Raw genomic sequence first — 576,716 nt, 5'->3', positions numbered from 1 at the left:
ATACCATCAGGGTAGATTGTATTTACCAACAAAAATGCTACAAGACAGGGCATTATTCTAGTGTCATAAATCACCCTTGGCGGGACATGCAGGTCAGAAAAAAATGAAGATGATGTTGGAAAAATATTTTTGGTGGCCCACATTAACACAAGATATAATGACTTACTTGGTGAAATGTGAAAATTGTTTACGAAATAAGGCAGATCATGTTAAAAAGAGGGGATTGTTACAGCCATTACCCACTCCTGAGAAGTCATGGACTCACATTTCCATGGATTTCATAACAGATTTGCCTCCTGACAATCAATTTGACACCATTTTGGTGGTAGTGGATTACTTGTCTAAAAAGGCTCATTTTGTGCCTTGTGCTGGTATACCAGGAGCAGGTCAGTTGGCAGAGTTATTTCTGCAACATATAGTGAGATTAGATGGTCTCCCAAAGAGTATTGTTTCAGACAGGGGTTCTCAGTTCACTTCCAGGTTTTGGCATGCTTTTTGTCGACTTTTAGGAATCAACTGTGCTCTATCCACCAGCTATCACCCTGAAACAGATGGTCAGACAGAAAGGGTGAATCAAACCCTTGAGCAGTATTTGCGAGTGTATTTGGGAGATGGAAGAGAATCCTGGGTTCAAGCCTTATGGTTGGCAGAATTCACATATAACAACACCTTTCATAGTTCACTGGGAATGGCTCCTAATAAGTGTTTGTATGGTCATGAGCAGAATATGATACCTGAACATTTGCCAGAGGTAAACAGCAGGCCCGCGTTACAGGAGCGAAAACAGTTGCTTCTGGAAGTCAGACAAAGAGCACGGGCCAATTTGGAGTATGCTAAAAGACAATACAAAATACAAGCTGATAAACATAGGCAGGACAGTCCTAAATATCAAATGGGAACAGAGTGTGGTTATCGACTCAAAATGTATCTATGATAGGATCACGTAAATTCATGCCTAGATTCATTGGGCCCTATACCATTATTCAATGTGTTTCTGAAACTGCTATGAAATTACGTTTGCCTAAAAATTTGGCCATACATCCAGTGTTCCATGTATCTTTACTTAAACCTGCAGATTCCAGGATGACGACTAAACGGCCTCCAGCAATACTGAAAGAAGGACATGAAGAATATGAAGTAGAACAAATCTTGGATGTCAAGAAACGGGGCCAGAAGGTTTGGTATTTGGTTAAATGGAAAGGCTATGGACCGGAGGATTGTTCTTGGGAGCCGGCAGGAGCCGGCATGCTCCTCGGCTGGTCACACATTTTCATAAGCAACGTTTGGCAAAAACCGGCCTGAGGAAGGGCCGTGGGAGAGGAGGTAATGTTAGGATTAAGGGCGGGAGCAAGAAAGGTGTGTGTAAAAACACGTAGAAAATGGAAAACTGGAGTAAAATTACAACTCCCAGCAGCACCTCGGAAGGGTGTAGGGTGGAACAGCTGTGAACAATTAGCACATAGCAATAAAGGAGCAGGCAGCATACGGCAGGTCTGGCTTATTTTGTATCGACAACAGGAGACAGACGTGTGAGGCGGCGGCTGCAATACGCTCTATGAGAGAGCTCGGACGATTTGCAGCGGCGGCGAGTGAATGGTGAAAGCATCATCTGTTGCGTCCGGGACAGCTCACAGGCCTCCCGAACATGAAATAAGTATGGGGCGGCGGCGGGCGGTTTTGTTTTCCTTGCCTGCCAGGTCCAGGTGAAGTACTGTGGTGTCCGGGACGACCTGCGAGTCTCCCGGACTGAAGATAAGTGCACACGAGTTCCTTTGGAATTCGTTTCTCTTTTGAACAGCATGCTAAATATTCTGCACGGCATTTCTTGTATTCAAGTCTAGCGCCCAATTTTGCATGTGTTCCGTCTCAAGTGCGGATTGGGGTTTAATCCGTTCATAACACGACAGGCTCTGCTGGATGTGTAGGGAAGTCACGGCATTCTGAAAAGGGATATGGTGCCGTCATTATGTTTTGAAAGTCCACTTTGCATGTCATGTTTTATGTTCATTGCTTATACGTGCCTGATGGCCATGTGTTTGTGTTTATCATTGTGATCCATGTGAGTCCAACCAGTTTGGTGAATGGCAATCTATTTACATGTTGTTAGGAGACGAGTGCTATTAGCTGGCACCCCATGAACCCGATATACAGAATCAGGTGTATGCAGTCTTGGCAAGCTATTTACATGTTGTTAGAAGACGAGTGCTATCAAGCTAGCACCCCATGAACCAGATATACAGAATCAGGTGTATGTAGTATTATGTTGTTAGCACCCTGGGGTTGACATGTATTAAGAGTTGTCAAGCCTTAGGGAGAGATATGTATGACTTGGTATGAATGCTACAGGTACAGTGTGTTACAAGTAGAGAAGCAGGTAGGGTTTTTTCCCTGTGGTTTCCCCTCATCCTATCCACCTTAGGTTTTCCCTCAACCTCTTTCCGGTGTTCCTATACTTCCCTACCCATCCACAACCTCTCCCTAACTCCTCTTCCCCCCATTGGCTGCCACGTGGTGTCCTGTTTTCTATAATCAGGCACCTGTGCCAACCACGGGTGGACGGTAGACTTTCATTCGGCTTCTGTGGTTCGGGAGAGAGTGTCTAATACTCTCCCTTCGCATTGACATGATCTCCTCTGGCCTCCTTCTCTCTACTCCCCTTAACATACCTCTATCCTGGGGTGATCATTGTCTCCTCTCCACCCATCTGTCTATCTCCTCCCCCCAAGCCAAGGCTCCCCCAAGATTGCCATTCTCCTTTCTCGGACATCTGGCCCATGAAGCGCGTGTCAATTGAGGCTTTCGCTGCCACCTTCACCCCTCCTCCCCCTCCCCAGGCTGACTCACACCCTGACACAGCCCTGTCCCTGCTCTACTCCTCTATCTCTTCTACTCTTGATGCTCTTGCCCCTGTCATGAGGATCCATTTGAAGTCCAAAGCCAAGTGTAATTCCTAGTATGACTGTGACCTATCTACACTCAAATGCAAGTGTAGGGCGGCTGAGAGGAAATGGATGTCTTCCTGCTCATCCTCTAACAAACTGGCCTGCCGCCTGCTCCAAAGGCAATATCGTCTCTCGGTCCGCTCCAAGAAGAGAGCTCACATTCAAGCCCGCATCTCTGCGACATTTAACAACTCGGCCGAACTCTTTAAAATCTGCAAGGAGCTGGCCAACTCTGCTGCAGTGTCCACCCCCTCTTGCCTCCCAGGCTCTTTGCAATGCCCTTGTCTCTCACTTTCATTCCAAAACCGAAGACATCTTGTCCACCCTCTCCTCCACCTCGCCTCCTCTCTCCCTCCCGGCTTGCAGACCATCCTTCAGCCACCCCCCTCCCTCTTTCTCCTCCTTTCCTCTTTTCTCCCCAGATGAGGTTGCTAGACAAGTCTGATCTATGAAAGCCTCATCAAAACAGGTCCACCCCTGTTCCGCTAAAACTATTAAGGACCTCATTGATGCCCTCTCTCTGACCCTTGCTGATTTCTGAAACCATTCTTTTGCCTCTGGATATTTCCCTTCCCCCCTCAAGCACTCCCTTGTGCAACATCCCCTCCCCATGAAACCCACAGCTGATCCCTCTTGTCAGGCTAACTGTCGCCCAATTTCTATTACTCCCTTTTTGGGAAAGCTCCTGGAAAAACTGGCCATCTCCCAGCTTAACCTTCTTTCTGACTCTGTTGGCACTCTCCATGATCACCAATCTGGATTCAGAGATGCCAGAAGCACGGAAATTGCTCTCCTGAACATCTGTGAAAACCTGCTCTCTAACCTTGGCTCTAACATTCCCTCCGTCCTTATCCTTCTTGATCTCTCCTCTGCTTTCGACACGGTCAACCATACCATCCTGCTCAATCAACTCCATTACAACCTGCTCTGGCCTGGCTGACCTCTTTCCTTTCTGATCGACCCTCCCAGATAACACTTGGGTCCTTCCTGTCCACTATCGCCCTCTCTACCTGTGGTGTTCCCCAGGGGTCTAACCTCTCGCCCTGGCTTTTCAACCAATACCTGGTAGCTCTCGCCTACTGCATTTCCATTTTCTGCTCAACTTCCAGTGCTATGCTGATGACACCCAACTCATTTTCAGGCTTCCTTTAGCCACCTCCTCACCTTCCCTCATCTCTGATTGCCTTTCCGCCATTCAAAATTGGTGTGCTGCCAACGATCTTTGTCTAAACGCCAACAAAACTGAGATCCTCCTCATTGGGACAACTTCACCATCCTTTGCCCTCACTCTCTGGCCTGCCTCCCTTGGCCCTCCTCCTACCCCTACTTGCGAGGCTAAGAACCTCAGGGTCATCTTTGACTCCACACTTTCCTTTTCCGCACACATCTCTGACGTCTCTAAAAAGTCAAACTTCTAACTGTACCTCCTCAAAGGTACTCTGCCTTTCCTCTCCTTCCCCCAGAAACTCACAGTCTCCCACAGTCTTCGGCTGGGGCCTCCCTTTGGAACAGCCTCCCGGCCACCCTGAAACTTGAGGAGGACCATCTCCGGTTCCGTAAGAACCTCAAGACCTTCCTCTTCGCTTCGGCCTTTGCCTATCACTGATGACTCCACTGGATTCATCACAGACCTCTTAACGTGCGGTGTAATAAGTGAAGGATTTAAGAAATAATCTAATAGTCCTGAATGTGGGAAGAGGCTCCTACCAGTACTTGGCCACTTTATTGCTTTACAATTCTCTGGTGACAGCACGTCCAGGAGGATATCCTGTTTTAGTGCAGCTTTGTGGTTTAACCAAATCAAACACCTTAGATAGGTTGGCATTAATGAGAAGTCCTGCGTTATAGGAGATAGCTGAGCTTCTAAATACAGTATCTCATTAGCTTTTGATGATCGAACCCCCAGCAGTGTTTGCAGGAACTGTTGCTCCACTGTACGATATGATGTGACAGGTTATTTATATCGCGCTTAATACCAAGAGGTTTCTAAGCGCGGACCCAGGGATCGAACTTGTGGTACTCCATGATGTTTTGCTTCAAAGGCGATCATGTTGCCCCCGAGCTATCCTCCCGAGACAAGTGAGGAAAGTGAAGATAACGCCCACACACCACTTGCGTATCTGACAAGGCCTTAGCATTTTCCACCATACACCTTTAGAGCCTATGGCTCCTCCACCATGATGTCTTGTAAACTGCAATACTCTTCCCACCGCCTGCTCCATTTTGGTGCCCATTTTCTCAATATGATTACTCAAACTATTCTTACATGAGAATCTCACGCCCAAGTACACAAAGTGTTCACTATTTCCAGTACTTGGTTACCATTAAAAAAGGGGATCATCTTGGCCTTTCTATTGAAATAAACCGTGGACAAGAGCATGGAGGTGAATTGTAGAGCAGGAGAGGTATTGGTTAGTGAGTGCTGGTGGTACTATGTTGCAAGTGTGCATGAAAGACTAGTGAATTTGTGGAGTGCTTTCGTAGAGTGCTGTTCTGCTGGATGCTGCCAGAGCGTTCCCCTTTACTTGCAATCTAAACACACAAACAAGTTTATACCATCTCATCAGAACGTGGCATACGAAACTATCTAATATAAGGAATCTGAACTCTCGAATATAACACTGTGGATTTTGAACGACTAATATAACAGTGTTTATTTCCTTTTTCTCATAGTGTTAATAGACACTCCCCCTGAGTAAAGGATGTGATTATTTAAACAGCGGCACGCGCGAATCGCGCGCGCATTTGTGGAGTGCTTTTGTAGAGTGCGGTTCAGCTGGAGTTCTGCCAGAGTGTACCCCTTTACTTGGACTCTAAACACAACAAGTTTGAACTATCTCATCAGAACGTGGCGGTATGAAACTATCCAAGGAATCTGAACTCTCGAATAGAACACTGTGGACCTTGAACGAGTAATATAACAGTGTTTATTTCCTTTTTCTCATAGTGTTAATGACCACCCCCCCTGAGTAAAGGACATGATAATTTAAACAGTGGGGCACGCGCAATCGCGCGCATTCGTGGAGTGCTTTCGTAGAGTGCTGTTCAGCTATTCCGCAGTATCGCGGTTCAGCAGAAAGCTCCACATTCGTCTTTCTCCTATTAGCTGTGTGTGAATATGGCGGCGTATACGCTCACCACACACATGCCAGACATGACGGGCTTGTCGATAATGCGTCCTCAGCCTGCTCGTACTACCCAAGGCCGGTCCGCTGCGCAATTACAAGGAAAGAAAACGAAGTCACTTAATGAGGCTATCAGGTACGTCTATCATGCACGCAAAGACCAGTTATTATCTCCCACAAGGGTCTTAGTGTCAAAGCTGACCGGCAGGACCGGTGAGAAGCAAGCAGATCTAGCCTCCCATGATTTGTTACAATTTAACAAGCAACCTTCATTGACAAGGGAGAAACAGTTAATAGAAATAACAGATAAGACCCATCTCAACTGCTCCACACAAATAGTAGTTGTTGAAGGAGAAGGGAAGCAGAACAGATCGCCGATGAAAGGGTGGATTCAGTGGTGACTCCCAGGGAACTCTTGGTGCATGCACCAGAACATCTAACATGTACGCTATTATATTCCCAAGTCATTAGTCAACCAAGCCAGCCTCGTATATTACAAACTAAGTCCACTGTAGGATCACCAGTCACTCGAATGAGAGAAACACCAGAGAACCTTACTGGCAACGAAAGTGAATCTGGATGATACATAAGTAGTCCCCCTCATACTTCCTGTACATCAGTCAAACTCATGCCAAATGAGGGCCACCGCATAGAAATTCAAACCCGGCCCCTTCAATTGACGGAATTGAAGAACCAACTAGAACCGAGGGAGAACAAGCAAAACACCTCCCTAGACCTATCAAAGTCCCCAATTCTTTATCCTGATTCAGACGACTCCTCGGAATCCCTGGGAGCCTCCTCTGTCTCATTTGCAAGGCCCACACCGATACCATTCTTTGGGTTCCTGCACCCTCAAAACTCCATAACAGAACGTGGTCTTACCACAATTAAAACAAGAATTTATAGCTTGCTTAAATTGTATTATACTAGTGAATGTGATTAGGAGAGGGAGTATAGGGAGTGAATGTGAAGGAATGTGAGGGGGAAAAGATGGGCCTATGAGAAGAAGGTGGGCTGGATGGTAGTAGTAGTGTGAAGGAGGAAATGGTATTGTGAAGGTGGGAGTGGTAGAGTGTAAGCAGTAATTGTCACATTGAAGGGTGGTGGCAGTGGTAGAATGAGTGAGAGGCATTGGAGGGACAGAGGAGGAAAGACACTCAGAGTAACAGAAGTGAAGGTGGGAGAAGTTGTAAGTAGGAGACTAGAGGGAGAGGGGAGAAGAGTATAGTGAGAGGGGCAGGAACAACAGGATGCGAGAGGAAGACAACCGAGTTGAACGAGTGAAGGCAAATCCCTGGACCTCTGGTAGTCACTAAACAACTGATGGTTTAGAGTGAGTCTAGGAAGTCTGGGATTGAGTATGGGCCTGCCACATGGTGGGTTGGCAGTCATGTGTTCTCCAGCAGCCACAGTGACGTCCACGACTACAATATTCTGTACACGAATGACAATTTTTTGGAACATTAGGGTGCAGAGCTAAAAGTCATTACTCTGCATCAGTGTGTAGACAGAACACTAATGTTGCTCTTGTGTGTGATCCTTACAAGGAGATAAATAAAACAACAGAACCTTTGCCCACGAGGAACCATTTCCATGTGCTACATCCCATCAAGGAATGTCCCGCCGATGAGCTCTAACACCCAGTCGAGGTTGAAATGGAAGACCAGCACTTGATTTATAGGTCCCTGTAAAGAATATCATCAATGTGTATAAAATGGTGCAGGTAATTCTGTTTGGGAAACAGGAGTCTGCTAGTCAGACACCCCTTTCATAAAGCGCCATGAAACTACAAGAGAATTCCTGGCAGGAGAGTACACAAGGCAGTTGGAATATTCTTGTATTTACAAAATTGAAACATAAACGAAACATCTCACCCATGATTAAAATCAGAAAAAAATGAATTAATCACACATTGTTCCATACATTATTTTAAAGTTAGATCAAGTTCCCTCAGTACTTTCAAAATTTCACTTGACAAACAAGCTTTGTGTCCTGATATCCACCTCTCCCAAAAAGAAACTGAAGACAAGCAAGTGTCCTGGATTACGAAACACGACAGATATTTAACTCTCTGATCCCATGTCACTGTGCTTACAAGCATTATATGTCTAAGAGTTTGAGTCCTTTGATCTGTACATAGGGGACACTGGCTATTTTCATCGAGATCCTTAAACCTAATACATTGAATCTGTCTCGTTGGAAGGAGATTGAGACGGAATCTTAAAAATTCCAAACGCCATCTAGAGCTTGGAAAATGTCTTAAATAAATAAGCTGGTAGGAACCCCTGAGTTTATCGTATTCCGACAGTGGTTTTGCTAGCACTAAGTCACGCACAACAGAGAATGTATGTATTCAATAATTCTTTGATACTTAGTGGATTAAGGATTAGAACCTCCTCAGAGCGGTCACACATTTGAAGAATTTTCTGCACCACTCTCCTAAATTCCAATAAAACAGATTACTTTCTGCACACACCTTTGGCCCATTATCTTCATACAAAGATTTCCCCTGGGGTACCAACAAAAGCCTATATAGGGAAATTACCCTTGAGTTCATGTGAGATCTGATAAATTGAAACCCCATCCTGTATCTTAGACTCGCAACGGGCAAGCGCTGTTTCAGATTTAATACACCCTTCCACGTTTTTCCTTCAAAACGAGACCAATCTATTAGGTTTACTAGGGATTAGCATCTAAGCCATATACTAAAATCTGGATAACTTTGCCCTTATAAAATGTAACCATAGGCAGAATGGAAAACTTACAATATGTATGCACTAACTTCTTACTTTTACTTCCAGGTCAAGAATGACATTGGATAATGCCGAAAAAGATCGCAATTTGAAGCCTACGTGTAGGACTTCCTTTGCAACTGGAATATCACATTCATTCATATCCCATCTGTAAGGAATTTATTTCTTCAATGGCCTCTTAAACGTAACATCTTTTAAGTTTACTAGGTTTATCTGTAAAACCAATTTGGACCGCAGAATCCCCCAAGAAACCCAGTAGTCGCTGCAGGCCCTTAGGAGTATAATCAAGAAGCACTATGTCATTGGATTAGGCTATCCAGTTCAATCTTTCCAATGCCAATCCTAGGGCTAGCCAGTGCTGCCTGATCTAATGACTCTGCCAGATCTGCAAGATAGAGATTAAAGAGACAGGGAGCCAAAATACATCCCTGCCTCACGCCTCTATCAACCACAACGGGAGATGACAGGTTGCCCTGCATGTCCAATCTGACCAACATTTGCGAGCAATCATGTACGTTTACAATTATTGACAGCATGAAATCCCCCATTTCAGCAATTTAGACCAAAGGCGGACCCTATCCACGGTATCAAACGCCTTAGTAAGATCCACCCATGCACAAAACAAAGATGAATGATCTGGTTGTCACTATAATCATAACTATGCCATTTAAAGAAGTAGACAGACCTCTTCAGAATCCAACCTGATGCCCAGACAGAATACTCCTTTTTTCAGCCCAGGACTCCAGCGCCCTCAAAACAGCAGTAGCAGAAATCTTGCTTTCGGTGTTCAGGAGGGTGTCCGGCCGCTAATTGGAAGGATCTGGCCGGTTGGCCTTCTTATAAACTGGAATTACAATTGCCAAACGCCAGGAATTGGGTAAATGTTTTTACTTTAAGATCTCTCTGAACAATATCAAAAGCAGTCTTGCCCATAGTTTAACATCCTAATCTGATTCGTCAAACTATTCGGGCTGGGCGCCCTTGAAGAAGAGGACTTTATGATCAGATCAACTAATAAATCCTCGGATAAATTTACTTGCCAAGGAGTATCCACCGGCTGATCAAACTCTGAACCAGAGGGCTTCCCATATAATGTCCAAAAAACATGTGTCCAAGAGGATTCTATCAGCCCTATAATCTGCATAGAGCTCCGAGGGGCCTGCAGATGACTAACAATTGACCAAAAGGATCGGGAGTTTGAACTGCTCACTGCCCTCAACATGAACTCCCCATCCTTTTGAAGGCAGAAGTATCTATTGGATTTAGACCAATTTTTATAATTGCTGCACAGAATTTTTGTTTGTATCAACTTATCAGAGTGACTCAACAAAGAACTCCGCAGAGCTGTTATAACACTTTTTTTCTGCAACCATGTTGCATCATCAAAGGTATGAGAATGATTAGTCTTCGATTTTACTGCCACTACGCTCAGAGGACTTGAATTCCAAAGAAAATCCACAAAATTCAAGGGGTTGCAGAGAGATCTCAGATCAGACACAGAAGAGAAGAAAACCGAGGTGTGGAGAGAATAATTTAATATTTGACTGCCCCCTCCACCCGTCCGCAACCTCACAGCTCTGTTCCTACCATTATTGGCAAAGATAGGCTCAATTTGACATTTTGTTAGATTTAAATCAGATAGTGCAAAAGATCTAATCACCATGTTGTGATCACTCACATCTGAAACGCTAATATGAAAATTCAAACAAAAATCAAACCACTCTCTGGGCAAAAACAGATAATCGATTGTCGAACCCTGAAAAACTCTCTTCCTTGTAAAAACTGGGGGAACGTTTCCCTCTATATATTCGATTTACCATCATTAACTCCCACTGTGATAAAAACGAGTACCATTGGCTCCCAGTTACTGAAGGCTCTTTGATATAGGAGCACGCCCCGCTACAAGAACGGATATATTGGTAGTTCAGATCACCCATTAGGATTATACCCACAGGGCTAGAATAATCATCCTCATTAACTGATTGGACAGAGCAGATAGGATTATTGACAAAATGGTGCTTGAGGGATTCCAATAGATATTTATAGCCACTGTAGGCTTCAAGGCAGCTCCAGCCGATAGATATAATTTTACGGCTAAGATGACCTGAGATTCACAGTCAACTCGTTCAATGTCAACTGGGAAGGCATTTCTCACTATCAAAAGCCCTCCAATCGGGCGACCTTCCCCACGTTTGGTTACAATTTGTTCAACGCCTGAAAACCTGTCCATCTTAAATGGGATGGTTAACCAGGTCTCCTGGAACATCACCATATCAACATTTCCAAAGATTATATCCCTGATCATCACATTTTTTAAAAAGCTGGAGCCCCTTGTATTCCAGACAATAATTTTAAAGTCAGTTCTGACTAAAGGAAGTCCTCAGCTTCCCTCAATTTTTCAAAGATCTGTCTTAGAATGTCAGGCAGAAGACTCCACAGTTTAGACTTAGTAACAGCCTGAAGCTCTCCTGACTGACCCCTATAACACCCCCACCCTGCTTTTTTATGTACGGTTACCGTTAACATCTCGATAGAGCTACCTCTCCCACTATGCAAGTTTATACCGTTAAGTTCTTGCTCAAAAGCACTTAGGAGTTTGCTTGAAACCTCGTAACCCAGAGCCAATAGATCACAACCCGCAGCCATAACAGCATTAGCTACAAGAAATACTAAAAGGACAGTGTTTGCGAAACAAAAGAGACACTTAGGTTAACGAAAGACTGTTGCAGAACTTGTTTCCTAACAGGAACATTGTGAATCCCAGAGAGACACAAAAGGAACTGTTGGTAAAAGAGACATTGCCATCCTATTTCAACTCCAGGGGAAGGGAACCACCCTCTGGGTCCAAGATCTCTCACCTTGGGGAATGTTTTTGTTAAAGCTATTCTAATTTTCAGTTATGAACACTTTTTGCCAATATCAGGTTGAAGACATTTCCTTGCACCGCTTTTTTGTTTTGTTTTTAGTGTGTCAGTGTAGAACGTTTTGAACACAAGTACGGCTTTTCAGTTACTGACATCCTGACACAGACAGATCCTTAGCTTTTAATTTTTAGGTAGGGAAACTCCTCTTTACAATAGAGTCAGAGAGGCAATTTCCCAACCCATTTTCATTTAAATAACAGTCTTTAATCAAAGACATGACAACTCTGTGTCCGGCTTTCATTTCTGACCCCTCACAGTAACTCCCTTCCCCTAGGTTCTCTTTTTATTCCTAGAGTTTTATTAACAATAGTTCTAATAGTTTCTTGGGCCTTATTTAGGCCTACTAGCACACTTGCCCACAAAAAACCAGCTCTTCTGTTCCCATGGTGGTTCTTCGATTGCAGCTTCTTTCTCCATCTGCAAGCCGCTCAGCTTTTCCACGCCGGTTCCGGCTCTTTGGTTCCCTGCTCCTCGCAGCGAGGTTCAGCTGTCGCTCGCCAGTCGCCACTGCAGCTGTCAATGTCTCTAGGTTTGCGCTGCTTAAATTTCCCGGGCATAGGTATGTGCTGGAAAACACCAGAACGCTTGTTGAGCTTGTGAAGTCTTTTGCTCTATTCTCTCTTCTTTGTCCCAGTACTTAGAGGATTCTCAGAACCGTAATCCATTAGTGGCAATTGATTTATGGACTTTGAATAAACATAAGCATAAAAAGGTTTTGATGGAAAAGTGGAGTTGCGAAAGGTGATTCCATCAGGTTGGCAAAGTTGGTTTATAGATTTTATATGAGAGGTTTCCTTGTTCTTTGTAGGAAAAGGAGCAGATGCATGACAATAGGCCATGAGGGTTTCAGACATGGGGAGGTTATGTTCAAGGGAAAATAGCGGATACCATGTCGCACCCGATGGAGCCATGCTAATCACCCGGAGGCTGTCTCCTTCCATGTGGTCCTCCTTCAAATAGCCACCCATATGGTCAGGATCAGGTAGGGGCTGCTGTCTGCAGGCTCTCTCTCCTGGACACTCTGTCACCATTGGAACTCTTTACCGGCCCCCTGGGCAAATTACTTTTCTCTCCAAATGGGCAGACCTCGACCTCTTCCCTCCTGGCCTCAAACACTCAACTCCTCCTTCTTGATGATCTTAACATCCATCTGGATTCTCCCTGTTCTTCATCTGCACTCTTTAACGACCTCTGAAACTCACTTTCCCTCTCTATCCTCCCCTCTGACCCGACTCACTCTGCTGGTCACACACTTGATGTCTTGATCTGCTAGGATTAAGGGCTGGAGCAAGAAAGGTGTGTGTAAAAACTTGTAGAAAATGGAAAACTGGAGTAAAACTACAACTCCCAGCAGCACCTGGGAAGGGTGTAGGGTGGAACAGCTGTGAACAATTAGCACATAGCAATAAAGGAGCACGCAGCATACGGCAGTTGTGGCTTATTTTGTATCGGCAACAGGAGACGGACGTGTGAGGCGGCGGCTGCAACACGCTCTATGAGAGAGCTCGGACGATTTGCAGCAGCGGCGAGTGAATGGTGAAAGCATTATCTGTTGCGTCCGGGACGGCTCACAGGTCTCCCGGACATGAGATAAGTGGGGGGGGCGGCGGGCGGTTTTGTTTTCCTTGCCTGCCAGGTCCAGCCGAAGTACTGTGGTGTCCGGGACGACCTGCGGGTCTCCCGGACTGAAGATAAGTGCACACAAGTTCTTTTGGAATTCGTTTCTCTTTTGAACAGCATGCTGAATATTCTGCACTGCATTTATTGTATTCAAGTCTAGGGCCCGATTTTGCATGTGTTCCATGTCAAGTGCGGATTGGGGTTTAACCCGTTCATAACACGACAGGACTCTGCTGGATGTGTAGGGAAGTCTCGGCATTCTGAAAAGGGATATGGTGCCGTCATTATGTTTTGAAAGTCCACTTTGCATGTCATGTTTTATGTTCATTGCTTATACGTGTCTGATGGCCATGTGTTTGTGTTTATCATTGTGATCCATGTGAGTCCAACCAGTTTGGTGAATGGCAATCTATTTACATGTTTTTAGGAGACGAGTGCTATCAAGCTGGCACCCCATGAACCCGATATACAGAATCAGGTGTATGCAGTCTTGGCAAGCTATTTACATGTTGTTAGAAGACGAGTGCTATCAAGCTAGCACCCCATGAACCAGATATACAGAATCAGGTGTATGTAGTATTATGTTGTTAGCACCCTGGGGTTGACACGTATTAAGAGTTGTCAAGCCTTATGCAGAGATATGTATGACTTGGTATGAATGCTACAGGTACAGTGTGTTACAAGTAGAGAAGCAGGTAGGGTTTTTTCCCTGTGGTTTCCCCTCGTCCTATCCACCTTAGGTTTTCCCTCAACCTCTTTCTGGTGTTCCTATACTCCCCTACCCATCCACAACCTCTCCCTAACTCCTCTTCCCCCCATTGACTGCCACGTGGTGTCCTGTTTTCTATTATCAGGCACCTGTGCCAACCACGGGTGGAGGGTCGACTTTCATTCGGCTTCTATGGTTCAGGAGAGAGTGTCGAATACTCTCCCTTGGCATTGACATAATAAGCCACCCCCATATTGGGATACTTATAACCACCCAAGCCAAATGGAAGCGACACCTCCGCCTTTAGCCGATGTGCTAAAGGCACTACAGGATATTCAGATAGAGTTGGCACACGCTCGACAAGAGTCGGATAATCTAAAGACACAAGTTCAGAGTTTGGTAGCCCAGAGAACTCCATTAGAGAGTAATCGGGCAACAGGAGCTTCTACCAGTCAAAACCCCACGGTAATTGTTCAACCTACAAGTAGTGTTCCACTGGCAGCACCAGAGCGTTTTGCGGGAGATCCGCGAAAATATATGATGTTCCTCACTCAATGTAGATTGCATTTTTTGTGTAAACCTACATCCTTTGAGTCAATACAGGCAAGAACCGCTTTTATAATCTCCTATTTAACTGGGGACGCTGCTGCGTGGGCTCTGCCATTGGTACAAAAGGAGGATCCATTGTTATATAACTGGGATGGTTTTTTAGCAGAATTTGGCAGACTATTTGACAGACGGGAGGTGTTGTTAGCTCAAGATAAGGAACTGTTGGGATTAAAACAAGGAACTAGGGACTTGGTCACCTATGTAACTCAGTTTAACAGGCTAGTAATTGAAACGGAGTGGCCGATGGCCAAGCAAACTGTTTTGTTTTATCCGGGGTTAGGCGAGGAGCTTAAGGATGCAATTGCCCAAGTTGAGCCGCAACCCAGTACGTGTACGGCAATGATCGATTTGGCCTTACGTTTGGATCATAGGATTAATGAGAGAAAAGGGGACAAGAAAAGGCCAGAGGTAGTTCCCTTTGCACGATTGGATCGTGGGCGGGGAAGCAGGATGAATGAAGTAGAGCCCATGCAGATTGGAAGTATAAGAGGGCCATTATCAGCGAGTGAAAAGGAGCAACGTAAAATGAACAAATTATGTCTTTATTGTGGGCAGGCGGAACATTTTATACAAACCTGTCCCAATACTCCGCAGAAGAAGGTGGGAGGCAAAAAAAGCACCAAGGAAGTGGGAAAAGAGATGGGCCGACCTTAGGGGGAACACAGGTGTCAGGCCCAAAAGATATTTGGTTCCCCAGATGGGTGGCAAATACAGTGGGGGGTAAAACTTCTCATTATTACATTTTGGTAACATTATGTTTTGCATGCACTACACAAGAGGTTATGGCCATGGTTGACTCTGGGGCTACAGGTAATTTTGTACATATTTCTTTTGCTAAACAGTTAGGATTGCCAGTAGTGGAGAAACTAAAGATAGAAGGAGTACAATCTGTGGATGGTTCACTATTAGTGTCAGGTCCCATACGGAAACAGACTCAAAGTTTGGAGATGATCTGTGCATCAGGTCATAGGGAGGAAATCACATTTGACTTGATTGCAGCCCCACAGTTCAGATTGATTTTGGGCATGCCATGGTTGGTGTTGCATAATCCTAGAATAGATTGGAGAAGACAACTATTGTGGTTTGAGGAGGAACATTGTCAGGGACACACATTATCAGACGCAGGACCAGTCAGATTGTTGACGGAAAGGGGAGTGGACAATCAGATTGTGGGGGCTATGAATGGAGAGATTCCTCCACAGTATCAAGAATTTGTTAAGGTGTTTGACAAGAGGGTAGCAGACCAATTACCTCGCCATAGATCTTATGATTGCGTTATCGAATTGGAAGAAGGAGCAAAATTGCCTTGCAGTAGGGTTTATGCTCTTACAGAAAAAGAAAACCAGTATTTACGTGAGTATTTGGATGAGATGTTGGCTAAGGGGTTTATACAGCATTCCACGTCCCCAGTCTCCTCACCATTGTTTTTTGTTCCTAAGAAGAAAGGAACTTTACGAACATGCATAGATTATCGTGCTTTAAATAAAGTAACAATTAAGAACAGATTTCCCTTGCCATTGCTTGCAGTTCTCCTGGACCAAGTGAGGACAGCCAAGATATATACTAAGTTGGATTTAAGAGGAGCATATCACCTGATACGGGTTAAAGAGGGCGATGAGTGGAAAACCGCTTTCAGGACAAAGCTTGGGTTGTTTGAGTACTTGGTTATGCCCTTTGGTTTATGTAATGCTCCGGCGGCTTTTCAGTTTTTCATGCAAGAGGTATTGCATGATTCCATTGATGTTTTTGTTATTGTTTATATTGGTGATATTTTAATTTATTCAGACTCGTCAGAACAACATGGACAACATGTACAAAAGGTATTGCAACGGTTGCAAGAGCATCAATTGTGTGTTAAATTGGAGAAATGTGCCTTCCATGTGACTCAAGTAGAGTTTTTGGGTTTTATTTTAACTTCAACAGGAATTGTGATGGATCCAAAGAAAGTGCAGGCAGTTAGAGAGTGGCCATCACCACAATCCATAAAAGACATTTAGGGGCTGATTCATGGAATCTGTTTTCCTAAAAACGGGGATATGTGCGCCATTCTTCCCAGCACTCCCCATTTATTAAACAGAATTTGCGGGCAGAATGACGCACAAATCCCCGTTTTTCGACACACAAACTCCATGAATCAGCCCCTTACTCATTTCTGGGGTTTGCCAACTTTTATAGAAGATTCATTGGCAATTTCTCGGAAATTGTGACTCCCATTACACAATTGCTTAAGAAAGCAGTGCGTTTTACGTGGAGTGCTGAGGCAGAAAAAACCTTTCAGGAGTTAAAGGTAGAGTTTACTACTGCACCATTATTAAGACATCCAAACCCTGAAAGGGTTTTTCAGGTGGAGACAGATGCCAGTATCATGGCCCTAGGAGCTATTCTGTCTCAAAAGGATGAAACAGGAGTATGGCATCCGGTGGCATTCTATTCTAGGAATCTGTCGGGGTGTGAACAAAATGATTCCATCACTGATAAAGAACTATTGGCTATCCGATCAGCATTTCTCGAGTAGAGACATTACTTACTGGGAGCACGGCATCAGGTGGTGGTGGAAACTGATCACAAAAATGTGCAGTACTTTAAGAGAGCTCAAACCTTAAGTCCGAGGCAATTAAGGTGGTCTCAGTATTTCAATGAATTTGATTTTGTGGTGACATTCAGACCAGGAAATAAGAATGGGAAGGCGGATGCCTTAACTCGGCAACAGAACTTAGACAATATTGTCAGTGAAAAGAAACCAATAATTACGCCTGACAAGATCATTGGGTCTATAACTAAGAAATTAATTGAGCAGGTGAAGAAGGCGTTACCAGCTAGACAATTGAAGGAGTGGCAGAATAGTCATCCGACAAGAACAGTACAGGAAGGATTACCATACCATCAGGGTAGATTGTATTTACCAACAAAAATGCTACAAGACAGGGCATTATTCTGGTGTCATAAATCACCCTTGGCGGGACATGCAGGTCAGAAAAAAATTAAGATGATGTTGGAAAAATATTTTTGGTGGCCCACATTAACACAAGATATAATGACTTACTTGGTGAAATGTGAAAATTGTTTACGAAATAAGGCAGATCATGTTAAAAAGAGGGGATTGTTACAGCCATTACCCACTCCTGAGAAGTCATGGACTCACATTTCCATGGATTTCATAACAGATTTGCCTCCTGACAATCAATTTGACACCATTTTGGTGGTAGAGGATTACTTGTCTAAACAGGCTCATTTTGTGCCTTGTGCTGGTATACCAGGAGCAGGTCAGTTGGCAGAGTTATTTCTGCAACATATAGTGATATTAGATGGTCTCCCAAAGAGTATTGTTTCAGACAGGGGTTCTCAGTTCACTTCCAGGTTTTGGCATGCTTTTTGTCGACTTTTAGGAATCAACTGTGCTCTATCCACCAGCTATCACCCTGAAACAGATGGTCAGACAGAAAGGGTGAATCAAACCCTTGAGCAGTATTTGCGAGTGTATTTGGGAGATGGAAGAGAATCCTGGGTTCAAGCCTTATGGATGGCAGAATTCACATATAACAACACCTTTCATAGTTCACTGGGAATGGCTCCTAATAAGTGTTTGTATGGTCATGAGCAGAATAGGATACCTGAACATTTGCCAGAGGTAAACAGCATGCCCGCGTTACAGGAGCGAAAACAGTTGCTTCTGGAAGTCAGACAAAGAGCACGGGCCAATTTGGAGTATGCTAAAAGACAATACAAAGTACAAGCTGATAAACATAGGCAGGACAGTCCTAAATATCAAATGGGAACAGAGTGTGGTTATCGACTCAAAATGTATCTATGATAGGATCACGTAAATTCATGCCTAGATTCATTGGGCCCTATACCATTATTCAATGTGTTTCTGAAACTGCTATGAAATTACGTTTGCCTAAAAATTTGGCCATACATCCAGTGTTCCATGTATCTTTACTTAAACCTGCAGATTCCAGGATGACAACTAAACGGCCTCCAGCAATACTGAAAGAAGGACATGAAGAATATGAAGTAGAACAAATCTTGGATGTCAAGAAACGGGGCCAGAAGGTTTGGTATTTGGATAAATGGAAAGGCTATGGACCGGAGGATTGTTCTTGGAAGCCGGCAGGAGCCGGCATGCTCCTCGGCTGGTCACACATTTTCATAAGCAACGTTTGGCAAAAACCGGCCTGACGAAGGGCCGTGGGAAAGGTGTGTGTAAAAACACGTAGAAAATGGAAAACTGGAGTAAAATTACAACTCCCAGCAGCACCTGGGAAGGGTGTAGGGTGGAACAGCTGTGAACAATTAGCACATAGCAATAAAGGAGCAGGCAGCATATGGCAGGTGTGGCTTATTTTGTATCGACAACAGGAGACAGACGTGTGAGGCGGCGGCTGCAACACGCTCTATGAGAGAGCTCGGACGATTTGCAGCGGCGGCGAGTGAATGGTGAAAGCATCATCTGTTGCGTCCGGGACAGCTCACAGGCCTCCCGGACATAAGATAAGTATGGGGCGGCGGCGGGCGTTTTTTTTTTCCTTGCCTGCCAGGTCCAGGTGAAGTACTGTGGTGTCCGGGACGACCTGCGGGTCTCCCGGACTGAAGATAAGTGCACACGAGTTCCTTTGGAATTCGTTTCTCTTTTGAACAGCATGCTAAATATTCTGCACGGCATTTCTTGTATTCAAGTCTAGCGCCCAATTTTGCATGTGTTCCGTCTCAAGTGCGGATTGGGGTTTAACCCGTTCATAACACGACAGGCTCTGCTGGATGTGTAGGGAAGTCACGGCATTCTGAAAAGGGATATGGTACCGTCATTATGTTTTGAAAGTCCACTTTGCATGTCATGTTTTATGTTCATTGCTTATACGTGCCTGATGGCCATGTGTTTGTGTTTATCATTGTGATCCATGTGAGTCCAACCAGTTTGGTGAATGGCAATCTATTTACATGTTGTTGGGAGACGAGTGCTATCAAGCTGGCACCCCATGAACCCGAAATACAGAATCAGGTGTATGCAGTCTTGGCAAGCTATTTACATGTTGTTAGAAGATGAGTGCTATCAGGCTAGCACCCCATGAACCAGATATACAGAATCAGGTGTATGTAGTATTATGTTGTTAGCACCCTGGGGTTGACACGTATTAAGAGTTGTCAAGCCTTAGGGAGAGATATGTATGATTTGGTATGAATGCTACAGGTACAGTGTGTTACAAGTAGAGAAGCAGGTAGGGTTTTTTCCCTGTGATTTCCCCTCATCCTATCCACCTTAGTTTTTCCCTCAACCTCTTTCCGGTGTTCCTATACTCCCCTACCCATCCACAACCTCTCCCTAACTCCTCTTCCCCCCATTGGCTGCCACGTGGTGTCCTGTTTTCTATTATCAGGCACCTGTGCCAACCACGGGTGGACGGTCAACTTTCATTCGGCTTCTGTGGTTCGGGAGAGAGTGTCTAATACTCTCCCTTCGCATTGACATGATCTCCTCTGTCTCCCTCTGTCTACTCCCCTTACCACACCTCTATCCTGGGGTGAACATTGTCTCCTCTCCACCCATCTGTCTATCTCCTCCCCCAAGCCAAGGCTCCCCCAAGATTGCCATCTACCTTTCTCGGACATCTGGCCCATGAAGCGCGTGTCAATTGAGGCTTTCGCTGCCACCTTCTCCCCTCCACCCCCTCCCCAGGCTGACTCACACCCTGACACAGCCCTGTCCCTGCTCTACTCCTCTATCTCTTCTACTCTTGATGCTCTTGCCCTGTCATGAGGATCCATTTGAAGTCCAAAGCCAAGTGTAATTCCTAGTATGACTGTGACCTATCTACACTCAAATGCAAGTGTAGGGCGGCTGAGAAGAAATGGAGGGCTTCCTGCTCATCCTCTAACAAAATGGCCTGCCGCCTGCTCCAAAGGCAATATCGTCTCTCGGTCCGCTCCAAGAAGAGAGCTCACATTCAAGCCTGCATCTCTGCGACATTTAACAACTCGGCCGAACTCTTTAAAATCTGCAAGGAGCTGGCCAACTCTGCTGCAGTGTCCACCCTCTTGCCTCCCAGGCTCTTTGCAATGCCCTTGTCTCTCACTTTCATTCCAAAACCGAAGACATCTTGTCCACACTCTCCTCCACCTCGCCTCCTCTCTCCCTCCCGGCTTGCTGACCATCCTTCAGCCACGCCGCTCCCTCTTTCTCCTCCTTTCCTCTTTTCTCCCCAGATGAGGTTGCTAGACAAGTCTGATCTATGAAAGCCTAATCAAAACAAGTCCACCCCTGTTCCGCTAAAACTATTAAGGACCTCATTGATGCCCTCTCTCTGACCCTTGCTGATTTCTGCAACCATTCTTTTGCCTCTGGATATTTCCCTTCCCCCCTCAAGCACTCCCTTGTGCAACATCCCCTCCCCATGAAACCCACAGCTGATCCCTCTTGTCAGGCTAACTGTCGCCCAATTTCTATTACTCCCTTTTTGGGAAAGCTCCTGGAAAAACTGGCCATCTCCCAGCTTAATCTTCTTTCTGACTCTGTTGGCTCTCTCCATGATCACCAATCTGGATTCAGAGATGCCAGAAGCACGGAAATTGCTCTCCTGAACATCTGTGAAAACCTGCTCTCTAACCTTGGCTCTAACATTCCCTCCGTCCTTATCCTTCTTGATCTCTCCTCTGCTTTCGACACGGTCAACCATACCATCCTGCTCAATCAACTCCATTACAACCTGCTCTGGCCTGGCTGACCTCTTTCCTTTCTGATCGACCCTCCCAGATAACACTTGGGTCCTTCCTGTCCACTATCGCCCTCTCTACCTGTGGTGTTCCCCAGGGGTCTAACCTCTCGCCCTGGCTTTTCAACCAATACCTGGTAACTCTCGCCTACTGCATTTCCATTTTCTGCTCAACTTCCAGTGCTATGCTGATGACACCCAACTCATTTTCAGGCTTCCTTTAGCCACCTCCTCACCTTCCCTCATCTCTGATTGCCTTTCCGCCATTCAAAATTGGTGTGCTGCCAACGATCTTTGTCTAAACGCCAACAAAACTGAGATCCTCCTCATTGGGACAACTTCACCATCCTTTGCCCTCACTCTTTGGCCGGCCTCCCTTGGCCCTCCTCCTACCCCTACTTGCGAGGCTAAGAACCTCAGGGTCATCTTTGACTCCACACTTTCCTTTTCCGCACACATCTCTGACGTCTCTAAAAAGTCAAACTTCTAACTGTACCTCCTCAAAGGTACTCTGCCTTTCCTCTCCTTCCCCCAGAAGCTCACAGTCTCCCACAGTCTTCGGCTGGGGCCTCCCTTTGGAACAGCCTCCCGGCCACCCTGAAACTTGAGGAGGACCATCTCCGGTTCCGGAAGAACCTCAAGACCTTCCTCTTCACTTCGGCCTTTGCCTATCACTGATGACTCCACTGGATTCATCACAGACCTCTTAACGTGCAGTGTAATAAGTGAAGGATTTAAGAAATAATCTAATAGTCCTGAATGTGGGAAGAGGCTCCTACCAGTACTTGGCCACTTTATTGCTTTACAATTCTCTGGTGACAGCACGTCCAGGAGGATATCCTGTTTTAGGGCAGCTTTATGGTTTAACCAAATCAAACACCTTAGATAGGTTGGCATTAATGAGAAGTCCTGCGTTATAGGAGATAGCTGAGCTTCTAAATACAGTATCTCATTAGCTTTTGATGATCGAACCCCCAGCAGTGTTTGCAGGAACTGTTGCTCCACTGTACGATATGATGTGACAGGTTATTTATATCGCGCTTAATATCAAGAGGTTTCTAAGCGCACACCCAGGGATCGAACTTGTGGTACTCCATGATGTTTTGCTTCAAAGGCGATCATGTTGCCCCCGAGCTATCCTCCCGAGACAAGTGAGGAAAGTGAAGATAACGCCCACACACCACTTGCGTATCTGACAAGGCCTTAGCATTTTCCACCATACACCTTTAGAGCCTATGGCTCCTCCACCATGATGTCTTGTAAACTGCAATACTCTTCCCACCGCCTGTTCCATTTTGGTGCCCATTTTCTCAATATGATTACTCAAACTATTCTTACATGAGAATCTCACGCCCAAGTACACAAAGTGTTCACTATTTCCAGTATTTGGTTACCATTAAAAAAGGGGATCATCTTGGCCTTTCTATTGAAATAAACCGTGGACAAGAGCATGGAGGTGAATTGTAGAGCAGGAGAGGTATTGGTTAGTGAGTGCTGGTGGTACTATGTTGCAAGTGTGCATTAAAGACTAGTGAATTTGTCGAGTGCTTTCGTAGAGTGCTGTTCTGCTGGATTCTGCCAGAGCGTTCCCCTTTACTTGCAATCTAAACACACAAACAAGTTTATACCATCTCATCAGAATGTGGCATACGAAAGTATCTAATATAAGGAATCTGAACTCTCGAATATAACACTGTGGATTTTGAACGACTGATATAACAGTGTTTCTTTCCTTTTTCTCATAGTGTTAATAGACACTCCCCCTGAGTAAAGGATGTGATTATTTAAACAGCGGCACGCGCGAATCGCGCGCGCATTTGTGGAGTGCTTTTGTAGAGTGCGGTTCAGCTGGAGTTCTGCCAGAGTGTTCCCCTTTACTTGGACTCTAAACACAACAACAAGTTTAAACTATCTCATCAGAACGTGGCGGTATGAAACTATCCAAGGAATCTGAACTCTCGAATAGAACACTGTGGACCTTGAACGACTAATATAACAGTGTTTATTTCCTTTTTCTCATAGTGTTAATGACCACCCCCCCTGAGTAAAGGACATGATAATTTAAACAGTGGGGCACGCGCAATCGCGCGCATTCGTGGAGTGCTTTCGTAGAGTGCTGTTCAGCTATTCCGCAGTATCGCGGTTCAGCAGAAAGCTCCACATGCGTCTTTCTCCTATTAGCTGTGTGTGAATATGGCGGCTTATACGCTCACTACACACATGCCAGACATGACTGGCTTGTCGATAATGCGTCCTCAGCCTGCTCGTACTACCCAAGCCCGGTCCGCTGCGCAATTACAAGGAAAGAAAACGAAGTCACTTAATGAGGCTATCAGGTACTTCTATCATGCACGCAAAGACCAGTTATTATCTCCCACAAGGGTCTTAGTGTCAAAGCTGACCGGCAGGACCGGTGAGAAGCAAGCAGATCTAGCCTCCCATGATTTGTTACAATTTAACAAGCAACCTTCATTGACAAGGGAGAAACAGTTAATAGAAATAATAGATAAGACCCATCTCAACTGCTCCACACAAATAGTAGTTGTTGAAGAAGAAGGGAAGCAGAACAGATCGCCGATGAAAGGGTGGATTCAGTGGTGACTCCCAGGGAACTCTTGGTGCATGCACCAGAACATCTAACATGTACGCTATTATATTCCCAAGTCATTAGTCAACCAAGCCAGCCTCGAATATTACAAACTAAGTCCACTGTAGGATCACCAGTCACTCGAATGAGAGAAACACCAGAGAACCTTACTGGCAACGAAAGTGAATCTGGGTGATACATAAGTAGTCCCCCTCATACTTCCTGTACATCAGTCAAACTCATGCCAAATGAGGGCCACCGCATAGAAATTCAAACCCGGCCCCTTCAATTGACGGAATTGAAGAACCAACTAGAACCAAGGGAGAACAAGCAAAACACCTCCCTGGACCTATCAAAGTCCCCAATTCTTTATCCTGATTCAGACGACTCCTCAGAATCCCTGGGAGCCTCCTCTGTCTCATTTGCAAGGCCCACACCGATACCATTCTTCGGGTTCCTGCACCCTCAAAACTCCATAACAGAACGTGGTCTTACCACAATTAATACAAGAATTTATAGCTTGCTTAAATTGTATTATACTAGTGAATGTGATTAGGAGAGGGAGTATAGGGAGTGAATGTGAAGTGAATGTGAGGGGGAAAAGATGGGCCTATGAGAAGAAGGTGGCCTGGATGGTAGTAGTAGTGTGAAGGAGGAAATGGTATTGTGAAGGTGGGAGTGGTAGAGTGTAAGCAGTAATTGTCACATTGAAGGGTGGTGGCAGTGGTAGAATGAGTGAGAAGCATTGGAGGGACAGAGGAGGAAAGACACTCAGAGTAACAGAAGTGAAGGTGGGAGAAGTTGTAAGTAGGAGACTAGAGGGAGAGGGGAGAAGAGTATAGTGAGAGGGGCAGGAACAACAGGATGCGAGAGGAAGACAACCGAGTTGAACGAGTGAAGGCAAATCCCTGGACCTCTGGTAGTCACTAAACAACTGATGGTTTAGAGTGAGTCTAGGAAGTCTGGGATTGAGTATGGGCCTGCCACATGGTGGGTTGGCAGTCATGTGTTCTCCAGCAGCCACAGTGACATCCACGACTACAATATTCTGTACACGAATGACCATGTTTTGGAACATTAGGGTGCAGAGCGAAAAGTCACTACTCTGCATCAGTGTGTAGACAGAACACTAATGTTGCTCTTGTGTGTGATCCTTACAAGGAGATAAATAAAACAACAGAACCTTTGCCCACGAGGAACCATTTCCATGTGCTACATCCCATCAAGGAATGTCCCGCCGATGAGCTCTAACACCCAGTCGAGGTTGAAATGAAAGACCAGCACTTGATTTATAGGTCCCTGTAAAGAATATCATCAATGTGTATAAAATGGTGCAGGTAATTCTGTTTGGGAAACAGGAGTCTGCTAGTCAGACACCCCTTTCATAAAGCGCCATGAAACTACAAGAGAATTCCTGGCAGGAGAGTACACAAGGCAGTTGGAATATTCTTGTATGTACAAAATTGAAACATAAACGAAACATCTCACCCATGATTAAAATCAGAAAAAAATGAATTAATGACACATTGTTCCATACATTATTCTAAAGTTAGATCAAGTTCCCTCAGTACTTTCAAAATTTCACTTGACAAACGAGCTTTGTGTCCTGATATCCACCTCTCCCAAAAAGAAACTGAAGACAAGCAAGTGTCCTGGATTACGAAGCACGACAGATATTTAACTCTCAGATCCCATGTCACTGTGCTTACAAGCATTATATGTCTAAGAGTTTGAGTCCTTTGATCTGTACATAGGGGACACTGGCTGTTTTCATACAGATCCTTAAACCTAATACATTGAATCTGTCTCGTTGGAAGGAGATTGAGACAGAATCTTAAAAATTCCAAACGCCATCTAGAGCTTGGAAAATGTCTTAAATAAATAAGCTGGTAGGAACCCCTGAGTTTATCATATTCCGACAGTGGTTTTGCTAGCACTAAGTCACGCACAACAGAGAATGTATGTATTCAATGATTCTTTGATACTTAGTGGATTAGGGATTAGAACCTCCTCAGAGCGGTCACACATTTGAAGAATTTTCTGCGCCACTCTCCTAAATTCCAATAAAACAGATTACTTTCTGCACACACCTTTGGCCCATTATCTTCATAGAAAGATTTCCCCTGGGGTACCAACAAAAGCCTATATAGGGAAATTACCCTTGAGTTCATATGAGATCTGATAAATTGAAACCCCATCTTGTATCTTAGACTCGCAACGGGCAAGCTCTGTTTCAGATTTAATACACCCTTCCATGTTTTTCCTTCCAAACGAGACCAATCTATTAGGTTTACTAGGGATTAGCATCTAAGCCATATACTAAAATCTGGATAACTTTGCCCTTATAAAATGTAACCATAGGCAGAATGGAAAACTTACAATATGTATGCACTAACTTCTTACTTTTACTTCCAGGTCAAGAATGACATTGGATAATGCCGGAAAAGATCGCAATTTGAAGCCTACGTATAGGACTTCCTTTGCAACTGGAATATCACATTCATTCATATCCCATCTGTAAGGAATTTATTTCTTCAATGGCCTCTTAAACGTAACATTTTTTAAGTTTACTAGGTTTATCTGTAAAACCAATTTGGACCGCAGAATCCCCCAAGAAACCCAGTAGTCACTGCAGGCCCTTAGGAGTATAATCAAGAAGCACTATGTCATTGGATTAGGCTATCCAGTTCAATCTTTCCAACGCCAATCCTAGGGCCAGCCAGCGCTGCCTGATCTAATGACTCTGCCAGATCTGCAAGATAGATATTAAAGAGACAGGGAGCCAGAATACATCCCTGCCTCATGCGTCTATCAACCACAACGGGAGATGACAGGTTGCCCTGCATGTCCAATCTGACCAACATTTGCGAGCAATCATGTACGTTTACAATTATTGACAGCATGAAATCCCCCATTTCAGCAATTTAGACCAAAGGCGGACCCTATCCACGGTATCAAACGCCTTAGTAAGATCCACCCATGCACAAAACAAAGATGAATGATCTGGTTGTCACTATACTCATAACTATGCCATTTAAAGAAGTAGACAGACCTCTTCAGAATCCAACCTGATGCCCAGACAGAATACTCCTTTTTTCAGCCCAGGACTCCAGCGCCCTCAAAACAGCAGTAGCAGAAATCTTGCTTCCGGTGTTCAGGAGGGTGTCCGGCCGCTAATTGGAAGGATCTGGCCGGTTGCCCTTCTTATAAACTGGAAATACAATTGCCAAACGCCAGGAATTGGGTAACGTTTTTACTTTAAGATCTCTCTGAACAATATCAAAAGCAGTCTTGCCCATAGTTTAACATCCTAATCTGATTCGTCAAACCATTTGGGCTGGGCGCCCTTGAAGAAGAGGAATTTATGATCAGATCAACTAATAAATCCTCGGATAAAATTACTTGCCAAGGAGTATCCACCGGCTGATCAAACTCTGGACCAGAGGCCTTCCCATATAATGTCCCCAAAACATGTGTCCAAGAGGATTCTATCACCCCTATAATCTGCATAGAGCTCCGAGGGGCCTGCAGATGACTAACAATTGACCAAAAGGATCGGGAGTTTGAACTGCTCACTGCCCTCAACATGAACTCCCCATCCTTTTGAAGGCAGAAGTATCTATTGGATTTAGACCAATTTTTATAATTACTGCGCAGAATTTTTGTTTGTATCAACTTATCAGAGTGACTCAACAAAGAACTCTGCAGAGCTGTTATAACACTTTTTTTCTGCAACCATGTTGCATCATCAAAAGTATGAGAATGATTAGTCTTCGATTTTACTGCCACTACGCTCAGAGGACTTGAATTCCAAAGAAAATCCACAAAATTCAAGGGGTTGTAGAGAGATCTCAGATCAGACACAGAAGAAGAGAAAACCGAGGTGTGGAGAGAATGATTTAATATTTGACTGCCCCCTCCACCCGTCCGCAACCTCACAGCTCTGTTCCTACCATTATTGGCAAAGATAGGCTCAATTTGACATTTTGTTAGATTTAAATCAGGTAGTACAAAAGATCTAATCACCATGTTGTGATCACTCACATCTGAAACGCTAATATGAAAATTCAAACAAAAATCAAACCACTCTCTGGGCAAAAACAGATAATCGATTGTCGAACCCTGAAAACCTCTCTTCCTTGTAAAAACTGGGGGACCGATTCCCTCTATATATTCCATTTGCCATCATTAACTCCCACTGTGATAAAAACGAGTACCATTGGCTCCCAGTTACTGAAGGCTCTTTGATATAGGAGCACACCGCGCTACAAGAACGGATACATTGGTAGTTCAGATCACCCATTAGGATAATACCCACAGGGCTAGAATAATAATCCTCGTTAACTGATTGGACAGAGCAGATAGGATCATTGACAAAATGGTGCTTGAGGGATTCCAATAAATATTTATAGCCACTGTAGGCTTCAAGGCAGCTCCAGCCGATAGATATAATTTTACAGCTAAAATGACCTGAGATTCACAGTCAACTCGTTCAATGTCAACTGGGAAGGCATTTCTCACTATCAAAAGCCCTCCAATCAGGCAACCTTCCCCACGTTTGGTTACGATTTGTTCAACGCCTGAAAATCTGTCCATCTTAAATGGGATGGTTAACCAGGTCTCCTGGAACATCACCATATCAACATTTCCAAAGATTTTCTCCCTGATCATCACATTTTTTACAAAGCTGGAGCCCCTTGTATTCCAGCCAATAATTTTAAAGTCAATTCTGACTAAAGGAAGTCCTCAGCTTTCAAAGAACTGTCTTAGAATGTCAGGCAGAAGACTCCACACTTTAGACTTAGTAACAGCCTGAAGCTCTCCTGACTGACCCCTATAACACCCCCACACTGCTTTTTTATGTACGGTTACCGTTAACATCTCGATAGAGCTACCTCTCCCACTATGCAAGTTTATACTGTTAAGTTCTTGCTCAAAAGCACTTAGGCGTTTGCTTAAAACCTCGTAACCCAGAGCCAATAGATCACAACCCGCAGCCATAACAGCATTAGCTACAAGAAATACTAAAAGGACAGTGTTTGCGAAACAAAAGAGACTCTTGGGTTAACGAAAGACTGTTGCAGAACTTGTTTCCTAACAGGAACATTGTGAATCCCGGAGAGACACAAAAGGAACTGTTGGTAAAAGAGACATTGCCATCCTATTTCAACTCCAGGGGAAGGGAACCACCCTCTGGGTCCAAGATCTCTCACCTTGGAGAATGGTTTTGTTAAAGCTATTCTAATTTTCAGTTATGAACACTTTTTGCCAATATCAGGTTGAAGACATTTCCTTGCACCGCTTTTTTGTTTTGTTTATAGTGTGTCAGTGTAGAACGTTTTGGACACAAGTACGGCTTTTCAGTTACTGACATCCTGACACAGACAGATCCTTAGCTTTTAATTTTTAGGTAGGGAAACTCCTCTTTACAATACAGTCAGAGAGGCAATTTCCCAACCCATTTTCATTTAAATAACAGTCTTTAATCAAAGACATGACAACTCTGTGTCCGGCTTTCATTTCTGACCCCTCACAGTAACTCCCTTCCCCTAGGTTCTCTTTTTATTCCTAGAGTTTTATTAACACTAGTTCTAATAGTTTCTTGGGCCTTATTTAGGCCTACTAGCACACTTGCCCACAAAAAAACAGCTCTGCAGTTCCCATGGTGGTTCTTCGATTGCAGCTTCTTTCTCCATCTGCAAGCCGCTCAGCTTTTCCACGCCGGTTCAAGCTCTTTGGTTCCCTGCTCCTCGCAGCGAGGTTCAGCTGTCGCTCGCCAGTCGCCACTGCAGCTGTCAATGTCTCTAGGTTTGCGCTGCTTAAATTTCCCGGGCATAGGTATGTGCTGGAAAACACCAGAACACTTGTTGAGCTTGTGAAGTCTTTTGCTCCATTCTCTCTTCTTTGTCCCAGTACTTAGAGGATTCTCAGAACCGTAATCCATTAGTGACAATTGATTTATGGACTTTGAATAAACATAAGAATAAAAAGGTTTTGATGGAAAAGTGGAGTTGCGAAAGGTGATTCCATCATGTTGGCAAAGTTGGTTTATAGATTTTATATGAGAGGTTTCCTTGTTCTTTGTAGGAAAAGGAGCAGATGCATGACAATAGGCCATGAAGGTTTCAGACATGGGGAGGTTATGTTCAAGGGAAAATAGCGGATACCATGTCGCTCCCGATGGAGCCATGCTATTCCCCCGGAGGCTGTCTCCTTCCATGTGGACCTCCTTCAAATAGCCACCCGTATGGTCAGGATCAGGTAGGGGCTGCTGTCGGCAGGCTCTCTCTCCTGGACACTCTGTCACCATTGGAACTCTCTACCGGCCCCCTGGGCAAATTACTTTTCTCTCCAAATGGGCAGACCTCGACCTCTTCCCAACTGGCCTCAAACACTCAACTCCTCCTTCTTGGTGATGTTAATATCCATCTGGATTCTCCCTGTTCTTCATCTGCACTCTTTCACGACCTCTGAAACTCACTTTCCCTCTCTATCCTCCCCTCTGACCCGACTCACTCTGCTGGTCACACACTGTATGTCTTGATCTGTTAGGATTAAGGGCTGGAGCAAGAAAGGTGTGTGTAAAAACTTGTAGAAAATCGAAAACTGGAGTAAAACTACAACTCCCAGCAGCACCTGGGAAGGGTGTAGGGTGGAACAGCTGTGAACAATTAGCACATAGCAATAAAGGAGCATGCAGCATACGGCAGTTGTGGCTTATTTTGTATCGGCAACAGGAGACGGACGTGTGAGGCGGCGGCTGCAACACGCTCTATGAGAGAGCTCGGACGATTTGCAGCGGCGGCGAGTGAATGGTGAAAGCATCATCTGTTGCGTCCGGGACGGCTCACAGGCCTACCGGACATGAGATAAGTACGGGGCGGCGGCGGGCGGTTTTGTTTTCCTTGCCTGCCAGGTCCAGGCGAAGTACTGTGGTGTCCGGGACGACCTGCGGGTCTCCCGGACTGAAGATAAGTGCACACGAGTTCTTTTGGAATTCGTTTCTCTTTTGAACAGCATGCTGAATATTCTGCACGGCATTTATTGTATTCAAGTCTAGGGCCCGATTTTGCATGTGTTCCATGTCAAGTGCGGATTGGGGTTTAACCCGTTCATAACACGACAGGACTCTGCTGGATGTGTAGGGAAGTCTCGGCATTCTGAAAAGGGATATGGTGCCGTCATTATGTTTTGAAAGTCCACTTTGCATGTCATGTTTTATGTTCATTGCATATACGTGCCTGATGGCCATGTGTTTGTGTTTATCATTGTGATCCATGTGAGTCCAACCAGTTTGGTGAATGGCAATCTATTTACATGTTGTTAGGAGATGAGTGCTATCAAGCTGGCACCCCATGAACCCGATATACAGAATCAGGTGTATGCAGTCTTGGCAAGCTATTTATATGTTGTTAGAAGACAAGTGCTATCAAGCTAGCACCGCATGAACCACATATACAGTGGTGTCCTGTTTTCTATTATCAGGCGCCTGTGCCAACCACGGGTGGAGGGTCGACTTTCATTCGGCTTCTGTGGTTCGGGAGAGAGTGTCGAATACTCTCCCTTGGCATTGACATAATAAGCCACCCCCATATTGGGATACCTATAACCACCCAAGCCAAATGGAAGCAACACCTCCGCCTTTAGCCGATGTGCTAAAGGCACTACAGGATATTCAGATAGAGTTGGCACATGCTCGACAAGAGTCGGATAATCTAAAGACACAAGTTCAGAGTTTGGTAGCCCAGAGAACTCCATTAGAGAGTAATCGGGCAACAGGAGCTTCTACCAGTCAAAATCCCACGGTAATTGTTCAACCTCCAAGTAGTGTTCCACTGGCAGCACCAGAGCGTTTTGCGGGAGATCCGCGAAAATATATGATGTTCCTCACTCAATGTAAATTGCATTTTTTGTGTAAACCTACATCCTTTGAGTCAATACAGGCAAGAACCGCTTTTGTAATATCCTATTTAACTGGGGACGCTGCTGCGTGGGCTCTGCCATTGGTACAAAAGGAGGATCCATTGTTATATAACTGGGATGGTTTTTTAGCAGAATTTGGCAGACTATTTGACAGACGGGAGGTGTCGTTAGCTCAAGATAAGGAACTGTTGGGATTAAAACAAGGAACTAGGGACTTGGTCACCTATGTAACTCAGTTTAACAGGCTAGTAATTGAAAGGAGTGGCCGATGGCCAAGCAAACTGTTTTGTTTTATCAGGGGTTACGCGAGGAGCTTAAGGATGCAATTGCCCAAGTTGAGCTGCAACCCAGTACGTGTACGGCAATGATCGATTTGGCCTTACGTTTGGATCATAGGATTAATGAGAGAAAAGGGGACAAGAAAAGGCCAGAGGTAGTTCCCTTTGCACGATTGGATTGTGGGCGGGGAAGCAGGCTGAATGAAGTAGAGCCCATGCAGATTGGAAGTATAAGAGGGCCATTATCAGCAAGAGAAAAGGAACAACGGAAAATGAACAAATTATGTCTTTATTGTGGGCAGGCGGAACATTTTATACAAACCTGTCCCAATACTCCGCAGAAGAAGGTGGGAGGCAAAGAAAGCACCAAGGAAGCGGGAAAAGAGATGGGCCGACCTTAGGGGAACACAGGTGTCAGGCCGAAAGATATTTGGTTCCCCAGATGGGTGGCAAAAACAGTGGGGGGTAAAACCTCTCATTATTACATTTTGGTAACATTATGTTTTGCATGCACTACGCAAGAGGTTATGGCCATGGTTGACTCTGGGGCTACAGGTAATTTTGTAGATATTTTTTTGCTAAACAGTTAGGATTGCCAGTAGTGGAGAAACTAAAGATAGGAGTACAATCTGTGGATGGTTCACTATTAGTGTCAGGTCCCATACGGAAACAGACTCAAAGTTTGGAGATGACCTGTGCATCAGGTCATAGGGAGAAAATCACATTTGACTTGATTGCAGCCCCACAGTTCAGATTGATTTTGGGCATGCCATGGTTGGTGTTGCATAATCCTAGAATACATTGGAGAAGACAAATATTGTGGTTTGAGGAGGAACATTGTCAGGGACACACATTATCACAAGCAGGACCAGTCAGATTGTTGACGGAAAGGGGAGTGGACAATCAGATTGTGGGGGCTATGAATGGAGAGATTCCTCCACAATATCAAGAATTTGTTAAGGTGTTTGACAAGAGGGTGGCAGACCAATTACCTCCCCATAGATCTTATGATTGCGTTATCGAATTGGAAGAAGGGCAAAAATTGCCTTGCAGTAGGATTTATGCTCTTACAGAAAAAGAAAACCAGTATTTACTTGAATATTTGGATGAGATGTTGGCTAAGGGGTTTATACAGCATTCCACGTCCCCAGTCTCCTCAACATTGTTTTTTGTTCCTAAGAAGGAAGGAACTTTACGAACATGCATAGATTATCGTGCTTTAAATAAAGTAACAATTAAGAACAGATTTCCCTTGCCATTGATTGCAGTTCTCTTGGACCAAGTGAGGACAGCCAAGATGTATACTAAGTTGGATTTAAGAGGAGCATATCACCTGATACGGGTTAAAGAGGGCGATGAGTGGAAAACAGCTTTCATGGACAAAGCTTGGGTTGTTTAAGTACTTGGTTATGCCCTTTGGTTTATGAAATACTCCGGCGGCTTTTCAGTTTTTCATGCAAGAGGTATTGGATGATTCCATTGATGTTTTTGTTATTGTTTATATTGGTGATATTTATATTTATTCAGACTCGTCAGAACAACATGTCCAACATGTACAAAAGGTATTGCAACGGTTGCATGAGCATCAATTGTGTGTTAAATTGGAGAAATGTGCCTTCCATGTGACTAAAGTAGAGTTTTTGGGTTTTATTTTAACTGCAACAGGAATTGTGATGGATCCAAAGAAAGTGCAGGCAGTAAGAGAGTGGCCATCACCACAATCCATAAAAGACATTTAGGGGCTGATTCATGGAATCTGTTTTCCTAAAAACGGGGATATGTGCGCCATTCTTCCTAGCACTCCCCATTTATTGAACAGGATTTGCGGGCAGAATGACGCACAAATCCCCGTTTTTCGGCACACAAACTCCATGAATCAGCCCCTTAGTCATTTCTGGGGTTTGCCAACTTTTATAGAAGATTCATTGGCAATTTCTCGGAAATTGTGACTCCCATTACACAATTGCTTAAGAAAGCAGTGCGTTTTACGTGGAGTGCTGAGGCAGAAAAAACCTTTCAGGAGATAAAGGTAGCGTTTACTACTGCACCATTATTAAGACATCCAAACCCTGAAAGGGTTTTTCAGGTGGAGACAGATGCCAGTAATGTGGCCATAGGAGCTATTCTGTCTCAAAAAGATGAAACAGGAGTATGGCATCCGGTGGCATTCTATTCTAGGAATCTGTCGGGGTGTGAACAAAATTATTCCATCACTGATAAAGAACTATTGGCTATCCGATCAGCATTTCTCGAGTAGAGACATTACTTTCTGGGAGCACGGCATCAGGTGGTGGTGGAAACTGATCACAAAAATGTGCAGTACTTTAAGAGAGCTCAAACCTTAAGTCCGAGGCAATTAAGGTGGTCTCAGTATTTCAATGAATTTGATTTTGTGGTGACATTCAGACCAGGAAATAAGAATGGGAAGGTGGATGCCTTAACTCGGCAACAGAACTTAGTCAATATTGTCAGTGAAAAGAAACCAATAATTACGCCTGACAAGATCATTGGGTCTATAACTAAGAAATTAATTGAGCAGGTGAAGAAGGCGTTACCAGCTAGACAATTGAAGGAGTGGTAGAATAGTCATCCGACAAGAACAGTACAGGAAGGATTACCATACCATCAGGGTAGATTGTATTTACCAACAAAAATGCTACAAGACAGGGCATTATTCTGGTGTCATAAATCACCCTTGGCGGGACATGCAGGTCAGAAAAAAATGAAGATGATGTTGGAAAAATATTTTTGGTGCCCACATTTCACAAGATATAATGACTTACTTGATGAAATGTGAAAATTGTTTACAAAATAAGGCAGATCATGTTAAAAAGAGGGGATTGCTACAGCCATTACCCACTCCTGAGAAGTCATGGACTCACATTTCCATGGATTTCATAACAGATTTGCCTCCTGACAATCAATTTGACACCATTTTGGTGGTAGTGGATTACTTGTCTAAACAGGCTCATTTTGTGCCTTGTGCTGTTATACCAGGAGCAGGTCAGTTGGCAGAGTTATTTCTGCAACATATAGTGAGATTAGATGGTCTCCCAAAGAGTATTGTTTCAGACAGGGGTTCTCAGTTCACTTCCAGGTTTTGGCATGCTTTTTGTCGACTTTTAGGAATCAACTGTGCTCTATCCACCAGCATTCACCCTGAAACAGATGGTCAGACAGAAAGGGTGAATCAAACCCTTGAGCAGTATTTGCGAGTGTATTTGGGAGATGGAAGAGAATCCTGGGTTCAAGCCTTATGGTTGGCAGAATTCACATATAACAACACCTTTCATAGTTCACTGGGAATGGCTCCTAAAAAGTGTTTGTATGGTCATGAGCAGAATATGATACCTGAACATTTGCCAGAGGTAAACAGCATGCCCGCTTTACAGGAGCGAAAACAGTTGCTTCTGGAAGTCAGACAAAGAGCACGGGCCAATTTGGAGTATGCTAAAAGACAATACAAAATACAAGCTGATAAACATAGGCAGGACAGTCCTAAATCTCAAATGGGAACAGAGTGTGGTTATCGACTCGAAATGTATCTATGATAGGATCACGTAAATTCATGCCTATATTCATTGGGCCATATACCATTATTCAATGTGTTTCTGAAACTGCTATGAAATTACGTTTGCCTAAAAATATGGCCATACATCTAGTGTTCCATGTATCTTTACTTAAACCTGCAGATTCCAGGATGACGACTAAACGGCCTCCAGCAATACTGAAAGAAGGACATGAAGAATATGAAGTAGAACAAATCTTGAATGTCAAGAAACAGGACCAGAAGGTTTGGTATTTGGTTAAATGGAAAGGCTATGGACTGGAGGATTGTTCTTGGGAGCCGGCAGGAGCCGGCATGCTCCTCGGCTGGTCACACATTTTCATAAGCAACGTTTGGCAAAAACTGGCCTGAGGAAGGGCCATGGGAGAGGAGGTAATGTTAGGGTTAAGGGCGGGAGCAAGAAAGGTGTGTGTAAAAACTTGTAGAAAATGGAAAACTGGAGTAAAACTACAACTCCCAGCAGCACCTGGGAAGGGTGTAGGGTGGAACAGCTGTGAACAATTAGCACATAGCAATAAAGGAGCATGCAGCATACGGCAGTTGTGGCTTATTTTGTATCGGCAACAGGAGACGGACGTGTGAGGCGGCGGCTGCAACACGCTCTATGAGAGAGCTCGGACGATTTGCAGCGGCGGCGAGTGAATGGTGAAAGCATCATCTGTTGCGTCCGGGACGGCTCACAGGCCTACCGGACATGAGATAAGTACGGGGCGGCGGCGGGCGGTTTTGTTTTCCTTGCCTGCCAGGTCCAGGCGAAGTACTGTGGTGTCGGGACGACCTGCGGGTCTCCCGGATTGAAGATAAGTGCACACAAGTTCTTTTGGAATTCGTTTCTCTTTTGAACAGCATGCTGAATATTCTGCAGAGCATTTATTGTATTAAAGTCTAGGGCCCAATTTTGCATGTGTTCCATGTCAAGTGCGGATTGGGGTTTAACCCGTTCATAACACGACAGGACTCTGCTGGATGTGTAGGGAAGTCTCGGCATTCTGAAAAGGGATATGGTGCCGTCATTATGTTTTGAAAGTCCACTTTGCATGTCATGTTTTATGTTCATTGCTTATACATGTCTGATGGCCATGTGTTTGTGTTTCTCATTGTGATCCATGTGAGTCCAACCAGTTTGGTGAATGGCAATCTATTTACATGTTGTTAGGAGACGAGTGCTATCAAGCTGGCACCCCATGAACCCGATATACAGAATCAGGTGTATGCAGTCTTGGCAAGCTATTTACATGTTGTTAGAAGACGAGTGCTATCAAGCTAGCACCCCATGAACCAGATATACAGAATCAGGTGTATGTAGTATTATGTTGTTAGCACCCTGGGGTTGACACGTATTAAGAGTTGTCAAGCCTTAGGGAGAGATATGTATGACTTGGTATAAATGCTACAGGTACAGTGTGTTACAAGTAGAGAAGCAGGTAGGGTTTTTTCCCTGTGGTTTCCCCTCGTCCTATCCACCTTAGGTTTTCCCTCAACCTCTTTCCGGTGTTCCTGTACTCCCCTACCCATCCACAACCTCTCCCTAACTCCTCTTCCCCCCATTGACTGCCACGTGGTGTCCTGTTTTCTATTATCAGGCACCTGTGCCAACCACGGGTGGAGGGTCGACTTTCATTCGGCTTCTATGGTTCAGGAGAGAGTGTTGAATACTCTCCCTTGGCATTGACATAATAAGCCACCCCCATATTGGGATACTTATAACCACCCAAGCCAAATGGAAGCGACACCTCCGCCTTTAGCCGATGTGCTAAAGGCACTACAGGATATTCAGATAGAGTTGGCACATGCTCGACAAGAGTCGGATAATCTAAAGACACAAGTTCAGAGTTTGGTAGCCCAGAGAACTCCATTAGAGAGTAATCGGGCAACAGGAGCTTCTACCAGTCAAAACCCCACAGTAATTGTTCAACCTACAAGTAGAGTTCCACTGGCAGCACCAGAGCGTTTTGCGGGAGATCCGCGAAAATATATGATGTTCCTCACTCAATGTAGATTGCATTTTTTGTGTAAACCTACATCCTTTGAGTCAATACAGGCAAGAACCGCTTTTATAATCTCCTATTTAACTGGGGACGCTGCTGCGTGGGCTCTGCCATTGGTACAAAAGGAGGATCCATTGTTATATAACTGGGATGGTTTTTTAGCAGAATTTGGCAGACTATTTGACAGACGGGAGGTGTCGTTAGCTCAAGGTAAGGAACTGTTGGGATTAAAACAAGGAACTAGGGACTTGGTCACCTATGTAACTCAGTTTAACAGGCTAGTAATTGAAACGGAGTGGCCGATGGCCAAGCAAACTGTTTTGTTTTATCAGGGGTTACGCGAGGAGCTTAAGGATGCAATTGCCCAAGTTGAGCCGCAACCCAGTATGTGTACGGCAATGATTGATTTGGCCTTACGTTTGGATCATAGTATTAATGAGAGGAAAGGGGACAAGAAAAGGCCAGAGGTAGTTCCCTTTGCACGATTGGATCGTGGGCGGGGAAGCAGGATGAATGAAGTAGAGCCCATGCAGATTGGAAGTATAAGAGGGCCATTATCAGCAAGTGAAAAGGAGCAACGTAAAATGAACAAATTATGTCTTTATTGTGGGCAGGCGGAACATTTTATACGAACCTGTCCCAATACTCTGCAGAAGAAGGTGGGAGGCAAAAAAAGCACCAAGGAAGTGGGAAAAGAGATGGGCCAACCTTAGGGGGAACACAGGTGTCAGGCCCGAAAGATATTTGGTTCCCCAGATGGGTGGCAAATACAGTGGGGGGTAAAACTTCTCATTATTACATTTTGGTAACATTATGTTTTGCATGCACTACACAAGAGGTTATGGCCATGGTTGACTCTGAGGCTACAGGTAATTTTGTACATATTTCTTTTGCTAAACAGTTAGGATTGCCAGTAGTGGAGAAACTAAAGATAGAAGGAGTACAATCTGTGGATGGTTCACTATTAGTGTCAGGTCCCATACGGAAACAGACTCAAATTTTGGAGATGATCTGTGCATCAGGTCATAGGGAGGAAATCACATTTGACTTGATTGCAGCCCCACAGTTCAGATTGATTTTGGACATGCCATGGTTGGTGTTACATAATCCTAGAATAGATTGGAGAAGACAACTATTGTGGTTTGAGGAGGAACATTGTCAGGGACACACATTATCAGAAGCAGGACCAGTCAGATTGTTGACGGAAAGGGGAGTGGACAATCAGATTGTGGGGGCTATGAATGGAGAGATTCCTCCACAGTATCAAGAATTTGTTAAGGTTTTTGACAAGAGGGTAGCAGACCAATTACCTCGCCATAGATCTTATGATTGCGTTATCGAATTGGAAGAAGGAGCAAAATTGCCTTGCAGTAGGATTTATGCTCTTACAGAAAAAGAAAACCAGTATTTACGTGAGTATTTGGATGACATGTTGGCTAAGGGGTTTATACAGCATTCCACGTCCCCAGTCTCCTCACCATTATTTTTTGTTCCTAAGAAGAAAGGAACTTTACGAACATGCATAGATTATCATGCTTTAAATAAAGTAACAATTAAGAACAGATTTCCCTGGCCATTGATTGCAGTTCTCCTGGACCAAGTGAGGACAGCCAAGATGTATACTAAGTTGGATTTAAGAGGAGCATATCACCTGATACGGGTTAAAGAGGGCGATGAGTGGAAAACCGCTTTCAGGACAAAGCTTGGGTTGTTTGAGTACTTGGTTATGCCCTTTGGTTTATGTAATGCTCCGGCGGCTTTTCAGTTTTTCATGCAAGAGGTATTGCATGATTCCATTGATGTTTTTGTTATTGTTTATATTGGTGATATTTTAATTTATTCAGATTCGTCAGAACAATATGTCCAACATGTACAAAAGGTATTGCAACGGTTGCAAGAGCATCAATTGTGTGTTAAATTGGAGAAATGTGCCTTCCATGTGACTCAAGTAGAGTTTTTGGGTTTTATTTTAACTGCAACAGGAATTGTGATGGATCCAAAGAAAGTGCAGGCAGTAAGAGAGTGGCCATCACTACAATCCATAAAAGACATTTAGTCATTTCTGGGGTTTGCCAACTTTTATAGAAGATTCATTGGCAATTTCTCAGAAATTGTGACTCCCATACACAATTGCTTAAGAAAGCAGTGCGTTTTACGTGGAGTGCTGAGGCAGAAAAAGCCTTTCAGGAGTTAAAGGTAGCGTTTACTACTGCACTAGTATTAAGACATCCAAACCCTGAAAGGGTTTTTCAGGTGGAGACAGATGCCAGTAACGTGGCCATAGGAGCTATTCTGTCTCAAAAGGATGAAACAGGAGTATGGCAACCGGTGGCATTCTATTCTAGGAATCTGTCCGGGTGTGAACAAAATTATTCCATCACTGATAAAGAACTGTTGGCTATCCGATCAGCATTTCTCGAGTGGAGACATTTCTTACTGGGAGCACGGCATCAGGTGGTGGTGGTAACTGATCACAAAAATGTGCAGTACTTTAAGAGAGCTCAAACCTTAAGTCTGAGGCAATTAAGGTGGTCTCAGTATTTCAATGAATTTGATTTTGTGGTGACATTCAGACCAGGAAATAAGAATGGGAAGGCGGATGCCTTAACTCGGCAACAGAACTGTTAAGACGGATTTCTGAACTCTGTCCTGGCGGCGCAGAAGTTCAGAAGGCCATCCTAATTACTTGGAACAGGGTAACCTCTGGACAAGCCAGACCAATCAGGGAAGCGATCGCGGCGGTCAAGACTAGGTCTCAAGAGGGGTGAGGGTGACTGAAAGCCCGCAATGAGCACACAAAGCAAGGACACTTACAAACTACTCCAAACAGGAGTTATATTAAAAATATATACACATTTATTCCAAGGCCTTTAAAACAATGACCGTAGCGAGAAATCACAATACAACTCTAGTAAACCAACACATACCATACCAATACAATATATATACAAATACAAACAAGTCTATAGCGTTAGATGCACGAAATGTGTAGACCACCTAAAAGGGAAGGAAAACAGGCAGTGCGAAATAATGCTTAGACCCAGTCCGCCTTCAGAGGCACCTAACTAAAAGGAAGTCCGAGCCCTACGAAGAATGGAGCCTTGTGCTCAAAAGTACCTGCACACGCTGGTGCCAACGGGCAAAAAGGGGAGTCTCTTCGAGGGAATCAGGCTGTTCAGTTTAGTGCACAAATGAAGAAGAGCAGAGTTCCGCGACTCAAGCGCAGCCTCCACTGTGGGCAGAAGCAGAGCGCGAGTACGGAAAGGCGTGCTGTTTTGACACAGCGGGGAAAAGCTATGGGCTCCTGCAGGAGGACGACCAGTTCCTAGCTATGCTACTCACCGGTCCCCGATGCAAGCAGACCCAGGCTTCTCCACGTCAGTTTCAGTCGCTGGCAGGTTCAGGAGAGCAGGGGACGTCTCGTCGTCGTGTAGATTCTGCAGCAGCAGAGTTGAGTTAAAGATGTCCCAAACAAAGTGAACCCGCACAGTTTGTTACCACAGCAGGGCAATGGAGATGCCATGTGTATCTCAGCCAAATGTACACTACTTACTTCAGACCTGGGAACGCCAAGTGTACGAATCGTGTGAGAGTGACAAGGACTAGAAATACAACACAACCTGGCGGCGGTTACAGAGCAAGACTCCTGTGTGGGCTGGTCAGTCTGCTGGATGGCCCAGAGACACTTCCGAAGGCTTACGAGCAGGAGATGGTGAAGATGCCGAGAATAGCTGTCCCCGCTATTCCAAGGGTCGAAGTACCAGTACAGGCCTTCTGGTTCGATCAGAGGTAAAAAGGGTTTCACAAGGCGACAGCAGTACAGAGGAGCAGTCCTTCAGCGGGTCACCAGTGATTCCTCGGTTCAGCCTCTTGGTTGCAGGATACTTGGCTCCTGTATTCCTTCGTTCGTGAGAACTCAGGAGATTGACATGGTAGTGGCGTTTCCAGCCCCCTCTTATCCACGGTTCCCTTTGCGCCAAAACGGAGGGGACCCAATGGGAGATCCGCTCATCAACACTCACACCATACGTGGACCTATCACGGACCACGGTGGTCCCAGGCATTCACACCACCCTAGACTCTCTGGCGCCCAGGATGTGTATTGGGACCAGACATCCCAGCCCACATCCTGGAGGCACACACAAGGCCTGTAGAAGCCCGCGAAAGCATCCGTGTTTCGCGGGAAAGTACATGCCCAAATAAGGAAGGCCCCAGGTCGGCTCGACCTGGGGAAGGTGAAGGGAGCAAGACGGTCAGCGGACAGGACAAAGGAGCCTCGTGGTCTGGCCATTTTGGGGAGCCAGGCCACCATTTTGGGCTAAGCGCGGGAAACGCGCTTAAAACGCCAAAAGGAGCTCAAAACACAAGAAACGATCGCTGCCACCATTCCCGTCCGTGATTCACTTGCACCGATCAGTTACAATCCAAAAAGAGTATCTAGGGCCTGTAGAAGGCTATAGACCCAAGAGAGCAGTAACTTAGCTTACAGTGCCCTCTTGTGTCATGTTGCACGAAAGCCACAACATGATAAAAGAAACTACGTAAAACAGCGTTTCCCGGTACTGACTGTCTTAAGGGCATGTCAGTTTCCCCGTAAGAATGGAGCGAAAGCCCAGAGGAGTGCGGCAGAAGGCTGCACTTCTCTGGCAAAGTCGATATCAAGGTGAAAACAACAGCAACAAGTTTAGGGGTTGCCACATGGAAGGAAAATGACCCACAATTACGAAATCTTTCCTAACACTCGCCCCTCCCAGACTATGGACAGGGAGAACTAATCCACCCCTGGATGAGTCTCTTGTTCAGGTCGGTTAAACATTCTGGACAACCCATCAGCATTGCTATGTTGGACACCTGGCCTATGCTCAATAGTGAAGTCAAAGCCTTGTAGACTTATGGACCACCTAAGCAACTTTGGATTCTCCCCCTTCATGTTCATTAGCCACTTTAAGGGCTTATGGTCAGTTTGCACAGTGAAGTGGGTCCCATAGAGGTAGGGCCTCAGCTTCCGTAGGGCCCACACAACAGAGAAACATTCTTTCTCCACTGTGGACCATCTGAGCTCTCTGTCCTTAAGCTGGCGACTAATAAAACCAATAGGGTGTTCCTTACCCTTCTCATCTACTTGCGATAGTACAGCTCCTATCCCAGTGTCAGAGGTGTCTGTCTGCACGCTAAAAGGTCTTTGATAATCAGGGGCCCTGAGGACAGGGGCCTGGCACAAGAAGTCTTTTAAGCCATTGAAGGCCTTCTCACACTCGTCGGTCCAAGTTAACTTCTTGGGTTTTTTCGGAGTGGTGAGGGCAGTCAGAGGGGCAGCTATGGTGCCATAGTCTGCCACAAAGTTGCGGTAATACCCCGTGAGTCCTAAGAAGGCTCTCACTTGGGTCTGTGTAGTGGGGGTAGGCCAGTCTTGTACTGCTTGTACTTTACTGGGAAGAGGCTGTATCCTCCCTCCACCTACTTCATGTCCAAGGTAAACCACTGAGCCTTGTCCAATCTGGCATTTACTAGCCTTTATGGTCAAGTGTGCTTTCTGAAGAGCCTGGAGCACAATCCAGAGGTGTTTCACATGGTCTTCTCAGGTGGCACTGAAAACTGCTATATCGTCCAGATATGCAAGACAGAATTCGTCCAACCCATTCAAAACATAATTCACAAGCCTCTGGAAAGTGGCAGGTGCATTCTTCAACCCGAACGGCATTACCCGGAATTGGTAAAGGCCGTCTGGAGTAGAAAATGCTGTCTTCTCCTTGGCATGTTCTGCTAAAGCTATTTGCCAATAGCCAGCAGTGAGGTCAAACGTGCTGAGGTACTTGGAGGCACCCAAAGTATCCACCAGCTCATCTGTTCGAGGCAAGGGGTGTGCATCTGTCTTGGTGACAGCATTCAGAGCCCTGTAATCCACGCAGAACCTCAATTCAGAAGTGCCTGCCTTTGGAACCAAAACCACAGGGCTGGACCAAGGACTACTAGAGGGTTCAATCACCCCAAGGTCTAACATCTTGTTGACCTCGGTCTTAATATAAGATCGTACTTTGTTTGACATCCTGTATCCCCTACTTTTGGTAGGTACACTGTCTCCTGTGTCTATGTTATGTTTGCACCAAGGTGTCAAACCAGGCGACTGTGAAAACAGGGGGGAAAACTGCCTAAGCAAACTTTTCACCTCAGCCTGCTGATCAGAAGTCAGGTGAGGGGCCACTCGGACACCCTCAAAGGAGCTATCTGAAGGACTGCTTTGGAACAGGTCGGGGAGAGGTTCAGACTCCTCTTCCTCAACATCTGAAGCCAGTAGCAGTGCTGCGATTTCGACTCTTGGGACGAAAACCTTCAGCCTATTTACGTGAAACACTTTTGGAGCCTGTCCAGGCCTTCCAAGGTCCACTAAATAGTTAACCTCACCCAGGGGCTCCACCACTGTGTAAGGGCTTGGCCACTTGTCCTGTAAAGCTCGAGGCCTTATAGGATTCATGATCAGGACTTGCTGACCAGGTGTAAAGTTGATGAGGGAAGCTTTCTGGTCGTACCAATGTTTCACCAGCGCTTGACCTGCCTTCAATTTATCACTAGCCAAGCCCATCAGATGTACCATCCGTTTTCTGAGCCCCAGCACATAATCTTCTACGTTGGTAGTAACAGGGGGAGTGGGCATCTCCCATCCCTCTTTGACTATGGCTAAGCGTCCCCGTACAGGATGACCGAACAGAAGTTCGAAGGGGCTGAAGCCAACACCCTCCTGTGGTACCTCTCGGTAGGCAAACAGTAAGCATGGTAAAAGAAGATCCCATTTTCTTCTCTGAGGTTCTTCCAGAGCCCCAATCATGCTCTTTAACGTTCTGTTGAAACGTTCCACCCGACCATTGGTCTGGGGGTGGTATGCAGAAGAGAACTTGTAGGTGACCCCACATTCTTTCCACATAGCCTGCATATACTTCGACATAAAGTTGCTGCCACGATCCGACACAACTTCTTTAGGTAAGCCAACCCTAGTAAATATGCCAAGTAACGCTTTTGCAACTAACTTGGCAGTTACAGTTCTCAATGGGATGGCCTCAGGATATCTGGTTGCATGGTCGAGCAGCACCAGGATAAACCTATTGCCTGAGGATGTTTGCGGGTCAAGGGGACCAACAATGTCAATCCATACCCTTTCGAATGGTATTCCCACAACTGGGAGTGGTACCAATGGAGCTTGGATTGTCGTGCCAACCTTACCAGATAACTGGCAGGAGACACAACTCCTGCAGTGACTTTCTACTTGCACCCCCATCTTGGGCCAGTAGAAGTGCATGGATAACCTTTGCTTGGTCCTCTTAATACCAAGGTGACCAGCAAGGGGCACTTCATGCGCCAACTGCAGGAGGAAGGGCCTAACAGCAAGGGGAACCACCAACCTCCTATGGTCTCCTTCTGTAGACTCTGTGGGCTCACTATACAGGAGTCCACCTTCCCAATAAATCTGATGCGTCCCAGGAGGTTCACCCTCAAGCTGGGAGCAGGCCTATCTCCTTAGGCCTTCCAGAGATGGGCACTCACGTTGGCCTTTACAGAATTTGTGCCTATCAGGACCACCTTCTACTAACAAGTCTTTTAGTTCAGGATGGTCGTTGGGGTCAAATTCTTCAGGCATCGCCACCTCCTCGTCAGGCCCGGGCAATTGATCAACTTCCTCCACCGCAGTGGTAGGCGAGCTCGGGGGAATATTCTCTTTCCCTCGACTTGACTTGTTTACTCCTTTCGCCTTGGGTTTCCCCTTCGGCTGGGGCGGCGTATTGGTCTTGGCCAATGCTGCCCGTGCTTGAGACCGTGTGTAGGGTCTTTCGGCAGTGTCTCCTACGAGCCCTAAAGCTCTGAGATCATTACCTAACAAGACCTTTCCTGGGACGTTTCTCTGAATGCTCACTGGAATCCTGACTGCTGTACCATTTAAAGTAAGATTTACAGGTATTACTGGGAACATATGGAGTGGGCCGTCAGCCAACTTAGTGGGCATCAGAGTAGCTCTGGCAACTTCCTCTGAGTCTACCAATGTAGAATCCACTACAGTTCGACTGCACCCACTATCCCTAAGAGCTGGAGTATCTACTCCATTGATCAGCACACTGTCTTTAAAGTAGTGCTTGGTATTATCTGGAATCCTAGCATAAGCCTCTGCGACTTTAGGCTCCCAGGAACCCAGGGAAACTAAAACTACCTCAGCTTCTATCCCGCTGGGAAATGAGTCTGAGGAGAAGGATGCTCCTGTAATCTCTTCTTCCTCGTAGGAGGAGAAGGCCAGATTAGCGGAGTGGACCCCCAAAGGTCTAACCTTACACCGGGGATCCCCTTTCACGTGGTCAGTTGCTCCACAAGCAAAACAAGATCCATTGGGTCTGTTTACATAGGGAGGCTTATTGTAACTAGAGTTCTGTTTCGGAGGTTGACCTCCACTACCCTGTGAGTTCTCTTGTGTCTTACCCTTATTTTTCTTTTTGTGGCCCTTATGAGAAGAAGATTTATCAGATTCTCCACCCTCCATATCTTTGGACTTTTTCCCTTCCTCCTGCTTACCAGGATGAGTTTTGTCCTTATGGGACACTCGATGTGACACCCATAAGTCTGCTGCAATGGCCAGCTTCTTAGGATCTATCTCTTTCGAATCGGCCAAATGCTGCTTAAGCTCCGGTGAAGAAGAAGCAAAAATGTGTTCCAGCATGACAAGATTTATCATGCCTTCAAAGGTAGAAACCTTATAACCCTCGACCCAGCCAGTTAAGTTTTTTAAGGATTCAGTTACATAAGATACCCAAGTACCACCTTCTTTTTTCTTATACCCTCTGAATCGTTTCAAATATTGGGCCGGAGTCTTTCCAAACTTTAAAATGAGAGTTTGCTTTAACATTGCAAAATCAGCTCGCTCAGCCTTCGACATTTCCATAATGGCACTACAGCCAGAATGGGGCAGTCTGCTGAGTAACCAGGCAATCTTATCAGCATTGTCAACTTGTTGAACTTCGCATGCATACTCAAACGCATTCAGCCAGTCCATAATGTCATTCCTTTCCTCATACACACTGAGCAGATCTTTCGGAAACCATGGATGAGAGGAGGTCCCAGACCCATGTCCAGGACCCTTGGACCCATTTGCAACCTGAAGCTTGGCCAGTTCCTACTGGTGATCCCTGTCTTTCTGTTTTTCTGCCTGTTCGATTTTTAGTTTGGCTATGCTGAATTCAAGCTCCTTCTGCCTAAAATGCAGCTCTTGCTTCTTGAATTCAAGCATAGCCTCCCCATCAGCACTGGCAGAGGAAACATTAGACATCTCATCCTCCCTGTCCTTGTGGTCGCGGTGGATCAGTGCAGCGGCAGAACCGTCGGTTCTACCAGTGAGAGCAGCCCCACCTCCTTCCACACTGTCCTCAGAAGTTATAGCATCAAGCTGCGCTTCTTGCCACGCCACGATTCTTTGGATCATATCCAATTTCGTGCCTTGAGAGGAAACACCTCTCTCCACACACATCTTTTTCAATGTTTCTGATTTGGAAGCATGTAAAGTTAACAAGGTATTTGTTTCCATACTGTTAGATAGGACTATGGCCTTTTTAAAGTTAAACTATAACAATTCACTACGTGTCCTGGTAGGAATAACTTGAAATGCCTTAGTTCGTGTGCAACACTGGATACCTTCAGTCGTATCCCACCTCTGTACACCAATTTGTTAAGACAGATTTCTGAACTCTGTCCTGGCGGCGCAGAAGTTCAGAAGGCCAACCTAATTACTTGGAACAGGGTAACCTCTGGACAAGCCAGACCAAGCAGGGTAGCGATCGCGGCGGTCAAGACTAGGTCTCAAGAGGGGTGAGGGTGACTGAAAGCCTGCAATGAGCACACAAAGCAAGGACACTTACAAACTACTCCAAACAGGTGTTATATTAAAAATATATACACATTTATTCCAAGGCCTTTAAAACAATGACCGTAGCGAGAAATCACAATACAACTCTAGTAAACCAACACATACCATACCAATACAATATATATACAAATACAAACAAGTCTATAGCGTTAGATGCACGAAATGTGTAGACCACCTAAAAGCGAAGGAAAACAGGCAGTGCGAAATAATGCTTAGACCCAGTCCGCCTTCAGAGGCACCTAACTAAAAGGAAGTCCGAGCCCTACGAAGAGTGGAGCCTTGTGCTCAAAAGTACCTGCACACGCTGGTGCCAACGGGCAAAAAGGGGAGTCTCTTCGAGGGAATCAGGCAGTTCAGTTTAGTGCACAAATGAAGAAGAACAGAGTTCCGCGACTCAAGCGCAGCCTCCACTGTGGGCAGAAGCAGAGCGCGAGTACGGAAAGGCGTGCTGTTTTGACACAGCGGGGAAAAGCTATGGGCTCCTGCAGGAGGGCGACCAGTTCCTAGCTATGCTACTTACCGGTCCCCGATGCAAGCAGACCCAGGCTTCTCCGCGTCAGTTTCAGTCGCTGGCAGGTCCAGGAGAGCAGGGGACGTCTCGTCGGCGTGTAGATTCTGCAGCAGCAGAGTTGAGTTAAAGATGTCCCAAACAAAGTGAACCCGCACAGTTTGTTACCATAGCAGGGCAACGGAGCGGCCGTGTGTATCTCAGCCAAATGTACACTACTCACTTCAGACCTGGGAACGCGACCGTGTGAGAGTGACAAGGACTAGAAATACAACACAACCTGGCGGCGGTTACAGAGCAAGACTCCTGTGTAGGCTGGTCAGTCTGCTGGATGGCCCAGAGATACTTCCGAAGGCTTACGAGCAGGAGATGGTGAAGATGCCGAGAATAGCTGTCCCCGCTATTCCAAGGGTCGAAGTACCAGTACAGGCCTTCTGGTTCGATCAGAGGTAAAAAGGGTTTCACAAGGCGACAGCAGTACAGAGGAGCGGGTCACCAGCGATTCCTCGGTTCAGCCTCTTGGTTGCAGGATACTTGGCTCCTGTATTCCTTCGTTCGTGAGAACTCAGGAGATCGACATGGTAGTGGCGTTTCCAGCCCCCTCTTATCCACGGTTCCCTTTGCGCCAAAACAAGGGGACCCAATGGGAGATCCGCTCAGCAACACTCACACCATACGTGGACCTATCACGGACCACGGTGGTCCCATGCATTCACACCACCCTAGACTCTCTGGCACCCAGGATGTGTATTAGGACCAGACATCCCAGCTCACATCCTGGAGGCACACACAAGGCCTGTAGAAGCCCGCGAAAGCATCCGTGTTTTGAGGGAAAGTACATGCCCAAATAAGGAAGGCACCGGGTCGGCTCGACCTGGGGAAGGTGAAGGGAGCAAGACGGTCAGCGGACAGGACAAAGGAGCCTTGTGGTCTGGCCATTTTGGGGAGCCAGGCCACCGTTTTGGGCTAAGCGCGAGAAACGCGCTTAAAACGCCAAAAGGAGCTCAAAACACAAGAAACGATCGCTGCCACCATTCCCGTCCGTGATTCACTTGCACCGATCAGTTACAATCCAAAAAGAGTATCTAGGGCCTGTAGAAGGCTAGAGACCCAAGAGAGCAGTAACTTAGCTTACAGTGCCCTCTTGTATCATGTTGCACGAAAGCCACAACATGATAAAAGAAACTACGGAAAACAGCGTTTCCCGGTACTGACTGTCTTAAGGGCATGTCAGTTTCCCTGTAAGAATGGAGCGAAAGCCCAGAGGAGTGTGGCAGAAGGCTGCACTTCTCTGGCAAAGTCGAGATCAAGGTGAAAACAACAGCAAAAAGTTTAGGGGTTGCCACATGGAAGGAAAATTACCCACAATTAAGAAATCTTTCCTAACAAGAACTTAGACAATATTGTCTGTGAAAAGAAAGCAATAATTGCGCCTGACAAGATCATTGGGTCTATAACTAAGCAATTAATTGAGCAGGTGAAGAAGGCGTTACCAGCTAGACAATTGAAGGAGTGGCTGAATAGTCATCCGACAAGAACAGTACAGGAAGGATTACCATACCATCAGGGTAGATTGTATTTACCAACAAAAATGCTACAAGACAGGGCATTATTCTGGTGTCATAAATCACCCTTGGCGGGACATGCAGGTCAGAAAAAAATGAAGATGATGTTGGAAAAATATTTTTGGTGGCCCACATTAACACAAGATATAATGACTTACTTGGTGAAATGTGAAAATTGTTTACGAAATAAGGCAGATCATGTTAAAAAGAGGGGATTGTTACAGCCATTACCCACTCCTGAGAAGTCATGGACTCACATTTCCATGGATTTCATAACAGATTTGCCTCCTGACAATCAATTTGACACCATTTTGGTGGTAGTGGATTACTTGTCTAAACAGGCTCATTTTGTGCCTTGTGCTGGTATACCAGGAGCAGGTCAGTTGGCGGAGTTATTTCTGCAACATATAGTGATATTAGATGGTCGGTCTCCCAAAGAGTATTGTTTCAGACAGGGGTTCTCAGTTCACTTCCAGGTTTTGGCATGCTTTTTGTCGACTTTTAGGAATCAACTGTGCTTTATCCACCAGCTATCACCCTGAAACAGATGGTCAGACAGAAAGGGCGAATCAAACCCTTGAGCAGTATTTGTGAGTGTATTTGGGAGATGGAAGAGAATCCTGGGTTCAAGCCTTATGGTTGGCAGAATTCACATATAACAACACCTTTCATAGTTCACTGGGAATGGCTCCTAATAAGTGTTTGTATGGTCATGAGCAGAATATGATACCTGAACATTTGCCAGAGGTAAACAGCATGCCCGCGTTACAGGAGCGAAAACAGTTGCTTCTGGAAGTCAGACAAAGAGCACGGGCCAATGTGAAGTATGCTAAAAGACAATACAAAATACAAGCTGATAAACATAGGCAGGACAGTCCTAAATATCAAATGGGGAACAGAGTGTGGTTATCGACTCAAAATTTATCTATGATAGGATCACGTAAATTCATGCCTAGATTCATTGGGCCCTATACCATTATTCAATGTGTTTCTGAAACTGCTATGAAATGACGTTTGCCTAAAAATGTGGCCATACACCCAGTGTTCCATGTATCTTTACTTAAGCCCGCAGTTTCCAGGATGATGACTAAACGGCCTCCAGCAATACTGAAAGAAGGACATGAAGAATATGAAGTAGAACGAATCTTGGATGTCAAGAAACGGGGCCAGAAGGTTTGGTATTTGGTTAAATGGAAATCGGTACAAAAATGGATGCACCGTGTCCTGCTCAGTGTTCCCACCTACGCGAATGTCAACCAAAGTTAACATCACATAAGGGCAAGGGGCGAACCCACTACTGGAGGCACTTGGTCTGAGTTTCTACTGAGAAGTAAAGGATGAGAGGGGCCTGATGGCCCCTCGCTCCCACACACTTGCCTGCATGCCCACCGGCCCATTCATCCCACCCCCCTCTATCAAAGGTGGTTCGCACCCAGGGATGGGCGCTGGCATGGGGGACTGTCACCGGCACAAATGGCCAAAGTGCCAAACAGCATGTACACTTCAAAAGGTATCCCACGCCCAGGGGCCATCGCTCACATTGCCTCCTCAGACCCTGTGTCTCCAGGCAGGCCTCCCCTGAGGCAGCCCACCCCCCTGCAATCCACATAAGTGTGTCTCCATTCAGCAGTCTTCCTGTGCCTTATCTGCATGCCCACCGGCCCATCCATCCCTTCCCCCTCTATCAAAGGTGGTTCGCACCCGGAATGAGTGCTGGCATGTGGGGGCTGTCACAGGCACAAACGGCCAAGGTGCCAAACAGCATGTACACTTCAAAAGGTATCCCACGCCCAGGGGCCATCGCTCACATGGCCTCCTCAGACCCTGTGTCTCCAGGCAGGCCTCCCCTGAAGCAGGCCGCCCCCCTGTAATCCACATAAGTGTGTCTCCATTCAGCAGTCTTCCTGTGCCTTATCTGCATGCCCACCGGCCCATCCATCCCACCCTCCTCTATCAAAGGCGGTTTGCACCCGGGGTTGAACGTTGGCATGGGGATCTGTCACGGGCGCAAACGGCCAAGGTGCCAAACAGCATGTACACTTCAAAAGGTATCCCACGCCCAGGGTCAGAATGGCAGTAAGTTTACACTGGTGAGGGTGCGTGGGCAAGGACACGTTTGTGGAGATGAACGCACTGTGTGCTTAGTTGAGGCTGCTTCACATGCAGGACAGTGATCTCAGAGGAAGAGTGATGTGTTACATTTATTAGCTGTTGAAAATACCTCTGGAGTTTTCCAGTCAGATTGGGAACGAGGGTGGGGGCCATGTGCTCTGCGCAGTGAGGCCTGGTCACCAAGATGGAGTGGAAAGGGGGTACAAAAATGGATGCCCCGTGTCCTGCTCAGGGGTCTCATCTACGCGAATGTCAACCAAAGTTAACATCACATAAGGGCAAGGGGCGAACCCACTACTGGAGGCACTTGGTCCGAGTTTCTACTGAGAAGTAAAGGATGAGAGGGGCCTGATGGCCCCTCGCTCCCACACACTTGCCTGCATGCCCACCGGCCCATTCATCCCTCCCCCCTCTATCAAAGGTGGTTCGCACCCGGGGATGAGCGCTGGCATGGGGGGCTGTCACGGGCACAAACGGCCAAGGTGCCAAACAGCATGTACACTTCAAAAGGTATCCCACACCCAGGGGCCATCGCTCACATTGCCTCCTCAGACCCTGTGTCTCCGGGCAGGCCTCCCCTGAGGCAGGCCGCCCCCCTGCAATCCACAGAAGTGTGTCTCCATTCAGCAGTCTTCCTGTGCCTTATCTGCATGCCCACCGGCCCATCCATCCCACCCCCCTCTATCAAAGGCGGTTCGCACCCGGGAATGAGTGCTGGCATGGGGGGGCTGTCACGGGACAAAGGCCAAGGTGCCAAACAGCATGTACACTTCAAAAGGTATCCCACGCCCAGGGGCCATCGCTCACATGGCCTCCTTAGACCCCGTGTCTCCAGGCAGGCCTCCCCTGAGGCAGGCGGCCCCCCTGCAATCCACATAAGTGTGTCTTCATTCAGCAGTCTTCCTGTGCCTTATCTGCATGCCCACCGGCCCATCCATCCCACCCCCCTCTATCAAAGGCGGTTCGCACCTGGGGATGAGCGCTGGCATGGGGGGCTGTCACAGGCGCAAACGGCCAAGGTGCCAAACAGCATGTACACTTCAAAAGGTATCCCATGCCCAGGGGCCATCGCTCACATGGCCTCCTCAGACCCCGTGTCTCCAGGCATGCCTCCCCTGAGGCAGGCCGCCCCCCTGCAAACCACATAATACCACGACATACACATGTCATTCATCCACAAACACACCCCTGTTTCTAATACTTTATAAACCACTTGATATGTCTCATGAGAACATCTGTGTGCTTTGTAAGTCAACTCCTGAGAAGCACTGAGATCTATGCTAATCTGCTCGTCGTCGTACTATCTGTGACCGCTTCGAGCAAACTCGTCATTGTGCTACCTGTGGCCATCTACCTGTTCCCCTGCAACATACTGCTCGGCCTGCTGAATCCAACTGTTTGTTGGTCAAGGTAAGGCCATGTATCCGAGTCATATTTCGGTCATTTTTACATTTCTATCTATTTGCGATTACACTACCCAATAGTGCTATGGTCATTGGTCTCATGGCTATTGACTTGAGTTTCAATTGTTATGCTATCAATAGATCTATTTATTTTCATCTGTGTCAATTGTCATCGAATTGCATCCTTTGGGGGTCCAGTCTATAATGTAAGCATGTTTCCTTTTCGTGCAAGACAGAACATCCAAGGGACGAGTCACATGTTCAGAGTTTAGTCACATCATTTAAAAAATGTCTGTAACTTATGCAAATACTAAGCCGCACATGATAAACTGGTATAGTTCCGGCGACCAAAACAAACCTTGCCTTGAACATGGTATGGTTCATTTACTTTTTAATGACATTTTTATTCATCAAGGTTTTATAATAATCTTGATATTTACTTTTCAGAATTTTCAACAATGCCTGCCTGTTCGATTAGCGGTTGCCCTTCGAAGACCCATGCTAAATCTGAAGGCACTACAATGCATGTATTCCCGAAAACTGTTGATCGAATAAGAGAATGGGTCAGTCATTGCGGATATCCACTGGATGAGCTGGAAAGTAGAGTCCAACAAGTCTTAGAGGACAAGAGGGGTGATCAATACCGCATCTGCAGCCGGCACTTTTCCTCGAACATGTACGCCACATCTTGGGTAACAAAGAAGAATAAACGGCGAACAACACGAAAATTGCTCGCAAACGCTATTCCAACTCTTTTCGTCCACATTCCGCCACTGGTGAGTCAAGTGTCCGGATTTAGCTTTAGGCCTTGCGGTAATGTGTAGGTAGCCGAATGGATTAATTGATATTTTAGGTGCTGTGTCCCTTGTAATACTCCCTTGTAATACTTTCGATATTGATATGAGTGTATAGCTTTTTGAATAATGACATTTATCAATACATTATTTTTTGATTTTATAACCCCCAAAGGAAATCTGTTTATGGGCACAGGGAACTATACTATATTGCGCATTTTCAATAGCATTATTCTCAAGTATTCTGTCGGTTTACATGGCAATTTTCTAATATTTGCATTTCATTATCAAACAATAATTTATCTTTACAACTGCTTGCCTATCCACTGAATCTGAAGCAAGAACATTCTACTTCCGTCACGTGCTCGCAGTTATCAACCACTTCTAGCACGTATCAGGTAATCATACTTGGCTATTCCGCTACAGACTTGTTTTATGCATGTCAAGTAATAGTTTTATTCTATCGTGTAATTATTTTGCCGAATGTTTGGTTAGTGCTTTCCAATTGATCTACACCTTAGTTATCGTCCACTGGTGTTTGTTTTCAGTTATAATTAGTGTTATCCATACTAATGCAAGTACTGTCTTTCAGGGAGATGCTGAAGCGTCCACCACATTGACAACAGCCCTAGATGTTCTTCAGCAGCACGAGGTATGGATACTGACATCTCCATCAACCGTGATCATCAGGTCTGGAACACTTGTCGTTTGATTGTTCTACACCATGTTTCATTTGTGGTTAGCCATTGATATGTACCTGTGCGGTCGACCCTAAGTGTGTGTTGTGTTTTCAATATTGTAATCCTTACTAATGCAAATACTATGTTTCAGGCAGTTGTTGAAGAGTCAACCCACGCACTTGATGCGGAGCCTGACATTCAAGTAATTCCGGTGGAAGCGGCACCATGCGGATACGAATCAGTGCAACAACTTTCGGAAGTGTGCACTACATTTACAATATCCATAGATATTCTTCAGCAGCACGAGGTATGGATACTGACAGCTCCATCGAGCGTGATCATATAACGTGATTCCATTTGCTATACTTTCTTCCCTATTAACGCAAGTACTGTGTTTCAGAGAGACGATGGAGCTTCCACTACAATCACAAGATCCCATTTAGATGATGCAGATGTAAAGAAATCGGAGAAATAAGTCGATTAAATCTGATCATATTTAAATATTCCTTGATTCTTTTAGACAATGCCACATTTGTGGTTATCTCTTTATATGTACCTGTGCCGTCGACCCCAAGTGTGTGTTATGTTTGCAATATTGAAAACCATACTAACGCAAGTACTGTGTTTCAGGGAGTTGCTGATGCATCCTCACCAAAACAGTCATTCGTGGCAGTCCATGCAGAGCCAGAGGTATGGATACTGACAGTTCCATGGAAGTAGGTCATCAGAGCTCAGATACTTGTCGTTTGATTGTTCTACACAATGTTTAATTTGTGTTGAGCTATTGAGATTTACCTGTGTGTTCGTCCTCACGTGTGTTTTATGTTATCAATTTTGTGATACATAGTAATGAAAGTACTATGTTTCAGGGAGTCGATGGAGCCTCATTCCGTGCTGTCTATGCGGATACAGAAAATATAGTCGTTGCAGCGCAAGAGGAAGGGAAGAGATGCGGAAACGAATCGGAGCTACAGCGTGCAGATGTTGAAGGTCTAGTCAAGAAAGTTGCAAAGAAAAGAAACACAAATAAGGTTAGTTACAAACAGTTCATAACTTTAGAATTTCTTTGTGCGGGGACTATTTTATGTTGTTTCCAGTCAATTGTACTATACTTTATCTTGTGTTTAAACTGAACATCCCTTTTCCAATCTGTCATCTAGTTACCCGTGGGTGTACGAACTACAAATGCACAGACAGTGAAGCGAATGAGAGATGTTGCTTGCCAGACCATTTACAGTATGGAGGAACTATTCATTCAGATGCCGCGTTTCGAGACTAGAGATGCTCATGTCCAATGGCCAGAACATGAAATGAATGTGTCCGGAGAATCCAGTAAAGTTGTAATGGACCATTGCTACAGTGCGACTGCACCACCACAAGAAGATGATACTGAATGTATTGAGGATAGCTCGGAAGTAGTCGCAGATCAATTCACATAATCTACACCCGCCAAAAAATTGCCACCAAAAAAGCTGTCGACAATGTTGTGTTCTCCCATCACTGTTGAAGTAACAGATGTTGAAATGACAGAGGAAGAACCAGCAGCAGCATTCACCGACGCATCAGAACCTGATATCGGCGATATTTCTTTTAGTTGTGGTGAAATGTCCTCAACGATGCAGTCCGAAACAAGTGTGACACCGGATGACAGTCTAATGAAAGAGGGCAAATACATAGTATTCAACAGTTGTTTGATGGATATTATAAGTATGCTGAAATGTGGGCATTCCGTCAGAGGGAAAGTATGTGGGAAGCCATTGATTCATGTGACTCGTCAAAAACAAGGCAGTAACGTCACAATACATGCCACCTGTAGATTACATCATACGTTCTCATGGTCTGCACAACTGATGCTGGGAAACTGCCAGCAGGCAATCTACTGTGTGCAGCTGCATCACTTTTTAGTGGGTCCAGTTTTAGAAAGTTAGAGTCTTTCTTTCAGTTTGTGGGACTTAATTTCATTTCTAAAACGCAGTACTATAAATACCAACATGATTATCTGTTTCCGGCCATTAGTGATGCTTGGAAAATTGAACAATTGTCTCTTGCAAGTACATTAGAAGGCAAACGATTCAGGCTAGCCGGCGATGGACAGTGTGACAGCCCTGGATTTTCTGCCAAGTACTGCACCTACCACTTTCAGGACATGGATAGTAAGAAAATTGTGAGTTCGGTGGTCGTGCAGGTAACACAATGTACATCCTCATTGGCCATGGAGAAACTGGGATTTATAAAATCAGTGGAATATCTACAATCGTGGGGAAAGCTCATCGACCTCATAGCCACGGACAGACATGTTTCAATTGCCAAGACAATGAGAGAGCAGTTCCCACATATTAAACATCAATTTGATGTATGGCATCTTGCTAAATCAATCAATAAGAAAATCTTGGTTGCAGGGAAAAAAGTATTTCACAGTGGTCCCAGTCTATCACCAACCATCTTTGGTGGAGCTCCAAAACTTGTGAAGGGTCAGTGGAAATACTACTTGAAAAATGGCAGTCACTGATGCACCACTGTACCAAGGTTCACCACTGGTCAGAAAACCTACATTTCCACCAATGTGAACATGGCCCTTTGTCCCCAGAGGAGGCAAGGAAGAAGAAGTCGTTGAATCCATCTTCACAGACACACAAAGCCATTGAGAAGATTGTTTTTGATAAAACTCTATCAAGAGATTTGAGGGGACTGACAGAATTCTGTCACACAGGAGGTTTGGAGGTGTTCCACAATATGTGCCTAAAGTACAGGCCAAAGCGCTTGCATTTCAGCATGCAGGGCATGAAATATAGGTCTTGGCCCATAACGAGAATCTCAGCCATGAACAATCTAGGACTACGGGTAATGTAAGGATGCCTCGCTACACTAAGGTGTTTTCTAAAAGAAGTAAGCAATGGGTCATCAAACCAGTCTATGAGGACATGGAGTTCGACTTTCTAAAAAGCCTTATTGTTGCTGTACTCGAGAAGCACAATGTGGGAATTTTGAACATTTCTGTGCAGGGCACTGATGCATTGCCACCGAACATTGCCACTGTGCCATTTCCACCCAAAGAAGAGATGGTTGTGAAGTACAAATCCCGGTTTAAATAATTGTAATATGATTGTCTTTTTGTAAATAAATGTTACTGTACAGTGTACATACAAAGTATGCTAACCCTAACCCCTACCTTCACCATCCTGGGTGGCGAACAACCTGGGTGTCATGTTTGACTTCTCTCTCTGTTCACCTCATATCGCTGACCTTGTCAATATGTGTATGTATATATTTTTGTTGCTGTAACTAAGTTTCGCAAGGCTTGCGTATTGCAAATAATAAAACAAACAATAAATCTCACTTTCAACTCAACTCCTCTGGTACGTTATACTTTCCCTGACCTTCCCTCAAAAAGTCAATGTCTCCATAGTTATGGTTCTCTAGGGCTGCAAAGATCACGGACAACGAGGACAAAATTGGGGGCCTCAGAACGCGCCAAGCGAGCCGTTGCAGATGGGAGAGAAGCCAGTTCACATTTGCACATTGAGGCCTAGTACATAGATGGATTCGAAAATTCAAGTTCTCACAGATGGCTTTACTACGGGATGTTGCAAAGTAAGAATGTATGCTCCTTTAGAGTGAAGGTCAGCGGCTTTGATTTTCAGATGGCGGCCTGAAGAGGCCGACAACTCGCACTGGCGGTATAAGGTTCTATTGTTTTTTTACCTTGAGAGACAGGGACCATGCCGAAAGGACTTCATTTGAAGGAGGGGTGCAATAACGTAAAAGACGATAAGACAGAAAATTCTGAAACTAGACCGAGTTTCATGTTAGTTCAGTATATGAAAAATCGTTGTCAAGAGCACAGTGGGATTTACGGACTGCATTACGCAGAGACACAATGGAAATTGCAAATATAATGTAAGTAACTCTTTAGACGCTTTTATACCGGAATGAAGAATTAATGAATGGATGAATGAATGAATGAATGAAGAGCAAGTAAAACGTTTGTGGGATCGTCTTTGTACCGGGCACATGGGCATGCAGGTCCACATTCCACACGCATGTAGACAAACAGTCGTTTCTCATTGTGTGTTAACCTCGATTTATTTCGTTAGTTTTCGCATTGATTTTAGAGCCGAACATACTCCATTGCACTATCCTTGAAAGCAAATAGTTTCAGATCGGCCGTAATAAATAAAATGAATAATATTAATAAAGATCGGCTGGCGAGACTGATTATAATTTTTATGTTTTCAAAACAGATATATCCTACCCTACTGCTACTGCCACCAGTTTCAGACCCCGGCAGATGGTTTCCTCAACTGCCAGCTGCAGTTTATCGTAAACAACTGCACCACTTTGACAATCTTATGGGTCGATCGCCAAGGGTCCATATTCCCTTGCGCGGTACTAGCGGCTAGAAGCAACATATCAACCTTTACGCTGGCCTAGCGCCTAGTTGATGGAACAGCCTTGCGGTTCACCATGCGACCAAAGTGCTTCTTTTAACGAAAACCAACACCCTGTGTACCATAAAGTAACAGCGCGTGACTCACGATAAAAGGGAACAGGATTTGCGGTTAGAGAGAAAAGAAAAAAAAATGACATTCCGATTTAGTATGCCAATTGCTGAATATTCTATAAACATTTAATGTTAAATAAATGTACTTTACCAAATGTACTGTGTTGCTGTTTGATTTGAAAGTACAGTTTCATATTCCGAATTGTGGCGCGCTGTGTTATGAGTTGATCTGTGTTGGTTTCTGGGTTCTGTGTGAAGTCGTGTAGAAGACGACTGGGCGCGTTTGCCTACGCAGCACAGTAACGTTACGAAGAGAGGCACGGAATATGAATGTTTTGACAATGTCAGGCTCAGGGGCGGGGGATATGATTTAGTGCCGCAAAAGCAGGTCAGCCAGGGCGATGCGGCAAGTGATAGTATTATCACAAAATGGCGGCGCCCTACTGCCTGTTTTCGCGTGCGTTTAATGGACGAAAACTCGGCTAAGGTCCATAGGAAATTTTTCTAAAATTGAGGCTTAAAAACACATGGCCGACCCGTAGGGACAATAAAACATTTCAGCCGAACCATTCCTTTAAATAAAGGCCCCCATGAAGGCCATAGTGACCCCACTAAACTGCCAGGGATTTGTATATGTTAATATAGGCCCCAGGAAGGCTTTAAAGAGAAATCCTTCCTGGAGACTAGTACATGGTCCATCTTGAAAAATGAGTGGGGCTTACAAGCCCTTTCAACCCTCACCAAGCACTCTCCTGACACACCATCTCAAGGAAGGTAAGTGATTTGCTAAGGTAAGTTGACCAATCCTGGCATGGGGTGGGGCATGTAAGGAGGTGTGTGCAAGTGTGGGTTAGTAGGGTGAGGACAGGAGGTGGTGAAGGCGGTTTCCGAGAGACCAGAGGAGGCGGGAGCAATTGGAGTTCAAAGGCTATTGTTAAGATGGGGTCTGTGGAGTGTTTGAGTGTGAGAGCAGATAGTGTGAGGAGTAGAGGTAGAGTAGGAGTAGCAGAGTGTTAGTGGTAGTATTGGCCGAGGTAGTAGTAGTGGGGAGTGGAAATATTAATAGTGGGAGTAGCAGAATAGCGAGAGAGGGAGTGAGTCGTAGTGGGGGTAAAGGACAAGATTGGAAGTCGAGTGGGTAGTAGAGAGTATTGGTGAGTACAAGAAGCAGTAGAGCGGTGGTTTGTAGTAAAGGGTGATAGTGACGGTTAAGTACGGAGTAGAAATAGTAGGGAGAGACAGTGAGCGGGACAATATGAGTAACTATCAGCGCAGAGTGAGGCAGAGATTACAACAAGATAATAGCGGGAGACGAGGAGGTGGCAGTAGGTAGTGATAACAGTAAGTGAAAAAGTTAAGAGGTAAGGTTTAAGGGTGGAGTTCGAAAGGCGCATTGAGAGACTAGAGGGACAACAGTACGGTGGAAAGAGAACTTCTCTGCAAATCAGTGTAGTGAAGGGTTAGGTAAGAACGCATGGGGAATAAGAAAGAGTGATAAAGGGTAAAAGAAGGCCCCTTCCCTAACCCCCTATAGTACTAAGCAGGATAGGTTAGGGAAAATATAGAAAATCACAATTGAGTTTGTCAGCCGTTGTCTTAGGGAAGTCAGCCTTAGCTTCAGAAAGAGAGAAGATTATAGGTGGCACTGATCTATAGCAACAATTATCTCTGCTAAGGGGGCCCGAGCAAGGGAGGGGATAACCTGGCAGGCGACAGATAGAGAGGGTTGACCCCTAACCTCGCAAGCGACAGATAGAGAGGGACGTCCCTAGCACCAACGTCCCTAAAGAACCTGGTAGGCCTGAAAGATCTAATTCTGAAACCGACAGTCCCTTGGTCTCTTATAAAGTCAATAAACACCCTTGTACTGTCTGACAGCGTACGCGTGGTTATTTGTGGTGGGCGCCCCGTTGCAGTTGTTTCTGAAGCACTGTTCCCAGGAGAGCTCCTGGGTTTAGTTTCTATGCATCTGTGCATTAGTGTAGACACTAATAAACATCAGTCCCGTCCTGAATAAGCCCTTTTCACAGAGTTGACACTGATGTGATATCAAATTGATGTGGCCTCATAACTGCTATTTATTAGTCACCATACCGTATATATATAGACTTATCTGCCACTAGACCGATTAAGGTAGCATTGATAATCAAGGCTGGGAAAGCCGATGAGGTTATGGGAGCCTGATAAACCCGGGAGCCTGATAAACCCAAGCAGAGAATAAACAAGTGTGATGAACCCTATGGATCCCTCACTGAATCCCTACCTAAAGTCTCATCCCAGGTGGCCAGGGAAAGGCAGATGCTTCCCGATCCTGGCCTTGGGGGCGGTGCTCTGGGGGAGGGTCACCTGGGAGGAGAAAAGGCTCAGGCGGGTGAAGAGATCCCGTGGAATGAGACACAGTATTTACCTTCCTCTCAGGAAGATATATTACAACTAGCAAAATACACAATCGCTTGTTGCCACAATAATCTAACTATTCCACCTCCTGAATTGTGGCTGAAATCAGCCACAACTCTTGCGGCATAAAACTGAATAAAACCCAGTCTCAAGCCCATGGAGCTAAATGCTTCCCTAACTCAAAAGGGGGAAATGGAAAGAAGTCTGTGAATACTAATCGCTGAAATCCTAGAAACCCTATTCTTCTTTTCAAACCAAACTGAGAACTGATTTCTATGATATTCCTTCAATGAATGCTGTAGAAAATAGAAGGCAAATCAGTAAAACAGAAAGAGTTAGACAAACTAACTTTGTAGCCAGGGACTTCAAGTCCCATAATTCCCTCTGTAATGGGACGAAGAAGAGGGATGCAGAGGAGCACTGCTGTGGGAGTGGTCTCCTCACTGGCGTAATGGAGGCCCAGGCAGCCCCTGCAGAGCAGGGGCACAGCACATGTCAAGGGAGGGGGCCCTTCTGACTAAAAAAAAAATGTACAAAATTTAAAAACAGAAAAAAAGAAATTGTTTCTTTTTAAAGTCACTCTGCCTTCATAAAGAAATAATTTCTGTTACAGCATAACAGAAATCATTTTTTTATGAAGGCAGAGTGTCTAGAATAAGATACCATATATGAGGTTTGAGGGCTCTCCCACCCCATGACATGGTAGCCTGCAGGCAGGAAGGCCTCCATGTCATGGGGCGGGGGGATCCTTAGGACTTCAAAAAGAAATAGTTTCTGTTGGAAGTCACTCTGTCTTCATAAAGATATTATTATATTTAATGATATTGAAAGTGAACATTTTTTGGTTGCGCTGTCTCTCTGGGAGGAGCAATTATCTGATTATTGCCATTACTCAGATATGGAAAGTGGCTAAAGAACGCTTATGTAAATTTGAAGAAGAGGTCAAACTACTTATGAGTCTTGAGAATATTGATGCCCAGGCTCCTGTGTCTGGAATCTCTGTATTTACAATATGCTTACATTTTTATTGTATATAGTATTTTATGATTGAATTTTACGTTTATATCTAACTTGTAACTGTTGCTGAATTTACTATTTATGTTCATTATGCTGTTCTGTAATTATGTTTCTATTATGTTTTATTTTGTGAAAAGTTCTTTGTCTTTGAACTATAACACAATAAAAACATTTTTTAAAAAATATTATATTATTTCTGTTGCAGTTCGGTCCTTTAACGGAAATAATTTCTTTATGAAGTCAGAGTGACTTAAAAAAAGAAACCATTTCTTTTTGAAGTAATGGGGCTCCCCTCCACCCCAGGACACGGCGGCCTCCAGATCCTCTGCAGGTTACAGGAACAACCATTTGTTCCCTAGACCAACGGATTAAAGGTAAGAAAATGTATTTTCTTTAAATGTGTGTGCATGTGCGTGCATGCAAATATTGGGAGAGGTGCTAACTTCACGGCGGTGGGGGAGCGGCTAACATTTGTGTGGGGGCATCTAACTTCTTTACGCATTCTGAGACTAGTCTAGTACAGCTTCAATGTTACAAGCAGTTAACTCTCCCCTTTAAGTCTCAAAGCACTGACTTATGGACTGCTGTGAGGGTGGTTTCATGTCATTCCATCGCCTGTTTTTATTTCGCGGCATATTTTTTGCTGCAAAAACTCATCGAATTTTTTTATTTTTTTGGGGGGGGTTAACCCACCAAACCCCCTTTCCACCTATTTAGAATCTAGCCCCGAAACACCCAGAAACCTTCTATCCCTCTACCCACCCCCCAATATTTTTTGATGTTTTTTTCGATAAAACATCTGCTGCAAAAAATGGTGCGAAAAGAAAAACAGCGATGAAAGGATGTCGTACCGTGAGAATGAGTGGTCTCCTGTCCCCTCTCTACCCTTCCAATCACTCCCCTGCCATGCAAGTACTAAACCCACATCACGATTTCAACTGCCTAAAAACGAACAGGGAAATGCTGTACGTTAGTAATTGCCGGACATTTGTTAATGGCGAAACACAGGCAGTGTTTAACATCTGTTTCTTGTTCTGTTCGGCAACGGCTTTGTAGGTCAGCCAGGTTCAGTCAACATAGCGCAAAATTTCAGGGTGCGCGGGAGAGGACTGAAGCCCAGTCAGATCAATGGTGTTGTTCCAGTGCTTGTGTTTAATGCCATGATTATTTATTGGTGATCTTCATTACTCGTAGCCCCATTCTTCCTTGTCCCAGTACATGTGTATGAGGCACTTTGCCTCATACACAAGTACTGGGATGAGGTAGAGGGACATGGAGGTAATGCCTGGCTTCGATACCTGTAATCTTCATTACTCCTAACCCCACTCTTCCTCATCCTAGTACTTACCCATGAGGCAAGGTGCCTCATACGTCAGTGCTGGGACAAGGAAGAAGGAGGCGGCAGTAATGCTGGGCCAATGTGCTGTTTTTGGGGGTTGGATGAGGGGCTTGGAGGGAGAGGGGATGTGTGAGGGTGTGGGGATTGTGCAATACATCGTAATGTAATCAATCTCCAGACTAAGCAGGCATTATATGTGGTATTGGTGGCTATAGAGGCATTTTGGTGCAGCCAGTCTAGTCATTTCTTAGTTTGGCTTGACTTTTTTTAACTGGGCATCTGTGATAAAGCAGTCCTGATAAGTGTAATTATCTGGCTAGACTGGCATTTGGGTACTGCCAGTCTAGCCGTTTCCTACTGTGGCATTGTATATTTTTCTGGCCATCTGTGATAAAACAACCATGATAAGGGTTATTGCTTCGACTGGCATTTTGGTGCAACCAGTCTAGGTATGTCTAAATGTGGCCTGTATGTGTCTAGACTGGGTCCATAGTGTGCAGCCAGTTAGACATGTTTTCATTGCGGCATTGCATTTTTAATAGCAAAGCATTACATTAATTAAAGCATTAATGTTCCTGTGCACTGTTGGTGACTTGCGTCTATTGGATTTTTGACTGGTATTACCTTACAAAACTATTGCAAACGCTCTGGCTTTTTAGCCAATTTTTTTCTCAGAAAGTGTGCTGTATAATGCATTAAAACATAAACACACACATATATTACATGGCCAAGGTAGTGGCCATGTAGTTATGGTTAAGTTGGTGTTTCCATAGGAAGAGCACTTTTTGGGTGGCTTATAAATTCGCTCTCCCTGGACGAATCCTCACCAAACTTTGCAAAAAAAAAAAGTATTTGGGTCACTCTGAATTTTTTTGCAAAGTTTGGTGAGGATTCGTCCAGGGGGGACAAAGTTATAGGGGGGGTCCCAAAACTTTTTTTTTCCCCATAGACTGAATGGGAAATAAATGTTGCTCGCGTCTACAGCCCAAACCGCTGTTCGGATTTTCACCAAATTTGGACCAGGAGAAGCGGCTTGGTCCCGAAAGCGTGCTTTTGCAAATTTGGTGAAAATCCGTCCAGTAGTTTTTTTTAAAATGACCAAGAAGTAGGTAAAAAAAAATTAGTGATATCTGTGTTCGGTCCGCGGACACACTTCCCTGTTCGCTCCGCGGACAGTGTCCTGATTGGCCAATCGGCTTGCGTGATGTTCGCAGACATGCAACGTGTTCACTGATTGGATGGCGTGGAGCGTGAAGCGCGTCAGATTTTCGGTAGCGCCCACCATCTTGGATTTGCGGTCGTCCGCGGACAGCGCGGTGGAACTTTGTTCAAAATGTGTATTTAGTAGAGTGTGTTGGTAAGTAGGAGTGTTTGGGGAGGGTGGGAGTGTATGAGATAGGATGAAAGTTGTGTTTTTCTATGTGTTAGACGTTCTTTTTGTGTTCGATTTGTCTGCGGACATCACGGGTGTTCTGAAATGTTCTAAATAAACTGAATGAGGGGTGTTCTGAGGACTCAATATGTGTCTGTTTTGTTCGCAAGCAAACTGAAACTGTTCTAAGAACACTCGTAGTGTGCTGAAATGTTCGCAAATAAACAAAATGGGGGTGTCCTGAGGACGCTGTCCGTATTGTTAGTTGTCAAGTTGAATATGTTCTAAGAACACTTGCGGTGTCCTGAAATGTTCGCAAATACACAAAATGGGGGTGTTCTGAAGACGTTGTCGAACACTCGCTGTGTCCTGAAATGTTCGCAAATATGAATGGGGGTTGTGGCTGACAAGTTGAATGTGTTCTAAGAACAATCGCGGTGTCCTGAAATGTTCGCAAATAAACAAGATGGTGGTGTTCTGAAGACGCTTCTAAGAACACTCGTGGTGTCCGGGGAATGTTCGTAGTGGGTGTCCTGAGGACGCTGTCCGTATTGTTCTCTGTCAAGTTGAATGTGTTCTAAGAACACTTGCGGTGTCCTGAAATGTTCGCAAATAAACAAAATGGGGGTGTTCTGAGGACACTGTTCGTATTGTTCGTTGTCAAGTTGAATGTGTTCTAAGAACACTCGCGGTGTCCTGAAATGTTCGCAAATAAACAAGATGGTGGTGTTCTGAAGACGCTTCTAAGAACACTCGTGGTGTCCGGGGAATGTTCGTAGTGGGTGTCCTGAGGACGCTGTCCGTATTGTTCTCTGTCAAGTTGAATGTGTTCTAAGAACACTTGCAGTGTCCTGAAATGTTCGCAAATAAACAAAATGGGGGTGTCCTGAGGACACTGTCCGTATTGTTCGTTGTCAAGTTGAAAGTGTTCTAAGAACTATCGCGTTGTTCTGAAATGTTCGTAGGGGGTGTCCTGAAAACTCTGTCCGTATTGTTCGCTGGCAAGTTGAAAGTGTTCTAAGAACACTCATAATGTCCGCGGACATTAAAAGTTTCCATAGACCATAGTTGAAATGTTTGACTCTATGGATGTGATATGCTGCGGTGGTTGTTGCCAGGGCATAGAGTCTTGGGTGCATGGCCATTTGGCCATATTTGCTTATAACTTTGGGTGAAAAACAAATGTATAAGGAACAAAGTTATTAGATACTATGGATGTGATATGCTGCTATGGTTCTCCTTATTATTGTATACTTACTGTTTGGTCTAGTAACCGGAGTACATGTATTTCTTGTTAATTTCTGTGATAAAAGAAAATAGCATGTTAGTATTAGTATTTTGTAATGACTTATTACATTGTATAATCAATATACTTTTTTTTTTTGGACCCTCATATTTAGTAGATTACAAATCAGAGTACTGTGCAATTTGCTCAGTTTCTGTATTTGTTGCTAAAATCATTGGGTCTGTGGGAGAAAAAAAAATCCATGTTGGATTAAAAAAAAAAACTTTTTCTGTTATGCTACAGTTTATTTGTTTGTTTGTTTTCAGTGTTCACTTGTTGTTTCTGGGTAATGCTTTATACTTTGGCTTGTTGTATTTTTTTGGAGCAGTAACATATTATTTATTTGTTTTGATATTATAAAATTTTGGAGCAGTTAGATACCAATTGGTGTATTCTAACTGTGTATTTTTTGGTCTAATTTAGTGGTATTCATTTATCTGATTAGTTGTTGTAGAATCTTTGAGCAGTTAGATAGCTGTTGGAGTATTCTAACAGTTTATATTTTTTTAACACAAGATTACTTAGGGTTTAAATACAGTTTAGTTATCAAATTTTGGTTTTAAGAACATCAAATAAGCGTTTGTAAGATTTCCTAGTAATCTCTGCTTTAGAGTAATGGTACTATCATTACATTCAAACCATCCACATTTCTTTTTTATGTATGCAGTGTAGTGCCCTGAATTGGTTGTGGCTCCTGCGTGGTAGATTATACCTATTGTTGTGAAGGTTTTCTTACCAAGTGATATTTGACCATGTGTGAATCCAGTCAGTTTGCAGTTGTTTTTGGTACCATCTGCATTGTAACGTAGAAGCATTAGTATTATGTATTTACTATGTGTTTGTATTACTAACGTGGAGCGATTATCTGAATTGCAGGTAGAGCATAATCTACCATGGTTTGCATTTTGTACAAGTCGCTGAAATGGAATGGATTCACAATTTGGTGTTGATATATATATGAAGCGTTCATTGGGGATTTCTTCTTGTCTCACATTGTTGCAGAGAGTGCATGTATGTTTCCACATGTATGAAATCTGAAAGATTTCATTTATAGGTATGTTTTTGTTTTCCAGTACTTGTAGTAAGTACATTAGACATTCTTGTGGATCTTCCTGTGAGTTTATAGTGAATTTCACCATTCCATCACAGTAGTCCAATTCTTGTCTTATTCCGTGAACACTATACATGTTGTCAGGATTGTTTGTTGCATTTCTATGGAGGACTAACATTTGCAAACACAATTGGTCTGTACTGTGTAAGTAAATGTTGTCAACAATTGGTGGTAATAGAAATAGAATATTCATTGCTACATTTGCGTTGCAACTTACACCAACTATATTTGAGAATTTAAATGGTCCAGGTAGTTCTGTATCTAACTGCTTTTTTTGGAGTTTGTCTTCCTTCTTTGAAGAAGTACCTGGTTTACTTTCCCTAATTGATTCTTTTTTGCTTGTGGTACTTGATGAAGAATTAGTTTCTTTTACTCTCTTTGGAGGATTTGCAGGGACATCCTGTTGTATTTCTGTTTGATTTATTTTTCTTTTATAACGTTTTACTTTTTGTGGAACAGAATAGGTGTTTAGGTGGGGGTGTATAGTGAGCGAAGTCTATTGTATTCTAAAATGCAAGGAATATCAGTGTTTATTTTACTTGCATCAAAGTTGAAATAGACCGTCAAGTGTACGTAAGCGTGATAGTGCTACATAGCTCATGCCTTCTTTAAAGACTGTGTTACCATTATCTATCATTGCTTTGTCTAGGGTAAGACCTTGTGATTTATGAATCGTGACTGCGTATGCAAGAGTTAGAGAAAATTGTTCTCTGCGTACATACATATCTTTGAAGAGAAGGAACATAGCTGTTGAGCGTCCCATCCTTTTTACTTCTGAAAGTTTGTCAAAGAGTATATTGACAAACTGAATTTTGTTGTCACGTGGGTATGTTTGAAAGCCAACAACTGTACCCAGTGCTCCATTAACTAGTCCTTGGTCCACGTCAAGGTTACGTTTAAGCATTACTCTGCAATTTAAGGATAATTTTAATATCTTTTCTAAGCCTGCTGTGTTTGAGATTGATTGTTCTAAACTATTTAGTCTTGTTGTGGCTTGGTCACACATGGGTAGTGTCATACCATGTACATCTAGTTTGTCTGTGGCGCTAATTTCCATGATTGGTTGCATTTCTTTACTTAGCATGATTTCCTTGAATTTGAAACAGCTTGCAAGATATGGCATTAAGGCCATACAATTGACATTTTTGTGGGCTAATTGTTCCATAACATCTGTAGCACATGCTTATCGCCATAAAGTGCATTAATGTGCCGGGTTTTCAATATTGCTTCTGCTTATTTAGAAAGTATACCAACTCTGATACTTTTAAAAATGTTGGCATAAGTGAGATCTGCAGATTGCCGCATGTTTTCTGTTAATTCTCTGTATTGGAAATGTTGCCAAAGGTTGACATTTCCAATGCTGCCAACAGTTTTACGGCAGAGTTTGTGTCCTAATGTTTTAAAAATAGGCTCACCTTTTACTGGTGTTAATTGAAGCAGATCTCCAAAAACAATAATGTGTTTTCCTGCAAAGAGCTCTTCATAGTCTGTTTTGAGTACTTATTGTAATCTGAGGTGAATCAAAGCTAACATCAGGTTGGAGACCATGCTCACTTCATCTATTAGTAGCATTTTCATTTGTTTCAATACTCTGCGTAATTCCATTGCAGCTTCTGCAGAAAGTTTGTAATAGTCTAATTTGGTCTGGTGTTCTACTGGTAATAGTAGTAATCGGTGTAATGTAACACCACCTATGTTGTAGGCAGCTAAACCTGTGGGGCAGTGACAACAGCTGACAGTTTGTTGTTTGTCAATTGTTGAAGGAACTTACTAATGATTTTGATTAGGAATGTTTTGCCAGAACCAGCTTCACCACTGACTTACAGTAGGATAGGTTTATAATTATGGCAGGAACATTCTTTATTTTCATGTTTTACACCATGTGCAATTTGTTTTGTTACTTCTTGAAAAATGCTACTTTGCTCATTGTTTAGTTTTGATTGTAGTATAGTTAAGTCTTCTTTATCTTCATACTGACACATGGGGCCTCATTACACGGACGGCGGTAAGGGTTAACGGTCACCGTTAATGGCAACGGTGACCGTTAACCCTTACCGCCGTACTACGAGGTCCCTTTGCGGGTTGGAGGATTTAACGCCTGCTTCTTGCAGGCGTTAAAATCCAACCCGCTAAGGGACCTCGGAGCTAATTACGGCACCGCAAAATTGCGGTGCCGTAATTAGCGCCTTCCCCATTTCCATTGAGCCCTATGGGGCAGAAATGGGAATGGGGAAGGGCAATGGCGGAAAGGGGATTTACCGCCCCTCCAACCTTGGAATGGGGCGGTAAATCCCCTTTCCGCCAAGGCGGTGCCGGTATTTTACCGGCATGAGCCATGGCGCTAATAGCGCCATGGCTCACCGCCTACCGTGTAATGAGGCCCCATGGTGTTTTCTACTTCTATCATAGCTAATTCTGCCTCATTTATTATTAGTGGTTCTCCCAGTGGTTCTTGGCTTCCTGTTACAGAAGGTTGACTACTGTCAGGAGTGTCCTTATCTAGTTGGGCTTGGAGTTCTTCTTCGTATTGCTGTTCATTGTGCAACATTGTTTTGTACTGTGTAAAGTTTACATCAGTTATAGTGCTTTCATTTGCTTTGAAAGCATCCTCATATGAGTCATAGTTATCTAGTAATTGTTCTTCTTTTCTCCATGGTTTGAAGAGTTGTAGCAGGGACATGTAATATACTTCTTTATGTTGAGGAGTCTTTAATGACAATTTGATATGATTAATTAAATTTGGTTTAGTGAGTTTAACTAAGCTGCCTTCACAGTTTGTCACTCTATATTTACCTTTTTTTTCATCAGGTTTCATATTATTTTTGTATGTGTAGTTTTGGGCTTTGTGGTATAGACACATGTTTTCCAAAGTATTACTTCTGTTTGGGTAGTATGTGTCCAATAAATTGTTTTTTAAAATGTCTTGGCTGTTGGGATCATGTTTGGCTATTGTTTCTATATCTTCATATGATTTTAGAACTCTTTTTCTAGATTTAGCTGGACCAAGACTTAGCCATACTATATTTTCAGATTTACCATACAATGCAGTACCAGTTAAACGATCAGCTGCTTCATATGATCCACATTCTCTATGGGTGAGCATTTTTATGCCCAAGCTGTATAATTTCTGAGATACTGTTTTATCTGATGAATAGGTCTTCCAGAGGTCATTCCAGAGGTCTTGGAGCTCCTTCTTTTCTGCTTTAGTTAAGTATGCTGTGACATATCGTGCAACTGCAGTAGAATTGTCTGCAATGTACTGCACATCTATGTTTGCATTCCATAAGTGGGCAACGATTGCATTGTAATCATTGATATATTTTTCTTCTTCTTTTCTTTTTATGTAATATGTATTTTTAGGTGACTTACCTTTAACACTATGTCTAACTGAAGACATGAGGTTGTTCACTTGACCTGTATTTGTAACTGGTCTAGGGAAACCAAATCGGCATTTGGTGTAGTATTTCCCTTTGTTTTTGTATTTGCAACGACAATATTTTCCACATTTGTGTCTTTGAAATTGTAAAATTTGTGCATGAAGATCACTATTTGTGGCTTCTGATGGAATTTCAAAAGTGACATATTTTTCAATAAACTGTAAAACAGTGGCATCACTGTCTTGACCAAATTTAGGAGCATCGTTAATCCATAAAAGCATGTGGATATGTGGTGCTCCTCTGGCTTGGTATTCTTTTCTCCAAAAGAAGTGTTGCACTTCTCCAAGGGGAGGACCAGTTTTATTACAAATAAAATGAAGCATAGCAATGAAGCGATGGTGAAAATATCTTGAAACATTAACAGGATCCAAAGAACAAAGTTCTCCAGGTGTTAGTATATCTATGTTTGTTTTGTTTTTATTTGATATGCGTAGGAAATCATGTAAATCTTCCCATGCATATTCTGCACAACTTAATGTAACAAACCAAGTGGGTGGGCCAAGGTTTCTGATCATACAACGTACATCTCCATGACGTCGAAACCAGTACTCTTTAGTACCACGCATATTTGCTAATAGATTTGTAATATTTGATTGTAAAACCTCATCCTTTTGTTGCACTTTTTCTAATAATTGTGTAGCTGTCATATTTTGAAAGTGTGATCCTGATTTTAATATGTGTGCAACTCCGTAACATAAAGTTGCTAGTTCACTTTCAAAGAGTAGGTGGAATATGTATTCCACATTTTGTCTAAATCTGGGATCTTCAGAATACATCCGTAATGAGCGGTATTCTGAAGCTGATATTTAAATAGGTCTATCATCATACCTTCCTCCTTTGCCAGTAGGAAAGAGTAGAGGAAAAGCATGTGCTTCTATACTTTTTTCCCATATGCTGATTGGCGATCCTTTTGTTTGACGCATTTGGTAAGTTTCCAGTACATCGTCTACGGTGTCATTACAGTGCAAAGGATGAATTGTATAATGGTCTAAAGTATTTGATATTGTAGCAGGATCTAGTAGCTCAAATTGACCAGCTTCTTGTGTTTCTTGAATTATTTCAGTTGTATCTTTCAAGTTTTCCTCAATATTAATTTCTTTGTAATATTCATTATTCTCTTTAAGATATTGGAAGGCTTGTCTAACTTTATATAAATCTACCAGCTGTTGTCATATTTTATTGTCTTTTGTAGGTACTCCATTTACTAAGATAATTAAAGATTGCTACATTGGACGTTGCACTCCTAGAGTATGCACATTTTCTTTTAGATTTAATGGTAAATAAACTACTTTTCCACAAATGCCTTTTACCAATTCAGAGGGAGGTAATTTTGCTGTATTTGGTTGAAGGCGTATTATTGCTTGAAATGGGTGTACTGTTTGAATTATGATGCTCTCATATAAATTAAGGTGTTGTAGGGGTTTTGGTACTGGGTATAATTCCAAATTATTTGTGATAGCACGTGAAGGAGTTTGGTTGTTGTTAAGTTTTGTAGTGCAGTAACTGCAAAGTATTAAGGGCTCAGTTATTTCGTATTTGTTATCTGCTACAAGGTAGAGAGCTAATTCAAACCATTTAGAATCTTCATTGTCTTCTATTTTGTATGATAGGTCTACAGTTTTTGTGTTACTTTTATAAAAAAGTTCTACGGCAACATACACATACATGGTTTGGTACTTCAGCTGATGTACTTTAAAATGTTAGTATTTCTTTTTTGTATGTGTTTAGCAAAAGGTTGCAACGTGTAGAATTGTTGCTTAATTGGTTTAAAGCTATTTCATTCTGTAAATGGCTTTCACTTCCAAAATATTTTTTCTGGATATAGTGAATTTCTTCAAGTAGGTCTTTTGCTGTACCATGTAGAACAATGTTATTTAACTTTGCTAGTGCTAAAGCAGGACTTTTAACATAGTACAGTTTATAGACTAGATGTTTTATAGTTGAATGATGTGTTGATATCCTTTTGATATCATGGAAAGTGGTTTTACAAGTAGGTCCTGTAATGCAGGCCAATGAATGTCCTTGTAGTCCTGTGTACTTGCGCACTGGACAGGTATCCATATTTTGCAGTAATTTAATTTTGATTTTGTCTTTGCTTTTTACATGTTTATTGAGGAATTGGCGTAAAGATTTGAAACATTGTTTGGGAATGTTACACATTGACGAGCATGGCCATTTGTACACTAGACGTTCTGATTCAGTTGAATGGAGGGGTAATTCTAAGTTTTCAGGGCATATTTTTGTAAGGAGTACTTCTTGTTCCATTATGGTACTATTCACTTTTTCATAACCTCGACCACTGCTATGTATGGCAATTGTATTTGTTTGCTTTTGTTTGTACGCTTCTTCATTAAAATATGGTTCTGTGCTCGTAGTGTGATTCCATTCACCTCCACAGATACTTAAGAAGTTCTTTCTGTTGACATTTTGCTTCTTGAGAAGTCGTTTTTGTAATTTAGTTATTAGTTTTGTTAGTGGTTTCATTTTGTTTAACAGTAAAATAAATAACTTTCTTTTGAGAAGAATTGCACTGTCCATCAACGCTTCTAAGATTAATTTCCTACGATAGGTTTTAAGCATTGAACCTGATTTCTCTCCTGTTTTAATAAGATGTTTAAGGACTTTGTGACGGTACATTTTGGCTAAAATACTAAAAACCTATGAAATTCAGTGAAAAAACTTTGTTAAAGGGACGTTATGGTTAAGTTGTGCTACTAAAAAGCTATGAAATTCAGTGAAAAACTTTGTTAAAGGGACATTATGGTTCCAAGTAAAACCGAAAAACCCTTGAAATTCGCCAGTTATGGTAAGCTAAGCAACCATAACTTGCGCCACCACCGTGCCCTGCTAAGACTAACACCCAGGATATCAAAGATGACATCACAAATGTCATTGATGACATCACTGATGACATCACATGTGTATGTACTTTTCATGAAATATGTGTACAAGGGATTCTTATTATAATGTTGTGAAACATGTGTCAAGGATCATTGCAATAAATATCATACCCTAATTAGTGCATTGAACGATGCATTGATATAAATAGCATTCTATTATGGGGTTCTATCTAGTATACTAAGCTACTCATACAGAAACATAACACTGAATTTCAAAGCTTTTTAGTAGCGCAACTTAACTATAACGTCCCTTTAACAAAGTTTTTTCACTGATATATATATATATATATATATGCTTATCCTAGTGCAGTGTGCAGCGTACCCCTGAAGCAGCACGTTTATGCGTTTTACGCATGTGTGGTGATCTAGGCTGGCCCAGAGTGTGGCATGACTCGTGATTTGTTGCTGAGCTGGGGGGGCCTCAACATGGCTCAAAGGGGGGCCCCACATTTTGTGTTACCCCACTGGGTCTCCTAATTAATATAGATGACCTACACCTGAAGCGGAGAGAGAGGCTTGAAAAGTCCCCTCTGGTGCAGGCATCGAGAGAAGGAGAAGAAGGAAACAAAGGAGTAGAGCAGCGAAAGAGGAAAAAGCAGCACGGGCCGTGGTTGCAGCTGAGAGGGAGGCCTGAGGCAAGAGAAGACGGTGGGACCACTGAAATGCCTGAAGCAGTGGCGGGTCCAGAGAAATTCTTTGCCTTGAACTCTCCCTGATGCATAGGTCGCACAGCGGGAAGCATAAGGAAGATGCGCTTGCCCAATATAAGTACATTTAGCAGAGTTTGAGCAGTGGGAAGCTGCAGTAGTGAGGTAAGTGTGCCCTTTTTGGAGGTTGCAGGTGGCTGAGTTGCACCTGGCCCAATCCGGAGCAGAAGAAGCTCCATTCCTCAGTGGTGAGAGCGGAGGAGGACAAGAGGAGGTTGTCCACCTGACCGCGAGGAGCCACAAGTAACGAACACCTGCGGACACCGCACGGAGCGTAATCGAGCAACTTACATTGTGAGTTCACAGCTTGCAAGTGACTCCGGAGCGCTCCAACGCTGTCCGCATGTTCATGGCAGGCAGCTTCACTCGCATGTGAGTGAAAGCACCAATAACTGTGTTTTTGAATACTGAACTATAGGAAAACAACAAAAGTTAAACCTGTTGAAACAAAGTGAATATGTAAATAAGCACATGAAATCGGGGCAAGCCCGAAAACTCTGTGGGGAAGCTGTAGAAGGTCCAAAAGCTTACAAGCAATACCCAAGACAAAAGTGTATTAACAACCAGCCATCTCAATATAACTAACAGTGCTCAAGACAATAGGGGAATACTGAGAGGCGTAATGGTTGTAAGACTTGCTGCTTATCTGCTATGAAACACAGATCATCAGGTGATTGAAACCTACATTGCAAAAGCCAAGAGAGAAGAAAAGTGAGACTATTTTTTGGTCATTGTTTTGTTGTTGGTGCCGAGGGGAAAGAAAGGTGGCAAACAGGCTGCCCTTCTGAAGAAGACTATCCAGAGGGAGAGGGGCATAGTTGCCAGGGAGTCTTAAAGAGCACTAATGTTATGTTATTTTGCATTTATATAGCGCCTTATACACCATTGCTATGGTCTGAAGGCGCTGGTAGGATGAACGCCCTTGGGAACCGAAGTTCGGGTCAGTAGAGAGAGTAGAGAGTCCAAAGGTGCGTGTGCTCAGGTCAGGTGTTTTGTGTGGGCCCTGACCAGGTGAGTGTGTGCCAGTGTGTGCATGGTGCCCCCATTTTTTAAAATAAACTAAGGCAATCCACATTGCCAGAGCCCCCTGATTCACTCCCCTCCCCTTCCTGCTCCCTCTTCCTGCTTCCTCGAGCCCTCCCGCCTCCCAGCCCGCCCCGTGCTTTCATTGGCTGCACAGCCACGACGCTCCGGGTCTAGCAACCCGTCCTAGTTTAGGCCATGTGTTTTGTGTGGGCCCTGACCAGGTGAGTGTGTGCCAGTGTGTGCGTGGTGCCCCCATTTTTTTGTAAAACTAAGGCAATCCACCTTGCCAGAGCCCCCTGATTCATTCTCCTTCCCTCCCCGCTCCCTCTTCCTGCTTCCTCGAGCCCTGCCGCCTCGCAGCCTGCCCCCGTGCTTTCCTTGGCTGCACAGCCACAACTCTCCGGGTCTAGCAACCCGTCCTAGTTTGGGCCGTGTGTTTTGTGTGGGCCCTGATCAGGTGAGTGTGTGCCAGTGTGTGAGTGGTTCCCCCATTCTTTTGTAAAACTAAGGCAATCCACCTTGCCAGAGCCCCCTGATTCACTCCCCTTCCCTCCCCGCTCCCTCTTCCTGCTTCCTCGAGCCCTCCTGCCTCGCAGCCTGCCCCCGTGCTTTCATTGGCTGCACAGCCACGACGCTCCGGGTCTAGCAACCCGTCCTAGTTTGAGCCGTGTGTTTTGTGTGGGCCCTGATCAGGTGAGTGTGTGCCAGTGTGTGCGTGGTGCCCCCATTTGTTTTGTAAAACTAAGGCAATCCACGTTGCCAGAGCCCCCTGATTTACTCCCCTTCCCTCTTCCTGCTTCCTTGAGCCTTCCCGCCTCCCAGCCCGCCCCCGTGCTTTCATTGGCTGCACAGCCACAATGCTCCGGGTCTAGCACTAATGTGGTTTCTTGTTTCCCTGCAGCTTGTTTAAAGTTTGATGCTAACAAAGTTTAATGAAGTTGTTGTTATTCTACGTTGGAAGTTACCACTGAAGGACTTTTCTGTTGCATTTGGTGAAGAAGTAGGCGGGCAGGAGAGGATACTCGCATGGCAAGACATTGTTGCCTAGAAGGGCCTCGTAAAGGAATAAACCAGGTAGTGGTAGATGCAAGTGTTGGACTGTGGTTCTAGCAGAAAGGACTCATGTTAATTTGCAAAATTCGAAGAAGAAATGTGAAGGCTTGTCAAGGAAAATTTAAAATACTTTTTTAAACCAAAGTTGTGGTAAACAGTCCTGACAAAGGCATTTGTTGTTATTCATCTAAACGAATGAAAAGGTGAAACCTGGTCTTACTCCACTGGGAGTTGGAATAGACTATTTCTTTCTGCGACCAAAAGTTGTGACAAATTATCCTGACCAAGACTATTGCTGTTGTTTACATGGAGAAGACAAAATGTGAGACAGTTCTTACTCCATGAGGGGTTGGAACTTACTGTTACTTTCGATACCTTACTGAAGCAATGGAACTTTATGTGATCAAGTACAAATCCTTAGGAACTCTATCAGAACTTTGTGTCAAATCGGAGTTCCTTTTTTTCTTTTGAACTGTTGAGATAACCCTTGCTCAGATCTGTGGAAGGGAAACTCACCCAGGTTATGAGGGAAGACATTAATCCTATTGTGAATCCAATCGTATGTTATATATTATTTTTGAGTTGAATTGCCATATATTTACTTATTGCTTTATTGGTTGTACAAGCGTGAGGGACAGATATCCTTTTGCTAGAGTGTTTCCTTTTGTTTATTTCAGACAAGAAAATCCTCATCAGAGTAGGGCTAGTGAGGCGTTTAGCTAACCTTTTTATTTAATAAAATGGCTAAAGTTGAAAACTCTTTACAACGTTGCCACCTCACATTTCTGTCCCCTCACAAAAGGTCCAGAAGACTTTGGAGAGTCCTGGGAAAATGAGAGACTTTCAAGGCAGGGGAAGTCGACAAGGTTACGGGAGCCTGAGAAAACTGAGTGGGCAGACACGCTATTTAAATCAAGTTGCACCAAGGCTATTAGAATGCCAGAGCACTTTGGGGAGTCCCGAAGAACAAACAGACTGTAACATTCGAGGCCGGGAGAGCCACCACGGTTGCGGGAACTGAGAAAACCCGAACGGTCTGAGTCCCCACAGAGACCGAAAGAAGGTAAGCCTATCAGAAGACCAGAGGACTTTGGAGAGTACGAGAAGCATGACATTTAATAAAGAGAACTGCAGAGAAAGAGAAACGGGCAGGTTTCAAGCCTCTAGTCGAATTTGGAAAAATTGTATGAAAAAACCCTATTATTCCTGAAGAAGTGGAAACCGTATGGAAGCTTTTAACGTTTGACCAGTAGAACCTGCAGAGAAGTTGCAAGCTGTGTTTTGAGACATTGACAAACTTTGTAAACCTATGGAAAGGAGATGCTTGTGAACTATGTCCCAGTTCTTCCTCCCCTTATCTAGCAGCTATGACAACAACTCCCAGAACTTAAACAAAATATACTCCACCATCAAAGCCTGGATGGCCATGAACCACCTATGCCTTGACGACGAGAAGATAGAGATCCTGCTGGTGGGCTCACCTATGACACTGAGGAAGCTAACCCCCAAATTCACTGCCTTCACAATTTGACGGGATCACGATCCCTGTCTCTGCCTCAGTGGAAACGCTGGGCTTCCATTTGGATGAATCACTATCTATGACTAAACAAGGAAACTCTATCACCTCCGCAGCCACTTACACAACCAAACTCATCAATGCAGCCAGACGGTTCCTCACCCCCACCAGCTGCCTTACCATCGCCCGAGTGGTCACCGGTGCTAGCCTCGACTACTACAATGCCCACTTTGTGGGGACCTCCAAACAGAAAATCAACAAGTTGCAGATAATCCAAAAGAATGCACTTCATTCAACAATTATCATCTCGAAGCGGGACCACATCACAGCAGCAACGAAATTCAAAAGAGCCAGAGGAGGGGGCGCCTGCTTCTCCACAGTGACGGCGATCCTCTGGAACTCCCTCCCGCCTGAACTTAGAGCTATTGAATCGTACTGGTCCTTCCGCGAGGCCCTAAAAACGTGGCTTTTCGCATAAACTATCGTTTGCTCCTTGCTCCCTTGTCCCACTGGCCAGCAGTGGTTAGAAAATGCCTGTATTCCCTTTAATACTGTAATGCATTACTGTAAGCTCCTAGCCTACGTGTAACTTGTCTTCGCAACAGCACCCTGATGCCCTCGGGTTTAGGCATTTTATTAATACAAAAATGAATAAATAAACAGTGTTTTGAGACATTGACAAACTTTGTAAAGAGAACCAAGTGATTGGGCAGGCAGAAGACAGGCTATTTCTACGGCCTCCTTCTTATTGTTGTTTTTCTTCTAGGTGGTAGGGCCAGTTAGCTTCTAGGATTTGGACTCAGGATTATAAATTTTCAGACTTTGACGAGCACCCTTAGTTTTAATTTGTTAGATAAGAAACTTCCCTCATAGCAGGAAAGCCTTTTCTTTTTAATTTAAATAAAAACCATGAACATGGCAGAAAATAGTCTGAGTCCTTCTTATCATTCGCTACAGTAGAGAATTATTAGAATTTAGGGCAGTCGTGTAGACAGTTAAAATACTCCTTCTGCCTGCATTGACTCTTTCACAACCGCTATCAGGGATGTGCAGGTGACCTTTAAACCTGCTCTGTGCCACAGCAGAGCTGGTACTGTCATGTCAGTAGACTGGTTACAGCAAGGCACGTGTGTGCACTATCATTTTGTCATGGAGTATTTTAAAAGGAGGATCTGATTAGCAGACCACCCTTTATGAAACCAAGTTACCCAGATCATTGTATGAATAAAAATCAAAAGAAGCTAGGGCCTTCCCACACTTATAGAGGGCATTCTGTCACACTCCTCCTCTTCCCCATCTCCTTTCACTACTAAACTCCTTCACATGTTTCTCTCCCCACAACACCTCGAAACAATCTAAGGTGATATCAACCACTAAGCAAGAAACCAATCAACATACCTGATAGATGTATGTCTGGTGTAAGGCTCTGGGATAAAGGAAGCCACTCTAGATCTACACTCTCTACCCCACGTGACTTGACAACCTAGCACTAGTGTACATTGTTGTGTACAGGGCATATTCCTGGTAACAGTTTTCGACTGCTATTGCCCATCCCACATGACACAAAAGCAACCAAGTACCAAAGGCCAGTGTCAAATTATGCAGCACCACTCTTTTCCAAACCCTGCTCCTCCTCACCTGATTCTTCGGAGGAGGACTTCTTCCTGCATCCTTTCTTCTTCTGTGCCTTTTTTTTGTGAAGAGGAATGGTCTGTCCCGTATGAAAGCTACTCTGTCTCCCTAGTGGGACAGGGATTCAGGCGACCTCCTTCCGGAAGGACCATAGAGAGGAAAAAAGTGTGAGCTTAAAACAACCTCTCTTGACACAGTTTCAGGCTGGTGTGGATGTATGGTTGGAAAATAAGTTATCACTGGACTGGTGAAGTTGTTCCAGAAGGTCCGGTATCCAAAAGAAGAGATTCTGGCTTAATTCCGGGCTATAGCAGAATATGGACTCTTGGAAAAGGAGGAGAACTAAGAACAGGGGCAGAATGGGAGGAAAGAGGGATATAATTAAAGAGCAGAAACAGGGAGCCGGATGTGGAGCCACCAAGAATAGGAAAATAACCACAAGCGGCGGGGAGCCGAAAAACAGAAGACGGGAGGAGGAATAATCAGGAGGAGAAGGAAGAAGAGGCAGAGAATGCCCCAGGAAACAAAGGGGAGAAGGAACGGAAAAGGAGCGGGTTGAGACCCGCAAGCTGGCAAAGCGGGTTTGTGTCCCATGAAGCAGAAGCCGGAAGGGACCCGTGAGCTGGCAAGCAGGGATGCGATCCACGAAAGAGGAGCGGGAAGAGACCTGCGAGAAGGAAGCGGGCGCGAGACCCGTGAGGAAACACAGGAGCGGAAAAGCCCGCAAGCAAAAACCAGAGAGCGTAAAGGAAGCAAAACCGGCAGAGCGACAGCACCCGGAGCGAAAGCGAAGGGTTTCAACGCGCCGGGAGAAAGTAGGGGCGGGGTTTAAAGGCAGGAAGCAGACGAGAACACAAAAGACTAGACCGTTAAGCCAGGAACAGGGAGGAACAAATCAATGTCGGATCAGCCGCCACCGCTGCCAGAAGCGCCAGTAAGGAAAACGAGCAAGGCGCGTGACAGTATGCCCCCTCCTGAGGGAGCACCCTCCCGGTTTTCCGGGATGAGCCCGGTGGAACCTTTGCACTAATTTGGGAGCATGAATATGAGAAACAGGTTCCCAGGAGTCATCTGTAGAAGGGTAACCTTTCCAGTGTATCATGTACTCCAACCTTCCTTTTCTCTATCTGGAGTCTCTTATCTTAGCCACCTCAAACTCTTCAGGTGTCTCATCCGTTAATGTGGGTGATCTAGGCAGGCCACGTCGGTAGGGATCCTCGAGGTATTCCTTTAACTGGGAGGAATGGAATACAGGATGAATCCGCTGCATGTTTTTTGGCAATTGAAGACGGTAAGAAACTGGATTGAGACGATCAAGAATTACATAAGGGCCAAGATACCTTGGGGCGAGCTTTGAAGGATGCAACCAACGAGGCAAATATCTAGTGGACAACCATACTTTGGTACCTCTGCTCCACTTAGATGATGGCAGGCAATGAGGATTATTCTGATGGCTATGACGTACCTGAGTTGCTTGTAGACATGCCTCCGAAATGGAGGAAAGCAAGCATCAACTGAGGGTATGTTGGAGACTGGTAGATGTATATCAGGAATGAAACTGGGATGAAAGCCATAGGTGCAATAAAAAGGACTACATTTCGTAGCACTATGTTTTGCATTGTTATAGGCAAACTCTGCCGTGGGTAGGAAGGATACCCAATTGTTTTGTTGAGTGTTCACGAAACACCGTAGGTACTGTTCTAAGGAGGCGCTAGTCCTTTCAGTCTGCCCGTTAGTTTGTGGGTGGAAGCCGGAAGACATCGCCCTTTCTACCCCCAGTCGTTCGCATAAGGATTTCCAAAATCGAGAGGCATATTATGATCCCCGGTCAGAGATAATCTTCTTGAGCAGACCATGCAAATGAAAGATATCCCTGGTAAAGACAGAAGCCATCTCTGCAGCAGAAGAAAGACCAGGTAGGGGTGAAAAATGGGCCATCTTGGAAAAACAATCGACTGTCACCATTATGCAGGAGCACACGTTGGAAGGGGGTAGCTATACAATGAAGTCTATAGAAATGACACTCCACGGTCTGTCTGATGGGGATTCTTGTTGAAGAGATCCCAAAGGCTTTCGTGTGTCGTATTTGGCCCTGTTACAAACAGGACAGGCCGAGACGTAGGCCAGTGCTTTTTGCTTCAGTTCAGGCCACCAAAAATGTCTCCTAAGAAGCTTGATGGTATTGTAAACACCCCTATGTCCTGCGGCTGCGTCATCGTGACACCATCGTAGGGCTTTTAAACGGTTCTCTTGATCAGGCAGAAACAGACGGTGGTCCCTAAAGTAGAGTCCGTCGGACTTGTGAAGACCACAAGAGGGATTTGCAGATGACGATGGTGGTAATAACCGGGAACTCCTACGTACTCCCTCTAGAAAGGATGAAACTGTGCCAACAAGCTTCTTTTGAGCCAAGATGAAATTCGGCCACTCCTTGTGGATGACACCAGGAAGGGGTCTTCTGGACAGAGTGTCAGCCAATATGTTCTTGGTACCAGGTAAGTAGGTTAGAGTGAAGTCAAATTGAGAGACAAAATGGGCCAATCGGGTTTGTCTAGAATTTATACATTCCATACATCGGATAACCTTTAAATTCTTATGATCGGTTCTCATTTCGAATGGAAAAGATGCCCCTTGTAATAGGTGACGCCATTCCTCACAGGCAGCCTTCATGGCTAATAATTCTTTTTCAATAACAGAATAATGTAGTTGGCTTGTGTTAAGAGTTTTTGATAGGTAGGCTACTGGGCATTCTGTGCCTTTGTGATCCTGAAGTAAAGCCGCCCCTTTTGCCTCAGCAGAGGCATCTGTCTCGACAATAAATGATCAACCCTGGTCAGGCTGACGTAAAACAGGAGCTGAGCAAAAGGCTGTCTTCAGATGTTGTAAGGCCCGATTGGCCTCGTCCGACCAACAAAAAAGGTGTGGAAGACTTCTTCAAAAGTCTGGTGATGGGCAGGACCACTTCAGAGAAGCCTGAAATGAATCTACGGTAAAAACTAGCCAGACCCAAAAATCTCTGGACATCCTTGATCGATGCAGGAATGGGCCAGTGTAGAATACCTTCCACCTTACGGGGATCCATTCTTATGCCCTCCTCGGACAAAATAAATCCCAGGTAAGGTACACTGGAGACTTGAAAAACACACTTTTCAGGGTTCACTAGCAGGTGATTTTCTTCAAGTCTTTGCAGGACTCTATGGAGATCCTCAATGTGTTGCTGTCTAGAGGTCGAGTAAACCAATATATCGTCCAGGTAAACGATGGTACAGTGAAATTAGAGGTCAGAAAAAATGCGATCCACAAATCGTTGGAATATGGAAGGGGCGTTGACCAGCCCAAAGGGCATTACCCGGTATTCAAAATGTCCGTAAGGAGTCCTAAACACGGTCTTCCATTCATCTCCCGAGCATATGCGCAAGAGATGATAAGCTCGTCGTAGATCGAGCTTAGAGAAAATCACGGCTCCTTGGACAGCCTCCAGGACATCCCTAATAAGGAGCATGGGGTACCGGTCCCTTATGGTTATTTGATTGAGGCCTCTATAATCAATACACAGTCGTAATCCGCTAGTGTCTTTCTTAGGGACAAAAAATAGAGAGGCCCCAGCAGGAGAGCGAGAGGGTTGGATAAGACCATTCTGGAGATTGGCATCAAGATAATCCTTCAGCACTTCTTTCTCTTTAAGATACAAGGAAAAAATACACCCAAATGGAACAATGGCATCAGGGATGATGTCAATGGCGCAATCCTCTGGACGATGTGGTGGGAGTTCTTGAGGTATCTTGTCCACAAAAACGTCCTTGTATTGGTGAAGCTCAGTGGGTAAAAAATGTATTCCCGCAGGATGTGAAGATAGGTCCTTAACGGCCTGTACGTTTGTGAAATGGGAATCAGACATACAAGCTCTAAGGCAGAACGAAGAGGAGAAAGCTATCTGATTCTTTTCCCAGTCTATGGAAGGGTTGTGTCTGCGAAGCCAAGAGATTCCCAGGATGAGGGGAAAATAAGCTGCTCTAATGATATCAAATTGGATGGTCTCAGTGTGTTGGAGAATCTTCATCTCTAGAGGAGGGGAGGCATGCGTTATGATGCCGGAACTGAGCGGCTTACCATCAACTCCTTTCACCTTCTGGTCGACTTCTTTCTCTTGGCGCTCGATTCCAGATCTATTAGCCCAAATAGTGTCCATGAAGCACCCAGCGGCCCCACAGTCAATTAAGGCAAGAACGTCTATAGGCTCTTGACGGAGAGTAAGCTGTACAGCGACCACCATGAGCCCGGTGTTTTCCTAAGGGGTTACTGATGCTATCGACATTGAAAAATAGGGACCAGGTCTTTCTCCTCGGCAACTAGTCCCTAATAGTTCTGAGGGCGAGCGTTTCCCGACCGCCTTGGTGGGACTTCAGGGCAGTCTCTTAGCAAGTGTTGATTGGACCCGCAGTACAAACAGAGATTGTTGTCCTTCCTCCTCTTTCTCTCTTCGCTTGTGAGAGGACTCCTCGTAGTACCAATCTGCCTGGGTTCTTCCTTGGAATGTGAAGGTGAGGAAGAGGACGGGGTAGGGAAGTCCTGAAAAATGGGAGGGTTACGACCCTTCCGCCGTTCTGAACGTCTTTCCGCAATGCGGAAATCCAACTGTAGCACGCTGGACCAAAGATCAGGTGGAGTAGCTGGTCGAGGTAGGGGGGCAAGTTCATCCTTAAATTCCTCTCTCAAACCACACCGAAAGATAGTGTACTGTGCGGTTTCTGGCCAACCAGTCTCTGCTGCTATTCTTTTGAATGTTGAGATGTAGGACAGCAAGTCAATACTTCCTTGACGGATGTCAAGTAACTGTTCACTCGCCACTTGGACGGTCTCTTCTCGTTCAAAGGCTTCTTTAAATTGGGCAGTGAAACCGTTGTAGTCCTGCAATAATGGACTCGCACTGGTGACCAAGGGAGTAGCCCAGGCCAAAGCATTGCCTGTGAGGTTTGATATCAGAAGCCCTGTGCAAGCCTTATCAGTAGAGGTCGTCCGTGGTCTGAAAGTGAAATGAATTATGCAGGCTTCCATAAATGTATGTGGTGAGCCATCATATTTTGCTGAGGTAAGCAGCAGGGGGGGGGGGTAATTCAGTCTGGATTCTCTCTTGATTATCCACCCTTTGCCTGAGGGCGGCATTCTCTGCTTTGAGATTCTGGAGTTCCTGCGAAAGGCCTTGCAGAGCCGTAAAGAGTTCTTGGACTTGTTCACCTGATGCCATGTTAAAGGTGTCTGGGCGTTGCAATCTGTCAAATTCAGCAGCACCACTCTTTTACAAACCCCGCTCCTCCTCACCTGATTCTTCGGAGGAGGACTTCTTCCTGTGTCCTTTCTTCTTCTGTGCCTTTTTTTTGTGAAGAGGAATGGTCTGTCCCGTATGGAAGCCACTCTGTCTCCCTAGTGGGACAGGGATTCAGGCGACCTCCTTCCGGAAGGACAGGAGAGAGGAAAAAAGCGTGAGCTTAAAACAACCTCTCTTGACACAGTTTCAGGCTGGTGTGGATGTATGGTTGGAAAATAAGTTATCACTGGACTGGTGAAGTTGTTCCAGAAGGTCCAGGATCCAAAAGAAGAGATTCTGGCTTAATTCCGGGCTATAGCAGAATATGGACTTGTGGAAAAGTAGGAGAACTAAGAACAGGGGCAGAATGGAAGGAAAGAGGGATATAATTAAAGAGCAGAAACAGGGAGCCGGATGTGGAGCCACCAAGAATATGAAAATAACCACAAACGGCGGGGAGCCGAAAAACAGAAGACGGGAGGAGGAATAATCAGGAGGAGAGGAAGAAGAGGCAGAGAATGCCCCAGGAAACAAAGGGGAGAAGGAACGGAAAAGGAGCTGGTTGAGACCCGCGAGCTGGCGAAGCGGGTTTGTGTCCCGTGAAGCAGAAGCGGGAAGGGACCCGTTCATACGGGGTGAGACCCATGAGCTGGCAAGCAGGGATGCAATCCATGAAAGAGGAGCGGGAAGAGATCCGCGAGAAGGAAGCGGGCCCAAGACCCGTGAGGAAACACAGGAGCGGGAAAGCCTGCAAGCAAAAACCAGAGAGCGTAAAGGAAGCAAAACCGGCAGAGCGACAGCACCCGGAGTGAAGCAAAGGGTTGCAACGCGCAGGGAGAAAGTAGGGGCAGGGTTTAAAGGCAGGAAGTAGACGAGAACACGAAAGATTAGACGGTTAAGCCAGGAACTCGGAGGAACAAATCAATGTCAGACCAGCTGCCACCGCTGCCACAAGCGCCAGTAAGGAAAACGAGCAAGGCGCGTGACAGCCAGATCCGCACTGCACAGATCACTGCACACAATATTCAACTTCCAGTCTTCCTCAGAACAATCTAGCTGTAGGGAAAAGCTTGCTGCACAGGTTTAGAGCACCCCATTGATCCCACATTACAGGGCTAGTCACAAAACACAGCCAATATACATCCATGCCACTGTTACCCAGACAACATACTCCAATATGTTGGTTAGTGGACATGTGCAGTGCCTGCACTTTTGAGCAAGGATACAGTGTGTCACAGTCATATCAATAACAACTGCGTGATATACAACACAACTATTACATCAACATTGGTGTATGGGTCTACAAGTTTGTCATTTAAGACATTATGGTGATAAAGGGTGTCCCTTTGGTGTAAGGCTTCGACACTATACATATCTCATCTGCCTAGGCTCTGGGATAAAACGAGTCTTTCAGGTGTAAGGGTCTGGGATTATAAGGCTCTGGGTTAAAGCAAGTCTCTCAGGTGTAAGGCTCTGGGATAAAACGAGTCTCTCAGGTGTAAGGCTCTGGGATAAAGAAAGTCTCTCAGGTGTAAGGCTCTGGGATAAGGCAAGTCTCTAAAGTGGAAGGCTCTGGGATAAAACGAGTCTCTCAGGTGTAAGGCTCTGGGATAAAGCAAGTCTCTCAGGTGTAAGGCTCTAGGATAAAGAGAGTCCCTCAGGTGTAAGGCTCTGGGATAAAGAGAGTCTCTCAGGTGTAAGGCTCTGGGATAAAGCGAGTCTCTCAGGTGTAAGGCTCTGGGATAAAGCGAGTCTCTCAGGTGTAAGGCTCTGGGATAAAGCGACTCTCTCAGGTGTAAGGCTCTGGGATAAAGAGAGTCTCTCAGGTGTAAGGCTCTGGGATAAAGCAAGTCTCTCTGGTGTAAGGCTCTGGGATAAAGAGAGTCTCTCAGGTGTAAGGCTCTGTGATAAAGCAAGACTCTCAGGTGTAAGGCTCTGGGATGAAGAGAGTCCCTCAGGTGTAAGGCTCTGGGATAAAGCGAGTCTCTCAGGTGTAAGGCTCTGGGATAAAGCAAGTCTCTCAAGTGCAAGGCTCTGGGATAAAACGAGTCTCTCAGGTGTAAGGCTCTGGGATAAAGCGAGTCTCTCAGGTGTAAGGCTCTGGGATAAAGAGAGTTTCTCAGGTGTAAGGCTCTGGGATAAAGCGAGTCTCTCAGGTGTAAGGCTCTGGGATAAAGTAAGTCTCTTAGGTGTAAGGCTCTGGGATAAAGCGAGTCTCTCAGGTGTAAGACTCTGGGATAAAGCGAGTCTCTCAAGTGTGAGGCTCTGGGATAAAGCCAGTCTCTCAGGTGTAAGGCTCTGGGATAAAGAGAGTCTCTCAGGTGTAAGGCTCTGGGATAAAGAGAGTATCTCAGGTGTGAGACTTTGGGATAAAGAGAGTCTCTTAGGTGTAAGGCTCTGGGATAAAGCAAGTCTCTCTGGTGTAAGGCTCTGGGATAAAGAGAGTCTCTCAGGTGTAAGGCTCTGTGATAAAGCAAGACTCTCAAGTGTAAGGCTCTGGGATAAAACGAGTCTCTCAGGTGTAAGGCTCTGGGCTAAAGCAAGTCTCTCAGGTGTAAGGCTCTGGGATGAAGAGAGTCCCTCAGGTGTAAGGCTCTGGGATAAAGCGAGTCTCTCAGGTGTAAGGCTCTGGGATAAAGCAAGTCTCTCAAGTGCAAGGCTCTGGGATAAAGCAAGTCTCTCAAGTGCAAGGCTCTGGGATAAAACGAGTCTCTCAGGTGTAAGGCTCTGGGATAAAGCGAGTCTCTCAGGTGTAAGGCTCTGGGATAAAGAGAGTCTCTCAGGTGTAAGGCTCTGGGATAAAGCAAGTCTCTCAGGTGTAAGGCTCTGGGATAAAGTAAGTCTCTCAGGTGTAAGGCTCTGGGATAAAGCGAGTCTCTCAGGTGTAAGACTCTGGTATAAAGCGAGTCTCTCAAGTGTGAGGCTCTGGGATAAAGCCAGTCTCTCAGGTGTAAGGCTCTGGGATAAAGAGAGTCTCTCAGGTGTAAGGCTCTGGGATAAAGAGAGTATCTCAGGTGTGAGACTTTGGGATAAAGAGAGTCTCTTAGGTGTAAGGCTCTGGGATAAAGCAAGTCTCTCAGGTGTAAGGCTCTGGGATAAAGCGAGTCTCTCAGGTGTAAGGCTCTGGGATAATGTCACGACCCACACTCTGAAGACCCCCTGGCCAACCTATGGGCCAGGGAGAGTCTTGATTCCAGTCGCCACTAAACCCAAGAAATTGCAGCCTAGGCCTTCTTGGGGCCAGTCCTGGCGCCTTTGGCGCCAGGCTCCTGTTTGGATATGGACTTGTGCTTGGGAACTACTTTTCATTAATACCAGTCATGTGGAGGCATCCTCATAACCTGGCTCCTTGAAACCAGGCTTGCAGTGTAGTGTTTTTGGGTGTGGTACCATGGGGACTATTTTACCTGGACTTCTTTCTTGAAGCTATTTAAACCACACCCGAATAGACTGACACGCTTCGCGTTAGTTTGCATTACTGCAACGTAACGCTCACAGTGTCCAGCTTCAGCCACGAACCTCATAAGAACAGCACCTGCAAAGGAAAGGAGAAGACATTGTGAGAAAAAGGCAGCAGCTTACCTGAACTCCATTGCCAGCGGTCCGCAACTCTTCCGACCATCATCCTGGAACCAGCGCTCCTTCGGATCGACGGACCTGTAAAAGAGAAGAAAAAAGGCATTAGACATTGTACAATTAACAAACTGTGCCGAAAGGCTTACCTCGCCAGCCGCTCCTCAATCAGCATCACTATGGAAATTCCATACTCCGGCCGAGTATCGCGACCTGTGGAGAGGAAAAGATAACAGGTTAGCAAAGGCAAGGCATCTTAAGCGCAGCGCATACTCGCCGCATCAAGGTGCTCCAAAAACGCCCATACTTACCGGCGAAACACAGGTTCCGCCTTGCCACATATTGGACTTCCGCGTATCTAGGAAGAAAAAGACATTGTTTAAAAGGCATGCAAGAACAGCAATATTCACAGCAATAAGACCTACCTAAAAGACTCAAGACGGGCCGGCATCAGTGAAGCAACTCGATCGCCATTGCCCACCAAGCTCAACGCGCCCCTGCCAAGACAGCAGGACGGAGAACCCGCCAACATCTAAAACAAGGTGAGGAGAAGTCCAGAAGGGTCGCAGACCTACAGGGAGGTGGGAGGCTGTTTACCCCGGATGCCCAGTCTCGAACATAGCTTGCCTGTATTCCAGGCAGAACTCTCCCGCTGGTTGCATCTGGGCATCGCAAGGAGGGACATCTGAACCCCAACTGCTGGGTGGCGCCCCCGTGGAACCAGGTGAGCGTACCAGATAAAGCGAGTCTCTTAGGTGTAAGGCTCTGGGATAAAGCTAGTCTCTCAGGTGTAAGGCTCTGGGATAAAGCGAGTCTCCCAGGTGTAAGGCTCTGGGATAAAGCGAGTCTCTCAGGTGTAAGGCTCTGGGATAAAGCGAATCTCTCAGGTGTAAGGCTTTGGGATAAAGCGAGTCTCTCAGGTGTAAGGCTCTGGGATAAAGCAAGTCTCTCAGGTGTAAGGCTCTAGGATAAAGCAAGTCTCTCAGGTGTAAGGCTCTGGGATAACGCAAGTCTCTCAGGTGTAAGGCTCTGGGATAAAGCGAGTCTCTCAGTGTAAGGCTCTGGGATAAAGCGAATCTCTCAGGTGTAAGGCTCTGGGATAAAGCGAGTCTCTCAGGTGTAAGGCTCTGGGATAAAGCAAGTCTCTCAGGTGTAAGGCTCTGGGATAAAGAGGGTCTCTCAGGTGTAAGGCTCTGGGTTAAAGCAAGCCTCTCAGGTGTAAAGCTCTGGGATAAAGAGAGTCTCTCAGGTGTAAGGCTCTGGGATAAAGCAAGTCTCTCAGGTGTAAGGCTCTGGGATAAAGCAGGTCTCTCAGGTTTAAGGCTCTGGGATAAAGAGAGTCTCTCAGGTGTAAGGCTCTGGGATAAAGCGAGTCTCTCAGGTGTAAGGCTCTGGGATAAAGTAAGTCTCTCAGGAGTAAGGCTCTGGGATAAAGCGAGTCTCTCAGGTGTAAGGCTCTGGGTTAAAGCATAAAGAGAGTCTAGTTCCCATGTGGGAAATCATGTCAATAAGAAACAGTGAGGAATTCCCGACCGATATGTGTAATAAATGTGAGGATAAAGAAAGTCAGTCTCTTTACCATCTACTTTCAAATTGCCCAGGTACGTGGGCACTGAATCCCTCGCTGAACCCCTTCCTAAGTCTCCCCCCAGGTGGGCAGGAGAAGGCAGACGCTTTCTGATACCAACCCTGGGGGTGTGGTACTGCGGCAGGATCACCTTGGAGGAGATAGGGCCCAGGGTAGTGAGGAGAGTCCGTGGGATGAGACACAGTATTTTTCCTCCTGCAGGAAGATTCTTCCCAATGTACCTAAAGAGGTTATGGCCTATTGCCATTTTAATATCTCTCAACCTCATATTAAATCTCAGGTTGTGAACTCTAAGGCCATAAAATCAAAGCGCACTAAACCAACCAAAAGAAATATCCTTTTTGGTATCTTAAACAAAATACCCTCCTCAATCCCAATGGTGCAATTCAAATGATTATGGAAATGTCTTCTCTAAACCATTTTCCTCTGTAAAAGCTAAATTGCACAGCTTGGCTGCTAAAAACCTCAAGGGAATTAAATCTACCCTTAAAAGTAATTCAGAAGAAGACAAACCTAACTTTGCTAATAAAAGAAGTACATGTCCCAGAATCCTAGAGGTATTGAGACAAGGAAGAGGGGTGAAGAGGCATGTAGATGTCGTAGTCAGGCAATTAAGCCCAGTAACCATTGCAGCAATCAAGCATTTAAGGCTAACAGCCTACACCTGAAGCCTGTTGCTAAACCCGTGAGGCATAAAAGGCCCCAGTATGAGTAGAAGGAGCTGGAACGGGAGTTGGAAGACTGGCAGTAGTCGTAGCAGAGGAGAAGCACAAGGCTGGCAAATCACAAGAAAGTGTCAGGATAGAAGGGATAGCGGAGCGAAGAGACAGCAGATTTCACCTGTAAGCTCTGACCGAGTCCTTTGCTGTGAAACTCTCAATTTCATAGGCTGCGCAGCGGAAGGCATGCTGGAAGTTGCCTTTTAACCATGTTGCCGAGTTGCTGTGATTGCACAACCGTGACCGTGCTGGAGACTAAGTCCAGAAGCAGAAGGTAAGCTAGGGGTCTCGGGAGGAAAAAGAATGCCTAATTGAAGTGGCTGAACCAGAGACATCTATGTTGGAAAAGGGTGAGACAGAAGTAGTAGCAGTGGTCGGGGAAGTCGATGAAGCACAGCAACCTGCAAATGTAGTGTCATTGAAGCCGGTGAGTGAAGCACGGCGTTCAGATACACTTCCCGAGTCTTGCTGGTAACTGTAACCACCTCCTAAGTAACGTGTGTACTGTTTAAAGCAAGTAAAAGTTGATCAACACACTTGAAGTTTGGTTTACAATGGAATTGTAGCACTAGCGATTATTCTAAAAGTTGTAACAATCACGTGAGAAGTGAAAGGCAATGAAATCCATCTTTTCTGGCTAACGGAGTGTTCATGTGTCCTTAACTGAAAAGAAGGAACGCTTGCTAGACCATTTCCAAATACCTAACAGTGACGTTATACAGGTTACAAGTAACCTTGAGTGAAAACTACATCAAAGGAAGGCCACGTGTGCCCAATTGTGTTTCCAGAAAGAAGCCAGAGTTGCATCCTTTAACATTAGACGTGAATACCATTCTATTGAAAACTTTAAACTTGAAAATCTACCTTAATAAGTGGTTGTGTGTGCCCAATTGTGTTTTCACTTAAAAGACTTAATCCTATACTATATCCAGAAATGGCATTCTTTCTCATTCCAAGAAGAATCTAAAATACTGAAGAGAACACGCATTACCCAAGCCAAGAGTCAATCCCTTTTCATAGTGAAACCAGTCTTGTTAAGACCTAAAGAGCTATTCACCTACACTGTGAAGCTGTCAACAGTCAAGTGGCCTAAGATATAAGTGTGGCATTGTTACCAGAAGATGAAAGATTGGCACTATGGCTTCTGGGTAATTACTTGGGCTGAAAAGGTGTGAGTAATTCTGGGGAACGGGAGTTAAAAGCTTGTGAAGAATATTCAGAAGTAAATTACAACCGGTGGAGGTAAACACTACTGAAGATAGAGAGAGCTAAGTCTTGTGGACAGAAGCAGGTAGTCCTGGTGGCAGTCAGACAAACAGAAGAGGCAAAGAGGCTTCCCCTTTTTAGAAAGTCATTAAAAGGAAGAGTGCCTTGCCTACCTGAAGAGGTCAAAGTGCCTTGTCAGATTTTGCCTAATAACTAAACATTACATATCAGTGGTAGTAGTACTTGAACTGTGGTGGTATACTAAGTTGTCAGTGGATATCACATTTTAGTGGTTTGAAGTAGCAAAGTACTGTGGGACAAAGGTGGCTGTTCTCATAGAAATATGCACTCAGCAGCACCGTGGTAGGCGATTGGCTGCCCAAATGAACAAATCAACAAGCCCAGCCAAGCCGAGAGGCAAAGCCAGGCAGAGGCCAAAGGCCCGGGTCTAAGGCCCCTGTCATCCTTGTCTGCCTCTGGCTGCCTTCCCTACTGCGCCACACAGGATCTAGGTTATGCCGCCAAACACTGCAAAGATCATCTGCCCCTCTCCAATCCAGAAAATGACCCGGTTCCTGCCTCGGCTCTCAAGTAAGAGGCACCCATCACATACTGTTGCCAGGTTGCCTACTGAATCTCCCGCCCACAATAAGGTCTGTGTGGAATTCAAACATCTCCCCTCATCACCCGTTTCTCCAGGAATGCGAACGGCCAAACATCCTTGTTATCCTATGCTCCAGCCCAGCACTACGGTTGCCCCCCCTACCACCACCTACTAGCTTCCAGCCACCCCCTGCTGATGAATGTTACACACCATTGCACCTTGAAACACTTGTGTATAGGCGCGTTATAAATGTCATATCATATCATCATGCTACCCATACACTCTCCCACCTCATGGAGCCCCTGCAGCAGGCCCCATCTGGTCCGCAGAGCACCCGCCACCCGGGTGATGCTATTCACAGCTTTTTCTTGCACCACACCTGGGCTCACGGTGCTGCAGCATGATCGCCTGCCTCTCTTACCCTTGGACTGAATTAAACAACATGCCATGAACCCCTATCCCACAGCACCCACTTCCCAACCAAAATTGATGATGCCTGCAATATCCTACACCTAGCCCCCCTGGCCCACAATGAACTGCACTGTACTACAACTAGTAGAAGTAATGGGATTCTAATGCCTACATCAGGCTGCCAGCTGCCCCTCGCACTAGCTCTGCCTATTGTGCTAAAGTTACTTACTCTATATATAATGTTTCTAGTACCTGTAACAAGCTGCCTGTGGCCCCCCTGACCCGCGCTGACCCCCTAGACACTGCAGACATTGGGCCTCATTACGACCCAGGCGGTAAGTTACCGCCTGGGTCGTACCTTTACCACCATGTCTACCCTGGAGTGGATTGGCACACCGGTACATCAGGTTAGCCCAGCAGCTGCACCCATTCATCATCTAGCTCCCACCAAACCCTCTATCAACTACCCAAACCAGTCACCCAACCACAAGAAAACAGCCATGCACCTCGTTTTGCTACTCCACCACCCCTACCTCATAATCAGTTATACTCTTGATACCCTGCCTGGGCATCACTTGTCTACTCAGACTCTGCTCTAGATTGGCTGACTTCTCCAACCCCCTGAAACACACTGACACTGGTGTCACCAGTCTTTGCCCACCCCCCCCCCTGAAAACACACCTTCTTGCCTGCGCAGGCATCACTAGACTGCAGCGCCTCCGTTTCCAAACAATGGTACCCAAACCTTCACCTCATGCTGAAGTCAAAAGACCACCATTAACAACCATGCACACCTCCGGCTGCGCCATACACCCTGCAAAGACCACCCCAAACCACCTGCCTCATATCTGACCACATCTCCCAGGCCTGAACACCTCCCCTGTGCCCCCATTAATAGTCGCCCCATCTGCGCCCATGCTCCTGACATTCATGACCTCTTTCTTGACAACAATCTTGACCTGCTTGCCATAACAGAAACTTGGCTGCACGAGGCAGCTGGCCTCTCATTATCTCTTCCCCTACCGACCGGCTACTCTATTCTCAGAACTGACAGAATCGGTAACCAAGGCGGAGGAGTTGCCATTATCTCCAAAACATCCCTTTCCATTAGAGCCTCCCCCCTCTCTCCCATGCCAGGCTACATACTCCTGTTAGCTAAAATTGAACCTCACCCTCAAACCACTGTCAATATCCTTCTCCTCTACAGACAACCAAATAACCTTGGCTCCCCAGACGCCGACATACCCCTTCTGATAAATCCGATCTTGAAACCCAACACCAAATTTGTGCTCTTGGGTGTCTTCAACCTAGCGTTCAAAGACCCCACAGAGCAGAAGTCGAACGCCCTCACCACAGCTCTCTATGAGATGAATTTTGCCCAAGCGGTTTCTGCACCTACCCATTCCATAGGCCGGATCCTTGACTGAATCCTATTTGCCAACATTCCTACCCAAGTCACCACCATTGACCCTGTACCCTGGACAGACCATACCGTGATCCGCATTTACTATCTCCCTCTCGCCCGCTGCCACCAAAAAGACTGGTGACTGCACACCCATCACTGCGAGACACACTCGCAAACTAAGCAAGGAACTACTGCAGCCCTCCATTCTTGCCGCCCTTGAGTCATGGCTCAACAGTAGTGACCCCGTAGACATTCTAAATGCCTACAACTTCTCAGCACTCTTGACCAGCATGCCCCCATCAAAACCACATTCCACGAAAACCCAACCACCATAACTGGTTTACAGACGAATTAACCACCCTCTGCAAACTCAAATGGGCCAAAGAACCTCTTTGGAGAAAAAAACCTGACTCCCACCAATAAAGAGGTCTTCACCACCTCGGTAACCTCCTACGAAAAAGCGATCATCACCACCAAAGTGACCCTCAAGGAGCTTGAAGCCCCAGCTCCCACTTTCACTTGTTTCCTTAAAGACAAAGGACCTCATCACGAGTCTGGCGGTAACCCTTAAATGCGGCGGTGGCGCTATTACCGCCGCATTTAAGGGTCCGCCAGATCATGGCTTTGGCGGATTTCCCCCCAGCTCTGAGCTGGGAGGAAATCTGCGGCAAAATTGCCACTTTGCGGTGCAATTACCGGCGGTAATAGTGCAAATTCTCCCCATTGGGCCCAATGGGGAATGAGGAATTCCTGAATGGGCCCAATGGGGAATGTGCAATAACCCTTCTGCCAAACCCATGATCTGGCACTAATAGCGCCGGGGGGGTTTGGCGGTAGGGCTATTAGCGCCGGCGTTACCGCCCAACTCGTGATGAGGCCGAAAGCCTGGTGCTCCCTTGTACAATTAGCCCTAGCGAACAAAATCCTCAACCTCAGAGAAAAAAACATCCGCAAGAAATCCCTGCTCCCCACCTCCACAGCAGAGACCCCCATAGCCATTGCCTCCCTAGTCCCCATGACCCCCTTGCATTTCTCCCGTCTCCTCAACTGACGTGAGTAGAATACGTTCTGGATGGAGACCCATGGTAGCAGAAGGGGGGTATATGAGCCTGCACTTAACTTAAGCGAGTTGCAGCTGCACGGCTCGACCTGTGCTAATGGTGGAGTACTGAGTGGTGGGTGGAAATCACCTCACCCAACCAGAGTTAGAGTAATAATAAAGGTAGACGTCAATGCAGTGCAATGCGTGCTTGAAATTGAACTGGAAAAGTATTGTGTGAAGGCGCACATAATAGTAGGAAAGTTTAGGTCAGTTAACAGAGCCTACATGAATGAGGTGTGCACTCCACACCAGTGAAGCAGGTGCTGTGCCGTGTGGGCGTGTCCAGAGTGGACCTGCAAAGGCCGGTGCGAGACACACATGGTATCAAGAGAGACACTGTCTCAAGTGTAATAGTTTGAAAACCTTGATTTACTACAATCCTGGGGTTGGTGTAATACCTAACTGACCCTTACTCTAAAGGTTTGTTCCCTCGACTGATGTTTCTAAGGGCTGTTGATGTCTGAAAGTCCAAAACCAAAATCTGTCTTTGTCTAAACCTGTACTTGCCCTAACTCTCTGATAAAATGTGGTAGGAAGTCTCTTTAAAGGAAAAATTGGGATTAAAAAGGAATGTATACCAAGGCTGGTTTCAGATGGGCTGGTTAGTATCATCAAAGTTCAGCACAATCAAAAATAAGTTGTTCATTGGCTCATCTCCGCAAAGTTCTTACACTCAGTTCAACAATTCCCAATGTCTTTAGTCCCTGGGGATCCCCTTCCCCAAGCTTCAATCCTTCCAATGTTCAGATCAAACAAAAATATAACATTATTTTTTCCAGGCTTCTTGGGGTTCCCTTCCCCAAGCTCATGCCTCCTTGTTTCACCAAATAAAGGTTCACCTTTGTTAGGCCTACTAGGTTTCCCTTCCCCAATCTTAGACCCCTTCTGTTTCAAATACAAAAGGCAACTTGTCAAGAAGTGCCTTTCTCTTATTTACAGATCCTTTCACGCACAACCTTAACATGAGGTAATATCAGAGACTTTAGAAAACGCTAGGTTCTTGGCTCCTAAGCGCGACCACTCTGATCTTTGGCTCCTCTCTGTATTTCCTGCACCTTCTATCCATTCCTCTTCCAGGTGCCACATTTGTTATCTTCCACTTTGCTGTGCACACTTGCACCTTCTTTGTCTTTCTTTTCTCTCGGCTTACTGTGACCCTGGCACCTTTTATTTATTTATTTTATTGGGCATTTGTAAGGCGCTTATACATCAAGAAAATTGTGTTTCAAAGTGCCCAGAGGGCAAGGGAAGGGAATAGGGAAACATCAAGACAATGGAATATGCAAAAATACAAAAAAGCGGTCCTACTAGGCCTTGTGAACATTTGGAACGTGCAAGTGCACAGAGAGAGAGAGAGACAGGGGAAAGGGGAAGGGGTAAGTGCTAGAGGATCCACAGAGGGGAGAAGTGCCAGGGAAACAGCTGCAAGGCAACAGGTAAGTGCAAGAGCCGGTTGCAAGACAACAGGTAGTGCCAGGCTGTGACCACTTGTCACGGTCATGAAGTCAGGGGTACAGGCATGCAGGGGTTGCATGCACAGGAGACCTGGGTGGACACTGTCCTGGCGCCTTTGTCGCCAGGCTCATGAACAAAAGTAAGCAAGAACATCCATTTAACACCAAAAAGCTTTTATTATGGACATCGCACTTCAGATGCATTAATCTTTAACATTCCATCCATTAAGCAGGATGCATTAACCTTGAACATTCCATCCATTAAGCAGCCCCAAGTGTATTCTTGGGTGTGGCTGCTAATGGATTGCCTTTGCACATGCTCATTCTCCAGGAGTGGCAGGGTGTGGCTGGTAAGCCGGCCCTAATGGGCGTGCCCACGATCTCAGCTATATAAGCTGCCCCGATCCTCAAGACAGACGCTTCGCGTTATTCTGCACTTGCAAGCAGCGTAATGCTCACTGTCGCCTGAGATCAGACTTACCTTTGAAGATCCTACTAACTGGACATCCTGCTTCCTGCCAGCATACTTACCAATTGGGGGAAGCTGTTCTTACCTGTACATCTCTTCGGCGAACCAAGTATTCATCTTTACACTTTCCGGAACGCCCGAGATCTTCATCTTGGCACCGTAGCATGACACGCTCCATCGTCGACAGCAGCGCCTCCAAGGAAAAACAGAAGACAATGTTAGACATAGAAAAACCAGTCCGTTTAAGGTTGCGCTTCGCCATACTTCGCACTTTCCTTAAACCATCACTTACCTGCTGTCGAACATTGCAATAGCATCCATCTTCCATCGGGCCGCGTCTCGCGTCTCACAGCTGCATTGAGGCCGCATTTCCATCTAAGGGTAGAAAACAGAAGACAGACATTATTGCGGGCATAAATAGGAAAAACATATAAAGACATTAAACAGAACGAACAGCATCACAAGAGCTCAAGAAAGACTTACCAATCATAAGGAGAAGCATAGCCGCAGGTGGACTGGACTAATCCTTATCAGGGATAAGTGAAGGAACTAAATCCCATTCAACACGCCCCTGCCAGAAGTAGCAGGATGGATAGCTTATCTTCCATAATTCACAGGTGAGCTTTATGGGCCGGCGTATGCTCACAGAAACCGTACTTTGGGGTGAAGGGTTCGAGAGGTACAACAATCGCAGATTGATGCACTCACACACTCTTATCTCCACGGAGGAGCAGTAATACCAAGTACCACCGCTCACAGCTTTTCTACTCTGGGAAAGGCCTGAAGGGGGTGCTTCAAGTTCAGGGAGGGCTGCAACCGTGCCCCAATGCCTCCGCAGAGACCGGGTAAGCATAACAGAACGCGAAGCCTCTAATACTCTCTGCCTGGGCATTATGGAAACTTCAGAAACAGATCAGTTAGCCCTCTTACTAGGGGAATTACGGGCTGAAGTAAATGCTTCAAGACAGGAAACCAATGCATAACGAAGGGATCCTATTGTAACTCGAGAAAGAACGGACACATTGGCTAGACAAATGCTACAAGCACAAGCAGGACAGGTTCCACTGCCTGGAGTGACCCATTCTTCTCATTCTTCCACACCACAACAATCAACACCGGTTCAGGTGGTTCTTTCAGGAGCAGTGCCTCTAGCCCCTCCCGAACGCTTCATCAGCGACCCAAACAAGTTCGCTGTATTTATGAACCAATGTCACCTTCCTTTCTTGTGCAGACCAGGAGCCTTTCCTAATGACCAAGCCAAAGTGGCGTTGGTACTCTCACATTTAGAAGGTAGTGCAGCGGACTGGTCTATACCTTTGGTAAATCAAGATGACCCTTTACTGCGGAACTTTGGGAATTTCCAACATGAGATGTTGAAATTGTTTGCCCGTCATACTCAAGGACAAACTCTGGACAATCACTCAGACAAGGGAGTCAAGATCTATTAACCTATATTGCAACCTTCAATCATCTCATATCACAGACCAAATGCCCAGAAGAGGACTACACTCTTTTACCGAGGGTTACGTGGAAAACTTAAGCATGTGTTGGCGCAAGTGGTGAATCCCCCTGAGAGGTGTGCGGACTACATAGACCTGACGGTGCAACTCGATCATAAGTTGCAGAATCGGAAAATGGATCGAGCTAGATCAGAGGGATGGTCAGTTTACGTACGACCTCGTGAGAATCAGACTAAACCACATGAACAGTCTGAGCCAATGCAAATTGGTGGATTACGAAGTCCCCTTACCAAAGCAGAAAGGGAAAAAAGAAGACAACAACAGCTTTGTTTATATTGTGGACAAGCAGGTCACTTCCTCTGTGACTGCCCGGTAAAACCACCCAAGAAAACGGTTGGGGCAACAGACAAAACTGATGAAGAAGAATAGAACCCAGGAAACACCAATGCCTGGCAAGTGTAGGGGTCTGCTTGTCGAACATGAAAAAGGAATCCGTACAGACCTCACATCTAGTCCTTGCAGTGCTTTTGGTGAATCACAAGCAACCCTCAAAAATACATGCCTTGGAAGCATATATTGATTGTGGAGCTGGGGGTAACTACATTGACCAAGATTTGGCTCTCCGAATAGGCCTTCCTCTCTGACAGAAGCACAAATCGGAAAACGTCACTGCTGTGGATGGTTCTCAGCTATCATCCAGCCCGGTGACACAATACACTGAGAAAGTCAAGCTTCTGTGTCAGGACGGGCATCAAGAGGACATTACTTTCAATCTCATTGGTGCTCCTCAGTTCCAGATGATATTGGTAATGCCCTGGCTGGAGACCCACAATCCTAGGATCGACTGGCAAAAACGAGTTCTGACATTTCCTCATGATTGTGCCGACACATGTTACAAAAAATATGACACTAATCTGAAACTGAAGAAAGGAATCGTGTTGGGCCTCATCAGCTCCTTACCGCTTGAATACCAAGATTAGCAGGATGTCTTCAAAAAAGAGCAAGCCAACATTCTGCCCCCGCACAGACCCTACAATTGTCAAATAGATCTTGTACCCGGAGCCCAAATCCCTTGCAGCCGAATTTACGCTCTGACAGAACAGGAAAATCAGCATCTTAGAACTTACCTGGATCAGTACCTGCCGAACGGTTTCATTCACCCATCCAAGTCACCTGCCTCCTCGCCATTATTCTTCGTGCCTAAAAAGGAGGGGGACTTAAGAACTTGCATCGACTATAGAGTCATCAGTCAGATCACAGTGAGAAATCGATATCCTTTACCACATATACCAGAGCTCCTGGACCAAGTGAAACATGCTCAAATCAACACAAAACTGGATTTAGGAAGAGCATACCATCTTATAAGATTTAAAGAGGGAGATGAGTGGAAAACAGCCTTCTGCACGAAGTACAGCCTATTTGAATACCAGGTCATGCCCTTCGGGCTATGCGATGCCCCAGCGGCGATCCAATTCTTTATGAATGATGTACTCCGTGAACTACTGGACGTTTGTGCTCTTGTTTACATTGACGACATTCTTATCTACTCAAATTCCATGGAAGAACATTTAGGCCATGTCCCGGCAGTCTTAGAGAAGCTTCGACAACACCAATTCTATGCCAAGTTGGAAAGATGTTTTTTCCCTGTAACCGAGGTCGAGTTTCTCGGTTTCATGCTCACACCACAAGGCGTACATATGGATACACGAAAGGTGGATTCAATCCTCCAATGGCCCTCATCAACATGCACGAAAGGAGTGCAAAGCGTGCTTGGATTTGCCAACTTTTACCATCGGTTTATACCTGGGTATTTACAAACTGTACATCCGCCTTATAAAGAAAAATCAAAAGTTCCATTGGTCGACAGAAGCTGAAGAAGCCTTCCGGAAGTTGAAACTAGCATTGAATACAGCACCAGTCCTTCGACTCCCACGACCAGACCTACATTACATAGTTGAGACAGATGCTTCAAAAATAGCCATGGGAGCAGTATTGTCACAATGAAACCCTGAAACAGGACAACTACACCTGTCGCATTCTGGTCCCACAAATATTCAACCCCCGAGTTGAACTACGCAATCACAGATAAGGAATTACTGGCGATTAAAGCAGCCTTCAAGGCCTGGAGACATTACCTTCTTGGGGGCGAGACATACGGTCACTGTCATCACGGACCACCATAACTTGCAATACTTGAAAACCGCCAAAGCACAATCCTCGCGTCAACTTCGTTGGGCTCTCTTTTTCGTGGAATATGATTTTATTATCACTTATAGACCTGGAGTGCGCAATGGGAAAGCAGACGCTCTATCACACATGAGTAAAGAAAAAGATGCTTTTACAGCATCCGATCCCGTGGCCATAATTCCTGAGGAAAGGATTCAAACCAGAATAGCTGCCACCACGTGTGTGGATGACCAAATAACCAGTTTGCAATCCCAGATGGATCAATCAACACAACAGGAATGGCTGTTAAAAAGTGACCAGTACACCATCGAAGACAATCTACTGTATTTCCAAGGACGATTATATGTCCAAGACCAAGAACTGCAAAAGCAAATCATCACAAATTACCATGATTCATTAGTGGAAGGACACCCAGGAATAGCCAAAACTCAGGCTAAGGTAAAACAAAACTACTGGTGGCCAATGTGGAGAAAAGACATCACCCAATTTATTGAAACCTGCAGTGTCTGTGCACAACACAAGTCTCAGAAACAGAACCCCGCTGGCTTACTACATCCCCTAACAGTACCACCAGCACCTTGGCATACCCTGTCGATGGACTTCATCACAGATCTTCCACCCTGCAATGGATACAACACCATATTAGTCTTTGTGGATTTATTCTCCAAAATGGCCCATTTCATCCCTCTGAAGGGACTCAAAACTGCGTAAACTCTCGCTTCTGTGTTCCTAGAGCAAATTGTTCGATTGGATGGATTTCCATCAACATTAGTATCTGATCGCGGAACGCAGTTTGTCCACAAGCCATCACCCTCAAACTGATGAGAAAACTGAATGAACCAACCAAACTTTAGAGCAATATCTCAGGTGTATGTTGCAACAGTCCAAGGATTCTTGGAAAAATATACTCTGGATAGCTGAGTATGCATACAATAACAAAGTTCACACAAGCACAGGCCAAACTCCATTCTACATTGTGCACGGAAGACATCCAAGGACATCAGTATTTGATCCACTCGATACCCTGGAAATGGCAACCATACAAAACTTGCATAAAACCATCACTCAGGTTCTTAAGGAGGTGACAGAGCATCTAACCAAAGCTAAGGAAAGACAAAATCTGTTTGCTGATCGACATGGGCAGGAAGCTCCCGCCTAGCAGATTGGAGAAAAGGTGTGGTTAGCATCCAAATATATTCCTCTGAAGGGGTCAAGAGCTTTCCGCACAAGCTACCTAGGCCCATATACTATAAAGTCCATAATCAATCCTGTCACCATGAAATTGGAGTTACCATCTCACATGGAAATTCACCCCTTATTTCATGTCTCTCTCCTTAAACCAATGAAGTCCAATACACGGCTTAGTTCCCCGCCAGAGTCCGAAGTAATAAATGGAGAACCAGAATATGAAGTCAAATCCATCCTGGACTCCAAGGTGGTTCGATCAAAATTGTATTACCTAATTGACTGGAAAGGTTACGGACCTCAAGACTGAACTTGGGAACCCAGTGAACACGTCCATGCTCTGCGTTTAATCAGACAGTTCCATCGCAATAATCCCACCAAACCAGGACTGGGAGGAGAACCACCCTTGAGAGGGGCCTTGAGGGGGAGTGCTGTTATGGTAATGAAGTCAGGGGCACAGGCATGCAGGGGTCGCATGCACAGGAGACCTGGGTGGACACTGTCCTGATGCCTTTGGCACCAGGCTCATGAACAAAGTAAACAAGAACATCCATTTAACACCAAAAAGAGTTTATTATGGACAGAGCACTTCAGATGCATTAACCTTGAAGGTTCCATCCAATAGGCAGGATGCATTAACCTTGAACATTCCATCCATTAAGAGGCCCCAAGTGCATTCTTGGGTGTGACTGCTAATGGATTGCCTTTGCGCGTGCTCGTTCTCGAGGAGTGGCAGGGTGTGGCTGGTAAGCCGGCCCTAATGGGCGTGCCCACGATCTCAGCTATATAAGCTGCCCCGATCCTCAAGACAGACGCTTCGTGTTATTATGCACTTGCAAGCAGTGTAACGCTCACCGTCGCCTGTGGTCAGACTTACCTTTGAGGATCCTGCTTCCTGGACATCCTGCTTCCTGCCAGCATACTTACCAACTGGGGGAAGCAGTTCTTTCCTGTACATCTCTTCGGCGAACCAAGTATTCATCTTTACACTTTCCGGAACGCTGAAATCTTCATCTTGGCACCAAAGCACGACACGCTCCATCGTCGACAGCAGCGCCTGCAAGGAAAAACAGAAGACAAGGTTAGATATTGAAAAAACTGTCAGTTTAAGGTTGCGCTTCCCATACTTTGCGGTTTCCTGCTGTCGAACATTGTGGTAGCATCCATCTTCCAATCGGCCGTGTCTCGCGTCTCACAGCTGCATTGAGGCCGCATTTCCATCTTAGGGAAGAAAACAGAAGAGAGACATTATTGCGGGCATAAATAGGAGCAACATATAAAGACATTAAACAGAACGAACAGCATCACAAGAGCTCAAGAAAGACTTACCAATCATAAGGAGAAGCATAGTCGCAGCTGGACTGGACTAATCCTTATCAGGGATCAGTGAAGGAACTAGATCCCATTCAACGCACCCCTGCCAGAAGTAGCAGGACAGAGAGCTTATCTTCCATAATTCACAGATGAGCTTTATGGGCCTATAACAAGGGGGCTGTCCTACCCTCTATGAATCTAAGAAATACACACAAAAAATCAAGTGCACACTGGTTTTTAGACCCTGGTGGGTACCCATACTATCTGGGGAACCGTTGTTGGGAACAACATGCTTGCTGTTAACAAACACATATCTCACGATCATGTAAAAAAGTTACAGCTTTTAATTATTCATTAGCTGGTGCTTTTTTTCATTTGCAAAGGATTTAAGTTTTAGTATACACATGACAATACATGATGTACATTGTGGTAAACAAACATATAGTTAGAAATTCACTATAGAATGATTACAAATGACATAGGGTGTGGATCATTCACTTGTACATTTAATGGGCAATTTGCTTGTACGAGGAATGTCTCATGTCAATAGGTGTAGAAAACACAGGATAACATTACAGTGCCTGGCTAGAGTCTGACCTCATATTAGGTCTACGTCCGAGTATGATGTTAGGAGTGTAATAGCAGCACTGAATAATGCCCATAGGAGGTCTGGGTCAATGTGCTGCTGACGTTTCGGCAGAATAGATGATAGCCTTCTTCTGGGGCCAAAAAAAGTCAGGAGACTCTGTGTTTGGGAAAACAAGAAAAGGGTAGAGAAGATTTAGGAGAGCAGTGTTAAAACAGCAGCAGGTTGCTGGAGCGGGTCAGTAAGATGTAATTTAATACATAAAAGCATGTTCTGAAGGGTTCCAGGGACAGACCCCACTCACCATGGGTCATGCTTCGGATGGGAGCCGATGAACACAGGAGGTTTCATCATTGGTAAGATGGAGAAATCAAGGTGGTCTGTGTTAGTGTGAATTGTTAAGGGGGCAGCCGGGAAGGAGGCAGGCGGCCTTTGGGGGACCAGAGATGGAACCCAGGTCCTGAATGCGAGGTCCGGTGGGGGTCTGGGTTGGACAGACCTGGGATGCACAGAGGAAGAGGGAGAAAAGCAAGGAGGAGGAGGTCAAAACTGGTGGCTGAGGGGGCAGAATAAAGCAGAGTCATTGAGAAGATTCAGTCACCAGAGTGGAAATAAATGGAAAAGTACCTGTGGCTAGCTGGTGAATGGGGCCCAATCCTGGAGGAGGGTTGTGGCAAAATGAGCCAAGAGAGAAATCATCAAGGTTCTGTGGCTCAGGAATACATTCCGTCTTGTTCGTCCTATAAGTTAAATAACAAAACATGGAGAAAGGGTTCATGAATCGGGAGCCTGGCATCCCTGAGCGAGCGTTTAAAGATGCGTGGGCTGATAGAGAGCTGTTCAGCATAGACAGGAGGGAGAGTGGCATACCTGCAATGAGTCAGGGCGTGCTGGAGCAGAGCCAGCGTCTTGGAATAGCACCTGTGCTTGCTCTGACAGACGAGCTGTGTATATGCGCTGTTGTACGGGGCCGTGGTGCGCATGCGTGCGTGAGTAGTGTCTCACTTTTGTCACGGCAGCAGTGCGCAGGCCCGGATGGGTAGTGTCGCGTTGGGACGGGACCTCCGTGAGGATGTACATTGGGATCTTGGGAGCAGCAGGAAGTGGGCGGCCTGTGGGGTATGGCCGGTGCGTATAGCGCACGTAGGGGTAACCAGGGTCTGCGCATCCGGCACAGAGGAGGCTACGGAAGGAAAATCCCTGTGGGGGGGGGGTAAGCCGTGAGTGCGTATAGTGCTGGAGTGAGATGTTTGTGCACCAGAAGGATCTGTATTGTCGTGAGTAAAAAATGAGTGTAGGCGGTACAGGAAAAAATTGTAGTTGAGGCATATATACAAGGCGGGCAATGTCATACGTAAGGAACAGAAAATACAGCAAAATGAAAACAGAGGTAGAATATGAGTTTTAAAAAGTGATGATGGTAATAAACATGCAGAAGTTAGGCAACAGGTGTAAATTACACAACGAACATGTACGGGCGACCCAAAGTCTGTTGGTTGTCAGTGCCTATTGGGTGCAAAAGTTTAGGTTATGGCACAAAAAATGATGGCACAAGCAATGACACAAAGGAATGAACAGGAACTATTACAGCAAGTTGGTAGAGAGCTCTGGTGGTTAAATGAGCTCAAAAGAGGGGAGGAAAAAGCACTCTGTAATACCGAGGCTGGAAAGGTTTAGATGTTGAAAGGTCCCGGTAGGGCCTCATTGAGGCCGGTGGTGGTGGATTTGATTTTATGCACCCACCAGGCTTCTTTGAAATTCAGGGCGTTGGCAATGTTAGTTTTGTTCTGGACTTTATCCACCACCCACCAGGAAAAGGAGTCAGGATCATGGTGTAGTTCAATGAAATGGTGAACCAGAGGAGCAGTGAGGGTTTTACAGCGTATCCTAGATCTGTGTTCGCTGATGCGTTTGTGCACAGGTCTAGAAGTCTGGCCTACGTACCGTAGGCCGCAAGGGCATTGGATAACGTAGATGACATTGGTAGATTTACAATTGGAAAAGTGTCTGATTTTCCACTCTTTACCCTCAATCATAAAAGAGTTGAGTTTCTTGGTTTGTCTACACTCTGTGCATTGACCGCACGGGTGATGTCCAGTGATCTCTCTCATGTCCCAGAGTGTGGAGCGAGCCGGGATTTTGTAGAATTTTGCACTGGTGAGGAATTCTTTAAGGTTTTTGGACCTCCTGAGTGCCATACGTGGTTTGGGTTCATCTGGAAGATTGAGTTGAACAAGAGGCCAGAATTTTTTGATGAGAGATTTAAGTTTGGAAGTAGTGGGACAGAAGGTGGTGACACAAATCAGAATGCTCTCGGGGGTAACAGTGTGATCTTTGGGTGTCAAAAGGGTCTCTCTCGGTGTGTACCTTGCTCTTTTCTGGGTGTTTTTTATAAGTTTCTTGGGGTATCCTCTTGTCATCAATTTCTGCTGAAGGTCAGTGGAATGTTTTTGAAAATCATCCATTCTGGTGCAGTTGCGGTGTATCCTCAAAAACTGCCCATATGGGAGATTATCTCGTAGGCTCTTGGGGTGGTGGCTACTGTAGTGCAGGACCGTATTGCGGTCCGTGGTTTTTTTGAAAATTGAGCATTCAAGTCTGTTATTCTTGGGTGTGATTGTAAGGTCCAGGAAGTTCAAATTCTGGTTGCTCTTGTTTATGGTGAATTGAATTTCTGTAGTATGAAGGTTCAGCCATTGGAAAAAGTCCATCAAGGTATTGTCTTCCCCTTTCCAGAGGAAGATAATATCATCAATGTACCGGAACCACAAAGTGACAGAGTCAAGGTACGGGTTGGTCATGTTAAGGACATGCGTCAGTTCAAATTCGGACATAAAAATGAAGGCCATGCTGGGGGCGAATACTGCGCCCATGGCGGTCCCGCAAGTTTGAAGGTAGAAGGTATTGTTGTACTCAAAGAAGTTACTGGTGAGTGCTATTTCCAGAAGTTTGATAATAAAATTGATGGGCACCCGTCTCTGTGCCATGTGCTGTGTCAAATGCTGTCTGATGCATTCCAAAGCTTGTTGTTGCAGAATAGAGGTGTAAAGGCTTTTGATGTCTAATGATACAAGGAGATCTTCTGATGGGTGGAATGGTTGGTTTTCAAACTTGGTAATAGTGTCCATAGTGTCTCAAGTAGGTTGGAGTCTGTTGGGTTAGGGGCTTGAGAAAGTAATCGATAAATGTTCCAATGTGTTCAAGAATGGAGCCGCATCCTGATACGATAGGTCTGCCAGGGGGTGTAAGGCTATCCTTATGGATTTTGGGAAGGGCGTACAGGACAGGGGTTCTCCCTTCTGATGTATTGAGAAATGCCTCTTCCTTCTCGGTGATCCAATTGTGTTCTCGTGCGTATCCTGTTGCTTCTTGGATTTTGTTTTTTATTTCTAATGTGGGATCCTTCTTCAATTTCTTGTAGTTGCCTTCCTCGTTGAGAAGGGACATCACCATAGTATTGTATTGGATGTTGTTTTGTATGACAATGCCCCCTCCCTTGTCAGCTGGTTTGATTATAAGTGTTTTATTGGCACCTAGAGTAGTGAGGGCTTTTCTTTCTCCTGAAGTCAGGTTCTGCCTGTGATGGTCCGTGGAGGACGACAATTTCCCAATTTCGTGCCGGATACATTTCTCAAATGTTAGAATGGAAGCAGGTATCTCAGAGTCTCTTGGCTGGAAGTCTGATTTAGGTCTTAAGCTGGTGTCCTCGTGTCCCGTTGGGGTGCCTTTGTCGATAAAGAAGACCCTTCTCCTGATGCTGCGAAAAAAATTGGTTAGTTTAAGGTCCAATTTAACCTTTGTGGGCCGGCGTATGCTGACAGAAACCTTACTTTGGGGTGAAGGGTTTGAGAGGTACAACAATCACAGATTGGCGCACTCACGCACTCTTATCTCCATGCAGGAGCAGTATCACCATGTACCACCGCTCACAGCTTTTCTACTGAGGGAGAGGCCTGAAAGGGGTGATTCAAGTTCAGGGAGGGCTGCAACCATGCCCCAACGCCTCCGCATAGACCAGGTGAGCGTAACACCACTAGATGGAAGAGGGGTCACCAGCCCATACAATAAGTGCAGGCCTGTGTGGCAGCTCAGGCCAAGTGGTGCCCAAAGGCAAGTGTAGGGGGAGGGTGGATGCTGTGGGCGATCGGACCGAAGGTCAGGACCTCGAAGGACACATAAGGCTACTGTGGGGGTTTGGCATGGGAGGGAGCGAGGGAAGGAGGAGGAGAAGAGGAAAGTCTTGAGGTGTTTGCGGAATTTGAGGAGATCCGGCTCAAGACGGAGATGAAGGGGGAGGATGTTCCAGCAGAGGAGCCAGTTGAGGAGAGGGAATGGCTGCCCGCTCTCTGCTTAGAAAAGCACTTGACAAGCAGAGAGTTGGAGCCGGAGGATCTGAGGTATCTGGAAGGAGAGTATTTGGAGAGAGCAAGTTGCAGATAGCGTGGTCCCTGGTCACAGATATCCTTATGGCTGATTGTAGTGCATGTGCGAAAATGAGCTAAATAGCATGGTGCCGGTGCGTGGCCATTTTGGACATTCACTTCCAAACCGTGATAAAGGTCCACATTTTTGCGAGCTCAGTTAGAAGGCCAACATGATTACTGCAATGGTTGCAATATTTTAGTATAAAGCAGATGAGCTCACAGTGGAGGATAGTTTTTGCATTGTTCGCTCAAGGACGAGCTGAGAAGGGAGGCAGGGATGTGCAGGTGCGTTGATAAGGGGTGCTAGGAACGAGAGTGCGTGAGACGATCTGGGTTTTTTCACTGTCTGGATTTTTCCACTTTTGCCTCCCATGCTTGCTGTCTGTCCTTCGACCGGGAGCAGTCTGAAACCTATGAGGGGTGGGGATTTGTCCCCCTTAAGGAGGATAAGGTCCCAATGAGGTGACAGAGAATGGAACCCCGGGTGTTGCAGTCTCGCTGAGAGGGAGGATGCTCCGCTCCAGACCCCGTTAGTTGATGCGTGATCTCTCTGCCTTCCTACCTTGGGACCGGGTAGTGTTGTCATGTCTGAGATGAAGCTGTGTCCTACAACTGCCCCTATGGTGATGCATATTTGCTATTTTCGTTCTTGTTCATGTATTCATGTGTAATCAGTTGTATTTATTCCCTAGTTATATGTGTGTTTATTAAGTGTGAATAAAGGGCCTGTTAAGAGCCAATTATTTTCTAACTAATGGTCTAAGTGTATATTATTGCCTTTATGAGTCCAAGAACGTTTAGTCTGTGTAATAGTGCGAGTAATTCTGAGGTCATAACACAAGAAGGAGTGTCCCAACAGGAACAGGGAGAGGATATGATAGTCAACTCAATTGGCTATATCCTATCTCACTTAGCAAAGGCCCTTTAAATGGACACTACAACGTGGATATGTAGCTTAAGATATAATCCTTTTCTCTAAGAATGGGGCCCCATGGCAGCCATTTGTGAAGCAGAGGGCCAATGTGTTATATGAAACAATCTCACACTCTGTACCGCATTAGAGGCGGTATATGCTTAGATAAAAATGCAAAAAAATAGAACATGCACAGCGTGATATTGTTAAAATATATATATCAAAATTTATTGAAAGTAAATTTCAAAATCAAATGGCAAACATTAGACAATAAAGGGACCCTGTAGGTCTATAGCAAAAAAGGAAGAATGAGAAAAGTAAGGAAAATAGATTAGAGAATACTTAAATATGGAAAAATAATATTTTTGAAACCAACATTATTTCCAATCTATAACAGAAACAGATCAAAATCGTAATATGAAACAATATAACATACAGCAATTTGCTTCATTTACTAAGCTGTTTGTGAATTGTTCATAGCTGGTCCATAATCTGATACCAGACTTGTGAGCCCAGTGGTTGTGCTGGCCCCAAAGGGGTAAAGCTTAATGCTATCAACATAAAGTGGCTCAAAGTTGAGCTCAATTTTCAAAGAATCTACTCAGGGTCTACATGGAGTCACTGTGATGTCACAAACAGTCACATGAAGCCTGCATGTATTGGATGTTTAAAAGGCAGGTGTATCCTACGTTTCGGCATAGAGAGATGAAACAAATGCCTTCTTCAGGACAGGAGTCAGATATGAAGGTAAGAGTGACCCCCGAGGGGAAAAAAACATAAAACTACGGATGTGATAAGTTAAAAAGCAAAAAATAGAGCTATCAGCTAGTTGTAAGCCCAAAGGGTACTGTGCAAAGCGTGCTGGATTCTAAGAGCTCTACGTTAAAAAGGAAGACTAACGCTGTGTCATGCATGTGAAAGGGAAAGAATGCAGAAAGGGTAAATGCTAAATTCATATAAAGAAGGTTGAGAGTGCTACCCAGTGTCTAGATCCAGCCATCATGGTCGGCTGTAAACAGAGGGATATGGACAGTGCTAAAGGTTAGGCAGAACAAAAAGAGTACCCAACGGTTTGTTTCCCATGTGATGACAGATGCACACCCCCTGCCTCGAACAGATGAGCTGGTGGATACTTTGGGGGCCTCCAAATACCTCAGCACGTTTCACCTCACTGCAGGCTATTGGCAAATAGCCCTTGCAGAACATGCCAAGGAGAAGACAGCATTCTCAACTCCAGAGGGCCTTCACCAGTTCAGGGTAATGCCTTTTGGGTTGAAGAATGCCCCTGCCACTTTCCAGAGGCTTGTGAATCATGTGTTGAATGGGTTGGATGAATTAGAATTCTGTCTAGCATAGCTGGATGATATAGCAGTTTTCAGTGCCACCTGGGAGGATCATGTGGAACAGCTTCGAATTGTGTTGCAGGCTCTTAAGAAAGCCCACTTGGCCATAAAGGCCAGTAAGTGCCAGATTGGTCAAGGTTCAGTGACCTACCTTGGGCATGAAGTAGGTGGAGGGAGGATACAGCCTCTACCCAGCAAAGTACAAGCAGTACAAGACTGGCCTACCCCCACTACGCAAACCCAAGTGAGAGCCTTTTTAGGACTCACAGGGCATTACCGCAATTTTGTGGCAGACTATGGCACCATAGCTGCTCCTCTGACTGCCCTCACAACTCCGAAGAAACCCAAGAAGGTAACTTGGACCGACGAGTGTGAGAAGGCCTTCAATGGCTTAAAAGACTCCTTGTGCCAGGCCCCTGTCCTCAGGGCTCCTGATTGCCAAAGACCTTTTATCGTGCAGACGGATGCCTCTGACACTGGGATAGGAGCTGTACTATCACAAGTAGATGAGAAGGGTAAGGAACACCCTATTGGCTTCATTAGTCGCCAGCTTAAGGACAGAGAGCTCAGATGGTCCACAGTTGAGAAAGAGTGTTTCTCTGTGGTGTAGGCCCTAAGGAAGCTGAGGCCCTACCTCTATGGGGCCCACTTCACTGTGCAAACTGACCATAAACCCTTAAAGTGGCTGATGAACATGAAGGGAGAGAATCCAAAGTTGCTTAGGTGGTCCATAAGTCTGCAAGGCTTTGACTTCACTATTGAGCATAGGCCAGGTGTCCAACATAGCAATGCTGATGGGTTGTCCAGAATGTTTAACCGACCTGAACAAGAGACTCATCCAGGGGTGGATTAGTTCCCCCTGTCCATAGTCTGGGAGGGGCCAGTGTTAGGAAGGTTTCCCAATTATGTGTAATTTTCCCTCCAGTTGTGTACCGCCCAACCTTTTGCTGCTGTTTAAACACCATAGTCTGACTTTTGCCTGTGAAGCACAGCCTTCAGCTACACTCCTCTGGGCTTTCCCTCACTTTATTATGGGGAAACTGACATTTCCTTAAGACAGTCAGTACTGGGAGACTTTGTTTCCCTTAGTCCTTTCCGATGTTGCAACTTTTCTGCAACATGTTACCAGTGCACAGTACAGTGCACTTGGGTCTTCCTTTCGTTTCCAAAGGCTCTAGACTCCCTCAAAGGATTTTTTAGATGTGCAGATGTGCCTTGGACAGGGCTGGTGGTAGCTTATCTTTTCGCTTTTTTTTAACCTTTTCTTGCCATGCAAACCGCGTTAACCGCAGTTGGTGCAGGAAGGTAGCATGACTTCAAAATGACCATGCCACGAGGTTCTTTGTCCTGTCTGTTGGCCATCTTGTCCCTTTAACTTCCCCAGTTCGAGCCGACCCGGGTCAGTCCTTATTTGGGCATGCATTCTCCCACGAAACGTCAAGCGCTTTCGCTGGCTTCTGCATGCCTTGTGCGTGTGCCTCCAGGATGTGGGCTCCACTGTCTTGTTCCAATACACATCCTGGATACCAGAGAGTCTGGTGTGCTGGGAATGACTAGGACCACCATGGTCCGTGATTGGTCCACGCCTGGTGTGCCTGTATGTGAGCAGATCTCCCATTCGGTCCTCTTCATTTTGGTGCAAAAAAATATTCTGGATAAGAGAAGGCTCCAAACACCCTCCCCAGGTCGATCTCTTGAGTTCTCACTGAACCTAGGATAGGATCCAAGTATTCAGAAACTAAGATGCCGAGTTGAGGAACCGCTGGTGACCCGCTGGAAAGTTTGGCATCCTGAGCCCGCTGTTGCCCCGCTGGACCCCTCTGAATCTGATTGAACCAGAAGGTCTGCAAATGTGCTTCGACCTATTTGAATAGAGGGATCAACTATTCACGGCACCTTCATCTAAACCTGCAAGTAAGCCTCTTCGGAAATGTTCCTGGGCCAACCAGTGAACTGACCAGCTTGCGCGATATCATTGCTCTGAAACTGCTGCTGTTTTCGAGTTGACACTTGAAACTTGGTAGATCGCAAGCTCTGTGTTCTCGGCACTCCCACACCGAATTTCGTACACTTGGTATTCCCAGGTCTGGAATAAAGAGAGAGCACCCGAACCGGAGTACACGTGGCTACCGTGTCACCCTGCCATGGTGATGAACTACGCAAGTGCTTTGCTGCTGTGCCCCTCTATGCCCTGAAGCCTGCTACAGAGAAATTCGCCTGATCCCTTAACCAGGAGCGGAGAAATCACCACAGTCCTGCCAGGGAATCATCGCTGTAACTATGCAGCTGAAAGCTGCAGAGCCGCACAACTGCCGCATTTGAACCTGCAACGAAGTGGACTCGACTGCCGAAGTATGGTCCGGAGTGCGCCGGGGATCGATGAGTACTTGCAACCCTTACCGGTGGCCCCTAGCGCACCCATCCACTTTTACGCACCAGTGTCCCCTGAGGGCCACTCACCTTTCCACAGGTAGACTGTGCTACCGTCCCTTTCCCAACTCCTGGAACCTGTTCTGCCCTTTTGGGGAGACCCTCCACAAATAGTGGGAACTTGTTCTTCATAGCCTCACCCACCTTCTTCAGCTGCTACAGCCCCTACAAGAGACCCCATTTTCACCCTTCTGCATATGAGAGCACCAGGCTCCACTCTTCGTAGAGACTGGACTGCCTCTCAGTTAGGAATTGATTGATGAAGAAATGCCTAAAGTCTATTTGCACTCCTTGCTCCCTTTCCTTTTAGGTTGTGGACCCATTGTGTGCTTTAACCCTTTGGGCCACTTGGAATTGTATGTATGTGTTATAGTAGTTTTGTATTGGTTTGAAGTTTGTTTAATATTTAATATGTATATTACGCACCCCACGCTGAGGTATATGGGTGCACTGTTGATAAATTGCTTTGTGTTTGCGTTCAAAGGCCTTGAATACATGTACATGTATTTTATATGTATATATATATATATATATATACACACACACCTTACTAGGAGTGATTTGTAGTGTCCTTTGCTGTGTGTGCTCATTGAGGTATTTCAGTCACCCTCACCCCTCCTCAGACCTGGTCTTGACTGCCGCCAATGCTACCTTGATTGGTCTGGGTTGTCCAGATGGTTAACCTGTTCCAAAAAACTAGGCTGGCCTTCTGAACCTCTGCCCACCAGGTCAGACTTCAGAAATCCATCTTAACACCATGCAGTGAGGGCGTTGTCCTATTATTATTCTCTATAATGAGGGTCTCTGCAGGGAATGTCCTTGCAATGAGGTGTCCTGCTATTATTATTCTCTATAGTGAGTGCCAATGCAGTGAGGGACCTTGTAGTGGGGTGTCCTGCAATTAGTATTCTCTCTAGTGGGCTTCTCGGGAGTGAATGTTCTTGCAGTGAGGGCTCCATGTTCCTGCAGTGAAGGGTGCTGTAATTAGTATTCTCTATGCTGAGGGTCTCTGCAGTGAATGTCCTTGCAGTCAGGGGTCCATGTTCCTGCAGTGAAGGGTCCTGCAATTAGTATTCTCTATGCTGATGGTCTCTGCAGTGAATGTCCTTGCAGTGAGGGGTCCATTTTCCTGCAGTGAGGGGTCCTGCTTTTAGTATTCTCTATAGTGAGCATCTCTGCAGTGAAGAGTCCTGCAATTAGTATTCTCTATAGTGAGGGTCTCTGCAGTGAATGTCCTTGCAGTGAGGGTTCCTGCAATTAGTATTATATACAGAGAAGGACCTTGGAGTGGCTGCTCCTGTGGTTAGTAGTGCAGTGTGGGTGCCTGCTCTGCACTGGAGGGAGGGGGTCTGCAGTGGAGGGAGAGGGGCTGCAGTCAGTGTGTTGGGGAGGCCTGCCCTGCTCTGGTGCTCCTTGGGGGTCACTGTTGTGCTGGCACCGCGGTAGAGGCGGGGAGGGGTCTGCACTGGAGGGAGGGGCTCTGCACTGGAGGGAGAGGGTCTGCACTGGAGGGAGAGGGGCTGCAGTGGAGGGAGGGGGTCTGCAGTCAGTGTGTTGGGGAGGCCTGCCCTGCTGCTAGATCGGGGTCATTGTTGTGCTGGCACCGGCGGGCGGGGGAGGGGTCTGCCCTGCACTGAGTGCGGCTGCAGCACTGCAGCACTGCAGGCAGGCAGTGGGCGGCGGGCGGGCGGTAGGACCCCGCGGCCGGGGAGGGAGGGAGCCGGCGGGCCGGGCTGGCAGTCACTCTCTCCTCGGCGTCTGGAGGGAAGGGGAGCCGCGCTGCAGCCGCCCACACCGGGGAGCAGGAGCAGGCAGGCAGGCCAGGCCGGAGAGCAAGGAGCCAGCCGCGCAGCCCCGCTCCAGGCCGCCGCCACCGCTGCACGGCATGCCATGGGCTGAAGGCGCGCAGCAGCAGCAGGACCCCCGCCGCCCCCCCCGCCCCCCGGCAGAGCAGCAGCAGCAGGCCCTGCACCGGAGGAGAGCCCGCAGTGCGGCCGCGCTGCCCCCCGCACCCAGTGTAAGTGGCAGGGCCGCCGAGGCCGCACCCCACCCCCGCCTGCATGCCTGCATGCCTGCATGCATCCCCCGCCCCGAGAAATGCACCCACCCCGAGCTCCGATCCCCCACCCTGAGCCCCGAGAAATGCGTCCCCCATGAGGTCTGCTCCCCACCCTGAGCCCTGCAGCCACCCAGAGGGCTGACCCACAACATCTGCAACCACACAGAGGCCTGAGTGACCGACCACACCGAATACTGCACCAACTCGGCTCTCTACTCCCCACCACAAGGTTTCCAACTACACCCTGAGATCCGATCTATCCAGACATCAGACCGACCCCTCCCATGAATTCTGCATCCACCTTTACGTCTCCAAATGCACCCCCAGGTATCATCGCCACCCTGAATTCTGCAACTTCCCACAAAGAGGTTTGCCACCCTACCTAGAAGTCTGACCGACCGCACCCTGAAACCTGATTTCCCCACTAGAGCTGCATCTTCACTCTGTCTGTTCCCACCCTCAGGTCTCCACCACAAGCTTTGCAAAGCCCCCCTGAGATCTGATCCCTGACTAAGGGTCTGCAACCGCAACCTGAGGCGTGATCCCTAACAACTAAGTCTGCAGCCCAACACAGGTGTGACAGACCCTCCCCCTGAGGTCTGATCCCGCCCTGAGATGTACACCTACCCTGAGGATAGCAAACCCCACCATGATTTCTGCAGCCCCACCCACCTTGGGCTCTGCACCCACCATTAGGTCTGACCCCCCTGCCCACTGACTTTCGTAGGGTAGCCCCCATCCTGAGGTCTTCCCGCAGTGGTAGGCTCCATCCCCTAGGGTTCTCCGCTTCCTGTTATCTCTCACCTCCAGCCTGGCAACTTTACCTGGAGGTCTGTCCACACCCTGACATCTGCACTCTTCCCGAGAACCCTGGTGTGTGCCAGCTATATGAGGAATGGTCACAAAACGGTATCCGGTAATAAAATTGCGGTTGACCCGGTAAAGGTGTACCCCGTTAAACCATTTAAGGGGAGCAGGGATTGCAGAGGGGTGTCCCCCGCTCCTCTTAAATGGAATAATGGGTCCAGGGGTTGCGGGGGTATCCCCCGCATCCGTTACATGATTGTGACAGCAAAACCACAGCATTTTTGCCACAATATTTTGTATACACAGTCATTTTTGCTGCGATTTTAAGACATGGAACCCACAAAACACTAAGGTCTGCTACTCCCCATGAAATCGGCACCCATCAGGCAGTCTACGGCCCACTTGATCCTGCCTCCACCATTCTGACACCTGCACCACCCACCCCGTACCCTGCGACTTGAGCCGACCCAGATATTTTCACCCACAAGGAGGAATGAGGCTGATCCGACATTTTTCACCCATTGGTCCTCACTTTTCCCCTTCCCTCTTCACCTGTACTTGCGCGATCTCAATGTCACAAGGCCTAGTAAGATCATTTTCTCTGTCTTCTCTCTGTTCCCCCTCCTGTGCCTCGTTGCGCCTTGAAACACTTGTGTATAGGCGCGTTATAAATGCCATATCATATCATTGAGGTCTACACCGTTACCCCTAAAATCAGCAGCCACAATGAGGAATGATGGAGCACCGAAGCAGACATCGGTGGTTGGGTTGGGTCGGACCCCCAATTGGTCCGCCCTCAACGTGAGTTCTGTTTCTCCACTCGTGATGTGAACCCTTAAGCACCAGCTGCAACTCCCAGGCGTAGACAGGGTAGGGCCCGAGCAGTGAAGGCCCACCCAAAATCTGTAAATGCCCACTCAGGTGGTACTGTCACTGCAGTGGGCCCAACTCAATTAGCTTCAGGCCCGACTTGTTAGACAATCCTGGCTACGCCTCTTGACCCCCACTCCTGAGAGTACCCACACGCCAGGCATTGTGTGTTGGAAGTCTGACCCTCCATTGCATAGTATGTAAAACCAAACCACTCCAGAGATCGTCCCACCACCCAGCATCCTGGATATCCACACCCCTTCTCTTTAGATCTGCCTCTGCTGGGGCGTGCCCCCCACACTTCACCACCCAACATCCTGGATATCTGCACCCCTTCTCTTTAGATCTGCCTCTGCTGGGGCTTGCCCCCCACACTGTCACCACCCAGCATCCTGGATATCCACACCCCTTCTCTTTAGATCTGCCTCTGCTGGGGCGTGCCCCCCACACTTCACCACCCAACATCCTGGATATCCACACCCCTTCTCTTTAGATCTGCCTCTGCTGGGGCGTGCCCCCCACACTGTCACCACCCAACTTAGATCTGCCTCTGCTGGGGCGTGCCCCCCACACTTCACCACCCAACATCCTGGATATCCACACCCTTTCTCTTTAGATCTGCCTCTGCTGGGGCGTGCCCCCCACACTGTCACCACCCAACTTAGATCTGCCTCTGCTGGGGCGTGCCCCCCACACTTCACCACCCAACATCCTGGATATCCGCACCCCTTCTCTTTAGATCTGCCTCTGCTGGGGCGTGCCCCCCACACTGTCACCACCCAACATCCTGGATATCCGCACCCCTTCTCTTTAGATCTGCCTCTGCTGGGGCGTGCCCCCCACACTTCACCACCCAACATCCTGGATATCTGCACCCCTTCTCTTTAGATCTGCCTCTGCTGGGGCGTGCCCCCCACACTTCACCACCCAACATCCTGGATATCCGCACCCCTTCTCTTTAGATCTGCTTCTGCTGGGGCTTGCCCCCCACACTGTCACCACCCAACATCCTGGATATCCGCACCCCTTCTCTTTAGATCTGCCTCTGCTGGGGCTTGCCCCCCACACTGTCACCACCCAACATCCTGGATATCCGCACCCCTTCTCTTTAGATCTGCCTCTGCTGGGGCTTGCCCCCCACACTGTCACCACCCAGCATCCTGGATATCCGCACCCCTTCTCTCTAGATCTGCCTCTGCTGGGGCGTGCCCCCTACACTGTCACCACCCAACATCCTGGATATCCGCACCCCTTCTCTTTAGATCTGCCTCTGCTGGGGCGTGCCCCCCACACTGTCACCACCCAACATCCTGGATATCCGCACCCCTTCTCTTTTAGATCTGCTTCTGCTGGGGCGTGCCCCCCACACTGTCACCACCCAACATCCTGGATATCCGCACCCCTTCTCTTTAGATCTGCCTCTGCTGGGGCTTGCCCCCCACACTGTCACCACCCAACATCCTGGATATCCACACCCCTTCTCTTTAGATCTGCCTCTGCTGGGGCTTGCCCCCCACACTGTCACCACCCAGCATCCTGGATATCCGCACCCCTTCTCTCTAGATCTGCCTCTGCTGGGGCGTGCCCCCTACACTGTCACCACCCAACATCCTGGATATCCGCACCCCTTCTCTTTAGATCTGCCTCTGCTGGGGCGTGCCCCCCACACTGTCACCACCCAACATCCTGGATATCCGCACCCCTTCTCTTTTAGATCTGCTTCTGCTGGGGCTTGCCCCCCACATTGTCACCACCCAACATCCTGGATATCCGCACCCCTTCTCTTTAGATCTGCCTCTGCTGGGGCTTGCCCCCCACACTGTCACCACCCAACATCCTGGATATCCACACCCCTTCTCTTTAGATCTGCCTCTGCTGGGGCTTGCCCGCCACACTGTCACCACCCAACATCCTAGATATCTGCACCCCTTCTCTTTTGATCTGACCACACTGTCACCACCCAGCATCCTGGATATCTGCACCCCTTCTCTTTAGATCTGCTTCTGTTGGGGCTTGCCCCCCACACTGTCACCACCCAGCATCCTGGATATCTGCACCCCTTCTCTTTTAGATCTGCTTCTGCTGGGGCTTGCCCCCCACTCTGTCACCACCCAGCATCCTGGATATCTGCACCCCTTCTCTTTAGATCTGCTTCTGCTGGGGCGTGCCCCCCACACTGTCACCACCCAACATCCTAGATATCCGCACCCCTTCTCTTTAGATCTGCTTCTGCTGGGGCTTGCCCCCCACACTGTCACCACCCAGCATCCTGGATATCTGCACCCCTTCTCTTTTAGATCTGCTTCTGCTGGGGCGTGCCCCCACACTGTCACCACCCAGCATCCTGGATATCTGCACCCCTTCTCTTTAGATCTGCTTCTGCTGGGGCGTGCCCCCACACTGTCACCACCCAGCATCCTGGATATCTGCACCCCTTCTCTTTAGATCTGCTTCTGCTGGGGCTTGCCCCCCACACTGTCACCACCCAACATCCTGGATATCCGCACCCCTTCTCTTTAGATCTGCTTCTGCTGGGGCGTGCCCCCACACTGTCACCACCCAGCATCCTGGATATCTGCACCCCTTCTCTTTTAGATCTGCTTCTGCTGGGGCGTGCCCCCCACACTGTCACCACCCAGCATCCTGGATGCTTCTGCTGGGGCTTGCCCCCCAGACTGTATGGTTGGAAGGGGGGTGGGGGAGAAGGCGGGCAAGTAAAAAGTTTGTTCTCACGAGTAACTGTGCTGTCCTGTCCACGTGTACAGGGATTCTGCCCGGGCCTCCCCCTTACGGAAAAAACCTCCCCGGGAAAAGCACACACGCTGCTTGTGTACACGCGTGGGTGGGGCTGTTGTGTAGAGGAACGGTCTGGGGGGCCCTCCCCCAGCCGCTTTGTGGGCCCGGACACTGCAGCCATGAGCTCACCCCACAGCTATGCTCCTCTCAGACCTGGGCTTAATCTGCCGGGGAAGGCTCCGGCCTGGGCCCCTCCGCATTGTCGTGTCCTTTGTGGAGGAGGGAGGTCGTCAGCTTCCTGTTAGCTCCCCCCTCCCACACCCTGTGCACGATTCGTCAGCACCCTTCAATAAGGGGGGCGGGGGGAGTGCCCCCACAGCCCCACATGCTCGTATGTGTTGCAGCTTTCTCTGAAAGATGTGGGGGCCAAGTACACAGTGGCCACAACATTGCAACTGTTGCCTGCAGCGCTGCTGGTGTCAGGCAAAGGGTTGTGGGTGGATGGCGCACATGCATGCCTAGGTCGCCGAGGCTGCTGGGATCTACATCCAGCCCGTGTGCCTTTTCCTTTATAGCCATGCCGAGTGCCACGGGGTGTGGCACTGTGCACATTGCCAACTTTTCCAACTCTGCCCACGTTTGTAAAGGAGACGCTATTTCACAGTCTGTTCTAATATGGCCAGAGCGCCAAGACTGCACTTTCTGGAATAGATTAGGCGCCTACCTATAGTGACGACAACAACCAAACTACAAGAGCTAGCATGCAAAGTGCTGCAAACCCAAGAGTGGCGTCTCACGTGACCCGGGGCCTCCCGGCAGCTAGTGACTGACTGACTGTGTGTGTGTGAGCTGCGCTCGAGGAATGAGTTCCTGTTTACACTAGAGACTTGTGGACACACCCTGAAGTCCGGTGACGAGTCTGAGTGCTGTGCCCGCCCGCTTTGCCTCCCTGCCCTGGCCATGAAGGACACAAGGCTTGTGCTGCCACCCCACCTCCCGTATAACTCAAGTTTCAAATATGCATTTGTCGCCCAGCTGAATTAAAAACTGCACACTCGCTGGGCATTCTATGCACATTTAAAACAATAGGTAGTATGTGTGTGCTGCCTCCCATGCAGTTTTACAGTTTGCTTACCCCTGGGTCCAAAAGTGATCTCTGTAATTGTGTTTTCTCACTGTGGTGGCCAAATGGCTGCCTGTCACCAGGACACCACTGTTCTGCTCCAGGAAGGGATGTGACTCACTGTCTAGTTAGTTGAATTTAACCAAAACTGCAAACCCCCCCGCCCCCCACCGAAAAATTGGCTCCGAAGAGCAAATGTTAATGTTAACGTTAAAGGACATTTGTACCGCGCACTATCGCTCTGGCGGCTCTGAAAAGGGGAGGGTTAGTGGGAATAGGCTGGAAAAGTGCAAGAGAGCAATGATGTACTGTTGGCGGCCTCAGCCCGGTGGGTCCGTTGGCTGGGCCTTGGGTGTTTGCGGCCGTTAGTCGTCGTGTACTGTTGTGTAAGACTATGTGTGTTTTTTTTTGTTTTGTTGTTGCAATGTAGTGAAGTGTGTGCGGTTTGTTGTGCTGTAGGTTTTGGTTGTGTTTGGTTTGGAGTTTGAGAGGTGTATGCAGAAAGGGAAGTTGTCAGTAGGGTTGGTTAGTTTGCGTCTCAATCCTGAATTGAGGCGCTCGGCTTGCGTAGTCTCCCCTGGCCCCCACCTCTAACATGTTCTCTGACAGCTCCCCTTAACCTCCATTTAGACTCTAGTGGGCAGTGCATCTGCCAATGACATGCTAACATTCACAATTCCATCTAGATGCGCGACGCAGGCTAGTGTTCACAGTTCTATCTAAGTGTGGACATGCGAGTATTGACGGTTCTATCTAAGTGCAGACATGCTAACTTCACAAATCTATCCAGACGCGACACAGGCTAATGTTCGCAGTTCTATCTAAGTGTGGACATGCTAGTATTCACAGTTCTATCTAAGTGTGGACATGCTAACATTCACAATTCCATCTAGACGCGACACAGGCTAATGTTCACAATTCTACCTAAGTGTGGACATGCTAGTATTCACAGTTCTATCTAAGTGTGGACATGCTAGTATTCACAGTTCTATCTAAGTGTGGACATGTGAGTATTGACGGTTCTATCTAAGTGCAGACATGCTAACTTCACAAATCCGCGTCGTAGGCTAATGTTCGCAGTTCTATCTAAGTGTGGACATGCTAGTATTCACAATTCCATCTAGATGCGACGCACGCTAATGTTCCCAGTTCTGTCTAAGTGTGGACATGCTAACATTCACAGTTCTATCTAAGTGTGAAGATGCTATTTACAAATCTATCCAGACGCGACGTAGGCTTATGTTCCCGGTTCTATCTAAGTGTGGACATGCTAGTATTCACAGTTCTATCTAAGTGTGGACATGCTAGTATTCACAATTCCATCTAGATGCGACGCACGCTAATGTTCCCAGTTCTGTCTAAGTGTGGACATGCTGACATTCACAGTTCTATCTAAGTGTGAAGATGCTACTATTTACAAATCTATCCAGACGCGACGTAGGCTTATCTTCCCAGTTCTATCTAAGTGTGGACATGCTAGTATTCACAGTTCTATCTAAGTGTGGACATGCTAGTATTCACAATTCCCTCCAGATGCGACACAGGCTAATGTTCCCAGTTCTGTCTAAGTGTGGACATGCTAATATTATGGCACTCTATGTTATTGGGAAGTAAGATAGAGTGGCAGGGGTTTTCTGGAGTAGAGTGATTTCTCTACTCCGCACCCATGTCACACTCACGGTTTTTGTTGGTGTCTGTTGGCTGCTGGCTTCCTTGCCGTCCCCTGCGGACACCTGCAGACACATCTTGGGGTCGTCCTTTGCCGCAGGGCTGCCGGGCAGAGGGCTGCCCTGGGTGTCCTTGATGTGGGGTATGTGGACCAATTCGGGTGGAGTGGGCGTGTTGGGAGGCGGGCACAGGGAGACCAGGAAGCGGGTGGGTGGGGGGATAGGGACCACGCGCCGAGTGCGCTACAGTGTTTTTAAGCACCTTTAAAAATAATGTGGCATTTTTGGGGAGGTGGGGGTCGGGAGACTCCTTACCTTTGGCCTGGGCACGCTGGAAATTGTGGAGGGCGCCTACGGCAGGCCCTCACTACGGCCTCTGTTTCCATTGTTTTTTAAATATAAAAACGGACCAATCGGGACAAGGGGAGGCGATGTACGATCTGGTATAACCTGCAGATGGAAAACCTGCTGTTGGTAGCAGAATTGGCTGACTTTATTGCAGGCCACCTAGTGGCAAGTCATGAACTTTGGAGTGATCCAAGGGAGATCTCTGCCAATCGGATTGCAATGGAGTTTCTTCTTGAGTGCGCCGCCAAGTGCAAGCTTGGTGATGTCTGTATTTCCCACACTAGCGAGTTGGGTTGTAGGCAGCATTTGGACGAAATCTCGGCCCCCTTTGAAAGATCTTTTTTTTGTATATGCGTCTGCGATTGGTCATTTTTCCAGGCTTGCTGCCCCTCAGCATCTGATATCCGTCCTAAATGTCCAAGAGGAACCGGGCCACACTTCTTTCTGTTTTGTTAATATTAATGTTAAAGGATATTTGTAGCGCGCACTATCACCACCGGAGTGGTCCCCTGGTGCTCTGGCGGATCTGAAAAAGGGAATGGGGGGGTGAGTTGGTGGGAATAAGCTGGAAAAGTGCAAGAGAGCAGTGATGTGCCGTTGGCAGCCTCAGCCCGGTCAACACTGCTCGCTGAGCTTGGGGTGCTTTCTGGTCGGTAGCCGTCATGTGCTGTTGTGCGAGTCTGTGTGGTTTGTTTTGTTGTTGCGATGTAGTGAAGTTTGTGCGGTTTGTTGTGCTTTATGGTTGTGGTTGGGTTTGGTTAGAGATTGAGAGGTGAATGCGGAGGGGTGAAATTGTTAGTGGGTTGGTTATTGGCATTGCTGTCTGGAAGTGATGTGCTAAATTTCCACGTTCTTTCTAGATGTGGCGCGTGAATATCTCTGCATTTCTATCTAGATCCGGCACTGGCTAATATTCACAATCCATTCTATGTATGAAGCACGCCAATATTCAATAATTGTATCCAAATGTGGTACTTGTCCACCTTCGAAAATCCTGTCTATATGTGAAGCAAGGTAGTCACAATTCTATCTAAATCTGGCCGCGATAGCATTTCCGATGCAGTCTAGACGTGGACTGTCTGACAATCGCTATTCTATTTAGCTATGGCACTGGCCTACAGTCACAGTCCTATCTATTTGTGACGCAGGCTATTGTTCACAATCTTATCTAGGTGTGGCGCTTGCTAACATTCACTCTTCCATCTCAGTGTGGCACTTGCCAACCTTCACTCTTCCATCTCAGTGTGGCACTTGCTAACCTTCACTCTTCCATCTCAGTGTGGCACTTGCTAACCTTCACTCTTCCATCTTAGTGTGGTACTTGCTAACAACTCAGTGTGGCACTTGCTGACCTTCACTCTTCCATCTCAATGTGGCACTTGCTAACATTCACTCTTCCATCTCAGTGTGGCACTTGCCGACCTTCACTCTTCCATCTCAGTGTGGCACTTGCCGACCTTCACTCTTCCATCTCAGTGTGGCACTTGCTAACATTCACTCTTCCATCTCAGTGTGGCACTTGCCGACATTCACTCTTCCATCTCAGTGTGGCACTTGCCGACCTTCACTCTTCCATCTCAGTTTGGCACTTGCCGACCTTCACACTTGCCGACATTCACTCTTCCATCTCAGTGTGGCACTTGCTGACATTCACTCTTCCATCTCAGTGTGGCACTTGCTGACATTCACTCTTCCATCTCAGTGTGGCACTTGCTGACATTCACTCTTCCATCTCAGTGTGGCACTTGCTGACATTCACTCTTCCATCTCAGTGTGGCACTTGCTAACATTCACTCTTCCATCTCAGTGTGGCACTTGCTAACATTCAGAATAATAATGTCAAAGGTGGCTGACACGCCTGTTCTTAAAGCCGGTCCTTAGACACTCTGGAATTCACAGTTAATCAGGGGATGGTGTTTTTAACCTATTCTCTCTCTCCTACTGTGATATTTGCAACAGCTCGATACAGCCACAGGGTGTGGCTGTTGAGAAAGACATTTCAAGCCAGCAACTAGGACCATGGTGCCTTCACTCTTTTCCTTTGTATGTGCCAAGGCTGCGAGCATCGTCGTCCTTGTTTAAATAATTTGAGGAAGGCTCAGACCATTGCAGCGTATTGCTTTTAACTTGTTCTTTTTCTTTTTTTCTTTTATGAAATCTAAACGTTTGTTTTTATTGATTACGCATTTTTATAATGTTTTATGACACGTCGAAATTAACTATTATGGGTATGTGGACTGGGAGGAAAGATTGCACTTCATATCATGTTTGGTTAGTAAGGTTTGTCAATACTACCAGCTGCACAGTGAAGTAACTCTTCAAGTTGCCCCACTTTGGCCAAATAACTCAGACCTAGCATGCTGGGAGTTTATCAATTTCCTACAGGCCAGGCAAACCCTGACACTGTGCACATTATCCCTTCCAATCTTTTTATCCAAAATGTTCACTGATCAATCTTATTGATTAGAGAAGATCACAGAGTACTAAGCCATGCCCGCTGTGAGAATGGGTCAACGCAAGCGGGCATAACCTCACCCGACTGAATTCCTCTTGTTAGAAAGTAAGCAAAGACACTTGGCAAGATTGGGACCAGTTCCTTCCTGGATCAAGCGGACGACCAATGTTTTGATTCTCTCCTGATTGGTGCTTGCAGCTTGTGAAGAACTATGTGCTACTTTGAGAGTTTGGGGGGCGTTACTCAGGGAAACTAAATCATTAGTGAGGCATTGGGTTTCAATTTCACCCATGCCCATCCTTTCGGCGGCTCAGATCCCATGACTTCCCAAAGCTCGCAACCAGCCTGGCATAGTTCCCCCACCCAGGATAATCATGTTCCATGGGCAACAGTGCTTGCAGGATACACGGGCAAGCCCGGGGCACGCAAGAGCAGGCATCCAAGCACTTAACACTGCTAAAGTGCCCAGAAGGAATCACTGCCCGGGGCAGAGCAGTCAGATGGGACACTTCCCCAGTACATGCTCAGTGTGTAGTAATGACCTTAGCATTTAAGTGCTAAACTTTGTTATTTTTTTTAGGATTTCTTGTAATGCCCCTGGGACAGTTGCAAGATTGTTGAAGGGTGTGATGGTGCCCGATGAATAGGACAAGATAAAGTCAGGAAGGATGGGGGGGGTGTCCTCCTAGATGCCGAGGGTGATCGGGATCCAGTGCGCCCTCTGGCGTTGCTAGATAAGTCGATCTGGCTGGCTGTCGCTGGAATGAATCGGTAGAAGTTCAAGAAGGAGGTCCCTGGTGGCTTCTGCCACCAAATCTTTCAAGTCTCAGTTGGTGGCACCTGTATGCATTGGCATGTGGATCCCGCGCATCTGGTAGAATTGATACAGTGCTTCACTGGCAAACAGGGGAAGGGTTTCATTGTTGGTGAGATCTGGCCAGACTGCTTCGAACCAGGAAGAGGATGAGCAGTGAGTCCTGGGAAACACTAAGTGAGATTTTGGTGGGTAGGAAAGAGGCCATTTTCACCTTCTGGGGATCCTTGGCAAAGAAGCATTATGCCCAGCTGCCAGCAGTTGCTTGGATTCCCTTTTAGGTGGCAGCACTAGATGGCATTGTCTGCATAAAATACCGCCGCGAGGTCACAATGGATCAAAGCACCAGTCTTTCCCTAACTCTTGGCACTGAGTAGAGTTACCCGCATTTCCACAAGGCTGGTCTCGTGGCAACTTTGTGGGAGGAAGGCATTCAAGAGACTGTCCTTTGCAATAGAATATGATTGCTTTGAGGACACCATCCACGCCACTCCTCTCGCAACCCAAGAAGTGCCAGTGATAGATTTACAACTAGCCAGATTTCCAGGTCTGCACATTTTTTCCTCGATAATGGGGTGCTGATCACGTGCCTTGATTTGGACGGAGACTCATCCCGGCGTTCAGTCGTAGAAAGCCGTGGGTACATGACGCGTTTCATTAGTAGTAGAAGGTGAGATTGTTTTGGCAGTAGCTCTGTGGGACACTGTGTCTCTCCTTGTGGACAAATTCAATTAGATCATCACACAAATGGTGTGAAGGATTGGGAATGAGGCCTCCTTGGGAGTAAGATGCATTTTGCGGAAAACCGTGAATAGTTCCTACAACACATAGCAGACTTTCTTCGTCTTCAAGATGGCGGTCTTGTAGGGTTTGTGATGTATCCCGTACACTACAGGCTCTGATGAAGAGTTTGATTTTCTCCAGTGGTACTTTAGTGCACTCTTGTAGTGCACTCTTGCACTCTTTTTTTCGCGTAGATTATCGCCAAACCGTTATTAGCCAGGACTGGACAGTTTACTGTGCATTTAGGATCATCGATGTTGCGAATTTGCAGGGAAGGTATTGAATGAACCTTATGCCCATACATTATTCATTTTCCTACACTCCAAGGTGGAATGGCCTTTTAGTGGAAGAGGAGTGCAGTTAAATGTCAGGTGTGCCGAATAAAATGAAGAAGTGGACTGGAGAAGAGAAAAGCTGGCGGTCTGGGGCACTGGTATCTCACGTCGGTCTAGATGGCAGATCTAAGCTGTGGCCGGCCTCTTGTGTAGGCAACAGAACTAGTGAGTGAATCCTAGTCACTGCAGGCACGGCCAGGAAGAAGGTCCCCTGAGTGCAACTCTCAAAAAAAGCCCTTCCACTAGAAAGAAAATCCACACCTCCCATGCAGGGGGCAGGTGCGGCATGAGATCTTGTTGCGCAAAGCTGAATTTCAGGTCCATTTTCGACCATCCACTTAATTGGAAGCTTTTTAATGGATCGTCTGGTGACCTATTGAGCATGGGACTAGAAGCACAACATCAGTCAGTATATGCTTCTGTATGGGACTTAGTTATGAATGGCTGGAAGTAGTGCTACTTCTGAAGTTTACAATGATTCAGACCACCGGGAAAGGTGACTCGCGCTCAGGGTATCGTGTTACGAAAAGGCTGCGTTTTGATGCAGATTAGTATAGAATTAACAATTCTGTTGTAATGTAGGATTTATTCCATGTTGTGTACAGCCGACGCGTGTTTCAACCACCTAGTCGTTCTCAAGGCCTATTTCCGATGCATGAGGCTCATATCGGATACATATCGTATTGATTGAGCAATCTAGTTCAAATCAGGTTGCATGTACCATAAGGTCAATGTCTGCCTCATTTGAGGTCGAAATGATGTCTTTCAGCCACATTAAACAGTAAACATTTGAATCGCATATGATAGTGTCAGACGGTACCTCGAAACTCAATTGGCGCGCCAATACTCTTCGAGGGATTGATCCCTATAATCATTCTTTACCTATCACAGGTTTTATAGAATTTTATGGATACAACTTGGTATTGAGTTTCGAGTTACCGTCTGACACTATCGGCAGTACGCATAGGCAATTCTTATTAAAATACAGCCTCTTTGCTTTCCTAATCTGCAAAGCTTTGGGCAAAGGCTTTTCAGCACAAGATGTCCTCTTAGGTCCCATAATATGATCAAATGGATCGAGGCGGGTGCAGGATGCCCTCTGGGGTCCCATAAAATGATCAAATGGATCGAGGCGGGTGCAAGATGCCCTCTTGGGTCCAATAAAAAGATCAAATGGATCGAGGCGGGTGCAAGATGCCCTCTTGGGTCCCATAAAATGATCAAATGGATCGAGGCGGGTGCAAGATGCCCTCTTGGGTCCCATAAAAAGATCAAATGGATCGAGGCGGGTGCAAGATGTCCTCTTGGGTCCCATAAAATGATCAAATGGATCGAAGCGGTTGCAAGATGTCCTCTTGGGTCCCATAATATGATAACATGGATGGAGGTGGTTGCAAGATGTCCTCTTGGGTCCCATAAAATGATCAAATGGATCAAGGCGGGTGCAAGATGCCCTCTTGGGTCCCATAAAATTATCAAATGGATCGAAGCGGTTGCAAGATGTCCTCTTGGGTCCCATAATACGATAACATGGATGGAGGTGGTTGCAAGATGTCCTCTTGGGTCCCATAAAATGATCAAATGGATGGAGGCAGGTGCAAGATGCCCTCTTGGGTCCCATAAAATGATCAAATGGATCGAAGCGGTTGCAAGATGTCCTCTTGGGTCCCATAATATGATAACATGGATGGAGGTGGTTGCAAGATGTCCTCTTGGGTCCCATAAAATGATCAAATGGATGGAGGCAGGTGCAAGATGCCCTCTTGGGTCCCATAAAAAGATCAAATGGATCGAGGCGGGTGCAAGATGTCCTCTTGGGTCCCATAAAATGATCAAATGGATCGAGGCGGGTGCACGATGCCCTCTTGGGTCCCATAAAATGATCAAATGGATGAAGGCGGGTGCAAGATGCCCTCTTGGGGTCCCATAATATGATAACATGGATGGTGGCGGGTGCAAGATGTCCTCTTGGGTCCCATAATAAGATAACATGGATGGAGGCGGGTGTTCAGTCCCTGTCCCCAACATGCTAACTATACAGAGCAAAGAGATGCGAGTAGCAACCAGCTGCACTGTTTCCAGTCATCCCACTGAGTTCCTTGCCACTGCCTTGAGTGAGTTGCGACCCCCAGCTCAGAATTCCATCTGTGCAGGGTTCCTTTGCATCAATTAATGATAATAGTAGAAGACTCCAACATCTAATACGAACCATTAACTCATTTGTGAACACGATGGAATAATTTCCGAATTCCCCGGCGTTGAGACATGGACCCAACATTTTCGGAACAGGGACTGTTCTTTTTTTTCCACAGTTGATTACAGTAGTTATATAAAAAAAAAGAGGACGCATGTTCTCGTCGCCAAAGAAACATTGCCACAACCATAGACCTGCTCATCTTCCAGAATGTTTTAACCAATCATGTTTAACGGTGGCTTCCGCTGACAGGCCAAGGTAGACTTTTACTAAAAAGTGATCGTGTGCAGTCATTTTATTGGTGCTTTAAGCACTGTCGATAAGCCAACACTATTGTCATGGGAAGTAAAGATAGGGGGCAGATGGGATGTGTGGAGGGACATAGACCCCAGGGCGGTGTTTGGCCTTTTATCCACCCAGTCACCACGCTATTATACCCTATTAACATTCTCTGTCACTATTTACTGTGATATTTTAACCTCTAGCCCAGCATTAACTTTACAAATACTCTGGTCTCTATTCATCAGGCATCGTTCGCAAAGACGCACTAAGATAACCGTACTGGCTGCCATTCGCCTTATTCACAAACCAGCCCCCACTAGGTGAGCGGTATCCAGTCCATGTTCATGCACTGTTATACCCACAGCCTAAGAAGATTCATTACCCATGGTCTTGCCTGCCCCATGCAGAAGGTCAGCCTCAGCAACCTCAGCACTCAGGTTGCCCGTCTACTGTCATTTTGCCAATTGTAACCAGGCAGTCACATTGCCACCTATACTCAGTCTATGTCTGCCTAACCTATGACCATTGCACTCAGCCTATATCTGCCTTACCAGTTGATGTAGCATTTAGCCTATATCTGCCTTACCAGTTGGTGTAGCATTTAGCCTATGTCTGCCTTACCAGTTGATGTAGCATTTAGCCTATGTCTGCCCTACCAGTTGATGTAGCATTTAGCCTATGTCTGCCCTACCAGTTGATGTAGCATTTAGCCTATGTCTGCCTTACCCTTGACTTTTGCATTTAGCCTATGTCTGCCTTACCAGTTGATGTAGCATTTAGCCTATGTCTGCCTTACCAGTTGATGTAGCATTTAGCCTATGTCTGCCCTACCAGTTGATGTAGCATTTAGCCTATGTCTGCCTTACCGTTGACTTTTGCATTTAGCCTATGCCTGCCTTACCAGTTGATGTAGCATTTAGCCTATGTCTGCCTTACCGTTAACTTTTGCATTTAGCCTATATCTGCCTTCCCAGTTGATGTAGCATTTAGCCTATGTCTGCCTTACCGTTGACTTTTGCATTTAGCCTATGTCTGCCTTACCAGTTGATGTAGCATTTAGCCTATGTCTGCCTTACCAGTTTTTGTAGCATTTAGCCTATGTCTGCCCTACCAGTTGATGTAGCATTTAGCCTATGTCTGCCTTACCATTGACTTTTGCATTTAACCTATGCCTGCCTTACCAGTTGATGTAGCATTTAGCCTATGTCTGCCTTACCGTTGACTTTTGCATTTAGCCTATGTCTGCCTTCCCAGTTGATGTAGCATTTAGCCTATGTCTGCCTTACCGTTGACTTTTATGTTTAGCCTATGTCTTCCTTACCAGTTGATGTAGCATTTAGCCTATGTCTGCCTTACCGTTAACTTTTGCATTTAGCCTGTCTGCCTTATCGTTGACTTTTGCATTTAACCTATGTCTGCCTTACCGTTAACTTTTGCACTTAGCCTATGTCTGCCTTACCGTTGACTTTTGCATTTAGCCTATGTCTGCCTTACCGTTGACTTTTGCATTTAGCCTATGTCTGCCTTACCGTTGACTTTTGCACTTAGCCTATGTCTGCCTTACAGTTGGCTTTTGCATTTAGCCTATGTCTGCCTTACCATTGGCTTTTGCATTTAGCCTATGTCTGCCTTACCAGTTGATGTAGCATTTAGCCTATGTCTGCCTTACCGTTGGCTTTTGAATTTAGCCTATGTCTGCCTTACCAGTTGATGTAGCATTTAGCCTATGTCTGCCTTACCGTTGGCTTTTGCATTTAGCCTATATCTGCCTTACCAGTTGATGTAGCATTTAGCCTATGTCTGCCTTTCCGTTGACTTTTGCATTTAGCTTATGTCTGCATCACTATCTGACCACTGTAGGCAGCTCACAGACAGGCTTAGCTTGTTCTCTACAATTGCCACCCAGAGCGCATGTGTCCTATTCTTCATATTGGGTCTTACATTTTGCCTTGCTAGACCTCAGGCACTAGTCGCTGGCCACCCCCCAAGTACAACATACTCTGCAAAACGGCCCCTGGCTATGTATAAACCTCGATGCCCAATCCCGAGCAATCCTTGCACAACAGAGTCCAGGAACTCTCGCCTCAGAGCCAGGCTAGCCAAAATATACGAGCACCCCATTAGTTCGCTACTTACCTCTTCAGGAAGGAGGACCACAAAAACCCTGCCTGGCCCAACCCTTACGAGTACCAACATAGTAGACAACTGTCGTCCTAAGACTAAAAAGTTCACCGCCCAGCACCTCAAACGTAAAGTCTCTCAAACTGCCAGCCCAACAACCATAACTCCGACGAGGCCGCCTATTAAATGAGCACTAATTAACGCTAGGTCTCTAGTAGCACATGCCGCAGAGATCGCTGATGTGGCCCTGAGTGATGACTTCTACTTCGACATGGCTGCACGCTGCTATGCTGATGCTAGCTGTCCCTGATGGCTATACAATCTTAAGACATGATAGACAAGGGTCTAGAAGCGGAGGCATAGCCATTATCTGTAAATGTAGCCTCTCCTTGAGGCTTGCTCCCTCCAATGACTTTCAGTCGTGTGAAGCTCTCTGTCAGTCAACTGCCAGACCCTTAACATCCACCTAATATACCCCCCTCCGGGCACTATTGGGACATTTGAGGAAGATATCCACACCCTTCTATCTAGCAACCTCAAAAACTCAACGCAAGTACTACTATTGGGGGACCTTAACTTGGGTTTCAATGATCCTTCTGATCAGCCTGCCCGGGCTATAGCAAATATCCTATCAGATCTGGGCCTGACGCAAAGAAGCAAAGACCCTACCCACAACAAAGGGTGAACACTAAATTGGATAGCAGACTACAACTGCCACGCTAATATCATCTCTACCTCACCGGTAGCCTGGACCAACCACTACCTGCTCACATTCACGCTCTCTACCAACAGACCTCCTTCCATACCTTTTCCCAGGCCTCCACCCACCTTAACTAGAAATAAAAAAAATATCACAGTGGATAGGCTTATCCCTGCTATTCTCCCCACCCTCAACTTACTTCCTGACACTACCGACCCAGAAAGCTTGGTCAATGATTATAACAAAATCATGGCTTCCTCCTTAGACCAGATTGCCCCACTTAAACTTAGACCAAGTAAGCCTAAAAACCATCTAAACAAATGGTTCACACCATTCCTTAAAAACTTAAGACCAGAAAAAAGAAACAGCGAAGCTGTTTGGAAACTACGGCCCTCAGAAGCTAATAAATTAAGCTTGCCAAACTCTCTTCCCGAACTCTCTTCCCGCTATAAAAAAGAAATTTGCCTCGCTAAATGCGAATCATAAGACATCCGTATCTCCCAAGCCAACTCCAACATGAAAGAATTATTCACTATTCTTAAAGAACTTGAGACTCCCATCGCAATACCAGACACCTGTACCAAAGATAAAAAATGGTGCTCAGATATCCAACACGCATTAGCCAACAAATTATCAACCCTCCAAAATAAAATATCCCATAAAAAAGCTGCTCTAAACGTGCCACCCATTCCTAAAACTCCCGCTAACACAGATTAATCCCTTCCCACCCGATTCAGCTTCTCTAAAGTATCTATAATTGAGGTGGAAAGAATCGTCCTGTCTCTCAAACCATCCAACTGTCAGGGTGATCTCTGTCCGGCTGCAACTCATCAAGGATGCAACGCGAGACCGATCACCCTTCATCGCCAAGCTCATCAATGCCTCATTTGCCTCCGGCATCATCCCCACCAACCTTAAAGAATCATGGGTACTCCCACTTTAAACAAAAAAACTATGCTAGATCCCTCTACACCCACTAATTATAGACCTATTACAACAGTCCCCTTCCCTCTCAAAATTCTCGATAATGTGGCTTACATGCAAATTCAGAAACACCTGGAATTACACCACCTGTTAGGAGCTAGACAATTGGGCTTCCGTCCACAACATGGAAGGAGACGGCTCTCATCGACCTCAAGACCCAGGTTGAAGAGCTCAGAGACAGTAGCAATTCTGTTTTGCTACTTCTCCTGGACCTCTCGGCCGCCTTCGATCTGGTGGATCATACCATCTTATGTAACCATCTCGACACAGCAGCACATTTCTCCATTGATGCCATAACCTGGATTAGATCCTTCCTAAGCGGCAGAACAATGAGTCTTCTCACCCTCAGCAGCGGCAGACCCCATACCTACCACCTGCGGCGGACCACAAGGGTCCTGCGTCTCACCCACACTGTACAACATCTTCACTAAGCCCCTTTTCGATGATCTGGATTATCTTGGTATCACCTACACCAACTATGCAGATGATACTCAGATCCTCCTCCCACATCACTACGTCCCACATCACTAATAACGTCACTGTTAAAGTTGAATCTAGAAAGTGTGCCTTAATAGCGTCACTGTGTTAATGTTGAATTTAGAGGGTATTCCCAAAATCATTGAGTGTGCCTTAATAGCATCACCTTGTTAAAGTTGAATCTAGAAAGTGTGCCCTAATAGCGTCACTGTGTTAAAGTTGAATCTCGAAAGTGTGCCCTAATGGCGTCACTGTGTTAAAGTTGAATCTAGAAAGTGTGCCCCGGTGGCGTCGCTGTGCTGGGGTTGAACTTGGAATGTGTCCTGGTGGCGCCACTGTATTAGAGTTAAATTTAGAAGGTATTCCCAACATCATTGAGTGTGCCTGGTCGCATACACTTTACTGATTAACACAATATCACAATACTACGCTTACTCTCTCCTATACACTGTTACGAAGCGGCTCCCAGCCTTCTTAGGGTGACATGCTAGGTTTATTACAGCTTCTCAGGACACCTTCACAAGCAGTTACATAGTCCTTAACTAAGTTACATTAATAGGACAGAAACACTGGCAGCCCATCACCCAGCCATCAGGCTGACTACCTGCCCAACATAGAACCTTCCCTCAAGCATTCCGACACTCAGACACAAACACTCCACATGACATCACAACATTCCTTCTGCATTCCCACTACCAAGCTATGCCAGACACAACACATCTCCTCTCCTTACATTGGCACATTGCACAGAGCACCAATACATAACTCATCCACAACACACCTCCCCTCTTCCGACAACAACACAGACATTACACAACACTGCTCCATACACATCAAAATCATTCACACTGACTCGCATCATCAGGGCAAGCACACATGTGCTTTGACACAAACACTCGCCTCATACCCGATGTGCTGGCCAGGCACACCAGGACCAACAACTTATGTCACTGTCGCACTCCGGACCCTGATGGGGTGAAAAGAGTCATAGAAGGACACACAGTACAGCTAAACACAACCACATGCGCACAACGAATAGAACAATAAATTATTTGTGGTAAATAAACCACAAAGTCGGGGTAATACGTGACCATGCAATGCCTAATACCAAAGGCACGCCTAAACCAACCAAAACCGGGGGCGCTACCACCCGTACACACACACCCCTAACCATGCGTGACTTATACTGCAGTCACAACCCTACACCTACCGGGGGCGCTACCACCCAGATTCCAAACCATTCACCTCGGATGGCTGACCACAGTCAAGCTCCAACACTTGGTGGCGCTACCACCTCACACAGCCATACGTGGGATAAACATGCATAACTCATTACAGTCATGCCCCGACATATATGGTGGTGCTACCACCATAAACCCACGTACACTGTTTAACCCTGCGCGACTCATCACAATCACGCCCATACTGTACTGGAGGCGCTACCCCCAAACACCACATAATGTGGCACTACCTCCCAAATGCCCTTGTGTATATCATTCCCCATCCATACTCATAATATTACTGCAGGCGCTACCCCCAGAAATCACATTTGTAAGACACAAACATGCTGAGCTGGCATTCACACCATCAGCAAAATCATACTTATATATCACATATAACATTCACCCAAAACCAAACGCATGGGGGGCGCTACCCCCGCATTCACCAAACAATCATATCCACAACTATACAAGAAACAAATGAAGGCGCTACCCCCAATCTCACTAAATTCCCGGAGCCAACACAGATTTTCTATCCTGTACACAATGCATCACATAAGAGATTATACAGTTCACATTGCATTGCTCTATACATTTGAAATGATGCATTTTTTTTAAAACACCATATATCATGAATTCCGATCCAATCCTAATAGTCCATGTCGCAACTTAGCGACCTAAATGCTGAAAATCCTCAAGAAGGTTAGTTCTAGACTCTAATCCAATACAATAAATGTCATGAGAACATTTCCATATCCAATCCTAAAAGTCCATGTCGCTATAAAGTGGCCTAAAAGCTGAAAGTCCTCAAAGGGTTAATCCTAGTCTTCAAACATGACCCACACCACTCACAAATAATTATGTGAAATCCATGCAGCAAACACCCATACCATTACCTGAAGTAGCTAAACAGACGTCAATGTCACCTCCTATGTATCTACAAATCCTCAAAGTGTAACCATCCACTCTTAAAACACCACATATCAGTGGCGCAACACACAAGGATAACATCACAAAAGGGTACTTCAGTCCCTTCTCCTTGAATCCTTAGAAGATAACCCGTCACCATCTCAATGGTCTGTCCATCAGTTTTTAGTCAACCAAACAGCACCTCGGCCCCCGCACCGTTCCTCCTTCGATGGGGAGAATGATAGATCTCCAAGTCTGCGTTGCATTTACAATACATAGACTTATTCCCTCTCCATGCCGCTCAGAATGCATAAGTAGTACTCCAACGGGGCATCGCATACTTTCCCTTCACTGGGTAGACTGCTACCTGAACGTCCCGCCACAGTACAACACAGCGCAGACTCAACTTCTGTGTGCCGTACTATTCCTCAATGAACATTACGCTGCGTCCTGAACACGCAGCCTCGCGCCTTTGGGTTCCTTACTCAGAAATCCCCATAATTTCTCACCCTTGACACGATACAGCCGCATTGTTTAAGCCTCCCGATTCTTGCAACTCCTGAAAGTTTGGCTTGTTTAAACCTCGCAAGCTACCATTCCTGCATCTCCTGAGCATTTGGCTCATTCGCCAACTCCGTTCCCTTCCATACTGACGTCACCATTCCCTTGCCAGACAAAGGGTAGTGAAGATCTCTGCTCACCCAACGGTCACTGCCTCTGGCATCTACTGACTCTGCTTTATGCACCATGATCGCTTTACGCTTTACCAGTACAAAGGACACATCCCTTCACCCTGGCTTCATTTACTTTCACTTTCTTCATCATCGGGAGCTTTCCCTTGGTTTGCCTTGTCCCTTGTTTTACCTGCTGGGACATATGGTTACACCTAATGGGACAGCTCGGCTCTTCCTTTATGGGCAAACCTCCCACTTTACATTGAAAGCAACTACTTCCCACTTCACTTACCTGGGACAGCATCACTTGTCTCCCTATGGGCCAGCTCCTTTCTACATCCTATGCAGCATGACTTCTCATTTCATTACTAGGACACGGCTTCCTTTCATCTTCTGGCCCAGCTCCCTCTCCAGCCCCTGGGACTCAGCTCTCCCTCCAGATCATGAGCTGCTGGTCCCTCATGCTACGGGCTCTAAGGGGTCTTTTTCCTCCCCCTTTGGCGCCCTGGGTGATGGGTCTTACTTGTATTGGGGGCAGTGTTGTCCTTCTTCTTGTCCTTTCCTTTCCTGCACCCCCCGCAGCAGGTTTCTTCAGCTTCCTACTTTTTCTTGCACTTGGGTTCTTCTTCTTTAAGACCGGCTCGTCGCCAATGTTACGAAGCAGCTCCCAGCCTTCTTAGGTTGACGTGCTAGGTTTATTACAGCTTCTCAGGACACCTTCACAAGCAGTTACATAGTCCTTAAGTAAGTTACATTAATAGGACAGAAACACTGGCAGCCCATCACCCAGGCTTCAGGCTGACTACCTGCCCAACATAGAACCTTCCCTCAAGCATTCCGACACTCAGACACAAACACTCCACATGACATCACAACATTCCTTCTGCATTCCCACTACCAAGCTATGCCAGACACAACACATCTCCTCTCCTTACATTGGCACATTGCACAGAGCACCAATACATAACGCATACACAACACACACCACCATTCAACTAGAACACAGCAGTACTATGACACTTTCGGTAAAGCTGTTCTCATACTAACATGACTCATCAAACTACCCATCATCCTAATAAAACACAGCTAGCTAGCACATACCGGCTAGCTTAGGCATCTCCTCAGTCCTAACACAGCCAGAACTCAGTCTGGATGTCCACCCTCCAGACTGAACACTTTCAATTGATCTCCTCAGCACCACACCCATCGCTAAGAGGCACCCACGCACTTACTCTCTCTCTCTCTCTATCTCAACTGACTTGAACTGCGGTTCCCGAGGGCGTTCAACCTACCAGCGCTTTGAGATCATACCAATGATACATAAGGCGCTATACAAATGCAAAATAACATAACATAACTTATAGGGGATTTTGGCAAGGATTTGGCCTTGGTAAACAGAGTGTACATCATCATCCAGGCATGGATGGCAACTCATGGTCTATGCCTGAATGATGATAAAACAGAACTCGTCATCTTGGGTACCCCTACTAGCCTAAAAAAACTAGGAGCCGATTATTCCTCCTTCTTAATCGATGGGAACCCCATTAAGGTAGCCCATGAAGTAAAAACATTAGGCTTTTACCTCAACTCCACCCTATCCTTCTCTAAACGGGTCAATACACTAGCGTCGTCCACAGCATACACGTGTAAACTGATTAGAACGGGTAAGCCATTTATCTCGAACAATAGCTGCACCATCCTAGCCATAGCCCTTATTCTGTCCCGGCTGGATTACTGCAACGCCTTGTACGTAGGCGCCAACAAATCCATCATTACAAAAATTCAAACCCACAAAATAATGACCTTAGAGCTGCCTAGGCATCTCCAGAAGAGATCATATCTCTGAGAGTAGACGACAAAACAATTGGCTCCGGACTAAAGACAAAATCTCACTAAAAACTGCCCCGCTTACCCACAAATCTCTCAATAATGCTGCACCGATTTACCTCGCGGAGAGATTCCACAAAAGGACATGCCTAAGACCATCCTGAACAGCATATCGGGACTGTCTGGCTATCCTCAGATTCAAATTATCCACAATTGGTGGTAACAGCTTCCCGTTAAAGCGGTCAAAATATGGAACTCCCTGCTGCCTACACTAAGAGTCGATCAGTCCTACCAGAACTTTAGAATGAATACTATCCTGTGGTTAAAATCCACAGACCATTACTCTGCATGATGGAAGTTCGATGCCTCGCAACTAAAATGTAATTAGTAATGCCAACAATATCTGTAAATATCGGCCCAACTTGCCGTAGCTAGTAATGTAAATATCTGTATATACTGCCTTTGTAAGTAATGTCACTGTTTCGATTCTCTGTAACTAAGCTTTGCATATTCTTGTAACTGCTGCGCCCTGATACCCTGAGGTCTGGTGCGCATTACAAATAAACAAACAAACTATCCCCCGCGTCCCCACCCACCCAAAACATCTCTCTGAGTCTAGTTCTGGGCTTTCTGAACAGGCAATGGCTTAATTTCACCAATAAACCAGATCCCAGTGAAGTATAAGTCGGAACCAAGTCTGCTTTCATTCGCTTGATTTATAAGCAGTATGTGTGTCATTGCAACGACTCATTGCAATGAATTCCTGCTACAAACGAGCATTGGCAAAGCCACCAGTTTTGGCTCTTCACTAGGCATTCCCATCAACAGCAACATTTGCCATTTTATGGCAGTGCCCAGAGAATGAAGACCCCATGCTTGTACAAAAGACAAAATGGTTAACTTTGCCATGCTTGTTTAAAAAGATATGGTTCACAGTCCGCCTCTCTAATGCTGTTTCTGCGATGCGCTGTAGTAGAGTTGTTTGGGATAAGAGTTGTGTTATCAAACCAGCCATCCAGCAAGCACAAAGGTTCCTTTTTATAAATCATCCAAAGAATGTATATCATATGATCTGGTTGTGGCAGCCACTCTTCTAGTTAAGCATACATGACACCTGGCATAGCAACAAGACAAATGATTCCTTCTGTAACCCTTGACCTCTTCCATAAACGTTCACTGATCTGAAAGTAACAGAACTGGCCAGAACTGAACACTCATGCCCTGAAAACTCATGGCAAATGAGGTGCAGTTTTGTGCATGTTTTCACGTAGGACACATTTGTTTTTTGTATTGGATTTTTCATACATCAGATTTTTCGAGATTTCTGGGACATCGCTAAGATTTATCCAGAAGGTCTGCACAAAGAAAATCGCATTAGCCAAACTTAAATGTTCAAATTTAAAAAAAATGTACCGCCATGCACAAGGTGAGCCGGCACATGCAAAAAGGCCAAATGGACAACATGACATATTATGTTATTGTGCATTTGTAGAGCGCCTTAGATACCATTGGTATGATCTCAAAGTGCTGTGGGTTGAACGCCCTCGGAGACCACAGTACAGGTCAGTGGAGAGAGTAGGGCAGTATATAGCGCTTGGGTGCACTCAGTATGTGTGCCGCCAGTGCGGTTTGCGCGGTGAGTAGCTGCATTCTAATGCTAGGTGTGATGCAGTGGTTGTGTGAGGTCAGTAGAATGTGTGCAGCAAGGCCGTTGACCTCAAAGTTTGCTTTCTGGCGGTGGTGGAGCTTGTGTATGAGATTATGTTTGCAGCTAGGCTGATTTTTTTTTTTTTTTTTTTTGGTGGGGCATAGCTGCGTTCTAATGTCTGTTGAGGTGTACATGGAGGTGTGTAGGCATGTGTGCTGCTTGGCTGAAATGGTCGAGGGGTATAGCTACAGTCTATTGTTGTTGTAGAGGCGATGTGAGCATTTCGGTTTGTGTGAGTGTCTATGCGGATTGGTGGGATACTCCTATTCCTGAGTACCCTCCAGTGCCCGCTGGGCTGACGTATCTATTCTAGAGCTTCAGAGCATTGGTTCTCTGAGTGAAATCCTCTGTCTAGTGCAGAGTTTGTTCTAATTACCAGGCTTGAAGGGATGAACATTAAAAAACATATCCCAAAAGATCTTGTGGGAATGTGCCCGTTTCTTCCCCTGCACTGCCTTTAATGCATGCGGGGGACACCCTCACAACCCCTGCAGCCCATAATACCAAACTGGGGGACCGGGGGGGGGCACCCCTGCAACTCCTGCTACCCTGTTCAGTATTATGGGCAAACAAGCTAATCTACTATGCCAAATGCACACTAAATGTGCATTCAGCATTTTAGATTCAATCTTTTCCTTCATTACCGACTTGAAGTTGCCTTTCCCTGCTTGGCAGTGTCTTCGATGTCCAGTTGCCCTATTTCGAGTCTTTATTGGGTTAGTGAATTGCAGGTCTATGGTCGTCCCTTTGTCTCATTGTCTGCCATTGTTTATTGGATGATACCGTCTCGTTGTGCAGTTACATCCAGTTCTGTTCTATCGGACCTACGAGTACTCGCTAGATTCCATGACTGGTGTTCAGTGGAGCAGGCACCAGTAACAGCTACTATGGTCATCCCTGTGTCTTGCTGGGTCTGCAGATTGCTTATAGGACGACATCTTCTCAGTGTGCGTTTACTTTAGTTCTGTTCTATTTTACATACAAGTACATCCTACTTAAGAAGACTTGTACTCTGTGAGCCCGAAAGTCAAGCAACAGATCGGGCCGTGATGTTAGTGTTGTGTCTGACTGGCATTCTTATGCAGCAGGGGTTAGAGTGTTCCTGGTCTGGTGTGCGGTTAGTGTGTTTGACAGGCGGCAGCACCTCAATGTCACTTGCAGGAGCTGGCCTTGCCAGATTCCTCTCTTGCTTCTGGTGGAAGCTACTAGGTCATTTTCTGAAGCTCTGTTATAAGTGCCAGTGGGCCCATTTTCCCGGTCCCAGGTAATTGATTATTGCGGGTAAATGGGTATTCCTGTGATAGTTTATGGTTTGAATTGTGAGATTATATCGCATCTGTCCTTTCTGAGAGCTAAGAGTGCTAGAGAGCTCATCTCATTGGAGGGTGTAGTGCAGATGTGTAACAGACAAAAGAGCAAATCCGACCAAGGATGGTTGATACTGCATCCCGGGTGAAGGAGTTTATGGCATCAATTCCTAGGCAGATCGGGGTAACCTGACTTGGTCAGAGACCACCTTGTGTAACTGGTGGATGACATGATCTGGCCCCGTCGTAATGTTTGAAACATTAGTGCTATTAGGCTATGGGATTGTATTTCTGCGCATTAATTGCCAGATAAGTAAGATTGATACAGTTTAACAAGAGCAGGCCCAATCGTATTGTTTAAACATCAGTGTTATACCGCTCTGGGTTTGTAGTTCTGCGCATTAATTTGCAGACGAGTAGGGTTTACAGAGGTTGACATCTCCCGGACTGATAACGTAGTGCATACTTGGAGGAAGATAATAATTAAGCCCAGACATAGCTTAAGAACATAAGTGCTGTTAGGTCTTGGGTTGGAGTCAGGGTATTGGTTTCCTGATAGATAATGATAAACAACTTCTGGTCTTAGAGCGTGGAGCATGTCTGGTCGTGGACAATGAGCGAGCCCAATCGTAGCTTAAGAGAATAAGTGCCGTTATGTCTCTGGTTTGGAGTCAGGGTATTAGCTTCATGATAGATGGAGATAAACACACTGGTCTTAGAGCGTGGAGCATGTCTGGTCGTGGACAATGAGCGAGCCCAATTGTAGTTTAAGAGAATAACTCACACTACACTCACTTTAAATATCATGTAGCTCAGATCCATGTTATTAAAGTGAGTGTAGTGACACAGAGATGTCCTGTGAATTAAGGTTTTGTTTGTAGTGTGATGGGCTTAGTATTAGGAGAATACTTTATTTGGACACTTACATTTTACTGGTCACTTTTATTGCACTTAATGCTGGACTTCTCCAACTTGTGAGTGCCAAATCCAGACTCGAAACCATGGTGCATGGCGATGTCTTGTTCCCGGGGCGATGGCCTTGCACCTGGGCTATATTCCTGGTTTGTATCGTAATGTTGGCTTGCCTAACCTTCATAGACTTCACTTTTATCCACACATTAATAGATATGTGTAGTAGGCAAAGTTTTTATAGAGTTGAGTCCAGGAATTTTCAAAGCAAGCAACAAGTCGGCATATACTTGCAGCCAGGATCCATTTTTAAAAGGGCTTCTTTCTCATTCACCAAAGGTTCCAAGGCATCAGTGCAATTTAGTCACATAAAACGCACAATCTTATTTTCTCATGTAATATAAAAAGGCAGGGATTGATCAAATTGATACTTGAAAGGGTTCCCAACTGTCTGAATTAATTACTAGCAAATGTATCCCATATTTCACCTGTATGTTGTGCATCCTAACTTTGCAGTCAATTGACAAAAAATCACATTCAGTGACATAATCCATCACCCATTAACACATTGTGTGACCACATTAATTATCAAAAAGATATATATATATATTTTAATTCCTAATACATGTTAATACTAGCATTCTCTCAACTCAAGTAATGACTAAAGAAACCAAGTGATAAATGTGTACAAAATGTGCAGTAAATATACTTAATACAATCAATGGAATACAAGAAATACATTCTTGATGAAGAACAATACAGAGAATTACTTCTCAATGCTGGGGTCAACATCTCTAATGAAATTAATGTCTCGAATTAGATTAGGAAAATACTTTCTTCTCCAAATGTACTTCCGAGCTTTAGGTAGCCCAAGTTTCCGTTTCGGCGTGGCATTAGTTGGCACATTATTGTCTTCTTCAGGACCACATAAACAATTTGGACACTGCATAGAACAAGCAATATAAATAAATCATATGTTTAATGATGCTATTACCATTAGCTACATTCACCAATTAGTGGAACAATGTTAAATAAATTATGGTTAACTGACCTCATTTAATGGCTTGGCTGCTGCTTGACTCCTATTCTCCCATTCTCTACTCATGTATGATAGATGGAACATGTTCTACGTGTGCCCTCTGCTGGTTTGTGTTACTGTTAGATGCTGTAACCATAAATGAACTTGTGTCCGAGCTTCTAAACTAAAAAGCTTATAGATGCTGGCCTTAGTACATTGATACAAAATTGACAATGTACGATTTTCAAAAAACCTGTCGGACATATGACCTTTATGGCCCGCAATGGAGTTGTAGATTTAATCTGCTGGAGTACCTGCAAGTTTTTCTTTTTTTTTCTCTTAGCCCAAGTGGCAAACCCAATGCTATTCTGAGAAAAAAGTACAACAAGGACCAATCTTTATGGACACTGACCTATCGCTAGACTTCTAGGTCATTATCACACATTGAGAACATAATAATATGGTTTGCAGTAGCACTAGTGCTGAACGCCTACCTTCTGTGTTGTCGGAAACTGGTGAAGATTCTGATGGGGTTAGTCTTCGGTCCTCCTGGCTGAGGTGTATCCCGCACTCTTGTGTATTTTATTGGTATCCTGTTAAATCTTGATTTCTAAAATACAAATAAACATATAATGGAGCCTGGGTTAGACATTGTGTATGTTTAAATTCTTATGGTGTGAGCTGATAACGTATCACATATATGCCGTGACCGACTACATCCTGGTGGGGCGACTGAACTCACCTTATGTTAGCTTGCAGTCAGCGCGTGTATAGTTGTCCTTGCCTTTTTCTCCATCTATAGCAATTTTTGCTCGAGAGGCCTTTGCCGGTTTAAATGCCAGAATGTGGAAATCATCTCACCGACTGCGAGACGTGCTGGTGTAGGATGGGTCTCATTGCTAGGGAAACATGATGTTGTGCCTCAAGTCGCAGCTTTGTTCCGAACTGCAAGGTGTACGCATTTCTCTCCCCTTGGGAATCTGCTGCGTGCGTACACGCAGCCTTAAATCCTGCTCAACTGAAAGTGTCACGGTGAATGAGCGTTGCGCTTCATGATTTATCATGTGTGATAATGCATCACCTGAAGCTGGTTTGTGAGTCAATGCACAAGAGGTCCTTTTAATTGTAAGTGTCACTCTCTGAATAGTTGGTGTGCTCCACAGTCTGTGCCATGGACTATTTATACGTCAGATGTCCTGCAAGTTGTGGTATGAAAGGGCCAAATGTTTAAATCGTGTTGCGCAGTTGATGTGTTTTGAGTTTGTAAATCCAACAAGCCACTTTGTCATGATCCACAGAACATGCCCCTTTTGGACCTCATGGTCCTTGTCACAACTGGGCTTGCACTCCTTAATACTCCCAACATCGCCGTCTAACGTGCAACATCTTCCTTGTCCTTACGTCAGACGTAGCGGATTTACAAATAGGCCGCAGGCCCGCGCGTCTCGATGCTACTGCAAGCAGCGACTAGACGTGTGCTCCGTAGTTCGCTACACTGTTGTCCTTGTTCCTAGACCTCCTAATTCCATTCCCATTACCCTCTTCCTTCTTCCTTGTTTCCCGGACTTGTGTGCTGTGTGCTTACCTTCTTCGTTTCTGGATCCCGGAGTATCTGAATCCTGGAGCTCTGAACGCACGCTGGAGCCAGAAGAGGCTTGCGCAGGCTTATACAAGACCAGGTCCTTGCATAAGAAGATACCGCCCAAGAAATCCTGCAAGGATCGCTCCCAGGTGAGAAAGGCGGAATTCCGTGACAGTTTGAGATGCCAAACGACCGAAGTCGAAGCCGACATGGAAGCGGCTGTTCAGGATCTCATGCGTGGCATGCAAAAACTAACGACCGAGGTAAAAAATCTAAAGGCGGAAAACGCTGCTCTCAAACAATTAGTTCTATCCTGTGATTCTGCCACAAAGGAAAGCGTATTGCTGGGCGGCATTGTTGACAAATACGATGGGTCGGCAAAAACCCTTTGTGGATTCCTTGATTCTTGTTTGGTTCAGTTTACTTTTAAGCCCTACTACTTTTCAACCCCTAGGGCTAAGGTCGGCTTCATAATTTCACACCTTTCCGGAAATGCTCTAACTTGGGCAACGCCCTTAGTCAATTCTGGTGATGCCCTCCTGGATGACTACGACGGTTTCATACAAGCCCTTAAAATCATGTTTGACCGCCCTGGGCAGGTCTATAGTGCCCAAGAGCGCCTGCTAGACCTTCAACAAGGATCTCAGGATATGCTTACGTATGTAACCCGATTCAAGCAATTGACCAAGGAAGCTGACTGGTCTCCTGAAGCAAGTTTTACACTTTTCAGAAGGGGACTGAATGAGGAGATCAAAGATGAGTTGGCCAGAGTGGCTCGCCCAAGCTCGTTCCAGGCTCTTTTGGACCTTGCCATGCAAATAGATTTTCGTATCCAGGAAAGAAAGGCAGAAAAAAGGAAATCCAAAGTAACCCCCCCCCCCGAAGGCATCCTTCGAGATCACCGCCAAGACTGACACAAATCCAGGGTCAGCTGCTAAACCATGGTGCATGGCGATGTCTTGTTCCCGGGGCGATGGCCTTGCACCTGGGCTATATTCCTGGTTTGTATCGTAATGTTGGCTTGCCTAACCTTCATAGACTTCACTTTTATCCACACATTAATAGATATGTGTAGTAGGCAAAGTTTTTATAGAGTTGAGTCCAGGAATTTTCAAAGCAAGCAACAAGTCGGCATATACTTGCAGCCAGGATCCATTTTTAAAAGGGCTTCTTTCCCATTCACCAAAGGTTCCAATGAATGAGGAGATCAAAGATGAGTTGGCCAGAGTGGCTCGCCCAAGCTCGTTCCAGGCTCTTTTGGACCTTGCCATGCAAATAGATTTTCGTATCCAGGAAAGAAAGGCAGAAAAAAGGAAATCCAAAGTAACCCCCCCCGAAGGCATCCTTCGAGATCACCGCCAAGACTGACACAAATCCAGGGTCAGCTGCTAAACCAGAACCTATGCAGATAGGAGCCTTCCGTGGACCCATATCCCCGCAAGAAAGGATGAGAAGGATTCATACGGGGTTATGCATGTACTGTGCCTCGGATAAACACCTGGTTAGAGAATGCCCTCTAGCCCCTTCTCGGCGTTCGGGAAACGCCAGCTCCCGATCCTAGATGGAGCAAGGCTTCGGGAGAGAGATGTTTGCGCCACATCTATTCCATCCTTGAACTCTCCTGGACAAAACAGCCTAGTGATTGTACAGGCCCTTCTATCGCCATCCAAGAATAAGACCTACTCCATTTTGGCCTTGGTTGTCTGCGGAGCTATGGGAGTATTCATTGATCAAGATTGGGTTACGTGTCACCACATTCCATACGAGACACGAAGTACCATGCAACCGGTGGAAGCGATCGATGGGAGACCCCTCACTTCAGGGCCTATAAACCTGCAGACTAAGAGATCCAACTTTCAATAAACAAGAGCTGATCAGATTTGACATCATTAAGTCTGCTCATTATGCCATGGTCCGGGGAATGCCCTGGTTACAGAAGCATAATCCTTCTATCAACTGGGCAGCAGGATCCTTATTTCTTGGATCTGAGTTTTGTATGTCTCACTGTCTATTCCTGGAATCATCCGTGACACCTTCCAAAGAACCATCAATAGATCAGCAAGTTCCACTCATGGTTTCCAATATCGTATCGGTTCCAAAGGCCTATCAGAGTTATGCTGATGTGTTCTCAACAGCCATAGTCCAGGCTTTACCCCCTCACAGACCTGAAGACTGCGCCATAGACACAGAACCCTCAGCAGTGATTCCCTTTGGGAGGATGTTCATCCTATCCGAACCTGAAAAGAGAGCCCTATGAGAATACTTGGTTACCAACCTTGAAAATGGCACCATAAAACCATCAAAATCCCCAGCTGGAGCCTCGCTGTTTTTTGTTCCCAAGAAGGACACCAAGGAACTTAGACCTTGCCTCGATTATCATGGATTAAATCAATGCACCCTCAAGGACCGCTACCCTTTACCCTTGATCTCGGATATCCTGGAAGATTTGAGAGGAGCTGTAATCTTCACGAAACTGGATCTCAGGGGTGCCTATCATCTGATCCGTATCAGGGAAGGAGACGAATGGAAAACAGCCTTTTGAACACCCTTTGGACACTTCGAATATCTGGTAATGCCCTTTGGGCTTGCTAATGCCCCTGCCGTCTTTCAACGTTTCATGGATAGGGTGTTCTCCGATATGCTGTTCATCTTCGTCATCGTCTACCTGGACGATATCCTGATCTATTCCAAGGACCTTCTAAGGCATGAAGAACATGTTAAGGCTGTCTTACAACGACTACGTGAACATACTCCTAGCCAAACCCGAGAAATGCCTGTTTAATGTGACCGATGGTTAATTCCCTAGGATTTGTCCTTAGTCCAGAAGAAATTGATATGGATCAGTCAAAGGTAAAAGCCATATTATCCTGGCCGGCTCCCACTTTTGTGAAACAAGTTAAATCTTTCCTGGGGCTAGCCAATTTCTACCGGAAGTTCATACCCACCTTTTCTGAGATTGTTCAGCCGATCATTGCACTCTTGAAGAAAGACACTCCCTTTCTCTGGTCTACACCTCAAGACAAGGCATTCCAACGTTTAAAGACAGAGTTTACTCAAGCCCCCATCCTAGCCCAACCCGACATAAATCGACCATTCATAGTGGAGACGGATGCCTCTAACTACGCCATGGGAGCAGTGCTGAAGCAAGAGTTCGAGGACAAGATGGAACACCCCATTGCTTATCTTTCAAGAACTCTGACTCCCAGTGAGACACATTACTCTGTCCTGGAAAAGGAACTGTTAGCCATCCGTCAAGCCTTCACCGAATGGCAACACCTACTCCTGGGAGCGAGACATCCAGTCCAGTTCCGCACGGACCATCGGAATCTTCAAGTTCTACAATCCTTGGAGTGTAGGAACACTCGTTGGGCCCATTGGGCCTTCTTCTTTGCCCAGTACCAGTTCCACATCCATCATGTCCCCGGATCACAGAACATAATTGCTGATGCCTTATCCCGACGTCCTGACTACGAAACAATTGAAGATCGGACCTATCCCAAGATGTTTCCCCACACGATTTTTGTAGCTCAAGCAGTCAGTCTCCTCGAAGAAATTCGGATACAAACCCAATGCTCTGAGCTCTGGAAGGATATTTCGAGGAAGAATCAATGGAATCTAAGAATCAAGGATGGATACTTGTTCAAGGATAATGCTCTAGTCACCCCCACACAAAAATTACAACAAAGGATAATCAACCTCTGCCACGATACCCTTCATTCCAGACATCGTGGCACCACCAACACCCTCCGTCTTATACAAAGACAATTTTGGTGGCCTAGAATGAAGACAGACGTACAACTGTACATCCAAGACTGTTCTATTTGTAGTCAGAACAAACACGATAACAAGAGACCAGCAGGTCTCCTACTACAACCTACTCTACCAACAAGACCATGGGAATTCATCACTACAGACTTCATTGTGGAATTGCCGCCTTCCAGGGGATGCACGACTATCATGGTTACCATTGACTTGTTCACTCACATGGCTCACTTTACACCCCTGCATAAACTACCGTCCTCATCAGAGCTAGCTGAAATCTTCCTGGAACACATTTTCCGCCTACACGGACTTCCTTCCAAGATCATATCAGACTGAGGACCTCAATACGTCTCACAATTCTGGAAACATCTCTGTCGCATTCTGGGAATCCAATGCGCTCTCTCATCAGGTTACCATCCACAATCCAATGGAGCTACGGAACGTGTAAACCAGACCCTGGAACAATACCTTCGCTGTTTCGCCACAAAGGTTCAGGACGACTGGTCGCTCCTAATACCCGTGGCTGAGTTTGCGTACAACAATTCCGACAACACCAGCCCCTTTTATTGCAGTCAAGGATTCCATCCATCAGTGTTACCCTCTGTTCTTCCACATCCCACACCTGTTCCTACCATTGACTCCTGGATGGAAACACTCATCAATGTACACAAGGAAGCCAAGGAACACTTGGACAAGGCCAGAATACGAACTAAACAAAATGCTGATTCGAAAAGAAGACCAGGGCCTTTATATGCAGTTGGTGATCAAGTCTGGCTATCCTCGAAGCTACTACCGCGACCCTTACGGCCAAACAAACTGGCCCCCCGGTACTATGGTCCATTTCCCGTCAAGGAAATCATAAATCCTGTCTAATACTGACTCAAGCTACCCGACTCCTGGAAGAAGATTCACCCAGTTTTTCACACTTCTTTATTAAAACCCTACATCCGATCTTCCCGGAAATCTGCAGACCCCCTCCGGTGGTGCTGGACGACCAAGTGGAATATGAAGTGTCCCGAATATGCGATTCCAGGTATAAACGGGGTCAGCTTCAATACCTGGTTGAATGGAAAGGACATCATCCAAGTGAAAGAACCTGGGAACCAGCTTCTAACCTGAATACCCCTCGATTACTCAGAAGATACCATCTCATACACCCGGGCAAACCCGGTGGAACGAGTCTTCGGAGGAGGCATGCTGTCATGATCCACAGAACACGCCCCTTTTGGACCTCATGGTCCTTGTCACAACGGGGCTTGCACTCCTTAATACTCCCAACATGGCCGTCTAATGTGCAACATCTTCCTTGTCCTTACGTCAGACGTAGCGTATTTAGAAATAGGCCGCGCCCCCGCGGGCCCGCGCTTCTCAATGCTACTGCAAGCAGCGACTAGACGTGTGCTCCGTAGTTCGCTACACTGTTGTCCTTGTTCCTGGACCTCCTAATTCCATTCCCATTACCCTCTTCCTTCTTCCTTGTTTCCCGGACTTGTGTGCTTTGTGCTTACCTTCTTCGTTCCTGGATCCCGGAGTGTCTGAATCCTGGAGCTCTGAACGCACGCTGGAGCCAGAAGAGGCTCGCGCAGGCTTATACAAGACCAGGTCCGTGCGTAAGAAGACACCGCCCAAGAAATCCTGCAAGGATCGCTCCCAGGTGAGAAAGGGGGAATTCCGTGACACACTTTGTGTTTGAGCGCCTCGCTGGGATTGGATGAAGTGGTTACTACGTTAAGCACCCACCACCAAATCTCATCCTGCGTGTGTTGATTATGAATATAGTGTATAACCAGTGAAGCTGTGAGATTTCTACATCTGATCCTTGATCTATGTTCAGTGATCCTTTTGTGGATGGGTCTGGTAGTTTGGCCTTCATATCTCAGCTGTAAGGAAGGCCTGGCATCAACAGTAAGACAGACATAAGTGCCCACAGTTCAAGTGTGTTTATTGAACTTCAAAAAGGGTATGATAACCACCTATCTAAACCTAAATCTACAGATGGGAGCAAGCTACAACCATCAAATAATAATAACGCAGTCTTGTCAAAATAAAAGGGCCTCTACTAAACAACCTATTGCCAATCCTTGCGTCTAAATACAAATAGTTTGGGAAATAATGTTATGAAAAAGAAAGAAGTGTTCAAAATGATGGGTCAGGTTTTCAGGCCGTTGGCCTCCCTTCCTCACATTTTCAGCATGGGAGAAGGCGGTTCACTCAAGCGTAGCACTGTCTCTGGCTTCTTTAGCATGAGGAAGCAGTTCACTCATCAGCATCAGGGCCTACGCAGCATAAGTCTCCTTGCTTCCCAAAATCTCTTCACTCAAAGGGCCTGATGCAACCAAACATACCACCAGTTTCCCTACTAGATTTTCACTAGTATTCACATCGGGTGAGTCGTTATCCACCCCGGATCCCCCTCAGCTGGGCTCAGATCCTTTTAGCATAAAGTTCTGCACAGGCTTCCCTCTTCCGGGCACGAGCCTGTCTTTCACCTTTCACTTTATCTCACAATGTTCGTAGTTCTTATTTTTCGGGTGACTCACGGTTCACCCTGGATCCCCCTCTGCCGGGTCAGATCCCTTCAACACAATTAGTCTCCCTCAGCCGGGCTCGGACCAATGTCAATTTTACATTAAGTATCGAAGATGTTCGAATGTGCACAGGGTTTGGCTTGACCCGTTGCAGGACCACTTTGATTTTATAATTCTCTTTCTTTTAACGGCCACACCCTTTCGGTTGGATACCTAACAGAGACTTTCGAATGAGCACCCACGTGATGCCGGACCACTCTGTCTATGGTATCGTATTTTAGCTTCAAAGTTCATTCACTCATCTGCTGGTTTAATAATCTTCTTTATACAATGTTGCTGCTTGCAACCTTGGTTTCCATACAGACCGGTCTGGGATCAGTCTCCCCAACTCACCGGCTGCGCTGACTTCACTGGTGCTGCTTTGTTGTAGGAGCCAAGGACAGTACCACAGTGGCAAACGCTTCTTCCCGCCTTGAGTATCGACATAGGAGAGCCCAGGGTACCTCCGACACACAATGCAGGATTCTTTAGCTTTAATTCCAGGCCTTACGTTTCCACTTCTCGAAGGCTCATGAAAGATGCAATCTCCGGCCTTGTGTTAAACTGCTATCTTGGAACTGATGCTTCCTTGTGTGTTTTGCCTTGCTTAGAGTGTGCTTTCGTGCTCCGCCTTTTATCCGTGTGGGGAAGTGTGATGGAAGTCAGGTGTGTGTAATGATCAGTAATTGCCTGACCGTTGTAGTGGGTCATGTCGGGTATACAGCTCGTGTGTTAGTCCATTTTCCCCTCACAGTGAGTTGTCCATGAGAAAGTGCTTGTGTTGGAAAATGGGGGTGGGGGTTGAGTCCATGCGTATCCTACCTGGTAGGACGGGCTAAAGGTGTTACAGGGAAGGGGATACCGCTTCTCGCAGTCCGGAGTCCCACTTCCCAAAGACCCCCCATCCAGGTGATCCTCCCGCACTGGTCCACCCCCAAAAGGAACTGGATCCAAAAGCGATGGCTGTGTTCTGGCCACCCGGATGACAGATCCCTGGGGACTAGCGAGTGAGACACCTTCAGGTTTGTCACACAGCCCACAGGAGCATTGAACGCAATAGACTGCTCTTAGAGTCTTGCAATTGGAATGGTGTCTAAGGGACCACTTCTTGCCTAGAATATGAAAGTCTTGCATCTTTTTTGTAAACTTACAGGTGCTGCATATACCACAGGGACAGTGCCCCAACACTGGTCTTAAATTCCATAATGTGGTCTTGTTCGAGGGCCTATTGTAGAGGGAATGAGTTGGATATTCATGTACATTTTTTAGACCTTTTGAGGGCCATCAGTGGGGTGGCTTCATTTGGAAGGCTGGTTTGGATTAAAGGACAGAGTGTTTTAATCGTAGCCTTTATTTTAGTAGTCTGCTGGCAGTATGTGTGGCTACAGCTCAGTCTCTCATCTCCTGTGCCTCTATCTCTGGGGACTAATAATGTTTCCCGTGGGGGACATCTAGCCCTTTTGCGAGCCTGGTGTATGACTTTTTTGGAACATGTAAAAATCGTCCACCGTGGAGCAATTACGGCGCACCCTAAGGTATTGACCGTAAAGGAGATTATTTCTCAAGGTGATAGGATGATGGCTGGTATAATGGAGTAGGGTGTTTCGACTGCGTCTTTTTTTTTAATAAAGTACATGATGGACTATCTCCTCTGATCTGTATAGTCAAGTCCAGAAAATGTATCTGTTCCTTACTCCATTCCATTGTAAACGGAATGTTCAAGTCTCTCTGGTTGATCCATGCATGGAAACCTTTTAGCAACTCCGATGATCCGTGGCAAACAAAAATACCATCATTGATATACCTCTTCCATTTACGGATGTTGTCATAGAAGGGATTATAGGAATTGAAAATATATGATTCCTCAAATTGAGCCATGATAAAGATTGCCAGGCTGGTGGCGAAAGCTGCACCCATTGTCGTGCCTCTGATCTGCTGATAGTATATTTTGGCAAAGGTGAAAACATTCTTTGTCAGGGCAATTGTTAAAAGGTAAATCAGAAAATGTGTCAGTTCTTTTTATTTTTGTATGTTTGGTTGATCTAGCTCTGTTATAATGCATTCTATTGCTTGTGTCTGTAGGATACTTGTGTATAGTACTTGAATTTCCATGGTCACTAATAAATCTGTTTCGTACTCTACCTGTGTGTCCTCAAATAAATGTAATGGCTTCCATAGGGTTCCTAAGACTCGGTCAATTGACTCAAGGTCTTAAGTAAGCAATCCAAAAACGTACACGTAGGCTCGAGGGGGTGGGGGGGGTTATTCGGGACAACCCAGGACAGGCGTGAACCCCTCAAGTGCGTCTATATTCGTGCTGAATTCCCATAAGAAATAATTGTAATCTCTGCCCACTCCCGCAGTTAAGTAAACATTGCCCCCCCCCATGTAGAATATCGCAAGTAGAGTGACCCTAGAGGCCATCCACCTGCTTGGTTGAGCACGGTTGAGCATTAGCGATTCCGATATGTGAACAGGGAAACCTTCTGATCTCTCCATCACTTTGAGCCATTCATCTTTTCTGCTCCAGGATGTGATTTAGCCCCGCCCCCCTATGATTGACTTAGAGACCTAAGTAAGAGAAGATTCTTTTGCTTCCCTAATCACAACTTTGTATTTAGTGGTGTTTATTGTTGAGACACGCGGTGACATTTAGTGAGTTAATGAATGTATAAGGATTTATTCTGCACACGGTTGCCATTTGCATGGTCTCAAAAGGGAGACCATTGCGGTTTTTGAAGAGCAGCACCAATAAGCCTGTTTAATGAGCCAGGGATGTAATATAAACATTGAATAAACGGGCATTGACTAAGCCAATGATTTAGACTCTTGCTTAGTAATTTGCCATTCAGTCACCTCACATGACTATCTGCTTACGTATTGATGTGCAAAGGCAGAGCGCACACGTAGATGGCCTTATGCTGGTAGCCAAAACAGTTTAAAACATGTTTGTTTGCAGGGGTGCGGGGTGTGGGCAGAGTTGGCTGCACGATTTGGAAAGGATCAGGGGTGTACCCTTGAGACACAGGCTTTTATTGTTTGCCTTGCTTTCGAAGCCAAGTTGTGTACTGTGGTACTTAAGGATATACTTGAAGGACGACACTAGAACAACTGAATTGAATGTTCTTGTACTTCCATGTTTTGAGCGGGTTCATGAGGATTGATCGAGAGGTGTGTGCCACAAAAACATCCCACTCTGGAGTCAGTCTCGCTCAAGAAGGAAGTCAAACTTTCCCCAGCCTCCAATATTACAGCCAGAGCCCTTCTTTTATTGGCGCTGAATAATAGTTTTAGAACCAAGTGTAACCACCAATCTTGACCCAGAGTTTGTTGCGTTAAGATCCAACCAAATTACTAAGGATGTGTTTAAATCTTGGTTACCCTTGGAACCATTTAAGCTTTCTTCCAGAACTGTGCTTGTTCTACAGTTAACATTGGACCTGGTGCCATATATCTACTTACATTCCTGCTTCTACCCGTGCTCCACATTTCCACAAAAAAGGTCCATGATTTTCTTTTCTCATGCCATTAACCTCTGTATGCCTTTTATTGAAACTCATACAACAGCACATGCTTCTCCACTATTGGGGGTCTTAAATGTGACAAGTTGAACCATAAACAGGTACTTTCATATTTGTGCTGTCCTCTTTCTTCTTCAATCTTAAACCTGCCCCCCTCAGCTGAACGCCCGCCTGCTCTCCTCCATGTCTAGTGTCCACTGTGCAGACACTGCTGTGACAGCCTCCCATCCCTGCAGTGCAGTCTCCTGAGCTGCCTTGCCCCCAGGTGTCCCACTCGGGGGGGGGGGGGGGAGGGGGTCTAGAACACGGGGTAACCTATCCACTAGACAGCTACATTTAGAATCAAACCAAAAGTGACAATGTATCTGTCAATTTCTAAAAAACACTCCTTGGCGGTTGCTGGTGGAATCCATACTCGGGTTCCAGATTTCATTTGAGGCAAGAGGGGTGTCAGAGTATTTTTCTCCCTACTTTTGTAAATCGGTAGTAAATGGGGTTTTTCAGGGGTCAAAAAGTAGTTCTCAGCGTTGACCGGTGCATTTCTTTAGGCTGTTAAATATATTTTTTTATGTAAAAGGATAGGTATTTATTTTGTAACAATTTCTTTGTGCCCAAAGATTACCATATATGAAAGATTTGTTTGAACCTAAATGCCCTCTGCAGAGGAGAACCAAAGCAGATGTGTTCCTCTGCGATGCGTCACGGCTACACACACCAACGCAGCAGTGCAGGTGCCCACAAGTGCAGGTACCTGCCCATCTCTTTCTCCTGTTTTTTTCTGAAGGCAGAATTGGCTACATGTTGTACACCGTGGTTCCAGGGGGATGTCTGTACTAATTGCCAACTCTTGCCTCCTCATATCCATTGCAACTTTACGCCCAACTCTGTATAACTGCCCACTGAACTGGCACTGCCATGCGCTTACCTCTCCACGTGTCGCCCCACATTTGGCGACTGAAAATTCTCTCTGTAGCTGCTTTGGTCATTGACTCGCTTAACTGCCCCCACAAACGACCACTCGTCAGTGCAGATCTGGCCACACCCTAATGCACGTTGCACAATTAACTCTCTAGCCCCTTCAATATGGACACCTGGTCACTACAGGCCCCTTTACTTGGTCTGTATCTTGTTCATGATACACCTCTGCTGTCTGCCCCCTACATCACCTTTCATCCCCAACACCACCTGCTACCACTGCACCATGCTGTCAACTAGGGAAGAGAGTATACATCCATGCACACCATGGAGGGGAGGGGTTAGTCCTTCTGCAGATACTCTCGGCCTGAAATCTCCCAATCCTAAAGTCTAACTCCCTGTCGGACCTGGATCTCTTTTTCAACCCAACCACCTGCTCTTGCCTCAACCCTCTCTGCTTGAAACAGCCTAAAATTGTTGGGTAGCGCTTCCTCAAGAATCAAATAATGTTTCTCTTTATTCAAAAACTTGGTGTCCTGGAACTCTTAGAAAAGGAACCTGGGCTAGATTGCTGTGTTGCTCATCAATTTATTGGTTAATCCATGGATCTCAGTGTTGGGGATTGGTTGTCTCGTCCTCTGTCCCGATTCAGTCTCAAGCGTCTGCAATATTAGAATCGTTGTGGGTGCAGGCCTGTTCTGGACTCCTCTGGTTTCGGGCTCAATTAAGTCCTATGTTTTTCATCTCAGGAGACTTAAATTGGCTATACGTTCCTTGCAGAATTCTTTACGTGGACACCGTTCTTCTCTGCGCGTTTGGATTTTGGGAATTACATCTAACCAGTGCTCTCTGCTAAGCTTAGGTTAAGGTGGTGGCGCATCCAGAATGCAGCAGCGAGGCTCTTGCCGCAGCCTCTTTGCATTCATTGTCTTCCAGTGTCTAGTAAAATGGCCTTTTTGTCAATAGGGTCCTTTTCAATATCAAACCATCTCTGCTAACAAACAGATTCTGTCGTTACCCTTCTGAAGACCTCTGCGATCCCAATATAACATGCCTTAGGTGGTCACACTCTGTACAAGAGGGAGAGGGGAGGTGGCAAATGTCTTGTGGTTTTTGCCTGTAGGATTTGGAACCTATCACCAACCGCCTTTTGAACCGAGGGTGACCGTTTAGTCTTTGGAGGCTGTTTGAGAACCTGTTTTTTTCCGCTGTTAACAACGGATACTTCTGCATCGCAGTATTGGATAGCTGCCAACTGCTGCACTTAATAACTACGAACAAGTAACATTACATACAAGAGACCTACACATACGCACGCACCTACAACCACGACCCCCATTACAACAACTTCGTAGCCCGTTTGTAATTGTGAAATGATGCAGAACTAACATGTGACACAGACACAACTTGATGGTTTTTAGTTTGTTGTAATCCGAAAATGTTGACTGCACACATATTGCCAAAAAGACTGCACAGCTAATGCACAAGCTAAAATCTCCTTCCCTGCCTGAACCAGTTCCATCCAGTGGGCATTCAGCATCCCGGACACACAATGAGCATTGGTCCCTTTTTTCCTTGTTTTGCCACAGAGCAGCCCCTAATCCACAATAGCTGCCTTCCATTGTCAAACAAGTGAAGCGTGCTCATTTCACACATTTTCCTACTCTTTCTCCATAATTCTCTTAGAGGTTCCAATCAATCTATCCAGCCCTGTGTTCCAAGACCCGTGGAAACTCCAGGAGTGACGGGTGCTAACTCCTGATAGTTGCGTTCTGCACTCTTCAAGTCCTTCAGAGAAACCTCTCCTCGGTGTTGTTCTGCACTGCGAGGTGGTGTGCCCGGGGCTTGTCGGCTGTCTTTTAGATAAACATTTCGCCTTCCTCAAGGTCAAACCTTTGTTTTGTAGAAACAACAATGGCACCTCCAAATTCTTGACATGTTCTTAGACAATAGGACAGAAAGAAACAGAATGTCGCCCTGGTAATGGACTGCTTTACACACTTCCTTAAACAGCAGATGCATCGTCCTCTGAAATAACAAAGAGGTCGACGTCAAACGGAAGACCTTCTTCTGGAAAGAGAAGACGGTTCCAGTTTGTCAAGTGTCGTCAAGACATTCTTCTGGAAAGAGAAGCTTCCAGTTTGTCAAATGTCGTCAGAAGCCTCGTCTATGGACATAAGGGCTCCTAGTAGATGTTTCTCCAGTATTTGGAAGTGGGTTGATATCTTTCTTTCTCCTGTTTAAATTTGTATCCTCATAAACTATCCCTAGCAAATACAGTAATAAAGTAAAACATGTTGGATCTCTGGTCTTTGGCAAGACCAATTCTCGCTCTCCGGTATGTACTAGCGTTATTGTTGCGTCCATTGTCTCTGAGACCCAACAGGAGTACAACTGAGCGAGCGAGAAGATTCAAAGATATCTCAGTAGCTCATAGGATTCTAATATATCTCCCTTTGAACAAACAAAAGAAAATTCAAGTGTAAATTCAGGAACATTTTTTTTTATTTTTATTTATTGAACATTTGTATGGCATCTATGCAGCAGAATGTTTTTCCAGGCGCCACAACACAAAAGAGGGGTGGGGAAACATCGGAGAAAAAATAACAATAACGGTCCCACTAGGCCTTGCAACATTCGTATTGTGCAAGTGCAGTAACAAGAAGTGCAAGGGGGGGCGGAACGGGGGAATATGGAGGAGGGCTTGGATAGAGAGATGAGGAAGTGTCAGAGGTGGGGGCCCCATGGGCTGAACAGGTGCTAGGGGGAGCCCAGCAGGGCAAGTTCCAGGGAAGCAGGGAGGGGTAAGCTAAGTGTGAGGAAGGGGGTGGACCAGAAAAAGTGGCTGGTAATCGAAGGTGCCCGGGGGCAAGTGCAGGTGAAGGAGAGGACAGGTCAAGGGATCGCCTGGCCGCAGTAAGACTCATAGGGGACACGGGCAACTGGTCGCAGATGGCAGATGGAGATCAGCAAAGGTGGGGGGAGCGAGAAGAATGAGGAGAAAAGGAAGGTCTTGAGAAGCTTTCGGAAGTTAAGGAGATCCGGCCCAAGCCGGAGAAGAGCAGGGAGGCCCCGGCCAAGGATAGAGATCTACTTCCCACTCTCTGCTTGGAGAAATGTCTGGTCTCCAGAGTGTTTGAGCTAGAAGACCGAAGGGCTCTAGCAGGGAAGCATTTAAGGAGAGAAAGTTGGATATAGCGAGGTCCCAGGCTCCAGCAAGCCTTGTGGATAATGCAGACGGTCTTGAATTTGATCCTGGCAGCCACTTGGAGCCAGTGGAGAGTTTTTAGGGCTGGAGAGATGCGGTCGCTGGGCTTGAGGCCAAGGATTCGTCTCACAGTCCTGTTCTGGATTAATTGAAGAGGGCAGGGAGAGGAAAGAGGCAGATTAAAGAAGAGGCTGATACAGTAATCCAACCTGGTGAGACCCAGAGCTCTGGAGACATTGAGTTTCCGGGGGAAGGTGAGGAAAGGGAGAATACCTCTGAGAAGGTGAAGCTGAAAGTGGGCTTTTTTGGCCAGGTCAGCGATGAGGAGAGAAGGAGAGGGAGGAGTCGAAGATGACACCAAGGTTTTTTACCTCACACGAGGGTGAGGGGAGGGGACCCAAGGAGGGTGGCCATAGAGTAGGAGGGAAGGATGGGGCAGGAGTCCCAATGAGAAGGATCTCAGTCTTACTGGCATTACGCCAGAGATAGTTGGCAGCACACCATGCCTGAATAGCAGTTAGACAATCGGGAATGAGGGAGGAAAATGAAGAGGTAGAGGAGGGGAGCTTGAAGAGTTGTGTGTCATCAGCATAACACTGGAAATAAGGGGAGAAACATTGTGTGATCTTTTGCAAAGAGATCCTTGATCACTGTCACGCCGCCCATCCTGAGGTCCCCTTACCCGCTACGGCGCTCCCCGTCCTGGAGGCTGTATCCTCGTTTTCGGCTCCGAGGTCCGGGGGTGTCCTGGGTCCCTGGCGCTTCCGGGTCTCCTACGCGCACTGCTTCGCGCATGCGCCCGCTCTCCGCGCTCCGCGCATGCGCAGTGCGCAGGATGCTCGGTTCGGGAGGGCGTGCGGCTCAAGCCTCGTTGTGGGGTGTCCGTTGCCGGGGAGACGGCACGGCTTGCGTTACAGGCCTCCCAGGTGCTGGCGGGCCTATTTAAGGAGCCCTGATCCTTTTCCAAACCGCGTCTCAACGCGGTTTGTTCGGATCGTGTCTTTGCTGCCTTGCTTATTTCCCTTGTTCTGTCTGGGGGACCTCTGCCTTCCGCTTCCCCTTGTTCTGCCTGGGGGACTCCTGTCCTCCACCTTCCCTTGCTCTGCCTGGGGAACCCCTGCCCTCCACTTCCCTTGTTCTGCCTGGGGAACCCCTGCCCTTCGCCTTGTCCTTCCTCATTCCTTCTTCCCCAGCTCCAGAAGTCCCGCTCGCCCTCCTTGGTTCTAGTCTCTGCCCAGTCCTTCCAGTTCCTATCCGCTCTGAGCTTCCCCTCTTGTTCCGTACTTCCTCCTGACCGGCCTGCTCTTCTTGCTTCCTTGTCTTCGTCCCTGGAGGGACCGTTCAGCTTCCAGTCCCCGGACCTGCCTACCATCGGAATCCCACCAAGGACCCCGGACCATCAACTCAGAGGCTCCCCCTGCCAGTGCTTGCACTGTCCTGACGCCACTCAATCAGGGGTGAGCCAACCCGTGGCGTTGGGAGCCGGTTCACCTCCAATCCGGTTCCATTCGGGCTGGTGTTGGGCTGGTTCCCCGCGCCATCCGTCACATCTCTCCGGGTCATCCGACAGCCTGGCCTCATCACCAAGGAATCCAACCGGACGAACAGGTACGCAGCGTTCTCGTGACGCTATTTACAACAGATTGAGACGCCAGTCTTCTGACTCCTCGGACTTTACGATGGAAGAGGATCCGGGTCTTCGTAACGAACTTCAAGCGCTTCGTGCCGAGATGGCGGCACTCCGTCAGGAAAACGTAGCCTTACGCCAAATGGTGACTCAGAACACTGGTGCCATTCCACAACCTGAAGGTCCCATGGCTCACACAGCTCCCATCAAGTTCGATGGAGATCCCCGCCGTGTGGGTGAATTCTGTAATCATTGCCGCATACACTTTCTCTTCCGTTCATCACACTTTACCAATGACAAGGCCAAGATCGGATACATATTGGGCAACTTATCTGGTAACGCTCTTGCCTGGGCGACTCCATTGGTCGTTACTAATAACCCAATCCTGAACGAATTTTTAGCCTTCGAGAAAGCATTCTTGGATGTGTTTCAATCCCCCAATCTAGCCTCTGCAGCGCAGAATCAACTGATGGATCTACAACAAGCCAATACCGACATCATTTCTTACATCAGCCGTTTCCGTCAATTGGCAACTGACTCCTTATGGCCAGAAGTAACGCAAAAAACCTTGTTTCGCCGGGGATTAAGAGAAGAATACAAAGATGAATTGTTGCACATACCGGAACCTGATGATCTACAGAAACTTATTGAACAAGTTCTGAGGATAGACCAGAGGCTGGCCGAGAGAAAAGGAGAGAGACGTCGGTTTGAAAAGGGAAACCTCAGACCACTGACTCATCCTACTGGGATATCAACACCTTCGGATGCCACCCAAGAACCAATGCAACTAGGAGCTGTAAAGGGCCCGTTATCGGAAGAGGAGAAGAAGCGCAGGAGAAGTCTGCGACTGTGTTTATACTGCGGAGGCGCTGGACATTTCTTGGGAACCTGCCCTCTACGTCCTATCAAGAAAGGGGGAAACTAGAAGACCTGTCGTCTAAGGGAAAGGCTACGACAGGTCCTTTCTTGCTTTCAGACCTTTCCAGCCCTGGGATACAACTGCCCCCAATGCAGCCTGCCGTCTTGATGAATCTAGTGATCACTTTGAAGTGGCTTGATAAAAGGATCGATGTCCATGGTCTATTAGATTGTGGGGCCTCCGGGAACTATATTGACGAGACATTCGCCATCAACCTTGGTATGCCTTTATTTACCAGAAGAACGGTTATACCGGTAGAGGTCATCGATGGTACACCCTTAGCTTCCGGTCCCATTCGGTTGCATACCATCGGCATGCTGTTACAGGTCAAGGGGCATGAAGAAAAGATAGCCCTCGACGTCATCAAGTCACCATCATATCCTGTGGTTTTGGGACTGCCTTGGCTTTTGCGACACAATCCTACAATCGATTGGGAGTCCCGTACTTTGAAATTTGTTTCTGCCTTTTGCCTCCGTGAATGTTGCTGCCACAACACCTCCTTGAAGTCTACAAACTTGGTCCCTCTATTCCCGGGAGAGGACTCGTCTGCCTTATGTTCCCTGTCCCAGATTCCGAATGTTTACGCCGACTTTTGTACCGTGTTTTCGGAACCCGGAGAAATACCTCTTCCTCCTCATCGGTCATTTGACTGCCCCATAGACCTGATCCCTGGTGCTGTGATTCCTCATGGGAAGTTATACTCTCTAACTCAATCTGAAAAACAAGTACTCCGGGATTATCTGGATGATTGTTCTAAGAAGGGTTACATCGTACCCTCCAGATCCTCCGCCGGTTTTCCGTTGTTCTTTGTCAAAAAGAAAGAGGGGACCCTGCGGCCCTGTATCGATTACCGTCAATTGAACGACATAACACTCAAGGACAGGTACCCATTACCTTTGATTCGGGACATCATGGAGTCCTTACGTTCGGCCAAGATCTTCACTAAATTGGATCTCCGGGGAGCCTACCACCTGGTTAGAATCAAAGAGGGCGACGAGTGGAAGACGGCATTCAAAACGCCCTTTGGACACTACGAATACAGGGTAATGCCCTTCGGGTTGTGTAATGCCCCGGCCGTCTTCCAACGGTTTATGGACAACGTGTTTGGCGATCTGGTTGGCATCTCGGTCTGGGTTTACCTAGACGATATCCTGATCTTCTCGGACGATCTGAAGGAACATGTCTCGCATGTCCGCGAAGTACTATTGCGTTTGTCACGTAATCACCTGTACGCCAAAGCCGAAAAATGCTCGTTTCACCGGAATAACATGGAGTTCCTGGGATACGTAATCAGCAATGCAGGTATACACATGGATTCGGGCAAAGTGAAGGCTATTCAGAACTGGAAACAACCTCATGATTTGAAGTCCCTTCAGCGGTTTTTGGGGTTCGCCAATTTTTATCGGCGCTTTATTCCACAGTTTTCACAGGTCACGGCCCCATTGACACATCTGACCAGTGCCAAGATACCTTTCCTTTGGGATCAAGAGGCATCGACAGCATTTGAGTGCTTGAAGACAGCGTTTAGTACAGCCCCTGTTTTGCGTCATCCTAACGATGAGATGCCATATGTCATCGAAGCAGATGCCTCCAACTTCGCTGTTGGAGCGGTCCTGCTACAAAAACATCCTGCATCCGGCGATGAACATCCTGTGGCCTATTACTCACGGAAACTCACCTCTAGTGAGCTGAACTATGCCGTTATTGAAAAAGAACTTTTGGCCATCAAGACGGCGTTTGAAGAATGGAGGCATCATTTACGTGGTGGTCGTTTCCCTGTAGAAGTTCGCACCGACCATCGCAACTTGCAGTTCCTACGAACATTGCAGTGTCGCACTGCTCGCCAAGCCCGCTGGGCCTTCTTCTTCTCTCACTATGATTTCAAAATCACATACATTCCTAGCTCCCAGAACCAGAAGGCTGATGCCGTGTCCAGATCCTTGGAAAAGGAAGAAGTGGGAGCCGGTTTGGATACGCCTATGATCACTCCCAAACACTTTCTCCTAACCTTAGCTCCGCATCTCCAGAAGATCATCCAAGAGACCTTGAGGGATCCGGAACGTGTCGATCTACTAAAGAAACCCCAGATCTGCGAACGCGACGGTTTTTTGTTCTTCCTGAACCGGTTATACATACCTTCGGCTGCCCTTCGCTTGGACATTCTCCACGGGTTCCACGATTCTCAAGTAGCTGGTCACCGTGGTATCAAGGCTACCCAGGAGTTGATCTCCAGACAATTCTGGTGGCCTGGATGGGCCAAAGAAGTAAAGTCATATGTGGAAAGTTGTCCTATCTGTGCTCAGACAAAGACACCTAGAAGAAAGCCTTTGGGACTACTTAGGCCTACTGAAACACCTCCCTACCCTTGGCATACGATCGCTACCGACTTCATTGTTGAGCTTCCGCCCTCTGCTGATCACACTTGTGTCATGGTGGTCGTGGATTGTTTCACTAAATATGCACATTTTATTCCCTTCATGAAGATCCCTACTTCCTCCCAGATGGCTTTGGCATTCCTACACAACATCTATCGGTTACACGGACTCCCTGTGAAGATCATCTCTGATCGTGGTTCACAATTTCTTTCATCTTTCTGGCGTCAGCTGTGTAGTCATCTAGGCATCCATAGAGCCTTGAGCTCAGGCTATCACCCGCACACCAACGGTCAGACCGAAAGGACGAATCAAACCCTGGAGCAATACTTACGTTGCTATGCCAATGCCACTCAGTCAAACTGGCTAAGGTACCTGGACTTGGCGGAGGTTTCCTATAACAATGCGGCCCGGAGAACCCTTACAGAGACACGTGAGCGCATGAAGGAGCAGGCCGATAGGGACCGAACCGCGGAGCCCGATCTCCAGGTGGGCGATCTGGTTTGGTTGTCTTCCAAAAATCTACCTATTCGTAATTTACCTACCAAATTGGCACCCCGGTTCTATGGGCCTTTCAAGATTGCCAAGCGTTTGTCCTCAGTGGCTTTTCGATTGGTGCTGCCCCGCACTTGGAGGATACACCCTGTCTTCCATGTCTCACTTCTGAAGCCCTATGTGAAGGATGTCTTTCGACGCTCTAGTCCTCAGCCCTCCTCTGTTCTGGTACAAGGGGTTCCTGAATTTGAGGTTCAGGAGATCTGTGATTCGCGGATTCGTCGGGGTGTGCTCCAGTTCCTGATCGATTGGAAGGGTTATCCCGCTTGTGATCGCACTTGGGAGCCGCACTATAATGTGCACGCTCCCCGGCTTATCCGTGAATACTTTCTTCATTTCCCCTGGAAACCTGGGGCCCCGGGCCTTTCTGGGAGGGGGCATAGTGTCACGCCGCCCATCCTGAGGTCCCCTTACCCGCTTCGGCGCTCCCCGTCCTGGAGGCTGTATCCTCGTTTTCGGCTCCGTGGTCCGGGGGTGTCCTGGGTCCCTGGCGCTTCCGGGTCTCCTACGCGCACTGCTTCGCGCATGCGCGGTCGCCCGCTCTCCGCGCTCCGCGCATGCGCAGTGCGCAGGATGCTCGGTTCGGGAGGGCGTGCGGCTCAAGCCTCGTTGTGGGGTGTCCGTTGCCGGGGAGACGGCACGGCTTGCGTTACAGGCCTCCCAGGTGCTGGCGGGCCTATTTAAGGAGCCCTGATCCTTTTCCAAACCGCGTCTCAACGCGGTTTGTTCGGATCGTGTCTTTGCTGCCTTGCTTATTTCCCTTGTTCTGTCTGGGGGACCTCTGCCTTCCGCTTCCCCTTGTTCTGCCTGGGGGACTCCTGTCCTCCACCTTCCCTTGCTCTGCCTGGGGAACCCCTGCCCTCCACTTCCCTTGTTCTGCCTGGGGAACCCCTGCCCTTCGCCTTGTCCTTCCTCATTCCTTCTTCCCCAGCTCCAGAAGTCCCGCTCGCCCTCCTTGGTTCTAGTCTCTGCCCAGTCCTTCCAGTTCCTATCCGCTCTGAGCTTCCCCTCTTGTTCCGTACTTCCTCCTGACCGGCCTGCTCTTCTTGCTTCCTTGTCTTCGTCCCTGGAGGGACCGTTCAGCTTCCAGTCCCCGGACCTGCCTACCATCGGAATCCCACCAAGGACCCCGGACCATCAACTCAGAGGCTCCCCCTGCCAGTGCTTGCACTGTCCTGACGCCACTCAATCAGGGGTGAGCCAACCCGTGGCGTTGGGAGCCGGTTCACCTCCAATCCGGTTCCATTCGGGCTGGTGTTGGGCTGGTTCCCCGCGCCATCCGTCACATCTCTCCGGGTCATCCGACAGCCTGGCCTCATCACCAAGGAATCCAACCGGACAAACAGGTACGCAGCGTTCTCGTGACGCTATTTACAACAATCACCTGTTGAATGTATTGGTTGGTGTTTATTTGCTGCACGGCTCTGCGAGCTGCTTCATTCTGGCCTAAAAGCATTCCTTCCTTGGACATTACACATCCCTTTTCTTTGAAAGAAGGCACCACAGCCAGTTCTTGAAATTGACCCTTTATCTAGAAATCTCATCTATTTCTCAAAAGTAAAATTACCCCTCCTTATGAAAGTTTTACATTTCTTTGTATGCTAGCCCTTTTTCGCAAATTTACAATAATTCCTCATTGTAATGTGCCTGTCTAATGTGAACTCCGTATTCCTGTAATTAGCTGCTTAAATGTGCACTCCTGTGCCACCACAAGTATGATCCTTTGCATTGCAAGGAGGCCATGGCCATCTGTTCCTCCAGTGCTATAGCAATGTACCCAGTACTTACTCAGGGGCTTCCTTGAAGCCTCTGTGTCACAAAGTTCTCCCAACAGTGCCCCGGATTCCATCCCAAGAATGAACTCCTTGCTCGTTGGATTGGCTGGCTATGCTGTCCCCCCTGCGCCCCAAAGCTCTGTTGACATTTCACGCTGCTACATCGCAACTCTTGGTCAAAGACGTACTCAACTGATTGGACAGGAGCACCCAAGATCCTTGCAGTGTGCCTCTCCTCCCTAATAAATGTACCATTTGAACTTGGCTTCATTGGAAACGCCATCACTCATGTCCAGTTTCTCTGTAAGGTTTGTTGAATCCCCAAAAGGTGGGAAAGCTGTACCTCGTATCAAACCAGCACAGCTGCGGCAGCTTGTGGGACCTCCATGACCACATGTGGCCAAACGTTTGCCGTCTTCCCACGCCTTCTTTTAGAAAGCATCAACATTACTCGCAAAATATATAAAACCATTATTTGGAAGACCATTCAAGCACACTGAGTATTAGTCAATGTTTCTCATGTTATATTTGTAGATGTTTTTTCATAATGATACTTAGCTGATGAATAAAAAAAATGAACTTTAACAAATGCACTGTACTTTGTTTGGAATGCATATCGTTTAAGTAGGGTTGTTTTGGAAGGGATTGTGTGGCGTTTTTACGCATAAATTGAATTGATAATTGCAGCTTTGTATGGCAACCCTGAGTATGGCAGGATTTTGTCTCCCAGACTCCAAAGTCTACTTTTCACAATATAAGGTCATAGGACTGGTGTCTCCTCTGGCCTTTAAGATGCCTTTGTGTGCTTTGTTCTGCGACGTGAGGTGGAGTTAGTGTGAACAGAGGGAAAGGCTAGGTGTAGCTTTTTGGATGCCCCCCTAATCTTTGTGCTCAGTGTGCTGTGTTGGTACACATGAGATTTGTGTTGCCATACAGGATCGCCTGGTGTTATTGTGTCATGTTGTCTTGCCTTTGTATAGCGCCTCATGCCTTTGTGTATGGCTTTGAGGCGCTTTGCCTGTCAGAAAGGCAAAGGAGTATTATGATAGAACATTCAGTAGGGAGGAGCAAAGTGCTCTGTTGTGTGCTAGCCCCACTCCCCCTACTAGCATGGGCGGGTCTAGGAGGGAGTGGTTGTCAAGGTTAGGTGTTGAGTGTGTGATGGGGCACTGTTGGAGTGCTGGTATGCTGCTGGGTGTATGCTGTTCCTTTGGTGTGGCCAGGCCAGGCCAGGCGCATGTGTCTATTGAAAGACATTTCTGAGTTCAGACACCCAAACCATAATCTATTAAATCGGTAATCCTAAAACTGATATTCTAGGCGTGTGTTATTTATATTGTGAAATCGATTGCAGTTGTATTACAGTTAAATTACAGTGTTCTTAACTCGTGAAGCATGCATTCTGTATGTATTATAAGTGGGCCTGGACGAGTTAATTGAATGTTGCAGTTTAAATATAATGCAAGGGATTTATTAGCAAGAGCGCGCTTGGTAATATCAGCGAAAAATGCCCAAAAACGAAATCCTAGCACGATATCGTGAACATTAGATCAGGATGACTTGTCGCAGAATGCATCCATTGAGCATGACAAGGATTTCCCCGAAAGCATGTTCATTTTGGTAACAATCCTTGGCCCTATCCAGGGCAAAGCTTGTGTAGATGCATAGATGGTTCTCCCGCTCTCCTCAGAAGCAGACAGGGGTTTACATCATTGATGGGTTCCCTGGGAAGTCGCAAAGGGGAAAACGTAGAGGAGTGCCTTTGAAATCACCTCTGAATAAGAATTGGCAAAATACGAGTCCACCTGCAAAGGTCATGAGTATGTTCACCTATACAGCACGTGTATTTTCAGGCCGGGGAGAGTTGGTGAAAAGTTCTTGGTGTTGTCACACAAACCCAGGGTTGGAAATTGAAGGTTGCTGGGAGCTATTTAGTTCCTCTTTGTAGCCTAGAAGAGCCTGGTTAGCTTGACACCAGCAGCTACCAGGAGCTACATTTGGCTCCTCAGGACAACGGATGCTGGACAAGCATACCCATGTGACACTACTCTGTGTGTGTTTGAGACCATCTATAAATAAGCACACAATGCCATTCCAAGCATAAGGTGTCATAAGTAAATGACAACAAGTAAAGTTGGCATCTTGCGCCATGGTTCGCCAGGACCAGCTCCTGCTCATTGGTTAATGGTGGATACCCAGGGGCTACCTTTAGCTCCTGCTTATCCAATCTTACTTTCGATCCTTGCAAACCCAACATTGAGTCAGTCTAGGGGAACAGAGATGTGAAAGGTTGGCTGAAAAGGGTGTAAAGATGGAGTTAGGAGCAGGACTTCCTGCCCCAGGCATGGCTACACAGAAACAGCAAAGCGCAAAACAAGAACTTGGAGCTCTGCCTATTTTACTCTCTGCATTGGGAAGTTGGCAGTAAAAAGATTCTTTGGGGAATACAGTGTTTTTAATTCATTCATTAATACAAATTACAGGGGAATTAATGCATTTATGGGACAAACATCCGTACAAAACATTTTAACATTGATTTGCAGATAGGAGAACCAATGTCCTTACCAATAGGTGAGAGGATGTGACTATAAGACCAGATGGTGCAGGGGAGATAGAAACATTAACCAGGCGCGAAGACAGTAGAGCATGATAGTCTCGGGAGGATAGCTTAGGGGCAACATGCTTGCCTTGGAAGCAAGACGACACGGAGCAACACAGGTTCGATCCCCGGGTCCGCGCTTAGAAACCTCTGGGAATTAAGCGAGTTATAAATAACCTATCGCATCATATCATATATAGGTACGGGATAGTGAAGGAAGTGCTACATTTTAGGAGGAAGTGGTGAGGAATAGGTGCTGTGGGGTTGTCGTTGAGAGTTCTGGGGATTGGAGAACAGGGCAATGTGGTGGTGTTGAATGCTATGCAAGTGGTTCTTCAGAAAGGAGGAGCGCTACGAGGTTGGATTTAAATACAGATTGAGTGAGAGTACTTCGGAGAGGGAGAGCGGAAATGAGAGAGAGCGCAAGGGTCGCGAGAGGTGTCAAGGAGGTGAACCGAGGGGGAGAGTAGCGAGTGAGATGGGCCCATAGGTAGGGTGGGGCAAGTCCTTGTATAGTTTTGAAGATGATGAGAACGAGTTTTTACTTAGCCACCTGTCTCAAAGATAAACAGCCTAATCAACGAAGGGTTGGGGAGGTGGAGGTGAAGCGGGGAAGGTTGAAGAGTGCAAGGACAGCAAAGTTGAGGACTTTGTCGAGGGGTGAAAAAGCATAGGTGGGAAGGCCATAGTGTAGACTGGCACAGTGGTCAGATTGAGAGAAGAGTAGTAAAGATGAGATTAGTTGCTTAGCTGTGCTAAAGGGAAGAAGATGCCTTATTTTTCTGATGTTGTGGTGATGAAGTCTTTCCGCAGTGGCAGATTTGTCGATGAAAAGTGAGAAATTGTGAGATGGGTCGAAGGCGACACCAAGTTTGCAAGCAGAAGCATAGTGGGGGAAGGTAGTTTGGAAGAGGGGGAGAGGAAGAGATATCCTGTTTGTACGCAGAGAACCTCAGTCTTAGTGGAGTTGAGCATGAGGGAGTGATATTCCATCCAGTATTTGATGGCAGAGAGACAGACATTTTTTACTGTAGCTCGTCAGATAAGGATAGAAAGGAAAAGAAGATCTGAGTGCCATCGGCAAGGTGCTGATACGAGAAGCCATAGAAGGAGAACTAGGTGCCAAGAGCAGAGGTCTAGAGAGTGAAGAGACGTGGACCCAGGACTGACCCTTGGGGAACACCAGTAGTTAGGGTGGCGAATCGGAAGAACACACACTCTCAGAGGACATGATCTACTTGTGTTTATTAAAGTAAAGGCAGACGGACTAGCTTTCCCTATAACTATGGGCGGCCCCTGCCTATTTTACTAGGGTGCTTGTTTGTCAGTCATGAATGTCCAAACAAATGAGTCAGCTGTCCAGAACTACCCTAATTGACCCGACTACTAAGATAACACTAACTTAGGTCAGGAGAATAACTCCCTTCCCCTGGGAGTACTGCGAGGAACAGTCCTTAATATACAGCCTGCAAATAGTCTCTTATATTAATTTATTTTATTCCCCAAATGGGATGTTGCAGCTTCTTTCTTTACTTTGAATCCCTTTTGGATTTTTCTTAACAGGTTTAAGGTTTTGGTCATAAACCTGGTTGTGCCCTCCTCCTGAGGGAATATGGGTTTCCTGGGCTTTTATTTTCAGGTTATAAGAATTTGTTTTCATGGATCACTGGAGTTTGTGTCTCGCTTATATCTGTAGGCTCATACCCTTGTCTTTCTGTCTCTTTAATACTATGTTGTTCTTGTGCAGGATGGTGCTTTGTTTCCCCCCTTTCACAGGGTATTATGTCCCATTGGTTCTTTCTCTTATTATCCAGCTTCTTGTCAACCTTTTCTCTTGGTTCGCAATTTTTTCGTTCCTATTTGTTTTCCTAGTTAACTCGATTTCATATCTTCTACTGTAACGAGTTAACTGTGCATTATAATGATTTTCTATTCATTTACAATCTTTATATCCAGTTGTCTTCTGTTACTCATCAACCAGGGTTCTCCGGTGGAGATGACAGGTGAGTGTTGGAACCCTGGTGAATCCGATTTGATTGAAGAGCCTGGGTTATTCCTTAACTCAAACCTCCTAACTTGATGGAACTCTTTTCTATGATGCACCACTCTGATGTGAGAACAGAACAGTCAGAGGAGCAGATCAAATAAAAGAGTGGGTAGAACACACTGCCACGAGACCAGTCTGAAAGAGAAAAAACAAAGTGGTCAGTGGTGTTTAAGAAAGATAATTCCTGACTACTCTCTGTGTAATTATCAATCAACTGTTGCCGTTCTGTAGCGCGTTCCAAACCAGGCCAGAAGGTGAGGATGTCAGGACCCTGATCCTAGAGACAAACAAGGTATGTATCACATACTAATTCAAGGACTCTAGTACAGAATTGTTCGTAGAAGATATTTGATCTCTTACCGGTTTCTACTGAGCAGTGAGGACAATTATGGAGGAACTGTATGTAGCAGGAGTAAATCCAGTGGAAACGCAACGAAAAGGATAAAATAATAACAAGAGAAGTTAGTAGGGTTTCTGAGCCCGGGCGGCATGAGGGACGCACTAGTTCCGAGTGGGCACACACGGAAAGATGGCTGCAGAGCGTCTCGTATGTGCACTAAATACAGATCGTGTAAGGATCCCAACAACGGGCTGTACAGGTTTGCGAGGAAGTTCTGAAAAGGTAACGGCGTAATAGCAAGCAGTTTGAAACTGTAATAAGCGAAAGAAGTCTGTGTGACTAGATCCGGACTGTACTGGAGTTCGAGAGGTAGGCGCGGTCTGCAATGCCGTAGCACAGATACAGAGGCCAGAAGCAAAGGAAGTCTGTGAATTGGCACAAGTCGGCAACAGGGTAGCAAGGCAGTGCAAAATCGGAAGGCAGAAGAAGTCCGATAACACAGGCAATGGTCGGGTAGGAAAACAGGAAAACCGGAACACGAAGAATCACAAGGATAGTGAGCTAGCTGCAATCAGAAGCAGCGATCGCCATGCTTGCAAGTCTTTTATGTGGACACAGGGGGTGGACCCTGTGGCAGCAACCGGCTGATCCGATCATGTGACACAGTAGACGTGGCTGCTATGGTAATGGGTTTCCTGCCACAAAGCGTTTCCGCAGTTCATTTCCAAGGCAATTTCCAACAACGAAAGAACGGGGCAGCCAAGCTCTGAGTCCCACGTGAAGCGGACCATGGCACTGAGTGTCGTGAAGCCCGAATACAAGCACAGGATCGTGGAACCGTAACAACTGTTTCATAACTTCTACTGTGACGAGATAGCTGTGCGATATACAGATCCTCTCGAATCTCCCCACACCTCCTGTTCTCCCGGTTACCTTCTTTCTTGAAGGGCAACGTCGTCGGAGGGTTTCGGTCCCGGGGTCTCTCCCTCTATCTTTGTATTGCAGATGCGATCTTCTCCCGGGCATTCACATCTTTGCTTTCTCCTTCTCTTGGTGTCACCATGCTCGTCAACACTCTTGGACACCTTGTCTCTGTTGTTGACAGTCTCTGCAATGTTTTTTGGATTGTCCACTACAGATTTGTCTCTGTGATGGTCTTGCCACCACCTCTGCTTGGGCTTCGGTCTGCGCCCTGTGGGCATCTCGGGACTGCCGTAGCTTTGGCTTCCCATGTAGCAGCTGTAAGCATGTTTGAAGCCCGCGGGTTTCCTGATTTTGGTTCTTGTCTGGTGTTGCGCAGCTTGGGACCTTCCACAGCCTGTGTCTACCATACTCTCTCTCTTCCCTGGTTTCTCTCTCCTCCTTTTTTGTAGGCACGCTTTTAACATATTCGTCTCAGTAACGTGGACGTCTGGATTTAAAGTTAACAACCTTTTCTCACAAGAGAACGATATACCTTAGGAGTTTCTTCATCCCAGTCTTGACAGTTCATATTTTCTTGTGTTTTAAAACATCCCAAGTGGGCCATGATACGCCCGGCTGAGTGTTCCTCTTGGGGACAGAGGCCTTGTCCCGTAAAGGGGAGCCTCTCCCAATGAGGTCCCACTTGCCTCTACCCCAAGGGAGGGTATTGGGGAGCGCGTTCACCTCCCCAGCCTCACAGGAGCCCCCCGCCCCCTTAGGAAGAAGGGACGAATTCCCTCGATTCATTACAAGAGGTAAGGACAGCTGGAAGTGTACGGGGGTGAGGATTGAAGCAAACCAAGCAACAGCCTTGTCACTTATGCCTAGCACAGTTAGTGCTGAGAGAAGGTCTGAATGGTTGACAATATCCAAGGCAGTAGAGAGGTTGAGAAGAATAAGAGTAGTTGAACGGTTAGCATGATGAGCGGAAGTGATGTGGTTGCTGACATTGAGGTGAGCTGACACAGTAGAGTACAGGGGTCGGAAGCCAGATTAAAGGGGATCCCAAAGGTTGTATTGTTTCAAGGAACTCAGTGAGTGGGTTGAAAGCTACACACTCTAGGATTTTGGACTAGTACGGTAGAAGAGAGACAGGATGAAAGTTGGTAGGACAGTTTGAATCCAGGCCAGATATCTTAAGGCCAGGGATGACAGTAGCCGACTTTTAGAATAATGGAAAAGTGGCACGGCACTGTCGAGGGAGGAGTTGAAGAGGGAAGTAAGATATGGAGCACCAATCAGAGCTAGCCCCAAGGAGAAGATGAAGACTCTCATCAGGGCTGGTGAAGGCAAAGGAATCAATTATCGCAGGAGAGGAGTGTATTGCTGATGGAGAAAAGTGAGCAGGTGGGGGGGATATTTGCGAGGGTATTTTGAATGTTGCAAATGTTTGAAGCTAAGTAGCGAGCTAGATAGCAGAAAAAGTAGAAGAGATGGAGGAGGGTTTAGGAGGTGATTAATCTTCGAGACGCCTAGGTTGACAGAATTGAGATGAAATGAGCTATATAACTCACGTTTGGCAGAGTCGAGAGCAGAGGAGTGTTGAAGAGCAGCCGGGCAGAGTTGGAGATCCAAGGAGGAGTGTCTAGATCTTTGCCAAGAGTGAAGGTTATTCCTCATTGTTGTTTTCACGGTGTGGATTGTAGATGTAATCCATGTCCACGGAGGGGAGGGGAGGGGAGGGTTTTGGAGTGAATGTATTAAGAGGGCAGTGAGAGGAGAAGGAAACGTTAAGAGCAGCTTTACATTTAGTGAATGCTGTAACAGTGGGTGAAACAGTGAATTCTGCATCGGAGGAGAGTGAGTGGCGTAGGTCGCAGAGGTAGATGGGAATTTTGGAGGAGGGAAACTTGCGCTTGGTCATGCAAGTGGTAGATGGGAAGAGTGGCTCAATTCCCACTCCTGCATCCACCCCAAAGATGATGGAATGTTCAGAGGGCGAAGGAGCGGTGGCAATATTAGATGTGAAGACTTGTGAGGAGATGAGAATAAGGTCAAGGGAGTTATCATTGGAACGGGTGGGCAGAGAGTGGACAGAAGACAGTGAATATCAGTGGCTAGAGGAGTGGAGAGAAGGGAGGTTAAAGTCTGCTATCAAACGACTGATCATGAGTTAAGCCGTGTGTATAGATTCACTGAAATAAATTACATTCTAGAGTAAAAAAACAAACCCGGGGGACTGGAAACTTCAATGATTTGGAGACCACCTTGTTTTGTTGCTTACTGAAACTAGTCCACGTTTCAGGACTAGAGTTAGCCCCCTGCACCCCAATACCCTTGTATTTCATAAGTCGTCATTACTAAGTGAGTTATAACTAGGTGTGCATTGTTATCATTTTTTCTTTTGGTAGACCTGGTTAACACATTTTTATTACACCTGTAGCACGTTGATAGCGGCAATTAAGTCATTAACTCTCAGAAGACAGCTTTGAAAAAACACTATAAGGTACTTCGAGTGCAAAGTTTGATACTAAGAGTTGATTAAAGCGAGCACACAGAGTTCCCATGAGGAGGTGTTTTGGTTGGGGGCAGGCAGAAACTGGGTGGAAATGGCCATAGGGATTAGCATAGCCATGGGCAATCAATGGGTGGGCAAATAACCAAATAACACCTTTAAGGTTTGTGTCCGTCCTCATATGCCATTCCTTCCCATCTGTACTCTAATGCAATAGTTTCGGCTTATAGGTAACTCTGCTGCCTAACAGCCCAATCTAATTATAGGAGTTTTGGCTCACCACGCCAGCACTGTGGCATTTATGAAACGTACACGGGAAACACCTTTTTCTCCAAAAACAATGCAACATGCACATGTTTCAGTAGGATTGTCTGGGGGGGGATAGCTCAACGCCAACGTGCTCACCTTGGAAGCAAGACGACACCGAGCAACACAGGTTCGATCCCCGGGACCGCACTTAGAAACCTCTGGGTATTAAGCGCGTTATAAATAACCTATTATGTCATATCATATGTCAGTCTTGGCTGTGTATTTTAGGCATTGTTGTTGGGGCTGTAGTGCTTGGCAGTATCTGAGTACATAGCAAAAATGTTTCATGAAAAAAGTCAAGAAACTTGTCAAGAAAGGGGTTCCTGAGGAACGACCCCAGTCCAAAAAACATGTTAAACACCTATTTTGAGCATATATCATAGATGTCCTTCTTTGTTTGCCTTGTATGTAGGGGCTGGTAAGGTCAAATGAACCATTGTTATGCAGAGTTTCTAGTCGGTCTCCAAAGACTGGAGGAATCGGGTGCTTTAGTCCTTGAAATGCTGCTTCACCAGCACATTTGATAGAGGGAATTAGTCTCCTTCAATGTTCTTTTAGGGGCCACCGCCAAACAATGGGTGCAGCAGGATTTAACCATATTTCTGAGAACGCTAGGTCAGAAATGAAGGGAAGAACAGGTTCTAGTCAGCTTGACAAGCCGTTGATCTGCTTGTCAAGGCACCAATGGTGAAAACACGTCCATGTGCCCTTAAACTGTGCCATAGTAGTCAGTAACTTACCCGCCATGATGTGTTATTCCTTGAACAACCTCAAGTGTCACATCTTCAGAAAGTAGGCCAATAACTGAGGCTATTGAGTGGAGGGGGCCTATCCTCCCCTCTCTCTGTGACAGAAGGACTGGCCTCTGGGGGAGCCTGATTGGAGAAGAGTGGGCCACAAGGGCAAGTCCATCCCCCGTGGAGCCCCTGTGCCTACCCAGTGGACCAGAAAACCAGGGATGCTCCGATTGATGGGGAAGCAAATGTATCCACCAGAGTTGCGCCCCACCTCACAAACAGGTCCTCTACCACCTTTGGGTGGACCAACTATCTGTGGGCCCATAGCCTCCAGTCTGCGGACGATGTCTGCTGTGTGAGGATGGCATGGTATCAAAAGCAGACACTGACACAATGGATGCAAGTTTCAAAAACCTTTATTTAACTCAAAGGGGTTTGGAAACTGCCTATCTTGCCCTACATCTAGAATCGGCGTAATCTCAACCATTAAAACAAACAAAATAGTCTGCATCAGTCTGGTCAAAATAAAAAGGCCTATACTTAAAAAAACAAAAAAAAAAACAAAAAAAAAAAAACGAACCTTGCCCTCCATCTCAAAATTACAAATGTGTTAAGGGAATACAAAGAAAAATACTATCTCCAAAAAGAAATGTCAGAATGGCTTCAGCATTAACTCCCTTCTCCAGGTTGACCCCCACGGGGCTTAGAGAGTCTCTTAAAAAACAAAGGATAGGTGCATGGCACACTTCTGTCAGTCTCGCACACTTTGGCTTACTGGTACAATTCAACAGTTCAATCTTAGGCTTCCATCTTCTGGTAGTTCAATCACTTCCTTAAGGCTTTGCCCTCCTTGCCATCAATATCCAGTTTGCATTCACTTTCCAATTTCTCAGAGTTCTGTACAGGCTTCTCTCTGCTGGGCACAAGCCTGTCTCGTTTTCCTTCGTGGGGGTTTTTATCTAAAGTATCTTTTTCACTGTCAAAGACTTTCGAAACTGCAAGGAATTCACATAAACCTCTGCACGACCACTTCAACCTCTCTTTTATAACAATCCTTCAATTCACAATCTTCTCTTGCCGCACCAATGCCTCTGGGTACTTGTAGTTCTTAATCTCTTTAATTTGCCTTCTTGGCCTTTTCCAAAGTCCTTTTACTTTGCCCTTTTGGCGTATTCACAATTCATACAATTCAAGTTCCTCTTATTCAACTTTGTTTACTTATCGCGGTTACTTTCTTTCCTTTGAGCTCCGCTGCAGTATCTTTCAAAACTCATAACATTTCACAAAGACTTTCGAATGTGCGACTTTACCTCGCAGGACCTCTCTGCTACTTTGTAGCCTTTCCTGTCATCAATTGTTCTCTTAATTCGTGTTTTATCGGCACACGCGCAACATTCAACTTTGAAATTACAGTCACTTTCCCTTTCACATGAACCAGACTTTTGTTCCCTTCGACAACTCACTGCTCGTGTTAACGGGATTTCTTTCATATTTTTCCTGCAACTCAAATGCCTCCTCTGCCTCCTCCCCAACTCTGCTGTTCACCCGGGAGGGTTGCAGGTCACTTTCTCGCAACTTGAAGGTTTCTTTCCTCCGCTCACTCTGCTTTGCACTTTGAACGCTCACGGCTTCCCGAAAGCTTAGAAATCTTGCCTGGCTTTCTCTTGATCCTCTCTACTACAGATCAGCCCGATGGCCTTCCAACTTACACAGCCTGGTTCGCATCAGCCTCGGAAGAACTGTTCCTTCTCGTACCCAGCCTCGCTCAAAGTGTGCTTGTGTGCGCCACCTTTTTTCTTCACAGGGAGTGTTAATAAGTGTCAGGTGTACCTTGTTAAAGCTACGTGCCTGAGTCTACCTGGCCTCATTAGAGGGACCGGGTAAACGCACGTCAAAGGAGCTGATCTTTCTGGTCTAATTCCTTATCTTCCTCGGAGCAGTACTGTTGTTGAGATACAGTAGGGAAGAATTCTAGGAGTTGCGTTTCCCATAAAATAAGCAGGGATAGGGGTTAGATTGGTTGTGGATAAAGGGGGATACTATATCTTACCACTGGGTGCTTCTCCCCCACTCCCAGTGGACCCTCTACCCAGGCGATCCTCCCTCACTTGTCCACCCCCAGGGTCGGGATCCAAAAGCGATGGCCTTTCCCTGGCCACCTCAGTATGGGATGCCCGGGGACTAGGCTGTGAAACACCCTCTGGATTTTCGCAGCCTCCTGATTGTCCTTCCGTGGTAAATCGAAGGCCTGCAAATGAATCCCCTGTTTGATGGCTGACTCCCACAGCTCTAACCCCAGCTTTGCACGGTGGGGGAATGAGGGGTCCTGGTTCTGTTATGCTGTTTCAGGTATAACATAGCGGTCTAACTGTCTGTTAGCACAACACAAGTGCCCCTGATGATTAAGAAGAAATCCATTAAGGCATGGATAGTGGCACAAATTGATGTGGCAGCTCTGCTGTTTGGGGTCCCACAAATCGTGTACTCCCTGACCGAACAAGGGCAAATCAATAGCGATGGCCAAGGAAGCAAGCAGGCCCACAAACCCCACTTGTCTCGCTAGATTGAAGTGGTCACTCAACCACCTCAATTTCGGAACCCAAAACAGCAGAATCATTAACACCACCGACCGAGCCTAAAATGCCTGGGACCAGACCGACCCTGGGTCCTTCTCATCCTGCCTTGGCGAACCAGCCCATCATTGCTTAGGTGGAGGGAAAAGGCCCTGAAAGAAGGCACTGGGGTTGGCACACTACTGCTTCTTCATCAACTAAAAGGGAGAACGGTTGGCTTGCTTAACCTGCCTCTCCTGAAAACACTTAGAGCCTCTGAAAAAGATTTACCCTCCAATGCTCCAAGAGAGAAGGCAAATTGTTTCTGCATGGCTTAGCCAAAAACGACTAGTGACTTGGACGTTTGAGTGCTCGTCTTTTTCTTCTGAAGTTCCTCATCAGTAGACCAATCTAGGAGGCCCAAGCCCTCGAAAGGAAGGTACGTTATCTTGTCTAGTGCATCCTAGACAAATGTGAAAAGGTTTGTCGGCTAATATCAATTCCTCCATCCATACCTCTGGTTGAAGTATCAACATTGTTGACCGCTGATTGCAAAAGGTCCTGAGTGACCTGCCTCCCCTCAGCGAGCCTAGAACTGAATGCCCACCTGCTTGTCCGCTGTCAGGAGCCTCTCCAATTCAGCTAGTTTCAGCCACAGTCTGTAGTTGGCGGCCATTAAAAGAGCAGAGCTATTGGCTTACTGGAGCTGCAAAGCAGACATTTGGTGCACACTGTGCCTGAAAGTGTTGAGGCGCTTGTTCCCCTCTCCCGGATTCAAGGCTGTAGACGTGCCAGCCAAGGATTTATATTGGAAGATGGCTGCAGCCACCATAGAACACAATGGCTGTGGTAGTGAGGCCAGGCAAGCGGACTAACTCATGCCGATCCGCCTGTTGACCACCAACCCTAAATGGGGCTTTTGCCACAGCTTGAGGGCCTACGCCATGACGTCCTTTTGCATCAGATGCCTGATTTTAGCACTTTTGATAGCGCCCTTGTTTTTGCTGAAGACTCTCTGGCGTGGGGATTTCCAAGAACTCCAGTAACTCTGCCACCTGCCCATGAAAAGCTCCCGCAAATTACTGCAATTCTTCCTTCAGATCATTAGCCGTGTACTTCAAATCTCAGGAGTATAGGAGGTTAGATGGAGGTTGAAGCAAAGTGGCTGGTGTGTATGGGGACACAGATGGTCCAGGGCCAAAAGAGGCAGCCTTGGGGCTGGTGCTAGTGGACCTTGTGCTGATGACACCTGTGAAGGCGCCGCAGGATGAGGGACTCCTTATGGGGCTGGGACCACCGCGCTTGTAATGTGCGCCGAACTCTTATTGGAAGGAGGAACGACTGCAGCAGTTGGCTGTGGCAGCAACATCTCGGGATATCACAAAAGTAGCCCCACATTGCCAGGGACTTCATGAAGTCTTGGAATTTAAGAAAGCACATGTCCTCTTAACAGGCTGGTGGGGCCGAGCTGGCGACCCCAAAGAGGACCGAGTAGTAGGAACCCAGGTGGGGTTCCTTAGGGATACTCCTTAGGGATTGCCTACTCTTACACAAAAGAGGGTCCCCGAAAGTCCAGGGGCCTATCACAGACCCCTCAGTGTCCGCCATTTTGTGGCTTTTGGTGCCATTCATCTTGTCAGGCTGCTTAACGTGTTTGCGTTTCAAATTCAAAGCCTTTGGGTTTTTTATGGCGCACCTTGGCGTTGCTGCTGCTACTTTTCCCTGGCGCGACCCTCGCTGAGAGGAACTGGCAGATTTAACCCCTTTATGTTTAGCCATCCTTGTGGGATCATCGGGTGCCCACCTGGTATTCGCCCCAGTACAGGGATTTTCAGACTTGGGTCTAGATCTGGTGCCTGACTGGGGAACCTCAGGCTTAACCCTGGATTCAGCCCCAGAGTGAGAAATCTAGAAGGAACCACCAGTAGCTCAAGCGCCACAGTCCCCCTTGCCCCCGACCAGGAGACTCCCTGAAATCCCCCGGCTAGGGTGCTTTAAAGAGGGGAAGGGAATTTACCTCCCAATGCTCTTTCGCCTTCTGGAAGTCGGGAAGATGACATGGAGGAGGTCTAGAGTAGATGTTTACCCATCATAAGAGGTCACACCGATGTTCCTGGCCCAAGCACTCCCAGCAGGGTGAATGGGGACCAAATGAGGGCAAATAGAGAGCACGAGGAGCGCTGCACGAAGAGCTCCTTCCCATAAGAGAAAAGGACCCTGCAGGGCAAGATGGGACGGAGCCTGGAGGAGGGTGGGAGGTGTTAGTGTGCACACGTGCACATATGCATAACCAATCGAAACTGAGGTATGTTGAGTGCACCAAAAAATCACTCTAGTCCCCGTGAGTGGGAACTTCCATCTGTATGGAGGAAGGGAGAAGGACTTCTTAGTAACATTTACTGGTTCATTCATTCATGGTGTGAAGTGACAGCTTATGTTGTTAGCCTTTGTTTAAAATGCACCTTGCTGTCCTTGTTTGATAAAGTAGGGCACTGTCTTAGACAGACAACGTATTGTTAAAATAACAGCGTAATTTGAGCAACACCTATTGTTTCGCGTGGTTTCAGGAAGACCGGCCCCTTCTTCAGGCCGTTCTCTTGCAAGAGGCAATTTGTATTTCAGAGCCACCTGTGTTTGGATGTTTATAAATCCTAACCCCTCTTTTGGTTGGCCAACGATGGAGCCTCCAGCACACGGTGATGATGTTGGATGAGGTAAGGAGCATACTGAAGGAGGAACTCGAGAACTAGAGGATTTCCTTTCTTTTCTATTCACATTTGCTCAATAGATATTTTTCATCTTTGGATTTACAATTGAACAGGCTGAATATCTCGGATTCAATCTTTAGGGAATATATTGTAAAATGCCGGACTGATGTATCGGGATCCCTATGTTAGCTTGTTATAAAGTATTTTTAAAAAACACGTCTTCGTCAATGATTGCTCGCTATAGTCACCGCAAAGGAAATGGTTTTAAAAAAAGTTGTTTACCAAGTTCTTAGAAAACCCAGAGTTTTGTCATAGGAAGTGCAATCTCCCCAGCTGATCTAAATTCTGTCTTGAATGGATTGTTAAATTGTTGTAAGTGGCATATATCCTTCAGTGAGTGCCTCTGAAAAATATGGGCGATCTCTGCTGTGGTAAGGTTAGTGTCACACGTGACCCGGCGTGATCAGGACAGGCACACATTCTTTAAATCTCCATTTAAAAGAGCATAAACAAGTTATCATTTTAGATATTCATGCTGACTTGGACTTGCAACCTATATAGCTTTCTTCTTGCTCTGATCACTAAAATCTCAATTTCTCCCCAGGGTTATGGCACACCCGTCTAGACGACATCAGCCAGGCATTTAGTCATGTTGTGTTTACATGTTCCTTCCAGATATACAGTATCTGATTGTTTGAACACTGGAATGAGTTCTTTTCTGCTAGAGGCTTCAGTGTAGGTAGCGACATTTCTAAGAGCAACATTTCCTCCCGCAGCTCCGTTGCCTTGTTTATTAATGGTGGGTGGAATGTTCCATCATGAACCAGAATGCTTGGATCAATTGAACTATCCCGATCTACTTCCCCTCGCCCCACAGCTCACGCTATATATCCAAAACCTGCCGTGAACTGTCCTGTAAAGGACAGTCCCCGTCAATATCCTGTTGATGTCGCTGCATGTCATCGTTCCCACCCACTGAGTGGATGTCACATCAGGGAAGTGCGATGGGACATATTCCTCCTGTATTCACCCGATGCCTTCTCTGTTAAATGAGTCCATTCAGGGAGAACAAGATCGACTGGACACATTCCCAGGCGAAGCATACCATGGTGTCCCATGTCCCATGTCTTCTGGCCCCAGACTCTACCTGGATAGGATTTGGCAAAGAAGGTGGCACAACATCCAGTTCCTGATCTGGTCTGCATCCAGTTCCTGATCTGGTCTCCATCCAGTTCCTGATCTGGTCTGCGTCCGGTTCCTGATCTGGTCTGCGTCCGGTTCCTGATCTGGTCTGCATCCAGTTCTGTCTGCGTCTGGTTCCTGATCTGGTCTGCATTCGGTTCCTGATCTGGTCTGCATTCGGTTCCTGATCTGGTCTGCGTGGCGGTATTGATGTGTATCAGCACTCCCGTTCATTACCACCATCTTGGCACTGCGGTTCCCCTACACCTTAGATCAGAGATAATCAAAGTCGTGGGATTGGTATCCACTAGGATCGCCAGTAGCATGTAACTGGGAGGTCTGGGGGCGTGATGGGGGGCACATCATTCATCTTTAAGTCATAGCTAACTTAGTCGTTTTGAGAATAAGGCTAGTGGACCTTGGCCCGTGAGGACTTCTTTTACTGAAGCAGAGAGGCCTCATTCCAAAAAGAAGTGTGTACAGCTCTGCCACAGATTAACTATAACCAAAAAAGTGATGGGTGGAGGCTTTGAATTAATCCGAACCACTGGCACGGCTTTGGGCAACCTTCCACATGACCCGTCTGCGCCATTGCAAAAGGGGTCCAGCCATATGCAAATCAGTCAGGTGCTGCCACCAATGGGAGCAGCTATTTACACAAAACGTGTATAGGTATGGTCAACGGATATCATTTTTCAATATGTTATTTAAGAGACATTCTATTTGAACCTCCAACCAGACTAACTGTTCAGGCCTGTGTCCCAAAGTGTCTTCCCCCAGAGAAGGTGGACGAATTCCCGGGATTCGTCACACCAGGTACTCGCATCATTTGCCAGATGTTGGCATGTTTTGGGCAGGTAGTAGCATCATTTGCAAGACTTTGCTATCCCAGGTCTCTCTGAGAGAATGTGCAGGCTGCAGCCCCTGTGTTCGCCAGATTCTGTGAGCACTGGCAATACTTGGGAAATCAGTGAGTACCTGGGCACATGATTAGTATGTTCTTAGGAAATGTTCGACTCCTTCAGAATTTCTGAGACCAGAGGCATTGAATAATATGATTGAGTTAAATTTAGAATAGCCCACGCTGCAGATGGGGCTACCAAAATCATGTGCTTTGCTGTTGCCTTGCTGTCCCCACTGAGGAAAATATCCTGCAAAATCAAGCATAGAGAGTGCATAGCTGAATATTCACGTAGCCATTCAATGTAGAGTAGAAACGCATGATCTGGATAGGAACCGTGGCCTTTATCTAATGTATGTAAGCGAATCGTAGACTGGGGATTGCTTCTTGACCATTCATGCAGGACCTTCCCTTCCCCTTGCGTAAAATGATTATGGCCAATCTGGAACATAGGTTGGGTCGCAGAGTACTGGTGATCGCCTCTCCACGTGTGAAGGCTAAACCCCCGACATGCGTGACTCTACCGAGCCGTGATACTTTATTATTGGCTGCTGCTTCGGGTCATTGAAAACGTCTTATTACTGACTCCTGCGGCATAATCCTTAATACGACCTGAACTTCTCCCTCCACTCTGGGGAATTTACCAAATCGATAATTTGTGAGATTTTCATATTCCAGTGGATATGCAGGACGACCACATTGTGAAGAATCTTCTCGCACACCGAGAACACGGGCCTTTTACAAAACTAGTTTCCGGACCATCGCATGACATCGGTCATACCGTTGATGTAATTTTCAGTTCAGTGGAATCGTCAGCCGTAACATCAATTCTTCCCTTAATTTGGTCAGATGAATGGACTGTACGTCTGAAATGAGAAGATCCATGCAAAAACATAGCTTAATTCTGAAGCCGCAGGAAGGTCAGAGGCGCAGTTGGAACTATTTGTAACCCCTAGCTCTGTGGGAGATCCTTACTGGGGTTGTGGATGACCATCTGATGGTAGGCCCCCATCCTCAATGAAAGGCTCTACTGGAGTCTTCAGCAGCACCTCCCTCTCACACACCTCCCTCGCTCTAGATGCTCCCTCTCAGGAGCATCTAGAGCGAGAAGACAATGACTAAAAAGGCCAGAATCAAGGAAATGAGAAGGGAGCTAAAGACACTGCTGAACCGACAGAAAAGCCAGGCTCATCAGGTTTGGTAAGGCCTAGGAGAAACCGCGTGGAGCACCAGGCGGCATCATTAATCATTACCAGGAGTGTATAATGCATGCCGCATCAACACAAACATCACTTTTTAAAGTAATGGAATCATTTTGCAATCCGCCTCCATGAAAACTGAAATTATACAAATCCCTTATTCTTTGTGATCATATTTGAATGTATTTTTAATGAAAAGAGGCCCCACCTTTACATTTGCTAGGTTTGCAAAAGTATATTAGTTTGAAAAGTAGCAAAGGTTCTGGCTTGCCTGCAGACTGCTCTCCCCAAGTAGCCAGACACCCCATAACCATCCCCAACTCTTTTCTGGCCATGGGCATAGTTCCTGAAGCCTGAGGTTGCCTATGTCACACTGCTGATAAAGTAGTCTTTGGCAGATGTTGACAATGGTTCGAGGTACAGGCTTATTTCCATTCTTCTCTTCCTCTTCAAACTCAGAGAAAGGTCTGTCACCCAACAACTGGAAGCCTGTGTGGATGCAAACACCGTTTTTGGGCAGGATAGGGGCCAGGCAGTCTAATGACGTCCTTAGTGTAAGGGCTTTGATAGAAGACTTGAGATGGGAGATGGCCAATGGGAAAGTGACAGTGCTGCTCCTGTTGAATCGCTATGGGGCGCTCAATACGGTAGAGTAAAGGACCCTGCTCACCTAGCTTGACGACATCAATGTTTGTGTTAAGGCCTGAGCTGGCTCAAATCCTTCCTTACTGATAGTCACCATAAAGGGGGTGCCTTCCACCCTTTGAATAAGGACTGGGAAATTTGAGATGTGGGTTCCCAGCTGCTTATTGTAATCACCCCTTTTTAATACATATCTGGCCCCCTGATTGCAATAATATGAGTTTCTGGTTAAGGCGTTTAATTATGCTGATGACACACACCTGATTTTTAAAACAAACTCGAGGCTTCGTCCTGTAAGGACGGGGCCAGTTGCATCAAAAATGGACGGTACAAAACGTACTTAAAATAAATCCGACAGAGATCCTGAGGCCGGCTGCCCCTCAAAGGGTCTGGCAGTCAGAACTCAGAACCTGCCCAACCCCAGAAAGCACCATCCAGTAACTGGGAATTTTGGTGCAGGCTAATGAAGCCGCCCATAAATATGGGGTCACTAAAATGTATTTTATGTCTGCATATTTGAATATCTACTTTAGCCTGTAAAAACTGAAAAAGAATTGACTCTGACACTTGGTTTAGGGTGGCAAAATATTTGATGGTAGTAAAAATGTTAACAGTAAGACAGCTTTTGTTGTGAACAGAGAAAAGCTGCTAATTTTTCCGCGGGTCCCTTTTTCGCCAGCGATCCAAAGGGATTTAGGGGGAGATTTCAATCTGACTCCTCTGTACAATTGTTCCTTCCTCCAGGAAATGGGTATCCCACCAGGATCGTATTCAAAACTGCATGTATCACCTACAACGCAGTGGTGTCAAACGGAACACCAACATACTTGTCTGCTAAACTCCGCACCGCTGGAGGCTCTCGCACCTCACGCATCACAGATGCGCACTTTCAGATGTCCTTTTGCACACATTTTGCTCAAATAAGGGAAGGACGTTTCTGTGTATTTCAACGCATAGCCCAAATTCACAAATGTGATTAGCTTTGATGCGCGCAGAAATGAAGATGCACAAAGCGCAACATGGGTCATTCTGACACTGATGTGCATTTTTCTTTAAGTGGGACAGCAGTGATTTGAATCGCTGCTGTTACACCTGCATTTCCATGCCATAAACAGGGAAAGAAATAGCTTTTTTAAATATTTTTGTTTACAGTTCAGTGGGCTGGCGGGTGCATTTGTGCTGTTGCACAGCCTCAAGAAATGTGCAATTATAAAAGTGCTTCCCTTGCACTTTTTTACTTGCACCACCTGATCACAATCTGACCATATAAATATATATATATATATAATATATTTCTCAGTGAAAAGGCATTGTTAAAAGGACATTATGGTTAGGTTGCACTAATACAAACCTATGGAATTCAGTGAAAAAACGTTGTTAAAGGGACGTTATGGTTACAAGTAAAAGTGAAAAACCCAAGAAAATCGCCACTTATGATAAACCATAACCCGCGCCACCACCATGGACTTCTAAGACTAACACTCAGGACTTCAAATATTACATCACAAATGGCATCATTGATGACATCACTGTTGACATTACATATCTGGGCCGATTGTTTTTGTTCAGTGACAGTGAGCATTTTAAAATGTTAAAGGTGCTGTATATCTAGACATTAACCTTGCCATGTGTTCTTGAGGTACTTTCCTTAGGGTTTGGCCAGAACTCCCGGTGCACATACACTGGACAATAAGCAGGTCCCAAACAGACAATTAATTTGTATCCATGATGATAAACTCTAATCTTATTGTCTTTTTCTGGTCATTAGTGGTCGAAGTGTACGAAAAGAAGTAGTGGAACTATGTTCCCTGCTGGCCTGTCCCCCCCTCCCAACAATCCCCATCGCCACACCCCCTCCCACGTGCAATACAACCCCCTAAACAAATGCGCCCGCTGTTTAAGGGAACATTCAGTACAGTGCACTGAAGTGTACGTTTCAACTTCTGCCTACACTTTTATTTTAAAATGAAACCATTCCAGCACAGTTTATTTTCAAAATAAAGGTATAGGAACAATAAAACCGAATTTTAAAAAGTAGAGGCACACTGCTCCCAACCGCTGCCGCCCATTTCGACCGCTGGTCATGGTATTTATTTTCTCCTAACTAGAGTTTCCCTGTATGTGCCTCAGATTTGTCGGCACTGATGGTTTTCATATATATTTTTTTGTAGTAACGTGTGTAATAATTCTTGTATTGTTAGCTGTAAAATCCAAGTTTAACAGTAGTCCCGATTCTGATCGGCTTGGATTGATGATTCTGCTGGCCAATATTCCCAGATTAAAAATGCTGTACTTTAATGGTCCATGCTACAGTCATTGCCTATGTGTACATATAATTACATTGCTGTATTGACAAGAACACTTCAGTATAAGGTTTCGGTTTAAATAAGTACCTTTTTTGATACCTGGAGTAGTTCATGAAAGGTCTCTCGATACCCTAGATATATCTGATGTCATCAGTGATTTCATCAATGATGCAATTTGGGATGTCATCTTTGATGTCCTGGGTGTTAGTCTTAGCACTGCCTGCTTGATTTTACTTGTAACCAGAACGTCCATTTAACAAACATTTTTCTCTGTATACCATAGGTTTTTATTAGTGCAACTTAACCATAACGTCCCTTTAACCAAGATTTTTCAGTGAATTTAATAGGTTATTAGTGAAAATGTTTCATGATGCACTGTATATAACTTATTAATATTTTTTTTTTTACATGTATGAAATAACTATAAACCTCCTTTAAAAAACAAAAAACAAATTTGCAGCGAATACTGGTGTGTTTGTCGTTACCAGCAGCGCAGGTTGGGGATGCAAGTCATGGTTAAATTACCTACGGCATGAGGCTCGACTATGACCCCAGTCCCACCAAACTACCCCGTTACCCACTGCACCTACCCTGCATCCTAGTTCAGGGTCCACTATACACTCATATAATGTGACTAATGGCCAGTGCTCATGGCTTGCAGCCAGTCTCTACAATCCATGGGGCATGGGCTTTGGCCATGCCGCATACCCCAATAAGCAAATCAGAGTAGACATTTGTCCTTGAAGAGGTCCAGGCCCACTGCCCAGGCACCCAAGTTATATCACAATGTTTTGAACTTGCATTTTGACACTTTGGAAAAAGTTAAACGCAGGACAGATTTGCAAAAGCATGCTTTCAGGTCCTTGCTGATGCTGCTCGCGCAAGTTTGCGGCAACCCCGTCCAGCTCTTGGGGCTGTAACCGCGAGCAGACTTTCTTTCCCCATTCAAATATCCTGATATCAAAAAACTTTACCCACATAGCTGGTCCCTGGTGGCCATGCCCACTTTAACCCCATTGCTGGTCCCTCGTGGCAATAGGCTATACCTCAGTCACCAAAGGTACACCACTATTTTTTGTACCTATATTATGACACTTTTCAAAAAAGAAAACACTAGCACATTTACGAAAACATGCGTTCGGGTCCTTGCCAGTGCTCCTTGCACAAGTTTGCTGCAAATTTGTCCATGCTTTGTTTTTTGAAAAGTGTCAACATGTAGGTACAAAATAATAGCGATATAACATATCCCCCATTTGACAAAATCCCTTCAGGCATTGCACAAACATTCAAGGTTAGCTCAATAATTTATTTGCAAACATTTGTGCAGATTTGTCACACGGCACCAAAGTTAAAAGCCATCTTAAAATGTTGGGAGCCCCCTAATTTTGCCCCATCCTGACAAAATTCCACCAAACTTTGCAAAAACATTGAAAGTTGAGTCTAACCCCTTTTTGCAAACTTGTATGCAGATTCGTCAAACGGGACCACGTTTATAAGCCATTCAAACATTATGGGACCCCCCCTTAGATTTTGCAACCTCATGGCGAAATGGCACCAAATTTTGCAAAAGCATTCAATGTTGGTTCTAAAATGCCATTGCAAACCTTCATGCAGTTTCATTGAATGGCCCCAAAGTTATAAGCCATCCAGATTCTGCTCTTCGCCCACCCGCTGATGCAGAAATATGCATGGATGTCCTCAAACTTTTGTCAATTTCACATACATCCCAGCAATGCCCCCGACCATCTGAGATGTTTCACGCACTTCAGAGAAGAAAAAAAAAAGATTTTTGGCTTTTTCTGGACATCTCCCATCCCATCCTCATCAACCCTCCTCTACCCAGAGATTTTTTCATTAGTTTGACAAGTTTAATGTTGTGTTTTTACCGCAGACTACAGGTGCAGTTCGCGAATACATTATGACGTCCGTTTGAAATGTTTTGATGCATCTTATGTTTTCAATTGACCAGTTAGCGGCACGTACGATGTACGCAAACGTTACGTGCCTCTCTGATTGGTCCAGAGGCATCCGCGGGCACCGAATCAGGAGTGAGTCTGCGGACAGGACGCAGATATCATGAATTGTGTTGACCCACTTTTTGGCCATTACAAAAAAAAACAACTGGTTGGATTTACACCAAATTTGCAAAAGCATGCTTTCGGCACCAAGCCGCTGCTGCAAGTTTGGTGCAAATCCGTCCAGTGGTTTGGGCTGTAGGCTGGAGTAAAATATAAAATCCATTATGTCTATGAGAATTTTAAACATTTTTTATCTCCCCCCCCCCTATAGCTTTGCCCCCCTGATGAAACCGCACCAAACATCTCAAAAGCATTCGGAGGTTGCCATTTTAGTTATTTAATTACTGGACATATGTGTGGCTCCTATACACAAGGGTTTCCAGGCGCCAGAAGACACATTTGGGGAGGGGGGACATAGGAGGGAAAACTACAAAAACAACAATAGCGGTTATAATGGCCTTGTGACAATCCTACTGAGCAACTGCGAGACAAAGGAGGTAAGTGCAGGGGTGGGGGAGAGGGAGAAGGGGAGGCCATATAGTTCTTTTTGCAAGGTTTGGTGAGGATTCGTCAAGCGGCACCAAAGTTATACGCCCCCCATAAACTGCTCTTCCGATGGGTTGAGCAACTTAACCACTGCAGGCCCTGTATATATAGTCCAAAACTGTGAAGTCGCACAGACACCTCGAGTCGCACTCCAGCTGGCAAACGTACTCCAAATAAACTCGCCTCCAGAGCCCAAATTATTTCAACACAGTTACTTTATGATTAGGCTCCAAGGCATGGCAGCATGACGCCTTCCGCAACGGTCTACACCGGTATATATGCACACTGTTTTGCACCCACCGTGCACCTTTTTTTAGCGGAGCAAGCCTGAGATAGAATGTTTTACTCTACATAAATCCGTATGCTTGTTCAAGCCTAGCAGTGTTTTATTGGCCTGTTAATCTAAGAGAGCAATTTATTTACTATATTTTATGTCAAAACGTGTATTTCAGAGTTATGAGCCTCTAGTCAGTCGTTTATGTGCTTATTAATTCTATATAAACGTCACCTTAGTGGGGCGTAGGTGCACTTTTGTTTGGAACTGTTTCATGAGTTTTCTTGACTCATTTGAATGAACCGGTGCCTGTTTGTGGAGGTTTGTTTACTCTTTACTTTACAGTTGGGCAATGCGGGACCCTCTACGGGTGGAGAACCTATACTCTCACAGATAGGAACAGGTGGTATTGATTCCTTTAGGCCCCACCGTTGATCTAAGAAAAGGACTCGGATACTGGGGTGTAACTCATCTCCTGTTCACCCACCTACAGTTTGCTTCTGTCCCTGTCCACATGAGAGAGCCATGTTAGCGCTTAGAATGAACAAAGGGTTACACTAAGCCACGAGCCCAGCAAACGGCATCTACTGTAAACATATGTTTATCGCATCTTTGAATGGTCAAACATGTCTTTCTATTTCTCAGTTTTGATTGCAAGGTCAAGGTTATCACAGCCTTATGTTGTCCTATAGGTGTTGGGCTCTGGGCAGCCCAGACTACCTGGTCATACAGGTGCAAAATGCTTGAAGTGAGAAGGTTCAAGCGCCTCGCTCTCGCCTTGCGCTGCCAGTGAAGGGTGCATTCGAATTCGAAGCACTATGCATGTGGCGGCAGGCTTTTTATTAGCGGCGCATTACATTGATTAGGGATACATTTAAACACTACCAATAATCACTCAGTTTCCACAATGATATGATAGGTTATTTATAACACGCTTAATACCCAGAGGTTTCTAATCGCGGACCCGGGAATCAAACTTTTGTTGCTCTGTGTTGTCTTGCTTCCAAGGCGAGCACATTGCCCCTGAGCTATCCTCCCTAAACAATCGTAAGCTATTGGTGGTTCCTAGATTGAGGGCAGCCTGACTAGGAGGTGTTCTCATGGCTTTCAGGCTGCCAGACTCTGGAACAAACCACCAGAAAAAAATCCTCTTAGATTTACCAGAATCCTTTAAAGCGCCTTGTGCGATAACTAAATCAATGGCATACGTTTTAGGTTACCGTTCAGCTACTTATTGAGCGACCCAAAGTCACCCATCAGTGGCAATAGTGCCCTTTATAAGTCCAGCTAAAATACCATACCAAGGTATAGCCCAGAAGGTGGAGGTTCTGCGGTTATATGATAAGTGCAGCCTGACTTGCCCCAATAATGCCACAATGTGCCTGGAATAAGCACCAAATGAAGGATATGGCAAAGCATGACCAGGAGTTATAAACATATGCCAAGTGTAGCCTCTAGTGACAGCTGTAATTGCCAGATATGTAGGATATGGACTTCCATGTGCTCTTGAGATATGCCAAGTGTAGCCGCAAATGCTTCTAAAGCGCCACCCCTATGAACCGGGAGGATAGCTCAGCAGCAACGTGCTCGCCTTGGAAGCAAGACTAAACGGAGCAACACTGGTTCGATCCCCGGGTCCGCACTTAGAAACCTCTGGGTATTAAGCTTGTTATAATTAACATATCATATCATATCACAACCAAAACTAAATATAGCCTGCCTACCACTCCTTCCGGTGATAAGATTTCAGTTGTACATGTGTGGATGGATTCTGGGTTGGTTACATCCAACAGTTATAAAACATTTCATATAGTTGACTGGAGAACAAAATGTTCTGGCACAATCTGTTGACATATTGTGCCAGAACAATATGCCATGTTCGGTCCGCTCTTTCATAAATATGACCGAAATCGAACCAGAGCTCAATCTTGGAATTGTGTGTCTAGTGCGCTTCGCGGAAGGAACCTCTACATGGCTGTTCCATCGAGTTTACATGTTGTTTTACAATCGTAAACTAGTGTTCGCTTCATTATGCAAAACAAACATTGAAGTCAGATGTCCCCGTTGTGGCGAACCAGAAGAAGGAGGCAGACTCCGGAATGTCATGTTCAGGCTGTTTTATTTATATAAAAGCAAAATGCCCATCTACTGCTAGGCAGAGTTTCCCTACCTATGAACTAAAACTAAGGTGCCCGTCTACTGTCAAAAATAACAAAAGATAATCCTCAGACCAAAAACCTATCCAATATCTGCCCTAACACTTCAACAAAAACAACAGAAAATTAGGCCAGACCCTGGCCTCTCAGTTCAGGCTTTATCCCGCCAATGTTGTTGCGATCATTCCCAGGGCAGTTTTCACAGTTCGCTGAAGAAATATTCCTGTCCATTCACCACAGCAAACTCCTTAGGCCCTGCATAAAAAGTTGCAAGTCTCTCTATAAATCAAATGTCTCTTGCCCTTTAAGGGGTGAAAGGATTCCCTTCCTCCTTGTCCACCAATTTGGCCCTTTTTTTCCCTCTCATATCTTGGAGTCTTGACCAGACTCATTGAACCCTCCATATCCTTTACTCTTTAACAGTTGTATAAGAGTCCTTGTTTCCTCAAGGCTCTCCAGATAACTCTGGGTTTGTGGCTGTGCTAGTTTTTGGGGTGTGATTATTGTCCTCTGCCAATTTTCATAACTCCTCATTGAGCTCCTCCTTCGTGTTATGTCCCGCTCTCCACCCTTGATCCCTGGGCAACCCTGGTACCTCTTGGTTGTTGGGTGGGCTCCAGTGGGATGGGGAAGCAGCGTGGAGATTACTGTTAGTTCCTCTATTTGCTTTCTCTGCTATAGAAGTGTTTACTTCTCAGACTCTGCACGTCTCGGCAGCTTTGTCGGCACTCCTATTCCAAACAGAGGATTCGTTCCTCCGCTCTGTTCCACTCTTCGTTGTAGAAACGTTTGCTTCTCGGATTCTTGCCGTCTTGGCTGCTTCGTCGGCCCTCGTACTCTGAACGGAGGATTTGTTCCTCCTCTCCGTCCTGGTCTTGCCGTTCGTTTCCGTGCCCCAGTCCCACCAGGGCTTCAACGTGGCCATGTCACCAGGTGAGATGTTTTTTACATCCCCGTCTCCTTCATGGCAGTATCCTGCTCTCGGCGCTGGCCATTCAGGATCTCTCTCTTGATCCGCTCTGCTCTTCCAAACCACCGTTGGTTCCACAGTCCCGCGTGGCTTTGCCCCTCCAGGGCATATGCTCGTCGGAGGCTCGCCTGTGTGTAGGAATCTCCTTCCTCCCGTCGAGCGTCTTGTCTCTTTATTCACGCTACCGTATTTCAAGATGCATGTTGTTCTTCACCAGCTGCTGAGCTCAGGGTGCTTCCAGCATTACCTTGAGCCAAAAATATAGACGCAATCTATATACAGCCAGATCATCAATCGTCATCCACTCCCAGCTATGCTGACGGTGCTGACGGGGTGTTCCTTCTAGGAGATTCCTTTTAGGAATGGCGGGAGTCCTTGTCCCCCAGAGGAGAGTCACTCCCAGTGAGGTCCCGCTTTCCCCTACCCCGAGGAAGGGTCTTGCTAAGAGGGCTCACGTCCCTAGCCTCAAAGGGTGTGGTTACCCCTGCTGGGAAGAAGGGACCAATTGCCCATATTCGTCACAGAGTTTGCTGGTATGCAAATGTATCAGCTGACTGTTAAAGGCTTTAACGTTATTTAAAAGGATATGCAGTCACATTATAAGTGACCTTTTTTGCCCATGGCGATAATAGCATGACACGCATTGGGAGCGATCATTATGGATTTGTGTTAATTGCCCTTTCACAACTTCTAGCAGTCGGCTTTGCCTCGGGTCATATGTGCTCTCATAGTCTCCAAAGCTACTTTATTGTTGTGCTGCTGGCTCATATTCTGCCCCTGGACTGCAACCCGACTCGGTTATTTGCTCACAAGAAAAACCAGTCATGCTAACTATGGTGTACTCACATCCCATATTAGGGATTGACTTTCCGAGCGCGTGCCGATGGGCAGTTTTTCTGTTTTTAGTTTGTGGTAGTCAGTGGCTAAATCTTTACTATGATATGATACTGACGATATTCTGTAAACAAAAAATCTAACTACTACATTTTGCCAAAATTCCTTTAAATGTGTCCACACGAGTTCTTCACGCTTTCAGAAAGGGAGGATTGTTACCTAAACTCATGATATTTGTCATATTGGGCTACAGAGGCCCATGTTCATATCCACAATGTGTGTGTAATTTCAGTCTTTCAGTCTCGTTTATCTCCAAGTGACAGACCTACTGTTTTGCTAATTCTCCTTTGACTGTTACTCTCAATAAGGTACCCTGGTTTTGGTTGTTGCCTTGAAAGGATGCACACAAAAAACCAGGGACCTATTGGTTTGAATGGTCTGCCTGCTGTTCTTTTGAAGCTGCAGGAATGAGTTTATCTATGGCAAACTTCACACCTATTTTCTGTCGTGAACAGTATTTCTGGTACTCTGTATGTTTTGCCCCCTCTTGGGCTTCTGGGAATCCCAGTGGCCTTAGTCACCAGAAAGCCTTCATATCATGCTGCATCAGGCTGGGCTCTAACCCAGGATCTCCTCTGTGGCTGCCAATCCCCCTCTTTGCTCACATTAGCTCTACCCCACAGCGTTCATAGCTCAATTTATTTCCCAAATTCATCTCACCCTGCCAAAGGTTTTGATAACATTGACCTAAGTAAAGGTTTGGCTTATCAACAATAATTTTGAAGGTTAAGGGAATTCGCTCTTTGGTAACGTTCAGGCCACAGGTTAGTGAAGGTCTTTAACAATCCAGTCCTATAAGATATATGAACATTCATTCTATGTAGATGAAGGTACCCCCAACTCTCAGTATCCAGCGTATCTTAAGACATTGGGCCTCATTACGAGTCACCCGGTATGGAAATAACGGTGGCGGTAAACCCGCCGCCACCGTTCTTTCCATACCGGGTGATTCGGACTCCTGCAGGCGGACGTGGAAAGGCCGGCAGCATCACGAGATGGTGCCGGTCTTTCCCTGGTCCCCATTCCCGTTGAATCCTATTGGACTCAACGGGAATGGGGATTTACCGAATTGCGCCTCCGGAATTCCCGGGTCACCGGGGTTGTAATGCCCTGGTAATTCCAGGAATCACAGAGGCGGAATGGTAATTCGAGTCCGGCGGTAACCGAGCTGGAAAAACCGGCAGGTTACCGCCTGACTCGTAATGAGGCCCATTGTGTCCTGTGACCCTATAGAGACGTGACATTCACCGCTAAGTGTCTTTGTAAGGCTGCGTAGCTCAATTGTGCGAAAAGAAAAAGCCGCATTTGCCAAAGTTGTAATGTAGCACATAACATGATTGTCAAATACACAATAAACAAGCAAGGACATGTGTAGACTTGAACTCTGCCATTGTGGAAAAGAAAGAACCAAAAGACAGGCCTTTTCTATCTATTCCCCCAGACTTTGGAACCTCCTTCTAGTCAACACCAGACTTGCTCCCTCTGAAGGCATCATGCGTCAGACACAGACGACCGGTTCAAGTTCTTTCAAAAATGCCGGGTGGAATAATGCCTAACCTGCCCAATGCTAAAGTGGAATTGCCCCACCTAAAGAAAACGAAGGATAGTCTGCGTCGGGAAGTCCAAAGTATATCCTACTTGCCCTCATCACTAACTGCATACAATGTGTAGGGATTCAGCATCAACATGAATGGTGTTCAAAAGAACGTTCAGAACACAGGAGTTGCCTTCCCCAAGAGTTAAAAAGTAGCTCATCAAGCACAGGGCTTCCCTTCCTTACGAGTCCATCATATCTTTCAACTTTCAAACAAAACAACAAAGGGGGGTTCTTCCCCAAAAGTTCAAATCGTCCAGCTTTGAAACAAAACAACATAGGGGTGGGGATGAGGGTGAGTGGAGGATGGGGGTGAGTGGGGGTGGGGGGTGTTCCTGCCCCAGGAGTTCCAATCTTCCAGCTTTCAAAAACAACACTCGACTGCAAAGTCACAACTATGTCTTTGCACAACACAGGCTTCTTTATAGGTGTTTTTCAGTGGCTTTTCCATTCAGTGGCACCCGGTCTAGGGGCAGTTGTTAGACCACATGGTCCACCCATTAAAGGTCACTCAACTGGTACACCTCCTTGACTGCTTTTCCATTAACACCAGTCCACTGCTTCTCCGCAGCAGTGAGGCTTTCCTGTCCCAACATTGTTTTGTAGCTTGGTTGGCTATCAAGCCCTTGTTACACTTTATGTTCCCTTGGCTCTTGCCAATGCTCGTTTCCTTATAATATACAGTTCTTTGCACTTTCTAGGCTTTGGTCAATGCTGGATTTTGCATATCATGCATACTTTGTGCTCTCTTGGCTTTGCTAGCACTTGTTTTCAGTTAATGCAGTTCATCGTTGCAATGCAGTCCAAAAACGTCCTTTCAGTAAGATTCACAATCTTTCTTTCACTCGTCTCAAGATGCAATAATGTTCCTAGCTTGCTTTCATTTCGTTTGGTATCCAGAGTGCCTTATCTTTGTTTGAACTTGCATAGCAATGCATGATTTCCATTTATAGTAATGTCCATAGCTTTATTTCTATGACCGCCTGCCAGCCAGGTGTTCCCACCCTTCTGGTTTCACTCACCGGTCGGACTTGCGAGGTCCTTCGCCGCCACAGGTTTTTTTGTCTCTGTGCGGTCCATCGCGTCTTCTCCCAGTGGACTTCTGTGGCTCCTGCACACCCAGCAGTGCTTCCTCTGCGGCGCAGGACTCATACAACCGTTCCCTTTGGTCTTTCCGCCCTCCTCCTTACGGCTTGCCACCGGCCTCCAGCGTCCTGTACCTTCGCTTCCTGCTGCATACGCTCTGCACTTTTCCACAGGACTTGGGCGTTTCTCCTGCCACACGCCACACTGGAGAGGTCTTCCTGCACTTGGCAGTTTGTGGGTGTTCTCCCACAGCTGACTCAATTTCTTTTGGGATTCCAGCTTTTAAAGTTCCTGCCTCCATTCTCGTTCCAAAAAGGACTAGACCACTGACCATTAAAGCAGTAGTCCTGCATTGCTCTTCTCCTTCTCCTCGTCCCAGTACTTGGCTGGGGTTGATAAGGGTTCGCTTTCACAAAGCGAGGATAGGTTGTTCTAGTTGTCTGCTTCTTCATCCCAGTACCCACATTAGTATGATATGTCTGTATTAATAAAATGAGGATGTGGTGTCCTAGTTGTCATTTTCTTTGCCCCAGTAGCATACTGGTAACTTTTGGAGAATGGTTGAGGAGAAACACAGGGAAAGGGCTGACAAAACCCTATAAAGGCTTGAGGGATGGAGGGCTTGTGGTGAAAGGGAAATAGGGGATACCATGTCTCGCCTAAGGACGTCCTCTTCCGACTCCCCAAGTCTCCTACACCCAGGTGATCCTCCCTTGCATATCCACCCCTAGGTTCAGGATCCAAAAGCGATGGCCTTTCCCTGGCCACCCGAGAAGAGGATACCGGCAGTAAAGAAGTGAGGATCCCCTCAGGTTCCTCACAGCCCTCACTTCTACATTTCAGGAAGGAGCTCAAAATCAACCTTTTGAAGGACCGGCTCCACCTTTAACCCCTAGGTCCATACACCCTCCGCTCTCCACCTAACCTGAAACTGTCTGAACTTCCCCCCGCCCTCTGTTTCCTCCCCTGGTTGCTTGTAGATCCTTTCCTAACAAATTAGTCACCCTCCATCTCCCTTGTTGCTTGCTCCCCGCTCCCTTGTATTGGTCCCTTGCAATCTTCTTTGCTCGCCATGTACTTCACCCAATAAGTTGTAAAATGTTCCGTTGCTTTCTGAAGTAAGGTTAATGCTTAAATACCTTAATAAAAAAAATAATAATACTTAAGTTTTTGTGAGAAACCTGAAGGTGCCTCTCCGACTAGTCCCCGGGGGTCTGTCATCCAGGTGGCCAGGAAACAGCCATCGCTATTGGATCCAGTTCCTGGGGGTGGACCAGTGAGGGAGAGTCACCTGGATGGGGGGGTCCTCAGGGAGTGGAAGTGGGACACCGATGGATGAGATGCTGTTTCCCCAACCTACCACACAAGATGCTCAAACACTCTACCCCCTCCCCCCCCCTTTTCCAATGCAAAAACGTTCACATATCACGAAGGACAATGAACTAACACCCGAGCTATTTACCTAACATGTTCCAACACAAGGGCCATGCAAAGTCAGGCAATTGACCAGAAGTGCACACATCCGATGGCCCTTTCCCTTCCCCACAGGGATAAAAGGTGGAGCACAAGAGCACAATACGAGCAAGGCAGACCAGACCGCACAACGAGAGTGCTAACTCAGGATGGCAGTTCAAGAGGAGGAGATAGACGGCACGAACCGAGAGGGTGACAAGGAGAGAAGCGGCCTTGCCCTTTCTGACCAAGGCACGTGAAACCTCTGCAGAAGGAATCGTAAGACCACGAGTAATAGCCAGCGTGTGTTGCAACAGATGTCAGCGGGACACAGGGCCATCCTCCGCTGATAACCAAGCTGGGGAGAGACGCTTGTCTCTGTGGTACCGACCTTGACTCCAAAGAAAAGAAAAGCCAAGCAGTTCATCACAGCCGATGAGTCGAGGGGAGAGCCGATAAAACACTGAACTGTGTTGAACGAAAGTAGCAAACAGCTAATTGAACTGTGAAAGAGTACAAAGAATTGTTGATACCAGAAGGGGGAAAACCAGCAATAGAGAAGTCAGGCACCACGTGGGTGTTCACGCAGGAAACTCTGGGTGATTCCCCGATTGCTGAAACTACAGTTAACCAGAAGGCCTTGGGAAAGGCAAGAAAGTGGTCATACCAGGGCTCCAGTAAAATCCTCTGTACAGTCGAAAGTCTTTGACCGACAGGTGATTGTGAAGCTAAGGGAAGTGAATCCTGCATGGTAAGAACTGTTTGAGAAAATGTGCGATTGACAAATTTGCCAAGAGTGAACCCAAAGGAGGGATGCCGATAAACAGGCGGCAAATTCTAAAGTCCCGATATACAGTGTTTTAACAAGAGCAAACCCGGCAGAGGGATGTCCACAGTGAACTGTTTAAAAAAGACATTAAGATTCGTAACTGTGACAGATGAAACTGTGTTGAAAGCAGTAGTGAACCCAACGGAGGGAAGCCAACAATCGAGAAGGTTCTAATCCTGGAAGAGGGGCACCCAGGGGTGAAAAGGCATCACCCATCGTACAAGCAGAAAGGAAATTTTGTTTATTATTTTGAAACACATCAAGTCCTCGGATGCAAGAGACTTTTTGTAGAAAAGAGACTTAATCACTGACGGCCCTGAGTGCCAAGAGCGGAACTGTTGGCTCGTGCTGGGAAAGCTCGAACGTGTGCTATACTCCAGAATCTTACATTGTCCCGTGCTTAAAATGTGGGGAAGAGAGACCCTGACTACCGCATCCTGACATATTGTTTGTGAACACTTCCTTCTTTCTTATCAACATTATCCCACACTTCTTTTTGTATTTAGTTTAAGGATTGGCAATAGGTTTTTCTTAGTATAGGCCTTTTTATTTGACAAGACGCCACTAGGACTGCCTTATTATTTTGTGTTGGTCGCAGCTTGCTCCCATCTTAGATTTAAGTTTAGATCAGGCGGTTTTCCAAGCTACCTTTACAGTTTAATAAACACCCTTGAACTGTGATCACTTGTGTCTGTCTTTACTGTTGCCACTGTGAGTTCCGCCATGAGTTCCTTACATGTGCCAGAGAAAATGATTTCCAGGAAGTCTACTTCAAATACGATTTTGGGAATCGGTAGTGTGAGGGGTCAGTAATGTGAGACTCGCGACTATGTAGAGGTAAACATGTTATTGTGCACAAAATTATAAAATAAAACCTAAATAAACCTACTGTAGCAGGGGATTCCCTACCTAGTCTGGTATCTATGGGAAAACCTCCTAGCATACACACAACTAACCTTCACACTAAACGGAAACATTCAAAACAACATGAAACAACATAAATAAAAATGTACCAAATATCCAGTGTCTTGGATGACTTCTAGTGATCCTGTGCAGATCCGGCTCCCCAGGAATGTCCCAAAGTTCATTTCGTCCAAGGAACAAAAAGTCTTAACCAAAGTCTTGAGTTGTTCCAAAGAAACAAAAGTTCACACAAATAAAATCCACTGGCAAAAGTCTCTTCTTTGATGAAAAGATTTTCCTTTTACAGTTCCACAAAGAAAAAAAGAAAAGCAATGGGGTTTCCTGGACGACATCCTTTCCAGGAAAGATAGACAAAGTTGAAGCCACTTTGGTAACAACTTCTCTGCTTTGCACTTTTGCTGTGTCTTATTCACAGCTTTGTCAGGATGCTTGAAGTTTTGCTGCCTCCTCAGCAACCTCATTTTATTGTAACACTGTGAGGACAGAATCCCTTGGCCCACAGTCTGTGTCATCTTCTTCTTCTTTCATCTTTATAATTCTGAGAGGAATAAGGATGGTCACAGCACTGCTACTGTTACTAAAACTTCTGAAATTAAATAATTTTGCCTCTACAACTGCAACATCAAAAGATAGGCAACTTAACAAGACACCTCCGACCTCTGCAGGCTGGCAAGGCACTCTTCTTTCTATACCATCAGAAAGGGCAGCTTCCTTGTCTGTCGTCCAGCTACCATGAAATCGGCTGTCAGCTTTTAGACCACTTCTTCTTTCTTCAGATAGTCCTTGCCATGCAGATTTAAAATAACTTCTCTTAACAAGTACCCAGCGCCCTTTCCCAGCTTCATATAGACCCCTTCTTGAAATGGTTACCCCAAAGCTGTTGTGCCACTCTTGCAGCTTTGGTTGTTCTTGTCCCATTCAATTTAGAGGAACATTGGGTAGCAAAGTCTTTAACAACTTCAGAACACTGGTGTGATGTTCTTAAAAGAAAAGGATTCACTTTTATACAGTTCGCTCTATAGGCTTGGGTGATACTTGTTCTAGCTTTAGCTACAACCTCTTCTGTAGAAGTTAATCTGTTGCAAGGTATATATTTTTTACCAGAAGCAAAATAACGCACTTGAGATTTTGTTTCTCTCTCCAACTGCCACTTCAAAGAGAGACACGTTCCCACCTTTCGGTCAGCATACAGCATCCAAGGTATCGGGAGACATTGGGCCTCATTACGAGGTGGGCGGTAAGGGATTATCGGCACCGGTAAGGGCACCGGTGCCGGTAATCCCTTCCCGCCCTACTACGAGTTCCCTTTGCGGGTCCTCCCTTAACGCCTGGTTTTTCAAGGCGTTGAGGACAGGACCCGCAAAGGGGCTCTGGAGCTAATAACGGTACCGCAATTTGGGGGCTCAATGGGAATGGGGAAGGGCCCTGGTGAATGGGGTATTAGCGGTCCCGCCAACCTTGGAATGGACCGGTAATTGTTCCATTCCCAGGGCGGAGTCGGTAGGGTTTTGGAGACAGCCATGGAGCTATTAGCTATTAGCTCCATGGCTGCCTCCAACCTCGTAATGAGGCCTATTGTCTCACGCGTAGGCTTCTAAAATGTTGCTTGCAACACTTCAGGAAAGTCAGCTTTATTTTGTGTAGGCTACCGCAGCGTTCTCCGTGTTGACTGGAGACACACAACCGCTCAGCAACAATGTAATGCTGATGTTGGGGAAAGAGAGGTTTTCATTAAACGCAAGCGTCTGATTTAAGTGTGTATTGCCTTCCCCTTTACAAAAATACTTCCCACTTTTTTCTTCGCTTAGATGAAAGCGTGTGTATAATTAAAGCTGGTTACAGTTACGGGCAAGGTCATTTTGATTTTCTTCCGGACTCCTGATTACAATGGTTGCAGGCTGCTGCTGTGTCCCTTTCTTCTCCTGCCGCTTCAGATGGCACTCTTGGGATCCACACCTCTCTGCTGCACAGGGGTCTCTGATACTTCCTCGTTAAGGGAGAGTCTCCTACTCTCCAATTTCCCCGGCTTGCCTCTGCACACAGGCCTTGGGAACAACTGCAACTTCTGCTCTGCATTCCCAGTGAAGAAGCACACCTGGAAAGGCTGCTTGTAACTTCCAGCCCCTTCCAGTGGGGCTACAATTATTCAGGGTCTGTGAGCACAGGACCAACTCAGAGTCTGCAGGTGAAAGCTGCCTACTCCCTACTCCTGCGTCCCTGTTGTGGTCACACTTCCTGGTGAACCTCTGGCTAAGTACTCTGCTTCTTCTGCTCCTGCTACTGCTGACCCTTCAGCTCCTGCTCCAGCTTCTTTCTACTGCTCCTCCCTAGTGCAGCCTTTTATGACACTCAGGTGGGCCAATTAGGATCAGGTACAGGCTCTTGTGATTAATTGCCTGACCTTGTCTAGTCATTAGGCTTGCCTGCCTGACCTGGTATCCTACATGCCTCTTCAGCCCTCTTCTTCTTCACAGTCCTGGAGGGCTTCTGGGACTTGTAGTTTATCTTTGGGAAACTGCGATTTCTTTACAAGGTTTTAAGATGGATTTTCTTCCCCAGTTGTTATTAAGAGAAACATTATAAGATGTAGCCTTTTTGGGATCACAAGAGAAAGAAAAGTTCACGTTTTCAACGCTCCTGTTGGAATACCGTTGATCTTGTGGGGGACATGGTAACTTAGGGATACAAAAGATTGGTTTCTTGGGTTCAGTATGAAGTGGAGTCACTCCTTCAGGTTTTACCTTTTTCTTCTTAATAAAGGATTGCGATGTATTAAAATGCAAATTCTTCCTCTGTCTGGATCAACAGTATTCCTCTTAAAGGAAAAATCCTGTGTCTCATCCTGTGCAATCTTCCGACTCCCTGGGCCTGGTCTCCACCCAGGTGATCCTTCCGCAGCGCACCACCCCCAGGATGGGCAACAGGAAGCATCTGCCCTCTCCTGGCCACAGTAGGCAGGGGGTGAAGAAACGAATGCCAGGGATAGTTGATTTTTAGGAGTTACTAACCAGTGTCATTTTTTGGGGTTTCTAATGAGGCAAAGGCCACGAGGTGGTCGTAGTATCAGAGTGATTCACCTTTTTTTAGTGTTCTTGCAGAAGTGAGGGCTCTTGAAGGTATAGTAAAAGTAAAAGGGATTATTTTCAGGGACCTATGACCCATGTTGAGATGGGAAAGGTCGGTCCACCAACAGATCATGTGCATTTCTAGGAAAAACGTGATATTCCTACATCCTGTTTCCTTTCTTCCATTCTCATGGTGTCGTCCGCAGGAAGGGGGACGGACTGTAGCAGAATTTATTTTATCCTCAACGTCTTTATCTGGTGCTGGCGTGTATGTGCCAACGTGTACCCCTCTTCTTCCTCTTCTATTCTCCAATCCCAACTTGCACGAACCGTTTTTGTGGAGTAAATAAAGATCTCACCAAAAAATATAGACCTTCCTCCATGTCCCCAGAGTTTCCTCCATGGACCGCAGGGGTATAATCTGGTTTCCAACAATTTTCCAGGACTCTCTTTTTTACTGCTGAATGGAATAGGAGTATGGGATCCTTTGCCGGACCCTTCTCAAGAAAGTCAGTTAAATCATCCTGTTCAAACACCACAGCAGCTCTAGCCCAGTCAATAAATTCAATGACCTTTTGACATCACAGACCTGTGTGATACATCAGCATGCCCAGATCCCTCCGGTGTACCAAACTCCACCTATGGAGAAGTGTCCAGTCCACTAGCATCCTTAAGTGTATCAACTAAGTCCCTCATCCTAGATTCTCTGAGATGAGAGCTCTTCTGGGACACGAGGAGTGCCATAATCGAGGCCAAACCCGAATACAGAGCTTTCTTCCTCCTCCTCATAGACTTAAAGAAGTCTTTCTTTGTCTGTGACAGTCTCGATGAGGATGTCGAAGGGGCTTGACGTCGACACCTTCCAAGGGACAGACTGGAGTGTAGACAGTCTTAAATTGAAGTGTCGAGTCTACAAACGGTGCTCAAGCGACCTTCGAAATCTTTCTGTGCAGACTCCTGGGCGTCCGAACAGAGGATTTTGTTGACACCTTGTTGGCCTGATGCGGCATAATGGGGTCAGAAGTCTTTTTCGACTTCTACAAAGGAGTAGGTGTTGCCGCCTTTGCAAATACCACCAGCATTTTCAGTCGGAAATCTTCCATCTCGGCTTTAGCTGCTGTCTTACCAGTTTTCCATCAGGTGAGGAATCCAAGTTGATCGATCGAGATCAATGGTGTCTCTTTCTGGATTTCTTCAAGGAGGACGAAGAAGAGGTACGAGACCATGAACTGGAATGCTTTGCCTGCTTGCTGTGTTTCTAGGACCTGTGAGGAGAAACTTCTCTCTCTCGAGCTCTTATCCTCGGAAGACTTAATCTTTGACGCAGTGGTCGAAGCAGATTTGGGGGAAGGCCTACCAAGGACAGGTTTCCCATTCCTCTCTTTTAAGGCCCTCACTCTCATAGACAACAGGAGCCACATTCTTCTAAACACCAAAGACCTTCTTGATGTCGATCCATTATCGACATCTTCGAGCCGCAATTTGTACATCTTTTAAATCCCGTTTTTGAAGGAAGACAAGGACAACATCGAGTAATTTGAAGTGCGCAGTTAAGTTGAACGCTGAATCGAGTGAACCGAGCCCTCACGTGGTGCCAGATCACACTGTCTACAGTAACTTTTTGGCCTCCCAAAGTTCAGTCACTCCTTTGGTTTTCAATTATATTTGCGTCGCTCGTCACATACGTTTCACACGCTGTTTGCTTTAGATTTCTTCATACAATGTTGCTATTTGCAACCTTGGTTCCAACACAGGCTGGTCTGGTTTCAGTCTCTCCGACTCACTGGCTGTGCTGTCTTTACTGGCGCTGCTTTGTTGTTGGAGCCAAGGACAGTACCACAGCGGCAAACGCTCCTCCCTGCCTTGGTTATCGACGCAGGAGATCTCCAGGTACTTCTGATATACAGTGCAGGTTTGTTCAGCATTCGTCCCCGGTCTTAGGTTTCTTACTTTCCAAGGTTCATGAAAGTAACGGTTTGAAAAGGTCAAGGGCACTTCCCTCCTTGCAACCCTCTCTGGTCTTGCCGTATTTCTCCATGCATTAAACCGCCATCTTGGAACTGCTGCTTCCTTGTGCGCTTTGCCTGGAGTGTGATGGAAGTCAGGTATGTGAAATAAGTAATTGACTGACCATTGTATTGGGACATGTCAGGTATACGCCTCTGGTGTTAGTCTGCTTTCGCTCACAGTGAATTGTCTGTGAGAAAGTGTTTGTGTCGGGAAAAGGATGGGGGTTGAGTTCCTAGGTATTCTACCTGGTAGGATTGGGAAAAGGTGTTATGGGAAGGGCATACCGCGTCTCATCATCCAGTCTCCCACTCCCCAAAAAACCCCCATCCAGGTGTTCCTCCCTCACTAGATCCAAAAACAATGGCCGTGTCCTGGCCACCTGGATGACAGATCCCCGGGGACTAGCGGGTGAGACACCTTCTGGTTTCTCGTGCTCCACGCTCCTTCCATTGATCTTATGTGACTCTCTCCTCGCTGTATGCTCTGTTTCCTGGTCTTACCTTTCTCCCTCTATCTCCCCACACTCTGGCCCCTGTTCTTGCTGCGGTCTCCCGCTCTAGCTCCACTCTCTTGTCTTTACCGGCAAACATCGCTACTCATCGCTGCCTTCCTGCCTCTCACTTCTCTCTCTCATGCACAAACATGCACACAGAGACAGAGGCACACACACACACACACAGTCTGTCTCATACCTACTCTTAACTTCCCCCTTCTCTATTCTTCCTCCAGGAAATCTCTCACTCACAAACCAACAACTCAATTGGCCCCAACCTGTCTGATCCAACACTTTGCTATCACTCACTCACAGCTTACCATCGTTCCCCTTCTGCTATATCCTCCTCGCTGGCCTCTTGGACCACTTCCTCTGCTCTATACTTCAACCAAACACCTTCCACCCTCCTATGCCCTGGTTTGCTAGCTTCCTCCTGTTGTGAGGTTCCTCTCCACTCCCTTTCATCAGCTGTTCCCCTTGGCCAATCTATAGCTGAGCGTTTTACTTGGGGGGCCTGAACTTGTCTGGATGTCTTTAGGAAGACTTCCGGTCCCACTGTTTTTCAATCTCCATTCCTGTGCAGGCAGCCCCTAAAAGGGTCCTAACTTGACCCTGCCACGCAGCCTAATTAAAAAAACAGAGATAAGTCTTACCATGGATTTTCTCTGGTTGGCATTTCCATGGGTACATTTAGCATTCACTGATTGATCCTTGTTGTTTAATTTTGGTAATATCGATTAGACAAAGTCATGCTTGATGGAGCTCCATTTCTATTGGACGCTTCCTAAGCTGCAGTATCTTAATAACTGTCTTACTGCATGATCAGCGGATATGCGTGCTCTAATAGATTTCCCTTTTAGTATTCTAATCGCCTGGCCGTTCCTTCAATCTTGTGTATTGTTCATGCTTTGGATCCTTGACATGGTTAAAAACTGAAATGTAATTTATAGCTTTGTTAACCAGCTATTCTGAGCATGGAGTGTCAGGAACCCCTTGAGTTATCGTATACTGAGGTCAACATGTTTCAATGGAGATAAGTTTGCGCAATTCGAAACGAGCTTGCATATAGTTAAAATAAGGAGCAGTAAGCAGTAGGACGGTATCACCTATTCTGCTAGTAACAAAGTGTATACACAGTTCTTTGCATGTTGGCCACCGTTCTAAAATGTGGGTTTTTGTGATGTATCTGTGTGTTTAGGCGTTGTATTGTCTTGGTATGCACATTATTGCTTTACTTACATCTTCATGAATGTTCTAATCACAGGCTTATTTTCTTTTTTTCTCTACTTTTTCTTTCTTTTCTTTATCTAACTGGCATTATTGTTTGTTTTTATGAAGCTACTTGTGAATATATGACCAGTGAGGCAATGTACTAAGTACTTCAGGATCGTGTGCAACATAAAACATATGTTCATTAACCTTTAAAAAGTTTGCAAAGAGTGATCACACGTGTTTGGCACACTTTGATGAAACAATACTTCTAAACTAAAAAAAATCTATTCTGAAAGATTTTGTTTATAAGCAAATTATAATGCACAGTAAGTTTTAAGATGTGAGACTGAAAGGGTCATAATTATTTTTGCATAATACAGAAAAAAATGTATTGATGTTAATTCTATTAAAAATTCACTTTAATTCTTAGGTAGCCCTGGAGTGCCTCCATGGGACAGAGATTATTGTTGTTAACTCTTAAGCAATGTTTAAACCTTTATTGTTTTATACATGGCATAACTAATGTTTTTCAGTGCTAAACCCTAACAAGAAAAATTGAAACAAATCAAACAGCCTATGCAGTGTTCTGTATGCCAAATGTAGTGTTGTTGTACGGCTGTAACCGGTAAAAACATCTTCGTGGCACTAGTAGATTTGTTCCAATATGCTTGAGTTCGCTTCTAAAAAATGTTTTAATTGTTTCAGAGAATCCTTCATATCCTGAGGTTGTGATCATCTGGAGTTGGTGTTCTTCAGAGGAACGGGTGAAATCCTTTTGTCAAGATGAATGAAGTAGCGGTAGTGAAGGAAGGATGGCTCCACAAGCGTGGTAAGTGGGATATTGCATGAAGTATGTTCCGAGCTATAACTGTAACGCTGCACAATTTACTATCCTAACAGTTTTTGGTGGTCAAAGTAGATTATTAGTTTGGTAAACCAGTTGACAGCTGGTGTATATCTTCGCCCCCTTGCTTCCTTTCTTCCGTGATGATTTGCCTGCACAGTGTCCATTTTGAGTCAGGTTTGTACGGTGCTTGTTCTCTCACTATTTTGCATGGATAGTTTGAAAGAGATCTGTGATCATTTCATAGCTCAAATGAAAACACTCAACTGGAAATATGGGAAATTCTCATGTGATCCATTGCTGAAAAACTACAGGGCAAAGGTCATTGCAGCACTACTCTATGACGCTGATCGACTTTGGGATTTTCAGGAGAAAGAGTGGTTAAAAGTAGAGGGGTGTATATGGAGAAAGGTTTTAGGGTTGCCGGGCTGTGTTCCTGTCCCAGTGATTTGGTATGAATTTGGACTACTGTCCATTGCAGCTAGGATGACATGGAAATCCCTTGCCTTCCTATATAAGATCATGCGCCCTCCGGACCATTCTGTATTCAGCAAAATGAATGTTTTAATGAAAAATGAGAGCAACCTATGTCTTGTGAAATGGTTTGAAAGTTATAATGCGACCTTGTCTCTGTGATCGACCTGCTGCTTTCGAGTCCTGTCCACAACTGATTAAGAAAGCCCTTTGGGAGTATGATTGGTGCAGGACAAGAGAATCCATCACCAATTTTAGTCTTTTTCGTATGTTCTTTTCGAGGGCAAAAGCTCTATATAAGGTAGAGCCATATGTTAATAAGTTTCTGTGAGTAAAACCGAGGACTCAATTTTTAAGATTGTGGGCCTCATTACATGGTAGGCGGTGAGCCATGGCGCTATTAGCGCCATGGTTCATGCTGGTAAAATAACGGCACCGCCTTGGTGGAAAGGGGAATTACTGCCCCATTCCATGGTTGGTGGGGCGGTAATTCCCCCTTCCACCATTGCCCTTCCCCATTCCCATTTTTGCCCCGTAGGGCTCTATGGGAATGGGGAAGGCGCTAATTACGGTACCGCAAATTGCGGTACCGTAATTAGCTCCACTGGTCCCTTTGCGGGTTGGTTTTTAACGCCTACAAAAAGCAGGCGTTAAATTCCCCAACCCGCAAAGGGACCTCGTAGTAAGGCGGTAAGGATTTACCGGTACCGGTAAAATACCGGTACCGGTAAACCCTTACCGCCTACCGTGTAATGAGGCCCTAAGACTTAATCTAATGCAAACCATGGAGGTGATGGGTGCTCGCAAGGGGCTGGCAAGATGTGAGAGATCATACATGCTTTGTAAACATTGGGACAATCTGACAACCCTGGAGCTCACGGATTGCTCAGAGACTTTAGAAATTAGACACAAGCACTTTGATACATTCTTAATTAATCAGTGTCAAACTTTTTAACATCCTGAAGAATATTGAAAAACCAGAAAACCTTACACCGCCTTTTCAACCCACTGAGGAGGACTGTAACCTGGTACTAAAGGCTTTCGCAGCCAAAATTGACAAAGCTAGGTGCAACATAATGAAAGCCAGAGAAGCGGCACCGCGGTCAACTACGCCAATGGAGGACATCTCCAGGCCGAGTGGGGCGCTCTTCACTTTTGAGAAAGTGTCTGAAGCCAAATTGCTAGAAGCTCTCTCTCAAATGAACCCCACTCCGTGCGCAGAAAATATTCTGCCCTCTAGTATTATCCTGCAACACAAAGAACTCTTCGCCCCAATCCTACTAGAACTGGTTAATGCCTCTTTCAGTGAAGGCCTTGTTCCGAAGGATTTAAAAAAGGTCACCATCACCCCATTAATAAAGAAGGCGGGCTTAGACCCTAAAGATCCAGCCAATCTTCGCCCTATAACTAACTCAAACTTTGTACTCAAAGTTCGAGATAAATTAGCCACACAACAACTGCAATTGTATGTGGAAGAAAAAAATGCTCTTCACCAACAGCAATCGGGTTTCAGAGCATCACACAGCACCAAAACGGCGATGTTAGATCTCCAAAACCACATGCTGGGGCTGGTCGACGGCAACAAAATAGGGATGCTAATGCTGCTCGACTTGAGCACAGCTTTTGATCTAGTGGATCACCAGCTTCTCATCAAAGCCCTTAAAGAAAACGTTGGTTGCTCAGAAGAAGCAATAAGGTGGCTGATTTCTTTTCTCTCAGACCCCCAGGTGCGGATTCACTGGGGAAATACGTTCTCAGACTCCTGCCCCATACTCTTTGGGGTTCCACAGGGGGCAGGCTTGTCCCCCATGCTCTTCAATATATACATGCGGGCACTGTGTAGCATCCTGGTCAAGGCCGGGGTGTTTTTTACAAACTACGCAGACGACACACAGCTCATTGTTGAGTTGAGTGGAAACCATGAGGAAGATAGTGCATCAATAGGCAAAATATATGGCATGATTGATGAATGGATGCAATCCAATAGGATGTGCCTGAATAACGCAAAAACTGTATTGATGACTTTCGGCTCAAATCGCCAGCTATCCAATCTAGGAGGCGAATATACGTTTTTTAAGATAAAGGACGCCATTATAAAAGTTTCGGCACAGGTCAAAACTTTGGGAATGATGGTCAATGCAGAGGTTAACTCTGAAGCACAGACCAATTGCCTCTTAAAAAACACAGCCTACTACCTCAAGTTAATAAGAGCAGTTAAACCATTCCTGAATGAAACAAACCTGGCCACCATAGCCAGAGCCATCATTCTGTCCAGAATGCTCTGATGATTGGTGCTACCGCAAAAGATCTGGCGAGATGCCAAGTGATTCAGAATGACGCGGTCAGACTGATTTAAAAAAATTTGAAAAGAAGGGACCATGTTACAGAACAGAGGAGGTCACTGCATTGGCTAAAAATGGACGAGAGGATAAGCTTTAAATCTCTTACGCTCGTTCATAAGTGCATGTACGGTAAGGCCCCAGGTTATCTAAAGAACTGTATAGTTCCATACGCGCCACAAAGAAGTCTGAGATCAATGGGTACAGGACTGCTGGTCATTCCCAAACACAGACAAAAATCAGGGCTGGGCAGAGCCTTCGTGGTTCTGGCTCCTCAAATGCAGAACAGACTTCCTGAGACCTTGAGAATGGAGGAAAATCACTTGGCTTTTAGGAAACGTCTTAAGACACTTATCTTCCAGTAGGAATTCTCGGACTTCCTCTCTTACAGCGTGTAAGGATGCTAAGGGTGCATCTTACACATGGGATAGGCTAGGCTGCGTTTGTGTTATGTTCATTGTGTGTTTTTGTCTCAAAGCGCCCTGATGCCCGCGGGCTACCGGCGCTATACAAAACCAAAATACATACATACATGCATACTTTATAGACGGAAACTGTTTTTCAATCGGATTTTAGTTGGTAAGGAAAGTTCATTTAAGATTGCGACGTTAACATGTATAGAGGATATAAGCTTCATAATTAAATTATGTTAAATGTGCTTGCTTGTTATTTATTGAATTTTAGGAATAATACAAGTGCTTGGTATTGTGCTAATTTGCGTAATTGTGAATCTTTTTATCTGGTTGTTTTATCTGTATTTAGTAATATTTGTATGTATGCTTTTGGACTGTGATATATGAAATGTGCATGGCTTGATTTTTAAGCTAAGCGCACAATAAATAAATAATGTTGCTGCAACGGTCGTTCTTGCTCAACGCAAGTCTCTTCAGGAGGCGTAGCAGTTCAGCGTGCATTGGTGCTGTTATACGAGATGTTAACACTATCAGATTTTAAGCTTTGTGAGTGGTTGATCTGAGTAAATGCATCCAATGTTGTTAGTCGTGTCAACTCATTGATGGACCTGTTAGGGTCTTGGTATGCCCCCACATTCTAACATCCAGAATATCCATTGGTTTGTTCCTCATTGGTGAGACAATGGAATACATGGCTGGTCGGGGAGTTCTTATCCTGAAAAGAGGGGTAATTGTGATTGGGCTAGCCGGGCACTCCTTTTTCTTGAACTGAGTTCTCCCTTCTCCCTACATCCATTGTAGCCATTTTGTTTTGTAGTTGTTTTTAAGTGGAGAAACAGTAAACTGGGCCGTTTCTCCATTAAAAAAAATGTAAAACGATGTTCGCACCCCTTGCTTCCCTCGGGTCTGTAAGTTGGGCCTTGGTCCATTACCTGACCTTTAATTCCCTCCCATAATGGGGTTTATTTCTTAAATAATTAAGAGGTGGCTTTCATAAATGACAGGGCATATCACACTAGCAGGGACCTAAATTGAGACCCTTGACTTTCCAGTGAAATGGCTTGGTGTGCATGTTAAGCAAAATGGAGGACAAGACTGATTGTTGTGGTATGCCTCGGAGGTTGTTTGCTGTGCTTCATTATTACTACTTAGGCGAACCCGGATTATCCCAGTGTTTGGGAGCGATGCATTGAGGCATCATTGACTTACGCTCCAGGGTGGTGTGAGCAGCAAGCGGTCCAGCAGAACCAGACAAGTGTTTATTTTTGGATGTATACGGTTTGGCCGTGGCATAATTGTTTGCGGCCGAATTGAGCGTGTGGCTTTCACAACCCCCAAATCCGCCCAAACGAAAAAAAACACCCCCCTACACTCCCCCCCCACCCCATACTTTGCCATCCGCTCATCTTCTAACCCTGCAGTGTCGGATCCGTCCCTCCTACGTGATTCGGATCCGAAGCCACAGGATCCGCTTTTCTTTTTTCTCTCTTTTTTTCCTCCCGTCCCATGCGTCCAAACTTCCGGAAGCGGGGGACACACCTGCAACCCCCAAAAGTCATCGCTACAAAACATGGGGAGCGGGGCACACTCCCACAACCCCCGCTCCCCATGTTTGGTAGTGATCGTTTACAAATGATCAAATGGTACTGGCCGAATTCAGACAGATTTACCATATGATCGTTTGTGTTGATACATTTGGGTAATACTTTTTTTTTCCCTTCTCCAGATTAGCTTCGACATACTGTGGGCTTTATTGGATTGGCACCACGTTCTGTAGGATTTTATTTTGAAAGGCATAATTGCAGCTATTCTCTTATAAGGGCAAAGCAAAAACGCTTTGTTTAGAGTTCTTTAAAATGCAGTGTACTTGTCAACTCTAAGACCTTTTCTCTGACACCAAGAGGTGATGTTCCTTCAGTGTGTTCATTCCAGAGCACTGCCGTCACCTTCCGCTGTTGTTTTTGTGACACCGAGATTCAGATATGAAAGTTGGGTTGGATGTTCTTTCACTGTTCGGGCTACTAGACTCGTATTCTGTCTCGGGAGGATAGCTCAGCGGCAACATGCTCGCCTTGGAAGCAATACAACACGGAGCAACACAGGTTCGATCCCCGTGTCCACGCTTAGGAACCTCTGGGTAGAATACGAGCAACACAGGTTCGATCCGTGGTCCACGCTAAGAAACCTCTGGGTATTAAGCGCGTTATAAATAACCTATCATATCATACTAAACTGTGTCTCTGTCCTTATGCCTGATTAGCGATCAACCTTCTGTTCCCCAGTAAAACAAATTCTGGAGGTCGACCCTTGGATCAGATCCGTCAATTTCAGCGCCATGATGCCTTGACAAGGTGTATGTTGCACTCTATAAGTCTCTCTGCCATACCATACCATGTGAGTAAACGAGTCTGTTTGTGTTAAGTACACAGAAGTATATGCATGTGGCAAGCATGTCCTTTGGAGTGTGGCCTGTTGATCTGTCAGAACATAGTTTCCATGGATCTCTTGAGATGTAGAATCTGCCTCGCCGTTGGCAAAGCACATATACGTGGCATGGTTCTAGGTCAACTGGTCTTGCCTTTCAATGCCTTCCTGCGAGAACGAGGCCTTTTTAAAACATTTAAGGCAAATAGAAAAAGTGTTGTTTGAATCTCATACAGAAGCACGTTTGGTGGCACAGTGTGTACCCGCACTGATGAAGGTGGAGAAAAACAAACTGCAGTGTCCAAAGGAATGGACCTGTTACCTGTAAGTTCTGCAAAGAGCTCAGCCACAATCAGATGAACTCTCTGCACATTTTATCACCTATCCTTTTTTAAAGTGTGAAAACATACCAAGTCATGCATCAAGGGATTGTATGTACAGTAATATAGCTCAGCGGTTTAAACGCTCGCTGCTGTGATCTGTGTTTGATCTGCAGTTTGCGGGTTCGAATCCCGGCAAGGCCAACTTAACCTTTCATCCTTCCAAGATCGATACATAAGTACCGATTTCTATTGGGTAATAATATTAAGTTGTATGTAAATATGTCCCATGTAAAGTGCTTTAGATTAATGCGCTATGTAACAAACTAATTATGATAAGTAACTAATTATGATAAGTAACTTAATAAGGGAACTGTTTATATTGATAGCGATGTAACTACGAAGGCTCCCTCCAAATGCTGCTGTAATTGCGATCCCAGGAGTTAACTCGCGCACAAGGTGGAGAAGGAAAGATATGTCTCGTTGGTCTCATGGAACACTCGTGGTTTTAATCATTTGGTTAATAATACACAAAACATCTTAAATAATCACGATGTGATTCTCTTACAAGAGACATGGCTAACCACTGTTCCCTTATGGAACAACCACGAAATTCATTTTTTGCCAGCCCTCCAAGGAAAGAGAGGCCGTCCGATGGCTGGCCTTATCACAGCAACTAAATTAAGCGCTAACATCAGTATAATATTCTCCTATACTCCTAACTCTTTCACGCAGTTGACTATTTTGTCAATCGACTCAACCTTGTACGCTATAGTTAATCTCTACTGGAACCACAAAAGCATTGATAGTTGGAGGTTTTTGGGTGATGTTGCTTCCATGTTGGATTTCATCATGCTTGTCCCAGAAATTCAGCATACAGTCGTTGCTGGTGATATAAATATCCATTGCCTCCCCTCGTTGGGCATATCAGGAGACTCAAATTGTAAACTGTGGGAACAACTTATGCTGACGAGAGGATTGTGTATGGTGAATGAGAGTAAATTTGATAATAGTGAGTTGACTCATACATGGCAACAGGGCAACGCAAAAGCCACAATTGATTACATTTATGTTGATGACAGACTTTTCTCACAAATTCATTCTTTCAATATTGTAACAAATCCAAATAGTGATCATCGATTGCTCACGCTACAGTGGACTTCAAAAGTGACAAAAACCAAACGTAGTATAATGGTGAATTCGGGCCAATTAACAGTCTCTAATCAGCTGAATCGTATTAGATGGACTGAAAACAAACTAAATGACCTCAACACTACGCTGCAAGCTGCCTTCCGTTACTCACGGAATAATACACCGTTTACCCCAGTTCCCTATTATGATATAATACATCATTTCTCAGAAAACAGGGTAAGGAAAAACCACAACTTTAAAAGATCACATGTATTTGACCTGGAGTCCCAAAGCAAGAAAACTGATTTTCGCCTTAAAAAAAGAGAAGCCATGAAACTTCCACTGTGTATTAGGTTTACAATATTGACGCAAATCAAAACATCGTATAGGAATTGGCGGAGGAATCATCGAAGTAAATTATTCCAACAAGATGGTGAAATGATGTTACGAAATATTCGTAATAGCAATACAGCCCAAATCTGGAAAGCTTTGACCAGCGCTGTCTCCTCGACGCAAATAAAGATCCAAACACAGAGTGTTCCAGAAGCAAAATGGATTAGTTATTTCTCTAAAATCTATGCCAATCCGTCTGACGGTAAACCTCCTGTAAGTTCTACTCCTCTTAATCGGTTTCATATTAAGATTGATAAATCTGACATCTTACATCTTATCAATAAAATAAGTCAGTCTAGGGCGCCTGGCCCGGACGGACTATCAAACAAAATTTTCAAAGAACATCCAGTAATATGGTCAAATATTCTATACCATATATATGAGCATATTAATGTATCCCAAGAGCTTCCGGCATCATGGACTCACTCTTTGATTGTACCAATTCATAAAAAAGGTGATCGGTCTCTCCCACAGAACTATAGACCCATCGCCCTATTAGATGCACCAGGCAAACTTTACAGTCGCATTATTCTGCAAGAATTGAATAACTGGACCCTAAATGAGCTTAAAAGAGACCCTTTCCAGACTGGTTTTGTTGCAGGGCTAGGCACCTCAGTAAACCTAATCACATTAAATATGCTTAAATCTAAATATGCAGAACTTAATCAACCCCTGTATATGGCATTTATCGATTTTCGGGTAGCTTTTGATTCAGTCGATAGATCATTGTTATTCCAGAAATTACAGAACTATGGCTGTCCATCGTCATTGTTAACTATAATCAAGAAATTGCACTCGAATACGACAATGCAAGTTAGATTATCGCTTGATGGGCTGTTGTCTGCAAACATCAATACCACGAGAGGATTAAAACAGGGGTGCATCTTGGCGTCCACCCTTTTCAACCTTTTCATTCTAGACATCGGGACATCCTTTGAAGAAGTTTTGTCAGATTGTCCCAAATTAGGTGCCCAAAAAATCATATGGCTCTTGTATGCTGACGATCTTGTCCTAATTTCGCAAACGCCAAGAGGATTACAGAACCTTTTGAACAAATTGGACACTTACACTCATACCAATAATCTAACTATCAATGTGGATAAAACTCAGATAGTGATTTGCCAAAGAAGAAGGTACACACAAATGGTGAGAAGTCAGTGGTTTTTGCGTGAAGTTCCCTTACAGTTGGTACCAAGCTATAAATACCTAGGATTACCTTTCTCTGGCCTTATGTCAAATCAAACTTATGATGACTATGTAAAAGCCAAAGTCATGACCTTAATTTCACAAGCCAAAATAATCCTACACAAGTACGGCAAATTCACTATAATGCATGTGGCAACCTTTTTCAATCAAAAAGCTGTTCCGATTCTATCCTACGGAGCAGAAACTCTGTTACCTCAATCTAGAACTTATTGGGACCGACTTGAAGGGAGATTTTGGAAAACAGTTCTGTGCTTGCCAGTGTGTACTCCCTTGTGTATGTTAAGGTATGAACTTGGTAGTATTTCCTTGTTTGGTCTAATTCTTTGGAAATTTTGCAATCTTTATCGAAAATGTCTTTTGGGTATACAAACTAGCAATATGTTGGGTGCAATTGCAATGTATATTTGTGAATCCAATGATGTATTCCCCAAAAAGTGGACAAGAGAAATCATTAATGCTCTAGCCAGTGCAAATGTTTCAATTGACTTGTTACTTAAAAATCCTGTGCTAGCTAAAAAAAGATTGTATTGGCATGATTGGAATGTAAGCCAAGAACTATGTAAAAAATATGTAGATTTCGATCAAAATTTATTCCCTCACAAGAAGCTTAAACAAATGGCCTATTATCTTTTAAAGTCTCCATCACATCATGTTCGCTCTGAAATGTTAAGATTGCGTTTGAATTTACAGGCCACAAACCAAATTCTAGCGCGAAGAGGTGCAATTCCAAAAACTGAAGCATTTTGCCGTTTTTGCAAAAATGCTATGCAATTAGAGTGCTTACCTCACCTAGTAGTGGACTGCCCTGCTTTGAGTGACATACGAAAACATTACTTTTGTAATGTATTACAACTATACTGTGATCGCTCAACATATGAAATATGGATTATATTAATGACAAGCAATCGCAGTGCTATTCACATCGCGCTAACGCAATTTATAACAACGATATTACCACGCAATTTATCGCCCATAGCCAATTGACAAATGTATTTTAAATTTTAGGATATATGTGATTTTTATGTACTTATTTGAGTCTCAACTTTTAACATTATTTGCCAATTATCCCTGTGAATTGAACACTGTTTACTATTTCCGAAACAAATCTGTAAAACTTATCAAATCAATCAAACATGTATATAGGCTATGGAAAGTGTGAACAAGCGTAAAATGGGAAAAGTGATATAAAGTTTGTAAAAATGATACATGTAAATTTGTAAAATTGGAAAAAATTAATGTATTTTGTAATGAAGAAATTTTTGAAAGGTTGAATGCTTTCAGCCAACCAAAATAAAAAAAAATAAAAAAAAAATAAAAAAAAAAAAAATTATGATAATGCCCCTGAAAAACTCATAATGCGTAAAAGACAATTCTTATTTATTTATATACAGGACAAACCATGGTCTTTTGATCACAAAAGAACGTACAATAGATAAGAAGTCAGATTTGACAAGAAGCAGTGAGCTTCTTACAATGGGGTGAGTTTGAGGTACATTCTGCCCATGTTGTGGAGGCGAGTAAATGGAACAGTCACCAGGGACAATGCATGAGTGAACATACATAGATTAAGTACAACCAACATTGGACATTTTTAAGTGCAGGTTGGCGGCATGGCCAGCTCTACTCGGGACGTGGCCATGATGGGTGAAGTTCGAGAATGGAGGCAGAGAAAGTGAGAGACAGGAGCAAGTTAGAGGTTGAGGAAAACATGTTGGCTAGCAGGCAGACAAGAGGTAGGTTAAGAGGGTAACTCAGAGACGAGGAAGTAGGCTCTTAGTTTGGTTTTGAACAAATCTGTGTGGATTGTTTCTGGGATGTCCAGGGGAAGAGAATTCCATGCAAGTGGAGCAGCGAGAGGAAGCACATGGAGGGCGAGGATCCACCAGGGTAGTCGAGGAACCAGAGCTGAGAATACCAGAAGGCTTTAAGAGTTTGATAGAGGAGGAAAGATACAGTGGTGCCTTACCATGGATAGATTTGTGAACCAGGAGAAGAAATTTAAATCTTGCCCTGCTTTGCATCATCAGCCCTCCAGCCTGTTGACGGTACAAGGTAGGTGTGAAGTGAGGGAGTTCAAAGAGAGCCTGGTAGAAAAGTTAATTATCATATCGATAGGACAGAAAGCACAGTTGGGAGACCAAAGAGGATGCTGGCACAGAATTCCAGTTTAGAGAAGGCAAGAGTGGTTAAGAGATGGTTGGTGGTTTTGAAAGGAAGGAGGTTCCTGATTTTCCTAATATTTAGGAGGTTGAGGCGAGCTGCTGTTCCAGTTTTGAAGTTCAAAATAGAGAAGGCATGAGAAGGGTCCTAGATGACGCTGAGGTTTCTAGCTGAAGAAGAGTAGGGGAGAGTGTCAGGTGGGAACTGGATAGTCATAGGAAGCGATGAGAGAGAGAGAGAGAGAGCGAGCTTTTGGCAGGGAAGAAGAGTACATCTGTTTTGGTAGCGTTTAACATCCGAGAGTGGGAAGCCATGCAATATTTAATGGCAGAGAGACAGTAGGACATTTTAATAGAGAGATCAGAGGAGAGTTCAGGAAAAGAGAAGATGATTTGTGAGTGGTCCGTGAAGAGTTGGTACGAGAATCCAAAGGAGGAGATAAGTGCCCCAAGAGCAGAGGTGTAGAATGTAAAGAGGAGGGTCTTGTGGAACACCAACAGTTAGAGGAGTGAGTTGAGAGGCGTTGTTGCTCCAGGAGACAGAGAATTGGCAATTCATGGGAGATGAATTCAATGATGGGATGGGATTCAATCCAGGCAAGGGCTTGATCGTGAATCCCAAGACGAAAGATAGTATATCAGAGTGATCGACAGTGTTAAAGGCAGCAGACGGGTCAAGGAGAATTAGGATAGAAGATAGGTTTGAGAGCTTAGCAGAAGCAATAAAGTTGGACACATTCATGAGAGCAGTTTATGTGGAGTGACAGGAGTGGAAACATGCTTGAAGGGGTTCCCGAAGGTTGTGGATGTCTAAGGAATTGGTAAGACGGTTGAACACAACCCTTTCGAGCAATTTAGAGTAGTGCGGAAGGAGAGACTCGGGGCGAAAGTTAGCCGGTAGGTTGGGGTCAGGCCCCTTGCTTTATTAGGTGGGGGATAACTGTAGCTGTTATGAAAACAGAGGGAAAGAAAGTGGAGTCAAAGGACAGGTTGAAGAGTTCAGCGAGGTGAGAGGACACTAAAGACGCAATGGGCTTGACTAGCTGAGGACCAAGACGGCTGATGGGGCACAAGAGGGGTTAGCCTTCCTCAAAAGAGATAGCACTATTGTCAGTAAAGTGTACTTTGCCATCGTCAGTATTCAAGGGCTAGTCAGGAAAGAGGACACTTTAAAGCACTCTAAGAACAATGGTGGGAACATCGGCACATTATTCAGTATTGTCAACTAGTAGAGCTAGGTTCCTGGAAAGTAGCCGCTGTTAGGGAAAGTCAGGCGTAAGGGTATAAGATCACTACTTTATTTTTATATACAAGATATAGCACATACCTGGCTCCAAGAAGCAGTGGAGCACTTAGCAGAGAACATTTCTAATAGCAGAAACATCTTGAACATGAGGGGCGGCAGTGCAGTGTGTGGGGTTCACTTGAGATTGGATTACAGAAAAACCAGGTTCAGGGGTTGGGGGAAACATGTAATTGGGAAACTGATACATACTGCTCAGTCAGTTGTTTTTTTAATAGTTTGCTTTAAATGAGGCAGACTTACAATTTAAGGCACAATTGTTGTTCCCAGAATGCACTGCAACCGGGATTAGTGTCTAGGTCACCAGCTGAGATGATCAGCAACATAGCCACTTGATCACGCCTCCCTCAGTTCATCAGACAAAGAAAGTTAATAAAACCCAGAAACAATATTCATCCTTGAAGTCGATTGGTTTCAGTTTTTAAATCAAAAGATAACCTATAGTTGATAATCCACTTTAGTCTGGTTCAGGGCTTTATTGATGACAAAATGTAACTGCCAAGTGTTATTAAATTGAGCCCGGATGTAGCTTCGGGAAGCAACGGAGTGCTTTACAAGTCATAGGGGGAAGGACACATTGAGGGAAGCAGAGAAAAAAGGAGCAGGGAGCTAACCGGGGAGGGCGAGGCTGGGCAGCAAGGCATCTACAAAAAAGCAGGGGGGGATCGTGGAGAGCGGATCACCAAGTCAAGGGTGGGGAGTACAGGGTGTATGGACCTAGGTTTTAAGGAGGAGCCATTCCTTGAAGAGGAAGGTCTTGACCTCTTTCCTGAACTGTAGAAGGGATGGGGCAAGTATGATGCTGACATCAAGGAGGTTCAAAGGTCTTGGTGCGTAGTGTGAGGGGTCGGAAACGAAAGCCAGACATAAGTTGTAGTATTTGTGGTTGAAGACATTTTGATTAAATAAAAATGGGTTAGGAAAACACCTCTCTGGCCCAGTTCTAAAGTGGAAAATCCCTACCTAGGAACCAAAAACTAAGGATCTGTCCATGTCAAGATGTCGTTACGTTAAAAGTCATCCTGTCCAAAACATCCTATCCTCACCCTCCCACTATAAACAAAACAACAAAGGGTGCAAGGAAATGTCTTTAACTTGAAGTTAGCAAAAGTGTGACTCCAATGAAAATGTTCTCCAAAGTAAAGACCCTTGGATCCAGAGGATGGCCCCTTTCCCCTGAATTCTTAAACAAGATGGCAAAAATGTCTCTTCGCTGGACTCACAAAGTTCTTGTTCATGCAAAATGTTCTGTAACAATCTTTCTGTAGAATTCCTTCTAACTCTGCAGATCACCTGGTATACTGCCCTGCCCACATTCTTTACACAATTTCAGCTGCCCGGTCTACACGTTTGCCAGGTCTTCTCTTGATGGGTTTTCAGATCTCCTGTTCTACTCCCCTGCCAGGAATCTTTATACAGTTTCAACTGCATAGTGTACTCGCCTGACCAAAACTTCGTATGTGTTTCACATTTTGATACAACTTCAGCTCTACCACAATAGCATATACCATGAGGTGTTTGCTATATCTACCTATGGTAATATTTACTCAAACATATTTGCTCAAACCTCTCCCCTACACTGGCATCTCATGCATATGTACTCGATTGGGCTTTTTATTTATACTTTGCCTTGTCTGCATTCAAACAAACTTTGCATTTGTACTTTGCCTTGACTGCATCCAAACATATTTCATGTATTTTCTTCATCAGCAATCTTGTACCATTCAAACACTTGTTGGCACGATGGTCGTAACGCCCCGGCGTGCCCAGCTGCTTTGGGCAGACTCACCGGTTCCTTCCAGCATCTCTGATGCTGCTCGCGCCTCTGCAGTGTGGCCCCTTCACCCGCCTTCCAGTTTGGAGTTTGCACATGTTCCTCCAGCATACTGTACTGCTCCGGGGCCACACGCCAGCTTTCTCTTTTGGCCCGGGATGGAGAACACTGTCTTGTCGAGCAGCCCAACCTTCAGCAGCTTCTGCGTGGCTTTCAGCATCTCCATGGCCTTTCTTTCTAACATGCAGCGTTTATCCTCCTGTCCTGGCGGTCTTCTCCGTTTTCACCAGCCTCGTAGGTGTACCTAGCGTTTGTGAGCCTCAGCACTTGTGGCAACGTCTCCTCCTGCACTGCTCTCTTCCATAGTGCGGTTGCCACCTTTAATGTACTGCACATAGGTGGTTTGGGAAAACAACTTGTCTGTATGTTGCATTTCAAGCTCATGTCACTTTGCACAAACTCCCTTGTCCTCCTCCTCCTCCTCGTCTCAGTACCTAGGTGGTTATGGGCGATTGATGCCATGGTTGTCTTGGGACTTTTAACTCTGTTTTTCTCATGGATTTCGCATGAAGGCACATCCGAAACAAAAGATGTTATGTGCGAGTTGTGGGTGTTTGGGTGATTCATCACATTAGACAGAGAAGGCCTGTCTTCAGTTTTTTTCCTTCCTACACCATCGTAATTCAAGTCTGTACATTTCCTTACTTCTAGTGGATCGCCGACCTCCGGAGATGCTGAGTTTCTCAGTGAGGTAGCTTGGGGACTTCAGGATGACCGCTTTGTTGTTGATGCAACAGGTTTTGAAGATGATATGGGTTCACAGAGGGAGCAAGTGCAGTTCGATGAGGGTTGGGGTGATGTGGTCGGATTTGCAGAGTCCTTTGATGAGTCATGCTGCAGCATGCAGGACACATTTCAGGGGGGCCAGCGTAGTCGCCAGAAGGCCTTCCAAACAGGCGTTGCCCAATAGCGGATCTGAAAACGTTTTCTGGGATGAGGGGCTTGATTTTGTGCAGGAGAGAAAGTTGGTTCCAGATTGTTTGTGTCTTCCTTGCTATGTGCTGTTTGAACGCAAGGTGTCTGTTGATGTTGAACCGAAGGGACTTGGCACAGGTGCCCAGCTGGGGTGTGAATCTCTCAAGGTTCATAGCAGAGAGCCATGTCTGGATGTCAGGGTGTTCAGTGTTGTTGTTGAGCAGTAGGAATTCAGTCTAGGAGGAGTTGAGCTTCAGGTAAGCACTGGACAGACAGGACTGGATCAATGTGAAGCAGGTTTTCAGCTGGTGGATGTCTTCGATGGAGGGTATATTGAGTTAGATCTGCATGCCATATCTTTTAAACTCCTATCTTCGAAGGATCTCCTTTTCGAAGGAATAGAGGACAGGGATTTTGACATGGACCGACCTAAGGCGAGTTTAGTCATCCTCTCCTTCAAGGCCTTGCTAGTCATGGACTGACAGGAACCACAATCATCGACTTTGTTCTTTTTACCGAGACACCAAAGTCATGAGAGTCACAGTCCACACACCTCTTGAAACCCGTGTTCGAAGTACACATACTCGAAAACAAAAACGTACTATGCAATAGAAATTTGAATTGCTGAGGTGAGTCGAACTGTTCTAAAGCATGCTTTGCATGCAGAGAAACAGAACTGAGGCAACGGGTGCTGTGCATGCTATTTGTAGCAACATTGTCGCATCCGGGTGCATGAATGGAAGTCGCAAAGGGACATTGACCGGACGCCGCACGGTTCCCTCTGCTGTCAAAAAAGTTCCCGAACTGCAAGCAGGATATTGGTGATATCAAAAATGAGGAATCTGCGGGAGAACACAATCCATTAGAAAATAGCATTATTTGTTGAGGCGAAGCAAAGCTATATGAAAAGCAATCCCATTTTACTGCATGTGCTTGAGCTTCCTTTCCCATTTGTTTGCTACGTCCAGTGCCCTGAAGCCGAATTGAGGAACTGGCTGCGTCAGGGACTGCCTTAGTCCCAGTAGATGTCATCTCCATTACTAAATCCTATAACTCTCATAGGATGTCTGTGCACTGGGAACTCAGCATGTGCACAGTTGTCCTTCCCCAGACACCTGGTATACATACTGCTCTCTCCGGTTGGCCCCTTGCACCCAAATGGAGGGATTGTGGTCACAGCCGTTCTATCCTCTCATCTAAATCCTGATGCTCGGTAAAGCAGTATACATGAATCAATGTCACAAACATTTTAATGTTAGGGTGAGGTGTGAAAGATAAAATCAGCACCCAGCCCAGTATATACTAGGGGGCTTAGTGATTCAAGCACACAACTCTTATTTACACATATTTGTCAAATATAAGATCAAATATAAAGATATGTGGCCAGTCTTATATTCCCCAAATGCTCTTTAATTGTATGCAAAGCAGCTAGGATCCCTCACTGATGTCATTTGTGCCCTTCCCCCTTTCTCGTAGGTGTATTTCGAAAGAGCACAATAGTAGTCTATGCGAAAGTCCATCTTGGAATGATAATTTTCTATCTGAAAATGATTTAGATGGTTATTCTTGGGTTATGATAATGTGCTTTGCTATCTAAGGCAAGTCTAAGATGTATACTGTAAGTGATCATTGAAAATGACCATTGTACAATTTAAAAAAAGAGACAGTTTAGAATGTTAGCACAATGAATTTCCTTTTTTGAATAGCTTTTTGCAAATAAACACACTCAAGATATCTATTTTGTCCTTCTGGTCATGCAGTTGTCAGCAATGATTGGGGTAGCTTTAGCAAACACACACGTGACAACCTGGCTCACACCCATATACAAAATAACAAAGACACAGAGATGCAGCCCTTCTGTAATATTGTTTTGCACAGAGCAATGTGTTCACTGTTTAAACTTCAGTGGACAGGGTAAAGCTGCATGGGACAGAGTGGCTTAAGCTTTCTAGTATAATGATATGATATATGATATGATATTTTATTTGTATCGCGCTCGTACACAAGTGTTTCAGAGCGCGACTAGGCAAGGGAGGGGAACAAGGAAGAACACAGCACAACATAAAAACGATCTTACTAGGCCCAGTGACATTGAGAACGCGCAAGTGCATGGGAAAGGGAAAAGGGAAAAAGTGCATGGGGGGGGAGAGTGGAAAGTGCAGAAGCCAAGGAGCGCAGATAATTAAAATAAATAGAAAATGGAGGCAAACTATGGTAGTGCAGCCAGCAAGTGGCAAGTGCTGTGTTTAAGGCAGCAGACTGGGTAAGTCTGAATAAGTGCAGAAAAAGAAGAAAAATGGGGTGGGGGGGCTGTATGGGTACAGATGCAGTCCCCAGTGCAAGGGGTGGCCAGGAGGCAGTGCAGGAAGGTGGCAGGGTGAGCAGGTACCTGGGCCCAGGGGACAGAGGGTGGCCAGGTGCACGGTGCCAAGAGAGCAGATCAGCAGGGGAGAAGGGGAGCGAAGGCAGAAGCAAAGAGGAAGGTTTTGAGGTGCTTCCGGAACCGGAGATGGTTCTCCTCAAGTTTTAGAGTGGCAGGGAGGCTGTTCCAGAGGGAGGCCCTGCTTGTGACGTCATGATACCTGTTTAGTGGCTGGACTGGTCGGACATGCAGTAATGGGGTGCCTAGGAGTTAGTGGCAGCACATTATCCACAGAGAGGTTGGAGGGAGCTGACAGTGGACGGGACTTCTGAGTGTGAGGACGTTTGACAGGAAAGGGAGAGCTGGGGCTACTGCGACTGAGGAAGTGATTCTGCGAGGAGAGTGAAGAAGATTGGTCAGAGTGGGGGAGCGAACAGACATGTTTCAGAACAGGAGTGGATTGACCAATGTCCCTGGACTGAAAGGTTTCTCCTCTGAATTCCATAGCTCCTCCCACAGGTGGGAGGAGGGTCTAAAGACATAATGACAGCCCCCATGACCTTATGTGGTTTCTAGAAAAAGAGCAGCAGATCCCCCGTCAGGGTCTAGTTCGTGTGTCTAGGAATGGATGAGGCACCCACTAAGGGCTTTGAGAAGTTCATTCTAGGAAGATTTCATTATTTGGTTGGGAAGTGACTTTAGCCTGAACCACAGTGGTGCAAAAGGGATCCTGGAGCCTCTAACCTGATGCCCAACTCTGCCCACAACGGGTGGTCTGAAAGGTTAGGGTCCTGGAGCCAATAACCCGATGACCTCCTCTGCCCACAACGGATGGTCTGAAAGATTAGGGTCCTGGAACCAATAGCCTGATGCCCCCCTCTGCCCACAACGGATGGTCTGAAAGGTTAGGGTCTTGGAGCCAATAACCCGATGCCCTCCTCTGCCCACAACGGATGGTCTGAAAGGTTAGGGTCCTGGAGCCAATAACCTTATGCCCTCCTCTGCCCACAGCGGATGGTCTGAGAGGTTAGGGTCCTGGAGCCTCTAACCCGATGCCCTCCTCTGCCCACAACGGATGGTCTGAGTGGTTAGGGTCCTGGAGCCTCTAACCCGATGCCCTCCTCTGCCCACAACGGATGGTCTGAAAGGTTAGGGTCCTGGAGCCAATAACCCGATGACCTCCTCTGCCCACAACGGATGGTCTGAAAGGTTAGGGTCCTGGAGCCAATAACCCGATGACCTCCTCTGCCCACAACGGATGGTCTGAAAGGTTAGGGTCCTGGAGCCAATAACCCGATGCCCTCCTCTGTCCACAACGGATGGTCTGAAAGGTTAGGGTCCTGAAGCCAGTAACCCGATGCCCTCCTCTGCCCACAACGGATGGTTTGAAAGGTTAGGGTCCTGGAGCCAATGACCCGATGCCCTCCTCTGCCCACAACGGATGGTCTGAAAGGTTAGGGTCCTGGAACCAATAACCCGATGCCCTCCTCTGCCCACAACGGATGGTCTGAAAGGTTAGGGTCCTGGAGCCAATAACCCGATGCCCTCCTCTGCCCACAACGGATGGTCTGAAAGGTTAGGGTCCTGGAGCCAATAACCTGATGCCCTCCTCTGCCCACAACGGATGGTCTGAAAGGTTAGGGTCCTGGAGCCTCTAACCCGATGCCCTCCTCTGCCCACAACGGATGGTCTGAAAGGTTAGGGTCCTGGAGCCAATAACCCGATGCCCTCCTCTGCCCACAAAGGATGGTCTGAAAGGTTAGAGTCCTGGAGCCAATAACCCGATGACCTCCTCTGCCCACAACGGATGGTCTGAAAGATTAGGGTCCTGGAGACAATAACCCGATGCCCTCCTATGCCCACAACGGATGGCCTGAAAGGTTAGGGTCCTGGAGCCAATAACCCGATGCCCTCCTCTGCCCACAACGGATGGTTTAAAGGTTAGGATCCTGGAGCCAATAACCCGATGCCCTCCTCTGCCCACAACGGATGGTCTGAAAGGTTAGGGTCCTGGAGCCAATAACCCGGTGCCCTCCTCTACCCACAACAGATGGTCTGAAATGTTAGGGTCCTGGAGCCAATAACCCAGTGCCCTCCTCTGCCCACAACGGATGGTCCGAAAGGTTAGGACCCTGGAGCCAATAACCCGATGCCCTCCTCTGCCCACAACGGATGGTTTAAAGGTTAGGATCCTGGAGCCAATAACCCGATGCCCTCCTCTGCCCACAACGGATGGTCTGAAAGGTTAGGGTCCTGGAGCCAATAACCCGGTGCCCTCCTCTACCCACAACAGATGGTCTGAAAGGTTAGGACCCTGGAGCCAATAACCCGATGCCCTCCTCTGCCCACAACAGATGGTCTGAAAGGTTAGGGTCCTGGAGCCAATAACCTGATACCTTTCTCTGCCCACAACGGATGGTTTGAAAGGTTAGGGTCCTGGAGCCAATTACCTGATGCCCTCCTCTGCCCACAACGGATGGTCTGAAAGGTTAGGATCCTGGAGCCAATAACCTGATGCCCTCCTCTGCCCACAATCGATGGTCTGAAAGGTTAGGGTCCTGGAGCCAATAACCCGATGCCCTCCTCTGCCCACAACGGATGGTTTAAAGGTTAGGATCCTGTAGCCAATAACCTGATGCCCTCCTCTGCCCAGAACGGATGGTCTGAAAGGTTAGGATCCTGGAGCCAATAACCTGATGCCCTCCTCTGCCCACAACGGATGGTCTGAAAGGTTAGGATCCTGGAGCCAATAACCTGATGCCCTCCTCTGCCCACAACGGATGGTCTGAAAGGTTAGGGTCCCGGAGCCAATAACCTGATGCCCTCCTCTGCCCACAACGGATGGTCTGAAAGGTTAGGGTCCCGGAGCCAATAACCTGATGCCCTCCTCTGCCCACAACGGATGGTCTGAAAGGTTAGGATCCTGGAGCCAATAACCTGATGCCCTCCTCTGCCCACAACGGATGGTCTGAAAGGTTAGGGTCCTGGAGCCAATTACCCAGTGCCCTCCTCTGCCCACAACGGATGATCTGAACGGTTAGGATCCCAGAGCCAATAACCCGATGCCTTCCTCTGCCCACAACAGATGGTGTGAAAGGTTAGGACCCTGGAGCCAATAACCTGATGCCCTCCTCTGCCCACAACGGATGATCTGAAAGGTTAGGGTCCTGGAGCCAATAACCCAGTGCCCTCCTCTGCCCACAACGGATGGTCTGAAAGGTTAGGGTCCTGGAGCCAATAACCCGATGCCCTCCTCTGCCCACAACAGATGGTCTGAAAGGTTAGGGTACTAGTGTAAAGTTATTAGAAAGAACAAGAAGATGTGAGTTTACCGGCTGAGGTCAGTAGCGGAGATGGACGATGGTCAAGACCAGCAGAAGGAAGAGAGGAGTGGCATATTGTGGTGGAGATCGTTAGAGCAAGTAAGGAGTAAATGGTTCTGCGATTTGAGTTTGCTTGTAGGAAAGGCTTGGAATTAGAGGAGGTTAATGTGAAGCGCTGATACTGGGTGAAAGTAGGGTGTTTGTATAGTAGTAGGAGGATGAGTGTAGTAGTTGGATTACGAGTGTGTTAGAGGAAGAGGAGTATAGTAGTGGGAGGAGGAGCGTTGTAGTGGGAGGAGGAGCCTTGTAGTGGGAGGAGGAGCGTTGTAGTGGGAAGAGGACTGCAATAGTGGGCAGAGTGGAGAATAAGTGTGGAGGAGAGTAGTCAAGTGGATTGGGAGAAGTGGTTGCATCAGAGGGTTTGGGCGAGGAGTAGCAGAAGAGAAACATCAGAGGCACGAAGAACTGGTGGGAGGAATATGTAGGAGGGTGTCCGTAAGAGCAGAGGAGAAGGATGGGTGTGAATGATCTGGGTAGAATACAAGAGCAAGTTCTAGGCACTACACCCCAAACTCCCATTGGCAAGATCATCTATTAAAGTAGGGAGAGTTAGGAGTTCGCTGAGGGAGTTTTGGTAATCTGCATATAGGGAAACCGTGTGTTTGAGAAGGGAAGATCGTAGATGGGAGTGGTTACCATTTGTTAGAATTAGCCTGGGGTTACACTTGGGTTAAGGGGACGGCACGTTGACCGACGAGAGAGAGAGAGAGAGAGAGAGAGAGAGGGACGGCCCTAGGATCCACCCTTGATAACTCCTTGGAGAGGTTTCTGTGCCATCTGTGACACTAGACCTAGAGGTGTCTCGGGATGTGGATTGGGCAGACGCCTGTCGAGACTATGAGGACAGAACAAATAGGGTTTCCTTTATTTTGTCTATCCCTATGGAGCAAACGGGATGTCCAGATTTCTGGTGACCAGTCATTATTATGCATGTATGTCGATCGACCCTACAATGTATACAGTTGCCAAAATAGCATTTAACATTAATCTACGTGAACCTCTGATTCATCATCATTGTTGCCTTAACAAAGTCTTGCATTGAACAAATATAACACTTGATTCACAATCCAAGGTTTCATGATTTACTCTTGGCTCTTGGTGCCTCATAATATTACAGGGATCTGAACCGGGACAGCCGACCCAGCCCTTTAAGACGAGGAAGCAAGAGTTTGAGATGAATGGGGATGCAGAGGTTATTCAAACATCAATAATCAAAGCGACTCAGGAAGTTGGCAAAGTTGACTGTTTTATTATCAATTATCTAAAACGGGGAGAACAACCGACCTCTCCTAGCATGGTCTCTCAATGCATTTAACAAAAAACATCATACTTATAGTAAAAACTCGTCATTGATGACGTCAACTTACGTATTCACTAACGTCATCCTACGCAGCAAACCACAAAAACCTAGTGGCAAATGTGATAGGCTTAGAGGGAACATCTAGGTATACATTCCATACTAGTCTAGAAAGCGATAGGTTCTTCAACATCAGGTGGGACTACTAAGCCCATCCTTCAAACAAGTCACTATGAATGTCACTAAATACACAACTTTGTATTGGTTATACAAACTATAGGACTCTTAATTACACAGCCCCTTACCATTGGTTGGCACTCTTAACACCCGTCAGTACTTTTCCACCCACGTTAGCCGCATGCAGGCTGGACTTCCAGGTGCTGTTGAGCTGGTCATAGCCATTGCTTCCCACCAATTGGCATATCATCTATCATTACCTCATTGGTCCACTGTCAATTAAGGCTTTGAACTTGTCCTTGGAAATGTTCTTTGCTCTTGAGAATTCAGGGGAGTGAAGGCACACTCTGCCTCCATGCGTAGGTGTGGTTCGTCATGTTTGTCCAACTTCATCCTTCCACGTGACTGAAGACCGCAAATTTGAGCTCTAGTGCATTTAAAATACTATTTTTTAATATACCTCTGACGTCTTTCTTGTTTTTGTCCATGCCTTCTGAACAGGAGTTTCATTCTTTCACACGATTGTAACTAATGTCTGCTCATCCCAGTCCGATAAGACCTTGGCTTCTTGGGGCTGAACCAGCCTCGCCTTTCTGAGATTCACTTCTGTAATTTCGTTGTTTTTCTACTGTGACACACTGGAAAAGGCCTTCCTTCTCTGGTCCAGCTCTGCTATAACACTTCGTGGAAACATCCATTCTTTACTTACTCCTATATATGCATACGTTGGCGCATGCCGCAAACTATTCACTATAAAGCTAGCCTCAAGAATACTTAGCCTGCTTGATTTTCTTTGCATCTGTACACGTGTAAAATGACTTGATATCTTCATTGTTTCTGTAGCATACGTTTCTTTATCTCGAGCCCGAGATGTCACTTATCTTTTATACTTTCTTGATGCCTTATAGAATATTTTCACTCTCTTGTCCAGAGGCGTTGCTAGGGCTAGCTAACCTAAAGGTCTAGCTATTTGCTACCTAAAGGGCTAGCTAACCAAAAAGGCTAGCTATCCCCGAGTCCCGACTGTCCCGACATTAGCGTAGCCCCAGATCTTTTCCAGACCTAGCAACACCCCTGCTCTTGTCTCTGCATCTCTTCCAAGTACATTAGTCTGGCTTTGTGTGACGTCACCAGTCTGCTCTTTCGTTTATCGGTCCTGCTTCTTCAGGGATTTCGTTCAAATGATCATCATACTGTCTTGCATGCAAGTATGGCTTTCTTAATGGGAATCTTACCTCCAGGATTCTCCTTAGTATCAGTATTATCACTGGTACTGCACGTGTCTCAAACTCTGGTTCCCAACATATAGGCAATATGGGCGAGATGGTTGAGGTGGGGACGCTTGGCTCCTTCTCTACAGATCTATTGCCCTTACAAAAGATGGATGCACTGAAGTTTTACCCTCCTTGTTCTATGTGCCTGTTCGTTTTTGTGTGATCTGGCCAGGGAACACGAAAGATGTCAGGGAATAATAACCCTGTCTCCTAGGTACAGCTAGCATCAGGTATTTTCCTGCAAAAAAGTGCCTCTTGACAGGAATGGTCGCTTATTGCACAGTTGCTGCAAAATGTTGCTTCCCTTGCATAAAGATGGCGACCAGGATGACGCAGGCCGTCGCACGCCGAGAACACAGCAATGCATGTGCTTTTCAAGGAACATGGGGTGCACGTGCCAGAGCAGCAGATGGCCTCAGCCACAAGAGCCTACTCTGGAGTTTAGTCCAACTGCTCCTTCTCCTTAAAGTGGACTTCATGACGTACTGCTAGAGTTGAGGGCACACTGATAGCACAAATTGCATGGTTTCGAGGCACACGATTTGTATTTATTTGTATTTATTTTAATTTATATAGCGCTTTAATCCAAAGCGCTTTACAAGAGGAACAAGTAAATACAACAAGCAATACATGACAATTAATCTAAACCAGAAAACAGTACAAAGAAAAATGTACATTCTTATTGAGGTTAAGCACAAATGGAGAAGGACCAAAGTGAGAGAGGGGGTAGGAGGAGTGGGTGGAGTTGGCTTCAGTAGTGAGAGAGGAAGCAAAGGGTGCTGGGTGGGAAAGTGGAAGAGATAGGATTTTAGAGAAGTGCAAAATCGGAGATAGGAGGTAATGGAGCGGATGGGGAGGGGAAGGCGGTTCCAATGGAAAGGAGCAAGAAGTTGGAAGGAGCGGAAACGAGAAGGGGATCAGGGTGGAGGAGGAGAGATAAGGAAGTGATCCGCAGAACGGAGAGAATGAGAAGGAGTATACAAAGTGAGAAGGGAGGATAGGTAAGGAGGGGCAAGACAATGGGGGGCTCTGAGCACTAGACCGAGGAAGTTAAACTTGAGCTGGGAGTGAAATGTGAGCCAACCTAGTGAGTTAAGAGGAGATGGAGTCGTGAGGTGAGAGAAGGCAGAGGGAGCGCATGGCAGAGTGGTAGATAGATTTGAGGGGGGAGAGGTGAGAGGAAGGGAGTCCAAAGAGAAGAGTAGAGCAGTAGAAGAGTCTGGAGAAGAGGAGGGGTTTGGTAGCGTGGAAGGTTAGGAAAGGACACATTTTACGAAGGTTTAGAGGTGGAAGCGGCAAGATCTGGCAGTGAGATAAATGTGGTGAGAAAGGGAGAGGTGGGGGGGCAATGTGGAGACCATGGTTGCGGGCATGGGGAGAGAAGGGACACTAATATATGTGTTTGAACATGTGGAAGCAGAACGTGTTGAGAAACACTCTGTGAAGAGCAGGCTCCTTTCTAATGACCTGAAACATATTTTGAATGTTTTTAAGAGTCTGAAATCGTTTAACTCTGTTTCTCAAAACAAAAAAACACTGCCGCATAGCACGAATATTTAAATAAGTGGATGAGCAAGGAACTCTAAAGTTAGCGTATGAAAGGCAGAGTAGTTTACTGCTGTGAGTTACACACAGTGCTGACTGGATCAATGGTAACTGCAAATGAATTCACAGCACAAAGATAACTTCTGCATTTGCAAAGTAACGTCCTGCGTTTCTCCACGACACACATACATATTGACGTGGCTGTCTCTGGTGGTGTTGTACACTATGGGTAACATACTCTGTTGTTTGCCTGTTGCCCGTCCTTCCTTATTTCTTCATTTAGTTTGTTTGGGTTCTTTGGTTGACCTGCTGTGTAAGTGGCTGTTCCTCATTTGCAAAGTGCACGTCTCGTTGTTGTGGAAAGTAGATGCTGTTCTGTAGTGGAATGGCTCAATCATTTTTAAAGGGCAACCAACATCACCCAACTCTAAATTTATAGCTGCATTCATGTCCTTCCGGGAATCAATTCTTTTTAAAACGAGCACTGGTACTGCCCATTGTTCCTCTTTCAAATGTGTATTTTTTGTATTGCAGTTTACTATTGCTCAAACCGGTCCTAAAAATAAAATATAATGGCATGTTTCACCCTGCCAATTTGGTATGGAACTACTGTGCTCCCCCCAATGTGTATCAGAAGAAAAGGTAGCAGGGAGAAGGTAAAGGGGCTCAGGTTAATTGTTCACTTCCTACACAGGGACAACCTGCACTTGACCAGTTTGAATCCCAGCAGGGCCAACCTAGCCCTTCATCCTTCCATGGACGATAAATAATGGAGTACCATTAAATTGGTTAACAACATCCATTATTACAGCGCTTAGAAGCCGGAGGAAGCTGGAAAGAAGTGATATATGTGTGAGTTCGATTCATGAAATAATGTGCTCAGGAAATGGGGAACTTGCGCGCCACACTGCATGCAAAATTATGTTCATCGATTCATGGAATCGAATGCGCGGGACTTTTCAAGGACTTGCATGGAGTTTGCACAGGCTCGGCACGTCTCTGTGAGCTATGAAGCGCCTTCCACGAGACACCACGCAGTGTGGCTGTTTCTTGCACAGAGGGCTGGGATGGGGGTGGAACACAGAAAATGGGGAAGAACATGCGAAAAGGTGGGTGTTCAGAGGGATGGCCCGCATGCAGTCGCGTGCATACGCCCACGATTGCACCAAACACGTATTCATAGAACCACACGCACATCCTCTCAGCATAGAAATGGCCACGCAAATCCCTCGATCTCTATGCCACCCGAAGGCAGGCGTAAAGACATTTGCCCATAGAAATCGCAGGGTGGAGGTCGGTTTGCATGTTAATGTTATAGGATATTTGTACCGCGCACTATCATCACCGGAGTGGTCCCCTGGTGCTCTGGCGGATCTGAAAATGAAAAGGGGGTGGGGGTGAAGTTAGTGGGAACGAGTGGGATGAGTGCAAGAGAGCAGTGGTGTGCTGTTGGCAGCTTCAGTTCGGTTAACACCTTTCGCTGAGCTTGGGGGTGCCTTTGTGTGCTGTTGTGGAAATCTGTGTGGTTTGTTTTGTTGTTGTGGTGTAGTGAAGTTTGTGCAGTATGTTGTGCTTTAGGGTTGTGGTTGTGTTTGGTTAGAGTTTGAGAGGTGTATACAGAGAGGTGAAATTGTTAGTGGGTTGGTTATTGGCCTCGCCATCTAGAGGTGATATGTGCTAAGTTTCCACGTTCTTTCTAGGTATGGCTCATGAATATCCCTGCATTTCTATGTAGATCCGGCATTGGCTAATAATCACATTCCTGTCTACATATGACACATGCCAATATTCAATATTATATCCAGATGTGGCACTGACCTACCTTCAAAACCTGTCGAGATGCGAATCAAGCTAACATTCACAATTCTATCTAAATATGGCATTGTTAATATTCCCAAAGCAGTCTAGATGAGGCAATGGCTAATATTCGCTATTCTATCTAGATGTGGCACTGGCCGACTTTCATAATCCTGTCTAGATGTGATGCAGGCCAATGTTCACAATTCTATCTGTGTGTGGCATTTGCTAACATTCACGATTCTTATCTAAATGCAGCACTTGCTAAGCTTCGCAATCCTATCTAGATGCGACACAGGCTAATGTTCACAATTCTAACTAAATGTGGTACTTGCCATCATTCACAATTCTGTCTGTGGCATTTGCTAACATTCACGATTCTTATCTAAATGCGGCACTTGCTAAGCTTCGCAATCCTATCTAGATGCGACACAGGCTAATGTTCACAATTCTATCTGTGTGTGGCATTTGCTAACATTCACGATTCTTATCTAAATGCGGCACTTGCTAAGCTTCGCAATCCTATCTAGATGCGACGCAGGCTACTGTTCACAATTCTAACTAAATGTGGTACTTGCCATCATTCACAATTCTGTCTGGGTCCGGCGCAGGCTAACGTTTGCAATTCTATCTAAATGTGGTGCTTGCTAACATTCACAGTTCTATCTAAGTATGGCACTTGCTAATGTTCATGGAGTGGGTAAGGTTGTGGGATAGTGTTGGGCATGTATGTTAATTTCTGTCCTCATGGGGTTGTGGCTTGTGTTTTATTCCACCTAGCGTCATCTCTTGTTTTTGTAGGGGTTTCCCTTAGTCGGTTCTGGGTGTTGTCTGTGCGCTCATATATTCCGTCAGTCTGTTCTTTTGTTTCCTGTTTGATTGTTTTAGTTGTTTCAGTTTGGTTCAGAGGTGTTGAAGAGTTTTCAAAATTTAAGGTGTTCATTTGTTGTTTCTTATTTCTTTCGGGATGTTGTTCCAGGTTTTTGCGGCCAGGTGGGAGAAAGAGGAACCCCTTGTTTTTTTTTACATATGGTTTTGGTTCCAGGCAGATTTCATTGCTTGACCTGAGGAGTCTCGTTGGCTTGTAGATTGTTATTTTCTTTTGTAGCAATTCAGCTCCCTGTCCGTTGATTGCCCTTTGTGTTATACACATTGTTTTGAACGTGATACAATGTTTGATTGGGAGCCAATGTAGTTTTTTTAGTGCTGTAGTGATGTGGTCTCTTCTGGATAGTTTGAGGAGGAGTCTGGCTGCTGCATTTTGGATGCGTTGTAGTTTCTTCAGGAGGTATTCTGGCATCCCGAGGTAGAGGCTTCTTGACATGGTGAGGGCGATGATTGTTAATGTTTTGTGGGTGAAGGAGAGGAAAGGTAGGATTCTTATTGTTGTCTGAAGGAGGAAGAAGCATTTCTTGATTATTGCGTTTACTTGTGGTTCTAAGGTTAGGGCGTTGTCCATTAGGACTCCCAGAATTTTTACTACCTTAGAAGGTGTGGGCACGGTTCCCATTTCCGTCGGCCAGGGAACGTAGGTGTTAGTCTCTTGGTTTTTGGATATAATAATGACTTCTGTCTTTCCTGGGTTGATTTTCAAGTTGTTGGCGTTCATCCAGTCTAAGACTTCTTTTAGACATTCTATTAGGGTATTGAGTGATCGGCTTGAGTATCTTCGATTTTGTAGATGATTTGAGTGTCGTCTGCATAGTTGTAGCATGTAATTTTGTATGTTTTTGAAGATTCTGATTACCGGAGTCTGGTAGATGTTGAAGTATAGTGGTGATAGTGAGGATCCTTGTGGTACTCCACAGTCGTTCACTCGTGGAGTAGATTTGAAGGGTTTTATCCATACAGTTTCTGTTCTGCTTGCTAGGAACGATTTAATCCAGAGTAGTACCGTGTCCGTTATACCTATATCTTCCAATCTTTTGGTTAGGGTGTCATGGCTTACTGTGTCGAAGGCTGCGGAGAGGTTGAGCAGAATCAGAGCTGAGCTTGTGTTGGAGTCTGCGTTTGTTTTTAGGTCGTCCCAGATGGATAGTAGTGCTGATTCTGTTCCTCTTGCGGGTCTGCAGCCGACTTGTGCTTGGTCTAGCAAGTGCTGTTTTTCTACATGTTCTTGGGTTAATTTGTATGCAGCGGTTTCTAGGCGCTTTGCCGGTTAGGGAATGTTTGAAATCGGTCTAAAGTTGGAGTGGTCTTCCACTTCGCCACTTGTGTTTTTTAAAAGCGGCTTAATATATGCTGATTTGAAGGATCGTGGTACAGTACCTGTTGTGAGGGACAGATTTAAGAGGTTTCTGTGGTATTATGATGGCGTTCCTTGTGCGAGGATTGATTTGTAGATATCAAGGGGGCAGGGATCAATGGGTGATCCCGCTTTCTTGCTGTGTTTTACCAGCTTGACGAATGCCTCCACTGATATTTCGGGGAAGTTTTGGATGTTGTGGCTCCTCTTCAGGTCCGGTTAGTTGAGTGTTAGGGTTGGTTGGTGTGTTTTGTATGAATTTTTGAATGTCGTTGATTTTGTTCTTGAAGTGGTCTGCCAAGTCGTTGCATAGTTTCTCTGAGGGGGTTGGGGTGTTGTCGCAACCTGGTGGGTTTCCCATTTCTTTTATGATGTTGAACATTTCTCTTTGTGTGTTGGTGGCATTGGTGATTCTGTCATCATAATGCCTTCTCTTTGCCTTTTGAATTTCCTTCTTGTACGATTGGATTTGTTTCTGGAACTGGATTTTTTTATCTTGGTTGTATTCTTTCCTCCATTCCAATTCCATCTTCCTGTTGTTATTTTTCATGACGCTTAGTAGTGGGGTGAACCATTTTGCCATTGCTCTTTTTCTTAAGGGGGTAAATGGTTTTACCGGGGCGATGTTTTAGATTGTACCAGCAATCATTTGTGGAGTAGCTCCGCTCCCCCGTCTCTGTCAGCCAGATCTAGTTCTGTAGTTGAGGGTTTGGTCATCTCCAGTTGTTCCATTAGGTTGCTTGCTTTGATGGTTTTCCAGTTTCTTTTTGTGGTGGCTGTGAGCTTGAGTGGCTGGATGCTGACTTGAGTTGGTAGTGTGATCACATATGGGATGATGAGATGGTCGCTCCAAAGTATTTGAATCGGTGTTTTTTTCTTGGCGAAGATTGCATCAAGGGTGTGTCATGTCCTGCATGCTGGATTTAGTGGTGCGTGTACTCAACCGGGGTTCTGATCTAACTTAAGGCTGCGCATACACAGTGTATCGGGGTGCAGGAATGGTTTACAGGGATTTGCACTCAGATTTTCCGTGTTTGACCGAAGTTATGAATTTTCATACGCATGTATTCTGGGTGCCGGCAACAGTTACGGGGGACCCAGCGCAGGATCCTTGAGATGCAGGCCTGCTTGCGGGGGATGCCAAGCACTGCTTGAAGGGTGCGTGTATTTGCGCCCGGCGGAGCACGCAAAGATAGCCCTACTGGCTGTTTTAAAGCTTTGCGTGAGGGCGTTCCTGGTGTGCCTTGCGAATACGGTTACTTTGCACAGTGAATACGCGGGCCGCACATTTTTTATTCTGCACACAGGCTCACGCAGTGTCGTTCACTGCGCGCTGCAATTGCGGGAGAAATGTACTCTTTTTCATGATTCGGGCCCAAGTGTGCAACCTCCATTCTTGATATGGTTAGGTCACTCCGAGAACCGTACAGCTGTGCATTGCACCGCTGCTGAGGCGCTGTTAGCTGTTGCTTTGAGGGTTCTAGGTATGCTTGGCAATAAAGGGGCTTCTGCATAACCGTTTTGTAGTTGCTAGCAAACACTTTCATTGCCATGGCAGCCATGGACGGAGGTGGGGAAAACCTAGACTTTACACACGGGACAATTCCCCAATCATGCAAGTAGCCCTATGTCCCGGTATTGCAGCCCAGAATCAAGGTTAACGTAGACGCTGCTGGCGTACAACCTTTCAGTTATTGCAAGCACAAGGGCTAACTAAGGCTTATCCTGGGCCAGTCCACCTTTAGCCTCTGCTAGCAAGCACAAGGGCTAACTAAGGCTTATCCTGGGCCAGTCCACCTTTAGCCTCTGCTAGCAAGCACAAGGGCTAACTAAGGCTTATCCTGGGCCAGTCCTCCTTTAGCCTCTGCTAGAGACCCACATGGCACGGTTTGGGTTTCAATACGTGGGGGGCAGGGGGCGCGCCCGCACCGCCCTGGCTCTCCCCTGGTGCCAGTGTGCCCGCCTCCCGCCGGCACCAAGAGCTGCCTCTGCTACTGTGGTGTGGTGAGTTCTTTAGCGTGGCGCCGGAGGACACTGGGCTATGTCTGGGTAGCTTAGCCCCAGAGAATGTCACCACGAAAGGAGGCTAGTACGAGTGATGGGCACAGCCAAATGCCACCGATGGCTCCAGGAGGATCAGAGTTCCAGCTGTTGCACCATGTGGAAGTGTCAGAGAGACACTGCTCGGATTGTAGTGGTGCATTGCTTTTCATTGTTCTTTCGGACATGGGGGGACATTGAAATACTGGCCTAGAGTTTGATGGGCTAAAAGGGCTCCCGTGTGCACGCAGGAAGTGATCCTTGCAATCCTGCGAAGGATAAACCACTGCCTTTATGGGAGGGCTGTGGAGCAGCGCTGGGTGTGAATGGTGTTTAGTGATCTCGCAGTAGTGTTTGAGAACCTGCCACAAACACGATGCTTCTGTGATTAAAGTGTTTTTGCTCTGGGTTTACGATGTCCTCATTTGAATATTTGGGTGGATGTTATCTGTTGTCAAGTGGAAAAGAACCACAGACTGTCACAGATCTCTTTTGAGAGCTGGGAATGATTCATGGCAGACGCTTAGAAAGACAATCCCTCTTTTGTGTCTTCAGAGAGTTCCCTTAGAATTGACAGTGTCAAAAAAACCTGCTGCACCTTGGAAGCTTTACACTGTCATTGTTTCTAGCATCAATTAATGGATGCTGGCACTTCTATAGAGAGTGCAATCTGAAGAGAGACGCCTACACTTTACAGGCCCTTTCAAGCCTGTGTATCATGTTCCTGTCTGCTTTGAAACATTATATATATATTTATTTTCTTAAGATGAGCTGTGGGCCAGTTTTTCTCTGGACTGACTGGGTGCAAAGATGTACCGGCCACTACCCTGGTTGTTGTTTCTCAGTGCAGGTATTATTTATTTATTTATTCATTCGTTTGCATTTTTAAAGTGCTCACACAGCCCGCGGGCATCGAGGCGCTGTTACAGGAATTGTATTGAATGTACAATCTGGACCCGGGCGATTGGGGGACATGGAGGGGAGGGGGGGTATTCATGGGTTTGCATAACACCAGAATACATGTTTTCAGGGCTATACTTGGGCATTCTAGCATTTAATTCCGAGAAACTCCCCTGTCTTTTATTTGTGGCTGGGACTTTCAAGAAGCAGTAGGACTCCTGTGTGTGAGGATTGTTCCAGGATCTATCTGTTCTCTATAGATTTAAGACAGCTTAGAGTTTTTCCACATTTTGCCTTTTACACTTGGCCAAAGATTTTATATTTTATTCCAATTTCCTACTGTCAACAGGTGATACAATGTCTTATCTCGGGCACCTGGCCTCCTTTCCTTGGGCTGCCTAGGGAGCGCACTCTGGTATTGAACAGGATGTAAAGGCAAAGAGTGTTTGACAATTCTACCCAAAGACTTTAGCAATCACTGGCCCTTATGCGTATGCAGAAGTGAACAGTATGGCTTAATATTACACTACTATAGCTGGTAGGTCAATTATGTCTCTACATTTGGTGGGCAATAGTTTTCCGAACGCTCCCTGCTTATTCTCAGAATACTGTCCATCCAGATATTGGGTGTTAGACTTCAGGCCTCATCAGGAGTTGGGCAGTGCAGTACAAATGCGGTAGTAATAGCCATGCCGCTGCATTACCACACCGCCCAATCCTGAATTTGGGGGCAGAGGAATCATCTCTGTGCTGGAGGTGAATGTGCCGAATTCGTGCTAATTTTTGGCACAATTACCGAGGCGCAATTACCGCCGCGGTAATTGCACTTAAAATGACCTATTGAGTCCTATGGACTAAAAAAAAGTGGACTTACAGCGCCACCGCCTCTTGTGATCCAGCAGTAATACCGCCGGACCAAGTGGTGGTAACAGTAATTGTGTTGGGTGGTATTTCAGCCTATTAACCGCTGGTATACCGCCCAACTCCTAATGAGGCGATGCCTTAGAAGGACATTGGGAAGATATGTTTGATTCTATGTGACATGACCTGGCGTAGCCTGGCAGGAATACATTCGCTTTCAGTGCATGGAGCAGCTTCTGTGCATCGCTCCACTTGTCTTAAACAGAGCACGCATGTATCATATGGTGATCGAGGTCCGTACCGCACAATAAATATCTGGTTTCGCGACAGGAAACTGACAGGCAGCTTCTTGTTCTATCATTTTAGCTATTACTCATTGATTAGGGTTGAGTTTGTGATTCACCAGTCCATGCTACCAACCTGTAAGAAACCTAAGATCGAGCAATGACGTCCAAATAGAAACGAAACACTGTGAGACAAGGACATTCGGAGGAACTCATTCTCCTATTTGATAACCAAAATATGGAACCTGAAGAACAGGCCACCTAACTTTCAGAATACGACTGCAAACCTAGCTATTCAACTCACAGAGACGAGCATAAAAGCGTGCATCCACACAAACCATATTCTAGGACCAAAGCAAATATGGGACAGTAGGGATTAAAGAACCAACAATAAAACCACCACGCACCCAGAGCCAAACGGAAACCAGCTAACCACCCCCTCCTCTTTTCCACCTCTGCATATCCCTCACTTACTACACATGCCTAAAAAGGGCCAGCAAAACTACACCCCAAAAAAACGTGCAAACCATACAAACACCTACCCACCGGCAACCACGCCACAAAACCAGATAGCTGTAAAATACAACAAACAACCTAGACACTGGACGCTACCCCCGGACACTACAACAAGCCCACTGCACGCAACAAAGCACACGCAGAAAGCTCACACGCACAGATGCCATTTTCTCCTGGTTCTGCAAGCACCAACAGAAGGGCACAACCTCCACATTGTTTCACAGAGCTACGGGAATGCCTGGAGAGCATGCATATGACAGTGGTGCGTGTTATAAATCCTCATAACGTAACATGTGAAATGAGGGAGACTCTGCAGCATAACTGATCAATGGTTTTAATAGTTCAGACTCTCAGATTTACAGTAGATAACACTAGATGGGAATATCTCTAAAAATCATAAACGCAATGGACACCACTACTCCTAATCCTCAATCAATTGCCCCCAACAGGGTTTCCTCCCGCAAGTCGGTTTCACTCTAATTGACCCATCTGTTCCTAGGGCCCAGCAAGTTTAAATCGTTTAATGCCACAGTTATGCCATTTTTATATTGCATTATTTGTATAGTTTTGAGCCTCCCGGAGACCATGGTGCACTTTGAGAACTGAATGCATTTGGATGCTTCTAATCCTGCTTTTAGCCTCAATGGAGAGGGAGCCGTGTGTGTCGGGTCACTGTGCTTTGGGGATTACCTTCGCCATGTCCTCAAAACACAGAAATCGAGGGTAACGATGTCAAGTTGCAGGCTACTAGCCAGACATTAGAAGCTGCTTGGCCCTTCAGTTCCCCACATACACGCAGCACACTATTTCATACTCGCAAACAGTCAATTATCACTAGCCAATGTCTAGTGCACATTTCAAGGCCCTGCAAAAACGAGGTAGCTCATTTCATGAAGAAATCTATGAAAGGTTCATTTTGAAACAGTCCTGGGACATTGATGTAGCGGTCATTACAAATCAAAAAGTCAAGCATGTCCTAGAATTTAATTGCCTTTAATCAAGTGCTTCCCAATTCTGACAGCGTGGCGGCTAGTGGAATAATTAAGCGCAAGCGCCTCTCTGTAGGAATTTGGGGGAACGATCTCATAAGAGCAGATTCACGTGCAGCGGATTCACGTGCAGCTCAGATACTCACTTCAAATCACGACATGTTTGCATCGTTGTCCCGGGAGGATAGCTCAGGGGCAACTTGCTCGCATTGGAAGCAAGACGACACAGAGCAACACAGGTTCGATCCCCGGGTCCGCGCTTAGAAACCTCTGGGTATTAAGCGCGTTATAAATAACCAATTACAATCGTTAAATTAAATGGTGAGCAGTCATCTTGTGACATCGGTGTTCACACCCTTTGACCAGGTGATAAAATCCCCTTATACAATTATTCCACCTGCCTGAAGCTCTTTCTTTGTTTTTGTTATTGCTGATAGTGCAAACCTAGATCGAGAGCAGGGTAACGGTTTACAACAGGAGGGCGCCAGATTTGGGCTTGACATTCTATACAGTAGCGCAGTACTTGTTGATGGAAGGAGGGACTTTTTTTCATCCTTTGTAGTCTATTAACTCAAATGCACCTGTGGGTGCGTGTATTTTTGCAGAAACTAATCACCCAGTTAAAGAGTGGATCATTAAACACAAATCAGACATTCGAACTGATAATAGCAGGGGCTTTTCCCAAAAATAGTATATTGTTGCCGATTTAGGAGTTTGATATTAGAAGCTCTTCTGCTTCGTCAACGAGAGAATGCATATTCAAACTCAGGCGTTGAGAATCCAATTGGAGCTTCGGAGTACGCGTTGTATTCGTCTGTTTTCAGTCCAGCAAAACAGAAAATAGCATTCTGAACCCACAAAAATGATTCGGGCTGCACTAGATTTTGTAGTCTGTAGCGGGCGAGGGAACGATGTAGTTTCAGAAGCAAGGTACACGCTACTTAAAGGGGAGTTAAGAATGTCACAGCCCCCGAGATGGGAGAGGGATTTCAGAAAGACTCCCCGGTTGAAAATAAGCTGAGCCGTAAAAGCAGGATAGGACACCATTGTGGCATGAATTGCCGTTGAGCAGTGCTTAATCTGTGGGGGTGTTTGCCAGGGCTCAGCCCTGGCACTTATTTTTGAGCCTCAGCACTTATAGTCTCAGACTCACTTTAGTCAGTGCATCTAGCAACCACAATGAGCAGGTGCAAGCTGTAGTGAAACCCCAAATATGTTCACGCTGTGGTGAGCAGTGATGGGTGGTGGCAGCAGCGGTGGGGAACAGTCCACCCGCAGTGTCACAGGAGTGCTGGAAAATATGTTGGCCCTGGCACTTATTATTTCACAAATTAAACACTGCTGGGGACTTCCCGGAGTCTATGGTGCCATCTGTGATTTTATTTTAATACTATATTCTAAGTGTTTTAGAGTCCTTTCGTCGGGGGGATTTTAGATCTGCACGCTCAATAAAGGAGCACGGCCATCTACACTTAGCTAGACCTTTTTGAAAAGGTAATGTTAAGTGATTGAGATGAAAATGACATCACGATCAATGGAGTCTGTTTTAAAGGGAACGTGCGCTCAACGTTTTTATTGTCCTGATCGTTCGGGCATGTGTTTTTCAGCATGCTGTCATTGATCGTAAAAAACGTTCCTATGCATCTTACCTTAGTGTTCCTCACTTTTACACATGCGAAAACAACGGGTTGGAATCGGCCATCTTGTGCTAATCTTATCCGTTGGTGCAAATAAGTGTACCCCAGGTAGGCTATTTGAGTGTGACACGATTCTTTAAAGCAGTTAAAAAAGATCCAGAACTCAGCCGTGTTCTAGGAAGAGGTTGACGCACAATGCGAGCGATCTTTCATTCCGCATCAGCGTGTCTTACCGCTTGCACTAAGTCTTTAGCCTCGACCAAGGGTACGGTCTTCTTGATACTCCATAATCCTAGGGCGAGTAAAGGTGGGAAATGTGGGAGCACTGGTCCACTGTAACGTGTCTAAGAGAAGGCATGCACCCCCGATGAAAATGCCCGCACAGCGTCTGTTGGGAAAGATGTTTCGTTTGCTGCTTTCCTCTCATTTTTCTTTACTTTGTTTAGACTCCTGACCTCACCTTTGGAGGCAGGTAGAGCCGTTTGCTTTACTTCTCTTGCTTTGTGCGGATTTCTATGGGAAACTGTTCAGTCCACAAACTCTCAGTGCTGAGAGATTCCATTGTGGATTGCTTGTAATTTTAAAGCTGCACATATCACCTTAAAGGAAAGTGTGGTTAGGGTACTTACTATCCTCGTAACTCTTTCTTTTGTGACGTTTTGGTAACAGTTGCAATATGTCCAGGATCGGGTGGTGGCAGCGGATATTTTTTTACCATGTTTTGAACTTTTTTTATTTGTGCGCTTTTGCTATTACTGAAATAGCTACTAAGAGTGTCTAGTACCCTTAGGATGGCCGTACCATGGCATTTTCACCTGCCCTGATGCCATAATCATCATTCACTTTATTTCGACCCAGATGGATCATAAAAGTTGCATACAAAAATGTACAACATTTTAAAACAGAAAAAAGTAATTGTCGTTTTAGCTGAATACTAAATAACACAATAAGGGTTACAAACAGATAAAATGTTAAGAATGTAAAAAGAACGCTTAAGAGTCCAGAGCCAGTGAATCTTTCAATCTGAGGTTAAGAATTTAGATCTCTTTTTCCAGGCCTGCGACCACAAATTCCCCACGCAGTGACGTGCCGATTCACAATCTCCCGCCAAACAGAAGCGCAGGGCCACTTTAACCGGTCTGATGTAAAATTTCTTAAAAACGTGTCACACCCTCGTGGGACTAAGAGGACACACAAACAGGACTTTTGGGTCAAGACAACTTTATTTTAAACAATTTTCTTCTTTTGTAAAAGGAGACTCGAAGTGAAGGCTTCTTCAGGATCTTTAGGATTTCCTCTATTCCAGTAATAACCCAAGACTTCTCTTCGTTCTTATGTATAAAGTTCGTATGTTTAAGATTTTAGGATTTTTAGTCCAGTACTTTCCATCTTCACAGGATACAGTCTATGTAATTTCAGACTTCTATTCTGCTTGACCTGTATAACCTCTTCTGCTTCGGGAGGTCTTTCACGGTCTGGTTGCCACTGTGCAAAGTTACTTTCCTCCCCCCCATTTCTTGTCATAGGAGTGGATTCAAATTATGGCTCTGGATTCACAACCTTTTAAAAGTGGTATGTGGCTACGTTTGTTACTTTCTTTTATCCCAGCCAAAAGAGTCTTAACAAGAACGTATGCTTAATCCATTCGATCAATGTCATAGGAAACTCCTGCAGAGGAATGATGGGAGTGGCTGAAATATGAGCGACAATATTGACTGTAAACCCTTCAATGAGGTGTAGCACCAGATTCACTTTGTCCGCCGGCAAGAACTGTCTCTCTGTGTTGCTAACTGGCCCCTCCCCTCCCAATTCCTTCAGGTTCGACTCAGCAACACGATGAACAGCTGAGCGGTCCCTGTCAGCATACGTAGCTCGCTAACGCTGACAAACCAAGCCCCTCACCTTCCGGAGGCTCGTCACTTCGCTTCTGCTTCTCTCAGCTGACAAGGGCGTTTCAACATCTGCTTCCTGATTTGACAGCCGGCCTCTCTCAGGTAGGCTTCGCTCTGCTCCTGAAACTCATTCTACTTCAGAGCGGATTTTAAAATAAAGCAAACAATTTCTCTCTTCTTGACAAAACCTTTAACCATCAATAGTCTCAGCGCCACGGCGCAACCTTTGCTAATCATTTAATGTTACGGTGGAGCATATTCTAATACGCCCACTCGTAACGGACATTTTCTTCTTCCTCCGCCGGGCTGGTTCCCTAGCAACCAAAACAAAACATAAAACCTCCATTAGAGAAAAGAACCTAAGGACAGCTGACATAATTGAAGAAGGAAGATCTCCCTGACACTGATAAATTCCGCCCCCTCCTAGCTTAGCCTTTCATTTCCTGTCTAACCTGTAGGTTGTTTCCCCCCGCTTTCCCTTTGGCCATACTTCCTTCACCATACCCAGATACCAATTCATCACATACCCCCCTCCTAGGCCCTTACGCTCGGGAAGGGCATGAGCACGTGACAAAAAGTCAGCTTGGGTCATCAACCGACCCGGTTGATGAACTGTTTGAAAAGAGAAGGGCTGGAGAGAAAGGAACCATCTTAATACTCTTGGATTGGTGTCTTTGTTCCATGTTAGCCAGACCAAAGGTGCATGATCGGTCATTAGGGTAAAATGTCTTCATAACAAGTAATATCTCAGTGCCTCAATAGCCCATTTGACTGCTAGGCATTCCTTTTCAATTGTGGCGTATTGTAGTTCATGTGGAAGTAGCTTTCTACTTATAAACATTATAGGTCTCTCCTCGTCCCCTTGATTTTGAAACAACACTGCTCCAAAACCAGTTCCAGAGGCATCAGTATGTAAGAAAAAGGGAGCTGCATAATCTGGACAGTGAAGAACTGCTTTTTCCGTAAGTGCCTCTTTCAAGGAGTTAAAAGCCTTCTCGGTCATATCATTTCGCCATTCTCGTCTCGAATGAGCTGACTTTTTAAGAAGCTCTGTTAAAGGAGCTGCCAAGGTTGAAAAATGAGGAATAAACCTTCGATAATAACCTATAAAGCCCAGGAATGCTCGGACTTGCCTGGCATTTCTTGGGAAATGTAATCGTTGGATTGCTGACAATTTGTCCTCCTGTGGTCTAATTTCTCCTTGGCCTACAAAATATCTTAGATATTTTGTATGAGAATAGGCTATAAATGTCTTTTTCGGATTAATGTGAAGTCCTGCTTGTTGTAGTGATTTGAAAACAGCTTCCAAGTGAGATAGATGATCATCCCAAGACTGACCGAATACAATGGTGTCATCCAGGTAAGCACCCACATATTGTGCATGACCCTTCATAAGGTGATTCATTAACCTCTGGAAAGTCGCCGGGCTCCATACAGACCGAAAGGTAGGACGGTAAATTGGTATAGTCCAGTGGGTGTGGCAAAAGCTGTTTTCTCTTTATCTGCTGGGTGTTAGAGGTATCTGCCAATATCCTTTTGTTAAGTCTATAGCGGTCAAGAACTTGGCTTTCCCGAGATTATTCAAAAGGTCCTCTATCCTTGGCATAGGATATGCATCAATCTTGGAGACTTCATTTAACCTCCTGAAATCCATACAAAAGCGGGCAAACCCATCCGGTTTTGGAACTAGAACCACTGGGGAACACCAATTACTGTGGGAAGGTTCGATCACTCCCAGATCAAGCATTTCCTTAACCTCTTGATTAATTGCTTGAATCTTGGTTTCTGGGACCGTGTAAGGATGTAACCTAACCGTAACTCCTGGTGGCGTCGATATGTGATGGAAAGCTAAAGCGGTTCTCCCTGAAAGAGACGAAAATATTTTTGTGTAATTATCCACCAAGCCATCTAGCTCAAGTCTTTGTGAAGGAGACAATTCTGCACTTATATTTAAAACCTCTTTTCCAGAACTCTTCTTAGATTGAGGAAAAAGTTCAGCTTGTATTTCATTAGTATTAATTATGGCCCAATATGATCCACCCAATTCTTTAATAAATTCACATGATAGGTTTGTATAGGAACCCTTTTCTCTGGTTGTCGGATTCTATAGGTCACAGGACCCAGTATTTCCTCCACCGTATAAGGACCGCTCCATGCCGCCAGCATCTTATTTTCTGAAGTGGGCAAAAGTACTAACACCTGGTCTCCGACCTTGAAATTTCATAGTCTACTATTTTGATTATAATACTGTTCCTGTCTCACTTGATCTTGATGTAGAATATCCTAAGCTATTGATTGCAGTCTCTCTACTCTCTCCCTCAACTGGTATGCATATTCCGTAAGAGAAATGTCTTGCAAAGGTTGCTCCTCCCATCTTTCTTATAACAGATCCAACAAGGTTCGAACTGGTCTACAGAAGAGGAGTTCAAAGGGAGAAAATCCAGTTGAGGACTGGGGAGTGTTTCGCAGAGTCAATAACATCCAAGGCAACACCCTATCCCAATTCCTCTCTCCCAGAGTAGTGGTTTTCCTTAACACCTGTTTGATGGTCTGGTTATATCTTTCTACAAGGCCATCTGTCTGGGGGTGATAAACCGCTGTTTTTAAATGTTCCATTTTTAAAGCCTCACAAACCTGCTTTAAAATGTTGGACATGAAGTTTGTTCCACAATCTGTTACAATTGCCTTAGGAATGCCTACCTGGCTCATAAATGGGATCAACACATCCCAAATTTGTTGGGTATTGGTTGTTTTCAAGGGGAAAGCCTCTGGATATCGAGTGGCATAATCTACGATTACCAATATATACTTATGACCTCTGCTGGAGGGGTCTAGGGGTCCCACAATGTCGATCCCGATACGATTGAATGGCTCAAGTACTAACGGCATTGGCTGTAAAGGGGCTTTTGAGATATTAGACCTATTTTTCTTCTGACACTCTTTGCACCCTCGGCAAAACCTGGCCACCTGGGCATATACTCTGGGCCAATAGAATCTTGCCAACATTTTCTGAGCTGTTTTTTTGGTCCCTTAATGTCCTTACCCAAGCTGTAGATGGGCTACTTCTAGGACTGCTTTGTAATATTTACTGGGTAGTAATAACTGTCGAATGGGTTCTTCTCTGGGTCCTTTCGTAATCTGATAGTATAAGCCCTTTTCTTGAGTGAAGTGGGTTCCGTCTCCCATTGTTTTCTCCTTGGCAGCCATTCTAGCGTGTTGGAGGAGTGGATCCGACTCCTATGCCATTCTAAAACTGTCTCCTTCTTCGTCCAGTCGACAGCGATTGGCAGGAAATTTCTTTCCCCCATTCCTGCTTCAATTTCCTTTTTCTGCCCTACTCTTTCATTCTCTATTAAGTGGGCTTATTATTTCTTGGTCATAAAATGGGGCGCTTTCTAACCAGCTCTTCTCCACACTTTTTATAAGTTGGGAAAAATTAGGTACATCAGAACCCACTAATAGTGGTTCGGGTAATACCGGTATCGCCGCAGCTCTTATCCCTATTTGTTCCCCGGGCTACTTTTATCTGAATTTCTTTCATTGGATAACTTTTTACATCCCCATGCACACATCGAATGGGTATCTTTTTGTTAGGGTCAATCATTCCACCTACCAGTTCTGTGGTGACTGCTGTCAATCATGGCTCTGGTGGGTTTGCCATCGACTTCAGCGTCACATGTATATAGATACGGGGACTTAATTATCTGGTCATGGTTATTAACTTCTTTTGAGACTTCGAAAGTTCCTACGTCCATGGGCTCAGGCTTGATCTTCTTGGGACACAGCCTGGCCAGGTTGCCCCACTCACCACATTCAAAACATAGTGGTCCTCTCGTGGCTATTGTTGGTTGCCTAAGAGTGGGTGGGCTTTCACTAGTAGGACGCGTTCTGGTGTTTTCCCATTTGGGGCTTGTGACCATAGAGTTCGGCCACCTCTGGTTGTTTATCGGTCTTCCTGTGGCTGAAGATGGACCAGCGTTGTTTCTTGGGGTACCAGTATAGCTTAACAAATGACTTTAACCGGCCTTCTGATAAGCAGATGCTATATTGACTGCTTCTATCAACGTGGGCTGGTGATGTTGCCAAACCCAGCGTTGTATGGGTTAGGGAAGTGCTTCTATGAACTGTTCAAGTATAATTTTCTCTGCCAGTTCTTGAGTAGTTGTTGTAACAGTTTGTAACCACTTATCACCCATTTCTTTCACCCGATAGTATAGTTGACGGGGTGTTTCATCAGCGTGTAGCTTGATTTCCCTAAATTTTAACCTATATGCTTCTTCATCATGGCCAAGTTTTTCAAGCACTACCCTCTTCATATCACTGTAACTTGCCCCTCCTGTAGGGTTAGCCGCTTGATGGGCGCTCTCCATTTCCCCCGCCATTAAAGGTGCTATGTAGTGGCACCACCTTTCTGGAGGCCATTGAGCATTCCTGGCAACGCGCTCAGAATTAACAAAGAAATGAGCAGGGCCCTCGTCTGAAGCATATTTCTGTAGAACAGAGGTGGGCACTTGTGGGCGGTTCCTTAAATTGGTAGCCTCTAATAATTGGGCTTGTTGGACTTGCAGAGCCTATTGAAAAGCCTGACGATCTACCTGAGCCTGTTGGCTTTGCAGTTGCAACGCTTGCTGTAAAAGGTGTTGTCCTTCACTCAATGTTTTAATTAAAACCTCCATGGTGTTCGCTCCTATCCCAGCGCTGCCACTAAATGTCACTTAATGTCACACCCTTGTGGCAATAAGAGGACACACAAACAGGACTTTTGGGTCAAGACAACTTTATTTTAAACTATTTTCTTCTTTTGTAAAAGGAGACTCGAAGTGAAGGCTTCTTCAGGACCTATAGTTTCGAGGGGATTGGGTCCTCCGACGTATTCCATATCTATGACAGGTAATCACCACAGCTGTGCTGCTTCGGAAACTTTTTTCAGCGTCTGCGTCGATGACGTCGATGCGCCGTCGTCGAGGACCTCCTCCGACGTCATCCGATGTGATAAGTAGGACGCACGACGCCCGTAGCCTCAGTTCCGTTTTTTCGGCGAACGTGTTGCTTCGTGAATCTCGGTTAACGCCTCGACTCTTTGGAGTTCTGTTCTTCTCGGTTCTTCGAACCTGTTCATTTTTGTGAGAATCTCCTTCGTGTGAAGATGTCTTCTACTTCATCTTCGACCCCGCGTCCGGGCTTCAAGAAGTGCGGGGACTGTGGGTCCAAGATGTCGGTGATGGACTCGCACGACGCCTGCCTCTGGTGCCTCGGGGAGGCCCACGACACGAATGACTGTATCAACTGCCAGTCGCTCACGTCCAAAGCCTTACGTGAACGTAAGAAGAAGTTGTCGGTAGGTCGGGTGTCCAAGCCCCGGAAGTAGAAGTCTGCGGGGCTTTCGGTGGATGATTCGAGAGGAGACTCTCCGCGTCATTGTCGGAAGTCTCGTGGGTCTCCTTCTAGGAGTCGGTCTCGACACTCCTCGGCCTCTTCGAGCCATTCTCCGAAGCGCCGACAGCGGTCGTCTTCCAGGTCCTCTTCTGAGGACTCTGCCCGGCACGTCGCTTACCCCACCAGCCGTGCGATGCCGGAGGAATGGGCTTCCTTCGGGAAGAAAATGCTGGCAATTCTCGAGTTGCAGAGTTGCAGGGTACTAAGCCATCCGCGCCCCCGAGTGGGGTCGGTCGTGAGAGGTTGAGAGACACCGCTCGCAAGAGTGGTCGGCACGAGTCACGGGAGAGGTCCCGTTCAGACAATGGGACTTGTTCTCGACGTACCCGTTCCAGGTCCCGGTCCTCGACGCGTTCGAGACCGTGTGCACCTGTGATGTCTTTGAGGAAGACATCGACGTCTGAGGCGTCGAGGGCGTCGACAGGCTCTCTCGAGGCTCCGGCTCCGAGGAAGTCATCGAAGCCGTCGACGCTCAGGTCGTCGAAGGACACGCTCGGAGCTCTGGCTTCGAGGACTGTGTCGACGCTGTCGATGCTGGCGGCGCTGCATCTGACGTCGACGCCGATTTACTCGACGTCGACGCCAATCCTCTCGGCGCCGATGCCTGTTCTCTCGACGCCGGCGCCGATTCACTCGACGCCTTTCGAGGCCGGGGTGTCGGGGGTACCCCGTGGCACGGGGGAACCCCCTAGGAAGGCTCTGGTTAAGAGCAAGCACTGTCGGGTGCCTTATTTTCGCCACTTGGAAATATTTTGGAGGTGGATGAGGATTCTGATGGCCTGGTTCCTAGTCAGGTTCCAGATGAAATTTTCTCGGCCATAGTCAGTTTGACGATTTGAGGCAGTCACTGCATGATGCCAGTGGACTGGACACCTCTCCGGAGGTGGAGTTTTGTAGGCCTGAGGCTGGCTCTCATGCCGATTCCTCGTACCGGCGCCTTATGGCTAGGGTTTCCGAGTATTTTGGGTTGGTCTGCTCCCCCAGGGGAGTTTGTGCAGGATGATCTCACGGACATCCTTGATGTTGGTCCCCCAACTGACCCGGTACTGCCGTTTCATATGGCTCTACAGAGAAGGGTGGCGGCGGCTTGGACTGCTCCGGAGAGTCTCCCGGCAGTGGGCAGGTCCTTGTCGCGAAAATACCATCCAGCCAGTAGCGACCCCTGCTACTTGACCAGGCACCCCACTCCGGAGAGTTTGGTGGTGCAGGCGGCCATGGCCCCGGCAAAGCAGGCGTCGTACACTACCATCCCTCCTGATAGGGACGACAAACGTTTTGATGGCTGGGCGCGAAGTAAGTGTTTTCTACTGGTGGTATGGTGCTTCAGGCGGCCAACTCCATTTGTGCCTTGTCTCGTTTCACACACACTCTGTGGAACAGTGTTGGTTTAGCGGCTGAACATATTCCCGAAGGGGACGAACGGGATGGTTTCCTTGCTATGGTCCAGGATGGTAAGGATGCCATGTGTGAGTCCGTTCAGTCGGGTTTGGACATGGCTGAATGCGTCAGCAGGTCCATGGCGACGAGCACCTTGATACGCAGGTTTGCGTGGTTGCGGAAGTCGGGGTCTGCTCCTGATGTGCAGTCCTGGCTCCTCAACATGCCCTTTGACGGTGAACACCTTTTTGGCAGCAAGGCTGACGAGAGCCTTGAGAGGTTGCAGACCTCAAAAGCTGCAGCGAAGTCGTTGGGCGCTGCAGTTCGCCAACCTCCGCCTTTTCGTCCTAGGGGACAGCAATGGAGGGGTGGTTCCTTTCGCTATTACTCGTCCTTCAGTAAAGCGAGAGGAGCTGGCAGTCAAAGAGGCCAACGCAGGGGTACCAGAGGTGGACGACAGGGTACCCGTGGTGCCAAGGCCGCTCAGGCAGTTGCCTCTTTGCCCTCAGGTAACGCCGCAGCCGCTACCACTCAGTCATGAGGCCATGTCCCATGGTTCGCCGGTTGGGGGAAGGCTGGCGCAGCATCTTGTAGAGTGGCGTGCCATTACTTCAGATGTGTGGGTTCTGGAGATCATAACCCACGGCTACTGTCTTCCTTTTCGGCACAGGCCTCGCGACAATCCACTGGGGAACCTCTCTTTGCAGAGTCCGGATCCGCTCCTTGCGCAGGAAATTCAAGCCCTGCTGGAGAAAGGCGCCATAGAACTGGTGCCTGTAGCGGAGAGGAACAAGGGATGGTATTCCCCTTATTTTTTGATTTCGAAGAAAGACGGGGGATTGAGACCCATCATGGACTTGCGCGGTTTGAACAAACTCCTCAGGAAGGACAAGTTCAAGATGGTTACTCTCTCTGAAGTCCTCCAGGCCCTTCAGCTTCAGGACTGGTTGGTGTCTCTCGACCTCAAGGATGCTTACTTCCATGTGCCGATCCATCCCAAGCACAAGAAGTACCTGAGGTTCGCGGTTGGCGACTCGCACGTTCAGTTTCGGGTCCTGCCGTTCGGATTGACCTCCGCCCCGAGGGTTTTCACCAAGCTCATGGTGGTGGTGGCAGCGCATCTCAGGCAAGGGGGGATTCACGTCTACCCCTACCTGGACGATTGGTTGATAAGGGGGAGCTCTCCCCGAGCAAGTCCTGGATCATCTGTCCGTCACCTGCCACTCCCTTCACAGGCTGGGCTTCTCCCTCAATTTAACGAAGTCCCATTTGACGCCAACACAGCGGCTCCAGTTCATCGGAGCAGTGCTCGACACTTCCCTGGGGCAGTGTTTTCCTCCCCAGGTGAGGGCTCTTCACATTCAGCAGATGGTGCACAAGTTTCAGCATGCCCAGACGCTCCCAGCATTCGAGTTCTTGAGGTTGCTCGGCCTCATGGCATCCTGCATTCTTCTGGTGCCAGAGGCTCGCCTGCGGATGAGATCTTTGCAGTGGGCACTCAAGATGCAATGGTCGCAGTCCTCCGGCAGGATGTCGGACCCGGTTCAGGTGCCGCCCTCGGTCGCCCGGGACCTTCTGTGGTGGGCCGTCGAAGGCAACTTGATGAAGGGGGCTCCATTTTGGCTTCCCTGACCGGAGGTGACGATCGTGACGGATGCATCCCTCACGGGATGGGGAGCTCATGCCAACGGGCTGACAGTCAGCGTTCGTTGGTCTCCGTCAGAGTCCAGACTCCATATCAATCTGTTGGAGCTGAGGGCCGTCAGGCTAGCCCTGAAGGCTTTTCTGCCGACTGTGCGAGGAAAGAATGTCCTGATCCTGACGGACAACACAGTGGCCATGCACTACCTCGACAAAAAGGGGGGGGGGGCAGGGTCACATCCTCTGTGCAGGGAGGCGATGCAGCTCGAGTTCTGGGCCATCCAGCAGGAAGTTTCGATCTCGGCAGTTCATCTGGCCGGAGACGAAAACGTGACGGCGGACGCTCTGAGCAGGCAGAGCACGATCTCTCACGAGTGGGAGTTGGCTCAGGAGATTCTCCTGGAGATCTTTGCTCTTTGGGGGACCCCTCAGGTGGATCCCTTCGCCTCCAGTGTCAACCGGAAGTGCGAGAGGTTCTGCTTGCGGGAATTTCCTCCAAAAGGAGCCTTAGGAGACACGTTCGTGGTGGAATGGTCATTCCCGCTGCTGTACGCGTTTCCTCCAGTCCCCGTCATCCCGCAAGGGCTGCGGAGGTTACGGAAGTTCGGTTCCTGGATGATCCTCATTGCTCCGGCGTGGGCTCGGAGGACGTGGTACCCCCCGGACCTTCTCGACTTGTCCATCTGCCCTCCACGTCGTCTTCCCTACCGAGACGATCTGCTCTCACGGGAGGGGGGTCAGGTTCTCCATCCAGAGGTCAGATCCCTCAACCTTCACGCTTGGCTTCTGAAAGGTTGAGGTATAAGGATTGGGACCTCCCTGAAGACGTGATGGAGGTGTTGCTCTCGGCCCGAAGGCCAGCAACAAAGTCTCTGTACCGTTGCCGTTGGCGTAAGTTCTGCGACTGGTGCAGAGTTCAGAATGTGGATCCTTTTGCATGTGACATCCCCATGGTTCTGTCCTTTTTACTTTCTTTGGCCCACAGGGGCTTGCAAGTGGGTACCATTAAAGGTTACCTGGCGGCGCTGTCCATCTTTAAGCGCTCGTCTGAAGAGTGTTCCTACTTTAAAATCCCTTTCATTTCACAGTTTCTGAAAGGGCTCACTAATGTGTTCCCTCCGTCACCTTTCCTGGTGCCCGGTTGGGATTTAAACCTTGTTCTTAAGTTTCTTATGGGTGCACCGTTTGAGCCTTTGCATTCTTGCCCTTTGAGGCTGTTGACTCTGAAAACCGTGTTTCTGGTTGCGGTTACTTCCGCTCGCAGAGTGAGTGAGTTACAGGCACTTTCAGTTAAGCCACCCTTCACTGTATTTCATAAGGACAGGGTTGTCCTTTGAGTTCGTCCTTCTTTTCTTCCGAAAGTGGTTTCGGAATTTCATTTGGCCCAGAAGGTTGTTCTTCCGGCATTCTATCCTCCTCCGCATCCTGGTAAGGAAGAGGAGAGGCTCCATAGGCTTGATCCTAGGAGAGCTTTAAGCTTTTATGTTTCACGCATGTCCCGGGTCAGAGTGGACGATCAACTCTTTATTGGTTACGCTGGAAAGCGTTTGGGTCAGGCTGTGACGAAACAGACTTTGTCTCGCTGGATTAGTTTGGCCATCTCGGAGTGTTACCGCTTGGCGGGTAAGGACCCGCCGGCTGGCTTGCGGGCCCATTCTACCAGGGGTATGGCTGCATCTACTGCCCTGCAGAGGGGTGTTCCTATTCGCAACATCTGTGATGCAGCCACCTGGGCTTCTGTACATACATTTGTACGTCACTATTCCCTCGATTCCATCAGGGGACAGGATCTGGCCTTTGGCAAGGCGGTCCTTTGCTCTGCTATTTGATTGGCAGTTTTAAATTTTGATTCTAAATTCTTTCCCTCCTCCTTGATCTGGTACTGCTTTGGGAGTCTGTCCTAGATATGGAATACGTCGGAGGACCCAATCCCCTCGAAGAACAAGTTACTTTCTTATCTGGTAACGTTCTTTCGATGGGATGGTCCGACGACGTATTCCATATCGCTCCCTCCCTGCCTTCCCCTCTGCAGAATTTCTTTTGCGATTGCAGCTTACGTTCCGCAAGGCTTTGTGTCTGACAGGCAGTTGACTGATGTCACACGTTCTGGGGGGGAAAAAACTACAACTGAGGCTTCGGGCGTCGTGCGTCCTACTTATCACATCGGATGACGTCGGACGTCGGAGGAGGTCCTCGACGAAGGCGCATCGACGTCATCGACGCAGGACGCAGAAAATGTTTTCCAAAGCAGCACAGCTGTGGTGATTACCTGTCATAGATATGGAATACGTCGTCGGACCATCCCATCGAAAGAACGTTACCAGGTAAGAAAGTAACTTGTTCATTTCTTCTATTCCAGTAATAACCCAAGACTTCTCTTCGTTCTTATGTATAAAGTTCGTATGTTTAAGATTTTAAGATTTTTAGTCCAGTAGTTTCCATCTTCACAGGATACAGTCCATGTAATTTAAGACTTCTATTCTGCTTGACCTGTATAACCTCTTCTGCTTCGGGAAGTCTTTCACGTTCTGGTTGCCACTGTGCAAAGTTACTTTCCTCCCCCCCATTTCTTGTCATAGGAGTGGATTCAAATTATGGCTCTGGATTCACAACCTTTTCATAGTGGTACGTGGCTATGTTTGTTACTTTCTTTTATCCCAGCCAAAAGAGTCTTAACAAGAACGTATGCTTAATCCATTCGATCAATGTCATAGGAAACTCCTGCAGAGGAATGATGGGAGTGGCTGAAATATGAGTGACAGTACTGACTGTAAGCCCTTCATTGAGGTGAAGCACCAGATTCACTTTGTCTGCCGGCAAGAACTGTCTCTCTGTGTTGCTAACTGGCCCCTCCCCTCTCGATTCCTTCAGGTCCGACTCAGCAACACGATGAAAAGCTGAGCGGTCCCTGCCAGCATACGTAGCTCGCTAACGCTGACAAACCAAGCCCCTCACCTTCCGGAGGCTCGTCACTTCGCTTCTGCTTCTCTCGGCTGACGAGGGCATTTCAACGTCTGCTTCCCGCCGGCCTCTCTCAGGCAGGCTTCGCACCGCTCCTGAAACTCATTCTACCTCGGAGCGGATTTTAAAATAAAGCAAACAATTTCTCTCTTCTTGACAAAACCTTTAACCATCAACAGTCTCAGCGCAACGGCGCAACCTTTGCTAATCCTTTAATGTTACGGTGGAGCATATTCTAATACGCCCACTCGTAACGGACATTTTCTTCTTCCTCCGCCGGGCTGGTTCCCTAGCAAGCAAAACAAAACATAAAACCTCCATTAGAGAAAAGAACCTAAGAACAGCTGACATAATTGAAGAAGGAAGATCTCCATGACACTGATACGTTCTGTCCCCTCCTAGCTTAGCCTTTCATTTCCTGGTTAACCTGTAGGTTGTTTCCACCAGCTTTTCCTTTGGCCATACTTCCTTCACCATACCCAGATATCAATTCATCACAAGGCGGTATCAAACATTTTCTCCTGATATAAGCGTATGCTGGACCAAACAAAATCAAGTGCACAGTACTTTCTTCTTTGTTAGGGCAGAAGGGACAAACTGCAGGATTACTCGGGTTCCAGTTGTGCTTTAACCTGGCTAAAGATATCAAAGCGCAACTTCATAGATAGAACCTTCATTCATTTTACTGGCATTCTATCTAGATAACGTTCAAAGCCAGGGGCAGCTTCCCAAGAAAGCTAGGGGACTAAATTGGCTGAGCACACAAGTTCCGCTCGAGATTCTCTCTCCCACCTATCTGCATTAACCTTTTTAAATAGCACTTTGTAATTTTCTGGGATCGATTCAGGCTGCAACCAGTATCCCTCCATTCGCATAGCAATCAAGTTCTTTCTCATGGCCAAAAACCATGGTAAATCGGGCCCTCTCGAATGGGTTAGAACATCCCCAACAGCATTTCTATGGTAATCCAGATTACCATTTGACCACAGTCTAGCCCATAGAAATGCCGGCCGCTTTAAACCCAATTCCCATAAAACCGGGATATTGTGGGGATTGGCGGGCTGCCCTAGGACTGATTTGAGAAATGTCTGCTCTGCAACCTGCCTCGTGCCTAAATTAGCCGTGCCCCAGAGTTTGGCCGATAAAGGGTAGCCAGCCAAGCCTGGCTAATGTAAATGTGTAAATTAACACTGACTGGACCCGTCCCGTGGGCCTGGATGGAAAGAATGCCTCAGGAATGCTGCCCTTTGCTAAATTCCGACTACTGCTCTTCTCTACTTCAACATAATGACACAAGCACATAGAATTACCAGACTTGGAAGACTGGAGAACATTCTCCCGGAGTTGATCTGAGTGCGCTGCCTTCTTTGCTTTGAGTAGCTTATGATATAGGGCCTGGCATCAGTCAGGGCCAACAGGCCCAGCTCCCCAAGACCCTTTGCATGCTCAATCAAAACCTTTTTGGCAGCATGGCACTCGACGTCGTACCATGGGGTAGTACAAGAAGCTCGTCTGATGGAAGCAACCGAGGCCTGCTCAAGCATTTTCCTAGAGAACTCACAATCCCTTCATGCGCTTGGAGGCGATGATCACAATTGTTACCCACACTGCAGCACAAAAGCTCAAATAGGCAAAATACTTGCACACATACCTGGTAGTTTGGTCTCTTAATCTAATGAATGCCACTTCATAACACATCTAGCATCACCCCTTGGCTCAATAGGAGTAGTTTTATGGACACGGACCTCTCCCCTTATGCCAAAGAATGACCTTTCTACAGAGGCTACAAAGGGACTATGGTGGCTTTCCGCCCTCTAACACGCAGAAGTCCTGTAAATGCCCCGAAGATTCCACTTTCACCAAAATATGATCCTTCAGGCTATCATTGGGATGCGTGCCGTATGTTTTACTCGCAGGCCGATCACTTGGAAATCTACCATTGCATGCCCTAAGGCCCAGCAACAAAAACACTCTTGCTACTTCCTTGATGAATCTGTAGTTCCTCTTGGGACACTCCGCCAACAGGACCCCCATCTTGCATCCTCCACACCCATTATCCCTGCCATGATATCAAGCGCTTTGAATTGGAGATTTAAGTCAACCATAAATAATGATTTTTATCAAACCAGTGTGACTTTCCCTCCATTTGATTACTCTTTCCTCCAATAACCACAACGAACAGTTACTTGCAGTGATATCGTGGTGATCATACAGGTTACTAAGCAAAAGGTTAGACCCATCGAGACAGCGTATCTGAATTTCAATATAATCACCAACGACAATGGGAGACGTACATATTGTCGAACAATTCAATATTAACCCACAAGTTCAATCCACCACTCGGGTGCCTTTTTTTCCCCATGTGTAGCTGGCACATTAAATGATGCAAAAGGCTCCACTTCCCGCTTCCGCTCCTTTCAACTACTCGCTCCTTTCTATTGGAACCGCCTACCCCTCCCCATCCGCTCTGTTCCCTGCTACCCTTCATTCCGCACTTCTCTAAAATCTTATCTCTTCCATTCTCCCCTAACACCTTTTGCTTCCTCTATTACTTCTGATTCTACCTCTACCCACACCTCCTACTCTCTCTCTCACTTTGTCCCTCTCCTATCACAGTTAACCTTACCAATAATGTAAACTGTTCTTTGTACTGTTTTCTGGTTTCGATTCAATTGTTATGCAGCTTCTTGTATTTTGCTTGTTCCTCTTGTAAAGCGCTTTGGCGTAAAGTGCTATATACATTATAATAAATACAAGTGTCATGAGCCGCCAATAGCCATGTCTCCTGCGAGGCTATGATATCATGTGCGTACACTAGGTCCAGCTACGCAGGACCTTCCATGTGCTTCTGGATGCCTGCTATGTTCCACGACATCACACGCGTAGATTCCAGTGGTATAGACTAGGGAGAGGGGCTAGGGATGATGACGCAAGATTAAAATCACAAACTGAATCATGCAGCGATGTTGCACCAAAGAGATATTCCCCGTGCCATTGCTTGTTCCAGTTCGGGAATCTAAGACCCCACGTGCGGTCTCCCTGGGTCTACCTACTTCATTATAGACACTTGCACCTAGGATCGACAAACTAAGCCTTTCAAAGGGTTGATTGACAGTAGGATTACACTTCAATGGGGTAAATTTAAGGCCCATTGAGTCAACATCATCATAGATCTTTGTTGTTTGTTTATGGCAGACTGTTAGCCGAAAACCCAGTTTGTACAACATTCTAGAACACATATATAATAAGGAAGTCACCACAGGAGACGCAAACTCGATTAGAAGCCAATTCGTGGGACTAAACCAGCTCGGATGTTCAACACGCAGTATATCGGCACTGGTAATGGCCGCAAGACCCAAAATCTGTTTCTGCAAAGCTAACAGGAAGGATCTGTTTAGAAACGGGCTCCCTGCTTTAAGACCAATTTCCTCGACTTTTACTAAATTCCCTAGATTTAAGTCATTGCCTTGTTCACAATAAGGGAGATTCCAGTAAGTAGATGGTAAAGGCAGATTAGAGCAGGGAATTAAGGGCATCCATGCTTCCATTGACTGCATTGAGTCAAGTAGCGCGATGGAAAGATCTTGGAACGGTCTTGAGGTACACATGGCAAATGCCCAAGATTTTCTGCCTGCCTCTCATTATTTGACTCAGTGTCCACTAGCACTGGCATAGATGATAAAACAGGGGCAGATAAAGGGCGTAGCCAGGAGTGAATAGGCCCACGGGGCCACGTAAAGCTACCTGCCTGATGGTACTGCCCCCTCCCCCTGGTCTCTGGTAACCAGCGTACAACCAGAAGTGCGGGTATATGGCCCAGGGGCATCTTCGGCTGGTAAAGCGAGGGGTTTCCTCGCTTACACCGGCACTTTAAGTGTGAGTTTTGGTTTTTGCGCACCGTAGGAGGGCTGTTCATCATTGACAATTGAGTCTGTAAAGCAGCCAATGCGTGCTCTCCAGATTCCGCAATTACTGTCACCGAGTCCGGCACTATAATATTCCATCCATCAATAGGAGGAATCTCTGTGTTGGACAATGGTACAGGGGAAAGCTGACACGATGAGCCCTGGTTCGTCGGAATGACGTCCTGCTGGTCCATGATCACAGGAGCCTCAGATGGCGATGGTTGAGCATCGCACCTCTCGGATGCCCCTGCTGCAGTCTGGATAGGATCAGTGCTGCATTCCAATATGACATCCACTAGCCTTGCCAACATTCTTTCCATCTCACATTGATCCCCAGCCAGGTCAGTACATAGCAACAAGAGAGCATCTAGTTTAGACATGAGGACATTTAACGTCGATACTCAAAAAGTATTACCACCAGACAAGTGCACCGATGATCTGGTATATCGAGAGCTTTCGGCTTCAATGACATAGTCTACCTCACTCCCACTATACATTTCTTCTGGGGAGGGGTGCAATCTTTCGAAATTGGGACTGGCAGATAGGTTCGTGCTGATGATGATGTCTCAGGAGGATAGCTGAGCGGCAATGTGCTCGCCCTGGAAGCAAGACGACACAGAGCACCACAGGTTTGAATCCCCAAGTCCGTGCTTAGAAACTTCTTGGTATTAAGCGCGTTATTAATAACCTATCAAATCATATCATATCATGGTCAATAACGATTGTTCCTTGTATATTTTCTGTAGTGTGCGGAACAAATTTAAAAGGGATTCATTATCGTCGTTGAGTGGAGGAATAAAAGGGCTACTTATCCCCACATTGGAAGCACCCGCCGTGGGTGATTGATCGGTAGCTGGCACAGCCTCAGCCTGTGTTGCTGCAGGTCCAGAAAACAACATTGATCTTGGATTGCCCATCCAGTTGTGCCCACTTTGCCTTTTTGGTGCGCAGGGATTTTTGGGTAATGACAGACAGTGTAGAGGGGCTACACGGGGGTGGTTCCCCTTGCGAGGTATCCCACTCCTTTCGCGGACTTCATGGCAAGAATGTTCATTGGAAAGAAAGGAGCGAGGTTAAAAAAATCCCTATGTACAACTCCAATGGGGTCTATGTAACAGGGCCCATTAAATGAGGGCTGAAACATTCCCTTGCTCCAGGCCCATTTCTGGACCCAACGGAGTGTCTTTAAAACTCAAATTAGCCCTGTACGAACCCCCCACCCTGGCTGTCCGTGACCTGCAGGGTGAGGTAAGCACTCGCTGCTGTTGCTTGCTACGGGTGGGAGGGGAGCGGGGTAGCATAATATCCAGCCGGGTTAACGAGCAGCCTAAAGTCAAAGACAAACCTTGGGAGTTCGGCCGGTGGGAAGGCGCTCAAGCCAGCTCCGGCCCGATCAGGCTCAGACAGGTGTCAGCACCAGGACAAACTCAAAACAAGCTCTGGCAACGGGTCCAGCTCCGACTCAAGACAGCAGTCCGTATTGTATTACTTTTATAGTACTTTCTGTTACGGATGGCGTGTCGTTACCAGCAGATCTCTTCCGCGACTGTGCCTGCCCGCTAAGCTGTCGAAGAAGCTAGAAGAGAGGAGCTAGCAACATGTCTGCTGTGCGGCTGTCAAGCCACACAACAGCGAATCTGATGCCGCTTCCGACAGACGTTCTCACACTGAAAGGCCATATTGTTCTTTGGCCTTCCTCCTGGCCGCTCGGGTCTGGAATTGCCATATATGGTAAGCCCTTTCCCGGGAAAAGCTGCTGCTTTCTTGGGAAAAGTTGCAGTCTGTGTGTAAGTCCGGATGTGGGGGCTGGGTCCACGTCCACGTGCCTAAATATCTGTTGCTGGCCAGACGTTGTGACCAATGGCTATCAATGGTTGGATAGCCTCTACTAGTTTAATGGTGCAGATCCTTGCCTTTGGTGGACCCGCCAAATCTTGGCTAAAGGGGAACTCCTGCAGCCATTTGATGGATCATCGTTGAAGCCAAGACCCCAACAAAGAAGTGCAGCCGCTGACGACCCTTTCAACTGACCAACATCCGCTCCATTGAAGTGCCGGTTAATCCCTCCAAATTTGCCTGATCGCATTAAGACCCTCGTCGGTGCTTCGATACCTGGACCGGTGGGAACAACCAGTTCCAACCCCTGGTCGAGGATCCATGCCTCCTGACCCAAACGGTGAACTTCTGAGGAGCAGGTGAGTGTTCCCCCCATGAGCGACCCCATTTGAGTGATTTTTGGGGTTTATTTGCTCCCCCGGTCCCCGCTTTGCCCCGTGCTTTCCCGGCCTCCCCTTCCTGGTTTCTCCCTCGCTCGCCTCCCAGCCCGCCCCCCACCCCTGATTGGATACCGGCAACGGTCGCCTGGGTCTAGCGACCCGTTCTGTGTACCCACTCCTCTTTCACTTCTGAGGAGCAGGTGAGTGTTCCCCCCCATGAGCGACCCCATTTGAGTGATTTTTGGGGATTATTTGCTCCCCGGGCCCTGCGTTGCCCCGTGCTTTCCCGGCCTCCCCTTCCTGGTTTCTCCCTCGCTCGCCCGCCTCCCAGCCCGCCCCTGCCCCTGATTGGATACCGGCAACGGTCGCCTGGGTCTAGCGACCCGTTCTGTGCACCCACTCCTCTTTCACTTCTGAGGAGCAGGTGAGCGTTCCCCCCCATGAGCGACCCCATTTGAGTGATTTTTGGGGTTTATTTGCTCCCCCGGGCCCCGCGTTGCCCCGTGCTTTCCCGGCCTCCCCTTCCTGGTTTCTCCCTCGCTTCCTGGTTTCTCCCTCGCTTGCCCGCCTCCCAGCCCGCCCCCCCACCCCTGATTGGATACCGCCAACGGTCGCCTGGGTCTAGCGACCCGTTCTGTGCACCCACTCCTCTTTCACTTCTGAGGAGCAGGTGAGTGTTCCCCCCCATGAGCGACCCCATTTGAGTGATTTTTGGGGTTTATTTGCTCCCCCGGGCCCCGCGTTGCCCCGTACTTTCCCGGCCTCCCCTTCCTGGTTTCTCCCTCGCTCGCCCGCCTCCCAGCCCGCCCCCCACCCCTGATTGGATACCGGCAACGGTCGCCTGGGTCTAGCGACCCGTTCTGTGCACCCACTCCTCTTTCACTTCTGAGGAGCAGGTGAGTGTTCCCCCCCATGAGCGACCCCATTTGAGTGATTTTTGGGGTTTATTTGCTCCCCCGGGCCCCGCGTTGCCCCGTGCTTTCCCGGCCTCCCCTGCCTGGTTTCTCCCTCTCTCTCCCGCCTCCCAGCCCGCCCCCCATCCCTGATTGGATACCGGCAACGGTCGCCTGGGTCTAGCGACCCGTTCTGTGCACCCACTCCTCTTTCACTTCTGAGGAGCAGGTGAATGTTCCCCCCCATGAGCGACCCCATTTGAGTGATTTTTGGGGTTTATTTGCTCCCCCGGGCCCCGCGTTGCCCCATGCTTTCCCGGCCTCCCCTTCCTGGTTTCTCCCTCGCTCGCCCGCCTCCCAGCCCGCCCCCCACCCCGGATTGGATACCGGCAACGGTCGCCTGGGTCTAGCGACCCGTTCTGTGCACCCACTCCTCTTTCACTTCTGAGGAGCAGGTGAGTGTTCCCCCCCATGAGCGACCCCATTTGAGTGATTTCTGGGGTTTATTTGCTCCCCCGGGCCCTGCGTTGCCCCGTGCTTTCCCGGCCTCCCCTTCCTGGTTTCTCCCTCGCTCGCCCGCCCCACGCCCATCAAGGTCCCGCTCCCGCCTCCCGACCCGCCCATCCCCTCCCTTCATCACTGGTCCTCCCAGGGCAGCCCTCTGCCCGGCAGCCCCAGCGGCTAAGGGCCCCGAGGCCAAGGGCGGCTCCAACAGAGGCGGCTCCAGAAAGTGTCTGCAGGTGTCCGCAGGGGACGCCAAGGAAGCCAGCAACCAACAGACACCAACAAAAACCGTGAGTGTGGCATGGGTGGGGAGTAGAGCAATCACTCTACTCCAGAAAGTTCCTGCCACTCTAATTTACCTATCAATGGCCTAGACTGCTACAGACCTGCACCATGCATTATTAGAGAGATGTGACCACCAGCCCAAACCTATTAATGGCGGGACAGCAAACACTGCCTGCAGTATAACGCTAACCATACCACAAGTGAACCACAAAGACTAGCCTGCGCCAAATCTGGACAGAAATGTGACTGTTAGCATATGCCACACTTAGATGGATTCTCAAGTTTTATGAATCTTAGCATATCCACACTTAGATGGAGTTGTGAATGTTAGCATGTCCACACTTGGATAGAATTGTGAATGTTAGCATATCCACACTTAGATGGAGCTGTGAATATAGGCCTGCGTCGCATCTAGATGGAATTGTAAATGTTAACATGTGAAAGATGCATTAAGAAAGCGTGCCCTATAGCCTCTCCATGAATTTAGAAATGTGCCCAATAGCCTGTCTGGTAAACTGAATTTAGAAGTGTACCCAAGATCCTCTGTGACAGTTGCATTTAGAAGTGTGCCAAATAGACACTCTGGAAAGTTGCATCTAGAAGTGTGCCCAATAACATCGCTGTGAATTTACGAGGGTTCCCAATAGACACTCTATGAAAGTTGCATTTAGAAGTATGTCCATTATCCCCTCAGTGAAATTAAGAAGTGTACCCATAGCCTCCCTGAGAGTTGCATTTAGAAGTGTGCCCAATAGTCTCTCTAGTAAATTGAATTTGGAAGTGTTCCCAACACCCTCTCTGGAAAAAGCCTCTCTGAAAAATTGACTTAATAGTACGCCCAGTAGCCTCTCCGTAGAAAATGGAATTTAGAAATGCGCCCAATAGCATCGCTGTGAAGGTTGCATTTTAGAAGTGTAACCAATACCCTCTGTGAAAGTTGATTATAGAAGTGTATCCAATAGTCGCTCTGTGAAGTTGAATTTAGAAGTGTTCCCAATTGCATCTGTGAAAGTTGACTATAGAAATGTATCCTATAGACACTCTGGAAAGATGCATTTACAAGTGTGCCCAATAGTCTCTCTAGTAAATTGAATTTAGAAGTGTTCCCAACACCCTCTCTGGAAAAGCCTCTCTGAAAATTGACTTAATAGTGCGCCCAGAAGCCTCTATGTAGAAAATGGAATTTAGAAATGCGCCCAATAGCATCGCTGTGAAGGTTGCATTTAGAAGTGTAACCAATACCTTCTGTGAAAGTTGATTATAGAAGTGTATCCAATAGTCGCTCTGTGAAGTTGAATTTAGAAGTGTTCCCAGTAGTCGCTCTGTGAAGTTGAACTTCGAAGTGTTCCCAATAGTCGCTCTGTGAAGTTGAATTTAGAAGTGTTCCCAATAGTCGCTCTGTGAAGTTGAATTTAGAAGTGTTCCCAATAGCATCTGTGAAAGTTGACTATAGAAATGTATCCTATAGACACTCTGGAAAGTTTCATTTATAAGTGTGCCCAATAGCCTCTAGTAAACTGAATCTAGAAGTGTGCCCAATAGCCTCTCTGTGGAAAACTGTATTTAGAAGCGCGCCCAGTACCCTCTCTGGGAAAGTTGCAATTAGAAGTGTGCTCAGTGAAAGAGCATATAACCGATCATACCACACCACCATGCTTACTCTCTCCTTACATCACCACTCAACTAGAACACAGAGATACTATGACACCATTCGGTATAACTGTTCTCATACCAACATTCCGCCGCTTACTCCACATCATTCTATGTAATCACTGCTGGTTCCACATCCCCAGCCAGGCGTTTTCCTCAGGCCTAACGCAGCCACATCCGTTCCGGATAAATCCTGCCAGAACGAACACATTCTCCTGATCTCTCAACCACCACACCTACCGCTAAGAAGCAGCTATTATACGAGTACCGCACGAGCTGCACACATACCCGGTGCTCACACGCACCTTTTGACTCTCCCTACTCTCTCTACTGATCTGAACTTCGGTTCCCAAGGGCGTTCAACCTACAAGCGCCTTCAGACCATACCAATGGTATATAAGGCGCTATATAAGTGCAAAATAACAATAACAATAACAATAACAACTGACTGCTCTTTCCTGGGCTACCTCCTTGCCTCGTCGCTGCTCTTTCCCAGGCTACCTCGCTGCAGCATCACTGCTCTTTCCTGGGCTACCTCCCTGCAGCATCACTGCTCTTTTCCGGGCTACCTCCCTGCAGCATCACTGCTCTTTCCCGGGCTACTTCCCTGCAGCATCACTGCTCTTTCCCGGGCTACCTCCCTGCAGCGTCACTGTTCGTTCCTGGGCTACCTCCCTGAAGGGTCACTGCTGCTTCCTGGGCTACCTCCCTGCAGCATCACTGCTCTTTCCTGGCCTACTTTCCTGCAGCATCACTGCTCTTTCCTGGGCTACCTCCCTGCAGCGTCACTGCTCTTTCCCGGGCTACCTCCCTGCAGCGTCACTGCTGTTTCCTGGGCTACCTCCCTGCAGCATCACTGCTCTTTCCCGGGCTACCTCCCTGCAGCATCACTGGTGTTTCCTGGACTACCTCCCTGCAGCGTCACTGCTGTTTCCTGGGCTACCTCCCTGCAGCGTCACTGTTCAGAGTGCACCCCTGGAACTCAAAGCTTTTTCAGCTTATACTGCAAGAGGCCTGTGGCTGCATTTACAGCCTTCTAGTGCCAACAGAAGCTTTGTAGGCCCTGCTGCTTTGTCCATTGATGATCACTTGTCACCACCTGATCGTGGTGACTCCCGTTGCAACACTTCTTTGCTCCCCGGAGGTTCCTGAGATCCATTGCTCTGCAGAAGTCATCTTTATTTCTAAGGGAGGTTGTTCAGTTGCACAGTACCTGGAATCAAGATTCAGGAACAGCAACTAACCAAAACTAAATCCTGCCTCCGAAAGCGACCGCTGCACGCGCAACCCCCTGGGCTTTCCTCAACCGGACCAAGTACAGAAGAACGTGTCCCCAACATATTCCGGAACCTCAGCAGTGGTCTCTGGAGAAATCAGAATAAGAGGGGTAAGTAAACACACCTACCCCCCATCCTCCCATGGGCATGAACTGCTGTCCTTATCGCTCTAGTTTCTGACATAGACCGGTGACATAAACCGGTGGTGGACTAGTAAAGGATCCCCTCCTGGGCCTACCCTAGTGTAGTGGGATTAAGAGAGCTACTTACCTGAACTTTCCTTAACTTTTTGGAACTCTAAATCCCAACCACTGGCATTGTCCAATCACAAAATAAATCTACTTGTAAAGTATAGCGTTTGGAACTGACTTTGGGGCGCTAGTCCCCAAATCATCTCAGGGCTGGACCTTTTAGGCAATAGAGAACTGTTTCAAGGTTCCTCTAAAGTGTTTGTACTGTGTGACTACTTAACTGTATAGCACGGGTTTTGAATCAAATGCTTTTCTATCTTCTCACAAGAGTAATTGTACTTTAAAGGCATAATAAAACATGGCATATTTTTGTACTTACCCGTTTAACTGGAAATCTCGGGAGGGTAGCTCAGGGGAAACGTTCTCGCTTTGGAAGCAAGACAACGTGGAGCACCACAGGTTCAATCCCTGGGTCCGCGCTTAGAAACCTCTGGGTATTAAGCACGTTATAAATAACCTAGCATATCATATTGTGTTGCTCCATGTGGAGTCCTTGTAGCCCTAAACCACCCCCCCCCCCCTAAGCCTTACGGCTCCCTTGACTGGGTTTGATTAGACTTCAGTGTCTTTCCTGATCACCAGAATAGGTTGACCCACCCCCACCCGCTCAATCAGTCTTAACAGACCCTACACAGGGGTCCCATTTTCCAGATGGAAGCTACTAACTAGGCGTTACAAGTCCCTCTCTCCCCCTCTTTTCTCCACAGGCACACGGCACACCATGTCTTACCTGTTTTACTTCTTATACTCGCCAATGGCTAATGGCGAATGCTACTTCTGAGTCCTGGGCCTACAGATTAGAACGAATGGTCTTTGTGTACCTCAGCCTTGCTCCATTTCCTACAGCATCTAAACAGTATCACACTGATGAACCCAGAGCAGAGGCAAACATCCCTGTGACTGCCAGGCCTCTTTCTGACACGATGGATACCTACATTGGGTGAACATTTTCAGGTAGCAAGCTCCTTTCTTTCCAAATAGGCTCCCCGCACCATAGAGTGTGGGAGCCAATGAAATGCCCATCGTGTCCCCGTCCCATTATAACAGTAATCACTGTTTCCCATTCGCCATCATCATCGTCAATTGCAGCTTTAAAATACGCCCGATCGCCTGAGCATTTTGGACTGGCCCGTGTATTGCACGGAGGGCGCCGCTTATGTATAAACTTGTTTGGAAGCAGTAGTCGCCGTGCAATAATGATCATTTGTGTTAACAGATGCAAAATGCGGAAATGGGTTTCTGCGGTATAACTGCACCTCTTCACCACCGAATCGTAAATGCTGCCTGCCATGTCTATGCATGGAAGATGACATTTACTTGATTCTGTCGGGAATTCGCCAGGTCTCTGTTGGTGCAAAAAACAGGCGGTCTTCCCTGCGGAACTGAGCCTCTGCGTAGGCATTCAACTTCAGTGGGGGAGGGGCAGAGATTCCTGCTCTTCTGTGACATGGAGATTACCATATAATCATGCATTCGTGATATCACAACCAGAGCATTGCAAGAATGGAAAAGACTTTCTATACGCTGCACACACTTTTGGATGTCCCTGAGTAGTACAGAACCTATCCAGGGATCGAAATTGAGATTGGATAACCAGGAGCTGAATCCAGCTCCTGGTTATCCAACATAAACCAGTAACCAGGAGCTACCACTGGGGAACGGAGAGCTATTAGGCGGCGTTCCACAAATATAACTTCCAAATAAGATAAAAATATAAAATTCTGTCCATTATGTATGACCCTTATTCTTTAAATGTTGTATAGCTGTGTCCTAATGTTTATTTAAACTGTGTCCTAAATGCAGAGCGTTGAATTGAAATAGATGCTTGTTTGGCATCCGTTGCCCTCGGGTGCCAAAATTAGCTCCTGACAGCTGTTGGTTTCAAGCTAACCAGGCTCTTCCAGGCTACACGCAGGAACTAAATAGCTCCTAGTTCCCTCGTCTCGGGAGGATTGCCCAGAGGCAACGTGCTCGCCTTGGAAGCAAGATGACACGGAGCACCACAGGTTCGATCCCCGGGTCCGAGCGCGTTATAAATAACCAATCAAATGATAGTTCGTAAAAGAGAAGCACCCTTTGCCATAAGGTGGAAGGAAAGAGCAGGATGGCTTGCGCTATTCATCTCTGCGTGCGGAAAAGGCGATAGTGACATGTATCACTGGTGCCATAATCATCGACATGACTTCTCGTGTCAACATCTTCCAGATTAGAAGCTCCTCCTCACAGAGTGCTGCGGAGGTTTACACGCTGCGCGTTGGCCACTAGCACGCGACGGAGCGATGACGAGTAACTTGAACTAGAACCAGAGTTGACATGGAAGCCACAGGCCAATCGTAAATATGGAACCCGGCATGTTCCATTTGCACAAAGCAATGTTAAGCTCTTCTGCAGCGCAGAAACGCTTCCGAGTCCTTCGCCGACTAAATTAGCACCCCTTGGTTATACAGCGCCATCGAAAGAGAGCGGCGGCAGTAATGAACCGATCCATCTGACTCAGGCAGCTTAACAACTGACTCTTCAATCACAAAATGCAAATGAATCGAGAAGAATGGATTTAATTGTCATGCCTGTATGGCAGGGAATATGGCGCTTTGTTTCAAGGCAAATGAGCTTGCCTACTACCCCTACAGCTCACAGCGGTTGGCCCCCAAACTTCACAAGAAAGTTGCCCTGGCTGATGCATAAGGGGAAGGAGCTGCGTGAAATTACTGAGTTGAAAAGTCCGAGACCCCCCACACCCGCCCCACCTTACACCTATACATTTTTATTAACGTTACCCCCGATGTATACATATGCGAATAGATGGGGGGTCAGACTTTTGGTGGTAGGACTTTTCCACTTAAGTAATTTCGTCCTAACCCAAGAGGAATGGTTTGGCAAAGTCCTCTGCCTGTATGCCCTTGCCATACTGGTATCTGACCACAAGGAAGGTGGCCTTGTGTGTTTGTCTAGCTGACCGCAGTGCATCCGTATGAAAGGACCTCCTCCTGGCACCTCAAATGCACATAGAAAGGGACTTCTCGCTTGCATGTGAGGACTGGTGAAAGTAGAACCCCAGCCCGGCACCCAGGGGTGTTTCTAGGTCTGGAAAAGGTCAGGAACTAAGCTAATGTCGCGACTGGCGGGATTCGGGGCTAGCTATATACTTTTGGTTGTAGCCCCTGAGCTTTTATCCGGGGCTACAACCTAAAGACCCAGGGCTATAGCCCCCGCAGCCCCCTCATCAATGACCTTTATGTGGGAGAGTTCATGCTACTTGTAATTAGAACATAGGTTTTGGGCTCCAGAATGGTCTTGTCTGGGTGGTTTGTACTTGTCGTAGTTTGTCTATCCTCCTTTTTTTGCATTGTCTATACCGGTTTAATTCTCAATTTCAAATCCATTTTTTTTTAAAATGTTTATTTTGGATTTTTTTACTATTTGGTGATGAGATTTGGTGATGAGGGGTGGATGTTTAGTTTGAATACCACATTGCAGGGTTTTACGTTTGTCAGCATAGTACACCACGAAATCTGTTTCTATTGTATTTTCGTGTGCGCCATTTCGTCATAAATTTGCTATATCAAAAAACGAAATTAAATTTATATCCCAAGTGGTATTTGTTAACTGTTGTAAACCCACCATTGGGTAACCGTTTAACACTGGGGATCTTAATTTAGTCAATACCGCTGGTGGTTGCACAAAATTCCAATACGGCTGAGATTACTAATACCTAATGGAGCAGTAACGTGCCTCTTACAGCATTGCTTACGTAACAATGGCCCTCAAGTATTCAAAACGCCTTTCCACAAGCGCTTTGTATACTCTGCAGTAATGTTGGCTAGTTCAACGTGTCGGCGGTGGGCCAAACCCAAGTGGGGCTTTCTTCAAGCTTAACCGAACTTTAAAGAGTACCTGTTCACCCAAGTCCACAAAATAATGTCCCACAAAGTGGCCAACAGAAAGTTCCAAATCCTAACCTTGACACGTATGTGGCTTCCTAGCTACCCACGACTATAACTAAATGATCCGTGACTGTATTCAGCCTACCCTCTTCGCGTTAGCTCTCTGGGTTGCCCTCCTTCAAAGCAGCTGTTGCAAGATTGCCATAACGTGTGCCCCCAGCCACGCAGTGCTTTCACGGTGTATTCCGGAATCGACCAAGCTCTCCGATTTCTTATCATTTTCCCTCTTTCATAGGCCTCCAGGGTTCTTTGTACTTGTCTCATGCCCATCAGATTGGCTGCGGCTGCCACACTCTTTGTTCCGGTCTTTGAGTTATGTTACCCTCAAAGGTTTATCAAATCCATTTAATTGGTTATGTCCATGGTGGTTAACGAGATGATTCTCTCATCTGGTCCTCCAGCATCTTTATATGCGACCCGTCTTGGAATCTTTTCTGTACCTATTAAAGTGTTCTCGGAGTCCTGAGTTCCCTCTCGCATCTCTCTGCTTCTCAAACGAGCCGTGGGCTGTGGCTGCTCCACTCGCATAGCAGGTGAGCTCAGACATGGCCTTTCTCTCGCAGCTAAGGCTTTACTCTTTTGGGTATATATGATATGATATGATAGGTTATTTATAACGCGCTTAATACCAAGAGGTTTCTAAGCGCGGACCCGGGGATCGAACCTGTGGTGCTCCGTGTCGTCTTGCTTCCAAGGCGAGCACGTTGCCCCTGAGCTATCCTCCCGAGACCATAATTATGCTTTGCTGGTCGGATGAACTGGCCTTTATGCAACCTGCAGAGTGTGTACGTTGAAACCTATAACGTCTGCTCTGGACACCATCCGGATATTTGATTCTGACCCCTCATGAGATTTTGCAACATGGTGTTTGTAGGATTCCCTGGTGAGTTTTTTTCGGATGTCATACCATGTCCTGGTGCGCCTGTGGGAACCCGCTCCTTCCATCCCCTGTGAGACACATCGGGTAGTGGCTGGGTCAACGCAGTCCCTGGAGACATACCTCCCTCGTACCAGGGTGGTGTGACAAAGTCACAGTGCCAACATCTCATCCAGCCCCATGTCCGCTGGGGAGTAGCATTGACAGGACCATCCCAGATATACTCCTGAACCTCCCGAGAGAGCAAGTAGTTGGGAAGTACCAGGATCTTAAGAAACATGGTATTCAGGGCTGAATCTTCCAGGATGCATATGGTTTAGAAATCTAAAAACTGCAGCGAATTCTGGAATGTTTTTCAGGGATTCAGAAAAATACATGCTTTGGAGAAACACTAGCACATATAGAGAGCCCCCTTAGTTAACATGTGCAGATCCTTGAAGGGAAAAACACAATCTTATCCCATCCCTTCCTCCTCCCAGCAGCAGTGCTTGTGAAGGCGACTGGTTTTCTCCCTTGCTTGTAGCTGCAGCATTTAAGGAGAAAAAAATGTCCTTCTGCCCCCAAAAGAAAAACGGTTTTGCAGAGGTGGGAACTTACAAAAGATGTTCCTGCCCATTGTGATGGCCTTTCAAGACCTGAAACCAACAAAAAAAATGTCTGTGCAGGAGGACAGCAAGGGGGCAACGCAGGAGCAGAGCAGCAAGCAAACCTCAGCTCCTGCACTGGAAAAAAAACTGAAAGAAATGCAAAATGGCGGCAAGCCGTTCAAAGCCCACAACCCCCCACCCCTCCCCCAGCTTGGATTAGGAAGGCATTTTTCCAATCAGTTCAAAAGTTGGCTTCAGCCAATGGTAGCACAGTGAGGGCTTTAAAGCTGAGGCTAAGATCCACAAGCAATGTCTCGGAGCTGTTAGTTGAGGTGGGGAGTTTGTTGAGAAAGTGTGAGAGCACTAAAGAAGGGGAACCCCTGGAGCCCAGAAGAGGGGTGTGCGCCAATGAGGGAGATGAGAACTCCCTGAGCCCCAGAAGAGGGGTGTGCTCCTGTCAGGAAGGGGTGAGCTCCTGATACCCCAGAAGAGGGGTCTGCTCCAGTGAGGTGGAGCACCCCTTGAGACCAGAGGAAAGAGACCTCTGGCCCAACAGAAGGAGGCGGACTGGAAAGTAGTAAGAGAGAGAGAGAGAGTGGCTTTGATCCCCAGAAGAGGGGATGTGTAGCAGAAGAAGAGAACCCCTTGAATGCCAATAAAGGGCTGTCCTAGTGAGGCTGGGGAGAGAGGTGATGAGTAACAGGAGGGCGAGGCAGTGGTCGAAGTGTACCAAAAGAAGTAGTGGAGCTATGTTCCTTGCTGGACTGCTCTCTCTCCCCACAAACCCCATCACACGCCCCTCCCACACACAATACACACACCCAGACACTTACACCTGCCTTTTAAGGGAACGTTCAGTGCAGTGCACTGAAAGTGCAAGTTTCAACTTCTTCCTACACTTTTATTTTAAAATGAAAACATTCCGGAGCGGTTTCTTTTTAAAATAAAAGTATAGGAGCTGTAAAAGGTAATCACCGACCACTTCGACCACTGGGGTGAGGAGAGTAAGTAACAGAGGATAACAGAGCCCCAAGAAGGGGAGGGATGTTGGCACACTTGGCAAATGTAGGAAGCCCTAAACTCCCGAGAGGGTTGGAGTGGCCTTGCAGTCCCCAGAAGAAAGGATACAATCTGGGCTCTGGAAATCACAAAGAATTAGGACATCCTATCTGGAACTGTCTGTCTGCTTTTTTATTTGCCGTCCTTCATATATATTCCTGCTTTCAAGGACTTTGTTTCCCCAATAACCTTTATGTTACAGCCACCCCAAAACAATTTCTGAGCACCATGTTTTCCTTTTGCTTAATAAAACCCTTTTACTTTATTCTGGTGTCGGGAGGTGTGTTCACGTGACAATTGAGAGTGCATTCAACTCCCCCCAACACTCTCACTGGAGCAGCAATAGGCCTCATTGTTATTTTCAGTTTAAATGTGTACTCAACATGTCATAACATAGTCTGCTATGTATCTCATTCATTGAGAGGGAATATTTCCAAGGGGAAGCGGAAAGCTCCGCTGAACTTATTTTGTAACCATATTCCATGAATTGCACCTAGAGAGCAGAACTTGTGTTTTCCGAGTAATTTCTATATTTTCCCTCTTAGTCAGACTGTTATTTCCTCTGGTTGCTTTTCTGGTTCCTTCACCGCTTTTTCACGGATGTGTAGAGGAACTCCTGCTAAAACTGATACCAAGTTATGAAGTCCTTCCATGTTTATTTTAGCGGCTCCATGCAACAGCAGGTCTGTTGTTATTGGAGCCGGTGGTGGAGGTTTGGATGCACACGAGGCCTGCATATCGCCCCTGCAGAGCAGCATAAGGAGACCTTTATAGTGCAGAGACCTTTGAAAGGCGATGTTGGACATGAAGAGCCTTGTTGTGGGTATGCTTTAGGAGCTTGGGTGCGTCCTGGAGTCGCCAGCCTGCACTAGGTACAGCGCGGCAGCAGCACGTTGCATAGTGGAGGCTATGGGGTGCAATGCGAGTGTTGTACCCTCAAGCCAGGCACAGTGGCAGTGCTGTAGGGTGCCGTGCGAGTGTCCTGTGGGTGCACTCCCGCTCCTGTGTCCCATTCCTAAATCCTTCGTCTGTCCCTAACGAGAGATGCCATGTCACTAGCGCTGTAAGATGAACATTGGCGATCTGCATGGCTTCTGTTTCCTTCTGAAGAGCACACACTTTCACTCGATTCATCGCTCTCTATTATTGCCCTGTAGGCAAAGGAAGTAGTCATTCTGGCTGGATAATGACCCCGCTGCAAGTTCGCTCGAGGCCATATGCTGGGCAGGGGTCATTGTCCCCGTAGTGGCCCCTCATAAGCTCTACATGGCTATTAGTACATAATGTTTACCACAGTATATGAGCTGCTTGAGTAAAAACGTTAGTCTAATATTGAGTTAAGTAAAAAGACAAAGCGGGTTAGAATTCAACATGTTTTCATCACAAGGTTATATTTATTTGAGAAGCATCTTAATTGAAAACTTGGTTGAAGTGGTAGAGTTTTTAAGGCGAGCACGAATTCGCTGGAGTATAAAAGTGAAAGCCTTCTATATGGGAAAAGCATTTTTCCATGTTTGAATTTTCTCTTTGGAGCACTACTTTGGACGTTGCCTCTCACATTGAAGGGGCAGTGAAACAAAACTACATTGGACGCTGCCTGTCACATTGAAGGGGCAGTGAAACAATGGCTCTCGCTGTGATAATTGGAGCATTACATTGGACGTTGCCTGTCACATTGAAGGGACAGTGAAACAACACTACATTGGACGCTGCCTGTCACATTGAAGGGGCAGTGAAACAATGGCTCTCGCTGTGATCTTTGGAGCACGACATTGGACGCTGCCTGTCACATTGAAGGGCAGTGAAACAATGGCTCTCGTTGTGATCTTTGGAGCACTACATTGGACGTTGCCTGTCACATTGAAGGGGTAGTGAAACAATGGCTCTCACTGTGATAATTGGAGCATTAAATTGGACTCTGCCTGTCACATTGAAGGGGCAGTGAAAAAATGGCTCTCACTGTGATCTTTGGAGCACTACCTTGGACGTTGCCGGTCACATTGAAGGGGCGGTGAAACAATGGCTTTCGCTGTGATCTTTGGAGCATTACATTGGAGGCTGCCTGTCACATTGAAGGGGCAGTGAAACAATGGCTCTCGCTGTGATCTTTGGAGCACTACATTGGACGTTGCCTGTCACATTGAAGGGGCAGTGAAACAATGGCTCTCGCTGTGATAATTGGAGCATTACATTGGACGTTGCCTGTCACATTGAATGGGCAGTGAAACAATGGCTCTCACTGTAATCTTTGGAGCACTGCATTGGACGCTGCCTGTCACATTGAAGGGGCAGTGAAACAATGGCTCTCACTGTGATCTTTGGAGCATTACATTGGACGTTGCCTGTCACATTGAAGAGGCAGTGGAACAATGGCTCTCACTGTGATCTTTGGAGCATTACCTAGGACGCTGCCTGTCACATTGAAGGGCAGTGAAACAATGGCTCTCGCTGTGATCTTTGGAGCATGACATTGGACATTGCCTGTCACATTGAAGGGGCAGTGAAACAATGGCTCTCACTGTAATCTTTGGAGCACTACATTGGACGTTGCCTGTCACATTGAAGGGGCAGTGAAACAATGGCTCTCACTGTGATCTTTGGAGCATTACATTGGACGTTGCCTGTCACATTGAAGAGGCAGTGAAACAATGGCCCTCGCTGTGATCTTTGGAGCACTACATTGGACGTTGCCTGTCACATTGAAGGGGCAGTGAAACAATGGCTCTCACTGTGATCTTTGGAGCATTACATTGGACGCTGCCTGTCACATTGAAGGGGCAGGGAAACAATGGTTCTCGCTGTGATCTTTGGAGCACTACATTGGACGTTGCCTGTCACATTGAAGGGGCAGTGAAACAATGGCCCTCGCTGTGATCTTTGGAGCACTACATTGGACGTTGCCTGTCACATTGAAGGGGCAGTGAAACAATGGCCCTCGCTGTGATCTTTGGAGCACTACATTGGACGTTGCCTGTCACATTGAAGGGGCAGTGAAACAATGGCTCTCGTTGTGATCTTTGGAGCACTACATTGGACGTTGCCTGTCACATTGAAGGGGCAGTGAAACAATGGCTCTCACTGTGATCTTTGGAGCATTACATTGGACGCTGCCTGTCACATTGAAGGGGCAGGGAAACAATGGTTCTCGCTGTGATCTTTGGAGCATTACATTGGACGTTGCCCGTCACATTGAAGGGGCAGTGAAGTCACATTGAAGGGGAAGTGAAACAATGGCTCTCGCTGTGATAATTGGAGCATTACATTGGACGCTGCCTGTCACATTGAAGGGGCAGTGAAACAATGGCTCTCACTGTGATCTTTGGAGCATTACATTGGACGTTGCCCGTCACATTGAAGGGGCAGTGAAGTCACATTGAAGGGGAAGTGAAACAATGGTTCTCGCTGTGATCTTTGGAGCATTACATTGGACGTTGCCCGTCACATTGAAGGGGCAGTGAAGTCACATTGAAGGGGAAGTGAAACAATGGCTCTCGTTGTGATCTTTGGAGCACTACATTGGACGTTGCCTGTCACATTGAAGGGGCAGTGAAGTCACATTGAAGGGGAAGTGAAACAATGGCTCTCGCTGTGATAATTGGAGCATTACATTGGACGCTGCCTGTCACATTGAAGGGGCAGTGAAACAATGGCTCTCACTGTGATAATTGGAGCACTACTTTGGACGCTGCCTGTCACATTGAAGGGGTAGTGAAACAGTGGCTCTCGCTGTGATAATTGGAGCATTACATTGGACGCTGCCTGTCACATTGAAGGGGCAGTGAAACAATGGCTCTCGCTGTGATCTTTGGAGCACTACATTGGACGCTGCCTGTCACATTGAAGGGGCAGTGAAACAATGGCTCTCACTGTGATAATTGGAGCACTACTTTGGACGTTGCGTGTCACATTGAAGGGGCAGTGAAACAGTGGCTCTCGCTGTGATAATTGGAGCATTACATTGGACGTTGCCTGTCACATTGAAGGGGCAGTGAAACAATGGCTCTCGTTGTGATCTTTGGAGCACTACATTGGACGTTGCCTGTCACATTGAAGGGGCAGTGAAGTCACATTGAAGGGGCAGTGAAACAATGGCTCTCGCTGTGATAATTGGAGCATTACATTGGACGCTGCCCGTCACATTGAAGGGGCAGTGAAACAATGGCTCTCGCTGTGATAATTGGAGCATTACATTGGACGCTGCCCGTCACATTGAAGGGGCAGTGAAACAATGGCTCTCGCTGTGATAATTGGAGCATTACATTGGACGCTGCCTGTCACATTGAAGGGGCAGTGAAACAATGGCTCTCGCTGTGAACTTTGGAGCACTACATTGGACGCTGCCTGTCACATTGAAGGGGCAGTGAAAAAATGGCTCTCGCTGTGATAATTGGAGCACTACATTGGACGCTGCCTGTCACATTGAAGGGGCAGTGAAACAATGGCTCTCACTGTGATAATTGGAGCACTACTTTGGACGTTGCGTGTCACATTGAAGGGGCAGTGAAACAGTGGCTCTCGCTGTGATAATTGGAGCATTACATTGGACGCTGCCCGTCACATTGAAGGGGCAGTGAAACAATGGCTCTCAGGTGATCTTTGGAGCATTACATTGGACGCTGCCTGTCACATTGAAGGGGCAGTGAAAAAATGACTCTCGCTGTGATCTTGGAGCATTACCTAGGACGCTGCCTGTCACATTGAAGGGGCAGTGAAACAATGGCTCTCGCTGTGATAATTGGAGCATTACATTGGACGCTGCCTGTCACATTGAAGGGGCAGTGAAACAATGGCTCTCGCTGTGATCTTTGGAGCATTACATTGGACGTTGCCTGTCACATTGAAGGGGCAGTGAAACAATGGCTCTCGCTGTGATAATTGGAGCATTACATTGGACGCTGCCTGTCACATTGAAGAGGCAGTGAAACAGTGGCTCTCGCTGTGATAATTGGAGCATTACATTGGACGCTGCCTGTCACATTGAAGGGGCAGTGAAACAATGGCTCTCACTGTGATAATTGGAGCACTACTTTGGACCTTGCGTGTCACATTGAAGGGGCAGTGAAACAGTGGCTCTCGCTGTGATAATTGGAGCATTACATTGGACGCTGCCTGTCACATTGAAGGGGCAGTGAAACAATGGCTCTCACTGTGATAATTGGAGCACTACTTTGGACGTTGTGTGTCACATTGAAGGGGCAGTGAAACAGTGGCTCTCGCTGTGATAATTGGAGCATTGCATTGGAAGTTGTCTGTCACATTGAAGGGGCAGTGAAACAGTGGCTCTCGCTGTGATAATTGGAGCATTACATTGGACGCTGCCCGTCACATTGAAGGGGCAGTGAACCAATGGCTCTCGCTGTAATCTTTGGAGCATTGCATTGGACGCTGCCTGTCACATTGAAGGGGCAGTGAAACAATGGCTCTCGCTGTGATCTTTGAAGAACTACATTGGACGCTGCCTGTCACATTGAATGGGCAGTGAAACAATGGCTCTCACGTGATCTTTGGAGCATTAAATTGGACGCTGCCTGTCACATTGAAGGGGCAGTGAAAAAATGACTCTCGCTGTGATCTTGGAGCATTACCTAGGACGCTGCCTGTCACATTGAAGGGGCAGTGAAACAATGGCTCTCACTGTGATCTTTGGAGAACTACATTGGACACTGTCACATTGAATGGGCAGTCAAACAATGGCTCTCGCTGTGATAATTGGAGAATTACATTGGATGCTGCCTGTCACATTGAATGGGCAGTGAAACAATGGCTCTCGCTGTGATAATTGGAGCATTACATTGGACGCTGCCTGTCACATTGAAGGGGCAGTGAAACAATGGCTCTCACTGTGATAATTGGAGCACTACATTGGAGGTTGCCCGTCACATTGAAGGGTCAGTGAAACAGTGGCTCTCACGTGATCTTTGGAGCATTACATTGGACGTTGCCCGTCACATTGAAGGGGCAGTGAAACAATGGATCTCACTGTGATCTTTGGAGCATTACATTGGACGCTGCCTGTCACATTGAAGGGGCGGTGAAACAATGGCTCTCGCTGTAATCTTCGGAGCATTGCATTGGACGCTGCCTGTCACATTGAAGGGGCAGTGAAACAATGGCTTTCACTGTGATCTTTGGAGAACGACATTGGACGTTGCCCGTCACATTGAAGGGGCAGTGAAACAATGGCTCTCATGTGATCTTTGGAGAACTACATTGAACACTGCCGGTCACATTGAAGGGGCAGTGAAAAAATGGCTCTCGCTGTAATCTTCGGAGCATTGCATTGGACGCTGCCTGTCACATTGAAGGGGCAGTGAAACAATGGCTTTCACTGTGATCTTTGGAGCATTGCATTGGACGCTGCCTGTCACATTGAAGGGGCAGTGAAACAATGGCTCTCACTGTGATCTTTGGGGAACTACATTGGACGCTGCCTGTCACATTTAAGGGGCAGTGAAAGAATGGATCTTACTGTGATCTTTGGAGAACGACATTGGACGCTGCCTGTCGAATTGAAGGGGCAGTGAAACAATGGCTCTCGCGTGATCTTTGGAGCATTACATTGGGTGCTGCTCGTCACATTGAAGGGGCAGTGAAACAATGGCTCTCACTGTGATCTTTGGAGAACTACATTGGACGCTGCCTGTCTCATTGAAGGGGCAGTGAAACAATGGCTCTCACTGTGATCTTTGGGGAACTACATTGGACGCTGCCTGTCACATTGAAGGGGCAGTGAAACAATGGCTCTCACTGTGATCTTTGGGGAACTACATTGGACGCTGCCTGTCACATTTAAGGGGCAGTGAAAGAATGGATCTTACTGTGATCTTTGGAGAACGACATTGGACGCTGCCTGTCGAATTGAAGGGGCAGTGAAACAATGGCTCTCGCGTGATCTTTGGAGCATTACATTGGGTGCTGCTCGTCACATTGAAGGGGCAGTGAAACAATGGCTCTCACTGTGATCTTTGGAGAACTACATTGGACGTTGCCCGTCACATTGAAGGGGCGGTGAAACAATGGCTCTCACTGTGATCTTTGGAGCATTACATTGGACGTTGCCCGTCACATTGAAGGGGCGGTGAAACAATGGCTCTCGCTGTGATCTTTGGAGCATTACATTGGACGTTGCCTGTCGAATTGAAGGGGCAGTGAAACAATGGCTCTCGATGTGATCTTTGGAGCATTACATTGGGTGCTGTCCATCACATTGAAGGGGCAGTGAAACAATGGCTCTCACTGTGATCTTTGGAGAACGACATTGGACACTGCCTGCCACATTGAAGGGGCAGTGAAACAATGGCTCTCGCTGTGATCTTTGGAGCATTACATTGGACGTTGCCTGTCACATTGAAGGGGCAGTGAAACAATGGCTCTCGCTGTGATATTTGGAGCATTACATTGGAAGTTGCCTGTCACATTGAAGCGGCAGTGAAACAATGGCTCTCGCTGTGATCTTTGGAGCACTACATTGGACGTTGCCTGTCACATTGAAGGGGCAGTGAAACAATGGCTCTCGCTGTGATAATTGGAGCATTACATTGGACGCTGCCTGTCATATTGAAGGGGCAGTGAAAAAATGGCTCTCGCTGTGATCTTTGGAGCACTACATTGGACGTTGCCTGTCACATTGAAGGGGCAGTGAAACAGTGGCTCTTGCTGTGATAATTGGGCATTACATTGGACGTTGCCTGTCACATTGAAGGGGCAGTGAAACAATGGCTCTCGCTGTGATAATTGGAGCATTACATTGGATGCTGCCTGTCACATTGAATGGGCAGTGAAACAATGGCTCTCGCTGTGATCTTTGGAGCACTACATTGGACGTTGCCTGTCACATTGAAGGGGCAGTGAAACAATGGCTCTCACGTGATCTTTGGAGCATTACATTGGGTGCTGCCCGTCACATTGAAGGGGCAGTGAAACAATGGCTCTCACTGTGATCTTTGGAGAACTACATTGGATGCTGCCTGTCACATTGAAGGGGCAGTGAAACAATGGCTCTCACTGTGATCTTTGGAGAACTACATTGGACGCTGCCTGTCACATTGAAGGGGCAGTGAAACAATGGCTCTCACTGTGATCTTTGGAGCATTACATGGGACGTTGCCCGTCACATTGAAGGGGCTGTGAAACAATGGCTCTCGCTGTGATCTTTGGAGCATTACATCGGACGTTGCCTGTCACATTGAAGGGGCAGTGAAACAGTGGCTCTCGCTGTGATCTTTGGAGCACTACATTGGACGTTGCCTGTCACATTGAAGGGGCATTGAAACAATGGCTCTCACTGTGATCTTTGGAGAACTACATTGGACGCTGCCTGTCACATTGAAGGGGCAATGAAAGAATGGATCTCACTGTGATTTTTGGAGAACGACATTGGACGCTGCATGTCACATTGAAGGGGCAGTGAAACAATGGCTCTCGCTGTGATCTTTGGAGCATTACATTGGGTGCTGCCCGTCACATTGAAGGGGCAGTGAAACAATGGCTCTCACTGTGATCTTTGGAGAACTACATTGGACGCTGCCTGTCACATTGAAGGGGCAGTGAAACAATGGCTCTCACTGTGAACCTTGGGAGACGACATTGGACGCTGCCTGTCACATTGAAGGGGCAGTGAAACAATGGCTCTCGCTGTGATCTTTGGAGCATTTCATTGGACGCTGCCTGTCACAATGAAGGGGCAGTGAAACAATGGCTCTCGCGTGATCTTTGGAGCATTACATTGGGTGCTGCTCGTCACATTGAAGGGGCAGTGAAACAATGGCTCACAATGGCTCTCACTGTGATCTTTGGAGAACGACATTGGATGCTGCCTGTCTCATTGAAGGGGCAGTGAAACAATGGCTCTCACTGTGATCTTTGGAGAACTACATTGGACGTTGCCTGTCACATTGAAGGGGCAGTGAAACAATGGCTCTCACTGTGATCTTTGGAGAACTACATTGGACGCTGCCTGTCACATTGAAGGGGCAGTGAAAGAATGGATCTCACTGTGATCTTTGGAGAACGACATTGGACGCTGCATGTCACATTGAAGGGGCAGTGAAACAATGGCTCTCGCTGTGATCTTTGGAGCACTAAATTGGACGCTGCCTGTCGAATTGAAGGGGCAGTGAAACAATGGCTCTTGCTGTGATCTTTGGAGCATTACATTGGACGCTGCCTGTCACATTGAAGGGGCAGTGAAACAATGGCTCTCACTGTGATCTTTGGAGAACGACATTGGACGCTGCCTGTCACATTGAAGGGGCAGTGAAACAATGGCTCTCGCTGTGATCTTTGGAGCATTACATTGGACGTTGCCCGTCACATTGAAGGCGCTGTGAAACAATGGCTCTCGCTGTGATCTTTGGAGCATTACATTGGACGTTGCCCGTCACATTGAAGGGGCGATGAAACAATGGCTCTCGCTGTGATCTTTGGAGCATTACATGGGACGTTGCCTGTCACATTGAAGGGGCAGTGAAACAATGGCTACCGCTGTGGTAATTGGAGCACTGCATTGGACGCTGCCTGTCACATTGAATGGGCAGTGAAACAATGGCTCTCGCTGTGATCTTTGGAGCACTACATTGGACGTTGCCTGTCACATTGAAGGGGCAGTGAAACAATGGCTCTCGTTGTGATCTTTGGAGCACTACATTGGACGTTGCCTGTCACATTGAAGGGGCAGTGAAACAATGGCTCTCACTGTGATAATTGGAGCATTAAATTGGACTCTGCCTGTCACATTGAAGGGGCAGTGAAAAAATGGCTCTTACTGTGATCTTTGGAGCACTACCTTGGACGTTGCCGGTCACATTGAAGGGGCGGTGAAACAATGGCTCTCGCTGTGATCTTTGGAGCATTACATTGGACGTTTGCCTGTCACATTGAATGGGCAGTGAAACAATGGCTCTCATTGTAATCTTTGGAGCACTGCATTGGACGCTGCCTGTCACATTGAATGGGCAGTGAAACAATGGCTCTCGCTGTGATCTTTGGGGCACTACATTGGACGTTGCCTGTCACATTGAAGGGGCAGTGAAACAATGGCTCTCGTTGTGATCTTTGGAGCACTACATTGGACGTTGCCTGTCACATTGAAGGGGCAGTGAAACAATGGCTCTCACTGTGATCTTTGGAGCATTACATTGGACACTGCCTGTCACATTGAATGGGCAGTGAAACAATGGCTCTCGCTGTGATCTTTGGAGCATTACATTGGACGTTGCCGTCACATTGAAGGGGCAGTGAAACAATGGCTCTCGCTGTGATCTTTGGAGCATTACATTGGACGTTGCCTGTCACATTGAAGGGGAAGTGAAACAATGGCTCTCGCTGTGATCTTTGGAGCATTACATTGGACGTTGCCTGTCACATTGAAGGGGCAGTGAAACAATGGCTCTCACTGTGATCTTTGGAGAACTACATTGGACGCTGCCTGTCACATTGAAGGGGCAGTGAAAAATTGGCTCTCGCTGTGATCTTGGAGCATTACATTGGACGTTGGCCGTCACATTGAAGGGGCAGTGAAACAATGGCTCTCGCTGTGATCTTTGGAGCACTACATTGGACGTTGCCTGTCAAATTGAAGGGGCAGTGAAACAATGGCTCTCACTGTGATCTTTGGAGCACTACATTGGACGTTGCCTGTCACATTGAAGGGGCAGTGAAAGAATGGATCTCACTGTGATCTTTGGAGAACGACATTGGACGCTGCCCATCACATTGAAGGGGCAGTGAAACAATCGCTCTCACTGTGATCTTTGGAGCATTACATTGGATGCTGCCTGTCACATTGAAGGGGCAGTGAAACAATGGCTCTTGCTGTGATCTTTGGAGAACTACATTGAACACTGCCTGTCACATTGAAGGGGCAGGGAAACAATGGATATCATTGTGATCTTTGGAGAACTACATTGGACGCTGCCTGTCACATTGAAGGGGCAGTGAAAGAATGGATCTCACTGCGATCTTTGGAGAACGACATTGGACGCTGCCTGTCACATTGAAGGGGCAGTGAAACAATGGCTCTCACTGTGATCTTTGGAGAACTACATTGGACGCTGCCTGTCACATTGAAGGGGCAGTGAAACAATGGCTCTCACTGTGATCTTTGGAGAACGACATTGGACGCTGCCTGTCACATTGAAGGGACAGTGAAACAATGGCTCTCGCTGTGATCTTTGGAGCACTTCATTGGACGTTGCCTGTCACATTGAAGGGGCAGTGAAACAATGGCTCTCGCTGTGATAATTGGAGCATTACATTGGACGCTGCCTGTCACATTGAAGGGGCAGTGAAAGAATGGCTCTCGCTGTGATCTTTGGAGCACTACATTGGACGTTGCCTGTCACATTGAAGGGGCAGTCAAACAGTGGCTCTCGCTGTGATAATTGGGCATTACATTGGACGTTGCCTGTCACATTGAGGGGGCAGTGAAACAATGGCTCTCGCTGTGATAATTGGAGCATTACATTGGACGCTGCCTGTCACATTGAAGTGGCAGTGAAACAATGTCTCTCGTTGTGATCTTTGGAGCATTACATTGGACGTTGCCTGTCACATTGAAGGGGAAGTGAAACAATGGCTCTCGCTGTGATCTTTGGAGCACTACATTGGACGTTGCCTGTCACATTGAAGGGGCAGTGAAACAATGGCTCTCGCTGTGATAATTGGAGCATTACATTGGACGCTGCCTGTCACATTGAATGGGCAGTGAAACAATGGCTCTCGCTGTGATCTTTGGAGCACTACATTGGAGGTTTGCCTGTCACATTGAAGGGGCAGTGAAACGATGGCTCTCGCTGTGATCTTTGGAGCATTACATTGGACGCTGCCTGTCACATTGAAGGGGCAGTGAAACAATGGCTCTCGCTGCGATCTTTGGAGCACTACATTGGACGTTGCCTGTCACATTGAAGGGGCAGTCAAACAATGGCTCTCACATGATCTTTGGAGCATTACTTTGGACGCTGCCTCTCACATTGAAGGGGCAGTGAAAAAATGGCTCTCGCTTTGATCTTTGGAGCATTACATAGGACGTTGCCTGTCGCATTGAAGGGGCAGTGAAACAATGGCTCTCACTGTGATCTTTGGAGAACTACATTGGACGCTGCCTGTCAAATTGAAGGGGCAGTGAAACAATGGCTCTCGCGTGATCTTTGGAGCATTACATTAGGCGCTGCCCGTCACATTGAAGGGGCAGTGAAACAATGGCTCTCACTGTGATAATTGGAGCATTAAATTGGACGCTGCCTGTCACATTGAAGGGGCAGTGAAAAAATGGCTCTCGCTGTGATCTTTGGAGCATTACATTGGACACTGCCTGTCACATTGAAGGGGCAGTGAAACAATGGCTCTCGCTGTGATCTTTGGAGCACTACATTGGACGTTGCCTGTCACATTGAAGGGGCAGTGAAAAAATGGCTCTCACGTGATCTTTGGAGCATTACTTTGGACGCTGCCTGTCACATTGAAGGGGCAGTGAAAAAATGGCTCTCGCTGTGATCTTGGAGCATTACATTGGACGTTGCCCGTCACATTGAAGTGGCAGTGAAACGATGGCTCTCGCTTTGATCTTTGGAGCATTACATAGGACGTTGCCTGTCACATTGAAGGGGCAGTGAAACAATGGCTCTCACTGTGATCTTTGGAGAACTACATTGGACGCTGCCTGTCAAATTGAAGGGGCAATGAAACAATGGCTCTCACTGTGATCTTTGAAGAACGACATTGGACGCTGCCTGTCACATTGAAGGGGCAGTGAAACAATGGCTCTCACTGTGATCTTTGAAGAACGACATTGGACGCTGCCTGTCACATTGAAGGGGCAGTGAAACAATGGCTCTCGCTGTGATCTTTGGAGCATTACATTGGACGTTGCCCGTCACATTGAAGGGGCGGTGAAACAATGGCTCTCGCTGTGATCTTTGGAGCATTACATTGGACGTTGCCTGTCACATTGAAGGGGCAGTGAAACAATGGCTACCGCTGTGGTAATTGGAGCATTACATTGGACGTTGCCGTCACATTGAAGGGGCGATGAAACAATGGCTCTCGCTGTGATCTTTGGAGAACTACAGTGGACGCTGCCGGTCACATTGAAGGGGCAGTGAAACAATGGCTCTCGCTGTGATCTTTGGAGCATTACATTGGACGTTGCCTGTCACATTGAAGGGGCAGTGAAACAATGGCTCTCGCTGTGATCATTGGAGCACTACATTGGACGCTGCCTGTCACATTGAAGGGGCAGTGAAACAATGGCTCTCGCTGTGATCTTTGGAGCATTACATTGGACGTTGCCTGTCACATTGAAGGGGCAGTGAAACAATGGCTCTCGCTGTGATCTTTGGAGCATTACATTGGACGTTGCCTGTCACATTGAAGGGGCAGTGAAACAATGACTCTCGCTGTGATCTTTGGAGCACTACATTGGACGTTGCCTGTCACATTGAAGGGGTAGTGAAACAATGGCTCTCACTGTGATAATTGGAGCATTAAATTGGACTCTGCCTGTCACATTGAAGGGGCAGTGAAAAAATGGCTCTCACTTGATCTTTGGAGCACTACCTTGGACGTTGCCGGTCACATTGAAGGGGCGGTGAAACAATGGCTCTCGCTGTGATCTTTGGAGCATTACATTGGACGCTGCCTGTCACATTGAAGGGGCAGTGAAACAATGGTTCTCGCTGTGATCTTTGGAGCATTGCAATTGACGCTGCCTGTCACATTGAAGGTGCAGTGAAACAATGGCTCTCACTGTGATCTTTGGAGCACTACAGTGGACGCTGCCGGTCACATTGAAGGGGCAGTGAAACAATGGCTCTCGCTGTGATCTTTGGAGAACGACATTGGACGCTTTCTGTCACATTGAAGGGGCAGTGAAATAATGGCTCTCGCTGTGATCTTTGGAGCATTACATTGGACGTTGCCCTTCACATTGAAGGGGCAGTGAAACAATGGCTCTCACTGTGATCTTTGGAGAACGACATTGGACGCTGCCTGTCGAATTGAAGGGGTAGTGAAACAGTGGCTCTCGCTGTGATCTTTGGAGAACGACATTGGACGCTGCCTGTCGAATTGAAGGGGCAGTGAAACAATGCTCTCGCTGTGATCTTTGGAGAACGACATTGGACGTTGCCCTTCACATTGAAGGGGCAGTGAAACAATGGCTCTCACTGTGATCTTTGGAGAACGACATTGGACGCTGCCTGTCGAATTGAAGGGGCAGTGAAACAATGCTCTCGCTGTGATCTTTGGAGAACGACATTGGATGCTGCCTGTTGAATTGAAGGGGCAGTGAAACAATGGCTCTCGCTGTGATCTTTGGAGCATTACATTGGACGTTGCCCTTCACATTGAAGGGGCAGTGAAACAATGGCTCTCACTGTGATCTTTGGAGAACGACATTGGACGCTGCCTGTCGAATTGAAGGGGTAGTGAAACAGTGGCTCTCGCTGTGATCTTTGGAGAATGACATTGGACGCTGCCTGTCGAATTGAAGGGGCAGTGAAACAATGCTCTCGCTGTGATCTTTGGAGAACGACATTGGATGCTGCCTGTTGAATTGAAGGGGCAGTGAAACAATGGCTCTCGCTGTGATCTTTGGAGAACGACATTGAAGGGGCAGTGAAACGATGGCTCTCGCTGTGATCTTTGGAGCATTACATTGGACGCTGCCTGTCACATTGAAGGGGCAGTGAAACAATGGCTCTCGCTGTGATCTTTGGAGAACGACATTGAAGGGGCAGTGAAATAATGTCTTACACTGTGATTTTTGGAGAAAGATATTGGACGTTGACTGTCACATTGAAGGGGCAGTGAAACAATGGCTCTCGCTGTGATCTTTGGAGAACGACATTGTACGCTGCCTGTCGAATTGAAGGGGCAGTGAAACAATGGCTCTCGCTGTGATCTTTGGAGAACGACATTGTACGCTGCCTGTCGAATTGAAGGGGCAGTGAAACAATGGCTCACACCATGAAGAAGTGCCTGGTTTAATGGCAGCAGCGTAAAAGCCATGGAGGACATACTTTCCTGATGCGCGGGCTCCAGCCTCTGATGTTAATGTTAAAAGATATTTGTACCGCTCACTATCGCCACCGGAGTGGTCACCCATCGCTATGGCAGTTCTGAAAAGGAGAAGTGGGTGGGGCGTGAAGTTAGTGGGAATGAGCGGGATAAGTGCAAGAGAGCAGTGATGTGCTGTTGGTGGCTTCTGTTCGTTTTAACACCGTTCGCTGAGCTTGGGGGTGCTTTACCGGTCGGTAGCCGTCGTGTGCTGCATATGATTTTCTGGAGTGGAACACAGCTGGGCAAGCAGCTGGTATGTTTCATATTGTGTATCCGTAGTTGTGATTAATTTTCTGTGCCTGAGAAATGTGTTGCGTTGTTCCCTTTTCTGCTTCTGAAGTCAGTGCAGTCAATGTCTGTGGTTATTCACTGCATTCCCATCATTCTGACTGGCTGAGAGGAGTCCATTAATGGCCTCCATGTGCTGCCTAGTCTAGGTGATCCCTGTAGCTCAAGGGCACACGGTATTGGCCCGTCAGACCATTTGCTGTGGCCTCCTTTCACCTCTGCCCTGGCTCTAGGCCAATAGGGGGAATGGCTCCAGAGTTGGGCCCTTGCTGAACCTTTCATGCATATTTGTTTTACCATCAACTTCCGACTTCAGGTAGAAGGCAGGTCATAAATAACCTGTTCTGCCACACTCCCAGGTTGGTAAGCGGAAGTAGGTGAATGGATGTAAACACTTGTAGGTGAGAGTGCAAGATAGAAGGAAGTAAAGAATTTGGCCTTTGCACTGGGTCATGTTTCTGTGTTGACGCAAAAGGTTTTGTTTTTAGAGATGCAACCCTGCACGCGCAGGTGGTCTAAGCTCATCCTGCCATCAATGCCATCCAATGCCAGGTAATGGCTCCTATGCACAGTAGGAAATGTTTACCCTGCATGGCCCGTTGCTGGCCTCATGTGCCAAGTGCAGCATCGAATGCCCCAGCAATGCCAGTGAATGCATTGTGTAAGCTGTTATGCGCTGAGTCTTCCAAAGCCCTCTGTTGCCACAAGTGGCACATTGGCTTTGTTGTTGGAGGATCCATGGGTCTAGTGAGTGAGTGAAAAGGGCCAAAGCATCTTGATAAAACACACACAAATGTGCCTTCTGGTTCCTTTTAAAGATTAGGAACTGGGATGCTTCCCTCAAATGCCACAGTAATGCCTCATGTCCATGGTACTGGAACAATCGGCCTCATTCTAACATTGCCGGTATCCTGCCGGTAGAGTCGCCAGGATACCAGCAAATTTAGTTACCGTTTCCGGCACCTGGTCCGGTGGCATTGCTACCGGATTACAGGAATCCCACAGGGACACTGTTAATCCCCATTCATGGAGTCCATGAGGGGATTTGCCGCCATTACCAGCACCGGCAATGACAGCTTTTTTTACCGGTAGGGCGCCTGCCTTACCACCAGCTTTTAGCTGGAGCTTACTCCGGTGCCCCACCAGCAAAAACCCATAGTCGGCCGGTCCGGTAAAGTGGCGGTATCCATGAATACCAGCACTTTTTTAATGGATCTGCCGACTTAAAATGAGGTCCAATGTCCTTTAAAATGCATGATATTAAAATCGTTTAAAAAGTCTCTGTGAAGCTCTTCAACTTATGTGAATTTTCTTTTAAATCCCATCTGTGTTACTGGCCCATGCTGCTCCAAAATGAATGACTTGACCCAGTCTCTGTTTTTGTCTATTTTCTCAATGTAGGGGCTCACACAAGTATCCCTATAAATTGTTCCTTGCATCTTTTCAGGTTTTACTAATACTATTGGTCCAATGTTGCTTGGGGGAGAACCCCAGTGCCCCCTCATTATGGGATATCATGGGGTTTTATTACTGGTCTGGTGGTAACACAAATATCTATTTTACCACCCACTATATTACAGACCTGAGAGCGACCAGACCTCCGGCATTATTCCCATGGAATGTTGCTGCCGGATAATGCTGTTGGATTAAAAGGTGGAATGGAATACCTCTAATTTCCCCTCAACCAACAGGTGGATGTAAAACTTATAAAATGTCCCCTGTTGGATTTAAATTCTGTTTACCTAAGCAGAAGAGAAGCGCAGTCGAATGAGCACTCAAATAACAAAACACATATACCAGTAAAGCAATAATAGACACTACAACTTCATACGTTTAAAGAAATCATTCTGCTCTTATCCAATTAGTCACCTGATAATTTATCGCCATACCACAAGTCATGAGTTCATCTTGACCTTTGTCTGCAAACCCTGTGTACAACTTTTTATTGGTTGGGCTTTGTCATGTGTTATATATAGCATTGATCATACGTTCAAAAGCGTAACCCAACATGTTTCGTTCCTATGAACACATTTACTTTACTAAACTTCATCAGGGCAAATAAACTAAAGGGATTTATAAAGATAGACACAAGCTTACATGATGATGATTCTGCTGCATTTTGCACTTAATTAGTGCTTTGAGTCATTACTTAACTACAACTCTCATTATGGCCTTGTGTCTTCACAACTTTAATTCAAACTTGTATATTCCACCATCTCCAGCTCCTGCCCTGCACCTGTCCGTCACCTGTCAATCAGAAAAACCTTCTGTTACAACTACTAAATTAACTATTAATTCAGACCAACTTTATATACAGTTTTCCCTGTGGTTTTACTCACGTGAGGTTTCATAACCAAACATTTAATTTGTTCTATTCCCAATGAATGGACACCACTCTTCTCATCATTTAAACCTACAAAGACAATAGTTGTTCAGCCAATTGGATACATCAGCCCCTCCATGCTCTACAAAACACGGCTGCTTTTCTTTTTTTAAGATGCATCTCACTCACTTGCCTTTTGTCATGTTGTCAATAACAATTCCTGTCCACACGCTTATCGCCACACGCCTTCTTTCCCCGGGCCCTTTTCATTGTCCGCTGTTCTGGAACAACACAAAATATATACGTCTAGTTATATCATGTGGACTATCCTTATCTGCGGTCTTGGTAGATTGTAACTACGCAGTACACTTACTTGTGTCAAAGGCGTTGTTGTGGTGCACCAGCGCCTACTAGCGTCTCTTGTTGCTGTGTGTATAACTCGGCCGCATCTGCCTGTTCTGAAGAACTACTATGTATTCATCTCATGGACGTGGGACTGGTGCTACCTCTATCCGAGACGTGCGTCCAAGTCATAACATGCTGACCGCTTCTGCGGGTGCCTTTTTCTTGGCCAATAACAAATATTCTAGGCCGACATCTAGTGGTAGATGCAGGTTATCACATGACCTGTTTTTCGAAATTGAAAAGGGATGTCAAGCGGGCGTGTTTGTAATACTATCCCTACTGTGATGTGTACTGTACCCACGGTCCTTCATGCGTTGTGGTACCCATGTTTTATTTTCTTCTGAAAATCGTGTTGTACTCATTTCGTGCTGTTCTAGTTTTGGAGTTATTTCACCAGAGCTGCTAATAATTGTAGACTAAAATAACTTGTTATTTCTCTGCCTTAGCAAGTTCACTCGACAACGACTTCCCACCGCCTGGAGATTCAAGAGCCTCGGCGATGGCCTACCATCCTTCAGGCTTTGGCCTACACAGTAGAGAGAGTGGTCGGAAGACATTTCTAACATCTTTAGAGAATGCCTCATTCATATTTCCCATTAATTGTTACGTCTCGCTGTCCTCCAGCTCTTATAATGGAGAAAACTAATTTTAAATGTTGCCCGTCGTGTAGTCAGAAGTCTCCCTGGAAGGATACACATAACGTGTGTAACCAGTGTCTCCCTCGAGATCACCAAGAAACTACATGTCGAGCGTATGAGCTCTTCAGACCCAAAACACTGAAGGATCGGTGGTCGAAATGCTGGGCAGCCTACGCAATGCAAGCTTGAAGCATTGTTGGAATACCATGCTGGTGGAGAGAAATCCAAGGCAGAGCAGGACAGTCCCGGCGCTATAAGTGACACCAAGGAGACATCCGATTGGGTAACTGAGGATTCCTGGGTGCCTGTGCCCAGCTCCGGAAGACAGGCGCCCCTCACGTCTATGGAGGCTTCCTCTGCCGACAAGAGCAAACATAAGAAACGCACAGTTGGGTCGGGAGTGGCACATGAGGCGCAGACACAAACAACACCCACAGACACCACCCATTTAGGCGCACCCGTCGAAAAGTGGTAAAACGGTTGCAGAACCTGTCCCTTCAGCAAGCGGCTAGGCACATCCTAAAACTCTGCACCCAGTGTTCACATTTTTCAACCAAATTCTGAAGCCCAAACATACGCAGAGCAAAAATGGTTCTGTGCCTACAATACGTTTACAGTCATCAAACCAGCCACTGCAGCTGCCGTAACAGACTGTTTTGGCACCCGTTGACAAATCAAGATCGCATACTTGGGAGAAACACTACACAAGAAAAACCACAGAGGCAAGAGAAGGAAATGGACTTTCCTCTCCAAGACACCCCACCTGGTAGTCCCTGGACTAAAGATAAGTTTGAGAACTTCCTTTATGGAATTCTTAGGGAAACACCCTATAAAGCACAGACACATCTCTCCTGAGGAAGAGGAGCACCCATCCAAATCCCCTCGATTAGGACATACTGGCTCGTATAAGGAGTCAGTAATTGATCTAGATGTAGACGAGGATGAGGAAATCTTTTTAGAAGATGACCATGATGACCCAGAGGATTATACAGTCCCATCTCCATAGGCACTCATGAGTCAGACGAAGACACTGACTTCGTTGACGACATACTCAACAAGAAAAAACAAATAGGTCAGTACATCCCGTTATTACAAGTAGTTAGGAGACGTCTCCTACCCTCCCTTTCAACACCTGCACAAACCAGGGCAGTCAACGCGCACCCAGCAAAGCACTTTAAACCAGCATCCACAGACCCACTCTTCATGAAGGGAGACTTGCAGCCGGATTCTCTGGTGGTAACTACCACCCCCAAGAGAGCTGGCACACCATTGGCTACTTCTGAAGCACCAGCTGATAAAATAAAGCGAATAAATATACGCATGGGGGTGAAAGGTTGAACCGTCAGCTGCGTTCCAGATGCGTATTGCCAATACAACAACCCTTATGGCTAGCTTCAGTAGAGCTCCATGGGACCAGGTGGAAGAGCAGGCCAATGGGTGCAAGAGCCCCCATGCTCTCAGATTCTTAGAACTTTAGCTGAGGGCAAGCCGACCAGAAATGCACTTGATGCAGCAGGAAGAGTGGTAGCAGAGGAACTGGCTTAGAAATTCAGGCTTCAGACCGGAGACTCAAGCCACAGTTATTTACAGGCCAATAGAGCAACATTTTCTATTCGACGAGGCAGTGGATGATGCCCTAGAGACAGCCAAAAAGCAGCAGGATACCCTGAAAACTCTGCGACAGATTGCTAATAAGCCCTTCATGCAGACGGGGTCCTACGACAATCAATACGTTTTGTGTGCAGGAATATGCTAGAGCACCAGGCCCAGTCGTTATACATTGGGGCAGAGACCAGCTCGTGGTACGCTAATCATGGACAATTACCAAATTCTCAATCCTCTTTCCAGAGGCAATCTAGGCAGTGGCATAGCAGGGGTAGAGGTCAAACTACCAGAGATTTGCTCACCCCCGCCAAGCAATGACTCTTGGCTTCAGGTTCCCTCCCATTAGGGGATTGCATTTCTCAATTTGACCACCTATGGGAGGGGATCGCATCAGACAAGTGGGTACTGTCAACTGTCAAAGACCGATATTGTGTGGTCTTTCTAGAGGTGCGGCGCGATCATCCTCCAAGAAACGGGAAACTGTCTTGAGAACACCTGCAGATTCTCCAAGCAGAGATAGAAGCACTTCTGGGAAACTGAGCCATAGAACTCGTCCCTCCGTTGGAGGTAAACAAGGGTATTTATTCTGTGTACTTCCTTGTTCCAAAGAAAGACAAAACCAAGCACCCAGTGCTCGACTTAACAGCAAACACTTATGGCAAACCTCAAATGTTCAGATTGGCAAGGTCATTCCTTTACTCAAGAGGGTAGACTACAAGGCAACACTGGATATGAAAGGTGCATTCTTTCATGTTTCAATGGTGCCAGCTCACAGAAAGTACCCAGGATTGCGTCAGCCCTACACGTTTTTACAAAGTTACTTGCAGTATTAGTGACACATCTATGCAGACGATCAGTTCCATTATACCCTTATCTGGATGACACCACAGATATGACAACGGCATACACAGCAAACGATAAACCTTTTGCATCAACTAGGGTTTACTATCAACGAGAAAAAGTCAAGCTTAGTTCCCAGCCAGGTAAAACAATTTCTAGGAGCAATAACTCGATCAGAAGATGCCTTAGTCTTTCACTTCCAATGAGAGGATACAGAACATGCTGCTCCGGACCCCATGTTATACAGTCGGCCGCCAGATAAGTCAGGAAAGTGATGGACCTTTTTGGTATGGTGGCACAATGACATGCAAGGCTACACATGCATCCAAACAAGAATGGCTAGCGAAACAATGGTCACAGGCGCAAGTGAGAAGGGACGATCTAGAGGTAGTTTTGTAAACTTTGGTGTCGGTGCTTCAATGGTGGAAAAAAGTACTTATTAGAGGGAAAAAACCCTTTGTTAACCCGCTGACACAAGTAACCATAACAGGCGCATCACTCTCGGGGTGGGGAGCTCCTTACCTCCACCATACAGCGCACAGTATTTGGACACAAACACTAACAAAAAGGAACATCAATGTCCTAGTGTTGCTAGCAGTATACAAAGCGTTACAAGCTTTCCAACACCATCTAACAGCTAATAATGTATGACCGCTATGTTTTACATCAACAAACAGGGTGGAACACGTTCTCTAAATCTGTCAAAACTAGCACCGGAAAACTGGTATCAGAGCCTCCAGAGACAGATTTTACTTGTGTTACAACACGTTCCAGGGGAACACAACTGCTGGGTAAATAAACTAAGCAGAAGTACAAGTCATCCCTCAGAACACGAGTGGGAAGTACATTCAGACATTGTGAATGACATTTTAGCAAAATAGGGTCATCCAGACATAGATTGGTTTGCCAGAGAAGAAAAGGCAAAATGCCACACTTACCCCTCGAGCTTCCCCGAGAAGGGCTCCACGGGGAACGCGCTGTCGATCAGTTAGTCATGGATATTTGCATACGCTTTCCCTCCAATTCCACTCTTGAACAGAGTAATCCATCAAAATGCATCAGGAACACTTGACAATGATCCTAGTTGCTCCATTGTGAGCACATCAGACATGGTACTCCGACCTATTCAAGATGTCTGTTTGCCCACCAATGAAGCTAACTAGCTCCTACAGCAGGTTGTCAAAGAACCAAGGGTCAACCAACTTAGCAGCTTTGCTCCTGAAGCCTTAGATTTCGGGCATCTTAAATTACTGAGCAGATGCATGGAGCTATTTAAAGAAGCACGCAAACCAAATATTGAACAAAGCTTTTTTACCAAATGGAAGAGATGTGTCGTATGGTGCAGAAAGTCTAATTCCAACCCCATTGACTGTTCACCGTCTAACGTAGTGCACTGTCTACTTCACATGTTGGACTCGGGTTTGGTTTTTAATTCCTTAAAAGTCGATTTATCTGCACTTTTTGCATGCACAACATCACAAAGCAAGTGTTCATGGTGAAACATTACAGTCACGAAAGCCTTCATGAAAGGGCACCTCCAAGATGGGATTTAAACGTTGTCTTAAGTACGCTCATGTGTCCCTGCTTTGAGCCCATGCATAAGGCAAGCCTCCGGGATCTCGTTTACAGGCCGCTTTTGCTGTAGCTATTACTTCTATAAGAAGAGTAAGTGAGTTTCAAGCATTGTATATTTCAGAACCCTTTGTCACAATACAGAAGAACGCAGTAGTCCCAAAAACACACCCACGGTTCACACCAAAGTTCATTTCCAGGCCAACCAATCTACTGAACTACAAATGTTTTTTTTTTCAAGACCCACACAACTCTGGCGAAGGACCCCCGCATTCACTAGATGCTAGGAGAGCTGTCAAGTACTACCTCAATAAGACTAAGCCAATCAGAAAGACAGACCCGTTCTTTGTTTCCTTAGCTGCTTTGAGGGATGGGGAACCTATCTCCAAAGCAGCCATATTGCAAAATGAATACAGCAATGTTACAGGTTATGCAACAAAGAATTGCCATTTACACATAGAGCACACCCAACACGTGGTGCTGGTGCCACTCTAGCCTACACTGGAAATGTACCCTTGGAAGCAATCTGCAAGGCAGCTACATGGAGCTCACTTCAAACGTTCACCCAATATTACTGTCTGGATCCATAAGCGACTCTCGAGTAGGGTAAGCAGTGCTAAGACATATGTTTGCCTCTGTCCTTACCAACGACGCACCTCCTTCTCCTGGTACTGCTTGCTAGTCTATGCAAAGCATGTGATTCTAATCCGAACCATAAGCTTCAGAGGAGAAACATTACATACCTGTAATCGGCTTTCTGATGCTTGTATCTGCTTAGATTCACATGCGTCCCACCCTTCCTCCCCTCGTTGGGAGTAGAGGGTACATAGACAACTTGCACCTCTTCATCCTTTTACTACACACTTCATGCAACTTCATGTCGGAAACAGAACAATCTGAGGACCTCGACGCATGAAGGACCATGGGTACAGTACACGTCACGGTAGGGATAGTATTACAAAAAAGGGCGTTGCCTATGTAAGCCTATGCACATTCAAATAAACATTCCTCAGAAGTTTCCAGTTCTGTAATAATTGTGAGGAACACACTTGTTAGTGATTATAAATTGTTAAGTTTTAATCTAGTTGTTTCACATTCATCATAGAAGAGAAAATCTTCTCATACATTCCATATTGAACTTGTGCCCAGGGTAACATTAAAAAGTGAAATTATGCCATTCTTGAATAAACTTGTGCCTTCCCCGCATGTGTAATTGTTTCACCCTTTCTTGGGCTTTGTCAAGGCACTTAATACATTGTTTGGTGTGTCATATACTGTTCATAAAATACATTTTCTGCAAACTTTTTTTGATATAACACAGATAAGTATCATTTGTTCAGAAAATGAAAGTTTTGTTTCTTGTAGTTCCTGAATGAACGTACTTCCGTGGTTCTGAGGAGTTAAAGGGTGGAGAGGGTTTGATTAGTTTAAGCTGTTGGTGTAGGAGGAAGGAAGCACCAGACAGTTAAGAGAATGCTGATTTAGCAGTTATTCAAATGACAGCAGGGGGCTCACCTTTGGTATCAAGTGAATTTACACTTTTCTGGGGTCCTGTTGAAGACTGAGATGGCTGCAACAGCATGCAATCCATCTTCTGGCTTGTGCCACTCTTGGTTCACTTGTTCCTGTCTGTAGCTGATTATATCTTTCCCTGATGTTTAAGAGAATAAAACACTTATTTGTAGCCTTAATTAATTTTATTCAGTATTCATATAAGCCTGATCTTGATGACTTTTGTTGCCATTATCTAAAAGCCTGTGTAATACTCTGCACCAACCACTAGATGTTGCCCTGCAAAATGTCACCCACGAAAAGCATGTGAATCTAAGCAGATGCAAGCATCAGAAAGACGATTACAGGTATGTAGTGTTTGTCGAAACGATACAGCTTTATTTTGGTCCTCGGACCATAAAAGCATAAATACAACATCTTTATATAAATAGGATGTCATATCTCAACAAATACAAACTATTTTAAAAAAAAAATGTAAAAAGGTTCAAATTCATAACTTAACAATACACAGATGATACAATTCTAGTCATAACTTTCACAGTCGACACAATATTTCATGCAGCATTAGAATGTTAACACCATATCCTTAACTACTTAAAATACACAAGACAAAAACAGAGCAATGTGCAAACAAGGCCAATAGTGCAATTAAGTGCAAGGAGTGCAAGAATGTAAACAATTGTTAGATACATTTTCAACACAGAATGAACCGCTACGTCATTGTTAGAATTGCAGCACAGGACGCGCGGCTGTGAGGTAGGTCAAATAGCCCTAGCATTAAACAATGGTTTCAAGTATAGCTTGCGTAGATGACTATAGCAAGGACAAATCAACAGGAAATGAACCACAGTCTCCATCCTGCCCAAACAATAGAAGCTTCGGTTTGTGATGTCACTATTCCATCTCTGCTGAACGTCTGCTAATGGTAATATACCCATTCTAAGTTTAAGATATAATGCCCTCGCTGATTTTGGAGTGACCACGTCAAGATACCCTTCATATCCAAGTGCTTGCTTAACCTCCCAGTGGTCCCTAGGTCCCTCTGAGGTAGTAACTTTTTCCGTGATCTCAGAGAACGCTTTATCCAGCATAGCACAATTGATGGTCTGTTGGTAACGAGAATCAGTACTACGTAGATCATTCCAACGTTCGCTTAGGCCTAGGGTAAGCAGTAACTCCTTGATGTGGACCATCCATGGTAGTGAACGACCACCCTCCTGTATCATTAAGTCATCCATGGGGTACCTGAACCTGGTACGTCTGGGCTTGGACCAGACCCTAATCCAATAAAGTTAGGGTCTTAACTTACAGACTGAATCAATTTGCAAACGATCTACTTCTAGGAAGACTGGAAAAGTGGGAGGGCAAGCCTAAAATATTCTTTACAAATGTATTTTCAACAAGTGAGAGCTGACTACAATGTCTGCCTCCCCACAGCTCTGCCCCCATACAGAGCAGCTTGCCTGGCTTGGAGGCAGTATGCCTCGGTATGATACTTTCACAGCCCCGTTACCATAATGACGTGTCTATTTAGCAATGGCTGCACTATAACGTGACAGAGTGACTGTAGCCATCATCACCTGCGCAGGTAGTCCCATTCCTTAACTTGGTCTACGTCCTCCTCATTTAAAAACAAGTTTGGTTCATGTTTCCCGCTAGTAGTAGGTCTTTTGAATGTTGTGACTTTCGTCTTGGCTACATTAATTGTTAAACCACTCTCAGCTCAGAAGTTTTCAGAAAGAAACAACAGTTGTCGTTTAAGCCAATAGGCGTTTAAGAAAGGAGTGCTCCGTCGTCAGCAAACATTAAAACAGGGCCTTTTTCCTCAGCTAAAACCGTCGCATCACTGAAGATCAACCAATTTTAAAATGATCCTGTTTATAAAAAAGGAGAAGAGTTTTGGTGCCAATACGCAGCCCCGGCACACAACCCCATTTCAGTTGGTACTCTGTCTGTGACGCTACCATCGATGCCCCATCTAACCACAGCTTCATTGTTAGTATAGAGGCACTGGATAGCCTTTCTAAAATGTTTGTCATTCTCAAGGTGACTTTGTAGTGTAATCACATATCATACTGAATATCAGTCAACAGCTGATTGGCTAGTTTACTGTAGTTGTGGCAACAATTGTTATGACAGTGTGTGCCACTAAATACATTCATTCAAACATTTTACATCACTTTTGTCATAAAAATTGAGTTCCTGTTTTTTTGTTGTTGAGGAGACGATCTTTATCAGGTTTCATGTCTTTTCCTTTTTTTTAACCTGCTAGAGTATAGTCCGTTTTATGTCATCTGGTGAATGTTGTTTTAGTGTAAAATGTTCCACTAGTGTTGCTTAAGAGGCATCTTAAGAGGGTGTTTACCCTCTTCCAGTATTTTCCAGTTCTTCTTCATGATTTGACTAATTTTGTTTGTCAATTTGAGAAAGAGCTCACAAACACCAAATGTTCATGATTAATAATAAAGCCGCTGTCTTCTTTTTTTTGCTCGCTTGAACAATCTCTTAACTAGCTGTGCTCGGTAGCCTCTTTTTTTTAGTTTGTATCCCAATTGTTTAGGTAGGGGTTCTAGCACAGAGTCTATCCCTGAGACTATCGGACGTAGCAGTGGATTTTGTAGGGATGTATTAATCTTATCAAAATATACAATTTAGGAATTCTCACTTTGTTTCTTTGGCCAGGAATGGTGCTCCTGTTTACTAATCCATTCTCTCAGTAGGGCTTTCTCAACTTTTTCAGTGATTAGATCTTTTAATCTCTCTGTTGGATCTTCATCTAATTGTTCATGGGACATTTTGTCGTTTCATTGACGAGGACATTCTGAAATATAGTCACTTGTATTCAGGATCACGATGGCCCCATCTATTGTCTGCTTTTCGTATTATAATTTCTTCGTTTGGGTCTAAAGCATTAAACGCAATCGTTTTTGCTTTTCGTGACATTCTGACAGCGTACTTCAATTGTATTCGATTCTCTGCGTTGTATTTCTTGTGGTACTCGTCTTTCGAAGACTTGTGCCTCCGCACTCTGGCTTTCTGAAGGCTGACAGAATGAAATACAGGGAGCACCATTTCAGGAAATCCCTCGCCGTTGCCACCATGCCAACGGGAAACCTGTAACGAGGGGGGCCCCCAGATTTTCACAGGAGGTTATCATCAAGAAACAAACTCGGTGCCTTGAATGAGGCCCAAGAAGTGGTATCAAAATCATTTCTGGTTATATCAATATTAGTGGATCAATGTGCTCTTAAAAATAAAACATTGTTTGTGAGAGACTTGGAAACCCCACTGTCATTAAAACCGGACGTTTTCCCTTTTTGTGCAGGCTTCAAATGTTGGGCATTGGCCAGCGATCATTGTGGCCCCTGGACAAAGCCTACACCAAACTTCTGACCCCCGGGGAGTGTTTGTGAGCACCGTTGGTGTAGATCATGGCGTTCTATGCTGCCAGCGTTCCTCTATGAATCAAACTAAAGTAGTAAGGGAGTTTGGATATTGGATTTATATATGGACATTGATTTTAAATTGTTGTGTATATTGAATGAAATAAATGCGAAAAGGTTTGTAATAAACCAAATGCAAATAAACAAAATTATAATAATCCAACTAAGGTTATTACAGAATAACAGAATAGGCTTCTGGGGCGCGCATATTAATAACAGGATAACTGCGCGTCTGTGAAGTAAAGCTCAGTGCGTGCGAGACAAAGTGCACTTGATTGTCTGTTGGGACTCTGCGATTTATTTTTCGCTCCCTCCTAATGATGCCGCGTGCAGAAGCCGTGTTTTGCTCAATGTTGTGTAGAAAGTAAATTGCCGCCCAGCAGATGTTGGTATTTGGAGGCGCGTCAGTGGGATAGGGAGCGCACCCCAGTCCTCTCCGTCAGCTGTCTGCAGGCTCTGCGGGCCCGCTGTGTGCTTACTTTGCTGTGTAAAAGCCGCTCGTTCTGCGGCTGGGAAGTCTGGCACCACACTTGGCCACGCGCCAGACCTCTGAATTTAGCACTTGTTTCTCGAGTAATTTCCTGAAATTGGTAGCTCAACCTTTATAAACCTTTGGAAATGGAGATAAATAAGCCATTGACTTTGTCTTGAATCGACAGGGTGGTGGGGCGCCTGTGTCTGTGTTTGCTCGCTTTATCATTATGTTACTCGCTGTTGGAGATTTGTTGCAAATTTTTAGTTGGTTGAGAACATATACCGTCCGTTTGCTGCCGAGCCTGGAATCTTCCGCCCTGTCCGTTTACTCTTTCAAGCACTCGGGTGATGACGCTTTGCAAGGATAGCAGCAGACTGCGGCAGAGCGCTAAACTAAGATGTATACACATTGCTGCAAGTCACTACCCAGGCCAGTAATCTCAAAATCCGTAGATAATAACTTCATCCACTGTATAAAGTCATTTGGAGACACATATATCGATGCCGCAAATCTCTAGCACACCATTCTTGTTTACATCTGTAACACAACACCCTGGCCAGCTTTGAGGGCCCTCACACTTGATGACCTTGCAAAATGTTCACATCACTAAAACCTCTGAGATGGCCAGCATCCTATTTGACGGCATCATAAGATATATATCTGGCACCGCTCTCGTCTCCTAATCCATGTCCCCAAATCCACCCTACACAAGGTCATCATTACCAAATTCCTCAAAGCGGGATTCATCTAACCACTACTACAAACAAACTCACCAGGCACAGGGATCCCTGAAGCTGCCGACCAATCACCAGCCTGCAGCTCCTATGTAAAGTCTGTGCAACTCCATATGTCGGGGTTGCTCAGCAAGGGCTACTCCATGACTAGCAGGCTAGTGTCCGACCGCAATGTGGCACAGAAGTAGCAACCATACAGGCTGGCGACATTGCTCTACAGCTCACGGACACGGTAGACCATACCCTGAAGATCAAACTGCTATCAGACAGCATGGGATTCACCGGCAAAGTCCTGAGCTGGTTAACCCTCTACCTATCTAATATGCATCGGATCAATTACTCCAAATGAATAATTTCAGGTCGGAGTGATGTCCGCTCTCCTGCAGAGCGTCTTAGTGCTCAGTCCTCTCGATGTTAAATCATCAGTCAACACATGGGCTGTCCAGGAGTAATCCTCACCTACTCAGGCATATCAGTGCTCCAGTATGCAGATGGCACTTGGCACACTGCACGTTGATGTATATTACTGCAAATTGCAACAATTCCACTGCTAACGGTTTAACCTCTTGATTGCTCTCCCACATCCGGGGTCCGTGGGACTTTGAGGAGACGTACAAAGTGCTTACCCTCCCCCACCCCACCATCAGCCGAGGTCCCCGGGATTTTCAGGAGGCGTACAAAGTGCTTATCCTCCCCCACCCCGTATCTCAGAAATTGGGAGGAATATACAAGTTTTATATGACAATGAGACCATCTTTTTAGGGTTTAAATAAGTCTCACGGGCACTTAAACAATTACATGGACACATCCTAGGGTATGTTGCAAGCCTGGCACAAAGCAAGAGGAGGCAATTGTGTGATATTCTAACAATATATGTCTGAGATTGCTGTTGCTACCAGTTGCTACACAGGTCAGGAGTCTGTATATGTTACACAACTGTTCTCATAAGGCTATGGTATGGCACGCGTGTTGTTTGCATGGTACTTTGTGGCAAAGCGATTCTTCCTCACAGCAGAGAGGAGCGGGGAGGGAAACATATAGGCTGCGACCCAAGCACCTAAGCACAAGTGCACCCAAGGTTTCGCACTGTAAGGCCCCTCGGCCACAGCGTCCCGCTCCATAGTATGGATAGATGGCTGACCCTGAAGACACTTCCAGCTTAGAATGACTTTCAGAGGGCAAGTTTCATGCTGAGGATACACCCCTGAGGGTAAAAGGGAACGCGACTCTTGAGGGGGAAAAATATGATCTGAATGATCTAGTAAATAAATATTGCCCAGCAGGGTCAATAACATGTTTATGAATATACAGAGGCAAACTGTGTCCATACGCTGAGATGCACAAATGTGGAATAATTCATGAAAATGATCAATTAAATGAAATAAAAGGCATTTTCAAGTAACTATATCATCATACAAAACAAAAACAATTATGCCAAATCACCAATGTGACTGTTGTATGCCACCACCAAATACAAAACAGGGACTTAAAAGTTATGAACACATTTTATACAGGCAATGTCAAAATGATTAATATAGCTGCCCGTCAATGTCCAGGCTTTTAGAATGCTGATCCTCGTACAGTAAATCACCAACTCGTTTTGGCGACACTTTGCCATTTTTGTCCGCCTTCCTCAGGGTGAACGTTTTCAAGTACATGCAATGCATTGTGACGGTCCCCTTGCAGTGGCTATATGCATGCCCAAAGCATAACACTTGAAGGTGGGCACCCAAACACGTGGTCTCACAAAATGTAAAAGTAAAGATAACACGCTTCGTCAGGGAACGAGACCAAGAGATAAGTGGCAAGGATAACAAACGTTATATAAAATAAAGTAAACAAGCAAAGAACTCTGCTGCCCGAGAGCGCTCTGCCAAAAAGTACACGAGCTGCACATTATAAGAAACACTTTCGTCATCAGTGACATCATTATGTAAGGTACAACATCACAGTGCTGATTGGAGGGGCCGTATGGCACAGCCAGCTCTACAGGGGATTTCAGGCTGCAATTGCCCACTGTTTCCCAGTCGATCTGGTGGCACATGTGTCAGCTGGGCTCATCTCCGTGGTGAAGGTCAGGACAAATGTGACACACATCTAACTAACTAAACTAAACAACAAGAACTGATAATATGAGAATAATGGCATGCATAAAATCCTTGCATGAATGGGGGTACTTAGAGAACATGGACTAATATATTGGCATTTCGACCTCTACATTCAGGGCTTCATGGATACCGGGGTCCCGCTCCCAGTTGTCTCCCCCTGGGGGTTTGATCTACTGTTTACTTTCCCAGGTCGTCCAATCATTACAGCAACAAACAGTGTTTTAGAACCTCTAGCACAATACCTAGATCGGATCTTGCAACCATTAATTCAGAATACAGAGACTTACTTGAAGGGCACAACAAGCTTTTTGCCGATACTACAAGATGTCCAATTTGTAGAGGGACGTGATACCCTTTTCACCATGGATGTCACGTCACTCTACACCAACATTACTCGCGAAACAGGTCTAGAGGCAGTGGAATGGATGCTGCTAAGAACAGCAGACTGCAAAGCAGACCGTGTATTTGTTTTGACCTTATTGAAACTGATCCTAATGAACAATTTTTTCAAGTTCGGAGAATGCTACTTTTTATAAACATCGGGAACCAGCATGGGAGCGCCATGGCCCCATGCTATGCCAACATATTCATGTTCTGTTTGGAGTATGAGAATGTGGTAACATCTCCAAGATGATCACAACACTTATCACTCTATACAAGATACATTGACGACATCTTTGGGATCTGGACGGGCCCAAAGGACGAGCTGGAACTATTTTTTGGCACGATGAACTTGATGAATCCCAGGATCAAATTTACGACATCCACTCGTGAGTCTGAAATACATTTTTGGGATGTTGAAGTTTATTTAAAAGGAGGAAAACTAGAAACACACGTTTTTTCAAAGAATACAGATAGAAACAGCCTACTTCTAGCCACAAGCTTTCATCCACAGAAAACATTGGACAGTGTACCACTGAGTCAATGAGTCAATTCCTACGATACAGAAGTAATATTTCGGAAACTACAGAATTCTCCAGTCATCAGCCTTACAAACAAAATTCATTGAAAGGGGATATGACAGAAATGTAATATCCGGAATCAAAGAGAACACCCAGACCTGCTCGAGATCAACAAAAACTGGTATATGTGACAACATATTCTACCCAAAGTAAGAGAATAAAAAGTATCATTCAAAAAAACTGGCATATGTTACAAATTTACAAAATTACAACTAATTTTCCCAGAGATCCCGACATTCGCCTGCAGGAACAACAAATCCCTACACAACAGATTAATCAGAGCGGACATAACCCCCATGAAAACTGGAAAACCCATATTCAAGGGCACTGTCCCATGCCACAACTGGCATCACTGTGGCAGCATATTAAAAGGTAATACCATCAGCCACCCACATACAGGGAAAACCATCCCCCTTAAACATTCATGCACATGCGATTCATCAAACGTGATTTATGGACTTAAGTGTCGTTGCGGTCTGTTTTCTGTGGGCATGACCACTAGAAAAGCCAAAACCCGCTGGTCGGAGCATAAATCCAACATTAGAACAAAGAGTCAGAAATCATCGGTCGCAATACATTTTGCAGAAGCAAGACACTCTGTAGCACAAATGAAATGCGTGATACTGGAGCATGTGAAACTGGGCCCTAGAGGTGGAGATATTTTAAAAACCCTACACCAGAGGGAGATAGTGTGGATCGATGCACTTGACTGTCTTAGCCATAGGGGCATGAATGTAGAGTTCGATCTAATGTGTTATGTCTAATACATCTAAATACAGGACTGACCCTGATGTAAAATGTATCCTATTTAAATCTTGGTTGCCTGTACTTAAAAGCTTGGCAGAACTTGACCTGCAGACAGATGTGGGCCTAAAAATGTATTTGATTCACTTGAATGATGTTACAATAATCCCAACTGTATATCCTAGATTGTGAGCCTATATAACGGCAGAGGTGAAGAGTCATAATAAGAATCTAGACTTTACCCTGGCCCTGGATTTCAGCATGGGACAGTCGGGGACCCAAGCAGTCTTACGTCTGCATCTCCCCCTCTCACACGTACAATGGCCTAGGCGACAAGAGCCCTTGCCATTAACCAGATCCCTTTACACCAACAATAATCAGAGTCATATATAGACTGAGTACCCAAGTGTGTTATGTCTGATAGTTCTCGACGTGCAGCTAGAGAGTGGCTTAATAATGTATCTGATTCACCTGACGGATTGTTGTAACAATCCTGTTGATGAGATAGACAATAGGACCATTGAGCCCTACAGAATGTTAGCCTATATAACGGCGGACATGGATGAGAAGAATCTTATTAGGAATCTAAGAGACACCCTGGCCCGGAATTTAAGCATGGGATAGACGGGGACCCAAGCAGACTCCTGTCTGCGTCGTCCCCACTCACCCGTGCAGTGGCCCAGGCGACAGGAACTTTTACCACTAATCAGATCCTTTCATACCAGTAATAATCGAAATTATTATGTGGAGTCACCTCTGTTGTATTTCATCAGTGCAATACTTCATGGAAAAATAGTCACTTATAGTTGACACATCTCAGTTGCTCTAGCAATATACACGCGCATGCGCCGGGGAGTAGCGTTACCCTCCCTGGGGTCGCCACAAAGCACCATGCGCACCCGCAATGGTGTTCTGGGCTGGTCTTGGGGCTCGCGCTGCTCTCCGGCACATGCGCGTTTAGAATCGTCACGTTTGCCATGCGCATGCGCGGATGGAGAGCGACTCGACCCGCTCTGCGCATGCGCAACGATATACAAGCAACGCACATATACGAACCCACGATCCGGAGACGGCTACTCGCGATCCAGACACCAGAGGATTCGTTCATAACACTCATTTTGTGCACGGAGGTAAGAGATATATCTACACTATATATATGATAGCCTCTACACTACCATAGAGGCAAGTTGGGTATTTACTTGAACTGTCTTTTTGAGAGACATTGCTATGGATGGAGTTACCTTCCAGACAAAGTGAATAGAGGAAAACTATCAAACCAAGAAAGGGAGGGTTGGATGACTCTATCTATCCTTGCACACAAAGGCGCTTACCATATGAACTAAAATCAACAGAGGATGACTAACTGTAGACTAAGAATCTCCAAATAAGAATATACTGAAACCACACTTCCTTCTGTGTCCATTTTAGAACAGTTCTTCTGAAACAATCTGCGCGAGGGGGAGTTTACCATGTACAGAGTGGATTGGGGCACAGTCAAATCCACCCACAGGGTGTGTCCAAGGACCGGCATTAGAGGTTATCCCAGCACAAATAAGGAGGTGCGTTAAGTCTAACTGTTTGTAATAGTTATAGCTGGAATTGCCAGTATTGAGTCAGCTAAAGGAAATTAATATTGGAACATTTTCTACATCTTTTGCCTTTGGAATTGAAATTATGAACACACACAGTTTTGGAACAACTAGTATCATTGGCCCTGAAGATGGACTGCTGTAAAGTACGAAACGCGTTGGCAATGCACTGAAAAATCCTGATACTATCTTGGATTGGTGACTTTAAACCAAAGAACCTTATTTTTTCCTTTAGAATTTAAAAAAAAGGGTCTTTACAAATACATGTTGCAAAAAAGTTGTACAATTGAGATTGTGTAAAACAAAGCCTGTGATGTAAATATTCTATGCTTTACCTAATTTTGTGTTTCAGAAGAAATGCCCATTTTTTTTAAAAAAAAGATTGTTGTTGATTAAAAAGACCCACATAGGGTTCTTTCAGACTTTTGTAGAATTGTGTGTTATAAAATTGACTTTATTAAGATGTGGCTAACTTTTTTGAATTTTCTTTGAATTTTTTGAATCTACTCATTCTTGAATGAAGTTAAGCGTTTAACATACAACGTTGTTGTGGGATTAACATCAAACCTGGGGTGAGCCAACTTTGCTTTCGACTCCCCCCAACCTAAGTACTCTAAAATCTAGTCCAAGGAATCACAAGGTACTTATATTTTGAATTACTAGCTGTGGGACCTTAGTCGGATCCCACCAGCTGTTGACATCTTTTGGGATTTTAATCCCTTTAGGAGTGCACTAAGGGCTGGCATGTAGCAATACATGCGTTCCTTTTCAGTTTTACTTTCCCTGGTGCCTCATGATACGAACAGACGTGTTGATTTGAAGAGAATATACTGCTGCACAGGATTAAGTATATGGTGGGTGTTCTGGAACAGTCAGGGCAGGGGGGTCAGATGTGTATCAACATGAAAGAGAGTGGAGGGTCGGGGGACTGGTGTGGCCTGGCGGGGTGGGGGTTGAGCGGGCACAGGCAGTTTAGTGAAGATAAATGGGCACATGTGCTGGGGCCTGCTTCGATCTCATGCTCTGCAGAGAGCACATTCTGTGGAAGTGATACTAAACAAGTGCAACAATAAATGGCTGGACCTCCGTGAGAACAAGGTTCGAGTGGAGCTGGCAGGGGGTGGCGATGTCCTGGGCTCTCCGTGCGAGGTGCTAGGGAAGGGAGAGCTGAGTTTACAGAGAGATGATTTTTGGGCCTAGTAAAAAGATGGCGTCTGTGCCAATGCAAAATGGTGTCCATGGGCCTGTGAGCAGCGCTATTCATATAAGTCTCTGTTCTATCATAAGGGGACGTGCCACGGGGATGGGTGTCTGTCCCTGCTTGGCCTACACGTGATCTATTTACCACGGGAAAGGCTGGTGGGGGTGGGATAGGACCATTATCTTCCCAACACACTTCCATCGGTCTAATGTCAATAATTACGCCATGTGAGACGGCCTTCGGTAACAATATCCCCTCTTGTTTTAGTAAACGCTACGTGCATAAGGTTCAGCAAAATTGTCGTGAGCGAGCTCTTGGCAAAAGCATAGATAGTACCGATTGCAGTGTTGATGCAATCAATGAACGCTGCACCATGGGAATGGCAAATGCCTCTGTCAGTGTCAACCGGAGTATCCAGCCCTGATGATGCTGCCCGAGCAGTCATTTGGGATCGGCCAGCAAACCTTTGCAGATTCTGGGGTATTGTGGAGATTGTGCCCCTCTTAGGTAGTTGCTGGAGAGCTCTGTGAATAAACTGCATGTACACCACCCTTTCCAAACCACATCCTTGGGTTGCAATTGCTTAGTTAGTCTGACAGTAAGCAGTAGCGTGAACCTGGATAGCTTTGGAAAAATGATTCGGTTCCTGGACAGCCTGGTCATGGTACAGCACTGAGAAGCTTTAGGCCCAAAGCCTGAGGACCAACACAGGTTCGATCCCTGGTTTTCGGGTGGTAGCTTCTGCTTATGGGGTAATGCCCTATACAGAGGGGCTGCTTTAGCTCCCGCCCATCAGATCTTTCTTCCAATCCCTGTAAAATATTTTCAGGAACTGTTGCACATCCATCGTATTTTGATTTTACTTAGTCTCCTTAAGTGATCTGACATGATAGGTTATTTATAACACGCTTAATACCCAGAGGTTTGTAAGCCCGGACCCAGGGATCGAACCTGTGTTGCTTCGTGTAGTCTTGCTTCCAAGGCGAGCACGTTGCTGCTGAGCTATCCTCCCGAAAGAAGGTATCCCTAGACGAGGGTTTCTTCTTTGCTGCACCTCACTGATTAGGCACAGCAAGGCAGTTTGGGACTGGGCTTCTCCCAGTGCTGGACTGAGATTGACTTGCATGTGGCTGGTCGCCTTCTGTAATGGCGCGCACACAGGCTACAGGTCGATGGAAGGAAGGCTGTCCAGAGACGTGGCAGTAGTTATCTCAAAGCCCGCCATCCTTAAGGTAATGGTTTTGGTTGGCCGCCCTTAGGGCAGATGGGGTGCACAGACGTGGGGGCCCTTATTTACTGAGCCTTTACATATTGTTGAGTGAGTGTCTCAAAGAGTTTAAATGCAATATGAAGTAAAAACTGTTTTTATCTAACAAAAAAATAACTTTGGGGTCAAACTCATCCGTAAAGTGCAAAGTCAGTATTTTGTCAACAGTTGCAGGGTCTTATAAAAGTCATAGGATTTCGGGGTATCTCCCCATCACAGTCTCAAGGCTTTTCTCTCCAAAAGTCCTCCAGTGCCTCCCCTGTTGATGGTGGGGTATGACTGCCTCCAATCCTTCCTGCATGTCCTTTAGAAGTCTTCCACTTGCACACAGAACATACCTAAGTAGCATTCACTCTGTGTGGGTTTGGAAATGTGTGTACATGAGCATTGGGGCACGCGTGAAAGCCGTTTAAAGAATAATGGGCACAAAGTTATAGTTTGTGTCTCATATGGAGGTTCGATTTGCAGCAAGCTGTGTACCAGCTCCGCAGGAGCCGCTGACTGTGTGATGCCCAATACCCAGGGGGTTGCTTTCAGCACCTTCTCCTCTTATATATGTATTTCGATCCCTGTGGGCTGACTATGGAATACTGCCAGTGCCACCCCCTCCTGAATTAAGTTGTACAGATGGGTACTATGCGTCGTACGCATATCACACATTGATAAATACAGTTTGCCGTCTCAGCACTTATACTCGGCCAGTGGGGTGCATTAGCAGGCCAAAAGTCGAGTTTGTCCTGATGAAGGCTGTTCTATGAATAAATAGTGGCTGAGAACAAGTATCTGCACCATGACGGGGCCGAAACACAGTGTCTCATATGTTTAATTGTGACTGCTGCGCCCAATGTAACACCACATGTATGAGGCATTTGGGAGGCAGAAAGGACATTCTCTGCACCTCTGTGCAAAGGAAATGAGGGGTCTCGGGAATATTACTGCACTTGGAGATCTCCAAATGATGAAGCAGTGCCGTAATAATGTCCCCAGCTTGGCTCTTTAACTGCATTTGCTACTCGCTGTGCTTTAACGAGTAGAGCGCATACTAATCCTACGTTTAGACATATACATGTAGCTATTCGGTTCTGTGTTTTTTTTAATGATTTTCACTGGATTACATACATAAAATGAGGTCTAACTTGAGTGGCCGGTGTATGATTATGGCTTGGGGGAAAAAGGAACGTTCTGTATTGTCATTTGTTCTAATCTTTTCTTGATTAATAATACATGTTTTCTGAGTCAATACTCATTCATTGCTGACTTTGTGCCTCATTGTATGTTTCTGCTGCCAGTCCAATAGGTCTCACGTGACTTATTTCCAGACAAGGCGTTAGTATCTCTGCCTTCAAGGAGGCAGTGGCCCTCATTTTCTTTGCTTTCTCGAAAGGCGCTCTAAACTTTCACTTCACCTTTCCTCTCCTTTTGGGTGCTTTCTCCACCTGCATCAGGAACCTTTCCTCCAACTTGCATAATACGTTTCATCCTTTGTGATTTCTCGAGTTGCACCAAGTGCCAGGGCCCGGCACTTCTTCCATTTGGTGCCTCGCTGGACTCCCACTTCTGGAGCTTTCTTGCGGCAGTGTAGCCCTCTCAGGGGCGACCTCGTACATCTCTACTCTGTCTCATGGTCTTCTCCTCTAGTCTCCCTCTTTGCACCAAGTGCCAGGGCCCGGCACTTCTTCCATTGGGTGCCTCGCTGGACTCCCACTTCTGGAGCTTTCTTGCGGCAGTGTAGCCCTCTCAGGGGCGACCTCGTACATCTCTACCCTGTCTCATGGTCTTCTCCTCTAGTCTCCCTCTTTGCACCAAGTGCCAGGGCCCGGCACTTCTTCCATTGGGTGCCTCGCTGGACTCCCACTTCTGGAGCTTTCTTGCGGCAGTGTAGCCCTCTCAGGGGCGACCTCGTACATCTCTACTCTGTCTCATGGTCTTCTCCTCTAGTCTCCCTCTTTGCACCAAGTGCCAGAGCCCGGCACTTCTTCCATTGGGTGCCTCGCTGGACTCCCACTTCTGGAGCTTTCTTGCGGCAGTGCAGCCCTCTCAGGGGCGACCTCGTACATCTCTACTCTGTCTCATGGTCTTCTCCTCTAGTCTCCCTCTTTGCACCAAGTGCCAGGGCCCGGCACTTCTTCCATTGGGTGCCTCGCTGGACTCCCACTTCTGGAGCTTTCTTGCGGCAGTGCAGCCCTCTCAGGGGCGACCTCGTACATCTCTACTCTGTCTCATGGTCTTCTCCTCTAGTCTCCCTCTTTGCACCAAGTGCCAGAGCCCGGCACTTCTTCCATTGGGTGCCTCGCTGGACTCCCACTTCTGGAGCTTTCTTGCGGCAGTGCAGCCCTCTCAGGGGCGACCTCGTACATCTCTACTCTGTCTCATGGTCTTCTCCTCTAGTCTCCCTCTTTGCACCAAGTGCCAGAGCCCAGCACTTCTTCCATTGGGTGCCTCGCTGGACTCCCACTTCTGGAGCTTTCTTGCGGCAGTGCAGCCCTCTCAGGGGCGACCTCGTACATCTCTACTCTGTCTCATGGTCTTCTCCTCTAGTCTCCCTCTTTGCACCAAGTGCCAGAGCCCAGCACTTCTTCCATTGGGTGCCTCGCTGGACTCCCACTTCTGGAGCTTTCTTGCGGCAGTGTAGCCCTCTCAGGGGCGACCTCGTACATCTCTACTCTGTCTCATGGTCTTCTCCTCTAGTCTCCCTCTTTGCACCAAGTGCCAGGGCCCAGCACTTCTTCCATTGGGTGCCTCGCTGGACTCCCACTTCTGGAGCTTTCTTGCGGCAGTGCAGCCCTCTCAGGGGCGACCTCGTACATCTCTACTCTGTCTCATGGTCTTCTCCTCTAGTCTCCCTCTTTGCACCAAGTGCCAGAGCCCAGCACTTCTTCCATTGGGTGCCTCGCTGGACTCCCACTTCTGGAGCTTTCTTGCGGCAGTGTAGCCCTCTCAGGGGCGACCTCGTACATCTCTACTCTGTCTCATGGTCTTCTCCTCTAGTCTCCCTCTTTGCACCAAGTGCCAGGGCCCAGCACTTCTTCCATTGGGTGCCTCGCTGGACTCCCACTTCTGGAGCTTTCTTGCGGCAGTGCAGCCCTCTCAGGGGCGACCTCGTACATCTCTACTCTGTCTCATGGTCTTCTCCTCTAGTCTCCCTCTTTGCACCAAGTGCCAGGGCCCGGCACTTCTTCCATTGGGTGCCTCGCTGGACTCCCACTTCTGGAGCTTTCTTGCGGCAGTGTAGCCCTCTCAGGGGCGACCTCGTACATCTCTACTCTGTCTCATGGTCTTCTCCTCTAGTCTCCCTCTTTGCACCAAGTGCCAGAGCCCAGCACTTCTTCCATTGGGTGCCTCGCTGGACTCCCACTTCTGGAGCTTTCTTGCGGCAGTGCAGCCCTCTCAGGGGCGACCTCGTACATCTCTACTCTGTCTCATGGTCTTCTCCTCTAGTCTCCCTCTTTGCACCAAGTGCCAGGGCCCGGCACTTCTTCCATTGGGTGCCTCGCTGGACTCCCACTTCTGGAGCTTTCTTGCGGCAGTGTAGCCCTCTCAGGGGCGACCTCGTACATCTCTACTCTGTCTCATGGTCTTCTCCTCTAGTCTCCCTCTTTGCACCAAGTGCCAGGGCCCGGCACTTCTTCCATTGGGTGCCTCGCTGGACTCCCACTTCTGGAGCTTTCTTGCGGCAGTGTAGCCCTCTCAGGGGCGACCTCGTACATCTCTACTCTGTCTCATGGTCTTCTCCTCTAGTCTCCCTCTTTGCACCAAGTGCCAGAGCCCAGCACTTCTTCCATTGGGTGCCTCGCTGGACTCCCACTTCTGGAGCTTTCTTGCGGCAGTGCAGCCCTCTCAGGGGCGACCTCGTACATCTCTACTCTGTCTCATGGTCTTCTCCTCTAGTCTCCCTCTTTGCACCAAGTGCCAGAGCCCAGCACTTCTTCCATTGGGTGCCTCGCTGGACTCCCACTTCTGGAGCTTTCTTGCGGCAGTGCAGCCCTCTCAGGGGCGACCTCGTACATCTCTACTCTGTCTCATGGTCTTCTCCTCTAGTCTCCCTCTTTGCACCAAGTGCCAGAGCCCAGCACTTCTTCCATTGGGTGCCTCGCTGGACTCCCACTTCTGGAGCTTTCTTGCGGCAGTGTAGCCCTCTCAGGGGCGACCTCGTACATCTCTACTCTGTCTCATGGTCTTCTCCTCTAGTCTCCCTCTTTGCACCAAGTGCCAGAGCCCAGCACTTCTTCCATTGGGTGCCTCGCTGGACTCCCACTTCTGGAGCTTTCTTTCGGCAGTGTAGCCCTCTCAGGGGCGACCTCGTACATCTCTACTCTGTCTCATGGTCTTCTCCTCTAGTCTCCCTCTTTGCACCAAGTGCCAGGGCCCAGCACTTCTTCCATTGGGTGCCTCGCTGGACTCCCACTTCTGGAGCTTTCTTGCGGCAGTGCAGCCCTCTCAGGGGCGACCTCGTACATCTCTACTCTGTCTCATGGTCTTCTCCTCTAGTCTCCCTCTCTTCAGCGTCTGGTATCCAAGTTGCTCTCACCCCCTCAAATCATCGAAGCCAAGAAAGTTCACTATTCCATGCAAGTGTAATCGTCACTGGACAGCCTAAAGAAGATATTCCAGATCATTCCAGAATTCAGTGGCCCGGCAGCTTGCAACACGCACCCACTTGTGACTCAATAACTCTGTGAGTAGATTGAAGTGTGTTGTAATACATGTTATGTTCTTGTGTGGAATTCTACTGCTGTAGGATTCCACACTTTGCTTCACTAGTTGTTTACTTACGTGTTGAGCGTTCGTTCTTCATTCCAAGGTTGGCTGTTGGAGTATGGAGATGTGAAGGGAGAGTCCCGCTGGGCTCAGGTTGATTACAATAAAGAAGTCACTCAAGTCTCCAGTCTGTGCCTTCTTTATTACAAAGTGCACTCATCATTCTGGACATCGCGCCAAGCTTCGAAGACTGCAAGACATTGGCATAAGAGCAGAGACGCCCCCTTCCTCACGGACAGAACTTCAAGCACCACTGTGCCCCCTTTCACATCCCAGCCATGTCCACTGACCTGCACGTTACCTCCAGGGTGCCCACTGTTGCTTCTTATTTTCAACATTAACACGACTCCTAGCTGGACCTCATCAGACTGTGCTGATGACACACCAATAATTCAGAAACAGATGAACGACCTGACAACAAACTCACCAGACCTAAAAGCATGCCTTTCACAAGTGGGTGCATGGATGGCTGCAAACAGACTAGACCATCAGACATGACAAAGAAATTCCACTACTGAGACAAAAGGGGGTACGGCGTCCCGGGGGGGATCTTCACACCAATCTAAACTACAGGGTGTGAAGAAAAAACTCAAATATATACCCTGGAAAAAGTTTAAATCTAGGATGCCACCCAAGTAGCTGTCTGAAATCAAATGCTCACTTAAAGAACCACGTGTGGGTCCGAAACTGGGTTATAATATTAGAAGTGTTCAATTCATAAAATTAAAATGCATGAAAGAGCTGTATTAAGATTCTTATTGTCATGAAGGTAAAACACAACTAGCACCCAAATAGAGCGATAAACCAAGTTTTACCACTCACGAGAACCCGAGTCATCACCAGGATAAATAAACAGGAAACATGGAGTTTCTCCTGCTGATGACTCGGTTTCTCGCGTTCCACTCTAGTTGGGTGTTTGCACAGGTTAAGGCGTTCATCCTGTGCTTTGCTTCGCACTACTGTGTGTGATTTATTCCACAGACACCACGATCTACGTTCCACACTTTACGTGAGAATTTGATTTCAGATAGCTACTTGGTGGCATTCTGCCATGGGGTTCCCCCCAGTGCCAAGGCCTTTTTTGGTGATTTTGGTATTTCGCCATTCAATGCCTTCTAACATTTCCTGTTTCAAAGCATATATATGAATCTTTCCTTCACACAGTCTAGTAAAGAAATTCCATCATTACATACCTCCCATGACACTAAGATCCAATTACGTCACACAAGTCCTCTACGCATATAAGTGAACCACCTGACTTTCAGGACGCATCTCAAGACATGGCCGTTCAATGGATTGACCTGAATAAACAGCAAGAAACCTAGATGAACACAACAGGAAACACTGTTCTCTTATGTCTCAGCTTGTACAGGCACCTAGATTGCCAATCAATAATGCTCTATAATTGAGTCTAGTCTTGCTGCAGCCGCACAAGAACACACAATCCCAATCGTGGGGCTCCTCGTCCGGATAACTATATTGCCTCCCCTAGGACACTCAGCATCAGACCACAAGCTTGGAAGCGTAGGCTTTGCTCATCCTTGCTCCTGCCGCATGTTCCCGCTCTGACATTTGCCATCTCCCTGCTTCCCGGCACGATGCCTGGAACTCTGTATGGCTTACGCATCTGCTGTGGCGCTAGCACTTCATCAGGACTCACCCTCTTGAGTCTTTGCTGTCTATCTTCTCAGTCCCTTTTCCCCATCCTGAGCGATACGGTCAAGATCCCCTCACAAGAGAAAGGGAGGACAGACTCACAGTGTCATTTTTTTTCTGCCTTGTTGAGCGCTCCACACCAAATACTGTGGGTTGGCAACAAGCCGTCAAATGTACAACCTTTAATCTTGACGCTGCAGGTTTCTTTTTTGTTCGTTTGAAAGCTTTATTTTACTTTAAATGTAAGATGTTTTGAGGTAGACCAACATTTCTCATGCACTCCCATTTTAAGTGTGAATGTGTCCATGGACTGATGGCAGCGGCAGACGTGATTTGGTCATGGGTTTGGCCGGGGATCCCTCCCAGCTTGGCGTAGGCGGCCTATCCCAGAGGTCTTGTGGGGGAGTTGAGGGGTACTCCTCTGCCTGGCTGCAAGGTATGTCTGGAGCTGTGCATTCACTTTGATACTTCTGTGTCTGACCCAGTGCCTATCATGCGCTCTCCTGGCCAGGTCTCTTTTTCTATTCTTTCAGGGGATCCCCAAGCAACCCCAGTGCCCAGAATGCAATGGACTCGCCAGACATCTGGGATGAGTGACAGTTTCCGCTAGCAGCACCATTTAGAGATAAATTGCAAGTACTCGGGCCGAATGGGCAGGACCCGACCTGGAACAGGAGGAACGGATTGGCTGCTAAAATGCGATCAACAGCGGAGTAGGGGATCAAACGCCTACCCCAATAAACCCCAGACTTGCTCAAGGAGTGCAGTGGGGCAGCAGCAACATAGCAGCTGGAACCAGCAGGGAGCTGGCCAGCCTGGGGCGGGGGGAGATGGGGAGGGGATAGCTCAGAAAGAGATTTACCCAGGGAAGAGCAGATCGAGGCTTCTAGGTAAGAAGGGGGGGGAGGGCTATACAAAATCCAGCTGAATCAGTGGTCAAGGAGAGGGGTATGGGTGAGATCAGAAAGCAGTTGAAGGACGAGCAACAGAGAAGAGAGGATGGTGTGGCTTGGGAGCTGGCGGAAGACTTGGGGAGGCTTTGGAGTGTCGACAGAGAGAGAAGGTTTGTTTTTTTTGTTTTTATTAATTTGTAATGCGCACCAAACCCGTGGGTAACAGGGCGAAGCAGTACAGGATATGCAAAGTTTCAAGAGGTAAGGTGTTGGGGTGAGAGAGAGGTACCAATTGAGTATGAGTGAGAGAATGGTTAGAGGTACATTTGGAGAGAGTAGAGGGGGGATTGAGAGTAGGTGTGTGTTTGAGAGAGGGAGGGTGTGAGAGATAAAGAGATGGTTTGAGAGAGAGAGGGAAGTAGGAGAAGGAGGGCCAATTAAGGTATTGTTGGGAGGACTGAGATTTGGAGGGAAGCGGCAAAGGGTCAGGAAGGAGTTAAAGCATGGAGACAGGACAAGTATAAGAGAGAGAGAAAAACCAGATATGGGGTGTAGCAAGAGTGGAGGGATCAGGAAGAGTACTGGGGGGTGGAGACCTTAGGGGAAGAGACCGATCAGACCTGGAGAAAAGTGTGTGAGAGAGAGAAACAATCATATGGACATGTAGGGCACCTGGACAAAGACTGCCCAGTGAGGTTACATAGAAGGTCCCTGAGGGAGCCTGAGAGATGAGGCCTCGGTCTGTAGACCCTCCCTAGATCAGGGTAGACCATCCCTGAGGGAGTCCGAGAGATGAGGCCTCGGCCTGTAGGCCCTTCCCTAGATCAGGGTAGACCATCCCTGAGGGAGTCCGAGAGATAAGGCCTCGGCCTGTAGGCCCTCCCTAGATCAGGGTAGACCATCCCTGAGGGAGTCCGAGAGATAAGGCCTCGGCCTGTAGGCCCTTCCTAGATCAGGGTATACCATCCCTGAGGGAGTCTGAGAGATAAGGCCTCGGTCTGTAGGCCCTCCCTAGATCAGGGTAGACCATCCCTGAGGGAGTCCGAGAGATGAGGCCTCGGCCTGTAGGCCCTCCCTAGATCAGGGTAGACCATCCCTGAGGGAGTCCGAGAGATAAGGCTTCGGCCTGTAGGCCCTCCCTAGATCAGGGTAGACCATCCCTGAGGGAGTCCGAGAGATAAGGCCTCGGCTTGTGGGCCCTCCCTAGATCAGGGTAGACCATCCCTGAGGGAGTCCGAGAGATAAGGCCTCGGCTTTTAGGCCCTCCCTAGATCAGGGTAGACCATCCCTGAGGGAGTCTGAGAGATAAGGCCTCGGTCTGAAGGCCCTCCCTAGATCAGGGTAGACCATCCCTGAGGGAGTCCGAGAGATAAGGCCTCGGCTTTTAGGCCCTCCCTAGATCAGGGTAGACCATCCCTGAGGGAGTCCGAGAGATAAGGCTTCGGCCTGTAGGCCCTCCCTAGATCAGGGTAGACCATCCCTGAGGGAGTCCGAGAGATAAGGCCTCGGCTTGTAGGCCCTCCCTAGATCAGGGTAGACCATCCCTGAGGGAGTCCGAGAGATAAGGCCTCGGCTTTTAGGCCCTCCCTAGATCAGGGTAGACCATCCCTGAGGGAGTCTGAGAGATAAGGCCTCGGTCTGAAGGCCCTCCCTAGATCAGGGTAGACCATCCCTGAGGGAGTCCGAGAGATAAGGCCTCGGCTTTTAGGCCCTCCCTAGATCAGGGTAGACCATCCCTGAGGGAGTCTGAGAGATAAGGCCTCGGTCTGTAGGCCTTCCCTAGAGATAAGGCCTCGGCCTGTAGGCCCTCCCTAGATCAGGGTAGACCATCCCTGAGGGAGTCTGAGAGATAAGGCCTCGGCCTGTAGGCCTTCCCTAGAGATAAGGCCTCGGCCTGTAGGCCCTCCCTAGATCAGGGTATGCCATCCCTGAGGGAGTCCGAGAGATAAGGCCTCAGCCTGTAGGCCCTTCCTAGATCAGGGTATACCATCCCTGAGGGAGTCTGAGAGATAAGGCCTCAGCCTGTAGGCCTTCCCTAGAGATAAGGCCTCAGCCTGTAGGCCCTCCCTAGATCAGGGTATACCATCCCTGAGGGAGTCTGAGAGATAAGGCCTCGGCCTGTAGGCCTTTCCTAGAGATAAGGCCTTGGCCTGTAGGCCCTCCCTAGATCAGGGTATACCATCCCTGAGTGAGTCTGAGCGATAAGGCCTCAGCCTGTAGGCCTTCCCTAAAGAAAAGGTCTCGGCCGTTAGGCCCTCCCTAGATCAGGATATACCATCCCTGAGTGAGCCTGCGACATAAGGCCTCGGCCTGTAGGCCCTCCCTAAATCAGGGTAGACCATCCCTGAGGGAGTCTGAGAGATAAGGCTTCAGCCTGTTGGCCTTCCCTAGAGATAAGGTCTCGGCCTGTAGGCCCTCCCTAGATCAGGGTAGATCAGACAGGAGGGGTACCATGGTTCTAGTGAAATCACACAGAATTATGAGCTGTGGGGATGGGAGACTGGTTTAATTGAGGGGGGAGCTCCCTCAAAGGCTGATGGAAATTTACAAGGATACCACCTAAACTTCAAACGTCCTATTTTTGTACATTTCTATAATAAAAATTGAAAATGTTATCGGAATTGTCTCGTAGAATTGGTGACATCTCAACTAGTGTACTTGACTCTAATACAGAGTTAAAGTGATTTTCCTTAAGCAGCCGTGTTGTGAAGAGGCACTTTGACGGCCTCAGGCACCTCCTCCCCCCACACACTTAAAATTCTCCAACTTGTATGAGATTGAAATGCTGTTTCGGTCTGTCCTGACACTGGAGTTCGGGTCTTCTGCTAACCTCGGGTGGGTTTTGTGGAAGTTTGCCTCCCTTGTGGCTGTTACAGTGCAGCCGAGGGACCGGCTATTTGGGCCGAATAGCTTCCAAAGGCTCTTTATAAAGACAGGTCTGTTGTTCAGACGGATGCCTCCCTCAACCTTGGCACTTTTCTAGATGTTTATACTGTGTAGGAGATCCTCCTGTCCCATTGCCTTCTTTATTCTGTCCTCTGAGAGGGGGCAAGACTTCTGCAAAATCTGGATGCCCGAGGACATTCTTGTGATTGGCTCTTTGGTGACGCCGATGCAGGCAAGGAGCAAGGTGGCATCGCCGGAGGTAACTAGGCCTGGGACCTTGCATCACCGGTGGCTGTGGCAAATGATTGCTGCAGAAGGGTGTGGCCCCCTGCCCATCGGCATGGAGGAAAGGGACCAGGTACACAAGTCGCCACAGTGAGAATTGTGTGTGTCCCGGTTAATCTTCATTCTGGACAATCTCGAAAGAAATGGGTATATATAGTCTGCATTTTCAAATTCAACTTTTTTCATGTAAACATTACGCTCTGCATAATGAGAATTCAACATGTTGGCATGGAACGGGGAAATGCATTGGATGAATTGATGGGGCTGGGCTCCTCTCAATAATTGAGAGGGAGAATACCCTTCGCCTTAGGTTTGCAAGGAAATATGTGTAACTGCACACTCCATGTCTGGAGGTGTGGAAACCTCCGGCGAAGCTGCACCTATGTGGCAGCACACCACCCACGAGGCTTTGACATGCCGAACTCAAATGATTGTCCCGGACTGTGTCCAGTAGTGTTGCACCTGCAAAAACTAGTCCCAGTCTGTGATTATGCATTACTCTGGGACCACCACTGCACCCGCTGCCATCAGCATTGCAGGTGTCTGCCATGCGCATGCATGCACCGCAGAGATCTCCTGGGAGTCACCACATGCATGCAGTGAGGGCCATGCAAACACAGGATTCACCGCGAGCTCACAGGATGACTGATCAGCCGAGATGGATCAGAAGGATCTGGGAAGAGTGATCTAGCCCCATGCAAACACAGGATTCACCGCGAGCTCACAGGATGACTGATCAGCTGAGATGGATCAGAAGGATCTGGCAAGAGTGATCTAGCCCCATGCAAACACAGGATTCACCGCAAGCTCACAGGATGACTGATCAGCGGAGATGGATCAGAAGGATCTGGGAAGAGTGATCTAGCCCCTTGCAAACACAGGATTCACCGCGAGCTCACAGGATGACTGATCAGCTGAGATGGATCAGAAGGATCTGGGAAGAGTGATCTAGCCCCATGCAAACACAGGATTCACCGCAAGCTCACAGGATGACTGATCAGCGGAGATGGATCAGAAGGATCTGGCAAGAGTGATCTAGCCCCTTGCAAACACAGGATTCACCGCGAGCTCACAGGATGACTGATCAGCGGAGATGGATCAGAAGGATCTGGGAAGAGTGATCTAGCCTCATGCAAACACAGGATTCACCGCGAGCTCACAGGATGACTGATCAGCTGAGATGGATCAGAAGGATCTGGGAAGAGTGATCTAGCCCCTTGCAAACACAGGATTCACTGCGAGCTCACAGGATGACTGATCAGCGGAGATGGATCAGAAGGATCTGGCAAGAGTGATCGAGCCCCTTGCAAACACAGGATTCACCGCGAGCTCACAGGATGACTGATCAGCTGAGATGGATCAGAAGGATCTGGGAAGAGTGATCTAGCCCCTTGCAAACACAGGATTATCTGCAAGTTCACAGGATGACTGATCAGCGGAGATGGATCAGAAGGATCTGGCAAGAGTGATCTAGCCCCATGCAAACAGAGGATTCACCGCAAGCTCACAGGATGACTGATCAGCCGAGATGGATCAGAAGGATCTGGGAAGAGTGATCTAGCCCCTTGCAAACACAGGATTCACCGCGAGCTCACAGGATGACTGATCAGCTGAGACGGATCAGAAGGATCTGGGAAGAGTGATCTAGCCTCATGCAAACACAGGATTCACCGCGAGCTCACAGGATGACTGGTCAGCCGAGATGGATCAGAAGGATCTGGGAAGAGTGATCTAGCCCCTTGCAAACACAGGATTCACCACAAGCTCACAGGATGACTGATCAGCGGAGATGGATCCGAAGGATCTGGGAAGAGTGATCTAGCCCCTTGCAAACACAGGATTAACCACAAGTTCACAGGATGACTGATCAGCCGAGATGGATCAGAAGGATCTGGGAAGAGTGATCTAGCCCCATGAAAACACAGGATTCACCGCAAGCTCACAGGATGACTGATCAGCTAAGATGGATCAGAAGGATCTGGGAAGAGTGATCTAGCCCCTTGCAAACACAGGATTATCTGCAAGTTGACTGATCAGCGGAGATGGATCAGAAGGATCTGGCAAGAGTGATCTAGCCCCATGCAAACACAGGATTCACCGCAAGCTCACAGGATGACTGATCAGCCGAGATGGATCAGAAGGATCTGGGAAGAGTGATCTAGCCCCTTGCAAACACAGGATTCAACCCGAGCTCACAGGATGACTGGTCAGCCGAGATGGATCAGAAGGATCTGGGAAGAGTGATCTAGCCCCATGCAAACACAGGATTCACCGCGATCTCACAGGATGACTGGTCAGCCGAGATGGATCAGAAGGATCTGGGAAGAGTGATCTAGCCTCTTGCAAACACAGGATTCACCGCGATCTCACAGGATGACTGATCAGCTGAGACGGATCAGAAGGATCTGGGAAGAGTGATCTAGCCCCATGCAAACACAGGATTATCCGCAAGTTCACAGGATGACTGATCAGCGGAGACGGATCAGAAGGATCTGGGAAGAGTGATCTAGCCCCTTGCAAACACAGGATTCACCGCGATCTCACAGGATGACTGATCAGCTGAGACGGATCAGAAGGATCTGGGAAGAGTGACCTAGCCCCATGCAAACACAGGATTATCCGCAAGTTCACAGGATGACTGATCAGCGGAGACGGATCAGAAGGATCTGGGAAGAGTGATCTAGCCCCATGCAAACACAGGATTCACCGTGAGCTCACAGGATGACTGATCAGCTGAGATGGATCAGAAGGTTCTGGGAAGAGTGATCTAGCCCCTTGCAAACACAGGATTAACCACAAGTTCACAGGATGACTGATCAGCCGAGATGGATCAGAAGGATCTGGGAAGAGTGATCTAGCCCCATGAAAACATAGGATTCACCGCAAGCTCACAGGATGACTGATCAGCGGAGATGGATCAGAAGGATCTGGGAAGAGTGATCTAGCCCCTTGATAGCGGAGCATGGTGTGCTTGATCTTAGAACGGCACCGCAAAAGGGCGATAACCTGCAACGCGTTCGCTTTGTTTGCATTTATAGAAAATGTACCAAGCGCACTATGACCGAATCAGTAGTCTCCTGAAAACATGCATGTGCTTCTATTAAAGACAGCAATTTTCTGGGAACGTCCGGCGGCATCTGTAGAGGGAAGCAGGTTTCCATGAATGTGCTGAGGCACCATGAAAGCAGGAGTAAGGGCTTCTGTCTGCTGATTAATTCTCCTCTGTTCCCTCGGGGAATATCACTTGTGTGTAAATTGGCTACTGTAGGAACCAAGGCAAAATGAGGCTGGATGTAGGGATGAGTTGGGGTCAGCAGAATGATCAGTGGTGGTAACCTCTGGAGCTGCACGCGAGAAGACACGACCCTATTCCTAATATCCGTCATCGTCTTAATGACTGTTTCTCTCCTACTGTTGCTTTGCCTGAAGTGGGCTTTTCTTCAGTTTAGTTGTACACTGCACTCTGCTGTTTTCATTCTTTTTGGCCTAGGGTTTTGTTCTAGGGGTTCTCCACACTTGGCTCAGCTTTGCGGGCTCCCTATGCCGCCTCGATTTCAGTTCTTACCGCCTCATGCTCTCACACTAGGCTATATCTGCAACCTGGATCCCTTGCATCAGCCAACCAGGCTTCTTAGTTCTTCTCACTTTCTCCTCTATCCTCCCTCCATTCGCCTCTTCTTGTTTTTGTTGTGTTCAATGTCTTCCTCCTAAACTCTGGGACGATTGTACTACTGGGGATGTATTCTCACCCTGCATCTGAAAGAGCATCTCTTAAGCACTGCATCTTCTTATTGACAACAGAGGTCTGCCTCTGGAGTCCCTTGTTCCACGCCATGTTTCCTTGTTCCACGCCATGTTTCCTTGTTCCACGCCAGGTTTCCTTGTTCCACGCCAGGTTTCCTTGTTCCACGCCAGGTTTCCTTGTTCCACGCCAGGTTTCCTTGTTCTACGCCATGTTTCCTTGTTCTACGCCAGGCTTCCTTGTTCTACGCCAGGCTTCCTTGTTCTACGCCAGGCTTCCTTGTTCTACGCCATGTTTCCTTGTTCTATGCCAGGCTTCCTTGTTCTACACCAGGTTTCCTTGTTCTACACCTTGTTCTACGCCAGGTTTCCTTGTCCTACGCCAGGTTTCCTTGTCCTACGCCAGGTTTCCTTGTTCTGTGCCGGTTTCCTTGTTCTGTGCCAGGTTCCTTGTCCTACGCCAGGTTTCCTTGTCCTACGCCAGGTTTCCTTGCTCTACGCCAGGTTTCTTTGCTCTACGCCAGGTTTCTTTGCTCTACGCCAGGTTTCCTTGTTCCACGTCATGTTTCCTTGTTCTACGCCAGGTTTCCTTGTTCCACGTCATGTTTCCTTGTCCTACGCCAGGTTTCATTGTTCTACGCCAGGTTTCCTTGTTCCACGTCATGTTTCCTTGTTCTACGCCAGATTTCCTTCGCCAGATTTCCTTGTTCTACGTCAGGTTTCCTTGTCTTATGCCAGGTTTCCTTGTCCTACGTCAGGTTTCCTTGTCCTACACCAGGTTTCCTTGTCCTACGTCAGGTTTCCTTGTCCTACGCCAGGTTTCCTTGTCCTACATGTTCTACGCCAGGTTTCCTTGTTCTACACCAGGTTTCCTTGTTCCATGCCAGGTTTCCTTGTTCCACGCCATGTTTCCTTGTTCCACGCCATGTTTCCTTGTTCCACGCCAGGTTTCCTTGTTCTACGGCTCCTTGTTATACGCCAGGTTTCCTTGTTCTATGCCAGGTTTCCTTGTTCCATGCCAGGTTTCCTTGTTCCACGCCATGTTTCCTTGTTCTGTGCCAGGTTTCGGTTTCCTTATTCCATGCCATGTTTCCTTGTTCTGTGCCAGGCTTCCTTGTTCTATGCCAGGTTTCCTTGTTCTACGCCAGTTTTCCTTTTTCTACGCCAGGTTTCCTTGTTCTACGTCAGGTTTCGGTTTCCTTGTCCTATGCCAGGTTTCCTTGTTCTACGCCAGGTTTCCTTGTTCTACACCAGGTTTCCTTGTTCTACGTCATGTTTCCTTGTTCTATGCCAGGTTTCCTTATTCCACGCCATGTTTCCGTATTCCACGCCATGTTTCCTTGTTCTGTGCCAGGCTTCCTTGTTCTACGCCAGGTTTCCTTGTTCTACGCCAGGTTTCCTTGTTCTACGCCAGGTTTCCTTGTTCTACGTCAGGTTTCGGTTTCCTTGTCCTATGCCAGGTTTCCTTGTTCTACACCATGTTTCCTTGTTCCACGCCATGTTTCCTTGTTCCGTGCCATGTTTCCTTGTTCCACGCCAGGTTTCCTTGTTCCACGCCAGGTTTCCTTGTTCCACGCCAGGTTTCCTTGTTCCACGCCATGTTTCCTTGTTCCACGCCAGGTTTCCTTGTTCTACGGCTCCTTGTTCTACGCCAGGTTTTCTTGTTCCACATCAGGTTTCCTTGTTCTACGCCAGGTTTCCTTGTTCCACGCCAGGTTTCCTTGTTCCACGCCAGGTTTCCTTGTTCCACGCCATGTTTCCTTGTTCTATGCCAGGCTTCCTTGTTCTACGTCAGGTTTCGGTTTCCTTATTCCATGCCATGTTTCCTTGTTCTGTGCCAGGTTTCCTTGTTCTGTGCCAGGTTTCCTTGTTCTGTGCCAGGTTTCCTTGTTCTACGCCAGGTTTCCTTGTTCTATGCCAGGTTTCCTTGTTCTACGTCAGGTTTCGGTTTCCTTGTCCTATGCCAGGTTTCCTTATTCTACACCATGTTTCCTTGTTCCATGCCATGTTTCCTTGTTCCACGCCAGGTTTCCTTGTTCTACGGCTCCTTGTTCTATGCCAGGTTTCCTTGTTCTACGCCAGGTTTCCTTGTTCTACGCCAGGTTTCCTTGTTCCACACCATGTTTCCTTGTTCTGTGCCAGGCTTCCTTGTTCTACGTCAGGTTTCGGTTTCCTTATTCCACGCCATGTTTCCTTGTTCTGTGCCAGGCTTCCTTGTTCTACGCCAGGTTTCCTTGTTCTACGCCAGGTTTCCTTGTTCTACGTCAGGTTTCGGTTTCCTTGTCCTATGCCAGGTTTCCTTGTCCTATGCCAGGTTTCCTTGTTTCTCGTCATGTTTCCTTGTTCTACGCCAGGTTTCCTTATTCCACGCCGTTTTTCCTTGTTCTGTGCCAGGCTTCCTTATTCTACGCCAGGTTTCCTTGTTCTACGCCAGGTTTCCTTGTTCTACGCCATTTACTTAGTGTTGTTTCACTTTATCTACTGCTGGTGTGTTCATACTGTTACACTGCAGAGGACTGTCCGCACCAATCACTTTCCTATATAATGACAACGTGTTCCACGTGACCCTTTCGTTGTTTGAAGTAAGACTTAACTTGTATCGGATACAAGCTGTCGGAGTCCCTTTTGGGAGCTGTAGAATTTTCCTCCAATATACGTGTTCACACAAGGCCCCTGCCAGATGAGAGCATCGCAGCATTGCTTCTGCATCACTTCGGCTTTGTAGAAGGCAATGGCAGGTTTCAGTGGAGACTTGCCAAGCGCTCTGTTTATCAATGCTCCTTGGACGGCTAGTCTTTTGCACTTCATTTTGATTTTGGGAATTGATTAAGACTCCCAGCTATTGGGACTGATTGACACATTTTACTTTGTTCTTGCCCCTGCATCCAATGGAAACTTTTTCTTATGCTTTTCTTTGGATCCTTTAAGATTTTTTAAGATCAGGATCTCTATTTTGGCGACATTTATCACTAGGCCATTGTTGTCAGTGTAGGATTTCATGGCTGATAGTTTACGCTGCAGGCCAATTGGAGTTAAATACAATAAAACATTGTTATCTGCATATAGCATATAGCTCGGGTGGTTTCCATTTAATTTCGGCGCAAAAGCCTTCACTACTTCCAAGGAGTTACCTACAAAGGCTATAAACAGATTAAACAGTGTTCAGCCTAAGGGGCAACCTTGTTTCACGCCTCGTGATGTTTTCATCGGGGCTGATAGTGAGCCTTTTTGGTCTAGGCGGATTTTAATTAAGGTGTTAGATTATAACTCTTTGATTGCCATAAGTAGACTTATAGGACATTTCCACTTCGCCAGCGTCTTCCATAACAGTTCTCTGTCAACGCCATCAAAGGTGTGAGCCAAATCTACGAAAGCGAGGTAGATTTTCGTTCCCTTCTTGATTGCTTCCATTCTCCAGCATGGGTTGGCATGGATTCACATGCTCATGAATATTCCCCGTCGTCAGGCCGGGAATCCTCGGTAAAGAAAAAATCAGTTTCAGTTTCGTTTCTGAACTGTCTTTCTACTAGTAACCAATCACTGGTCTCTGGGTCATACTGCCCCCAGCCAATGACTGCCCTCTACCTAAGCCCCTCCTCTGGGAGCCATCTTCAGATTTGTACCGCACGTTCAAGTGTTGGGAGTCCTCATGCTCTAGCTCTCAATGTTTTACTGCATTTTGCGAATTTTCAAAGAGATTTAATCTCATTTTTCGGTCATTCGAGCCTCAAGCTCCACCGTTTCTACTTCCGATCAACGGGAACCCGTTTCGGATTTTTTCTACGCCCCTCAAGGGCGGAATTTTCGTTGAGTTTCACTTCTCGGAGGCTTCCGGAAGATCTTTGAGGCCTACCCCACGTGGACATGGCCCAGAAAAAAGGAAACACGACGCCCGGACCCAAGCTCTTCAGGAACTGCCCTGGATGTGGACTGCAGAATGTCTTCAAGGAGGATGAACATTCTCGATGTCTCTCCTGCCTTCATGAAGACAAACCGCACGTGGAGAAGGACTGGGCGTTTTGCAAGAACATGTCCGAGCGGACGATGAGGGATCGTCGTGCCCGCCTCACCAACTGGCTGGAGGGGAAGAGCCAAGCAGCGGGTGGAAAAAGATGTCACAGCGGTCTTCTAATTCCTTTGAGGGCGCTCCGGCGACAGGGGCCCAACAAAAGGCTAAGCACTGCAAGCTCCTTGGCTGGCAGGCAAGGCGCAATTTCACCAACGCCATCACGCCATCAACCACGAGCCAACGCTCTGGCTCGGGGAAGAGGAAAGCAGAGAACCCGGGTAAGCTTCCGGAGAAGACCCGGTCGGTCCCGACGACAGCCGTGGGGGAGCGAGGCGGTGACCCTCCCCCCAAGGTGAAGGCCTCAAGTGCCTCCAAGGTCGTGAAGGCCTTGATTCACCCGGCTAAGGCCTCTATCGAGGGAGTCGTGGCGGCCCTGGCGAAGCCTGTGGAGGCTACCCCAGTGGAGGCGACCTCGGGGCCTAGAGTTTCCCTGCCACCGCGGAGGGAATCCTCTTACCAGCCCATCAATAAGACCCCTGTGAAAACCCCAGAGGGAAAAGAGGGGGGCGGTGGCCATCACGGACACGGATACAGCCTCTGAAGAGGAACTGGCTGGAGTCGTGAAAGCCCTGAACAAGAGGTTCGAGGGGGTCCGGTCCCACAGGAAGGATCCGTAAGAGGTGGGCGAGGAAAGCGACAGCGGTGGCGAAGAGGAACACGTGGAGGTGGAGGATTCCACTCCCCAACCGTCGTGCCCATCGCAACCGGTCCCTGGGCCACAAGACAACTCGGGGTGATCTTGATGGCGATCCAGCCCTTGTGTACGGCGATAAGGACAAGGTTGCCCTTACCACCAACGGATGACCCAGCAGAGCCTGGACCGTCGGAAAGCCCTCCAAACAAGCGGAGGAGAATTCATCCACCCCCTCCTTTCCAGCCTTCTCGGCCTGCCAGCCTTCTTCCCCGTCTCCTGAGCCGAGGGATGATACGGGACCAGAGACAGCCACGACGGGGATGGATGACGACGGTGGTGATGACGGGATGGACCTTCCGTCACCACCTGCTCGGGCCTCCCCGCCCGACGAAATTGGCTCCTTCCACGCCATGATCGCCAGGGCATCCAAGCTCTTCCAGCTCTGCCCCGTGGAAGAGAAGAACGAACGTTTCCTCTATCAACGACGGGAGGCCAAAAGGAAGACTGCCCTCTCGGTCCCGTTACTCAACGACATCTGGGACGAGTGGCTGTTGCTCCTGAAGAACCCATTCACGGCCCCTGCCAAGAGAGACCGGTACGAGAAGAAGTACCGAGTTCCGGATTCTGCCCCCATGTGCCTTAGGGCACAGCCTACCCCGGATTCGGTTGTCTCGGCGGCAGCCAAGAAGAAAGCGGCGGGACGGAGGTGTCAACTTCGACATCTCAGCCGGACTGCGGAGGGAAGAAACTGGATGCCATGGGACGGGTGATCTCATCGGTGGTGACTACCATTAAAGCAGCCAATGCCCTCGCGATTGTGGCCCGCTACGACAGGGAGCTATGGTTTAAGATCGCTCCCCTACTGGATTTCCTCCCGGACGACAAGAGGGCGGAGGCCCTAGAGATCCTACAGGATGGAGAGGTGGCGTCGGACCACACCATAACGGTGGCCACGGACATTGCCGACACCGGCTTCTGCCAGATGGGTAACGGCCTTTGCTTTCGCCGGCGCGGTTGGCTCAAGGCAACCAATTTCCGTCAAGACGTGCAGACCAGTGTCCTGGACATGTCCTTCGATGTGAACAACCCGTTTGGTAAGGCAGTGGACGAGTCGCTGCGAGCCATCAAGGCCGACATGGAGACGGCTCGTGCCTTAGGCATTCTTCAGCAACGACGGCCGCCCTTTCGGGTTTCTGGAGGCAAGCAGGGTGCCTCCAAGGGATTTGGCAGCAGCTCCTCGACATACCGTCAGGCGGCTCGCTCCTCGTAGCAGGAGGCCTACAGGGGACGCGGCAAGCAAGGAGGATTTCTTCGTCGGTGCCAAGGAGGCCAGGGCGGCAAGGCCGCCGCCAAGCAGGATTTAACCGGCCGTAGTGTCGGGCCACCACCTGAGCACCCCAGTGGGAGGCCGGCTGGCGAACTTCGTCAGTGTGTGGGAGTCCATCTTCACCGACTGTTGGGTGCTGGATGCTCTGGCCCGCGGGCACACTCTGGAATTTCTAAGAAAGTGTCCCCGTATTCCACCTGTGGCCAGAAAGGAAAATCACGTCCCATAACTACTACTGGAGGTACGAGCGATGTTAAAGAAGGGAGACATCAAACTCGTCCCAAAGAGGCTCCGGGGCTCCGGAGTATACTCGCGGTACTTCCTCGTAAGGAAAAAGACCGGCAGTTGGCGACCAATCCTGGACCTTCGTCTAAACAAGTACATCAGGTCCCAGAAGTTCCGGATGGTTACACTCCAGCACGTGCTGGGACAACTGGAAGAAGGCGACTTCCTAACGTCGCTGGACTTGGAGGACGCCTACTTTCACATCCCTATCTTGAAAAAACATCAAAAGTATCTGCGATTCGTAGTCCAAGGACGGCACTACCAGTTCAAGGCCCTTCCCTTCGGACTGAAGTCGGCGCCCAGGGTGTTCACCAAGTGCCTAGTACCAGTGGCGGCGCGGCTGCGCCTACAGGGGATCCACGTCTACCCATACCTGGACGACTGGCTCATCCGGGCAGAGTCAAGGGACCTCCCCGTCGAACACACAAGGAAGACCGTCCGACTGCTCACTGATCTAGGATTTTCGATCAACTTCACAAAATCCCACCTGGTACCGTTGCAAGTCACCCTGTTCCTGGGAGCCAAGCTTGACACAGTGGCGAGACTAGCATCTCCTTCGGAGGAGAGGACGAGGGCCATCCTAGGCAAGGTGCCACGGGTGTCGACCATGGACGTGGCCAAGGTGAGATCCGTCAAGTCCCTGCTCGGCATGATGTCCTCCTGCATTTACCTTGTGCGCCTTTGCAGACTATGGATGCGACCACTGCAGGAGCTCCTCGACGCCCGTTGGATGCAAGCGACGGGTAACTTTGAAGATAGGATCTCACTCAACGAGACCTTTAGACAAGCGATCCGGTGGTGGGGCACCCGCGCGCATCTGATGCCGGGTATGGACTTCCAGACCCCGGCCCATCAGGAGACAGTGACGACGGACACCTCCCTGGAGGAATGGGGGGCTCATTCCGGAGATTTCCACGCAAGAGGCCTGTGGCTGCCGGAGGAGAAGTCACTACACATCAACGTCCTGGAGCTCCGAGCTGTGTTCTGGGCCCTCAGGTCGTTCCTTCCGTCCCTCAAGGGCAAGGTGGTGAGGATCTGCACTGACAACACCACGATGATGTTTTACATCCGGAAGCAGGGAGGCACCAGATCCCCAGCCCTATCCAAGGAGGCCCAGGATATGTGGCATTGGGCCGTAGCCCAAGGGATGTTTCTGGTACCCTTCCACCTCGCAGGAATAAAAAACACCATCGCCAACGCACTCAGCAGGGAGCTGCACTCGTGCCACGAGTGGGAACTGCGGCAGGATCAAGTGGACCTCCTCTTCCGACGATGGGGCAATCCCCAGATCGACCTGTTTGCGACAGCGGCGAACACCAAGTGCCAGAGGTTCACCAGCTGGTTTCCCCAGCCGGGGAGTATGGGCGATGCCTTCTCGTTCCACTGGGATGGCCTGTTCCTGTATGCGTTCCCTCCGTTGCTGTTGCTGCTGCGACTCATCAATCAACTCAAACGGTCCCGGTGCAGGATGATCCTCGTCGCACCGGCGTGGCCGAGGCAGATCTGGTTCCCGGACCTTCTGGACATGCCAGCGTCCCCCCCAGTCAAACAGCCGTCGGACGCGGATCTCCTCATCAGAGAAGGAGGCACCATCCTCCACCACGATCCGGCGTCGCTGAACTTGAAGGCCTGGCTCCTGCAGCACTAGAGTTTGGAGGGTACGTTATCCCGGCGGACTGCAAGGAGGTGCTTGCAAAGGCCAGGGCGCCCTCGACCCCCAAGTTTAAGTGTTATGGACACAAATGAAGAGGTTCTCTGTCTGGTGCCATGCACAGAAGATTAACCCTCTGCGGATTACGGCCCCTCAGGTGCTGCCGTACCTACTGTCGCTGGCCAAGGTGGGGCTGGCGCACGCCTCCATCAAGATCCACCTAGCGGCGATTTCCCGCTACTCCAGGACCCCGGGGCGATCATCTCTCTGGTCACATCGCCTGGTGAAGGAGTTTATGAAGGGACTGTTCCAGTCATTCCCGCGGGTGAAGGCTCCAGCCCCGGTGTGGGAGCTCAACGAGGTGCTGTCCAGGCTCATGGGGCCGCCATTCGAGCCACTGCATTTGGCACCGTTGAAGTTCCTGCCGTGGAAAACAGCATTTCTTGTGGCCATCACCTCCACACGACGAGTGGGAGAGATCCAGGCCCTCTCCTGTAAACCTCCATACTTGACTTTTCACAATACGAGGGTGGTGCTGAGGGCGCACCCCTCCTTCATTCCCAAGGTGCCGTCGGACTTCCATCTCAACGAGCCCTTGGTGTTACCTGTTTTCTTCCCGTCACCGGCTGAGAGGACTTTGCACTCGCTAGATGTAGCTAGAGCGCTGAAGTTCTACGTGGACCGCACAAAGTGTTTTCAGATGACATCACAGCTGTTTGTGAACTTTGGACCTGTGAACCAAGGGAAGAGCCTCTCGAAGGCTTCCATTTCCAGATGGCTCTTCGGCTGCATTATGCACTGTCACAGGTTGGCAAACCAACCGTTGCCCGGCCGTCCGAGAGCCCATTCAACCAGAGCGATCGCTGCTACCACGGCGTTCCAGTCTGGTGTGCCCCTGCTCGACATCTGCAGGGCTGCTACGTGGAGGTCGACGCACACCTTCACGAGATTCTACTGCGTCGACCGGGATTCCACGGAGGAGTCCAGAGTCGGCCAGGCAGTGCTGCGCAACCTGTTCGCTTAAGGTAAGCCTGGTGAGGAGGTAAGAGATTCTTAATGTTGAGTTGTTGTATTGCTTAATGTTGAGCCTTGCCACCTCCTGTGGTTGTGCATGTGTGTACTGCTATGTATTCTTGTATTCATGAGCATGTGAATCCATGCCAGACCCCATGCTGGAGAAGGAACAAGCTACTTACCTGTAACTGTTGTTCTCCAGGATGGGTCTGGCATGGATTCACATATGCGAACCCTCCCGCCTACCCCTCTGCGGCTCTTCTCTTGGTCCTACTGACACTTTACGTGCTGCCAAATCTGAAGATGGCTGCTGGAGGAGGGGCTTAGGTAGAGGGCACTCATTAGCTGGGGGCAGTATGACCCAGAGACCAGTGATTGGTTACTAGTAGAAAGACAGTTCAGAAACGAAACTGAAACTGATTTTTTCTTTACCGAGGATTCCCAGTCTGACGATGGGGAATATTCATGAGCATGTGAATCCATGCCAGACCCATGCTGGAGAACAACAGTTACAGGTAAGTAACTTGTTCCTTTTGTGCAATTTGAGCATTTGTAGATATAGCCCACATCCTACGCCCTTAACAAAGCCTGTTTGGCAAGCATCCAAAGTACCAGATAGTTTGATCCAATCTGTTAGATGTCTTAGCAGTTGGGTGGCGAAGATCTTACCTACCACATCCAAGAGTGCTATCAGCCGATAGTTTTTGGGGTCAGATCTTGCACCCTTTTTGAATATTGGTACTATAATAGCCCCCTTCCATGACTTTGGGTTCTTGCACTCTTTCAATATGCTCTTAAACAGATTTCACAAAAGTCTCCCCATCCATCAGAATTTTGCAACATGATTTGGTTTTTTTAGGCTGGGAGCCCGTGACGCGCTGATTCGCCTGATGTTTTCCAAAGTGTCGTCTCTGGTGATGTTACTGTCCCAGGCATTTTGACGATGGCAATGCAGTGCTTTTGACAACCCTTGCTTTTTAAATTGATAGATTGTGTAGAGGTCGATCCATTCTACTTCCGTGACCGTATTACATTGACTGGATTGTTGGGGAGCCTCTGTATTATTGATTGCCCAAAACTCTCTTGAGTTCTTCTGATCCTCTTGTGGGCTACCCCCTTTGTCCGCCTCTTCCTCTCTGTCTGATTCACGTGTGGATAGATTCATCTTCTGGTCCATCAGTTTGGCTTCTTCCATCTCCACCTCTGCCTGACTGCTACTCTTTTTGCCCTGTTGATTCTGTTTATTAGCTTCTTGTGTAGTCGGCGTGCCTTTGTCGGACAACGCAGAGTTTTTTTTAAGAGAAGAGGTTTGGATTGTGACGCTTAGGGATTTTGTCTTCCTCAAAAATTTACAAGAGTTTTTGGCGTTCAGATTTATGCATCTGGGAATATTTTTAGTTTTCTTTTTATGTTTAGCAGGTAGAAGATTGTGTCCAGTGATCTTTGCAATTTCGGCTCTTTTTGTTTTGTCAAAGATAGAGTAGCTTTTGTGGCTTTTGGTGGAGTTTTTCAATCCAGCTATATTGGGCACTTCTGGATCTCTACTGGTTCCCTCGGCATTAGCTGAAGTTGATGGAATAGCGAGGGGCATATCTGTAGTCGAGCTATTGCTGTCTTTTTGTTTTCTGAATTTTTATTCATTTCAGGCATCTGAGCAAGGACTTCAGGTACTGCACACAGGCTGGGATCTTTGCTTATCATTGTTAGGGAATTGATCTCACCACTATTGCGCTTGAAGCAGTCGCAGGTTTGTGATGATGTAACTCAACTTGAGACTCCACCAGACCACTGTGGCTAGCTTTCTTTGGTTCTTTTCTTTCTCCAATGTTTTCAAGACTCCTAGAGTCTCGGTCTCCTCGGCTGATGTGTTCCCTCTATAGAATCATTAAGGCTTCTCTCGCGACCTCCGCAAGTAGCCTTTTGTCTTCTGTGTTGTTTTTTAGAGGCTCTCTGAGCATGTTGTTTGACTTTTAATTGGTCTTGTTATCATGGATGGCTTGCAGTTTCATTTCACTGAGCTCTATTTTCGATATTGACCATCTTGGAGTTCATTGGTCTTCATAATTGTCATTGAACTTCTTATACGCTTTTGTGAAGGGAGCGATGGTCATTGCTGACATAATGTTTGGCCTTAACTCGTTAACCACCTTCTCTACCATCTTGTATATGTCCTGTGTGTTTCTACTAGCAACCATTATGTCTTGATTTATGACAGGTACTGTTCTTCTTACCTTTGGGAAACAAACAAGGAGTCCGAAGATGTTTCCTCCGACATAGAATTTGATTTATTTGGTTGTATTTGCCTCGGGTTTTTGATTCGACGATCATTGAGTGGGCTATTATTTTGCTGGCCTTCCATGTTAAGGGTGGTCTTTTTTTGTGAGCGATGCACTAGTGATGAGGGGCTAGAGCCACACGTCTTCGCTTCTGGGGGTGCTTTTGATTGTTTTGTTCATTTGACTCCTTTTGCATTTCCCCGGCTTTTTATGCTGCTCGTTGGTCTCCGGCAACCATCTTTCTGACATTCTAACACATTCACTACTTGTGTTACTGTGAGTACGATTTACATTGAGTGTGAGATCTTTGAGGAGTTGATCTGCAACTGCGAGCGAGTTGCTGCAACTTTGTGTGTTTAGGACTTCATGCTCACAGATAGCAGCTCTTTGTTCGCTGCCGGACTCCACACACAGGCCAAGCTCTGGCACTTGCTCTGGCACTTGCTCTGGCACTTGCTCTGGCACTTGCTCTGGCACTTGCTCTGGCACTTTCTGTAGCACTTTCTGTAGCACTTGCTCATTTGCCAGACGAAAGACGTCATCTTGAGTTGTCTAGCATGTCATCCGTGGCTTTTTCATTTGGTTGATAAATGGCGGTGTGGCGTGCGTCCACGCGGTTGTCTGGTCTTGTGAAGGTAGCAGGCTCTGAAGGTGGTTGGATAATGTTTGGTTGTCCGCCCTGGCCTATCTTGCCAATTTTAGAGTCATCTTTCTGCATCCGCTGCTTGTTGTTCTAGGGGCCCGGAAAGCCCGCTTCGTCCAGAGCTGCTGCACTTTCTGGACCTTTTTGGTTTGTCGAGCTGTTTTGCGCGGAGACTAGAGCTTCCCCACCTACCGTATGGCAATTTAAGCACTTTTCGTCGCTGGAGCTTTCCACTTCTCCAGCCACTCTATTCATGTCCCGTGGATCTCCATTCCAATACACGCAGTGATGGCACTACACCCTTTTGTGTATCCATGCTAAAGCAGTTTGGGTTCAAGCCGTTATCTGAAGGGTGAGGTGGCTCGTGTGTGGAGGGGCAGGACTGGGCTTCAGGCAGTACTCGGTTGTTTCGTACATTTCTGCCACCCCCTCCCCAAATACATTCCTCACACCTCCCAGATTTTTGGAGGAAGCAACATTCACTATCTATTAGTACGTTGGGCAAAATTCGGATGGTGAGAGAGGGCGCACCAGATGTAGGGAGCACAGATCGCAGCTTCGTAAACATGTTACCATGTTTCATGGTGCTTCTGTCAGCCGCACCCCCTTCTTCTAACAAAGCCCTCCAGTAATATTCACTGTTCTCCCTCTGCTCCTGCTGCAGTGGGTGTCTTGATACGGAATAGAGCGTTGCATCTGAGCCCGAGTTTGTGGGGGAGGCATTATCTGGACAAGAGGCTTGCTGGTTGTTGCAAGCGGGAGGCATCCATCAATGTGAAGGGTTAAGGATGTTCCGGGATCGTCCACGTCCCACCGCGTCCGGCTGTGAGTGTTTAAGCATTAAGCTCCTCCTCACTGCAAACAGGGCTCTCTGTCAGGTGAACGAACACAAGAACACTCCAAACGCACTCCACCAGTTAGTCATTGTACCTCAGAATGCTGTAGGGCCAGCCATGATCTGTACTTCTCCAGAGCCCAACATGCCCTCTGCTGAGAGCCATTCTGACTGCTTGCCATGTTCTGTACTTGTGCAAGGCCCACCACACACACACCACACCACACCACACTACACCCTCCATTGTCCAGCAGTGTACCTCAGCCTGCTGCGGGGTCAGCCATGAACTTTTCAGTCAGCCAGTGTTCCCCAGGCTTCAGAGGGGTGCAACGCCATGCCCGCTGTTGTCACCAATTGTCCTATGGCCGCCACGTCCTGTGCATTTGCCATTGTCCCCCAAGTTCCTGCAAGTTCGCTTCACCCTGGAGGTCTGGACAGGCCCAGGATCTGTGTTGCTAGGTCTTGGGTGTCCAAGCGCTGCTGTGTGCTGGGGTTTTAGCCATTGCTGATCTGGTTGCGATAGTGATCAACATGCCATAAACTGCCAGTCATTGGGCCTCAGGCCGCTGCAGACCGGGTGGAGGCCAACTAAGTGATGGATGGTGCCATGTTCCTGATCGGTAAGCCAATGAGTCTCGTTGTTGCTGCAGGGCCCCCATGCCTTGGGATGCTGCCAGGCTCCCCAGGCTGGTAAAAGCTATGCTGTGTCCTTTGCTGCCAGCCATTGGGCCTCAGGCCGCTGCAAACCACGTGGAGGCCTTCTGGGTGATGGATGGTGCCATGTTCCTGACCGGTCAGCCAATGAGTCTCGTTGTTGCTGCAGGGCCCCCATGCCTTGGGATGCTGCCTGGCTCCCCAGGCTGCAGGGTGAGGCATCTGGGGATAGGTAGGGCCTATGGAATACTATGCAGTCAGCTATTGTGCCACGGGCTGTTGCACAGCCCAGAATGCCCTCTGTTGTCAGCACCCATTGCTTCCGGGACTGCTACTGGCCCCCCATGCCATGTTGCAGGGCCCATCGTGCACCTTGTGGTCGTGTCATTGTGCCCCGGGCTGCTGCAGAGCTCGCCAAGCTGCACGGAGGGGGGGGGGGGGAGGCCGGGCCCAGAATAAGCTGGTTTGTGACAGTGGCTGCCTCATAAGGCCGCAGACAGTCTGCTGACTCAGGCCTGACCTCCCCACCACGGGGGCCCCCACTGGCTGCAGTCTGGGCCGCCTCATTGGCATGCAGGGCACAGCCAGCCTTCCGCAGCTGTATGCTGGCAGCCGAGGACGAACACAAAGCCCCCCCTCCCCTGCACTTCCATCAATAGCAGACACCCCAAAAGCGCCTTGCGCCTTTGTCTGCATGTCCAGAAAGACATTAGCAGCGGTTTGGCGCCCCTCTGCCCCCCCCTCCCCGGCCACTACCGAGGTGCGGCAGGGCAGAATCCACGGCGTGTTCTGGGCCTAATTTCACGATCTTTTTCGCAAGACACAAGTATTGCTTTTAGACACAGTTTAAGCCAAGTCTTGCTTTTCCCATAAACGTGTCACGTGCAAAGGTACAGTGTCAAAAGTGCCTCGGTCGGTGGGACTGGGGGCGGGGGGGTGGATGCTGCACATTGTTTGGGGTTCCAGGTGCTTCGCGCGAGTTCTGTAGTTTCTAGTCTGGTCCATGGGTGGGCCTGGGAGGGGGGGGGGGGGTGGATGCTGCACATTGTTTGGGGTTCTAGGTGCTTTGCGTGAGTTCTGTAGTTTCTAGTCTGGTCCATCGGTGGGACTGGGGGGGATGCTGCACATTGTTTGGGGTTCTAGGTGCTTCGCGCGAGTTCTGTAGTTTCTAGTCTGGTCCATCGGTGGGACTGGGGGGAATGCTGCACATTGTTTGGGGTTCCAGGTGCTTCGCGCGAGTTCTGTAGTTTCTAGTCTGGTCCATGGGTGGGTGGATACTGCACATTGTTTGGGGTTCTAGGTGCTTCGCGCGAGTTCTGTAGTTTCTAGTCTAGTCCATGGGTGGGACTGAGGGTGGATGCTGCACATTGTTTGGGGTTCTAGGTGCTTCGCGCGAGTTCTGTAGTTTCTAGTCTGGTCCATGGGTGGCACTGGGGGTAGATGCTGCACATTGTTTGGGGTTGTAGGTGCTTCGTGCGAGTTCTGTAGTTTCTAGTCTGGTCCATGGGTGGGACTGGGGGTGGATACTGCACATTGTTTGGGGTTCCAGGTGCTTCGCGTGAGTTCTGTAGTTTCTAGTCTGGTCCATCGATGGGACTGGGGGGGGGATGATGCACATTGTTTGGGGTTCTAGGTGCTTTGCATGAGTTCTGTATATTCTAGTGTGGTCCCTGGGTGGGACTGGGGGGGGATGCTGCACATTGTTTGGGGTTCTAGGTGCTTCGCGCGAGTTCTGTAGTTTTTAGTGTGGTCCATGGGTGGGACTGGGGGTGGATGCTGCACATTGTTTGGGGTTCTAGGTGCTTCGCGTGAGTTCTGTAGTTTCTAGTCTGGTCCATAGGTGGGACTGCGGGATACTGCACATTGTTTGGGGTTCTAGGTGCTTTGCATGAGTTCTGTAGTTTCTAGTCTGGTCCATGGGTGGGACTGGGGGGGGATGCTGCACATTGTTTGGGGTTCTAGGTGCTTCGCGTGAGTTCTGTAGTTTCTAGTCTGGTCCATGGGTGGGACTGGGGGGGGTGGATGCTGCACATTGTTTGGGGTTCTAGGTGCTTCGCGTTAGCTCTGTAGTTTCTAGTCTGGTCCATGGGTGAGACTGGGGGTGGATACTGCACATTGTTTGGGGTTCTAGGTGCTTCGCGCGAGTTCTGTAGTTTCTAGTCTAGTCCATGGGTGGGACTGAGGGTGGATGCTTCACGTGTGCCATTACCGGAGTGGATGTAATTATGTATGGTTGGAGTTTGTTTTGGATGTTGCATGAGTCGCAAAGCAGAAGAACAGCGCCATGTTTCCACCGGCGGTGCCATCATAGGCGGGATGCCAGAGTGTGTTGATATGCCGATCGGTGCACCCACACGCCATGAATTCCCACACAAGGAAATATGTAGGTAATTTACACTGATACATACACGCCCACTGAGTAAAGGGGCATCATACGACCATGGGGTGCCCATGTACTCCCAGCATCTTCGTGGTGGGTTCCCAGCAGCCAACATTAGACAAAGCATTACGTTTCAAGATGTTACATCATGCTAGGTTTCTCAGGTGATCCGGGTCTTGCAGGGTTGCCGAGTCAATGGTCACTGTTAGTTTAGTCTCTTCTTCCAGTCGGTCTGGCGACTTGAATCCTCTTTTCCAGCAGTTCCTAATGAGTGTCTCTGTCACTTCCTAAGAAGCCACTTGGAAGTTAAATTCTCAACACGTAACGTTTTCCCCACAGTCCTTTCTCAAGCTTACCTGGCACTTCAATTTACTGCCTTCAGTTGTATGGCACTTAGGCCAACATTACGAGTAAGTCGGTCTGGGAGAAATGAAGATAAAACGGCCGTTACAACCGTCTCCGGCATTGTTCCTGGACCGGCTTACTCCGAGTCTGCGGTAGTTTAGGCCTCTACAGGCAGACTTTTCACTGAAGCACCGGCACCGTTAGCAACGGTGCTTCAGCGATCCCACGGGAACTTACCATTCCGCCACAACCCGTAATATCCCGGAATCGCCAGGATATCGGTTGGCGGAAACGGTAAGGCGAGTTTGCCGCTTTACCAGCAAACTCGTAATGAGGGCCTTCGTCTCTGTGATGGAGCACTCTGGAGGTGTGGAATTCAGTTCCCAGAATGCCATCTTTTTCTCGTATAACTCTCCTTACAGCCACACAGCCTCTTGCTCGGGGACATTAAGATGCAGATAACACTGCCCCCATCTATCCTAGACTTCAGGAACTACCAGAAGACACTGCTCTTCAATGAGCACTTGTCCTCCTCTGGAGCTCCTCCCCTTCCTTGCTCTCTTACCCATGCCAGCACCTCTGCTACCCCTGCACCATTAATGGTGCATACCCAGTGTCCATCGCTCCATTGCCTCCCGGCTGGGTTTATACAATTCCCATGATTTTCTCCACATTGTTGATTCTCCAGATAGCCCCTTCCTCAGAGGGATATTGGAATTGAGGTCTCCGATCCCACAATGCAGTGTTTCTGCCCTATGGGTGATAGATATTCGGAGGCTCATCGTCACCGGTCCTTGGAATCTGGACTCAATCCCTTTCACTCTCGTTTGCTAGTCGTCTTGTCTCATCCTAGAGGTTTGGTCTCAGACCCAGTCTCTCGGGCCAAACAGCGCACACGTAACTGTTTGGCTTAACAGTTCCATATGCATCCTCGTTGTTATCACTTTCCCACCTGTGCTGCTACTCTCCCTCAGTGTAGGCTCTACGTCCATAAATCGTTACTAGGCATGTCGCTCACTGCGGCCTCTGCAGCTGTACTCCATCCCACGGTTCACCATCTCTTCCATGCTCTTGATGCAGATGCCCCTTTGTGCCCTCGTCACTGTTTCTGCCTCAGACATGATCCACCATCAAACCCCTCCTTGAAAAAACCTACGCTCAACCCTCTCATTTCCCAGAACTACCGGCCCATTTCCAACATCCGTTTTGTGGCCAAACTCATGGATCACAGAACATACATGCAACTCTACCACTTCACTGACGCCAACAACCTTCTTGACCAATATGGCTTCATACCCCTTGGAGAAACGAAGTCCTGCATAGTGTCTGCCCGTTTGGGACCACCTAGAAAGCACAGTGTACGCGGAAGGATGCACTGTACTCATTCTTCTTGACTTCTTTGCCGCCTTTGAAATTATTGACCACACCGTTCTCCTAGACAGGCTACACTCTTTAGGAAATAAGGACACTGCCCTCACATGGATCTCCTCCTTCATCTCTAATCAATCGTAAATCATGCTCTTCCACCCCTGCATCCCGCCCAGTGCCGAAAGGGACCCATAGGGAGCATCCCTATCCCCCCTCCTCTTCAATATCTATTTCAGCCCGTCACCCGCCCTCATCCGCTCCCACAATCTCACCTGCTACAGTTACGCAGATGATACCCAGATCATCCTCAAAATCCCCAAATCGCCAGACACCACCCGCCAGATCTGTCAACATGCCTCTCGGACAAGGACCACTGGATGACGAACAACCACCTCATCCTCAACCCTGGGAAAACAGAAATCCTAGTCTGCAGATAAACCGTTCGCCTTCCCCAACCTATTCCCTGGGCTCACGCTCTAGGCCTTCCCCCAGATACGTCCACTTCGGTGAAAAACCTTGGATGCCCGCGAGACTCAAATCTATCCCTCTCCCAACACATCAACTGCGTATTCAGAACCTGCTAGCTACGCATCCTCAGGCAAATCTTCCTATACCTCACCTAGCTAAACCGAATCTCTGCCATCCTCACCATCAACCTCTCCTGCTTAGGCTATGCAAACTGCCATTACCTAGGCGCACTGGTGTTCCAACTTAGGAAACTCCAAAGAATCCAAAATGCTGAGGCCCGCCTGCTCATTGACCTTCCTCCCAGAGAACACATCAGCCCCGCACTGAGGGTCCTACACTGGCTCCCTGTTGGTCGACAAGCTGCCTTTCAAGCCATGTGTATTACTCACCATCCTATCCACAACACCAGCCCCAAATTCCTCCAAGATAAACTCACACCCTACCGACCCTCCAGGACACTCAGACCCAGCGCAGCTTTTCTCCTAGTTATCCCCCAATATAACTGCACCAGACTGGGTGGATCCATCTTCTCTGTCCAGGCTCCCACCATCTGGAACTCTCTGTCCCTCCACCATCCCAGTATTGACAATCGCCTTGCATTCAGAAAGGCCCTCAAAACCTGGCTTGTTCCTTCCTCCTCTTGGAATCCCTCTTCCACACTATGCTTGGTTTGCTCCTCGCACACAAGTGCTGGCTCAGACTCCACAAAACACCCAACAATTTCAAACCACTACGGATGCAAGCAGCTGCACACTGTGATAAACTCGTCCCTTCAACTCCCACATACGATCATACAGCCCCCCCCCCAACCCAGTCCACTAACTCTACAAATGGCGCAAATGGTTACCAAACAAAACCTGTAAATCTGACTGTACCTTGGACGTGGCCACTAAGTGTCTGGGCAGTATGCTCGATTAGACGGACCACTAGAGGTAGCAACTGTAGTGCCCCCTTGTTTGAATTGGCGACAGGTCTGGTCACGCACTCAGTTGGATGGCCCTACCTAATTATCAAGGGACTTAACCAAGCACTCAGAACGCTCACCCCATAGGTTTCACTAAAGGTAGAGAGGAAATGCGCCAGTTCAACTTGGGCTATAGAGCACAGTACGCACCGGTTCGGTCAAGATCGACAGAATAAAAAGCTGTATGCTCATTTGGTGCACATACGGCATGGTAAAAAAGACTGAACCACATAATACCCAACAAGGGGAGCGGGGGCTGCAAGGGGTTCCCTGGCTCACCTAATTCAGTGTTAAGGGCTGCAGGGGTGCCCCCTGCATACATACAATGCAAAGTGCTGCAAAACAACCAAAATCCCAAAAGCGTGAGTTACAAAATGCGAACAAGTGGGCTTCACAATTTTGTAACACAAGCTTTTGGGATTTGGTTTTTCAACATAAATACGTACGCACTTGAATGGCTTTTGGGGGCAGGAATAGAGATGCGCTAAGACGCACTTAGACGGTTCTTTCCTTTGGGGACGAGAAACAATACCATTGGTCTTAGGCCATAGGTGGCAATGTCTATTCAATTTACTGGCCTATTACATTCAAAGAATGCCAGCAGCCAGGTCCTTACCAATGGTAGTATGCTAACCCCACCAGAAGATCCATTCGAACGACCAGCCTTTCACCTTGAGAGACCTAAGAAAACAACATTAAAGATAAAATCCATCCAAGTCTAAGGTATTGTTATGTACAAAGGGAGGCTTTCACATAACCAGTAGTTTAAAGGTAAAGAACCTTTTATTTGTAAGTTGATGACATAAGACGACCCCCAGCAGGAGGAGTACAATCTTCCCACTAAGGCCCTGCTTCTTCACTGGCTCTCCTTGGAACCCTGCTACATAAGATGCAGTTCTATGTTCTATAGTATCTAAGTGACAATAGACATAGTGAAGGAAATATTATACACTCATGGTTTAACAGGTAAACATTGGAAACACTGCACATCCTAACACCTCTCCTCCTTAAACATAACAAGTAACTGTGTGGGTGAGGACCCACTAAAATTGAAACCTGTAAAACACATATTGAACAACTGAAATTGAAACCTGTAAAATAAATATTATACACTCGTGGTTTAACAGGTAAAACATTGGATGCGCTGCAAGTCCTGGCACAAATCAAGAGCATAGATATATGACATCTAGTGGTTGATTAGGTAGAGTCACAAGAAAGTCCCTGTCTCCAACTAACTGAAGACAAATTAACATTGAAACGGAAAAGCCACCCTTTCCTTATTCCAAATAGCTCCTCCTTTGACCAACACTGACGAACCCAAGTCTTTCACAACTTGCTTGGGTTCAGAAAACAACGAGGCTCCTTTACGAACTTTGGTGGGGAGCTTGACTTTAATCCAATCACCCTCTTTGACCTTGAGTTCCCTACAACAATTCTTCTGATCATACCTCTCCTTGGATCTAACTCCAGCTTCAAAAATTCTCCTTTTTACACTCTCTAGATCCACATCCACCATTTTTGATTTGCCCATCCAACCTGGACATAAATGAGTATTTGGTTTTCTTCCTCTCAAGATCTCAAATGGACTCATGCCTGTGACACTATGGGTAGTTAGCCTATACTGGAACGTGCGTTCCATCACTGTTCTCACCCAATCTCCTCCAGTAGCCACCGCTATCCTAATAGCCTCCATCAGAGTCCTATTAAATCGTTCCACACACCCATTACTCTGGGGATGATATAACGAAGTATTCACCTGCTCAATCCCATGATTCTCTAAGAATTCTTTAAACTCTCTGGAAACAAGTTGGGTCCCATTGTCAGACAAACACTTTCTTGGAAACCCTTCTCTCCAAAACAGTTGTTCCAAAAATCTGATTATACTACTACTGGATATGTCCTTGAGTACACATACCTCCGGCCATTTTGATAATAAATCTATGACTACTAATAGGTAGCTATCTCTGCCACCACCAATATTAAATGGACCGAGGAGATCCAACGCAATTTCGTCCCAAGGGACACGCGGGGACTCCCTCACTACCATGGGAACTTTTTGCACTTTCAAGCCTTTGTTTCCCTCAATACATTCCACACAGTCTTTGACTTGTTCCTCTATGTCCTTGTCGATACCAGGCCACCAAAATTCAGACCTCACAAGTCCCTTCGTCCTGGCCAGACCTAAATGCCCAACATGGGCCAACTCCAAGACAGACTTCCTCATACCGACTGGCACAACCATCTGGTGACCCTTGTATAAATAACCATCCTGAATCCATAGCTCCTCCCTCACTTTGGCAAAACCATTCATCTCGCCCCTGTGGCTCTTAATTTTACCTTCTGCAACCAGAGCAAGTACTCCTTGATATACAACATCCTCCGTGCAAGACACATACCACTCACTTTTCTTTAATGTTTCATGCACCTGGAATATTTCTGCACTCTCCTCTGAACTTGTAAAGTCACTATCGTCAGAAATTTCCCTCTGGACAGATCTAGACAAGGCGTCTGCAACCACATTAACCTCCCCCTTTACGTGGAGCATGGTATACTGTAACCCTTGCAATGCCGTGACCCATTTCATAATGCGTCTTGACACTCCCTCCAAACCACCTTTTGTAAAAATTCCAACCAAGGGTTTATGGTCAGTGCAAATGGTGAAACTCCTCCCCCACAAGAATCTTTTAAATTTCTCGACACCCCAAACGCATGCTAGAGCCTCCTTCTCAATAACTGAATATCTAGATTCTGGGCCCTTCAAAGACCTGGACGCAAAAGCCACAGTCTGTAAACCTGTCTGATCCTCCTGCATCAGAACAGCCCCAACACCATAATCACTGGCATCAACAAAAAGCAATGTGGGTTTACTTTCCTCAAATATTTTCAAAATGGGAGCATTGACAATAGCCTCTTTTATCATCAAAAATTCTTTCTTGCACCGGTCACACCATTTAAAAACGACTCCCTTGCGAGTGAGAAATCTCATAATCCTCGACATTTCTGCTAACCCCTTGACAAATTTGCCGTAAAACTCCACCAGTCCCAAAAATGATAGTATGTCCCCTTTAGACTTAGGCTCCTCCATTCTTTTTATGGCCTCAATAGCCTCCTCCTTGGGTCTAACCCCTTCCCCAGTGATCTCATGACCCAGGTACACCACTTTGTTGGCTTTAAAAGTACATTTTTCCAAGGCAACGGTGAGGCCTGCCTCCTTCAAAATATCCAAAACTCTTTTCAAACGAACATCATGCTCCTTCTCATCGCTCCCACATACAAGAACATCATCCTGATAACACATCACCCCTTTTTCACCCCCAAGTAATCTATGCATAATACTCTGAAACACACTTGCGGCTGAGACCAAACCAAATGGCATGCGAACACACCTGAACAATCCAATCGGGGTGATGAAGGCGGTGAGATCCCTGGAATTAGGGTGCAATTCAACCTGATGGTAGGCCGATTTAGGCACTGCTCCCCATTTATGGACTCTAGAATGCAGCTATGGCTATGTCAAATCCGGTCTAGCTGCTCGCATAGCCGTTCGCCCTGAAATCACCTGAACACTGCTGCCATTAGTATACAGCAACAGCCTACATCTAATTCAGTCTAGCTGGGCACACATCGAGTCTCATGCACAAGCACTCTATCTTAACCGCCGACAGCACCCGCCCACGTACTTCACCTCTGGGTTGCTTACTGCGGCCTAGCCAGCCCTCCCAAGTCCTAACCCTGCAGAATGCACACATGCATCTCATAGTAAACTGTTACAATGTTCCCATACCTGGAATTCGGTCTTGAGGGCGTTCTAACCACAAAGCGCATTGAGGCCATGCAAATGTGTAAATGGCGCTAGATAAATGAGGACTACAATACAATACAATTCCGTGTCGCTCGCTCCGGCCTCTCCAGTTGTACTCCATCCGGCGGTTCACCATCTCACTGATGCTGAGGGTGGAGTTTCCCCTTCGTCCAATCGGTGCTGTTTCTGCCTCAGACATGATCCACCATTCCCTGTCGCTCGATCCCTGAAGCGAATGCCACACTGCAGCTTCACCTCGGCTCCCTAAAACATAGTGCGTTCGGGCATATTCAGGTCTCCATCTCCTCCAGACCACTCCCTTGTTTCACATGTCCTATTATTTTTCTGAACCACCTAAAATGCCACAGTCGCATGATGACGGTTATGAATAACAGATTTTGGTGTCGCTGATTGTTAATCGGCTAAGAGGGCAGTTCACCACAAACTCCTGTTGACAAGTGCTAACATCACATGCCAGCTGTTGGCATTACAGGCGTAGCTATTTGCAAAATATGGCCAAACAATGCCATTGTATTCTCGAATAATAGTCATAGTTCTGATATTACTAAATCTGCCTAGGTACTCCCCATAGCTACTTTTATATGTTGGATGCCGCCGTGATACGGACAGGCCCTCTCACCATATGCCATGTCAGGATATCATATGCCCAATTACACACACCATATGCCACAGGCTGCCTGGATACTGGCTGGCATTTTGTTGCTGCACTATTCTTGTGAGCAAGACCCAAATGGTATGCAAAAACCTGCTCCCCCCTCCAGTATGGAACTTCTGAGTAGGCATCATTGCATAGAAGAGGTCATTTGGCCTTGTTCATTCTCAGAAGAGGGGGTCTTTGGTAAATGAAATGCCCACATAGTCAAGCCACATGCTAATTTTTGACATTGTACAGATAGCCATATGCAACACAAGCACGTATTGGCAACATATTACCAGGTATACGGGATGTATAAAGGGCAAACCTAGCTGAAAAGCTCCAGAGCGCCGTACAAAGAGGATACACCAAGGGGTTTACGAATAGGATGCAGGGGTAGCAGAGGAGCTGTAATGGGTAGGGGCAACAGGGCAGGGGTGGGGGCTCTGGGTGGGCAAGCATGGTTGAGTGGAGCGACTGGAGAGATGTTCTTTGAAGGCTGGGGTCTTTTGGTCCTTCCTGAAGTGTAGGATGGAGGGGGTGCTCTTGCCTGGGTTGCAAACTTGTTCCAGTTTAAAAGGTGCATAATAGGAAACGTCCTGCTTCCTGTTTTTACCATTTTGCAGTTCTTTGTGTCCAGCCTGGCGATGCTGTGACTTCTGGTGGTATACGCTGGCCTCCGGAGATGGACAGAGTGGTCTGGCATTATTTTTTCGGCAAAGTACATTGAAGGCAAATGCACTTAAGTTTTGCTTACTGTAATCAGGGCGAGACATTATTTTGAAAGGCAACTCGCAAAACGTTTTTAGCCTTTGCAAGAAGGAACCAATGTTGAGCTTCTCTCCGGGGCCTTCCTTAGTTGATATAAACATGATGCATTATATAATTATGCTAACTGCAATCTCTATAATCTCGATCGATCAGACTGCTTTTAAGATGCATAGTGAGAGTTGAAGAGGTTATTTCAGCTAACAAGCCACACATGCCAAAAGGCCACCCAGCAGCTGTGGTGTAAAATATAGCCACTGAATGCCAGAAATAAAGAGGCCAGAGCGATTTGTGGAGTCCCATTGAAGTTGAAAGCCAGCACAGAAATGGTGATGTCAGACTAGAGGCCTATTGAACTAAAAACAGGCCTAAATCTTAAATCAAGGAAAGTGTGCTTGGAAGTTCAAAAGTGTGAAGATAGGTGCAGTGCATTTCAGCAAGGAAAAGAAAGACGTGGCTGAAAATGCTGTTTTACTAAATCCATGGAAAGCTACACTTTTTACTTAAAGAGACAGATAGCAGTGTGTACAATATCTTCAATGTAATACCATATTGTGCTCCAGTAACGTCAAGTGAACGCAAGCTTATTGCAGTTATAAGAAACAAAAGAACTTCCTCGTTCCTCATCCCAATGAGGGTATGCAAAGAGAAGTCCCCCCTTGGTTTCAAGGTGAACATGGTTTTCTCATATAACTGCCCTGTGTATGGACAATCCAGAAGTGATACTCATGACTTTGGCAACTGTGAGATTAAAGGAATACATCACACATGGATTTAAGACCCGGAAGCTTTATAAAATTCTTCATGTAAAATACATTGTGTGTGAGTTAAAAGCCATTTCTTGCAGAATTGTACATGCAGCTGGGCATTTCTACTGAAATGAAACTTTAACCTCAAAACCTTTCTTCTGCTTGGCCCAGAGAGCAGAGGCGTTGCTAGGTAGGAGGGGGGGGGCGAGGAGGCTAAAGCCCCGGGTCTTTTGGTTGTAAACCCGGATAGAAGCTCAGGGACTACAACCAAAAGGCTATAGCTAGCCCCGAATCCCACCAGTCCCGACAGCTTAGCCCCTGATCTTTTCCAGACCTAGCAACACCCCTGTCGGCTTCAAAATACAAAGGAATATACTGCCATTGATGGAAACCACAGTGGAAATAGATAAAGCCCTGCCTGTTTTTTCAGCAGAAGTGACCTTGAGGTCACACATCTCATAAAATGTGCATTAAGCTACAGCTAGGACCATTGGGCGGCCAAAGAGGGATAGGTCAAGATAAGCATGAGCCAGCATCTGGCTGGTCACATGTTTAAGGGTACATGAAACTTAGAGGGGAAAAGGGTGTGGGGGCTAGAGTGAGCAAGGCCTGTGAAGCTGAGGTTTAATTAATAGAAAAATACACGTTATTGCATAAAAAGGGCAGCCTATATGTCACAACGCTCATTCCAGACTTTTATTAAAGTTGACAGTAATCCCCCTTGAACCATGCCAAAACGATTTTTGTGTGATAAACATAACAGAAGTTAAGGAAAAATTGATTTGTGCCTTCCCATGATTCCGAGAGATTTGAAAGTTGGTGTGAGGGTGAAGGAAAGAATTAACATGAGAACAGTGAAGTGTCACATTTTTCTCTGATGCGGCTCCTGAGTAAACAAAGAAAAACTGTATCTCTGCACAAGAAGGGCGTGCCGACTTCAGATTAGCATCATCTGATTTACCTTAAAATGTCATTAAAAATATAGCCATATCTGTAAACATTTGAAAAATTAGGGTACTTGCCATATTGATAGATTTTCAGAGTTTAAACATGCCAAACACACATTTCAATTTAGTATGACAAAGCTTTCTCTCCCACCCAGCTTTCCTAACTCGCACCCCTCAACTCCTTGTCCTATTAGCACACAGGTGGGAGGTGGGTGGAGAGAACCAACCAATCCCACAGGAATCATGACAAGTTTGTGATGTCATTTGCCCTATAAGTAGACCAGTTTACCTCACAACTGGGCCTTTTCACTTTATTCTGGGAGGTAACCTTGCGAGAAACACCCAAGCAGAGAGGCCCCAAATCTTTCATTGGAGACAGGGACAAGGAGACATAGAAGCTGACTGGGACCCCTTGGAGGAGCCAGAGGGGACTATCATTGACTGACACCCTTTCTGTCCCAGAGGTATCCTGCTGTTCCCTGATGCCCACTTCAAGGCCTCTCCTGTAAGTAAAACTATCCCAATTGGGATGTGTAGGCCCTGAATATAGTTATTTCCCATAGCAATATACCCTGTTTGTCTGTGTAGATCCTTAGCATATTTAATTAAAGTAAATCAATTAATTCCCATATAGAAATCATGGGACGTGTTTTGTTAGCATTCAAAACTAACAATCTCCTCCCAGTGTGTTTCGAGCCGGTATAGACCTAAAGATTTGATTGACTATTTGGAGGAAAAAACTCTGACTTTGGTACAGAAAGAGAGGGTCCTGAATTCAAAAGAATGAATCCCAAAACCCTGTTTCCAAGTGAGTGTGCAGGGTGCAAGACGGAGTTCCATATTGATTCCCTTTCATTTTAAATCATAAGTGTGAAGCCTTGTATTTCCTTTGCATGTTTGTTTGTTTGTTTGTTTATTTATTTGTATGGCGCACCTTACCCAGGGGCAACAGGGCGCAGGCAAAAGATAATTCGAAGCTTACAATGTTGCAGAAATATACAATTTGAAGTAGTAATAAAAATAATCAGAATTACAAGGGTAAGAAATATACAAATCTTCATGCATACAAAGTCAATATCTATGCAGGGGTAGATATACAGATATGTACAGGGCTGTTAGAGGCGGGTAATCCTGAAATAAAAATATTCAGGATTACAGGAATAAGAGGTATACAAATCTTTAAACATAAAAAGACAATATCTATACAGGAGGTAAGTGTACAGATGTGTGCAGGGCTGTTAGAGGCGAGGGCAGAATCACGAACAAAAGTGTCACTATCTATACATAGGTGTAGTAAGTGCAGCTAAATACAAGGGTTGTTGGAGTTAAGGTGACTGATGAGGTGTCTTCTAAAGTGCAAGTATGGTTGGTCAGCTCTTAGGTTGTGTGGCAGAGAATTCCAGAGCGTGGCAGCTTTCACCGGGAAGCTGTTCCCGCCAATGGTGGAGAGTTTGAATCTGGGAATTATCAGACAGTTGGAATTGGTAGTTCTTGTTTGTCGGGTGGAGGACTTTCTCTTTACCTTGTCCATCAGATAACTGGGGGCGGCATTGTTGAGGGCTTTATGGGTTAGGGAGGCCAACTTTAGTTTGATTTTGTTGTCTGTGGAGAGCCATTTCTGTTGGCGTCTGGTGGTAGAGATATGATCTCTCTTATTAATGCCGAGGGCAGCTCTCAAGGCATTGTTTTGTAAGATTTGAAGCCTGTGGATAATGGCTTTGTTGGCACCGCTATAGAGGGCATTACAATAATCAAGCCTAGATAGTATGAGTGCTCTTGCCAGGATCAGGCAGCTGTCATTGGATAGGAATGGTCTGCCTGCCCTTATTAATTTGCACGTGTACGCAGTGGTAGATGGCTGGGGGTCACGTAACTGGGGGTCGTGTGTGTTGGGAAAAACGAAATTGACCCTTTGTTCCCATTGTGCTCTGACCGAAACCACAAAGCCTTGCCTGTTCTTTTCAGGTGTGGCAAAACAAATTTCCCCGTTGCTTTTCTTTCCCTCATATTGCATCAGAAGTAATCGGTGCAAAACGATTTCTTGAATACCTTTTCCAAAGAGTGCATTTTTATCAGAACCCAAAATGATGTTCCCATTGTGTTCCCACTCCCTGCCACTGGCCTTCAATTCAGAGGAGTCAAGTTTAATCGATGTTTGGAGGGTGGGGGTTGCTGGGAGAAAAAGTATTATAACTAAATCCGAATTCACTGTGTGCCTTGAATTGTTCTTTTTCTGTATTGGTGAGGGATTTGAAACGAAAGCTGTGGGAAATTGTAACTGCATATCTCAGTTTTATCTCTGTGTTGGTGCAATTACGGAAGTCATTTTTGTTCTTGTCTTGCCACAGCATTGGTGGCTGATGTTAGTCTGTTCGTCAAATTTAGTTTAAATAAAGTAATAAATATATATTCTTACTATCCACCGGCCTGGTTCCTAGCCCATTGCTGGTACAGAGGTTGTCTGTTGGGGTGGTGCGACACGGGTGGAGGCCTCACTAAAGTTGAATCTGTATAAGCCCTTTGGGTCGTGCCACCTTTCTTAGGGGGGAGGGGAGAAGGAACTCCCTGAGTTGAGTGTGACTGCGTCATAAACCGCAACACAGCCATCCATGGAAGTTCACCTGCAGTTGGGAGCCACCGAGCAATGCTTTGTGGTTATACTATAAGCTAGAATGTATTTTTCTTTGCTCTAGAAAATAGTCTTGGTCCTATAGGTAGCGCTATTTTATATATGGCTGTATCACCCCATTAGGGATCGTCAGTGTGGTATTCGGAAATTCTATTAATTGTAGCATTTGGGCATGTTAAGTAAACAACATCAGGGTTATAGTGGGTTTAAGAATACATGGAAAAAACCTTCTACCTGGAATGTGAGAATGGTATAGGCCAGCTAACATGCCACAGCACAGCCCAGTAGCCAACCCTTCATCTCCAGTTCACAGCCACTGAGCAATGCCTTGTGGGTATGCAATTTAGCTCATTTGCATGCTGTCTGGTCCAGCTATTTTATACAGAGCTTCTTCAACCCAAGACAGGCCGCTGCCAAGGATGTAGACAGCCACATGTGTCTTTCACCCCTGAAACAGCTTGCTGGGAGTGTGAAAGTTCCTTTTTAGCTCGGCCTCAGCAAGGAAATGAGTAAGCCACTAAACAGCCAAGGAAGTGTTTTTTGCCCGCTGAGGATGGAGCAATTCTTAGAATGCGGTTGCTCAAGTCCTGCTCACGGGTTGTTTACGTTTTTCATTTCCCTTCAGGGGGTGGACCTGCGGCACCCTGAAGCCACCCACTTGGCGCTATATAAACATGTATAGAACTCAATCTTCCTTGGTTTCTCTATGAAGACATGGCATGACATGACCTCCTTGGACTGAAAGGCAGGAACACATGTGCTGACCTCGCACAGCTGCTCTGCAGTCAGACAACAGTTGCACAAGACGTAACATGTCCTTTGAAGTTATTTTGGGCAGAGTTTTAGTGCAATGGAAGCACCCCCCCCCTTACTAGATTTCTCTAGCAACTTCTTGGTGATTGAGGCTCGGGTATGCATCGATTCTACTCGATCCATGTAGTGACAGAAGCAGCACACGTGTCTTAGGCGTGTGTGGTGACAAGCTTGTAACACGGAGAACGTGCACTGAACCCGCAGCTGCGCGCCGACTGCACCTTCAGACAGCATGTTGCAATATAGGAGCAGAGGGTGCTATTAGTCAGTCCCACTGCACCGCTTCCTCCAGCCACACACCTGATGTCTCCATCGGGAAACACTTTGAAATTGAGCCCTAAAATACAAAATTACCGGTTGAACCCGGTAGACTGTAGTAGCGAAACTAAGAAAGTTCAGCAGATGGGCAAACATCTCCTGCTGCAACAGGCTCCAGTAGAAACCACGTGCATCTCCTGCTGCAACAGGCTCCAGTAGAAACCAAGTGCATCTCCTGCTGCAACAGGCTCCAGTAGAAACCAAGTGCATCTCCTGCTGCAACAGGCTCCAGTAGAAACCAAGTGCATCTCCTGCTGCAACAGGCTCCAGTAGAAACCATGTGCATCTCCTGCTGCAACAGGCTCCAGTAGAAACCAACCATGTGCATCTCCTGCCGCAACAGGCTCCAGTAGAAACCATGTGCATCTCCTGCTGCAACAGGCTCCAGTAGAAACCAACCATGTGCATCTCCTGCTGCAACAGGCTCCAGTAGAAACCAACCATGTGCATCTCCTGCTGCAACAGGCTCCAGTAGAAACCATGTGCATCTCCTGCTGCAACAGGCACCAGTAGAAACCATGTGCATCTCCTGCTGCAACAGGCTCCAGTAGAAACCAACCATGTGCATCTCCTGCTGCAACAGGCTCCAGTAGAAACCATGTGCATCTCCTGCCGCAACAGGCTCCAGTAGAAACCATGTGCATCTCCTGCTGCAACAGGATCCAGTAGAAACCAACCATGTGCATCTCCTGCTGCAACAGGCTCCAGTAGAAACCATGTGCATCTCCTGTCGCAACAGGCTCCAGTAGAAACCATGTGCATCTCCTGCTGCAACAGGCTCCAGTAGAAACCATGTGCCTCTCCTGCCGCAACAGGCTCCAGTAGAAACCATGTGCATCTCCTGCCGCAACAGGCTCCAGTAGAAACCATGTGCATCTCCTGCCGCAACAGGCTCCAGTAGAAACCATGTGCATCTCCTGCTGCAACAGGCTCCAGTAGAAACCAACCATGTGCATCTCCTGCTGCAACAGGCTCCAGTAGAAACCATGTGCATCTCCTGCTGCAACAGGCACCAGTAGAAACCATGTGCATCTCCTGCTGCAACAGGCTCCAGTAGAAACCAACCATGTGCATCTCCTGCTGCAACAGGCTCCAGTAGAAACCATGTGCATCTCCTGCCGCAACAGGCTCCAGTAGAAACCATGTGCATCTCCTGCTGCAACAGGCTCCAGTAGAAACCAACCATGTGCATCTCCTGCTGCAACAGGCTCCAGTAGAAACCATGTGCATCTCCTGCCGCAACAGGCTCCAGTAGAAACCATGTGCATCTCCTGCTGCAACAGGCTCCAGTAGAAACCATGTGCATCTCCTGCCGCAACAGGCTCCAGTAGAAACCATGTGCATCTCCTGCCGCAACAGGCTCCAGTAGAAACCATGTGCATCTCCTGCCGCAACAGGCTCCAGTATAAACCATGTGCATCTCCTGCTGCAACAGGCTCCAGTAGAAACCAACCATGTGCATCTCCTGCTGCAACAGGCTCCAGTAGAAACCATGTGCATCTCCTGCCGCAACAGGCTCCAGTAGAAACCATGTGCATCTCCTGCTGCAACAGGCTCCAGTAGAAACCATGTGCATCTCCTGCTGCAACAGGCTCCAGTAGAAACCATGTGCATCTCCTGCCGCAACAAGCTCCAGTAGAAACCATGTGCATCTCCTGCTGCAACAGGCTCCAGTAGAAACCAAGTGCATCTCCTGCTGCCTGCAGTAGAAACCAAGTGTAGATGTCGGTGGAACGTCCACCGGGGCTCATAACACCAGTTCAAGATGTTTTATATATAGGGAAACGGAACTATGTCCGATTTAATTAGCGCCAGGAGTTTTTGTGTGTGCAAAGTACACACAACAACCAAGCTGTAGCCATTAGAAGCACCCCCTGCTACGCAGTGATTGGGCGTAGGGGGTTAACGCATGGCAGCGGGCGATGAGTTAACTCTTTGAGAACGGAGGGGTGCTTGACCCAAATCCAGCCTAGTAGGACAAGCTCATTTTGCCATCAAGTTTCTCTAATTTAACCCCGTAAGTGCCGGGCTACTATGCACGTCTATGCAAGAAGGACGCCCATAACATTTTGGAAATAATAATCAGTCGTTGTGCAACCACCCGCGAGGGTGAAGAAGTACAGCCCCCCCCCCCTACCCCCCTGCACCCCTCCACCCCTCCACGCAGCAACAAGCTGGCAGCAGTGGGGAGGAGAGACGGATCTCTTTGTGTCCTGCCGGGGCTGCGCGCCTCGTTATTCTGCGCTTAGCCAGCGCGCTTCCTAGGGAGTGGCAGCTGTTTCTGACGCCCGGCACTCCATCAGGGCTAGACAGCGCCAGATTCAGGGGGGGGGGGGCATTGTGGGAGAGGAAAAAGGCAGGCATTCTTGACACATTCTCAGTGGGATTAACTTTACACTGGCTGGGAGCGAGCCGGGGCTTTTTTTGTGTGTGTGGGGAACTTTCTAAGACAAAAGGGCGCATTAATTCAGCGCGGGCTGCGGTGGCGTGCTCTGTACAAAAGGTGTGTGCTGTGAAAAGAAAGGCGGGTGCACATGATGCGCCGGACGTGTGATGACCCCGAAAGCGGATGGAACGGTACATGCATGGGAACCGCTTTCCAACCATGCCGCCCCGGCATTCACATGGCGGCACCGAGCAGCAGACACACGGCGGACAGGCCCACGGCGATGTGTGCACCCCGACCCCCAAGCGTGTAGCGCTCAGCTGCTAGTGCCATGCAATTGGGCTATTTCCGGTTATTGACAATAATTGTGATATTTCATTGCAATTATTGCACATGTGTATGGCGCATATGTTATGTTACTTTGCATTAATATAGCGCCTTATGTACCATTGGTATGGTCTCAAGGCGCTGGTAGGTTGAACGCCCTCGGGAACCGTAGTTCAAGTCAGTAGAGAGAATAGAGAGAGTCAAAAAGGTGCACGTGAGCACCGGATATGTGTGCAGCTGGTGCGGCATTCGTGTGATAGCTGCTTCTTAGCGGTAGGTGTGGTGGTTGGAGTCTGTGTTCGCTCTGGCAGGTTGTTATCCAGACCGAGTGTGGCTGCGTCAGGCCTGAGGAGAACGCTTAGGCTGGAGGGTGTGTAACCAGCAGTGTTTACTTAGAGTGATGGGGAGTATGAGGCAAGTGATGGTATGAGGACAGCTATACCCAATGGTGTCAGTATCGCTGTGTCCTAGTTCAGTGGTGATGTAGGGAAGAGAGTTAGTGTGGAGATGTGATGTGGTGGTTTACTTTAGGTGGTTGAGATCGAGCCCACTCCCAATAGTTCAATGTACTCCATCCGTTCCATGTACTGCGACTGTTCCATCCACAAGTTTCACCCGTTCCATCCACAAGTTTCACCCCGTTCCATCCACAAGTTTCACCCGTTCCATCCACAAGTTTCACCCGTTCCATCCACAAGTTTCACCCTGTTCCATCCACAAGTTTCACCCTGTTCAATCCACAAGTTTCACCCGTTTCATCCACAAGTTTCACCAGTTCCATCCGCAAGTTTCACCCTGTTCCATCCACAAGTTTCACCCGTTCCATCCACAAGTTTCACCCGTTACATCCACAAGTTTCACTCTGTTCCATCCACAAGTTTCACCCGTTCCATCCACAAGTTTCACCCGTTCCATCCACAAGTTTCACCCGTTCCATCCACAAGTGTTTCCCGGCGCCACAAGACAAGGTTTGGGGCTAAGGGGGTTGGGGGGGAATAGCAAAGAAGAACAGAAATCGGTTATATTGGCCTTGTGACAATCCTACCGTGCAAGTGCTTGACAAGGTGGTAAATGCCAGGGGAGGGGGTAGAGGGAGAAGTGCCGGAGTGGGGTGCCCCAGCGAGGGGGGGTGGGCAAGTGCTGGGGGGCCAAAGTGGCAAGTGCCAGGGGGAATGGAGGGGGAGTGTGGTGGACAGAGAGAACCAAGTTGGGTTAGTTGGGAAGGGAGCCCCAGGGCAAGTGCTGGCAAGGGATGCTGGGAGGGGGGGGGCTGGTAGGGGGTGGTCTGGCCCCTGTGTGACTCTGAAGGGACTCTGAAGGGACCAGGCCTGGGTCGCAGCGGCAGAGGAAACGTTAGCACGGGAGGGGGAGAGGGAAGGAAGAGGAGAAAGGGAAAGTCTTGAGAAGTTTCCGATACTTAAGAAGATCCGTCCCAAGTCTGAGGGGGGCAGGGAGGCGTTCCAGGGGGAGGGACCAGCCGAGGAAGGGGCTGTACCTCCCACTCTCTGCTGAAGGACTCTGGCAGGGGGCTGTTTGTTTTACTGTATGTCTTTCATTCTTCCTAGTGCCCTGGTTAGTCCATGCGCGGCAGAGCCTTGTGTAAGCCTGAGTACACTGCTGCTACACCTACTTTTTGGCTCGGAAAACCTGAATCGATTTGAGAGTGAAGGCACGGATGATGCGATGGGGGTCATTTCATTAAACGTCCTAATCGCGTGCAGGCAACTGTCAGCGTTGACCATTATACGCTGTTCACTCTCTTGCATAAGTAGTAATTAGCAGTATCAAATCTACTCTTTCATTTTACACTGTGTGTTGTAAAAAATGTTAACGCCACCAGCAAATTACACTTTGTAGACTGCATTTACAGCGGACTCCTATGAAATCTGCTTTTATCGGGTGTTAAAACAGGTGGATTGCATTGAAATCTATTTCTTTTACGTCTGCATGAAAATGTCCCGAAGTCATAAAACCAGGAGGCGTTTGAGGGAGAAGGGTTGCCTAATGGCAATGCCATGCTTTGAGAACCCCCAGAAGTGTAAAAGTGACACATAAGTAAGGGAACGGAGCCAAACTACGAGTCCCACAGTCCAAAGCGGCATAGGGTGGAATGCAAGACTGGCGAGCCAGGCCAGCTTGGCAGCAGCTCACCTTAAAGATCAGGGAGGAGAAAAGGAGACGCCTTTTTTCATTATTTAGGTAGCCATATTTGCCTTTCGGATAAAGCAAAGCCATTTATAAGACGCTTGTCGATGCTAACTGCACACAACAGAATATCCGAACAGTTCTATCAAAAACGGGTAAAAATGAACATTTACACACGGCCCTCAATGTGTTTTCCTTTTGTGCACTTGTATTTGTAGCTCTGGGTTTAACTCGAGTTGGTGTAGTGGAGAGTGAAAGGTAACTAACCCTAGTCTTAGAGGTAAAGGACAATCCCGTGCTGTTCTGATCCCAAAAAGCAGAGGTAAAGCACAATCCCGTGCTGTTCTGCCCTGTTCAGAGCCTAAAAAGCAGAGATAAAGCACAATCTCGCGCTGTTCTGCCCTGTTCAGAGCCCAAAAAGCAGAGGTAAAGCACAATCCCGTGCTGTTCTGCCCTGTTCAGAGCCCAAAAAGCAGAGGTAAAGCACAATCCCGTGCTGTTCTGCCCTGTTCAGAGCCCAAAAAGCAGAGGTAAAGCACAATCCCGTGCTGTTCTGCCCTGTTCAGAGCCCAAAAAGCAGAGGTAAAGCACAATCCCGTGCTGTTCTGCCCTGTTCAGAGCCCAAAAAGCAGAGGTAAAGCACAATCCCACGCTGTTCTGCCCTGTTCAGAGCCCAAAAAGCAGAGGTAAAGCACAATCCTGTGCTGTTCTGCCATGTTCAGAGCCCAAAAAGCAGAGGTAAAGCACAATCCCGCGCTGTTCTGCCCTGTTCAGAGCCTAAAAAGCAGAGGTAAAGCACAATCCCGCGCTGTTCTGCCCTGTTCAGAGCCTAACAAGCAGAGGTAAAGCACAATCCCACGCTGTTCTGCCTTGTTCATAACCCGCCGTGCGGCCTTTCAAACCCACAAAAGGCTTTTTCATGGACATTTCCTCGGGAGTCTGTATTTGTACCTATTGGACATCGTTTTTCCCCCTTTACCTTTTATGTTTGTTTTTCTTCTTTTGGGTTTTTATGACAAAAGATTATGCTGTTTTGATGAAGCAGTTTTAACACATTTGCAAATTACCCACAGTTGTCGGAAAGCACTTGCGCTGCAGAATTTAAATGAAAGATTTCTCCATATGTCACTGTGAAAAATGACAATGGCAGGAATAAAGCATTGGACATCTGCTGCCAATCGCAAAGTTTTTTTTAAATGTATTTCAGGCAGATGTTGCAGAACTTGAATTTAAATATGTAAGGCAGGGCAATTTAGATATTTACCAGCTGAGATGGAGTGTTGCTAACATGCTCGCCCACAGATAATGCCACTTTCCATCTTAAGTTTTTCATTGTGCAATTTATTTACAGAATGCAAAATTTGCCTCCAGTTTGTTAAATATGAAGACAGAGGAATTGTTCATGCATTGAAAATGTGGTTTGATAACGACATTAAGGGCCCGGTTCAAAGGGACTTTGCTCTGCCGACACAAACCCCGATTCATGGAACTGTGCAAAGTGTATTTTTGCAGTGCAAAGTCAACGAAAAGTTAATTTCAGACTGCAAAAATACACTTTGCACAGTTCCATGAATCGGGGTTTGTGTCGACAGAGCAAAGTCACTTTGAACCGTGCAAAAAATAAATCCATGAATTGGGCCCTATGTGTTACTGAAGCTTGCACTTGTTCTGGGCATTTATCCTTTCCATGGGACTTTGGAGCCAAATAAGGTCAAGACACACGTTCCTGGTCATTCCATTCAGAATCACTCGCAAGGCTGCAGTGGTCCATGCGGGCTGCCTTTCAGCTTTGAAGGGTTAAAGGAAACTTTAAATGGCCAACAGCAAATTCAACAACCTGCCTGCAATAAGAGTGCTTTAAACGAGATGGCTGCTGCACCCTGCGTCGGAGTTCTTCCTGGTAGACGACTGCTGTTGTGGGCTGTTTTTTGGCAGGCAGACGTTGCTTCGCAGTGAAATAACCACCTCTACCTTTCCCCCTTTCCCCTTCCCCCTTTCCCTTGGTAACTTCACTCAGGGCCCGTTTTTTTATGTGAGTAGGAGAACGAGCATCACAGTAGCATTTGCAACGCATGTACAAGTGACAGGTTGCAGCTGGGGCTGAGAATCCACGTTCAGATTAACATGTTTGTTAAACTGAACATTCGATTCTAAACATATGCTTTTAAAACTTATCGGGACATTTCAGGTCTTAGTGGTAGCCTGTTCTTTCCAAATCTGAATGGACAACTTCGTTTTTGATTTCCTGAACATCACTTCCTTAATATCTGTGGCGATTAATGGGCTCCTGTCGCCACACGTGCTGTTAATTGAAGGAACATGCATGTTTATGGTGAGCACATGTCTGCTTGGGCATGCCTGTTGACATTTTGGGTGCTGTTCTCTGTTTCAGGAGAGTACATAAAAACGTGGCGGCCCAGGTATTTTCTGCTGAAGTCTGATGGCACGTTCATTGGCTACAAAGAGCGCCCGCAGGATGTGGACCAAATGGAGAGCCCCTTGAACAACTTCTCGGTTGCACGTAAGCGACTGCCAATATTCCTTTTTCTGCAGCACGCGCGCGCGACATTAGAATGTTCTAGTAAGAGAGTGAGTGTGTTTCCAGTCAGAACAAGCGTGGGTGCATCCTTTCAAGCTCGGATTGGTCACTGAGTCTGGTACTTTAGCCGTGGCAGCCTCCTAACCACTGAGTAGCATGGTATCCTGCTTGCGGCATTTGATTACCGTGCAATTGTTCTGTGCCTTGGGGGGATGCTGGGGAGAACCCTCGTTTGAACAGTCGACCCCACAAAATCTATCCCTGGGTCTCTGATTATTGGAGCTGGGAAATGGAATTTATTATATGAAATATTCAGTGCAATTCCTTTGAAGTGCCAGGTTTTCTCTGCACCACCCCACCGTTCACTTCCTGTCTGTGCATAAGGTAAGACGCTCCAGGGAACACTAAAAGACCACGCACCTGAACCTGCCTGGCATTCTGCCTCCACCCAATAACTAAAAGGAAAGATCAGAACCCCTCTCTGGGAGAGGTGCAAGAAGTAGAAGCCCCCAAATCACTATAGGGCAGCTACGCCGCTTCAGTGGGCTACAAAGGAGCAGCGAGAGTGCCCCTTAGTCCTCAGCGCAACTTAAAATCCCTCACACCATGAAACCTCATATTGGTATTTGTGCTGAGCCCCTGTGTGAGACTCAAAAGAAGAAAACACCCACTTGTCAATCTATCCAGAGAACTCTGAATGGCCTGACTTGAGCATCAATCTATGGCATCGAAATCCCAGCAACCTGTCAAGAGAAGTCTAGCTTACAAAGAGACTAGTCCTCTAGAGTTGGCTCCTTGTTGTTGCATCATCATCAGGGTCAGTAACGTTCTTTTCACTTCGCAGTCCATGTGGCCGGAACAGCACAGATCAGTCTTGTGGCTTGTCTCGTAGGCCCTTCTCTTAGTACAGGTAATGGTGGCTTCCTGCCTCCTTACCGCTGGAGAAAGGATCTCTGCGACAACTACTAAGGCCTTCAGCATTGGCAGCCCCTCATAGCCATGGAACCTTGGGTGACGATTGGTTGCTGTAAATGGACCTTTACCGCAAGCCAGTCCTTTTGCTTCTCTGTGGTTGGCTGCCCTTGCCAGCTTCTTCCCGACTGATCCAGAATGGCTGCAAAAATAAGCAGTAGGTACGCGGGGTCCCCCGCACTGACTGGGGAAGAGAAGATAACATCTGTAGGGGGGAGAGGGGATATGGTTTCTTAACAACCACAACCCCTCCAACTTGAGCTGGACTTTCTTCAATCATTTAGGGAGCAAGTACAAGCAAAACAGAACCTTGGGGACATCGACTCAGCCATTTACCTGAAAGGCGCCCTCATCAATGCACGATCTATCACAGCCCATGCCCTAGATATAGCAGACCTTATCAAAGTCCATGACCTAGACCTACTGGCTATCACAGAAACCTGGCTCCAACCGGCCTCAGGTCCCGCCCTTTCACCAGCCATCCCTGAGGCATACACAATATATCGGAAAGGACAGAGCTATTTCCAAGGCAGGTGGAGTAGCTCTTATAGCTAAAGACACCTTCAACATCAGAATAGCAGGAGAACCATCCATCACTTCGGCCAAAGTGATTACCTTAAAAATCAAACTCACCCACTCCTGTACCTGTACGCTACACATTGTATACAGACCCCCAGGTGCACCATCTACCTTTGAAGATGACATCACCGCTCTCTTAGCTTACAACATGAAACCACAATCCAAAGCCATCATCCTAGGCGACTTTAACTTTGGCCTGAACAATTCTTCTGATACTCACGCAGGCTTCCTCGCCGATTCCATGAAAACCCAAGGCTTCTCCCATCACATCAGCACACCCACACACGAAAAAGGCAGAACCTTAGATTGGTTTGCCGACATCAACTGCGTCACGAACATCATGTCTAATACTCCATCACCTTGATCCGATCACAACACCATAATCTTCTCCACTACCATAACCACCAAATGTATTAAAGCACCCCCACCACCACCTATGCCACCATCCAGAAACTCTAAAAATATCAGTCGCGATAATATGCTCCCCCTATTAGCACCCCTAACAAACTCCACCTACTCGGAAGACGACCCATCCCCCCCTAGTCAAACTATATAATAAAACTATGCTAACAGCCCTGGACACAGTCGCGCCTCTGAAACCTAAGAAAATGAAGCCCAAAGCTCATACCAACACCTGGTTCACCGCAGAACTACAAACGCTGCGTGCAACTAAAAGACCTGCCGAATGGAACGGGCGGAAATCGCCAACACCCACAAACAAAGCCATCTTCCAGACCCGAGCCAACAATTATAAAGAAGCAATTGCCAAAGCTAAAAGTAATCTTTACAACTCTAGAATCCAGAACGCCCAATCTCGCCCCAGGGAACTATTCGCCATCCTCCGTGAGCTCAAATCACCTGCCCCGGCCCTTGACCACTCCATCAAAGATCAGCTATGGTGTGCTTATGTACAAAAAGCACTTGCATACAAAATGACCCTACTGCAAAGTAACATTGAAATAAAAAAATCCAAACTCGACCTTGCCTCGGACCGCCAACCCACTCCCGCAACTCCACAGTCACTTATATCCAACAAATTCACGTGTAGACCAGTGACCACAGCAGAAACTATTAACATCATTAAAGGACTAAAACCATCCAGATGTAAAGGCGATACTTGCCCTCCCAAACTGATAAAAGAATGCGCAGACAAATTAGCGCCTCTCATCACCGCCGTTATCAATAGCTCATTCACCTCCAGTTCCTTACCGGACGACATAAAAGAAGCCTGGCAACTACCTATGCTAAAAAAAAAAACCCACCTTGGACCCATTTTTCGACCCTTCACTACCGTACCTTTCTTTTTAAAAATCCTCAATCGTGCAGCTTATCTGCAGATCCAACAATTCCTGGAAGCTAACAAACTACTAGGACTAAGACAGTCGGGTTTTAGACCTGGCCATGGTACAGAGACAGCCCTACTGGATCTGAAAATAGAGATGGACCAATTCAAAGACAGAGGAGACCTTTGCATCCTCCTTCTTCTAGACCTCTCCGTTGCCTTTGACCTGGTCAACCACAAAATCTTATGTCACCACCTTGAAACCTCAGTCCATTTCTCACCAGAAGCCATCAAATGGATCGAATCCTTTCTTTCAACCCCATAACAAGAGTCTTTTCAACCACAGCAGCAGCCTCCCCTACACCCCTGTAACATGCAGCGTTCCACCCGGCTCATGTGTATCTCCAACACTGTACAACTCCTACACAAAGCTCCTATTTGACAAATGAGATAACTTGGGTATCACATATACTAATTACGGGGATGATATGCAAATACTAATCCCAATATCAGGTTGTCATGACACCGACACCCACAACCTCAGCAAAATATACCTCGCCATCCAGGCCTGGATGGCCCAGAATGAATCATGCCTTAACGATGAGAAAACGGAGCCCATCCTAATGGGAAATAAATCTAAACTAGATAGTTTGCCAAAACAACACGAATCCTTTAATATTGATGGCAACACGATCCATGTCGCCAAAGAAATAAAAACACTGTGGGGTCTACGTACACTCATCCCTATCCTTCACCAGACAGGTCAGTGCCATTGTCTCGTACGCAGCCTAGACGTCCAAACTTATTAGATCTAGTAGACCCTTTCTCTCCACTGACAATGGCATTACACTAGCAAGAGCCTTGATCCTCTCAAGGATTGATTATTGCAACTCACTATTCACGGGCACCAGTACGAGAAATACCAAAAATCTTCAAATAGTACAAAATAACGCTATTAGAGCAGCATTGAACATACCTAAAAATGAGCACATCTCCTCCACCAGAAGACTCATGCACTGGCTCGTTGTCGATGACCGGATCAAATTCAAAATCCTCACCCCTGCCCGCAAATGCTTGTCTGACAGTGCACCGACCTATCTCAGAAACCAAATTATCAGAACCCAATCCAATAGGCCCACCCGCTCCTCTTACTCCAACCCGCATCATCATACCAAGATTTAAGAGCGTAAAAGCATTTGGGTCCAGCTTCCCGGTAGTTGCTGCTAATCTATGGAACGCCCTACCACCACAACTAAGAAACAACCCATCCTTGTGGTCATTCCGAAAAAGTCTCAAAACTAGACTATTCAGCCTAGATTCACAACAATGATACACCAGCTATAGGTGATCCAGCCTCCTGTACATACTCTTCAAGCGCTTATACTAGAATTGAATTGTTATTATCCCTCAGCCTGTATACCTGTTCTGTGAATGTAACTGTAGTATGCAATTTGTATCAAATAACATGTATGCTGTACCAACACCTCACTGTAACCATCTTCTTAAGCTTTAGCGCCTTGATGCCTCTGGGCTAAGTGTACTCTGTACATGTCAAATAAATAAATAAACCTTGTAATGAGTTTTGTGTCTGAATAGAGGTTGCTGGGCCCTGGCCCAGCTTCTCCACCACGCTGCCCAACCTAGCTCTTATGTGGCGACCTATGCCAATGCCGTGGCGTCGGGCACGCTAGTTCCTTGATTACTCCTTGACAAGACTGTCTATACCCTGTGCAGTAGTTCGAAGCGAGCCATGTTACTGCTCCGGTTAGTAGGCTGAAGGGTGAATTGCCATTTTAAGCTGTTGAACAGACCTTGAGAAAGCCAAGGTTTTCTGCTGCTTTTTTGAGGCGTGCCCAAGAAAGAAGTAGCAATGTTTGACAACCATTAGCGTGTTGCAAGGATGTTGACAATATCTCTCAGGGTTTTCCATTAGATTGCATTACATTCAGTTCGCAGCTTTTTTAGCAAAATCCCAACCATGCGAAATATCTGTTTTACAGAAGTTCTTTGAGCAGTGACATTCTGCCTCGGCGATGGGCTTTCCCAGCCCCAGATCTGCGTGTTTTGATGTGTGTTAATGATTGAGCAGGGTAATTAGCGAGCATATTGTTTGCCACACAACAATACATGGATGGTGACATTCCTGAATTATTGTAGTTATTAGCTGAAAAATCTCTATTATTAATCTTGCTGGATGCTGAAAAGATTGCCTGATCAGCAGGCTTACAAAAATGAATGGATGCTCCAAATTTTGAATAAATGTGCAAAACGAAGCTCAGTTTTGTTTAAGAGAGAGCTTTGATTTTTTTAAAACAAATCTATAGCGCATAAGTAAATTGTATTTCATGCGAAATTAAGAAAGGACTAATGCTATTTCATGGAAAAAAGTCTTCCTATTGTTAAAGAATAGGGGTACAATTGTGAATGGAAATCTGGCACTTAAAACGCCCAGGCCGTGTTTACCGGTTGTTGCTCTACTTGTGATCATTTGCTGGGTAAGACAACTAATGTTGTTTTTTTTTTGCTGTTTCATGGGCCTGTCAGGTGGCAACAGTGAAGACAGACACAAGTGATCACAGTTCAAGGGTGTTTATTGAACTTTATAATGGGTGAGATAAACGCCTAATCTAAACCTAAATCTAAGATGGGAGCAAGCATCGACCATCAAATAATAATAAGGCAGTCCTAGTGGCGCCCTGTCAAATAAAAAGGCCTCTACTAAGAACAACTTATTGCCAATCCTTAGGCCTAATACAAAAAAAGTGTGGGATAAGGTTCACAAGATAGAAAGAAGTGTTCACAAATGATAAGTCAGGATGTGGTAGCCGGGCCTCTCCCGTCCCCACTTTTGAGCACGGCATAAGGCGGGACTCCGAAGCACAGCACACGCGCAAGCTTTCCCAGCACAAGATAACAGTTCCGTTCTGGGGTATCAGGACCTCTGGTGGTTAAGTCTCTTTTCTACAAAAAGTCTCTTGCCTCCGAGGATCTGATGTTTTCAAAATAATAAACACAAGTTCCTTTCCATAGGCCATTGGGTGATGACTTTTCTCAGATCCACAAACAATTCCTAGCCATATCGTGACATTCGGTGGTTGATTCTCTTGCTTCTGAGAGCCTGATTAGGTCAAAATAACAAACAAAAGTTCCTTTCGGATTGCACTTGTGGTGATGGTACTTCACCCCTGGGTCCACCTCTTCTGGGCTCAGGCCCCTCTCGAATATCAGCCTCCCTCCGCCGTGTTCATTATGGCTTGTATTCAAAAGATTTCTCTGTTGCATTCATGTATCTTAATGTCTTTTTAAACAGTCCACTATTGACATTCCTCCGCCAGGTTCACTCTTGCCAAGTTTTGCCAATCTCACAGTTCTCTTTTGCCAATCATACAGTTCTTTCTCTTTTCTCACATCTACAGGATTCACTCCCCTTAGTTTTTCCAATTGGTTTGCCGGTCAAAGACTTTCGACTGTACAGAGGATTTTGCTAGACCCCTGTATGACGACTTTGATCTTTTTCTTGTGGCTTTCCCATGCGCTTCTGGTATCGTTAGTTTCATCAAACGTTGGATCAACCAGTGTCTCTCCAATGAGCACCCACATGGTGCCGGATCCTTCTGCAGCTGGTTTTCCCGTAATGTTAACAGTTCTTTGAACTTTCCTCAATTTGCCTTCCTGCGACTTTCATTCAACACAGTTTGGTTTCTTATCGGTTCTCCCCTCTACTCACCGGCTGTGATGAACCGCTTGGCCTTTCTTGTATCTTGAGTCAAGGATGGTACCACGGTAGCAGGTGTCTCTCTCTGTCCTGCTTATCAGCGTAGGCATGCTCCGTGTACCATGGACATCTGCTGCAACACATGCTGGCTATTGTTCGCGGTGTTACTGTTCCTTCCATGGAGGCTTCGCAGGTTTGGGCTGGAAAGGGCCGTGAACTGCCTTGTTTGGATAGCCGCCACGTCGTGCAGTCTGCCTTGCTCGCTGTGTGCTCTTGTGCTCCACCTTTTATCCCTGTGGGGAAAGGAAACGTCAGGTGTGTGTGGTCCTGGTCAATTGCCTGACCCTTGTATTGTGACATGTCAGGTAAACGGTTTCAGTGTTAGTCCTTTGTCTTTCGTGGTTTGTGAAAGTGTTTGTCGGAAAAGGGGGAGGGGTAGAGTTTCTGAGTATCCCACGTAATATGATGGGGGGAAAAGGTGTTGTGAGGAAATATACTCTTCGTCCTAGGGGTTTTGATCAATTCAAAAATGTGAAAAGAATAGGAGTCCCGGGGAGGCAGGGGTTTAGTTAAATCAGACTGGGAATTCAAGAAATAATAATCGGAAGGACAGGGAGAAAAAGGACTTAGGGTATCTGGCTATTCTACAGAAAAACAGGGATCCTGGGAGCACTGGGGTTTGGGTTTCTAAAGGGCTTACCATAGGTGGAGGGTTTGTTGGATTTGGACAAGGGAGATTCATTGGTACGAAGGGGGGTAGATCTGGAACAGCCTACAAAAGCTTCAGGGATTTCATCCTCCTCACCTTCTTCCCTGGTATAACACTGCGTCTCCCCTGGGGCATTCCCCTGATCAAAATCCTGGGTGCCCCAACCCAAGTGATCCTCCCTCGTCTACCCCTAGGGGTGGGGTCTGAAAGGGTCAGTTCTTCCCTGGCCACCTGAGTAAGGGATTCACGGTTTCTCACAGGCCCCCCCAAGGAATATTGTCTCAGGACCAAGCTGTTTGTTTTGCTTTCTGCATAACCACTTCCTGAAGCGACCACCTTGGATTAAAAGTACATTTTCAGCTGTTCTTTGTTGTACTTTGGAATGTTGGTGTACCATTCTCCGACATATACTTCAAACATGTGAAGCCTCTGCCAGCCCTGTCTATTATACCCAGGTTTACGTATAGCCAAGTAGGATAGTTCTGGAGAAGAGCATTATTCTTCAAGAGCGAAGGATGGTGGAAGAGAGAGAACCTTGGGCTCAAGTGTTGCAGAATAACTGTCAAGATTTCCAGGAAGTAACTTGCCCCATCCTTCCCCATTCCACCATCCTGACACTGTCGTTTCTTTGAGAAAATAATTACTTCTCAGGAGTTCTCATGAGGGATACGTTATTTTACAAGGTGGGCTCCCATCCCCCTCAACATGCACACTCTTCTCCATACGTGCACATGAACCCCTTCCCTTAATCTTTTGTTTTAATTTTGGAGGGCGGTGCTACTGTGATGGTGGCAGTCACTGCTGCCATGCTTGTCTTCTATGCTGATTGGCTTAGGTGCAGGTGGAGGGAACTGACTAATGCCATCCAAGACACTGGGATTAGGTAGGGGAGAGCATGGGCCCTGTAGTTCTCACCTCTATAGTCTAGCCTGCCATAGAGGGCACCAGGCAGCATCTTCTATTCTGATTGGCTTAGGTCCAGGTGGAGGAAACTGACTAATGCCATCCTAGACACTGGGGTTAGGAAGAGGAAAACAATAGCCTTGCAGTTCTCGCTTCTGAAATCTAGCCTGCCATGGAGGGCATCAGGAAGCATCTTCTATAATAATAATAATAATAATAAATACCCAATCCGGAAGGAGGGATCGGATGTTATTTCTATTCGCAGCCCAGGTTGCCAATCCGGTAACCCAGGGTGCTGACAGAAATGTTTTTGTATGAAGGAACAGGATGCCTTGCAGCGCCCCTTCGGTCATATAAAATACTTAGTCAAGATGGCCGACACAGAGCTGAAAGAGGGGTGTCTAGCAGAGCCCCTCTTCTATTTCCATGGCAGGCAGCAGGAGCAGCAATAGGGTGCTGCCGCCAGAGAGAAACAAAAGGTAAGTGTGGGTGGAGGAAGATGGTGTGGTGGGGAAGCAGCCATCAGGTTGTTCGGAACGTGGTCTTGGATCGGTAGATTCAACCCGCAGTCCGAGCAACCTGATTGGTTGCCCCCCCACTCCCCGGGTCCTAATATTCTCATTGACTTAGGTCAAGGTGGAGGAAACAGAGCAATGCCATCCTAGACATTGCGGTTAGGAAGGGGAGAGCATCTGTTTTCGGGGGCAAGGATCAGTGTTTGTGAAAACCAGTGAGAAAAATATACATTGTGCCGTAGTAGGACAGCTTTGCTTCCGAGTTAGAAGAGTTGACGAAAAAAATGAGAATTAATTTCAATATTTAAATAAGGTATGTAGTGTTTTAGCACATTCTATTAGCAAAGAACAAAGTAACACTTCATGTCCAGACTGAGGTGAAAAGAAGCGGCCTCGCAAAAGATGTACCCAGTGTAGGATGAATAAGAACACGCAGGCAACATATGGAGGCAAAAAATATGGTAAATTGCACTCACATGCCAAATAGTTAACCAAATGACAATCCCCACAGAAGGAAAGTGTGCATAAGAAGAACACAACACTGCAATGCAATACAAGCGGACTGTGATTTGTAAGGGCGTCGAAGAAGGATCCTGACACAAGGGTGGCATTTTGGTTAGTAAAGAAAAGTTATCAAGAAAAGAAAACCCTCACTATCCTTATCTTCTAACAGGGGATTCCCTCCACAACTAATGCTAAAGGACCTCTCAGAATGTCAGTCAAAATGAAATTCCACTTCCTGTATCACAACCTACTTCTATCCCTTACACTTCAACTAAAGAATAAGTGAACAGAAAAGTACCTTCTCCAGGAGAATCATTCCCCTCTCTTGGTATTTGGGTGGCACTTCCCAGAAATGTTTTTTGGCAAAAAGGGTACCATGGGGAATGACTCTTACCCTTGCTTGTGGTTCCAACAATCCTTTGCAGTAGTCAACTTTCGGAACCAGAAGAATGCTCCCTTTTCCTGGTATTGGTTCACACCCTCCAATACAGTTCACACCAGAGCCAGAGGGAATGACTCCCTTCCCCCGGCATCTACTGTTAAAAATGACTTTCATTTTCTTCAACTTTCAGCACCAGAAGAATGACTCCCTTCTCCTGCTATTGGCAAAGTCCCAAGCCTTCTCGGGCCGCAGCGGACTTTTCCCTGCCACTGCGACAAGGATGCTTCCCTCTGATACTTAATATGCTCATGTCAGTGTCCCAGACCCTTCGCTGGTGGTCAGTGGGCTTATTGCCATCACTGCGACAAGGAAGTTCTCCTTTGTTGCTCTTTGCACTTGTGTTGGGTTCCCAGACCCGTATCTGGTGGTCAGTGGCCTTATTGCCGACACTGTGACAAGGATGTTCACCTCGGATGCTCAATATGCTTGTGTTGGGGTTTCAGATCCATCTCTGGTGGCCAGTGGTCTAATTGCCACCACTGTGACAAGGATGTTCACCTCGGATGCTCAATATGCTTGTGTTGGGGTTTCAGATCCTTCTCTGGTGGCCAGTGATTTTATTGCTACCACTGTGGCAAGGATGTTCACCTTGGATGCTCAATATGCTTGTGTTGGGGTTCCAGATCCTTCTCTGGTGGCCAGTGGCCTTATTGCCGCCACTATGACAAGGATGTTCTCTTCGGATGCTCAATATGCTTGTGTTGGGGTTCCAGATCCTTCTCTGGTGGCCAGTGGTCTTATTTGCAACCACTGTGACAAGGATGTTCTCCTTGGATGCTCAATATGCTTGTGTTGGGGTTCCAGCTCCTCTCTGGTGGCCAGTGGTCTTATTGCAACCACTGTGACAAGGATGTTCTCCTTGGATGCTCAATATGCTTGTGTTGGGGTTCCAGATCCTTCTCTGGTGGCCAGTGGTCTTATTGCAACCACTGTGACAAGGATGTTCTCCTTGGATGCTCAATATGCTTGTGTTGGGGTTCCAGATCCTTCTCTGGTGGCCAGTGGTCTTATTGCAACCACTGTGACAAGGATGTTCTCCTTGGATGCTCAATATGCTTGTGTTGGGGTTCCAGCTCCTCTCTGGTGGCCAGTGGTTTTATTGCTGCCACTGCGACTAGGCAGTTCTGCTCAGTTGCTCGTTGTACCCTTCCCAAAGGGCCAGTGGAGAGCCTCTCAAGCCTGCCTCTCTTCCACCTTGTGTCCCCTCCGGGTCTCTCGTACCTCTGTTACCTTCTTTGGGACTTCAGTATGCCACTGGGGCACCCTGGGACTGGGGCTTCTCTCCTCTGCTTTTGCTGCACCGCAGCGGCACCACGCTCTACTGGTCTGCTTGGCTCCATCTTCCTGCTTCATGTTTGGGTCTGCACCAGCTGGAACCACGCAGAGCTCCCTGAGCACTTTGCTGGCGTTCTCCACTCTTCTGCATTCCTGGTCAGCCCACAGGACTTGAAACGCCCACTGTGGATGGTTACCACACCTGCTGCCTCTCAAAGCTCGGCTTGACCAAATCTCCAGTCCTTCTCTTCATATACGTTGTTGGGAGTCCTGCCCTGACGGATTGTCAAAATCCTTTGTTCTTGATGGATTGATCTTCACCCAAACCCCACAAGGTCCTCTGCATTGTGCCACCCATAGGGGGACTATTGCATAGCGGCCGTACCTCCCTAGCCTCCAGGAAAAGGGCTCCCCTCCTATTCCAACCTTAAAACCTTCAGGGCGAGCTCACCGCACAAGATCTGTTTCAATGTATTAAAGTTGGCTTGATCTTCCTTTTGCCAGCAAGATTTTTGTAGCTCAGCATTTTTCAATTTTGTCAGTGAGGCAAGATGTTATGGCAGAGTAATTGGGAATGAACCACCAGTAATAACCCCGGTAAACCCCAAAAAGGCTCTCGGGTCTCCCTGTTTCTTTGGGGGTGGTGTTTCCTGCACAGCCCTGACATTTTCCAATTCGGGTTGGACTAATCCATTTCCCACAAAAACGCCCAGATAGTTAACCGTCGTCTGTGCTAGGTGACACTTTTTGGGATTGGCAGTAAAGGCTGGCTTGCATAAGAGTGCAGGTGATTTCATATAAGTGAAACAGGTGCTTTCCCAGGTTTTGCTGTCGATCACAATGTCATCCAGATACGCGCCGCAGAAGTGGGAAAAGGGTTGCAGTATGGGGTCCATCAGCCGCTGAAAGTTTGCATGCTCCATGAAGTCTGAAGGGAAGGACTTTGAAGGGAAATAGGCCCCTGGGGTGGAGAAAGTCGTCTTCTCCTTATCAGAGTGGTTCAAAGGCACCTACCAATAGCCCTTCGTTAGATCAACATGGAGATATAGACAGCCGATCGCAGTCTGCCGATAAGTTCATCAATTTGAGGCATCGGATAGTTAGTTGTCAAACTGGGATACAGCATTCAACTTTCGGAAGTCTATACAAAACATCCAAGACTGATCAGTTTTGGCCACAGGACTATTGGCGATGACCACGGACTCTGTGATGGTTCAATTATATCTGCGGCTAGCATTTTCTCCACCTCCTTCCTTACATACGGAATTGGACAAGGCCTCAAGTTAATCGCCCTACCTGGGGCTGTGCAATTGTAATGTTTAATCCCTTTCACTCGCCCTGGTTCGCTATTTAAGACATCCGGGAATTGATCTATTAGATCTTGGATGGCCTTTTGTTGTGGCTCAGGCACGTCGGAGGGGACCAAACTATGTGGGATTTCTCCTCAGCTAATATAGTGGTCATTAGGATAGAAGAGGACTCGACTAGGCCTTCCTTCCACTCCTTTAAAAGGTTAATATAATATATTTGGGTTCTGACCATCGTGAAAGCCTTTTGTGCTCTGAGTTGGGCAACAGGACTAACACTTTTTATCTGATGGAAAAGCACTGTGGCACTGCCTTCTTGTCACAGTGGGACTTTTGGCTTTCTTGGGCCTGTCCCAGATGTTTTCTGACCAGGTCCTGCATGATAGCCATGTGTTCTTTAAGCTGTTGGACTGCTTGAGACATGGGTAACACTGCCTCTTCCCGGGTCTCCCGGAGCATGTCCAATATGTCTCGGGGGTTGCGTCCATAAAGGAGCTCAAAAGGGGAAAACTCTAGAGAGGTCTGAGGGATTTGCGATTGGCAAAAGGGGCCCAAGGGATCATTGTGTACCAGTTGCGTCCATCTGCTTTGCACTCGTTTTTTTAGAAAGTTCTTTAAAGGTTTTATTAAAACGTTCTACTAAGTCGTTTGGCTGAGGGTGGTAAATAAACTTGCGTAGGGTTTTGATCTGGCCTTCAATCTAAAACTTCAGGTCTTGCATGATTTTTGAGTTTGAAATGAGGCAGTGGTTCTGGTTACTCAAGAAGTACCCACTGCTGAAGTGGGACTTGCTTTTCTACTTGACAAAGGATACCAGAATGATAATAAGGAGCTAGGATGGGCAGTTATTGTGGTTTTGAGAGGTTCAGAAATGATTAACAGAATATTTGGAGCTGAAGTAAAAAAATGACCTTATCTGTACAGAAGAGGAAGGAGCTGCAGGACATTCACAGAGAGTTGTAAGCTCGGGACCTAGGCATCAGTGGGTTACCCATCATGTTTCTAGGTCATTCATGGGGAAAGTCATATCTGTTTTTGAAACGGAATGCTGTCTGCTTTTACGGAGACAACAAAGAAAGGATATGCTGACTAACAACGGAGAAGATGTTTTTTTAATTGCAGACTGTCTGGGTATTTGCAAGTTGCAATGTATCCTTGTGGCATTCTGGCTCCAAAGAAACCTCTATTTAAAACGCATGTAGGAAGAGGAGGATATGAATCGGTACAAAGAATTGGATAATTCAGTGGATCTTTTCTTAGGTTTTTCCGCTTCTCTCCCTTGTTCCCTCCCCTTTTCAACTCGAGTATTCTGGGCTGCGGTAAGTTTATCATCATGTTTCTTAATTTATCTGGACTCCATGAGTTTTCATTTTCTGGTTTCCTCCCTCTGCAGGCCTTTTGAGTCTGAGTGATGGGTCCAAGTTTAGTAAGGAGTTAACAGTCTAAGTGTTCATAAAGATATGCAGCACAAATTCAAAAGCCATTTAATTTTATGAATATTTTCTGTTTGCCAATGGGGTTTCAAAGGAAAAGTGAGTCGCTCTTCATTTTTGACAAAACGGTTTCAGTTTAGAAAGAATGAGGAAATACGAATTCTGGGAAAGACTCAAAAAAATGGACACCGTAGCCTAGGTTTTTGGACATAGAAAATCATATGTTTCAACTCATCTTGCAGAACCGTTGTGATGGGGCTTTTTACAGGATTGAGAATAATAGGCAACGTCCCATCCCTGCCGAACGGCAGTGTATCAGCCAGTTTTACTTTACCTAAAAATAGGCAATTACCACCGAAAAAACTTAACAGCTTGTACTAATACTAACAGAAAAAAGGGAACAGCTGACATAGGAGCTTGAATTCACAAAGCTTCATGGAAATGATTGGAGTGGTAACAGCAGAGCAATACTTTACAAAGAAGCTCTAATATTATTAATGCCTGATCTGAAAGATGGACTTTAAGGTTAAAACATCAAATAATCTTTTAATTTGCATGAATTACCAGGTGCCAAGAAGTATAGAATAAATACCAATAATTATTTTATGGTTAGAATATATTTGTTCTCGCCTAAACAATACCCCTTTTGGGAATGGTAATTACATTTTTACTCCCAAAAAATCATTTTATTCCTAACTTCAAAAAATAGAGAGTAAAATGTTCCATGTTCAGAATCTTATCTGGAACCCAGGGACACGTTTAACAAAAGTAGAATATGCACATGTGTAAGGAAAATTTTCAACCAAAAATTCTATTTATAAGGACTTACAAGATTAGGTGAAAGACAAGTAGCCGTTGACACGTGTTTATTTCCGAGCGCAAGCAAGTTCATTCTGTTGTAGTTTTGTTGCTCAGAAGGTAATACAAATAAAGTTTCTGACAAAAGAATGAGAAAATGCCTGAGACTATTTAAAAATGTTGAAAGCTGAAATTTTAGACGTAGGGAGGCCAGAAAAAAGAGTAGAAAATATTTTAGTCCAGAGGAGCCCTTCATGTGCAATGATGGGCTTAAATAGACCTAAAACCAGAAGATAATTAACAGGCTTGAGCTTTACTGGGCAAGAATTAGTGGCCTCCGACAGAAGTAGAGGAGCAAATGAGGAAACCTAGTTTAAAAACAACTATGATTAAACGCTATTTCCAAAAAAGCAAAGGACCCCACCATAAGGCAGTCTTGGACAGACGTGAAGGATCATGGGAGTTGTAGTCCAAAACATCCGGGGAGCCGTAGGTTGCAGATCCCTGCGATACACCCTGTCCTTTGTCTTCTCTAACTGCCTTTCTATCTCCAATCCTACTCTTCTCACTAAGATTGGAAGGAAGAAGCTCAGGGAGGAAACCCTGGTCTCCAATCCAGGCCTTCCGATCGCCGACACCTGTGTCAGTGCTCCCTCCAGGCAGACTCTCACCAACATCCTCTGTCGTTCCTTGTCCTGACATATGGACCCTTCATATGGTCACACTTCTCTCTCCTTCCTCCTCTTCTCCCATTAATGGTGGCAACCGGCGGGTGGTCCTCTTGGCCCACTTACAGTCCTCCAGAGTCGTCATTATTGTCTGTGAGGCAGGCAGGGTATCACAAGTAAGGACACAGACACAAAAGGTACAAGTTTCAACACCTTTATTAAGTTTGACTGGGGTTGGAGACTTCCTAGCTGGCTCTATTTCTATGTTGGGAGTAGTCGCGACCATCAAAGTAAAATAAAATAGTCCAAGTCAGTCAGTAAAACAAAGAAAATAGTCCAAATCAGAAACCTATACTGGCCCTCATTTTTCACAATAACTAAGTGTGGGAAAATGAAATGTAGGAATGACACAATGGCAATAGAAGTGGCTCACCACTCCCTTATCCAAGTTCCGTTCACTGGGGTTCTTACAAAGGTCCTGCAAGGTGGGTAGGATCCACAGTTCCAAGATTTCTCAGAAATCTGTTTCGGCTTCCCTCACCTAATTCTATGGCGGTTGAATATGCATCACAGTTCTCTTCAATGGATTCTTTCGGGCTTCCCTCACCCGGTTTCACAATTTACTTTCACAGGCTGCCCTTGCCTGTCTTCAAACACTTAAACATGGCTGAAACATTTTCCAGCTAAACAGCTCCATTTCACTGAGTTTGGGGAGAACTCCCTTCCCCAACCTTAGTACTTTTCTTTCACAATGTTCACCTGTCAGAGACCTTCGCAACTGCATAGTATTATCACCCACATGTGTGACCACTCTGACAGCAGGGTCCTTATCATTAACACCTTGACAAAAACATTTGCAACTGCACAGAATTCTCACCCCTATGCGTGACCACTCTGACAATAGGCTTACTTTCTCAATGTGAGTGCCTCTTGCACTTGGCTTTGCAGAACGGGCCCTCAGCCACTCTGTTCCTTATTTCACAAAAGCATATAGTTCATTAGGACGCGCTCACAGCCACTCTGTTACTCATTTTACAAACAGTTCACTTTCACATTAGCCTTTGTGAATCTCTGCACACTCTCTTTCGCTCGTGCCCTTTAAACAAATTTTGCTTTCATTATTCACTCTTCTGTTATCTTTCAAGAAGTGTTTAACAACGCGCCTTCTTACACGGACCCGCACCGGTACTTTGTTTTTCATCGGCTCCCTCGCCGGCTAAATAAAAATGTCTTTCATCCTTCATTGTGTAGCCTTGAGTGCGACACTGTAGCTTTCACAATCGCGCGTATCACAAACCGGGCTCTTCCTTTCTTTGAACTCAACGGCTGAGATTGTTTTCACGCATCCTTCATTTTTCAGCTCGTCGAGGTTAGGGTCTTGCTCACCTGCCCCTCAGACACTCCCGGGCTGCCCCGTGGCCCCACAGAGGAAACAAGCAGTTTGCTGGTGCATGGAGGAAAGGGACTCTCCCGGCTCCCTTGCCATGCTTTCTCCTGCCTCAAGTCGCAGCCTGTTAGCGTCTGTGTGTCCCGTTCTCCTTGGCCTGGTTCTCGGCAGCTCTCTTTCAGCTGCTCCTCCGTCTCGCCATCCAGCTTGCCTTCCTTTCTTGGCCCCTGTCTCACTCTCCGAGTCTTTCTGTGCTCCACCTTTTATAGTTTGGAAAATGGTCCATGAGTTTCAGGTGTGTGTGATTGTGACTGAGTGCCTGGCCCTGCCTGGCCTTATTAGTGGGACAAGGCCAGTACATGTTACTAGTGGTATTCTTCCTAGTCTCAGTTTTCCTCTTCTTTGTCTCAGTAGTTGGGCTGGTTAGAAAAAGCGAGGAGTTATGGGAGTTGGAAGTATCCCATAAAAATAGAGAGAATATAGGTTAAATAACTGTCAGGAAATGGGGGATACCATGTCTCACCTTCCAGTGTCTCCTCCCCACCCCATTATTTCCCTCTCCATTCTACCCTCTGGTCCGACTCATCTGCCGGCCACACCTTGGATGCGCTCATCTCTTCAGACATCTCCTTCTCTACTCCTCTCACTACTCCTCTCTCCTGGACTGACCACTTTCTTCTTCTCACTTGAAGCTTCCTGTTCCCTTGACAAAGGCCCACCCAGCACTGCCACCTTCCTTCGCGATCATTCGACCTATGAAGTGAGTGTCAGTGGCCGCCTTTGCCTCCTCCTCCTTCTTCCACCCCCTTCCCTGGTGGCTGACTCCCATCCTGACACAGCCCTTTCCAACCTTCACCTTTCCACCTCTAACACTCTGGACACACACCTCCATACACACGCACCTTAAATCTGCATGGATTCAATGCCACAGCCCTTCAATGGCTTAACTGCTGCCACACTAACAGATACCAGCTCATCCAAATGGGCACCTGCAGATTCATACTATGCCCATTCACCTGTGCAGTCCCATAAGGCTCCATCCTCTTCCCCCATCTTCAACCTCTACATGGAGCCACTGATGGCACTTCTTGCGAAATTCAACATCAAAATCCACCAGTATGCCGGTGTTCATTTGGAACAATGGATCTGAGGGTCAAATGCCAAAACGACATTCACTAATTGAAACACTGTCTCGCCATCTTCAACCGTGAATGTGGCTTCCTGAAACATGTTTGCCCTCAGTAGAGGGGCTCCGTGGCGTGCTGGAGGAAGGAGTCGGACAAAGGGGTGGCATGACATGAACACTTTAAACAATAAGAAAAGAAGCCCCAACTCTCCCTATTCTAAAGGGTATTCCCTGCCTAACTAAGGAAAACTCTTGTGCTCATAATCAGGGTGGTTGTCCAAACGTAAAAGTCCTGTCCTATGTCCAAAACGACCTAACTCTAGCCCTACAACTATATACAAAAACAACATAAAGAGCACCAGGAGAATGACTCCTTTCTCCTGGTTCACTGGTATCCACCTTGGGGATTGTGTTTAAAGGTCTTAACTGAGAGTTACTGTCCACAAAGATACAGAATACCAGCAGGATGACGCCCTCCTCCTGGTCCAATAGCTAAGTGTCTTTGACGATATCTTTTGCGACCAATGCCCAAGTATCTGAATCAACACAACCGTTTTGGGAAGCCAGAAGAATGACCCCCTTCTCCTGGTTCACTTGACTCTTGATGACAATATTTCTTAACAGTTCTGATTACGCTTTGTATTTCTTTCCAGGCTTTCTCCAGAGTTGATTTAAGTGCTCCTGCTTCACTATGTTTACTATAACCACAGTATTGTTGTGAGGCAGACTACTTTTGAGTCCTTGGTTATTTTTGCCAAAATCACCAGGACGAGGGAGATCACTCCCGAGGCTTTGGTAGGCTTTACACCAGTTACTGAGATGAGCGAGGTCACTACTGATGCTTGGATCAACTTTGCAAAAGTAACTGGGAGGAAGGAGATTACTCCCAATGCATTGTTAGCTGTACCCCAATTATTGAGATGAGGGAGATCACGCCTGAAGCACTTCTCACTGACAATGTCACTATTACCACTTCTCCACCAACCACTGTGACGAGGGAGATCCCTCCTGATGCTTGATCAGCTTCACACCAATTACTGAGACGATCCTCTTGATGTTTTCGCTATCCTCCCCCAAGCACCTACCGGGGCTATGGTGTTACCTCTTTCTTCCTGGGACCAAATCACTGGTTCTTTCTGAGTCGTTGGGGCTACTCTTCTGCATTAATTGGTCTTCGCCCCTCTTTTCCTCGCTTCTCTCTACCCCGCTTCGGTTTTACAGGGCCTCTGGTTCAGCGGTATCAGCGTTAAGGGACCAACCGGTCCACATTGATGAAGTCACGCCACTGTTCACCGGATTAGCACTTCAGCAATGATCAGGCCTCCTAGCTGACGAGACTTCCTCTGACTTTCCAGCCACGTTCTCTCGACCGAGGACTGGTTTCTTCGTCTTGCGTCTTAGTTACTGGGTTTGAGGTTTCCGGGCAGGTTTGTCTTCATGCTGGCTTCCCTCTGGATTCCCTGGTTCCCTTTCAGGCAGTCCTTTCTCTGTTTTTATGGTTGGTAGGTGGGTGCTCCCCAGCACAATGTCAAAGTCCCTTGTCTGTATCGATGATGCACTCTTCAATCTTCATCTGGGCCATCTCTTCTCATGACTTTGGAAGTCACATGAAGTAGTTTGTATAACTCCTGTAATCTTCTTCACAATATTTCCATAAGACACTGAATTTGGATTTATAGGAAGAAAAGGAGGAGTGTCACAATAACATACAGTGGCACCATCTGAGGCTTTTCATGCAGGTCTGAGGGATTTCTGGGACTCAAAGGTAAGAGGGTTAGGGAGTTCCACCATGGAACGGGAGTCACCATCCACATGAGGGAAGTCCACCTTCTTTTTACCACCACTAGGGGGAAGATCGGGTAGCGGCCTCACCTCCCTAGCCTTACTGGCCAGGGATCCTCCATGGCGAGAAGTGGCGTGATCCCACGATTCGCCACAGGCTCCCACACTCTTGTAAATACCTAAAACTCAGCTCTGCCAAAACAGAGTTCGTCTTCAAGGTGCCACCAAACACAGACCGCATCCTTGGTTTTCCTCAAAATTCATTTCAAAATGTAATGTGAGTCAATCCATAGAATTACATGTTTTCTTCCAGGGCATAAAAATGAAAGGGGAGAGAGCACTTGCGCGGGGCAGTAATGCCCTCTTTAGACAAAGCAATGCCCTCTTTAGACAAAACATAGCCACTGAGCAAAACTATGTTCATACAACACTGTTGTGTGGCCACACAGGCGTAGTCATACTTTATAAGTGGGACAGACTGTACTTAAGCATTTACTGTGAACTGTTCCTTTAGCTCACCCACCGCCCTCCTCTGGTACTGCTCGCTAGTCTGGCCAAAGCATGTCAGTCTAAACAGAATCAGAAGCCTCAGAAAGCAAACATTACACCCTAAGTATTTCTTTATTTCGAAGGGATTGTGTCCTCCGATGTATTCTACATCTATGACAGTAATCACCATAGCTGTGCTGCTTCGGAAAAAAATGTCAGTGTCGGAGTCCTACTTCGATGACGTCGATACGCTGTCCCTCGAGGGCCTCCGTCGAGAGCCGACATCACCGGATGTTATAAGTAGGACGCACGACGCCCGTAGTCTCAGTTTCGTTTTTTCCGCGACGTGTTCGCTTCGGAATCTCAGCGCACCTCAGTTCTTCTCCTGTTGAATCGGTTCTTCGTTATTGGTTTATTGTGAGAATCATGTCTTCGTCTTCTTCTACCCCGAGGTCGGGCTTCAAGAAGTACCACGACTGCGGTTCCAAGATGTCGCTTACGGACCCGCACAACGTCTGCGTGTGGTGCCTCGACGAGGACCACGCCACCGATGACTGCGATGAATGCCAGCCTTTGACGTCGAAGGTCTTGTGGGAGCGGAAGAAGAAGCTATCTGTAGGTAGGGTTTCCAAACCCCATAAGTCGAAATCCGCTTGGCTTTCAACCGACGATTCGAGGGGCGACTCTCCACGTCGGCGTAAGTCCATGGGGTCTTGGTCCCGGAGTGATTCCCGCCATTCCTCTGCCTCTTATAGGCACTCTCTGAAGCGCTGTCACCGGTCGCCATCCCCGTCCTCGTCCCAGGACTCCGCCAGACGGCGGTTAGCTTGTCCCAACAAGCATTAATCTCCGGCGGAATGGAACGCATTTCGCAAGGAGATGATGGCGATTTTTTTCGAATCGCAGGGCTCTGTTCCGTCCGTGCCTTCGAGAGAAGCCGGCAAGGAACGCGCTATGGCCTTCACTCGCACGCCTTCAGGCTCGGGAGGTCGGCGCGATCATCGGGAGCCGTCGAGGTCCCGATCGGACAAGGTAGATCGCTCTAGCCATGCCCGCTCCAGGTCCCGGTCCTCATCACCCTCGAGACCGTTGGAGCCTGTGAGGCCTTCTAAGAAAGCATCGACACCATTGGCGCCATGTCCATCGAGGGGCTCTCTTGAGCCTCCGAGGATGCCAACGGCGCCGAGGCCGTCGAAGGACATGCTCGGGTCTCTGGCCTCGAAGCCGTTGTCGCCTCGCTCGACGTAGACGCTGAGTCCGTCGACGCCTTTTGAGGAGGGTTTATCGGAGGTGCCCCGGAGACTGGTGGAAACCCAGAGGAAGGCCCTGAGTAAATCAGTGAGGCCTGTGTTTGAGCCTTTTTCTGTACCTTCCTCCAGGGTTTTATTCCAGCCTTTGGATTACATCTCAGAGGGGGATGAAGGGTTAGATGTAGAGGGATTTGTTCCTCCTGAGGTTCCTGATGACCTGTTATCAGGTCCTATCCAGATGGAAGACCTGCGTCAATCCTTACATGACGCCAGTGGTCTGGACACCTCTCCGGAGGTTGAGTTTGGCAGGCCTGAGCTTGGTACACACGCTGAGTCGTTGTACAGGAGTCTCATGTCGAGGGTGATGGAGTACTTGGGGTGGTCTGCTCCACCTGTGGATTTTCTGCAGGATGACCTGACAGATATTTTGGACGAAGGTCCACCTACTGACCCGGTGCTGCCATTTCATATGGCCTTACAAAGAAGGGTGGCGGCGGCTTGGACTGCTCCGGAGAGTCTCCCGGCAGTGAATAAGTCGCTACGAAAAAACACCGTCCAGCCAGTGGCGACACCGGCTACTTGTCTTTGCACCCCACTCCGGAGAGTTTGGGGGTGCAGGCGGCTACGGCCCCAGCAAAGCAGGCTGCTTACCCTACCATCCCTCTGGATAGGGACGACAAGCGCTTTGACGGTTGGGCAAAGAAAGTGTTTTCATCTGGGGGTATGGCTTTGAAGGCAGCCAACTCCGTTTGTGCCTTGGCAAGATTCACTCACACTCTGTGGAATTGTGTTTCTTTGGCGGCTGAACATATTCCCGAAGGGGAGGAATGGGATGGTTTTCTTGCCCTCGTTCAGGATGGCAAGGATGCTATGTGTGAATCCGTTCAGTTGGTTCTGGACGTGGCAGACTGTGTCAGCCGGTCCATGGTGGCGAGCACCGTGATGCGTAGGTTTGCGTGGTTGCGGAAGTCGGGGTTTGCTCCTGATGTACAGTCCCGGCTTCTCAACATGCCCTTTGACAGTGACCATCTTTTTGGCAGCAAGGCTGACGAGAGCCTTGAGAGGTTGCAGACCTCCAAAGCTGCAGCGAATTCGTTGAGCACTGCAGTACGTCAACCTCTGCCTTTTCATCCTAGGGGACAGCAATGGAGGGGAGGTTCCTTTTGATACTACTCTTCCTTTGGTTGATCGAGGGGAGCTGCCAGTCAAAGGGGCCAACGTAGGAGTAGCAGAGGTGGAAAACAAGGTACTCGAGGTGCCAAAGCCGCTCGGGCAGTTGCCTCTTTGCCCTCAGGCACTGCCACAGCCGCTTCAGCTCAGTCATGAGGCCATGTCCCATGGTTCGCCGGTTGGGGGAAGGCTGGCGCAGCATCTTGTAGAATGCCGTGCCATTACTTCAGATGTGTGGGTTGTGGAGATCTTAGCCCACGGCTACTGTCTTCCTTTCCGGCAGAGGCCTCACGACAATCCACCGGGGAAGCTCTCTTTGAAGAGTCCGGATCCGCTCCTTGCGCAGGAAATCAAATCCCTGCTGGAGAAAGGCGCCATAAAACTGGTGCCTGTAGCGGAGAGGAACAAGGGATGGTATTCCCCTTATTTTTTTATCCCGAAAAAAGACAGGGGATTGAGGTGACCCATCATGGAGTTGCGTGGTTTGAACAAGCTCCTCAGGAAGGACAAGTTCAAGATGGTTACTCTCTCTCAAGTCCTCCAGGCCCTTCAACTTCAGGACTGGTTGGTGTCTCTCGACCTCAAGGATGCTTACTTTCATATACTGATTCATCCCAAGCACAAGAAGTACCTGAGGTTCGCGGTTGGCGACTTGCATTTTCAGTTTTGTGTCCTGCCGTTCGGATTGACCTCTGCCGCAAGGGTCTTCACCAAGCTCATGGTGGTGGTGGCAGCGTATCTCAGGAAAAGGGGGATTCACGTCTACCCCCTATCTGGACGATTGGTTGATCAGAACATGCTCTCCCGAGCAAGTCCTGGATCATCTGTCAGTCACCTGCCACTCCCTTCACAAGCTGGGCTTCTCCCTCAACTTAAAGAAGTCCCACTTGACACCTACCCAGCGGCTACAGTACATCGGAGCAGTGCTCGACACATCCCTGGGGCTATGTTCGCCTCCCCAGGTGAGGGCTCATCACGTTCTGCAGATGGTGCACAAGTTTCAACGTGCCCAGAGTCTCCCGGCGTTCAAGTTCTTGAGGTTGCTCGGCCTCATGGCGTCCTACATTCTGCTGGTGCCAGAGGCCATGTTGCGGATGAGATCTCTGCAAAGGGCTCTCAAGATGCAGTGGTCACAGTCCTCCGGCAGGATGTCGGATCCCGTTCAGGTGCCGCCCTCGGTCGCCCAGGATCTTCTGTGGTGGGCCATCAAAGGCAATCTGATGAAGGGGGCTCTATTTTGGCTACCCTGGCCGGAGGTAATGATTGTGACGGACGCATCCCTCACGAGATGGGGAGCTCATGCCAAAGAGTTGACAGTCAGCGGTCGTTGGTCTCCGTCGGAGTCCAGACTCCATATCAATCTGTTGGAGCTGAGGGCCGTCAGGCTAGCCCTGAAGGCTTTTCTGCCGACTGTGCGAGGGAAGAATGTCCTGATTCTGACAGACAACAAAGTGGCCATGCACTACCTCAACAAAAAGGCGGGGCAGGGTCTCTTCCACTGTGCAGAGAGGCGATGCAGCTCTGGTTCTGGGCCATCCAGCAGGAAATTTCGATCTCAGCAGTTCATCTGGCCGGAGACGGAAATGAGGTGGCGGATGCTCTGAGCAGACAGAGCACGATCTCTCACGAGTGGGAGCTGGCTCAGGAAGTTATCTTTGGGATCTGCACCCTTTGGGGGACCCCACAAGTGGATCTCTTTGTCACCAGTGTCAACCAGAAGTGCGAAAGATTCTGCCCGCGGGAATTTCCTCCAAGAGGAGTCTTAGGGAATGCCTTCGGAGTGGAGTGGTCCTTCCCACTGCTGTACGCGTTGCCTCCAGTCCCCGTCATTCCGCAAGTGTTGCAGAGGTTACGGAGGTTCGGTTCCTGAATGATCCTCATTGCTCCGGCATGGGCCAGGAGAGTGTGGTGCCCAGACCTTCTCGACATGTCCATCTGCCCTCCACGCCATCTTCCCTATCGAGGCGATCTGCTCTCACGGGAGGGGGGTCGGGTTCTCCATGCAGAGGTCAAGTCTCTCAACCTTCATGCTTGGTTTCTGAAAGGTTGAGGTATATGGATTGGGACCACCCTGAAGACTTGGAAGTGTTGCTTTCAGCCAGAAGGCCCGCAACAAAGTCCCTGTACCGTTGCCATTGGAGAAAGTTCTGTGACTGGTGCAGAGTTAAGAATGTGGATCCTTTTACATGTGCCATTCCTGTGGTTCTGTCTTTTTTGCTTTGGTTAGCCCACAAGGGCCTGCAAGTGCGTACCATTAAGGGTTACCTGGCGACGCTGTCCCTATTTAAGTGCTCGTCTGAGGAGTGTTCTTATTTTAAGATTCCTTTGATTTCACAGTTTCTAAAAGGGCTCACTATGTTCCCACCGTCACCTTTCCAGGTCCTCGGTTGGGATTTGAACTTAGTTTTAAAGTTCCTGATGGGAGCTCCGTTTGAGCCCTTACATTCTTGTCCATTGAGACTGTTGTCATTTAAGACTGTATTTTTAGTTGCGGTTACTTCCGCTCGCAGAGTGAGTGAGTTGCAGGCATTATCCGCCAAGCCATCTTGCACGGTGTTCCATAAGGACAGGGTTGTCCTTAGGGTTCGTCCTTCTTTTCTTCCGAAGGTTGTGTCTGAATTTCATTTGAGCCAGAAGGTAATTCTTCCGGCATTCTATCCTCCTCCGCATCCTGGTAAGGAAGAGGAGAGGCTCCATAGGTTGGATCCTAGGAGAGCTTTAAGTTTCTGCATCTCACGCTTGTCCCGGGTCAGAGTGGATGATCAGCTCTTTGTAGGATACGCTGGAAGGCGTTTGGGTCAAGCTGTTACTAAGCAGACCTTGTCCAGATAGATCATCTTGACAATCTCTGAATGTTATCGTTTGGCGGGTAATGAGCCTCCGGTAATTTTAGGGGCCCATTCTACTAGGGGTGTGGCTGCCTCGACTGCTCTGCAAAGGGGTGTTCCCATTCGTAAAACTTGTGAAGCAGTCACATGGGCCTCTTTCCATACTTTTGTAAAACACTACTCCCTGGATTCTATCCATGGACAAGATTTGGCCTTTGGCAAGGCGGTCCTCTATTCTGCATTTGATTGGGCATTCTAAACTTCTAAATTCTTTTCCCACCTCCATACCGAAGTGAACACGTTTGAGGAAAAACCGGAACTGAGGCTACGGGCGTCGTGCATCCTACTTATAATATCCGGTGACGTTGGCTCTCGACGGAGGCCCTCGAGGGACAGCGTATCGACGTAGGACTCCGACGCTGAACATTTTTTCCGAAGCAGCACAGCTGTGGTGATTACTGTCATAGATGTGGAATACGTCGGAGGAACATCCCATTGAAAGAAAGTTACCAGGTAAGAAAGTAACTTGTTCTTCTGTGGCTTTCCTCTAATTAGAGCACATGCACCCACTGTTCTGCCCCAAATGGGAGCGGATATACCCCAAAGTCTTACATTACTCAACTCGTGCTGTTCACTTCATGTCAGAAAAAGGAAGAATCCGAGGGTGTCGATGAGTGAAGGATCATGAGTGGCCGTATGCGTGGGATTGTGAGTGGCCGTATGCGTGGGATTGTGAGTGGCCGTATGCGTGGGATTGTGAGTGGCCATATGCCTGGGATCGTGAGTGGCCGTATGCCTGGGATCGTGATTGGCCGTATGCGTGGGATTGCGAGTTGCCGTATGCGTGGGATTGTGAGTGGCCGTATGCGTAGAGTAGGGTTAGTATGAAAGAACGCCCCTATCAACGCCCTTTTATTTTGGAAGTAACCAACTTGCACTACTCCTGAGCAGTCACTTGTTGGCGGTCTATATAAAGAATGTGACTCTAAACAGATACAAGCCAAGAAAGACTAATATTGGCTATGTAACGCCTGCCATATCTACATTCAATTAAAGAGATTAGTCAACAGCATCTGCAAAAAGATTCTTAATAATTAACTGCCCAGGAAGGAATCCACCTTAAACCCCAACTCCAATGTTTCTTCCCCTACACATTGAGTCCTTCTCTTTCTTTCCCTATTTTATAACTTCTCATCACTTTGTTTCATCTCACCTATTGTTACTAAAATGTATAATCTGTAAAGGCCTTTTTTAGTGTGAAAGCCAGCTGGCCAGAATATTTTTAATATTGGTCTAGTGCAATGAAGCAGATATAGGATATGTTTTAAGCACATCTTTTCTCCTGTGTGTCGCCATCATCGCAAAAGAGCAGAAAGAGCTGCCAGGGTGACATCAGGTGGACACATGGCGTCTGATGCTTTTCACTCATTAACATAAGCATCTCTGAATCGGGATTGAGTTGTTTCTGGGTCTGCAGATCCTGTATAAACAATACATTGATGTATTTAATTAGCAAATGCAATAAAACAATTTGTGATGCAAACATTCTGCAGATTTTTGTCAGCTGATCGTTGGAGTCCAAAAATGTCATGTAGTGGAGTATCAGGAGTTGGTTTAGCCTCGCACAGCAGTATTTCGAGAAACAATTTGTACCAATATTTTGTATTGGTTCGTCAATTGATATTGATATTTTATTTGTATCGCGCTCGTACACAAGTGTTTCAGAGAGCGACGAGGCAGCGCGCAGTAATCCAGTTCTATATCAGTCCAATATCCAGCACCTTGAGGGGGATACTGTAGAAAGAATAAAGGCACACTATTGTAGACTCGTGTGTTCTTAGCGTGACTTTTCTTTCTTCGAATGCCCTAGAGTGCCAGCTGATGAAGACAGAGCGCCCCAAACCCAACACATTCATCATTCGATGTCTCCAGTGGACAACAGTAATTGAACGAACGTTTCATGTCGATTCTCCAGAGGAAAGGTAGGTTTCGTTCCTAGTTAATACTTTTAACTGGTATGGCTCTAGTTGCACATTCAGTCTTCTGTTTAATTTCCATTGTTATGGCTCCACTTATGTTCTATTAATAAATAGAAATGTTACCAGACAAGCAGTGTCTTTGACTCAAGTAAGCCTCTAACCCTAGTGAATTTTAAACCATTGGGCTTTCTCTGTGTGGCGGGCTTTTCAAACCGATAAGCCTGTGCGCAGGAAGAGCGAAACAAGTCAACCCGAGATCCCAGTAGAGGCGATCCAGGTTTTTCTGCTGGCTATTTGCAGACCCAGTTGGAATTGCGGTGGCTGTATTTGGTGCAACTTGCAAACAGCAAATGTCAGGAGAAGAAGATGTACAAAGAGCCCTCTGTCTCATGTAAATCTGTAGAAACGAGAATGACCCTATTTCTAAAAAAAGCAATTCTTGATGTGGGTGAGAAAGGACTGTGATTCAGGTTACAGAGAACAGATTCAAATTCTGGTATTCTTTTTGAATTGGCATATTTGCAGTAAACAACTCGTACACATGTTTTCAATTCTTCGATTGATCTTAGCTTATAGGTTGTTGGTGGTAGGGTTTATTTGCAAAATGATATTCAGTTTTCAGAGGGCATCACTGTTTTTTTATGGGCAAATGATCAGGTGTGTTTGCTAAATCAGTTGAAAATCATAACATTTGTGGTACATTTCCATTTTGTTTTTTTCCCTTTCCTATACTTAATCATAGCAACAAGGTGCATACAATGTTCATGTGCTTGGATGCCGTCACAATTAACCATCAATAAAAAAACATAATTGACACATTTCACAACATATAAGTCAGTTGTACTTGATGTTGCCGCATCATGATTAATGTCATTGTTTTTTTGATTATGACATCCTAGGGAAGAATGGACACAAGTCATCCAGACTGTAGCCGACAGCCTCAAGAAACAGGAAGAGGAAATGATGGAGTGCAGGTCTGGCTCCCCAAGTGATAACTCGGGAGCCGAAGAAATGGAAGTCGCGCTCACCAAACCAAAACACAAAGTGGTATGCCTCACCAAAACACTGTGATATTCCTAACCATCGTCATCTGTCGATACCTTTTCTGTATTTAAAGACTGATAGTGGGATCAAGGCTGGGGACAAATCGGGCTCCGTTTAGCATATCTGAAAGGTGCTATGCTGTATGCAGATGGTATATATATAAGATGGTGTGGGAGTAGTCAAGGCAGAATGACCATGGTTCCTTTTCAAAGTATCAATGAGCTTAAATAGTTCAATATTTCCCCAATAAAAAGCACTTTTCTGGATAAAACTCGTAAGCGCCTACACATTTCAAGCTTTTGCCGTTCGACTGGATCCTTGCAATTATTCGGACTGTTTGCCGCGAGATAGGCCCATCTTTTCACAGTTTCCTTTGTGGTTTTCATTATCAGGGGGCCCACCTCTGTGCTGCCAGACACCTAAGACTGTGCAGGCTAAGCTAATAAACTCTCTCCACCTGGATCAGGCAGCTCAATCCCAGAATCCTATGTCAAAGCAGGTCCTACTGCCATCAGGACCTCCCAGGCCCTGAATTTAGACTCTTCAGTATGTGACGTGGTTCCAGTAGGTTACTATAATGATGGGTAACATTAGGGGGGGGGCAGTATGGCCTATCATTGAACGAGTCTATGAACCCCACTAACTTGTCATATTCTTTGGCTGGTTAGTGTCTGCTGGATCCTAAGTGATACTTCCTGTAGCCCCGGCTAGAAGTATAGTCAACCTGCGGCGCTCCATTGATAAGCTAGCACAAGCCTGGCCAAGATCATTTCCTCTTCGATAGCACATATGCTTATCACTGAAGAAGTGACTGGCTCGTCCCACATCGGCTTTGAAAGATAAATTTATATCATAACTATCCAATTGTCCTGGGTATCTGTCAAGTGCAGATTGCAAAATCCTTTGCAAAGCAACATATATATATAGATATAGAGATGAAAATGTTGCCTAAATTCCAGATGTTCTTAGCCAGTCATATTTTTGTACGTCTTTAAATTCAAAACCTGCTACATTGTCCACAAGGCTTTCTGGGGCCTGGGTCCAAAATACCTTCAGTTATCCCTCCGCAAATACCTCCCTGCTCGAGCACTCCGCTCCTCTACCTCCAACTCCCTCAGGGTCAGTCGTTTTTCAAAGAAACAAGCTGTGGGTAGATCTCTCTTCGCCTGGGGCCTCCCTCTGGAACAGCCTCCCTGCCACTCTAAAACTTGAGGAGAACCATCTCCGGTTCCAGAAGCACCTCAATACCTTCCTCTTTGCTTCTGCCTTGGCCTCCCCTCTCCCCTGCTGATCTGGTCTCCCTTGGCACCGTGCACCTGGCCACCCCTTGCACAGGGGTCTGTATCTGTACCCATACAGTCATCCCCCTCTTTCTTCCTGCACTTATCTGACCTACCTGCCTTAAACTCAGCACTTGTCACTTTCTGGCTGCACTACCACTTTTGTTGCTTTTATTATTGAATTAATTTATTATTATTTATTCTGTTCTCCTTTTGCTCCGCACATTCCACCTCTCGCCCCATCCTTGCACTTTTCCTCTCCCCCTCCCCCATGCACTTGCGCGTTCTCAATGTCACTGGGCCTAGTAAGATCGCTGTTTTGTTCTCTCCCCTGTTCCCCTCCCTTGTCTTGTCGCGCTCCGAAACACTTGTGTATGAGCGCGATAGAAATAAAATATCAATTTAAGTTAATTTAAATTGCGGCGCAGTTAGTATTCAGACAGAAGTACATTTTGGGGAATGTTGTAGGTGCTTTTTAAGGTCCCCTCTACTTTTGGCCTTTTTGCTTTTGTGGGTCACTGACCTATTTTAGTGGTCATATGGACTTCTGCTGAAGTCCCTCTGCCACTGCAACCCTTTTTGACTCACTTTAAGCATATGGTCCCATGGTTGCCCATAATGCTCCCGGGACAGGGATGCCTTTTAAGCATATGGTCCCATGGTTGCCCATAATGCTCCCGGGACAGGGATGCCTTTTAAGCATATGGTCCCATGGTTGCCCATAATGCTCCCGGGACAGGGATGCCTTTTAAGCATCTAATTACGGCCCAATGGTGAGTAAATCACCCTACATTGGTTTTACTGTGTAGGCTGGCGGCAGCTACTATTTAGTTGTGACTTCACCAGTAGTACAAGTGGATCTAACACATGAGTAGCCAAATGTACCTTTTTGGTAGGTATTAAGGTGCTAAATAACCTTTTCCACCCTACTCACTTCCATTTTGTTTTAGAGACTTCCCTTTCTTCAGAAAACCATCAGGCTGGCCTAAGATTTGCCTGGTGCACATGTGGGCTGTTTGTGAGCCCAGCCATGCACCCTCTATAGTGGTTTGAACTTGTATATACCAGTTCTTGGCCATGGGCGGGCCATATCCCATCCTGTGGGGATGGTTCTTGAATGAGTGAAAGTTTTAGGAGCCACCCAAATCGGCTGGCTTTTCTTTTGGAACTCTAAGAGCCCTGTGTCCGGTACTGATCTCCGGATGGGATTGATGGATGCTGGGCCTTCTCCATCCTCCAGCCAGCCCCCCCTCGTGTGGTGGGCCAGGCGTTCCTTTTTGGAACCATCTCCAGGTCATTTTATTGCCAACTTGCAGAATTATTGCAGAGGTCATTCTGCCTTGGTGTAGCCTGCTGCCGTCACCTGGAAGAGACCTTCACATACCTCATCTACTCTTTGGGACTGTCCTGGCTCACCCCACAGTATTCTTTGTCGCCTGCTTCTGGGACATCTTTGGTCCAAGGTTCAAGTCTCTGTCTGTTCGGAGCCTGTAAACCGCATTTAGAAAAGAAGTGTTGCACTCCTGTTTCTTTTGTTGCTTTCATGGAACCATCTTTTCAGGAACGAACACCATGGGTACTCGCCTCAGGGAAATTGGGGTTGGGTATTCACAGTGCCTACCCTCATGGGTCCCAGGGTTGAGTCTTTCCACCAGTGGGTCTCCATCGCATCTCTCTATTGGCTTGTATTGGGGCTCCTATGCTGCATGTTCATTTGGGGCAGCTGGTCCTCGAACCCCTTTCTGGAGCTCTCTGGGATCTCATCTATTGTCTCTTTGGGTTGTTTGTCACCGGATCTGCACCTGTGGGGTAAAGCTGAGCTCTACCTGCATTTTCCCCATGCACACGGAATTCCAGTTGATCCTGTCCTCCCTATTTTTCCTGGATCCAGTTGAGGTTCAGGGACATTTAGGCTAAGGACTACACTTTTAGGTTGCACCTGTGATTTTATAAGCATTTCTAACACCCTTTTTTCTACTTATGCAAATGTAAATGCTTGATTTCAATGCAACGCTTTCTATTGACACTATTTCCCCAGACGTTTAAATGATTTGGTGCTGTCGGACTAAAAATATCTCACCTTTTAGTGGCCAATGGCAGTGCTTTAGAAAAATGTTTCCTCCCTCCAGGTTGCGCATTGACTCTAAGGTGCACTTTTGTGTATAGGTATACACATGAACAACCACTTTACTTACTTACTTACCTACTTACTTACTTACTTACTTACTTACCTACTTACTTACTTACCTACTTACTTACCTACTTACTTACTTACTTACCTACTTACTTACCTACTTACTTACTTACTTACCTACTTACTTACTTACCTACTTACTTACTTACCTACTTACTTACCTACTTACTTACTTACCTACTTACTTACTTACCTACTTACTTACCTACTTACTTACTTACCTACTTACTTACTTACCTACTTACTTACCTACTTACTTACTTACCTACTTACTTACTTACCTACTTACTTACTTACCTACTTACTTACTTACTTACTTACTTACTTACCTACTTACTTACCTACTTACTTACTTACCTACTTACTTATTTATTTATTTATTTATTACACGCCCAGAAACAATTTCAACATAGATGCAATGATAAAGAATATTTACAACAGGCGCTTGTACAACAATGAGCAGCTTTATTTACACGTTCTGAGAATGCAACTTCATTGGTATTGGTTAAATAACCACGTTTTTTGCAGTTTTTTTTAAAGCAAGAGAAGGTTTCCTCTTTTTTGATGCTGAGCGGGAGGGAGTTTCAGTGTTTAGGGGCTAGATATTGGAAGCTACTCTCCCATAATAAAAGTAATGGTGTATTTTCTTTAGTATACTATGATGGTGTATTTTGCGTGGATAATTCTATGGACCTTTGTGGCAGCCTACTTCCCCTCCCTTGAGTTTAGCCTGACTGCTCTGCCACTCTACCTACGCTAAGAGGGGGTTGGCTTCCCTTTTGGGTTGGGTGTACTTGCCCCACCTTAATGTTGTACTACCCTGAACAGAGAGTTGCATAAAAATCGGCCTTATAAAAGGGGAAATGGTCTGGAAGAGGAATCGTGTGGCACTGTACATTGAGAATATTTCTGCTCTGCCTGTTCCTCGAGCCTTCTCCGTGGGTATGGAGAAGAAACCACCTCCAAATAGTCAACAGTGACCTTTCTCCGTGAGGTGAACCCTGTCTTCTTTTCTTCTACATCAACGTTTAAATTTGCTTCAATTCCGGTGAAGGCAAGATGGGCTGTTGTGCACGTTCACATGTAACCAGGTTATCTTTTTAGGGTTTTTCATACTTATCCTGGCAGACATTTACAATAATCTAATAGGAACCTACTGCACGGCCAGCTGATCAGGTACAATCTAGCCTCTGGGCTTGGCTGCGCTTTACAAATAAATAAATACAAGTACAAATAAATATGGAGGGAGAACTTCACCCGCTGGAATGCCCGCCCAACTAACCTTGGCCGAGATCAACTTGCTCAAACTAAAAAGGCGTATCACGATGCCCCTCGTATCAGTGATGCACAGGTTGATTTCACACCGGTCCCTGAATCCCATTCAGGGGGACATGCTGAGAAATCCAGAAAGTCAGGGGTGAAAATCACTGAGCAAATGCTTCTTAACCATTGGAAATTCCTGTGGAAGTATGAGTTCCATAGTTTGTGTGGCGCGTCCATGCCATTATACACACCTACTTTTCTTAGCCATGGTTTATGTGCTTGGAGGCATGATCCCCTGGCGAACAGCCTTCATTCCCCAGAAAGCTGAAGCTGTGCACCCTGGTTCCTTATGGTGTGGGCTAACCTTTTACTTTGTTTTGTAGACTTGGGTGGAAAGCCATTTGACAAGGCTTTCGATGTGACACACACGTAATGCATCTGTCATCCAATACATGTTACTTTTGTGTAGACGATACATTGGAATCTCATTTTCTTTTTGCAGACTATGAATGAGTTTGAATATCTTAAACTCTTAGGGAAAGGCACCTTCGGAAAGGTGATTTTAGTGAAAGAAAAAGCCACTGGGCGCTATTATGCCATGAAAATTCTGAAGAAGGAAGTCATTGTTGCCAAGGTGGGTTCAAGCTTGTACCCCTTTTCACTTTTTAAATAACACTGTTGCTTCGCATTGCTGATTTACCATCTTATCTCTGAAACTTATCTTTGCCTGTTTTAGGATGAAGTAGCCCACACACTCACGGAAAACCGCGTTTTGCAGAATTCTAGGCACCCTTTCCTAACTGTAAGTTTCCAATCCTATTTTCTTCTATTTTGGTGCTTGGTTACGTCATCCATTGAGTGGGTGTATAGCAGTATTGACTATAGAAAGTGCTAATGTTGCCACCAAGCGTGTTGTGATGTGGAATGACGGGTTCATGTGTGCTAAGCGCCGTCTGAGACTGCCTGTCAGCAACGTCCCTTTATTCTCCCCGCGTTGTCTTAAATACATACGCCTGGATTTAGAGCGCTACATAAAAGAATTGAGGGGGGGAAATGAGAAGCTTATATGCAGAGCCACTTTATGTGAAGTCCCACCACCTTAAAGGTTGGCTTCCACTGTGTAGATGGGAGCTATCCATCTCCTGACCTCTGAATGATTTCCTTTGTATGTGTCTATACTGTGAGCTCAGCAAGAAATTCTGCTTTGAGTAACTGCAGCCAGAACCCTGAATGGTCTTTTTAGAAGGACAGTCCTTGTTACTCGGTCCCTACGCTTATAAAGATGGGTAACGAGGGTGTAAGTGCGGACACGTCGCAGAAATTGTAATATTTCTCACTGAAATACATATAAGTGCTATTGTGCTGTTTGACCAACACACTGAATTAAACGTAAACCTACAGACCCTGTTCAAACTAGCTAGTGACCACATTTAAACTTGTTTGATAGTAATTAATGGCGGCAGCCAACTATTTGGGAGCAGATGGGTGCCGCTTACCCAAGGGTTCCACACTCCTGCAGGCCAACTAATTATTCCAAGGTCGTAAATTGAGTAGTAGCACATGTGGGTAATGATGACAGTAATTAGTAACACCGGTTAGCAAGCGCTAAGAAACGTGAATGGGTGCTATGTGGTACTATATAAAACACCAAATATTGTTTTATTATGTGCCCCCAAATTGTTCCACATTTGTAACATCTAAGGTGAACTAAACATTGGAAATTCATTTCTTGAGAACATGTCGCCAAGTTTTGAAAATCAAATTAGGTGTTGTTCATATAATGCATATTTTTATGACCAAGTCTGCATTTATAAAGTGGTTTAACTCCTACTTTCGGCCTGGTTCACATCCTTAATTATCTAAGGATGGCCAAGGTTTGGAGCAGTTCTGAGTGAACACTGTGGGGGGTCGGAAGGAGGAGTCGGACATGTTAAGGACATTCTTTAGGGTACTTTTATTTAAACTATAAGAAAAAGAGCTACCTTTCCCTATCACTAAAGGGATTACCCTACCTAGCTAAATAACTAAGATGCTTGCCTGTCGTCGGGAATGTCCAAATCGCTACAAACCTAACTCTATATGACCCAACCACTAATATGAACAGCTCTGAAGTAGACCATAAGAATGTCTCTGTTCTCCCCATCTTTTCTTGTCTCCTTGTATTCTTTTTATAGAAATGTCTTACTTTCAAACATACATTTGCACCGGGCCCCGACGGTTTAACAAATATGGACTTAAAGCAACATCCCAAAGAATGGTCCTTACTAATATCCAAAATTTTCAACGAATGCCAGGTAAAGAAACAGATCCCCAGAACATGGACGGAAGCACTGATAGTGCCAATCTTCAAAAAGGGAAGCAGAGACAATCCAGCGAATTATAGACCAATAGCCCTGTTAGACATCATGGGCAAGATCTTCGCAACTCTTCTCCGCTCGCGCTTCCACGGGTGGGCAAGAACTGCACCATGCCTCGACGAACTTCAAACAGGCTTTGTGAAAAACGCGAGTACAATTATAAACATTATGATACTGAATATCATAAAGGAAAACGTGAAGAACGGTGCACCGAAAGTATTCATAGCATTCGTTGATCTGACGCAGGCTTTCGACAGAGTTGGGCGACGGAAGCTCTGGTCAAAATTATCAAACTGGAATTGTCCGGAAGAAATTTTAGGACCGATGATCGCTCTACATACGAACACAAAGCTGAGAGTTCGCCTCAATAAACAAGGCCTGATGTCAGCGCAATTTCCATCGGAACGAGGCGTGAAGCAGGGATGCCCGCTTGCCCCAGCCCTCTTCATAGCATTTTTGGGTGATTACCAACACACCCAAACGGCGCTAAGAGTCTTTCCGCCAAAAGTAGGAAACATGGCAATATCTAGACTACTCTACGCGGACGATCTAATCCTTATGGATCAGACACAAATTGGGCTCCAGCGTCAACTTAACAATCTGGCCAAATATGTTGAGGAGAACGATTTGGAAATAAACATCGCCAAATCTAAGATTCTGATCATGGGGAAAACCCGCCAATCTACACGCAGCAACGACCGCTGGTTTCTGAACAACAAGAAAATTGAAACAGTCCCTAGTATAAAATACTTAGGAATAATGTTCGATGCAACGCGGTCAGAAAAAGCCGCACGTCTGGCCTTGTGGCTGAAAATAAAATCATTAACCACTCAGACCAAACTTGTTGATCGGAAATATGGAAAATTTTCTCTTCTGCCAGCGATACAATTCTATAAACAGAAGGTGGTCCCATCAATGACCTATGCAATGGATTCAGCACTAAACATCCAAGACTCGATATGGCCGAAATTGGAAGGCTTTTTGTGGAAAGCAGTACTGGGCCTTCCAAAATCAACATCTATCTCAGCTATCAGGCGGGATTTGGGCCTCCTATCGATGAAAGCGTCGGTCAAGCAAAGCCAAATGAGACTTCTGTGTAAAATAATTTCTCCAGACGCTTTACCTTTATTTAAAGCAATTCAGAAGGAACTTACCCAAGGCCACTGCATCGCCCTGAAGAAATGGGAACGAGAATTACAGGAAAATCTAGCTGATTTGGCTTGCTCATCAGAAGACCTAATCCACAATCCTGCCAAGCTAAAGAGAAAAATTGCCCAGGAGGACTGGATACAAACATGCGAGGCAGCTACGGCAAATAAATTACTCACCCACTTGCCGCCAACTACAAACAAGCTGAATAGACCGCTGAACTATTGCATAAAATTCCCTGACAAAAGGCTACAGAAGAACTTCATGAAATTGAGGCTAAATCTCATGCTAACTCAGGAAATTAAAGCGATCCGGTCAAAATCGACCATAAAAACATGCAGACTATGCTCAGAGCCCAAAGTGGAGGAAACTGTAAAACACTTACTTTTAAATTGTGCGAATACAGCATATTTACGTGAAGCTTTTATGCTACCACTAATGCATGACGCGCCACTCCGAGAAGAAGAAACATGGTGGTGTAGACTGGTTGCAGGCGAAAAAACTAAATGGGCAACCGCGGCGATAAAGATTTTGGAGGCAGCTCTTAAGCGAGCGTCAGAGAGTGGTTCCGCATCTGGTTCCACTTAACAAAACCTCCACGATGCAGTCGGACATTTCATCTCTTCTTCCCTTCATGTTGCACTGTCTTCTTCCTCTTCTTTTTCTTCTTTCATTCTGATCTTACCTGTTCTGCAACTTAACAGTTCTAACGATCTATTCATATCTGAGATATGAGATATGATCTCTTGTAAAAATCAAACTTTTCTGTTGATTATAGACAAGTAAATAAAAAAAAAAAAAAAAAAAAAAAAACATACATTTCTTAAGAAAATCTTATTGGATAATCTCTTGATATCTCCTTTGAGCTCTTGTTCCAAAACATTCCTGGACCTTGAACTCTCTTTAGTGATACGGTTATGACCGCTTTCCTGGAGACACTGTCTCCCATTCTGGTCTTTGATCGTATATCCCTCACAATCTTTAAAATCAACCTCTTCTTGGTTTGATATGATTTTATCCAATGTTAGTCTCTCCCTCTCCTGGCTTCTCTGTATTGGATTATTACTTCTCTTATACTGTTCACTTGACAGTATTATCTCACAACACGTATTACATGTGTTGGTGGCGTGTTCGCTGCACTTTTCCACCCTGTACTCACAGGCCTTCCCTTCTTTCCAGGGCATTAGTTTCCAGTCTCTCTTTACTTTCCATACAGGGTTATTCGTCAGGTTCTTTATTGGCCCCTCACAACTCCAGTTAGGCTGGTTTACGGATTGTTTCCCGTCCCATTCTCCACTCATATACTGCTGTCCAGGGGCCTCCAGTCCCCCCTGGTACCTTTTGTGTATGCAGGGGAATCTTGCAGGACTCCGCACTCGCTTGGGTAATCGACTTTGTTGTCCGACTTCTTGATCTTTTGTTTCGTCGGTGTTCTGTTCTCGTCTTTCCCTGCAGGCTGCTGCTGTCTATGGATGCTGGTGGTACGGAGCTGCTAGCGCTCCAAGTTAGGATAATAATAATTCAGCATTTATATAGCGCTACAAACCCTCAGTTATCTGAGCGATGCTTATTGTTACCCACAGTGTGTGGTGCTCATTTATCGACCAAAAGAAGGATGAAAGGCGGAGTTTGGCCCTGCCGGGATTCGAACCTGCGTCAGCAGGCTCTGCACAGAAGGCAAAGCGAGCGCTCTCCTCGCTGTGCTATCGGACTGGCATTGTCTCAACATCGCTGGCCGGGCGTCTTGCCCACTACAATACGGCCGTGGTCATGCCACCACATTGCATGGGACTCCTCTTCTCTTGCTGCAGACGGCTCCCCATTGCTGGAGTCGCTGACCCTCCGGCGTCTCAAGTTAGCGCTCTTCGACTTTCCGAAAGTCGCAGGTTCTGTGGATTGCTTCTGCTCTGCCTCTCGAAGGTGCGCTTACGGCAGGGGGATTCCCCTGCACACCATACATTCTCCCTTTTCGTAATCCACTCGTCCCAGTTCAATACACGTCACTTCTAAAGAGACATCTTCTTTTCCTTTTAATGACTGGTTCACTTCAGCATTGCCTTCAACCAAATGTAAGGAGGACACATTATTCTTCACAGCAGGCAGTCCCAGGTAATCTGACATGGTGGTTAGTCTAAGGAGTTCCTCATGGGAACAAGCCCTTGTCCCCATGGAGAGTCACTCCCAGTGAGGTCCCACTTGCCCAGACACCCTAGCGATGGTCTTGTGGCACAGACTCCCCTCCCTCGCCTCTAAGGGGGTGGCACTTCCCGGGAGAGAAGGGACGAAGCCCCTCGATTCATCACAGCACCCACTGTGAGAAGAGATGCTTTTCCTGCCATTGAAGGGACCCCTCCTTCAGACTACTTAATTGTTAAAGGTAAGTTGAAGGGGCCATATGTTTCACTCCGCTTTAGTTTTCAAGAAGTGAAAGGGAAGTGACAGCTATACGTTTTACCAGACGTTTGTGCTGTCAATCATGGTCCCTCAAATCAAAGTCGGAACGGAATAGGAAGGAAGGCCATGAGATTGGTCTCACCTCTGATGATTTCAAGATATGAGGGGGCGAGGGGGAGTCATTTGAGAATCTCGAGAGCCAGAACAGCCAGGCTCCCTGTTCGACTGCATTAAACCGGTTTAGCTGCATTTGAACAGTGTTCACGGTACTCAAACCAGGGGGAACCACCGGTACTGCTTTTGGCACTCGATCGAACTTAGAACCACCGCTGCTTTGCATTCGAACAGGTTCGCCATAGCATTGTGCCTAGCTGAGTTCGTCACCTGTTCGGCTCAAAAAAACCAGCCCACGGTTGCAGAAATACTCAAACTGCTGCCTTTTCGAACCCTGTATCGGATAACTAAGGTCACCCATCGAACTGACGGCTACCCACGTCACGAACCAACTCGACCTTCGAAAAGACCCTGGTGAGCCATCCCAACTGCATGACTTGAAAGCTGCACTTGACCACGCGGGGCTCCTGCTTCAAACTGACTGGACCCCCACTCGCCTCTCGACCCAGAACCACTTGTAGCACCCCGACCTAGTTCGATCCGCACCGCAGTACAGCTCGAAGCTTGATTCAATGCTGTCGAACGACCGAACATTGGATTAAGGCACTTTGCATTGACACTGTCCCCCTGGTGCACCATTTATGGCCCTAGAGACTGGCTAAGTCCCTTTTGCACCTTTGCCCAGTACAAATATAAGCCTCTTAATTTCGTAGCTGCATTTCTTGCCTGTTTTTCCTCACGGCTAAAAAGCCAGAGTGCTGCACCGTTCCATTTTTTCATTTCTGTTTCTCCTTTACAGAAGTGAGTTTCTATTGAGACTTGTACATTGGTGTGTTTTATTTGATACTTGACTGGACTCTCCTTTTATTTTGGACTGTTGTATTTTGCTGTTTGGGTTGCTAGTCTATCACATTCCCACCCCTTCTGGGAGTATAGCCTTCTCTCAGCCCACATTGCCATAAAAGTCAAGGAGGTATGATAATGATGTGTTATTTGTATAGCGCCTTAATACAAAGCACATATTTACATACAATATCACACAACCAAAATTGGTACTCATTTTTCGACCTCGGAAGAATGAAAGGCTGAGTTGGCCTTGCCGGGATTCGAACCTGCAGATCACGCTCAGATCGCAGCAGCATGCTCTCAACACGCTGAGCTATCTTACCTGTACCCGTGTACTTTATGATTGAGATGAATGTTGGTTTGTAGAAGTGTGGGACCCGAGTAGGCGGTTCAGCCACTACTCATTCCTATACTCCTTTCGTCACAGAATAGAAGCATATTCAGATACAAGGTAGCGGCCCCATTAAATAAATATATTTTGTATACGTTTTATCAGCCACAGGCGCCTATTATTTTTTTAAGGGAAGTTGTGCGTCCTTCTATAGAGAGCCATCAGAACAATATATACACCATTTTACAATTAGGAGGCTTCTGACCCTCTTCATTATAAAGGGGATCTAACTGTTTGATAATATAAGAGTCAATGAGTCAAGGAAACCTATGTTTCACCCACCTTCCTGGAAACACTCTCCTGCAGTGAGACGCCGCAAAACGAAAGCATTTTTGGCTGTAAGAATGGTAACCGTTTGAGTGTCTGTCCTTTGAGCGACTATGTAATTATATGACTTGTTTGAACTTGTCTGTCTTTTGTGCTCATATATAAACATTTGTGTGTGCATATGCTGCCATATTGTCCTAGCCTGTACTCAGCTGTGACGTCTGTGTACACAAGATTTAGTGGGCGTGGCCTTTGTCTGATTGCCTTTTTCCTTGTGTTGCAGGCTTTGCGGTACTCCTTCCAGACGCATGACCGCTTATGCTTCGTCATGGAGTATGCAAATGGCGGAGAGGTACAGAAGCCCTGAAATATGTGTGTTATGCTGAATCGAGGTCTTGCAGAAGAAACGCAATGGATTCATTTACAGAGTTGCCGACAGAACCATTGTCATTTCTTGATCACTTTTATCCATGTCTAGCAAATTAGCGAGCAGTACTTGGCACGGCCCCCAACCTTTAGGCCCTTAACTTATAACAGAAAAAGCAGAACTGCAAGTTCAAAGTGATTTTGGCCAAAAAGCAGGGACTGAATAAATTATATTAAACCATGCATACATATTCCATCCCAGGAATTAGCCGATACTTTCTAAAAGAGAATTTACTTGCGAGCCGCTGATGTTTTAAGAAACTGATCAACACAGGTCACATTTTAACATAATTACTGGGAGGTGGGGCCCCTCCGTCTCCTCTTCGTAGCTTGGAAAAGCCTGCTTGCGTAACACAAACAACTATCTGGAGATACTTTTGACAACAGGTGCATTCAACCTGTGTCAGCCATTTGTGATTCCCATAGATATACATCTTAATCACATTTTACATAGTGAGTTTTATTTTAACTGTAAAATTAGGCAATGTTTCTACCCAGCCTTCCTGTGTGCTTTTTGGAATTTTTGGAATTCACAATACTAAAGTCAGGTGTTCATCATGAAATGCTAGTGAGAAGATCCCCAGCCAATCATTTTGGTATTACTGTACCAGTGGTACAGTAAAATGTGGTACAGTACCACATTTTAGGCACATGGGTCTGCTGCCTATTTTTGAAATAAAAACGACATGTAGAATCCTCTAGAACAGGGGTCGTCAATCTGGGTCTCCAGAAGGTTTGCCATACGACTCCCATGATCCCTCACCATTAACTACACTGGCTCGTACTGTTGGGATTTGTAGTCCAACACATCTGGAGAGCCAAACTTTGTAGACCTCTTCTCTGAAAGTGTTTAAAAGCATGTTCTGTTGAAACCTTTGTTGTTATACTTGATGGAAAGGGCCCATGCTTGAATGTCATATTGAATTTAGATTTGCTGGACACTATCTATTCTCGCAGTTGCTTGTTCCCCAGAAGTAGCACCCGCTCACTGAGTAATGTCCGATACTAGGAGTCTGAAACCTTTGACTTGCCAGATGTTTTGGACACAAATTCCATGATTCGTCGCCAGTGACTTTCGTAAGGGTGCTGGAGAGATAGAGAGGCAGACACAGGGATGACATTTTTCACAAATATTTATTGAGATGTTAAAGTACAACCAATCTGGCCCTATCACTATGAAGGGTTTCCCTGCTTCAACCAAAACTATGTCAAACAAATAGTCAACGTTCTGTGTCCAAACCTGCCTCTAGCCCTTACACTCTACAACTGAGGATATCTAAATAACATAAAGGGTCTCCCAGCCGGAGAATGACTCCCTTCTCCTGGTGGATGCCGAGGGTTCTTCTTGAAAACTGTCCAAAAGTTCTCAAGCCTGGGGGAATGAATCTTTCCTTCCCCTGACCTCAATATGCTGTTCCACAAAAGGTAAATAGATCCTGATCCAGGAGAATTACTCCTTTTTCCTGGATTGGGTATGGAGTTCCACGCACTTTCACGGGATCAGGGGGAGTAGCTCTTTTCCTCTGATGCCCTCCGGTTACACAGTCATTCAACAGAGTTTGCCATTCTTTCCAAGTGTAGGCAAACCTCCTCTCCTCCTTATTGGTATACTCTTTGGGTTCCAGGCTCTTTTTACACTTCCATCGTCTGGGTCCCAGACCCTTCTGTTGCATTCAGCGGACATCGCCTACCCACTGAATTGAGGAAGATTTTCTCCTTAACTCAGTTCTTTGTTGTTGGGGTTCTTGACCATTCTCTGGTGGTCAGCGGTGTTGGGCTTGTCACTGATGCGAGAGTGCTTTCCTCTGATGCACACTTTGGTCGCTTCCCTTAACATTGGAGTCCACAACCCTTCTCTTGTGAGTAGTGGACTTATGCCTGCCACCAGGATGAGGATGGTCTCCTTTGCTGCTTATCTGGACTTGGTTGGGGTCCTCGATCCTTCGTTGGTGGTCAGTGGACTTATTGGTACAGCCACTGGGACGAGGAATAATTCCTCAGATTCAGTATCCTTGATGATAGGGGTCCTCGGTCCTTTCCTGGTGGTCAGTGGGCTTATTGGTACGGCCACTGGGACGAGGAAGAGGAGCTGTGCTACATGTTGGGCCCTTCAGAGTCCCCTGGGCACTGTGGTTACCAAGGGGTTGAGGGGGATTTAGCCTTCGCCTGCGCCACCACGTCCCCTCTGGGTCTCCCACAACCCCCGTTACCTTGATTTGGCTGCAGATGCGTCACCAGAACTTACAGGGACAGTGGTTCTCCAGCTTGTTTCTGCAGGCTCTTCCAGCTGCCTTATGCTGTCGGGTGGCGATTTCACCAACAGGTTTCCCCCGCTCGCCTTCCCTCTAGCTGGTTGCACAGGCCCGGTCCTACCCGGAATGTCACGCGGCCGACTGCCAGCGTCCTCTGTACTCTCCTTCCTCGGGTCTGCCAAACGAGTTTGAAACTCCCGCCTCGGACAAGCTCCGCACTCCCAGCCTATCCAGTCTGGGCTCGACACATTGACACACTTAGTCCATTGTCAATTTTTATACAATGCAGCAAGATCTCATTCGACCCATTGTATACGCCCTTTTTCTCTCTCTTGTTCCCAACCCTCATGCCTCTGCGGGGCACCTCGTACCAGTACTGCTATAATTAGTGATCTTCATGGTTCCCATGTTCTTCTTCGTCATGGTCTTTGTGGTCACACTGAGGTCTTCTGTATTATAATAGTACATGGGACTGCTGTGTAAAAAAAAGGTCGGCAGAGAAAAGCAGAGCTAGAGTGTTGGTGTAAAGGTGTTTACTGGGCCATGTCCAAGGTGGTCGTCCCTGTCTCCGGGAGGGGAGTTCCTCCCCATGAGATCCTCACGCATTGAACCACCCTTAGGCGCAATATTGTGCTGTGGCCGCACCTCCCTAGCCTCACTGGAAAGCTCTCCCTCTTGGGTAGAATTGATGACACCTAGTGACTTGTAACCCTATGCTGACTAGGGCTTAAGGAGTTTTAGTTAAAACCATCTGCAGAGCCAGGCATTGCAGACCCCTTTTCTATAACCAGGAAGTACTTTTGCTCCTGCTAATCAACGCTCCATTTCAATTCCTGCAACGTGATTGTTAGTTTTTTTTAAGGTAGCGATGCATCTTCGATCATCCCACGTGCTACTATGTAAAGACCCAGGAAGACACAACTTTTTTCTGTTTCATTATGCATTTGTGTTCTTTTACAGAAACATTTACATTCTATTATGTGCAATCATTTGGGAATCGGATACACTGGTATGCAGTTGTCCAGTACACTATTATATAATTGTTACACACACATATAGAATATTTTATTCACCCATTGAAATCAAGTTTCTATTTGCATTTGATGTTCCATGTAGTGTAAACATACCATCTATTCTATTGAGAAATAATGTTTCTAAGTTACCAATGGGATATAGCATCTACGTTACGAAGTATAGCTTGCGGCATGCATATACGTTGACGATATGTGATTGTTAAGAAATTGTGATCATTGTGTACACACGTAGTCGGTTAAAAATAAAATGCATTTTTGTGTTGCAGCTGTTCTTCCACCTGTCAAAAGAGCGGGTATTTTCAGAAGAGCGAGCGCAATTCTATGGAGCCGAGATTGTGTCGGCGCTGGACTACCTGCACTCTGAAAAGAATGTGGTCTATCGGGATCTTAAGGTAAGCGTAGGGGTGAGCTGTGCCGCTAAACACAAATATGTGGTCAGGTGGTTCTGATTTCCAAACTAGGTGAGGGGTGCAATGCTTCGAGGCGTAGTGGGCGGGGCATGTGTGGGAGACTTTGTTCGGAACCAAAAAGGCACAGCTTATGAAAGGGATTTTTATTGTATTTGTGTTATGCATATTGAACAGTTGGATGAGCGCAAGCAAAACGACGCGGAGCAACACAGGTTCGATCCAGAAACCTCCGGGTATTAAGCGCGTTATAAATAACCTATCATATCATATAACAAATAATATAGTCTAATAAAAATAGAACATGGAGCAGTCCCCAAGAAGGGTGCCTTGGAAGGGGATTTGGGAGTGTTACGTAGGGAAGAAGTGATTCGGGTAATGGAGGATTGCATGACATATTTGTGAAGGTGTATTTGGAACTGCCTAGATTTACTTTCTAAATTAAGGACAATATAAACATATGGTCATATCAAAATAAACATCACAGTAAACATTTCTAATAGCCAACGATGGTGGGGCGGGGGTCAAGATGGTGGGGGGCTCTTACAGGGAGAGGATATGAAGTTTAAAGGTAGATTTGATAGAAAAGATATTGGTTGTACTTTGATATCTGGTGGAGGGGATTCAATTGGTAATAAGCCAGAATAGAAAAAGTTGGGAGTGAGAGGCCGAACAGGTGGGAGACGGGGAAGAGCAAGGATGGGTAGGGCACTGGAGCTCAGGGTGCAAGGTACTGGATTGCAAGTCATGAATACATCTAAAGATCAGTAGGAGAGGGATTTAAAGAGTGTCCCAAGATACATGGAGAGCTAAGGCATGGAGGTACGGCTACAAAGTGGCCAAAGAACAAGCAAACCCTTTTAGGGCCCTAGCCACATTTAGTAGCCATACGCGGTGAACACAAATGTGCACGAGAAAAATAAAGCAAAATTGTAAAAATGCAACTGATGCCACCAGCTTGTCTTTAGGCACATATAAAAGTAGCCGGAAATCCCATGTGTTAAACGCTATAATGATACAGAAGTATCCCCATTGCAATGCACTGCAAGGTTCTGTGTGCAATCCTAAAATACAAGAATTACAAAGGGAAAAACAGGTTCCCAGTACTGACGGCCTGAAGGACTGATCAGTTTCACCAAAACAATGAGCAAAAGGCCAGGGTAGTGAAGCTGAAGGCTTTTGTTCCCCTCAAAAAGTCAGGCCAGGATCACAGACAGACCAAAAGGAATGGGGTCCCATAGAAACCTATGGAAGGAAAGTTGCCCTTTTTGTGACTCCATAATTTATTTTTGGAATGATACTTTCCTATAACCTTTTGGACATCTGCATCACACATGGCACATCACATCACATCATTGCAGCACACAGCACTTTCTGTGCAGTGTTGCTGGGGTGCCCCTTGCATTTTCTCTTGGGTTCCGGGTTCCTGGTGTGAACTACTGTTCCCAAGGGTAGAAGGATACGTTTCATCCTTTCTACAGTCCCCATTGTGAGATCAGCATCAGCGGGAGCCTTATGTGGAGTCCCGAGGAGATACACACTGTCCCCTTTCTCATTGTTGCTGTTATTTGTCTTTTATAGTTACTTACTTACCTTGCAGAACACATGTTCTCAAGGTGTAAAGAACTCATGGTGGCAACAGTAAAGACAGACACAAGTGATCACAGTTCAAGGGTGTTTATTGAACTTTATAATGGGTGCGATAAATGCCTAATCTATACCAAAATCTAAGATGGGAGCAAGCTACGACCATCAAATAATAATAAGGCAATCCCAGTGGCGTCTTGCCAAATAAAAAGGGCCTACATTAAAAAATAACCTATTACCAGTCCTTATTGCTAGATTACAAAAAAAGTGTGGGATAATGTTCACCAGAAAATATAGAAGTGTTTACAAAATAAGTCAGGATGGTATGGCTGGGTCTCCCTTGCCCACGTTTTAAGCACGGGACAAGTCGGGACTTCTGAGCACAGCACACTCCTCGGCATTGTTAGTACGAGGTTCACAGTTCTGGTTCAACAATATCAAAACCTTTGGCGGCCGTAGAAGGCTTGCTGATTCAAAGTAACAAACAAAAAAAAAAGGTTCCCTCAGTACTCTTGTACCCTGAGCGATTGCTCTTCGCCCCTTGGATCTCCCTCTGCCGAGCTCGGATCCCTCTTGCAACTTGGGCCTCCCTCCGTCGGGTTCATTACGGCCTTTCTTTAACACAGTTCATGTATTTCTTCTATACATCAGGAAGCAGGGGTTTTCCTTCTCGTAGCTTTGTTTCGGCATCTTTGTTAGGTTCACACTTGCCTTATTCCACAGTTCACGATCGTATTGGAATGCAGGGTTCCCTCTCCCTAGCTTACATCTGGCAACGGGTCAGAGACTTTTGATTGTATAAGGGATTTGATGTAGCCCTCATAGGACCACTCTGGCGCCTCACGCCTCCCTTTCCTAGGGCCTTCTGGTTCTTGCAGTTTCTTAAACAGGTCCCGGTCAGAGTCTTTCGAATGAGCGTCCACGTGGCTGTCATGATGCCTACCCCCGGGCATCCGGATCGAGTCCATCAGCCCCGGGAGCAGGCACCCAATTACTCATTAAAACCCGTTTGGATTCAGTCCTGGCGCCTTAGGCGCCAGGCTCATCATAGAAATCAGTCCTGGCGCCATAGGCGCCAGGCTCATAGATTTTACTTACCTTATGCAGACCATGCTGCAAATGAGTCCAAGCCAACGTGAGGCCTGGATGGGACTATTTTATTACAGGGACTATTTTTTACTCGGGTGTGGTTCTGGGGAACTTCTTACCTGGGACTACTTTGCAGGCTATTTAAACCACGGCCGACCAGCAGCTCATGCTTCGTGTTATTCTGCATCCAGCAGCGGAACGCTCACCGTGTCTGCAAGTCAGCATCCAGTCTTCTGCCACGCCCACCTCGAATCCGGAGCTCCTAGACAAAAGGAAAAGAAAGGAGAAGAGGTTAGATGACGGACATTATTTGATTCCTTACCTGATTCCGGACCCAGCACATCTCAGAGCCTGGAAAGGACATTATTTCAGCACTCGTCGCTTCGCCAGCAACAGCGACGCGTTATACTCACCAGTCCACCACATCTTTCAACTTGGCGCTGCCTCCATCATTTGCTTCGTCGAAACCCAGCACCTGGGGGGAAAACAAAAGGAATAACAAGGTGAGCCGAGAAAACCAACAAAGACAATCTCTTTGCCACCATAGGCTTAGCTGCTTTACCACCGGAGGTATTATCCTTTAATTCGCCGCATCTTTCCATGCCGCACCTATAAAGGGAGAGAAAACGGCAAGTTAAACTCATGCAACTTTTACCGGACAGTGTTTGGTAATACAGACTCTTACCTGAACGCCATCAGCTGCCTCCAGGCAATATTCTTTTGGACCCAGCTGCAACCTAACGAGAGAATGGAACAAGAGTGAACATCGGACATATTGAACTCTTTGAACTTTATAGACACTGGAGTCAATATTCCTACGGAACTCCTCCAGTACCTTCAAACCAGTGAAGTAACTGGTATATATGCGCCCCTGCTTGCCATGCAGGATGGAGAGCTCATCATTTAAAAACATAAGGTGAGGTTACCAAGAGGGGATATCGGACGTGATTAGTGGGGAGAACGAGAACAGTTGAGGGGGGCCATCACTAAAGTCCACGGGTGGCTAAATCCCTTTCTCCACTTGCAGGAGAATACTTCTAAGAGTCCAGCAGACAAGATTAGGCGGGCCAATCCAGACTGTCATCTCTTCAATACGCATCACGTTGGTGGAGACCGCAGCTGTCCGGGTCCGATCGACGCCTCTGTGGGAACCAGGTGAGCGTAACAGTGGCGCCGAACCTCTCTGCACCTGGACTTCAATTGGGATTTCTTTAAAGTTCAAAAAAATACACAAGTTACTTTGTCTTTTAGATTCCTTGCATTCAAAATGTTGCCACTTGCAACGTTGGGCTCAACACAGTTTGGTTTGCTCTCAGCTTCCTCCAACTCACCGGCTGTGTTGAAACCATTGGTTTCTCTGTTCTCTGGAGTCAAGGATAGCACCATGGTAGCCAGCTTGCCTCTCCGTCTGCGTTATCAAAGCGGGAGGCCCCCATGTACCATTGACATCTGCTGCTCCGCACTCCAGCTACAGCTCCCGGTCCTATGCTTTCCCTTTCGGAGGCTTCGCGGGTCTGAGTTGAAAAGGGCAAGGGCAATTCCCCCTTTGTCGTCCTTCCATGTCTCACTGCCTTTCTTCTCCTTTTGAACTGCCGGTTTGGTGTAGCTGTATTCTTGTGCGTTCGGCCTTGCTCAAAGTGTGCTTTCTTGCTTCGCCTTTTATTCCCTGTGGGGGAAGGTAAAGGGTCGTCGGGTGTGCGTGGTTATTGTCAATTGCCTGACTCTGCCTGACCTACATGTTGGGACATGTCAGGTAAACGGCTCTGGTGTTAGTCTGTTGTCTGTTATCATGTAAGGAAGTGTTTGTGTGGGAAGAGGGGGGGGTAGAGCTTGTAAATATCCTACAGGGTAGAATGGGAAAAAGGTGTTACAGGGAAAGGGATACCGCATTTCAATCCTCGGTGTCCCACTTCCACTCCCTGAAGACACCTCGCACAGGTGATCCTCCCCCACTGGTACACCCCCAGGAACTGGATCCTATAGAGATGGCCATGTCCTGGCCACCTGGACGACAGATCTCCGGGGACTAGCGTGTGAGACACTATCAGGTTTCTCACAAAGGGTAGAAAGAGATAATGTCATCCTCTCTACATTGTATATTACAAGTCCAGCACACCCCAACTTATGGGGAATGCTGGGGTGTTACCCTCTATCCCCTTTTCTCACTGCTCCTGTAACATTTCTGTTACAGTGACAAGCTTACTATTACGTCTGGTGTCAGTGGACGTGTTCTACTGACTTTTGTGTGGTTTTTACTTGCAGGCTGTCGAACCAACCACAGTAATGCACAGAAGGGCCTCTATTCACCTAGAATGGTGGCTTCTTTCTTTATTTGCCATTTTTAGTGTGCTTGTCCTTTCTTGGTCCATCTTCTGCTGTCCTGGGATGGTGAGGTCCTGGTTTGATTTTTGTTTTTGGCAGGAACCCTTTGTGTAGCCCGTCGAGCCTCCATAGTGTCTGTGAAGACAGGTAATGTGGGACAAGTTTGAAACTGTATAGCCCTTTGACTTATGGCATGCCTGCCTGGAACCAGTCGTAATTGGGAGCTGGCTGTCCTGAAAGTAGCATGTGTGCTTATTAACTGGGTTCTTGGATAAATGGCCTGGATTTGGAAGCTGAAGACAAGTGGACCACTGGATCTGAATCGATGAGGAAGAGGAGCCGACGGCTGTTGCTGATTCCAGTGACCGGATATGTCTGCTGTGTATGTCCTGAAGAGGATGACTCCGACCCTTGGACTGGTGGGACCATTTAGTCTTAAGAAGACTTGCATTTCGAGCCATCCCATGACAAGCTGTGACCTTCCTGGGCTGCAAACCGCCAATAACCTGGGACCTTGAGGCTGAGTTCTGTGCAACGTCTTCCCATCAACTAATCGTGCTGAAACGTAGGTGGACTCCTGGTGGACCTCCAGAAGCAAGATTCCACTCCTTGAAGTCCCATCACCAGAGCACGGGACCGAGATAGTGAGGTGATTCAATCAGGCGACCGTTACACATCTGGTACCTTGAAAAGGGTGCCAAATCCACAGAGCTGTGAGAAGCACTGCAGAATCCTTTGTTGGGAGTCTTTTGTGTCGACTGCTGCTGCAACTTCCCATCCAGTGTCCTTTCTTTCATCACCACGACCAAGAATCCAGAGAGAGGGTTCTTTGCTGCTGCATCGTCAAGGCGACCTTCTGCAAACTCTTCTTCACTGCTGAGGTACTGTGTGGCTGAGGGTAATACTGGGGTAATACTTACCAAAAGTCTTGTGTTGCTCCTGTGTGGCTAGGGTGGTGATTCGTCTAGTTGGGAGTTCGCCTATACCGTTTGCCCAAGCTTAACGCTGGACCATATCTAGAGAGCCTTCTACTAATTCTAAAGTCTGTACTTACTTGTTGGATGAGAAATCCTCTGGCACTCTGACTGTCCTACATCTGTACCGAATAGGGAAGGACTTTTAAAGTATAAGGTCTAGAATATAGAACAAGTGTTGCAAAGTACTTACTTGCTATGTGTTAGTGCTGTAGCTGATTATCTCTGAAATAGAACAAGGTACAAGGCGTTCTTACCTGTGAATTGCTTACTGCCACCCTGAAAGTATATAAAGTTATTTATTTACCTTTGAATTGTGTTCCCCTATTCTAGAAAGTAAGAGTTGGTATTAATGTATTATTCCTGAAACTGAATAAGTGTAAGAGTGTATTACCAATAGGGTTTTACTAACCTTGGATAGCACACTGCCATTCCAAATGTGTAACAATAGGTTTTGCTTACCTTGCGCTGCTTACTGCCTTTCTGAAAAGTCTTATCGAACGCTTGCTTCCCTTAGTATTGTATTCCACTATTCTGAAAAGTAACATTGGTAAAACTCCATGTTCCTGAAATTGAATATGTGTAAGAGTTAATTACCAATAGGGGCTTACTCACCTTGGATAGCACACTGCCGTTCTAAATGTGTAATACTGAGTTCTTACTTACCATTGAAGTGCATACAGCCATTCTGAAAAGTGATTCCGATGTTATTGTTTACCTTTGAATTGTCCCACTACTCTAAAACATAGTATGGGTGTAACTGTATCATTCCTGAAAGAAGAATAGGTTACCTATGTTGCAAGATACCTACTTGTTACATTGTTGGTATAACTTTATTATTCCTGAAACTGAATAAGCAACATAGTGGACTGCCAATAGGACCTGTTTACCTTGAATTACATACTGGCATTTTAAAAGTCTACTAACGTGCTTTTACTGCCCTTAAATAGCATACTGCAATTCTAAATGCGTAACACTAGATTTTACTCACCTTAAACTGCATACTGCTGTACTAAATAAGGTTTACACTTTGGTTTATTTACCCTAAGTATTGTGTTGGTTTTTATAATTGTGTTTATGACGTATAATAGTACTTACCTTTCTAAAGAATTCTCTTTACCTATGTATATACAAAATAAACCATTCGTTTTATAATACATCAGTGTTTCTTTGGGCCACATGTATGCTACAAGCTCTTTGTACCTTTCTACAGCCCCCTCTCCCTTCGAAGATAAGCCTGGCTGCTCTATCCTTGCTACCAAAATATCAGGTGGTACAGCCTTATACTGAGAGTTGGTGTTTTTGTATTGCCCAAAGTATGGTTGTATCAAGTCTCTTTGGGTGGACTTTAGAAAAACTGTCCTAACAATATGCACAAGCCCTTCTTATCTCTGCCCCGTCCCTGAAGTCTTCAAGGTTCCACCACCTGCAGGTACTCAGCACACAATAAATGTACTCCACATAGTATATTTATGAACAATACACTCTTTATGATAATGTTATGTGAAAAGTAATATCCATAATCAGGTAAGTACTTCAAAAATAGAACACAACTATTATCAAAACAATGAGGGGTCCAGAAAAGACCCAACTCAATTTTAAAACATGTAGGACAAAGAAGCTACAGGTTGGTGCAATATTCGCTAATTTAGAAGGTCTGCATAGAAAATAGCAGCTAAGCATTATACAGAGTTTTAGAAGTATAGAAAGGTTTATTCACGGCAGCCAACGGGAGAAGGTACTAAAGTGTCACTTGCAGATCACAGAAGCAAGGGAGATGACATCCATCCAGATAGCACGGTTTGGGGACTCCGCAAGACGAGATGCAGGCAGGTTCAATGACCAATGGCTGGAATGACGCACCCAATGAAGAAAGTAATCAGGAGCCTAGTCGCCTTGAAGAAAGGTTGCACACACAGAACAGCAAACCATTTAATGTGGCTGAACCAGAACAACAGAATCCATGATGTTGGAGGATATAGGCAACCCATGGGTCGAAGACGTATCAGCAGGAAGTAAGTGCCAATGTGGCCCTTGAAGGCAGGCCATTCAAGGCACAGATGGAGACAAAGGGCTTGTCACAGGTTGCAGGATGTCCCACAACAGAGCAAAATGTTTGGAGGAGCGGTATCCGGCCACTCTGGTTCCAGTCAGGCAGCAGGTTCTCCCACCTCTGGTCCAGTGAATAGCGCAGAGGCATGGTGGCTTTGGGAGAGCGCCGGGGCATGAATGTTTCAGCAATGGATGCCGGATAGATGAAGAGGAAGAGCTTGATCCCATAATCCACAGCAGGGAGAGGCAGGGTTGCTCAGTCAGGCGATCAGGCAGTCCAGCAGCACCAAGATCTTCAGGGACATCCTATATCTTCAGCTTCTTCAAGGTATGTCTCAGCAAACACATCTGTGGAATGCCACGTGTCACCTTAGTGATAAACACACATAGGCAACATGCTAGCCTTTGCCATCTATCCACACCATGCTCCTTTCAAATATATGCTGCCATCCAAACAAGATTTTGCAGCCATGCTCCATTTTCTCAGACACACCCACAGATGCAAAATGAGGTGTAAAGCAGTGTAAACCAGATACCAATTACACAACGCAAACTTAATATATGCATTATGGGCCTGGTGGCAAACATCATACACTTCAAAATATCAGGCCTTGCAAATTCTTAAGAATCCCACTAGGCCTGCAGGGAGAGTTCCTTAGTGTACATATTTGACCTTTGAGAAATGCACTTTCCCACGGTGACTGGTGACAAAATATTCACCAGCGCTTTTTGTGAAATGGTGCATATCGCCATAAGGACACTTGATATTTGGTGCAATGCTGTCAAGCATGAACAGTGAAACTTGTATTTGCCATTTACTACACACAAAGTGTGTTTGCAGTAAATGAAAAATAAGTTTCTAACATCCTCATACTTGCCAGCAAGGTTGAGTAACATGCAAATAAAAACTACTTGCCAATGCTAGTGAGCAAGTAGATTTTGCGAGCCCTGAATATTCAAGTCTACTTTGGGAATCGATGCATTATGCATTGTGGTCAGGGTGATAACAGTGTACAGCTTTTTAGCGCTCCACAGATTTTCCCAGATTTGTAGTCCATTTAGCCTAAAGAGGTACGACGTCAAATACCCAGGTTATTTACATGTTCTCTCTGCAACAAAAGGTTTTCAGTAGAGAAGCGTTTGTGTTTTTCTAGTGCTTATTTACATTTCCTGTTAACATGAAAGATTCTTTTTCTTTTTTCATTTCAGTTGGAAAATCTTATGCTGGATAAGGATGGGCACATAAAGATAACTGACTTTGGTCTTTGTAAAGAAGGGATAAAGGACGGAGCGACAATGAAAACATTCTGCGGAACGCCAGAATACCTTGCTCCTGAGGTACGTTGGTTGCATTCATGATTTTCTCTGCTTCTGTATGGCTGTCAAAACCTATGAATAGCACAGGTGCCCCAGCTGTCCATATTCCATCGATCTAGTATCTCACAGGCTTTTTTTAATACACACCTTTTCAAGGGAGGGCCGAGGTCAGTAGATTCCTTTATGTACCCAGGCCCAGGTTGGTAGCAATTCATATGTTTGACCATGCATAAACGTCCACAGTGTCCTACGTGAAATTCGATGCTGACCACTGTCCAGCTGCCAGCGGACAGGTGCCCACTTCACCCAAGTCACACCTATTTATACCCTTGCTGGCAGACACTGCCTATAGAGCAAGGACTACATTACATTACATACATGCATGCGCTCTTCTTAATGCCTGAGCAGCGCTCACACTGACACACTCCCCCAGTGTTCTGCCCCCAACAAGTCCTTCCACTGCTCCAATCTATTCTCATGCTGAAGTCTCTAGAATAATCCCCTCTATAACAATCTCCTTGGACAGCCGTCTCCTTCTGCCGCTGCTTTGAAGCCACATGCATGGGAGTGATCAAACTGGCTCGAACTCAAGAGGCACCATTCTCAAGTCCAGGTTCTAAGTGACCGCTGATCCTCCTCCTTGTTGGCTCCCATGCCTTCCACCAAGATTACAAACCTGGGCTTCTGCCTCGTTGACAGCCCCCCTCGCTCTCTAGCCTCTCAAGTTAATTGCACTGTCCGTTCCTGCTTCTTCTTCCACAAATCCTAAAGAAAGATTTCCCTTAACCATCTTCCCATGAGTCAGGAATTCCACCATCCGCACGGTGGGTGTTCACTCACTTGGGCTTTTGAAATGTTACATGAAATTGAATGATGATAGATCAATCTCTGGAAAATGTGTGCGGCTAATCCGCACACATTTTCCTATGCTCACTGCACAATGTACACATAGATCTGTGTACTTTGGGTGGACACAGCCTACAGGCGCAGTCCTCCCTGTCGTATTTAGTTGGGATTGGACAGTTGGAGTACACAATACATCTCAGAAGGGGGAGGGCAAACCCTCCCTTCTGCCACGGCCAGCCTAATTAACGATCAAAGGCTTCATGGATTTGCCCTGTCCGTTTGTTTACCCTCTGCAGTTGGTAGTGGCAATTAACATAATTAACACACTAATGGAGTATACTTCAAACAGTCCCACATGCGGCCTGGCTGCAGAGGCCAAACAAACGAGAGGGGAAACCCCAACACCCATTTCATATGCACTGTGTCAACCTGAAGCCAGCTACCACCTCTCAGTATCAAGGGCAGTGGCCTGTCATGTCTGGGACTATGTATTTACAGTAGTCATTCCTGCAGTGGGACCCCATTCAGAAGGTACTAGTATGTGGTTTGGCGGCTACTGAAGGTCTGGTCTCGCCCTAGCTTCAAGGGAGACGTGCCGCTTTAATCAGGAACCACAGAAAAGAAGATGGGTGGGATTTAGCATTAGATGTTTTCACCCCTTTACCTTTTTGTTTGAAAGCACTCTGGTTATGAGCTCATGCATGCAGGAGATGTTTGGTGGGGACCCACAATTGGTACATTAGGGTAGGCTTAGCCTACACCAAACACTGGGGCCCATTTGACTTTAAAAGAGGGCTGAAACCCTCTTTTGGCAGATCATTTGAAGGCTTTGCAAGGAGTAACAGAAAGAACTCATTTGGACCCTGGCTGAAGGTACAGTCTGCCTTAGAGCTTCTGTCAGTGAAGGAAGGCCAGGATATGATATGATATGATACGATATATGATATTTTGTTTATATCGCGCTCATACACAAGTGTTTCAGAGCGCAACCATGCAAAGGGAGGAGAACAAGGTAGAACACCAAAAAAAACGATTTTACTAGGCCCAGTGACATTAAGAACGCTCAAGTGCATGTTGAAGGGGGAGAGGTTGAAAGTGCGGAACAGAGGAGAGAGAGGAATAAATAATTAGTGAAATAAATACGTTGAGTGAAAAAGGTAGTGCAGCCAGCAAGTGGCAAGTGCATGATAGTCAAATAGGGTATATCTGATAAGTGCAGAAGAAAGAGTAGGGGACTGTATAGGTACAGATACAGATTCCAGTGCCAGGGGTGGCCCAGAGGCAGTGCAGAAGGGAGACAGGGTGAGCAGGTACCTGGGCAAGAGGGACAGAGGGTGGCCAAGTGCACAGTGCCACTTGAGAGAAGCAGGTCAGCATGGGAGAGAAGGGGCAAAGGCAGAAGCGAAGAGGAACGTCTTGTGGTGCTTCCGGAAGCGGAGATGTTCCAAAGGGAGGCCCCAGCCGAAGACCGAGATCTGCCCCCAGCTTGTTTCTTTGAGACACAACCCACCCTGATGGAGTTAGAAGTGGAAGAGCAAAGGGCTTGAGAGGGTACTTCCAAGAGGGAAGCAAGATCCCGCCCCTAAACTCCCGGGGAACAGAGGTCGATACTGAATCCAGAGGACCCTCCAGCAGCTCCAGAATGGGTACTCAGCCAGCACACAGTAGGCCCTGCTAGGCTCTGCAAGCAACCTTCCTAGGTGCGAAGTGCCAGAGTGTCTCTGAACCAAACCAAGGACAAGGCCGTTGTCTGCAACATTCTCCCCAGCTTTGGGCCATCCACCTTAAAGGACGACATAAGCCCAGAGAAGCTAGGAGGAGTGCACTGACCAGCATTAACCAGCGTCCACCTTAAAGGACATTTTCAAGGCAGTCTCCCACCAAGCTGCAGCCGACGGCATCACTGACTGTTACGCTGCTCTCAATCACACCGTCCGAGACGCCTCGACCAGTGCTTCAGACCCGCTAACCAGCACTGAGACAATGATTCCTGACCTCGAGCCGCCGTGTAGGCCAGGCTGCAGCTGTCCGTCCAGCCTCGCTCACCAAACTGCCTGCTGCCTGCTGCCTGCATTGGTCTTCCGTTTTGAACTCTGTCGCAGGAGCTGCAAAGCACCCAGAAACCGAGAACCAAGAACTTATCCAAGCATAAGGTACATTGTGGTTCTGTCCCCCTGGTCCTTCTCCGCAGGCCCCTAGTGACATTTTACGACCCATTGCTCCCCTTGTGTTGAAACTAAGTATCCTTGAACTATTGTGATTAATTACTTTACCGACTACTCTCTTGTCAGTATCCAGAGTGAATCCCCTTTCCTTCTCGTCTGTCCTCTGCATTCCTTTACAGGGTGAGTTGTATTTTGTAGTGTTGCTAGAACTGTCTGTTGTGATAATAATAGAGTAGATATATGTATACAACCTTGACTGGACAGCTCACCCATCCACCCAAGCCGCAGCCCCAAAACTCTGCCACCCAGCCTAACACCCATCCACCCAAGCCGCAGCCCCAAAACTCTGCCACCCAGCCTAACACCCATCCACCCAAGCTGCAGACCCAAGACTCTGCCACCCAGCCTAACACCCATCCACCCAAGCTGCAGCCCCAAAGCTCTGCCACCTAGCCTAACACCCATCCAGCCAAGCAGCAGCCCCAAAACTCTGCCACCTAGCCTAACACCCATCCACCCAAGCCGCAGCCCCAAAACTCTGCCACCCAGCCTAACACCCATCCACCCAAGCCGCAGACCCAAAACTCTGCCACCCAGCCTAACACCCATCCACCCAAGCCGCAGCCCCAAAACTCTGCCACCTAGCCTAACACCCATCCACCCAAGCCGCAGCCCCAAAACTCTGCCACCCAGCCTAACACCCATCCACCCAAGCCTCAGCCCCAAAACTCTGCCACCCAGCCTAACACCCATCCACCCAAGCTGCAGACCCAAGACTCTGCCACCCAGCCTAACACCCATCCACCCAAGCTGCAGCCCCAAAACTCTGCCACCTAGCCTAACACCCATCCACCCAAGCCGCAGCCCCAAAACTCTGCCACCCAGCCTAACACCCATCCACCCAAGCCGCAGACCCAAAACTCTGCCACCCAGCCTAACACCCATCCACCCAAGCCGCAGCCCCAAAACTCTGCCACCTAGCCTAACACCCATCCACCCAAGCCGCAGCCCCAAAACTCTGCCACCCAGCCTAACACCCATCCACCCAAGCCGCAGCCCCAAAACTCTGCCACCTAGCCTAACACCCATCCACCCAAGCCGCAGCCCCAAAACTCTGCCACCCAGCCTAACACCCATCCACCCAAGCCGCAGCCCCAAAACTCTGCCACCTAGCCTAACACCCATCCACCCAAGCCGCAGCCCCAAAACTCTGCCACCCAGCCTAACACCCATCCACCCAAGCTGCAGACCCAAAACTCTGCCACCTAGCCTAACACCCATCCAGCCAAGCAGCAGCCCCAAAACTCTGCCACCTAGCCTAACACCCATCCAGCCAAGCAGCAGCCCCAAAACTCTGCCACCTAGCCTAACACCCATCCACCCAAGCGTGCAGCCCCTAAACTCTGCCACCTAGCCTAACACCCATCCACACAAGCCACAGCCCCTAAACTCTGCCACCCAGCCTAACACCCATCCACCCAAGCCACAGCCCCTAAACTCTGCCACCCAGCCTAACACCCATCCACCCAAGCCACAGCCCCTAAACTCTGCCACCTAGCCTAACACCCATCTACCCAAGCCAGAGCCCCTAAACTCTGCCACCCAGCCTAACACCCATCCACCCAAGCCACAGCCCCTAAACTCTGCCACCCAGCCTAACACCCATCCACGCAAGCCACAGCCCCTAAACTCTGCCACCTAGCCTAACACCCATCCACCCAAGCGTGCAGCCCCTAAACTCTGCCACCTAGCCTAACACCCATCCACACAAGCCACAGCCCCTAAACTCTGCCACCCAGCCTAACACCCATCCACCCAAGCCACAGCCCCTAAACTCTGCCACCTAGCCTAACACCCATCTACCCAAGCCACAGCCCCTAAACTCTGCCACCCAGCCTAACACCCATCCACCCAAGCCGCAGCCCCAAAACTCTGCCACCCAGCCTAACACCCATCCACCCAAGCCGCAGCCCCAAAACTCTGCCACCTAGCCTAACACCCATCCACCCAAGCCGCAGCCCCAAAACTCTGCCACCCAGCCTAACACCCATCCACCCAAGCCGCAGCCCCAAAACTCTGCCACCTAGCCTAACACCCATCCACCCAAGCCGCAGCCCCAAAACTCTGCCACCCAGCCTAACACCCATCCACCCAAGCTGCAGACCCAAAACTCTGCCACCTAGCCTAACACCCATCCAGCCAAGCAGCAGCCCCAAAACTCTGCCACCTAGCCTAACACCCATCCAGCCAAGCAGCAGCCCCAAAACTCTGCCACCTAGCCTAACACCCATCCACCCAAGCGTGCAGCCCCTAAACTCTGCCACCTAGCCTAACACCCATCCACACAAGCCACAGCCCCTAAACTCTGCCACCCAGCCTAACACCCATCCACCCAAGCCACAGCCCCTAAACTCTGCCACCCAGCCTAACACCCATCCACCCAAGCCACAGCCCCTAAACTCTGCCACCTAGCCTAACACCCATCTACCCAAGCCAGAGCCCCTAAACTCTGCCACCCAGCCTAACACCCATCCACCCAAGCCACAGCCCCTAAACTCTGCCACCCAGCCTAACACCCATCCACGCAAGCCACAGCCCCTAAACTCTGCCACCTAGCCTAACACCCATCCACCCAAGCGTGCAGCCCCTAAACTCTGCCACCTAGCCTAACACCCATCCACACAAGCCACAGCCCCTAAACTCTGCCACCCAGCCTAACACCCATCCACCCAAGCCACAGCCCCTAAACTCTGCCACCTAGCCTAACACCCATCTACCCAAGCCACAGCCCCTAAACTCTGCCACCTAGCCTAACACCCATCTACCCAAGCCAGAGCCCCTAAACTCTGCCACCTAGCCTAACACCCATCCACCCAAGCCACAGCCCCTAAACTCTGCCACCCAGCCTAACACCCATCCACGCAAGCCACAGCCCCTAAACTCTGCCACCTAGCCTAACACCCATCCACGCAAGCCACATCCCCTAAACTCTGCCACCCAGCCTAACACCCATCCACACAAGCCACAGCCCCTAAACTCTGCCACCCAGCCTAACACCCATCCACCCAAGCCACAGCCCCTAAACTCTGCCACCTAGCCTAACACCCATCTACCCAAGCCACAGCCCCTAAACTCTGCCACCTAGCCTAACACCCATCTACCCAAGCCACAGCCCCTAAACTCTGCCACCTAGCCTAACACCCATCCACGCAAGCCACAGCCCCAAAACTCTGCCATCCAGCCTAACACCCATCCACCCAAGCGTGCAGCCCCTAAACTCTGCCACCTAGCCTAACACCCATCCACCCAAGCGTGCAGCCCCTAAACTCTGCCACCTAGCCTAACATCCATCCACCCAAGTGTGCAGCCCCTAAACTCTGCCACCCAGCCTAACACCCATCCACCCAAGCCACAGCCCCTAAACTCTGCCACCTAGCCTAACACCCATCCACGCAAGCCACAGCCCCTAAACTCTGCCACCTAGCCTAACATCCATCCACACAAGCCACAGCCCCTAAACTCTGCCACCCAGCCTAACACCCATCCACCCAAGCCACAGCCCCTAAACTCTGCCACCTAGCCTAACACCCATCTACCCAAGCCACAGCCCCTAAACTCTGCCACCTAGCCTAACACCCATCCACGCAAGCCACAGCCCCAAAACTCTGCCACCCAGCCTAACACCCATCCACCCAAGCGTGCAGCCCCTAAACTCTGCCACCTAGCCTAACACCCATCCACCCAAGCGTGCAGCCCCTAAACTCTGCCACCTAGCCTAACACCCATCCACCCAAGCGTGCAGCCCCTAAACTCTGCCACCCAGCCTAACACCCATCCACCCAAGCCACAGCCCCTAAACTCTGCCACCTAGCCTAACACCCATCCACCCAAGCCACAGCCCCTAAACTCTGCCACCTAGCCTAACACCCATCCACGCAAGCCACAGCCCCTAAACTCTGCCACCTAGCCTAACACCCATCCACCCAAGCCACAGCCCCTAAACTCTGCCACCTAGCCTAACACCCATCTACCCAAGCCAGAGCCCCTAAACTCTGCCACCTAGCCTAACACCCATCCACGGAAGCCACAGCCCCAAAACTCTGCCACCTAGCCTAACACCCATCTACCCAAGCCACAGCCCCTAAACTCTGCCACCTAGCCTAACACCCATCCACCACAGCCCCTAAACTCTGCCACCTAGCCTAACACCCATCCACGCAAGCCACAGCCCCAAAACTCTGCCACCTAGCCTAATAACCCATCCACCCAAGCGTGCAGCCCCTAAACTCTGCCACCTAGCCTAACACCCATCCACCCAAGCGTGCAGCCCCTAAACTCTGCCACCTAGCCTAACACCCATCCACCCAAGCCACAGCCCCTAAACTCTGCCACCCAGCCTAACACCCATCCACCCAAGCCACAGCCCCTAAACTCTGCCACCCAGCCTAACACCCATCCACCCAAGCGTGCAGCCCCTAAACTCTGCCACCCAGCCTAACACCCATCCACCCAAGCCACAGCCCCTAAACTCTGCCACCTAGCCTAACACCCATCCACCCAAGCCACAGCCCCTAAACTCTGCCACCTAGCCTAACACCCATCTACCCAAGCCAGAGCCCCTAAACTCTGCCACCTAGCCTAACACCCATCCACGGAAGCCACAGCCCCAAAACTCTGCCACCTAGCCTAACACCCATCTACCCAAGCCACAGCCCCTAAACTCTGCCACCTAGCCTAACACCCATCCACCCAAGCCACAGCCCCTAAACTCTGCCACCTAGCCTAACACCCATCCACGCAAGCCACAGCCCCAAAACTCTGCCACCTAGCCTAACACCCATCCACCCAAGCGTGCAGCCCCTAAACTCTGCCACCTAGCCTAACACCCATCCACCCAAGCGTGCAGCCCCTAAACTCTGCCACCTAGCCTAACACCCATCCACCCAAGCCACAGCCCCTAAACTCTGCCACCCAGCCTAACACCCATCCACCCAAGCCACAGCCCCTAAACTCTGCCACCCAGCCTAACACCCATCCACCCAAGCCACAGCCCCTAAACTCTGCCACCCAGCCTAACACCCATCCACCCAAGCGTGCAGCCCCTAAACTCTGCCACCTAGCCTAACACCCATCCACCCAAGCGTGCAGCCCCTAAACTCTGCCCCCTAGCCTAACACCCATCCACCCAAGCGTGCAGCCCCTAAACTCTGCCACCCAGCCTAACACCCATCCACCCAAGCCACAGCCCCTAAACTCTGCCACCTAGCCTAACACCCATCCACCCAAGCCACAGCCCCTAAACTCTGCCACCTAGCCTAACACCCATCCACGCAAGCCACAGCCCCTAAACTCTGCCACCTAGCCTAACACCCATCCACCCAAGCCACAGCCCCTAAACTCTGCCACCTAGCCTAACACCCATCTACCCAAGCCAGAGCCCCTAAACTCTGCCACCTAGCCTAACACCCATCCACGGAAGCCACAGCCCCAAAACTCTGCCACCTAGCCTAACACCCATCTACCCAAGCCACAGCCCCTAAACTCTGCCACCTAGCCTAACACCCATCCACCCAAGCCACAGCCCCTAAACTCTGCCACCCAGCCTAACACCCATCCACCCAAGCCACAGCCCCTAAACTCTGCCACCCAGCCTAACACCCATCCACCCAAGCCACAGCCCCTAAACTCTGCCACCTAGCCTAACACCCATCCACGCAAGCCACAGCCCCAAAACTCTGCCACCCAGCCTAACACCCATCCACCCAAGCCACAGCCCCTAAACTCTGCCACCTAGCCTAACACCCATCCACCCAAGCGTGCAGCCCCTAAACTCTGCCACCCAGCCTAACACCCATCCACCCAAGCCACAGCCCCTAAACTCTGCCACCCAGCCTAACACCCATCCACCCAAGCGTGCAGCCCCTAAACTCTGCCACCTAGCCTAACACCCATCCACCCAAGCGTGCAGCCCCTAAACTCTGCCACCTAGCCTAACACCCATCCACCCAAGCGTGCAGCCCCTAAACTCTGCCACCCAGCCTAACACCCATCCACCCAAGCCACAGCCCCTAAACTCTGCCACCTAGCCTAACACCCATCCACCCAAGCCACAGCCCCTAAACTCTGCCACCTAGCCTAACACCCATCCACGCAAGCCACAGCCCCTAAACTCTGCCACCTAGCCTAACACCCATCCACCCAAGCCACAGCCCCTAAACTCTGCCACCTAGCCTAACACCCATCTACCCAAGCCAGAGCCCCTAAACTCTGCCACCTAGCCTAACACCCATCCACGGAAGCCACAGCCCCAAAACTCTGCCACCTAGCCTAACACCCATCTACCCAAGCCACAGCCCCTAAACTCTGCCACCTAGCCTAACACCCATCCACCCAAGCCACAGCCCCTAAACTCTGCCTCCTAGCCTAACACCCATCCACGCAAGCCACAGCCCCAAAACTCTGCCACCTAGCCTAACACCCATCCACCCAAGCGTGCAGCCCTAAACTCTGCCACCTAGCCTAACACCCATCCACCCAAGCGTGCAGCCCCTAAACTCTGCCACCTAGCCTAACACCCATCCACCCAAGCCACAGCCCCTAAACTCTGCCACCCAGCCTAACACCCATCCACCCAAGCCACAGCCCCTAAACTCTGCCACCTAGCCTAACACCCATCCACGCAAGCCACAGCCCCAAAACTCTGCCACCCAGCCTAACACCCATCCACCCAAGCGTGCAGCCCCTAAACTCTGCCACCTAGCCTAACACCCATCCACCCAAGCGTGCAGCCCCTAAACTCTGCCACCCAGCCTAACACCCATCCACCCAAACCACAGCCCCTAAACTCTGCCACCTAGCCTAACACCCATCCACCCAAGCCACAGCCCCTAAACTCTGCCACCCAGCCTAACACCCATCCATCCAAGCCACAGCCCCTAAACTCTGCCACCCAGCCTAACACCCGTGTTAAACAGGTTCCGACTGGCCTATACGGCAATTCCCGAACCAAAAACTTGTGTTACTGAATAAATAGTCTTTAAAAGGCACAATTTGCTTCACGTTTTATGAAAAACCTCCACAAAAGCAATGCTTGATGTTAAATGGGTGTCCTGGTTTTTCCAGCCCATGTAATCCCCGGGTATCTGGCGTGATGTGTTTGCTGGCTGCATGCGCAGTCACTCTGTTGATGGTGTGTTCGGGGACGGCGTGCACGCGGCTGTGTTGATGCAGTTGCCGCCCTGTTGCTCGCCCCCCCCCCCTCTCCCTCCCCCGGAATGTGCTATTTACATTGTCCTGCCCGTCGCTGGTGGTGTATACAGCTGTTGGAGCCTGCCCTGTGCGACCCACAAGGCAGCTGTTTTTAGCACTCCCCCCTCGGGTCCATGGGCTGCTTGGGGGGGCGAGGAGGGTGGGGGGGGGGGGGGGTAGCCTAGCGGCGCATTTCTAAGCAGCATCTGTCTGTGGGGCGTCTCTGGCTTCTGTCACAATATGGACACCTTGAGAAGGCATCAGAGGTGCAGGCCTCCCCCCCCCCCCCCACCCACTGGCTCATCCTGCTCGGCGCTGTGGAGCTCTGGAAAAACGCGGATACACGGCGAAGTTATACTGGTGTTCATTTGGGTGACCTTTCTTAAAGGCGCTTCCCACTGTGCAAGTGAAAGGGGATCAGCCATCTAAAGCCAGAAGACAATGCGGGTTTATCCCCTTGCCGTAAGTGCCTGACATTTTTTGGGCAACAGCCTTCTTGGCAGTCGCTTCTCCGTTTACAAGAATGCGATGGTTAATAATAAAATAATGGCTGTTTGCACACCGAGTTTCCTTCGCCTGTCTCATTATTAGATGCGATCGTTATCGCCTCAGTGATACACATATTATCCACCTGCCGAGGATAAAAAGCGGAGTCAAGGCCGCCGAGATTATGCCCTGTGACCTTTTGGTTTCGAAATTGGAGCTCAACTCCCTGTGCACTGCAGCATCGTATTGCGTTGTAATGTAGTGCCTTACGCCCGATTCGTCACGCTTCTAGGTGCTGCTATTGATAACCAAACTGATGATAATCAGTGTATAGGCCTCGAGAGGAAAGAGCCCCCCGGACCTGTGAAGCGCGCGTTGGCTACATGTCTGGGAGGGAGGGACGCCTGAGGGTTACCTGCTTGCTACCTCCTTCTAAGGGCAAACTCATTCTAGATTGCGCGGGCGCAGCAGCTTGGAGAGAGAACTTGTCCCTGTGACCCAAACACGAGTTTTCCCTGAATTTAGATAGAAGTTAAACGGGGGGAAGCCTTCTGCTTTTTTTAAAACTTGGCTTCCTTTCTACAGTCTCACTGTGATATTTTATGTAATATACACAACACATACCTCCAGGCACCAGTATAGGATTTGGAAAAGAGTTATGTTAGGGAAATTGAGCTGTTTTTAGTGTTGAATTGTTTTGTTTTTGGTCTTAGTTGCGTATTTATAACGCTCTTAAATACCCAGAGGTTTCTAAGCGCAGACCCGGGGATCGAACTTGTGTTGCTTCCATGTCGTCTTGCTTCCAAGGCGAGCACGTTGCCGCTTAGCTATCCTCCCGGGACAGATAATCCCTTTAGGGTCCTTCGAAGGATGTGGGCTGGGTGGGCCATGCTAGGATTCGCCCATGTGCCTGTGGTATACACACAGATGCCAGGGGCGTGTGCTTCACCTGCTGAGCTATCTTATCGTCTTGAAGATTCGAGGGCAGTCCATTCCACACGTTGGGCCCGGGAGGGTAACTCCCAATAGCGCCTTCTTGAAGTCGCGGGGGGAAGAGAGGAGTTTGATAGGCTCATGAGCCCAGTGCTGCTGCCGCCGCCGGCTAATCTTCACGCACGTTTAAAGCGCCTGCCTGCGCTGCACAAGCTCATCTCGCTTTCTTTTGGATCCTCTACCTGTGAACTAATACCCGGCTAGGCTATTGATTTATCATTTATGCCTGGAGTGATTCAACTCACTGACTGCTCCTTCTGGGCACTTTGGGAGGTGAGTTACAGTGAAACACATGGTGTGTAGGGGCGAGTTTGGCAATAGTCAACCTTCTGCATCTTCTGTAGCACTGCATGGTGCATGAACTGGGAAAGCCTTCATGAGGGTGACCATCTGGCTTGGGCATCAAGCCAGTGTATGGATGTGGTATCTTTAGATCGCCTCAATTGTGGTGACTGTGTACTGTTGCCCCAGTAGGCTCTCTCCCACTCACTAGGTCCCACCCACTTTGGTTACTGTTAACTGTGCCAATGAAGCCACCAGACACCGACAAAACTGTAAGTGCTGGCATGGGTGGGGGGTAGAGCAATTACTCTACTCCTGAAAGCTCATGCCACTCTAACTCACCTTTCAATGGCCTAGACTGCTACAGACCTACACCATGCATTATTAGAGAGATGTGACCACCAGCCTAAACCTATTATGGCTGGACAGCAAACACTGCCTGCAGTATAGTTTTAACTAGTACCATACCCCGAGAAAACCACAAAGCCTGTGTCAAATCTAGACAGAAATGTGATTGTTAGCATATGCCACACTTAGATGGAATTCTCAAGCTTAGCCCGCTTCATCTAGATAGAAATATGATTATTAGCATATGCCACACTTAGATGGAATTCTCAAGCTTAGCCCGCTTCATCTAGATAGAAATGTGATTGTTAGCATATGCCACACTTAGATGGAATTCTCAAGCTTAGCCCGCTTCATCTAGATAGAAATGTGATTGTTAGCATATGCCACACTTAGATGGAATTCTCAAGCTTAGCCCGCTTCATCTAGATAGAAATATGATTACTAACACATGCCACACTTAGATGGAATTCTCAAGCTTAGCCCGCTTCATCTAGATAGAAATATGATTACTAGCACATGCCACACTTAGATGGAATTCTCAAGCTTAGCCCGCTTCATCTAGATAGAAATATGATTATTAGCACATGCCACACTTAGATGGAATTCTCAAGCTTAGCCCGCTTCATCTAGATAGAAATATGATTATTAGCACATGCCACACTTAGATGGAATTCTCAAGCTTAGCCCGCTTCATCTAGATAGAAAGATGATTATTAGCACATGCCACACTTAGATGGAATTCTCAAGCTTAGCCCGCTTCATCTAGATAGAAATATGATTGTTAGCACATGCCACACTTAGATGGAATTCTCAAGCTTAGCCCGCTTCATCTAGATAGAAATGTGATTGTTAGCATATGCCACACTTAGATGGAATTCTCAAGCTTAGCCCGCTTCATCTAGATAGAAATGTGATTGTTAGCATATGCCACACTTAGATGGAATTCTCAAGCTTAGCCCGCTTCATCTAGATAGAAATGTGATTGTTAGCATATGCCACACTTAGATGGAATTCTCAAGCTTAGCCCGCTTCATCTAGATAGAAATGTGATTGTTAGCATATGCCACACTTAGATGGAATTCTCAAGCTTAGCCCGCTTCATCTAGATAGAAATATGATTACTAGCACATGCCACACTTAGATGGAATTCTCAAGCTTAGCCCGCTTCATCGATTGTTAGCATATGCCACACTTAGATGGAATTCTCAAGCTTAGCCCGCTTCATCTAGATAGAAATATGATTACTAGCATATGCCACACTTAGATGGAATTCTCAAGCTTAGCCCGCTTCATCTAGATAGAAATATGATTATTAGCACATGCCACACTTAGATGGAATTCTCAAGCTTAGCCCGCTTCATCTAGATAGAAATATGATTATTAGCACATGCCACACTTAGATGGAATTCTCAAGCTTAGCCCGCTTCATCTAGATAGAATATGATTATTAGCACATGCCACACTTAGATGGAATTCTCAAGCTTAGCCCGCTTCATCTAGATAGAAAGATGATTATTAGCACATGCCACACTTAGATGGAATTCTCAAGCTTAGCCCGCTTCATCTAGATAGAAATATGATTACTAGCACATGCCACACTTAGATGGAATTCTCAAGCTTAGCCCGCTTCATCTAGATAGAAATGTGATTGTTAGCACATGCCACACTTAGATGGAATTCTCAAGCTTAGCCCGCTTCATCTAGATAGAAATATGATTATTAGCACATGCCACACTTAGATGGAATTCTCAAGCTTAGCCCGCTTCCTCTAGATAGAAATATGATTACTAGCATATGCCACACTTAGATGGAATTCTCAAGCTTAGCCCGCTTCATCTAGATAGAAATATGATTATTAGCATATGCCACACTTAGATGGAATTCTCAAGTTTAGTCTGTGCCAAATCTAGACAGAAATGTGATTGTTAGCATATGCCACACTTAGATGAAATTCTCAAGCTTAGCCCGCTTCATCTAGATAGAAATATGATTATTAGCACATGCCACACTTAGATGGAATTCTCAAGTTTAGTCTGTGCCAAATCTAGACAGAAATGTGATTATTAGCATATGCCACACTTAGATGAAATTCTCAAGCTTAGCCCGCTTCATCTAGATAGAAAGATGATTATTAGCACATGCCACACTTAGATGGAATTCTCAAGCTTAGCCCGCTTCATCTAGATAGAAATATGATTACTAGCACATGCCACACTTAGATGGAATTCTCAAGCTTAGCCCGCTTCATCTAGATAGAAATATGATTATTAGCATATGCCACACTTAGATGGAATTCTCAAGCTTAGCCCGCTTCATCTAGATAGAAATATGATTATTAGCACATGCCACACTTAGATGGAATTCTCAAGCTTAGCCCGCTTCATCTAGATAGAAATGTGATTATTAGCATATGCCACACTTAGATGGAATTCTCAAGCATAGCCCGCTTCATCTAGATAGAAATATGATTATTAGCATATGCCACACTTAGATGGAATTCTCAAGCTTAGCCCGCTTCATCTAGATAGAAATATGATTATTAGCACATGCCACACTTAGATCGAATTCTCAAGCTTAGCCCGCTTCATCTAGATAGAAATGTGATTGTTAGCATATGCCACACTTAGATGGAATTCTCAAGTTTAGTCTGTGCCAAATCTAGACAGAAATGTGATTGTTAGCATATGCCACACTTAGCTGGAATTCTCAAGTTTAGTCTGTGCCAAATCTAGACAGAAATGTGATTATTAGCATATGCCACACTTAGATGGAATTCTCAAGCTTAGCCCGCTTCCTCTAGATAGAAATATGATTACTAGCATATGCCACACTTAGATAGAATTCTCAAGCTTAGCCCGCTTCATCTAGATAGAAATATGATTATTAGCATATGCCACACTTAGATGGAATTCTCAAGTTTAGTCTGTGCCAAATCTAGACAGAAATGTGATTGTTAGCATATGCCACACTTAGACGGAATTCTCAAGCTTAGCCCGCTTCATCGATTGTTAGCATATGCCACACTTAGATGGAATTCTCAAGTTTAGCCCGCTTCATCTAAATAGAAATATGATTATTAGCATATGCCACACTTAGATGGAATTCTCAAGCTTAGCCCGCTTCATCTAGATAGAAATATGATTATTAGCATATGCCACACTTAGATGGAATTCTCAAGCTTAGCCCGCTTCATCTAGATAGAAATATGATTACTAGCACATGCCACACTTAGATGGAATTCTCAAGCTTAGCCCGCTTCATCTAGATAGAAATATGATTGTTAGCACATGCCACACTTAGATGGAATTCTCAAGCTTAGCCCGCTTCATCTAGATAGAAATATGATTATTAGCACATGCCACACTTAGATGGAATTCTCAAGCTTAGCCCGCTTCATCTAGATAGAAATATGATTATTAGCATATGCCACACTTAGATGGAATTCTCAAGCTTAGCCCGCTTCATCTAGATAGAAATGTGATTGTTAGCATATGCCACACTTAGATGGAATTCTCAAGCTTAGCACGCTTCATCTAGATAGAAATGTGATTGTTAGCATATGCCACACTTAGATGGAATTCTCAAGCTTAGCCCGCTTCATCTAGATAGAAATATGATTATTAGCATATGCCACACTTAGATGGAATTCTCAAGCTTAGCCCGCTTCATCTAGATAGAAATATGATTATTAGCATATGCCACACTTAGATGGAATTCTCAAGCTTAGCCCGCTTCATCTAGATAGAAATATGATTATTAGCATATGCCACACTTAGATGAAATTCTCAAGTTTAGTCTGTGCCAAATCTAGACAGAAATGTGATTGTTAGCACATGCCACACTTAGATGGAATTCTCAAGCTTAGCCTGCTTCATCTAGATAGAAATATGATTATTAGCATATGCCACACTTAGATGGAATTCTCAAGCTTAGCCCGCTTCATCTAGATAGAAATATGATTATTAGCATATGCCACACTTAGATGGAATTCTCAAGCTTAGCCAGCTTCATCTAGATAGAAATGTGATTGTTAGCATATGCCACACTTAGATGGAATTCACAAGCTTAGCCCGCTTCATCTAGATAGAAATGTGATTGTTAGCATATGCCACACTTAGATGGAATTCTCAAGCTTAGCACGCTTCATCTAGATAGAAATGTGATTGTTAGCATATGCCACACTTAGATGGAATTCTCAAGCTTAGCCCGCTTCATCTAGATAGAAATGTGATTATTAGCATATGCCACACTTAGATGGAATTCTCAAGCTTAGCCCGCTTCATCTAGATAGAAATATGATTATTAGCATATGCCACACTTAGATGGAATTCTCAAGCTTAGCCCGCTTCATCTAGATAGAAATATGATTATTAGCATATGCCACACTTAGATGGAATTCTCAAGTTTAGTCTGTGCCAAATCTAGACAGAAATGTGATTGTTAGCATATGCCACACTTAGATGGAATTCTCAAGCTTAGCCCGCTTCATCTAGATAGAAATATGATTATTAGCATATGCCACACTTAGATGGAATTCTCAAGCTTAGCCCGCTTCATCTAGATAGAAATATGATTATTAGCATATGCCACACTTAGATGGAATTCTCAAGCTCAGCCCGCTTCATCTAGATAGAAATATGATTAGCATATGCCACACTTAGATGGAATTCTCAAGTTTAGTCTGTGCCAAATCTAGACAGAAATGTGATTGTTAGCATATGCCACACCTAGATGGAATTCTCAAGCTTAGCCCGCTTCATCTAGATAGAAATATGATTATTAGCATATGCCACACTTAGATGGAATTCTCAAGCTTAGCCCGCTTCATCTAGATAGAAATATGATTATTAGCATATGCCACACTTAGATGGAATTCTCAAGCTTAGCCCGCTTCATCTAGATAGAAATATGATTATTAGCATATGCCACACTTAGATGGAATTCTCAAGCTTAGCCCGCTTCATCTAGATAGAAATATGATTACTAGCACATGCCACACTTAGATGGAATTCTCAAGCTTAGCCCGCTTCATCTAGATAGAAATATGATTGTTAGCACATGCCACACTTAGATGGAATTCTCAAGCTTAGCCCGCTTCATCTAGATAGAAATGTGATTGTTAGCATATGCCACACTTAGATGGAATTCTCAAGCTTAGCACGCTTCATCTAGATAGAAATGTGATTGTTAGCATATGCCACACTTAGATGGAATTCTCAAGCTTAGCCCGCTTCATCTAGATAGAAATATGATTATTAGCATATGCCACACTTAGATGGAATTCTCAAGCTTAGCCCGCTTCATCTAGATAGAAATATGATTATTAGCATATGCCACACTTAGATGGAATTCTCAAGCTTAGCCCGCTTCATCTAGATAGAAATATGATTGTTAGCATATGCCACACTTAGATGGAATTCTCAAGCTTAGCCCGCTTCATCTAGATAGAAATGTGATTGTTAGCATATGCCACACTTAGATGGAATTCTCAAGCTTAGCACGCTTCATCTAGATAGAAATGTGATTGTTAGCATATGCCACACTTAGATGGAATTCTCAAGCTTAGCCCGCTTCATCTAGATAGAAATATGATTATTAGCATATGCCACACTTAGATGGAATTCTCAAGCTTAGCCCGCTTCATCTAGATAGAAATATGATTGTTAGCATATGCCACACTTAGATGGAATTCTCAAGCTTAGCCCGCTTCATCTAGATAGAAATATGATTATTAGCATATGCCACACTTAGATGGAATTCTCAAGCTTAGCCCGCTTCATCTAGATAGAAATATGATTATTAGCATATGCCACACTTAGATGAAATTCTCAAGTTTAGTCTGTGCCAAATCTAGACAGAAATGTGATTGTTAGCACATGCCACACTTAGATGGAATTCTCAAGCTTAGCCTGCTTCATCTAGATAGAAATATGATTATTAGCATATGCCACACTTAGATGGAATTCTCAAGCTTAGCCCGCTTCATCTAGATAGAAATATGATTATTAGCATATGCCACACTTAGATGGAATTCTCAAGCTTAGCCAGCTTCATCTAGATAGAAATGTGATTGTTAGCATATGCCACACTTAGATGGAATTCACAAGCTTAGCCCGCTTCATCTAGATAGAAATGTGATTGTTAGCATATGCCACACTTAGATGGAATTCTCAAGCTTAGCACGCTTCATCTAGATAGAAATGTGATTGTTAGCATATGCCACACTTAGATGGAATTCTCAAGCTTAGCCCGCTTCATCTAGATAGAAATGTGATTATTAGCATATGCCACACTTAGATGGAATTCTCAAGCTTAGCCCGCTTCATCTAGATAGAAATATGATTAGCATATGCCACACTTAGATGGAATTCTCAAGCTTAGCCCGCTTCATCTAGATAGAAATATGATTATTAGCATATGCCACACTTAGATGGAATTCTCAAGTTTAGTCTGTGCCAAATCTAGACAGAAATGTGATTGTTAGCATATGCCACACTTAGATGGAATTCTCAAGCTTAGCCCGCTTCATCTAGATAGAAATATGATTATTAGCATATGCCACACTTAGATGGAATTCTCAAGCTTAGCCCGCTTCATCTAGATAGAAATATGATTATTAGCATATGCCACACTTAGATGGAATTCTCAAGCTCAGCCCGCTTCATCTAGATAGAAATATGATTAGCATATGCCACACTTAGATGGAATTCTCAAGTTTAGTCTGTGCCAAATCTAGACAGAAATGTGATTGTTAGCATATGCCACACTTAGATGGAATTCTCAAGCTTAGCCCGCTTCATCTAGATAGAAATATGATTATTAGCATATGCCACACTTAGATGGAATTCTCAAGCTTAGCCCGCTTCATCTAGATAGAAATATGATTAGCATATGCCACACTTAGATAGAATTCTCAAGTTTAGTCTGTGCCAAATCTAGACAGAAATGTGATTGTTAGCATATGCCACACTTAGATGGAATTCTCAAGCTTAGCCCACTTCATCTAGATAGAAATATGATTATTGGCACATGCCACACTTAGATGGAATTCTCAAGCTTAGCCCGCTTCTCTAGATAGAAATATGATTATTAGCACATGCCACACTTAGATGGAATTCTCAAGCTTAGCCCGCTTCATCTAGATAGAAATATGATTATTAGCATATGCCACACTTAGATGGAATTCTCAAGCTTAGCCCGCTTCATCTAGATAGAAATATGATTATTAGCACATGCCACACTTAGATGGAATTCTCAAGCTTAGCCCGCTTCATCTAGATAGAAATATGATTATTAGCACATGCCACACTTAGATGGAATTCTCAAGCTTAGCCCGCTTCCTCTAGATAGAAATATGATTACTAGCACATGCCACACTTAGATGGAATTCTCAAGCTTAGCCCGCTTCATCTAGATAGAAATATGATTATTTGATTATTAGCATATGCCACACTTAGATGGAATTTTAGAAATGTGATTGTTAGCATATGTGATTCTTAGCATGCACCACACTTAGAATTCTGAACTTTAGCTCGCATCGCATCTAGATAGAAATGTGACTGTTAGCATGTTCCACACTTAGAATTCTGAACCTAGCCTGCGTCGCATCTAGATAGAAATGTGACTGTTAGCATGTACCACACTTAGAATTCTGAACCTTAGCTTGCGTCGAATCTAGATAGAAATGTGACTGCTAGCATGTACCGCACCTAGATGGAATCCCACAATTGCAAGGACAGCAATGCTAACTAACCAACCAACTAACAATTCCATCCCTCTGCATACACCTCTCAAACTATAACCAAACACAACCACAAGCCTAAAACGCAGCCTTGAACAACAGCACACGAGGACTACGGACCATAAAACACCCCAAGCCCAGCCAACAGACCCACTGGCTGAGGCTGCCAACAGCACATCACTGCTCTCTTGCACTTTTCCAGCTTATTCCCACTAACCCACCCCTCTCCTCCCCTTTTCAGAGCCGCCAGAGCGCCAGGGGACCCCTTCGGTGGTGATAGTGCACGGTACAAATGTCCTTTAACATTAACATCTCCCACTCACTAGGTCCCCCCCACTCTAGTTACTGTTTACGGTGCCCCCAGTCCATCTCCCACTCACTAGGTCCCACCCACTGTGGTTACTGTTTACTGTGCCCCCCAGTCCATCTCCCACTCACTAGGTCCCACCCACTGTGGTTACTGTTTACTGTGCCCCCCCCCCTAGTCCATCTCCCACTCGTTTAATTCCCATCCACTGTGGTTACTGTTTACTGTGAACTGTTCCCCCCACCCCCTAGGCTCTCTTCCACTCACTGTGTCCCGCCCACTGTGGTTACTGTTTACTGTGAACTGTGCCCCCTTAGTCCATCTCCCACTCGCTTGATTCCCATCCACTGTGGTTACTGTATGTTACTGTTTACTGTGAACTGTTCCCCCCGCTAGGCACTCACCCACTCTCTAGGTTCCCATCCACTGTGGTTACTGTTTACTGTGAACTGTTCTCCCCACCACCCCTAGGCTCTCTCCCACTCGCTAGGTTCCCATCCACTGTTGTTACTGTGAACTGCCCTCCCCCCCCCCAGTCCATCTCCCACTCGCTTGATTCCCATCCACTGTGGTAACTGTTGGTACTGTTGCGTGTCACCTGTCTGCTCCTCCCTTGTAACTCCCCCTTCCCCTCTGCGCATCCTGCATTGTGTGGTGCATGGCTGTGTGTCCCACCTTCTCTCTTTCGCTCCCTCCTCCTCCTACTTTCCTCTTCGCTGCCTCTATGGTGCTTTCCATTTCTCTCATCTTCTCTAACTGCTACTCTATCTCCTATCCTATCCCTCATTAAAACCTGGAAGGAAGAAGTTCAAGGGGGACATTCTGGTCTCAAACCCAGGCCTCCCTATCGCTGATACTTACACCAGTGCTTCCTCCATGTAGACTCTCACCGACATTCTCTTTGTCGTTCCCTTACCAGACCTATGGACCCTTCATGTGGTCTCAGCTCTCTCTCCTATCTCTTCCGCTCTCATTAATGGTGGCACTCACTGGGAGGCCCTCTTAGCCTCCTTCCACTCATCCAAGACCAGCATTAATGTCTATTAGAATGACACCATCTTGGTCCAGGGCCCTCAGCCCAATCTCCTCCTTTTTTTGATAGGTGTCTCCTGTGCCTTATCAACTTCCTTCCTTATCCCGCAACTCCTACTAGCACCTCTCTGGCTCCTCGTCACCTCCTTCTTCTGCTGCCTCTCTGGCACCCTCCCCCGCCTCTCTGGCTACTATGCCACCTCCTGCTACCACCTCTGCCCACTCTTGGGACCCTCTACCACTTCCGCAGGGTGTACCTCAAGCCTGTACCCTGGAAGTGTTTCAAATGTGGCAACCTGCTCCACGTCGATACTGTCAACCCTCACTATGCTGTCAAACACTCCTCTGACGTCTGCCACCTCCTGGAAGAACTTGATCTTGATGTCCTCCCTCTCACCGAGACGTGGTTGTCGGCTAGCTATATCACAAGTTTTGACACTTGCTCCCTGGCATCTACAAGATCCTCTCTGAGCCAAGAACCAACCCACCTGGAGGTGGAGTAGCTCTGATATTTCCATACTGGGACCCTGCTTCTGTCATTCCTACGCAACTCTACTACTCCTTTGAATGCCTGGTCTGCAGACTCTATCGCTCCTGACCTCTCTCCGACTGTGGCCACCCAGGTTGCCCTCTTGCTCTGAGTGGGCTGACCTCTCCTCTTATCTCCTTGCCTCTACCTCACAACTTGTCCTCCTTGGAGACCTCCACATCCACCTGGATGGTTCTAATCCCCCCTCTGGGCTCTTCTGCAAACCTCTGCAACACTCACTCTCTCTCCATTCTACCCTCTGGTATGACACACTCTGCCGGACACACCTTGGATGTTCACATCCCCTCAGACATCACCCTCTGTGACACTCTCACCACTCCTCTCCCCATTCCACACTGCAAGGGCAGGAGCCTACACCTCCCCAGGAGCTGCAGGAGCAGTCTCCCGTCATCCGCCATTGACCGCATGCTGCATGAGCAGCTTTCAACACGACACTGCGTCACGATCCTCGCTACGCCGAGCGCTGCAGGAGCACCACAGCGCATGGTAAATCAGCCGCTTTTGCCATTATCCAGAGCGCTGTAATCACCTTCATGCCACTACTCTATCCACCGTCCACTGCACCCATCATATTGCAGTTCCCGATGTGGTTTTAAGAAGCCTTTTTCCACACCCAAAATGGCCGCCCGAACCGGATCCTAATTTTGTTTATTTGGTTGCCCAGGAACCGGGCAATCTCTCTCCTTATTGGAGCGAAGGGCTACCGGCAGGCGGAAGCCGGCCTCCCTGCGTCCAAGGCCCCCAGAGTCTAAGGCCAATCCTGTCTGGTGCCTGTCCGGTGCCGTACAAGCCGTCTGCGCTACCCCTACTTGCCTACACTCTAGGCCTAGAATCCTCATGGCGTCCACCCTTCTCTGCGTCGAGCTATCTCACTGGATTCTGCAAACAGCAGCTCCCTGACTACGCTGCCTCACCGGCATTGTGTGACCACCTACTACAATTGGCAAGCACCAACTCCTGGTAAGCCAATCTTGCACATTTGACTTTACTCGAACAATTCGGACACTGTCTGATGGAAAACTTGTATGCGCCTTTGCTTTCTCAACGTCCGTAAGCCATACGCTCCGTATTCAGCTCAGCATCATAGCACGTTTTTACATCTGCATAATTAACTCTAATACTGCAATATGCTGTATGTATGTACACTATGTGTATTCCCTCCACCTTGATACAACTGCTTAGCTCCACCCAAGCACAACCTAAATCACTGAGTCACAGCTCTAATGCCACACTGATGGGTTTATACCTACAGCTGCCTCACCCAGCCTATTACCAAACTCTTCTTGAGGTTGCTGCACTGCTGATTTATCCTATGCATCCGATAGAACTGTCAGGCCCTATGTTTAATTCCTGCTGATTTCAGTACATGTAACATGCTTTTCTGCCATTAGGTTCAGGTGTTACATACATGATTAGCCTAGGTAGCCATATACCAGGCCACACTGTATGACGCGATTAGCCTCTGTCGAATCCAGGTAGCCTTGATCTATGCACTTCTGCCATTGCTGGGGACTGTCGAATCTAGGCAGCGTTGATCTATGTACTTTTGCCATTGCTGGGGACTGTCGAATCTAGGCAGCCTTGATCTATGTACTTTTGCTATTGCTGGGGACTGTCGAATCTAGGCAGCCTTGATCTATGTACTTTTGCCATTGCTGGGGACTGTCGAATCTAGGTAGCCTTGATCTATGTACTTTTACCATTGCTGGGGACTGTCGAATCTAGGTAGCCTTGATCTATGTACTTTTGCCATTGCTGGGGACTGTTGAATCTAGGTAGCCTTGATCTATGCATTATTGAAACTGAGAAATACTGCCGCCCTCTATGACTTAGCCCATCATGTGTACTACTAAAATTGCCCTTATATACGCATTCTGTACCCTGTTAGGAGAGTCCTCTCCTAACCATGGCCATAACAATGACCTTGACTAACTCCATACCCTGCAACTTGCAAGATAGAAACTTACGACTTAGAGCAAGACTGCCTCGCCTCTATGACATCAAAAATAAAAGAACTAGACCAACAGGCCCTACACTTACCTCAATTACACCCGACTCTAACTCTCTTGCACCGATGGTAGGAAGGCATCATAAAACACATACCGACTCCCCTTACTCCACCAACTACAACCAAAAGAGGCCCAACACTCCCAACCCTAGACCCACCAAAAGAAAAACTACTACCCCCACCCTATCAGGAGCACTCATCAACGCGAGATCCCTTATAGCACACAACACTGAAATTGCCGATATACTTGCTATGGATAATTTAGACCTCTTCGCAATTACTGAGACGTGGCTCCATGACGCCGCAGGCCCCGCACTCATGACTGCCATACTTGACAATTATAATATACTAAGAGTTGATCGGCCTAACTCCAGGGGAGGGGGCATAGCCATCATCACCAAAACCAAGTTAGATGCAAGACTCACCCCCCACCCGGAAATCACATCCTGCGAACTTCTTTTGGCCAAAATACTGATTTCTAATAATAGCACACTAACTGTGCTACTGCTGTACAGACCACCAGGCCCTTTAGGCAATTTTGAGGAGGACTTATCTAGCCTCCTTACCAACCACATCAAAGAATCCACCCAACTCCTCCTACTAGGAGATTTCAATTTGGGATTCAATGATAACGAGGACAAACAAGCCCACTCCATTCAATCCATACTAGCTGATCACGGCCTCAGCCAGAAAGTCCTAGCCCCTACACACATAAAAGGACGGACTCTAGATTGGATAGCTAACCGAAATTGTGATATCACCATCTCTAACATTTTACCTCAAACCTGGACTGACCACCACCTCATCTGCTTCTCTTCAACCATTGAGCATCCTAAGCCACACAACCAGGAAATAGTACCATCTATGCCAACCAGAAGTAAAAAAAGAAATCACATCCGAAAAACTACTCCCACTCCTCCTGCCAGCTCTCATCACTAATGATATCAACCCTGACCCCAATGTATTAGTTGAGACATTCAACAGTGCTATGTCTATAGCACTGGATACCATTGCCCCGACTAAATTACGTAAAAGCAAACGAGAATCTCACCTAAATTCGTGGTTCTCTCCACACCTTAAGGAACTACGAATCCAAAAACGCAAACTCCAAGCCATCTGGAGGCACACACTTTCGGCAGAGAAAAAAACCCTTTTTGATAATCATGCCAAAAAATACAAGAAGGAAATTATCCAAACCAAAAAAGACTCATTTACCGAGAGGATCAGTAAGGCTAAAACCAACTCGAAAGAACTCTTCACTATCCTCCAGGAAATGGAAAATCCTATTGCTCCTATAGACAATGTCCCCAAGGAAAAACACTGGTGCACTGGCATCCAAAAGGCCGTAGCTAATAAAATTGTCACCCTCCAAAATAAAATTGCCAAGAAGAAAGCCGCCCTGACCCCGACAAAAACCCATACCTCCTACCAAACTGACGTACCTAGTTCAGCCACCCAAAATAGCCACGAACCCTTCAGATTCACCAAAATCTCCACTTTGGAAACTGAAAAGGTGATTTTATCACTAAAGCCCTCTAACTGCCAAGGTGACAGTTGCCCAGCACAAGTTATTAAGGACGCAGCAAGAGATTTAGCACCCTTCATCTCGAAACTAATTAACGCGTCTTTCAGAACAAGCGTGGTACCCGCTAACCTCAAAGAATCTTGGGTATTGCCCTTGCTTAAAAAACAGACCCTTGACCCAGCTATTCCTACCAACTATAGGCCCATCACCACGGTCCCATTTCTCCTTAAAATCATAGATAGAGTAGCCTACCTGCAGATCCAAAACTATCTGGAGATGCACCAACTACTAGGATCCCGCCAATCTGGATTCAGACCACTTCAAGGTACTGAAACGGCACTCATTGACCTTAAGACACAAATCGACGAGTTGAAGGATAAAGGTAAAACAGCTCTGCTCCTACTCCTTGACCTAACGGCGGCCTTTGACCCGGTGAACCATGCAGTGTTATGCAACCACTTAGCGTCTGCCGCCCACTTCTCAAGTGAAGCTATAGACTGGGTACAATCCTTCCTAGCCAACCTTACGATGAGTGTTCTCCCCTTTAGCATCAGCGGACCCAATTCAAATCACCTGTGGCGTCCCACAAGGTTCATGTGTCTCTCCCACTATGTACAATATTTTCACTAAGCCACTCTTCGACAAACTTGACAGACTGGGGGTAACTTACACCAATTATGCGGATGACACGCAGATCCTCATACCACTTTCTGGCAACTTTGTAGAAGACTCAGCTCTAGTTAACAAGATCTACCTCCTCATTCAGGCATGGATGGCCTCCCAGGGCCTTTGCCTGAATGACGACAAAACAGAGATACTGATCCTGGGTTCCGACTCCAACCTCAAAAAACTCAATCCTAACTACCGTGCCTTCAACATAGACGGCAACATAATTAAAGTAGCAACCGAGGTTAAAACATTAGGTTTCTACCTCGACTCCACTCTACCCCTTAAAAAACAAGCTAATGCCCTTGCCTCATCCACGGCGTACACCTGCAAATTAATCAGATCCTGTAGACCCTACCTTTCCACAACTAATTGTATCACACTAGCCAATGCCCTAGTAATGTCTAAATTAGACTACTGTAACGCCCCCTATGTGGGTGCCAGCAAAACAGTCATAAGAAAATTGCAAATACTCCAGAACAATGCGCTTAGAGCAGCCCTGGACATACTCCGTAGAGCCCACATTTCTAATATTAGGAAAGACTACCAGTGGTTAAATATTAGCCATAGAGTCCTCCTCAAGACGCTATCCCTCAACCTCAAAGGCCTGAATAACACTGCACCGCCTTACATTGCGGCTAGACTGACTAGAAAATCGAATACTTACCTTACTAGAGCTTCTAACCACCTACTACTTGAAACACCCATATTTAGACTATCCAAAGCGGGTGGAATAAGCTTCCCTGTTAAAGCTGCCCATGCCTGGAACGCACTGCCCGCTGCACTGAGAACTAATCTACCTTACACCAGATTCAGGTGCAATGTGAAAAGTTGGCTTTAGACTAATGACGACTCATACTCAGCGCTGAGGCGCTAAGGCGGGTGCTACTACTAGCCGACTGCCCTGTTACTCGATAACCGTCCTTCTTACACCCTGTATTCTTGTATCGCTGTTTATGTTCTGTATGTTTCCTATGCATGTAACTCAAGCTTAAATATTCTTGTATCTGCTGCGCCCGGCTACCCCTGGGTTTGGAGCGCATTATCAAATAATAAACTAAACTAAACCTTAGACTCTCTGTCCCACTGGCAAAGCCCACCCCAGCATTGCCACCTACCTTTTCGGTCATTCGCCCCATGAAGAGTGTGTCAGTGGATGCCTTTGCCTCTACTTTCTCTGCTCCTCCTACTCCTGTGGCTGACTCACACCCTCTCTAACATGCATATTTCTATCTCCAACACTCTGGACTTCCTTGCCCCTGTCATGAGAATCCCTCTGAAGCCTGACTCCAAGTGCAACTCTTTGTATGACTCCGACCTCATGCCCTGAAACGCAAGTCCAGTGTGGCTGAGAGGAAGTGGAGGGCCTCGGGCGCCTCCTCAGATAACCTGGCCTGTCGCCTGCTCCAAAGGCAATACAGACTCTGTCCTATCTAAGAAGAGAGCCCACATCCAAACCTGCGTCTCTGCGGCCTCTAGCCACACGGTCAAACTCTTTCAAATCTGCAAGGAGCTGGCAAATCCTTCTGCAGTCTCCACCCCTCCTGTCCCCGCCAGGCCCTCTGTATGGTTCTGGTTTCTCACCTCACCACTGAAACTCAGGACATCCTGTCCTCACTCTCCTCTTCCTCCGCCTTTCTCATCTTTCTCTCTGACAACACCTGACAAGGTTTCTAGGCAAGTCTGATCTATGAAACTGTCGTCAAAACAGTTGCTCCTCTGCTCCCCGAGGACCATCAAGGACCACATCGACAACCTCGCTCCAGCCTTGGCCGATTTCTGCAATCACTCTTTTGCCCCTGGATCTTCCTCTCTCTCCTCAAGCTCTCATTTGTGCACCCCCTCCTCAGAAAACCTTCTGCCGATCCCACATGCCCGGCAAACCACTGCCCGATCTCTATCACTCCTTTCCTGGGCAAACTCCTGGAAAAGCTGGCCACCTCCCAGTTTACTCTCCACACTGAATCTGTTGGTTGTCTCCAGGACCATCAGTCTGGCTTCAGAGCTGACAGTCATGGAAACTGCTCTCCTGAACACCTGTGAAGATCTGCTCTCTAATCTTGACTCCAGCCTTCCTTCTGTCCTCATCCTCCTCGACCTTTCTTCCGCTTTTAATATGGTAAACCACTCCATCCTTATCAAATGACTCTATGAGAACCTGTTCATCACGGATCAGGCTCTGAAGTGGCTGACCTCCTCCTTCCGGGACTGACCCTCCCAGGTCGAACTTGGGTCCTTTCTCTCCACCACCTCTCTCTCCACATGTGGTGTTCCCAAGGGCTCTATCCTCTCACCCTGGCTCCTCAATGTCTACTTGGCCCCCTTGATCTCTACCCATCTCTCATTCCGGCTCCACTCTGGCTCCTCCCCTCTCACTCATTCCTGACCGTCTATCCATGATCCAGGACTGGTGCACCTCCAATGACCTCTGCCTTAATGCCAGTAAGATGGAGATCCTTCTCATTGGGACCCCTGCTCCAGCTTTACCTCTCACTCTGGCTGCCCTCCTTGGGTCCTCTTCCTTCGCCTTCCTGTGAGGCAAAAAAACCTTGGTGTCATCTTCGACTCCACCCTATCCTTCTCTCCGCACATCCTTGCCAAGAAGGCCCAGTACCAGCTGCACCTCCTAAGAGGTATTCTTCCTTTTCTCACTTTCCCCCAGAAGCTCACTGTGTCTGGAGCCTTGGTTCTCTCTAGGCTGGACTAGAAGAACCTCTTTCTCAACCTTCCTTCTACTCTCCACCATCTGCAACTATTCCAAAACAGGACTGCAAGACTTATCCTTGACCTCAAGCCCAGGGACCGGATCTCTCCAGCCCTGAAATCTCTCCACTGGCTCCCGGTGGCTGAAAGCATGAAAATCAAGACCCTCTGCATAGCCGGGGCCCGCACTACATCCAACTATCTCTTCCAAAATACCTTCCTTCTCAAGCCCTTTACTCAGCTACCTCCAACTCTCTGAGGGTCAGAAGGTTCTCCAGGCAGAGAGTGGGGGGTAGATCTCTCTCCTCTGCAGGTACCTCCATCTGGAATGTCCTCCCTGCCTCTCTCAAACTTGAGACGGACCACCTGAGGTTCCGGAAGCAGCTCAAGCCCTTCCTTTTCTCCCCTGCTTTCTCTATCTCTCCCTCCCCTGCTGAACATTGGTCTGCTGCGCAAACGGGTTGCTTGCTTACCTTCAGAGCCTTACGGGGGTACCAGGCTCCTCCATGACCACTCTCTGCTGCACTGTCTCTGGACCTACCGCGCACTAAGGTGCTGTAACTGTAACCTGCTTCCATGCACTCACCCAGAGCCGCACTGCCCCAGCTGCACTTAAATTCTGCCTTGATTGCACTTCCTGCTCCCTGACATCTCCCCTTCTCGCTTCCCCCTGCACTTGGCGTTGTCGCACTTGCACGATCTGAATGACACAAGGCCTAGTAAGATCGTCTGTCTTGTCCTCCCTCTGTCTTCCCTCCCTTGTCTCGTCGCGCCTAGAAACACTTGTGTACGGGACGGGTGCGTTATAACTGACTTATCATATGACTCGGGCGTGCTGTGATGAGAGACCTGGTTAAAGCCCGTCTGTACGATACTTTTAGGTGCAAGTGTCATAAGGGATGTAGCTCAATGTTGTAAGACTTGTGGTTGAAACCTTTATGGCCCACGAGACATTCGGATCTACACATTGTCGGCTGTGATGTGGCTGACCCCAAGTGATGGCAAGGAGAGGCTTGGGGAATCATGTTAGCGTTGGTAACAACTACCAGCCTACTAGACCCGCTCTTTCACACTACGAATGGCTCTAGAACCTTCTAGAAGATTCACTTGCCTTTGAGGACTTTGAACAACTAAGTTTTGTGAGATTTGGGCCCCCCTTGGTATCGAGGTTTCGGAGCATCGGTATATTGAGTGCAACCCACAACAAATTCCTTGATCTGTGACCGTAAACAGTATTTTTAATGGAAGATGGATTGTTTGGGAAGGCGTGGGTAGCTTTTCTGAAGGTCTACAGTTTTGAGCAACACTACCTGTCAGCTGAGAATTATAAGAGTATAAATGTCTGACGTACACGCCAATAGAAGTGGTCGCTCATATCATTTAAGGGATCATGTGTGTGCAGTTCACATCAAACTAGCCATGCATTCTTATTAATGTATTGCAAATTCAAAATGGCCGTTCGTGTGTCTTGTCTCCTTGCTTGTTGTAGGGGTAAACGGGGACCCCTAATTCTAAATTGAAATGTCCAGCAATTGTCCCTAATATGCTCATTGGTGATGCATTGGTAAGTTTTCATTTTACACTTTCCTAACTTGAAGTTGCTGGTCATTTTAAATAATGTTAAACCCAATGCAAACTCTTTTTTATTAATGGGCAGTGTATCTTTGATGTGCGCTTTGCATTAAAGTGGGAACAAAACAGGGCTTTCTAATTGCCAGCCACCAAACTAGGGCTGCGGAGCCAAATCTCTCCTGCCTGAAAAGCCATCTGCGCGTCCAGCGCTTGCCAAGTCTGCTCGATGGATGGAAGGCTCGGAAACTGTGTCCACGGGCCGGGTGCTTCCCTGATGAAGGGCTGCAAGCTGTCGAGTCACGGTCCCCTCTACTTGCGCCAAGCAGCGAGGGCATTGCTGGGATACTTGTGTCATCGCTGTGGGGCCACCATCTACAGACCTCCTGTGGCAAGAACCCAGAACGGGTCACAGTTACGCAACAGCTAACCGTGTAGGGTGCACGATCGAACCCCCCAAGCACCGCAGCAGGGGTATCCCACCAATGCACCTAGCTGGTCCTGCTTTGGATCACAATGCTTGCATATTGGTCACACCTTACACGTTAGAATTTCCAATTGGCACAAGACCTGCGCCCGCTGAATCCTCTTTCTGACTGGCATGCATAGGAGCAGAGTAGCGTAAGCGCCCGGCTTAATATCCGAGGGCCACAGATGGAAATCCATGCAGTGCCGACTCAGCCTTGAATCAGCTAAGGCCAATCAAATGGGTACCAGTGAGATGGGTGCCAGCACTAACTTTAGTGCCAGTGCCTTGAGGCCATTCCATCAAACCCCTCGGGGTGAGGTTGGTCCCAAGGGAAGGCCTGGCCTCCGTTTAAGCTAACATTTGGCCCTCTTCGGACAAGCACATGTTAGTAAGGGCCATGTCCCATCTGTTTTCCCAACACTTGAATACCTGGATAAAGTATTAAGGAAAGCATGTGTAGAGTTTCTCTCTCCTTCCGTCCAAGGGAATTATATCTTTATTTTTTTTTCCAATACTGGATCTGGGTAATTTTAGATACAACAAACCACGGGAACAGCTTCCAGGCGTGCTTCCTTAAATATCTTAAAACTGGAAAAAGAGGTACCAAAAGGCAACCCCCTCCATCCTGAACCATTCCATCACTTGTTCAGCGGTGTCTCTATTGGGGGTACGACTCCCCCCATTTACTGACAGCAGAGTCACCTTTCTAAATTCATGAGACGGCATTAAATGGAAAGATATTCCCCCCCCACTTAACGTTTGGTTTCCTCCATTCCATTCCAATTACTCACTTTAGAGGACAATGGAAAACCACCACTTTCAAGAACAAGGAAAAACATTTCCAAGAAGTGATCGGTAAACCAGGAACCCTATTGCTGTCTGTTTCAGAAAGTGAGAGAAGTTAACCTATCTGTTTGTTCATAAGAAATGTTTAAGAGGTTCACCCTGACCCAGATACCGGGCTACTTGAACCAGAAGCTAATAGTTATTCATTTGGGTCCTTAAGGAAGTGCAGGTCTATAGACCCGTGAAATAGCAAACATTTCTAGTTGCAACCTCCCATTTCCTGGTTCAGGCTCAAGCCTTCTCTGTGAGCCATCAGACAGATATGCAGGCCGGAGGTGTGGGACATCTCCAGAGGTATGTGGTATGCTGACATGCACAAAGGTGTGCAGGCAGAGCGGTCCAACGAGGAGGCTATCTACGACCCGGCCCTGATTCTGAGAGTGAAGCAGAGCCTGAGACCACACAGAGGATTTCCAGGACACAAGGCAGCACCGAGCATGGCCCCCTCTATAGAGGTTTGCCGACATTATACAGAACACTTCTGCTAGGTTCTGCTCACTTGCATAATCTGGTGCACTGTGAAAGCTACACACGCCCTCTTGAACAAGGGCTGTTTTCCCGGCTTTGGGTCCTCGGGTAAATCCCGTGGGTACATCATGACCCAGCTTTCTTGCAGGCTTAAAGAGGGCAATGTTCTCGAAAGAGTGCTGGTCATGCCTCCTTTCCCAGCTAGTACTTGAGTTCCACGTGGCAGGTCATTCTGGCCCCTCTTTAGTGAGTAGAAGGTGGGACCCTCTGAACATATTTCTTTCGAGCCGGCCGATGAAGTTCTAATTCGCAAAGTAGTCCCTTTTTTAAAATGTATTTGTTTTATTTATTGGTTTCCGCCGCGACGAAGTCCGCAGGCCTCAGGGCGCAACAGGGGATACAAGACGAACAAGACAAAAACTCTTATGGAAGGTTATGCCTGCTCAAGAAGACACAACAGCACAGTGTATGCATTTAGAAGCCAAGGGAGACAATCTTCCTTTGTACTGCAAGGAGGCCATTCATGCTTAGTGGGCCAATATAGTGGCCCGTTTCCTCGACATCGCAGCTCAAGTAAACAAAAAATCCCATAACAACACTATTTTATTAACAACATATTGTGCTTTCAAAACGTGCTTGTTAGGTTAAGGGTTAAAACATGACTTTCTCTGTTCTCGTAGTGCCATGATTTAGCAGTTTTTGTGGCCCAGGTCTGCGTACGACAAGTCGGTGCACCGGGCACTCGCTATCTGCCATGCTCCCAAGTTTGGGTTCCGGCCTAGGCTGATATCTGAGAATGTGCCAAGTTCAGGGGGTCGGTTTTGGCCCAGCTCCTTCTGCAGAGCTGGAAGCGATATTCCAGCTGCGGCCTCTGGATGCGTTTTCAGAAATAATACCCAGGTCTCTGTCGTGCCAATATCGCGTGCTAGCAACTGCGTCATCAAGCCAGTCCGAGCCGGGTGTGTGTGGAATCGTCTATTTGTAATAAAACATCTGTAGTGTGGTTTGCGGCTAATTTGCTTTGGGAATTCCTACCATACAACATTTGATGATAAAAAGATATGAACTGATGATGTTTTCATCCCACTTATTTCTTGAAAAGTGCACATTGCTGAAAATGGTGATATCGCCACAATCGGCAAAATGCCGCCATTTTGCACACATCTGATCATTGATGCTAGAATTTGTTCTGGATTCGAAAATATTCCACTTAATCGTGCAAGTTTTGCAACATTTACATTTTAGGCCATACCATTTAACATTGTGACAGATAATTGGGTTGAATTCACAGAGTTAGGTAGAAAGCCCATCTTGTGTGATATTCTCCTCACCTGCAGAGTTCCCTGGCACTTTTTGCTGGACTATTGAGTTTTTCTGACTCTCATTTGTGAGTGGGAACCTTTTATCACTCACTCATTCTTATTTTTTGTACTCTAAGCACCCCTTTGTGGGTTTATTTTGATGGAGTCACTTTCCTCCATCTTTTTCCCTTGCATCTGTAATTTCCTGTTGTAAGACACAACACCTTATGTGCAGTGGTACAGGAAGCTCGTTGAACTTCCCTCTTTTGTTTTTATTTTATTTGTGTGTGTGATCTACTGTTCCTGAGGATCTGAGGGTACTTTGTATCCTACCTACACTTTTTTTGTGAAACCCCCACCTTGTGTGAAGTGCTGAAGGGATACATTGTCCCTGTTTCCATTCTCCTGTAACTTTTTGGTTACAGTAACAATTCCATCTGTGTGGCTGGTGGCCATCGCCGGTTCCCTTTGTGAAGCCTGCCCAACGGCGCCAGTGTGCCTGGGGGAGGTGGTTGCTCTGCTTGGATCCAGTTGCAAGTGGAAGGTTGGCTGTCCTGAAAGCCCAGCCCAAGTTTGAATGTAAGCATGCATAGTGAATGACTAGGTTCCTGCATAAAAGGCGAGGTTATTGATGCTGAAGCCATAGTCGACCAACTACATCCAGAGACCGCCAGAGCCATCTGAGTGATCGCTGCTGCGCCAACCCTCTTTTCCATGCGACAGGGAAGCTCCCATCTGGACGACTTCCTCCCTTAGACTGGTGGGACCAATCAGTCTGAAGCCGACCTGCATTTCAAGCTATCCCATGACGAGATATGACCTTCACGGGCTGCAAACCGCCAATACTCTGGGACTTGCAGCCTGTGTTCAGTGCATAGCATTTACAAAGAACAAATCCTTCTGAAACCTTGGTGAACTCCTTCCGGACCTCCAGAGACAAGAGTCCGCTTGTTGAAGTCCCCTCGTCCGAAGACTGGGCAGACAGAGCAACCTGAGTCGGGCTGTAACCGTTCTTCACTGGTGCATTGAAAAGGGCACCAAAACCACAGAACCGCAAAGATCTCTTTCTCTGAAGCCTCTCTTCTCGACTGCTGCTGAGAAGATGCATCCAGGGTCCCTTCTTCCGTCTTCCTGACCAAGAATCTGATGAGCACGTCTACCACGGCTGCTGTCTCGTGGGAGCTTTGTGTTGCAACTTCTTCTTCATGCTTGAAGTACTGTGAGACTCTTGCTAGAACTTACCCAGAGCTGCTTTGTTGCTCCTGTGTTGCTGGAGTAATGGATTGTGTGCTTGAGAGTTTGCCCACACACTTTGCCCCACCCCCCCTCCCCCCAGCCTGATGCCCGAGCGCCTACAGGGAGCCTTCTACGAAGTCTGTGAACTCTTTTTCCCCAAAAAAGAACTGTACTTACTTGTTAAAAATCTTCTTCTGGATTCAGCTTGTGCTTTACCCGTTTTATCCTCCAATCTGACTCGGAGCCACTCATTAATAGATGGAGAAGGACTTCTAAAGCCTAAGGCCTGTGTGAATTTAAATGCAAGTCCTACCTGCTCGGTGTTGATTTTCATTCATTCGTTCTTCCATGAACCCGTGATTCTAAAGTAGTATTTGCCAAGTGCTTTACTTGCCTTGAAGTGCTTCAGACTTTTCTCAGAGTGTGTAGCAGTTATTTCACTTGCGAGCATTATCATTTGACGGTTGTTGGCTGATGAATACCTTTTCTAACCTAAAGAAACTCTTTCACGTGCCTTCATTTGAACTTACGGTTCACCATTTGAATCGAGTTACCCTGCAAAAGTCCTACTGTATATATGTATACCGGTTTCTCTTACTTACGTCACTAGCAAAGTGAACTTAACCTTGCCTAGTTTGTTTAATAAATAATATTGTATTTGTAACTACAAGTGTGTAAATGTCTTCCTGACTGTTTATGTGCTGAAAGGTGGTTGTACTCTACTACAGCCCGTCTCTCTCTCTCTCCCAAGATAAGCCTGGCTGCTCAGCCATAGCTACCAACCCCTTTGGGTAGCTCAGGCCTACACTAAGAGTTGGAGACTTGTACACTAAAAGGAGAGTCTTCTATAGTCCTATCTTAGGTGGATTTTAGTAAAACTCCCTAACACGCACACGATTAGCATGTTGTCAGGCTTAACTCGCATGATATTTTGTCATGCAAGCAGCAACAAAAACATGCTGGATTTTAATGATTTTTTAAAACGAGCTTGGCAAAAATATGTTTACATAAAATGAAAGAGTTAAAAGGAAAATGAGCACTCGTTCGACCCCCTTTAACGCTTCACCCCATCGACTGATCTAATAGAAACTTCAAGTTTTAAAAGATGACTTTTTTTTTCATTGTGAATGGTGCGGCCTCCGTGTAACCAGTGTGTGCCGGGGCACAGTTGCCTGCCAGCGGTGCATCGTGACGCGTGTGCCTTTAAGCCCAGGGCACTGCGGCTGTGCATGGCAGCACTGTCCGAAGACACCCGTCCTGAAGGATGAGGCTGGCTCCTGGAATCCTGGCAGACGGACAGCTGTGCAGGGCATATACATATATGGGGCAGCTGCCGAGCCAGCTGTCGCGGGCTCTGAATCACGCGCCAGTGGCTTCTGCAAATAGATCGCTGCGCGGTCATCTAATACCCTGCAACCTTTGGAGTTTTGCGCCCCAGCACTTCCTGTTCATTTCCCCCAATACAGTGTCAAATAAACGCAGCGCCCAGGGAAATATTTACACATAAAGGCGCTATTAAATAGAGGAGAGTGTCCTTCGGCCAGTCTCTTCCCACCTGTCTGCCGGGTCTTTCTAGCAGTGCCAAGGGATCCATGCAAGTGGGACAGCGCTGAGCGGGGACCATGGTGGTTAACCCGCTTTAGTACAGTAAAGAGAATTTGGTGGCCATTAACACTCTTGTAATCGAATTAATGGCCCATCACGATTTGCAGTTCTATTCGCGGGAGGCAGGCCGTGAAGCCCGAACATGTGGCTGGCTGGAGCTGCCAGAAGTATTGAAAGCAAGTTATCCTCACAAACACAGCGGGAGCCAATGCAGAGGGCAGCAGGTGTAAAAATAGAACGGGAAGGTAACAGAGGGGGGCAGTGTCGGGGGCCGGCTTGGGAGGGAGGGCGACCTCTTGGCATCAACCTGACATCTGGCCCACAGGAACATGACATCCTTTCTTAATATGCTTAATTTTCAATAATTGTTCAATTTTAATATTATTTTGGATTCTTGTCACACTGTTGATGTCGCATGTCTTTCCCTTGGCACCGACAGTGACCAACGGGGTCCAAGCAACCAGGTCCAACGGTCCCAGTGAGGCTGATGCCTTGCGACTCACTGCCAGGGCAAGCAGAGCAGGACGACTCACTCTCTAGATGGCGAATTCCATAGATGAACCCATTGGTTCGTGTTGTGATACCTTTGATGATGTGGGAGGCGAAGAGGGGGGAGCCCTGCCAGAAAGGGGGACTAGGGGGGTCACTGGTGCTTTTGGGGGGGTGGAGGCATAAAGGAAGAGGCGAGAGTCATGCTTGGGTCTGTTCCTTATGTTTAGGTGAGTGTGATCCGTAGCAAAGTGTCTATTACCGTCAACTATACGGATCTGCGTAACTTCTGTCTGCATCATGGCTGTTTTGAACCCATTGGGGCATTCTGTCTGCATCATGGCTGTGTTGAACCCATTGGGGCGTTCTGTCTGCATCATGGCTGTGTTGAACCCATTGGGGCGTTCTGTCTGCATCATGGCTGTGATTAACCCATTGGGGGGTTCTGTCTGCATCATGGCTGTGTTGAACCCATTGGGGCGTTCTGTCTGCATCATGGCTGTGTTGAACCCATTGGGGCGTTCTGTCTTCATCATGGCTGTGTTGAACCCATTGGGGCGTTCTGTCTTGCATCATGGTTGTGTTGAACCCATTGGGGCGTTCTGTCTGCATCATGGCTATGTTGAACCCATTGGGGCGTTCTGTCTTGCATCATGGTTGTGTTGAACCCATTGGGGCGTTCTGGCTTGCATCATGGCAGTGTTGAACCCATTGGGGCGTTCTGTCTTGCATCATGGCTGTGTTCAGCCCATTGGGGCGTTCTATTTGCATCATGGCTGTGTTGAATCCATGGGGGCGTTCTGTTTGCATCATGGCTGTGTTGAACCCATTGGGGCATTCTGTCTGCATCATGGCTGTGTTGAACCCATTGGGGCGTTCTGTCTGCATCATGGCTGTGTTGAACCCATTGGGGCGTTCTGTCTGCATCATGGCTGTGATTAACCCATTGGGGGGTTCTGTCTGCATCATGGCTGTGTTGAACCCATTGGGGCGTTCTGTCTGCATCATGGCTGTGTTGAACCCATTGGGGCGTTCTGTCTTCATCATGGCTGTGTTGAACCCATTGGGGCGTTCTGTCTTGCATCATGGTTGTGTTGAACCCATTGGGGCGTTTTGTCTGCATCATGGCTATGTTGAACCCATTGGGGCGTTCTGTCTTGCATCATGGTTGTGTTGAACCCATTGGGGCGTTCTGGCTTGCATCATGGCAGTGTTGAACCCATTGGGGCGTTCTGTCTTGCATCATGGCTGTGTTCAGCCCATTGGGGCGTTCTATTTGCATCATGGCTGTGTTGAATCCATGGGGGCGTTCTGTCTGCATCATGGCTGTGTTGGATCCATGGAGGCGTTCTGTCTTGCATCATGGCTGTGTTGAACCCATTGGGGCGTTCTGTCTGCATCATGGCTGTGATGAACCCATTGGGGGGTTCTGTCTGCATCATGGCTGTGTTGAACCCATTGGGGCGTTCTGTCTGCATCATGGCTGTTTTGAACCCATTGGGGGGTTCTGTCTGCATCATGGCTATGTTGAACCCATTGGGGCGTTCTGTCTGTATCATGGCTGTTTTGAACCCATTGGGGCGTTCTGTCTGCATCATGGCTGTGTTGAACCCATTGGGGCGTTCTGTCTTGCATCATGGTTGTGTTGAACCCATTGGGGCGTTCTGTCTTGCATCATGGCTGTGTTGAATCCATGGGGGCGTTCTGTCTTGCATCATGGCTGTGTTGAACCCATTGGGGCGTTCTGTCTTGCATCATGGTTGTGTTGAACCCATTGGGGCGTTCTGTCTTGCATCATGGCAGTGTTGAACCCATTGGGGTGTTCTGTCTTGCATCATGGCTGTGTTCAGCCCATTGGGGCTTTCTGTTTGCATCATGGCTGTGTTGAATCCATTGGGGCGTTCTGTCTTGCATCATGGCTGTGTTGAACCCATTGGGGCGTTCTGTCTGCATCATGGCTGTGTTGAATCCATTGGGGCGTTCTGTCTGCATCATGGCTGTTTTGAACCCATTGGGGCGTTCTGTCTGCATCATGGCTGTGTTGAACCCATTGGGGCGTTCTGTCTTGCATCATGGTTGTGTTGAACCCATTGGGGCGTTCTGTCTTGCATCATGGCTGTGTTGGATCCATGGAGGCGTTCTGTCTGCATCATGGCTGTGTTGAACCCTTTGGGGCGTTCTGTCTGCATCATGGCTGTGTTCAGCCCATTGGGGCGTTCTGTCTGCATCATGGCTGTGTTGAACCCATTGGGGCGTTCTGTCTGCATCATGGCTGTGTTGAACCCATTGGGGCATTCTGTCTGCATCATGGCTGTGTTGAACCCATTGGGGCGTTCTGTCTGCATCATGGCTGTGTTGAACCCATTGGGGCGTTCTGTCTGCATCATGGCTGTGATTAACCCATTGGGGGGTTCTGTCTGCATCATGGCTGTGTTGAACCCATTGGGGCGTTCTGTCTGCATCATGGCTGTGTTGAACCCATTGGGGCGTTCTGTCTTCATCATGGCTGTGTTGAACCCATTGGGGCGTTCTGTCTTGCATCATGGTTGTGTTGAACCCATTGGGGCGTTCTGTCTGCATCATGGCTATGTTGAACCCATTGGGGCGTTCGGTCTTGCATCATGGTTGTGTTGAACCCATTGGGGCGTTCTGGCTTGCATCATGGCAGTGTTGAACCCATTGGGGCGTTCTGTCTTGCATCATGGCTGTGTTCAGCCCATTGGGGCGTTCTATTTGCATCATGGCTGTGTTGAATCCATGGGGGCGTTCTGTCTGCATCATGGCTGTGTTGGATCCATGGAGGCGTTCTCTCTTGCATCATGGCTGTGTTGAACCCATTGGGCCGTTCTGTCTGCATCATGGCTGTGTTGAACCCTTTGGGGCGTTCTGTCTGCATCATGGCTGTGAAGAACCCATTGGGGGGTTCTGTCTGCATCATGGCTGTGTTGAACCCATTGGGGCGTTCTGTCTGCATCATGGCTGTTTTGAACCCATTGGGGGGTTCTGTCTGCATCATGGCTGTGTTGAACCCATTGGGGCGTTCTGTCTTGCATCATGGTTGTGTTGAACCCATTGGGGCGTTCTGTCTTGCATCATGGCTGTGTTGAATCCATGGGGGCGTTCTGTCTTGCATCATGGCTGTGTTGAACCCATTGGGGCGTTCTGTCTGCATCATGGCTGTTTTGAACCCATTGGGGGGTTCTGTCTGCATCATGGCTATGTTGAACCCATTGGGGCGTTCTGTCTGTATCATGGCTGTTTTGAACCCATTGGGGCGTTCTGTCTGCATCATGGCTGTGTTGAACCCATTGGGGCGTTCTGTCTTGCATCATGGTTGTGTTGAATCCATGGGGGCGTTCTGTCTTGCATCATGGCTGTGTTGAATCCATGGGGGCGTTCTGTCTTGCATCATGGCTGTGTTGAACCCATTGGGGCGTTCTGTCTTGCATCATGGTTGTGTTGAACCCATTGGGGCGTTCTGTCTTGCATCATGGCTGTGTTGAATCCATGGGGGCGTTCTGTCTTGCATCATGGCTGTGTTGAACCCATTGGGGCGTTCTGTCTGCATCATGGCTGTGATGAACCCATTGGGGGGTACTGTCTGCATCATGGCTGTGTTGAACCCATTGGGGCGTTCTGTCTGCATCATGGCTGTTTTGAACCCATTGGGGGGTTCTGTCTGCATCATGGCTATGTTGAACCCATTGGGGCGTTCTGTCTGTATCATGGCTGTTTTGAACCCATTGGGGCGTTCTGTCTGCATCATGGCTGTGTTGAACCCATTGGGGCGTTCTGTCTTGCATCATGGTTGTGTTGAACCCATTGGGGCGTTCTGTCTTGCATCATGGCTGTGTTGAATCCATGGGGGCGTTCTGTCTTGCATCATGGTTGTGTTGAACCCATTGGGGCGTTCTGTCTGCATCATGGCTGTGATGAACCCATTGGGGGGTTCTGTCTGCATCATGGCTGTGTTGAACCCATTGGGGCGTTCTGTCTGCATCATGGCTGTTTTGAACCCATTGGGGGGTTCTGTCTGCATCATGGCTATGTTGAACCCATTGGGGCGTTCTGTCTGTATCATGGCTGTTTTGAACCCATTGGGGCGTTCTGTCTGCATCATGGCTGTGTTGAACCCATTGGGGCGTTCTGTCTGCATCATGGCTGTGTTGAACCCATTGGGGCGTTCTGTCTTGCATCATGGCTGTGTTGAACCCATGGGGGCGTTCTGTCTTGCATCATGGCTGTGTTGAACCCATGGGGGCGTTCTGTCTTGCATCATGGTTGTGTTGAACCCATGGGGGCGTTCTGTCTGCATCATGGCTGTGTTGAACCCATTGGGGCGTTCTGTCTTGCATCATGGCTGTGTTGAACCCATTGGGGCGTTCTGTCTGCATCATGGCTGTGTTGAACCCATTGGGGCGTTCTGTCTTGCATCATGGTTGTGTTGAACCCATTGGGGCGTTCTGTCTGCATCATGGCTGTGTTGAACCCATTGGGGCGTTCTGTCTTGCATCATGGCTGTGTTGAACCCATTGGGGCGTTCTGTCTGCATCATGGCTGTGTTGAACCCATTGGGGCGTTCTGTCTTGCATCATGGTTGTGTTGAACCCATTGGGGCGTTCTGTCTTGCATCATGGTTGTGTTGAACCCATTGGGGCGTTCTGTGTTGCATCATGGCTGTGTTGAACCCATTGGGGCGTTCTGTCTTGCATCATGGCTGTGTTCAGCCCATTGGGGCGTTCTGTTTGCATCAAGGGTGTGTTGAACCCATGGGGGCGTTCTGTCTGCATCATGGCTGTGTTGAACCCATTGGGGCGTTCTGTCTGCATCATGGCTGTGTTGAACCCATGGGGGCGTTCTGTCTGCATCATGGCTGTGTTGAACCCATTGGGGCGTTCTGTCTGCATCATGGCTGTGTTGAACCTATTGGGGAGTTCTGTCTTGCATCATGGCTGTGTTGAACCCTTTGGGGCGTTCTGTTTGCATCATGGCTGTGTTCAGCCCATTGGGGCGTTCTTTTCTGGACCGTGGTTGGCTTGTCTGCCAAACATGCAGGTTTAAATATGTGGAGTGCTTTGAGTGTGATACATGGGATCAGCTACCCCCTGTCTGCTATCACTCTGTGCACTGCTGTTTTGGACTAGCTGCAAGAATAACACGCCGGATTTCCAAAGCCAAGAAAAAAAGTTATATTGCTGAAGCCTGGCTGGAGTGAAATGTCTGACATGGGTTCGAGTGAGTAGGGGCTTTGGTTTTAACAGTAGTTTCAGGGTGCGAAGGAGGGCCTGGAGATTTTCTTAGTGTGTGTGTGAAAGGGTGTTGAAGGTTGAAAAGTGGTCCCAGAAATATTGTCTTGTAGGCTGATGTGTTGTGAGCATTTGGTGAAGAGGGCCTTGGTTATTCTCAGAGTCTGGAATTTTATTTCCCGTAGAAGCGCTTAACAAGCAATAAATAAATAAATAAATACATAGGAACATGTCCTTTATGGCGCCCAGTTGGAAGAAGCCCATTCATAAATGGCAATGATAACGCAAACTATCGACTATGTGCGTTTTCTCCCTTTCATCTTGAGGTACTTTTCTGTTTCATTGCTGTGTGACAGACCACTGGGCTTGTACTTCCTCGCCTTATCGAATTGTCCCACGAGGATAGCTCAGCAGCAACGTGCTCGCCTTGGCAGCAAGACGACACGCAGCAACACAGGTTCGATCCCCGGGTCCGCGCTTAGAAATCTCTGGGTATTTAAGCGCGCTATAAGTCGCAACTAAGACAAAAACAATTCCTCTAACAGCGCCTCGATGCCTGCGGGCTGTGAGAGTGCTTCAAAAATGCAAATGAATAAAATAAATGGTAAGGTAAGCGCCTTCGTGAAGGCTTACCCCCTACTTGAACGCTCCATGGACATGCTGCATGGTTACCTGAAAGGGGTCAGATGGGGCAAGAAAATGATTATGAAAGTTGCTGCTTTGCTTCTTGCCATGTTCACAGATGGCCACGTCGAGGAGATTGCGTATGGGGAGCTATTTTGCCATTCACTTTGTGCCACTTTCTAGACGAATTTGTGAGAAACATTTACTTTCTGGAATGATTGCGTTTGGTCGGGCCCAGTGGGGTCCTTCTGTTGGTACAGTGTGAAGGGACTTCCTCGGTTTCTTTGTCCCATTTATATGTTTTCTTCTGTTGTTGCATGTTCTTATCTGGACAGGACATGCTAGTCTGCATTCGTGCATAACCCTGGGCCGTTATGTTTCTGTTGCACAGTGACCAGGCATCCAATTCATTTACCTTTTTTTGGGGTGTAATAGTAATCCCAAAGAAGGCCGAGAAAGCCAGCTTGCTATTAATGAAATGTAGCCTCACTGTAGAATGGAGGGAGATCACTTGGCGCTTTAGTCGTTCCTCGTACACAACCAGATGTGCTTTCTGTCACATCGGCTCAGGCTCCCGTCCACCAGGATCTATCTATCTGTGAGCGGCATACAAGCCCAGCTGGCAACCGAGGATTTAGTTTAGGGGGATACGGTGTGTGGCAAAGGCCCTTGCCAGGTGCTGAGGACTGCCTAAGGGAGCGGGTGCCTCCCTGACCCAATGAGGAGGCTCCCAACGGCGAGAATGGAGCAGACCCCTTGGCCACGTTCTATTGGTCCCCGCTACTTGACAGGGGCATCCGCAGTAGGAGCACCAAAGCGCTTCCTTCCTCCCCTATAGCACTATCTGCTGCGCTTCACCCGGAGCCCTGCAGCTCCAGGCCTGAAGCCACAGCCTGCTCCTTTAAGGAAAGGCTTCTGAAAGTCCTAGTTACAATTGCATGTGCCCTTATACATCAAAAACCACTGGCAAGCACAGAAGTCACAGTTCACTGCAGTGAATGCCAGAATCTCCTAGGTGGCCCCTGTCCTTTGCAAAACAAGGTGTGCCTTGAAGCTTTGTTGTTCCCTAATGTGTGAAACTGGGATTCCAAACTTTCCATTGCACTGCGTAGCATCCCAAAGACAGAAATACCCTGATTCCTGGGCTGAGGAACTCTTGCTGAAGAGACATTCCTAGTAACAACGGGAGAAGAGTCCAAAACATCAGCGGAAGCTGCTCTCGGCACCGCTCTGGCTGGTCATTACGCAGTCCTCCGCTCCGCTCAGTCAGCCGCGGGGGAAGACTACAGGAAGTGAAAGGAAATTCAAAATGGTGGCTGGGCCTCATAATTGTTCCCAGGCCCCCTACGCCTCAATCTATCCCAGGTGTAAGCAGAATCAACGGCCAATCACAGCCCTAACTCGATCTCCCCCAGTTAGGAGAGTGTAAAAGCATGCAGCTCCATTTGTATGGGCTGCTGGGGCAGTGTGTGGCTGGCCACTGGAGAAATTGTGAGCACAATCCAAAGACTGGAGGAGGGGGATGTTGGTGCTACAAGGAGGTAGCAGTGATGGAAGATATGAAGAAGGGACTAACAGCTGGAGAAGGTGGGGGGGGAGGAAGGGATTAATAGCAAGCAGAAACAAGGAGGTAGTATTGGCCCAAGGCAGTCTGAGAAGGCATGAGGCGGGATGATAACCCTGGCAGGGGCAACAGAGCAGGACTAGAGGGGACCCTACAAGAAAGAATGTGCAGGGTTACCTCTCGTAAGGTGGAACGTCGCTGGCCCTGGAGAGGAGGGACAGGTAGCGGGTGACTCTTGGCTCCAAGTTAGCAGCTCAAGAAGCTTGAGTTACCTACAGCTGGCGAAGAAGTCCTAGCACTAGGTCTCGGGAGGATAGCTCAGCGGCAACATTCTCGCCTTGGAAGCAAGACGACACGGAGCAACACAGGTTCGATTCCCAGGTCCGCGTTTCATAAATAACCCATCATATATCATAGCACTACCTCAACGAGGAACACTAGGGAAATTAATGTGGATCTGAACTTAGTGTGGACACTTAGTGTTAGGAGCAGTGGGTCCATGACCCAGGAAGCTGCATCTAGCTAGTTACCAAGAAGCAGCCAACACTAGGAGGAGGAAGAGGACTGGGCTTCAGGACAAGAGGCCCTTCACTATCAGAGACTTTCCCGTCGGATACTTTGACTTTTGCGTTGACCATTTCTCCCTATAAAAATGATTAAAACTCAGGTCCGGAGTCCAGCCCTTTGCGCACCCCACCCAGACTCTTTGACAGGTTGCATATGGTGGCTATTCATTAACAATGGATGTAGCGGGTGCCTGGTGGGACAATAAGCTAGTGGAGGCCGAAGTGCAAATACCCAATACTCCCAAATGGAATCAGCCCTTTCAGAATTAATGATAATGATGTGTTAATTTATATAGCGCCTTAATCCTAAGCGCTTTACAGAGCTCATATTTACATACAATATCACCCAACCGAAACTGGTACTCGTTTATCGACCCCAGAAGGATGAAAGGCTGAGTTGGCCTAGCCGGGTTTCGAACATGTGACCTGCAGATCATTCTCAGATTGCAGCAGTGGGCGATCAACCCGCTGAGCTATCTTACCAGCATGAAGAAGCCTTTGCAGGACCAAGGTCATGACCTGATCACCATGAACAAACACAAATGCTTTGGTAGTCATCTCAAAGTCTTGTGTGTTCTGTTGGTGGACAAACCTTGTATAACCCCAATGTAACTTAGGGCCATTGTTGACATCACAAAAGATTTTGCCTCTCCCGTAATGGAGATTAGCCAGAAAGTCAAAGCTAGGGTTTTTCAAACTCCTTCTCCCCTAAATATATTCACTCAAATATGAGGGCGGACGATGGCAAGTAGGCTGTACCATTTTTGACTTGGATTCCTCCTGTTTCTAGAAAGACTGAGCCAAGGTTAGGGAGAAGGTTGGAAATGTACCATTCTGGCCTTGAATTCCTCCTGTTTCTAGAAAGACTGAGCCAAGGTTAGGGAGAATGTTGGAAATGTACCATTTTGGCCTTGGATTCCTCCTGTTTCTAGAAAGACTGACCCAAGGTTATCGATAATGTTGGAAATGTACCATTTTGGCCCTGGAGTCCTCCTGTTTCTAGAAAGACTGACCCAAGGTTATCGAGAATGTTGGAAATGTACCATGTTGGCCTTGGATTCCTCCCGTTTCTAGAAAGACTGTCCCAAAGTTAGGGAGAATGTTGGAAGTGTACCATTTTGGCCTTGGATTCCTCCTGTTTCTAGAGAGGCTGGCCCAAGGTTAGGGAGAATGTTGGAAATGTACTATTTTGGCCTTGGATTCCTCCTGTTTCTAGAAAGACTGACCCAAGGTTATCGAGAATGTTGGAAATGTACCATTTTGGCCCTGGAGTCCTCCTGTTTCTAGAAAGACTGACCCAAGGTTATCGATAATGTTGGAAATGTACCATTTTGCCCCTGGAATCCTCCTGTTTCCAGAAAGACTGACCCAAGGTTATTGAGAATGTTGGAAATGTACCATTTTGGCCCTGGAGTCCTCCTGTTTCTAGAAAGACTGACCCAAGGTTATCGAGAATGTTGGAAATGTACCATGTTGGCCTTGGATTCCTCCCGTTTCTAGAAAGACTGTCCCAAAGTTAGGGAGAATGTTGGAAGTGTACCATTTTGGCCTTGGATTCCTCCTGTTTCTAGAGAGGCTGGCCCAAGGTTAGGGAGAATGTTGGAAATGTACTATTTTGGCCTTGGATTCCTCCTGTTTCTAGAAAGACTGACCCAAGGTTATCGAGAATGTTGGAAATGTACCATTTTGGCCCTGGAGTCCTCCTGTTTCTAGAAAGACTGACCCAAGGTTATCGATAATGTTGGAAATGTACCATTTTGCCCCTGGAATCCTCCTGTTTCCAGAAAGACTGACCCAAGGTTATTGAGAATGTTGGAAATGTACCATGTTGGCCTTGGATTCCTCTTGTCTCTAGAAAGACTGACCCAAGGTTAGGGAGAATGTTGGAAATGGGCAATACGAAGTCAGAATCATCTAGTTGTTTTTTCCCCTCTATTCCGTTTCTATACGTTTAGTTGTTTGGCATGGGAACTGCACCAGTCATGCTCGGAGCAGCTCTTTCCTAGGTATATGGGAGATTGGTAGAACCCCACATGCTAGTAGCCCTTTATGCCACGCATGATCATCCTGGGGCCCCTGACCCTTCCAGGTCCCGGGTAGGCATAGCAACACTCAGCAGTCATTTGCTGAGGCCCCGTCATCAATCCAGTCCAATACTGTCCGAACAGTGCCCGTCACTCTTGGCTGATGTTCCCATCATGATCAGTCCTGAACTGAACTCCTTTTGGGTAATAGTAAAGATGTACATTAGTTCTCACTGCCGGGCCTGACATCTATTCTGCAAAACCGAGAGTGTTGATGGTTTAAACACCCGCTTCATTTAGGCGAGCCAGAAAAACATTATTCCAGTAGGGGGCATTTAACATGGTGGTAAGCACGGACACCCACCACCTCAAATGTCTCGGGCATAGTAATGGAGATTAAAATGCAGCTGTCCAGATCATCCAAACTAGTTCCTGCACTACACCAAAGACGAAAATGTCTTCACGACATCCAAAATAAGAGTCTTAGATGCTGGAATCTCAGCTTTAATGCGAGCCATCCTACTTGCAAAGTACTGTCAGCCTGTGCATACAACTGCTGGAGTTCCCTGTGTTAATATCCCTGCAAAAATATCGCCATACAAAAATATTGCCATATGTATGGCAATATTTCTGGTGGGGATAATATTGCCAGATACCCCTGCTGGTATTTCTATAGTCTAGACAATTCCTAGATCAGTGAGGGAATCCTAGAAGCAGTTCTGCTGTAGCATATGGTGTTCTTGGGATGAAGGGTTTACCAGTGGTGTATCTATCGGAGGGGTGTCAAACATGAGGCCCACAGGCCGGTCCAGACCCCGGAAGCCCCTTTGTCAGCCCCTCCATATGGCCAGTGCAGGAGAGCCCATACAAGGCTCCTCTGCTGTAGTGGCTTGAGGTTGCACACCATGAGAGAAAGACCATGTCACCAGTAACTGATTCTCTGCAGATCCTCCAGACTAAAAGCAAAGCATCCAGAAAGTGGGAGGATGCTCAAGCAACGCAGTGGCCACTAAAAATAAACCCAACCATATGAATAGGAAGAAACAGTCACCCTAACATTAAACAGCTACTTTCATGGTACAGTGGTACATACCAAATGCCCTATAAAGCACCAGAGTTGCCTGGAACGTAGAATTAAAAAAGCAACAACTGTAAAGCTGTTAAATAGCTGAAACAAAAATGAATCCGCAACTGCTACTAAACAACACGGTCACATTCCTTCGGCTCGTAACCCGGGGCTCTATCTTGACTATCACACTTCGGTCTCTTCACGTGCCCGTCGCTACCATCTGTACAACATTCAAAAAGCTCATCCTTTTTTACTTTCGATGCTACTAAACCTCTGATTTCTTATTATTTTTCATGACTTTTTTTACCTTTCCACTTCTCTTTTTGGTCTCACTGTTTCTCGTCTTGCTCCTCTTAAGTCTGTTTTTAATGCCTCTATTCGACTTCTCTATTTTCTCGCCCCTCATCACTCTGTTTCTTCCTCTCTTTCTGCTCGTGGTTGGCTTTCATTTCACTCTCGACTTAAACTTAATTTTCTTTGCCTAGTTTTTAAATCTCTCTGTGGACTAGCGCCTGCTTATCTCTCGTCCCTTGTTTGATTTTACTGTCCTGCTTGCTTGCTCCGTTCTCCGTCTCAATGTCTACTTTTAGTTCCTGGTCCATCGTGTGCTCAGTCACGGTTTCGTTCTTTTTCCTGTTCGCTCCTTGCTGCTGGAATGCTCTTGCACTTTTTCTCCGTTCTGTTACTTGATTCCGTACCGCTCTGAAGATCTATATTTCCCAATCTGATGTACAACTCTGATTGTGCTTTTGATGTCATTTGCAATTTCATGTTATTGTACTGATTAGGGTCTTATGTACAGCGCTTTGGTTTAAAGCGCTATATGAACTACAAATAAAATACAAATCCCAGTGTAGCGAAGCGTTGCTGGTGCAGCGTCATGTGTGCCCTAAACTTTAAAAAAGTGCTTTCCTTGTATTAAAAAATCAAACCGTAAACTCACACAATGAATTCAAAGTTGCAGTATGAGATGTAGGGCTTCAATATTGTAAGGTGGTGTCGCTTCCATTGATGTTTTCTCAATTGTGGTAGCCTGGCATCTGTGATGAAAAGGCATACCCATAGCGTTGTCTACTGTGCGTGCAGAGTTTCTATGGGGCACACAACTTTCCGGAGCATGGCCATCGTTTGCTGCATGGAACTCTCCCGTGATTTCTTGGTAATCTGAAGTATCGCACTATTTCATGTGTTCCTCTACAGAAATGGTTTATATACCTGTGCCTTTTGATGTAACATCTCCTGAAACGTCTACATGCACGAGTGTACACCTTCTCATGAAGGAAATGCACTGTGAGCGGTTTCCGGCTGGCTCGCTTCTGTTTCTCACTTGCACTAATCACTTGCACTAATCACTTGCACTAATCATTTTAAACATCCGCCTGGCCCCCGAGCCGCTTGAGTTTGACACCTGTGATCTGTGGCATGTTCTCGGTACTATTGCGTGTACAATGTCAGCCTTGTCTTCGCATTGGTGCTTGGTAGGAGAGTTGCATAACATGAACATATTTGTATAAACTGTGATAGACAGTTTTGCTGCATATCAAGGAGTTAATGGTGTCTACAGGCGTTAGCCTGGCAGGGATTATCGACAGCGACATTCAGAAGTGTTTGCACGTGAGGAGTAGGCACATTCTGAAGACATCATGGAACGGTATCTAAGAGTTTCCTGTTACTAAATAGGGCATGTTAAAATAATAGCACCCAGTTACACTTTTTTAAAGAAGGATATTAATATCGCATTGGTTTTCTGAGGAATACATAGTGCAAGTCCCTTCAGAGCTGTGTGGGCGTATCAGGGCATGCCGCCGGTGTATCTGGTGCCTTGGAACTGCTTTAGAATGAGCAAATGGATGTGTTTTAGATTATACATTGTAGATCATAAGGTTCCACTTATCAGGCCAGAACCTAAGTAGCTTCCAGGACAGGTGAGGGGTCATTCACTTTAATGAAATATCAAAAGATTGTTCTCCTCAAAGAGACAAACCCCAACAAGGAGGTCTTGCGCCAGACCAGCACAGGCTGTACCGACTCCTCCAGACTCACCCAGTCCCACATACCTCAAGGAGAACCAGAGTGAGAAACGCTCAGAATTCTGGTTTTCTAGTCCATTAATAAAAGTGTTTATTATTGAGTGGACTAAAGATAATGATTATTAATCGAGTAGAAATTAAGGATTGGGAGGAGGGTACATATTATGAACAGAGAAGGGCCTCTATCCCATTATAAGGTCCAAAGATGTAGGACTCTCAAACATGATTCCAGAAACACTCTGGGGAATGATGGGTCCATAGACATTTAAGAAACACTTTGACGTAGAAAGCCGTGCTTGGCTAGTCCTCGCTGTTCTACTTTATTTGGTATTTATGTAGCGCTCCGATTCGAAGGCGGAAGAGCGCATTTGAACAGGAAGAGAACATCTAAGCAATGAGTCCACAAAGAAAAAGGTTTTTGGCAAGAAAACATTTTTGACATTTTAAGTCCTTCAGTCAGGTAAGGAAGGGATATGTGCAGGTAGAGAGTCCCACATTGAGGTGGGGTGGATATGGGCAGATGGAGAAAGCGCAGGATGACAATGTCTGGACTGATGCAACAGGTAGAGAGTCCCACATTGAGGTGAGGTGGATATGGGCAGATGGAGAAAGCGGTGATGACAATGTCTGGACTGATGCAACAGGTAGAGAGTCCCACATTGAGGTGGGGTGGATATGGGCAGATAGAGAAAGCGCAGGATGACAATGTCTGGACTGATGCAACAGGTAGAGAGTCCCACATTGAGGTGGGGTGGATATGGGCAGATGGAGAAAGCGCAGGATGACAATGTCTGGACTGATGCAACAGGTAGAGAGTGCCACATTGAGGTGAGGTGGATATGGGCAGATGGAGAAAGCGCAGGATGACAATGTCTGGACTGATGCAACAGGTAGAGAGTCCCACATTGAGGTGAGGTGGATATGGGCAGATGGAGAAAGCGCAGGATGACAATGTCTGGACTGATGCAACAGGTAGAGAGTGCCACATTGAGGTGAGGTGGATATGGGCAGATGGAGAAAGCGGTGATGACAATGTCTGGACTGATGCAACAGGTAGAGAGTCCCACATTGAGATGAGGTGGATATGGGCAGATGGAGAAAGCGCAGGATGACAATGTCTGGACTGATGCAACAGGTAGAGAGTGCCACATTGAGGTGAGGTGGATATGGGCAGATGGAGAAAGCGCAGGATGACAATGTCTGGACTGATGCAACAGGTAGAGAGTCCTACATTGAGGTGGGGTGGATATGGGCAGATGGAGAAAGCGCAGGATGACAATGTCTGGACTGATGCAACAGGTAGAGAGTGCCACATTGAGGTGAGGTGGATATGGGCAGCTGGAGAAAGCGCAGGATGACAATGTCTGGACTGATGCAACAGGTAGAGAGTCCCACATTGAGGTGAGGTGGATATGGGCAGATGGAGAAAGCGCAGGATGACAATGTCTGGACTGATGCAACAGGTAGAGTCCCACATTGAGGTGAGGTGGATATGGGCAGATGGAGAAAGCGCAGGATGACAATGTCTGGACTGATGCAATATTATGGAGACATTTGAAGACCAGAGTGGCTCCCTTAAATGTCATTGGCGGCTCCAAGGACAGTCCATGTGCACAATGAAGAATCGACCTGACATGATTTCCTGGTGCAGTGTTAATTTGAAGTAACTGGAGTCGCTGAATCCTATCCTGAACAGCTCCTGGGTAAATGGGGTTGGCATAATCTACTTTGGGTCCAACTATCGCAAATGGCCATAGTGGTCAAGTGAACTTCTAATAGATACAAAGCCACCTGGAAAAGAGTTTGAGATACACGACCTGCTGAACATAGCCAAGCTATGCAGCGTTGTACGGTAGACCGGAATGCACAGGACGCAGCCAAGCTATGCAGCGTTGCACTGTAGACAGGAATGCACAGGACGCAGCCAGGCGCACTGTACACAGGAATGCACAGGACGCAGCCAAGCTATGCAGCGTTGCACTGTAGAGAGGAATGCACAGGACGCAGCCAAGCTATGCAGCGTTGCACGGTAGACAGGAAAGCACAGGACGCAGCCAAGCTATGCAGCGTTGCACGGTAGACAGGAAAGCACAGGACGCAGCCAAGCTATGCAGCGTTGCATGGTAGACAGGAAAGCACAGGACGCAGCCAAACAATGCAGCGTTGCACGGTAGACAGGAATGCACAGGACGCAGCCAAGCTATGCAGCGTTGCACTGTAGACAGGAAAGCACAGGACGCAGCCAAGCTATGCAGTGTTGCACTGTAGACAGGAAAGCACAGGACGCAGCCAAGCTATGCAGCGTTGCACTGTAGACAGGAAAGCACAGGAGGCAGCCAAGCTATGCAGTGTTGCACTGTAGACAGGAATGCACAGGACGCAGCCAAGCTATGCAGCGTTGCACTATAGACAGGAAAGCACCTGACGCAGCCAAGCTATGCAGTGTTGCACTATAGACAGGAAAGCACAGGACGCAGCCAAGCTATGCAGCGTTGCACTGTAGACAGGAATGCACAGGAGGCAGCCAAGCTATGCAGTGTTGCACTGTAGACAGGAAACCGCAGGACGCAGCCAAGCTATGCAGCGTTGCACTGTAGACAGGAAAGCACAGGACGCAGCCAAGCTATGCAGCGTTGCACTGTAGACAGGAATGCACAGGAGGCAGCCAAGCTATGCAGCGTTGCACTGTAGACAGGAATGCACAGGATGCAGCCAAGCTACACAGCGTTGCACTGTAGACAGGAAAGCACACAGGATGCAGCCAAGCTATGCAGTGTTGCACTGTAGACCGGCATTCACAGGACACAGCCAAGCTATGCAGCGTTGCACTGTAGACAGGAATGCACAGGACACATCCAAGCTATGCAGCGTTGCACTGTAGACAGGAATGCACAGGAGGCAGCCAAGCTATGCAGCGTTGCACTGTAGACAGGAAAGCACAGGACGCAGCCAAGCGCACTGTACACAGGAATGCACAGGACGCAGCCAAGCTATGCAGCGTTGTACTGTAGACAGGAATGCACAGGACGCAGGCAAGCTATGCAGCGTTGCACTGTAGATAGGAAAGCACCTGACACAGCCAAGCTATGCAGCGTTGCACTGTAGACAGGAATGCACCGGACGTAGCCAAGTTATGCAGCGTTGCACTGTAGACAGGAATGCACAGGACGCAGCCAAGCTATGCAGCGTTGCACTGTAGACAGGAAAGCACAGGACGCAGCCAAGCTATGCAGTGTTGCACTGTAGACAGGAATGCACAGGAGGCAGCCAAGCTATGCAGCGTTGCACTGTAGACAGGAATGCACAGGACGCAGCCAAGCTACGCAGCATTGCACTGTAGACAGGAATGCACAGGACACAGCCAAGCTATGCAGCGTTGCACTGTAGACAGGAATGCACAGGAGGCAGCCAAGCTATGCAGCATTGCACTGTAGACAGGAAAGCACAGGACGCAGCCAAGCGCACTGTACACAGGAATGCACAGGAGGTAGCCAAGCTATGCAGCGCTGCACTGTAGACAGGAAAGCACACAGGACGCAGCCAAGCTATGCAGTGTTGCACTCTAGACAGGAATTCACAGGACACAGCCAAGCTATGCAGCATTGCACTGTAGACAGGAAAGCACAGGACGCAGCCAAGCGCACTGTACACAGGAATGCACAGGACGCAGCCAAGCTATGCAGTGTAGCACTGTAGACAGGAGTGCACAGGATGCAGCCAAGCTTTGCAGCGTTGCACTGCAGACAGGAAAGCACAGGCCACACGTGGATGAACCCTCTTTTCTGATGTGAAGTCTCTCTGCTAAGGACATGTGACTTCGGCAGTGGGAACATGAAAGGCCCTGCCCTCTGGTTTCTACTAACAAACATGGGCAACCCATGTTGTCAGATAAACACACCTGCTGGTTGTGCTGATGTGGACTGATGTTTGAAGTCCCCCCCCACCAGATGCCGCAGGATTCCTCTTTCTGCTGACAGAAAGCAAAGGGTGGCTTTGCAAAGGCTGCTTGTAGACTTGCTGCTGCCCTGTCTACTGCTTTGGCCAATCCTACACCCAGAACCGCCCGTCTCAATGCTTGGGATCTACAGGGGGATATTGGAGGCAGACTGGTTTATCTTCTCGCCAGTGGGTTGCCTACGGTGCCTTCTTCCACTGATGAGCAGGAGTGGTTGAGGAGTTTGTCTCTGCCAGCTCCCTTATGCCCATTTCCCTTGCTACTTCCCTTGCTTCTTGCATTCCATCAGCTCCTACCTTCAGGGCATGTACACCCAGGCAATCCACAAGATGGAATCCTTCCTGTCAATCAAATCATAGCTCAATCACTAAAGTAGCCCGCCCCTTGCCAAGGCCTCTGCTGAAGTGCGAGTCATTTGCAGATTGTCTCCTCGTCTCCCGTTGAAGTGGGGGAAGTTCGGAGGTGTTGCTATGGCGACCCCCTGTCTCCGTTAGTGGATACTTTTAATGTAGTTCCACCGTTAACTTTTACATCCCGTTTTACTTGTACGTTTTGTTTATTACTCACCTTTTACAAAGAAGCCTCTCGGGCCCTTGTTTTACCAATTCTTTCTGCCACATGACCTCAGTTTAGTAAATTGCCAAGGTCCTCAGAGAAAGACTGGAACATCATAGAATGGGTTGCAGAGACCCACATGAAAAAGGGGTTTAGTGCAGAGATAATAATGAAGGGTTAATACCCTCCTGTAGCCTTATGACCTCAAGCATATTCATATGGTTGCACTCATTCAAAGCTTGGCTTTGTGACAAATAGAGCTGGAAGCATTCCAGTAATGTCCAAGCTTGCTACACACATATTGTCATCGAGAAATACTAATCTGTCACCTTTCAGAAGGAAAGACATAAGCCCATCAGGAAATAGCAACACATCTGCAACAAGTCGGATCCTGGGACATTCCTCTGGTTCACTGGAGCAGAACATATACTGACAGCAGGGCTCCAAATGCACACTCTCCAGAAGTCACTGGCTAGTGGTAAGTGACTCTTGGCAAGTAGGATCCTGGGACATTCCTCTGGTTCACTGGAGCACAACTTATACTGACAGCAGGGCTCCAAATGCACACTCTCCAGAAGTCATTGGCTAGTGGTAAGTGACACTTGAGTAGGATCCTGGGACATTCCTCTGGTTCACTGGAGTAAAACATATACTGACAGCAGGGCTCCAAATGCACACACTCCAGAAGTCATTGGCTAGCGGTAAGTGACTCTTGGCAAGTAGGATCCTGGGACATTCCTCTGGTTCACTGGAGCAAAACATATACTGACAGCAGGGCTCCAAATGCACACTCTACAGAAGTCATTGGCTAGTGGTAAGTGACTCTTGGCAAGTAGGATCCTGGGACATTCCTCTGGGTCACTGGAGCACAACTTATACTGACAGCAGGGCTCCAAATGCACACTCTCCAGAAGTCATTGGCTAGTGGTAAGTGACTCTTGAGTAGGATCCTGGGACATTCCTCTGGTTCACTGGAGTAAAACATATACTGACAGCAGGGCTCCAAAAGCACACTCTCCAGAAGTCACTGGCTAGTGGTAAGTGGCTCTTGGCAAGTAGGATCCTGGGACATTCCTCTGGTTCACTGGAGCACAACTTATACTGACCGCAGGGCTCCAAATGCACACTCTCCAGAAGTCATTGGCTAGTATGTCGGGGGGAAATTCTCCCGGGGCCGGCTGGGCCGTCCGCGGACCTCCGGGCAGGGAGGCCCCAACTCCTCCCGTATATCCCAAAGAGATAGAGTATGAGACACACGCAAGAAGCAAGGTGATTCTGCTGTTTATTAAACAAAACGGCACGGATGGCCAAGGATCGTACGCGTCCGTCCTGACACTCTCTCAGCAGCGTGGGGCTCGCAGGCCCTTTTTACCTTAGTGTGACGCGCTACTTGCGTCACCTTAGCAAAATTAGCAAAAAACCTATCGCCACTCTGGATTGGTTCCCCGAGTGGTAGGGCTAGTATAGCATACATATAGAAGACTTGGTTATTGGTTAAGGGTCAGTCAGGTGGTATACTTGGGTTGTCCCTTCAGTTTGATACATAAAAATTGTATCTGCCTGTGTCTTGAGACGGGGGGATCCAGACGCCTTCTTCCTCCTGGGCTTGGCACCCTATCAAGTTCGGCTTGATCACGTGAGGTGGGGACCGTGGTTGAGGCAGAATTCTGCACAATTAATATTACATTTCTCACTGTGTGCCTGGCTTATCTTGCAGGTGCGACCTTGGCGTCGGCTTGCGGAATGAGAGTTTGCAACGTTGTGCCCTTGACTGTCTGCTTTCGCTGGGCTCATTCTGCAGGGTCAGCAACCGAACCCTTGCTCATTCAATGTTCATAAAAGCTTTTACTTGCGGCCTACTTGGGCCTGGTGCATAGGTGGAACCATTTAATGCAGGGCGCTGCAGGTTATGGTATCATATTGCTCTATCCTCAGTATCGTGTCTTCGTTATATTTCTCATTATGGTACATGGTTTTAGAAGAAGCGTGAGCAAGCCTTTTTAGATGAGTTCTCTATGCGTCTTGCGTTTCTGCATTTGAAAAGCCTATGTTGAAAATAATAAAGATGCACGTCCGTGGGTGTGTCCGTCGCCTACGTCATAGCACTGAGTATGTTCTTCGTGTGGATTGATGTGGGAGTGTCCGGTGTGTATGTTGCACGAGTGTGCTGACCGTTAGCTAGGTCGTCATGGCATCTCTAACGATGTGTTGATTTGGTGCTAGATGGTTTAGTCGAGTTCATCCATGCCGCAGGTGTCGGCATGTGCAGGGCAGGCTGGTGGGCATGCGGGTGGGCATGCGAGTGGGCACATCCGTATGTTCTTGTACCAGGGTATTTGGTCGTCTGGGAGATGGGCAAACTCCTCTCGTGGCGGGTGTCTGGGCCGTGATCCTCTAGGCCATGGTTGAGAGGGGATTGGTGGGAGCCTTTTGTTCACTTTTCCCACTTCAAGTGGTAAGTGACTCTTGGCAAGTAGGATCCTGGGACATTCCTCTGGTTCACTGGAGCAAAACATAAACTGACAGCAGGGCTCCAAATGCACACTCTCCAGAAGTCATTGGCTAGTGGTAAGTGACTCTTGGCAAGTAGGATCCGGGGACATTCCTCTGGTTCACTGGAGCAAAACATATACTGACAGCTGGGCTCCAAATGCACACTCTCCAGAAGTCATTGGCTAGTGGTAAGTGACTCTTGGCAAGTAGGATCCTGGGACATTCCTCTGGTTCACTGGATCTAAACATATACTGACAGCAGGGCTCCAAATGCACACTCTCCAGAAGTCACTGGCTAGTGGTAAGTGACTCTTGGCAAGTAGGATCCTGGGACATTCCTCTGGGTCACTGGAGCAAAACATATACTGACAGCAGGGCTCCAAATGCACACTCTCCAGAAGTCATTGGCTAGTGGTAAGTGACACTTGGCAAGTAGGATCCTGGGACATTCCTCTGGGTCACTGGAGCAAAACATATACTGACAGCAGGGCTCCAAATGCACACTCTCCAGAAGTCACTGGCTAGTGGTAAGTGACTCTTGGCAAGTAGGATCCGGGGACATTCCTCTGGTTCACTGGATCAAAACATATACTGACAGCAGGGCTCCAAATGCACACTCTCCAGTAGTCATTGGCTAGTGGTAAGTGACTCTTGGCAAGTAGGATCCGGGGACATTCCTCTGGTTCACTGGAGCACAATTTATACTGACAGCAGGGCTCCAAATGCACACTCTCCAGAAGTCATTGGCTAGTCGTAAGTGACTCTTGGCAAGTAGGATCCTGGGACATTCCTCTGGGTCACTGGAACACAATTTATTCTGACAGCAGGGCTCCAAATGCACTCTCTCCAGAAGTCATTGGCTAGTGGTAAGTGACTCTTGGCAAGTAGGATCCTGGGACATTCCTCTGGGTCACTGGAGCAGAACATATACTGACAGCAGGGCTCCAAATGCACACTCTCCAGATGTCATTGGCTAGTGGTAAGTGACTCTTGGCAAATAGGATCCTGGGACATTCCTCTGGGTCACTGGAGCACAACTTATACTGACAGCAGGGCTCCAAATGCACACTCTCCAGAAGTCATTGGCTAGTGGTAAGTGACTCTTGAGTAGGATCCTGGGACATTCCTATGGTTCACTGGAGCAAAACATATACTGACAGCAGGGCTCCAAAAGCACACTCTCCAGAAGTCACTGGCTAGTGGTAAGTGGCTCTTGGCAAGTAGGATCCTGGGACATTCCTCTGGTTCACTGGAGCACAATTTATACTGACAGCAGGGCTCCAAATGCACACTCTCCAGAAGTCATTGGCTAGTCGTAAGTGACTCTTGGCAAGTAGGATCCTGGGACATTCCTCTGGGTCACTGGAACACAATTTATTCTGACAGCAGGGCTCCAAATGCACTCTCTCCAGAAGTCATTGGCTAGTGGTAAGTGACTCTTGGCAAGTAGGATCCTGGGACATTCCTCTGGGTCACTGGAGCAGAACATATACTGACAGCAGGGCTTCAAATGCACACTCTCCAGATGTCATTGGCTAGTGGTAAGTGACTCTTGGCAAGTAGGATCCTGGGACATTCCTCTGGTTCACTGGATCAAAACATATACTGACAGCAGGGCTCCAAATGCACACACTCCAGAAGTCACTGGCTAGTGGTAAGTGACTCTTGGCAAGTAGGATCCTGGGACATTCCTCTGGTCCACTGGAGCACAATTTATACTGACAGCAGGGCTCCAAATGCACACTCTCCAGAAGTCATTGGCTAGTGGTAAGTGACTCTTGGCAAGTAGGATCCTGGGACATTCCTCTGGTTCACTGGATCTAAACATATACTGACAGCAGGGCTCCAAATGCACACTCTCCAGAAGTCATTGGCTAGTGGTAAGTGACTCTTGGCAAGTAGGATCCTGGGACATTCCTCTGGTTCACTGGATCTAAACATATACTGACAGCAGGGCTCCAAATGCACACTATCCAGAAATCATTGGCTAGTGGTAAGTGACTCTTGGCAAGTAGGATCTGGGGACATTCCTCTGGTTCATTGTAGCAAAACATATACTGACAGCAGGGCTCCAAATGCACACTCTCCAGAAGTCATTGGCTAGTGGTAAGTGACTCTTGGCAAGTAGGATCCTGGGACATTCCTCTGGGTCACTGGAGCACAACTTATACTGACATCAGGGCTCCAAATGCACACTCTACAGAAGTCATTGGCTAGTGGTAAGTCACTCTTGGCAAGTAGGATCCTGGGACATTCCTCTGGGTCACTGGAGCAAAACATATACTGACCGCAGGGCTCCAAATGCACACTCTCCAGAAGTCACTGGCTAGTGGTAAGTGGGATCCTGGGACATTCCTCTGGTTCACTGGAGCACAACTTATACTGACAGCAGGGCTCCAAATGCACACTCTTCCAGTAGTCACTGGCTAGTGGTAAGTGACTCATGGCAAGTAGGATCCGGGGACATTCCTCTGATTCACTGGAGCAAAACATATACTGACAGCAGGGCTCCAAATGCACACTCTCCAGAAGTTACTGGCTAGTGGTAAGTGGCTCTTGGCAAGTAGGATCGTGGGACATTCTTCTGGTTCACTGGAGCACAATTTATACTGACAGCGGGGCTCCAAATGCACACTCTCCAGAAGTCATTGGCTAGTAGTAAGTGACTCTTGGCAAGTAGGATCCTGGGACATTCCTCTGGTTAACTGGATCAAAACATATACTGACAGCAGGGCTCCAAATGCACACTATCCAGTCGTCATTGGCTAGTGGTAAGTGACTCTTGGCAAGTAGGATCCTGGGACATTCCTCTGGTTCAATGGATCAAAACATATACTGACAGCAAGGCTCCAAATGCACACTCGCCAGTAGTCATTGGCTAGTGGTAAGTGACTCTTGGCAAGTAGGATCCTGGGACATTCCTCTGGTTCACTGGATCAAAACATATACTGACAGCAGGGCTCCAAATGCACACTCTCCAGTAGTCATTGGCTAGTGGTAAGTGACTCTTGGCAAGTAGGATCTGGGGACATTCCTCTGGTTCACTGGAGCAAAACATATACTGACAGCAGGGCTCCAAATGCACACTCTCCAGAAGTCATTGGCTAGTGGTAAGTGACTCTTGGCAAGTAGGATCCTGGGACATTCCTCTGGTTCACTGGAGCAAAACATATACTGAGAGCAGGGCTCCAAATGCACACTCTCCAGAAGTCATTGGCTAGTGGTAAGTGACTCTTGGCAAGTAGGATCCTGGGACATTCCTCTGGTTCACTGGATCTAAACATATACTGACAGCAGGGCTCCAAATGCACACTATCCAGAAATCATTGGCTAGTGGTAAGTGACTCTTGGCAAGTAGGATCTGGGGACATTTCTCTGGTTCACTGGAGCAAAACATATACTGACAGCAGGGCTCCAAATGCACACTCTCCAGAAGTCATTGGCTAGTGGTAAGTGACTCTTGGCAAGTAGGATCCGAGGACATTCCTCTGTTTCACTGGATCAAAACATATACTGACAGCAGGGCTCCAAATGCACACTCTACAGAAGTCATTGGCTAGTGGTAAGTCACTCTTGGCAAGTAGGATCCTGGGACATTCCTCTGGGTCACTGGAGCAAAACATATACTGATAGCAGGGCTCCAAATGCACACTCTCCAGAAGTCACTGGCTAGTGGTAAGTGACTCTTGGCAAGTAGGATCCGGGGACATTCCTCTGGTTCACTGGAGCAAAACATATACTGACAGCTGGGCTCCAAATGCACACTCTCCAGAAGTCATTGGCTAGTGGTAAGTGGCTCTTGGCAAGTAGGATCCTGGGACATTCCTCTGGGTCACTGGAGCAAAACATAAACTGACAGCAGGGCTCCAAATGCACACTATCCAGTCGTCATTGGCTAGTGGTAAGTGACTCTTGGCAAGTAGGATACTGGGACATTCCTCTGGTTCAATGGATCAAAACATATACTGACAGCAGGGCTCCAAATGCACACTCGCCAGTAGTCATTGGCTAGTGGTAAGTGACTCTTGGCAAGGAGGATCCTGGGACATTCCTCTGGTTCACTGGATCAAAACATATACTCACAGCAGGGCTCCAAATGCACACTCTCCAGTAGTCATTGGCTAGTGGTAAGTGACTCTTGGCAAGTAGGATCCTGGGACATTCCTCTGGTTCACTGGAGCACAATTTATACTGACAGCTGGGCTCCAAATGCACACTCTCCAGAAGTCATTGGCTAGTCGTAATTGACTCTTGGCAAGTAGGATCCGGGGACATTCCTCTGGTTCACTGGAGCACAATTTATTCTGACAGCAGGGCTCCAAATGCACTCTCTCCAGAAGTCATTGGCTAGTGGTAAGTGACTCTTGGCAAGTAGGATCCTGGGACATTCCATGGTTCACTGGATCAAAACATATACTGACAGCAGGGCTCCAAATGCACACTCTCCAGAAGTCATTGGCTAGTGGTAAGTGACTCTTGGCAAGTAGTATCCTGGGACATTCCTCTGGTTCACTGGAGCACAATTTATACTGACAGCAGGGCTCCAAATGCACACTCTCCAGAAGTCATTGGCTAGTGGTAAGTGACTCTTGGCAAGTAGGATCCTGGGACATTACTCTGGTTCACTGGAGCACAATTTATACTGGCAGCAGGGCTCCAAATGCACACTCTCCAGAAGTCATTGGCTAGTCGTAAGTGACTCTTGGCAAGTAGGATCCTGGAACATTCCTCTGGGTCACTGGAGCACAATTTATTCTGACAGCAGGGCTCCAAATGCACTCTCTCCAGAAGTCATTGGCTAGTGGTAAGTGACTCTTGGCAAGTAGGATCCTGGGACATTCCTCTGGGTCACTGGAGCAGAACATATACTGACAGCAGGGCTCCAAATGCACACACTCCAGAAGTCACTGGCTAGTGGTAAGTGACTCTTGGCAAGTAGGATCCTGGGACATTCCTCTGGTCCACTGGAGCACAAATTATACTGACAGCAGGGCTCCAAATGCACACTCTCCAGAAGTCATTGGCTAGTGGTAAGTGACTCTTGGCAAGTAGGATCCTGGGACATTCCTCTGGTTCACTGGATCTAAACATATACTGACAGCAGGGCTCCAAATGCACACTATCCAGAAGTCATTGGCTATTGGTAAGTGACTCTTGGCAAGTAGGATCCTGGGACATTCCTCTGGTTCACTGGATCTAAACATATACTGACAGCAGGGCTCCAAATGCACACTCTCCAGAAGTCATTGGCTAGTGGTAAGTGACTCTTGGCAAGTAGGATCCTGGGACATTCCTCTGGTTCACTGGATCCAAACATATACTGACAGCAGGGCTCCAAATGCACACTATCCAGAAGTCATTGGCTGGTGGTAAGTGATTCCTGGCAAGTAGGATCTGGGGACATTCCTCTGGTTCACTGGAGCAAAACATATACTGACAGCAGGACTCCAAATGCACACTCTCCAGAAGTCATTGGCTAGTGGTAAGTGACTCTTGGCAAGTAGGTTCCGGGGACATTACTCTGTTACACTGGAGCAAAACATATACTGACAGCAGGGCTCCAAATGCACACTCTACAGAAGTCATTGGCTAGTGGTAAGTCACTCTTGGCAAGTAGTATCCTGGGACATTCCTCTGGGTCACTGGAGCAGAACATATACTGACAGCAGGGCTCCAAATGCACACTCTCCAGTAGTCACTGGCTAGTGGTAAGTGACTCATGGCAAGTAGGATCCGGGGACTTTCCTCTGGTTCACTGGAGCAAAACATATACTGACAGCAGGGCTCCAAATGCACACTCTCCAGAAGTCACTGGCTAGTGGTAAGTGGCTCTTGGCAAGTAGGATCCTGGGACATTCCTCTGGTTCACTGGAGCACAATTTATACTGACAGCGGGGCTCCAAATGCACTCTCTCCAGAAGTCACTGGCTAGTGGTAAGTGACTCTTGGCAAGTAGGATCCTGGGACATTCCTCTGGTTCACTGGATCTAAACATATACTGACAGCAGGGCTCCAAATGCACACTCTCCAGAAGTCATTGGCTAGTGGTAAGTGACTCTTGGCAAGTAGGATCCTGGGACATTCCTCTGGTTCACTGAATCTAAACATATACTGACAGCAGGGCTCCAAATGCACACTATCCAGAAATCATTGGCTAGTGGTAAGTGACTCTTGGCAAGTAGGATCTGGGGACATTCCTCTGCTTCACTAGAGCAAAACATATACTGACAGCAGGGCTCCAAATGCACACTCTCCAGAAGTCATTGGCTAGTGGTAAGTGACTCTTGGCAAGTAGGATCCTGGGACATTCCTCTGGGTCACTGGAGCAGAACATATACTGACAGCAGGGCTCCAAATGCACACTCTCCAGAAGTCATTGGCTAGTGGTAAGTGACTCTTGGCAAGTAGGATCCTGGGACATTCCTCTGGTTCACTGGAGCACAATTTATACTGACAGCAGGGCTCCAAATGCACACTCTCCAGAAGTCATTGGCTAGTCTTAAGTGACTCTTGGCAAGTAGGATCCTGGGACATTCCTCTGGGTCACTGGAGCACAATTTATTCTGACAGCAGGGCTCCAAATGCACTCTCTCCAGAAGTCATTGGCTAGTGGTAAGTGACTCTTGGCAAGTAGGATCCTGGGACATTCCTCTGGGTCACTGGAGCAGAACATATACTGACAGCAGGGCTCCAAATGCACACTCTCCAGATGTCATTGGCTAGTGGTAAGTGACTCTTGGCAAGTAGGATCCTGGGACATTCCTCTGGGTCACTGAAGCACAATTTATTCTGACAGCAGGGCTCCAAATGCACTCTCTCCAGAAGTCATTGGCTAGTGGTAAGTGACTCTTGGCAAGTAGGATCCTGGGACATTCCTCTGGGTCACTGGAGCAGAACATATACTGACAGCAGGGCTCCAAATGCACACTCTCCAGAAGTAACTGGCTAGTGGTAAGTAGGAAATGGTGTGCTGTGTGTATGTGCACAATTGAGGTGGCAGGTGATTTCTCATGCCTGGGTAGTAGCTCGCAGCCTGAAAGTTTGCTCCGTGTTTCTAGAATATGCTATTAAAACTGTTCACCATTTCTCTGCCTCAGTTGCACGCGGCTACACTGTGCATGCATTGCAAACACAAGAGATTGCTAGTCCTCCTATAGTCATTCTTAAACAGGAGGAGATGGGCGCAGACTTCAGGCGACAAGTGTCGACAAAAAGATTACAATGTCTGTAGTGCCAGTCTCAAGCATCTCTCCTCTTATTGAGTAGAAGCGTCACATGTAACAGTTGATATGTATAGTGGTCCTGGAAGGATAGCTCAGTGGCAACGTGCTCGCCTTGGAAGCAAGACGACAGGGAGCAGCACAGGTTTGATCCCCATGTCTGCGCTTAGAAACCTCTGGGTATTTAAGCGCGTTATAAATACGCAACTAAGAAAAACTATTACACAACTAAAAAACAAACAATTCCTGTAACAGCGCCTCGATGCCCGCGGGCTGTGTGAGCGCTTAAAAAAAATAAAAAAATGTTTAAATGTTTAAAAAATGTTTGAAAATGTTTAAAAATATATATTAAAACCATTTCTGAAATGTTCTGCTTCACTTTCTCAGGTGCTGGAAGATAATGACTATGGCCGCGCGGTCGACTGGTGGGGATTGGGAGTGGTGATGTATGAGATGATGTGTGGCCGACTTCCCTTCTACAATCAGGACCACGAGAAGCTCTTTGAACTCATCCTCATGGAGGAGATCCGATTCCCACGAACGCTGTCGCCTGAAGCGAAGTCTCTTCTGTCAGGCTTGCTGAAGAAGGATCCCAAGCAAAGGTCAGCCATCATTCTGGCCTTTTAAGTTGCTTGTGCATGATATTGGCAAAAAAGTCAGAAGCCAAATATCAGGAAGCCTTCAAACTTTGTACTGGGACACATGGAAATATAGGTTTGATTTTAACCTTCATACGGTGCTTCCTTTACTACTCACTGACGAGCAAAGTAGGGGCTTGTACTGTTGGGAGGGATGCAGCTTGCAAGGGAGTGAAGATGCGCTCTAACAAGGGCCAAGAGACACATTTTAGCGAGAGCCAGGATAGGAACCAGTGCAAGAGTGGTCAAGATGATGAGGAACGTGGGGGCAGGCCCGCAACTCTAGCGCAGCAAGAATTCGACGGTAGGGGAGAAGGGTTCCATGTGTTAATATCCCCGCAAAAATATTGCGATACAAAAATTGGGATTTGGAGCAGAGATGCCAATAGAAGAGGAGGCTCACAGGAACCAAGTGAAGCGGATTGTAAAGGCTGTGCAGGATTGAGAATGGAGGCACTCGGAAGAGGTGTACAGGCTCTGAAGGATCTTGTATAGCCAAGGGGACCAAGAGCCCATTGGGAGCGCAGCTGTTTCATACTCCACTTTTTGGAAGGAGGTTGTGCATTGCCTTGTAAATATAAAGCAGCATTGTGAAGCTTGCAGAAACTAAACGACAAGTGAGAAGCTTGGTTTCCCTGATGTCACACTTTTCCTTCTCAGAGTAGTTATGCTAACTATTAATACTGTTTGGAGTAGATTCTAGAGGAAGCCACATAGATATTGGCTCTCTCACAAATATACACAGTGGGAACATTGGATGAAAACAGGGACTTTAGGGAAGGTTAAAATGAATACCTCTTTTCAGATGTTAACAAGAACATTCCTGCATAGAAGGGCTGAGGTGACGGAGAAGCAATTCTTTCAAAGAAACCATCATTTCGCTTTGTAAATGACGAAGAGTGTTTGCCTTTTTTGTACATAATAGTACTTGTGATAAAAGTAATCCTGCAAGTCAAGCACCTAATACCTCTGTACTCCTCCTATCCCCAGACCTGGTGTCAGTAGTGTGATTTCTGTGAGCCTATTCGCAGAAACAAGAAGACATTACAGAGCCCTTGCTGAACAGACTGGTGAAAACCAACAGCAATCCCAAGAAGTATTCCAACTACAAGAACAGATTGGCCTGGTCCACCAGGCTACACTATTGAATTTGTATTTTCTATTCAGGGTTTTATAGAGCTCAAACCTACCTGGGAAGCAGTGGAGCGCTATGCCTCTCGTTGAGTGTAATGTTTGAGTTGGGGGTATTACAATATGTGGCTCGATGTGATGCGGGAACATAATGAGCCTAGGTGGCACAGCAGGTTTTTGGTTCCTTCCTGAACTCCAAAAGTGTTGGCGTGGTCCAGATTCTCATGGGAGGATGATCCAGTCGACTGAGGTGTGCCGAGAGAAAGCCTGTTGTCTGTGTTTTCCTTGTGCACCCGTTTTGCCCTGAGTATAGTGGTGGCCTGGCTCCTGAAGGGGCATGACCAGCCTAGCAATAGAGTTTTGCGGCAAAGCAGGCTGGTGTGTGAGCAGCGGTTCCCTTAAAGTAATGCAGGCCATCTTTAAAAAAGATTCTGGCTAGGATGGGAGAAATGTGGTTTCCCATTATTATGTGTCCTGCCCCGGAATGTTGGGGCGGCCTTAGGTGGTCAAACAAGGGGGAGTCCTGGGAGTGTCTCTCTACCGGTCTATATCCCGGGTTAGGGTCTCAATCAGAATCTTTAGCTCACCATCCTTTCACAGAAGAGAGATTTCCACTATATATCAGTCTTAATCCTGCACAGGGGCAATCCAACACCGAAATGCTAGGCAATTCTCATCTGAACAAGAGTACCAACAGCAACCCCAGACACATGTTTCAGCCTTGTTGGGCATCATCAGTGAGGTGGAGCTGTGCCTCTCTAAGAAAAGTGAGCAAGGGGTCCACGTCTGGATTACCCTAGTAACTGTGGGTGAAAACCCAAAGCTACTTAACATGCACAAACAAGGGGGGTCCTGGGAGTCTCTCTCTACCAGCCTATATCCCTGGTTAGTCTCAACCAGAGTCTTAATCTCACCATCCTTTTACAGTAGAGAAATGTCCACTACATATCAGTCTTTGTCCTGCCCAAGGGCAGTCCAGCAGCGAAATGCCAGGCAATTATCCTCTGAACAAGAGTACCAACAGCAACCCCATATACGTGTTTCAACCTTGTTGGGCATCATCAGTGAGGTGGAGCTGTGCCTCTCTAAGAGCAGTGAGCAAGGGGTCCACGTCTGGATTACCCTGGTAACTTAGGGTGGTGCCAGGTGATCTTTGACCTTATTTAGTAAAGAGTCATACAAACCAAAACATCTAAATGGCTAAGGCTTGTGGCTCTGTTCTACCAGAATGACCAGGGATATGCTGCCAGAACAAGGAGGGTTCATGCTGAACTAAAATTAGATAAGCAGGTGAACTTCAAAAAACCTTTCTTGCACCAAATTCACAAAATGTTTGCTTTTGTAAAATTAATGTCACTTTTGTTCAGCAATTGCATTTTGTTTCATTTTACAGATATGTAGTTGGTTTTACAGATAGCATATGGGTAGTTTATTTGGTGGGTTTTGAAATGTTCCTTTGAATTTCTAAGGGAAGCTTTGCTGATGAGCCTTGCAGGGGTGGCGCAGTCTCACGCTCGTGCTGTCCTTGTTGTCCACAGGTTAGGTGGTGGCCCTGATGACGCTAAAGAGATCATGCAGCATAAGTTCCTGGAGGGGATTGTCTGGCAGGACGTGTACGAGAAGAAGGTAGAGTGCACGCATTGTGAGCGCATATGTGAAGCTGTGTACTGCGCTTTACCAATCACAATCCCAAAGTATTGTAGTAAAATGAGAAAAGGAACACGAACCTCCCTTGGCATAGGAATAAAGCAACAAAGGTGGCAAGAAGGCACAGTCCGTTTACTTTTTTTTTTTTTAATGTTTTTCGAGAACAGACATCACTTTTTGGTTGGACTACCTTCCACCTGGCTTATGCAAAATGTGCAAACTCTTTACAAGTAATTGGAGTGTCAAACGCTTCCTGATGCCGCTTCCCAAGGCTTTCACACTGGCCTCTCTTGGGTGGATCACTGTGCAAGGCACATCTTCATGCATGCATTTTCATCTCTACAGTTTGTTAAGAATAGGTTACTGGGCGATGATGGGGGTATTGCTGGAAATGTTGAATGGCAAACATGGGTTGCCCTTAATGTCAACTGATGGAGCAGTACAGAAATGTGCGTGTGTTAAATTCTTGTTATATTTTGAATCTTGTAACACTATCTGGGAAGTGGATAAATTAGGGCGTACATATTTTTTACAAAAAACTAGCTGTTAAAATAGGGACAATAATTGTAAGGTCTTGTTACTGTTTTTTTTTAGCATATATTATCTTTAATTTGATATATTTCGGAGGCTTCTGAAGCTGCTTAGATTCACTGCTTTGCATAGGCTGCCATCTAGTGGGTGATGCAGAATATTACATCTTGCTACACTTTACTCACACCCCTGTGCTTTTCTTTACTTTCACTCAGTTTCCGCTCAGATCTGCTTTTGCTTTACTTTCTGCTTCGCTCTTGCTGTCTGCTGCGCTTTCACACTTTCTGCTTCGCTCTTGCTGTCTGCTGCGCTTTCACACTTTCTGCTTCGCTCTTGCTGTCTGCTGCGCTTTCACACTTTCTGCTCCATTTTGCTTCCAGCTGCGCTTTCACACTTTCTGCTTCGCTCTTGCTGTCTGCTGCGCTTTCACACTTTCTGCTTCGCTCTTGCTGTCTGCTGCGCTTTCACACTTTCTGCTTCGCTCTTGCTGTCTGCTGCGCTTTCACACTTTCTGCTTCGCTCTTGCTGTCTGCTGCGCTTTCACACTTTCTGCTTCGCTCTTGCTGTCTGCTGCGCTTTCACACTTTCTGCTTCGCTCTTGCTGTCTGCTGCGCTTTCACACTTTCTGCTTCGCTCTTGCTGTCTGCTGCGCTTTCACACTTTCTGCTTCGCTCTTGCTGTCTGCTGCGCTTTCACACTTTCTGCTTCGCTCTTGCTGTCTGCTGCGCTTTCACACTTTCTGCTTCGCTCTTGCTTCCAGCTGCGCTTTCACACTTTCTGCTTCGCTCTTGCTTCCAGCTGTGCTTTCACACTTTCTGCTTCTCTCTTGCTGTCTGCTGCGCTTTCACACTTTCTGCTTCGCTCTTGCTGTCTGCTGCGCTTTCACACTTTCTGCTTCTCTCTTGCTGTCTGCTGCGCTTTCACACTTTTTGCTTCGCTCTTGCTGTCTGCTGCGCTTTCACACTTTCTGCTTCGCTCTTGCTTCCAGCTGTGCTTTCACACTTTCTGCTTCGCTCTTGCTTCCAGCTGTGCTTTCACACTTTCTGCTCCATTTTGCTTCCAGCTGCGCTTTCACACTTTCTGCTCCATTTTGCTTCCAGCTGTGCTTTCACACTTTCTGCTTCGCTCTTGCTTCCAGCTGTGCTTTCACACTTTCTGCTTCGCTCTTGCTTCCAGCTGTGCTTTCACACTTTCTGCTTCGCTCTTGCTGTCTGCTGCGCTTTCACACTTTCTGCTTCGCTCTTGCTGTCTGCTGCGCTTTCACACTTTCTGCTTCGCTCTTGCTTCCAGCTGTGCTTTCACACTTTCTGCTTCGCTCTTGCTTCCAGCTGTGCTTTCACACTTTCTGCTCCATTTTGCTTCCAGCTGCGCTTTCACACTTTCTGCTCCATTTTGCTTCCAGCTGTGCTTTCACACTTTCTGCTTCGCTCTTGCTTCCAGCTGTGCTTTCACACTTTCTGCTTCGCTCTTGCTTCCAGCTGTGCTTTCACACTTTCTGCTTCGCTCTTGCTGTCTGCTGCGCTTTCACACTTTCTGCTTTGCTCTTGCTGTCTGCTGCGCTTTCACACTTTCTGCTTCGCTCTTGCTTCCAGCTGTGCTTTCACACTTTCTGCTCCATTTTGCTTCCAGCTGCGCTTTCACACTTTCTGCTTCGCTCTTGCTTCCAGCTGTGCTTTCACACTTTCTGCTTCGCTCTTGCTTCCAGCTGTGCTTTCACACTTTCTGCTTCGCTCTTGCTGTCTGCTGCGCTTTCACACTTTCTGCTTTGCTCTTGCTGTCTGCTGCGCTTTCACACTTTCTGCTTCGCTCTTGCTTCCAGCTGTGCTTTCACACTTTCTGCTTCGCTCTTGCTTCCAGCTGTGCTTTCACACTTTCTGCTTCGCTCTTGCTGTCTGCTGCGCTTTCACACTTTCTGCTTCGCTCTTGCTGTCTGCTGCGCTTTCACACTTTCTGCTTCGCTCTTGCTGTCTGCTGCGCTTTCACACTTTCTGCTTCGCTCTTGCTGTCTGCTGCGCTTTCACACTTTCTGCTTCGCTCTTGCTGTCTGCTGCGCTTTCACACTTTCCGCTTCGCTCTTGCTGTCTGCTGCGCTTTCACACTTTCTGCTTCGCTCTTGCTGTCTGCTGCGCTTTCACACTTTCTGCTTCGCTCTTGCTGTCTGCTGCGCTTTCAGACTTTCTGCTTCGCTCTTGCTGTCTGCTGCGCTTTCAGACTTTCTGCTTCGCTCTTGCTGTCTGCTGCGCTTTCAGCTTTTACACGTTCGTGCAATTCCTGCTGCTCTGCAGGCATCCAAACGCACGCTCCCATGTTTCTCTCACATTCTCCACGAAACTCAACAGGCAGCGTCGCGTTGAGCGGCAGCTCCTCCAGGAAATGCGGAGTTGAGGACAGGGTCTCGCCACCTGCCCCTCGGGCATCTTGTGTCGGCACTGGCCCCAAGGGAACTAGCACTTCTCCGAACCTAGCCAGCAGAATGCAGGCTGTGTTTCTCCAGCTCCCTCGCCACCCTGCAGCCCTCAATCCACACTGGGCCAGCATCTGCGTACCCCGTCTGCAACTTCTGCTTCTCTCTGCTCCTGGGCTCCTCTGGTCCGAACTGCATCCCTAGCTCGATCAGACCTTTGTGCAAGACCACGCCTTTTATAGTGAATATACCAGTCAAGTGGAGTCAGGTGGGAGTGGTTACCATTGAAGGCCTGGCCCTGACTGACTCTATTAGTGGGACAACCCGAGTTCTTTCTAGGGTAGGTTGCCCTTATTTTCACCATGTTATTCCTATGGGTAATCTTTAATGATCTTAGTTGCCTCCTCCTCGTCTCAGTATTTGTTGGAAGTGGGGTGTTTGAGATGGGGTGAGATTGTAAATATTCCCGTGAGTTTAAGGGGTAGAGATTAGAAGTATAGTAAGATTTAGATTGAGCTCTGATTATGTTATCATGGTATGACAGGGGGTATAAGAAGATCTCCTAATTCGTTCTTCCCCTAAGGAGGAAGTTGTCCCTTTCTTTATGTCTGCCAATGGTCTAGGTGCACAGGGTTCTCGGTGGTATGCCCTATGATATGGAGAGCGTGAATAGATCTTATTCTTACTGCTCAGATCTTGTGTTACTTGCGTTTTCCTTCCTCTCCTTCTGGGGTAAACAATAAGTTAAGATTTGGGGATTTCGCTACCTGGTTTTGGGTTATGGGAAGGTATCCCAAGAAGGCATCTAGGACTTCTTCCTCCACCACTGTCTCCTTAGAATACTGCGTCTCTCCTAGGTTATTCTCCTGAGGTTAACCTCCCTCGGTTGTCCAACCCCAGAGTTGGGATCTAAAAGCGATGGGCCTCCCATGCCATCCTGATTAGAGGATTCCCGTGGTCTACATGGGAGAATACTCCAGGGTTTCTCACAGTCGCCAAAAGGTAAGTAGGGGGTTTGGGGGAGCGGGTTCACAGAGTGTCAGGTTGCTGCCTTTACAGCATTTTTGTATGAACTGTGTAAAGAGACTTTTTTTTCTGCCGCTGACTTTTCACTTTCGATTATTTCACGTACATCCTTTGCGTCTTCACTGTTGGTAACCTGGAGAATGCCTCTCTTATCCAGGAAAGGTGACTCTCGTCCCCTGGTCTATGTGTCCCAGGAGAATGCCTCTCCTCTCCAGGTATCTTGTTCATTAGTTTCCCACCACCAGGGAAAGTGACTCCCTTCCCCTTGTCTATGTGTTCCAGGATAATGCCTCTCCTCTCCAGGTATCTTGTTCATTAGTTTCCCACCACCACGGAAAGTGACTCTCTTCCCCTGCTCTGTGTTCCAGGAGAATGCCTCTCTGCTCCAGGTATCTTATTCATTAGTTTGCCACCACCAGGGAAAGTGACACTCTCCCCTGGTCTATGTGTTCCAGGAGAATGCCTCCCCTCTCCAGGTATCTTGTTCATTAGTTTCCCACCACCAGGGAAAGTGACTGTCTTCCCCTGGTCTATGTGTTCCAGGAGAATGCCTCTCCTCTCCAGGTATCTTGTTCATTAGTTTCCCACCACCAGGGAAAGTGACTCTCTTCCCCTGCTCTGTGTTCCAGGAGAATGCCTCTCTGCTCCAGGTATCTTGTTCATTAGTTTGCCACCACCAGGGAAAGTGACACTCTCCCCTGGTCTATGTGTTCCAGGAGAATGCCTCCCCTCTCCAGGTATCTTGTTCATTAGTTTCCCACCACCAGGGAAAGTGACTGTCTTCCCCTGGTCTATGTGTTCCAGGAGAATGCCTCTCCTCTCCAGGTATCTTGTTCATTAGTTTCCCACCACCAGGGAAAGTGACTCTCTTCCCCTGCTCTGTGTTCCAGGAGAATGCCTCTCCTCTCCAGGTATCTTGTTCATTAGTTTCCCACCACCATGGAAAGTGACTCTCTTCCCCTGGTCTATGTGTTCCAGGAGAATGCCCCTCTTCTCCAGGTATCTTGTTCATTAGTTTCCCACCACCATGGAAAGTGATTCTCTTCCCCTGGTCTGTGTGTTCCAGGAGAATGCCCCTCTTCTCCAGGTATCTTGTTCATTAGTTTCCCACCACCATGGAAAGTGACTCTCTTCCCCTGGTCTGTGTGTTCCAGGAGAATGCCCCTCTTCTCCAGGTATCTTGTTCATTTGTTTCCCACCACCATGGAAATTGACTCTCTTCCCCTGGTCTATGTGTTCCAGGAGAATGCCTCTCTTCTCCATGTATCTTGTTCATTAGTTTCCCACCACCAGGGAAAGTGACTCTTCCCCTGGCCTATGTGTTCCAGGAGAATGCCTCTCTTCTCCAGGTATCTTGTTCATTAGTTTCCAACCACCATGAAACGTGACTCTCTTCCCCTGCTCTATGTGTTCCAGGAGAATGCCTCTCTTCTCCAGGTATCTTGTTCATTAGTTTCCCACCACCAAGAAAAGTGACTCTCTTCCCCTGATCTATATGTTCCAGGAGAATGCCTCTCCTCTCCAGGTATCTTGTTCATTAGTTTCCCACCACCAGGGAAAGCGACTCTCTTCCCCTGGCATATGTGTTCCAGGAGAATGCCTCTCCTCTCCAGGTATCTTGTTGATTAGTTTCCCACCACCATGGAAAGCGACTCTCTTCCCCTGGTCTATGTGTTCCAGGAGAATGCCTCTCCTCTCCAGGTATCTTGTTAATTAGTTTCCCACCACCAGCGAAAGTGACTCTCTTCCCCTGGTCTATGTGTTCCAGGAGAATGCCTCTCCTCTCCAGGTATCTTGTTCATTAGTTTCCCACCACCAGGGAAAGTGACACTCTCCCCTGGTCTATGTGTTCCAGGAGAATGCCTCTCCTCTCCAGGTATCTTGTTCATTAGTTTCCCACCACCAGGGAAAGTGACACTCTCCCTGCTCTCTTCTCCAGGTATCTTGTTCATTACTTTCCCCACCACCATGGAAAGTGACTCTCTTCCCCTGGTCTATGTGTTCCAGGTGAATGCCCTTCTTCTCCAGGTATCTTGTTCATTAGTTTCCCACCACCTGTGAAAGTGACTCTCTTACCCTGGTCTATGTGTTCCAGGAGAATGCCTCTCCTCTCCAGGTATCTTGTTCATTAGTTTCCCACCACCAGGGAAAGTGACACTCTCCCCTGGTCTATGTGTTCCAGGAAAATGCCTCTCTTCTCCAGGTATCTTGTTCATTAGTTTCCCAACACCAGGGAAAGTGACTCTCGTCCCCTGGTCTATGTGTTCCAGGAGAATGCCTCTCCTCTCCAGGTATCTTGTTCATTAGTTTCCCACCACCAGGGAAAGTGACACTCTTCCCCTGGTCCATGTGTTCCAGGAGAATGCCTCTCCTCTCCAGGTATCTTGTTCATTAGTTTCCCACCACCAGGGAAAGTAACACTCTTCCCCTACTCTGTGTGTTCCAGGAGAATGCCCCTCTTCTCCAGGTATCTTGTTCATTAGTTTCCCACCACCAGGGAAAGTGACTCTCTTACCCTGGTCTATGTGTTCCAGGAGAATGCCTCTCCTCTCCAGGTATCTTGTTCATTAGTTTCCCACCACCAGGGAAAGTGACACTCTCCCCTGGTCTATGTGTTCCAGGAAAATGCCTCTCTTCTCCAGGTATCTTGTTCATTACTTCCCCCACCACCATGGAAAGTGACTCTCTTCCCCTGGTCTATGTGTTCCAGGAGAATGCCTCTCCTCTCCAGGTATCTTGTTCATTAGTTTCCCACCACCAGGGAAAGTGACTTTCTTCCCCTGGTCTATGTGTTCCAGGAGAATGCCTCTCCTCTCCAGGTATCTTGTTCATTAGTTTCCCACCACCAGGGAAAGTGACTCTCGTCCCCTGGTCTATGTGTTCCAGGAGAATGCCTCTCCTCTCCAGGTATCTTGTTCATTAGTTTCCCACCACCAGGGAAAGTGACACTCTTCCCCTGGTCCATGTGTTCCAGGAGAATGCCTCTCCTCTCCAGGTATCTTGTTCATTAGTTTCCCACCACCAGGGAAAGTGACACTCTCCCCTGGTCTATGTGTTCCAGGAGAATGCCTCTCCTCTCCAGGTATCTTGTTCATTAGTTCCCCACCACCATGGAAAGCGACTCTCTTCCCCTACTCTGTGTGTTCCAGGAGAATGCCTCTCCTCTCCAGGTATCTTGTTCATTAGTTCCCCACCACCATGGAAAGCGACTCTCTTCCCCTACTCTGTGTGTTCCAGGAGAATGCCTCTCCTCTCCAGGTATCTTGTTCATTAGTTTCCCACCACCAGGGAAAGTGACACTCTCCCCTGGTCTATGTGTTCCAGGAGAATGCCTCTCCTCTCCAGGTATCTTGTTCATTAGTTTCCCACCACCATGGAAAGCGACTCTCCTCCCCTGGTCTATGTGTTCCAGGAGAATGCCCCTCTTCTCCAGGTATCTTGTTCATTAGTTTCCCACTACCAGGGAAAGTGACTCTCTTCCCCTGGTCTATGTGTTCCAGGAGAATGCCTCTCTTCTCCGGGTATCTTGTTCATTAGTTTCCCACCACCAGGGAAAGTGACTCTCTTCCCCGGGTCTATGTGTTCCAGGAGAATGCGCCTCCTCTCCAGGTATCTTGTTCATTAGTTTCCCACCACCAGGGAAAGTGACTCTCTTCTCCTGGTCTGTGTGTTCCAGGAGAATGCCTCTCCTCTCCAGGTATCCTGTTCATTAGTTTCCCACCACCAGGGAAAGTGACTCTCTTCCCCTGGTCTGTGTGTTCCAGGAGAATGCCTCTCTTCTCCAGGTATCTTGTTCATTAGTTTCCCACCACCATGGAAAGTGACTCCCTTCCCCTGGTCTGTGCGTTCCAGGAGAATGCCTCTCTTCTCCAGGTATCTTGTTCATTAGTTTCCCACCACCATGGAAATTGACTCTCTTCCTCTGGTCTATGTGTTCCAGGAGAATGCCTCTCTTCTCCAGGTATCTTGTTCATTAGTTTCCAACCACCATGAAAAGTGACTCTCTTCCCCTGCTCTATGTGTTCCAGGAGAATGCCTCTCTTCTCCAGGAATCTTGTTCATTAGTTTCCCACCACCAAGAAAAGTGACTCTCTTCCCCTGGTCTGTGTGTTCCAGGAGAATGCCTCTCTTCTCCAGGAATCTTGTTCATTAGTTTCCCACCACCAAGAAAAGTAACTCTCTTCCCCTGCTCTATATGTTCCAGGAGAATGCCTCTCCTCTCCAGGTATCTTGTTCATTAGTTCCCACCACCAGGGAATGTGACACTCTCCCCTGGTCTATGTGTTCCAGGAAAATGCCTCTCCTCTCCAGGTATCTTGTTCGTTAGTTTCCCACCACCATGGAAAGTGACTCTCTTCCCCTGGTCTATGTGTTCCAGGAGAATGCCTCTCGTCTCCAGGTATCTTGTTCGTTAGTTTCCCACCACCATGGAAAGTGACTCTCTTCCCCTGGTCTGTGTTCCAGGAGAATGCCTCTCCTCTCCAGGTATCTTGTTCGTTAGTTTCCCACCACCAGGGAAAGTGACTCTCTTCCCCTGGTCTATGTGTTCCAGGAGAATGCTTCTCTTCTCCAGGTATCTTGTTCGTTAGTTTCCCACCACCAGGGAAAGTGACTTTCTTCCCCTGGTCTCTGTGTTCCAGGAGAATGCCTCTCTTCTCCAGGTATCTTGTTCGTTAGTTTCCCACCACCAGGGAAAGTGACTCTCTTCCCCTGGTCTGTGTGTTCCAGGAGAATGCCTCTCCTCTCCAGGTATCTTGTTCATTAGTTTCCCACCACCAGGGAAAGTGACTCTCTTCCCCTGGTCTATGTGTTCCAGGAGAATGCCTCTCCTCTCCAGGTATCTTGTTCATTAGTTTCCCACCACCAGGGAAAGTGACACTCTCCGCTGGTCTATGTGTTCCAGGAGAATGCCTCTCCTCTCCAGGTATCTTGTTCATTAGTTTCCCACCACCAGGAAAAGTGACTCTCTTCCCCGCTCTGTGTTCCAGGAGAATGCCTCTCCTCTCCAGGTATCTTGTTCATTAGTTTCCCACCACCAGGGAAAGTGACTCTCTTCCCCTGGTCTGTGTTCCTGGAGAATGCCTCTCTTCTGCTGGTACTCTATCAGCACAATGTCACAAAACACCAGCGTGAATGATTCCCATCCCCTGGCTTTCCCGTTTATGGTCTTACACAGTTCAACAATATCAAGGGGGAATGTCTCCCTTCCCATGATTTCAGTACTTCACAAAACGAAAAGGATTATTGATTCTCCAACTCTCTGGCTTCAGAAAATGCACTATTTCTTTATCCCAGGGGAATGACTCTCTTCCCCTGGAACACTGGTTTGATGCTCCATGTGAGTTTCAATCGTCAGGAGACTGATTCCCTTCTCCTGGCCTTCTTTGGCTTTTCTCTCAAAATTCACAACACCAGTGGGAATGTCTCCCTTTCCCTGGCATTTCTTGGCTTTTACAGTTCACAACACCAGGGGGAATGTCTTCCCTTCTGCATGTCTTTCTCAGGCTTAGTTTTACAATTCACAACACCATGAGGAATGACTCCCTTGACCCGGCCATTCTTGTATACACTGGCCAATGTAGGTCTCAGACCCGTATCGCAGTTCCTTTAGTGATTTGTTTTGACACACCTGGATCAGTACCTTGCCAGGTACTGCCACAAAGAAGATGTCTAGTGTTGGGAAGTGATGGTGATCGTCCCAGGCTCCCAAGAAGTTCAGGGTGAGGCAGAGGCCTTGAAGCGTGTTGTAGATGTTTGGGGAGGCCATAGGGGATAGGGGGTTTTGCTAGGAGCTGCATCATGGGCGAGTTAGTACATGTGTGGGTATACTGTGTATTGGGAGTCAAAGGCCATTTTAGAAATGGCAGCCATATTGAAATCGAGGCCTAATGCTGCTGTGCAGCCAGGGCAGTAGGCCCACGCTACAAACATGGAAATAAGCATGTTCATGCGGGAATAGGTTGTAACATGAGCAGCCGTGAGAAAGGCCAGAGACGCAGACATTCATAAACCTCCCATTGTCTCATACTGCCAGCATTCGTATGCCTGGAGGAATGTGCGCTGCAAGACCTTGAGGGGGCTGAGAGCTCACTGCAAAAAGTTATCCCATGAGAAGGAGGGTATGAGCCTCCCACCTTCCCAGTCTCAGCATTAAAATGTAGTGCTCAGATGCCCCTGCCCCAAGACCCCAGCATTTCAAGATATCAGCCAGTGCCCGACCACCGACCATAAAACTGTTCGATCACCAATCCATCAGAAAAGATCAGCAAGCAGGAACGGCTGCCCCCACCACTAAGTGGTGTGATTTGTCCTGCGAGATGCTGGGAGGGGAAAAGCAACACACCTAGAAAAGAGGGTGGGGTGCTTCAGGAGGGCGCCAACATGTCTGGGATCGAGCTGGGGTTGCACATCATTGTGACCTCGAAAGTATCCTCTACGCTCATGTCCGTAGTACCAGGTGCTCATTAGTGTAGAGATAGAGAATGCATTGTTTTTCTGTTTATAATTGACAATTAAATGTACCTCTGCACCCAATGACGTACCAGGAGGAGCCCACGCGGAAGAAAACGACCGAAGGGGCTGGGACCAATGGCCTGGCATCCCTTATGGAGCATGTAGCCTATGTATAGGGTCACACCAAACAGCAGTTCGGAATTGTTACCTATGTAACATACTTCACTGATCACGCTGTGCACCCTTTTAACGTGTTGCTTGTCCCGGTTTTGCCAGAGTGCTCTGTGGCAGCAGAGTTCTCTGCAGGCGGGTTTTTATCTTTTTGTGGAAATAAAACTTGTTCTCCTTGCAAGAGGTGTGCCGGCCTCCCCCCCCCCCCCCCCGAGTGGGTTGCATTTTGTCTGGTGTGAATGTTGAAGGGTTTCTCTACATTTTTGGTGACGCTGACGTGAACCCAGGTTTTCCGCAAAGACAGAGGCTTCCAGGCCGCATCTCTGGAGGGGCCGCTCCACCTGCAGTGACCAGTCCCAAGTGCACAATCCGTAGTTGTGTTCCGGAGCAGTTTTCACAGAATTCTTGTCTGCTCTTTGGAGCGGGGCACGGCTCCTAGGAAGGTAGATGCCGTTATTGGGACGCCGTGACAGAGGGGCTCGAGTGAACACGCAGATCTAAGCACAGAGGATAGCTCGGGGGCAACACGCACGCCTTGGAAGCAATACTTCGTCGTCCCATCCAAGGGAAGAGGGCAGGAGCCCTTCCCCATCGCTGGAACCCGAAACAGCTGGTAAGCTGCAACGAAGGCCTGCCTGGCCTTGTCCTACTTCCTGCCTGTCCCCCGCATGGCGGGCGCATCGCGGCGCCACAACGAGGCTAAGCCTCGCATATCCAGCTCCTTACATCCGCCGGCAGGCGGATGTGCCGGCGGCTCCTACGAAGGCCATACAAAGGCCTGTTGAGAGCCTGTCTGGCCCCCACTTCGTCGTCCCATCCAAGGGAAGAGGGCAGGAGCCCTTCCCCATCGCTGGAACCCGAAACAGCTGGTAAGCTGCAACGAAGGCCTGCCTGGCCTTGTCCTACTTCCTGCCTGTCCCCCGCATCGCGGGCGCATCGCGGCGCCACAACGAGGCTAAGCCTCGCATATCCAGCTCCTTACATCCGCCGGCAGGCGGATGTGCCGGCGGCTCCTACAAAGGCCATACAAAGGCCTGTTGAGAGCCTGTCTGGCCCCCACTTCGTCGTCCCATCCAAGGGAAGAGGGCAGGAGCCCTTCCCCATCGCTGGAACCCGAAACAGCTGGTAAGATGCAACGAAGGCCTGCCTGGCCTTGTCCTACTTCCTGCCTGTCCCCCGCATGGCGGGCGCATCGCGGCGCCACAACGAGGCTAAGCCTCGCATATCCAGCTCCTTACATCCGCCGGCAGGCGGATGTGCCGGCGGCTCCTACAAAGGCCATACAAAGGCCTGTTGAGAGCCTGTCTGGCCCCCACTTCGTCGTCCCATCCAAGGGAAGAGGGCAGGAGCCCTTCCCCATCGCTGGAACCCGAAACAGCTGGTAAGCTGCAACGAAGGCCTGCCTGGCCTTGTCCTGCTTCCTGCCTGTCCCCCGCATGGCGGGCGCATCGCGGCGCCACAACGAGTCTAAGCCTCGCATATCCAGCTCCTTACATCCGCCGGCAGGCGGATGTGCCGGCGGCTCCTACGAAGGCCATACAAAGGCCTGTTGAGAGCCTGTTCGGAGCCATAGGAGCCAGGGGCCAGGAACTCTGCCCTCACCGCTCCAGGTAAGCCAACGCTGCCACCTGCCACCTGTTTCTGTGCCTGTTTATGCCCGACTCTGCCCTCTGCCATACCCTATGCCCATCTTATTCCGGGTAACTTTTGGCCAACACTACTGCACTACTCACAGCTGCCCATTGTCTCCAGCACTATGTGTGTCTGTGACACCCCAGGAAATAGTAACCAAAGTGCATAACCCATGTGCACCACAGGACTGTTAGGTGTTACCCCTTTTGCATTTTGCCAAATTGTGCTATTTGAAGCTAGGTGTTACCCCACTGCATTTTTGCCAAATTGTGCTATTTGAAGTTAGGTGTTACCCCATTGCATTTTTGCCAAATTGTGCTATTTGAAGCTAGGTGTTACCCCATTGCATTTTCGCCAAATTGTGCTATCTGAAGTTAGGTGTTACCCCATTGCATTTTTGCCAAATTGTGCTATTTGGAGTTAGGTGTTACCCCATTGCATTTTTGCCAAATTGTGCTATTTGGAGTTAGGTGTTACCCCATTGCATTTTTGCCAAATTGTGCTATTTGGAGTTAGGTGTTACCCCATTGCATTTTCGCCAAATTGTGCTATTTGAAGTTAGGTGTTACCCCATTGCATTTTTGCCAAATTGTGCTATTTGGAGCTAGGTGTTACCCCACTGCATTTTTGCCAAATTGTGCTATTTTGAATCTAGGTGCTACCCCACCGCATATTTGCTGCCTACCACTATTCCTGCGCATATTCTGTTTACAAAGCCACCTTTTTCAGATAACACCCACATTGCTACTCCCACTCTGCTCACACAACGCCAGCGCAGTACTGCAGAAAATGCTAACTTTATTACTCATCTTCTGTGCAATGGCCACGCCCGCATCCCCAGACATTCCCATCCAGGATACTGACTCAGGAGCCCCCCCTCCCCAGCCAGGCACTAGTCTCACCTACACAACTAGGTACTATCCTGACCCTTCCTACCCAAGATATCATTGCAAGTCAGGTCCTACAACTTTTGCCTCCCACCCTTGCACTACCACCGAAAGAAACAACAAACTTCGCGCTAGACTCTCTAAACTTCATGAGCCGCCCCGAAGATTCCTGTCTGATTCCAAATGCGAAGCCAAAAGTACTACCAAAGGCACCACTATCCCCACAACCAAGTCCAAACCTATCATTCATACAAACATCTCGGCAAAAACGGATGTACATTCCTACAAAGGAGCTCTCCTCAATACCAGATCTTTGGTCGCACATGTCCTTGATATTGCAGACCTAATTATCAAAGACAAATTAGACTTTATTGCTCTAACTGAAACGTGGCTCCACAATGCAGCAGGCCCATCTCTAATGCTAGCCATCCCAGACGGCTACACTATATCTAGGCAGGACCGGGTAGGTAACCGGGGCGGTGGCATCGCCATCATATCAAAAGTAAGCTTAGCTCTCAGACTAGCCCCGACCCAAACTCTGCAATCGTGTGAATCCCTCACCGCCAAACTCCCCATAAACAATACCCAATCCCTCACTATCCACCTGATCTACAGACCACCAGGTCCACTTGGAACCTTCGAGGAAGATCTACACAACCTAATTTCTAACAATGCGAAAACCACTTCACAACTACTGCTACTAGGGGACCTTAACTTAGGGCTCAACGACCCAGCAGACATACATGCCTCTACCATAGCCAATACGATCTCATCACTCGGACTCTCACAAAAAGTCAACCTACCCACCCACCTGAAGGGTAGAACCCTAGACTGGGTTGCTGATGCTAATTGCTCAGCGGTCATCTCCGCCACCACACCACTACCTTGGACCGACCATTCGCTGGTCTCATTTAACCTATTGACCTCTAGATCACCTACCACAACTGTGTCACTGGCACCACCCTGCCTCACTAGAAACAAGAAAAATATCTCAATAGAAAAAATCATCCCAGCTATCCTTCCAACCCTAAACGCATTGCCAGACAATCTAGATCCCAACACACTAGTTCACGAATATAATAAAATCATGTTAACTACCATGGACAAAATTGCCCCACTCAAACTTCGCACCAGTAAGCCTAAAACCCATTTAAACAAATGGTACACACCCGAACTCAAAGTCCTCCGCTTAAAAAAGCGCAAATGTGAAGCTGATTGGAAATTATGCCCCTCCAGTGAAAAGAAAGCCATCCTGGACACGATTTCTCGTCATTACAAAGCTGAAATCTGCTTAGCTAAACAGAATTCCTATAACATCCGCATTGCCAACTCCAACTCAAGTATGAAGGAGCTCTTCTCCATACTGAAGGAACTTGAGTCACCCATAACCACACCCGACACCTGCACTAAGAACCAGACCTGGTGCACAGACATCCAACAAGCACTAGCAAATAAAATAAACACCCTACAAAATAAAATTCATCTAAAAAAAGATTCCCTAAACCTCACTAACCCTCCCACATCTCCGCCCAAAGCCTCACCAAGTACACACACTAACTCATTCACCTTCTCTAAAACTACCACCCTTGAGGTTGAGAAAATCATCCTCTCTCTTAAACCATCAAACTGTAAAGGCGATATCTGCCCTGCACACATAATAAAGGACGCAGCCAGAGACCTGTCACCCTTTATCTCTAAACTTATAAACGCCTCCTTCTCCTCAGGCAGTATCCCTTCCAACTTAAAACAATCTTGGGTGCTCCCCCTCCTCAAAAAACAGACGCTCGATCCCCTCATCCCCACCAACTACCGACCCATCACAACGGTACCCTTCCTACTGAAAATCTTGGACAAAGTTGCCTATGTCCAGATTCAAAAATACCTAGAACTACACAAGCTACTAGGCGCCAGACAATCAGGTTTCCGCCCATTACACGGCACGGAAACAGCCCTCATCGATCTGAAAACCCAAATTGATGATCTGAGGGACAAGGGTAAGACAGCACTCCTCCTCTTACTCGACCTCTCCGCGGCTTTCGACCTCGTCGACCACAAGGTCCTCTGCAGACACCTTGACTCAGCTGCCCATTTCTCCCCAGAAGCTATCAAATGGATTGAATCCTTTCTGAGTGAGAGAACTATGAGAGTCTTCTCCCCTTCAGCAGCAGCAGACCCCTCTCCTATCACTTGTGGAGTCCCGCAGGGCTCATGCGTCTCCCCCACACTATATAACATCTTCACCAAACCCCTGTTCGACGATCTGGACCATCTGGGTGTCACCTACACTAATTATGCTGATGACACTCAGATTCTCCTCCCACTTTCAGGGGATCACAGTAAGGACAGTGAGTTGGTGAATAGGGTATATCTCATCATTCAGGCATGGATGGCATCTCATGGTCTATGCCTGAATGATGACAAGACAGAGCTCATCATCTTAGGTACCCCTGCTAATATCAACAAACTAGGCCTTGAATATGCCGAATTCAACATAGATGGTAATCTCATCAGAGTATCCAGGGAAGTAAAAACCCTTGGCTTTTATCTGGATGCCACTATGTCATTCACTAAACAGGTTAACTCACTAGCATCTACCACTGCGTACACTTGCAAATTAATAAGGGCAGGCAGACCATTCCTATCCAATGACAGCTGCCTGATCCTGGCAAGAGCACTCATACTATCTAGGCTTGATTATTGTAATGCCCTCTACAGCGGTGCCAACAAAGCCATTATCCACAGGCTCCAAATCTTACAAAACAATGCCTTGAGAGCTGCCCTCGGCATTAATAAGAGAGATCATATCTCAACCACTAGACGCCAACAGAAATGGCTCTCTACAGACAACAAAATCAAACTAAAGTTGGCCTCCCTAACCCATAAAGCCCTCAACAATGCCGCTCCCAGTTATCTGATGGACAAGGTAAAGAGAAAGTCCTCCATCCGACAAACAAGAACTATCAATTCCAACCGTCTGATAATTCCCAGATTCAAACTCTCCACCATTGGTGGGAACAGTTTCCCGGTGAAAGCTGCCACGCTCTGGAACTCTCTGCCTCACAACCTAAGAGCTGACCAACCATACTTGCACTTTAGAAGACACCTCATCAGTCACCTTAACTCCAACAACCCTTGTATTTAGCTGCACTTTCTACACCTATGTATAGTTAGTGATACTCTTGTTCGTGATTTTGCCTTTGCCTCTAACAGCCCTGCACACTTCCGTACATTTACCTCCTGTATAGATATTGACTTTTTATGTTTAAAGACTTGTATACCTCTTATTCCTGTAATCCTGAATATTCTTTTAGGTTTACCCGCCTCTAACAGCCCTGTACATATCTGTATATTTACCCCTGTATAGATATTGACTTTGTATGTATGAAGATTTGTATATTTTTTATTCCTGTAATTCTGATTATTTTTATTATTACTACTTCAAAGTGTATATTTCTGCAACATTGTAAGCTTCGAATTATCTTTTGCCTGCGCCCTGTTGCCCCTGGGTAAGGTGCGCCATACAAATAAATAAACAAACAAACAAACAAAACAAACAACCAAGAGCACCACAGGTTCGATCCCTGGGTCTGCGCTTAGAAACCTCTGAGTATTAAGCACGTTATAAATAACCAATTACAATTGCGAGTGACAACAACGCAGGGCAAGAGTAAATGGGGAGATGTGGTATGATTGAGTGAAAAGAGTGCGAAAGACCACGTGGCGGTTTTGTATTCTTATTATTGTAAAGATGCAAAAAAAGAAAAGTTCCCAATTGGGGAACTCCCGTCCCCTGCACACTGTCTAAGGCTAACTAAGCCAAAAAGTTATACATTCAGTTTTACGCATTTCAGAATTTCTAAGTACAAAAAGTAAATCAACCACGAGAGGTAAGTAATGTGTCCATAATTAAGCTAACAAACAAGTTTTGTTAGGCTTTTCCACAACATTTTTTATTGATCCAAACAAGGGGGCGTTTGCCCAACGCGTTTCGAGATGAATTCTCTTCTTCAGGGGCTGATAAAATGTATCCAGACTTTAAATCTATTTCAAAAACAATCAAACAGAAATTTCAATGTTCTTCTCAAATAATCTGTGCATTGAAAATACAATCAAATGAAATTATTAAGAACCTAAATCAAATAATAACAATTCAAAAAAACAATACAAAGAAGGCTTAAGGACAAGATCTTGATTTATAGGTTGTCAAGTCAAAATATTCAGGCAAGGGACACCTAGTATGATTGTAACCACTAAACCAATGGCTTTACACTGTGTACGTATGTTAAGCAATAGACTGTTAATGGCCGTTGAAACCATAATCCCGGTTTCTGCCAACAGTAATGGAGAGTCTGTCTTTGGGCTTTAAACAACCACGGTGTAGTTCCTCTACACCCTCAAGAGCCTACTAGTCCTGTAAAAGAACCTTTAGTTGGTATTCTTTGGCTAGTGCCTAAAGATAACTCATGTATAAAGGATATTTAGAAGACCTTGGCTGAGTGTTTTCAAAACAATAGTGAAATTGAGGAGGTGCAATAAATGCGTGAGTCATAAGAAAGGTATTAAGTTACCTCTAATATTATGCTGTCACGTAATAGTTCATCTGATCCAACAGAGTAAGAAATAATAAGGGTGCGCGCCCATCCATGCCTACGCAAAAGTCAAGTGGTTGGTCGCTTACAGCATATCAAAATGTTTCTCAGCACTCGGGAAGTACTTTCCGTTGGATCTATGTGAATACTGGGAAAAATACAGATTCAGTCCAGGTCAGTGGGGAGAGTAGTGTAGTACAACGTGCATGGGTGCACTCGGTATGTGTGCAGTAGGTGATGTGTAGCTGCATGCTAACGTTAGCTGTGGTGCGGTGGCTGTGTAAGGGCAGTAGAATGTGTGCAGTAGAACCAATGGAGATGGTATCTGCATTCTGGCAGCACTGGTGCTCGAGGGTGACGTTATGTGTGCAGCTAGATCGAATTGATGAGATATGGCTCCATTCTAATGGCTGATGAGTTGAATTTGGCGGTGTGTAAGTATGTGTGCAGTTAGGCTGAATAATTCGAGGGGTGTAGCTGCATTCTATTGGTTTGTTGGTGCAGAGACAAGAGTTAGTATAGTGGTGTTGTCTGTGTGTGTTCAGAGGGACCCTGTTTCTGTTTAGATTCCAGTCCCTGTCTAGGGCGTGGAATCCTCCTGGGTCACATTGTTTGGTGAAGATTGGTGGGTGGAGACGGAGAGGTCGGTCCCAAAATTCATGTTGCTATTGCATAGCTGCTAGCACTATCCTCGCCGACAATTTGTTAAATTGGTTCGCCGGTAGGAATTTCTATGTGGATATACCCAGATAGGTGGGATTAGCAACAAATAAGTGCTGGGGCGTTTCTTGCTATAGTTCTTCGTGAGGATTAGCAAGTGAGGCAATTCCTGGTTTGATAGCATAGTGCATATTTGCAGGTCAGTGATTAAGTTCATAAGGGCTGATTAGCGCATGGGTCTCTAGTTCTTCTAGATAGAATTACCGGTCGGTAGTTCTGTTATATACATTCAATGGTAGGAGTGGTTAGCAGCTTAACTGTTCAACGGCCCCTGATATCTAGTTCTGCTCTGGGATTCCAGTGGTGTACCGTTAGCAGGCAGCTGCCTTCTAGGGCAGATTGCGTGGTGCATAATTGTGTGGCCTTGATCAAGCTCAAGAGTGTTGGTGCTTGGGTTGCGAGTCTGGCACAATTGCCCATGATTAATGGCAATAGCTGGCTTTAGGGCTTAGCGGGTGCTGAGTTCCTGCAGATGATGAGATGAATGCATTCTGTCAGGTGCTGAGTCAGGGTCCCACTGCGGTTTGGAATTCACGTATGGACAGAGGCCCTATGCGGTGGGCTTGGAAATCATCAGGCCTGACGGTCTATGGTAGGGTCCGTATTCAGCGGGGCAGGGGAGTTGCTAGGTCTGGAAAAGACCCGGGGCACGCTGATGTCGGAACTGTTGGGACTGGGGGCTAGCTAGTCTTTTGGCTGTAGCTCCTGAGATTCTATCCGGGGCTACAACCAAAAGATCAGGGGCTATAGCCCCCTTGCTCCCCCCATAGCAACGCCCCTGCAGCGGGGTACCACGCCAGGTGTCGGCCTAGGTGATAAATCGGACGGTTAGGCGAATAGCCAGGCTTTGAGTGCCTTCCAGAAAGCCATGTAGTCTTTGAAGTGTCTAATGCGGGGAGGCAGTGAATTCCACAAGGTTGGCGCCAGGGTTGAGTAGGACGGCCCTCTGATACAGGTCGAATTTGAGGTGGGGCCACTAGGAGGAGGGCAGTGCTTGATCTAAGGGTGCAGGTTGGAAGGTAGGGTGTGATCTTGCCTTGTAGGAATTTGGGGCCTCCTTTGTGCACTGCTCGTGGGTAATACAAAGGAATTTGAAGGTGGCCCTACGACCAATTGGGAGCCAGTGTGGGGTGCGGAGGGCTGGTGAGATCTGGTGGCTGAGTTCTGTACTCTTTGGAGTTTAACCGATAGGCCGGTGCACCCAGGTTGAGGGAGTTTGGACATGACAATGTACATTATTGCTTCCAGTCTTTTCAAGTAGGTTAGGTAGGGAAACATAAGCTTCAGGCGCCTGAGGTGGAAATGGCAGGCTTTGGATGTATTTTTGATGCGCTGAAATAGAGTTAGGTTTGAGTCCATTGTGCAGCCAAGGTTTTTTTACAGTGGTGGTGGTCATGGGTGGTTGGGGGGAGGTGGGGGAGTCCGAGCAAAGGTGGCCAGGGAGTCGGAAGGGGAAACGGCAGATTTTCCCACACCCCATGATCTCCGTTTTACCTGGGTTCAGGAGAGGCGATTAGTCGTCATCCAGCGTCGATGTCTGAGACACATGCTGTTAGATCAGGGCTGGGGTCCGAGGGCGATCTGGCAATTGTCATGATGATTTGTGTGTCATCCGCATAGTTGTAGCAAGTCACGATGTGTGAGCGGATGATCTTGGAGATGGAGGTCAGGTAGGGGTTGAAGAGAAGGGGAGGGTGGCAGGGGCCTTGGGGTACTCCGGTGTTTACTGGGCATGCAGTGGAGAGGAAAGGGGGAGGAGGGTGATTTTCTGTCGGTCTGTTAGAGAGGAATGGAAGAGACCCACTGATTATTAGTCAGTCACTTCACAGATCCCTAAATCTCTATTAAATCCCTAAGAATGGCTGCTCGTTTGAGCTTCAGGAGTGGCACTGGTGGGGCCTCATCAGTATTTCTCCAGCTTAATTTGGAGTTGAAAACTGCATAGGAATCCTGGTTTGTCGGCAAACAATTCTGGGTACTTCCGCAGCAGCACATCTGCCCAATATATGGTTCTTCTGATGCATCTTGCATTAACTTGTTCTCCCCTCCAATGTCTAACCTCACTCTAAAGGCAGCCCGAGATGAGAAGACCCTTCCTCGACAATGTGACCCATCCTCAAGGCTGACCTGTCCTTGTAGCCTAACTGCAATAAAATGACCTCAATGTGAGGAGCAGAGTAATAGCCAGTGTCTACACCTGCAGGTTTGTTTTCCCTATGCTATGAACATTTCCAGTCTATTGTACATGGCTTCCATAATCAGAGGATAAAGGGAACTGGAATCTAATAGAATGTCGACTTTTACACCAGCTATGGTGTCCAGGTCCTTTGGGGCTGTGTAAGCTACCTTACCTACCAAATCTCCACCCATAATCGCACCTTCATCGCAGGGAGTTGGGGGGGTGCCTAACTTGTCTCTTTTGGAGCAGCAAACTGGCATTCCTTGCTGCAGTTGAATCAGGCTTTTCCAAAGAACGGACAGGGCCAGTGAAAGTGATCCTCTAGTCCACAGGGGAGTCATTGCCACTTTTTCAGTTTCCCAGCTGTGGAAATGACAGATGTCATTTCAGAGTGTTAGTGGTCTTTGATGCTGGAGTTGTAGGTGGTGCTGTCAACTTCCACGGGCCAGGGTGTGTTTCTTTACATTACTAGAAAAAAGATTGATCTAGGGGGAGGTTCCTCTAGAACTAGGCATTCAGAGTTTCACTCCGATTGGTTTGTCGTTAAGTCTGGACTATCACTGGTCTCATAACGTCATCCAGGATCAAAACTCATGGATATTGTGCACAGAACAGCTATGTACTGTTCAATATGTTCCAACTGAAGCATGTTCTCATCACATACTAGGATTATCTTTGCACCATAATGTTTCTCCATATGCATGATGGCATCAAACAACCCTAAGATGATCTTCTGGCCCCCACAACTAGTGGAGGGTGGTGTGAAACATGCAGTAAAGCTCAGAAAGCAGAGGGTGGAGTAATGTCTACTTTTTCCTAGAGCCAATAAAGTCCCAAACTCCTGCTGCTTTAAAATATGTTAGTAATGACTGTTTTCATTGTCTACAGAGCAGCAGGGCACACATGGGCTCTGAAAGAATTTGGGCTGGGGCAGTCTAGGTGCGCCATTGGGCCATGTGGTTGGTAATCTGTAGAGAATGTCGGAATGTGTTCAGATAAGACAAGACAGTGCAATCCTCCGTCTTGAGTGCTTCCCAGGAGGGGCCCCACTAAGGCAAATATTCTGTGTGCTTGTATTCATGGAAAATACTGATCTACAAGAACTGGATGCACTGTGTGAAGAGACATTCGAAGACTGATCATTCAATAGCTGTCTTTTAATACGAGGAAAGCTGCGAGACTCAATGTGTTGCTAAGCATCCAAGAAGTAGAACCCCCGCAACCCCCCAATACCCATTCAACTTTTATATTTACTTAACCCCCCCAAACCCCGATCTGCAACATATAGCACACGCCAAGAGATTCGGGAAAGAAAGTCTGCCACCAGGTTGGTGAAATTAAGTATGTAAAGGCAGTGCAAAGTACGCAAGGGCAATGCCAGAAGGCGCAAAACGACATTCCGGGATATTCCTTTGAAAGAAACAAAGAACAGCACTTCAAGCAAGAATTAAAGAGACACTAAAGGGTTGTTTTTGATGATAGACATAATTAATTTTGTCATCAACGGTAAGTCATACCTCAGACAAAGAAGTTACAGAAACAGTCTATATACAGTCCCAATACTGAAAAATATATATTGTACTTGCAGCAGTGAGGTGAATGTTGCTAAAATAAGTCCCCCTATTTACTATTTACATTAAATTCTGATTTTTTGCCAAACCACAGTGTGATTTTACTTGACGTGATATGGTAATCACATGCTTAAGAGGGCACCTTGTATCGATCAGTCCTGGCAAACTTTCACAGGAAGCAAAGAGCCTCAGTGGTAATGACAGCTAATGCCATCCATGACCAGTTCTTGTTAAAAACTCGGTCTCAACTTCAACCAAATAGACCTTGCCTTAATGCACACATAGGCTACAACCTCTTATAAACAATACTATACAAAGTTTGTCCAAGCACCCATACCATATGAAAGCCAATCCCCTGCTACACTCCAAACTATTAACATACTGCACAGTCACTCAGTTAACAGACGTCGGGTTTATGTTTTCACATGTTACACATTTTAAAATTACTGCGATGTAAGAAAGCCAAGTTTACTAACAAATGCTTTCTGCAAGAAGGTCTTGCTGAATTGTGTACCGTTTACAACATGTGCCTACACAACCTGACAACTGTGTCATACGTTCTGATTGGTGGTATGTGTTCTCTTACCTAATAGCAGGGTGCAGTATACACTTGTTTTTCATACCGTGTTCTTGTTTTTCATTTTTCAGCTTGTACCGCCATTTAAGCCTCAGGTTACTTCTGAGATCGACACAAGATATTTTGATGAAGAATTCACAGCCCAGATGATTACAATCACTCCGCCGGACCAAGGTTTGTACATGCAGCGTAACTTTAGGGTCTGAGCAGGCCTCCTTCTTGGATATGTACTTCCATGGGGGCTACCATTAAGGTCCCAATTCCAGCCAGAAAGTAGTGTTATTGCTTGTTAATAGCTGGTGTAACCAAGTGGTTCAAAGTATAGTACACATCAAACATTAGGCAAAAAAAAGAAAAAGTGACCTGGACACTCCTGAGTTAGGGGAACGGAATCCCAGGGATGTGTTTCCTTCTCTAACGCAAGAATTTCAATTGATCAATATGCATAGTTGAATAGACCATATGCATGCTGGGACATACTGAAGAACAAATAATCCACTAAAGATCATTTTGAAAGTTGCTTGGTCTTATTTTTGATATGGCGATTCAGTGAAGGGTAACAAAGTATGGGCTGACCTCCCTGTAGTGGCTGTTCAACATTATTGAAATGTTGACACAATGTAAGACTATCGCCACTGCCGTCCACTGTGTAGTATGAGTGCCTGTGTGCGGTAGACGGCCACTGAATGGTTGGTTGCCATCCCATGTTATCATATTAGAGCTGGGTATATGTCAGTACGCGTAGATTGACTGTCCGTTTGCCAGCGCAAACACAAGTTACAATATTGTTTCGAGTTTGAAGTGTCAAAGTGATACTGAGAGGTGTCTTGCCAACCAGCTCAGAGAAAGATTATTGTGGGTGGTGCTACAGGATTAGGAAAAATGCTGAAGGCAGGAATAGTGGGATTGACGTAAGAAATCTCACAACTTTAGAAATCCTGAGTGATCCAGAGAAAATATGTATACCAACAAAACCAATGTTTATGAACATGGCCTGGTACTGTAACTCTGTACTGAAGGAAAATATTGATATAATGAAACCTGCTTGCCTTAAAAAATATTAAAATCTCAAAGAGCTGCCAAGTAGGTAGGTGTTCAATGATTGTAGGGTAGTTTGTTTTAAACTTTCAATCAGAGAAACTCTGAATCAATAATGCTCATATATGGTATTTTGGTTTGTGGCAGAATTGTTAAACAATGCACATCTAACCAAATCATACTAGGAGGAAATGCTTTCTGGGAATCATTTTATTGAATGCTTTTTTCTTGGAGAGCAGCACTAGCAACAGGTTTGTTAGAAACTGCTGCTGGTTGGTGTCATGGTATTATACACCGGCGCTCAACTCCACCAGCCCTGCCCTTGACTGCGTGCTGCATAAAGACCTTTCGCATGGCCCAAAGAAAAACATTCCCTGCTGTCTTGGAATGTCTTCAAAATGTATCTTTAGCTGGGTAGCAATATCTCAAGTGTCCCTGAATAATTATTACATCAAGAGAACCGTTCGCATGGAAACTCTAAATCGCAATCCCTGTTCTTACGGGCACATTTGCATACTTGTAAATGCCGCTTATGCTCTTGATCTGTGATGGGATGATGAAGGATGTGCCTAATGACAGGGAAATGTATTTTCAACTCCAAACAAGAACAGATTCTGATTGCCATTGCTCTCTTAACCATAACATTAGACTGATACTTGGATCGGGCTACGTACATCTGCCCAGAGAGGCAGCAATAATATATGCTTATGGGATCTATTTAAGGTATGCAACGCCAGAAACCACTAACGCTTTTTATGAACCAGCCTGCCGTGTAAGCCCACATCTATGCCGGGTAAAACGAGTGACAATATGTTGCAGCTCCTCTGTATATGCACAAGTCATCTCTCAGAGGCAAGGGACCGTGTGGGTTAATGTTGCCATTGTGAGCAATCTTGTCCTATGCACACACCCAATTTAAAACCTTTTACCTAAAACAATTTATAATTACAAATCCAACTACAAAATAAGGGATAGGCACAACATGTGAATGCATAACACACAGAACTGCAAAAATACTGATAAGTGTAAGTAACATTTTTCTTTCTGTACCGGCCATGTCCGGACAGCCTAGATGTTATACTTTCAAGCATGGCAGCAACTATTGTGCCATAAGCATGTTGCTCCTCATCTTAACACTGATCCCGCAGAGACACTTTTCTGTAATCGAGAAACAAATCTGACTTCAGAATTAAGGGATATACAGGAATGGAAAGATTACAAATTACCCTTTTTAACCATTGAAATACAAGAGACAGCTGTAAAGGTATTGTGCCTATTGTTGGTAAAAACACTGCTCTTTCCCCCACAGTAACAAGAGAAGAGTTTGCAGTGTGGTTTATATAAGCACACCATGGGGTTAATTTTCGAATGAGCTGGAGTGCAAAAAGGAAGGCGTAAAATGCCTTTATTATTTCCTTTTATGCTCCAACCCATGTTCATGGTGACTTAAGGCACAGGAAGGGAACGCAGTGGAGGCAACACTTGTCCCGTGCGATGCTCCGCCTCCCCCCATTCACTCAGTGCCCCCTGTGGCTCAGGTAGCTCAATCATTCAAGCAAATGCCAGTGAGATTTTTGTTAAACCTAAAGATAAAAGTTTTGATTATCAAGAACGCCAACTCTGCATCCTTCTCAGATCAGTAAATGGAGAATACCAAACCATAAAGTATCTATTAACAAGCACTATGTAAATGTGATTCCTTTTTCCCCATTCTCCACTTTTTGGCACTATATTTTTTTATGAATCCTTTCATTTGTCCTTTTGTCCACTTCCTTTCCATCTCCCTATTTTTAGCAATTCCTTTTTCCTATCAGAGTATAAACGGTGCCCCTCTTTCCCTCTAATTCCTTTCTCTTTGCTCATCTCATGCACGTTTCTGTGTATGTGTCGCTTTCTTGCACTTGTTTGAATGCTGGTGCAGCAAAGCTGTCCTATCAGGAGTTATCCCATTTTTGCACTGCACTTTTTATTGACTTAGTATTTCTAAGTAGAATAAAAGATTATTACTGTTGTTCCCCATAACTAATTAGTAAGGAACAGTTTGTTTATTTATACCCCTCAAAAGATACTATGAAAGTACTACGCAAACCTAAAAATTGAGTTGTTTTAACTCTTTTTGTGGCTATTAACTTGTATATGCTAATTTGGAAAGTGCTTTGCATAGTGAACATATATTCTGCATATGCTTCATTGCTTTTCCTGTCTAAACAATGTGAGTGCAGAATGTGTGATGCTCTTAGCTGTATATCTAAGGAAATAAAGCAATACTTGTTTCTCATTCTCGTCTCCTTTTGACTTGCAGATGACAGTTTGGACTTTGTAGACAATGAGAGAAGGCCCCACTTCCCTCAGTTTTCATACTCTGCCAGCGGTACATCCTAATATTTTGCAACCATTATTTGGCATTCAAAATGAGACCACATTTTTGAGGACCTTAACTTAGTGCACATTGATTAATGTGTTCTATGGTGTCTGGATTGCAAACTATGTTTGTACAACACTTCAGAAGAATTTCACCAAGTTTGAACGTTTGTGTCCAAGCAAGTCTCAAATGCATATTTGAAAATGGAATCATGCCGAAATATTAAGCCGCAGACCTTCGTGCTGAATGAGGGAACCAATGTGTTTGCACGAATGTACACCAAATGGTTATCTTGAGAGAGGAACCACGTAACGTGACTGCAAGAAATTTAAGACGACAAACTCCCACCCCCAACACCCCCTCCCTTCCTCTCTCTCTACTTTATTAATTTATTTCATGAAACTCATTATCTTAACATGAAGTCAACAGTGTGGGTTGGTAGATTGTAGCTTGTGCGATACGACAAAGTCAACCAGTCCTGTGCAGTTGCAAGGATCAAAGTCACTTTGCATGGCAATGGTTTAGCATTGAGGCATCAGTGTACAACAGGAAGTCAACTATGGCAACAGAATTAATAACCTCAATGAGGTAACTCAATTAAGAAATATTATTTTGTGATGAATTTCGCTACAGGACATTGCATATCAGGTCAACACAACGTCGGCGAACTTGTGCAAAGTACATGCAATTTTCACTTTGAGGAATTGAATGTAATATTTCCATAACTAGCCGCTTGGTTCACGTGATATTGCAAGCAGATTGTCAATGCACACAATGGTCGTCTGGAACAATACTGCTAGAATGTGTTTGATTTTTTTCAAACCGTGCATGCTGTTATCATGCAGTACCTCAAATCTTAAGTGTTAGGCTCATAATGCTTACTTTGTAAACGCATACAGTACATGCTCTCACGTGAGCAGGAACAAGAAGAAACGCATTTAAGGGAAACCTTGAAATAATGGGGTTTTATGGTCCAAAGCTTATTTAGCATGTAATGTATTAAAACCCATTATGCTTTTGCATCCAATACGAAAGCTGCAATCCCGCAAAAAATGCCAATGAATATCAGAAGATGGACTTCCTTACAAATGAAATGAAGCAGGATTCCTCTGTAATGCGTTTCTTGGTATAAAAGATTTGTTTTTTCTTCATGTTTTGTCTTCTTTTCGGTAACTGGGGACAGGCACACTAAGTATATGTATTGTCTTACAGCACTGATTCAATGGCCCGAGGCTTCCAGTACTTAAAAATGAGTCACATTCTGAGACTGCTGCCCCTTTTCCAGAAATGTATGTTACATTCTGGATTGTAGAGTAGTATTTTTTTTTAAAGACATTCTACCGCTGTACTTTTTTAAACTGTGGTTGGAAAAGTTATGAACTCACTGACACAGCCTTTGTTCTGAAAATCCGCTGTGGTATCGCTGCTGCTGAAAAGGCGTCACATTTGAGGTGCCTTTTTACTTTAAGAAGTGACAAGATGCATATCGGGGCATCCTGATGTAGGACCAGATCAATGCAGTTCATACCGGCTATTGTGAGGTGCTGAAATGTGATCTTTTTATGTGACACACTTTACTTCTTTGTTGTACCATGTTTTCCCTAAATGTGTTTTTTTATAATTTTATTTTTTGGAAAAAAAAGCAACTTGGAGCCTCCTGTTTGCCCATACTCTTTTTATTAATACATGAAGCGGTTTAACCAAGCGAGCAACCAAGCAAATGACCGTATTTTGTTGTAGAATGCATTCTTTTAGATGGCTTCTTTTTTTACTATACAATAATGAAGTGTATTGCAATGAAATAGCTTTTTATTTTTCTTCAGAAGATTGATTACAAAATGTCCTTACTTTTCCCAGGAAAGTAAATGGGAAAGCTTAACACGCATTCCATCACTTTTTTTTAAAAACAATGTTCACGTATAGTATTTTTACTTGTATGACATGACACATTTTCTCCCAAGACACCCAAAATAAAAGTTGTTTTAACAATGGAAGCTCTTAATTATTTGTGTTCAATTCTATTTCAATTCACCAACTATAATCCGCTTCACTGAAGTATGTTTAAGACAGGATTGTACTGGGCATCTGTGCCATAATGGAGAAAACAATTGAAGATAATTTAGAGGATTTGCTCGAATGTAATTTAGGTACATTAAAGGTGCAGTTAACAGTCGCAACACTTTGGCGAGTTTGAGAAATGCGTACTCGTCAAGTAATTCGTTTGCAGCATGTACACTCAGGGGATCCGATTTATGAATTTCCTGGGGGACCCCAAATACAGGAAGTGACATCAGTGGCAGTTATAGGACGGCAAATTTGCATGTGGTCGCCAACTTGGTGCAACGGCGTGCGGGGTTGGGTGTGTGGTGTCGCGCGCAGCACTGAACAATGGAAACATTGGCTAGCATGTACTGAATATACTAAAGTCAAGTAAGAAGGAGATTTAAGTCTTCGATTTGCATTCCAGTAGGCTATCACTCCCCCTACTCCACCCCTCTATAATCATCCAGGTTGTAGTAGCCCTCAAAAGGCAGAGCAACACAACTAGGATGAGAGAACAATGCCGTCCCATACTGCTGTGAGTGTGTCAAACATCAGAGCAAAGACTGTGTGTGTGCCTCCTACCTTGGTGCACAATCTCACTAATTTGGTGCAAATCTCGCAAGTGGGAGCATGGGAATCCCCTGCGTGTTGTGGGCTGCAGACCCCGGATCACATGCTCACTTCTTCAGTGTGAAACTTTGGCCAAGGCTCTTTGGGCAAGCATTCAGGATGGGTCTCACACCTATAAACAGTGTGATATATTGAGTGGGAACCTCACTCCTTGGAGCATAGTATCAACCGTTGCTGGTAATCTCACAACTGAATGTACAGTTTCACTCTTGGGCATCTCAGTGACCCCATGTATATTAATGGAGTCAGTCTCCCATCTGGGAAGACAATTATATTTCTGTTAAAACACTCTGAATCGTCACTCCAGTTTTCTCGATCAATAGATCCATACCATATTCATTCAATGTGTGTGCAGGGGTGATAACTTGTGTCTGAGAGAGCTCATTCTTTCATTCAGGAGAAATAAAGGGGTAACAACCCCCTGTACGTGGGATCAGGCCCATTTTGCCCCATGGCCCCTACAGAAGCAGTGAGCAGGTTTTAAGACCCTGTTGATTCTGCTATCGGACAGGCTTGAGCCTTCTATCCCTTGCCCCATCACGGCTCCCAACATCCTGAGCGGCAGTTTATGGACAGCAGGCAGCTCCGGACATGCCTGTTGCCAATTGAATGTAGACAGATCTACTATTTACACACTGGGAGAGAGCCATGAACCCACATTGGTGGTGAAGAAGCACTCAACATACAGAACACAATGGAATAGTGTTGCAGTCCTGCTGAGAAATGACAATTCTGAGCATGTGAGCAGTAGGCTGGATCAGTGCTGCCCCATAAAAGGTGTAGAAGCCTCTGTGAGAAGTGGCAGTACTGGCCCAATGGTGAGAAGTGTAGCATTTTCACATTAACTATGCTTAAGAGCTTTGGGTTATTGAATAGTGCTGCTACATTCTGAGTAATTCCATCCCTTTAAATATATGAGCTCTTGTATAACCACGACAGTGTTGAGTTATTCTGATGATGACAGACTTGCTCAATAGTTCTGGTTCTGTATCATTAAATGTACTTCAGATCTTTAGAGTATCGGAAGGATAGCTCAGGGGCAACGTGCTCGCCTTGGAAGCAAGACGACACAGAGCAGCACAGGTTCGCTCCTTCAGTCCGCACAACACAGGTTCGCTTCCTCAGTCCGCACAACACAGGTTCGCTCCCTCAGTCCGCACAACACAGGTTCGCTCCCTCAGTCCGCGCTTAGAAATAAATAACTAATAAAAATAAATACATCTGTTGAGAAGTGCTGGGGCCTTGTCAATAAGAGTGTAGCAGCTCGACTGAGAAGTGCTGATGTTGTCCCATCAAAAGTATAGCAGCCCCACTAAGATGAACTAGCATTGCCTCAACAAAAGCATAGTATTATCGCTGAGAAGATTCAACAATTATAGAAGCCCTGTTACAGCAGTACTATCCCATCAAGAGTATAGCCAGCTAACTGAGGAGTATCAGCATTGCCCCATTTCAAATATGGCAACTCTACTAGAAAGAGCTGGCTCATACGCCTCCACTCCCCGCCCATAGCATTCCCCCTCACCACGTGCACACTCAGACATGCAGTCTCATTTGCCCTCTCCCTCGCTTTGCATCTGTACCTCCATTTCTAAAAATCCTTCTGGGTTGGATGTACCTCTACATCTGTTCACCCTTCTTGCCAAGAGGGGTGCACAGATGTACAAATACACCAAACCCAAAACGATTTTGAGAAATTGAGGGACAGACTTGCTTTGCATCTGTGCCTCCATTTCTAAAAATCCTTCTGGGTTGGATGTACCTCTACATCTGTTCACCCTTCTTGCCAAGAGGGGTGCACAGATGTACAAATACACCAAACCCAAAAAGATTTTGAGAAATTGAGGGACAGACTTGCTTTGCATCTGTGCCTCCATTTCTAAAAATCCTTCTGGGTTGGGTGTACCTCTACATCTGTTCACCCTTCTTGCCAAGAGGGGTGCACAGATGTACAAATACACCAAACCCCAAAAAATTTTTAGAAATTGAGGGACAGACTTGTTTTTGCATCTTTGCCTCCATTTCCAAAAATCGTTTTGGGTTGGGTGTACCTCTACATCTGTGCACCCAGGTGCACAGATGTAGAAGTATACCCAACCCAAAACGATTTTTAGAAATTGAGGGGCAGATGCAAAGCAAGAGCCTCTTGCTTTGCATCTGTCCCACTATTTCTAAACCTTGTTTTTCCCCGGGCCGCCAGAGAGAGACACAGTATGGATGGAACAAAGGGCCATCCATGCTGCGTCTCTTCTCTTCTGCGGGGGGGGGAGGGTGTCAGCCCCTACTTCATTCTGCCAGGGGGATGGGCTTGGCGCCCCTGTGTACAGCGTAGTATGTTTGGTGTATTGCTCATTTGTGTCTTGCTGTAAAACACTATTGTGAAATCCAGAGGTCGAAGTGGTCGGGAGCGGTGCTTCCATACTTTTTATTTTTAAGTTTTACCGTTCCTATACTTTTATTTTAAAAGGAAACCGTTCTAGAATGGTTTAGTTTTAAAATAAAAGTGTAGGAAGAAGTTGAGGCTTGCACTTCAGTGCACTGCACTTTCCCATAAATAGCAGGTGTGTTTGTTTGGGGGTTTGGATTGTGTGTGGGAGGGGAGCAGGGATGGGGTTTGTGGGGAGCAGGGCCGACCAGCAGGGAACATAGTTCCACTACTTCTTTTCGTACACTTCACCACTGGTGAAATCGACTTAAATATTAGCAAATTAATAAATGATGGCCCGACAGTGCAATCATTACTTTGACTGCTGTCATCAGTAGGACAACTATTTGTTACAACCTAAAAGGAAAGTTGGTCCTACGAAGGATTTTGGAACCTGTACACAATTGTGTTTCATTTCTAGCGTTTGACGATGTTATGAGAGTTTGGATTCTATGTGATTTTGTATTGTTATGAAAGCTGCCATTGGTTTGTGTGTGGGGGGGTGTGCGGGGGGGGGAGTTCAGGGGCGGCATTGCCCTGCCTCTTTGCACTCACATTTGATGAGCGTTCTGCCACACCTTCTTGCAGTTGCTGCAGGCGGAACTGGCATGGCAGTCCCACCTTCTCTACCATGCAGGCTCAGACGCTTAAAATTAGACACTGGGAGGCAAACTCCTAAGCCTGCTCCCAATCCAACCTTAGCCAGTATAACTCTTCTTGCAAAAGAAAACTGGAAATAAACTTACACTGGTACACTCCTAGAAGGAATTTCAAAGTGCTTGGCTTGCTCTGTGAGCTGTTAAAGCTCAACAGAAGCCTTAATCCTAATATGAAGTTAAATATGTTTTTCATAAAGCGGCCAGAAACAGGCCGAGGGGTATGCGCGATGATGACGGTTTATTAAATACAGGCCGTATAAATGTTGATTAAAAAAAGGATTATAATTGTTTATTTGTAAAGCGCTTATGCACAAGTGAAGCGCTTCAAGGCGGGAACGGAACAAGGGAATACAGTAGTCATTTTTAGGCCTTGAAGATTCGGAACTATCGAACAGCAATAGCTAAGATACTAGGTCAGAGGCATATCTACTACTAAGAGCTTGAGAAAAAAGGTGGGGAGGCATACAAATCATAAACTACGGTACTGGCCTGGCGACATTTCAGACTGATTGGTAGTTGGTCATCCGATGCACCCATGCATGAGAATGTCAAGCACAAGCAAGGTAAAGCGGGGAGACAGAGGTAAGACCGAACAGACAGACTTGCAGGGCCTAGAACATTCAAGGTTGTGCAAGTGCACAGAACAGGAAGTGCAAGATTAAGTCTTTACATCTGATATTAATGCAAAGAAGCGTTCTAAATGTTGCAGTGCAGCAACAAAAGGCAGTTTCGCCTTTTCAAAGACAATGGGGGGTCATTCCGAGGTTGGAGGTAAGGGATTACCGGCGCCTGTAAGGGCACCGATGGTGGTAATCCCTTACCTCCGTATTCCGAGTTCCCTTTGCGGGTCCCTCTTTACCTCCTGCTTTTAGCAGGAGTAAATTACGGGACCCGCAAAGTGACCTTGGAGTAAATTACGGCACCAGAATTTACGGTGCCGTAATTACCTCCTTCCCCATTCCCATTGAGCCCTATGGGGGCAGAAATGGGGATGGGGAAGGGCTATGGTGAATGGGGAATTACCGGTCCATCCAACCTTGGAATGGACCGGAAATTACTCCATTCACCATGCCGGTATTCCATGGAGTAAATAGCTCCATGGTTGCCAACCATGGAGCTATTTACTCCATGGTGTAGTCCTAACTCGGAATGAGGGCCAATGTTGCTTTTTCTGGTACTTTTGGAATGGATAGGCAAAGGCAGAACAGAGTACACATTGGCATTTGGAGGGCTGCTGAAACAGGCAAGAGGTTTGGGGGGAGGTCATTAGAAATAAATACAGATTACTGGCAGGAATAGGGTGCAGTGTAAGCATGTCTGCTCTAGTGATTGAGAGTAGCATGAACGATGTCCGTTTTACACAAAGGATTCATTCAAACCTCGCTCCATGTCCAGGAGGCAGACTATGGGCCTCAATACAACGTAGGCGTTGGACCAAGGTGCTATTAGCTATTAGCACCTTGGTCCATGCCGGTAAAATACCTGCACCGCCTTGGAGGAAAGGGGAATTACCACCCTATTCCAAGGTAGGCAGGGCGGTAATTCCCCCTTCCCCCATTGCCCTTCCCCATTCCCATTTTTGCCCCATAGGGCATAATGGGAATGGGGAAGGTGCTAATTACAGTACCGCAAATTGCGGTACTGTAATTAGCACACTGGTCCCTTTGCGGGTTGGTTTTTAACGCCTGCTAAAAAGCAGGCGTTAAAGTACCAACCCGCAAAGGGACCTCTTAATCAGGCGGTAAGGGTTAACGGTCACCGGTACCATTAGCGGTGACCGTTAACCCTTACTGCCTTCCGTGTAATGAGGCCCTATGTTATTATCACAGAAGACCAAGTCGGAGTGTTTACGAGTCCCTCTACTATTGCTCTAGGGAGGGCAGGATGTCGGTATTACTCAAAGGACCAATTCAGACTGATTAAGAAGCACCCGATTGGACCAAACATTTTAGAAATTTCATATGACCCAGACCTAGCTCCACAGAGCATGGAATCTCACTATTAACACAAAGAACTAATTCACATGGTTTAGGATTTCCTCCATGTGCGCCTTATATGTTGGGAATTCCAAGCAGCTACTGCCTGGTTCCAAGGAGGAGAGCATCTAGATAGAATTGTGAATGTTGGCATATGCCGCACTTAGATAGAATTCTTAACTTTAGCCTGCGTCGCGTCTAGATAGGATTGTGAATGTTAGCATGTGCCACACTTAGATGGAATTCTTAACTTTAGCCTGCGTCGCATCTAGATATGATTGTGAATGTTGGCATATGCCGCACTTAGATGGACTCCTCAACCTAGCCTGCGTTGCATCTAGATAGAATTGTGAATGTTGGCATATGCCGCACTTAGATGGACTCCTCAACCTAGCCTGCGTCGCATCTAGATGGAATTGTGAATGTTAGCATGTGCCGCACTTAGATGGACTGCTCAACCTAGCCTGCGTCGCATCTAGATGGAATTGTGAATGTTAGCATGTGCCACACTTAGATGGACTCCTCAGCCTAGCCTGCGTCGCATCTAGAGTCGCATCTAGATGGAATTGTGAATGTTGGCATATGCCGCACTTAGATGGACTCCTCAGCCTAGCCTGCGTCGCATCTAGATGGAATTGTGAATGTTAGCATGTGCCACACTTAGATGGACTCCTCAGCCTAGCCTGCGTCGCATCTAGAGTCGCATCTAGATGGAATTGTGAATGTTGGCATATGCCGCACTTAGATGGACTCCTCAACCTGGCCTGCGTCACATCTAGATGGAATTGTGAATGTTGGCATATGCCGCACTTAGATGGACTCCTCAACCTAGCCTGCGTCGCATCTAGATGGAATTGTGAATGTTGGCATATGCCGCACTTAGATGGACTCCTCAACCTAGCCTGCGTCGCATCTAGATGGAATTGTGAATGTTGGCATATGCCGCACTTAGATGGACTCCTCAACCTAGCCTGCGTCGCATCTAGATGGAATTGTGAATGTTAGCATATGCCGCACTTAGTTGGACTCCTCAACCCAGCCTGCGTCCCATCTAGACAGACATATAATTCAATGATTGTTACACGACTCTCCTGCGTAGCCTAGACCAAGCGTGCAATCATGAATCCATAACCAACCCATTAACAATTCCATCCCTCTGCATACACCTCTCAAACTCAAACCAAACACAACCACAAGCCTCCAACACAGCAAGCCGCACAAACTACACTACACTGCAACAACAAAACACACCACACATAGACTTGCACAACAGCACACGACGACTGCCAACCGGAAAACACCCCAAGCCCAGCCAACGGACCCACTGGGCTGAGGCTGCCACCAGCACATCACTGCTCTCTTGCACTTTCCAGCTCATTCCCACTAACTCACCCCCCCTCTCCCTTTTTTTTCTTCCAGAGCCGCTAGAGCGCCAGGGGACCACGCCGGTGGTGTTAGTGCGTGGTACAAATATCCTTTAACGTTAACATTAACACAAAGAACCAATTCAGATTGCGCAAGATTCATATGTCGAAGAAAATATCAGGCTCACACTTTGATTTGAATAGATGGCAAACTGAGGTGATTTACTTGTTAGCTTGCAAGTCACGGAGAGCAGCATTAGCGCCCAGACCAACCCATCTAACTAACCTCACCTGCCTTCCAGACCCGTTATCTTTATAGGCTCGTGGGCTCCTGACCCTTCAGGGGTCGAGAAAACCTCTGCCTATGACTTCCATCAACCATATCCCGCCAAACGATTAAAAAAAGAATCAGTCCCATCTCAGAGGCCATTAACAGAAATAATTCTTCTGCAGTGTAGCTCCAAAAGCATAATCTATCGAGCGATGGCGATTACTTCTGGGAGAGACGTTCCGGGTCCGCCTCACCAAAGGAAAACGTCCTCCATCCTTGGGACGACGTCCATCACTGGGCAACTATCCATTATTCCTACCAGTTCAGGTTGGCCGGATCCGCTGGACACGTGACCATGGCCTTGCTTCCGTAACCCGTGAGGGGAAGGAGCATAGCTTCCTCTCATTTCTATGCATGAGTCCATTATCAGGTTTTGCCTTCAGCCAACAAGGAAACAGAAAACTGTAATATAGAATCCACTAAAAGAAAAGGAAAAAAACAATAACTAAGGACATGAGGAGCACAATATCATAGGACTGGGCTTGTGCTTTGCGGAAGGTCATACAGACCAGTCCTGGTCCCCTGTGCAATAGAAAACCCCTCTGCTCATCCCCTCATTGTAAAGTTATTTTTTTAAATTTGATTAAAAAGGTAATTCCCCTCATGCTCAACATGTACTTACATTTTTAGGTCAGGGGGTCATGGTAGCAAGCTAATAGCCTGCCATAAAAAAGTCACTCACTACCTCAATTCAATTCATGCACACAGCACATGCCACTAGCCAATGGTTCCTGGCGAGTGCAACTTTTGTGCCCTATTTAGGTATTTGATATCACACAGACCTTGCTCTAGAGACCAGGGACTGTCAGATTCTTTAAGTCTCTCTCTCAGTTTGTAACTTACATTTTCACATTTAATTTCACCACAACAATGTCAGTATTACACAAAGAAACCAAGCCCGATTTACTCCTCGGGTACCTTGCTTTTGTCGACAGTTCTACAATATGCGATTCTGATGGAAAATTGATTACTCTGTTATTTCATGTTAAGGAGCTTGCATAATGTGCCAAACCATTCCAGTAGTGGTCTTTGAGCACCTTGATTGTCTCCAGGGTTGTGTATGCTATAAATATTTTTTCAAACACTATTTATTTTGATCATACTTTTTTCAGTGTTTAGTATATTCTAAAGCAATCGTAGATCAAACATTGTTGAACTATAAATAACTGATTGCTTGCGCATGATCAATATCCGACAATGGACTATTACTCTTACATCACGTCCCCTTTCCTCCATACTGCACAGGCATCCCTCGCTAGGGACAGGAGACGGCCCTTTTTCACCAGAACAAACCTTCTTCTCCTTTAAATTTAGAGGCGCGCCGGGGCACGGCACTGGGAGCATGCGCTTCCCTGACTCGGACCACCGGTGCCACTCCCAAGTCTCCTTTTCTGCGTCAACGGGAACAGGCAGATTTCACCACTGCTGGGTTTGGCTTCGGCCACGTAACACCACGCGCTCTTCCCCGGATACTTTCTTCTGTCTTTTTGTCTTATTTTATCAATCAGGTACTCGGTCCTCTGGCGCCACTCTCCTCCCCGGCGCATGTCTACTTCAGCAGGCTTCAGCAGGTGTCCAGACTGCAAGGGGCTCTTCCCTACATCAGATCCCCACGCTCATTGCCTCCGGTGCCTTGGCCCCGACCACGGCTGTGAAGGTTGTACCGCTTGCTAGTTGGAGGCAGCTCTTCAAGAAGTCACCTCCAGAGGACTTGAAGGACTTCGTCAGGCATATGTTAAGGGCCAAGGGAGGGCTGCTTTTTTTCCAGCGTACCCCGCAAGGGTGACTCCTTCCCAAGGAAACTCCCGAGCGGGAGGAACCTCTCACGTTCTCATGCCAGCACGGGTGCCGAGGCTATCTTAGCAACAGGCCGCCAGGCCGAGGGGGTCTGTAGATCCTTCCGGTGACAGTGCTGAGGGACCGCAAGGTTCTTTTACCTGGTGTACACCAGAGAGGCTACGCCATAGTACTGGCCAGATGTCCGAGGGTGCTCCTGCACGCAGCACTGCCAGTAATACCGCTGAGGGCAATACACCTACCACGCCCCATCCGTAGGTGCAGGGTAGGTCTCATGCTCCACTGCCAAGAGTCCTGGAGGAGGCTGGGCCCAGTGAGCCAAGCACCACGACTTTGGCATGTGGCACGCAGCTCGACAAGAGGGCCACCACGCCAGATACCGCCTCTTGGAATGGAGCAGGTGGGAGAATGAGTTGCAAGGTGGGACTAGTGTCAACCAGGTACGTGGCCTACAGCTTATCCATCAGCATTGAAGGGCAGGTTTACACCGCAGCCAGCTAGACAGAGTATGCACTAGCCCCAGCAGCCGCCCATTACCTCGTCAACATCACCTGCCACCCCACCGGCCTGTGAGGACAGGTTCTTTGAAAAGTTTCTCACACTCATGAGATTTCCTCAGATGGGGTCCATCCTTTGGGATGTGATCAGGGACATGCTCCCTCCGGCCCCTCCGCCTGCGCCTATAGTCATTCCTCTATGGCTCCAGCGCTACAGGCCCTGGTGCAGCCCCCATTGCCTGTGCCGGCTCCTTCGATTCAGGCTCCCCTGCCTCCCTCAGTTCAGGTGGTTCCACTCCAGTCTCTGGCTCCCGTCTCCACACTGCAGCCCTTGGCGCCCAGCACTCCTCCACCCGCTCTGGACCAGCCGGACACTGGTGGACACTGACGAAGAAGAAGACCCTGACACGCCACTGTCAGCCAAGGCCTTCCACGAATGGCTTGCAGGTTTGGCAGAATACTTGGGGCTTCCTCAAGCTGAGGTCAAACAGCCAGAGGTGGGAATCCTGGCTGAGGTCCTCACACTATGCCCTGCGGCTAGAACAGGGATGCCGATGCAGAAAGACATTGTCGCCTTGGCCAAAAAAGTGTGGCTTAAGCCCCACTCAGACCAGCCTGTCAATCTGCGCCTCGACGCCAAGTATAGGAAAATGGAGGGGGGGGTCCACTCTTGCTGCCAGCACACCCTCAACCGTACTCTTCGGTGATCGCTGCAGTGTCACTCTACTGAAAGCCTCAGTTGTCCTCAACCACTTCGTCCTCGGTGCTGTCAGGCAAGGAGGAGAAGATCTTGGAGGCTTACAGAAAAAAGCTTTATTCCAACACCTCGCTGCACCTTGGTCAATCCAACGCAGATGCCATGCTGGCAGCTGTTAACCAGAGGCTTTGGCTGCAAATAGCCGACTTCCTTCCAGAACCTCCAGTGCAGAGCCAGGCACATTTCAAGGCGGGACTGGCAGAGGCTAAACTGGTGGCACAAGACATCATGTAGTCCACTGTGGGCCACATTGACACACCTGGCCAGGCCATATGCATTGCCATGGACAGAGGACTGCCTGGCTCAGGGCTACTTAATTCAACCCGGACATCCAGGAACGCATATTGGACCTTGCATTCGAGGGTGGTGACCTCTTTCACTCCACCACCAAACTGCAAATTCTTTATTCTTACGAAGGCCACGCCCATGGCATACACCCAGTCACATCAACAGTCCAACAAGGGGTGGTGTTCGGCAGGTTCCGGGGCTTCCAAGAACAGAGGTCCAGACAGCTCGTTCTCCAAGTCAGCACCGGCGCAAACAACAAAAGGGGGATGGGGGGACTAGGGCTTTTTTCAGTCCCCCTACTCCGCAACAGCCTCAGAGGGAAAGAAGGCATGACACGGCCCCTTCGGGTACACGTGTCTCTGGTGGGGGGCAGGCTTGCCCTTCACGCACAGTTTTTCCATCAGATGTTCGCAGACCCCTGGATCCTATATGTAGTATCCACAGCATACTGCCTACCGATCCGTTCCTCACTCCTGCCCCCTACCTCCTCCACTCCACTCCACTCCCAAAGATTGGGACAGCAACCCTGTTGGCGGAAGTTTGGTCGATCGTCGAGAGCCAGGCAGTGGAAGAAGTATCAGCCTCCCAGTGAGGATTAGGCGTCTACTCCAGGATTTGCGCCATACAAAAGAAGAACCAGGCTGGCCCGAGAGTTGTGTTGGACCTCTCCACCCTCAACCTCTCCCTCCCTCTTCAAAAATTCAAGATGGTTACGGCAGCACTCATTGCGGAGACATTGTCCAGAGGAGACTGGATGTGCTCCCTGGATCTGAAGGACGCTTATCTACACGTCCCAATTTGGCAGCCGCATCGCTCCTTCCTGCGCTTCAGGATCATGGGCTGCCATTTCCAGTACAAGGTGCTATTCTTCGGCCTCAATTCAGCCCCCAGGGGATTTACCAGGCTCATGAATGCAGGCAGTGGCAGCCCTCCTCAGGGCCCAGGGCCACCACATCTACCCGTACCTGGACGACTGGCTCGTCAAAACAAGATCTACAGAGGCGGTTCATCACACTTCCTCCACCCTTATGATCACACTCCACGAGCTGGGGTTTTTGATCAATCTCAAGAAGTCTTAGCTGCAGTCTACGCAGAGTCTGACCTTTCTGGGCCTCATATGCTCTGAGAGTGTGTTCCCCTCGGAGGACAAGATCACGGCCATCAAGAGGGCCACTATTCACTTCCTCACCCGAGAAGTGACCTCGGCCTGGTGGTACCAACACTTATTAGGCATCATGGCAGTGGTCCTACTGGCCGTACCCCACACGAGACTCAAGATGAGGAGATTACAGCTGCACTTTGCAGCCTCATAGAATCAGGAGCCGGGCTCCCAAGCGGAGCTTGTCAGCATTCCTCCTTCTCTCCACTCGGACCTCACATGGTGGTCCATGGACTACAACCTGCGGACGGGCAAGCCTTTCCGGCCACCGGCACCGCAGGTCACCATTACTAGGGACTCCTCCCTGGAAGGCTGAGGGGCAACTTTGGACAACCACAGAGTCCATGAAGTCTGGACACAGCAGGAGCAACAGTCTCAAATCAACTGGCTGGAGCTGAAAGCCACCTGGCTAGCTTTCAAAGCTTTCCTTCTGCTCATTGGGGGCAAGGTCGTCCTCATCCAGACGGACAACTCCACCAGCAGGTACTATGTCAACAAGCAGGGTGGTACCAGGTCTCCTCCACTGTGCAGCCTAGCGATCAGCATGTGGCAATGGGCCCTGGAGAACACCATCTACCTGAGGGCCATCCACCTTCCGGGGGAGTCCAACCTGGAAGCGGACAGGCTCAGCAGACAGGGAGTGGACAATTACGAGTGGCAATTGAACGATCAAGTGCTGATGGAGATCTTCAGCAGATGGGGCATCCTCAGGTGGATCTATTTGTCTCCTGGGACAACAAGAAGTGCCAGCAGTTCGCCTCCTGGCAGGGCCAGGGCCCTAGCTCCTTGGGTTCTGTCCCTGGGCGGACTCTAAGGAGATCGACCCCCCCCTTAGGTGCACGTTGGATGATGTGCTCTCCTTCTCTGCACACCTTTCCCACTCAGGCGCGCAGGTGGACACATGCTATACCTATTTGGCAGCCACAGGAGCCTACAAAAATTTGGAGGAGGTCTTCTCCTCTTCCAACCCTGTGGTCAAGCGACATTTGGCAGACCTCACCAGACTCTACCCGTCCATCAAGAAACCACACCCTGTGGGAGACCACAATATAGTGTTGGGTGCCTTGGCGCACAAACCGTTCGAGCCAATGGCATCCGCAGACATCAGGCTGGTCACCATTAAAACAGCTCTGCTGGTGGGTCTCGCCTCTGCTCGCAGTCAGCAAGATCCAGGCTCTGGTGGCATCAAAACCCTGTATCACTTTTCACAAGAATAAGGTGGTCCCGAGAACGCACCCTGCGTTCCTACCTAAAGAAGGCTGCGCTTTCCATCTAAACGAGGAGATAGTCTTACCTACTTTTTTTGCCGAGCCTAAGGATGAGGCTCAGAGGGTCTTGCACTGTCAGGATGTCAGACATTCTGAAATTCTATCTGGACAGGACCAAGGGCTTCTACAAGTCGGGACGCCCTGTTTGTAACCTTCAGGGGGTCAAAGCATGGTTAAAATGGCATCTGAGGCCCCTACAGCAAAGTGGATGGTTTCGGCCATCAAGGAGGACTACGAGGGGCAGCACAAACCACTTCCAGCTAACATGCATGCCCACGCTGTCAGAGCCAAAGCCGCGGCCGTCGCCTTCCAGCGGCAGGTCATCAGAGGGCGGTCACCTGGGCCACCCCTTGAGCTTTCTGTAAGCACTACTGTTTATATCAGATGCAGCTTTCGGACAGGCAGTTCTAAGGAACTTGTTTTCTTAAGGAGGGTCTCCTCTCCACCCTGGAGCTACATTCAGTTGTAATCGCCCAGGCAGTATGGAGGAAGGGGGTGGGACGTAAGAGTAATTAACTCACCGTAGTGATTAACGTACTCTTAGTCTATGGTCCCCTTTACTCCATACGTCCCTCCATCCTCCCCCCTAATAATACTGGTGTCATTAGGCAATGATAAATATTGTCGACTCGTCAATGGGGACTGAGGAGTGGCGCCGGAGGGCAGAGTCAGGGGAGCGAATGCTCCCATGGCCACGCCCCAGCGCACCTCTAAATTTAAAGGGGAAGGTTTTTTTTCTGGTGAAAAAGGTTCTGTCTCACGTCCCTAGTGAGGGACACCCATGCAGTATGGAGGAATGTGACTATGGACTAAGAGTACGTTAGTCACTATGGTAAGTAACAATTCATTTTTTTATTAATTTAATTCAAGCACAAAAGTTAAACGATTGGCTTAAAATGGAATTTATGTGCAGGAGAATCTCAGGCTCTCTAAATAAAAACAGATTACTTATGATTTATTTTTTAAAGATTAGACCTCTAATTTTTCAATACCACCCATGTACAATATAGACTTTCTTAGATAGTACTAATAAGCACATTTAACATGAGGGATTTTGCAGCTGTCAGCTCAAATTCACGTTTGTTAAGGGGGAAGTTTGCTCAATGTTATTGGTCCAATGGATAAGGCATGTATTTTTTAGCATATGCGTCTTACCTTCGATTTCTCACATTTACACTTTCAAAACTCGTTGGAAGCCACCATCTTGTGCTAATCTTATCCGTTGATCCATCTCCCTAAGTTCAAGTACCCTTGCTGCAGTAAATCATAAGACTGCCCCGTAAACTAACATCATTAGAGGCTTATGACCCTTGTCACTATACCAATGCACTTCTCAGGTCTCCCATCCAAGATCAAACCAAGACTGATCCCGCTTAGCTTCACAGGGAGGCAAGGTTGAACCCATGCAGGCTGTAAAGCCGATTCAATCGGGGCTTCATCCTAGCACCCTGACTGCTACTAATCAGACCCTGCTCTGTGAAGCTAAGCAAGATCACCCTCGGCTGGTTTGCGGATGGGCGACGATCATGTTGATATATATTTTTTATTATGGCCAACATTTTTAAATGATACCATTTTTGATTGAACTTACTGAAACCTGCACCCTGCCCAGGTTCCAACCAGTCAGCTAGTGGGTCTCTCGAGATAGCCGTGATTAAATTAAAATTTATAAGCACAATCTATGTGCAGCAATCACTAAGCTTATTATTTCTCTGGTAGCCTCCATCACCAAACCAACCGAGGCTGAGTTGGCAATTGATTATTCGCATTCAGGGTGCTAAGGTGAAGCACTGATTGTATTTGGTTTTACAGCCTGGATGGGCTTTACAGTGCCGACCGCGAAGCTAAGCAGGATCAACCTTGTTTGGTTTGGAATCCGGCCTGTTGGAGGGGGCTAAAGGAGGGTGACCAAGGGGATCTTCGCTAAGGCATCCCAGTGCCCATCATCCACTGGCTGTGGGGAGGTACTGGAACCCATGCGTCACCCCAGTAAAAATCCCATAAACAAGGCACAGGACTTTGTTACACTACATGCACCCAAGAGTGCTGCCACTCAGGTCTTATCCTTGTAGTTTAAGTCCACGATTTACAGGCCAAAGACAATTTTGTTTTTCTGTAGTAAAAATATTTCGAGGGGATTGGGTCCTCCGATGTATTCCATATCTATGACAGTAATCACCACAGCTGTACTGCTTCGGAAAATCTTAGGCATCTGCGTCCTGCATCGATGACGTCGATACGCCGACCCTCGAGGACCTCCTCCGACGGCCGACGTCACTGGATGTTATAAGTAGGATGCACGACGCCCGTAGCCTCAGTTCCGTTTTTTCCGCGAATGTGTTCGCTTCGTGAATCTCGGTACGCCTCGACTCTTTGGAGTTTCTGTTGTTCATCTCGGTTCTTTGAACCTGTTCGTTTGTGCAGTTATTCTTCGTGAAGATGTCTACCTCGTCTTCAACCCCACGTCTGGGCTTTAAGAAATGTGGGGACTGTGGGTCCAAAATGTCAGTGACGGACTCGCACAACGCCTGCCTCTGGTGCCTCGGGGAGACCCATGACACGGATGACTGTGTCGACTGCTAGTCGCTCACGTCCAAAGCCTTGCGGGAGCGCAAGAAGAAGTTGTCGGTAGGTAAGGTGTCCAAGCCCCGGAAGTCGAGGTCTGCAGGGCTTTCGACGGATGATTCAAGAGGTGACTCTCCGTGTCATCGTCGGAAGTCCAGTGGGTCTCGGTCCCGGAGTCGGTCTCGCCACTCCTCTGCCTCTTCGAGGCACTCCCGTAAGCGTCGTCATCGGTCGCCTTCCCTGTCCTCGTCCGAGGACTCCGCCTGTCGGCGGGTCGCTTACCCCACCAAGCATGCGACACCGGAGGAATGGGCTTCCTTTGGGAAGAAAATGTTGGTGATTCTCGAATCGCAGGGCACTGGTCCGTCCGCGCCTCCGAGTGGGGTCGGTCGTGATCAGCCAAGAGACACCGCTCGCACGCCTTCGGGCTCGGGTGGTCATCACGATTCATGGGAAAGGTCCCGCTCGGACAAGGGGAATCGTTCTCGGCATGCCCAGTCAAGGTCCCGGTCCTCGACGCGCTCGAGATCGAGGGAGCCTGTGAAGTCTTCGAGGAAGACATCGACGCCTGTGGCGCTGAGGTCGTCAACGGACTCTCTCGAGGCTCCGCCTCCGAGGAAGTCATTGACGCCGCCGGCGCCCAGGATGTCGAGGGACATGCTCGGAGCTCTGCCCTCGAGGCCTGTGTCGACGCCGTCGATGCTGTCGGCGCCGCGTCTGTCGTCGACGCCGATTCTCTCGACGCCGGTGCCGATTCTCTCGACGCCCTCGACGCCTTTCGGGGCTCTGTCGACGGGGGTACCCCGTGGCACAGGGGATCCACCTAGAAAGGCTCTGGCCAAGGTCAAGCATGGCTTTGGTTCCAGTTCTGTGCCTTCTTACCGCCATCTGGAATTCATTTCAGAGGTGGATGAGGGCTCTGATAATGGCATGGTGCCTGACACGGTGCCTGATGAGATTCTCTCAGGCCATAGACAGTTTGAGGACCTGAGGCAGTCCCTGCATGATGCTAGTGGGCTGGACACCTCTCCGGAGGTGGAGTTTTGTAGGCCTGAGCCTGGCACTCATGCCGATTCTTCGTACCGGCGCCTTATGTCACTGGTCACCGAGTACTTAGGATGGTCTGCTCCCCCAGGGGAGTTTGTTCAGGATGACCTTACGGATATCCTCGACATTGGTCCACCAACTGACCCGGTACTGCCATTCCATATGGCTCTGCAAAGAAGGGTGGCAGCGGCTTGGACTGCTCCGGAGAGTCTCCCGGCAGTGAGCAAGTCTTTGCCACGAAAATACCGCCCAGCCAGTAGTGACCCCTGCTACTTGTCCAAGCACCCTACTCCGGAGAGTTTGGTGGTGTAGGCGGCTACGGCCCCGGCAAAGCAGGCGTCGTACCCTACCATCCCTCCTGATAGGGACGACAAGCGTTTTGACGGCTGGGCGAAGAAAGTGTTTTCTGCAGGGGGTATGGCGCTTCAGGCGGCCAACTCCATTTGTGCCTCGTCTTGTTTCACGCACACTCTGTGGAACTGTGTTTCCTTGGCGGCTGAACATATTCCCGAAGGGGATGAACGGGATGGTTTCCTTGCCATGGTTCAGGATGGCAAGGATGCTATGTGTGAGGCCGTTCAGTCGGGTTTGGACATGGCAGATTGCGTCAGCCAGTCCATGGCTGCGAGCACCGTGATACGCAGGTTTGCGTGGTTGCGGAAGTCGGGGTTTGCTCCTGATGTGCAGGCCCGGCTCCTCAACATGCCCTTTGACGGAGAACATCTTTTTGGCAGCAAGGCTGACGAGAGCCTTGAGAGGTTGCAGACCTCAAAAGCTGCAGCGAAGTCGTTGGGCGCTGCAGTTTCGGCAGCCTCCGCCTTTTTCGTCCTAGGGGACAGCAATGGATGGGAGGTTCCTTTCGTTATTACTCATCCTTTGGTAAAGCGAGAGGAGCTGCCAGACAAAGGGGCCACCGTAGGAGTGCCAGAAGTGGAAAACAAGGTACTTGAGGTGCCAAGGCTGCTCGGGCTGTTGCCTCTTTGCCCTCAGGCAACGCCGCAGCCGCTTCAGCTCAGTCATGAGGCCATGTCCCATGGTTCGCCGGTTGGGGGAAGGCTGGCGCAGCATCTTGCAGAGTGGCGCGCCATTAATTCAGATGTGTGGGTTCTGGAGATCATAACCCACGGCTACTGTCTTCCTTTCTGGCAGAGGCATCAAGACAATCCACCGGGGAATCTCTTTGAAGAGTCCGGATGCGCTCCTTGCGCAGGAAATTCAATCCCTGCTGGAGAAAGGCGCCATAGAACTGATGCATGTAGCGGAGAGGAACAAGGGATGGTATTCCCCTTATTTTTTGATTTCCAAGAAAGACGGGCGATTGAGACCCATCATGGACTTGCACAGTTTGAACAAACTCCTCAGGAAGTACAAGTTCAAGATGGTTACTCTCTCTCAAGCCCTCCAGGCCCTTCAACTTCAGGACTGGTTGGTGTCTCTCAACCTCAAGGATGCTTATTTTCATGTGCCGATCCATCCAAAGCACAAGAAGTACCTGAGGTTTGCGGTTGGCGACTCGCACTTTCAGTTTCGGGTCCTGCCGTTCGGATTGACCTCCACCCCGAGGGTCTTCACCAAGCTCATGGTAGTGGCGGCAGCGCACCTCAGGAAAGGGGGGATTCACGTCTACCCCTACCTGGACGATTGGTTGATCAGGGCGCGCTCTCCCGAGCAAGTCCTGGATCATTTGTCAGTCACCTGCCAATCCCTCCACAAGCTGGGCTTCTCCCTCAACTTAGAGAAGTCCCTTTTGACACCTACTCAGAGGCTCCAGTACATCGGAGCGGTGCTTGACACGTCCCTGGGGCAGTGTTTTCCTCCCCAGGTGAGGGCTCATCACATTCAGCAGATGGTGCACAAGTTTCAACTTGCCCAGACTCTGCCAGTGTTCAAGTTCTTGAGACTGCTCGGCTTCATGGCATCCTACATTCTTCTGGTGCCAGAGGCCAGGTTGCGGATGAGATCTTTGCAATGGGCACTCAAGCTCCAGTGGTCTCAGTCCTCTGGCAGGATTTCGGACCCTGTTCAGGTGCCGTCTTCCGTCGCCCAGGACCTTCTGTGGTGGGCCGACGAAGGCAATCTGATGAGGGGGGCTCCATTTTGGCTGCCCTGGCCGGAGGTGACGATTGTGACGGACGCATCCCTCACGGGATGGGGAGCTCATGCAAACGAGTTGACAGTCAGCGGTCGTTGGTCTCCGTCGGAGTCCAGACTCCATATCAATCTGTTGGAGCTGAGGGCCGTCAGGCTAGCCCTGAAGGCTTTTCTGCCGACTGTGCGAGGAAAGAATGTCCTGATCCCGACGGACAACACGGTGGTCATGCACTACCTCAACAAAAATGGGGGGGGGGTTACTTCCTCTGTGCAGGAAGGCGATGCAGCTCTGGTTCTGGGCAATCCAGCAGGAAGTTTCGATCTCGGCAGTTCATCTGGCAGGAGACGAAAACGAGATGGCGGACACTCTGAGCAGCTAGAACGCGATCTCTCACGAGTGGGAGTTGGCTCAGGAGATTCTCTTGGAGATCTTTGCCCTTTGGGGGACCCCTCAAGTGGATCTCTTCACCTCCGGTGTCAACCGGAAGTGCGAGAGGTTCTGCTCGGGGGAATTTCCTCCAAACGGAGCCTTAGGAGACGCGTTCGTGGTGGAGTGGTCATTCCCACTGCTGTACGCGTTTCCTCCAGTCCCCGTCATCCCGCAAGTACTGAGGAGGTTACGGAGGTCCGGTTCCCGGATGATCCTCATTGCTCCGGCGTGGGCCCGGAGGACGTCGTACCCGGACCTTCTCGACTTGTCCATCTGCCCTCCGCGTCGTCTTCCCTACCGAGACGATCTGCTCTCACGGGAGGCGGGTCAGGTTCTCCATCCAGAGGCCAGGTCCCTCAACCTTCACGCTTGGTTTCTGAAAGGTTGAGGTATAAGGATTGGGACCTCCCTGAAGACGTGATGGAGGTGTTGCTTTCGGCCAGAAGGCCCGCAACAAAGTCCCTGTACCGTTGCCGTTGGAGAAAGTTCTGCGACTGGTGAATGTGGATCCTTTTGCATGTGACATTCCCATTGTTCTGTCTTTTTTGCTTCCCTTGGCCCACAGGGGCCTTCAAGTGAGTACCATTAAAGGTTACCTGGCGGCGCTGTCCATATTTAAGCGCTCGTCTGAAGAGTGTTCCTATTTTAAAATTCCTTTAATTACTCAGTTTCTGAAAGGGCTCACTAATGTGTTCCCTCCGTCACCTTTTCAGGTGCCCGGTTGGGATTTGAACCTTGTTCTCAAGTTTCTGATGGGTGCTCCGTTTGAGCCTTTGCATTCATGCCCTTTGAGACTGTTAACTCTGAAAACTGTATTTTTAGTTGCGGTCACTTCCGCTCGCAGAGTGAGTGAGTCAGGGGTGTTGCTAGGTCTGGAGAAGACCCGGGGCTACGCTAATGTCGGAACTGTCGGGACTGGGGGCTAGCTAGCCTTTTGGTTGTAGCTCCTGAGATGCTACCCGGGGCTACAACCAAAAGACCAGGGGCTGTAGCCCCCTTAGCCCCCCCTAGCAATGCCTCTGGAGTGAGTTACAGGCACTTTCAGTTAAGCCACCCATCACTGTGTTTCATAAGGACAGGGTTGTCCTTAGTGTTCGTCCTTCTTTTCTTCCGAAGGTGGTGTCGGAATTTCATTTAGGCCAGAAGGTTGTTCTTCTGGCATTTTATATCCTGGTAAGGAAGAGGAGAGGCTCCACAGGCTTGATCCTAGGAGAGCGTTAAGCTTTTATATTTCACGCATGTCCCGGGTCAGAGTGGACGAGCAGCTCTTTATTGGTTACGCTGGAAAGCGTTTGGGACAGGCTGTGACGAAACAGACTTTGTCTAGCTGGATTATTTTGGCTATCTCGGAGTGTTACCTCTTGGCGGGTAAGGACCCACTGGTCGGCTTACGGGCCCATTCTACCAGGGGTATGGCTGCCTCTACTGCCCTGCAGAGGGGTGTTCCTATTCGCAACATCTGTGATGCAGCCGCCTGGGCTTTGGTACATACTTTTGTACGTCACTATCCCTCGATTCCATCCGGGGGCAGGATCTGGTCTTTGGCAAGGCGGTCTTTTACTCCGCAATTTGATTGGGCATGCTAAATTTCTGTTTTCTAAATTCTTTTCCCACGTCCTTGCATTGGTACTGCTTTGGGAGTCTGTGATAGATATGGAATACATCGGAGGACCCAATTCCCTCGAAGAACAAGTTACTCTCTTACCTGGTAATGTTCTTTCGATGGGATGGTCCGACGACGTATTCCATATCGCTCCCTCCCTACCTTCCCCGCTACAGAATTTCTTATGCGATTGCAGCTTACGTTTCCGCAAGGCTTTGTGTGTCAGACTGGCAGAAGACTGGTGAAAACAAAGAGGTGATGGCTGGAAGGTTTAGACTGAATCTTAACCACTGGCATTGCTCGGGGGAACCCTTCAGACCATCGTTCTTCGCCTGCCAAGCCATTACAGAAGGGGAAAGACCATATGCAAATCAGGCTTGGCCCCACCCCAAAAGGGGAAGTCCAACCCGAACTGCTAGGTCACATCCCTTCTGCACGAGACCACAAGCATCCCCAAACATGTTTCACCCTTGTTGGGGCTCATCAGTGAGGAGTAGCTTGGGTCTCTAGGCCCAGCAGGCACTGGACCCATGTCTGGGCATACCCGTCCCACTCGGGGTGACAAAGCAAAAACAAAGAGGTGATGGCTGGAAGGTTTAGACTGAATCTTAACCACTGGCATTGCTCAGGGGGACCCTTCAGACCATCGTTCTTCGCCTGCCAAGCCATTACAGAAGGGGAAAGACCATATGCAAATCAGGCTTGGCCCCACCCCAAAGGGGGAAGTCCAACCCGAACTGCTAGGTCACATCCCTTCTGCACGAGACCACATGCATCCCCAAACATGTTTCACCCTTGTTGGGGCTCATCAGTGAGGAGTAGCTTGGGTCTCTAGGCCAAGCAGGCACGGGACCCACGTCTGGGCATACCCGTCCCACTCGGGGTGACAAAGCAAAAACAAAGAGGTGATGGCTGGAAGGTTTAAACTGAATCTTAACCACTGGCATTGCTCGGGGGAACCCTTCAGACCATCGTTCTTCGCCTGCCAAGCCATTACAGAAGGGGAAAGACCATATGCAAATCAGGCTTGGCCCCACCCCAAAAGGGGAAGTCCAACCCGAACTGCTAGGTCACATCCCTTCTGCACGAGACCACAAGCATCCCCAAACATGTTTCACCCTTGTTGGGGCTCATCAGTGAGGAGTAGCTTGGGTCTCTAGGCCCAGCAGGCACGGGACCCACGTCTGGGCATACCCGTCCCACTCGGGGTGACAAAGCAAAAACAAAGAGGTGATGGCTGGAAGGTTTAGACTGAATCTTAACCACTGGCATTGCTCGGGGGAACCCTTCAGACCATCGTTCTTCGCCTGCCAAGCCATTACAGAAGGGGAAAGACCATATGCAAATCAGGCTTGGCCCCACCCCAAAAGGGGAAGTCCAACCCGAACTGCTAGGTCACATCCCTTCTGCACGAGACCACAAGCATCCCCAAACATGTTTCACCCTTGTTGGGGCTCATCAGTGAGGAGTAGCTTGGGTCTCTAGGCCCAGCAGGCACCGGACCCACGTCTGGGCATACCCGTCCCACTCGAGGTGACAAAGCAAAAACAAAGAGGTGATGGCTGGAAGGTTTAGACTGAATCTTAACCACTGGCATTGCTCGGGGGAACCCTTCAGACCATCGTTCTTCGCCTGCCAAGCCATTACAGAAGGGGAAAGACCATATGCAAATCAGGCTTGGCCCCACCCCAAAAGGGGAAGTCCAACCCGAACTGCTAGGTCACATCCCTTCTGCACGAGACCACAAGCATCCCCAAACATGTTTCACCCTTGTTGGGGCTCATCAGTGAGGAGTAGCTTGGGTCTCTAGGCCCAGCAGGCACGGGACCCACGTCTGGGCATACCCGTCCCACTCGGGGTGACAAAGCAAAAACAAAGAGGTGATGGCTGGAAGGTTTAGACTGAATCTTAACCACTGGCATTGCTCGGGGGAACCCTTCAGACCATCGTTCTTCGCCTGCCAAGCCATTACAGAAGGGGAAAGACCATATGCAAATCAGGCTTGGCCCCACCCCAAAAGGGGAAGTCCAACCCGAACTGCTAGGTCACATCCCTTCTGCACGAGACCACAAGCATCCCCAAACATGTTTCACCCTTGTTGGGGCTCATCAGTGAGGAGTAGCTTGGGTCTCTAGGCCCAGCAGGCACGGGACCCACGTCTGGGCATACCCGTCCCACTCGGGGTGACAAAGCAAAAACAAAGAGGTGATGGCTGGAAGGTTTAGACTGAATCTTAACCACTGGCATTGCTCGGGGGAACCCTTCAGACCATCGTTCTTCGCCTGCCAAGCCATTACAGAAGGGGAAAGACCATATGCAAATCAGGCTTGGCCCCACCCCAAAAGGGGAAGTCCAACCCGAACTGCTAGGTCACATCCCTTCTGCACGAGACCACAAGCATCACCAAACATGTTTCACCATTGTTGGGGCTCATCAGTGAGGAGTAGCTTGGGTCTCTAGGCCCAGCAGCCACTGGACCCACATCTGGGCATACCCGTCCCACTCGGGGTGGCAGAAGACTGGTGGCACACGTTCTGGGAAAAAACTACAACTGAGGCTACGGGCGTCGTGCATCCTACTTATAACATCCAGTGACGTCGGCTGTCGGAGGAGGTCCTCGAGGGCGGCGTATCAACGTCATCGACGCAGACGCCGAAGATTTTCCGAAGCAGCACAGCTGTGGTGATTACTGTCATAGATATGGAATACGACGTCGGACCATCCCATCGAAAGAACGTTACCAGGTAAGAGAGTAACTTGTTCATTCACTGCACAATCCAACAAGACACTAATTGCTTCGAACCTGCTTGCCAGAGACAGGCCTAAAACACCACCATCAATTAACCTCTTCCAGATAATTGCACATGGTGTGCTTAATACTAGGTATATGACATGATGGATTTGCTACTGAAGGTTTTGAAAATAAATTGGGTAACTCACAGGGTTAATGTAAATTCACGTAACTTGTAATGTACAAACTGTGAAATCAATTCGACTGATGACTTGAGGGATTTGGAAAACAGAATTATGGATGTGATGGTCCTGATTGAGTTGACATTGTGTGTGGATTTATGAGCGAGCACCAAGTGTTGCTACAGCCAACACACTGGGAGGCAGGCATATATTGAAGCTGGCGATTAATGGCATGATCATTTCTGTAAATGGATCTGGACCATATGTTTTGGAAGATGGTGGTAGACCTTGCTTGGGAAGCATTTGCAGGTCAGACAAAAGCTCTTGAAGTGAACCTTTGAAAGAGAAGAAGGTCATCTTACCCACAAGTCCATCCCCAAGTTATTGGTAATAACTGACTTAGGGGGGAACTAGGATAAACTGCATTGTGGTTGAGTGATAGAGAATGTCTATTTTTTTTTTTTGATGATTTAGTTTATTTGTAAACTTTTTCATCATTTCCGTCGTTATCTGTAGATGGTAAGAACAAATGATTTAGATTGGTTCTCATGGTGTTATGCTGTTCTTTTGTTGAGTTCCAATATAGTACATAAAAAAGGGTGATTGTATATGCGTATTTGTTGTTGTGTCCACTAAGTAGGGCGGCCCATCTTTCTTGAGTGTTCATTTGTTGTGCTGAGAGTTGGAAGAACGCTCCGAATTGTTTGCGCTGAGAAGAAAGTGATTGGCATTCCATGACTAGATGAAATAGGGTTTCTGGGATCGCTTGGTCTTTACAGAATCGGCAGTAGTTGTTTGTGATGTCAATCTTCCTCGTTATTGATAGATATGAGTTTGTAGGCAGAATGTTCAAACGTAGTCTTAAAAAAGTTGTTCTAATTCTGTGGTCTGGAAAAATTTGAAGGTATGGCGGTAGCATATGGATTTTCTTGCTATCTTTGGTACATTGAAGATTTTGTTTGTAGGCGTTCTTTTTTTGGATAGTTTTTATCCAGTCGTTCTGAAGAAGTTTTATTTTTGCATGTTGTGGGCGAAGAGTTAGCATTTCTTCTGTGATGTCTTCGTTTTCCATTTCCTTCCTCAATGACTGTTTCCATTTTTGTAATGACTGTGTTGTTGAAGGTGTTAGCTTGGGCTCGAAGGATTTGAATAGCTGGGGTTTTTTGGTCGGTGAGAATTTTTCTGAAGATGTCTAGTCTTTTCCATAGAACAACGGATTCAAGTGACTGGGTTGCCATTTCATATCGAATTCTTGGCATTGGATATGCTTGTGGTAGGTGGAGAATTTTCCGCCAGAAAATTGCTTCAAATTTCATCCAGTTTGCTGTACGGGCGTTCAGAATTGCTTCTGTTCCATATGTTAGTATCGAGATGTACTTCTGTCTGTAAAAGGCAATGATGGGTTTGAATGAGAACTGGCCATATTTCCTGTGAAGTATACACCCTTGTCTTGCTAGAGTTTGTGCTGTTTGTTCGATTTGGTCAATCCATTGCTCCTCTGAGTTTGGTTGGTTTATTAGGACGCCAAGATATTTGAAAGGTGTCACATTTTCTATTTGGTTCCCATTGATATTGAAGCTCGGTTGGTATGGTTTTTTTGTGAATGGTTTGGTTAGAGTCATTGTCTTAGTTTTTCCGATGTTGATTGTTAATTCGTTTTTTTCCATGTAGCTACTCAGAGCTGTCAACGATGCTTGTAGTCCAGTAGGTGTTTTGTCCAGTAGAACGATATCGTCTGCTTATGCCATGGCTGGAACTGGGGTGGAATTTATTTTCGGTGGATTAGTTTTGTTGAATTTTAGGTGTTCTTCAATGTCTGACGTGAATAGGTTGCAAAGAGTTGCTGCCAAGGGGCAGCCTTGCTTTAGACCATTTGTTGTTGGGATTGCATTGGTGGTAGCTCCTTGTTTTGATAATCTCACTTTCATTGTGGTTTCTGAATATAGAAGAATGATCGGCTCAAGGATGTTTGATGGACAATTCCATGCTCTGAGTTTTGTCCATAGTTTATGCCGTGAGATCGAATCGAAGGCCATCTTGAAGTCGATAAATGCTGCGTATATTGTAGTGTGAGAGTTGATGGCTTCATGCTTTATTAGATGGAGTAATATCAGATTGAGATTGGTTCCGACATTGGCAGTGAAGCCTGTTTGCCTGATCGAGAATTTGTCATTTTCTAGTGCCCATGTAGTTAGTTGTTTGAGCAGTACTGAAGCGAATAGTTTCCCAAGCGGATCTAGTAGAGCGATTGGACGGAAATTTTGTGGTTCATCTCTGGGTCCTTGCTTATGGATTGGAACAATTATTGCCGACCTCCAGGAGTTTGGTATTCGGTTCAGTGTGTTAACCAGAGTTGTAATATGGCACATGAAGTTCGCCCAGGCGGACGGGTCTTGTTTGATGACGGCATTAGATAGTCCATCAGGACCAGGAGCTCTAGACATGTTCAGGTTTTTGATGAGCTTCATGAAGTCTTCAAATTCTGCATTTACGTACCATTTCGGTTCGTTTGTGGGCATTTGATTTTCAGGTTGCGTTTTTCTTGGTCCGTACATGGTTGAGAAGTGCGTGATCCAAGTTTCCTGCGCAACGTTGGCTGTTAATTTGTGCTGTTTTTGCAGGTTGTCATTGAGTAAGTTCCGGAGCTCCCTCGTGTTATGAGTCTTCTGGAGTTTCATTATGTTTTCTGCATCTGCTTGCTGCAGGATTTTTTGGTGAGATTTCCTCCAATTGGCGTAATTCTGCCTCAGATGTTTCATCTGTTTCATGTTTTCCGTGGATTTAGTTTTTTTTAAATTGTCATATTGATCGGTTTATGCATTTTTTCTTTTCTGCTATTTCTTGGTTGTATGTATGACGATGCTCTATATGTGGGCGGTTTTTGAGCGTTTGTCGGAATGGTAGTAGAATCCGTTCGTAGTTGAGTTTCTCGGAATCTGTCATGGTGGCGTCATGGAGTTTCTTCGGTAGGTTTGCCATGGCCGATTGTGGAATCCTTAGTCTTGATGTTGTGCCGTCAAGTTCTACGGAGGCTATTGGTGCTGGTTCACTTTGTTGAGTTGCTAGCCAAGAGTGAACAGTAAGTTGGTTATGATCGCTTTTGTCGTTTTTTTTATCATTTGCGCTTTTGTGACTGATTCATGTAGGTTGTATGATAGAAATATGTAATCAATGATTGCATTTGATGATCCTCTGGTCCAGGTTGGCATATATGGTGTGGAGTTGTTCTTTGCATGGTTCAGGAGGATGAGATTGCGAGTTGTAATTTCAGTCATCCATCTGCTTGCTTTCGAGGAGAGATGTGAATGAGTTTGGAGAGATCCATTCTGGTTGTATAGCTTGATGTTCAGATCCCCGCAGATTATTATTTCTGGTAGGCGATGGGTTGTCACGACCTTGTCAATTTTAGGAACACACCGTCGATAAATGCCTCTGTTGATATTGCTTCAGGGTTCCAATAGAGGTTTAGGATTGCAACTGTTGTGTCGTTTTTTTGTTTTCTGTTTGAGTGGATATTGGTGCACACTAGTATTGTTAGTTGGGTCCAGGGGTTGATATTTTCAGTGCTCCAAAGAGGCGTAAAACATTGTTTCTGTTTAGAATTAGAGGTTCCGATCTGTTAGTTTCGTTTTCAATAATATGGATTTCGTAGATTTTGTTTTGTCGTAATGGATTGACAAATGATGGGAAATTAAAGCTGTGTTCAGTGGGATCTAGTGATCTTGTCGTAAGTTAATCCGATGAAATTTGATCGTAGTTTTCGTTTGTTGTTTCATCCGTTGTGTCACTATCTAGGGACACATCTGAGATTTCTTCAAGAGAGAAGTCTGAGATTTCATCTTGGTTAACGTTTGTTGATTGTTCGTGTTCCAGAGGATATTCATCAATTATTATGAAGCTCGCGTGGCCTGTTGGTTGGATGGGTGGTATTATATTATCTGCTGTTTGATCTTCGTGGATAGATAAATTAAGTAGTTCTTCATCTATGGATGGTTCACATTGTGTTCTTTGTAGTACTTGAGGGTGTGTCTGGGTTTTAAGGCTTTGTTTTCGCTGGGTTTCGGTGGCTAATAGTGTCAGTGGAGTTTGGGTTTTGTTTTTGATAGTTGTGGAAGGTTGGTCGGTTGGTTTCACAGTTCTTAGAAATGCTCTGGAGCCCATTTGTCGTTTTTTGTTGGCTTTTGGTTGTGTAGGTTTCGGGTCCTGTGGGTTTTTTTCTTTTGCAAAAATCTGGTATGCCTCTGTGGGGTTCTTGTTTGCTTGTTTAGGTTCACTGGTATTCAGTTGTGGGATAGTAATATTTCCAGCTGTTTCTTTCAGGGCATGTTGTTCGTCAGTCAGGGTTGCGACAGTTGGTTGTTTCAGCAAATTTACGGGAAGGATGGTTAGTGTTCGTTGGTCAGTTGGTAGATTGGATTGGGGAACTTGTTGCTGTTGGTGGTGTACTTTAACCAACTGTAGGTAGTTCTGTTGTTAGGTTTGTTTTTTCTTGGCGATCGCCTCTCGCTATTTCGGCTAGTCTTTGTTGCCAGCAATGTGATTCTTCTGCTTCAGCAGTCAGGCGTGATTCGATTGACGAGACAAAGTTCTCCACATAGATTTGTTTTGATTGTATTAGAGCTAAGAGAGTTGCTTGGTCCTTAATGCTGTCTTTCATATTTTCATGTAGTTTGAGGAATGGAATCATCACTTGGGAGAGTATTGCAATAAGCATGTTTTTTAGGTCTATCATCGTGGTCGGATTCTCGGGTTGCAGTTTTCTTCGGGGTGATCATCCTTTGGTGTAGTGTTGGTGTTTTTATCTTGTAAGGTGATTAGTTTTGTATTCTTGGTTGTGGGACCTGGAGTATAGTAGGAGTCATCTGAGTCGTAATTGAAACGTGTTGGAAAAGTTTGTTTCTCAGTATAGTCTGAATGAGGTTCGGTTTTCGCAGGTAATTTTTGACTATCATGTATGATACACGGGGTTGAGGTTAGTTGAAGTTGATGTGTTTAAGGTTGGTTACCAAATATTTCCTTTCTTTTTTCAATGCTTGTCATTATTGACTCAATTTCAGGAATGTCCATTGACAATCTTGCTGCTCTGAGTTTTGGTTTGCTGCCGGTTGTATTTAATGGTTGTATGAATTTGATGGTGTTATGAGTGTGTAGCCATGCAAGTTTCGCTAATCTTGCTTTTTCTTTTTTCATTTGTTGGGATAACATCCATGTTGGTTTTTGGGGATTTATGTTATCTCTAGGTTCGGTTGGTTGGTATGTTGGGGTGTCTTTTCCAGGAATATGGTTAATTTTGTCTTTTGTTGTCGATTTATTGATGGTTTCTTGTGTTGCGGGGGTAGGTTTGTAAGGTTGTGTATTTCTTTCTTCACTTGCCGTTTGAACTTCTGTTTTTGCTATCTTGGTGTTGTCGCTAGCATGGTTCGAGTTGTTTGGAGGTTCAGTGTGTTCCGATATCGTTGTTCTGAGTTCTTGGTTGCTGGTTATCGATGTTGGTGTCACATCTTGTGTCGTGTTACACTGAGGACTGGGATTTTCAGTTCGCTCCTTTTCGCTAGGTTGGGCGACCGTTATCTGGCAATTGACGGATGACGGGGGAGTGGAGATGGTTGGAAGTGATGGATCTTCTTGTTGGTTCGTAGTACAACAGTTTTGGACTTGTGCTTTGGTTTGCATAGATATTGTTTCTTCGGGGTTTGGTTGGTAAATCACCTCGATAGTTTGTTTCTCAAAGTCAGGTTGGGGCGGGGGGTTTGGGGAGTGGTGCCAGTGTTGAGAGGGTCCTCTGTGATGAGGGAGTCTTCTCGGTTGGCTTTTGAGTTCTTTGATGGGACTTTTGGAATTCCTCTGGAGTTTGGTGCTCTTTGAAAGGATTGTTCCATAGTTAATTGTGACAAGTCTTGATCAGAGGAGCCAGCAGTGACAAGTTTAGTTCTTTGTCTTGTTTTTGCTCGTTGAATGCTTTGTTGTTTAATAATTCGATGTGTTGACATTCTTCTTCTGTTGATGTGTTTCTTGTTAGGATCCAAGGGACAGGCCCTTTCGGTCTCCTAGCAGTACTTGAAGTTAGGTGTTGTTTGATATGGTATTCAGGATCCGAGGGATATACCCTTTTGGTCTCCTGAACAGTGGTAGAACCTAGTCTCTGGTATGACGGTAACGTGGATTGGTGAGTCTTCCTTGTTGGGATCCAAGGGACAAGCCCTTTCGGTCTCCAACTGGTATTCGGTTTCGTGTTAGGGCGGATATGCGACACAGGATCCAAGGGACATGCCCTTTCGGTCTCCTGTAGATCGCTGGGACAGATCTCCTGTATAAAGCTGACGCAGATCTCTGTCAAGGTGCCGGATATGTTGTTGAGATTTCTTTGTTGGGATCCAAGGATCAAGTCCTTTCGGTCTCCCAAGTCGGCGGTGTTTTGATTTTTTCTACGCCTGTTTGCAGGGTTGCGTAGCTGGAGCAGATCTCCTGTATGAGGCTGACAAAGATCGTTGTCCAAGGTGTCGGGTATACTGTTGTGACTTCTTTATTGGGGTCCTGGATCGAATCCTTCCGGCTCCCAAGCTGGCGGTTTTTCGGTCTTTTTGCCTGTTTACAGCAATGTGTGTAGTGAGCTGCTAGTGAGGGGGCACAAAGGGTGTGCTTCTTGGTTCCGTTGTGAAGCAGTGTCCTTTGGGCTTATCTCTAACTCTGTTTCGTGCGATGGAGCAATCTATGGCTTGAAGAATCGCTCTATCTATTCGCAGGTTTCTTCGCCAATTATTTGGGTTCCTGCCGATAGAATGTCAAGGAGGAGCAAAGTTGGAAAGGGAATTCCTTTGCTCTTGTAGTGGAAATCCAGTGATGGTGTATCAGTGACGAGCACTGCAGTGGCGTTCTTGTATTACTTCTTTGGTGTCGCTGTGGTGGCTGTAGTCACTGCTCGCTTGTATCGCAGGTCTGGCTTATGTCTACTCAGTGCCTTTTGAGCTATTCGTAATTTTGTCAGGAAGTCAGGATCCGCTCCTGAAAATGGCTCGTGTGCAGCAGTTGGCTGATAGGGTGGAGGGGGGGGGGGCACTGTGTAAGTCTGTGGGTCCCAGGTCTCACTGATGTCCTAGTACTGATGGTATCGGGCTGCTGGCGAGCTGCTTTGCAGAGTTTGTGTCTCTCTACTGGTGCTTTGGGGTCCAACGCAGAGGCACCGATGTGTGGAGCTACGGGCCTCCCCGAGGGGAGGAGACGTTGCCGTGAGTTCGCGGCTCTCTGCTGATGCTTCAGGCTCCAATGCGGAGGCGCTGACGTGTGGAGCTACGGGCCCCCCCAAGGGGAGGTGACGTTGCCGTGAGGTCTGAAGGGAGCTGGTGGCGCGCAGCTCATGCTCACGCCAGTGTCCTGGTGGCAGTGCCGTTACGAGCTGCGGGCTCCTCCGGAGAGCAAGCGTACGGCTGGTCACACAATTGATTGATTTTTACGATGCTGCTCACGTATTCTTGGGGAGATGGGCGGGCGGGTCGGAGCACGAAGAGTCCGAGGACCCAAATACTCTGTGACCGACTCTGCAGCCGCTCTGCGGTGTTCTGGGGATTTTAAGTTCTTAGGTAATTGCAGTAGAAAGAGGACTGTAGGCTGTCCAATGAATGTAGTCAGCAGCAGCAGCCAAAAAAGAGTGAACCTTCTCTAGTACAGACCCAAAGACTCTGCCACCGACTCCGCCCAAAAAAAAAGACCAAAACGCTGACAATCTAATTTCGGGAGATGCATGTTTCCCCTGAAACAGGGTCCCCAAACTTTCCAGAAAGTACTGAAAGGGGAAAATAAATGCAAAGCCCTCTTAGGCATGAGGAAGGTCATCCTCGCCTGCGGACGTCTTTTAGGGAGGCATTGATTAAACATTGGTGACCATAGAGCTAATGACAGGGTTGATTGCCTCCAAATGTCATAAAGGAAGGAGCAGTGACAATCTAGGGAAGGGTTATAGTACTACTTGGGCCATCCTGAAATACAAGAAAAGTCACAAACATGTCCATTCATGGTAATGTAGTGACTACATTGCTGACCTTGGAAAGGAGAGACCGTTGTTCTTATCCTGGCACTATCAATTGTCAAACGTGTGTGCACTATACATTGTAAATGTGTAATATTAGAAAAAGGACTATGCAGTATGCTCCGCAGTTCTGTCGTGAGTGACAAGTTCCCATCACATCTGGATTTTTTTTTCAAGTCTTAACCACACCCAAAACACCTTAATGTTCCCTGTACCACACTTCATTTGTCAGATGCTGCGTGTTCTCTGTTAAGCCCCCTTCTTCTTTTTGGCACTTGACGAGCTATATGGAAGGCAGAAAAATAATAAATGGCAATAAAGTGAGACGTAACCTTCATCAAGGTGGACAGATGGCAAACAGACTTCTTATAGTCTTGTGTACAGACTGGATGCCAGAGTCAAAGATAACATAAGAATTTACAGGTTAAACAATTATTAAGAATCTACCACTACACCCAAGATCTAAAATTGTGAGTTGGGAGTTCTTCAGCCAGAACCTCCCAATCAACTGAAGGTTTAGTGTGATTGTTTATGAACAGCGTCTCTTACAGGAACAAGCCTGTAAGCACTGCAACTAACAAGGTAAGAGTGTCTGCACAGTCTTTGGCCATTAAGGGAAGGTACAGGAGATGGCTGACGATAGATCCATGTCACGTGAGGAGCAGTGAGAAGTTTATGTAACATTAGACGAGTCTTCATTTAGATGATGACCTCTAGATTCATGTTGAGAACGTTGTCGGTGAAAAAATTATTACGGTCAAACACTGATCCCGAGAGCAATGTGGGATGATTTAATATGGTTTGGTTGAAAGAACTTTTGCAAAGTAAAAACGGGAGTTTGTGGGGTTTCTTATTGACATCTAGCATTTTACCAGATAGCTGTACACAGAGCTTTCGAAAGGCTCTGCAAGTGCAAAAAAGGTGCTGTACAGAAACGTTTTGAGGCAGGAAGTAGAAATAATGTAAGCAAAGTGTCTCTGCTACTGTGATTGGGGAGCAGGGATTTAAAGCGTGGGACCAATATAGAGAGGCAGGAATTTGAAAATAAGTGATGTTACCAGGCCCTTGCAGTCCATCAGTCCATGGGCCTCATTACAACCCTGGCGTTAAGGGGTTAACGGCGCCGTAAAAGGCTGCGGCGCCGTTAAACCCTTAACGCCAGATTCACACTTTAATGCCTGCTTTTTCCAGGCATTAAAGTCAAACCCGCTAAGGGACCTTGGTGCTAATTACGGCACCGTAATTTACGGTGCCGTAATTAGCGCCTTCCCCATTCCCATTGAGCCCTATGGGCCAAAAATGGGAATAGGGAAGGGGCCATGGTGAATGGGGATTTACCGCCCCGCCAACCTTGGAATGGGGCGGTAAATCCGCCATCCACCATGGCGGAATCCGGCATGGACCATGGTGCTAATAGCACCATGGTCCAACGCCATGGTTGTAATGAGGCCCCATGTGTTATATAGACCACTGAGGGTTAAGGTTTGAATACAGTATGGAGTGACCATGAAGGGTCAGCGTGGTAGAATGGTAGATAAGCAGAGCTAGAATCATCTATGTGGATGGGGGCGGCAACAATGAAAGATGTAAATTCAACGTACTCCTACGTCCCGTCCCCTTTCCTCCATACTGCATGGGCGTCCCTCGCTAGGGACGGGAGACTGAACCTTTTTCACCATAAAAAATGTATTGTCTTCCCCTTTAAATTTAGGGGTGCGCAGCCCTGGGAGCATGTACTCTCCTGACTCCGCCCCCCGGCGCCACTCCCCAGTCCTTTTTTCTTCATCAACGGGCACGGACCACTTTCACAAGCGTTCCTGGGTTTGGCTTCGGCCTTGTAACTCCACACGCTCTTCCCCGGATACTGTATTTTGTCTTCTGTCTTTTGGTCTTTAATCAGGTACTCGATCCTCTGGCACCATCAGGCTTTAGCAGGTGTCCAGCATGTGAGGGGCTCTTGGCTATGTCTGACCCTCACGTTCTTCGCCTCCGCTGCCTTCGCCCCGATCATGGCTGGGAGGGTTGTGCCAGGTGTGATGTGCTGACACTGTGCACTCTGAAGAACAGTTTAGCTCGGTGGAGGGAGCTCTTCAATCGATCGCCTCCAGAAGACTTGAAGAATTTTGTCAAGGCCCAAGGTAGGGCCACTTTTTTTCATCCGCTCCCCGCAAGGGCGACTCCTTCCCCAGGAAACGTCCAAGCAGGAGGGAATGTTCAGGTTCTAACACCAGAACAGGTACCAAAGCTGTCAGCTACCGGCCACCAGGCCGAGGGCTCTATAGATCCTGCCAGTGACGTTGCTGAGGGAGCGCAAGGTTCTTTTACTGGGTGTCCACCTGAGGGGCTAAGTCCTACCACCAGATAAATGTCTGAGGGGGCGCCTGTACGCAGCACTACCAGCGACACAGCCGAAGGCATGACTCCTACCAGGCCCCGTCCTGAGGTGCAGGGTAGGCCTCAATCTCCACCGCCAAGAATCCAGGAGGAGGCCGGGCCCAGCACGGCAAGCACCACAAAGCAGGCATGTGGCATGCAGCCCAACAAAATGGCCACTTGTCTGTCGCCACCCCCTTTCGGGGGGCAGGTAGGAGAACAAGTTTCCAGGTGGGACTGGTCTTCGCCAGGTACATGGCCTACAGGATATCCTTCAACGTCGCAGGGCAGATACACCCGCAGCCAGCAAGTACGCACAAGCCTCAGCAACCTCAAGGCCCTGCTCCTACTCTCAAGCCACCTAGCGCTCCACCGGCCTGTGAGGACAGGTTTTTTTAAAATGTTCCTCACGCTTATGAGATCCCCTTAGATGGGAGCCATCCTTTGGGATGTGATCAGGGACATGCTGCCACCAGTGCCAGCGCTAGCGCCCACAGTCATTCCTCCGATGGCTCCAGAGCTTCCTCCCAGCGCCAGCTGCTCACACCGAGCACCATGGTTCCGGCACTCCTGCCTCCTGCAGCCCAGGCGGTTCCACAGCAATCTCCGGCTCCGGTCAGAACACCTCAGCCTTCGGCACCCAGTACTCCTCCACCTGCTCCGGACCAGCAAGACACCTGGTGGAAACCGATGAGGAGGAGGACCTTGACACGCCGTCTTCGGCCAAGGCATTCATGAACGTCTCGCAGGTCTGGCCAAATACTTGGGGCTTCCCCAACCTGAGGTTGAACAACTGGCGGTGGGGGTCCTTGGAGAGGTCCTCACTTTATGCCCCCCTGCCTAGAACAGGGATTCCGTTGCAGGAAGATGTTGTCACTTTGGCCAAAAAGGGATGGCTTAAACCCCATTCGGAACAGCCTACAAATTGGTGCCTCAACACCAAGTACAGGCAATTGTTGGGGGATCCACTTGCTGTCGGGACACCTTCAACCACACTTGTTAGGGGAATTTCTGGGCAGGCAAGGCCGTGCCAAGGGTCCGTGGCTCCCAACTCACGGAAGGCCCCAACTCCTCGTGTACCAAAGAAGTCAAGGTCCACGCAAGTAGCAAAGGAATACTGCAGTTTATTACAAGCAACAAAACACACAGGGGTCATATGCACAGAGTAAGGTCCGGGCACATCTCGCCGCATTCTACCTTGCAGGCCATTTTTGTAGACGGGTGACGTCACAAACAGCATCACTCAGCAGCCTCCCTCCCCAAACCTAACGGTGCTCAGGATTGGCCCTGAGTGGTAGGTCCAGTATAGGAACCTATAGAGAACAATTATTAGTGGATGGTGCTGTGTCAGGTGGTATACTTGCATCGTCCCTAAAAACTGTTTCTTCTAAAATGTTACATTGGTTGAGCCCTGTGATTGGTCGGTAGCCCCCGCCATCTGCCCCTGGACCCAAGGGTCCTGATTGGTCAGGCCGCAGGCCCCCAAGCCTGCGAGACACCTGTTTATGATACATGTATACTATGTGTCAGTGAGGTGCAACTATGTGTCTATGTTATACAATAGTGTGAAGAGGACAAATGCCATGAGCACGCTCCATTCCCATCGTACACAGTGGCTGCAGAGTAGCGATTATGTTGCGAACTGCTGTCTGGTCGTGGGACGGCTGCTTCTTTCCCATCCTCCGAGCTTTGGCCCAGTATCAGCTCAGCCGGGTCACATGATAGGAGACCACTGTTGCAGGCTTAGTTTCTTCGAATTAGCTTGTAGTTCGCAGGGAATATTCTTTGCTGCAGCCGGTGTCAGCATGGCTCTATGTGTGGAATGTCACTTTGCAACATCATGGCCTTGGCTGCCATCGCTCTTGTCATGGCTTTATTGCTTGCACAGCATCATGCGGCTTGATATTTCTCTGAGACGATCCTGGCTTACTGCATTTCCTAAGGTCTGCTCTGGCCTTCGTTGTGGATTCTCCATTGTGTCTGTAGATTATCGTGTTATGGCCGGCCTGGTCGCTTGAGTGCTCCTGTCCTTCCATAGGGGTTAATTGCAAGTAAGCATCAGCAAACATGTACATGAGCTCTTCTGGCGTCTTGCGTTTCTGTGTTGCTGTAGCAAGCCTAAGTGGCAAAATAATAAACATGCAGACAGTATCTGTATTTCACTGTCCTCTAACTCATAGATCTGTACACGTGTTTCCTTTGTGTAGATTGGTGTGTGAGTGTCCCGATCCTGCAAATTGCACGTGGGTTTCCTGTCTGACATAGCTATGTCGTCATGACTTCTCTAATGACTTGAGGCATGGCTTCATGGTGCTGTTACTCGATTCTCTCCATGTAGTCGTCTCCAGCTCTGTCTTGTCTTTCCTCATCCACTCTAGACAGGGTTCGTATTGCCGCAGGGTTGTATGGTCGGTTGGCAGGGTATGTTTCGTGGTGGTCATGTATGGTGGGAGCGGTGGGAATTGATGTAAGCTCATGCGATCGGCGGGCATGGTGTCAGTGCTTCATCCAGTGAGGCGGTCTTTCAGGAGGAAAGGCAGTTTTGTATCTTCCTCTTCAGTCCCGCCTATGGTCAACTTGTCGACCACACCAATATTATGATTTCTTCTGTCGTCCATCAAACACCAAACCTTGGTAATTCCAGACAAGTGTCCAAAATAGTTGACATGATCCTCAAATTACCAATACATGTAGACACACCCACCTCCGGGCTTGCAATAGACCCACTTGCCTACGTCTTTATTTGGATTACGTGGGTTTTCTAATTTCATCATAGGCGGGTACATGCCTGATACAGTTATCTGCTGCCTCTGTCTTTCTTGTTCTCCTATTATCTCATCCACGTGTTGATCACTGTCCATGGCCATCAGTAATTTCATCCCCACAACCTCATCTGCAGTTGTCTTGCATTTTACCTTGCATACCTTTATTCCACACAACAATGCTGTTCCCAAGATCAGTCCTCCTGCTAACACCATCAAGCCATAAAATAGCCATAATGGCATACATGACTAAATGTATGAGAACCAACTCCCGTCCTCCTTCGCATCTTAGGTTTTTCTTCCATTTTAGCGTGCATCTGTGCCAATTGTACTACTGGCTCTGACAACGTCCCGTTGTCCTCGTCGTTTTCCGGTATGAACTTACAGCAGGAACTTCCTATTTTGGTGCAAACTCCTCCTTCCATTGCTGTGAGGAGGTCCAGAACATATCTATTTTGTAGTGCCACCAGTCGTATTGCTCTGAGTTCCTCTTTTATTGCGTTCAGTCCATTCACCATTGAGTTTATAGTCCTCATCAGCTCCCAGTGTGTAATCTGGAGCCATTTGGCGTTGGCATAAGTTTGAAATCCGGGATTTATCAGTGCTGAGAAAAACATAGCAGTCCTGCTGAACAGTCTGTGTGATGATGGCACGTCATCAAGTGCCGTCTTCAATCGTCCCCTTGCTCCATCCTTGCTCGTGGTATTCCCCTGAGTGCTTCGGGTCGATAACAGCGATATCTTCTTCCCACTGTTACCTTTGTCCATTTTGGGGAAGTCCTCTATTTTGACATGTTTTTTGGGTACTGCTAATGAGGGTATGTTGACATGTGCTAAGGAGCACACTCCTCCCCAGTTTGGTGGTAGCTTGTCGTATGCCTTTGAACCACCGACCCAATAGTGATCCATCAGCACCGCTGTTCCCGTCACCATTTCTGCAATCTTCTCTGTTCTTTTACACCCTTCATTTTTTCCTACTTCATTATCTCCATCATGTTGGTAGCATAAGGCAGTTGTTAGAGGAATTGTCAGTAGCCCAACGTGTTTATCCACCCAGGTCAGCAAGCTTGCACTCTTGGCCCATTCCTTGAGGCACTTGTCATTTTCTTCCTGGACCTTGTTTACTGCTGCCTTTGTCAACATCAGTACCTTACCACCCATCCACCCATCCACCCTCCCTCCCTCCAGCACCTGTGGTCGTTCCCAGCAGCCAGGCTCTCCACCTGTCTCCTTTGCTCCCCATTTGCACGGTAAGTACTCCAAGGTTACTGTTTTTATCTCTCCCTTTTCTGGACCATCAGTTATATATCAGAGTTATTTAGCATGCTGCCAGTAATTGTCCATCATGGGCAACGTCTTGATGAAATTGTGTTCATATTGGGGCATGTTGCCTTCGATCTCCACCTTATTGTCGCCGTCTTCCCTTGAAATCTTCCTGTTGTTTGGAACATTGCAAGGTACAGGAGGCATTGTGCTGTTGCTACTGGTACTTCTGTTGCTACAAATGTCCTGGAGGTGCTCATGGCATATGTGATCAGTGAGCAGACATAGCAGCTCTCCCCTGTTGTATCCTTACCAATTTTTGACATGTGCTTATACCACATGTAGTTTATGTTTGCAGTGCCAGTGAGGTATGTGTCAACTCCATTAACATCTGTGCCAACACTACGCTTACATCTCCTTACCAGCAGTGTCGTCTGTACCACCTGACAGTACTCCTTGCCGCTTGGGAGGGGTCAATATTAGTATTGGATGCAGCGGAAACATGCAAAGCCATATACAGCTCGCAGAGGGCAGATGCTAAGAGACCGGTTGACAAAATTAACCACACTTTTTATTAACATAACCATTGTTTTCTTTCACTTACACCGCTGTTGCGGCTGATGAGATGATAAAGTTGCCCACCTGAAAATCACAATAAAAAGAGTTATTGTTTTAGTAGCTGTAAGTACTTTTAAGCTCGGTTTACTAAATAATCATTCAGTGCCCATGCAAACATTTCTTCTCAAATTTTCTGTATCGATCTATGTCTAAGTGTGGGCAGAACAGAGTATGCAACCTGCTGAATTTGCGGGGATGTTTGTGCTAGATATTGAAGAAATGCGTAGTAGTAAATTCATGGTCTAAAATGTGTGGGCCTTCTTATGATGTGGATGAATTGATGAGAGTGCTTCAGGGTGGTCAATAGGAGGCAGCATCTATAGCATTCCTTAATTACTATGCCTATCACTACTACTTACACATTAACAATCACAGTCACCACACCCTGCATGTGCGAATAAGAAAAATGTTAAGACAGTGTTAACACAGTTGTAGTGAGAATGTGCGTGCGGTATGATCAGATCAACTTCAGAATATTTGTCAATTTTCATTCGAGGCAATGGAGAGATGTTGTACAAGGTATATATATTGCTATTATGGTGCTGATTGTTCTCAAGTATGGGGAAAGTGTTTTACTGGTCCAGTTGCACCAGCATTGCAGTGGGAATATTAGGAGTTTGGGAGTGTCTGACCATAGGGTGACTGGAAGTCTCTGTTTCTGGTGGGACAGTTTCAAATTCAGGGGCGTTTAGGGCGCCGATGTTTTCTTGAAGATCATTTGTTGCTGTTGCCTTGGCCATGTCAATTTCTGTGGAGGTGCATTGGGGCAAGGCCGATGCTTTTGTTGGGCTTGACGTCTTGTGCGTGGTGCCAGATGGACCATCCTTTGAGTTTAACAGCCCTGTCTGCTAATGCCTCTACCGTATGGGGGCCTGTGAGGTGTGTTCCAGTGCCTCAAAAAGATTTTTAGGAGAATCTGATCTCCTACTTTAATGGGCAGTTCCTTCAGTGTATCTTGGATGTTGTCACCCTCTTGTACGTTGTCATCCGACCTCCCCTGTATCCGTTGAATCTGTCGAGAAATAAAAGAGGCGCTAGAAACAAGTGGATTCACATTCAAACATTTTATTACCAAAAATCTCTGAAGTCGCCTCACAATCCCTTGTGTGTGGAGCTATTGGGAGGTGCATACAGCATCCTGTCACCACCTTGTGAGGTGTGAGAGGATGATCGGAGCCGGGTTTGTTTAGCAATTCAAACAGGTCCAGGGGTAGGCAGTGTAGCCAGTTTTTCTTTGTGATTTGCTGTGTTTTGGCTATGCTTTCTTTCAATAAGCCACTGAGACGTACACACACACCATTTACCTGAGGGTGATATGCGCATGCAAATTCATGTTTTATCCCTAAAAGGGAAGTTATGTGCTGGAACATTTCATTGGCGAAGTGAGGATCGTTGTCAGACCGCAGGACCTCACAGACGCCCCATCTTGGGACTACTTCTCGGACCAGGAATCTGGCCGCTCACATGGCATCGGCATGGGAGCATGGCCCAGCCTCTATCCACCTTGAAAAGGGGCATACCACCACAATCATGTATCGGTAGCCTTGACATACTTTGATCACATCCCCATTGTCAATGTGTAGGTACAGAAATGGGCCTTCAGGACGAGGGATTGCTCCTCTCATCACTCTTAGGGTGTGTCCAGCAGTGAATTGTTGGCATGTTAAGCAATTACGGTTGAAATTGGAAATGTGTACATTTATGTCAGGGCAGAACCATGATTCTCCAATGCTTGTTGCAATGACCTCTTTCCCTGTATGTGTGGGATGGTGCAGTTGTGTCAACAGTGCAGGGGGCATTACTACCTTTCCTGTATTGTTTTGTCACCACAAGGCATCGGTGGGGGACATTGAACACCCTCTTTTTACCCAAAGTCCCTTTTCATCCATTGGGGCTACTGCCTGTAATTCCATGATTTGAGTGTCTGGTAGGTGGTTATACCCTTCTTTCATTAGCATTTGTCTCGCCTCTCCCCTCTCTTTTTGATCCCACATTTCTCAAAAATAAGATGCACATTTTGCATGGTAGTCTGCTGCTTCATTCCCCTTTGAGATTGGGTCTCCTCCATTAGTGTGGGTTTGGCACTTCCATCTCGGCGTTGCAGGTGAGCGCGGCACTCCAGGTGAGTCTGGGCATGGGTTGCCTCCGTTTTGGCCAGCATTGGCCCCGGCAAGCCCACGCCATGACCCGAAGCATCCCTCTCCTGCGGCTCCCCTTCCCTCCCGGCCCACCCCCTCACCCCTATTGGTCCATCAAGGCTTTTAAGCCACCTTCCCAGGGCAGCCCCTGCCCGGCAGCCCCTATGGCTAAGGACCCCGAGGCGAAGGACAGCTACACAAAGTGTCTGCAGGTGTCCGCAGGGGGAGCAAAAGAAGCAAACTGACACCAAGTAAACTAAGTGTGGCACGGGTGGGGAGCAGAGCAATTACTCAACTCCAGAAAACCCTCATCACTCTACCTTACCTCTCCTGAACGCATACTGCCATAGAATCACATCATGCATACCTAGAGAGATTTGTCATCTCCAGCCTAACACACTAACAGACTAGCCAATGTTAATTAGCGCCATCGGTAGAGAAATGTCTTCATTAACCTGCATCACCTTTAGACAGGTGTAACAATGTTAGCAAGTACCACACTTAGCTGGAATTCTCAATTTAGCCTGCGCCGCATCTAGACAGAAATGTGAATGTTGGCATGTACCACACTTAGATTGAATTCGCAATTTTGGCTTGCATCACATCTAGACAGGATTATGAATGTTAGCATGTACCACACTTAGCTGGAATTCTCCATTTAGCCTGCGCCGCATCTAGATAGAAATTTGAATGTTAGCATGTACCACACTTAGATTGAATTCTCAATTTTTGCTTGCGTCATCTATACAGGTTTGTGAATGTTAGCACATGCCACACTTAGATGAAACCGTAATGATGACAAGGGCAACACCTGGATAGAATCATGATCACTAGCCTCCTCGCATATAAACAGAATTTTGAATTAGCAAGCACCACACACTCAGATGGAATAATAAATGATAGCAAGCATCACACCTAGACATAACTGCAAGGACAGAAAGGGCAACTAACCAATCCACTAACAATTTCACCCCTCTGCTTACACAGCTCAAACTCTAACTAAACACAACCACAAGCTTAAAACGCAGCAATCCGCACAAACTTCACTACACCGCAACAACAAAACAAACCGCGCATAGACTTGCACAACAGCACACGACGACTACCGATCGTAAAACACCCCAAGCCCAGCCAACGGACCCACCGGGCTGAGGCTGCCAACAGCAAATCACTGCTCTCTTGCACTTTTCCAACCTATTCCCACTAACTCAACCCCCACCCCCCTCCCTCTTTCAGAGCCGCCAGTGGACCACTCCGGTGGTGACAGTGCGCGGTACAAATGTCCTTTAACATTAACATAACTTTACTAATGCTAGTTCGATTGGATAAGAGACAACCTCTATTAGTTCTCCCAATAGTAATGTATGTTGTACAGGGGTCCCATCTGCTCTCCTGAACCCCTTCTCAACCATCTTGCTAGCCCAGAGTGTACTGTTGATGTTACGTAGGTGCTGTCAGATTAAATGGTAACCCTCTTGCCTTCACATTCCCTGAGGGCTAGTATCCGGGCCACTCATTCTGCTGCATGTGCTGAATAGTGTGGAGGTAATCAAACACTCTTCACTACTTAACCTGTCCAGTCTTCAACCTGACCACTGCCGCCCCAGTTCTCCTGACCCGTCATCCTGATCATTTGTTGATGACCCATCAATGTACAACACTTCTCCCCCCTCAAGTGCGTCTTCCTCTACTTCCGTGTTTCTGTAAAGAACTCAATATTTTTCGTGCAGTCATGGACATATTCTGCTTCCTTGTACTCTTCTGACAGAAATTGTGCTGGGTTTACGTTTTTGCATTTCACTATTTTCAATTTGGGCTGAGAATATTATCTCGTACCCTGTTGCTCTTTGTGTCGTCAGTGCGCTTTTTGGCTTATGTAGAAATGCAAAGAGGGCATGTTCCACATACAGTGTGGTGGAGCATCCCATAGTTATTGCAGATGCTTTTTCTACTAAGAAAGCTGCAGCAGCTAAGTGTTGTTCGCAAGGGAACTGTCCGTTCATCACTGAGTCTAATTGTCCACTGTAGTAGGCATTTGGCTTGTGACCCATGCTTGTCTTTTATGTCAGTACTGTCTTCATAACCACACCATCGGAGTGTGAAAATATGAAGAATTTTTTTTTGTAATCTGGGTCTCTAAAACTGGAGCTGTGGATATTGCTTCCTTTAGCTCATTGAATGCCTCTGTCATTTTCCTGGTCCACCCAGCTGTTTTCTTTCCCTCTGGGCTTCTGTAAGCGCTGTGAGAAGAGGACATTGTATTGTATTTTGTTATTTATATAGCGCTCTTTCCCCACTTGTGTGGCCTCAATGTGCTTTTTCCTTGGTTGAACTCCCCTGGGGACCGTAGTCCATGTCGTTGAAGAATTCTAGGGCACAGTTTAGGGGATTTGTGTGTGCATATTGCTGTTCTAGGACTTGGGTGGCTGGCAAGGCTCGACTAAACAGCCTGTGAGAAATCGGACACATGGGTGGGTGCTGTTGAGGGTTGGAGATAGATTGCTATTGTTGAGAGAGTTTATGTGGGTCAGCTATACCAGTTTCCTTTCGGGTGGTGGTCGCTGCATGCTAGTGAGTAGAGGTGTTGAGGTACGGCAGGAGTTTGCCTGGACGGCTATGTGTGCACTAGGCCGGATGTGCTTAGCCGTAGGAATATTCTATCATGCATGGGTGCTTGGCCGTGCCTGCGGCCTATGTCCACGCTAGTGGTGTGAGACATATGTACCGTAGAATCATGGGCCCCATATAGTGGGAGAGAGGCCTACACCAACAGTGCAATTTGAGAACAAGGCCACACATAGTTACATTCGAGAGTCCTGTATAGTGGGAGAAGAGGTCTACACCTGACAATGCAATTGGGTACAAGGCCAGTCAAAGATAGAGCCTGCACTAACAGTGCAATTTGAGCAGAGGGCTAAGCAGAGAGTCCTTGATTAGGGAGTCCCAGGTCTCCCTTTGCTGTATGTTTCGTCATAAAATGAGCCCGGGGAGGCCGAGCCTAGATCAGGAATCCTCTATGGTCAGCAGACGGCCCCCATTTCGCGGTGCAGGGGGTCTCAATATAAGACAAACAGGGGGGGGGCTACCTCTAGATTTGTGTAGGTGGGGGGGGCCTAGGCATGAAAAGTCAAAGGTTGCAGCCTATTGTGTAGTAAGTATCCATAATGTAACAGTCATCGGGGGCTTGTTGGAACTAGCTTGGGGAATAGGGGTGTGGAGGGGGTTTGCTAGTGGTAGTTTCCAGGGTGAGCGTTGCAAGTTAACAGTGTCAGTGGGTAGTTAATGAAGTGCGTGTGCTAGCCAGGGTCCTTATCTCCTAGTTAGTTGTCTCTCTTGTGGACCAGTGGGCAGAGTTTTGCAGTGAGTGTGATATGAGTGTAACCACAGCGAAGGCTGCTGGATTAGCTCGGGTGCTTGTAGGGTTGGATTGTTGTTGTGGGTGTGATGCTGGTGGATCAGGAAAGCCACAAAGAAAGCTGCTGGCTTACCTGGCGATTCTGGACGGCGGGCAGTGTTGTTGAACGGAGAGTGGTGGTGTGTCAGGTGAAAATCGCTGTGAGAGCTGCCGGCCCCTGAGTTATGAACGGAAGCAGAGGAGATTATTAGCAGAGTATTCATGGGGCCTAGTGGTTTAGGAGAGTGCTGGAAAAAGCCAGGTTTTAAGGACCTTCCTGAATTTCAGGTGGTTTTTGATGTTGTGAATGTGTAGGGGAATGGAATTCCCGATAATTGGTGCTTGGACGGAGAAGGAGGAGCTGCCGAGTCTTATGGAGCTGTGTGGTGAGATCACTAGGCGAAATTTATTGCAAGATCTGAGGTTCCTGGACGTTTGGTAAGGGACAATTTTGTCACGTAGGTATTCAGGGCCAGTATTGTGGATTGCGCGATGGGTGATATACATGGCTTTATAGGTGGTGCATCGAGCAATAGGGAGCCAGTGGAGGACTCTCAGGGTAGGGCTGATGTGTTCTCTGGCAGGAAGGTTGATGAGGAGGCCTGCTGCCGTGTTTTGGATTCTTTGATGTTTCCGTAGTTGGGATGCGGGAGCTCCTAGATATAGGGAATTTGCATAGTCAAGGTGGGAGAGGATGATGGAGTTGATGGACGAGAAGCGGTGGGGATAGGTGAGGTAGGGGAAAATCTGCCCGAGGATATGTAAATGAAAGAAACAGGTTTTGGATACGTTGGTGGTGTGTCTGGTGAGGGATAGATCTGAGTCAAATTCACATACAAGGTTTTTAACCACGTTTGAGGGTGCTGGTGCTTGTCCTAGCGATTCGGGCCATGGGATAGGTTGGGGAATGACGGATGCTTTCCTGCAGAGTACAATTTTGGGTTTTACCAGGGTTGAGGATGATGTGGTTGGTCGTCAACCAGTGATCAACATCAGAGAGACACGATGATAGGTCCGGGGTGCCGGATCCTTCAAATTTGGGATTTTGAGGGATGATTTGGGCATTATTTGCGTAGGTGTAGCATGTGAGGTTGTGCGAACGGATGATTGCGGGAATGTATGTAGAAATTGAAGATTAGTGGTGACGTGGATGCTCCTTGGGGGACACCTTTGCAGATTGGACGTGATATGGATGTGAATTGGTCGAGGTGCATGATTTGCAACCGGTTGGAGATGAAAGAAGAGATCCACGACAGGGCTGTGTTTTTCATTCATAGTGTTTGTAGTCTGTCTAAAAGAATGGTGTGATCTATGGTATTGAAAGCTGCGGACAGATCGAGAAGGATGAGAACTGCACAGCTGTCTGCGTCGGCTGTTCTTTTTAGGTCATCCCAGATGGAAACAACGGAGGCTTCTGTTCCCCTTAGTGGTCTGAAACCTGATTGTTCTGGGTCTAGGAGGTTGTTAGATTTTGCGAATTGGCCAAGCTGTTTATAAGTCACGCAGTCGATCAATTTGGCGATGAAAAGCGTATTGGATATAGGTCGGTAGTATTGGGGAAGAAGTGGGTCAAGCGTTGGTTTTTTGAGAAGGGGTTTGGTGTAGGATGTTTTTAGGGCGTTCGGGAAGGTTCCTGAGGTCAGTGAATGGTTAAGGATGGCGCGAGCGAAGTTGCCTACATATGTGGTGCTTAGTATTTTCTTGAGCAATGTAGGAGTGCATGGGTCTTCCGGAGAGCCCGACGGGCGGCTGGCCGCTAACAGTGAGAGGAATTCTTGGTGTGTGATGGGAGAGAAAGAGTCGAAAGAAATTTGAGAATGGGGTGGTGTTTGTGTGGGGCGGGTGGGCAGCGGTGGTAGGATTTTTAATTTGGCGATGATGACATTTTGTCTTTCGTTGGCGGTGTTGTAGAAATGAAGTGAGAGGGTGTCGCATAAGGCTTGGGAGGTTGGGATGGTCAGGCAAGAGCATGATGGTGATTGGAATTCTGCTATGATTTTGTGTAGTTCCTTACTTGGGTTGCAGGCACTTTGGATTTGGTTACTATAATATGATTTCTTGCTTTTTTTGATTTCTGATCTGTAGATTCTGGTTGTCCTAGCTAGGGCATTTTTGTTCGGGCTGAAGGGTTGGCTATCCAGGCCCGTTCCAGATGGTGCTTGAGAGTTTTGAGGGGTTTGAGATTGGGGGAGAACCAGCTCGGCGAGGAACGTTTTGACGGGGTGAGGGGTTTGAGCGCTTTGAAAGCCAGAGGTCAAAGGAGTCAATCGCTAGTGGTCCTTCCACTAGGAAGAGGGAGTTGAGGGAGTTGCGGAGTGAGAGTTCTAGATCAGGGATGATCACCACTTTGTTCCATAATGGGAAAGTGGAGGGAGCAGTTTGTGGGGGTGGGGGGGGGGGGTGTTGTGTTTTGGCTGCTGGCTACAGTAATGAGTGGTATGCTGAAGCAGAGTGCTGAGTGATCAGACCATGACAGTGGGCGCGGGGGTTAAGTGGATATGTCTGAGGTGCTGAATATTGCATCATGGCCTCTCGTGGGGGGGGGGGGGAGTGGATGTGTGGTTTATCAGATTGAGTGGGTCTAGAATGTCTGTAAGTGCCCTGGTCATGGGGTTTGATGGTGAGTCGAATCATCTGTTGAAATCTCCTAGTGTAGTGAGAGTTGGGTGTTGGATGTGTTTGGTGGCCAGAGCTTCACCGAATGTGTCTGAAAAGTTTTTGTTATAACCGGGGGGTATATAGATGAGAAGGAAACTGTGTGAGATGGACGGTGCGAGTTGGAGTTTTATCAGGAGGGATTCGTAGTCAGTGGTGCAGATGGAGGAGTCAATGGTTAATAGCTCAAATTGTTTTTTGTGTAATATTGCGAGGCCACCTCCCCTACGAGATCTGTTACGAACGGTGAGAGTGTAGCTAGGTGGGAAGGACTCGTGTGCGAGGGGTTTGTAGTCGTCCTAGAACCAGGTCTCAGTAATGAAAAGGATGTCTGTTTTTTTTTCTGTGATGAGGTCATAGATGTGGAATTTGTTTTTGGAAACGCATCTGGCGTTGATGAGAGTGCAGGATATTTGGAGGAAGGCCTTTGTGGGTGGAGGGTGGTTGGTGTTTGTCTGGAGAGCAGAGTCTGATGCTGGGGGAGGCAGCGAGGGTGGGAAGGGAGGGGTGGGAGGGCTCAGTGTGGGGATGGGGAGTCAGTTGGAGTAGGTGGACAGGAGGAGGAAGGGAAGAGAGCTAGGACTGGGTTGGGGCGGTGAGGTTTAGTTCCGTATTGTGGTGGTGGTGTTTGCGAATTGTGTCGGAGAGTGGGAGATGCTGGGGGGGTCATTAGGTGTCTGTGGTCTCACCCTTTCCTTGCATTATGTGCGGTCATTAGGGTGGGTGGTTCTCTGGTGAGTGGGGTGTTGGCTAGAGCTTCTCTAGCTGTGCTTAGTGACGGCAAGTGGGAGTGGTCTGTAGTCATTTGGGGGAGTGTATGTGGTCTGCGTCAGGGAGTGTGTTCCGCGGATGGGAGCTGTCTGATCGTTCTCTCCATCTTGCTGCTCTTAATTGTGCAGAGAGGGATCTGCGAGTGGGGGAGGGAGTGACAGTCTGAATCGGGGGGCTAAGGTTGGGGCGGGGGAAAGGGGCGGTGAGGTGCGCCAGTTTGGTGTGTGCTGTGGAGGGTGGGGGTGAGCTGTGTGGTAGAGGGGGTAAAGAGTGACTGCAGTGGCTCTCAGAGGAACCAGGTGTGGCCAGTGGATGACATGGCCTCTCAATGACTATATTGCGGATTGAGGAATAGTTTTCAGGGTGAGGGTTGAGTTCAAGGTGGAACAGGGCAACCTGTGTGACCTAACAAAGTGTTTTGTGTACCAGACTAAAACACAGCTAGATTCGAGTGTCCTGTGTAGTGGGAGAGAGCCCTAGACCTAACAATGCAGTTTGTGTACCAAATGAAACACAGTGAACTAACAATGCAGTTTGTGTAACAGATTATGTTATGTTTATTAAATTTATATAGCGCTTTAATCCAAAGCGCTTTACAATATAACAAGATACAATAATGGAAGAAGCAAGTTAACAAACATGAGACAAACCAGCGAAACAATATGTAGAACAGTTTCCTTGGATGTTGGAGGTGAGGGAAAGGTGAGAAGGCGGGGAGAGGGGGTTGAAAAGGGAAGAGGAACAAAATTCAAGTATGTGATATAAGGTCACGTAGATGTGAGGAAGGGAAGGTATGGGGCAGGGGAGAAGGGGAGGAGAGAAGGTAGGAGGTGAAGGGGGGGTGAAGAAGAAGGGCTTTCAAGGAGGTGCGGAAGGAGGATTAAACGCAGTGACTTAGCAGGCCTAGACCTAACATGTGTAAGTACTGTAATCAAAGACCCATGCTCTGCGGTAGTTGCATAAACCGAGGAACTGTTGTAGCTCCCGTGTCGTTTTTAGTTGAGGTGTGTCAAGTATTGCCTGTGCTCTCTCTGGTGCTATATGTCTGCCGTCCTGAGATATTAGCTGACCAATGTACAATACTTCCTTTTGGCAGTACTGTAATTTTACCTTGTACCCCTTTTCTGCGAATACAGTGAGCATGTGTACTGAGTTTTTCCGGCACACTTCCTCGGTGGTGCTGCAGATGAGAATATCATCTATGTACTGTAAAATTGTGCTTTCTGTTTGGACATTACCCAAATCCATCTGAATAACACTGTTGAAGATGGATGGTGATTCACAATACCCTGGTGGTAATCTGGTGTGTTTCCACTTTATGTTGCGGTACATGAAGCTAGTCAGATCTTGTGAATCTGGATGTAGTGGTATTGAGAAAAATACATTTTTTTAGATCAATAATGGTGAAACCTGTTGCTTCACCTGGGATGCCACATAGGATTGTGGCAGGGTTAGCTGCTACGGGGTACTCTGCTTCTACAATGTGGTTAAGGGGGTGTAAATCCTGAATTGCAATGCCTGCCAAACTGTGTGTCTGCAATTTTCAAATGGTGATCCGCCGTGTACGGTGCTTCGAGTGGTGACTCCTGGGAACCCCGCCCTTTTCCAAATTTCATCAGCTTCGTCACCCAACATGGAAATCAACAGACGCTTAACGTCATCCACTGCCGATCTGTGTCCCGCTGTTAGTTTCTCCATTTCGTAAATCTATTTCCCCGCCCCCCCCCCCCCCCCCCCCCCCACTCAAGGATTGCAATCTACACTGAATGTTCTCTTTGTCTGTGTGCTTCCATGGCACATAATGTGGCCTTGTCTCTCCCCTCTCTAATAGGGGCATTTTCTTCAGGTGTCTGTCTGTATTGCTGTATCTGAATGGGACCCCACTCATCCTCAAGTCCTGTACCTATGTCTGTTAGTCCTACTGCATGTGACATGTTTTTATCCCTGGTGTGCCCACCCCGCGGGCATGTGTGCCCTCTATTTTGGGTGATTGCTGCCCCATCTCTCCTGCGTCCTGGGAGATCCCAGAGCCTATTTGTTGTAAGGTGTTTGCGGGACCACCCCTTCTGTGGTGTCTTGAGTTATGTTGTCACTGTCCTGTCCTCTGCCCCTCTCTTCTTTTGTTCTTCACTGCCATGACATCCCTGTGCCCGTTTGTGTTAAATATAGTTTACCAGTCCCCTCCCTCACTTCATCACTGATTTTACCTTCTCCATCTACCTCCTCCTCCATATCGCTACAGAATCTGTTAGAGAATGTTATTTTTTTGTGCGGAAGTGGATAGCGTACAGTTACTGTCTCAAGATCGATGTTTGTGAAGCCACATGTATTCTCCTCCTCCCGACGGAGTGTTACTGCTCCCTGTCGTATGCACCTTGGACGTGCATGTGCTGCCCACTGTGCATCTGTTAGAGGTGTTTCTATTTTGTTGTCCTCCCCGTTGTTCTTCATCGCGTCTTTTCCTATCTAGTTCTTTTTTTATTGCTTCGCTCACTATTTTAAGTGTCTGCTCGTCCCTCTGATCACGTTCCCTTGCCATCCTTGCCTCCTTTAATCTTCCCTGTTCATACTTATGTTTGTTTCAATAATATTTTCTTTCTCCAAAGTGCCATTTCCTCTCTGCGCTTCTTCCCCTCCCTTTCTCTCTATCTCCTCCCTTCCCTTCTCCATTTCCGCAATTTGCTTAGCTCCCTTCATTTCTCTCTCAATTATGTCTCTCCCTTCCCTTTCTAACAATGCCAAATGCTCTTTTCGTTCCTGCGCCTGTAGTTTCAGTTCCCTTGCTATCTTTCTTTCACTCCCTCACCTCCTCTTCTAGTTTTGTTTCCTCGTCTCCCCACAGTTGCTCGCTCCTTACCACATGTGTTGTCCTTCCTCTGCACCCTTGTCCCAGCTCCAATTCTTCTATTGCCCTTGTTGACCTTCTGCCTCCCCTGTCGTCATCCCTTGTAATTTCAAGAGTACTTGTGCCGCCATCCATTCATCTGGACCTATTCCCGCAAACTCATTTTTTTGCACGGTGCAGCCCTTCCTTGTCGAGGCCTGGCTGTCGGCCTCCTCCCCACCTCCCTTGGTTTTGGACGCTTGCGGCATAAACCTTTGTGGCATATGGGGGCGGTTTATATGTGGGGTTTGAGTAGCCGTCTGTGCTTCTAATTCTCGTCGCTCCTTCACTTCGTTCAGTTTCTGTAATAGGTATAGGCCCCTGCTCCTCCTCCTCTTCTACGTCATCTGAGGTGGCGCGGGAGATGGGACGCATGAATCCACTCCCTCCTCCTTCACCCCCCTGCAAGCTTATCATCTATGGCCTGTTCTCCTGGAACATACGCCACAGCTCGAATATCTCCATACGTTTAGCTATGTGCTCTGTAAGTGAGTCATTAGTGATTGCAGCATGTCTTTGGAGAAACTGCCGTTAGGCACCATGGTCTAGCTATCTTTCCTTCCGTACCTTTGGACCATTGTACGCTGTACTTGACTATCTTGTGCTGGTAGAGAGGCAAGGATGTGCTGGATGGGAGTTACTAGTGTTCCTGGTCCGCTGTACGTTGTTCGCCCCACCCCTCCATGGTAGAACATGGCAGTTTTGTATTTTACCTGACCTCTAGTTGAGTCGATTCTCTGCTGTCACCACAGGGGTAAATAACGTTGTGTATTATACAGTGGAGTTTGTTGTCTACGAGCCTCTGTGGCTCTACACCATATGCAGCGTACTCTTGTACTGCCCCGCCTTCACCAGAGCTGCCGTTGTCCGGCACACCGCCTCAATCACGCACAGGTGCCATCCACACACTACCGCTCGTTCACCTGTCTAGCAATCCCAATGCCGTTCTGCTAATCCTTCACCGTTTACAACACAATGTCCTATGCAATAGCCTATGGGTGACGTCACCAGGCTAATGTTCACAGAAGGAAACAATTTGTGTGCGCACAGATCAACAACCCGTTATTTCAATCCGACATCGATAACCCACAACCCCAAAGCTGTCTTCCCACCTCCCAGGAGTGGAGTATGCTTGTCAATTCTTATGTGATTAAACTGCACCAGTCACGTCGTCTGACGTCTGATATGCCTGTCACCGGGGAGACTTAGCCAGTTAATCACCTACCACAATCTAAGATAGCTCCAGCTAACTCTTACGGGAAGTCCTCATCTACTCACCGAACTAGAACGTTTAACTCATAGGAATACCACACATCTGCATATACAGTCACAATCCAGACCTATCGATTTAACAAATCCCTGTTCAACACGAGAACCTGTTGCCTCGCGACCTGAATGCTCACTAAACACAGAAAAGGGACTTCTACCTCTGCTCCGATCACTAAACCCGCACGAGTGCTACAACCACTTCAACACCAAACATATGGCACTTTTTACATTCCCCTCATTCTATATACACAACCCCCCACTCTCACAAAGATGAGTTGCTAATTGTGTGGACCACATTTACTTTAGTTCCATGTCTGCCAGTGGCGCTCGCCCCGTGTGGACTGCGTGGACACCTCGCCAACCGCGGGCGGGATCATTTTTTAAGTCGGCTCCTGATGACCAATCTCTGGTTGCGCTGTCCGGTTGTCTCACTATTCCTGCGAGGGTCCTGCAGTCCTCCGAGGTCCAACGGCTGAGGAGGGAGCACCTGGCCGGGCTGACATCACAAATGATCTCGCTATGGCCTCCAACTTGTTAGGGGAATTTCTGGGCAGGCAAGGCCGTGCCAAGGGTCCGCGGCTCCCAACTCACGGAAGGCCCTAACTCCTTGCTGTGTCCCAAAGAAGTCGAGGTCCACGCAAGTAGCAAAGGAATATTATTACAAGCAACAAAACACACAGGGGTCATACGCATGGAGTAAGGTTCAGACACATCTCACTGCATGCTGGCTTGCAGGCCATTTTTCTAGACAGGTGACGTCACAAACAGCGTCACTCAGCAGCCTTCCTCCCCAAACCTAACAGTGCTCAGGATTGGCCCCCGAGTGGTAGGTCCAGTATAGGACCCTATAGAGAACAATTATTAGGGGATGGTGCTGTGTCAGGTGGTATACCTGGATCGTCCCTAAAAACTGTTACTTTTAAAATGTTGCATTGGTTGAGCCCTGTGATTGGTCGGTATCCTCTGCCATCTGCCCCTGGACCCAAGGGTCTTGATTGGTCAGGCCACAGGCCCCCAAGTCCAGGACAAACTCTGTTCCCAGCCCGCGAGACTCCTGTTTATGATACATGTATACTATGTGTCAGTGAGGTGCAACTATGTCTCTATGTTATACAATAGTGTGAAGAAGACTAATGCCATGAGAGCGCTCCATTCTCATCGTACACAGTGGCTGGAGAGTAGCGATTATGTTGCGAACTGCTGTCTGGTCGTGAGACGGCTGCTCCTTTCCCATCCTCTGAGCTTTGGCCCAATATCAGCTCGGCCGGATCACGTGGTAGGAGACCATGGTTGCAGGCTTAGTTGCTTCGAATTAGCTTGTATTTTACAGGGAATATGCTTTACTGCAGCTGGTGTCACCTTGGCTCTGTGTGTGGTATGTCACTTTGCAACATCATAGCCTTGGCTGCCATCGCTCTTATCATGGCTATTCTGCTTGCACAGCATCTTGCAGCTTGAGATTTCTGTCAGACGATCCTGGCTTACTGTATTTACTAAGGCCTACGCTGGCCTTTATTGTGGATTCTCCATAGTGTCCGTAGGTTATCGTGTTATGGTCGGTCAGGTCCCTTGAGTGCTCCTGTCTTTCCATAGGGGTTAATTGCAAGTAAGCATCAGCAAATATGTACACAAGCTCTTCTGGTGGCTTGCGTTTCTGTGTTGCTGTAGCGAGCATAAGTGGCAAAACAATAAACCTGCACAGTATGTGTATGTCACTGTCCTAACTCATAGAGCTGTACGCGTGTGTTCTTCATGTAGATTGGTGTTTGAGTGGCCCAATCGTGCGGATTGCAGGTGTGCTTCCTGTCGGACATAGCTATGTCATTTTGACGTCTCTAGCAACTTGAGGCGTGGCTTCTTGGTGCTGTTAGTTGATTCTGTCTATGTAATCGTCTCCAGCTCTGTCTTGTCTCTCCTCGTCCACACTAGGCAGAATTCGTATTGCTGCAGGGTTGTAAGGTCGGTTGGTAGGGTATCTTTTGCAGTGGTCATCTATGGTGGGAGTGGTGGGAATTGGTGTAAGCTCATGCGATCGGCGGCCATGATGTCATTGGTGCTTCGTCCAGTGAGGCGGTCTATCAGGAGGGAAGGCAGTTTCGGATTTTCCCTCTTCACACTCCTCAGTGATTGCTGCGGCCTCACTCTTCTCCAAGCCGCAGTCTTTTTCTGCGTCCTCGGCTCTCCTAGTCAAGGAGGAGAAGATCTTGGAGGCATATGGAAAGAAGGTCTATTCCAACGCCTCCCTACACCTTTGTCAGTCTAATGCGGACGCCATGCTTGCAGCCGTTAACCAGAGGCTTTGGCGGGAAATAGCCGACTTCCTTCCGGAACAGAGTCAGGCGCGCTTCAAGGCAGGGCTGGCAGAAGCAAACATTGTCCCACCGTGGCGCATGGAGACACCTCAGGCTGTGCCATCTGCATCGCCACGGACATAAGGACTGCCTGGCTACAGGTCACCAAGTTCAACCTCGACGTCCAGGAATGCATATTGGACCTTCCATTCAAGGGTGGCAACCTCTTTCCTTCCACCGCCAATGAGGAACTGGATAACAAGAAAAGGATTTTGCAGTCTGTGAACAGTTTATCTATCCTCACGAAGTCCACGCTCAAGACGTACAGCCAGATGAACCAACATTCCGACAAGGTGTGGACCTTTGGCAGGTTCTGGGGCTTCCAGGAACAAAGGTCAAGGCAGCCGGACCGATCTCCAAGTCAGCACCGGCGTAAGCAGCACAAGGTGGGTAATAAGGGCTTCTTTCAGTCCCCCTTCTCAGCCCCAGCCTCAGAGGAGAAAAAAGGCATGACACGCCCCTGCGGGTTCACATGTCTCCAGTGGGCGGTAGGCTGTCCCTTCACGCAGAGTATTGGCGCGCGAGGTTCACGAACCCCTGCATCCTCTCAGTAGTGTCCATGGGCTACCGTCTACCGGTTCCTCCCTCCCCTCTCTCCTCCACTGCCATAGATTGGGACAGAAACTCTGTTGACGGAAATTCGATTGCTCGTAGAGAGTCAGGCAGTGGAAGAAGTCCCAGCCTCCCAGCGGGGTATGGGCTTCTACTCCAGGATTTGCACCATACACAAGAAGAACCGCAGTGGCATGAGAGTTGTGTTGGACCTTTCCACCTTGAACCTTTCCCATCCTCTTCAAAAGTTCAAGATGGTTACCCCAGAGCTTATTGCGGACACACTGTGCAGGGAGACTGGATGTGCTCTCTGGATCTAAAGGACGCATACCTACACGTCCTGATTTGACAGCCTCATCTGTCCTTTCTGAGGTTCAGGAGCATGGGCTTCCATTTCCAATACAAGGTTTTACCATTTGGCCTCAATTCAGCCCCCAGTGTCTTTACCAGACTGATGAATGAAGTGACAGTCCTTCTCAGGGCCCAGGGTCACCATGTCTATCCTTAACTAGACGACCTGCTCGTCAGGGCGAGAACCCCAGAGGCAGTCGACCACACCTCCTCCGCCCTCATGCATACACTACACGAATTGGGATTTTCCATCAATCTCAAGAAGTCACAGCTGGAGCCTACGCAGAATCGAATGTTCCTGGGTCTCATCTGTGATAGGAGCTCCAAGAAGGTTCTTTCCTCTGAGGACAACACCACAGCCATCAAGTGGGCCACAGGTCATTTCCTCAGCAGAGCAGTGACCTCAGCGTGGTGGTACCATCTCTTGGGTATCATAGCGGCATGTCTACTGGCAGTGCCATATACGAGGCTCAAAATGAGAAGATTGCAACTGTACTTTGCAGCCTCAGGGAGTCAAGAACGGGGTTCCCAGGCGGAACGCGTCAGCATCCCTTCCTTTCTCCACCAGGCCCTTATCTGGTGGAGCATGGACTGCACCCTGAGGATAGGCAGGCCCTTCAGGCAGCCAGCTCTGCAGGTCACCATCACCACAGACTCTTCCTTGGAGGGCTGGGGAGCCACTGTGGACAACCACAGCGTGCATGGAGTTTGGTCTCTTCAGGAACAGGGGGCCCATATCAATTGGCTAGAGCTGAAGGCAATTTGGCTTGCTCTCAGTCTCCTTCCGATGATCAGTGGCAAGATGATCCTCATCCAAACTGCCAACTCCACCATAATGTATTACATCAACAAGCAGGGTGGTACCAGATCCCCTACCCTATGCGCCTTGGTAGTCAACATTTGTAAGTGGGCCCTGGAAAACAACATGCCCTTGAGGGCAATCCACCTCCCGGGGGAGTCCAACCTGGAGGTGGACAAGCTCAGCAGACTGGCTGCAGACAACTACGAATGGCAGTTGGACGAACAAGCCCTTCAGGGATCTTCAACATATGGTGTCATCCTCAGGTGGATCTCTTTGCCACCTGGTCCAACAGGAGGTGCCCCCAGGTCGTGTCCTGGCAGGGACAGTGCTAAGGCTCTCTGGGCGACGCGATGCAGATACAATGTGACAATATGAAAGCATATGCCTTCCCTCCCACTCACTTGGTCCACAGGGTAATCTGCAAGATCAGGGAGGCCCGGCACCTCCAGGTCATCCTGATAGCTCTGTGGTGGCCCGCAAGGCCATGGTTCTCCGAACTACTCAGCCTGCCGGAACAGGCCCTGGTGCATCTTCCACTAGGTCCAGCTCACCTACTCTCACAGCAGGGGGGGGGGCACGGTCATCCACCCCTCCCCCCAGAAACTAGCTCTCGCAGCATGGTTCCTGAACAGGTCACACTAAGGCATTTACATCTGTCTCAGGCCAACCTGGACATCATACAGGGAGCTCGGAGCGAGGCTCCAGGAGCCAGTACACAAGCAAATGGACTAGGTTCTGCCACTGGGCTTCGTCAAAAGAGGTCAATCCATTGACCTGCACTCTGGACAATGTCCTATCCTTCTAGGAACACCTCACACACTCAGGGGTGCAGGTGGACACATCTCACACCTATTTGGCAGCAATCAGAGCCTAACTGAACTCGGAGGAGGTTTTTCTTCCACTAATCTGGTGGTTAAAAGACATCTGGCAGGCCTGACCAGGCTCTACCTGCCCATCACGAAGCCACACCCAGTGTGGGATCTTAACCTGGTCTTGGGCGCCCTTGCTCATAAACCATTTAAGCCTATGGTGTCCACAGACATCAAGCTAGTCATTTTTAAGACAGCCCTACTAGTGGGACTCACGTCTGCATGCAGGGTCAGTGAAATCCAGGCACTGGTGGTTTCAGAGCCTTATACTACTTTCCATAAGGATAAGGTGATGCTTAGAACACACACTGTATTCTTACCAAAGGTGGTCATTTCTTTCCACCTGAATGAGGAGATAGTATTACCCACCTTCGCGGACCCTAAGGACGATGTTCAGAGGGTTCTGCACTGTCTGGACGTCAGACGTGCTCTAAATTTCTACCTGACAGGACTAAAAGCTTCTGTAAATCGGAAGCTCTCGGTCACCTTTGGTGGGCCAAGGCCAGGCTATCGAGCTTCTAAAGCCTCCAGAGCAAGATGGATGGTGGCGGCCATCAAAGAGGCCTATGATGGGCAGCACAAACCACTCCTGGCAAATATGCATGCCCACGCTATCAGAGCTAAAGCTACAGCATGGCTTTTCGGAGACACGTTCCGTGGCAGGTAATCAGCAGGGCGGCTACCTGGGCTACGACTTCGGCCTTCTGCAAACAATACTGTTTGGATGCCAGCTCCAGGTCGGGCGCGGCTTTTGGGCAAGTAGCATTAAGGAACTTGTTTTCTTAGGAGGGTCACCTCTCCACTTTGGGGCTACAATTCAGTTGAAATCGCACATGCAGTATGGAGGAAAGGGGACGGGATGTAGGAGTAATAATAAGTTACTCACTGTAATGACCAACGTACTCATTGTCCCCTTTCCTCCAAAAGTCCCACCGTCCTCCCCCTTGATAAAACTGGTGTCATTAGGCAATGGTAAATATTGTCGACACGTCCAAGGGGACAGAGGGGGGGGGGGGGGGGGCGGGGGAAGAGTCAGGGGAGCGCATGCCCCTGCGCGCCTCTAAATTTAAAGGGAAAGACTTTTTTTCTGGTTTAAAAGGTTCTGTCTCCTGGTCCTAACGAGGGACGCCCATGCAGTATGGAGGAAAGGGGACTATGGACTAGGAGTACATTAGTCACTACGGTGAGTAACTTGTAATTGACTGATGCTGGGCAAATGGCAATACGTTGTGAAGGTTTACGTTCATGCAGCAAGGGGCCTTAAGCCATGTTGATTATTGCTATACAGGAGGGAGTTTTTGAGTGTGGAAGCACGTTGTGGAGTCTAGACGGTGTGAGACGAGGGTCAGAACGTGCAGCTATGTGCAGGCAAAAAGACAGCAGGGTACAATAAACGGCCCAAGACTTGGCAATTGCTTTTTGGGCCATTTAACGTCCCTCACTGGGTTGGTCGATGCACTTTGTTACATATGAATTATTTGTAAGCACTTGGATGAGATTTTAGCGCTCAAGTGTCAATTGTTACCCTCTCCTAGTACCACATAGATGGAGTTATTACTGCTCTCTCGCCCCCAATGTGGCAAGAATTAAATACAAGAAAAAAAGGGGTACATTAATCTAATACAAGTATGAACTCTTAAGATTGTTTTTTGTGCAATATTAAATACCTTAATTATGGTTAAAGTACTCATTACTTTTGTAAAAAAAAATATATATATAAGAAATTAGAGATTTTCACTTGCATCACCACTCTGATTAAACACATATGCCACTTCGATCAAATAAAAAATAAAATAAAGAGGAAGTCAACTGACATCCTGTAGTAGGCAACCTGCAAGGAAATCAACACGGACAAGTTCTCAAAATACAATTCGCTTAATATTCATTCGTAACCCCAATAAACAGCACAGAAACTAAACCAAAGTAGTGCCGCTGCTTTTATCCGACATTGTCTCTCTCAAACAGTGAACATTAGCTGCGTGCCTTTTGCAATCCAGACAGTTAAGTAGCTCAGTAGATGTTCAAATGGATGTAAATTCAAGGCCTTCTAATTGAGCTCTGAACTCAGGCTCGGGTGGTGTATGTTCTGCGCCTACTAAATTCCGTTATTTGCTTGGGAACCAGATGTTTCCAGCAGAGCAGTTCAATCTTTTAACCAAATGAAGAGAAACTGAACCGAGGCTATAAAGTTTTATTTTTGTTTGCCTTTCAAACAGATAGCAGAATTACAGAAGGTAAAGGACTTCATTTGCGTTCCGCTCTGAACAGGGCAGCATGAAAATGTTGACAAGCGGAACCCTGTGTCCTTGATCGCTATTGAGGAAAGTAGTTTCTCCACCCACGGATAATTTCTTCGCGGAAAGTACCCGAAACAAATTGCACTAGAAAATGCCAAATTGCTCTCACATGGCAAATATGCCTTTCCATAATATTGTTGAGTTCATTATTAACGTGGTTTTCAAAAGCATATACCAGGCCGCAGGGCTCGCCAGATTACCTTACATTTTGTATTGAGCCCGCGTAAAACGAACAATGGCAGAACTTATGAAAGAAGGGACATCACTAATAATACGAATTGGCATAACTTAAGAGGCAAGCACAACTCATCAATAAACGATTAGAGGGGTTGGATTTAGGTAGTCACTTGAAAGCACAACTAATGTGTCTGACCAGTTGCATTATTATACAAATTAATAAATACATAGAGAGAGAGAAAACAAAGGGGGTTCTGGGAGTCTCTCTACCAGCACGAACACAGCCCTTTGACCTGTTCTTGGGTGGATGGCCCCTGGGAGAGTCTCAACCAAGTCTTTAGCTCACTGTCCATGGGCTGTATTCCTGCTGGTAGAGAGACTCCCAGAACCCCCTTTGTTTTGCATATTAAGTAACTTTGGGTCTCACCCTAAGTTACCAGGAGAATCCAGACGTGGACCCCTTTCCCACTGTTCTCACAGAGGCACAGCTCCACCTTACTGATGATGCCCAACAAGGCTGAAACACGTGTCTGGGGTTGGGTGCTGGACTGCCCCTGGGCAGGACAAAGACTGATATGCAGGGATATTTCTTCTCTGTGAAAGGGACAGTGAGCTAAAAACTTGGTTGAGACTCTGCCAGGGGCCATCAACCCAAGAACAGGTCAATGGGCTGTGTTCGTGCTGGTAGAGAGACTCCCAGAACTCCCTTTGTTTTGCATATTAAGTAACTTTGGGTCTCACCCTAAGTTACCAGGGGAATCCAGACGTGGACCCCTTGCTTACTGTTCTCAGAGAGGCACAGCCCCACCTCACTGATGATGCCCAACAAGGCTGAAACACGTGTACGGGGTTGCTGTTGGTACTCTTGTTCAGAGGAGAATTGCCTAGCATTTTGGTGCTGGACTGCCCCTGGGCAGGACAAAGTCTTATATGCAGGGATATATTCTCCTAAATTATCATTCATACACCAACATTCCATCAGCATGCATTCCTGGGCAGTAGTACAGGACAAGACCATCTTACGCGGTAGGTAGACAGGTGAACGTTCAGACACTGACAGATCACGACAGACCCACCTGGCCCGCCTCTCACATCCAGCTCAGGCACCCAACTGACATCCATGGAACACTCACCCACAGCACTCACTCAACATTCTCCTAAGCGGTCTATCGTTCATAAACCAACATTCCAACAGCTTTCTAACCAATGGTCCAGGACAAGACCAATTCACATTACAACAGCAGGAATTCATTGTTTCAGCTCACTGTCCATAATTGTCCTAAACTGATCAGGCCAGAGCATGGAGCTCTGGGGATTCAATGCTGCAGTAACTACTAGTAACTCGGTTTTTACTAGGGTGCATCTTAAAAACGTCTGCTTTTATTGTGATCATCCTGTGTCTGGTGATGTGAGATCACGATCACCCGTTAACTTGCTAAAAATGGGTATAGCAAGGACAGTGCCTCAGACGCATAACCGGTGCAACTGTGTCAGGAGGGGAAAGTGGCCTCCAGTATTGAAGGCTGCAGACAGAACCAATAGGACCACAGCCCTCACACCACAGGCAGCCAGCTACCCCCGTCAGCTGATCAAACATGTTTGTAATCATGAGTTCGGGACTACAGCCAGAGCAGAAGAAAAGTGAGCTCTATCAAGTCGATTATCGAGAATCGTCAAACTTGATTAGGACTGCACACTAAGGCTATTTAGCCAAAAAACGGGAGTTGTGAAATTGATCTAAAATTAATTTAGACTCCCTTCAGAGTCCAAGTTCCTGAGAGAGTTTCAAATGTTGCTAATTCTTAAAAGAAACATTTGCAATATAACTGTTTAGGTTTGTCCCTCAGCTGTTTCAGCAGAGCTATGATGCCAATGACACTATGAATGTTTAGTTCTAGGTGGCAAATACCTAACGGGGTACAGAAACAACACACACAGCGCTGACGATCTGGAAATCCAAATACAGGGGTCTGTTATACTGTGTGCTATTAGTCCAGTTATATTAGTTGCAACTGGCCTCATCCCAGATTCTACATCCAGATGCAGGAATTGGGGTCAGTGATGGCTCGCTCCAAGTACAAACTGTATTTTTTACCTAGACATAAAAGGTATATTTCAAAAAGCTTACAATCCCAGAAAACACAATCTTAGTTGGATCCTAGTTTAAAATAAAATGTCTACTGCTTGCTTACCAATCATGTTCAGCACAAAAGCAAGAAGTAGAGATTGTAGGGGAGGCATGGTATCACAAGTATGACACTGACACAAAAGATACAATTTGTAAAACCTTTATTAACTTTGTGGGGTTTGGAAAAACTCCTACGCTGCCCTATAACTAAGATGGGAGTCGTCTCGACCATCCTATAATAAAGAAAACAGACTTAGTCATGTCTGTTAAATCAAAATGGCCTATGCCAGGGTCTGGCTCCAAAGGTGATGGCTGTGCCCTGGCCACCTGAGAGAGAAATCCCCGGGGACTAGCAGTTGAGACATCCTCTGGTTTCTCACATACCCTTCCCCTATGTGATGTAGCCGCATCCGTTTCACAGGGAAACCGAGAAAGGCAATCTACGTTCCCCTGTTCTTTACCTTTTCGTTGTTCCATAGTGAAACAGTAGGGTTGCAGGTCTAAGAACCATTGCATGACTCGAGGGATAAAGTCCTTTCATTGACTTATCTATACTAAAGGTGAGTGGTCGGTGACAAATGTGAACTTCCTGCCTAAAAGATAGTATCTTAGATGGACAATTGCCCATTTGATGGCAAGGGCTTCCAATTCCAATATCGAGTAGTTCTCATGTGGAAAGAGTTTACGAGTAGTGAATAAGATGGGGTGTTGTAATCCATTGCATATTTGCGATAAAACTGCTTCTAATCGTGTGAGAAGGCATCAGCTTGTAAAAAGAAAATTCTTTGGAAAAGTCTACTACTTTTAGGATTGAGATTCAGCATTTCTTAGCTTGTCTGTTAACCTGGCTGTTTTATCTGAAAGTTTTGGGATAAACCTATGGTAATAACTAATCAATCCTAGGAATGTCCTGAGGTCTCTCTTGGTCTTGGGTGTAGAGGCATCTAGGACGGCTTTCACTTTTTCTCGCTGTGGCTGGATGGTACCGTTCCCTACAAAGAAGCCTAGGTATTTCATGGCTGATTGAGCCAGCTTACTTTTGGATGGATGCAGTTAGGCTTGCCTCTCTGAGGGTTCTCATAATAGTGGACAGATGGAAAAGATGGTCTTCCCAGGTTTTACTATGAATTACTATGTCATCAATATATGCCCCACAGAAATCAGAGTAGGGCTGTAGTATCCTGTCCATAACTTGTTGGAAAGTGCCAGGGGCACCATGTAGTACAAAAGGGAGGACTTTATTCATTTTTATTTATTTACGTGCTTGTAGAGCGCCGTAAGCCATCAGGGCACGTAACATAAAACATAAATTACAAACAGGATTTATAACGCTCTAACCTAAACTGACTGGATAGCCGGGTGCTGAAACCCTCTTATTTAATCTGGGTTTTAAGGCTTTTTCGGAAGGTAAGGTAGCTTGGCTCGATGTTCCATTTCTTAGCAGCCAGGACAGGGAAGGCCCTTCCCAGGCCTGTTGCACGGCTGTGGCAAGGCACTGTAATCCTGCCTTGCACCTCCGATCTCAATGAACGATTTGGGATATAGCGTGCCATTTTCTTCTTGAGATATACCGGTGCAGTGCCATACAGGCACCTGTGCATTAGTGTCAAGGTTTTGAACTACATCCGATCTTCAATTTTGAGCCATTGCAGATCTTTCCTTTCAATGGAGATACGATTGTTTTCCTTCATACCTTTGATAATTCGCACAGCATTGTTTTCCATGATCTGACATCTCTCTATGCAGTTTTTAGTGGCCCCGAGCATCAGGGAGTTTCCATAGTCTAAACGGGACAGAATTGTTGCCCTTGCAATCGCGGCACAGTTCTTCTCGCTTATGAATGGCCGGATAGATCTAAGTAAGCAGAGATAGTAGGAATTGTTCTTGTGTAGATAATGAACCTGCGCTTCTGCTCCCAAAGATGCCTCTATGATCATTCCGAGGGTTTTAACCTGATCCGACACCTGGATAAGTGTGTCCTGGATGTGAAAGGCCTCGTAGTCTGGCCCTAATTTAGCTCGGGCTTGACGGCTGCCAAAGATCATCATCTCCGTCTTTTTGTTGTTGAGGCACATCCAGTTGCCCTCCATCCAATTCTCTATGAGGTTATCCAGTGTGGAGATTTTGGCCCTATCCTTTAGATAGTCACCGTCCAGCTATACCACCAGATGGGTGTCATCGGCGTAGTTTGTAATAAAACGCGCCAATGTTTTCCAGTAATTCGCACAGGCAACGCATCTACAAGTTGAAGAGGAGAGGGGATAAGCTAGCCCCTTGCGGGACCAACGTTTGTGGGCTGCTTTGGAGAAACCCCCCCCCCATCAATAGATTTTTGCCTCCCAGTCGGCTAAGTGATGTCAACCACGCCAGTGCTTCCTTGAAGCAACCGGCCATTTTGTCCAGGACCAATTGTAATAATTGGTGATCTACTAAATCAAATGCAGCGCTCAAGTCCATGAGCATCAGCAGCCCTGTTTTACCCTTATCAAGAAT

General features: G+C 47.1%; 1 protein-coding gene across 1 annotated transcript; it reads left to right on the top strand.

Annotated features, from left to right (window-relative positions):
- Positions 1-115,459: 115,459 nt before the first annotated feature.
- AKT1 (AKT serine/threonine kinase 1) lies at positions 115,460-512,698 on the top strand. The gene is made up of 14 exons (XM_069638151.1): positions 115,460-115,678; positions 207,960-208,083; positions 362,901-363,029; positions 390,052-390,163; positions 391,060-391,207; positions 396,444-396,575; positions 396,678-396,743; positions 403,743-403,811; positions 407,438-407,563; positions 416,812-416,940; positions 481,536-481,750; positions 484,456-484,543; positions 507,376-507,478; positions 510,645-512,698. The coding sequence occupies exons 2-14, from the start codon at positions 208,038-208,040 to the stop codon at positions 510,722-510,724; spliced, it is 1,443 nt and encodes a 480-aa protein (XP_069494252.1). The 5' UTR covers positions 115,460-115,678; positions 207,960-208,037; the 3' UTR covers positions 510,725-512,698.
- Positions 512,699-576,716: the final 64,018 nt, after the last annotated feature.

The sequence above is a fragment of the Ambystoma mexicanum genome, chromosome 14 (assembly GCF_040938575.1).
Source record: "Ambystoma mexicanum isolate Mex_15411 chromosome 14, UKY_AmexF1_1, whole genome shotgun sequence".
In the NCBI taxonomy this organism is placed as follows: Eukaryota; Metazoa; Chordata; class Amphibia; order Caudata; family Ambystomatidae; genus Ambystoma; species Ambystoma mexicanum.
The sequence above is the reverse complement of the archived record's forward strand: the minus strand, read 5'-3'. Positions and strand labels throughout refer to the sequence as shown.

What these genes read in the sequence shown, in the direction of transcription:
- AKT1 (XM_069638151.1), top strand. Translation starts at nt 208,038, where the DNA reads ATGAATGAAGTAGCGGTAGTGAAGGAAGGATGGCTCCACAAGCGTG. An exon ending in CTAGGCACCCTTTCCTAACT is followed by an intron (nt 396,744 to 403,742) that starts GTAAGTTTCCAA and finishes CTTGTGTTGCAG; the next exon opens with GCTTTGCGGTACTCCTTCCA. An exon ending in CAGAATACCTTGCTCCTGAG is followed by an intron (nt 416,941 to 481,535) that starts GTACGTTGGTTG and finishes TCACTTTCTCAG; the next exon opens with GTGCTGGAAGATAATGACTA.